The sequence below is a fragment of the Saccopteryx leptura genome, chromosome 2 (assembly GCF_036850995.1).
Source record: "Saccopteryx leptura isolate mSacLep1 chromosome 2, mSacLep1_pri_phased_curated, whole genome shotgun sequence".
In the NCBI taxonomy this organism is placed as follows: Eukaryota; Metazoa; Chordata; class Mammalia; order Chiroptera; family Emballonuridae; genus Saccopteryx; species Saccopteryx leptura.
Genome location: NC_089504.1, coordinates 249,593,570 through 250,166,323, shown reverse-complemented (window position 1 = coordinate 250,166,323; position 572,754 = coordinate 249,593,570). Strand labels below are relative to the sequence as shown.

General features: G+C 52.7%; 4 protein-coding genes and 2 non-coding genes across 9 annotated transcripts; 3 read left to right on the top strand and 3 right to left on the bottom strand.

Annotated features, from left to right (window-relative positions):
- Positions 1 to 164,911: 164,911 nt before the first annotated feature.
- LOC136391901 (transmembrane protein 132D-like) lies at positions 164,912 to 173,159 on the top strand. Its single transcript, XM_066363796.1, has 4 exons — positions 164,912 to 165,103; positions 166,501 to 166,774; positions 168,480 to 168,671; positions 170,374 to 173,159. Exons 1-4 carry the CDS (start codon positions 164,940 to 164,942, stop codon positions 171,577 to 171,579), a joined length of 1,836 nt encoding a protein of 611 aa, XP_066219893.1. The 5' UTR covers positions 164,912 to 164,939; the 3' UTR covers positions 171,580 to 173,159.
- A 20,353-nt stretch (positions 173,160 to 193,512) lies between these two features.
- Positions 193,513 to 240,344, bottom strand: GLT1D1 (glycosyltransferase 1 domain containing 1). Of its 3 annotated transcripts, XM_066371186.1 has the most exons (12): positions 239,442 to 240,278; positions 232,169 to 232,317; positions 228,949 to 229,054; positions 225,827 to 225,878; positions 221,708 to 221,744; positions 219,840 to 219,896; positions 213,908 to 214,003; positions 213,219 to 213,271; positions 204,104 to 204,147; positions 202,675 to 202,795; positions 200,384 to 200,482; positions 193,513 to 194,070 (listed from the first exon to the last, which is right to left on the bottom strand). In XM_066371186.1, exons 1-12 carry the CDS (start codon positions 239,834 to 239,836, stop codon positions 193,882 to 193,884), a joined length of 1,398 nt encoding a protein of 465 aa, XP_066227283.1. In that variant the 5' UTR covers positions 239,837 to 240,278; the 3' UTR covers positions 193,513 to 193,881. The 3 variants fall into 3 exon arrangements, with proteins under 3 accessions (XP_066227283.1, XP_066227284.1, XP_066227285.1); XM_066371187.1 differs by lacking the exon at positions 213,908 to 214,003 and having other exon boundaries at positions 239,442 to 240,288; XM_066371188.1 differs by lacking the exons at positions 213,219 to 213,271; positions 213,908 to 214,003; positions 221,708 to 221,744 and having other exon boundaries at positions 239,442 to 240,344.
- Positions 240,345 to 248,391: 8,047 nt separating this feature from the next.
- Positions 248,392 to 266,686, top strand: SLC15A4 (solute carrier family 15 member 4). 2 transcript variants are annotated; one of them, XM_066371185.1, is made up of 8 exons: positions 248,392 to 249,063; positions 252,668 to 252,963; positions 258,202 to 258,370; positions 258,764 to 258,841; positions 259,195 to 259,363; positions 263,432 to 263,587; positions 264,398 to 264,556; positions 265,698 to 266,686. In XM_066371185.1, exons 1-8 carry the CDS (start codon positions 248,524 to 248,526, stop codon positions 265,850 to 265,852), a joined length of 1,722 nt encoding a protein of 573 aa, XP_066227282.1. In that variant the 5' UTR covers positions 248,392 to 248,523; the 3' UTR covers positions 265,853 to 266,686. The 2 variants fall into 2 exon arrangements, with proteins under 2 accessions (XP_066227282.1, XP_066227280.1); XM_066371183.1 differs by having other exon boundaries at positions 259,159 to 259,363.
- Positions 266,687 to 279,125: 12,439 nt separating this feature from the next.
- Positions 279,126 to 493,194, bottom strand: TMEM132C (transmembrane protein 132C). Its single transcript, XM_066371182.1, has 9 exons — positions 492,922 to 493,194; positions 406,896 to 407,790; positions 353,967 to 354,113; positions 327,782 to 327,965; positions 298,154 to 298,297; positions 289,921 to 290,126; positions 287,900 to 288,173; positions 286,585 to 286,776; positions 279,126 to 281,888 (listed from the first exon to the last, which is right to left on the bottom strand). Exons 1-9 carry the CDS (start codon positions 493,004 to 493,006, stop codon positions 280,719 to 280,721), a joined length of 3,297 nt encoding a protein of 1,098 aa, XP_066227279.1. The 5' UTR covers positions 493,007 to 493,194; the 3' UTR covers positions 279,126 to 280,718.
- TRNAI-AAU (transfer RNA isoleucine (anticodon AAU)) lies at positions 318,750 to 318,825 on the top strand. The gene has a single exon. It is a non-coding gene; the product is annotated as a tRNA-Ile (tRNA).
- A 6,611-nt stretch (positions 493,195 to 499,805) lies between the features above and the next one.
- Positions 499,806 to 499,939, bottom strand: LOC136396065 (small nucleolar RNA SNORA36 family). Its single transcript, XR_010749491.1, has one exon. It is a non-coding gene; the product is annotated as a small nucleolar RNA SNORA36 family (small nucleolar RNA).
- Positions 499,940 to 572,754: the final 72,815 nt, after the last annotated feature.

Below are 572,754 nucleotides of genomic sequence, written 5' to 3'. Positions count from 1 at the left end.
GCTGGTGCCAGCGACCCAGAACCCTGACCTGTAAAAACAGCAATCCATTCAAAACTCACCGCCTGCTTACTGATGTACAGCGGGAAAAGTGGCTGTCTGGGCCTTCAGGTGAGGGAGTGCACACCAGCACACTTTCCTCCTAAATACGAGTCTGTACAGACCTGAAGTGCCCACGGTAACTTAAACGCTGCTCGGGAGGCGTGACGTTATTCCAGGGGAAACTGGGTGGATTTTCTAGCGCCGAGACCCCATGTCTGCTGGGAGCTGCTCAGAAGAGCGTGAGAGCGGACACAGCGCTGTGTTTTCCTGGCCTCGGGAGGTGACAGAGCCCCTGCAGAGCGGTGAGGGCATAAAGGGGCACGCCTTTACTCCCCCCAGCGGCCTCCAGCGTCGTACTTTGTACGTGGATGTTTAGCGAGGCATCGGAGGAGGGGAAACCCACAGTGCCTTGATATAAAGTGACGTCCCCACAAGCACGCATCGTTGGTGTAACCGCACCGTCACGTTCAAGAGTCTCCGGTGACAGGTGCCCTGGTGGCTTTGTGTGTGTGTGAGGTGCAGCAGGACATGGACCACAAAGTGCAGGAGAAATATCTTCAAGGGCGGCGACAGTAAGAACGTTTGAGAGGAGCCCCCTGCCCCCAGGGTCATGGAAGATTCACGCCTGTAGTATATTTTTAAGGGTAAACACAGTGATGATTCACTTTTATAAATGCCTCCTCTACGAAGGGGAAGATTCTAAGAGAAACACGGGGACAGATCACCAAGGTGTTCTAAAATTAGCATCGCACGTCTCCAAGGCCGGTGCTGCTCTAATGAGAGCTATTATTACCAGGGAAGGCGCATTCGTGTTGTGTAGTATGAGGGTCTGCCAGCAGCCTCTGTGCGCAGGGCCTGGCCCGGCACCTGGGACGGGGCGCTCCCTTGCAGCCAGTCAGCGGTAGGTGATGACAATGATGATTACCTCTCATGCCCGAGGCGGGGGCTCTCCCCTATCTGCGCCGTTTTCCAACTGGTTGGGGGCGTCGTCCTGGTCTCGAGGCGTCTTTGCTTCCTGAACTAAACTGAAAACAAGCCCAGTGTGACTGAAATCAACAGGGCACCCCGAAACTGCACTGACTGGGCCACCAAGCCTCTGTCATGGGGGGTGAGGTGACTGTCTACTTTTACACAGTTAAGGAGCTCCCTGGCAGTAACGTTCATTGTCTGAGTGTCAGCGTTAGGTTTTTGGTGCAGGAGTTTTGGGGAGGAGGGATGGTGAGGTGTGGGGGATGTTTGGCCTTCCTGACCTGCAGTGTGTGTGTGGGGGGGTCACTCTCGGGGGTCACTTTTGCTCTTGGCTGTACTGCCTGAGGCCTTGCAGCTCTTCCGCCCAAGGCGCCCGCCTCCCCAGCACAGTCCTATGGGCTGAAGGTAGAGGCGTGAGTAGACTAATTGGAGAGACAGAAATAAGTAACTATAATCCTGTTCAGTACACGTGACAACACAAACATGCACAAGCTATGGGAAGAACACATAAAATGTATGAATGATAAAATATGTGAATTCCTTGGTTAGACGACAGTGAACACTTTTGTGGTTTCTAGGTTGTGCTTAAAATGTGACAATTACACATTCTAAGTAATGACAAATTATGTAATATGAGTGATTGTGTTTTGGGTTTAAATTCTTTTTTATGTAACTGGAAGGAAATTTTTCTGTATGCAGACTAGATAGTCACTAGCGTTTCTAGCTCTTGTAATTCCAAGTTTTATATTTGTTGTTACTTTTACCCGAGATTATAAACGGAGAATCTCAGGTACAAACACCAAAATGTATTCAGTGTGAATATGTTATTTGCAAGGGACAGAAACCCTACTGAAAGCAGACAGGGCAGGATGGAGAATTTATTCATTCATAAATCCGGGGGTTCCGAGGGTGGCGCGACCCTCACATGTGGCTGGCTGTAGGTGTTCAGTAGGGCCCATGGCAGTAACCTGTTCTGCCCGTCAGCTCTGCCTGCCCCCCGTCCATTCTCGGGGTAGCTCCTTCTCTGATTAAAATATTGCTTTCAGAAACCCAAGCCTGCATTCTCCACCTCAAACATCCCTGGATAACGAGGACTTCCATCGTCCTCAGCAATCGGGGGTTTCTGTGGTTGGTTTGCACGGTCAGTGTAAGCTGAATCCACCTCCCTGGGACAGACCACCACCAGCCCCGTAGACTTTGAGTGTCTGCTGAATCCTGTTGACCTGTGTGTGTCCCCTGGGCTGAATTCAGAGACCAGGGAAAGAAATGCCCCTGCCCTTTGTGGGAGGGGCTGCAGAGTCACACAGCAAGGCCATCAGTCCCGGGAGGGCGAGTGCCACGCCCAACCCAACAGTTGGCACATTTGAGACGCCTCCCAGAAGTTACCTTCACGCAGCAGCACCCCACCTGGGACCTCCTTACTCCACCTCTGCAAGTTTCATCCTAAAGTTATCTTGTCTACCTGTGTACCATCTGTGTCCCTCCCACCTCAGTAAAATACAAGACCCACAAGTGTGCACAGAGTACACCCCATGTGATGTCCTGCGGTGGAACTGCGGGTAGGCTGAAGGTGTCGGTTTCAGTTCCCATCCACCCGAATGCACTCAGGGTCAGTGAGGAGGTCAGGTTTCTGGGTGGGGTTCTGCCTTCATCTGTGTCTGGGAGCAAGTTCTTCCTCCCCCTCCTGTCTTCACCTGTGGAGAGAAGCTCTTGGATGGGTTCCTGCTCTGCCTCTGCTCTGCCTGTCTGTTCTGCCTGTCTGTTCTGTCTGTCTGTTCTGCAGTGGTGTTCCGGAGCCCGAGACGGTGTTGTGGAACCCAGGATGGTGTTGCAGAGCACGAAATGGTGTTCCGGAGCCCGAGGTGGTTTCTGGAGCCCAAGCTGGTGTTCCGGAGCCAGAGGTGGTTTCTGGAGCCTGAGATGGTGTTCTGGAGCCTGAGTTGGTGTTCTGGAGCCCAAGTTGGTGTTCCGGAGCCCGAGGTGGTTTCTGGAGCCTGAGACAGTGTTCCGGAGCCCTAGATGGTGTTCCAGAGCCTGTAGAGTGAGGTTCATTTGCATGGCTTCCATCCTGAGCACATGGGTGGTGGTCTGTCGCCACCTGAGCTGTGGAGTGAGGGTGTTTCCAGCATCACGTGTTCCCCGCCTGTGCACGGGGGCCGTGCCTGAGGTGGGAGACAGGAGGTACGAGGAGGCCCAAGGACTCTGCCACGAGGAGCTGCCCAGAGCAGCTAGCCTGAAGCATGGTTGGGCGAAGGTGGCGTCTCCAGCACCGAGAGGAACGTCTGCAGGATTTAGGAGACCGCCGCAGACACCGGGGCGCGTCTGCCTGCGTTGCTGACTGTTCTTGGCTGTGCACCTTCTCGCAGCTCAGCAGAAAATGACGTCACCGCTGGAGGGTGGGCGCAGCTCTCTCATTCTCTGCACTGTGCTGAGCTCGTTGGGCCTCCGTGGTGACACATCATGTTTGCGTCTCTCCCAGTGGACACGGAAGGCAGGTGGCCGCACATGGCTGAGAACCTCTGGACCCACCCTCTTGGTTACAGGAAGACAGCATGGGGATTCCTCCTGGACTTGGGTGCAGGGTTCATGTCCCCTTAGCTGGCAATCTGTCCCGTAACTGTCAGGACAATCTCTTGACTAACCTTCAATGGACAAATGGCATACAACCAAATCACGGTCTTAAATGGGGCCATGTGGCTCAGGGCGGAGGTCAACAAGCCAAATCAGCTGAGAAACCTTCCAAACCCTCTCTGAACAGCGAGGGGCAGCAGGGTGGACAGCCTGGTGGTGGCGGCTGCCATTCCCCCTCTGGTGCTGGGCCCTGCGGGTCTGGGTGACGTGTGCTCGTGTCCCTGTGTGACTTGAACCCGAGCCATAACGGCCCCACAGTGAGCCGCTTCTTTCTGGTGAGCTACCTTGTGGACTATCAGGGTGGGACTTCTGACGACTTACCTCAGCGAACATTACACAGTGCACAGTAGGGGGTCGCCAATGTCAGGAGGGGGCGTGCACAGCCGAGGGGACGAAAACGTGTCAGCGAGCAGTCACGGAGTCAGGCAAGCTCGGAAGTCCCAGGAGCTTGAAGGGGCTTCAATACTTGAGAGAAGCACATTCTGGGTGGAGGAGTTCCCGCGACATCTGGCCACAGCTGCGTTCTCACGCACCTCCTGCCACTTGAGGTGTCGAAGCGCAGTCTTTGGATTCAGCCCCATGCTCGTTTATTTTAGCCTGAAGTATTGAATATTAAGCAAGCACAAGAAAAACTGATTCCACTCAGGAGTTGGCTGTAATTCCTTGGCAGCCAATTTGCTGTTCTTGCCCCCAAAGCCGAAAGCCCCCGATTTTAGTGTTTGGAATCAATACTTTTCCCTCTTAGCTCACCCTTGCCCGTCCACTTGTCATGTCAGTGCGTTTGAGATCCCTCCGAACCCTTCCCGGCTTTCCGGTGTCTGAGGCCTGATTTATCTCCCCGATCTATTAAAACACTTGAATTCCGCCAGCGTGCGTGACCGGTTTTACGTGCCTCTCTCCGGGCCGGTAATGGAACTTTTATGGTGTAATAAAACATCTGGGGTCACACGGCGTTTGTCATCCTCCGTTTCCGGGAGCTGGGAGAACGGGAAGACGTCTAGGGTCCCTGCCGGCGAGGCAGAGCAAGGGCCGCGGCCAGCATCTCGTTCCCCCGACCTCGCCGGCCCCGGTCTGTGCGCAGGTAGCCTGGTTTCACGGAGATCATCCAGCGGCGCCTGCGTTTTGAATTCTGGAAGAAGGTTCAGAAGACCGTGTTTTCTCATTACTCTCAGAATGGATCCCCGACCGGTTTACCTGGCAGATAACTCCCGTCGTTGGCAAGACAGTTTCACGAGGGCAGGACTTTTTCCTAAGTCTCGCCCGGCACCTTCAGCGACTGTCTCGTAGTGGACGTTTGATAAAAAATACGCGTGGGGTGACGGTGTGCTCACAGCCGTGCACTAGTCCCTACAGCATGGAAACAGAGCAGCCTCACCCGGAACGCTGACCAGCGGCGGGTCGGCTCTGTCCGGCGTGAGCGACGTGAGCGCCGTTCGCCGGGAGAGAGTCAAGCCGGCCGCAGCTCTGCAGGGGCAGTGTGCTGTCCGTTCTCGTCGGCCTTGCCCCGGAGCCCGAAGTCCTGGTGGGTGCTGAGACACGGGGACCTTCCGTGACGCAGGTGACACAGGCCCCAGGCGCTTCGCCGTGCTCCCACCACCAGGAAGACTGGACGCGGAGTGGATGAGTGACGTCACGTGAAGACTCACGGGGGCTTTTAAAGAGCTGCGGTGGAAGTCTCACTTTGGTGTCATCATTGGGCCTTCTCCCTGGCCTTTGTCGCGGGGGTCCTGTGGCTTTCACGCCTGCACGGGCGTCTTCCTCCTGCCCGAGGACTGGAGGGCGCCCCACCTCCACCCCTCCAGAGGACTCTTGGAACTCCTAGTTGGCCTTAGTATAGTCTTTTTTTCTCCTTCCTCATTACAACATGGTCACAGTTTCCTCTGGTCGCCTGACCCTGACCTCCGTGCACAGAGACTGGGCGTCCTAGCTTTTCCCTGGGTGAGGCCCTGGGCCTCCCGGCTGAAGCTGATGGGCACAGTTTTTACACTGTGGCCCCGAGATGTGGGCATCTCTGAAGGCTTCCTCGTCCCCCATGCTGGTCAGACTGTGGGTGTGCGGGGAGACGTCTTGGACTGCACAGTGAGGAGAGAGAAGCCACGGGAGCTGGGTGCCTGTCACCTGTCACACGGAGCCACTGTGCCAACTCTGAGTGCTGTGTGAGAAGTCATCTGCTGCTGTCAGACTGGAGCCCCTGCTGGTTAGTTCCAGTCGCCGCTCCAGCTTGCTGAGACTGGGCCTTCAGAGATGCGGCCCTCATCCGTCCTTCGTGTAGTCGGCTCTGAGCGCGAGGGTGGGATCCTCGGTTTTGTTAGATGTGTTGTAGGACCCCTACAAGGTTTACAAGGAGGAGGGGAAGAAACCGAAAGGGCCTTTGGAAGAACTTGCAGCCGCACAGGTGCTTGTGAGAGCAGTGTGGGGAAATGGCTGTGGGCGGGGGCCGGGACCTGCGTGGTGATGGCCGTGGACAGGTGGGCGGTGTGCACTGAGAAGACGTGTTCAGTCGGGGCTGGGTCGGGGCAGCGGCCCTGTCCTGTGTCTCAGCGGCTGCGGCGGAGGGCGGGGGAGGAGGGCTTGCTCACTTCGGTGCACACAGGAGGCAGGACCAGGACAATGCGTTTCATCCGGATGCCTCTTCTTCAGAGAGACACGGGAAGGCGTCGGGACCAAGAAAAACAGTTTTATTTAGGTAGAAAGAGGAACACAGTGACCAGGGTCTGAAGGAATTGATTTAGAAAGAGAGATTGAAATACTGGCTAAGTGGTAACTAAAGGGGTACGTAATGTAATACACGTGAAAGGGTAGAAACGACAAAAGGGAATTATTTTCAGGAGGAATTGACCGGACACAGTGACATTCAGAAAAAAGAGATGTATTCTCAAGTGTTTGATGAAACTATCTGGTGATAACACTCGTTGGACCCACCCCTCCTGCGTCAGGAGAGTCACCACTCAGGGAGTCATCCTGTCCCTGAGAACGGGGTATGGTCTCTGCTCTGGGATGAGTCCTCCCTGCCCTGAATGTGTGGACCACCGCTACGAACCACCTTGGGTATGGGCCTGCTCCTCCCCGCCAAGGCATCAGGCTACGCCACATGGATGTCACACGCTGTCCTGGGGGTGTGTTCTCTGTGCCAGTCTTCTCAGGTGTGCTGTGTTGGCAGAAAGGTGGCACAGTCAGGACAGCGGGGTGTGTGGGAGGGTCCCATTTATCCACATTTTTGGAGCAGTTGTTCTTGCATCTGGAGCAGCCACTCCTCCAGCATGCCCTCCCCACAGGTAAAGACCTTCTGGCTTATTGGAAAAAAAAAGTTCTTCTGAACCATCTGGTTCACTGCGTGCGCAGGGGGCGGGAGTGGGGAGTCCCGTGTTGTGAACCACGGATCTCGTATCGCAGGGCACAGCAGAAGAAGGTCATTCTGGTCATGTCTGTGTGAATACTGATGCATGGTTCTGTAGCTATTTTCCATTTTGGTAGGATGCTACAAATGTAGCAATTAGTATAATTTAAGTTAAATATCATTTGCGTTCATATGAGTGTGACCTACAATAAAGCCACGAAAACAGGGTAAAGAAGGCACAGTTATCAATAATAACATCTCATCCACCAACCCTGGCGCATGCAATATATCGATAGTATCACATCAGGCCTGTTTTTCTCCATTCTTTTTACTTATCTTAAAGCAGGTGTGTGTGCAGAGCAGGTCTCTTGTAACTGCAGGCGTAGCATGTATACTTGGGAGTATTTATTGATGGGTGACTCAGGCCTACAGAGCGTAGCAACTTGGCATTTTCCTGGAGGACCAGTGGGTCGTGCTGGTTAGCGAGTGAGTGACGGCCCCTCCCCAAGCCGGCTGCGCCGTGACTCCTGGATCACTACTTGTGTGACCTCTCATGGTGCGGGGGGCTCTGCAGGTGTGGTGGTGGAGGGTCTCGGGGTGAGGGATACCCTGGATGCCTGAGGTGGACACTCATGAGGACGAGGGTTTTATACGAGGGAGGAGAAAGGGCTGTGCCAGGGGCGTGGAAGTGAGAGGGGTGGGGCCACGAGCCAGGAGTGCAGGCGTGTGCCTCCCGGGGCTTAACGAGCAGGGCCCTACATGCTGGGGGGGGGGGGTTCCCATGGAGCCAGCCTCTCAGTGCCGTGATTTCCCTTAACTGGGACTGGTTCTGGACTCGGAACCACAGGCCTGGAGATGACATGTTTACGCACTGGGTCGGTAGCAGCAGCCATAGGGGACTGGGGCGCGCAGCGGGTGTGGTCTCCGCTGTAGCCCTCCGCGACGAAGCCCAGGCTTCCAGGTGGGCACCGCCCACTGCATGGGCGGCTGGCAGCGAGGCTGCAGGTGGGCGGCGACTACCATGGCGACTGGGGGGGTCTCCTGGAAACGTGGCTGTGGAGGAGGCCAGGCGTCTGCACGGATGCTTCCTCAGGTCTCGGGAGGGAGGATCCTTCTCAACGACAGATTTTACTCCAGATAAAAATGACTGTGTATATTATCTTAAAGTGTGTATTTTTCATTGGATACGTTTCATTAGCGTTTCCCAACTTATTTCACGGTCTCTGACCCAGACCCAGCTGCGTTGTGAGAGGTCAGCACGTTTTTATTGGGTGGAACCGGTGGAGTTTACTTTGTGCATGCTCAGGGTCTCTGTCTCACGACTGCTCAGTTTAAAAACAAATGACTAATTATTAGCGCCCATTTTTCAAGTGATCTAGCCTCTCATTATTGGTTCTAAATGTTTTATCACATGTTGTATACGTGTCTTAATCAAGACGGAACAGGCTGTGGCACTGTGACCCATGAACCTTGAACACTGGAGGTGTGGCATGCTCAGCTTGTGTGTGCCCCACCCAACACTGCGGGGGGCGGTCACGGAGTCCCGTCCACCGTGGTATGATGCCACCTGCACGGCGTGCCCTTCAGGGTGGACACTACAGGGCAGAGCAGACTGGAGGGGCGAGGACCTGTCCCAAGTGCTACACCTGGACGTGCCTTCTGTGACTTGCACCACATCCCGAGGGCAAAATGCAATCATGTCCCCAGTGTGAGGCAGATGGGGGGACTCCACCATCCTATGTGCCAGACAGGCAGAGGGGAAGGCTGGGGAGCACCGGTGAGGCCGTCCGCTTCCGGATGCCACGTTTCAGTGTGGCACGCGGCTGACCCGTCTCGGTCCCAGCGCAGTCCCCTCCGTCACTGTTCCTGTCACTCTGGGGCATATTGTGACGTGGAGTAGGGGAAACCTTTGCCTGGGATGTCTTTTCTTCCCCTAAGTGTTCTTGGCTCTTCTTATGCAAATGTTTCATAAAATCATCAAGGTATTCCTTACCCCTCAGACAGACACACTCACACACCTCAGTGGCGTTTTGATTATGTCCCGTCCTTTCATGTGGGGAACACGTCATGTCTTCGCGTCATTCTTCCTTTTCTCTAGCTGCCCCTACTTTGAAAACAAAACAGAGATATCCAAAGTCTTAATTCGAAGTCCCTCTGAAAGAGTCTCAGGGACGGTCAGCGCATGATACAAACAACCTAACAGTTTTATAAAACCCGGCGTGGAAATCCATGGCAGCAAATACAGCTTCCCTGTTCCCCGTGCACCTGTTATAAACCCGCGGGTGCCTCGGTCACGGTGACGGTGTCGCACGGCCAGCGTTCACCCAGCCCACAGCCCAGCTCGCCGCCGACCTTGCGCTCACTCCCCCCACTTCCAGACATTTCGGAAAAGTGCTGAACATCATCGCAGATTCCTGAATTGTGGCCCCAAGGAAACAATGAATGTGAGAGGCAGAGGATGTGCCCTCACTTCCCCACGGAGCCGCACCCCCCCCCCCCCCCGTGTATAAGCGCTGCATGTGCATGTGTGTGTGTTGTTCCTGACTCTTTAAAGGCAGCCACAAATTTTGCCAAAACGTCCCGCTTCTGTTTGTAGCATACAAGCCCTCTCATGCATTTTATTGAAATCACTGTTGGAATTCTCTACCACTCAGAAGATCACGTGTGGTCCTTTAGCGTCGACGGAGCCCTCTCTAATCAGTAAGGAAGCTTGTGCTCGGCTAACAGTGGTGAGAACCAAGCCCCCTCTGCCGAGCCTGCGGTGTCCCTGCGCTGCTGTGCTGGTGTTATCTGCATCACCGCGTTTAATCCCCGAACCCATTTGTTAAGTAGGGCCCAGTGTTCATTTTTCTGATGTGGAAGCCGAGGCAGGTGAATTAATTTCCCAAGGTCTCTGAGTCACGAGCTAGGTCCCCCACAGGTCCCCCACAGTCCTTTCCTTTGGGGTGACTGCCTCCCGTCCTTGTGTTTGGGGAGCTTACATACGAATTCAGAGCTGTTCCTTGTTTTCACTGTTACTTATCTTACTCTAATTATTGAGTGGCTGCAGAAAGCCTGGGTCTTTTTCACACTGCCCTGGAGCATTCCAGAATTCTATAGACTCAGAATGTCATTGGCTTAATGCATTGCATCCAGGTTGCAGCTTAGGACCACAGCCCCTGGGCCCGGCCCGGCCAGGCCAGCAGCTTCTCTGTAGGTCCTGGACCCATGGGAGCCGGGAGGGGCTCCACCGTGAGGACAGAAACGCCAGGAAGTCCCGCCACACCCCGTTTCAGCCCTGCGTGTGTTACACCTGCTCACACGCCGTTGCCAAAGCAGATCACGTGGAGATGCAGAGGCCAGGGCTGGTGGGGTCCGCACCCCCGTGAAGCTGAGGCCGCGAGTGCACAGGGCCACCCTCCAGGACCGTCAGGAGGCGAGGGGGCTGCCTCTGCGGACACAGTGGGTGATCTTTCATGGGCAGTCACCTAGTCGGCCCCACTCCCAGTCAGGGACAGCTTCCAGACTACCCCCGGCATTGATGAGACATGGACAGATTCCCACAAGCTTTATATCACATGTTTCAACGCTGCCCGCGTGGTGACGTCTGCTAGCAACACTTTAAAAAGGAGTCTGTACAGAACTCTCACTGAAGCAGCAGAAGTACTGAGATGCGCTAGGCGTTCCCTGGGAAGTAGCCCGACCTGTGACGGCCGGGTGGTGGGGAGCCAGGCTGGGCGGCCCCGCCACCCCCACCAGACCAGCCCCGCCCCTCCAGCCCCGCCCCCGGCCAGCCCCCCCCCCGGCCCGCCCCGCCCCGGGCCCCCCCCGCCCCCCCCCCCCCCCCCCCCCCACCGCCACCCAGCTCTGTCGCTGCTAGAGGCCAGCCCGGGCAGCTGGGCCAGTGGCCTGCTGGCTCTCCAAAAGGACTCCACTTCCGGACGCGTCCGCGAATTCCACGAAAGTGTTTGTTGTTGTGAAATATCAGTCTTTTTGAACAATTAAAGTGTAACGATAAAGACATTATCATGTGCAGGCTGTGAGAACAGGTGGTAGGACCACGTGACCCATCGATGGAAGCCACCCAGGACGGGCTTGGATCGAGGGGTGACATCTTGTACCTGTCTGAGTGCGCACAAATCACCACCTATAAATTGGGGATAAAAGGCCCGATTTCTTCACCATGTTAAAGAGCTCTAAAAAAAAAAAATCAGTAAGGAGTCTGTAACAGTTCAACGTAAAAATAGTCAAATGACAAGAACAGAAAATTCACCAAAAGGATCTACCCAAATTTATTCAAAGGAGTGAAGCGCTAAAGGCACCCAGCCTCACTCAGGAGTCTACACCCAGCAGGGTGGGTTGGGGAGGGGGACACAGTCCCTGATAAAGGCCGGCGTTGGGGTGTGCAAGGACGCCCCTGCCCCCGCCACGTCATGCCCATGAGCCGACACTAGCAGGCAGGTGGAGAGGTGGTTTGACATCCGTCCCCGCTATAACACAAACACCGTTGTTGGTCTAGAAATGCCGCCTTTAGGAGCAGTGACCTGGAGCTGTCCTGTGCAGAGACTCTGTGCAGGGACCCAGTGGCACCATCCACACCGCAGAGGCTGGGGACAGTGGGAGCTTTTCCAAGGAGACCTGGCTGAGTGCCGAGGTGAACTCTTCTACAGCGGGGAGGGTGGGAGGGTCAGGGCACAGTCACCAGGTCTGACTCACCACTAAGGCTGTTCCTCCGTGGAAAGAGCAGTGGGGAGAACAAGCCTGACCCCCATCAGTGTGGGCAACAGACCGGAAACACAGGTCACATCAGGGGAGGAGGGCTAGCATGCTGGCAGAAGCAAACAAACAAACAAACAAACAAAAAAAAAAACAGTAACAAAGGCCCTGGTTGGTTCAGTGGTAGAGCATCAGCCCGGCATGTGGAAGTCCCAGTTGCGACTTCCAGTCAGGGCACACAGGAGAAGTGCCCATCTGCTTCTCTACCCTCCCTCCCTCCTTTCTCTCTCTCTCTCTCTCTCTCTCTCTTCCCCTCTCGCAGCCAAGGCTCCATTGGAGCAAAGTTGGCCCGGGTGCTGAGGATGACTCTATGGCCTCTGCCTCAGGCACTAAGAAAAGCTCAGTTGCTGGGCAACAGAGCAATGCCTCAGATGGGCAGAGCATCGCCCCCTAGTGGGCATGCCAGGTAGATCCTGGTCAGGTGCATGCGGGAGTCTGGCTCTCTGCTTCCCCACTTCTCACTTCAGAAAAATAAAATTAAAAAAGAAAAACAGAAAAAAACCTTATTTCTGTTCTTTGAAACTTCCTGATAATCTGAACTTTTTACCATGTGCTCCTTTATAGTCCAAGAGTTTAAAAAGTTAGGACAGATCATTGTCAACAAGGTATTGGTGAAATGACGAGTTCTCCCTCTCAGTTCCTGCAGAGAACGAGCGGCCAATTCTAACCCTGGGCCGGGCTCCCCTGCAGCTGCTGTAGGAAGTGAAGGGCCGAGTGGAATCTCCGGAAGTGAGCACTTCAGGCGCAAGTTGGCGGAGGTGAGGTGAGAGGCGCCCCTTCCAGAGCCCCTCTGGAGGGACCAGGGCTCTGCCACCTCCCCAGGTCCTAGCTCTCACCCGGAACAGACACCGTCAGGTTCTGTTGAAGCTGCTGCTCACCGTGTTCATCGTCGAGGAAGTAACGGAGAGGGTAGAGAAATATGGTTTGTCCAAACGTGTTTGGTGGCGTTATCTCTCGCCGTTATTCTCCATTTCACAATGTCCACTTCCCAGATTTCTGTCTGGATTAAACCAAAGCCCCCTCTAAGAATAATCAATACATGTGATGATTCAACACGTTCACTGAACGTCTGCGACGTGTCAGGCTCTGTTTGCGTTGGGGGAACGCAAGGGGAAGCACGCAGGTAACGCAGCTCACTGTCTGTTACGATGAGGGACACATGGATTGCATGTCAGTTACAGGGCAAGGTGGCCAGTGCCGGAACGGAAGTGTCCACCGGTTCTGTTGGAGAACGCAGGTCGTTTACCTGACTTGATCAAAGAAGGGTACGTCAGGGCGACTCTGCAAGAGGACTCTCTATAAACCGAACCACAGAGGATGCCTGGGATTCAGCCAGGTGGACAAGAGGCCGAAGAACATCCTAGACCAAGGAATGGCAAGGGCACTTTGGCACGCTTATGGGACCGCGGGGAAATTTGGGGACCGGCAGGCAGGGCGTGCGGTGGTTAGGGTCTGTGCACGCGTAGGCTTAGCTGGGGTTCTCCAGATGACCCCTTAGTAGGACTGGGCATGTTACTGCCCTCTCCCGCCTGAGGAAACGGAAGTCCAGAGAGGCTGTGGTCCCAGGACAGAGCTGGTGAGCACTGGGGTCTGAGGTCGAGTCTGGTCCTCCTACCCCGGGTGGGGCTCACTTCCGCGTCCATGAGGCTGCAGGCACTGTGGAGGCACTTAGGCTGCTCCTGTCTCCTTGCGGCGATCTGTTCTCCGCTGCCTGGTCATCTACCTGTAAACAGTGCGGTTACGAGCTTGATGGAGAGTATGGTTGCTTGCTGGTAGGGAGGGCTCTGCAGATGGGGTGAGTCCGGTCACAGCAGTGTCCTCTCCCTCATTAGGAGTCGACTGTGCACTGAAGCCGTTACATTCTATTGCGCAATAATTGTCACTTCAGTGCCAGCTTGCAGACACGTGCCCCGAGAGCCTGAGCAGTGCCCGGACCTGGGCTGTCCAGTTGGCAATCAATCTAGGACTGATTACACGCACTTGGAAGCGTGCAACCTTGAGTCAGGTACTGGGGAGTTGGAGGGTTCACTGAAGCCTAAGTCTTCCATAAATTCTATGACTTAATGGCTAAATATATAGTGTATCGATCTAAAGTGTGCATGTTTCACTGTAAAACATTTCTCAAGAGGTGCATGTATATATATTCTTTTTTCAACATAAGGTGGCATTTCTCTTTATGGAGAAAAAAAGCACATATGCTCTGAATTAATTTACATAGAAACATGTCACTTTCCTTCAAAGTCCAGCTCTAACTCATTGTACAAATCTTTCATAAGCTGAGTCCTGGTTTTCTGCTCTTTTGCTAATTAAATTTAGCACTCAGACCTCCCAAGATTTATATTTTTAATATTTCAGTTTGAATGAGTCTTGTCCGAGTTATCTGGACAGAAGTGCGTTTCTTTCTGAACTGGTAACTGGGCAGAGAACCCAGAAACAAACAAATTGATTTAATTTTAATCAACGTTCGTGGTGGTGCATCATGGTCCCCGGTGTCTGTCTCCTCGGGTTGCCAACCACAACCCTTAATAAAAGTTTGCGGGTATATTATGCAGCTCTAAATAGCTTGTGTTGTGCTAGACCGCCCTCCATAAATTATTCTCACCCCAGTGGTATCTCAGGGACTCCCAGTTCTTGTCTGCTGCTGATTTTCAATCAGAGAAACTATTAGTGTGACCTGAAGGAAGCCGAGCCTCCCCCGCTCAAGAGCAGCCTGTCTGCCTCCGTGCCCAGCGTTCCACGGTGAGACCGGCTGGGGGAGCCGGCCTCCCTCTCCCCCCCAGGTGGAAAGTGGGAGCAGGTAGGGAGGGTTCCAGAGTACCGTCTCCTGCTTGGGCTGGGGAAGAGCCCCCCCCCAAACACACAGCAGGTGCTGAGAAAGTCAAGGATGAGTGGCTTGGGGTGTTTGTCCCAAATAGGGCAAGTTGTATTTCAATCAGAGTCGGAATGGTCGAGTCACCAACTCTCAAAGTGGGGCAGGATTTTGACATTCTCATCTGCTCGTTCTCATGTCCCACGCTAAGTGTCATCGCAGAGTGTCGTCCTCGGCATCGCTGACCCCGTGAGGTCCCCTGCTGACTTGTGGCGGCTCGTGGACTCCCCTGCAGTCACCACTCCCTTCCCTGCCCTCAGGCAGTGTGGCAGCTGGTTGCGCTGGCATTCACCGAGACCTGCTCTGGGAAGAAGGGTTCTGGGATTGGTCAGGACCTCTGCGCATTAAATGAAGAATGAGATGGAAACAGGTCCCCCGCCCATTCTCGGGCAGGACCTCGTATAACCGTCCAGACGTGTAACATGCCCCACGGGCAGAAGCAAGCAGCCTTTGTTCCTGCTGGGAAGGTGCTCAACAGCGTGCTGGCAGCTGTGCTGCGGGCACCCACCCACCACAGCCCTGGCCCCTGTGGACTCGGGGCGGTGTCTGCCCTGTCGGGGCCTTGTAGCCGGGGTGTGGGTGTGCCAGTGCTGCACGCAGACACTCGGGACTGTGCAGACAGAAGTCGATCTAAGAGAACCAGTTGGTGGAGGACCCTGTGCCCCTTGCTGCCTTTTCTGAAGTTGATCCGTCCTTGAGAGCGTCCGCGGTCAAGGCCCTCAGTTCCGCCCTCCCTGGTCCTGCCCGCCCCTCTAGGCTCTTGGACGATGAGGGCCGTGCTTTGAAAGCTTCCGGGCCCAGAGACAGCCGAGGGACGGGACCTTTAAGAGCGCGCTCTGAGGAGGACGCAGCCAGCCCTCCGCACGCGGCATCGGTGCCGACTCTGCTCTCAGCAGAGCGGACAAGGACAACCTGATCGCGCTGTCAGATCTGCAGACGTCATGTCTGGTGGCGGACCATGACGTGACGTTGTGTTGTAAGGAGTCCGGAGAATGGAGTGATGTGTGGCAGGGTGCCTCTGATGCAGCGTCTCAGGAGCACCCGGCACGCTGGACTGTGGGCAGTGAACGCACTCCAACGCAGTCTCGGTCCTGCCACAGACGGAAGCCTCCTGAGACCAGGGGCCCTGTTCCACTCAGGAAGGCAGCCCGGGCGCTAGAACGTCTGTTCCATGCGCCATGACGACACCTCTTCTCTGGTCCTTCCTGTGCTGCCCAGCAGGCACCTGCACCCACACGCCCCAGCCGCCCTCTTCCCGTGGGGTGCAGGGTGGCGCCTGCTAGCCAGGCATGGGGTCAGGGTCGCGGCTCCTGGCGTCTGGGGGTCAGCAGGGAGACCCTCTGTGTCCAAGTGGGAGGCAGTAGAGAGCTGGGAGGGGCTTCCCGACTCCTCCTCCAGCTTACCAGGATTTCCAGTTCCTCGCCCTCACCACCTCCCACATGGAACATTCTAGAGCTGCTTCATTTATTCTGTCCAAGTGGGACCCTTGCATCCCTGGCCCTGTGACGTTAGCTGTGGGCATGTGACAAGCCTCCTCACTTCCCTGCAGAAGCACGTATGAAACTCACAGTGACACGTCGCTCTGTCCTCTGGGCTAGACATTGCAGTGTCCTGGAGTGACAGCACCGTCATGATGGGGTTCGGTCAGCCCGAGCTCCCGCCTCTCCACGTGGAGCCCCAAGTTTAAGCCCAGATGTAACCTGTTATCTTAAGGCAGGGAGCGTCGGGGTTGTGTGTGACTTTAGCATAAGATACAGTATCCTGACTATGCAATCCGATTCCTGTGGTTGATTCATCAATACATGTCTGATAATCTTGCCTTGTTTTAGGTTAGTTATTCTTTAAAAGGCACACACATACACACACACACATATTTGATGAAGTGTGTACTGATATAATTTTAAGGAGTCTCAATCTAGAATTTTAAAAATCACCTTTAAAAACTTACAGATACAGAGAAAGCTAAATTTGAATTTTACATACATATTTTTTTGTTGTGGACAAGTGTGACAGTGACCAGTGAGAGACTTTCAGACAAAAATAGGACATAGCGTAACATCCTGTGCAAGAAAGAAAATGGATGTACAAGCTAAAAGCAAAGCAAAAAGACATAAAATTCAAGTCTAGTAAAGAAGAGGTTGTGTGCTTTTTTTTTTTTTTTAAAGAAGTAATATAGAGTAGCACATCTGCATGATATTTAGATTCTGGTGAATACTTTTAGAAGAATGATATAACAGTTTAATTTTAAAATGTCAATAGTTACACTGTACTGAAAATCTCAACCTTTGCAGTTTAGGAGGGAACGTTTTAAATGTCAACTTTAAAATGCGCCCGGGGAGGCACAGTTTTATAAAAGTTATTCTAGAGCATTGCAAGGCGATAAAATTTCCTCTGGTGATGGCCAGCTGTCACACCTGTCCTGTCTGATGCGGCGGCCTGGCGTGCGCGTAGCTGGGAGGTCCTTGGAACACGGTGGTGCCACAGAGGAACCGAACTCAGTTTACCTTCTCCGTGTTACATTCAGACAGAGTCACACGGCCAAAGCCACCTTTTCGTGTGGTGCGTTTCCAGGGTGCACGCGAGCAAGGCGATTAGGTTGTTGGTTCTTCAGGTGTAAGAAAAAGCCCAAGATACAAAATGATTTCCTTTCACAGCTGATGAGGAGGGCAGCCTGGTGTGGTAGCATCAGAGGTCTTTCCCGCGATTTTAACCACCACCACCACCAAGACCATCCTCTGCTTCTCATTAGAGCACCCAAGGAAGGGAAGCCCCACGCCACTGGCAGAGGAGGGCATGAGAAGAGTCCCATTGTAATGAGGGATGTGTTAGGTTTCGGGCTGATGGACAGCCGTGGGGACCTCCCAGCCACTCCAGGTGTCCTGTGGCCAGCTGCCGGCAGGAGTGGTGGCCGAGACAGGTGGCACGTTTCCTCCAGCTCGTGCCCCTGCACACGTGGCGGGTGGGTGGACGGCCACAGGCATGAGCGTTAGAGGACAGACACACGAGGACTGGGTGGACCCTCCTCCCCGGCCCTGCCTGGTCGTCAGGGCTAGATGCAGGCAGCATGGCCTGGCATAGCAGGGGCAGGAAGGAGATGCAGAGCTCCACACGACATCAGCGCAGAATCCGTGCGCATTTGTGACAGAAAATCGCTGCTCTGTCTTCTTTTTTTAGAACACTTTTTACTATAGTTTGTATACAGTATTGTATATTAGTGTCAGGTGTATGACGTAGCGATTCGGCACCCGGGTATGTGGTGATATGATCCCCACACTGAACCTGGTAACCATCTGTCCCCTGCAAGGTTGTTGTGTTATTATTGACCATTTTTCCTCCATTGTTTTACCCATCCCCTGCCCCTTCCAGCAACCATCGGTTTGTTCTTTGTGAGTCTGTTTAGAAAAGTGGCGTTTTGATGGAAAAAATAAAAAGCAGAATATGTAAGTCACCTGTGACCAAATCACCTAAGGTGTAACTGTCTCATGTTGACGTACGTCAGCTTCCTCGTGCAGAGCTAGGGTTTCGTCTGCACTGTCTGCGGGGAGAGGCCTAAGCGAGCAGAACTGTAACGTCGGGGCCTCTGTTCAGTTTGAGCAGCGCCACGGGCAGGTCTGTTTCTTTTACCCTCTGTTTCCCCGTTACCGGGTGGGGTAGGGAGTGGACAGCGCAGTCCCAGGAGGAACTTTAAAGGGCCTGGGCACTGACAGGTCACTGTAGCCACCGGTCTCTACTCATTAACTTGAAAAATACAAACAAAATACGAACTACAAAATTCACTTGAAAAGATACAACGAAGTTCTTTTTTTTTTCTTCTGATGACTCTTATGTCTTTGTACACCTCAAAATCGTTGATAGAAATGTCCACTTTTCCTAGCGGTTAAAACTTGCGTCCTTCGCAGGCTCTGACACTTCTGTGGAGTGGACAGCCCGAGTCTTCTCCAGCCACCCTCCAGCCAAGGTCAGTGGCTAATTCTGTGGCTCAGGCCCAAGCCCCACGCCAGCCGAGGCTAGTTCTTCAGGGAGAAGAAAAAAAAAAAAGAGGTCACTAGAAAGGAAAAGCCAACCAGCTGTTAAAACATGCCGTGCACTATTGTGTTTGGAACACTTGGGCCCTGGCTCACGAGAAGGGAAGACAGATCAATAAAAGGGAACAATCAATAAAAGGCCAGTAATAAGCTGGATGAACTCAGTGCATCTGAGAGATGGCATGTTGAATCAACGCCCGGGACTGGGTGAAGTATTTCATAAATGGCACTAATACAACCCATTTGGGGAGAAAGAACGCTGGAGCGCTCTTTCATCCACTTCTCAGAGCGAAATAAGTTCCGAACGGGTCAAGGGATTCGTTTCCACACAAATCAATTTCCTAATAAACAAAACAGGACCAACCAAACAGACAGGGACGGAGGATGCTAACAGTCCTTGACTACAAAAGCTTCTTCAACTCTTAAGTCTGTGGGGGGAAAAAAACAACACAAACAACAACAACACCCCTCAGATGTATTGAAATCTGACTTTTATTTCTCAGATCTGCAGCGTTTAAAAAGGCAAGAAAAGAAGGCAGTGTTCAGACACGCGGGGAGAGTGTAAATTGGTGGTATCTCTTTGGCGATTTAGCGAGTTTCTGTCAACACTGCACTCGGGCATCTCTTGTGACCTAGCAGCTTTGTTGTTTTGGGGTTTTTTTTTTTCAGGAATTTATAGGGTAGACCTACATGCATGTGTGTGTGTGTGTGTGCGCGCGCGCTGTGGGCATGGAAATTCTTGGAAGCATGATTGTATCAGCAAAGGTTGCAAACCACTGACTCATCCATCTGACGGGCATCTATCTGCCAGGTAGGTTTTGTTCAAACGCACCGACCCGGTGGAGAAGGATGTGGTTTGTGAATCAGGAATCTCAGAGTGCGGCTGCAGAGATGGCCTCCGAGGAACGTGCACGCCACCAGGGTGTGTGCACTGCGTGGCTGTTGGTCTGTTTTTGAGTCTACATATCTAAATGTGTTCATCGTTGAGAATTGTAAAGTGGAGGCAGTCCGGGGAGAGAAACTGCTCACGTTTCCCCATTTGTGACATTTGAATATTTACAAGGTGTCTGCATTATTTTTCAGTGGAAAAAAAATGTTAATGAGACTTGAACCTCCCCCCCCCCCAAAAAAAAGACATCTCTGGAAATGTGAGTTTGTTCACCATGGTTCTTATTTTTTGGTTTGGAATGTTTTCCTTAGTTAGAGAAGCATCGTGAAGCCATTCCTCCAAAGCGCCAGTGCCTTTAAAGGCTGTCGCAGAATCAGAGGGTGGGGGCTCCCGGCAGACAATAAAGGGAGGTCTCATCCCGGACTCTGGAGATCGCACCCAGTATGGTGCCCTCCCGACTCCGCTGGCCTTGACAGGGTGGTGCTGCCGGACTGAGGGACTGTCTGTGTCAAGGGCTCGGCTTCCCAGTGAGGACGACAGGTTGGCGTGGGTCATAATGGTCCCCAGGAAGTCGTAAGTGATATTGCATCATGAGCAAGAAGGTATTTACACAGCATCTGTGACTGCGGGCTGATGGTCCAGCTGTTTGTGGTATGACCACGGAGACGTGTCCTCATTCACGTGTGGGCAGAGCACTGTCCAGTTGAGGATTCACCTGTGTGTACAAGCCTGTTAATGTAAGTGTGGGCTGGGCCTGGGGCTGGGGTGAGACGTAGGGAGAGGCTGGTAGCAGCGCTTTGGAAATGAATGTACTCTGGGCCCTGCGTGGACGTGGTGGGAGGTGCTGTCGTAAGTTGTCCCCTGTCAGTCAGAGCTGAGAACCCGTGAGTGAATGCAGAGTGTGGCAGCGTAGCCCCCTGTGTGCGGAGCCGCGGGGTCTGTCCTCTCCCTCAGCTGGGAGAGGGGCCACTGGGATGGGGTGGGGGGTGCAGAGCAATTGTACTCGGCCACGGGCTCCTGCTGGGCTCGGACCCAACAGGGAGACACAGGTTTCACCAGACAGGGAGGACGTTGCACCCAAATGCACACACTGCATGAGCTGCGGCCCCTGTGGCCCCAGACGGGAGGGGTGGGAGGTGGGGAGCAAAATAAGAGTGTGTCCCCCCAGCTCTGAGCCCAGGCCACGGCCGCTACAGCGATGGGACCGGGTGCTGTGCTTGGAGCACACCGGTGTGTGCGTGCATGTGTGTACAGGTATGTGTGTGTACACGTGTGTGTATATACATGCATGTGTGCACGCATGTGTGTATGTGTATGTATGCATATGCAAGTATGTGTACCTTCATGTGTGTATGTGCATTTACATGTATGTGTTTATGTAAATATATGTGTGTGCACGTATGGGTGTGTGTACATGTGAATGAGTGTGTGTACATATACTGTAGGTCTTTTCTGTTTTAGAAACACCGCACACCCTCTGCGTTTACACGAGCTCACAGTGCACCCGCGTGGGGGCAGTTGGCAGCCCCCATCACTCTGGCAGACACAGGATAAGTGTGAGTGCACAACAAGGCATCCTCGGAGGTCAGGGGCTGTGTTTTTCCATGTGGAGGCTGTCACCCCTACCTGCAGTTACTGGGCCACAGGTAGGTTAAACAGCTTCTGTTAGTGAACGGAAGTGACCCAGTCATCACCAGCAAAGGACCCAGGGATGCCAGGTGGCTTGTGTTCTAGGAGTTATCTCAGTAGATCCAAACGCTGCCGCTTCAGCTCAGGGTTACTGCGTTTTAGCCCTTCTGCCCAGCGCAGCAGCGCTTGGCACTGACCGGGGCGCCTGGGGACAGCCCCTCCCACCACCTTCCTGACCCACACGCTCTGCAGCCAGGAGCCCCCCACCCCACCAGCGCCCACCCTGACCTGGGGACGCCTCTCATCCTGTGGGGGGGTTCCGTGTCTCTGAAGGACAGTGCCCTGGTGCCCTGCACCGACCTGCAGAGAAGTCACGCCGTGACTCACAGCATCCTGTGCTGCTGTTACAGACAGACGCTGAGACCTCACGGGTGAGGTCAGCCAGTGAGCTCTTCCCTGGGGACTTCAGAGCGACTCGTCGGAGAAAAAGCACCTGAATTTCAAATGACCGACTCCTAAGTCTAATGGGAGAACACTGCATCCATTCCCTGTGTACTGATGGCCCCTGTACAGTGAATGACCAGACGGCCAACTCCTGCTGGCGGCCTGTGCATGTAAAGCAGGAGTGACTCAGCAGAGCCCCGGTGCATGGTCACAGGGCAGATCCCGGATTCATCTCAATGTAACAGTGTAATAGCAACCATCCTGTGTGCATTGACCTCTTTCCCACCACTGCATGTTGGTCACTACAATTTTTTTTAGTGGGGGGGGGGGGGGGCAGAGACAGACACCCGCATGCGCCTGACTGGGATCCACCTGGCATGCCCACCAGGGGGCGATGCTTCATTGCAACTGGAGCCATTTTTTAGAGCCTGAGGCAGAGGCTATGGAGCTGTCCTCAGCGCCCAGGCCAACTTTGCTCCAATGGAGCCTTGGCTGCGGGAGGGGAAGAGAAGGCAGGGGGTAGGGGGAAGCTGGTGGTTGCTTCTCCTGAGTGCCCTGACTGGGGATTGAACCTGGGACATTCATGTACCAGCTGATGCTCTACCACTGAGCCACTGACCAGAGCCTTCACCTGTATTTTAAGTGACTTTCTGGAAGGAAGGCATCATGGCTTCTTCATTCACCCACCAGGCGGCCCTCTGGCCTGTTTGTGCAATTCCTGCATGTTTACACAGGACTACATTCAGAATGTTGGCAGGGCAACAGTTATTTGCAATGCCAAGTTGGTTTTTTTGGTAGGGGGAGAAATGTATATGTTACATGATGCCCACTGTTTTCAAATGCTAGCTTTCACACCAAGGGCCGCACAAGAAGCAATTCCTCTTCTCTTTGTAGACCAGTCACATCGGCATATGTGTCAGGGTCCCCAAGGCCCCCTCTGGGTCCTAGGACGTGCTGGAAAGATGGATGGGATTTAGCGTCCAGTCATGACTACAGCTGAGATTTATTACAGCAAAAGGTCACCCACTGGATCCTGCAGAGGGAAAAGCTGCACGAGGCAGGTCTGGAGGAGACTGGATGTCTTGTGGAAGTCTACTGAAAGAGAGAGAGAGAGAGAGAAGCGAGAGGGTGAAGGGTGAAGCAGATGGGTGCCTCTCTTGTGTACCCTGACCGGGAATCCAACCCAGGACATTCACACGCTGGGCCAAGGGAGGGGTCACACAGGACACCGTGCATCCCCCCAGCACATAGGTTGGAAGCTCTCCAGAGCCTGGGAGCCCTGGGTGTCCTGGGCATCGGTCACCTAGGCCCTGTCTGCCTGGCATGTACCATCCGTCTGGATCTCCAGGAAGGAAGCATGTGCCCAGCACCAGCCATAGTGTTTACGCTCATGCAGGCATGTTAGGCACCGTGCGGGTGCCTAACCAAGGAGCCTCGGGTCCCCCTGCTGCTCTGCTCCCTCGGGTGCAGGAGTCGCATGTCTGAGGTGGTCTCGGTCTCCCAAGGTTGGCGTCATCCTCCACCCAGGCACCGTCACGCTGCCCTGCCTGTCCCCTGGCGTCCTTGCTCCAAACTTCGCCCATTCCTCCGGGGGACTGAGTGCCACGACATTGGACATTCCGCCCCCTTCATACGCCAGGCTGTGCACAATGTATTGCTTGTTTGTTGCCATGTGTTTCCTGTCCCTCCCATGTTCTTCACCTGACATTTCTTAGAGAAGAGTAAGGACACACAGGAGGCCAGTCCTGCCGCTTCCCCTTTGTCACCCACGGGCTTCCCAGTAAGGAAGGACATCATCGATCATGGAGGAAGAGCCGCGGCATGTCACCCGCCCTCCAGGGATGCAGGAAGGGGGATAAGTGAGCGGGGAGCAGTGAAGTCTGCGGGCAGCCCCTTGCTCTGGGGAGTATGTCTCTGTGGACTTGGAGTGGGTGTCGGGCCTCCTGACCAGCCGAGTCACGAAGAGCCTAAGTGGGATCAGAGTGGCTTCGTCGCCCGGAGATTGGCTGTGCTGCACTGTGGTCAGCGCCCGTGTCCTACCTGGGTGCCTGCTTGTGAGCTGCGGGAGCCCCGGTGTCTCAGCTGCTCCGTGATCCTTCACGCGACCTGACCTCACGGGGCGTGTGTGGGCGTTACGTGAGCTGAAACCATGGTGAACTCAGAGGAGCACCCGCTTCATGCTAACGTCACCAGGGGCAGCGGTGGCGGTGACGGAGGTGTTGTCATGGTGAAGGTGACAGACATGGTGATGAGGCCAGAGGACCTGGTCCCTTCTCAGCGCCTCTGTTTTTCCAGCCATTGTTCCTCCCGAGCCTATCTGAGCTGCACCCCTCATGGGAACGGGGACTGTTGCTTAAGATGTGAGACAACACACCAGTGACGTGTCAGGGCTGGGCAGAGGGGAGGCATTTGGTGACTGTATATTGTTACTAATTTTACTTGCGCGTTTTCAATTCATTTCCCTTTTCTGTATAGTTTCAATAACCTAGGGCTCTTCAGGCATTCCAGCTTGTAACAGTCAAAGCCATCAATTAGCACAGCCTTCCCTGTTCCTACGTGTCACCGACACTTGCTGTGGCCAGGACGCCACTCGTAGCCCCTCTGCTGCAGGGGGGAGTACTGGGGACGGGACAGATGATCGGAGCTGACTGCATGGATGTTGTTAGATCTCCGTACACGGGGGCTTGTGCCCACCAGGCAAGGATGTGCCCTTGAGCTCCCGTGTCCCCAGAGCCAGCCCTGCCCCCGGGGCTTCCAAAGTGGTCTCAGCTGTACACGTGCTGTCTCCCCACAGGGCAAAGGTGAAGAAGGGCGTGCGCGTTGCCGGGGTCCGAGCCAGCAGCCCGTCCTTGTGGGAGGTCCAGGTGAGCACGGAGCGCGCCGGCAGGTACGTCCCGGCTGTCATCGTCTGCCGTAGGAAGTCTGCTGGCCTGGAGGACAGGTGAGTCCCCTCCACTGCTTCAGAATTCGCCACGGAAGTGGCTTCCCCTTCCCTAGGTTTGCACCTTGGGTGTGCCTGCTGTGCCCTGGCCACCCCCAGGGCGGGGATGGCAGCCTTACTCTGGGAAGGCTGGGCTATGACTTGCAGAGGGCCAACCTGAACACCCCAGCCCAGGCCGGGTCACCTGCGAGGACTGACCCACGTGGACGGAGTCACCTGCAAGTGATGTCACACCTGTGCACGGTCTCTGTCTAGTCCCCATTCTAGTGGAGCCAGGAGTCGGTGCATCTGGCAAAGTGGCCCGTTTGCAAGTTCAGTTAGAAACCAGGGTGTGTCTACCTCGGCTCCTGGGTGCCCATGTTCGCCGTGCAGACTTAGACACGATGTATGTGACTGTATCTGTGTACAGGCGCCATCCAGTGTCACGGGGACTGCGAACCCTTTTAGAGAGAAGTGAACACATGAGCCTGTGTCCAATGCCCCTGAGTGAGAAACAGTCGATCTGCAGCTGGGCGGGGAGAACCTGGAAATGCAGTGATTCCTCATGCGGCCCTGTCTCCCCAAACCTCGCTGTGGCCCTAGATGGTCCCGTCTGGTCAAATCTGTTACTCTGTGCTCTTCATACAACTGAATATTGAAACAATAATAAGCAAACGAATTCCAGTACGTAGCATGTCATTCATTTCTGTAGTCAGAGTTTTAGATGTCACAGCTCAGTGTTTGGAAAACGTGTTCATGTTCTGCTATTTATTCCAACGCTATTTATTCCGGAATCTCGGCTGGGGCCTGTGATACATTTTGTCATGTACTTCCAAGGAGCACTGGGTGCCAGTTGGGGTGGTCTGATGTTGACCCCCACCCCTCTGTGCCCCTACCTCTCTGGGGCTCCCTTGGGACCCGGTCCTTGGGTCTGCAGCCCTGCTGTGTGTGCCTGTCCTCCTGTGACCAGTGGCTCGTGACTTGTTCTGGAAGATTTGCTTATAGGGTGAATGTGGGGACAGGAGAAACCTGTGCTTGAGTTCTGCTGTCACTGTTCCTGCAGCGACCGTGTGCCACACGGATGTCCTCGCGATCTCCGATGAGCAGGCACCAAGTGTGTCTGTGCTGGTCGTACTATTTGGGAAATTAGTGCCACAGCAGGGAAGGGTTGTCTGTGCTGTGCCGTGAGCAGAAGTCAGGAAGGAAGGGAGAAGGGAGGGGGAAGATTCCATACGTATATAGGTGTATTATTGATCACCAGAAGAGGAGGAATTTGGGGAAGAAAGTGGTTTTCGAGGAGGAATTTGAGGAAGACAGTGGTTTTCTCTCTCCCTTTCCTTGCTGTCTGCTCTGTGGTCTGTCCTCAGTAGAAGTGGTGCTGTTATCTGTGAGATGTCTACTCTAGGGGAACGAACGTGAAGGGATTTGATATGTTGAAAACCGTTATGATGATGATGATGATGCTGACGACTTTTTGCTTTTGAATTTCTGGCTGAGAGTGCGTTCCGCTCACCTGAGGCCTGGAGAAGGGAGGGGTAAGGAGGCTTCCTCAGGGGACTCCCCCCGAAGGTGTGAGCTGACTTTCTCTGCAGCACACCCTGCAGGCGCTTCCTGGAGTTTAACAGCCCTGTCCATGGGACCAGAATGTGTGTGTCCAGAACCCATTGGTACGTGAAACACAGCACTGGCCACGTTTTCTCACACCTGCATGCGGTCTTCTTTAAGGAGTAAGGAGCCTGAGTGAGTGCCTGGCTGTTCCTTCAGAAGTCCTGGTTCCACCGGCCACTCCCTGACCTCCCTGTGGATGCAGATGTTGGCCGGCTCTTTCCTGGTGCGGGTCCTGGGGCTAGAGGAAGCTCACACACGTGTGTGTGGAGTATATTATGCATGCACATATAGTATATCATGTGTGTCAGCACACAGTATATTGTGTAGTGTATGCGTATGCAGTACTTGATGTGTCCGTGTGACATGACAGTACGTGTCTGTAGACCTTGCGTACACAGTACAGGTGTCTGAGCATGTGCGTGCATGTGCACACACGTGTGTGGAGCACAACCTGTGCTGTTTGTGTGAAACCAGCTCTCGCACTGTAGCAGGGGCCGTGGGTTCACAAGGCAGGTGTAGTGCGCAGGTGCTCCGATCCACGGACCTGTCTGTCCCAGGGCCGCCGCCCCCGCAGCTGCGTGGGCCCTCGGCGCCTGCGCAGTCGTCTGACGGCGTCTAGAGAGACCCATTTCTGCGGCCAGGTGCGCTTCACTGCCCGGTGTGCCCTTCTGCATGTCTCTGGGGACACGTGGGCAAGACAGCCCGATGCACGGCAGCGCCCCGTGGAGCCCATTGTGGGGAAGCCGGGAGAAGCTGCTGCTTTGGGCGGAGCGACCATGGGCTGATTTGTGCGGGGCCCTGGGAAGGTGGCGGGGGGGGGGGGGGCAGAGAGAAGGTTGACTGCCTGACTTTTTATCCTGAGCCACTCGGACTGCGATTTGCTCACCCTGTGCATGCATGACCATAGAATAACATATTGAATAGTTAAGATAGACATTTGACTATGATGCAGTCATGAATACAGGGTGTGGCAAAAGTAGGTTTACAGTTGTCAGTACGTGAAACACAGTTCATTCTTGTGTTGTTATTATTATTAATTAGTGAGTTATTTTCCATCTGAACAGCTGTAAACCTACTCTTGCCCCGCCCTGTATATTCAACGTTTAATCCTCACTTCAAATTTCTTAATTTTACTTCTGTATTCATGGAGCTAAATAAAGAAAAATTACGCCCTGCTCTTCAGGGTAGTGAGCAGCCTGGGGGTAGTATTCGTCTGGATGTGGGAAGGACGAATGGCAGGAGCATTATGGGGCTGATGTGCCCACATCAGTAGGGTAGGTGTGGTTCGGGAGCGGTTTTGCCCTAGAAATGTTCCTACCCTCACTCCGCGTTTCTGGTTATTCTTAGAAGTCGGGTTTGGATCACCGGCAGGAAGAGAGGAGGCTTCAATTAGCCGGAGAGTCCTGCGCTTTGTATTGCTAATAACTCAGTGCAGATCTCAACGTTCATGAAGTTTAGTCACCGTGACAGGTGTAATTTTATGGATTAAGGAATCACTTATGCCCTGGTGATGAAGTTGATAAGTAAATGAGTGGAGATCTCTTATCTAAGTGGAAATACATTCCCCCCCACCCCACCATTTCTTGAAGTTGGGTTGCTGCAAACCTTATCATCACAGTATTAGCATATGAATTTTATCACGGCTCTCAGATCTGTTCTGACTGAGTATCGCTTGGGAATCTTGGGGAACAGAGACAGAATAACCAATTAGGCTCCCGACAGTCAAATACCACTTGGCATCTCTGGAGCCTTCCCCATTCCGCCACGATGCAGGTTTAGGTAAGTGGGTAAGGGAAGCCACGGATTTTTATCTCTTGACTCTCCCCCGTGTAGGTGACTCTTTTCCAGGGCTTACCACAGGTGCTACTTAACTGGTTTTAGGGGCACACAGAAATGAAATTCTATTCCATGAAGGTGAATGGCAGAGGCTTAGAAGCTTCTCAGTTCTCCGGCAGGAGTTCTGATTAAAGAGTTCATCTCCTTTGTCCGATACAGCTTTAAAGCCTCTGTCCTTTGCTGATAGGTTACAGGCAGGCGAGAGTACATTGCTAGAATTTAGTATTTTTTCATAATTATCATCAATTTCAGACCATGCTTCTTTTCCATTCATTCCTCATTGTCAATAATGCTTCATTTTGAAACAAATATATTTTAAGTAATGACACAAACTGCCACAAATAAAGAATAATTTATATTTTAAGCATAGACAGATGTTAACACCATGAATGAATATTCAGAGTTTGGATACTAGAGGCATTGATAGATATATCTTGTGCTATATTTGTTAGGATTGGGTTTGGTTATTTAATTTTTAATGCCAGTAAGAGTGACTTAAGCTAGGTGGATGTTTCTCTCTCACACAGAGGAAGCCCAGGTGTAGGTTGGCCAGGGTACAGGTGGCAGCTCCCCAGAACCATCTGGGCCCCAGGCACCTGTCTGTCTTCAGTACCATGCTCATGCCTGGCTTCCAGCCTCAGAGAGAAAGATGGCTGCTGGGGTGCCGGACATCACATCTGCCTTGCAGGCCAAGAAGAGTGACAGCAAAGGGTATTCTCAGCCAGATCTTCCTTTAAGACCTTTCTTTAAGAACTTTCTTGGAAACTCATGCCAACCCCGAGTGCCCTCTTGCCTCTCACTGGTCAGGATGGACCACATGACTGTACCGGACATCAGAGGGAAGTAGATGGCGTCCCTCGTTGCCAGCCGCCGTGTGCCAGCTTAGAACCTGCTTTTGCTCCAAAGACTGAAGAGCAGCCTGGAAGGCTCAGGCAGCCAGAAGCCTTTCCTAGGTTGTTCAGGATGCACCAGTGTTGTGGGATCTCCAGTAGGGTGGTGAGAAGAACAGTGCCTAGCCATCTCCTCCATGCTGCTGGGTTCCCGTGGAAACGTCCTGTGAACTCCGACGGGGTGGTAGGCCCCCGGGAGCAGGGCCCTGGATAAGTTGCCATGCACACGTGCAAGACGTAGAGAAACTGAATTGAGGAGATCGCGTCTCCAATGTGACCACAGACGCCGTGAGGAAGTCGGGACTGTCCCCTGACTGACAGCAGGCTGTGGCGCCGTGGGCGCTGAGCATGCTGAACCAGCAGGGCTTCCTCTCCAGACAGCTTTCTGGCAGAGGCGGAGGCCCTGGGTGCGGGGACCACTTTGTGGAGCAGGGTCTCCACCCAGGCAGGAAACCTACCGCTGTGGGACGTACCACCATAAGAGGGAATTTGGGGAAAGCTTTGTGATTTAGGGATGATTTTAAACACCACACAGTGTTCTCAGATTCAAAATCAGCATTGTGTGGTGAGAGGCAGATGAAGTCAGCAAGGAGCAGACACCATCTCTGGGGGTACGGAGGACGGTGAGAAGTTGGAAAACACAACTCCTGGACTGGCCACTGAAGAATGAAACTCAGCGACGCTCAGGGGAAACATCAGGAGAAAGAGAGAGAGAGAGAGAGAGAGAGAGAGAGGGAGAGACTTCAGAGGAGAGAACGAGAAAGACATGAAAAGAAGAGAAACTTCTGAAAACCAATCAAGAAGATATTTTTTTTTTAAAAAGAATGACCACCCTGAGGACCAGGACTGCCAGTTATGTCCCCACGGGAACCGACAGCAGACGTCGCCACAAAGCCGCCTACACCGTTTTGTAGCGGCCTGAGTTATGACAGCCAAGGATGAGGCTTAAGCACGTGCGGTCTGTCCATTTGACGGGATGTTACTCTGCCATCACCAGCAATGAGGCACTGACCCCTCTTCCAACGTGGATGAACCCCAAGAGTGTGGCGCTGAGTGAGAGAAGGCAGACACAGAGTCCACACGCTGTGGAATTCCCTCTACGCAAAGTGTCCAGGATGGGCACATCCTTCTGGACAGGCAGTGGGTCAGTGGTCACCTGGGGCTCAGGGAGAGGAGAGGGGTGACTAACGGGTGTGGGGTTCCTTTGGGGGGAAGTAAAACTGATCTCAAGTCAGATTGTACTGATAGGTGTGCAGTTCTGTGAATAAACCACAGAACCACTTGGAACAGTAATTTTTGTAATATATTGTATCCTAGTAATCTTTTGGAAGAAACCAGCACATGACAAAGGAGCTTACCAAATAATTCCACTTTTGTTTATAAGTAGATTCGGGGTGGGGGGATGGAGAGGGGGGTAAGTCTGAGCGGGGACAGCACCCGACCGTAGGCGCTGCTGTGTCTGTGACTCATGCTGCCCCCGTTTGCTCAGTGTGTCTGGAAGTTCCCCTTGTGAGCATGGGTCAGTTTTGAATTAGGGAAAGGTAAGGTATGGACAACAGAAAAGACATCCAGGTTGTGGTGCTGGTGACTGTGGGGAGGGTTGTGTGACAGAGACCTGGACGCTTGTCCTTGTCCTTGCCGAATAGAATCCTGATGGTCAAGGGCTGCCCCTGGCTGCCGGCGAGGCCCCTGTGTAGGGCCAGAGACGTCTGATCTCTGTTTCAGGCAGAAATGACTTGTGACGGAGACAGTATAGTGTTTTAAAATGTTCAGCTTTGCCCCTGAAAGCGAAATTTTAATAATGGCAATTTACTGGTGCTTGACTGTCTCAGGCTGACAGACCCAGGGACAGGGAATCTAGACCTCGAGGTTTTAGTGTTAATGTAGTAATTGGGTCAGGGGTAGTTCCCAGCAGTCTGTCTTCAATGAGAAAGCTGGACTCTTCTGACACCAGCACCTGAGTTTTAACAACAACCGAACCCGAGACAGTGGTATAAAGCCACAAAAATCAAGTGTATCCTGGGGCAAGTGTGATTTTCTTCTCTTTTCTTTCTTTCCTTCCTTCCTTCCTTCCTTCCTTCCTTCCTCCCTCCCTCCCTCCCTCCCTCCCTCCCTCCCTCCCTCCCTCCCTCCCTCCCTCCCTCCCTCCCTTCCTTCCTTCCTTCCTTCCTTCCTTCCTTCCTTCCTTCCTTCCTTCCTTCCTTCCTTCCTCCCTCCCTCCCTCCCTTCCTTCCTCCTTCTCTCTCTCTCTCTTTCTTCTTTCTTTCTTTCTTTCTTTCTTTCTTTCTTTCTTTCTTTCTTTCTTTCTTTCTTTCTTTCTTTCTTTCTCTTTCTTTCTTTCTTTCTTTCTTTCTTTCTTTCTTTCTTTCTTTCTTCTTTCTTTCTCTTTTGTTCTTTTCTTTCTTTTCCTTTTTTTCTTTCTCTTTCTTTCTTTTCCCTTTCTTCCTCCCTCTCTTCCTTCCTTGGCTTGAAACCTTTTTGTATCCCCATCACAGACGCACATGGGTTGTAGTAGGCACAACATCACCATCTGAATGGCCGTCCCTTCACAGAGAGAGGAAGGACTGTGAGTGTGAGCTCAGGAAATCTAAGATTTGTATCTCATTTCCATGCTGCCTTCCTGCCCCTCGCCTGCGAGGTGACGAGAGGCAAAGAGCCTCCCCTTAGGCATGGGCACAGCGAAGCTAGCCCTCCCCTGGCCCCTGGGACATCAGCCGCAGCCCTCTGTGCAGATGCCGGAATCATCCTGAGCAGCCTTTGAGGACACCTATCTCTGTTAATTGTTTTCATATGATTAAAATGACTGCGTGTGTGGCCAGGTCTGGCCCCATCATGAAGGATGCTTCACTTCCAGTGCCCAAACGTCTGAGACAGACCGCGTGCACTGTGCGTATCCATGAGAGCCAAGCTTTCCCCATTGTCTTTGCTCTTCCAGTCATTCAGGTTTCAATAACTTCTGCATTGAATGCATTTCTCTTAATCAGGTTCGCCAGGCCAGTGGTTGGCAAATTCATTAGTCAACAGAGCCAAATATCAACAGTACAACGATTGAAATTTCTTTTGAGAGCCAAATTTTTTAAGCTTAAACTATATAGGTAGGTACATTCCTTATTGAGGTAGCGCCCGTACATGGTAATTTGTGGAAGAGCCACACTCAAGGGGCCAAAGAGCTGCATGTGGCTCACAAGCCGTGGTTTGTTGACCACTGGGCCAGGCAAATAGATGCGGATAATGAGACACTTTTCTGAGAATGAAGGGTGGCACAGAGTCCTCGTACACTGCCGGAGGAATTGTCAAAGGGTTTGCTCGTGTGGCGTGAGGGTTGTCAGTGCCTGGCTGGTGAGAGCACGCACGTGCGTCCGCGTGACCCAGAACTGACAGCTCTGGGTGCCTGTGCCTCAGGGATAGCCTCGCCCTAGATGTGGAGGGCCATTGCACGTGTGTTCAGTGCTGCAGTTTTGAATAGCTAGCAGTTGAAAGCAACCCACCTGCCCATCAAGAGGTGGATTGCTTGTAAAAGATGGTGGATCATGCAGTAGACTCTCATGTGGCCATCACAAGGCGTGGCCTAGGTCTAGTTATTCGTGGATGCCGGCGTTAGGTTGGTCTGAACATGTCATGTCGAGGGGAGCAGGACATGTGAGTGATAACCTGTACGGTGATAACCTGCACCCACGTAATTCTGAAGAGAGGCCCATGGGGACGGGTTCCTTCTGAGACGAATGCTGAGTCGACGTGGACGTGACTGGTATGAGACCTGGTGCTAATTGAGAGGCCAGCGTCAGGGACACAGCCTCCGAGGAGGAATGTAGGGTGCCATGTAGGCGTTGTGGAGGACTGGGCTGCAGCATCTTCCTGCGGGGAGCCCCAGGTATGGGTCCCCCAAATGTGAATTGACTTGTGCTGTGTCCGTCAGGAGCCCGGAGACGGAGCTAGGAGCTGCAGTAACTCAAGCCCATGGCAACGCAGTTAAGGGGAATTATGAGCCCAATTCTGTATGAAATTACACCTCGGGCGGACTCATCTACCATTTCCTGACACTCACCCAACCCCATAAGAAGGCGGCACGGGGAAGTGTGAGGTCTGCCTTAATTTACCCTGGCATTGCTTTCCTTTTATTACCTCCATAGATTTGGTGTTTAATATCTCCTATTTCCAAGTCGAGGACCATATTTAGAATTAAATTATTTAACACCCACTCGCCGTGGGTGAGGACAGTGAGCTACTGCCGCCTGGCTTCCCTTCAGGGACTCCTCTGCTGTGGCTTGGGCCTCCAGAGTGCGCGGCAGCTACAAATGTAACAAGTGTGGCATAAATAGTAACTTAATAGCAACATTGGCCACATTGTGCAGCTTGCAAGTATTCTTCCGAATGTTTCGTGAGCACAGCTGGGCCATGGCCAAGGTCTGTGATAGCACAGGGCCCTACCAACCCGCTGCTGTGTGTGGCCTCAGGGAAGGGCAGAAGGCATCCTCCGTTGCCGTTACCCAGCGTGTGCGCAGGAGCAGACATCGCTGACGGGACGTGGATTAGGAAACCATGGCTGCTGTTGGTCTGCACGTAAAATTTGAACTTGCAACTTCAGTGACTGTGTGCATGTGTGTGTATTTGTGTGTGTGTGTGTGTGTGTACACGTGTGCCTAGCCCTAGTGCCCTTCTCTGCAAACACAGAAAACGTCAGTGAAAGTCAGTCCTAAGGGGAAAATGTCTGTACCTATAAGGATTCTATAGCTTTCCTCTGTCACGATCGCTCCATCCATACCTATGGCAGGTCTGTGTTCATGTATAGGTACACATGATAGCCACACGTAACACAAATTCCAAAAGTATTCTTCATCTGCTAAAGGGTATTAGCATTTGTCATCATATATGTTTGGATAGATATTCATTGACAAAAAAAAATGGAGCATATATTTCGGCACCCCTAAAACAGTTTGGAGGGTGACAGCGTCCCTTGACCGTCAGCTTTTCAGTCGTTTAGCCGTGCCGGTCTCCGACAGGACCTCAGACCTGGGCCTTCGTTCTCCGTGATGGCTCTTGGCAGGCAGCGCCCTGCAGACCTCCTGGAACCGCCACATCCTTCTGGCGTGCTCAGCTGTCTGGTACTCTCTGTCGCGTGGGGAGGCCTGGGGAGCCGTTTAGAGAGGTAACGGTATTTTATGGAGCATTATAAAAAGAGAAAAATTATAAGGCCTACCCCAAGAAGCTGTATTTACTGTCTTAACTTTGAAAAGTCTCCTATTGTTTCTTAGGTTCTAAAAATTTCCCTCTGAGCGTTGTTCTTCTGGACACGATGTCTTATGTTATTTTTAAGTGGCCCCCAGTTCGGGTTCTGTCATTTCTTTTCTTTTTTTTTTTTTTTTTTTTCTGAAGCTGGAAACGGGGAGAGACAGTCAGACAGACTCCCGCATGCGCCCGACCGGGATCCACCCGGCACGCCCACCATGGGGCGACGCTCTGCCCACCAGGGGGCGATGCTCTGCCCATCCTGGGTGTCGCCATATTGCGACCAGAGCCACTCTAGCGCCTGGGGCAGAGGCCACAGAGCCATCCCCAGTGCCCGGGCCATCTTTGCTCCAATGGAGCCTTGGCTGCGGGAGGGGAAGAGAGAGTCGGGTTCTGTCATTTCTAAACGTGCCTTTCCGTGACAGCCCTCAGCTACTACGGCAGGTACGGATTAGCTCCCGGAGTCTCCTTGGTGACCTCTTTGTCTTCTCATCCTGGTGATTAATTGTGTCATCAGCCAGTCTGGTGTGGCTTCTCCTCTTTTTGAAGCATCTTTGAACTTAGATGTGGTTGGAGAAATAAACAGTAAGGTCAGGGGACCTCGTATTCCTGCCTAGAGCTGTTTTCCTTCTTTCAAGCTTCTGCAATATGAATTATATACCCTCATAGGCACCTGTTGAAAGTACGCAGTTGGGTGAGTTTTAGGAAACTTAACGTGGTTGCTCAAGTATGACCGCACTCTAGCTTTAGAATGCTTCCATCACCGGAAAAAGCCCCATTTTGCCCATTGGCAGTGAACCCCTGCTTCTGCCCTGATTCTAGACGATCACGTGTCTCTTTCTCTGCCTTTTCTGCAATAGCCCAAGGTAGGGAAACTCCAGGTGTCTATTACCCGGTGCAGGTACGAAAACTGAGCTGCCCCTGAGCAACGCGAGCTGCCCAGCAACGAGCCAGCCCTGCCTGCTGACGCGGGGGAAACGTGGACAAACCCCAGAGGTGCTGTGCACAGAGGGAGAGGCCAGACGGGTTCTCTGATGTATTCTGCTACTCTGTTTCTATACAATATCTTCCTGATTTTCCACTTCCTACTGGGACCTTCTAAGTTATCAGACAGCAGGTTACTTTATTTCCAAATTGCTCTCTTGCTTTTCTTTTATTTTTATGTAAACACGCTCTGGCCCTGCTCCTGTATGCGATGAATAGTCAGAGGGACACAGTGAGAAAACAGTCCCATTTACAATTCAATCAAAGTGCATGAAATACCTGGGAATAAACTCGACTAAGGAGGTAAAACACCTGTGATTTGAAAACTATAGGACACTGGAGAAAGAAATGGAAGAAGGCACAGGTAAATGGGAGCACGTACTGTGCTCATGGATAAGAAGAGTTAATGTCGTTCAAATGACCTTGCTACACAAAGCCACTTACAGATGCATTGCAGTCTCTATCAAAATACCAATGTGCTTCTCAGTGCTAGAACAGCTCATCTTAAACTTGATGTGGGCCACAAACAACCCCGAATAGCCACAGTGATCTCGAGAGAGAAGAAAGTTGGAGGAATCACGCCATGCCACCTGATGACAAATTATACTACAAGGGAGTAGTAATCAGAACAGCCTGGTACTGGTATAAGAACTGACCTGTAGATCAATGGAACAGAATAGATAGCCCATCGATAAAATCTTGTGTACGTGTTTGACAAAGGAGGCAAGACCAGACAACAAGGTAGAGATAGCTTCTCCAGTAAGTGGTGTTGGGGAAACTGGACAGATATGAGGCAGAAAAAAATAAAATGAAACCAGCCTGACCAGGTGGTGGCTCAGTGGATAGAGTGTCGAACTGGGACACAGAGGACCCAGGTTCAAAACCCTGAGGTCACAGGCTTGAGTGCGGGCTCACCCGCTTGAGCACAGGGTTGCTGGCTTGAACGTGGGATCATAGACATGACCGACCCCATGGTTGCTGGCTTGAGCCCAAAGGTTGCTGGCTTAAGCAAGGGGTCACTCGCTCTGCTGCCCCCTCCACCCCCTGTCAAGGCACATATGAGAAAGCAATCAATGAACAACTAAGAAGCTGCAATGAAGCACTGATGCTTCTCATCTCTCTCCCTTCCTGTCTGTCTGTCCCTATCTGTCCCTCTCTCTGCTCTGTCTCTGTCTGTGTCACAAAGAAAAAGAGAAGAAACCAGACCATTCTTTAATAAGTTTTCAAAACTTCTTTTTAAAGAAACCCTTAACTTCAGTTTGAATGCGCTGTGATCAGGGAGGACAAAACGACTCCCAGAGCAGCCGTTCTAATTATAGGCAGTGTTAAGAACTTTCCTTGGCCCTGGCCGGTTGGCTCAGTGGTAGAGCGTTGGCCTGGCATGCAGGAGTCCCGGGTTTGATTCCCAGCCAGGGCACACAGAAGAGGCGCCCATCTGCTTCTCCACCCCTCCCCCTCTCCTTCCTCTCTGTCTCTCTCTTCCCCTCCTACAGCCGAGGCTCCATTGGAGCAAAAGATGGCCTGGGCGCTGGGGATGGCTCCTTGGCCTCTGCCCCAGGCACTAGAGTGGCTCTGGTCGCGACAGAGTGATGCCCTGGATGGGCAGAGCATCGCCCCCTGGTGGGCAGAGCATCTCCCCCTGGTGGGCATGCCGGGTGGATCCCAGTCGGGCACATGCGGGAGTCTGTCTGCCTCCAGTTTCCAGCTTCAGAAAAATACAAAAAAACCCCAAACAAACAAAAAACAAAAAACTTTTCTCATCTGTTTTGAAGAGGTTTATTTCTTTAAACAAAAGATTCCAACCAGTACATGCAGGGGCCTCCTGATCCCGCCTCTCTCTTCAGTTAGGTCCAGTTTTATACCATGGTGATAAGATGCTAAGGATGACTTCCACTCACGTTACAAGGTCAGTCACCTCTTCACACTCCTCCAAACTCTATGACATTCAGAGAAAGATGGGTGTACCCGTTGTGGTCAGAATAGCAGACTAGGATGGAATTGTTCCAGGCTCATTTTCAAAATGTGCAGAAATTAGTGGGGACCTTCCAGACATAAGATGGTAGGTGTTTTTTTTTCAGTTCCCTCGCCTTTATTTTGTCTTTTTTCTTTTTTTTTTGTATTTTTCCGAAGCTAGAAACGGGGAGAGACAGTCAGACAGACTCCCGCATGCGCCCGACCGGGATCCACCCGGCCCGCCCACCAGGGGGCGACGCTCTGCCCACCAGGGGGCGATGCTCTGCCCCTCCGGGGTGTTGCTCTGCAGTGACCAGAGCCACTCTAGCGCCTGGGGCAGAGGCCAAGGAGCCATCCTCAGCGCCCGGGCCATCTTTGCTCCAATGGAGCCTCGCTGCAGGAGGGGAAGAGAGAGACAGAGAGGAAGGAGAGGGGGAGGGGTGGAGAAGCAGATGGGCGCTTCTCCTGTGTGCCCTGGCCGGGAATCAAACCTGGGACTTCTGCACGCCAGGCCAACGCTCTACCACTGAGCCAACCGGCCAGGGCTATTTTCAGTCTTTGATTGAACTACCTACCACCGTCCCGGGTGGCTCTCGAAGCTCGAGACCCGTGCTGAATGAGGGTGTGACCAGCACTCCCGGGGGCCGATGGAGGTCGGAGGAGAACAGCACCCTGGGTGCGCGGTAGGTGATTGTCGTCGTGTATCTTCACGAGAGAACCCTGAGGCCCTTAGAAAGAAACAGGACTGAGCGTGGTGTCTGACGACATGGAGGTGTTTCTCAGCATACACACTTTCCAGGTGTGAATGCTGGTTATTCTTTTATGTGAAACCATTAAAGGGGAGGAGGTTTCCTGAAATAAAGGTGGTCGCGGTTTCCCAGAGCTCTGACAATAGCGTGTAATTTTCACAGTTTTGACCATACCTCTGTCAAACCTGCAGGGTTGCCCACTGAGTCCTTGAATTCCTTTCACTCGTGAACGTAGCTATATTCAAAAGGCAGTTTATCTTACCAAAAAAAGAAAAAGAAAAAAATCACCAGAAAACTAGGATCACAGAGATGCGGAAGTCAGCCGCAGAGGCGAAGCAGCGGCCGCAGTCAGTCGTGTTGGCCTGCGGGTGCCGACGGCTGCCGGCAGCAGGCTCTGAGGCTAGCAAGTCCGCAGGTGTCTGCAGACCACTGTGCCGCAAACCTAGCCTTCCGCTAAGGGGGCCAAAGGGCTGGAGGGCAGATGGACAGGTGAACAGGCGGTAGGGTTTAACTGTCATTTAGTGTCTAGGCTGTTAAAACACTCAAAGATGTGCTCAGTGTCACCTGACGCTACTGTGTGCTGTTCATGTGGCACGGGGTCACACACTCCTGGATCCCTTTGTGGTTTTCCGTGCGTACGTTACGTGGGAGAAGTGTCTTTGTGTGTGTGTGTGTGTGTGTGTGTGTGTGTGTGTGTGTGTGTGTCAGAGACAGAAAGACAAAGAGAGGGACAGATAGGGACAGACATACAGGAAGGGAGAAAGATGAGAAGCATCAATTCTTCATTGAAGCTCCTTAGTTGTTGATTGCTTTCTCACATGTGCCTTGACTGGGGACTACAGCAGAGCGAGTGACCCATTGCTCAAACCCCTGACCTTGGGCTCTAGCTGGTGAGCCTTGCTCAAACCAGATACGCCGGCGCTCAAGCCAGCAACCTCAGGGTTTCTAACCTGGGTCTTCTGGGTCCCAGTCCGACGCTCTATCCACTGCACCACCACCTGGTCAGGCTGTGGGAAACGTGTTTTACCCTGATCGCTCCATGGCCCCCGTTCTAGCTGCGATCCATATTGGTGCCAGGGGCTGTGTGGCCACTCTGGGACCCCCATGAACCTTTCCTCAGAATACTGTTTTTTATGTCATAAAATAATATTCATAGAGACCCTGAGGAATGCGTCAATAGTGAAATACAGTTCTCAAAACATGGTTAGTTGTGAAGTGGTTTACATGCATCTCTGATGTAACCCTGGGAAGGACGCCTGGCAGGCGTCCGGGGCCGCTGTAACTTCAGGTAAGGGTGGGATGCATTTTGGAATAGCTTTTACACACGTAGCATGGCAGGACAGTCATGGTGACTTTCACTGGCGAATAGTCACTGTCACTGCGACTCTGCTTGTTGCCTGCATGCATTTTTGAAGGATGTCCTCAATTTCGGCTCAAGGCTAAAAAACAAAATAAATGTAAAGGGATGGATGCATTTTTCCCCATCCAAGTTCACGGATTTCTGAATTTCTCGGACAGCATATTACTAATTCTTCCATTAAGAGAAGTTCGGGTTTCTGGAGATGGGATGAATGTAGTTAAAGGACGTGAATATTTTTAACACATAAAAGCCTGAACTTCCCTGTGCTGCAGCTGAGTTGGGTATATTATAGTACAGCTTCATGCGGATGTAAGTGTAAGTGAGGGAAAACCTTTCTAGACCTTCCGTGTACAGAAGCAGTATGTCTGTGCTAAGATTTTATTAAAATATTTGATAGCCTCTGGTCCTATATTCTAGGAACTGATCCTACATAATTCATCAGAAAGATTATGCACAAGCATGGTCTCCACATTTTAATTAATATATTTGAAATCCACTAAAAAGATAGAGGGCTGATTGAATAATTTTAGCAGCTACACATAGCTAAATGTAACAGCCAATAACATGCTGTCGTAGAGGAGTTTGTAACATTAGAAAATGCTTTCGATGTACTGATGTGTCTATACACACACACACACATCACAACAAAGTCAAGGACTAAAAGGGAAATACGGCAATATTTTAATAATGGCAAGATTATAGGTGATATTTTATTCCCTCCTAAATTCAAACCATGAGCTATGTTGAGAACTCACCATGTGCCACATGCTAAGTACTGTATTGTGTGTGAGTTCAGTGTTAAAAAACACACACACACAAAATGTCTATTCTCATTAATTGAAGGGCTTTGGTCTTGCATTAGCCAGTCTTCACAGTAATCATATATTGATTTTATTAGTCTCAAGAAATATCCAAAAGTTAAAAATAAAATTTATTGTGATTACAAGTTGTCCTAGAGAGAGGTACATATTTCTTTCACTCGAGAAATCAGAGCTGGCATGAAAGGGGCAGGGAACTGTCAGGATAGTTGTGAAATTGTTGACCGTCCTTGGAAGAAGACCTGTTTTCCAAAATGATGGCCTTCGGGTTGCCTTAGCCATTATAGCATTGTACATGTTTGTGTTTACATTGAAGAACAGAGTGCTCCATTCTCCTTGGATTGATGTAGCAGAGCTCTCTGAAGTGCATTGATTGCCCATTAGCAAGATCATAAATTAAGACTGCTTTATTCTCTCATGTGATAATCTGAAGATGTATCTTAAAGGCATATAAAACTAAGGACATCAGTAAGTTCTGATTCGGTGGATAGTATTAGATGGTGGATTCTTTTTTTTCGAAATGTAAATATCACCCCTGAAAGCCCAGCACAGCTTCCCACCTCCCCCACCCCCTTTCCTTATGCAACCGCACCTGCCAGGGAGAAAACCACCGGCGAGCTAATTTCACGGTGACCTCGCAGTGGGGTTTGGCACCTGAGAAATTGTAGCTCAGGCCTTAGGCAGGATTCATAAGAAGATGCGAATTGCGTTTTGCATGCAGAAATGAATTCTGTGGAGGGGAAGGGAAATTTCATTTTGGTGTGCATTGTGGAGGGCGGTTTTGATGTTGGGCCATGAGATGGCTTTCACCCTCGGAGGTGACCTGCGCCCCCCCCTCCCCCTGCCGGCAGCAGCACTCGGGGCTGTAGCTGCAGCAGCTGGTCAGTGCTTCTCCTCACCTAACGGCCGTGACATCCTTGTCTCACTCGTCTCTTTGAACGTCCCCAGACCTCAGACCAGCCCCCTTTTCGTTCCAGAGCATGGTCTGCCTTAGACACGTCCGAACAGTTCATTCCGTGGCTGGAACCCACGTTTGTTAAGTCGTGAATACATGCTCGCCTCCTCTGCGCGTGGTGCCTGTCACCACTCTGCACTCAGCTCGTCAGGTTCATTCTCCTAACACTCAAGGCAAAAAGGTCTTCCCGTCTTAGGGGCCGTGACTCCGAGACCCAGCGCAGGTCAGGGAACCCAGGGACTTTTGGTGGCAGGCTGAATAATGGCTCTCTCATCACCCCTCCGAAAAAAAAAACGTGTCAGTGCCCAGACCGCTGGACCCGCAGGCCTGTGCCTGTCAGGGTCCAAGCGGCTGGGCACGTGTGGCTGCGTCACAGGTCGGCGAGGGAGCGCCTCCCGGTGGACCTGCTGTGAGCGGTGGTTCTCACGAGAAGGCTGGGGAGACGTGGCTGCGCAGCGGGGGTGAGAGGGTGGTGCCCGTGGCTCGAGGGGGTCAGAGAGGCGGGGCAGGGAGCTGAGGCAGGCAGGCGACCCCCCCACCAAGATGAGACGACAGGGCCGCAGTGGCTTTCCCCTCACTGACGTCCTCAGACAGAGCCAGCGTGCTGACCCCACGGTGCCAGACTCTGACCTCCAGAACTGAAAGGAAGTCTGGGCTCTTCTGAGTCATGAAATCTGTGGTGTCAGAGGGAGCAGCAATGGAAACTCAGCTCCTTTTCTGTTCTCACACAGTCACGGTCACGGTGGGTCCGGGCCCCAAAGCCCAGCCACAGCCCATGCTTGCTCTCAGCCACGATGCCATGCCTGCGATCTGCACGCTGAGGTGACTACCCTGGGGCTGGAAAGCACGGAGTTTGAGTGAGTGGTGATGGGGGGGTCACGTGGCCTGGGTCCGATGCTGCCCTGCCACCTGTCAGCTGAGTGGCATTGGCCAGGACACAGTCTCCCACCACCCCCATCTATACTGCCCACGTGTGTGAGAAGGACATTGTGAGTGCGTGTCTGACGGGGCCCAAGTATGGAGGAACTCACTGCACCGCGCATGTTCTGCTTTCGCGGTCAGTGTCACGGTCACGTCCATTCCAGGACCCCCCGCGGCCGGGGGTTTCAGCTGTCCCGTCTCAGTTGCGTGGCTGTGACTCTTCATCGGTGTTTTTATCTGTAGCTGGCGTGTGAGGCCAGGGTATGTACTGAAGTGAGTTCACAGGGGTGTGCAGGGCTGCACCCCACGTACAGCTCTGACTTCTGGGGAGAGGGGTGCGTGCGTGCCCAGCTTCCCACGGAGAGGCGGCAGGCATCTGGACGAGGAGATAAGTATGGTCGCATGGGCAGCACGGTGCGTGTAGGGCTCTGGGGGCAAACACTGGTGTACGTGTTGCTGGACCGGGGTTCCGGGAGATGCGAGGGTTAACGCTGTCCCTGAGGCACTGCCGCTGATGTACAGCTGCGTTGATGCCAGGAGGCTTTGATTGAAGGCTTCTCTCTGAATGACCAAAGAGCAGTTCTATTATGGGCAGCCCTGTTTTCCATCAGTGGGCGTCCGGGAACATCAGTAATCACAGGGCGCATTGTCTCACATGGACTGCGTTTTTCCCTTAAGAATAGGGCCGCAATTGAGGGCTGCAGTCCTGGCCGTGGGCTCCAGCGCCAGGCAGGCCACAGCCATCCAGAGACGGTGTGGCAAAAGCAGGGTCCTAAGCACCGTCAGCCCCGGACAGTCCTTCCCGGCAGTGGGACTGCGTGGGGTTTGTCCTGGTCAGCCCGCGCGGGCATGGTGTCTCTCACGTTCTCTGGGCACTTGGCTGGGCATGAGGGGACACAGAGGTGACTGACACAGCCCTGCACGGCCTCCTGCACAGAGAAATCATTTCACTTCGTTGAGAGGTGTGCAGATACTGTTGGGTTTCTAAGACGCCCCTGTGTTTTATGCACAACATAAAATTCCAGTCCTTCCTGTCAGAACTCAGATGGCAATCTGACAGCTACAGTGTATATCGAAGGGGCCTTGCATGGAGTGAGCAGGCATGTTTCTGGTCTCTGGGCCATTAGAATTCCCTTGGTCAGCTGAGGCGACAGAACACCCAGCTCCTCGGAGGGAAGAAGGAAGCAGTGAACGGGGAGACTCGCCGGAGATGGTGCTGGTAGAACTGTGGCCCCGGAACAGCCCGTCTCCAGCCAGACCCACAGGTACAGGTACGGCTGGGCTGGTTGTTTAGAGATAGGTCCCAGGTTCTGTGACGGGCCTCTCTGGCAGGCGGAGTTCACTGACCACCCTGCCCTTACGTCTGGGGTCAGATCCGTCACCCCAGTTGCCTGGCCGTCTGCTGGGAGCTCTCCACGGTTCTGTCCAGGTGCCGTGTTAAGGACATTCTGGATTCTCAGAGGATTCCAGATGACAGATGAGCACGTCTCTCTGTAGTCAGAGTCTCTGTTGCAGAGGGACCTGCAGGGTGGCCCCCAGCTCCCGGCACGGTGCTGCTGGGATGGCTCTGTGCGTCCCCTTCCCCTCACCTGCCTCTTCTCACCACACAGCCGTTCAGTCTCTGGGGACCGGCTTTCCCACTGGCGGTCATTTTGAGTATGAACTTCCCCGTAATCCTGAGTACGTTATTGCATTTGCACCTCCTCCTGTCGCTTGAAATTTGATTTCACTTTGACGCTGCAGTTTCTGGGTCTGTTCTCCACATGCGGTGCTGTGCTTGGGGGAGACCGAGGCACAGGCTGCGTCCCTGCCGCCGGGTCTGTGAGCGTGGGAAGGCGGCTGGCGCGGTGGTCGCGGGGAGTGTGGTGCCCGGAAGCTCGGCTGGTCCCGGGTGCCCAGTGCTCTTGTCCCCGCTGCGGTCACCATCGAGAGCACTCTTGCCGTGCACTGGACGCCACGTCGGCGCCTTCTCATCACAGAGACCCCTCACCGGCCCGGCTGTGCTCGTTCCTCGGGGACAGCATGTTCTCTGGTCAGTGCTGCCCATGACCTGGGTGCCGTGTCGTTAGTTTTACAGGCATAAAACCGTCTTGCCAATGTGAACGGTGAGCCCCCTCCTACATGGTTGTATCATGCTGTTTGCTTACAGGACGGGAAAGGAATACAACGTTAAATAAACCCCAGCGCACGCTGTTCTGCTGCTCAGCGCTGCCCACCCCGCACGGGAGGGCACGTTTCCCGAGCGCAGTGATGTTGTGTTCTCTCCCCTCCCCCATCTCCAGCGCCTGGAATAATGCGGGCACGTGTCCGGGACCCATAAATAGCGCGTGTGAGTGATGGGCAGAGGCAAGCTGTCACTTGGTTGTACTTGGCAGGCGTGTTCCCAGGCAGGGGTGCAGAGGGAGGAGGACGGGGACGGAAATGCAGCCGGGCGAGGAGGGGCCCGTGCCATTTGGAGCTTCTGGCTTGTCTCCTTGAGTTGCCGCGTGTCCCGCCTCGGGCCCTGCTGCGTGGTCCCGTGTTCTTGTGTTAGACTTCACACCTCCTCGGCAGCTCTGAGTCAGACTCTCTTCCTGTGCCCCAGAGAGCCTCGCCTGCTGAAGGCGGGCAGGAGACGCCCCGTGGACCCATTGGCCCCAGACACACAGGCTGTTTTATCTGCCTAGCGGTGCATCTGGAGGGTCTGGCCCACACCGACGGTGGAGCTGATAGCAGGAGAGAGGTGGGGGACTATACGATCAGTGTAGTTTCTCGCCCTCGTGTGACCCCGGCCTGGGCGCTCACCTGGGAAGGAGGTGCCGTGGCGTTCAGTGACGCTCCCTGGCTGGGTTCTGCGAGATGGGAAAGTGAGCCACAGGGGTGGGGGTGGGGCACTGCTCGTGTGATTTCTTTTTTTATTTTTTTAAATTCATTTTTATTGGAGAGCGAGAGAGGAAAGAGAAAAAACAGAGGGAGGAGCAGGAAACATCAACTCCCATATGTGCCTTGACCAGGCAAGCCCGTGGCCTCTAACCAGCAACCTCATCATCCAGGTCGACGCTTTAACCACTGCGCCACCCCCGGTCAGGCTCATGTGATTTCTTCTCTGCTCAGTGCTCATCGCTCAGAGGACTAAGACAACAATGGAGCCAGGGACATTTGTCACCAGGGTGCGGCTCAATAACAAGAACACTCTCCACTAATTGGATTTCTCTAATACTTTCCAAAAGCCAGTGGACAGCGGTTTCTGCCTCATGGCCCTAGACAGGTGACATTTCCAGGTCACTCTGGAATCCTAGACGCGTCTCGGTACCTGGCACAGCAACTTGGAACTTTCTGTATGAGTCAGGCTCCAGCAGGAAGCAGAAGTCACTCCCTACAGTGCGAATGGAGGGACTTTGGTGAGGCGAGTACTTTGCGGGGTGGGCGGGGGGCAGGGGTGAACGGCAGAGGTAGGCAGTCAGACCCGGTCAGGAGGAAGAAGCGTGACTGTCCCTTGGCCAGAGGGGACCAGGGCAGGGGAGGAATGGTGTTGTGGCCCTGTGGGAGCTGGAGTCACAGACGAGACCCCACCTGTCACTAGCTGCAGCCGCCGTGGACAATGCAGGCAGAGCAGAGAAGTGGGAGGGAAGTCCACACCTGGCCTCCTGGCCCCTCTGTCCTCACGTCAGGAAATCCATGGCAGACCCGGCCAGGAGCTGAAGGTCGAGGGCTCTGGATGGGAGTCAGCAACATGGATACCACATTGGCCCCGGGGTTCCGAGGAGACGGGAAGGGATCCCTGAGCAGGGGTGGTGACAACACAGCAAATGGTCAGCGTGCCTGGTTTTCAGTGGTCCCTCACGTCCCAGGCGAGGCCATGGTGTGGTCCACTAAGACCTTTGGATTTTCTTCTCTCTCCTACTGGTCGTTCATAATTTTTTTTTCTTTTTCCTACTGTAAGCAGACATTGGGGAATAGAATAATATTATTACTGCTGAGAGCCATGGTTTTTCTTCTTCCTCCATGAATCTTTCTTGTTGGTGACTTGCCTATTACCATCTCGGGAACATTTCCAAAACCCGTCCTCTCCTTGATCGTTACTCATGCCCGCTCACTCCCCACGTGGACTCCTGTCATTTCCTTGTCGTGGCCGCCCGAGCCCTCTCTCTCCACACGGGGCTCCAGACAGCGTCAGCTGCACCGTCTTCTCTCCCAGCAAGCCGTCCCTGTCATCCTCAGTGACTCTCCTTGCATTGCTTACGAACACCATTCAGACGTCTCTCCTGATGTCAAGATTCTCTGCAAAACGGAGTAGTGATTCTGAGTGCAGATACGCCTTAAAACTCATCCCCGCCACCCCCTTAGGTATGCTTCTAAGGACAGCAGCTCCCATTCTCAAGAGCTTATTAGCATGTTTGGGAAATGTCACAGGTACTTGCTCAGTAAATTCATTGAAGAAAAGATGGATTGTGTGAATGTGTTGTACTAACCGTGATGGGTGTGGTGGTGGATGAGGGGGATTTAATCTCTCCACTAACAGAGCTCCCAGAAAGAGCTCGTACCAAAAACAACAAACAGATGAAGTGTCTTGTTTTCCAGGGCTCCTAGTGTCTTGGATTCCTAGGCCCTTACCTCACCGCGTCTGCCATTTATCTTTGTAACGAAATGTAAAAATCAAAACAAGCCTCCGCTTTACTTAAAGCATTTGCTGCGAGTCGGGAGTTTTGCCGCGGGTCAGAAGGAGGGTCAGAGACACCTGAGACACGGTCCTCGAGGGCCCTCTCATGAGCTGAGCCGCTCTGCCGTGGAGACACAACTGGCCCCAGCCCTCCGTGTCCGAGGCACTCAGGGCTCTCCGCGGGCAGGTGTGTGTGTGTGTGGGGGGGTTACCTGCAGGTCTGCAGTTCATTCTCCCAGTGGACACGGTGCAGGGGCACCTCCAGGAAAGAGCGAGGCAGGGGGTGGGGTCTCAGCGCTGTCAGCTCACTGATGACAGACCCCCTGGGGTTGGTGGCAGTGGCGTCCTTGTCTTGGCATTGCTGGTATGCAGTTGCCTATGTGTATCTATGGTAAATAAAGCTGGAATGATGGCTACATGGGGCATGGCTCCTAGCAAAACCACATCATTGACATGGCATCTGCTTATGAAATGGCGCTCGGTGACAGCCAGCTCTCTCCTCTGTGACATGCTCTGTGTACTCCCCGTGGGGACCTCAGGTGCCGCCTGGCCAACTGTGTGAGAAGTGACGAGAAAGACCCTGGGTCTGCCCTTCCTTCCTGGGCTGTTCCCGCTCCCCTGTGTCTGTCAGTCACCCGTTTCCTTGGAATTACCGACGAAGCCCGAGATGGGCTCTGAGCTCTTGCTCGTGCGGATCTGACTGGACGACCCCAACGCCTGCGTGGTCTGAAGCTAAACCTCCTGACCCTCTGTGAAGAAAAGGGGGTCCCCCAGCACCCAGAGCCACCTTACCCAGCGGTTTTCTCTGGGCCGGGGCCCGTGAGCTGGCGCCAGGTCCTGACCCATCACGTGCTGCGCACGCAGTTACTCTACTGATGGGTGGTAAGTGCTGTTCTACACGTGGCGTCTACCATGCGGCGTGGGTGTGGACGACGTGTCTGAGGACCAGGGAGAGGCCGGTAGCTCTGGGGCTGGGTGAAGGAGAGGCAGAGGGTGGAGAGCAACGGTCGCAGCCTCCTATGAGGACTTCTGGTGCACTCGTGCTGGGAAGGTCCTGCCGAGCTCGGAGGAAGGACCTGTCAGGCTTTGTCCTCTTCTCGGTTTTGAAGGAAGTGGGTGATTATTCTAGAATAAAGTACCAGGAGCAGCCCAGGCCCAGGAATAGAAATCGAGGCCACGCCAGTGATGAGAGCTGAAAAGTCTGTGCTCTGTAAGCCGATTTACGCTGCCTTCTGCCTCTTAATATGCAGATAGAAGCAAAACATTTACATATCCTGTCAACCCTGCGGGCGTGGGCTTCAGTGTAAAGAAAACATGATGGATGCATAAGTCCTGGCACCAAGAGGAAGGGTGCCCGCAGGTGCCTTCATCTAAGTCCTGGCACAAAGAGGAATGGTACCACAGGTGCTGTGAGGGCATCTGCACAGACACCCACTGCCGAGACACGCACATGTGTGGAACCAGAGATTCTCCAGTGCCGACGCTCAGCTGTGCAACCTCAGGCGTGCTCCTAACCCCTCCGACCCGTCCTCAGTGCCTCGTGAGCGGAGTGAGGGCGCTAATAGAAACAGCAGTCCCCCTTCGGGGTCCCGGAGAGAGGCTCCTGGAAACATGGCCTCTGGTTTGCTTGGTAGGCAGCTCCCACTTAATTTTCTGTTGAAATTCGAGTTTCTATGAAATGCCTGAACCATGAGGATTTCATCTCTGAATCCCTCCTCCCCCCAGGGTGTGAGGCAGGGGTGTCGGGGTGACCGTGGGCTTGCTGGCGTCATGCTGAAACCACGTCCTACCCCCCCCCCCCCGGTCGCCATGCAGCTGGTTGGCACACTGACTCTTAGTCTGGTTTATGTTTCTCGGTTTCCTGCAGACCCAGGTGGAGCCCTGGACGGTGTTGATCGATCCCCAGTGTGTCAGCAGAGCAGGGTGGCTGTTAGGAATTCATGGTCTGAAGGCAGCCACCCTGCTCCTGCTGGGCTTATCTGAGCTCCTTCCTCACAGCATGACTTGCTCCACGCATGTCGTGGGGATTAAAGAGGATGATCATGTGTGTGAGGCCGTGCCTGGTCCCTGCTGACTGGCCGGTGATGTCTGCTGGCATCGCGCACATTAGAGAAGAACACCTGACATCACATGCACGTCCCTGCAGATTTTATCACAACGCATGTGCCCCCGTGGGCAGTGTTTCTGTGGTATCAACCCTGCTGCAGAGGACGGTGGGGGGTGAGGTCCGGGCGTGGGGGGTCTTCCTAACTGCACAGCAAGCACTTCGTCCTGTTGCAACCTTCTAAACAATGTGTATCTGTTACTATTTCTGACCACGATAATTGCTTGGAACAGTGCACAGTACACAGCAAGCACCTCATAAATGTCAGCCCCAATCCCGTCTTGGATGGTAAAGTGGGTTTATTAATTGCTATGCTTGGTGCCTGCCATGCAGCTGGCTCCTAATAATGGTGGCTGTGAGAAAATGTGTCCCAGGACCTGGTGGATTGTTCTGACCTCTTTGGTCGCAAGTTACGGAATCTCCGCTCAACAATATGAAAGGAGAGAGAGAAGGAGGGGGGAGAGAGTGCAGGTTTACTGGCCGAGGAACCTGCAGGTGCCCGCACAGCTGGATGCCGGCCCAGCGGGGTCCAAGCACAGAGGGTGTGGGGAAGGCAGGGCCATCCTCTGCTGGCTCAGGGCCCCTCCCATCTCTCCCAGCACCCTCCGGAGGCTCCCTGAGGTGGCTTGGACCTGCCACGTGGACACAGGAGACAGGGGACTGTGATGTATAACAACCCCAGCAGAAGTGTAGGTCTGCATCGCCCTGGGCTGGCTTCGGCCACGTGCCCCTCTGAGTTGCAGAGTGTGGGCAGCGCCAACAGTCCAGCCCTGATTCACAGCAGACTTGTGTGACTCGTGGGTAACGCAGCCCCTCGTAGGCCTGAAGTATGGGAAGTAGATATTTAGGGTGCCATTGCCAAAAAAACCCCCAAAAAACAAAAAAACAAGTACTGTCATCGCACGAGAGGTCAGAAACTGACCTGCGGCTGTCCACAGTCAGCCTTGCACTGTGTGTGGGTGGACGTCCTCAGGGCCTCAGAAAACAGACCTTGTGAGGAGCAGAGTGGCGAAAAGAAACCACGGGACGTGGCCAGGTCAGCCATGAGCGGCGTGTGCAGTGTGATTAGCGGGAGCGGCAGGTAGCACACGTCCTCCGCAGGGCTGCCACCCTGTCCTCGTGTCTGCTTAATTGCAGGACACATCGTTAGATGCCCACTGCTGCGCACTTAAATGGGCGTACGTCCCCTCGTTTATGGACACCTTTCTGTCTTGATTTCTTCGCCCTAGAGTGAAAAACTCTCTCGTGTTTCCTTAAAATAAAAATTAATTTTGTTTTAGTGAGTTCTGGGAGCAGGGAGATGTGTCTCCGAGGGAGTATTTCATAGTTAGTTTCAAGTACCACATTTGTAACCAAAACGATTCTTAGTTGGCTCGAAACTGGCATTTGCTAATTTTTCTTACTAATTTTAACTCAAAAAAAAAAAAAGGAAGAAGAAACTCAAACTCAATCCAGAAAGTTTTTCAACTCGCTATCTTTTAGACATTACAAAGTATCCACTAAGTAACAGTGGATTTGTTTGGGTTTGTTTGTTTGTTTTTTTAAGCAACACACCCATATTAACACTGGCTCACCTACAGGTGAAGTTGGTTCCTAACTTATGCCAGTGCCAACAGGTATTGCTAAGAGCTACCCATCTGCCAAGTGAAGATGTCAGAGCCCAGGCTCCTGCACACGTCTGGATTCTGTTATCTTTGACACGTGGTTCCCAAGGGACCAAGTCTAGAGGGAAGGACAGGCAGACGAGCAGGGAGGGTCGAGAGAAGCGTGCTGGCACAGGTGACTTCCCCTCACGTCCCCTCGATCTCAGTTGCGCGTCCACCTCTTCTACAAGGAAGGCTGGGACATGGAGTCTGGCTCTGTGCCCCAAATAAGAAAGAAATGTCGGTGACCAGCTAAGCAGTGTTGGTGGGCCAGACATCGTAGTCCAGGGCGGGGCCGTGCAGTGGGCCCCAGGGTGGAGCTGTGTGTGTCGATGGCATGGGAGGGTCTTCCACGGGGGGCTGAGGATGATGCCCGCATCTGTTCAGGGCTGCACAGCAGCATGAGTGACCACATCGGGGATTCAGTCTCCGTGAGCTAGCGAGGTGCCACTGTCAGAGGGAGGTCCTGTCTCCAGGGAGCTGGGGTTCGACCCTGTCCCAGATCCCAGGGCTCGGCAGCCCTCCTAAGGTTGGTGTCACTGAGCATTCCAGCCATCGGCAGAGGGTCACAGGATGGGTTTCCCTGGGGCAGGCGGGGCAGGCAGGTAATACGAATGAGCTGAGGAGCCAGGAGTGGACAGGAAGGAGGGTGCGGCACACAGGGCTGGACCGAAAGCCCCTGCCCCCTTGGACGCAGGTCCTGCAGCTGCTGCTGCGTGGCCCTGGGTCTGGGATGGCAGCTCTCTCTGGAGAAAGAAGGAACTCTGAGGCCCTGGCCAGTTGGCTCAGTGGTAGAGCGTCAGCCTGGCGTGCAGAAGTCCCGGGTTCAATTCCTGGCCAGGGCACACAGGAGAAGCACCCATCTGCTTCTCCACCCCTCCCCCTCTCCTTCCTCTCTGTCTCTCTTTCTTTCCCTCCCACAGCCGAGGCTCCATTGGAGCAAAGATGGCTCGGGCACTGGGGATGGGTCCTTGGCCTCTGCCCCAGGCGCTAGAGTGGCTCTGGTCACAGCAGAGCGACGCCCCGGAGGGGCAGAGCATCGCCCCCTGGTGGGCATGCCAGGTGGATCCCGGTCGGGCGCTTGCGGGAGTCTGTCTGACTGTCTCTCCCCGTTTCTAGCTTCAGAAAAATACAAAAAAAAAATAAAAAATAAAGAAGGAACTCTGATGTTCAGGTGCGATTTTCAAAGGTGGATACCATCATGGTACGTCTGTGGGCCATGAGTTTGCAGGTGACTTCATGCCCAAAGACTCCATTTCAGATGGGGATCACATACTGCCTTCTCCATCTGGCTGCAGTGAGGAGTCAGCGGAGGAGACAGGGGGACAGCAGGCCCACCCCTCACACCTGCAGGGTAAACGGAGGCCCTTGTGCCATGTTGGTTTGGATTCTGCCAAGAGCTGGTGCTAAGACAAGGCATTTGAGTGGAGATTTTTGTGCGAGTGTGAAGGAAAGGACCAGTGAGGAAGACGGGCTGTTAGACAAGGAATGGTGAGTGATGGGCACATCCCTTCTGCGGACACTGAGGTTTACCCGATGGGGGAACTAAGCACCTTCCCCCCCCCCTCAGCTGAGGGATCTGGGTGTTTCTGCACCAACCCCTGTCCGCCTTTCCTTGAAGGTGGCTCCAGGGAGCCGCATTTCTCTGCGTCCCCACCTGCTGTTCTGACAGCGGAGCCCCCTCCAGCAGGATCCAAAGCCCAGAGGTGCAGGGATGCAGACTCCGGCAGCTGGAAGTCAGGCCCAGCAAGCCGGCGTGCTGGGGCCCGGGGACCGATTGCTGCTCACAGCATATGTCTCCAGACCTGAAAGTTATCCATCAAGCCGGCAAACTGATAAATAAAAGATGCACAGTCCTCCCACCACGACAAATGGACCTTCCTAACTACCTGGGACACCCGGCTGGAACTCAGGATTCTTGGACCCAGGTCCTAAGTTTCCTCCTTGGGACCTGCTGTCCCCGGGAGAGCTGGCTGAGTCCGCTGCCTGCCCTCACGGCCCAGTGGGTCTGGAGAGGTCTGTCTTCATGCAGGGGATTCCTAGCTGTCCCTGGGCTCCACATCAGCATGTTATGGACCAGCCTTTTGGGCCCCACCCCCTCATTCATTGTCATAATCTCTACTGTGGTGGCCATAGGAGGTGGGCTTTGGGAAGTGATTGGGTCACAGAGGTGGAGCCCCCAGGATGGGACGAATGCCCTTAAAAGGATGGGCCAGAGAACTGCCCACTCTCCACCTTGTGTGAGGACACAGCAAGCAGGCGGCCATCTGAAACCCAGAGCGGGCTCTCACCACATCCCCTGACCCTGCAGACAGCCTGGTCTTCCACTTCAAGCCTTTGTTGGGACATTGTTTCCAAGCTCTGGTTCAGTGTTACTCTGTTGCAAGATGAGAGACAGAGTTGCAAGAGGACACCTTAGGAGCCTTGAGAAAAGCACCAGGAAGTCTGTCTGGCCACTGAGAGTCAACGCCCTGCTGGGCAACCCCCAGGGAGCTGGACGTGTGCTCCTCAAACATGCCACAGTCTCAGTGACCTTTCTAGTACACGGGCTGATATTTTATAGCAAACAAAATTGCCGAGCAAAAATGTTAACCAGGGGAGGAGGCATTTAATTACCTGGGCGTGTGCCCCGTACTGTAGAAAACAATACACACACACACACACACACACACACACCACACACACACACACACACACACACACACCACACACACACACACACACACACACACACACACACACACACACCCGGAAATGTGTGTGGTCCAGGTGCTGAGTTTCCGGCAGTTAGTGGTTTGAGGTTTTGAGTCAGGTGCTCACAACATGCTTTTAAATAGAAAGAACTGAGTCTAGATGGATTCAGAGTAGATTCACAACTTTCAGTAGAGCTCAGTTAGGGTTCAAACTGAATTAGACAAGAATCTTTGAGAAAGGTACATACTTGGAGCATGGATTACCTACCGGGAGAAATTTTGCAGATGAAACACTGTGTCCTTGCGGAAACATTCCAACAGAGCTATGAAATGGCACCTCGTTATCACGCCCAGGGCTGGGCCGGGGTTCTGTGTCAGTGTCAACGGCGGCGTGTCATGTTTGGAGTGGGGACACACGCTGGCCCTGTGGGAGGCCACTGGCTTTCGTACGGCGCTTCTACGCACTCTAAATAACGTTCTCGGGTAGCTCAGTTTCCAGATTGCATGACATTTTTAAACCAATTTTCAAATGACTCAACTTCAGTAAAGTGCAGTTAATATTACAACTCGATGAAATGTAACTCAATTTGTCACTGATTCAGAAGACCCACGATTAGAATATTTTAAGTGCTCGTTAAGAGCATTGCTCCAATTCACCAGAGAGCAGTGGTGGTCAGCCCGAAGAGTGTGTCCCAAGCCCTCACATCCAGGGTCTGCCCAAATGAAATCAAAGTATCTGGGTGTGACCTGGGTATCTGGAATTTTCCAGAACCTTCTGGAAAACTCTAACGGGGAGCCAGAGTTGAGGACCACAGTATCAGACCAAAACAGGAAAAAAATCAAACATTGGCATGAATTTGCCTAGATTCTATTATATACGTGGGGGGAAAATCCATAATGACAGATACCTGACAAAGTTTTTGGTAGTTTGTTTGAAGAGTATGATATTTAGAAAACCAAGTTTGCTTTTTTAAGCTTCTAGGTCATTTAAATTCCAGAGTAAAAGGGATTTTTGAAGGTATTGTCATTTGGCATTATACACACACACACGCGCGCGCGCATACACACACATACACACACACGCACACACTCATAGAGACACTCACACACAGGAAACCGTTCTCCGAGATAAAACCAGATGTTAGTCTCTTCCAAGGGAACTTGCTAGGAGAAGAGCCAAATAGCCACATTAAACGAATCTTCAAAACCCAGGTGGAAAAAGGGCTACTGAATCCTTGCACAGAATGAATCTGAACCTACGTTTGGGGAAAAAAACAACCTAAGAGAACCTTCCGGCAGGTTCCCTGAGCGCTCGTCCCAGAGGCTGAAATTGATAGGTGGGTTTTCAGAGGCTGATCTTTTTTTAAAAAAGAATTTTTTAAAAGTATTGTTGGTATACCACATTAGTTACATTAATTTGTGGTGTACAATACAGCGATTAGACATTTTCATACTGTGCAATGTGATCGCCCCACTACTTCTTGTGACCCTCGATCACTGTGGAAACCTATCACAGTGCTCTTTGCTATAAGCCCCTTCCCCTTTTCACCCCTCTCCCCTCTCCCCTTCTAGTAACCCTCCCTTTGGTTTCTGTATCTGTGAGTCTGTTTCTGTTTTGTTTGTTCATTTCTTTTGTTTTTCCGTATCTACATATTAGTAAGATTGTATGGTGTTTGTCTTTCTCTCTCGGACTTTTTCCACTTAGCGTAATACTCTCCAGAGCCATCCACGCTGTCATAAGGGGAAAGGTTTAATTATTTTTCGTGGCCGAGTAATATTCCATTCTATACACGTAGCACGTCTTCTTTGTCCATTCGTCTATCAACTAGTGTTCTCATTTTCTTTGAATAAATTCTACCCAGGAGTAGAATTGTTGGGTCACATGGCGGTTCTGTTTTTAGTGTGTTTTGAGAACCCTCCACCCTGCTGCCCACAGGGGCTGCACCCATCTGCACGCCCACCCACAGTGCACGAGGGTTCCCTTTTCTCCACCTCCTCACTGACACCTTTTTTGTTAAGTTTTGGATGACACTACTCTGACAGGTGTGAGGTGGTATCTCACTGTGGTTCTAATTTGCATTTCTCAGGTGATTAGGGGCGTTGAGCATCTTTTCGTACGTCTGCTGGCCATCTGCCTGTCCTCTGGCGAAATGTCTTTGAATGTCTCTTGCCCATGTTTTGATTGGGTTGTTTATTTTTTATGACTGCATTGCATATGTTTCTTGTATATCTTGGATATGAACCCTTTATTGGATATGTCATCTGCAGATACATTCTCCCATTCAGTAGGTTGTCTTTCTGTTTTGTTGAAGGTTTCCTCGAACAGATGCTGATCTTTGTTATTTTAAATTGCTTTGCCATGCCAATTTCATCATTAGGTTTTTCTTTAATTACCAGAGTAGTACCTATAATGAGCAAGTTGCTTTAAAAACCACATCCCTTCTCCCACCCCCGCCCTGAAATAAGCGTTGTCAACAACGCCGTGTGGTTTTTCTCCGTGATCCTACAAACACGGACTTAAAGGGTTTAAACCTAGTTTTACAGAACTGGGGTTGTCCATGGTGCTGCTATGGGCTTTCTCACTTGGAACATACAGCGTGTGGTGTGTTCAGCGTGGTGACACAGGTCTTGCTCACTGCAGCCCGCACACGTGGTTCTGTGGTGCGGGTGTAACACAACCTGTCTGGTCATTCCTCTGTGGGTGGACGTCTGGGTGCTTCTGGTCCAGGGCAGTGGAGATGGCTGGACTCTGCTCCCTGGCATCTGGGGTCTCAGCGGGGCTTGCAGGGACGGCCGGGGCTGGACCACCTCTACCAGGGCTGTATGTCTGAGGGGTCAGTCGGGTTCCCCAGCGGGGGGTCTCTCTGTGTGGCTGGTTGGGCATTTCTAACAGCATGGTGCCCCCGGGTTTCCGAGAGGGAGTGACCCAAGAACGGAAGACTCGGCGCCCACGCTACGCAGCCCCTGCGGGTGGCATACTCCCTCAAGTCCGTTGGCCAGTGCCAGTCCCGTGGTCTAGTCCGGGCTCCATGTGTATGCGGGGAGGAGGGGTACAGAATTGGGGGAATACCGGGAGAAACGGGTCATTGGGGCCACCTGAGAGCAGCCTCACGTGGTCAGAGATGCATGCAGTTTTTTTATTTTAATGAGCTCTGCCAAATTACCTCCCCAAATATTTTGGCAGTTATTACCACCAGCAGCCTATGAGAGCTCTCATTAGTAGTGAATGTTTTTTTTTTCATTTGCAATATTATAGGTGAAAACTTTTATCATTTCATTCCCACATTCCCACTCCCTGTACCGTTAAGAAGACCAAGAATCTTCCCCTGCCCTGGTCTTCCAGCGTAGGGTTCCCTGTTGCATGGTTCTGTGGCATCTTTCTGGGGCTTAGCCTCCTTGCTGTGTCCTTGTTTGAAGTGGTCTGCGGGGTTCACACAGCTGATGTCCCTGCTCCTTCTCTGAGCGTGTAGGCCACCTCTCTCCACCTCCCCGTGCCTGGCCCGCTGGGCTCCTATCTGCCCAGCACCCCAGGGCTCGTGGCTGTGCGAACAGTCCCCAGCCTGGCTTCTCTGCCTCCCCTCCCCCCGCCACCCCAGGACTGCTCAGACTCCAAGTGCACTGTGAGGATTTCCCAGACCACACTGAAAACCTCACCCCAGGTGTGCCTCAAGCCCTTTTACTCCGGGTGACCTCTTTGTGACACACACTTCTCATGTATTGTAGAGTTTGGTCTCTGTTATACCCCGAACCCCCTTCCCAGAGAGTGTCACCACTCCAAGGGCAGGCATTCATTTCTGACTTTACTTCCTGCTGTTCTACTCGTGAATGCCCCGTGCCCGGGTCAGTGTCCGCACACCGTCGGGGCTCAGGAAACATTAGGAGGTGGCGAGGGTCAGCCCTGTCCCAGCAGGGTTCTCTCTGCCCAGCGACTGCAGGTTCTGGGCTCCACCCTGTAGACATCAACCTGTACAGGTCGTTCTCTCCCTTCCTGAAGTCCGGGCGGCAGGACAGTCACAGTGTCCTTCAGCCCGACGTGGAGGGCGTGCTTTGTGCTGTGTAGCCACGCTCCTCCGTGGTGCAGTCCACCCACCGCCCTCAGTGACAAGGACACGGTCTTCGGCATACCTTTTTTTTAATTGAATTTTATTGGGTGACACTGGTTAACATAATTATACAGGCTTCAGGTGCCCAGTTCTATGACACATCTCTGTGTGCTCAGCCCTCAGGTCACATCTTTGTCCATCACCCTTTACCCCCTGTCTACCCTTTACCTTTGAACAAACTGGAATGAAGCTCATTGAATGCACTTGGTCGGGTGCTGGGATTCGAAGACGATTCAGAGAACAGCCCCGTGCTGAGTGCCGCCTCTGAACACCGAGTGCGGAGACGACCCCGCTGAGCAGGCCCAGGACGCTGCTGGCCTCCCACGCGGGGTGCCCAGCGGCGGAGGGAGAGCGTCCTGCTCCCCCACAGCGCGGGGCTTTCATAAGTCCCAAGGTCGGGAGGACAACATGGGAAGTCCTTAAACCAGCGGTTCTCAACCTGTGGGTCGTGACCCCCGCCGGGGTCGTGACCCACAGGTTGAGAACCGCTGCCTTAAACGAAGGAGAGGCAGGTGCTAACATCCCCTTCCAGCCCCAGCCCCTTTCAAAGAACGTTTCTTCCTAGGTCTCAGGTTGGAAAACCTGAAGCCGGCCGGCTGCACACCCATCTCTGGGGCGCAGGGTGGGCGGCCAGGCGCCCCCAGCCTCTGATACTGGCAGAGAAACCAGATATGGTGCACACATCCCTGCACCTACTCAGTTCTGAAACCAAGAGACAGTCCAAGTGCCAGCGTTCTCACAGAGCCAGTGGAAGAAAGCCCGGGGTGTGGGTGGCAGTGGAAAAGCCCACGGCGAGCCTCATCTGTTTCCGAACGAAGTTCTCACTCGCACAGTCGGAACAGCCCCAGGAATGAGAGACCCCTGCAGACACCAGCCTTGCTGCATGCCTCATTTTACTGGGGCGCGTATAGTTTTCCCTGAACCTCGCCAGCTTAGACCTGAAAGCAGAGGCGAGGATTTAAGAGCAGGTATTTGGGAATAGGAGATGGAGACACCGTGGAGACCGGAGACGGTGCCGCGTTCATGGGCGTCTCCATACAGACGGGGAGGGGGTCTCAGGTGAGAGCTGATTGGTAATGTCTCAGCTCACCACACTTGCAGGGGCACCAGGACTCTTGTGACAACAGGAGTCTCTTGCCTCTTTGTGTGTGTGAATGTGTGACCGTGAGGGACACGAACTGTCTCGTCTCAGAGCGGGGTTCTCAGCCTCAGTCGATTCAGCCAGGTCAGGAGACGTGTTTGGTTGTCATGAACGGGTTGTCGCTAAACATCCCACAATGAGTTCACTGTCAAGGTTGAAACAAGTATTTCAGCTTGTCAAGCTCAGACATGCTCTCCTAATTAAACTGAGAGCGGGAGCGTTAGCATAAAGCCCAGCAGCAGGTGGCATCTGCTGGCCCCAGGTAGTGATGGGAAGATCAAGGTCAGAGTCCCCTGGTCGGGTTCTGCCCAGCCAGGCAACACTGCTCCCTAGGCAAGGGGGGGATACCCACCAGCACAGACAAAGCTCCGGGTGTTAACGGGTGTTTGTGCCATGAGCCATAATGGCATTTAAAATATAAAATATAAAATGGTCATGGAAAATGTGGGAAGTCACCTTGTCCCTGTCTTCATTCTGATCACAGGCAGCCTTGTTTCTCAGAATAGCTTCTCTGGTCACTGACCGACATACGTGCACACCCTACCAGTTACCTCCGAATGCTCACCACAAATGACAACCTTCCTCTACGTCTTTTGGGACCAAAGGGGCTAAGACAACGTACGGGTCGGTTTTAGCCAGAGGGAGGAACACCTGGCTTACCAAGTGACAGTTTCTTATGTAAGAAGCTGTTGCTATATGACCTGAAACCCTTTCTGAAATATTTCCACAATATCTGTAACCCTCTTTAAAAAAAATACAGGGTCTAGAGACAGACAGACATGAGTTCCGTCCTTAGCTTTAACAGCTCCGTGTCCCCAGGCAGGTTATACCCTCCTGTGAGCAGTAATGTTCTCACATAAAGAAGAAAGACAAAAACCCCCAAATACCCGATGCAGAGAACTGTCAGGAGGATGAGTCACATGTAAAACCCTGATTGTGTACCTGACACAAAGCTGGGGGCCCTCCACACATGCCTCATGTCCTTGTCACTCCGAGGACTTCAGGCTGCCTTCTGCATGCTCTACCACTCCAGATTGTTGGCCAGCACCTCCGTCACCTAAAATCAGAATTTACACACCAAAATAACAACCACCACCACAAAAAAAACAAACCACTTTGAAATCGTTCAACGTCTTCACAAAGAAACCCCCTGGGAGCCCTTGCAAAGTTACCCACAGGAATTTTTTTTGAAGTTAATAATCCAAATGCATTCATCTTATGTGCTCATTACACACACACACACACACACACAGAGAGAGAGAGAGAGAGAGAGAAACACACATTGCTTTTATAGTCAAAACTACAAATTCAGACCCCTGATCAATAGCCCCATTTTATGAGCTGTCTGCAGAGGGACCTCACGAGGCCCCGTGCCTGATTGCGAGGGAATAAAGATTGATCCGCCCATATCTTCCCGTCTATAGACCCTGGACGCATTCGCACATCGCGCGGGGGCCGGGCAGCCCTCTCCATCCTTCTTCAGAATCACATAGTCGATACCTTTTCTGCCCAGCGTGTCTCATAAAGGCTTGAAGGGGACGGTGACTCCAGTGAGGACACTTTGTGGGCGAGTGGGAGAATTCAGGGAGGTAAACTTGGCCTCCAGCGGACACCCAGGGTCTCAGTTCCCAGTTTTTGGCCATCACACTGGGGATAGTTTCCTCCGATGGCACTTTGGGGGACACGCCTGCGGCTCTGATCGTCAGTGGGGACCACGGATGACAAAACCAACGAGGTGTGCAGAAACAAGCCATGGCGAGTCCCTGGCTTTCTAATGTCTCATTTTCCCAGACACAGGCTGGCCCAGAGGGGGAAGCCTAGTGCGTTTGGGGCTTTGTGACCCGAATAGAGGCTTTGTGGTCTGTTTTGGAAGCAGCCCGGGACCCGTTGTTTTTTGGCTTTTGTAAGAATGCGGGTGCTCTACATGCTTTGGCAGCAGTAATGACCAGCCTTATCCTCTCTGTGCCCGGAGGAGGTGGGGGTCCATGCCCTGTGTCTTGACAGATAGGCGGTCAGTGGTTGCTTGAGTGAGGGACAGAGTGAACATTCTGTTCTTATTAGTCTGTGTTAGTTTCCTAGCTTCTCAGTTCCTCCAGAGCCTTGGTTCTCAAATTTTAACACTCGCCATAATTACCCGGAGGGCTTGTTAGCGCACAGACTGCTGGGCCCTCCTCCAGACGTTCCAGTTCAACAGGCCCGGAGAAGATGCGTTTCTCACAAGCTCCCAGGTGGTGCTGGGGACACACTGGAGCACTTCCATCCCCCACGGTCCGTCCCCCTAATTGTTTTAAGTAATGTCTTTGGACAGCAAAGCAAAAATACCTCTCATGCATGGAGACCAGCAAAAGATGGGCATTTTTATTTTTGGTCTCTTGGGGCAGTGGGTACATGTCTGCGTGCTCGTGGAGAACAGTGAGTCACAGTCTGGCTGTCCCCATGCTGCGTGGGCACAGCGTCCTGCACTGCGGGGCCGCACCTCTGTCGATTCCAGGTGCTCCGCCCCTCGGAGCACATGGTCCCGTGTCTGTGGGCCAGTTCTCATCATGAAGTCAGGCAGGAGACGTTCAGTCTGTTGTCACACATTAGGTGGTGTGCAGGAGCGGAGCTCAGCGTCTGGGAGACTTACCTTGGTGCCGGGTGTTACCTGCGGGTCTCCCTCGCGGAGTGCCACACGAAACAGTCACCCTCAAGACTGCAAACATCTGGAAGCGACTCTAAGATGGCACGTCAGATGTAATTGAAAAATAAATTAAAAAAAACAAACAAACAAAAAAAGAAAGCAAACATCTGTTTCCATCTGGAAGGAGCCAGATTTTAAAGGCGTGACATTAACATTGATTTATCCAGCCATCACGGCGGAGCAAAGTGAAATGTAGCGAGCACCCCGGGCCTGGAGTAATTAGAAATACAGGCAGCCAGGTGGGGGGGGGAGCCGTTTATAGAGGGTCTCACGTGAAACAGCACTTTATGAAGCGTGAAGGGAGGCGGCGGAGACTGCCACGGGGGACAGGGAAGAAGTGTAATCACCACGCAGGGACACGGAAGGGATTTACGGTGTGCTTGCGTCTTTGATTAATGTCTCCTGGCTTTCGTTGTGGAAATAGGCAAACGTAAAAAACAAAAAACAACAAAAATCCAAAGCTGTTGACAGACTGAAGGTGTCCAGGACTGGGCAGCTGCCTGGAGCCTTTCTGAGGCAGGAGGTGGGGAGTTCTGTTGGTTCTGTTGGTCCAGTTGTCCCCCAGTGTGTGCAGGCATGATGCCTGGTGACATTGCATCAGCTCCTGTCACGTCCTCTCTGCTGCAGTGGTTGCCATCGTGTGTGTCAGGGAGGTGGTTGGGCATGTGGCTTTCTGGGGTCTGCATCTCTGGTCATCTCAGTATACAGGGAGTCCCCATCGTGGCCACAGACAAGAACTGTGCTCCACTTCAGTGCTCACCCTCGTTCTTCTCTCTGCAAGAGAAGGAAAAGCAGCCCCTCAGAGGCAGAAGCAAAAAAAAAAAAAAAAAAAAAAAGGAAAAGAAAAGAAAGAGGCCCTGACCACTTGGCTCAGCGGTAGAGTGCTGGTCTGGTGTGTGAAAGTCCTAAGTTTGATTCCCAGTCAGGGCACACAGGAGAAGTGCCCATCTGCTTCAACACCCTTTCCCCTCTCTTTTGTCTCCATCTCTCTCTTCCCCTCTGGCAGCCAAGGCTCCATTGGAGCAAAGTTGGCCCAGGCGCTGAGGATGGCTCTATGGCCTCCACCTCAGGCACTAGAATGGCTCCAGCAACAATGGAGCAATGCCCCAGATGGGCAGAGCATCTCCCCCAGGTGGGTTTGCCGGGTGGATCCCTGTCGGGTGCATGCGGGAGTCTGTCTGACTGCCTCCCCACTTCTAACTTGGGAAAAATACAAAAAAAAAAAAAAAAGAAAAAGAAAAGAAAAAAAGCAGCTTTGTGCAGCACCTGGTAATGGCAGCCATTGAAAACGCCTTTGCTTGTCTCCTACGTGCCATCCCCAGATGCAGAGAGGCTGAAGCAGAGGTGTGCCTGGGTAGGAGCACCCTTACCCCAGCTGCTGCTGCTGCTGCCTGGCTGCACTGTGTGCTCCATGAGCCCTCTGGGGCTCTTGCTGTGCTGCCGGGGCTCCGGAGACGTCCTCTCCCCATAACCGTCACCAGTGCACTTTGCAGAGCTACCTGGGGGACCTTCCAAAAGCATGAGGCTTGGTCCCCTTCCGCGTGAGATGAGTGATTGGCTGCACTCTGCCTCTGGAGGGAATTCAGCCCCCTCAGCCCAACATTCAGGCTGCAGGGGACCGCTGGTCCCAGACGGGCAGCCTGTTACTGCAGTGCAGTCACAGAACTGGCCAGCCGGCCCACCCACCCCACTGTCCCACCCGAGCCCCATCTGCTGTCTGCCTTCTTCCTCACCATGCCTCGGCCTCCACCTGCCTGCCCTGACCTTGTGTCCCAATTCCTATGACACCTCATTGTGTTTATAAAGATATGTGCAGTGCACCTCTGCCCTGGGATGGCCCAGCATCCGTCTTCTGCTGACAGTTGCCCCAGAATGTTTACAGTGAGCTGCCTCCCTTCACTTGTTGCCCCTAGTATCAGTGATTGGTACCCAGCCCAGCCCCGGCCAATCAGAACAGCCCATCTCCTGGGCCGCAGTGATTGGTCAGAAGCAGTCATGTGAAACAAGCACAGCCAGCAAGGTTCCTCCCTGGGACTTTGGCTGGAGTGGTTGGGAAAGGGCTCTTTGTCGTGGGAGGGTGCTGGGCTGCTGGCACCTCAGCCAGGAAGTGCTGGTCACCTGTCACCTGCTCAGGAGGAAGACTGAGATGGAAAGAAGCAGGCCCAAGAACATGTCCTACAGACAGAGGTTAAACCTGGGGTTCAGCCCTGTCTGGGTCACGACCCACTGCTTGAATTCCTCAGGAATTGACTCCAATAAATTATTAGCAGTATTCATCTCAGCCAGATGTGTGTCACCGTTTTTCTACTCAAGCACTTATAAAACCAGTAGTTATTGTCTTTGTTGGATTATCATAATGGATGTATATTTTAATTCTCAATTCACTTAATGGACATTTTTATTAAGTACCCAGTATCTGGCAGACTTCTGTTTCAGCACTGGGGACAGTTCCTGACTTTTAAGGGCTGTTAATCCAGCTCAAGTGGACCATGTAAATAATTACAGTAAGTGCACAGTAACTCAACAGACTCCTTGGAGAATCTGTGCTGTTCATGCAACCCTGGATGGATTTGAGCAGACTTCCTGGAGGCAGCGACACGGAGGCTGAGTGTTGAAGGATGAATAGGAGTTTCCTGCACAGGACCCAAGGGAGGAGGAGAGGATGAGCACACCAGGCTCAGGGGATCCTGTGTGAGAACAAGGAAGTGTAGGCACCGTGAATCCAGGGGAAAGGCACAAGACTCACTGTGGCTAGAAGACGGCTCAGTGTTCCCGGCAGGATGTGGAATGCCCACAGATCTGGGTCTTCCCCCGAGGAATGCGTTTAATGAGTGTTTGTTGATTGAATGAGTTGATGAATGAACATCATTGGCAAGTGCTGTTAACGTTCGTGAAGGATTCATAGCAGCTGCCAGGAGGAGGAAAGATGAACTGGAGCTTGGCTAAACACGTCGTTATTCAGGGGGAAGACGTCTTCTCAAACTGCCTCTGTGAGACCAGTTGTTTCCCTCAAACCAGCCCCCTGATGACTCTGAACACTTCGATCTTTGTCATCTTACTGGGCCGGGCATGCAGAAAATGATAAAAGGATATCACTAATAGCAAGGACGACTTCTTATTACTTGTTGAGTGCGTTCTCTGCACCGGGATTCGTGCTTAGTAGTTTACTTGCATTGTGCTGGTCACTGTTTACATTAGTCCAGGATATGCATACTACGAATACCCCTGTTTTTTTAAACTGCGGGAGTGCAGCTAAGGGGTGGTCTGCATTTTGACCACATTATGCGACATGCTTGTTCAGAGGCTCCCAGGAGGGAGAACCAGGGTCTGATCCCAGGCAGCACTGTCCAGGTTCAGAGCCCTTGTCCAAACCCATCTGATGGACTATCTTGGGGACGAGCGATGTCTGTTAAACTCGGCTTCAGTCTGTGTGCCCCTTGGGTCAAATTCCTGATGGTGAGACTTTCAAATGTTTGTCAGTTCGAGATCTCCAAGGTTTGTTGTGGCTCTGAGAATTCCTGGGTTGGATTCCCCGAATCAGAGGTGGGGAGGCCCCCTGTCCACTTGCCAGGACCTCCCTTCCCATCAAACCTGTGCAAGACACAGACGCACATGGTGATGGAAGGCACGCCTCACTCTGTGGAACGCTTGGCATCCTGTCGGTTAGCTGTCCCTTGCATTGACCTCCTGTTCTCAAAGTCGCATTCATAATCAATTTGAAATCGTTCATTGGACAAAACAATGCTTTATTACCATTTCCCAAGGGTAGCCAAAATCTAATTGCTGGAGACTTGTTTGTGCAAGCAATTTCTGTTTAACAAAGAGGAATATTTAGTGCCGTTGTAAAATTAATTGAGTGTATTATGCTTTGACCCTCACAATTGTCAGAGGGCCGGGAGGGTGGTAGGGTGAACAGTGTTTATTCAACACAGAGCTTCCATAATCGTTCCCTCTGCAAGGGCAGCCATGAAGTCTGTCCTAACCACCGTTCTATTTCCATCATACAAATATGATAATTACAACTTGATTGTAACGCTTTTTATCTTTTGGTCTGTGATGCCGTGTCAATATTTAAAACCCCTTGTCCAGTGTAAGATGCAGATTCAGCCCTGCCCTTTCTGTTAGGTTTTCTCCCTATGCCCCTCCTTCAGTCTGTCTGTCTGTCTGTCTGTGTCTCCTGCAGGAGGAACGCATTTCCTGCGTGCCTTTCTATCTGGTGTCTCTCATTCAGTGACTTCCAGAACAAGATGCTCCCCCACCCCCCAGTGAGCTCGCCCCAGAGATGCCCTTTACCTCTGCTTGTGAATGTCTCTTGTTCCCCCTCCCTTTCCTTCCGCCAGGACTTCCCTCGGGAGAAAGGACCCAGGCTTTGATGCCACTCAGGATGGGCCGGCACAGCTCACAGCCTGCTGGCTCTGTGGCCTCGGATGACTCATGTTACTCCCTCTGCTCAGAGGTTTTATTCCTGTCCCACCGGACAGCAATGCCTCTTACCTTTTAGAGTCTGGGACGGTCAGATGAGATCATTCTTGGAGTTTCGGGGATGCCTACCCCACAGTGCCTCTTCCCGAATGGAGCCACTCATCTTCTTTTTTTTTTTTTTTTTTTTTCTGAAGCTGGAAACGGGGAGAGACAGTCAGACAGACTCCCGCATGCGCCCGACCAGGATCCACCCGGCACGCCCACCAGGGGCGACGCTCTGCCCACCAGGGGGCGATGCTCTGCCCCTCCGGGGCGTCGCTCTGCTGCGCCCAGAGCCACTCTAGCGCCTGGGGCAGAGGCCAAGGAGCCATCCCCAGCGCCCGGGCCATCTTTGCTCCAATGGAGCCTTGGCTGCGGGAGGGGAAGAGAGAGACAGAGAGGAAGGAGGGGGTGGGGTGGAGAAGCAAATGGGCGCTTCTCCTATGTGCCCTGGCCGGGAATCGAACCTGGGTCCCCCGCACGCCAGGCCGACGCTGTACCGCTGAGCCAACCGGCCAGGGCCGAGCCACTCATCTTTGATGAGCATAGGTGCGTGCACAGGTGTGCACCTGCCTGTCTGCCTCCGCCAGTCCCGTGTCACTCAGCAGTCTCCTTTATCTGTAGAGGACCCCACCCCATCCCGGCTCCCCCCCGCCCACTGTCCAGTGGATATGACGCCCTGAAGAGGACAGTCTGTTCTCATGACACGGAGGAGCGACCCGTTTCCTTCCCTCATCACGTTATGCACAAACCAGGCGCCCCTCTCCCCTTCTGGCCGCTGCAATAGCAGAGCGTGGTGGTTGCTTTCTCAGCCACACCCCGCCTCCTGTTCTCTAGCTTCTGACTGCTGTCTCTCCACTGTCCACTGGCATGCCCAGGTCAGAGGTCACAGCAGCCATGCGCCCAGAGTTCCCGTTCTGGGTCTTCTCCTGGCTCTCGCTCCATCTTCCTGAATAGAACCTTCCATTTTGGATGAGAATACCTTTTTTTTTCCTTTTTTTTTTTTTTTTTTTTTTTTTTGAGAATACCTTTTTTAAAAAAAAAACAACAAACGTATAGTTGAAATACAGTGTCATATTAGTTTCAAGTGTATGATACAATTTGACATTTATACCTCACGACATGATTGCCACAGGAAGTCTAGTGAACACGTCATTATGTAAACATAACACAAGATTACTGACCTTCCCTGTACCTGTTCACCTGTTCCCCAGCAGCCGTCAGTGTGAGCTCTGTTTTTATGAGTGTCTTTTTGTTTGGTTTGGTTTGTTCCTTTGTTTTGCTTCTTTTTTTTTATTATATGCCACATAAGAGTGGAATCACATGTTGCTTGTCTTTCTCTGTCTGACTTGTGTCACTGAGCATAATACCTTCTAGGGCCATCCATGCTGGTTGCAAATGGTAAGACCTCCATCTTTTTTAGGCTGAGTAATATTCCATTTCATAGATGTACCGCGCAATTCCTTTACCCGCTTGTCTATCAGCGGGCACTCTGGTTGCTTCCACATCTTGGCTGTTGTAAATAACATGGCAGTGAGCACAGGGGTGCACGTGGCTTTCTGAGTTTGTGATTTTGCTGGGTCACATGCTGGATGTGTCTTTAGTGTTTTGGGTGATCTCCATCCTGTATTCCACGGCGGCTGCACCGCTCTGCGGTCCCACTAGGTGAGTGTGTCTGGACTTCCAGCCTCTGTGCTGGTCCTTCTCGTCTGTGCCCCTCCTGCAGCTGGCCTCTCTCCCCTCTATGGCTCACCGCTCTGGTTGACTGGACCCCACCCTCCACCTCTCTCTGCAGGTTAGCATTAAAGCTGCGACTCTGCCGTAACGCCGCTTATGCACCAGAGAGCCCACGAACTTCTCTCCAGGGTCAGCACAGTTCACATCCGGGCAGCCCACCCCCTGGGCACATGCATGTCCAGTGATGCGCTCACACCTGTTCCTCAGCTACAGTCTGTGTCTCATCTTTGGCAACCTGGGTCTGTCTTGTGTCCATGGTCACCCAAAACTGGGGTTGCTCATGTGTGTCCCAGTGGGAAGTATGAGCACCCTTAACCCTTTTCTGAGTGGCTCTCCCTGTGTTCCCCCTCCTGGTCCAGCTGTTCGCGTTATGTGGGGTCTGAGCACACTCAAGGCAACGTGAGAAGTGTGTCCTGTGGTGGGCGGTCCTCACAGAGCCCCACCCAGTCCTCACTGGTGGTCCCAGCACTCTCCTCTGCATCCTCTTTAATAGGAACTGACGTCCGTTGTGACCACACTGTTTAGACTGCTGTGTCCACGGTAAAGGGTTTCATTTTGCTGCACGCTTGTGACAGGTGACACTTACTGTGCCCATTCACATGAGAGAAAGGAGTCACATGCAGGAGGTCAGCTAATACATCTGGGCCACAGAGCTGGCATGTGCTGCCACTCAGATGGTGTGAGTTTGGATAACCACACAGGAGTTTCTTCCCAGCATGTCTTGGGGAATATCCGTTTCTCCAAATCTTTTTTTTTTTTTTTTTTTGTGAGAGAGAGGGACAGATAGGAAGGGAGAGAGATGAGAAGCATCAACTCATAGTTGTGGTGCCTTAGTTCATGTTTTTCCAAATCTTGAATCCTGAGAAAAATCAGTGCAGAAATTGTTTACAATTCTTACACAAGCATTAAAGCTTAACAGTTCACATGGAGATGTTCTGGTTCAGGAGAATTCACTGACATCAAAGAGAAATCATGAGCGAGACCCAGATGGGCACCGAGGCAGCAGCTCACAGCAGTGAAGCCCCCGATCTCACCGGTCGGTCTTGCTTGTAGCAGTATGTAGCCAAGTCCTCATGTCCACTGATGGCCCCGTCCTCTGCTCACTGCGAGCCGTTACTGCCGATGGAGAACGCAGTAACATGTTCACACCCGTAGCGTCCTTCATACCAACCGTCGGCTGGTGCATTAAGACATAACACATCTTGGAAGGAGCGTCAGTCCTTGAATTAGCAATTGTCACACCTGATTCCATGCAGTGCTGTTCATCCTGATGGGAAATACTGAGGTAAATTATCTAACTAGTACTCCAGACTGTTAGCTGTGTTCCCTGGTGTTGGAGTATTCATGGCAGGCTCTGTTTATTTGTAAATACAACTAGATGTAATACTTATTAAGCACACATCATTCATCATTGTGAGTAAATACTGAGGAATGTTGGAACTGTGTTGAGAATAACCGGTGACTTCAGGAATCCTCTGAGAACTCTTAGGAATTTCACCGTCTCTTTCCCGAGCCCCAAGCATTCCCACTGGTCAGGAATGCAGGCGCACTGGCCTGGCGCAGCCTTGCACTCCGCTGTGCTCCAGAATGCCCGTGGCTACGCTGTTCTCACTTTGTCATGTACATGTTTCCATCTGACACGGAAGTCACCCTGTGTGTGGTCTGTCTCGCCCACAGCCGCGGAAGCCCACATGGCGTCAGCACCGTGGACAGCTCCTGCCTGTCCCCGGTGCTCAGTTCACCTTCCATGGGTCCCTGCCTGAGTTAACACAACTAATTGCTTCGCGTGTGCGAGAAACACAGTGTAGCTGAGGTGCTCCAACCCTGGTCACGGGACAAGGTGGACGCCTTCTGGGTTTTGACGGCACAAAGGATCCTTTTGTGAAATCCAGCAGGGCCGCCAGCACGCTGTCTGTCCTCATCTCCAGGTGCTCCAGTAAACGGCTCGGGGACACGGTCAAGCAGAGTGTCACCCTGTGCCAAGGTGAGGGGAAAGTCACTGGAGACCTTTGGGGATGTGGAGAGAGGTGTTTCTGGTGCTGCCACTCTCTGAGCATGGACCCCGATGTGCTAATTCTGGAAGTCAGTGATGTTCCAAACCTGAGACAGCAAGAGCTCGCCTTGGGCCTTCTCTGGTAATTGAGAAAAATGGCTTTCCTTTCCTGTCACATAGAGAGAGAAGCAACCACAGCATCCCAGACTCGGGGGCCTTGCCTGTTCCCCTGAGCGGGTGCCGTCTCTCTCCCCTGCGCGGGGTGCCGTCTCTCCCCCCTGTGTGGGTGACCCTGGGGCAGAGTCGAGAGCCCCTCCTGTGTCCGGACCCAGTCTTCCCACAGCAGCTGCTGCGTGAGACTCGGGCACCTTCTCTGGGGGCCGTTCAGCCCCTGCTGGGTGCTCCCTGTGAACTGGGTGTGGAGCCCAGTGCCTCTGCACTGGGTGCTGACTCCTGGTTGGTGGGCTGTGAGTTCAGATCCTCCCCGGGCTGAGTTCATTATCAGTTCTTCAAGACCCACGTCCCTCTCTGTGTGATGCCACATCTTCCTCTGCAGTTGTCCCCATCACGTGCATCTGATTAGACCATTTTAGAAGATGCTTTGTTAGAAAAGGCAGAAAGCTGTCATGAGTTCAGCATGTGTCCCTCGTGTCATTGTTGTGGCCGCAGACCGCAGGGCAGGCTCAGACTCAGGGCTCACACACTGGTCCCAGGACGCAGAGGCTCTCGTGGGAGAATCAGCCCTCCTGTGGACACAGCGGCTGTGGGCGAGTGCTTCCCCCTCTGGCCCACTCTGCAGGCTGACGTCCAGAACCCTGCAGGGTGTTTCAGTGGCGGCGGCGGTCTTACGTCTCCTCCTTAGTTGTCCTAGGACAACGCCACGTTCTTGTTCCATAAGAGAAAGGCTCACACTCTCCTTCGATGGAAGGCTCAGTCCTCACGCATGCTGGTCAGTGCCGGCGGGAAACAGCTCACAGAGACGCAGCCCGGCCTCAGGAACTGTGCTCTGGCCTGAGGAGGGTCGAGCTGTACGAGCACTTAGAGTACGAGGTGGACAGTGACCGTCGTCGTGACTGTGGAAGGACTTGTCATACAGGACGACGTGGTGCTGATGGGCAGTGACCGTGATAGTATAAGCTCAGTCTGTTTCAGAAGTACAGCCCCGACTGTGAAAACCTGCCCCCCTCTCACCACCAGGTCCAGTGGGCAAGGGTGGTCTGGTAGCACGCCGGGCCTGTGGGAGGACATGAGGACAGGTCAAGGCAAGCAGAACATCACATACACAGAGACACACACACACAGACACACAGCAGTGACACACAGGTTTCGTTCAAGAGTGGGAACAGCACCCACGCCAAGTCAACAAGACAGGGTATGACTGGATTCTGGGACTGTTGGGTGACGTTCCCAGGATCCAATCCTGGATTGCTGGCCCGAGCAGGGAAGCCACGAGCCGTGTCTAGAGCTTGTGCAGGACTGGAGTCGCGGAGAAGAGAGCCAGGCCAGGAGCCGCAGGAGTCACTCTACACGTCTGGTGGATGGCTGCTTCACGGTCAGGCACCTCCGCAAAGCTGGACACCCTGAACTAGAGGACGTAGCTGAACCTCAGCCTGATCTGGACCTCTGGAACCAGCCACTGCTGGACTTCTTCTTGGCATGTGGATAAATCCTCTTTAAAATTATTATTGTTTTTATTTCAGTTAGTTTAGGTCTTTGCAACCAACTGAGATTTTAAAAAAAGGGTTGTTATTATTAGAAAGGGTCCTATCTAATTATAAGAGGCAGGTTCGGTGAAGGAAGTCCAGGCGGTCTAAGCGGAACAGTGCCTGGTGCAGAAGCCAGGAGACAGAAACAGGCACATGGGCTTCTGTAACATGCAGAGTTCGTGCAGAGAGTTGGGGTACAGAGGCATCCTGCAAGGTACAGGGGAATCTGTGTGCTATGTTCTGGTTACACTGTTGCACTAGGCAGGGGACTGCGACTAAGAAAACAACATAAAATAGACAAGTTTCTCTCTCCTCTAAAAATACTCAGCAGCAAGAGAACAACACAAATTTTGGAAAGGAATGTTTTAGTGTGTTTCCATTAAGATAATGTTAGTGCCAGTTGGAACACCCTTTAATTTTCCTCCATGGTGGCTGCTATTGCTGAGTTGTGCTGATCATGGTGACCTTCCAGGAACAAACGAGCACAGAGAGCAGGAGGAAGGGATACAGCCTGGACTCCTTCCTCACCGTGGATAGTGGCACAGCACCCACCCCTTTGGCGACAGCGTTCAAGTTCCCTGAATGGACAGGAAGGCGAAGCGGAAGTCATCGGTCCTAAGTCTGTCAAACCTGCATCCGTTGGTGGCTGTCCTCCCAATTAACTGAGCGTGCCTTCCTCCCACGTTGGAGCGCCGTCCATCTTTCCCCCAGACAGGCGCTGTGATGCACGGCCCCTGTGTGGGCAGAATCCAGTAATGCTCGTCTGGGCTGAGCGCCGGGCCAAATGCGGTGGCATGGACGTGTCATCTGTCACGGCCTCTCCTGGTGTCCAGGAGGAAATGAGGGTCTAGGAAGAATGCGCCAGCTCTGGGGGTAGCATCTCATCCCCCCCCCCCCAGGACACGGGATTTGAGATGAGCTATTTGTCCTAGCCTGCATGTCTTGAGGACAGATGGCCGTTTCTCTCCCCAAGATCTGTCCTGTATAATCTCTGTGTCTGAGGCAGCCATGTCCCATCTTCCGGGCCTCTCTCCGCTGCTAGTAGCCACAGGCCTCAGGTCTTTCTGATGACATGCAGAAGAGGAATGTTCTAGGTGCAGCTCCCAGGAGAATGCATTTGTCCTGGGTTCCTGCTGGCTTCGTGCAGCCACGGCCCTTCCTCTGAATTTCTGTCCCAGGAGGAGAACCTCCCTGTGGCCAGGCTGGGCAGAGAGCAGGCACACCGTGCCATTGGCTTCTGGGGCTGGACGTCGTTGACCAGTCCACCCTAACCCGCTTCATTGTAGGGGTGCTTCTTTCTCCAGCTTTACCTACTTCAGCCGAGTAGCTCTGCTTGGCTGTCTGTGTGCTGCTGCCTGATTTCCGAACACTTCACTGGTTTATAGGATTGACGACCGTGCAATCTACTCCAGCTTCTGTGGAGCTGTAGCCAATGCTCATGCTGCAAGAACCCACCCGGCACGCACGCTGCGGAGACTGCGCAGGAGGCCGAGATGCCTGAGGGACGCAGCGGTGCGGTGATGCAGGTCTGCGTGTTCCCGGGGCCCCTGCGCCAGCTGGTGGGCTCTAGCTGGTTTCCTGGTGTTTGCTCATGAGGCCCTTCCCAGCATCCTGTGCGCCATTGGCTGGGCAGCACCCGAGGAGCTCGGTCACCCTGCAGGAAGCCGGCCTGCACGGGAGGCAGCGCCTCGCGGACTTGACCTTTAGTGTGGCGGGAAGAGAGGACAGCGTGCCGGGAGCCGGGTGAAAAGCCACGCGAGCGCCAATGGCTGGAGGGCACGCCTGGGCCCGGAGCATGTCTCCCGTGCGCCCGCTGCTTTATTTCTCCCTGTTCTGTTGATGGCTGCCTTCTGCTCACGGCGCCGGTATTCACGGCGTCATAGTCCTGAAAAGCTTCCTTTCAAAAATAAATGCATTTCAGTAAAGCAAGGGAGTCAATTTAATCCAAATATTAAGTTTGCGCAATCATGCCGCTGCACAAAGAGAGCAGATTCCAGAAGACTGAAGAGTGAAACTACCGCGCCAGGGCGATTTCTGAGAGAAAAACCAAACAAACAAACAAAATGACTCCTGAAAGAAAAGAGGACATCGGGAAGCATGCCAGGTTTGGAAGCAGAGTTAGAAAAGCAAGTTGGGGGCGCAAGCACATTGTCCCTGCGCCCGTGTCAGGGAGGGTGCGAGGAGGCTCCCGAGACGGCGGGTGGCCTGTCTGTGGAGGGCTCTGGGCCACCTGCGGTCCCCAGGGCCCCCTCGCCTTGGAAGGCCCTCTGTCAGCTCTGATGCAAGGGTTGGGCAAGTCCTGCATGGATGCTGCTGTGCACTTGTGGCGCGCTGCGTGTTGCGCGCATGTATTTTCCAAAGACGGCTAACGCCAGCCCATCTCGGGCTAGGCGAGCAGCTTCCAATTCGACAGGAAGCGACGCGGCTTCCAATGAAGAAACCACCACCGCAGCGTTCTCCACCATCAAGTGACAGGAGAAAGGGAGGAACACCAAAAGTCGAATGTCTGCTGACCGTAGCTTTGATCCCTCCTCGTCCTCGCAGCGTCTGCGTCCACCGCAGTGCATGCCCAGGACATGGGTGCTCAGCGCTCCGGACAGAATTTAGAAACATCAAAAACATTGGCCATCCGTTAGTGACAGATTCCTTTGTGAGCTGACTGGATGAGTCGTTCTGCAGGAGGGCAGGGGTCTCGTCTCTCTCTGTCACTGCTGTACCTCTGGCATCTGGGACATTGTGTCTAAGGGACTAGAGCAGTGGTTCTCAACCTTTCTAATGCCGTGACCCCGCAATACAGTTCCTCATGTTGCGGTGACCCCAAACCAAAAAATAATTTTGGTGGCTACTTCATAACTGTAATTTTGCTACAGTTATGATTCGGAATATAAATACCTGATATGCATTATGTATTTTTCGATGGCTTTAGGCGACCCCGCCGGGGTCGTGACCCACACAGGTTGAAAACCGCTGGACTAGAGAGTCATTACTGTGTGGGGGTCTTCAGGGCAGCTAAGGTATGTCTCCTGGACCTTGGCAAGCTGAGCTGAGCAGCGATGTTGCAGCCCCACGGGTACAAGGGTTAGAGCTCTGACAAGTCACCTATGCACTCTGCAGGGCCAGCCCTTTCTCTGTGTCCTCGAGGTCTTGCTGCCCCCCATGGTGGCTGTGTGGTGTCCGAGTGCACCACCCGGATCTCCCCAGCCTGCAGTGAGGTTCTCCCCGCAAGCTGCTAGGAAGGGCGGCGGCCAGCCCCTCATCCCTGAGTGCCCTTCTGGACTTGCCCTGAGCGGAGTCCAGAGTCCAGTGGCTGGGGGACACGGTCTTATAAAGGCCCAGGCCCTGGACTCAGCATGAGCCATCTGAAGCCCAGCCCAGCTCCAGACCTACTGGGGATTTGGGACTGCATTGAGATTCAGTTTCTCCCTCCGCCAGTCCCACCCCCTTCCTCCCTGCGCTGTTAGCCCAGCGCTCCCCGTAAACTTCAGCCGTGTAAATGCCCCACCCACTCGGCTTCTTGGAAACCTAGTCTGTGACCCCCAAAAGTAGGAATGCCCTGTATGGGCTGTGCTGCGGGTTTGCTGTGTGATGATTTATTTGGAGGAAGTGATTTGCAAGTGAGGAAACCCAATTAATTGACCTAATCTGAAAACCCCAGGGGTGGGGCTTCAGGGGCAGCTGGACCCAGTGGTGTATGCGATGACATTATCTCTCCACCTCTCTCCCGTCTTTTCCCTGCCTTGTCTCTGGGCAGAGGCTCAAGCGGAGGGGTGAGGGGTATGACTTCCGGAAACTGGAGGCTTCCATTCAGGTCCAGTGGATTTTGTAAGGAAGACAATTCCTTCCTTGTCTGTTTGGAAATGAATTAGGTTCTGGTACTTAAATTATTGCCATCATCTGGGTCACATGCTCAGACTGAAACTAATGGCTGTGGGCAGAGAATGGGAAGTTGGGGGAGGCAGCCAGGTTAAGTACCCACGTCTGGGTCTGGGCAGTAAAGTGGCAGCAGCTCTGAGCCGGTGGACAGGGGACAGGGAGGTGCCCCCCCCCCCGCCCCAGAGAGAGAAGCTGGGAGCAGGAAAGGAAATGAGAAACCTCGCTCACTTGCTGTAGCTGGGGAGGTGTGTGTGTGGGGGGGGGGGGGTGAGGGCCACGGGAGGAAGGTCCAGTGGGAGCAGAGACGAGGAGAGAGGGCAGAGGCTGGGCCAGAGTGGGCGGGGCGGGAGGAGGAAGGAGCAGGCCAAGGACGCCCGCGTGTGGAGTCCTCGGGATGAGTCATTGCTCCCCACGCTGGTTGTATCTGCTTGTGTTTGTCATCAGACCGGAGAGCACGTGGCGTGGTTTCTGATGAGATCAGAGTAGGGTGAGCGTGTGGACACCAGGGCTCTGCAGCGCCCACGGTGTGGGAGGCGGTCGGGAGGCAGACAACCCTATAGCGGAGACGCAGGCGCACCCTGACCAGGTTCCCAGGAAGTGGGCCTGAGAGGAGGATGCGTGAGCAGGGGCTCCTCGCTGTGCCCCTGGGAAGGGCTTGTGGAGCAAGGGGGCTGCTCATCTGGGAGGGAGCATGGCCTTGGGAAAGTGGCTCTCTTTAAGGAGGGGACACCCAAAACGTTTTTCCTTTCCGTGGGTTTCCATCCCACCGCCTGCCGTGGAGAAGGGGCCGGGAGTCGAAGGCAGCAAACATTTACTGTGCATCTGCCTGCCACCTGGGGCTGCACAGAGACTGTTTAACCACCACGGTGCCCCCGGTGGGAAGGGGACTCTCATCACCGTTTTTCAGAAGGGACCACTGAGGCAGAGCAGGCTCTGGGCATACTCCACAGCTAAAGTGAGAGCCGAGATGGGGTCCAAGTGATACACTGGCCCGGTCAGCTTCTGCCTCCCCCTCTGACACCGCAGAGATGGAGCAGCTGAAAGTGAGACCTCCCAGTGTTCCTGTATGGGGGGGGTCTGTCCGTGAGACCCCCATCCCACACCTTCTAAACCTAGAACCACCTCAGCAGGTGGGAAGCAAGGGTGGGCAGAGGGTTTTGCTGGCGTGGACCCAGCGGTGCTGATCAGAGCCTCCAGGGTGACGCTCGGTGTGTCCCAGGAAGCACTGGGGGGACAGCAGGCTCCCGAATTCCAGGATCCCTTGTGCTGAGGGGGCTCTGTAGTGGCCCCCTTTCGTGAGATGTCCCAGCCGTCTCTCCTGAGTCCCGCCTTGGGCCCTGTTTCTTCAGCGCTGCCCATCACTGTGCGGCATGATGTCATCAGTCGGCTCCCCTGCTCACATCCACGAGGTGTGTCCGCGAACGGCACCGTACCCCGGCCACAGACCCGGCAGTCCCGGAATCCTTGGTTCTTCGGTGGAGTCCCAGATGGGAATCCCGGAGACTTGGTCTGACCAACTCAAGAGCTTTGGGCCTGCGGTGCGTGTGAGCTGTCGGGTGTGATTCATGGCCATGGTCACGCTTGCCCAGGGGCTTCCGAGAAGTATTCATGTCCGAGGAGACTTAACCACCATGCCCAGGACAGATTCTGAAGAATACGCAGCAAATGCTGAAGCCATGGGGACCTCCTGTGCCCTGCCCCCAAAGAGTGACCCCCAGAATTTATTGTTCTCATCAACTGCATTCTTACAGAGTGAGGTCTAGGTGGTAAAATAATACCGTGTCCCTGGAGAAAGTGTCCAAGTTATGCATTTATATAAAAACAATAATGGCTCCTAAAGCCAAACACTGCCTTCTATCAGCCTCCGTGAGTAAGTAAGATCAGCAAGGACCGTGGCCGATGTCTCTCTACCGAGGAAAACTAGATTTTGTCCTAGGGCTAAAATAAAATAAAAATCAGAGTTTTTGTTTGAACTCTCTCTGTCAGAGCAGAGCAATGAAACTCCTCATTCAAGTAATAACACTTGTTAAGAATTCTTGAACATGTATCCTATTAACCACAAAGTTGAAAAATAGAAAAATGCAAATTCGGAATCTTCCTGTCTTCTGCTCTCATCATTTAAATTTCACACCTGGGCCCCAAAGGCTTTTGGTTTCTGGTTTTTTTGTTTTGTTTTGTGTTTGAAGGAGAGGTGTCTCTGGGTGTTCTATTAATAAGATGTGATTGTGTCGTGATTTGTTTGTGAGGCGCACCTGGGCGCTGAATGGTCCCACCCCCAGAGGTGGAGAAAGTGCCCAATTTGAAAGCAGGGGGCTCACAGGCGTGCTTCTGCTCGGAAGCGGGATTCTTGCCCCAGATTCCGTCACATGTGGCTTCTTTGTTCCCTTTTGTGTTTGTTTTTGTCCTTGTATCCACCCTTTTCGTCGTGGACTTCATGTTTTTGTTTATCGGGTAGATGACAACATTTACTATTATGTATAAATTTGTATAGATGCTCAAGTGACTGTTCCAGAAATTTCCCTTGATCCCACAAAGACTTGAGAATGCCAGGCAGCAGGGCAGAGAGAGGAGGGCTGGGGGCTGAGTCAGCTCCGTGGGACATGGCGCCCGACACCGCGGCTGATACAGCCACTAATGTGACAGAGCTTCTCGCAGTAAATGTCAGAACCTTAGTATCTCCAGCCTGCGGTCCTCCAAGAGCCATTGTTTTACTTTCCTCCTGTAGAAAAATGGAAAGATTCTCATTCTTTCAGAAACAAACAAAAATTTTAGTTTAATATACACTGAATTTTTCCCTTTTTCTTACAAAAGTTGGGAGGCTCAGGGAGTCAAAATGAGTGGGGTCAAGCTAAACACAGACATGCTTCCTTAGTGTCCAGCGTCACACCTGAACCAGGGAAGGGGGCCTTGCACATCCACTCGGCCAGACCCTGAGAAGTCTCCCCCTCCAGTTGGTCAGTCTCCCCACCTCTCACCACCCTCCCTCCTCCTTCCCCATCCTCATCCTGGCTAGATGCAGACCTGTCAGCAATGGGATATATAACGAAGGTGCCTGGCTGTGATGTCCCAATGCGGGGCCTTAGTCCCTCGGGAAGCTTCACAGGTTCTTTAGATGTCAAACATAAACTCACCATTGACCCAGTGACCTCAGTGATAGATGGCTCCTCGAGAGACGTGAAGTCTCAGGCGCACACAAACACTTGCACATGAGTGGCCCATAGCACCATTTATTCAAGACAGTTAAAAATTGACAAAGTATCTATGTTTGTCAGCTGATGACCAGATCGGGGCAATGTGTCATAGCCACGCAGTGGTATACTGCTCAGCAGCCAAAAGGGATGGACCCTGCTTCCAAGGGGAGGGACTTCCAAACCATTCTCCTAAATGGGAGGAGCAGACACAGGAGACCCTTCCCCACAGCATGACTCTACCCCTACGAAATGTCTAAAGCAGGTAAGTCCTTAGAGACCAAGGGTTGCCAGGGGCCCAAGGCCCCAGAGGAGGGATGGAGCGTCATTATAAATGGTCACGAAAGATCTTATAAGGATGACAAAAATGCCCTCAAATTGATCAGTAGTGTTGGTTACACAATTTGGTAAATTTAATTAAGATAATTAAAATGTATATTACTAATGTTTGAATTAAATGCCATTCAACATTTACATCAATATTTTTGTTTTTTAAAAAAAAAACAATGTATTTTCAAAACAATGATCTCTTTCTTGCTTGAGACGAGCCTCTGAAGAGTGTGTCACGTAAGGGCAGAAAACACCTGCGTTCAGCTAAAATCAGGCTGAGGCGAGGGAGAGGTGGTGAGCTACAAGAAACTCTGAGTGTTTACTGGGGAGTCCACCTTAGTACTTAGCACATATATTTCTGATGTCAATTCAGGAGGAAAATATGACTCTTTGGGAAACTTCATGGAAAAACAGCAGAATTCCTGATTATAGAAGTTTTTTGTCATAGACCCTCTTGGACACAAAAAGACCTATAGAAAGCTTCTTGGAAAGTAAATCATGTATACATAGATACTTCTATAACCTCATCACCACCACGATCACCGCCAGCACCACCACCATCATCATCACCACCATCATCACCATCATCACCACCATCACCACCATCACCACCATCAATACCATCATCACCACCATCATCAACATCATCACCACCATCATCGCCACCATCATCACCACCATCATCACCATCATCACCACCATCACCACCACCATCACCACCACCATCACCACCATCACCATCATCACCACCATCACCACCATCACCATCATCGCCACCATCATCAACATCATCACCACCATCATCGGCACCATCATCATCACCATCATCATCACCATCATCACCATCATCACCACCATCATCACCATCATCACCACCATCACCACCATCACCATCATCGCCACCATCATCAACATCATCACCACCATCATCGGCACCATCATCACCACCACCATCACCACCATCATCACCATCATCACCACCATCATCACCATCATCACCACCATCACCACCATCACCATCATCGCCACCATCATCAACATCATCACCACCATCATCGGCACCATCATCATCACCATCATCATCACCATCATCACCATCATCACCACCATCATCAACATCATCACCACCATCATCGCCACCATCATCACCACCATCACCACCACCATCACCACCACCATCACCATCATCATCACCATCATCACCACCATCATCGCCACCATCATCGCCACCATCATCACCATCACCACCATCACCACCATCACCACCACCATCACCACCATCATCACCATCATCACCACCATCATCACCATCATCACCACCATCACCACCATCACCACCACCATCACCACCACCATCATCACCATCATCACCATCATCACCACCATCATCATCACCATCATCATCACTATCATCACCACCATCACTAGCACTACCACTATCACCATCATTCATTTGTCATTATTACCCAACAACTATAATACTCATAGAAAAAAAAAATCTTTGCAGAGAAAATTTTTTAAAAGGCTGAAAAATTTTTATGAAATTTTCTAAAGATGTCAAATATTTTCTCTGCCAAAGCTGTCCAGGCGACCTACACATGAGGTTATTTTAAATTGAAGGAATTTCACACTTATCATCCGTCTGGCTTTAATGAATTGAATTTCATGCCAAAAATTGTTCTGATTGGAAAAATAATATATTCTTAAAAATTAAGATGCAGTGGTCTTTCCTTGTCAAAAGTGGTGACATATTTCTATGGCAGGTCAGTGGATCTTACCATAAATAACATTGGACGTCAGTATCTATCGGAAAAGAAGCTTTGGAAGTATCCAGCCATTAGTGTCCTATCTCCTTCCACTTTCGGATGCCATGTTTCCACTTCCTGCCACCAAAGGTCTGGGTTGAATGGCATCTAGAACTAGGTCAGCAACGTGCTGACTCCCGGTTGCCAGTCCCTGGCCCCCAACTTTGGAAGGCAGCGCTAATGAACTGTGACACTCTGCCACCAAGCCCTGACATGGCTCCGGGCAGCCAGGACCAGTCCGCCAGATTTAGCTCTTGAATGAGACCCATTTCCAGGCTAACTCTAGAAGAACCAGGCGCCCTAATGAGAATGTCATCAGAATGTTAGAGGGGCCAGCGTGCTCCCTGTGGCAGCACAGGGCAGGTGCCGTGCTCCTCGCCGGTGGGAGGACTCCTCAGGCGGCCAGCCATGCGGCTCCACTGTGCCCTCCTCACCGGTGGGAGGACTCCTCAGGCAGCCGGCCATGCGGCTCCACTGTGCCCTCCTCACCGGTGGGAGGACTCCTCAGGCGGCCGGCCATGCGGCTCCACTGTGCCCTCCTCGCCGGTGGGAGGACTCCTCAGGCAGCCGGCCATGCGGCTCCACTGTGCCCTCCTCGCCGGTGGGAGGACTCCTCAGGCGGCCGGCCATGCGGCTCCACTGTGCCCTCCTCGCCGGTGGGAGGACTCCTCAGGCAGCCGGCCATGCGGCTCCACTGTGCCCTCCTCACCGGTGGGAGGACTCCTCAGGCGGCCGGCCATGCGGCTCCACTGTGGCTCACTTCCATCCTTGGTTGCATTCAGATCTCCAGGGCACATTTTCATGCAGAAGAGGAGAAAGGAAATTAGCAAACACTATCATTTCAGACTTAAAATGGATAGGCACACCTAAGATACGTCTCATTTATTCCTCAAGATGAATACCTATAAGATTGAGTTCTTTCTTTTTAAAATATCTGCATAAAAATCAACCAAGTGGTTTTTACTATACTTGATTTAACCAGAATTGATAGCCCCTTCCAAATATTTTTGTCCCTATGAGTAATTTTGTACACATCGTTAGATACTGGTGGTTTGATTTCTGTAGAGCAATTTCCAAGTGAGATTTATGGGTCAAAGCATATGTGAATTTTTCTATGACAGACACACACCCCATTATAATTTTCAGAAAGTTGAACCAATTCATTTGTCTTGACAACAGTTTGTGAAAGCACTTATTTACTAGCAGCCTTCCCAGACCTGGGGACACTCACCTGCCGCCCACCTCTTCCCCTCTCTTCCGTGCCTGCTGAAGCCCAGAGCTGATCTCGCATCGAGCCGTCTGCGGCCCCCACACCCACGCACAGGCGCTTGGTCCCGTGTGGCCAGGTGACGTCCACGTCCTTGTGCCACACCAGGTGTAGCTCTTCTGGTCTTCTCTGTGCTGGCTTTCACCAACAAAAATATTCCGATCGTACGGATGTGCATTTTCTGCCTCTCAACACAAGACAGTTTCTGATCCCCAAATTCATAAGTAGTTGCTAAAACGTTGACATTCGTGCCAGGTGGGGGTGGCAAGGAGAGAAAAGTAGAAAGTGTTTTTAAGCGTTGCTGTAGAGTTTGATAGTTACAGCAACCATGAATTAAGTTTAAAAATTTTTTAAAATACAGTAAAAAGAAAAAGAATGCAAACAGAGAAGTTGACGGATTACTTGACCATCTGTTCAGGACCGGGTGGGGACTGTTTTGGGGTCGGGGCAGGGGCTGAGCTCTTCTGTGGCTTCACTGTTGTGACAGTCACCCACCTGTGCATCTCTGTCAGCACCCGTGGGGACACACGCCACAGGGGGAGTCTGACTGCTCGGTAATTAAATATACTATTTTAAAGGAGGTGATAGTCCCAACTATGCTCTGAGTCTAGCTTTACCCTGATGACCAAATTTGACAGTAATTCAAAAATCATACACGCCAAAATTGAACACCGGTGCCAAAATCCTACATAGAATATTAGGAACTCAAACCCAGCATTAAACTTACGGCCAAGTCGAGTTTGTCTGGGGACCGAGCTTGTTGGGAAGGCGACAGAAGGCCCTGAGGACCGGCACTAAGGAGCTGTCCGCGGGTCTCAGCACGGTCAGTCGGCGTCGTGGGAGAGATTGTTCTTTGTTCTTCCAGCAGTGGGGGCTGTTCTGTGCCCTGTGGGATGGTTCATAGCATCCCTGGCCCACCCACTTGGTGTCAGGGCACCTTTTCCCATCAGGTACGACCCTCAGAAACATCTCCTGGGAATGCCCAATCTCCCCCTCACCGGGATGCCTGTAACCAGGTTAGCAGAAGTGAGGGAGCACATGATCGTTTCAAGGGATGTCTCATAAATTTCCAAACAACATGCCTCATAAAATGCGAGACCATTTCAGATTGTGGGAACAGATGTGCAGAGAGCCCAGGCTGCTGGGATGGAGCCTGTGAGTGGATGGCATTTTCCTAACTGGATGGGGACAGTCTGCTAAACGCCTACCCCGGGCACCTCAAGTGATGACTATATATTGAAACGTAAAGGCTCTGAGATGCTCGCTGCTCAGTAGGTCGATACTGGTGGCATGTGTCTGTGCTCAGAAAGGTATTGCGGACGCAGTTACTCTGCATTAGTGTGTAGTTAGGGGTTGGGCTTCAGATGGAGGGAGGCTAAAATGAGGGTGGCCTGCGGAGGGGGCTGGACAGTCCTGGCTGGCCTGGATGCTCTTGTCCATGTGACTTCCCGTAGGACTGTGGGTAGGTGAGAAAGCTCACGCCAACCCAGCCAAGAGATAGCTTTCCCCTGGCCGCTGCAGCTGCCCTCTGGCTCAGAGTTCCCCGTGCTGTTTCTCCATTTATGTGACAGATCCGCAGCGTGGCCATGCCTGGGGACCACTTGGCTCTTTGATTCAGAGCAGTTGGAACTGGACAGCACTCCTATAGGCACGAGTGGGGAGCCCGTGACAGGCATTGGTCACTGACCTCAGCACCCTTCCCCCTCCCCCTCCCCTGAGTTTTCATGGACACACCGTCCTTTTTTCTTTTCTTTTTTTAGATTTTATTTATTCATTTTGGAGAAGAGAGAGAAAAAGAGAGAGAAAAAGGGGGAGGAGCAGGAATCATCAACTCCCATATGTGCCTTGATCAGCAAGCCCAGGGTTTCGAACTGGTGACCTCAGAGTTCCAGGTTGACTCTTTATCCACTGCCCCACCACAGGCCAGGCCAGGCCACACCATCCTTCTTAACACAGTTCTCCAGGAATCACTGCCAAGCTCCAAGGGTGACCTTTCAAGATGAAAACTTAATTTGCCCAGCTGGTCTTCAACTTACAGTTACAACTTCAATGTACGGGTTCATTGTGGTCGGATCATGAGGCATCATCAAGTAGACAAACAGAAATGAACCCTGCCTCCCAGAAGGGGGCCCCATGAATGAGGAGTGACCTTTACTCCCTAAAGCTAATTCAGCAGGTGCCCCACGGGTCACAGCTCCGTGCAGTCAGAGACTTTACTTGGGAAATGGATCTCATCTTTTGCAGGAAGGACTAGCTCTCTGTGTCCACTCACTTTTGTTTCTCATAAAAGGTCGTTTTCAGGCCCTGGCTAGCTGGTTCAACAGGTAGAGCACTGGCCCAACCTCTGAATGTCCCAGGTTTGATTCCCAGTCAGGGTACACAGGAGAAGCGTCCATTTGTTTCTCCCCCCCCCCTTTCTCTCTCTTTTCCTCTCACACCCAGTGGCTTGATTGGGTCAAACATCAGCCTAAGGCACTAAGGATAGCTCACTTGATTTGAGTGTTGGCCCCAGACGGGGGTTGCCGGGTGGATCCCAGTCGGGGTGCAGGCAGGAGTCTATCTCCCCTCCTCTCACCTAAAAAAAAAAAAAGGAAGAAATAAAGATTGTTTTCGAACTCTTAGGATAGAGGATAGAATTATTTTCTGCCCTGGCATATCCTTATCAGAAATGCTCCCTATATCAAACCAGATGGTCTATGTGCAAAGGAAGGGGTGAGTTCTGAATAAAGTTTTTAAGAAATGACTGTCACAATCCACAGCAGCTCTGGAGCTCAGTCTCAGTCTCCCACGTGTGATTATTGAGTGCCTACTGCATGCTAGGCTCTGGGGAAGAAGAATGAATCCAGAGACTCGTTCGTTCCAATATCATTTGGTAACAGACTTTAAAAATAAGCACTAAGCGGACACCTAATTTCAAGGTGTAACAAACAGATGCTGAGGAGAAAGTGGGGTGGCGTTGGGAGAGAGAACAGGAGGCATGGGGTGTACACGGAGGTGCTGGAGGCCTTGCAGTGCAGACTGAGTGGGAGTCAGCCAGCCGACGAGCTTGCAGACCCCGCGACTGGGTTATGTGTCTTCATAATAGAGTGGCCTCGGGCTCGGGAACTCAGGGCCGTGTGTGGGCTGCATTCTGGCTGGAGCTACGGTCCAACATTCTCATTCTGTTCAGAAAGTGTTCTGTTAGTGCCTGTTGACTAGGAGACATTGTGAATTCACGGCCGGCTCAGATGTTCCAACTACTTAATTCACAGGGCTTCGCAGAAGGAACAATTATTCCTTTCTGCGTGTTTCAATAGCTCGCTGTCCTAGACCTCTGGTGCAGCGTCCACCGTGTTGTGGGGTGTCTGTCTCCCAGGACAGAGAGAGCCTCACCTCCCCAAGGTCGAGGTAAGAGCCCCACATTCCCTTTGCACTTGGCAACGTGCTTGGCGCGCAGGGAGTGTTCGTGGAGCTCAGAGCCTTGGGGACGCACGTTGTGTTGTTGTCCTCAGAAGCCTGCTGCCGCCGGCGGAAGAGGGGGTGCTGGCTGCAGAGCCGATTGATCTCATTGTTCCCAATGTCGCCCCTGTGTCTCCAGGGTGCAGAGTTACCTCATCCTCCCTGATGACTTTCATGCCCAATTTGTGGGAAATGGCATAGCCTACGTTCTAGATGGACTTTCAAAATACAGAGATTGACTATCCGGCAGAGAGAATTGATCAGCTATTGTTTGACTCTGGAAGAAACAGGACTCCCGCAGTTGAACCTGATAGAGGATTGTTTCCCCACAAAGGCAGTCCTGAGGATGATAGCCCGGGACCCCACACTCGTCCGGGTCTGACGCGGGCTCCCCATTCCCCTTTCCATCCCGAGGGCAGCGCTCAGACGGGAAGGGACGCAAGAAACTGTGGTTAAAAATGATATGTGTGATGGGCACAGCTATGTGAAAAGATGTGGGCGAGTTTGTACAGAATTGTTTTGTGAAACGTGAGCAGGAGAAAGGAATATTTCTAAATCAACGTATCTTTCTTCATGGTGGGCAAAAGTGGGTTCACAGTTGCCTGTATGAGAAATAATATAACAATTAATGAAAACACAAGAATGGACTGTGTGGTCCACGTACCCACGACTGTAAACCTACCTTTGCCCACCCCTGTGTGTGTTCCATTTGGTGATAAATGAATTGGGGAAATATTCTGATCTCAGGACAATGGGAGGATCAATTCATCTATTTGCGGGGAGGTTCGTGGACTTGCACTAATTGGAAGGAAGGGCGTTAGGCAGTCTGGCCAGGTGATCCGAGGAGGAGAGGACGGGGAACCTGGTGAAGAATCCTCTGGAACTGGGGTTGCTGCTCCCCGTTTTCAGGCGCCAGTCAGTTCCCCCACGCAGCCCTACGGTTTTGTCAAGAACGGCTACACCCTGAGACACAGTCCCCCTGGCTCCTGAGCGGGCAGCGGGCAGCCCCCTGAAACGCAGGCTGTCTGTCGCCTGGTGACCAGTGGTGTAGCCACCACTGTCTGTGCCGTGTTGGCCAGGGGTCTCACCAACCCGTAGGTGTTCTTCTGGGGCTCACTGAGTCACTCGGATCAGTTGGTGTCCTGTTGTGGCACTTTGCCTTTTGCTGTCCACATGGAAGTAATGTCATTGCTCTTTCTAGTTATGATTTTTATTATTTGAGTGTTCTCCTTTTTATATATTTTATTGACCTTGTTGGGGTGACATTCATTAGTAAGACTATATAGGTTTCAGGGGTGCCACTCTAGAGCACATCATCCATATATGGCACTGTGTGTTCACCACCCCAGGTCGAGTCTCCTTCCGTCACCATTGACCCCCCTGACCCTCTCCCACCTCCCCTCCACCCCCTTTCTGTCCAGCAGCCACCGTACTGTTGACTGTCTAGGAGGTGTGTTCTTTTTTGCTTGATCTCTTCAACATTGGTGACCAGTTAGCTTGGCCAATAGCTGGAAGTGGTCATTCCTAATTCATACAAGTGCGTCACCCACCAAGGTCTCCGCACCCAGAGGGTGACAGTGCCCCTCACACGGCATGTTTGTCACTGGAACAGAGGTGACTAAAGACAGGCAGCTTTTACATTTCATCCAAGACGATGCAGTGAAACGTCCATTTCATCAGACGCGGTCGGCGCGCCTCCTCAGTGCCCATCCGTGTGCGCACCTGCGTGGGCTGTGGCGGGGCATGACTTCCTACGTACAGAGTCATCCAGAAGACCGACGTCACCCGTGCGTCACGAGTGGGCTCGCAGCCGTGTCCATACATTCGTAGGCACAGAGAGGTCAACAGTGCCATGGACATTGTCACACCCGCAGACACATTCCTGACACAGAATGTTAGGGGCCAGTGACGTGGAGCAGACTCGATTGTTTCTGCTCTGGTCCTCCCTCCGTGGTGTTAAACTGCCATGTGTGGAAACAAAACAATAAACTCAGAAACAGTCGTTCGGTGCCAAGAAGGAGAAAATCCCCAAACTCCGCTAAGGGATGCGAAACAAGACTGCAGTCATCGGAGGGCATTCTGCATTCCCGGGCGGTCCTTTAAAAAGCGAGTATTGATACGCGATTGGCCCACCGCACATCAACCTCTACGTGCAGTACTGCGCTCATTAAAATCCTAACTGCGCCCAGAAAATAACAAAAGGGTCTCCCAATTATGCTGAATAACTGCCGTCACATTTTATAAAAGAGACGTGGCGAAGGCAGACGCATCTCGCAAATAAATTGTGTAGCGACCTGCGGCTGCGAGGCACTGACGTGGGACAGGGATCCGTGTTTGGTGAGAGCAGCCCGAGCCCCTTCTCGGCGGGTGGGGGCCAGGACCCCCACGTGCGCCCAGGGTACACGGGCGACGCGGACGAGGGAACGGGAGACATAAACCCTGCGCCGTGGAGGGAAAGAAAGGACTAGCAGGCGGAGGCCGCCCCCGGAGCTGGCTGCCGGGACAGGTTTCGCTGAGATGGGTCAGCGGTTCCGAACTTGAAAAACTCAGGAACACGTTCATATATTTTAATAATTTAGCATCTCTTCCTGGTGACATTTCAAGTCATTCCACCAGGTTGTGTAGCTATTTTTATAGTGTTTTTTTTTTTTTCCTAATGAAATGAAATGTAAATGTAAAAGCTAAACATATGCCTCTTCCTCTGGCGGGGAGCCTGACAGAAGCGGGGCCATGTCCGACTTGTGAGGGTTCCAGGATTCTCCCGGGAGATGTGGCAGGGAGCGCGGGGCTGAGGTTTAAATATTTATAGCTAACAAACTGGCATTTTTAGCTTCTGTATGAATCGTATTAATTAGAGAAGGAGTTGGTCTCATTCTCTGTTTTATTGTTCAATTTTTCCCTAAGAATCCATCCATAGTTGCCGCCGCCGCCATCACCAAAATTTTGCTGATGTGACATGAAACAAACTTACTTTAGGAATGCCAGCGTCATTGTTCAAGTCTTTAGACCTTTAAAAAATAGTTTTTTCATTGTTGATTGTGAAATGTGGAATGACTCATTTCAAGTTGGATTTCCCGGGAGCTGTTTCTCTCTGATGGGGCGGGGGGTGGGGACTGTGCTTTATCTGACGGGGACCTTTGTACCTGAGGGGTGTCACAATTGTGCAGCACGGGGGAAGAAGAGAGACAGGCGAGGGGGAGTGCTTGGAGTCTGGGAACAGGAGTCATGTCCTGCGTGGGCACCAGGGTGGGGGGAAGCCCGGTGCTGCCTGCCGTGTCCCCCTCCGCAGGACATAGCCTGAAACCCCTGCAGCGGCCAGACCAGCCTCTTGTTACCTCCCTCCTGCAAGGTCACGGACACGCCGGCCGGTGTGGCATGTGTGGTGTGTGTGGCCACATGTGTGCAGGTGTATAAGATACATAAACACGCACATGTGTGTCATCTCTACTTGGAAAGCGGGGAACAGGCTTCACTTTGAATTCACAGGGCTGGCTTTGTCACATGGTCCTGTCCGTGCGTGGTGTGGCCCCTGCAGGGAGCCTTTCCTGACCACCTTTCAACCCAGTGGCCTCCTGACTACTTGTCTTGCTCACGGCAGGGACCGCTGTCATGAGTTTAGGTTGTTCTGTGAAATTCCTGACCCTGTGTCCTAGCCGGGACCTGCTCTCTCGGCGTCTCCAGCGTGCACCAGACACGTAGCAGGTGCACGACAGATGGTCCCTGGACTCAGGAAGGGGCTGTAAGAGGTCGTGCAGGAGGGTGTATTGATGTTGTCTGAGGGTCCCCCGTTGCAAGGGTGCTGGCCTTGTCACAGCAGATGCCGTCCTCAAGAGCAATGTGAGCTCATGATCTGCAGGGCAGGGGCCCTGTCAGTGCACTAGCACGGTGTTCTCTGTGGCGTGCCTCCCCCCACCCCCAGTGCTCTGCAGCCATTGCTAACATCTGTGCTGCTGCCTTCTCTCGGGGATGTGTATGTGTCTTCTGAAGTGGTACTTTTCCAGATTACGGAGTCTTTGATCACTAGCTTGTAATCTCCACACAGCACCGGGGTGGTTAATGCTTTCCGTTACCCAGATTCCCTGAAGAGAGAGCTGCCAGGGGTGGGGGTCTATTGGCAGGTGCTGCTATCCACGGAGTGTGAGCTGTGGCCTCGCTGACCAGTCTGGGGAGCAGAGACTGTCCTGCCAGCCACGGGACCTTCATCCTCTGGGTGGCAAGTTGACCTGAAGAATCTTCTAGGTGGAAATTACCATTGAAAGCAGTCCTTTAATAATTTGTGTTTAGCACCAAGTTTGCATTTAAAAAGGTCCTGCTGCAGTCCTGGTAAATGTTCCTATTGGGTGGATCTTTGTTGCTAGTCCATGATTGACACGTAACCCCAACCAGTGATGGGGGAGGAGACGTCCTTGGATCGTATGTGTGTGTGTGTGTGTGTGTGTGTGTGTGTGAACGATAGGAAACATGCCGACTCTAGGTACGCCTCAGTCCCTCTGCTCTTGGGTTGGGGGCGGGTCTCCCACTGTCACAAGAGGGCGGCTGTCCTACCAGACGCCCCAGCCACCCTCTCTGCTCCACGGCCCCTGGGAAGGAAAGAATTTTCTGTCCCATTAGTTACAAAGTGGAGTGGACGCCCAGCCGTGAACCGGATGGTCGCCCCATGCCGATTCATTGAGATTGAACATTTCTGATTGAGTTCCCAAGTAAGGAAGTCTCACAGATCTGCGTCATGTGCAGTGACCTTCCATCTCCCGGGCACCTTCCCAGAGGGACGCCAAGGGGCTGCTCCAGCTGGTCAGCCTTTCGGTCCCCTAGTGAACATGTCGCGAGGCCGCAGCGGCACAGGCCGAGACATCCTGCTGATGTTTGATGTCCTCAGGAAAGCCTCGGGGCCTGCTCCCAGGACAGCGGCCACAGCTGGAGGCCGGGACGCCCCAGAGTCCCTCATCTTCCTCTTTTTGTCACTTTTTTTTTATTTAGCCAGACAACAACAGCAGCAAATTCCAGAAGTGTGTCGACTGGAAGTGTAGACGTGGGAACCCTGACGGTCAGCACGTGTCTCCCCGGAGACCTTGTGGCGGGGCGTCCTGTCTCTGCAGGCTCTGGGTTGTGGCTACGTCCTGTCTCTGCAGGCTCTGGGTTGTGGCGGGGCGTCCTGTCTCTGCAGGCTCTGGGTTGTGGCGGGGCGTCCTGTCTCTGCAGGCTCTGGGTTGTGGCTACGTCCTGTCTCTGCAGGCTCTGGGTTGTGGCGGGGCGTCCTGTCTCTGCAGGCTCTGGGTTGTGGCTACGTCCTGTCTCTGCAGGCTCTGGGTTGTGGTGGGGCGTCCTGTCTCTGCAGGCTCTGGGTTGTGGCGGGGCGTCCTGTCTCTGCAGGCTCTGGGTTGTGACGAGGCGTCCTGTCTCTGCAGGCTCTGGGTTGTGGCTACGTCCTGTCTCTGCAGGCTCTGGGTTGTGGCTACGTCCTGTCTCTGCAGGCTCTGGGTTGTGGCGGGGCGTCCTGTCTCTGTAGGCTCTGGGTTGTGGCTACGTCCTGTCTCTGCAGGCTCTGGGTTGTGGCTACGTCCTGTCTCTGCAGGCTCTGGGTTGTGGCTACGTCCTGTCTCTGCAGGCTCTGGGTTGTGACGAGGCGTCCTGTCTCTGCAGGCTCTGGGTTGTGGCTACGTCCTGTCTCTGCAGGCTCTGGGTTGTGGCTACGTCCTGTCTCTGCAGGCTCTGGGTTGTGGCTACGTCCTGTCTCTGCAGGCTCTGGGTTGTGGCTACGTCCTGTCTCTGCAGGCTCTGGGTTGTGGCTACGTCCTGTCTCTGCAGGCTCTGGGTTGTGGTGGGGCGTCCTGTCTCTGCAGGCTCTGGGTTGTGGCGGGGCGTCCTGTCTCTGCAGGCTCTGGGTTGTGACGAGGTGTCCTGTCTCTGCAGGCTCTGGGTTGTGGCTACGTCCTGTCTCTGCAGGCTCTGGGTTGTGGCTACGTCCTGTCTCTGCAGGCTCTGGGTTGTGGCTACGTCCTGTCTCTGCAGGCTCTGGGTTGTGACGAGGCGTCCTGTCTCTGCAGGCTCTGGGTTGTGGCTACGTCCTGTCTCTGCAGGCTCTGGGTTGTGGCTACGTCCTGTCTCTGCAGGCTCTGGGTTGTGGCGGGGCGTCCTGTCTCTGCAGGCTCTGGGTTGTGGCTACGTCCTGTCTCTGCAGGCTCTGGGTTGTGGTGGGGCGTCCTGTCTCTGCAGGCTCTGGGTTGTGGCGGGGCGTCCTGTCTCTGCAGGCTCTGGGTTGTGACGAGGTGTCCTGTCTCTGCAGGCTCTGGGTTGTGGCGGGGCGTCCTGTCTCTGCAGGCTCTGGGTTGTGGCGGGGCATCCTGTCTCTGCAGGCTCTGGGTTGTGGCTACGTCCTGTCTCTGCAGGCTCTGGGTTGTGGCTACGTCCTGTCTCTGCAGGCTCTGGGTTGTGGCTACGTCCTGTCTCTGCAGGCTCTGGGTTGTGGTGGGGCGTCCTGTCTCTGCAGGCTCTGGGTTGTGGCGGGGCGTCCTGTCTCTGCAGGCTCTGGGTTGTGACGAGGTGTCCTGTCTCTGCAGGCTCTGGGTTGTGGCTACGTCCTGTCTCTGTAGGCTCTGGGTTGTGGCGGGGCGTCCTGTCTCTGCAGGCTCTGGGTTGTGGCTACGTCCTGTCTCTGCAGGCTCTGGGTTGTGGCGGGGCGTCCTGTCTCTGCAGGCTCTGGGTTGTGGCGGGGCGTCCTGTCTCTGCAGGCTCTGGGTTGTGGCTACGTCCTGTCTCTGCAGGCTCTGGGTTGTGGCGGGGCATCCTGTCTCTGCAGGCTCTGGGTTGTGGCGGGGCGTCCTGTCTCTGCAGGCTCTGGGTTGCAGAAATGCAGCCTGGTCTCCACTGGGCGCTGCCGCTCCCTGGCTCTTCCTGGAGTGCCGGCCGGGGTGCTCGCTCACAGGCTGGCCCCGCAGGGTCAGTGTGTGCCCTTCAACATGACCTGGTGCCCGAGAGGGGCGGCAGGGGAGCAGAGGAGGACAAGGACCGGAGAGCCAGAGGACCGTGCGCGGCTCCCTGTGCGCACCTGTGTGAGCCGGGGGGGGGGGGCACGTCACCTCTGCTCTGGGCCCCCACTTCTCATGTGGGCCGTGGGCAACCTCGACCCCCCTCGCAGTTAGCCTAAGGCTTAGCTGAGGCGACGTGTGTAGAGCACATCAGGTAACGGTGTGGGGACACCGAGTGGCCCCAGAACCTTGACGGAACACCTGTTCTGGGGGCTGAGGAAAATCTCGAGCCCTGTCACCTGTTCCTCCCAGTACGCTGAGTGGTCCAGCATCGTAAAGAGGTGTGCCTCGCGAAAAGCACAGCTTTCGCCGCAGGCTCGGAGAAGTGAGGTGCACAGCTGGGTCAGTGGGCACCTCCGGACTGTCGTGGATGGAGAAGCATCAGTCTGGGGCCAGACGGGGTGGCGTCCTCAGGGACTGAGACGTGGGCGCCCAGCTTTGTGACGTCTGCCCGGTCAGACCGCAAGGCCTCGTGCTCTGTCTCCCCTTGTTGACTGCATCCTAAATGACCAGCGTGACGTGACTCATGCTTTCCCCAGAGATGTTGGTCACTCTCCCACTCGAACAGAACAGCCGGTACTCCATTCGAGAATACTGTACTTGTGACTTGGCACGAAGATCATCTGTTTCCCCCAACAATTCCTCACAAAAGTGGGAATGGGACCCCTCCCTCCCCATCGCACAGATGTGAAACACCGGTGCTGAGTCAGCGGGACCCGGGGGGTTTTCTGCTGGGTCCGGGGAGCTGCAGAGAGAGGAGTTTTCCCTGCCCGGCAGCCCAGGTGGCTCTCTGGATGGAGGTGGGTGGGCCGTGTCAGCCCGTTGGCAGGTCTAGACGTGTCATGTACCTTTCACAAAGTTTACCTGCTTCATAGACAGTTCAGTGGCTTTTAGTATATTTAGAGTTGGGCGACCATCCTCACAACCCAATTTTAAAATGCTCCGTCACACCTCAGAAATTGCTAATCTTCACTCCCACCCCATCCGCAGACAGAAGCCCTGACTTTCTGTCCACGGTCTGCCTGTCCTGGATGCCCCTGTAAGCAGCTCACACCCAGGCCACCATGCTGTGACCATCACTGAGTATGTGAGTGGCATCCTTGTGCACACTGTGACACATCAGAGCCGCCAAGCCCGATGTCACCCTCTCTGCACTGCTGTGTCCCCCTTCCCCAGGTCCCGCCTGACGGTTACCCCATGACCTCTCTAGGTCCAGGACGGCCCAGGGCCAGGGGTCCTTTTTTGTCCCTGGCTCGGGACTCTGGCCCTGTTTGCCAGGGGTGACAGAGGCCTCGGGAGTCCTGGCTGCCCCGTAGCAGGGGTTGGTGAGAGCACACACTCCTCTCTAACCCACGGTCTCCGTGACTGAATGGGCCACCTGGGCTCCGGTGCCCGCGTGTGAGTTGTGAGGTGGCATTTCAGCCTGGCGGGGACCACGATGGACCTGCGGGGTTGGAGTGGAGCTTGTGGCTCTCACAGCAGTGCCCTGTGGGAGCAGCAGCTGGCGGACAGCATCTTCATGTTCCTGGGCAGAGCCCGGTCGGCAGTGACAGCTGAGCTCTGGCTCAGAGGCCAGCTCTGTGACATCTCCTCTGCCCGTCACCCTGCGCTCACACAGCTTGATCAATGGCTCCGCCTTCTGGACTCCATGCTGAAAAATGTGTAGTGTTGTGAAACCACGGGGACGGGAGTCGTTTAATTCAATTTGTGATTCTGCCTCGTTAAAGAGGTAGCAGTGATGAGGAATGACGGCTGCTCATGGAAACGCGGGTTCTAAGTGACGGTCCCATCGGGAGCATGTGGCTGTGTGTCTGCGAGGCATGCGTCCTTCCGGGTCGCCTGGCAGACAGGGGCGGAGCCCGGATGGTGTTGATGGTTCCCTGGGGCGGGGAGGTGTCGCTCTGCTGTGCGCCGTCCCTGCATCCCCGGGTATGGGGGTGGCACTCCTGACTGACGGGTGTTCCCTGCAGGAGGGAAGCCCGTGCGGTTTGTGGGAGCTGCGCCCGGAGAGGGGGAGCCGGCTGGAGCCCATCGGTCTTCCTGAAGGGCGGCCACACAGGGCCTCTCAGGAAGGGCTTTGAAAACTTGCCCGGTGAAGGTAAAGAGAGGTGTCCTGCATGTAGCCGGGCCTCTGAGGGGCAGCCTGAGGCTGCTGCGAGCGCTTGCTCCCTCCAGAGGGCACCGGGTGCTGCAGGCTGGCGGGGGCCGTCCCCATGGAAGAGGGTCACATTCATCTCAGAAAACCCCAGAACATATTCTCAACCACAGCCTCGGACACAGGCACCGCGATGGTGGGCAAGTCCAGGAGGACACCCCCTGTACCTGCGTCTGACCAGTTAAACACGTGGCTGACCCAGGGACAACGGACCTTATGAATAGAGAGCCGGACGGTGCCGGTGTCATTTCCTCCACTCACTGCTGTATCCGCTGGACACCGGCCTTCGCCTCCACGGTCACCCACGCGGGCTGCACATGAGTGAGACGGGCCTTCCTTCCATGAACCAGAACTCAGATCTCACCACCCTGGCGGAATCTGTCTCACAGGTGTGGTTGAACTGTGTCTTTAAATTAAAATGCATCGTTTGAACAATTAAAGGCTTTCGCCTGAAAACCGGGGCTTCTGGCCTCTTGAAACAGCAACAACCTCTGTTCACTCCCAGCTCGTGTTACCACCTGTGATGTAGGTCAGTGATGAGTAGAGGTTGCAACCTCCAAGTGTGGGCTTCCTCCTGAATTAACACCCAGGTTCTTCGCTGAGGTGGGTCCTGGCTCAGGACTCCGGCCTGCGGCCACCAGAGGACAGGGAACCCTGGCTCCTCCTACCTCTGCAGCCCCATGAATCTGAACATCCAGGTAACAGAAAGCAGCTGTAAGTCCCCTTCCTCCCCCCGTGTGATTGACAGCAGAGTGATACCTGCAAGAGGAGGCGGCGAGAGGGGACTCACCAGGGTTCCCAGGGCGTGAAAGCGCAGAACAGCATGAAAGCCGTCCCAGGATCACACGTGCTCACTGTTTATTACCCATAATCAGGCTCATTACGCGGAATCCGCTGATTGAATTAAGCGCGTGTCCTCGGGTGACTGGCATGGCGGAGCGCAGAGGCGTCTCCAGGCGCCTGTGCTGTGGGCACATCGCGATTGAGTTCACCTCTCCGCGCTCGCCGGTGCGCCACTCTACGAGGCGCTCTGCAGCACTGACAACAGGGCTTTCACTCTGTCGGCCTCTGCCCCTGGTGCTGCCTGGACTCTGCCGTGGCTTCCCGGTCTCCGTGAGAAAGCACGGCGAGCACAAGGTCGTGAGGGCCACGTCTGAAACCGCCCAGCGCGGCTGCGGCTCACGGAGCCTCCACGGCGGGAAAGTGAGCTCGCAAGCGGCCAAGTGGACACGGGCCTGTGTTCTCTGTGGACAGCTGGCCGGAGCTGTGCCAGCTCCACCGCAGGGCACACGGCCCTGAGAACGGGCAGCAGGGTGTAGAGACCCCATTCTTTACTTTGCTGCTGCTTCAGCCAAATCTCTGCGCTCCCAGCTGCCTCGGAAATGCTTCCTCCATCAGGTCCCCCCAGAACCTCCGGTTTGCTCCTATGGGACCTACCAGAGCCCCTGAGAACCATAACAGCCTGCGTTTTAGGGTCCAGCCTGAGCCCAGCCTACGGTTCTCCACAGGACAGTGGGGGGCCAGTGCCCGCAGGGCCAGGCAGGAGCCGAACAAAGGTGCAGTGCTCTGATCATCTGTGGGGGTGTCCACCTGGGATGCGGCATGCATGTCCTTACTTTCACACGTCCCCACCCCTTTTCATTAAAGCACCCTTTGCGTCATGGGGCACTGGTGGCTCTCTGGTATATCCCAAAGTTTCGCTTTGAGGAAATGATTGTCTTCATATGGACCCCAGAAGACAGGAGCTGAAGTGATTATTCAGTGTCGTTCAGAGGGGTGCTGGCAAATGTGCCAGGGCGCTGTCCCGTGACAGCAGATGCTGACCAGACCCCAGGACAGCCTGGGGTGTTAAAGGACTGTGGCCACAGTTCACTTGTAGGAAAGGCATTGAGTCCACAAATGACTTACAGTGGCTTTTTTCTTTCTTTCTTTTTTTCACCAGAGTGAGCCATAGAAAAGATAGCTAATTAAGGATGACCCTGCAAAGGGAGAGTAGAGACGAAAATGGCAAAGTCAGGTTGCGGTTCGTGCAGACACACACCAGCAGGCTCCGCATGGTTGCAGGAGGTGGACCAGATGTGTCTTCCTAAACATTCTACCGGTCAGCAGACAGAAGGACACAATCAAGTTGAAAGATTCAAAGTAACCACAGGTGGAACCAGGCCAGTTATTCCAGAGGGGCCGTTTCTCTTGACTACAAGACCCTGGTGGAATGTCCTTTGTTGGTCCTCAGGGGAGGGACCCTGTGGGATGTGGCAGCCATGCCCTTGGCAACCTCCCAACAGTTAAGAATAATGTGTCATTTTATTCTGCTGCTGCTGCTGCTGCTTTGAACATTTCTCCCTGCAGACCAGCAGTCGATGCGTTTGCTCTTGCCTTGGCCTTGAGTGTTCTCCTCCCAGGCCTCCACTAAGGTCTCCCCTGGCCTCGTCCGCCTCTTGAATTAGGCCTGATTTGGGATGTCCATCCCCAGAGAAGCCTTAGATATTAGTTTGTTGGGGCCGCCACAGCAGAGGGGCACAGATTGGGCGGCTTGCATGGCACAGATTCATTCTTTCCCACAGCTCTGCCAGCAGGAGTGTGAGACCAGCACGCAGTGGGGCTGGTTTCTTCATAGGCCTCTCTCCTTGGCATGTGGATGGCATGTTCTCTGTCTGTCTTCATGTGGCATTTCATCTGTGTGCCCATGTCCCAACCTCTTCTCTTTGTAAAGACAGTGGTCATGCTGGATTACAACCCACTCTTGTGACCTCGTAAAGGTCCTACCTCCCAGTAGAGTCCCAGTCTGAGGTTTAGGGTTAGGACTTCAACATATAGATGTTGTGGGGGGGGGGGAGTATAGTTCAGCCTGTGCCACTTTTTCTGACCACCCCCAAAACATTCGAGACCTGACTTCCCCGCTTATTTCTGAAGCAATAACATTACATTTTCATTCTGATTCCAGCCTAGCATCACCGTGTCCAACCTACAATGTTCACACCCCATGGTCTCTAACTCTGGCGCTAGTAGGATCTCTGAGAAGCTTGTAAAACAATTATCGCCTGGGCTCAGGGCCCAGGGCTCAGTCCTCGGTTCGTAGAGCTCCCCGGTGATCCCAACACGCTGCATGACCTGAGAGAAATACCGTTCAGAGCAGTCTCATGTTGCCATCACTGGGGGTGCTCTTCAAATCCAGCTGCCCAGTCTGTGCTCTGAACCACTGGACTCAGAACCTCTGAGCCCAGGACCCAGGCTGAGTCGGAGTTTCAACTCCCGAGCTGCAGAGTCTCATGCACCTAATAAGAACCAGGGTGGTCAGAAGAAATACCAGGGCGGGAATAGTCCAGTTTCCTATGACAGATTCCCCCACCCCAGACAACTTTAGCCAGTCAGGTGAGATGGGGCCTGCACCCTGAGTCTGTTTTCATGGAGGTCCCTGGTTCACTGAAGTTGCAGGAGCTACTAGCTAAGGATTTTTAACACTCGATCTCTTTAAGCCTCTGCCTTCTCAGCTATGAAACAGCCAGTAGTTGCAACTCTCTCTCGGGATGGTGGTCAGGCCTCTGAGCACGGTGGACAGATGAGCACTGAGCCACCCCGGTGGCACCCGCCATGCAGCAGAGGCCTTGTGTGTGTCGGGGTCCCTGCTGTGTCTTCAGAACCTTGGACAGCGCCTCTAAGGGCTGCCCTGAATGAATGCATCTTCCAGAATCAACACACCAGTTTTTCAGTTCTGGAACTTGGGCCCATGGTGGAAGAAGAGGTCAGAGTCCTGTGCTACAGAAGGAGAAATAAAAGATCTAATTCTGCTGAATTAGCGATTGACGTCACCACGGCCCCCATGAGCCCTAAAACAAACTTATTTCGGGTTCAATACCCTGTCGCCACTGCAACTTACACTAACCAGGTGTTCCCCCACAGCCCTGCGCAAGCGTTGCATTTGTGCAGCAAGTGAATGACCTAAGTACTCACGTGAATGACCTCCCTTCATCATCGTCACCACCAGGGCTGGAAGGGCCCGCACGGCCGCACGGCTCGTGCACGACACAACTGGAAAGTGCACCGTGTTGGCTGCATGGCGGGTGCCACCGGGGTGGCTCAGTGCCCGTCTGTCCACCGTGCTCAGAGGCCTGACCACCATCCCGAGAGAGAGTTGCAACTACTGGCTGTTTCATAGCTGAGAAGGCAGAGGCTTAAAGAGATCGAGTGTTAAAAATCCTTAGCTAGTAGCCCCTTCGGGGCCCTCTCCTGGGTGTAACCCACCCCAAGTCCGTTGTCTCAGCCGGGATGGTTCACTGTCTGTGGCTGGTGTCTCATCAAGAGCCTGTTCCCACTGGCCCTATGACTCAATCCGTTACGGTTAAAAACAGGTGGCCGTTGGGCGCCCGAGATATAGCAGGTGTAGTCCGTCCCATTTTCTCCGCTCAGATGAGAAAGACAAACTTCCTGATGAAATGCTCCCTTCTCCGCAGCTCTGCGGGACTTAGGTGACATCACCTGTCATGCTTGGAACCAAAAAGGCAACATTGACTTCAAGTTTATCTTTAATTATATTTAAATCACGGGGCTTCACTGAATGTATTGACATTTATACCAAGAAATGAATTGACATTCTATTAACCTCCACCAGCAGACTAATCCTCCAACCTCGGACCGCCGCCCCGGGAGGCTGAAGCACAGTGGGGTATTGATCCGAGGCTGCGGGACGGTGCGTGTGCGTGCGCGTCCACCCGGGCGCTCAGTCACTAAGCCTCAAGACACGGAGCGGCGCTCTCCTAGCCGGGCTTGCCAGATGCATATTTGAATCATGTTTTATCGCAGGAGAATAAAATGCCTGAGCCTCTCAGGGGGTTTTGATTTGTCATGTCAGCTGGGAGCCGAGAAAGCTATTAGTGGAGTTAGCAATTATCATCACGATCAATTAGTCATCTTGTTTGCATTGTCAAGCGCATGCGGGAGCTTCCTGCTCCAGAGGATCGTGGCTCCATCGAGAAACTCTGCTGTGCCCACCCTGTGTGCCGGGGTCTAGCTGACGGCGTTCGGTTTCACACGCCCAGGATTTCACAGGTGGCTTCGCTGTCAGTGTGGCCATTCAAGGAGGCGCTATCCTGTTGGAGGCAGCCCGTGGGCCATCGATCACCCGGGAGCCGTGAGCACCCCTCACAACGAGGCGCTGAGTGCCCTTGTCAGTACCCTGAGAATTCCTGTCCAGATACCTTCCCTAGACCTGTCTGCGCACTTGTCCTGCTGAGATGGGATCCGGTTGGACAGGTCCCTCTTAGGGTGTTTTCTCTTAAAAGCAATAAATAAAAATGAGGGAGCAGCCAAAGAAGAAGCACTGAGTTGCCAGATTTCACCGAGATGTTCCCCTGAGGGGAAGTGTGGTCCCACGCGCAGCTGTCCGATCAGTCGGAGGTGGAAGGTGCCTGCTGCAGAGCTGGTGCCTGGAGAACAGCCCCTCCCTACGGAGGAGACACGGAGACATTCGGGAGCTGACCCTGTGCCGCCTGGGCTGCCTGCCCCCCTCGGCGGTTCCAGCCGGTTCCAGCCTGTGCGTCCCACCCAAGTCGTGCGTGGGGTTCCTCGGGAGATGCTGAGCAGGAGCTTCCGCGACATCCCCATTACCGGCTCGTGCAGACGGGACACAATCCGGAACAGCCGGCAGCCCTGGCAGGAATGCGAACGTGCCTGAAGCATCCATATTGGCTTCTTTTTCAAGTAAAACACTCCCAACAAAAAGAAATATTTAGAAATAAAGCAGGTCTCCGGATCCAAGTGAATATGTGTAAGGAAATGTCAGGGCGAGGAACTGAGCGAGATCACTTTATTTTCCTCCTACTTTTGTCTTCCACAGACAGATGCCTGGCTCACGAGCGGGCGACTCGTTGCCAGTGGGGGTGGGGTGGGGGTGCGGTTTAGGGCAGAGCTGGACCACGTCACGACACTCCCTTTACACAGAACTTGGCCTTTTTTCTCCCGTTACTGAGTGAAGACCTCAGTGTCTCCCGATTCCCCGTCCTTCCCATCTCTCTGTCACTTGGACTTGCTGGGAGCCTCTTTCACTGAGGGAAATACCCGCTCTCTTAACAGATCACTTAGCGTTAATCTACGTAAACCAGAGACCGAGGGGTCATCATAAAAGCAGTGACGAATGAGGGAGGGTTGGGAAGGAACATGCCTTTTCTGAGTGAAGCTTCAGAGGGGAGAGGATCAGCCTGTCTCATTGTAAATGAGCATAAGTTACCATTGGAACCACGGTCTTATTCTTAGAGAAAGGCTTACCGTTCACAATTCACATTGGTTGACATGATCGTTCAGTTAGTGTGCAACTTCCCCATGAGACCGTATTCTCTAGGACCAGGGGTCTTCAGCCATGTCATTTGCTTTTTAGGGATTTGGAGACCCTGATTATTGGCACTGGCCAATGTCCATGGTGTAAATACCTCCATCATAGTCAAGTCCAAGCTACAGAAATGACGTCCTTGCGTGTAGAGAAGGGAACATGTACAGAACCCCCTCTGGCTGGCCCAGTCTCTGTCCCTGCGTCTGCCTCTCAGCTCAGGGGTCCCAGAACTATCTTAGGAAAGAAGGAAGAAAGGAAGGGAGGGAGGAAATGGTGGGACGGAGAGTAGGGAAGGTCAGAGACTGAAGGAGGAAACGCAGCGTGACTCAGCTTCAGGAATAACACTGGCTCCTGCACCCAGTGCTGTAAGGTAGAAACAGATGCTGTGAGAAGGCATTTCTGGTGACAAAAACCTCATTACCAAGTGCATGCATTACGGGGGAATCATACATATTTTTACCTCATCAGGAAAGGTTTTTATTCTGAAAACGCTAATGAAAGTAAAAACACGTTAGAAAAAAAGACGTCAGTAATGGAAAACTTGCATACTGGGGTCCTGTCTCAGAAGAAATGATGCATTTGAGTAATATCCTTATTTTAATTTTGGAAATGAGATCTGAAAGAAGGAAGGGGGAGGGGAGGGGAGAGGAGGACAGCGGCCCCTTTATCTGGTAGCCTGCCTTTGTGTCCGATGTGGATCTCGAAAAGCGCCGCCTCAGGCGACCGCTGGCTGGGTCGGAGGGGCCCTCGCCGTGGCGCTGGCCGTGCTCGGTCCCCGGAACCGTGGCCTCGCCTCTTCTGTCCTCCCTCCTTCCTCTTGCACCGCCGAATCTTTCATGTGACATCCGCCGGTGGCCTCAGGTGTCCCCCTCACTCTGCACGTCCCTTGAGCTTCCCTCACGGCAGACCCTGAGATGGGGCCTGCATGTCCTGACACAAGCCGGGCGCGGCTCGCAGGGTCTCCTCGGGGCACGGTGGTCCAGACACCGGGCCCGCCCTTCTCCTGGACTCACTTCTGCTTCCAGACACTTTGCCCATATATTTTTTTTAGAGCACCATCTGGGAACACCCAAGTTGGAAATGGAATCTCACTCTCTGCCTCCCCCACGCACACCGCTGACTCGCCCAGAAGCAGGCACGGGGGGGGGGGTGCCCGTTGCACACGCGGGTGGCGGCAGAGTGAGCTTTGATCGTCAGCGTGCCTTTTAAGGATCTAACATAACATGCTGGCTTTCCAATCTGGGGGGAGAAAAAATGCAGGCAGTGAAGGTGCAGTGACCTGTGTCTCAGTAGTGACTGCGTTGAGGTGGTGCTGGAGGGGCCGTGTTCTGCGTGGTCGTCTTTCTGTCCAGAGAACGGTTGGCTTTCTTCTCTTAGTGCTCTGTTCAGACTGACAGACACTCAGGGAACGTCAGAAGTTGGCAGAACTCCCCAAAGGCAGGCAAATCTCAAAGTGTCTGTGACAAAAATGTCCCAACACGTGCAGAACTTACTTGAAGCATCGGTGTCTGGGTGTTGAATAAGCCTGGTGTTATTTATTGGGGGAGGATGGGGCAAGTGGCTTCAGCTGTCTTCACTGCTCATGAGCATATCTGTCCTTCCCCGGGACAGAGATCACAGTGGCAAGGGCAGGCGTCCTGCGCTCAGTAGCTGTTGACCTGGACGTCACGTGTACTTCCTTTAGCCTGGTTGCTTGTCTATAGAGTGGGAACCAGAGATAGGTACTTACCAGAATCCTGTGAGGAGGACATGCCGAGATAAAAGGAGCCCTTCCAGTGGGGCTTGGACATCAGAGACGCTCCATAAAAGAGTCAGTGCCTCACTCTGGGTCGTGCAAGGCGATCCGAAAGTAATACTATTTCTTTTGGAAACAATGCCCTTCTCTGGCCTCGGGAGGTGGGGGGGGGGGGTCCAGCAGGATCTCCAGGTCAGTCTTGCTTCTCGAGCCCCCCCACCCCTGAGCCATGGCCCTGGAGGTTGGGGTCCGTCTGTCTGAGCCAACCTGACCCTTGTTTTCTGAAAGAGCGGTTCGCTTCCCATACACCGTGGGCAGCCTCGGGCGCTATCACTGTGGGCACAGGGTCCCTTTGCCGTCTTAGCGAGGCGCTGCCCAGCGACAAGACTCAGCATCGGTGCACCAAGGGGTCCACGTGAGGGAAAGTGGGGGGTGGAGTGGAGCAGACAGCATTCAGGAAAAGCAGTCATGCCCCGCCCCAGGGAGGAGTCCAGCCTGCAGGTGCGGCAGCCAGGAGCTTGAGCCTGGTGTCTCAAGCCAGGCAGGTGCCTGGACCACAAGGGAAGTCATTCATGCCCTCAGGAATTGTGGGTCTGCAGGCTCTCGTGGGGTGGTGTAAGCCAGTCCCTGTGCCGTCCCCGGCCCTCAGCGCTGTCTTCCTTTCCTCCCCAGGGCCAACGGCGCCACTGAGGAGATCATGCAGGTCGACGTGGAGATCGAAGAGCCCAGTGACCCTCCGGCCACGCAGCTGGTCACGTGGCAGGTCGAGTACCCAGGAGACATCACGTCGGACTTGGGCATCTCCAAGATCTACGTCAGCCAGAAGGACTTGATCGGCGTCATCCCACTGGCCATGGTAAGAGTGTCCCTGCCACCTGACCTGTGGCAGTGCAGTGGCTAAAGCGTCGACCTGGAACGCTGAGGTTGCTGGTTCGAAACCCTGGGCTTGCCTGGTCAAGGCATATATGGGAGTCGATGCTTCCTGCTCCCCCCCCCCCCTACTTCTCTCTCTCTAAAATCAATAAATAAAGTATTTTTTAAAAAGAAAGAAAAAGAATGTTTCTGCCTTGAGCTGGTCCTGCAGGGTTCTGGGCCGGGGAAGGCTCTGCCCTATGACCCGATGTGGCGGGCAGGTGTCCGTGAGAACCAGGGGGCAGGGGAGGGGGCAGCAGGACCGTGACGCCCCCTGCAAATAAGCCGATTCTGGACATCATCCTATTCTAAAGTAGAGTAACAGAGTATAATGACAGGGAACAAGAGGAGGTTAGATAGTATAAGGTGATGATCAGTATTTACAGCACTGCTCCTCCATCCCACATGGGGAAATTGAGGCTCGGACAGCCCACTCGTCTTCATCCCTGAGTATTTTCCATTCTGTGTTGGTTTTCATGATCCTCCCTCGAAGCAGAATAACAACTAAGTCAGCGTCCCCTCGGTAGCTGCACAACCGCTGTGCCCTGGCTCCTCACTGGTCACGGGGAAACAGCCTTGTTGGTAAAGTCGTGGTGAGAAGACTTGGACCAGAGCCTTGACTGCAATCAATGTCGGCCTCCGTGACCATCTCGGAAGGAAACACTGGGTACAGAGTGTGAGCAGTAGCCTGTCAGGACATCGGTTCTCCTAGGGGAGGGGGCTGGCCTGGTCCCCCAGCCCCTGCATGCTGCTGCCCGCATGGAGTGCTGGGCGCTGGGCAGACACTCGCTGGGCTGGGGCCTGAAGGACAGACAGGGTGAAGCCTGTCTGCTCACTGAGTCTGCACTCCTGGGTCTGCGTCCTCCTCTGGGACCGGGGGCGAAGCCCTGTCTCCTGGCCAGAGAAAGGGGCTCTGTTTCACTGTGGACACCATTGGTAAAAGAACGTTGGTCATTCTTAGGCAGAATAATGTTTATGAAATAGACCGTTTGCTACTTTATTTCATTTTTACTTTCTGTTGCTTCATTGAGAGAAATTGGAAAGGAATGTGATGTATGTGCACCCACTCAGGTATTCATTAGTGTCACAGACCCTTGAAAAATTGGAGAAATGGTCAGAGAGAGAGAGAGAGGACAGAGGCTTCGAGCCCAGGTAGGGATGACAGCCCTGGGGGGGGGGTCTTACGTGAAGGGAAGGCCCTGCAAGGCTCTCTGTGGGGGGCCCGTGCACTGGTGGTGTTTAGAAGAGCCCTCTGACTTTGGGTGATGGGTATGCAACATAATTGAACAACAAGATAATCTGGACATGTTATCTTTGAATATATGTATCCTGATTTATTGATGTCGCCCCATTAAAAAAAATAAAATAAAATAATAGAAGAGCCCTCTGACTGTGTGGGAAATGGACTGGGTGGGGGCATCAGCGAGGGCGGGGCTGCGCTCCGGGTGCCCTCAGACGCTGACCTAATGAGCTCAGCACTGACATGTCCCTAACCTTCCTGCATGATGTCAGCTTCCAAGGGCTTAGCACGTGTCTCCAGATGGACCGGATGAAGCCTCCCACTGTCATCCCACTGGGTCATCCCAAAGAAACTGACCCCGTCCCCATGACCCCAAATTATACCAGTCACATCCATGTGGCAGCCGGCAGGAACAGCTGGGCGGGGGGTGGGGGGAGACAGTGCTCTTGTCCTTTGAGGACAGGACCCTTCTTACTCAGACCGCATCACCCCATGAACTCAGCCGAGTGACTGCCTCTAGCCGCAAGGGAGTCAGGGTGAGCTTTGTCCCAGGAAACCACGTGTCCGGCTGAAAATGTACTACAGCTGGAGAAGGGAGGGACACGTTCACTGGCTGTGCCCTGCCCTGCCCCACCCTGGGCACGGCGGGAACAGCAGCGGAGGAGAACAGAGACGACCGTCTGAGGAAGCTTTTAGTGGGCAGGTGACGGGACTTTCGTTGGATGGAGGTGTGAATGAAGACAATAATGGGGAAAAAAGTAACTTCTAGTTTCAGGCCCACCCGAACAGTTCCCCAGGTGTCCCCAGGACAGCACCACACAAACCTGAAGTGCTCACGAGGTTTCCTGTTCTGGAATACCCCACGGTTGGTTTTGGCACAAAAATCTGCACACATCTCTGATTGATTCTGAGCTGGACGTTTAGAAACCAGTTCAAACCAAGGAGGCAGATCAAAAGACAGGCGATGTAGTATTTTTGGGTAACAGTCTTCGGACTGCCTGCCTGTGGCGGAGCCGCCGGCAGCCCACCCTTCCCGGCCACCAGATGTCCCGAGCTACGGAAGTTTACAAGTGGGACCGCTGAGCTCAAGTTATATCTCAGTGTGGCTGTAATTTGCCCCCTTCCACCCACCCCCTGCCTTTTTGGGGTCCCATTATTATTTCTTTCATTTCCTTCTTCTATATTTGTTCTTAACCCATGTTCTTTTCCTATTGGGGATTCAACTTTATCATACAAAATCTTTTTTTTATTATGGTTAAAAAAAAAACCAAACATAAGATTAAATTGGCCATCTCTCCCCACTTTTAACTATACAGCTCACTACTGTGGAATAGGTTTGCAGCACTGTGTAAGAATGCTCGAGAACCTTCTCATCCCGCGGCGGGAGGTCCTGCCCCCGCCCATTCCCTGTCACGGGGTATAGGGGATCCTAACCTTCCTGTGAGTGTTCTCTGTTCATCCTGTGCCCGGTACCCTCAGAGATGGTGTACGTTAGCACGTGGAACTAGCTGGGTTGAATTTTCACGCGGTCCCCTTAATCCATTGATAGGGTCGCTAGTGGAAACCCCTCCCCTCTCCCTTACTGTGACCGAGAAGAAAAAGCACGTCGACCTCACGTGCCCTTGCACAATCTCCGACTAGTCAGATGCCCACGCACAGCTCACTCGAGCAGCTAGGACCACAGTCTGCAAGCAGCAGCGCCAAAGGGAACTGGGACCACTATGCCTCTGCCGTTAGTAAGGACCCAAGATCAGTCCGGGGCGAGAGACCCATGGCATCTCCGTTCCCCGTGTGACATGTCAACGCCACCTCCGGGAGGGCTCGAGGTGGGGTACGGCTCCGCGCTGCCATTCGAGACTAATTGTCCTAAAGACTTTTTTCTTTCCCCCTGCCTCAACAATTTGCCTATTTTCCCCTGAAGTCTGTGGCCTTAAAAGCTTCTTTTAAATTTATTTTTTAAATCCCTGTGTGTATTTACAGGAGTCTCGTTGCGTTATGTTGTCTGGTCTTGATGTGATGCCTCACTATCTTGTAGGTTTCTGTGTGTCTGTCCTTTGGGAGAGAAGTCTGAAGGTCAGGGTCATGAGGTGTGCATGTCCACTAATCTAACCAATGCCCGCCCACGACTGCGTGTCGTGTCTGACTGTGGAGAGCAGTGTGCGTGTGCCTTTGTGCCTTAGGAGAGTTGGGACCTGGGGAGAGGGGGGTTACGAGGGCGGCCTCCGTTTCTCACGGCTTCCGAACATGGTCCTCTCATTGCTGCCTCCTGAGTTCAGGCGAAGACAAGTGTTCGGAGCTTCTACCAGCATTCAGAGATAACGGTGCTGATGTTTATCAATTTGATAAATTACCAGCCAGTTCTTTAAGATGTAGTAACTTGGGCTCCTTTGTTTCAAAATAAAAACAAACAGTGTTTCCATTCCTGCTGGGAAGATGGTTGCTGCTGCGGGTGTGCGGGGTGGGGGCTCCCCTCTCCCGCGGGCAGTAGGACCATGCTCTACTCCCCCTTCACGGTTGTATCTCCGTCCTCGGAGACCACGTTTTAGTTCTTAGACTTGAAGTGGGATTTGAGGTCAAAGTTAATCAGGATGGACAGTGTCTGGATTACACTTGATGCTAACCAGAGGGCTCACCCTCGGGTGACTCGGTGACTGAGACGATCTGCAGCATCTGTGCTGTCCCGAGAGTACGGACGTGTGTGCCGACGGACCCTGCCCAGCAGATTGGGGAAACGCCTACAGCATTTTTCAGCAAAAACAGAGGCCGTGTGCCCTGTGCTCTCTCGTATTTGCAAGTTTTCCTCGCATATGACACCAAAGGGGGTGCACACACATCTGTGTCGCCCACCTCCCGCTCCACCTTCTACAAGGGCTTCTCCTTTGTTCTTTCCTGCCAGGCGTGACCTCTGTCCACCCTACCGTTCCCTGTGCACAGCAGGCCCGGTGGCGAATTGGGGAGGGGGTCACTCTCGCTCATTCTGCTGGTGAGATGACAGCATTGGGAGAAGCCATGGGTCAGAGCCACACCCAGGTGTCTGGAAGGACAGAGCTCTCAGCGTGTCAATGTGTGTCCCTTCTGAGACCTCCCTCTCCACCTTGCAGTGTGAACCCCACTCAAACCCCTCCCGGGTCCACACCCTCCTCCGGAACAGAAGCAGCTGCCGCCCAGTGCCCCACCCGGCTGACCACGATGTCTCTGCACACACCTTCTCCTCCCGCCCCCCCTGGAGGACGGGGCCCTCTAAGACGGCGCGGGGGAGCTGGGCAGTCAGTGTCCCAGGCCCTGCACTCACTTGGCTGAGTGAGGAATTCTTTTCTTACGTGGTTCTTGGGATGACAAAAGCAGAGCCATTTCGTAACCTCTGCCCTCCGTGTCCCATTTGCGTCTCCTGAGTCTTGCTGATCAAGGTTCCCCTAAAACCTGCGACCCAGTAGAATATTCCATCTCTGTGAAGCAAGCCGACAAAACTCACAGTTGCATAGCCGTGTAATTTACTCTAGAAAAACTTTTGATGAAATGCATTTTGAATAAGCTGTCCTGAATCTGATGTGCTTCTCTGCTTATGTAAAACGAACTTTCCTTCCACCAGCCGCAACTACCTTACCCCCTGGGACCCGCAGGCCTCAGTCTCCTGGCCTGTCCTAGCCGTGCTACCCTGGGACCCGCAGGCCTCAGTCTCCTGGCCTGTCCTAGCCCCCTGGGGCCTGCAGGCCTCAGTCTCCTGGCCTGCCCTAGCCCCCTGGGACCTGCAGGCCTCAGTCTCCTGGCCTGCCCTAGCCCCCTGGGACCCGCAGGCCTCAGTCTCCTGGCCTGTCCTAGCCTCCTGGGACCCACAGGCCTCAGTCTCCTGGCCTGTCCTAGCCGTGCTACCCTGGGACCTGCAGGCCTCAGTCTCCTGGCCTGTCCTAGCCCCCTGGGACCTGCAGGCCTCAGTCTCCTGGCCTGTCCTAGCCGTGCTACCCTGGGACCTGCAGGCCTCAGTCTCCTGGCCTGTCCTAGCCCCCTGGGGCCTGCAGGCCTCAGTCTCCTGGCCTGCCCTGGCCCCCTGGGACCTGCAGGCCTCAGTCTCCTGGCCTGTCCTAGCCGTGCTATCTCCTGCCCACAGTGCAGTCAGTCTGTGTCCTCTGTGTGCCTGCGCCCCGGCAAAAGGCACAGAGCCAGCCTGTGTCAGACGCACCGGGAACGGTCTGTTACGCAGCATGACACGCAGGTCTGAGTGCCCGGGTGACAAAGGGTGGTTTCTCTCCCGTCACTTGTGTTGTTAGGTAGCGCGCTGTGCCAGTCACCTCCTGGCAGCCGAATGGGAGGCAAGGCCCCCGAATGAGGGAAGGAAACCATCTTCCCCGGCTTCCGTAATGAAATCCCTTTCCCTCTGTGGCATGAGTACAGCTTCATGGCTCTTTGTTGTTCTGATGTTTCGGGGCGTTTCTTTCTTGTGTTGCCCTGCTAATAATGTGCATGGTTCCCTCTGCTGTCTCAGGGGCTCTGAGAGTTCCATCAGACTGCAGAGCCCACCACGGACCACAGCTTTCGTTTTTATACCTTCTCAGCCAAGTGCAAGTTAACGGCCCGCGAGAAAACCGTCTGCTCCGCGGCGTGGCCTGGCTGTGTGTGCTTGTCAAGCGGGCACACCTCCCACACAGACCCACAGTAACCACACCAGGTCCTCGCTGCATGCCAGGTGCCAGGGTGGCCCTGGGCCCCCTCTGTGTATCAGCACACTCACCCCCACTGAGACCCGCTGGGGTTGGTATGACTCTTACCCCACCGCACGGACACGGGAGGGCATAGGGCTGATGGAAGGGTCCCCAGGGGCGCTGCTGAGAAGCCGAGCTGGAACTGGATGCTGGACGGATGGGCTCAGGGGGCCTACGCTCGCCCCCCGCCCCCGTCCGTTCACTTGACTGTGGAAACATGGTTGAGGCTGTTGATCGGTTCATTATGCAAAATGATCTTCAGAATATGCAGATGCAAGAAGGCACACTTGTAAAAATTGAGGAGCCTTCCTGAAGTAGGCAGGTCCTCTGGAAATGAATTATTCATCGCGCAAGGAGCCCCGGCCTCTTCCTTCCAGTCTCACCGCTGCCGCCCCTGCTGCTCCCTGACAAGCTGTCCCCCCCAGAGGCGATGTGCAGTGTGACCGTGGACCGAGGCTCGGTGCTTTGCGTGCATTGTGACCGTGGACCGAGCCTTGGTGCTTTGCGCACAGTGTGACTGCAGAGCGGAGCAAGCCTCTGCACTTTGCGTGCAGTGTGACCACAGAACGATCCTAGGTGCTTTGCATGCAGTGTGACTGCAGAGCAAGCCTCAGTGCTTTGGAGGTGCCCTGTGCAAGACACACAGGCGGGCTACTGGACAGAGTCTCATCAGGTGACCCTTTTGCAGGCACCGCGGAGAGGCAGCCCCGCCAAGAAGCCCTGTGCCCCCAGCTTGTGCAGGCCTCCGGCCTTTGTGCAGAGGTGTGAGAGCTCACAGCCCCACACACACACGGGAGGGGGGTACAGCTGGCAGATGAAGCACAAATCACTGACCAGGATCCATTCGGAGCTGATTTGTGCTTGGAAGGAATCAAAACGGTGTCGTGAAGGAAGAAGCCAGCGGAGGGAGACCTTGGAGCCGGGGCATCTCTTGGGCTGAGACAGAGGCCACGGACCAGCCTGGGCACATCCAAGAAGAGCCGGCCCTTCAGACGTGAGGACACGCGGATGCCCAGGCCCAAAAGGGGCCAGCTGGGTGTGCACTAGATGGGACAGTCCCGTGCAGCTGGGGACTCGTGAGTGAGAGGTGAGCGAGGTCGAGCAGGCGGGCATGGGCACTGGTGCCCGTCAGCCATGGCATCAGCTGTACAGCCCCTCACTCACAGATCTGACTCGCGATCATGGTTTTCATTCCCATCCTCCTCCCCTCCCCTCTGGCAGCCACCTGCAGTTCTCTGTATTTGTGGGGTTACCTTTTGTTTGGTTTGGTTTGGTTTTTTTTAATTTCTTATTCCACATAGTAGTGAGATCATATAATATTTGTCTTTCTCTGACTCACGTCACTGAGCACAATAACCTCGAGATCCATCCATGCTGTCGCAAGTGGCAAGATTTTATTCTTTCTTTATGGACAAGTAGTATTTTGTTGTATAAACGTACCACCTCTTCTTTATCTACTTGTCTGTTGATGGACACTTAGGTCACTTCCAGATCTTGGCTGTTGTAAATAATGTCACAATGAACATAGGGGTACATATACCTTTTCAAATCGATGTTTCTGTTTTTGTGTATGTGGTTTGTTTGTTTTTTTAGACAGATCTCCAGAAGTGGAATTGTTAGGTCATATGGTGGTCCTGTTTTTAATTTTTTGAGAAACCGCAATACTGTGTCCCACAGTGGCTGCATGCGTTTTCCCACCAGCAGTGCGCGAGGGTTCCCTGTTCACACCTTCACCAGCACCTGTTTGTTGATCGATTGTGACGGCAGCCATTCTGACAGGTGTGAGGTGGTACCTGACGGCGGTTTGAATATATATTTCCCTGATGATGAGTGACATTGGGCATTTTTTCATGTCTGTTGGCCATTTGTATGTTGTCATCTCTCTTTAAAATGCCAGTCTGAATACCAAGAGAACACATATGTGAGATCCACCTGAAAATAGGGAGACCACCGGCGAGGGCTGCTTGGGTGGTCCAGGTAGAAAGGGCTGAGACACAGACTAGGTGATGGCGCCGATTGTGACAACAAACGGAAGGTGAGGGGACGTCCTTTCTGAGAGCGGCGTCAGGACCTGCTCGCCAACACCACAGAGGCTGGTGTGAGGGGGAGAGCCCAGATGTGAGTCCGGACGGCAGCACCGCTCGGCGGGCTCTCTGAGACAACATGGACGTCCTGTCACATGAGCCTTCCAATACAGCACACACAGCACATCGGGTCAGCGGGCTCTGGCCATGAGCTCCTGTCACGGAGGAAACTGAATTTTATAACTCAGTGCATTTAAATTTGACTAGCCACACGTGGCAGTGCCTATTGGATTGGAGGGCACGGCTCTAAAGGTTTGGGTCGGGTGGCTGAGAGGCAGGCGTGCTGTCCCTGCAATGGTAGCCGTGTGGTCTCCAGCCCTCGGCACCTGCTCTGTCCCCTGGAATCTTGCCTGTATAGATCGCCTGCTTGGACTGCCATGTCCCAGGGGCTCTGGGTGGGCCATCAGTGGCAGGCACTGCATGGAGATCAGACAGAGGGTGACGAGAAGGGTCTCCTAGTCGCTCCCCTGAGAGTTTGTTACAGCTTCTCAGGGGCTGTGCCGGGCTATCGAAGCCCCAGCTCCTGTGAGTCACCTGTCTCACCAGAGACACACCGGCTCCAGCACCGGCGGTGATGTGTGCACTGCGGCTCGGAGCACGGAACCAGTCTGCGCGCCCTGTGGGCCCGTCCACGCACTCCCGCGTCAGGGGGCACCTCTGAGATGTACCGCTGTGTCTTCCAGAGCGGTTCCTGCCCCAAATTTATGTGTCCCAATCATATCATTTTATTATAAACCCTTTGCTTTTATTTCTCTTTCATAATTCAGTTCAGACATTATATCGATTTTTTTAAGCATGTGAACTGGTGAATTGTTTTCATTATGGTTCTTATTTCAGGATAATAAAGTCAGCACTACTTAATTTGTTATATAAATCTCAGTCCTGTAAAAGAAGCATGAGCCGAAACAGGGCTGAAAACAGGGGTTTTGGCAACTATTTTCTGGGAGACTCAGGGAGTCGATTTTCCAGTCTGGCTGGCCATGCTGTCTGGGTCCATGCTCAGCCATCCCCGAGCTTGGAGCAGCCATGACAGGTAAGCAAAGGGCCTGGCTGCGCTCTGGATGCTGAAATTCCAATTCTATGTCATTTACACTGTCCTCAAATAGCGCACTTCTTTTCATTCTGCTCCGCCCGTTTATAAATGTAAACGTGTCTTGGCTGCAGGCTGGGCAGAACCACAGCCCACAGCATGTCACTGTGGTGCCTGGTCTGGGATGGACAGAGCCCTTCCTTACTGTCTCAGGCTCCCCCCTCCATGGTCCAGTCCTACAGGAAGCTTGGCCTCCTTGAGGGAGGGGGCCCCTGAATATGAAAATAATGTTGAAAGTCACGTCTTATCAGGAGAGCGTGTTTTATGTGGTGAGCAGGGATGTGTTTCCCTGAGTTCTTCTCCGTGGAGAGTGTCCTCAGACCCCGTTGAGGAGGCCGCAGTCTGAGCCTGCCTCCTCCATGGTCAAGGCCACAGCCCAGGGGACATAACTAAGCCTGAGACCGTCGGGCCCGCTGCTGAGCAAGGCCCTCTGACGCTATGACATTTGAAGCCAGACTTTCAGAGCTCTGGGAGATGGCCAAGCTCATGCTGTTTATTCTTCCTAAATCTGACTCAGTGTCCTGCCCTGCTCTGATGAACCCCATCACCTTTCTCTCTGCTGGGACCCACCAGACAACAGTAGAGTGTGCTGGCTGGCGGGAGCCATAAACTTTGGAGTTGACTCCCCTGCCAGAGAGTGAGGTGAGGTGGCAGAGAGCGAGGAGAACTGGAAACTGACATAAGGGCATGTTTGCAACTACAGTGGTACCTTGAGATACGAACAGACCAACATACGAATTTTTTATGATACGAGCGGCAACTCAGTCCATATTTCTGTTTGAGATCCGAGAGAAATTCCGAGATACGAGTCGTGATTCGGGAAGCTGCCACTAGTTGGCGTGTTGGCGCACGGGTCCAGTATCGGCAGTTTGATATATGAGTTGACTGACTTACGAGCTCAGTTACAGAACGAATTAAATTCATATCTCAAGATACCACTGTAGTTTGCAGGTTGCAAGTGCTTGGGGGCCAACATTTCCCGGCATTTGAATGGTTTCCTAAAGGCTGGCTTGCTCCTCAAATGCCGCTCTCTCCACAGGAATTCCCGAAAGGTGAGCACGCCTCTCAGAGGTAATGGCATGGAGGACCCATAGGCTTTCCAGGCATGTCCTCCGGTGGCCAAACCCATGTCATGCCCTATACTGGTGAAACTGACGTGTCTCTCAGGAGAGGCCTCCTAACCTCAAACTCAGAATTGTGGCAAGTTTCAGGGACCACATAATGTTGAGATCCCATCCAGCTTGACCTGGTGTACATGTTGGGGGTCAGTGAAATTTCACCTTAGCGTGTGGACAAGGTCATGTCTATAGAAGGTCCTGTCATTGGCTTTGGCCAGTTGGCTTAGCAGTAGACCATCAGCCTGGTGTGTGAAAGTCCTGAGTTCGATTCCAGGTCAGGGAACACTTGAGAAGTGCCCATTTGCTTCTCCACCCCTCCCTCTTATCTCTCTCTCTCTCTCTCTCTCTTCCTCTCCTGCAGCCATGGCTCAAATGAATAAGTTGGCCCCAAGCACTGAGGATGGCTCCATAGCTTCACCTCAGGAGCTAAAATAGCTCGATTGCCAAGCAACAGAGCAGTGGTCCCAGATGGGCAGAGCATCACCCCCTAGTGGGCTTGCCAGGTGGATCCCAGTCGGGGTACATGCAGGAGTCTTCTCTGCCTCCCCTCCTCTCACATGAACAGCATGGTCTCTCTTTGTTTTCCTTTATTGCCACCCACCTGTTCTCCACGGGATTTCTTAAAACCTCACGTGTCATGGATTGACTCTGTGAGGTTCACGCTGCCCCTGTAGCACTCAGACCAGCGTCTGGCCCATGGCAGATGGAGCTGCATCTGCGTCCAGGACCAAAGAGTTTGTAAACGTGTGGGCCTGGGCAGTGTAAGCACCTCTCTGTGCATCCCAGTCTTGTCATCTATGAAATGGGGAGAATGGTGGTGTTTTACCTCACCAGGTGATGCAGAATTTACTGGCTCAAAGCAAAACCTGTTTTGGCACAGGGCCCAGTGCTGAGGAGCTGCATAGTAAGTACTGTTGCCATTAGCAACAACAACAAGAAAGAAGCTGTATATTTGGGGATATCAGCAGAAGAAAGTGAAATAATTATTTCTTTTTCTTCCTCATATTTTTTTCTCTTCAAGTTTGCCCAGAAATTAAGGAAGTAGTAAACATTGAATGTCCTGTACAGATTTTAAAAAAAAGACTCAATACACCTATAAGGTTTTAAATAGTAAGTAACGAGGTCTGTGTTGTGTACGAGAAGCCTTTGCTGACCTGTTAGGCAGGCACAAAATGAAAATGGAGGATCTATTGGGACATTTTTAAATTGGAATCAGACTGCTTGATGCGAAAATCAGAATTTATCGGCTCACTGTGCAAGATTGGATTTGTTTGGCCACATGAAATAGAGACCTCACAATGCAGCTGCTTCATCAGCAATGGGAATGTGTCTCTTTCTCACACGGGAGACGTTTGGAGACCCTCTGAGTTGAATGCATGGCCACCTGGATATCCTGGACCCTGGATCCACCTGGACGTATCTTCCCTCCATGCAGCTGATTTCATTGTCAGCATCACCTCATGGTACAGAATGGCTAGTGAAGCTCCAGCCCTCATGTCTGCATTGCAGGTTTACATAGGAATGAAGAAAGGCACCAAAAAAGAATCCTCCCCCTGGGAGCTTCCCACAATGCCTGTGCTATATCTCATTGGCCAGAACATAATCACATAGTCATCTCTGGGAATTCTGGGAAATGTAGTCTTGGGGCTGAGTGCAGCGATTACTCCTGTCTTAGGATATTATCCATGGCCTGTGGTCATTAATAGACTGAGGACTACAGGGTCCACTGTAGCTCATCATCAAAAGCCACATTAAAGTGTTTGGTGATAATTAGAAGTTGAAGATCGAGCTTCAGCCAAGATTTAAAGCTTTCAAATATATTTATCTGTATAACCTGTGAACTTCTCGTTGAAAGGGAACATCACAAATATGTGAATGACTTGACAATGTTAAGCCAACGTCTAAACACGCGCTCATTATATTTTCCTAAAGACTCGACATTCTTGCCTGACCAGGCAGTGGCACAGTGGATAGAGTGTTGGACTGGGACATGGAAGACCCAGGTTCAAGATTCCAAGGTTGTTGGCTTGAGAGCGGGTTCATCTGGTTTGAGCAAGGCTCACCAGCTTGAGCCCAAAGTTGCTGTCTTGAGCAAGGGGTCACTCACTCTGCTGTAGCACCCCCGTCAAGGCACATATGAGAAAGCAATCAATAAACAACTAAGGTGCCTTAACAAAGAATTGATGTTTTTCATCTCCCTTCCTGTCTGTCCCTCTCTCTGTCTCCTTGTCGATCACAAGAAAAAAACTCAATGCTCCCTCAGCATCAGTTTCATTCTCTTTGGCTCAGCGGCAGGTGAGGCTTTGGTTTGTCGGTTCATCTGGTATTAGACATTCTTTACCTGTTTGTCTCCCTGCCTGGAAGGTGTCCTGACACGTGGAGACAGTGAGCTACTGAAAGTCATGCGGCTGCAGAGTCTGTATCCAAACCTCGCACTTGGTAATCACCAGGTGCAAGTGCGGATGAGGAGGGCAGCCAGACCAGGCAGAGCCAGCACTTGCCTCCAAAGGGGGATGCGTGACGTTGAGACATGTCCCTGTGCCGGGAGAGAGCAGGAAGTGCGGCCACTCACCACGCAGGGACACGGGTGGGTGGGGAAGGCGGGCCTCCCTCCATCGGGCTCCCACGTAAGTGGGTAAGTGTGCCTTTCCAGCGCGAGGTTCACAAGTGTGAGGAGGTGTGGACATGTGTGTGTGGCTGTGAGCTTCCCTGGTGACAGGAGAGAAGGAATGGGAGTCACAAGGGAAAACCCATGTTTCTGTCACCTCTGCTCACAGTTGCTCTGGTAACTGTCTCTCTTGGTGTCTCCCTGCTCTTATCTATGAAATAATGCCCCGTTGACCTCATCCGTTTAATAGACTTCTTGACATTTTGTTTGAAAGATCAGCAGTGATAAGTGTTGAAACAGCCGGTGAATTTTTTTCATGTTTGCAATGGAGCTCCCTCCACGGCATCCCCACGGGCCCCTTGTTGGTGTTCTCTGAGTGCACGGTGTCACTAGCTCCTGCTTAAGACACACCGATGACTTCCCGTCGCTCTTAGAGGAGACTCCAGCGCGCGTAACACGGCACGCGAGGGCCTCGGAGCGTGACGGGACCTGCCTCCCCCTCCAGCCTCTTCTAGTGCCATCTTCCAGGCTTGTCCTCGCTTGGGGACAGCTGGACGGTGTGGCCGTCCCACCTGAGCGGGAGCTCATACGTCCTGCCTGCGGTGTCCCGCAGCAGGCTGGGCGTGTTTCTCTAGCAGACGTCTCTGTTTTCCAGGGTCAGGGCTGGCTGCAGCTCGCCACTGCTGGCTCCCAGTGACGGACGCATTCTCCACAGTCTCTCCACCTCCCCCTCTCTGAACAGACCTTCCCAAAACTGCCCTTCTGCTTCTGTTGGGACCCTGACCGATTCCGTGAGTTCCTCCTCAAGACCCAGTTCTTGCCACACGGCTCCCGTTGTGTCCCCCCACCACCACCAACCTCGGGGCCCTCGGGCGCCTCCGACATATCCTCCTCCGGCCATCATTGGCAGTTGTGAGATCAGAATTCAGTTTTCTCCCGAGGTTAGACCTCTTCTAGAATTGTTGGTGCATAGACCTTTTTTACTATTTGGTCTGTTTCTTTTAGCAGTCAGGTCTCCATCTGCAACCCTGCTTTGTGGCCGGGACTTTTCCACACAGTCAGGTGCCTTGTCTGAACCTCCCAGGTAGAAGGGGGGACCCTGCTCTACCTTTCATGGGCGACCCTCTTACGGGTTTTGAGATCTAGCTTCCTTTTACTTTTTTCCTAGGATTCCTTGATTAACCTTCAGTGGTTTGAAACGCCCTGTGCTGTTTTTCCAATAGGAGCTCTGTTTCCACATTTTTGTTGCTCAGCCTGTAGGACCCCTTGACCCCCTCATGGCCGCGGGCTAGCTATGGAAACCAACAGCAGGGAAGCGGAAGGTCAGCTCTCAGGGAGCCTGTGTGAAGTCCAGCTCCCCTCCCCATGGTCTGGCGGGGGCTGCTGGTGAATTTGGACTGCAGGTTGGATTACCAGGTAGGCAGAAGCGTTCAGCCAGGAACTCCCAGGCCAGGACCCTACTTACGTGCTGAAGAACTGTCCCCACTCGGACTGTGTCACCGTGAGGGAAGAGGTGGAGACCAAAGTGCATTTCAGAACAGCGACTGCGATAACATGGTTCCTAAGTACTGATAACGTAATTATCGAAGCAGCAATTAGGGAGGTAATTGGACAGTTTATTTCCTCTGCTCTTAACAGCAACAAAAAGCATCACCAACATCCACGGAAAGAACATTAGAAACCAAGTAAGTGTTCAAAATGAGCCAGAGGGAATGTGATACAGGGGGCTGTGTGGCCCAGGGGGGATGTGCGGGACAGGGCGGGGGGGGGGGGGCATCTGGTACGGGACCTAAAGAGGGAGAGCTCCAGTTTAAAGATGATATTGATGCTGTGTTTTGCTATTAATAAACACAAGACGTAATTCTCTCTTGAGTGTGTGTGTGTGTGTTCAGGAGATTTAACAAGTGACAGAGAGAGGCAGGGTGGGTTGAATGGAGGGGTAAACTGAGGCTGTCCGGAGCATCCTGAAGACCGAGGCTCTCTGACCCTCACGCACTGCCTAAGAGAGCTGCTTCCCTTCCGGCATCTTACACAATCCCCTGTAGGACCCATAAGACGGAGAAATCCATGTCCACCGAGCATCAGCTACTTACCCCCTGCAGGAAGACAAGACCTTTCTGGACATTGTCATCCCATCGTGGGCCCGCGCCCCCGTGAGCGGAGACCAGCCCGGAAAGAATGGCTGAGTTACGACTGCTCTTTCTTCTCCGTAGTCTGTTTCATAAATAAGTCTGCCTCACAGCCAAGAGCTCTGCGCTGGTTGGTGTGTTAGTGAATGCGAGAATGAGGGGAGAGGTATTCTGCTCTCTCCGGAGGACCCTTTTGCTTTGCCAGTGTATTCAATTTATGATTTCTAAGCAAGGCAGTCGGTCATTTAAATTTTTATTTTTTATTGATTTTTAGAGAGAGGGGAGAGGGGGGGGGAGGAGCAGGAAGCATCAACTTCCATATGTGCCTTGACCAAGTAAGCCCAAGGTTTCGAACCGACGACCTCAGTGTTCCAGGTCGATGCTTTATCCCACTGCGCCACCACAGGTCAGGCAAGGCAGTCAGTCATTTAAAAGGGAGGGGCCATCAGCGAGCCTCACTTGTGTTTTGATTGGATGGGCAATGGCCACTGCCAAGCACCCCCTCTGGTTAGGCACATAGTACGCGCCTTGTAGCGGCTGCTGTTTGTACGAGTTGTAGCCTTTCTGGGATGTTTGCAGGTTTCTCTTGAATTCTTGAAGCTTTCTGAAATTCTTCTGCATGAACACGCACAGCCATGTTCAAACCCCTAGCGCTCATTTTAAAACAAAGTTTAAATAAGACCTCTGAGAATGTCCCCTAGTTGCATTTACTAAATTTGCTGAATTTGCTTAGGGAAAATGTCCTGGGGGTGGGGTGGGGTGGTCTTTGCTCTTATCCCAGGTGGCCTGTTTCAAATCTTAAGCGATTTGAAGATGTAGCTTATGCCAAAAGTGCATTGAATCCCTGGAACCCACGTGTTTCCAGACCAACCTGTTCTACTGATTCTCACAATGACCCTTCTTCGCACCTCGTCCTCAGCCCGCAGGACGCTGCTGGGCCAAGCTGCCGCCCACCTTCAGAAGCTGGACAGAAGCTCCCTGAGGTGGCCGCACACACCTGACCTTGCCTGTCTCGCTCTAGTCCTGATTTCCTCTGCTGCAGGATTCTCTGCAGTCAGCATTTCTCAAGCTGACAGTCCGGGCGGCACGGGCACTCTGACGTTATTGATTTTGTGCTTTAAAAATGTTCTGCCAAGATGCTCAGTGCCCATTCGCCGCAGTCAGCAGCTTCTCTGCCGGGGGCCACTCAGACCCGGGCGTGGACCTTGTCTGCACCCGAGCGTCCAGGCCTGTGTTCCACACCTGTCTCCACTGTGGCATCCCATGTGTCCATGGAGTCCCTATCTTCCCAGCTACACTGTGACCCTCACCAGTCACCTCTGGAACTCAGTCTTGGATCTCGTACTTGATTGATGAATTATATTCCCAATTCCTTTTTTTTTTTTAAAGTGGTGGACTGGAAGTAAACAACTTAGAAATCTGCAGTCAGGTGAATCCTAGAAGGCTTGTTATGTTGACCTTGGCCTCAGACCTCTCTTTAGTAGTGGAACTGTTTTCTTCTGGTGACCCCGAAGAAGTGATTCATTTCTTTATCATCTCTTTCCTTGAAAAAGGAGATAATATTGGCAAATTCTCCAACATAGGTCCCAGGTTCACCCCATTCTGTCCAACAGGAATTTGCCATTTCTCCAAGGGTTTCAGGTTTCTTTTCTCAGAGAACTTGATTTAGCTTCCAAGGTCTGGGTACTAGAGGCATATGCTTGCTCTTAGCTGTTAAAGGTTTTGGAGATGACGTCAGAGTAATGGCGGGGTAGGAAGCGATACTGATAAATCTCCCCCAAAACTCAACAAGATCTTCAACCAGAAACAGAAAAACCTATCCTTGGAGCCTCCAGATGTTTCGCAATACATCAGAAGGTATGGTCGAGCGAAAAATTGGCTAAATATATAACCAAACCCCGAAGGAAATAGGGAGTAAGAAATGCTCCGCCTTCCTCACTAACCTAAACAGGGCGGCTTTCACTGGGAACTGAGAATATAGAAACTGAGGCGGGCAAAGGGGGTGAATAGATCCAGGCCGTGGCACAAACGGCCGAACCAGGCTGTGGCATGGAGATCCAAGCCGAAGAAAAACTGTTCCTGTGGCAACCCGGGCAATACAAGCTAACACTCGCGCCAAACCCAGACAAAGAAAGACAAGTGGGGCAGCCATTTTCCCCGATCCCCTGGTCGGTGCGCACAGATAGTGGGCGAGAGATTCCTTCCAAAGCCCCGGGAGTGGGCGCCCGTGTTATCCCACAGAGAGGCAGAGTCAGGGGCCTTTGTGTGGGCCGAAAGCAGAATCTCTGGGCAGCCCCAGCGCCCTGGGAAAGCCGCGCACGGGAGGGAGCGAGAACTAATTCCAACGGTGGAAATTTTCCATGTGGGTGGGGGTTTCATTCAGAGGATGAGGCAGTCGGCCTGATATCCTGGTCTGCGCATGCAGATAGTGAGCAAGAGATTCCTCCGAGTGCCTCGGCAGTACGCGCCCGTGTTATCCCACAGAGGGGCAGAGTCAGGGGCTTTTGTGTGGGCCAAAAGCAGAATCTCGGGCCGCCCCAGCGCCTTGCAAAAGCCGCTCACAGGGACGGAGCGAGAGCCAATTCCAATGCTGGAACTTTTCCATGTGGGTGGGGGTTTCACTCAGAGTATAAGACTGCCGGCCTGATATCCTGGTCTGCGTGCGCAGATAGTGAGCGAGAGTTTCCTCCAAGCGCCCCGGGAGTGGGTGCCCGCCCGTGTTACCAGACAGAGTGGCAGAGCCAGAGGTCTTTGAGTGGGTGGAAACCCCACCTGATTATGCTAGCAGCTCTGACTGACTGAGCCTTGCCCAGAGCCCTGTGCTGAGTGGGAATAGAGTAGGGAGTTGCCAGCTCTTTGAGCCTCTTACTATCCAGGCAGAGGCAGCAGCAACCCCATAGCTGGATTATCAGGCTACTAATTGAGGAAGGAAAGACTAGGAGAAAGGCTTCAGGAACACGGAATCTCTCACTGTCGGAGCTGTTAAAGGTTTTATTGACTGATTTTACAGAGAAGGGGGAGGAGCAAAAAGTATTGACTCATAGTTGCTTTACCTTAGTTGTTCATTGGTTGCTTGTTGTATGTGCCTTGATTGGGCAACCCCAGGGTCTCAAACTGGCAGACCTCAGTATCCCAGGTCGATGCTCTATCCACTGTGCCACCACAGGCCGGGCTCCTAGCTGCTCTGGAACCAAAATAATTCATCCTTCCTTGCTCACACTCCTGGATGCCAGCCCTCCTTCCCCCCAGGTCCCAGGACAGGGGAAAGGAGACATTGTTTCTTTGTGTCCAGGAAGAAGAAACAGTATAACAAACGTGGAACATTGTTGCCCCTGCAACCTCGTTCCTCAGTGTGCGGAGACCCTCCATTCTCTTAGCCGGATGCCGCTTCTGGTCTGTCGCTCAGAAACACTCCGTGTGAGGGCCTCCCAGCCCGTCTCCTTGGTCACATGCCCAGTAGACTGTCCATGCTCGTGGCCACCTGGAAACATCTAGGCTGGACTGTGAGACGATTAGATCGGCTTCAAATATGACCTTGCTGAGACGTTTTTGTGCTTTAAAATGTTCTGCTGTCTCCTGGATTTTACTGAATCGCCACAGCGAGACACCGGTGCCCGGTGCCTTGGGGCTCTGGCCTCTTCCTGGGCTTACCGACTGCTGCCTTTCCTGGAGAGTGATCCAGAAAGGCTCGGGGCCAGCTGGGGTGCCTGGAACTCGGATTCTACTTATTTTTAGTTCAATTGCCTCCTGACTGAACTCCAATCTAGAGAAGATGTCTCTCCAGTTCTCAGTAAGTCCGCAATCTAGACTAGCCACATTATTCCAGATTTTGCAAAACCAATACCTCTCTGTCAATAAAAGTCAGGGTCACACCCTTGGGAAGTTGGTACCCGTCCACCAAGTAGCCTGGCCGGAGCCCGCCTCCTCTGAGTTCTCAAGTTCTGCCGCCGGGGAGGGCATCTACTTGTGACTTTAGTAAAATGACCTACAGGAACGTTGTTTGTCGTAAAACTTAATCATTTCATTTTCGTTGTTTTGTTTGTTTGTACTGGCAAAAACAAATACAGAACTAAGGCTTCACGGTAAACATGGTTATATTGGTTTAAAGCGTGTCTGCAATATTAAGCTAGCCGTGCGTGGACCCAACGTAAATGTGTGTGTGACGAGCATTACACACCGGAGCCTGAGCCTGAGTATTACTGCCGCCGTACCTGTCATGGACGCCGGTGATGAAACATCTCCCTGTAAATCAGAGGGGTGATGAGGGCGTTGGAAGAACTCATCCAGACGGCACGAGTGGTCCACATCCCTAGTATGCTGTGTATTCCACATATACAGCCCTTTCCTCTATATACAGCCCTGCCATTAGGTCTTAATTAGAACATTACATACGATAGTTTTCCTTTATGAAGCCAGCGGGGTTTTCTGTGCTGCAAAGTGAGTGGTTCAGTTACCATCCCCTCCCACCCCCCACTAATGGGTGATGTGTAAATTCACATGGTCTCCGGGCTGGTTTCTGTGTGCGCTGCCATTCCTCATAAACCGGACGGACACAGCTCTCTGGAAAAGGCAACGTGTCTCGTTTATGAGCCCAGATTGCACGCGCTCTCCGGGAGAATTAATCAGGGCCGCACTGACGTCCACTTCAGGCGCAGTGGGGTTGCCAGACTCTGCCCTTCACAAAGCCCTGCGCTCAGAAAGGGAAGGACATGAAGTCTCCGCATAAAAACGGGCGCATGCTTTGACCCCTCTGCTGGGACGGACTCTCCATGTACTGCCGTGGAGCCCGGGGAGGGGCAAGCAGACCCTCTGTGTGACGCTTCTGTTTTCAGTCCTGAGACCAGGAGCTCCGCCTTCAGGGTTGACGGAGTTCCCAGCGACCGTCGGCCCTGACAGGGTTCGCTCTGATTCGTTATTTAATCCCTTGCTGAAGGGTCTTCTGAGATGTGCTTTTCTATCAGAAAATAAAACATAATAATCCAGGTGAAGGAAACCAAACGTTAAAGAGTCCAGCTAGCAGGGAATTCTCAGACGCTGTCTTCCAACAGCACTGAGTGTGGTTACGGCTTCTGTTCCCAGTTTGCGCTTGGAGCAGGGAAGCTTCACAACCTTCTAGAACTCTCGTTCAGTTCTCTCCTAAACGTGTAATGCGTCCTCACGCCGGGCACTCTCTAGGAAGTGAAGGAGCGAAGAGAAGAACCCTCTGTGACAGCTTTATTATTCCGTCGGGTTCCTCCCGAGGTGGGCGTCTCTGGGGTGCTGTGCCCGCGCTGTTAGGTGCAGACCGTATCCCTGCTGGAGAAAAATCCTCAGGAGTATCTTCCCTAAACATTGACTAGATGACAGTGACTTCTTCCTATCGACTGGCAATGGCGGACTGCTGTCCCGTGAGCTAGGTTTGTGCCCCGGCTGCACAGGGCTTTTTTTTTTTTTTTTTTAACCTTATTTTTTTTTAGAGTAGATTTAGGTCCACAGCAAAATTGAGCAGAAGGTACAGACATTCTCCACATACCTCCTGCCCCTACGCACACACAGGAACCCCCACATCAGCATTCCCCACCAGAGGGTGCATTCACTACATGTGACAGACCTCCACGGACAGGTCACCGTCCCTAGGGTGTGGCAGCGTCCATGCATTTGGACAAATGGGTAATGACTTGTGTCCACTGTGGCAGCTTCCCACAGAGTATCTCAGTGCCCTGAACGTCCTCCGTGCCCTCTCCCTGCTGGTCCCTCCCTTCCCCTCTCGCCAGACAACCTTGGTCTTTCTGCTCTCTCCACTCTGGCCTTTTCCCGGAGGTCGCACGGTTGGAATCGCACAGTGTGAAGCCTTGGTGGGTCGGCGTCTTTTACTTAACGTGCATCTGAGTTCCCCCCGTGTCTTTCTGTGGCTGGGTCGCTGGTCTCTCGTTGGTTGAATAACACTCCAGTGTCCGGCTGGAGCGCACATCACCCACCAGCTGCTGAAGGGGACAGCCAGGGTGCCCTCAGGGATTAAAACGACGTTTCAGTTTTACTGATGAGTTTTACATCACGTTTTATATAGAGCTGAGGGTGAACTAGAAACCGTCACACGTGCAAGAACCCTGCTTGGCAGCCCTCAGCTGAAGCTCGGATGAGCGTCTCCGTCGGATCCCACGTTCTGCAGGGGTCCGTGGGACCTGTGCGCCCTCCTGCCACCTCTCTGGCCCCACCCAGGCATTTTGCAAGAGCTCTGATCCACCACCAGGAGCGGTGACAGTGACATCTGAGCAGTGCTGTCCAGAGTTGGCTAGTGTCAGTGTCCCTGACACCCCTCCCGTCCTCTGCAGGTTTCTCCGTGTTCCCGTGGCCTCTGGCAGTGCGGGGCGGCTGTCAGGAGCCCAGAGAAGACCTCTGTGAAGAGAGGAAGCAGGATGCTTTCTAAAGCAAGTTCTCTCTCCTCCTCCCAGAGCCCAAGGCCCCGGAAGTCCTCCATGCCGCAGGCTGCTTATTCAAACGGCGGTGGTCTCGCGTTTCCGAGGAAGAGCCCGGAGGCAGGTGGATGCCTCCTGACCCCAGAAAGTCAGGAGTTTCCCCCTCTCCTGCTGAAGCCAGACGTGCTGGGACCCTGGTCAGAGGCTGGAGCAGGTGAGGGCGGGAAGCCCGGCCTGGAGGGCAGTTGTTCTCGCTCCACCCCTCCCCTTTCTCAGAGAATTCCTCCCGAGGTTTCCACTGACCTCCTGGCCTCTCTGGCCCAGGGGAGCGCTGCTACTGGGCACTGCGCAGGCCGAGGAGTGACACCCGTCCCCCCAGCACAGGGTCCATCCCTGCAATGGGATGTCAGCCATTAGCCAGAACATTGCGTTCACAAAGGCCACAGGGAGCTCGGGAGACTGACTGGGCGGTATGTTCCCTGCAGTCGAGAGCTTGGGGGTGTGGGGTCAGGACTCGGCGGGTCTGTCTTGAGGAGGACCCACCGTTTACCCCAAGCCCTCCCTCCTGCCCCACCTGTCCCTCAGCTCCCTGATCTGCCACTCTCGCTCAGATTGTCCCACTGCAAAGGGACGGGTGTCCACCAGAAAGCTGACCCTTGGTGAGAAGTCCTGGACATGCCCTTCAGCAGAGACTGGAGCTGTTGAAGACGGTCTGAGGAGAGGGGTTCCCACCTGCGGGGTCACCCTGTGGCCAACACTGCCCACGCTTTGTCCTCCTGACAGACTGCCCAGCTTGGGGGCCTTCTGGGGACCACAAAGCATCTAGAGGGGTCCCCAAAGAAGTGGTGTATTATCTTCATTTTACATGGTTCTGGTCAGAGGCACATCACACAAGCAATTAAGAAAGAATGTTAGTAACTCTATTTGTTTATAACTTCCAAATCCAATCTTGTACATTTTTAATGAGAAACTTGAGCTTGCGTGCCTGAGCATAACTTTTATGCTGAAAACGGCCATATCAGATCATTTTTAATGAGCCACTCAAATTCTTCATAATCAGCATTAATGAACAAGTGATTAATAAAAAAAACTTTTATCATTCTTTACAAGCATTCATCAATTTACAACAGTTGAGACCACATTCTTTCTTTTCCCTGGCAAATTTAATGTTGAAATTTCTTGTGATAATCTGTGGTAGATCTCTAATCAAATAGAACGTTTTAAATAGCAGATATTTTAAAATATTGATCTCTGATTGGACATGGGAGACCTCTAAGAGCTGGGTCTGGAGACAGAGAGGAATAACCTCTCCTTCCCAAGAGCCTCCCAGCCACGCAGACCCGGTTCCCTCTGGCCAGGAAGACCTAAGAAAGCGAGAGAGCCGGGCTCGTTTCCGAAGGTCTGTGTCGTGCATGTTCACGTCTTCCCGTGCCGTCCCTGCGCAAAGACCTGGCAGTTCCCTTGGTGCTATCAGCCCCCTCCATGCTGATCTGTCCTCGCCTTGGAGCCCCGACCCTGGGTCCAAGCTGCCGTCCCCTCCACGGCGCCTTGGGCTGGAGCTCCTGTCAGGCCGTCTCAGGCAGTGGACGTCGACAGTCACGGAGAGCACCAGGCACAGACTCCCTGAGACTCGGTCACAGGAACTGCGATGACATGGCGACACACGGCCCAATCTCCCCACAGCTCTGGGCGCAGTGTGAGACAGCGCGTCAGGTTGGCCCGGGCGGTTGTTCTCGGGACCATGCCTCAGACAGACGGCGTGGGTGTGGTGATGCTGGGAAGGTTGGCAGGAGACCTGGACGTGGGGGGACCCTGTTACTGCAGTTTTTAAGCAACAAGCACTTAGGCGTGGTTGGAAATGATGGGGGTGAATGGGTCACGGTTCACCCGTGTAGCCCCCTGTCTGGGGCTGGGGAAACACACGGAATGCCCCTTCCGTGCAGGGCTGCGTGCCCGGCACTGACCAGCCTGTCACCCTCCTGCAAGGCTTGGGCCGAGCGGCGGATTTGGATAACTTGCTGGGATTGCGGTCAGGAGATAATTCTGCACAAAGAGCAGATCGCAGTGCTGCTGACAAACGAGGGGGTGCAAATAACGGGCAAATCCCATAAACCCCTGGTTCTGTAAGTACCATCCTTTTCATAGCTTTATCCCAGTCCTCAGAAGCTGTCTGAAAAAAAGAAAAAAAACAGTGAAAAAAACCCGTGCACGCTGTCCACAGTGACGATTCAGCTTCCAGAGCCACTGATAACGGCGTGCTCCATAAAAGCTCCTCTTTAGCAAAATAGTGCCTCTGGTGGCACACATTTTATCTTTGGGCGACAGTTCAAAGAGAAATCTCCACAGGAGATGGATCAGTGAGTTATTTAAGATAGTTTTTCCCGAAGTGGACAGATTCTGGAAAATCCTACTCTTGGCTGGCTGGGCTCACACACCCTTGTAGACGGCTTCTCCCCTGGGCAGGGAAGTTCCCCATCTCAGGTGTGGCTTTCATGGGACTCGCAAGGGACCTGGGGCCTGGGAGAGGCTGGGAGAGGGTTGCTGAGGGAACAGGGCTTTCTGACCTTGAATATTGTTCTCCCATCCCCTGCCATGTGCTGTTGTAGCTGCCTGCCTGCCGTGCACCTTGAGTGATCTCTTCTGTGTAACTCAGCGCCAGGTGGGGGTTTCTGAGCTCATGGTCTGTGTGTTCAGCCTGGATCAGGAAGTGAGTCGGCCCCTCTGTGCTCCAAGCAGGGCAGCATGGCCCCCAGGGTCAGGGGTCCCGGCACAGCCTCCATGATGTGGGCTCTTTCTGTGTTCTTACCTCTGCTAGGTGCTTCCTGCTCTGCTTTGTACAGACTCTACTGTTTTGTGTTTTGGTTTTTTTTTTACAAAGACAGAGAGAGAGAGAGAGAGAGAGAGAGAGAGAGAGATAGGGACAGACAGACAGGAATGGAGAGAGATGAGAAGCATCAATCATTAGTTTTTGTTGCGACACCTTAGTTGTTCATTGATTGCTTTCTCATATGTGCCTTGACCGTGGGCCTTCAGCAGACCGAGTAACCCCTTGCTCGAGCCAGCGACCTTGGGTCCAAGCTGGTAAGCTTTGCTCAAACCAGATGAGCCTGCGCTCAAGCTGGAGACCTTGGGGTCTCGAACCTGGGTCCTCCTCATTCCAGTCCGACGCTCTATCCACTGCGCCATCACCTGGTCAGGCCAGACTCCACTTTTTAATGGCATAATTATATTTTAAAGATTCCTTGTATCACTTTTATTGCTGTTACTGTTACGACAGAGTAACTGTAAAAATAACCACGTTAGAAAACAAACAGTTCCAGAACATCTTCTCATTCTTTGTTTAAAGAAAGAAAAGACAGGAGTGGGTTGGTGGTGGTTGAAGGACAGTGGGCGAGTCGCACACAGCAGCACCAAACCGACAGCAGCTCCGGAAGGTCTCACACCACAGCCAGGAACGGAGGAGGGGGCTGTGTGCGTCTCCCTGCGTGTGACGCCATCACTCAGACCTCCCTCGCCCGATCCGCCCAGGAGCCAGGACCTCACGGTTCCAACAGGACGACTTTGATGGGTGTAGACACTGCCTGGCTTTCTTCATCTTGAAGACTCCGCAGCTTTGAGAGGATGTGTCCCCATGGGGTGGACAGGTGGGGAGCAGAGAAGCATACAAGTCCTTTTAACAGTCATGTCCAGCTCCCCATTTTTTTAGGGGAAATCGGGTCACTTAAATGCATTCTCTTTATTCTACAACTGTGGGCTCACACCAGAGACAATGTTTTCTCCACTGTGGCAGGTGCAGGTGTGTCTGAATTGGGGCTACAGTTCACACAGCCGGTGAAATAAAGGCACTGGGAGTCCCGACTTAGAAATCATGACAAGACTCTGCCTCAGGAGCAAAGAACTAGCCCATTTGTGGACAACCCCAGGGAGCCCCATCGGTAAAGCCTGGAATTCCCAGTTGGGAGTTAACAGTGGATCGTGGTTTTATTGACCTCATCTTGGGAGTGGGCAGAGGTCCCAGCACCAGTCAAGGGTCACAGACGACCCGCCCCCCTGACCACCGACAGCTCCATCTCGGCTCCGATGTGCCTACAAAGCACCTGGCGGTCTGAGTAAGATGAAGACTCCAGTTGAGTCGGTCAGAGAGGGGAGGGCCTGCCTCTGCATGTCTAGAACATTCCAGGGGGTGCCGCACCGGTGCTCAAAGGACCATATTTGCAATAACAGGCAAGTGTTGTTTTCTTCCTGGTATGTCACCGCGGACATTCTAGGACCTCCACTTTGCAGAATAAAACTCCTTCCACGGTCTTCTTCCAAGGAGCACTGTGAGGTGAGCCATGAGCATCCCTGGAAAGGGATCTGTCTGCGTTGGCGCTGCCGTCCCAAGCTGAGCACAAGTGTCCCTGAGAGGCCCCAGTGAAAGGACCGTTTCTGGCCTCCCGGCTGGTGTCTAGGTGTCTTCCTGCCTGAAAACCTCGCTCAATCCCCACAAATCATGGCCCACTCTTTTTTTTCCCCCCCCTGAAACAGCTTCACAAACCTTACTTAAAAGAAATTGCTTTAGGGAAAATGCAGTCAAGAAAGAAGGGAAGGTGGAGAGAGACACCCTTTGTGTGCCTGTCTGTGGCATGATAAGCAATGCATTCTTTCTGCTCTCGCTCTTCCCAAGAAAGCTTCTGAGGCGGCTGTCACGGGAACCGCACGGATGGAAAAAATACGCCTCGCCAGTTGGAACACAGAGCCCAGAGGCACCTTGAGAGGCCCAGCAGCCGCCATTTCTGCGGGGCCTTGAAACCTCTCCGTGACTGTGATCACCCGTGATAGGCTCCAGAGATGCTAATATTGTGACACATGACCAGCCCCAGCGTGAGCACTTGTCTGAAAAGTGCCTCAGCCTTTCGTTAGCTGAACGCATGAGAAGCCCCCTTGTCGCGTGAAACAGAAAGCACCTGTTTTTCCCACTCAACACCTAGCCTCATGACACACACCCGCTCAGACCTCCCACCAACAGTAGGGTTCCGACCATGATGGGTGAGGTGCCGTCCCAAAGAGGCCCTGGAGACCCTGCAGATACATATCACACTTTGTTCCGTCGCCTGATGGAAACTCAACTGGACGTGGCTCCAGCAGGTGTGTCTCTGGGCACTGTTTCTACGGCACTGAGTGACAGGGGTTTGGGCACACCAGTGCCATCGTGCCTGGTGATGCAACCAGTGTCTGAATACATTGTCTTACCGCCTCCGTTTTTTTCCAGGAGTCATCTTTGACTCCTCAGTCTGAGACCCGAAACTCAGGTGGTACCCAGTGTTCTCGGCGTTTCTATGGCAACCGGACCCGACCGGCGGGGGCTGGCTTTCTGGACCCGAGCTGGAAGCACACAGCCTCCCTTACAGGAACCAGCGACACATGACAGCACTCACCTCCCTGACAGAGACACGGATGATGAATCGTCACCGGAGGAGGAAAGTGGGAACAGCGGCAGGAGCAGGGCACACCGATCGGCACGCGGGACCCGCACTGTGGCGGCCAGGTTGTGACACACGGCGACTCAAAAGACAGAGCCTGTGAGAGTCATACGTGGTCAAGCTCCCTACACCCGCATTCTTCCCGCCCCTGGGCGGGGTCACTACCGTCTCCTCCTTTCCTGCCCCGCCCCGGGGCCGGGACACCACCTTCCTCGCGTCCTTTCCTGCCCCTGGACTGGATCACCGCCTTGCCTTCCAGAGGACCTGAGTGTCACCCCACTTGGTCACCAAGTGGCAGTAACTGAAGCCCTGTTGTCCCAGCACACTCTCTAACACAGTGCTGGGTTCTGTATCCCACATGAAAACATAGACTAGCCCCTGCCCCAGGCAGCTCTGACCCTTAGACCTAGTCCCCCCTCCTGAGGGTGGCCCAGGGCCAGCAGCCAGCTGATGTTGGCTGAGCAGTGGACAGCCAGGCTGTGGGACTCACACTCCAGATGCCTGTGAGGGTCGGCCAAAGCCGGCTCCCCCTGCGGCCAGGCAGCTCACCTCTTCCCCCCTTTCCTGGTAGGTGTTTCCTGAAGCGTGTCCTTTGGTACATCACGCACGCCCACACCGCTTTCTGACGCTCTGCCTCTAGGAACCTGGACCTAGGGCACGCATCCTGTCTCCCTGCCTGTTGACCTCACAGCACTTGCTATCAGAACGTATCTGGTGGCTGCATTTGTTTGCGTACTTCCGGCCCTTTTCGCTCATGAGGAGTTCTTTGTCCAAAGCTGTTCAAGCCCAGGACAAGTGCTTGGTGCACCATGGGCACTGATAGCTCTTACAGGACAGAACAAACGCGCACAACGCAGGCAACGGGTTTCACGTGGCTCACCAGCAAAATGGTTGTCTTTTGGCAGAAAGGACAAAATGAACACATGGCCCAGGTCATTCCTCTTCCCCTTGCAGATGTCACTCGGAGATAAATCAGGTCAGTAGCATAACTTCATCAGTCTAAAATTATTTCTCCCCCGGGGGTCCAGGAGCCTGTCCATACTCGGAACAGTGTTTCCCTTGATCTGAGGCCAAGCAGCCTCAAGGCGGAGAACGTGCCTTTTCCATTTCTGCTGACAAGATCAAGAGCAGCGTCACCCTCTTACAAATGTGCATGCTTGTGGCTTCAAGTGCGATTAATGATGTTGATGGAGTGTTCTGGCTGAGGGTCACATGTGTACAATCTGATTTACACAGATGATCTCACTTAATCCTTAAAACAACCCCGTAAACTGTGTGGGATCCGGCCCGGCTTTATAAATGAGGATACTGACGCTCTGAGTTTAAATGACTTGCCGGGGCTTAGCCAGCCAAAAGGGATTAGAGTCAGTAAGTCAAACCCATGTATCTGGGGGTTGGGGGGAGCGTCCTGTTTAAACAGTGAGGGCTGTGCAGAATGGTCTCTCTGCTGCGTCAGTTAAGATGATCTTCATTTCATGAAGTAGGTAACCTGGCCCAAAGTGGCTCAGGCACAAAAAAATAAAAAAAAGTATGCTGTAACTCTATATCTCCAGTAAATGATGTGTGCTAGAACCACCCAGGGAATGCCAGCTTCCGGAGGAGCCCATCCGGGTCCCAGGACCCTCCGTCTCTCAGTCCCTTTGGACAACCTTTATTCCCAGCTCTGTACCACCCCCCCCCGCCCCCGGGTTTGAATGGCTTCAATACCCACTGAGGAACCAATCGCCACATCTTGGGGGTGGAGCCTATTGCAGCTCAGGTTCATGTCCACATCCTTAGAGGTTCAAATTCAGTGGCACTTCTGGAAACCCCAGTGAAATTCTGCTTTGTTGGCCCTGCACAGGCTCCATGTCTGTCCTCAGACCCACGCCTGCTCTCGGAAGGGCACAGAGCTGTGACTACCCGTCTGAGGCACACGTTCTCACCTGGATGAGGCTGAGGAGGGAGGGTTTGTTCACATGTGGTTGTCCGAGCACCCTGAGCAGAGAAGGTGAGCAGATTTCACCAGAACTGCCCTCTGTGGCCAGCAGGTGACCCTGTATCTAGAGTCTATTACCCCAGAAAAAAACGTTCTTCCCAGGTGACTCTGGTGTGTGGAGTGTGGAAAGGTGACCTGCCAGGTGAGGTAGGAGGCCAGGAGCCCCAGGGTGGGTCTCTGCCTGGGCATTACAGTGTGGGAGTTCCCCGCTGATGTTACACAGGAGCACAGGGAGGGATGAGTCCGAGAAGAGTTCCTCAAGATGGGGACTTGTTTTATTTGGCACCTGGCACCTGCCTTCTTTCTACAAGAATCCTGCAAACACTGTCGCCTCCCTGGTAACAGCCATGTGGCCTCTCTCCTGCAGCACCATGTTGTTGGATTGACAGAAGCCACTCAATAGGCCCCACCTAGGGCCTGGCGAATAGGTTCCACCCCCAGGGCAGGGCAAAATAGGCTCCACCCAGTGGCTGGCAAAATAGGCTCCATCCAAGGGCGTGGTGAAGTAGGCTCCACCCCCAAGGAGGCGATTGGTTCCTGCATGGGTATTGAAGTCATCCAGAACCAATGAGACAGAGGGGGCGTTTGCTGGTGCTTCTGAGACAGAGTTTCATTCTTTCCCTCTCCCTTCCAGGTGTGTGTGGGAGCATGTCAGGTCTGAAATGCTGTGTCTGTTTTGCTGTCCAACGCCACTGAGCCCAAAATGGAGATGGGATGCCTTAGAGGGCAGAGTGAGGGATAAGTGGGGGCTGAGGATGTGTAGATCGCCAGACAAAAATACAGATAAGGTATAATTTTTATCAATACGTTCCGTACAACATTCATGGCACACTTACATATACTAACAACTTTTTCACTGTTTTTCTGCATTCAATGGGGTACCTCGTGTTTTCTTTGCTGACTCTCACTGCGCTTTAAACCTGACACTATGTCACTGAGAGCCATGCAACAGAGAAACTGGGTGGGTGCCCGCAGGTGACACAGTGTGAACACTGCACCCAGCCTGGCCCAAAACATGCCAGGTGCAGGAAGCAGCACCTGTCCCCTGCAGTTCCAGCATCTGCGGGGTCTCATGTGGCCTCTGGTCACAAGGAAGCCGGACCCTGTCGCCTGGAGAGTGCAGGGTGAGAGGCAAGAATCCGGGTGGGGCTGGACCGTAGCCTGTTGGACGCGTGTGAGCAGGTGGAGATGGTGGGGGAGAATGAGAAAAGAGACCCACAGCGTTCCGGGCAGGTACCCATTCCCGACATGGTCTCAGAGTCTTGTCTTGACAGGCACATGCCTCTCTTAGGAAAATCAGAACCACATTCCCCCAGTAGTCCAAGCTCCCAGCACGGCAGGGAGCCCTTCACAGGCCTGACCCCGTTTAGTTCTCACCCCATCTGTGCAGTGTGGAGACTCATCCATTCCCATTCCATTACTGAGGGATCTGAGGCTTATGGAGATTAATTTGTCCAAAAGTCCCAGGTCCAGTCAGTGGCAGAGCCCGGTATTGACGCCCCTAACTCTGGAGAGATGCCCAGTAGCACAGGCACAGTTTATAAACTCACCTCAATTTTGATTCCACCTCCATTGTGCAGCTTTCTCATTTGAGGGTTTTCCATAAATCCCCACATGGGCCAGGGGGGCGTGTGCCTTCAGTTCCCAGGGTAACAATTACAGTGACCTTGTCGTCGCTGCATGAGCCCCTTGGAGCCTCAGCCAAGAAAAACCCCAAGTCTGCACACTTCTGTAGGACTGCACGTTCCTGTCGTATTTTGAGCTTTTCCATTGCCTACTGACTTCCGTCCTCGAATTCCAACAGCTCAAGTAGGAAATAAACTGTTCACAACAGTGTCTTTATAATGATCACTGTGGGTGGGATCACAGATCCGGTACACAGCGCTCAGTTGGGAGCCTTTCAGTTTGTGTGCAAGTAGGTCCCTCCTACTTGAAAACAAAAGGGCACACCCCTCCCCTACAGCACCAGGGCACATCCAGCTGACACCCCCAACCCCCTGTGTCCTGAACTGGGTGCTCCTTGGCCACACCCACCACTGGCAAGGAGCCACGTTCCGACACAACACAATAAAGCTCACACCTGCGGGAGACCTGAGGCCTCCACTGCTCATCAGCACGTGTCCGACTCCCGAGGGTGGAAATCTCAGTGGGCAGGCTCACTTAATCAAGAAATATTTATTTCTTTGTTTTGCTATAACTCAATTACTTTCCCAAAGCCCCATTTTTCAGGGTTTGGTAGAAAAATTAACCTTGGTCTCCCTTTGCCGGTCTGTGAGGTCCTGCAGAGGTGTGAATGAGTTCACAGTACTTGGACTTCGAGTGGGGACCGGCCTGTCCTGTCCTCAGCGGTCAGCCAGGTCAGGCCACCGCTGCGCCAGCATCTGGGCCGCGTGAGCTGGGGCTCGGAGACGGTTTGCGGGCAAGGCACAGGAGTCTGGCACCTGTCTAGGGGGCGGCCTGTGGTCTCACCTGCCTGGCTTCACACCTGTTGTTTCCCCGATGCTGTCACCAAAAAGCCCCAAGGGAAGAAGTCACCTTTGGGCTTTCAGGGTCCCCCTGCCCAGGGAAGGCACCGCTGCACCTCAGGTGGGAGGCCCCCGCTGTGCCCTGTGCTCTGTCTCTGCAGGAGACTCTGCCCTTGTCCATCTCTCTCTCCATCAGGCAGAACTGTTATGTGTCCCAACTCCTCTTTTCGTTTTTCCGAACAATTTTCCAAACTTCTGAGTGTTTGTAAATTTCAGATACAGGAGCCAGAGGGGCTCGGACCCGCTCATCCTGTCAGTGTAGAACATAAATGTCTCCTGACGTGGGCCCACTGTAGGCAGGCACTCACCTGGGCAGGTGACCGTGTCACCACCTCTTGCCTTTCAGCAGCTAGCAGAACCCCTGACCTCATTTGCAAAGGATGTTAGAACAGGCGTCTTAGTGAAAAGTCAGCCTCGACCCCATTAGAACCTAAGCCCACGTGTGGTGGGGACCAGCAGCTAGTGTGGTTCTCAGCGGGCGCATGCAGGGACGCCCACGCTGCGGCACGACGAGCCATCTTCATTCCCGAGCAGGGTGGATTCTGTGAGGAGGGTGCCCTCGCTGTTTATCATATTGAGTATTCACAGTGTCCTTGCACGATCGTCGCATCGATTGGTGTGAGATCACAGGGTAGGATGAGCTCATTACCATGAAGTTGATGGGGATATCGGCTGTCGGTGACACAGTTTCCAGCATGAGGTGAGCCAGCGCCGTCCTTCAGCAAACATTTCCCCCAACGCGGGTCCCTCAACAAGCTTCGTGAAGTCTCAGATCGCAGTCAAGTTCAATTAGGCGGTTTCCACTTGATGTAAAAAAGACTTTGCCTGTCTTTACAAACAGACTTGGGGGAAATTCAACAAGATGATATCAAGATAGCAAATAATTATAGATTTGACTCAAGTTTAATGTCACGGGTATGTAAATATCTGATCAGGGAAGCCTTACATATCTATTAAGATATAATTGCTGGCTGGGAGCTTTGTTGCCTCGAAACACCTGAGCTTCCTAGTCTCTCAAGTTTCATCAGGAGGAACGGCCCCAGAAGGATGGCTGCCTCCCACCCCACGATGATGGTCCAGCTAGTCGGCCCCTTACCTTGACCTCACAGAGGGAGGAAGGACGGACGCCCTGGTCATGGCATCAGTTGGTCTAAGCGGTGGTGCACCTGTCCTTCGTTCCACAGCCCTGTGGATCCTACAGGGGGATATGCACTAAAATTCGGCTTCCTGTCTCTGCGAAGAGGGACGAGAAGCCACAGAGCAATACAGCAGCGGCGACAGCCCCTCCACGGTTTAGACTTGGTGGTCACCGGGATGCTGGAGAATGCCATTCCATTGCTAAGCCCGGAGTGTGAGCTATTTCAGTCTTATTTTAGGAGGCTGACAGCAGTTCTGTGTGTGGAGAGTCTGAATGCCAGGTGGGGAGAGGGCTGACTTCTGGCCCAGACATCCTTCGGAATGTCGTCATTTTAAAATATCCATCCCTGTGCTTTGCCTTCTGCAAACACGGGCCTCCCTACCCACGCTCTGGGGCTGGAAACGCAGAGAACAAAACCTCTGCGCAAACCCCGGACCGGAAGGGTTGGCGAAATGTAAATGGAGGGTGACGTGTACACTTTCCAAAGAACATCTGCACGGTGGCTTCCAGACATTGAGCTCGAGTCCATTCACTGATACAACACTGAGAGGAAAGCAAGCAAGCTACCAAGAAGGTTTTGAAACTACCTTTTCAATTAGGGAGGAGGACAGGCTCATTTGAAAATCTCTATTATCACGTGTAGCGTTTTCGTGTCTTCGATGCCAGTTTAACAAGCAGCACAACTGGTTGCAGGCGCAGAGAATGTACCCTGAACCGTGTAAGGTCCTCCTGTTCCACAAAAATGTCAGGTCCCTCAATGGCAGTGGAGTTGGTGTCACACAGGAAGCAGGTCCTGGTCACGGAAACCTGGCCCCGTTAAGTTCAGTTCCACCTGTGACCTGGTCGAGCCCTCACCCCATCTCTCTCAGTCGGTGTCGGTCTCGCCTTCCAAGATGCAGCTAACTTCCCGTGATGGGAAGGAGAGAAGACACCCTTCCCGCCCCTTCCCCTAAAACAACAAGCGGTGCTCCCAGCCGTCACTTTAGGTGACCTCTCCTGGATGTGGTACCGTCTGTGTGGGTGTGGAGGGCTGGCCCGAGGGGGACGATGACAGGCCAGCAGAGCCCCTTTCTGCCTGAGGAGCAGCCGCCTCAGCTTGATCCAGTGGTGGCGTGCCAGGGCCACGCCCAGGCTCAGCAGATGTGCCTGTTTTCCGATGAAAGCCAGAATTCTGTATTCTTGCTGAAACTTCCTGATATTTAGAGGCTCACAAGTCATTCCTTTTTTTTTTTTTTTAACATCAGGCAGGCTAAACGACGCACAGGCGCGCCAGGTCTGGCTTCTGGGGCTGTCAGTTCTCACGTCTTGTTCTATCCTGTGTTAGTTTTCTCCTGCTTGTGCCATTCACCGCCAGCTGGCCCAGCCACGTCCCGTCCGTGGCCACCATCCACCGTCAGACCCCACACCACAACCCCCTAAACTATGGCGAACAAATGTTGTTCCTTTATCAGCTGGCCCTAGAAATCTCCGGAGTTGCAGAACTCTTTTTTAGTCCACAAAATGTTCTGATGCACTTTTAAAAATTGGCTAAATGCAAACACTGATGGTACCATTGCCCTTTGAACAACACGGGTTTGAGCTGCTGCAGGTCCACCTACCTGTGGGGGTTTTCTCACTGAATACCTGTACTGTTTTCTATTCATGGTGGGAGTCTGTGAATGCAGCTGGCCGACTATATACATTTAATTTAGGGGACTTGAGCATCTGCGGATTTTGATATCTGCAGGGAGCCCTGAACCCACCCTGGGTGCATATCAGAGGGCATCTAAGTTTTGAGGGAGTCAAAAATTATACACAAATTTTTGGTTGCATGGGGGGGGGTTGGCACCCCTACCTAACCTCTGCATTTCCAAGGCCAACTACAGTTTTATGCGTAACGGCCCCCAAATTGGAAGCAGCTAACACGTTCTCCAGTAGATAAATAAGCTGTAGTCCATCTGGATAATGGAATACTATTCCAAGCTTGAAAGAGCTATTCAGTGGCCCTCATTTTTGATTTCCTGGCATAATAAACAAATATTTCTAAATGCACCCTCTTCATTTCCCAAGTTTCTGGTTCATTCCGGCCCTTTTCCAGTGTCCCCACGCTGCACTCTGATTGTCTGCAGATAGGTGAGATGTGTATACTCTATCTGGTGGGCAGTGGTCCCTGCACCGCTCTTGGCTGTCCCTGTCCTTGCCAGGGAAAAGGGACTGGAGCTCCCAGCGCTTTGGCCCCAGCGGGGGGCATTCAGATTCCAGAGGGGAACCTAAGCCAGGTGTCCGCCCTGTTTACTCTGCAAAAAAAAATCTGCCCGTGTGAGCACCAGCGGTCTGTTCAATTCCAAGACACAGTAGTCATAGAAGTCATTACCGAAGATGTATCCTATCGGCGGTTAGCGAAAGCCATCAGAGGAAAATTAATCAAGAACAACCTGCCCTTTGATATTGACATTTTACATTTCTCATTCATGCTAAAGAAAACCCCATTAAGGAATCTAATGTACTCTGCATTCAACTCACCTTTACAAGGATTAAAATCAATCAAGCCTCCTCTGCTGATAACAGGGGGACCCACAAAATAACGGGAGAGGGTGCCCCACGTGAGCAAGGAGACCAGCCAGAGGCCAGACTCCTTCCAGCCAGTCAACTCTGGCTGGCAAAACCCTGCCCGTTCAGAGCGGCTGCCTCTGTATGCGGAGTGTAGGACAAGGTGAGCATCACACCCGAGCCTTGTAACCCACACACATGCCACAACACATGCACCGCGGGCAGGAACCAGGCTGTACCCTGTGTGCAAATGCATGCAGACCAGGCTTTGCCAGTGCGCGCCCTGCGGAAGAGAGTCCCGGGTTTGTTCCTAAATCTTCGGTCCAGCCCTCCCAAGTGCTGATGTCCGGCGTTCTCGTCTATGAAGCTGAACCAGATGCAGTTGCTGTCAGGCAGAGCGGTGAGACGGTTCTCAACGAAAAGATGGAAAACTGCATGTCTGAAAAGCACAGCTGGTCTGTACTGTAGATTATCTGTTATGATTGGAGGTGGCACAGACGTGTGCGTGTGCACGTACATGCATGTGTGTGCTCGTGTGTTTGCCTTGCTCTGCGTGCTGTGCTGGAGGCTAAATCAACCCACGGATTTGGAGCGGAGTTACGAATCTGAGCCGAGATCTGCAGAATCCATGGGCAGCGTCTTCCACAGACAGGAGGCGGGGAAGGCAGCCCGGTGCCCACGGACTCTGTCGGGAAACAGCGCCTCCCTTGCTGGACTTCCTGTGCCCAATGGAGTTCTTTTCCTGTGCACAGTCCCAGGGTCTGGCATTCCATAGCTGCCTCGTAACATGACTGAAGAACTCATCAGTAGACTGCATTCAACATAAAATCCCTGGGGTAATTACTGAAAATAAGAGAGAGAAAAAAATGAGTAACTTCGGACAACAGAAGTGGAGAAAATAGCCAATTACAAGACACAAAAGGCAAGAAGAGAAGAAACAAAAAATAAGGCAAACGTCAGAGGGACTTGGCGAATAAGCATGAGACACAGAAATTGCGAAAAGAAATGAATTCAGGTATCTGGGTAGCAGGTAATGCGAGCCAACAAAAATGGATTCAACTCTGCACTTCAGGGACTGAAATCATCAGCCCGAACTTAAAAATTACGTACCCCCCCCCCAGCTGTACATGTTTTATTATTAAACATACGCATACGCAGAAAATACAAGGGCCCAGAAAGACTGAAAGTCGCAGGTCGGTTGGGAAATGACAAACCAAGCAAAAGAGACTTTGTGTGGCTTCACAGCTGGCAAGCGGAATCCGACTCTACAGCCAAAGGTGTGACGGAGAAATGGACGTGACCGTGGACCCTGCCCCCCCCCCCCACACACACACACTTACAGACATTCCATACACGCTCTGCATATGGAAACGTTTTGCCCAGAATGTCGGGCTTGTGACACTGAGGCTCTCCTGGTTGAAGCAGCGTCATTGGAAGGGTCACCTGCGGCGAATGGGGAGGACGGGATGCTGGATCAGTCAGAGGGAGAAGTTACTCTCTGTCCCTTTCACATGGTGGGTCCCTCCCACGCGTCCTCCCCTCAGCTCACATTCTCCGTCCTCTGCTGTTTGCGGAGCGCCCCGCCACGGGCCAGGGGCAAGATGGGCACAGAGCATGCTTAGTCTCTGCCCTCGAGCAGCACAGATTGGTGAGGGGGAGAGCTCTTAGTCACGTAAGGACAGGTGGAAACGACATCGCGTCTGCGACAAGGGTCGTGGAGGAAGGGACTGCGGCAGGAGGCTGGGCTGTTAGAAGAAGGGTCTCCTCCCAGGAACCGGTGCTGAGTTGGTGGTCTGCAGGGGCTGGAGGGGGTACCCGGGGGATTGGAGGGGACAGTGTTCAGGGGGGGGTGCCGGCACAGGAGGGACCTCCGTCCAGCGATGCGGGAGCAGCACCACCACGTGGTGGGTGGGGAACGGGTGTACCAGCAGAGGGCTGTACCCACGAGGGCCTCGGGGCAGTGTCCAGGGAGGTGTTGCTGCTTTACGAACAGAGGAAAGCATTGGAGCTCATTGTCATCCGAGGCAGGGGCGGGCAGGGAGGCAGGTGCCCGGAGGTAGGAAGGGCTCTCCTGGGGCAGGGCTGGAGCTCAGTGGACAGATGACTGATTGGGGTTTCATGGTGGGTGGGCCTGTGAGTGAGCCCTTCTGCCTCCAGAACCCAGGCCGGGGAAAGGGCAGCTTGGATGACGGTGTGTGGGGGTCGGGGCAGAGACAGTGCTGCGAGGAGAAGGGGCGGGCTGGGGGTCAGAGGTAGAGCGGGCAGCACACAGTGCTGGGTGGGCAGGAAGGGAAAGACATGGCTGACAACCTCCCAGGGTGGCAACCTGAGTGGCCGGGTAGAACAGGTGCCCTTCCCTGAGGCAGGAAAACCAAGCTTTGGGGCAAGATCATTGGCTTAGGGATGCCCGTCCTGAGTTTGCGGTCTCTTAGAAACGGTACCCAGCACCTGGACCCCTAAAAACGTAGCAATGACTTCGGGAGAATTCTACACACAAAAATCTCACAGCTTTTTATTTATTGACTTACTTATTTACATGTTTATTGTACTAGTTTTAGAGGGAAAGGGAGAGAGAGACAGGAACATTGAGCTGTTCCTATATGTGTCCCTGACCAGGGATCAAACCAGCAACCTCTGTGCTTCGGGACGATGCGTTAACCCAGTGGTCCCCAACCTTTTTTGGGCCACAGACCAGTTTAATGTCAGAAAATATTTTCACAGACCGGCCTTTAGGGTGGGATGGATAAATGTATCACGTGACCGAGACAAGTGTCAAGAGTGAGTCTTAGACGGATGTAACAGAGGAAATCTGGTCATTTTTAAAAAGTAAAACATTGTTCAGACTTAAATATAAATAAAACGGAAATAATGTAAGTTATTTATTCTTTCTCTGCGGACCGGTACCAAATGGCCCACGGACCGGTACTGGTCCGCGGCCTGGGGGTTGGGGACCACTGCTCTAACCAACCGAGCTATCCGGCCAGGGCCCTTTTTATTTATTGTCTAATCCCCAATATGGAAGCCATTCTGCGTGCGGGTTCTCACACCCTCCCTCGTCCCTCTGTTACCTGACACCGTGATTTGGAAGCAGTGCATCATCTAGGTTGATACATTCTGATTTGGAACAATTCTACAATCTTAATTCACTCAAGGAAGGTTTTCTGACAGCGTGTTGTCCGGTTGCTCAGTTCGTTGGTAACGGAATGTCTACTCGAGCATCCTAATTACTGCCGCCCTGGGGGACAGGGCGAAGCCATTTGCTGAGACTAAGGACGCAGATGGAATAAATTTACATCAGCAATGGAATAGGGGGGAGGGTTGACAGGCAGCCACAGGACAAGAGCGCAACGCCAGGGGGTCAGTTTCTACATAAAACCAACAAATTGCAAGCATACTGGGGAAAGTCCTAGAGGAGACACAGAATGCCCGCAGCGGTCCGCCCGGGCAGCAGGCTTGCTGTTTACTCCCGTTTTCTTTGTGCTAGTAGTTCGTCTCCAAACATGCTACAGTAGAGCAAACTCAACTTTCATCATATTAACGCAAGCAAGCGGATGTCCACGGGCGTGGACGGGAGGCAGACGTTGCTCGTTGCTGAGCCAGGGAGCCAGGGCTTCCTGGTCCTCCCTGAGAGCGGACCAGTGGTTAACATACCGAGAGGGGTGTGCCCGGGAGACCTGAGTGTGATTCCAGGGACTAAAATCTCACTGCTCTGGGCAGAGAGAACCAGTGTCCTGGGGCTGCTGGGGCTGGTCCCTAGGTCAGTGGCTTCAGACAGCAGAGAGTCTCACAGATGAGAGGGAGGAGTCTGGGTTCCCAACGGCCTGCAGGGCCGAACTTCTCTGGGGCTGCCGGGATGGTCCTTCCTGGCTGCCTCAGTCCTTGGCATGCGGTCTCTGCCTTTGCGGTCACATGACCTTCTCCTTGTCTCTGTCCAGAGTTCCCTGTTCATAGAAGGGTACCGGTCATTGGATTAGGGCCTGCTCTAACCCAGCAGGACCTCGTCTGAACTGGATCACGTGTACAAATAAGGTCCCATGCTCAGCACTCTGGGTGACATAGTTCAACGCTCAATACAGGATTCCCAAACTCTGTTTCATGTAACAACGGTACGTACATACTAAATGGTTCCGTTTGTATAAAAACGTGGGAAAGGACACGCTAACCTGTGGTGAGGGAAAGCAGATGGGTGCTTGCTGGGAGGCGGGCTGGAGTAGGGCGGGGCTGGGGAGTTAGGATGGCCAGGGGCCACGGGAGATCTGGGACTGGCAGGTGCACGTGTCTGGTGATGACGCTCGCAGGTGCACGCATCACGTCAGTAGTGGTCATTTCGCTGGTGTGCACGCCCAGCCCCAAAGCGACTTGTGGACTTCTGATCTGCGTGGCCGATGGCGAGACAAGGTGTTTAGTTTTGTTTTTTTAAATGAATACCAACCGACACGACCTCTTTCAAAATGTGAAACAACTTCACAATTTACTTTGTGAGGCCAGGACGCTATGGCTACACAGAGACAGCAAGGGAAAGAAACGTGCAGCCCAGTGCCCCCCGTTGTGGACAGTGACCCACACAACACATCCCAACACTGGAGCACAGCACACCTGGCCCCATCCCAGCAGGGTGGTGATGGGGCGGGGCTGACACTGGGAATCTTGGGGAGGGAGTGGGGACCGCGTTGCCCCCTTCCCAGGCCGGTGGGACACTCTCAACCTGGATGGCGGTGACGTTGGCACCATTGTGTAAATGTATGCAAGCTCACTGAATTATACATTTAAGATAGCTGAATTTATTTTATGGAAGTTATGCCTAGACAAAGCAGTTATGAGATACAGAGCGTGGCTGGCACTGGTCTTCTGTGGAGGCAGGAAAAGAAAACATAACAATGATTCTAGACAATGTTCTGTTCTCAGAGAAAGAGGAAGAGTGGCCATAAATTTAAGTTTTAATTTGAGTAGAATTATTTTTCATTGAAGTTAGGCAGTAGAGCTCACTGTGTCGCCCTTTAATGAAGTGTCTCAAATATGGCTTAAATACACATTTAATGTACGTCTAATGAGATTTCTTTGGCCAACTAATTACGGAGCGCGTTTAATGGACTTGAACGACTGCCTGAGCCGTAGCGGCCCCGGCTACACAGATAGATCCTTTTCAGAGGGCTTTTACCGTAATGGCCTCCACCCACATGGATCGATCGCCTTTGTGAGAGAGATCGTTCTGCTCGCCCACAATAGCAGCACTTATATTTCTATCTGTTATTAAAAACCTACCCAATTAGCATAAGAAGTGGCGGCTGTCGGCGCCCTTGATGCATTGGTGATCCCGCGGGTGCCCCCAGGGATTTCACAGAGGTCGGGAGGACACAGGGAGTGTCATGAAATGGGCTCCATTGTGGACAGGAGGCCGCAGAGAAAGGCCGATTCTGTGGCTGGGGCAGGGGAGGACCAGACTGTGTGGGTCGTTAGAAATCAGGTGATGGAGAAGCTGTGCAGTTTTCAGGGCTCGAGGCTGGGAAGCCGAAGTCAATCCCGGGTTTGTTTTCCTGAGCACAGGTTGGTGTGTCCACGCCAACTCCCCCCTGGCAAGCCCTAAAAGATGAGGTACTTTCTTTTTGTTATTATTCAGAGGTTGGAGGAGAGGCAGAGAGAGACTCCTGCATGCACCCCAAACCAGGATCCACCTGGCAAGCCCACCAGGGAGCGATGCTCTGCCCATCTGGAGCATTGCTCCATTGCTCAGCAACTGAGCTCTTCTTAGTGCCTGAGGCGGAGGCCATGGAGCCATCCTCAGCTCCCGGGCCAACTTTGCTTCAGTGGAGCCTTGGCTGCAGGAGGGGAAAAGAGAGACAGAGAGAAAGTAGAGGGGGAAGAGTGGAGAAGCAGATGGGTGCTTCTCCTGTGTGCCCTGGCCGGGAATCAAACCTGAGACATCCACATGCCGGGCTGATGCTCTGCCGCTGAACCCACTGGCCAGGGCTCCAGTAAAATTATTAATTGCATCAATAATATTTTATTTAATCAATTAAATGTTAGAGGTAAATAAACAGAAATGAGGTCACTGCTGACTGTATTACAACGGTGAAGAGGAGGGTGTCCGGTGGGGCTTGGAGGGTGGCTGGCGGTCAGAGGAGGTGACCCTGAACAGGAGCTCTGTGGGGGTCTGGCCTGGGCACCCTGCCTCTCTGGCACGGCAGCAGGGGTCTCTGGACCAGACTGCTGCCCGCGCTCACGTGGTTCTTCCTGAGTGTTGTCTGTCCACGTGCCCTAACCTGACCTCTGTTTATGGCCCGTCACACGGTTGTAAAACCCTTCAATGCCATGCAGCGAACCCCATTCTCGCACTAGTCTGCCGTCCGCCTGTAGAGCCATATCACTGGGGTGACACTGGTCTGTGCCTGTGACTTTCAGGTCCAGCAGCATGGGGCCCTTCTGCGTCACTCAGGGAAGCGACCACCCTTCGTGGACAAAGGGAACGCGCAGTAACCCTCAGCCTTGGCTGCCCAGGGGAGCAGCTCGCCCCTCCCGAGTCCAGACTGCTCCTCCCAGTCCAAGTCTCTGTGCGGAACTCAGCACCCGCAGTGTCTGATCTCCCTGAGCACCTCTGACATGTGGCGAAGTTCTCACCAGGGGTTGGAACCCCTGTGAAGGTGCAGAACGGGACTGGTGACAGGCCCCACCCCCAGAGACCTGGCCCAGCTGGCAGCGGCCGGCCCCCACCTTGGCATCCCGTCCACTCTTCTGAAGGACCACCTCCCGCCTTGGCTCAGAGCCACAGCCCTGGACCCGGCCTCAGGCATGACGGAGCCTCGGGAAGACAAGCTGGTGTGGCTCTGAAACGTCCACCTTGCCTCCCACAAGCACGTAGCTTGTTGGCCGAGATCAGGGTCACTATCTGAGCCTGCTGATGTTGAGCAAACCTCCACCCAGGTGGGGATTGACCCGCGCCCTTGAACTCATCTGCACCACCTTCCGACCAGCTGAGCTAATCAGAGGCAGATGTTCTCTCAGCCGCACAGCAGGGGCAACGTCCACCTTGATTAATAACAACAGAGAGAACAGGGGCGAGGACTCAAGGCAGACACAGGGCGGGACCCCGGCCCATGAGACCCCCCACCACACACACATTTCTGCTCTGCACTAGACTATGTACATCCCATCAGGTTTGGCCACTTTAAATGTGCGACTCATTGTTCACCTTGAGCTCTATGGAGAAAACGAGATTTCCCGATTCCGGGCAGTGGACATGGAAGACAGAAGTGTCCACAGGGACCTGCCCGCTGAGCACGGAACTTTCTGATGGAGAACTGTGGGCTCCGTGTCCCCCTTCTCGCCACACTTGCGTGAGCCTGACCCACCTGACTCAGCGAGGACTGAGCTCCGCCTTCACCGGCCAGCAGGCCTAAAACGCACAGAAACATGGGGCCCTGGATCCCGAGAGGAGGTGGAGACAGGAAGGCTTTGGCTGGGAGGATCGACTTTGTCCTCTGAGAGGTGGCACCGTCACCCCCGCAGAGCACACTCAAGGCCCGTGCGTGCTGGGGCCGCAGTCAACCGTGGACGGCTGAGGCCACCCTAAAACCCCAGGTAGATGTTCCCCGCCTCCCAGAGTAATCTTAATTGCATCCCTCCCTCTTCCTAATTAATGTGAACCCGAGGCATACAGACTCACTTTTGCATTAGCCTGAGGACAACATAATTAAGAAGTTGTCTGGTGGAAGAGAGAAAAAACACATCATGTATTCTGGGGTCGGCCTCTGCATGATGCTGCACTCTCCCGGCTCTGGGCCCATCATGCGGACACATCATCCACATAGATAATGAGAACATGGCCCCAGGCCTGCCCCCGTCCCCTGAATGCTGAGGTCTCACAGGGGACCAGTCAGGAAGGGACTGGGGCTCAGCACCTCTTGCAACCCCTCTTGGGGGGACTGGGACCCTAAATCACACCCACTTCTTGGTCCACCCACCTCGCTCCAGGGATGTCCGGGAGCGGCCCTCTGATGTTGGTTCATTTTGTGTGTCCGTTCCATACCAGTGGAATTAATTTCTCACTTTCACGTTCCGGGAAACCTCTGGACCTCTCCCAGCCTGTGCACAGCTCTGCCCCTTTGACGTGACGTGCCTCCTTCTGTAGCACGGGGAAGGGTGAGGCCCTGTCGTCAGAGGCACAGGCAGAAACTCTCCCCGTTTGAACGAGCAAACACAGGACATGAAGAGGACCCTGACCACAGACAGGACTCGACTCCTCCAGCCGAGTGCCGCAGCCTGGTGGTCGGGAGGCGCATGTTGGTAGGAAGAGCCGCTGTCAGCGTCCACGGTGGCCAGTCCATGACACACACTGAGCGCGCTCACGGCACTTCTGCCCCCGTCACTTGTCAGAGACGGCCCAGCGAGCCCTGGGTCTGTTTCTGATGCAGACGCGTGCCTTCCGTTTCAGCCACGGGGACCGGGCAGGGTCTGCGTCCTGTCACAGCAGACCTGGAACGGCACAGGCCTTGCCATCTGGAAGCTTCTAAGTACAGGTATTGATCGACTTACGACCTATACAACTTACGACCATTCGACTTTACGACCACAATCGCTAACCACGACTGCTCCGCGTCTGGCAGCGCAAGCGTTGCCCAGCTGGGCGCACGACAGTGCGGACCAGCTTCCGGCAGCACTACCATCTCCGCGTGCACCACTTCAACTGTCATCCCAGACTCGGTACAGCAATTTGTGTTTTGTGTCTTGGATATTTTTCATCAAACCCCTCCCAAGATGTCTACCAAGAGGAAATTGTCTTTGTCTACGCCTCAGCCTGCCAAGAAGGAAAGTGTTTTACTTAAACCTGACGAATGTAAAAATAAGAAACAAAATGGTGTAGGGATGATACAAATGGCATAAAATGAACAAAAAAAATTATGATATATAACAATAATGAAAGAAAATTATGATAAAATATGACTTAAAGATTTTTATAATATCATTTCACAGTACGGGTACATATAGCCTACTCAACTTACGACCAAATCGTGTTACACTCGGTCTGTCGGAACCAATCGTGGTCGTCAGTCGAGCACTAGCTGTAAGGGATTCCAGGTCAGACCTCCTGGGGCCCCTCTGCCTGCTGGAGGACTGGACTCTGGAATGGACAGTGGTCACTGCTCCCCATCCCCGGAACGTGCTCTGGAACCGCCTGACTTGATTGGTTGAGACTCCCCAGAGTTTTGCTTCTCTCCCCATCTGTACGATGACTTACATCCGCGCAGTCCAAGCCCAGCCTCGTCAGGGGCCAGTCCGTCCACAGAGCCCTGCTTCCCACACTTGAACTCGAGCGGCACCAGAAAACTTGAATTCGCAGAACGGAAAACGTGGAGCCTCTCGGCCGTGAGCAAGGCTGTTCGGCCCCGGGGGGAGGGAAGGGTGGCACACACCGTGCCCTGTGGGGCCTGGCAGCACCGTGCTTCCTGAGAGAAGCCGGGCACTGAAGGCCGTGTGTTGTGTGATTCGGTTCCTGGGAAACCCACAAGGACAGAGCGGAGACGAGAGACTGCCCCGGGCTGACATGGGTGGTGTTCGGAGGAGCCAGTGGGAGCAGCAGCAGAGCGGAGGGCTTCTTCATGAGGTGATGAAATATCCTAAAGTCAATGGGGTGATGGTTTCACAATTCTGGTGACTGTATTGTGAGCTCATGGATTGCACACTGTATGCGGGTCCGATAATAACAATACTAATAATACAGCAAGATCCTCCATACCTTGAGCAAGAGCTGAACTCATCCACACAGCGATCTGGATGCCCCGTCCTGTCCCCCCCTAGCCTACCACAGACGTCCCCCTGAACCTCAGTTCAGAAGGTAAACTCGGGTCTGTCCCTGACTGACCTGTGTCACTGAGCCTACTGCCCTGGAGGGTCCATCCACGCCGCCGCAAACGGTCAGGTTTCCATTCCTCTTCCTGTCTGGCCACGTTGTCCTCCATGGTACATAGGACCATGTTTTCTGTGTCCAGGCGTCCAGCAGGGGACACTGGCTGATGTCCACATCTTGGCTCTTGTAAATAATCTCACCCAGACGTAGACGCCAAGCCACGGAGTACAGGCTGAGTGGGGGAGGGGTCAGAGGGACGGGGACTAAGGTGACAAGAAGGGGGACGTACAAGGTCCCAGCTCTCCACTCGGTCACGGGGACGCACAGCCCGGCACAGGGAATAAACACCATTAGTAATGCTGTAATAGCTAACAGGTGTCCAGTGGGTGCTCAACGAATGTCTAGTCACCTGGAACTAATACAGTTGTGTTATATCAACCGCAATTGAAAAGTAGCTTTTTAAACAGCCACAATTAATGCCTAACCTCCATTTTTAAGAAGTTTAGTTACGTGCCGTCGCTTAAACTTGGGGCCAGTGATAGCTCACATGTTAGGTGAGCCTCTCTGTCTGCCCATGAGGCCCCTGGCCGTGTCTTCTGTCTGTGCCGTGTCGCCCAGGGTCGCCCAGCCCAGCCCTGGAACAGAAGGGAAACCCGTCTCTCGGCGCGCTGTCTGCAGCGCTATGGCGTCCTGCCCAGACGGGCGCTTCGCGTCAGGCGGCCTTGCGGCTTCCTCTCTTCCTCGGGAATTCCCCTCTCAACACCCTCAGCTTAAGGATAAACTAGGGTTAGAGCCTTTCACTTGTCAAGTGACTTTGTCTCATCGATGGGGAGGAGGCAGCACAAGCCGGTGACGTGGGGACCGAAGGTTAATCCGAACCCCTCCCCTAATGCTCGTTCGCTTAGCAGATCTAAACCCTGCGCTGCGGTTAGTGTGATAAAAGTCCGTGTCTGACCACTTCCTGAGGGGTGTCAGGGATGCTTGGCTAGCAGGCTTAACTGCTTCCTACATTTTAAATATTACAATGGAAAATAAATAAATTAAAAAAACAAAAACGAGCATGGCCCTAGGTTCTCCCCACGCGGTGGCGTCCCCCCTGCCAAGCGGATTTCTGTGTTGCTGTCTAATCAGCTTAAGGAATTAATTAAACAGCTGTCACTTAGCTTCTTAATTCTGTAACTTGACAGTAAATAAGATCTGAAATTAGTTATGCCAGACCACACCGGGCTCGGTGGCTCCAGGAGGTCGCCTCGCCCGCAGAAAGGAACTCGGGTCCCGGGAGAGCACTGCCTCGCTGGGGCGTGACGTCAATGAGACCAGAGTTCACCCCTCCCCCCCCCCGTTATGTCCAGATAGGGCCTCACTACTGGGACAATTATCCGCCAGGATAGAGGTCCCAGGTTGGAGCCCACGGTCAGTGCGGTCTAAGACACATTCTGCTCAGGCTCGGCCGTGGTTCTCACGGACGGTGAGCCACACATAAAAACCACCAGATGCTTCCTAAAAAAATACCTATTCTCGCTTCTCTCGAAAAATCAGGAGACACGCAAACCGGGGTTTCCGTCTTCCTGCAAAGCGGTGTTGGCTAAACCTCGCCCACGGCCCCGGAGCCCGGTTCACTCAGGGGTCAGGTCCCGAGTGAGCACAGGTGGTGAGAACAGCACACAGTCAGCATCACCCTCTGCTGCCATGAGAGCCTGTGTCCCCATCTTCAAGCCACCAGGTTTCCTTCCGCGTGGGGCACCGCGGCACGGCGTTGGCTTCTGCCCCTGCGCCCAGTGGGGGAAGTTTATCTGCAACATCACAGTGCCCGGGGCCATTGAGGGGCCAGCACCTCCCGTCCCACGCGAGCCTCCTCCCCCCACCCCTGCACGCTCACTCTGCAGGGTACGGAGGGGAGGGGACACACCTCCTCTCCTCCCCATCTTCGTCCTTCCTCTCCTCCTCTCTCTGGCTTTTCTTTTTTTTCTTTTGCTTAGACCATATTGACTTCGTATAAGTCACTGCCTGTATGACGCTACTACTAATAATAACCAGCCCGATGGAAACGGATCGTGCCAGGCCTGCCGCGCCGCGCCATGTGCGTCAGCTCGCTCAGTCTTCTCAGGAACGCTCTGAGCTAGATGTGCTCGGAAACCCAGCCTGGGCTCCCGGGGGAGGGGAACCGGCACAGGGAGCAGATGTAACCTGCAGGGCCGCGCGGTTGGGCAGTGGTTTGCACCCCGGCTTCCTGTACCCAGAGCCTTGCGTGGATGCTCCTGTATCTCATTTGACCGTCTAAGATGAGGACCCTGCTGCCCCCCCCCCAGCTTGCCCAGTGTGCCCAAGGTCACCCAGCTGCGTAAAGCTTGGCCCAGGTCCCTCAGCCTATACTCCGCCCTCAGTTCCCTTCACAGGTGACTGACCTGGCCGGCTGGGGGTCTGGCGGTCGGGGACACCGGGTGATCCTAACAACGCGAACAGGGTGTACCTACCACGTGCCAGCCAGGGTTCTGAGTGTCTGTCACATATGCAAACCCTCACTTCATCCTGATAACATGGAGGCCTTTACGGTCCCCATTGTGCAGATGGGGAAACTGAGGCATGGTACAGTCACTAGTCCGCCTGGAGCCGCAAAGCTAGTAGGTAGAGGAAGGGGGGTTCAGAGCCAGCACTCGCCACACTGACGCTTATTTTATAGCTTATTATAGATACTTGGTGACCATAAGAGACTATGTAGTTAGGTGATACAATAGCGTTACATAGTATCTATACTAAGCTGTAAACAGACACAGTTTTTCATCTCTGGCTCGTCCTCTCTGCAGCAGTGTGAGACCGCAGTCACGCTGGTTACCTGTCATGTTCTGGGAGCTGACAGAAAGCCAGACCCCTCACACTCGGGTGGGGGGGGCCCGCTCCATGGTGGGCCTGAGCTGGGATGACCTTGTGTGGCATTTACGATGAACCCTTCCACAAATGCACATTTTGGGAGTGAGGCCGTATAGCCTCGATTGGGTTTTTAAGCTCAAGCGGAAAGGAAGAAAGCTGCGCGCACCAGCTTGTGTTCGGTGGTTCCAAGAGGCGTTCCGACTCCCGGGGACTCTGCCGTGTGACGTCCCCCCGCGTCCCCATGGGTAGAGGAGCGGCTTCACTGAACCTCAGAAGGCTGCTAAAATGCAGTAGTGGTCGACACAGCACCCCAGCCATTCCTCCTGGGGGCGACGGGCTTGCAAACCCGGGCTGGTTGCTCAGTGTGTTCACAGTGCAGATGCTGGGACTCCACCGCTTGTTAAAAGAGGCATGTGGCATTCTTGCTAATGAGATGTGGCATCTCTGTGGGCCTCCATAGCTCTTCCGTGTAATATGCGGTGACCAAGAATGGCACTACCACCATCCCCGGGTTGGGAAAGGCTTGTCACTTCCTGGGGGTGCAGGCTGGGGTATTAGAAGGACAGAGTTCGGCCAAATGGGAAGCCAAGGGGAGGGTGAGGACTCATTATTCTGTTAGGTTATTGATCTGTGCTGGGGAACTCATCAAGAATATTTAGGAGTCACACTGAGGAACAGCATGGCCGCAGAGATGTGGGCTGTCCACACTGATGGAGGCCGGGACCGCCCAGGTTCAGGACAGTGGAAACCAGGGCTATGACCAGGAGGCAAAGGGCCAGCCACCCCGCCTGGGGAGGACATGCTGAGTCAGGCTCAGGGCACACTCCAGAATCCAATGACTGTCTGATTTTGAAACTGAAGTTGGCAGGTGATGTGTGTCAGTCAGCGTAGGTCAGGTTATAGCGCAGTAACAAACAGCCCCAGAGCCTCATTGCTCCATGACGAGGAATGCGTGCTCACCACCCCGGCTGCATGCCCTGTGAAGGTCAGCAGGCCACTCGCCCCACATGGTGACTTGGGCAGCCAGGCCAGCGGCACCCTCCCTTCTCGCAGCCGCAGAACCTGGAGCGTGCGCCCTCCTCAGCCTGCAGGGCAGATGTTGGCAAAGAGTGCCAGTTGTGTGTGAACGAGCAATGGTGACCCTAACATTTCTGGGCTTGCATGTTTCTACGCTGCCTCAAGGGACCTGGAGCCGTGAGCGCATGGCCAATGCTGCAGAGGCCAGGCCCCAGAAGTAGCCCGGGAGAGCGCAGATGGGTGGGCCACAGGCTAGACACGCCCTCATATCCCACAGGGGCTGCTATGCTGAGCTCCGTGGGGGCTGCCCTGCTCCTCTGGCCAGTGGTTGGCCACTTAAGTCCGAAACAGCTTATATGAGCTCAGACCAGTTGGCAGGCTGGCCCAGGGGCCAGGAGCTGTGTGACCTTGGGCACATTACGACACCTCTAGTGCCGTCTGTGTGGCGGGCATGGCGGGATGCTATGGGAACTAACAAGCAGACGTGTATAAAGCAGTCGAAGCAGGTCCTGGCACACTGCGGGGCTTGTCGAGGGCCACGTGCACGATGCGGTGGCTCCTGCACCCTCCCCGTGCGACACCCTGCCCATACCGTCCCCTTGCGGAAGTCCGGGGGATGGCACGTCATCCCTTGGCCACCGTGACCCCTTGGCTGGTGCAGAGCAGTGGCTCGCTGAGCCTGAGAAGAGGCCAGGCTGTGTGCGGGGGGCTGGGAAGACCAATGCGCCGGGAGGGATGTGATGGTCGGTGTGCTTGGTCTTCCAGGAGGTAGAGATCCTGAACACGGCCATCCTCACGGGGAAGATGGTGGCCGTTCCGGTGAAGGTGGTCTCCGTGGAGGAGGACGGCACCGTGACCGACCTGCTGACGTCAGTACAGTGCAGATCATCTGATGAAGACGTCATCAAGGCAAGTGGGCACCTCCCTGTCCCCACCGAAACCCTCTCTTGTGCTAGCACCATGCCCGTCAACCGGCTGGGACATCTGTGTCCCCCAGAACCCCCTCTACCATCTTCCTGCCCTGCCCAGAGGAGGGCCTGGTCTGGGTGCTCCTGACCTTGTGTGTCTGCCAGGTGCTGGTGGCATCTTCCAGCCCCTGGGCGGGTTGTGGTGGGACGCAGGGACCCGCACCCTGATGGAGGCCGGGAGGGGCGGGTGGGGGGGTCGGAACCCAGACTGGCAGGTGTGTGGCCACTCCCCAGGAAGATTTTATAGCACAAAGTGACCGTGGCACATCCTGGAGGTGTAGCGTGTCCTGTGACACCCAGCTTTGGGTTACACCACCTGCCAGGGGACAGAGAACAGAAATCTGTCTCCATCCGCCCCGCCAACCTGCGAAACTATCCGTGAGTCAGGGCACGAGCAGCAGCGCTCGTCCACTCACCCCTTACTCGCGCCTCCTGGAGTCCTTCCTTCCTCAGGTCTCTCTTCCTCTTTTTAAGTGGAAGACAAACGAGATTGGAAACCACACACACTGGGGGGGGGTGCGTGGGGCTGGGGCTCGGAGTTTCCTCACCCAGCCACTGGTCAACAGGGGAACCCCCTTTGTCCCGGGACCACCGCCCACCCCAGAGTCAGAGCTCTGATGGCAGAGGCAGCAGGCAGACGCCCAGGATGGCAGGGTGGCCGGACGCAGTGTGGGACCACTCAGCACTCTATGGAACTGCCCACAGGGGGGCCTCACTGGTCCCCTCCGTTCCTGTGATGGGAATTACTTACTTGACTCACAGTTCTGTGACTATGAATGCAGCTTTACATACACAAGGAAAGCATATCGACCGTGGGCGCTCTCTGCCGTGAAATATTATACATGCGCTACACTGTCGTAAACCCACGCACGTCCCAGGCCATTAGGCACGGCGTGTCACTCACAGGTTGCGTGTGATTGGCATGGATTCTCTGTATCGTTCTTTGAAAGCAGTCATCCGAACGGTCAGGTTTTCCAGGACCGTTGGTCTAGCAGCCTGGATGCGTCCGAGCATGTTGCGTGTCACCTGCTGGGCTCCCAACCCCCGCTCCCACCAGGAAGCCTCATGAATGGAGACAGCCGTAGGTGCTAAGTGCCCGCTGAGCAGTACGTCCCATTGTCCTTGTCTACAGGGTTGAAATCAATACAGGAACAAGAGGCTGGCAAAGATGTCCACGTAGAACCGGAGCTGGAGATTAGACATGTCCAGAAGGGCTGTTTCGTGGTCATTGTCCCTCAGCGTCCACCCTTGAAGGTTTCTGTCTCATAAGAGGTTGACACGGAGTGCTGACCTTCATTTTAGGGTGAGGGACAGGTGTTCTGCTGCCTTTCTCCCCAGGCTGGGGGGAGGCCTCTGATCCTGAATGAGAGACAGGACCAGGAAGGGCAGTGAGTGTTTGTGCCCAAGACAAAGTCCAAGCTGAGCGCCCGCCCCCATGAAACCGTGAGGGCAGGCTTCCCACTGCGGGCACAGAGGTCCCAGAGCACCAGAGAATCAGGGTGGTCCCGGATCCCATCACGGACCCCTCGCTGGGCTCTTGAGTCCCTGGGCAGCATTTCTCACAAGAAATGCACCCAGATGGATGTGTTCCCAGCCAGGCCTCTCCGGCAGGTCAGCCACAGGTCACGGGGGTGGGACACCGCCAGGCCCGCGGGGGTCATGGTCAGACACTGGTGAGGACCAGAGATGTGCCTTCAGCCACCGTGATGCATGGGGACAGACCTTTCAGGGACCCAGAGCCCTGTCAGACTGACCTGGGCCTAATGCTGACTTCTGTGGTGGATGGTCACGCTGGATGCCACTCCTGGTATGACACCCTCATGTGGTCCCCTCCCACAAGGGCCTCGGCCATGCGGCAGGTGTGACCAATGAGAGACTAATCACAGAGGTACACCAGATGGGCTTGCCCCTGGACCACATGCTCTAGGTGTTCGGCCTGACTCAGCCCCATGGAGGCAGGGGGAGGCCCCCCGTTTCCCAGCCGTCCCCACAGAGCCCTCTGCCACCTGCCTGCAGCCCCGTGAGGAACCCCCATGGGGGCCCAGCCAGCCCATGGTCACAAGAAGAGAATGACGGCTGTCTCAGCCCCTGGGCTTTGGGGAGACTGGGTCCCTTGCAGAAAGGAACCTAGCCGCTGGGAGATCAAGTTTCCTTCCTTGACGGCAAACGTGACAGGTTAGTTAGGCCAGGCCGCGGCGCCCAGGTGTTTGGTCAAAGGGGATGCTAGCTGTGTCTGGAAAGGCGATTGTTATGATAAGAGGAACACGTAAAGCTGCGGACATGGAGCAAAGCAGCCCGCCTTCCGTCCCCTGGGGCGGCCTCGCCCGGTCATGCATCCACACCAGGGTCACCTAGGCAGCATCCAGACGCCACACGCCACCACCCTGGGGAGTCAGCAAGGGTGGTGTGGACTCTGCGCCCTGACTCCCGCATGAGACTCAGTCCACATAAAGGTTGTAGAAGGTTCTCAGACGTGACAGCCACAGGTGTGGAAAGCTAAGGGTCCTTCCTAACTCAAAGAAGGTAGGGAGACAAAGCGTCGTTGTGTTAGGACAGTGATACAATGTGTAAACGGAGGAAGCAGCCCGTTAGTTCACAGGTATCGCACTTGACACGCTTCTGGAAAACATCCTCAGACATCCTCGTTTGAAAAGCTCGTGAGACAGGTCAGGAATGTGACATACACAACGTGGAGCTCTCCGTGCCCGAAGGGAACCATGCCTGGCTACCGCATCACCACAGTGCAGCTCTGCCTTGAAAACAGACATCGCACATTCAGGTGCCTAATTCCTGCTCTGGACAGCTGGTCGTACAGCCAGGCCAAGTGCATCCTTATCTGCTTATATGGAAATAGAACCAACATTTAAATTACTGCAGACCCCAGGCGTCATGGAGACAGCCTGGCCTTTCTCCGCAACGTGTGGAAACCCCGCGGAGGAATGACATGCTGTCACCACCTCCTCGGTGCGTGCGGTCTGTCAAACAGCTGAGCCTCTCATGAGGCGGGGACCATCCATTACATAGAAGGGAGTGTCCCTCCTCAGAGACGCAGTCCATGCATCGGGCATGACGGGCGTTCATAACAATAGTTGAGCATGTTTACGTCCTGGTTCATAAGTGTAAAGAAAATGATATTATCAAGAAGAAAAGAACCCGAGAGGAAGTTGAGACACGGAAAGAGAGAGGTGCAGATAGAGATCCCAGAAGAAGGTTGCTTTAATGGGGCCGGAGAGTCAGAAATGGCAGGTGTTAAAAGATCACCCACTCGTGAGTGGACAGTCCCCTGGGCTGGAAGTCTTTGGTGAGAAAAAGCCAGGCTTTGGACAGAAAGATAGACAAAGGTGTTGGAACCTGTACGAGAAATAGCATTATCATCAGGAAACATCTTGTGCCTGACGACTTTCAGGCACAATATCAGAAAGACATCCGGAAGCATGGAAGCTCCTGTCCTCCATCTCCGAAGCAGTTTGTCTTAAAACATGGTCCGTTCTGCAGACGTCGGGAGGCATGGCGGCGTGTTCATCTGTAGATCAACAAACACCGGCTTATTTCCTGGCTCCCCATGCCGAAATCCATGCCCCCACGTCTGCTGGTGAATTAGTTACTGCTTCGAGGGTCTTCTCCACCAGCCTCAGACCTCACCATTCTTTATTTCTGCCTGGTTTGCATATGGTGGGAGTATTCGGGAGCGGCCGCCTCGCCCCTGACCTGGGAGGAGCCAGCCCCAATGAGGAAGTGGCCTGGACACTCTGCAATTAGTCACGAGGCACACAGGCTGCTGTGGACCCAATTAAGCACTGGCTGTGGTCCAGCGCAGCGTCCCGATGTTGTGTGCGGGCCATACCGCAGCGCGGAGCGTGTAGGACTCCAGATGGCCCGTGACAGATGTTCCTGAAACGAGATGGTGTACTTCGTTTACTACATTAGAAAATATGAGTAAACATCGACACGGGAAATATTTTGCCTAGAAGAAGGTTAAGGACATTTTTGTAAAATAAAAACGTAATAGTAAGTAGCATTTAGACATGTGGCAAAAAAAAAAAAAAAAAAAGTGCCATGAAAATGGTTTACATAGAAGCCTGAGACGGCTTGTGGCAGGAACGTCATTCACTCATTCATTACGTCTCGATGCCTCTCTCTCTGAGTCAGACCCACCTCTAGATGCTGGAAGTGCAGAGATAAACAAACAAAAAATAGACCAAGTCACCTCCCCGACTGGTTCTGCATTCTAAGTGGGGGCTGAGTCGTTCGGGGTGCTGTGAGGTGAACAGAAGAGAGCAACAGACTGAACGTGGTGGGTAAGAGGAGTGGCAACCAGTTCTGCATGACAAGCTCAGAGGTGGCCAGCCCCACACGTGCCTACGTCAGCAGCTCGGTGCAGGAGAAGCCGGCAACGATGAGTCTTTGGAAAACCCGTCCTCCCTGTGGTGGGCATTTTTCTTTCCAAGAAACCATCTTTACGACACATAGATGAAGTTGAAGATTTCCTATGGTGCCTACCTTCATTTCTTTTTAAAAAAGAGAAAATGCATTTTTTCCAAGAACCACCGCGACTTCACACTTTTCTGTGAACTCAGAGGTCGTCATGTGACCTCTGTGACTGTGGATCTTACTTTTTTTAAAAATTTACTTAGACAATTAATTTTAACAGGGCAACATTGGTCAACTAGAGAACAAAGATTTAAAGAAAACATCTCCAGATCATTTTGACATTCGATTATGTTGTACACCCATCACCCAAAGTCAAATCGTCTTCCGTCACCTTTTATTTGGTTTTCTTTATGCCCCTCCCCTCCCCCTACCCCCTCCCTCTCCTCCCTCCCCCTCCCCCTTGGTAATCACTTTATTCTTATCTATGTCCATGAGTCTCAATTTTGTGTCCCACCTATGTATGAAATTATACAGTTCTTAGTTTTTTCTGATTTACTTATTTCACTCACTATAATGTTGTCAAGGTCCATCCACGTTGTCGTAAGTGATCCTATGTCATTATTTCTTATGGCTGAGTAGTATTCCATCATATATATGTGCCACATATTCTTTATCCAGTCCTCTATTGAAGGGCTTTTTCAGTTATTTCCATGTCTTGGCGACCGTGAACAATGCTGCGATGAACATGGAGGTGCACAAGTATGGCTCAACATACATAACATGATTAACGTCGTACACCACATCAACAAAACTAAGAACAAAACCACACGATCCTATCAATAGATGCAGAAAAGGCATTTGATAAAATACAACATCATTTTAGGTTTAAAACACTCAACAAAATGGGTATAGAAGGAAAATATCTCAATGTAATAAAAAGCCATTTATGACAAACCATCAGCTAACATCATATTAAATGGCAGAAAATGGAAAACTTTTTCTCTAAAATCAAGAACAAGACAAGGCTGCCCACTCTCTCCACTCCTATTCAACAGAGAGTGCTACTGCTTTTACCCTTTGCCAAAAGCTCAGTGGTTTTTGGGAACCCGGACGAGAAGAGCAGAGGAAAAGGACGTATTTCCTGCAGCGTTCTTTGGGATGGTTCACTCCCTCTGTTCCACAAACACGTCTCGAGCAGCCTCTGTGTGCGAAAGCAATGGAAAAGCCTTCATACCTCCTGACACACACTCATGCACACGTGCGTGCGCTCACACATCCTTCTTTGGAGCTTGAAACTCCACTAGAAAGAGAAATAATTTGCGAGTCAGGGAGGCAGCCCACCATTTCCTGCAGGCAACATCACACGTTCTGCTGCGGACCTTGGGGGATTTATTCCCCCCCCCTTCTCTGTTTTCCTAACTAAACAAGGACTCATCCTTCTGGCTCACTGCATGGTCCAAGTAATATTGGAAAAGAAAAAAATGTTGCAGAGTTTGGGCGAGGGGAGGATTTGATGTGTTCTTCCAGGGCAGCCATTTGTCAACAGAGGGAGGCGGGTCGCTGGCGTGGGTGTTGCAATCAGAGGCACAGCGAGCAGAGCCTGGAGAAATGGGCTCACCAGCTCCGGCCTCTAGGGTGATGGACGACGGCAGTGTGAGAAGGCAAGATTTGTCAAAATGTTCTTGCTGCTTTTTTTTAATTGCCGGTTCAAAGGTCAAAGTCCCAGTCTGCCCTCCCCCATTTCCCCTCTTCTCCATCCCCCCAATATATCAGGAAGTCAGCTTGTTATTCTAGGCCAGAGGTTGCAAATTCAAGGTCCTTGGGTCATGTGCAGCTGGGACACAGGTTGGGTTTGGCCTTAAGGTTTTTGCTTACGGGGCTGAGATAGACAATTCTGGAATTGATCCACTTTAGCATGTACATTAAAAATAAGATTTACAGCCTCTTGTTACAAAATGGGATATGTGGCAGTGCTGACCCTTTTATTCGGGTATGGTGACCTGCCCGGGAGGAAGGGAGCTTTCCAGGTCACACCTAACTAATTTATTTGTGTTGTTCGCACTCTATAGCCATCTGAGTTTGTGACCCCCCCCCCCCAAATTAAACCAAAACATTTACAGAACAGTTTGGAAATGGCTGGAAATGACAGGTACCTAATGACAGCAACAGAAACAAATCCCGACGTGTGGCTTGTGACAAGAAGTCCAGGTCTGTTGTCGCTGCCCAGCGATGGTGACAGGGAGCCAGGCTCTTTTCTTCCTTTCTGCAGCACCATCTTTATCAGGTCAGTTTTCTTGCTCCTGTCTGTTGCCTCATGGTTGAAAAATGGCTGCCACACCTCCAGCCACAGGTCTACATTCCAGGCAGGAGAAAGAATGAGGCAGGAAGGGACCAAGACTGTATCAGGAAATTAAAACATCCCCAGAACATGTCAGCACATTTCCCATTGTCCAAACCACCTAATGGGACTTTGGAGAAAGAGACACATTACGGCACAGAACACCATAGGGGCAAGAAAGGGTGAACTTCCTACAAAGTGAGCTGCAAGATGGACTATGCAGCCACTAAGACTTGGATTCAAGTTCACTTGGTCTTAGGCTCTCCTAGTCTCCCTGACTCAATTTCTCACTTGGTCAATGATGGTAGCATTAGTGCCTGTCATATAACACTTTCATGGGAGTCAATGAGCCAATGAATATGAAGTAATTTATACAACACATGGTTGGCAATCATGAGAGGTAATTATGATGGTGGTGATGGTGATGATGATACTGATGATGATGGTAATGGTGGTGATGATGGTGATGAAGATGGTAGTGATGGTGATGATGGTGATGATGCTGGTGGTGATGGTGGTGATGGTGATTGTGATGATGGTGACTGTGATGGTGATGATGGTGACGATGATGATGGTGATGATGGTGATGGCAGTGATGATGGTGATGTGGTGATGGTGACAGTGATGATGGTGATGATGGTGGTGATGGTGGTGGCGGTAATGGTGGTGATGATGATGGTGATGATGGTGATAATGATGGTGATGGTGATTATGATGGTAATGATGATGGTGGGGATGGTGGTGGTGATGGTGGTGATGATGGTGATTATGGTGATGATGATGATGGTGATGTGGTGATGTTGATGGTGGTGGTAATGATGGTGATGATGATGGTAATGATGATGGTGGGGATGGTGGTGGTGATGGTGGTGATGATGGTGATTATGGTGATGATGATGATGGTGATGTGGTGATGTTGATGGTGGTGGTAATGATGGTGATGATGATGGTGGTGATGATGATGATGATGACGGTGATGATGATGATTGGTTGTTATTTAGGACTTAAAAATGGAAGCCATGGGCTTTTCAAATAGATTTCAAAGTAGTCCTCATGTGCCCCTGACACAATATGCTGAGAAAGGCACATCCTCTCTGTGGTACTGTTCCCTAAAACATTCAGCCTCCACTTAATCATGAGAAAACACTAGACACATGCAAATCCAGGGACAGTCTACCACATAACTGAGCCCTACTCCCTGAAACTGGCCAGGTCTGAGAACTGAGAAAAGACCATGGCTCTGTCCTCAGTGCTCTTTTCCTCCTGTCTGCTCCTTCCAGCTGTGTTCCCACTATTTCCTCCCACATCCAACAAGCAGTTCCCGTGCCCATGGGAGCCATTGCCCCAGGCAGTTCCAGTGACTCTTCCCACCTGTCCTCACCATTAGAGAGGATGAAAGATGTCTCTTTGCAGACTTCAAGTTGAATCAAAACATCCGTCTGGACTCTGAGCGGCATAGCTTGGGCTGGGGCACACCCCTGGGCACATGCTGTGGCCACATGCAATTGGTCCCGTTGAAGACGTGCCCCCTGTGAAGCTGGGATGAGCTCTCTCTCAGAAGATGCAGGACAGTCAAAGATACAGCCATTAGAGGGATCATCTAGGTCTTTGCTTTAGTGCCCAACATCTAGTAGTAAGGAGGGGCCCTGAACCCAGTATGTCTGTCTCCAAATATCAGGCTCTCACCCATCGACAACCTCGGCTGACCTGCTGAGTCCCAGGGTCTCCCTCAGTCCCTGGGAACGTGCCTTGTAAAGTTTAATAGCACAATTCTTCCCTGGCAGAGTGATACGACAGCAAGGAACACAGACACCGGAGGCAGAGTGCCGCCCGCCGCCCACCGGTAACATTGGCCGACATCTCCTTCCCCCTAACCATCACATGGAAATGGTCATGTAAATTATCTCATCCATCAGTCGGTGGCTTCTATTAGATAATGTATACAAGGTCTTTGGAACAACGCCTGGAGAAGAAGAAAGGCTCTGAATTCTTTCTGACCCCTGGTCAGGTCAGGGAGAGGAACGATGGTGAGCTGAGAGCATGCTGACGTGAGGAGAGAAAAGAGACAGTCCCGAGTCACAAGCTGGGCAGAAGGAGAGCAATCAGCCGCCCGCCCTCTGCCCCCAACACCGTTCCTTGTCCTTGAGGAGAACAAACAGTCCAAGACTGGGTGGAGGACGTTCTGTGTCCCATGCTTATGTTGTCAGGAATTTGGGTTTTCAGAACCTGTGTCTTTGCAAGTGACAAAAACCCAACTCAAATTTGTTTACAAACACACACATACACACACACTCACATACAAACAAATACTGTATTGGTTCCTATAACTTTGAAATCCTATGAGCTTCAGGTACGGCTGGATCCAGGGGCACAAGGAATGTTCCTAAGAATCTACGTCTCTCCATCCCTTGGCTCTGCGCCCCTGTGCCAGCTGCTTGCTCGGGAAGGCTCCCCACTGAGGTGGCAGGGAGAGTCTCCAGCAGCTGCAAGTCCGTCCTCCCAGCCTCGTAACCGCAGAGGAGAGGCCTGTGTGCCCACCGCTCCCCCAGCTGCGACGGGCCTGCTGGCACCACGCGCCTATCCCTGAGTGGCTGGGAGACTGCAGCCTGCGCCGTGCGCCCCCTGGGGACAGGGAATCCGTCTCACTTGGACACCATTGTCTGCATGGGGCACATCTCTACATAGTGTGTATCATTTATATCACGTCGTTGTCTATTTTATGTATACCACATATATTACATATGTGCGTATATGTTTCTGTTGTTTTACAAACACGCCTGGTAAACACATTGCAAGGGAAAATGTTTTTCTTTTTAAAACAATTGATGACACCAGCGTTTCTTCGCTTTAAAAAGGCTTTTTATATATTACTCGTCCCCAAAAAATAAAAAATAAAAGCAGCAGTCAAGCGTGGGATAACACGTAGAATTCAACTCTTTTGTCAACAGAGGTTAATTGCTTTGTGCCGACAAATCCTCGCGACCTTGATGTCGGCGATGTGGGATAGCTCAATTGCAGCGAAGCCAGGCTCAGAGTTCCGTGTTTGTCCCCCTGCAGAAGGGTGGAAGTACTAAGAAAATATTTGCTTTTAATTTTAGTTATTTCGTTGAAAGTTTTCCAAGAGCAATGACCGTGGGCTGCAAGCAGGAATTAATTAGAACGCAAGATCGTGGTCTCCCGGTCTCCACTCTGAATTCAGAAAATTAGAACCGGAAGTGATTGAAGCATCAAGCCCTCCATGTTGCTGGGTGATTGCGTTTCCATGATTTTTCACGTTTCACTGAGCACTTTGAGTCTGCTGGGCCTGGGCCTGGGAGGGATGGGCAACTTCTTCAGGGACTTTCTTGCAGGTGGATGCTTGCTTTTGTCCAAGAACAGGTGCCTTCCGACTCCGGCGTCAGCAGAACGCACTGGAGTCTGGATCTCTGTGAGGACACCTGCATGCTCATGTGAGTGCACGCATTTACAGTCATGTGTGCGTGCATGTGAGTGTATACATAGATACTCACGTGGGCATGTGCTGATGACCTGGTAAGTGGCACAAGGGTCTGGCCATATTGTCACCAAAGGCATTTTTTCCACTGCTGGGCATCCAGTCCTGTCTGGATGGCTCGGTTCAGCTGCGAGAACAATTGCCCCCAGACCATCCTGGTCCCTTCCCTTGTCTTTCTCACATCCGTGACTGTTCGCAGACCCTCCGCGCACTGAGCGTGTCTGCGGGCCCGGAGCGTTGGCCGCAGGCCCCGCCATGGTGCCTCCTCCTCCATATTGCCACGCAACACTTGCCTTTGGCGAAAGAGTTAGCAGATGCCACCGTGGTAGGGAAAGCCGGCTCCCATTCGTCAGTGCGACGCTTCCCCTGTGGCGGCGGGACTCCGTGCCTCAGTTTGTCATCTGGAAAATGGGGTAGCAGTCCTGCCCCGCGGACCTGGGGCGAGGACTCGAGAGAGGAAGCCGCCAGGCGCCGGGCTGGGCTCTGTGCGCAGCAGACGCCGGGCACACGTGAGTGCCCCCTTCTCTTGTTGCCACCTGTTATTCGTGTGATTTGCCGTTCAGTCCAGGATAAAAACTAATTTTAAAAAGGTGATACCCAGTTTGAGAAACAGATGCAAATATCCCTTTAGGCCGAATTTAAACTGGGGGCGGGATGTGAGGGAGTAGGATTTTAATATCTTCAGCGCTGGCCTCTTTGGAAAAAGGGGAAGAGAAAAAACATGAGAAGAACGTAAATTTCCCCGTGAACGTCGGTGATCTTTAAATAAGATTTATGCCCACTCCGCATTTAAGCAGAGAGAAGGAAATGGCATTAAATTCACGTAAGTGCCCAGCTCTGCACATCAGAGTCAGAAATACTAGCGGCGGCCCGCTCCGGGATCACGCGAGGCGCCTGGGAGCTTTAATGGATCGCTGCTCCCGACTCGCCGACACCGGCACACAGTCCTTCATAAACCCCCACCCCACCCCACCCCACCCCACCCCCGGCACGTACAGAGAGATGTGTTCCGACGAGAGGGGCCGGGCCTGTCTCCCAGAGACCCTGCGTTTCCTGGTTCATTCCTCGGCTGGTTGGAGCGTTTAACTCTCAAGTGGACGTAGTAGCCAGGGTGGAGGAGGACTCGGTCATGGGCCCAGAGGGGGACGTTCCGCCCCGCCAGCTCCCGTGGGAACACATCTCACTGTCCCTGCGGCCTGGGATGTGTGGGTGCCTAGACTGCCCCTGGGGGACGAGCGTGGCTTCCCAGTGACGGGCAGCCAGTCCTGGGCACCACGGGAGCAGGGTTTGTGAGGTGAGACCCTGGGAGCTGAGACCATGGTGTTCTGGGGGATCTTTCGGGGAGAACCGCCCCTCCAGGATCTCACGGCAGGGGACATGCCCCTCCACACACACCAGCGCCTGTGACGATTCAGCCTGCCTCACCATGAACTGAAGACGTGCGCGAGAACACCCCAGGATTAAGGACTGAAGGCCACATCCTCCGTGCACTGAGGCAGGGAGCCAGGGGGACCGCCCATCCGCCCCACAAATGCCCAGGCCGCGTCCCTTTCAGTCATTGACCGTCCCAGTACCATCGGTGCCCAAGGTCCCTGCTGCCTCGTGTGGAGATAAAGGGCCTTCGTGAAGATGTGCTCAGGGTGTTGGGGCGGCCTAGAAACTTCCGCTTTTCTTTCCTCACTCCCTCCCCTTGTTGCCAGGGGTGTCCTGGCTAAGAGGAAAGACACCAAGGACTCAGGAGAGGGTGGCGGCAGTGGGTGGGGACTGGGGTGGGGGCTGCCCTCTGCTGCCCCCAGCCCTGTGTCCCTGGGACCCATCCCTCAATGTCCCAGGGTTCCCGGTGATCTTGTGAAGTGGGGATGTAATAGCTCCGCCTCCTGCGTTGTCGTGAGTTCTGAGACCACACATGCAGTGCTCGGCCACTGTCCTGGCACGGGTCACCTGCTCGGTGGACGGGACACCCCTCCCCCACCACCCGTCCCCGCTCTGCTGGTCCCTCACTGCTTGTCCAGCTGACAGACCTAGTGCTCCCCTGGTGACGTTAACAACGCACTCTTATTCTCCCGGCTCTGGGGTTCAGACATCAGCTTCAGCGAGCTGCACCCCTCCGGGGTTTCCGGGAGGGAGTTCCGCCCGGCCATGCCAGGACTTAGTCCTCACGAGAGTGACCGCAGCGGCCAGGCCACTGCCCCTTCCCCCTCCGGCACCTTATTCCTTGGGCTACAGATCTCCTAACTCTCTGGCCCCACAGGTGTCTGACCGGTGCGACTATGTCTTTGTCAACGGCAAGGAGATGAAGGGCAGGGTGGACGCGGTGGTGAACTTCACCTACCAGCACCTGAGCGCGCCGCTGCACGTCACCGTGTGGGCGCCCCGGCTGCCGCTGCACATCGAGGTCTCAGACGCCGAGCTCAATCAGATCAAGGGCTGGCGGGTGCCCATTGTCCCCGACCGCAGGTGGGTGGGCATGCTGGGCGGGCCCTGTCAGAGGCGTGGCAGACGTGGGCGGGCGGGATGCACAAGGCATGGCCGCACCCAGACGCTCGGACATCTTCCACGGGCCGCGAGTCCCCAGATCTCGGCACTGCTGCTCTGTGGTGGCCTCGCCCTCCGTCAGGCTTGTCGTGTGGGGTCCAAGACCGACACGCCGTCTTCTCGGCAACCCCACTATCTCCCCAGAGTCCGGCCAGAGTCCCAGGGTCGCGTCCCGTCTTCCCTAGTGTGCCCGTCGCCGGTCCGGGCACTGCAGCCAGGGACAGAATGCATGGTTGTCTGGCTGGACGTTGGCCACAACCCCTGGCTGGTGTCCAAGGGTGGGCAGAGTGGTCAGCCCTGCCTGCGCCCATGGGTCAGCCCCAGGAGAAAGGGGGCCGATGGTGGGAAGGCAGCTCGCCTCCCCCATGCAGGAGCTCTGAGCTCACTTTGCCTCGGAGAGGTGACATCTGACACTCATCACCAGAGTGCTCTGATGGTGACGATAGAACAAAAGGTCCCCACCGTCCATTGGGCCCCCACACGAATGTCCTGGGCAGACCGAGGTAGAGCTGGGAGACGGTCACCCTGAGTGCCCATGCTAAGGATGCTCATGCAGGTGACCTGTAGAGGAAACAGGGGGGCGTGCGCAGCACCAGGGGAGGGAACCCCGCATCTGCATGCTCAGCGGGGGCAGGGGGAGAGCTGGGACTCCTCTCAGGGGAAACTGTCACAGCCCTTCCCTTGGACGCCCACCCCTGTAAGCGGGGGACGGTGGCCCAAGGACGCAGGCATGGGTCCCATGTGAGCTGGAAGCAGGGTCCCTCAGTCGCCCTGGGCTGCGGTGTGGAGATGGGGGGTTGGGGGGGGCAGTGCTGCTGAGGGCTGGCCGTGGGGGCGAGGCTCACTCACAAAGGCCACTGAGCCTGGCCCTGGTGTAGCCCTCCAGCTGTCCAGCCCACGTGTGGCCACAGGACAGAGAGGAGTAGCCCTCGTTCTACTGAGACCATGGTGGAGCTGTCATCACACGTTGAGGGGACAACCAGTGTCTGTCCCCAAGCAGGTCTCAGCCCCTCCCAGAGCATGAGCTGAGGGCCCCGTTCCTCGCGGGCGGTGGGCACACTCAGGCTGTAATCATGTGGGCCTCTCCGTGGGCTGCTTGCCACATGGCGCCCACTCCATCAGAGCCAGAGGGAGCTCAGTCTGTAAACCCCAGCCGTGGGCATGGCACTGCGACTTTTGCTATCACTATGCAATGGGAGAAGGTCACCACACACCCAACACACACACACACACACACACACACACACACACACACACACGGCCCCTGACCGCTAGCTCGACAAGTCAGTGTCCGCTAAACTGAATTGGCCCTTTGCCAGGCCAGCTCGGGACAGCGAGGAAGAGGAGGAGGATGAGAGGAAGGCGCGGGGCTGTGCCCTCCAGTACCAGCACGCCATGGTGCGCGTCCTGACTCAGTTTGTGGCGGAGTCAGCGGCCCCTGGGCGTCCTCTGGCCCACCTGCTGGGCTCGGACTGGCAGGTGGACATCACGGAGCTGGTGAACGACTTCATGCAGGTGGAGGAGCCCAGGATTGCCGAGCTGCGCAGCGGGCAGGTCCTGGTTGGCCAGGAGCTCGGGATGACCACCATTCAGGTAAGACGTCCCCAGAGGGGTAAACACGGCCATGGATGCCATTAAAAATATTATTTACGTCCAACCAAAATAGCCGTCCCGTAGATGAGAGCCACACTTGACTGACACGTTCAAAGACCTACGTTCCTGCCACCGATGTGTAGGCTGAGCTGAGGCCAATGAGCCCCTGGCCTTCAGGGGTCACTCTGAGTGACAGTCTAGCACACAGAGATGACACAGGCTTCACAAGCTGGCTGTCAGGGAGGGGAGCAGGGCCGGCTTCCTCACCTTCCTGGGGGGCCATCTCTTCCTGAGCCTGAGTTCCTCCCTTCTCCTTATTCCCACAAATCCTCCTGGAGTATAAATCGGTGTGTCCGCCGTCTTCTGGGGACCCGCATTGCGGGCTCCCTGCCGCTCGTGTCATGACTGCCAGACCTAGAACCTGGAGAATGGTGTCTGGATAGAAACATGGAGCTTGACAACCAGCGTCAGAAAGACATACATCATCTTGACAGAAGACGTCTTCATCAATGTCACCAGCACCTCTAACAGACCTGTGTCCAGGACGCAGGCGAGAAGAAGAGGGGGCTTGTTTCTGCGGAGGGTTCAGGCTCTGCAGGGAGCAGCTCTTCATGCCGGGCGGGGTGGGGCAGAGCGGGAAGAGAATCCACAGACGCTGTTCAGGAGTGGGGTGTCCCCCTCGGGGTCCGACGTGAACGTGGAGCTCGACCTCCGCTCGTCACGCTGTCCTTGGCAGAAAGGAGAATCCTGAAGGTGCAGGCTGCGTACCGCTGCCCGGGGTGGCCCCACCGGGGCCCCCATAGTCTCCGCGGACCTGCGGTCTCCCTTCAGCCCCACACTGGCAGGAGGTGTGAGAAAGAAATGCATCCGTGTGTAACTAGTGTGCTGGGACCATTGGTCTTTGATGATATGAAATTTTTAACAAAGTATTTAAGTAAATAAGTGATTTTAAACCCAACTTCACTGAATACTAGTAGAGATAAGTCATCTCATGGAAGAAGCATCCTGTTAGTACTTAAATGAGGGAGATGTTCACCCTTCCTCCCCAGGACAGAAGGCAGGTGCCATTGTCATGCAGTGGGAAGGGAAGGGGAGGGGAAGGAGGGGGACAGAAGAGGTTCCACCTGTCCCCTCTTAGACACCATCTTGCTGTTATTTAAAAATCACAATAAGTTTTCACAGGCAAGCTACACCTCCCGGAACCGGAGGTCAGAAAGTGCCTTTTCTGGCCCTGGCCGGTTGGCTCAGTGGTAGAGCATGGGCCCGGCGTGTGGAAGTCCTGGGTTTGATTCCCAGCCAGGGCACACAGGAGAAACACCTATCTGCTTCTCCACCCCTCCCCCTCTCCTTCCTCTCTGTCTCTCTCTTCCCCTCCCACAGCCAAGGCTCCATTGGAGCAAAGTTGGCCCGGGCACTGAGGATGGCTCTGTGGCCTCTGCCTCAGGCGCTAGAATGACTCTGGTTGCAATGGAGCAACACCCCAGATGGGCAGAGCATCGCCCCCTGGTGGGCATGCCGGGTGGATCCTGGTCAGGCGCATGCAGGAGTCTATATGACTGCTGCCCCCCACTTCTCACTTTGGAAAATAAAAGTGCCGTGTCTGTGTGTCCCGGCTCTATCCCCCACACGGGACTGCCTTCACGCTGCTGGGTTGACTTCTGGGACCACAGGGGGCTTTTCTTCACTGTGTCAGTTCTGTTTCCAGATCCTGTCACCGCTGTCAGACGCCATCCTGGCTGAGAAGACCATCACCGTACTGGACGAGAAGGTGACCATTACTGACCTCGGGGTCCAGCTGGTGACGGGGCTGTCTCTCTCGCTGCAGCTCAGCCCTGGGAGCAACAGGGCCATCTTCGCCACTGCGGTGGCCCAGGAGCTCCTGCAGAGGCCCAAACAGGTACAGAGGTCAGGACACCGCAGGGCGGGTGCGCATCAGGCAGGTCCTGCGGGAGGTGGGCACACAGGGTGGGGTCGCGCCCCTCGCCGGGGGTCCTGCATTGAGCAGGGTCACAGCCCAGGTGAGGTCACATGTTAGATTTGGTTATTTGTTGTGTGGAGACGCTGACCGGGAGTGGGGAGGGTCTCACGAAAGAGCGGGGTCACCCCCAGGTGTTTCTCCACCTGGGATGGGGCTCGGGAAGAGGGGGCTGCTGTGCCTCTTGTTTCCCCGCCCCCCCCCCACATGGAGAAGTGGAAAGTGAGCATGCTCGGCCTCCACGCGCTGTAGCCGTGTCACGTGGTCCTGCTCAGCATCAGGCCAGGCGCGCAGGGAGGGCTGTGCCGGCTCACTGCCCTCAGCCTCGGAGCCCGGCCTCGGCCCCTCTGGTAGACGTGCATGGGAGGCTCGGTGTGGGCCAGTGAAGTGGACAGCCCGGCGAGGCCCCTCTGGTAGACGTGCATGGGAGGCTCGGTGTGGACCAGTGAAGTGGACAGCCCGGCGAGGCCCCTCTGGTAGACGTGCATGGGAGGCTCGGTGTGGGCCAGTGAAGTGGACAGCCCGGCGAGGCCCCTCTGGTAGACGTGCATGGGAGGCTCGGTGTGGGCCAGTGAAGTGGACAGCCCGGCCTCGGCCCCTCTGTCTGGTAGACGTGCATGGGAGGCTCGGTGTGGACCAGTGAAGTGGACAACCGGCGAGGCCACTAGTGGTGACTCAGATTCACCAGGTCTGCCTTTCCGCCAGGACACATGCAGGGCCTCATGCGTCGGGGGCCGCCAAGCTTTCAATGCGATGCCAGAGGGTGGGGGACAGTGCCGTGAGCAGTGGTTCCTCAGGGGACGTGAGCTGGGATTCCTGGGGGGCTGGAGCTGGGGCCTGGGGGGCACGGGCTGCCAGCCGGCTCCCAAGCACGCTGGCACGACCTCTACACTCTCCGGCCGGCAGTGGACTCGGGAGTCGCCCCTGTGCTGGGAGTACCCTGCTCACACTGGTCCCGAGGAAAGTGGCTCTGACACAACAAAGGGACAGTCAGGAGAGCAGACAGACGCAGTGCTGGGCTGCCCAGTGTTCCCCGGCCGGGTGTGGCCACCAGCGGGTGGGAGAGGCAGCCTCCAGACAGTCAGTGGTGTCCCATCCGGCTGGTTTAACGCGGAGTCTGCAGCTGGTGCCCCGCCCACCTCCACGGAGCCAGGATAGGCAGGGCCAGGTGGCGCCTCAGAGTGACCTTGTCTGGCTCGGGGGACCTTGGTCTGCATGCTGAGTGACGCACGCAGCCTGGGCACACAAGCACCGTAAAGGAGATGCAGAAAACACTCTTGTTTAAGCGTGTAACTCTTGTAAGTGATCCCGCCAACCGCTGATTCCCGTGACATGTAACTTATTCCTGGGCAGACCTCGTCCTTGACTGCCTGCAGGACCCATGGCCTCCTCCCCGGGGTGGGGTGCCGGCAGCCACACCACGGGGCGTCTGTCCCTGGTGCTGCGTCCCTGCGTTCCGGCGCTGTTTCCTGTGATTTATTTTCTTTCCCACCCTGAGCACCACTCACCTCTTATCTCCACACGGCTTGACCGCTTTCCTTAGTCCTCATCGTGTGATCCTCTCCACCCTGTCTGTGTCCCTAAGACTCGGGGCCCAACCTGACGACCTTATTTTACTCAACAGGAAGCCGCCATCAGTTGCTGGGTCCAGTTCAGTGATGGCTCCGTCACCCCCTTGGACATTTACGACGGGAAAGACTTCTCCCTGATGGTCACCTCCCTGGACGAGAAGGTGGTCTCCATCCACCAAGACTCCGGCCTCAAGTGGCCGGTGATCGCCGCAGAGTCCGAGGGGCAGGGCGCCCTGGTGAAGGTGGAAATGGTCATCAGCGAGTCCTGCCAGAAGTCCAAGCGCAAGAGCGTGCTCGCCGTGGGGACGGCCACCATCAAGGTGCGGTTCGGCCAGAGCGACGCCAGCCCCAACGCCAGCGACAGCGGGCAGACGGGGGCGGGGGCCCACCTGGAGAACAGCGCCAGCGACAGGAGACCCAGAAGGCCCTCGCAGGAGCGGGGCGGCCACGACGGACAGGCCTTCAGCAGCTCCTCGGTGGGTGTCACGGACGTCATGGGCGCGTGGGGGGCCACCACAGAGAGGTCGATCCTCCAGAGGAGTCTCGGCCAGGGCGGCCCCTCGGACGACGTCAGCCGCCTGCGCGCCATCCCCGTTAACCTCACTGGCTTCCCGGCCCCGGCGGACCTGCCCGGCGGCAGTGGGGACAAGGACGCGGGCGCGGAGGACCTGGCGCAGGCGGCCCGGGGGCTGAGCGACCTGGAGATCGGCATGTACGCCCTGCTGGGCGTCTTCTGCCTGGCCATCCTGGTCTTCCTGGTCAACTGCGCGGCCTTCGCCTGGAAGTACAGGCACAAGCGGGCGCCCTTCGCCGAGCAGGAGGGGCTGAGCCACGCCCACGACTGGGTGGGGCTGAGCCACCGGACAGAGCTCTTGGAGAACCACATCAACTTCGCGTCCCCCCAGGACGAGCAGCATGTCACGGTCATCGACAGGGGCCTGGACTTCGAAGAGAGCAAGTATCTCCTTGGCACGAACTCCCCGAGTGGCCTCAACGGGCCGCTGTTCACACCCACGGGGCCCGCGGTCGCTGCCACCAGGAGGGACCCCACGAACGAGCCGCCCGCGTCCCCCACCTCCAAGAGGAAGAGGGTGACATTCACCACCTTCACCACCCTCTCCCTGGAGGACCGGGGCCCCGCCTTGCGCCCCGCGGCCTTGGGCAGCGGGGAGCACGAGAACTGGGTCTGCCCAGACCTGGACCCGGGGGAGGGCCCGGACCCGCGCGGCTGCGCAGAGGGGCTGCAGGAGAGCGTGTAAGCCAGGCAGCCCCGGGGGAGGGGTGAAGTAACAAGTAACAGACAAGACACGGGGACGTACGTTCTCAGCGGCGCCCCAGAAAAGGAGCCTGAGTGGACACGGCCTTTCCGGCGTCCAGTGTCAGGGTGAGGCCTTCAACCCCACGTGGCAAGATTTTCGAAACTTGGAAGGAAAACAGGTTCTGAATGTCTGAGCGTCTGCGAGGCCCCGGGAGAAAGCCATCCCTCCCCCGTGTGGTCAGAACACCTGGGTGCTGGGGGTGGGGGGTTCCACGCGGCCCCGCCAGCAAGGGCAGCACTGGATGATGGGGAGGAAGGAGGCTGACCCTGGTCAAGGGGAGGCAGACCAGTGGGGAGCACGTCGCTGGACCGTGAGCACCATCACAGGCCGTGCGGGGTCGCTGGTCTCCCTGGGAGGCGTGACGGCGCGTTCTTACCTCCTGAAGACTCGGCCAGACCCGGCCGGCTGGTCCACAGATCCAGGTGGTTGCTCACAAGGACACACAGGCCACCAGACCTTGGTAACCGGTGCCTAGAACAAGCAGGCAGCACCGTCTGAGACGTTAGAGCCTCCCCTGTCTGTGAACTGGGGGTTCGGGCCCAGCGTTCTCTCAGGTTCAAAGAACTGAGGTTTTTTTGTTGTTTTGATTTTTAATCAAGTTGCCAAGTTCAAATCTGTAAACCCCCTCCCCCGCATTGCCCCCTCTCTGAAGGTCGTTGGTCACTTGTGGGCAGTGGGGGCAGTGTCTTGTGTCACCTCCCAGGGGATGGTCACCAGGAAGCCCCACCGGGCAGTCCTTGAGGGTAAACAGCCGTCACAAGGAATGCAACCCCGAGTCCCGCTCAGTCCCCCCTTCCCTAAGAGGGAGCAGTTCTGTCACGCATGTGGACAGCGACTTCGGGTCTCCTGTCCGAGGCTGTTGAGACAAACGGTGTCCGTGGGGCACGTGCAGGGGAAGGGGAGTGGGGACAGTGGGTGTGTATGGGGTGGTCGCTCAGGGAGCCTGTCCCCCTGACTTTGGGCAGAATGTACGGGTCCTGACCTCGGAGAGCCGGGGCACGGGTTCTGCGAACTTGTGGTTCTGGTCCGTCCTGCCAGGTTTCTCAAACCTCTAACGTCCCCAGGGGCAAAGCCTTAAAATGTAGGTGGAGGGAGAGAGGGCGGCTCTTAGCCCCGGGTGACACTCCTGTCTGCAGATGCAGGTGTTGGGGCTGGGAGCCCTGAGACCATGCCATGTGGCCCCAGGTCACTTTCTCCGTCTGTTCTTGAATTCTCTGTCCCAGTCCTGCCGTCTCTCTGCATCTTGGCTTCCTCTGTCTCTCCTCGTGTTCCTGTCTATGTCTCCGTCCCCACCTGTGTCCCCCTGGCTGACTCTGTCTACAGGGGTGAGTCCCGCCGTCTACACACTAACCTGAGCACCACCCTGCAGCCGGGCCGTGTCCCTCTCATTCTGAGACTGCGCTGCCGTGCCGGAAGTCACCAGCCGCTGTCCCCAAGCTCACTGACCCTGCCTGCGTGGGTGATGAAACTGTCACCCCCGTTGGTGACACCCATCCCCTGCTTCTTCAGTCCTTACCTGCAGGCTGTTCCATGTCCTGCTGCGGCCGCCGCCACCCCGTCCATCCACGAGCACGGTGTGGTGAGGGTGTCACCTACATTTATACGCCCGCCGGCTGTAAATATAGCATCTGCCTGCGGGGTGTTTACAGCCGTCCTCTGTCTTTCCACGCGCTGACCCCCACCCTCCGAGGGGCCGGCGTCAATCACAGACGGCTGTCCCCACGCTGCAGCTTTGGTCAATGGGAATCCAGATTTAAGGACCTGGCACAATCCAATTACACTCCTACGCCGTGTACCGCCGTGCTGCGCGGCGAGTGGCGGTGACAGACTGCTCTCCCGTGTCTCTCCTGCAGGACCCGGAAGGGCTTGCACATAAATCACACGGGCGGGCTGTGCTAGAAGCCGCTGACTAATGGCGGCGAGCGGCCCCCATGGCCGGCGCGCCCCCAGCCTCCCTTAGGGCTGCGGCCGGTGGGACTGCTCCTTCCTTTCCTGGGGTCTCCCACATGCTCAGGTGTCAACGTCCTGTGGCGCGTCCGCGGCCATGTGACCCTGGGCCAGCTTCAAAGGGTTGCTCGTCTGTCCCTCTCATAATCCCGTGTGGCCTCGAGATGATGCCACAGGACAGGGCCACCGTGTGAAACCCTCATGTGGGTGCACGCAGTGTCCCGTCTACTGAGGGGTGTCCACTGGGCACCTGCTGTGTGGGGGAGGTGAGACAGGCATGAGGACAGACCCAGCCCGCTCGCTCCACCCCCTTGCTTCTGGGCAACGGTGGTGGCAGTGGGGGGTGAGGGATGACAGCAATGAAAGGCACTTCAGGTCACCGTGAGTTTTACCCAGGACAGCAACACTGGTCAGAGGACAGAAGCCGGGTCACCACTTAGGACGTTGCCCATTTCACCTTAAAAAACAAAATCTGGGCGTCTGTCGTCTCTCAAGAATTCAGATGTTCTGGCAAAATGGGGCTCACACCCCACCATCCCCTCCAGGAAGGACACGCATTCCCCACAGGGCCGCGGCCCCGCCTCACCCAGATGGTCAATTCCGTTTCTCTTACGTCAGGGAAATAACTCTCCCTGGACGGGTGTCTCCTCGAACGCAGGGCACACAGTCATAGGCGGAGGGAGGTGTGCGTTTCTCACGACAGTTAGGGACGAGGTTATTGCTTTCTGGAAGGGGGACTGTCCCCTGCGTGTCTCCTCAGAAAAAGCAGTGTGTCGTTACCCACAGAACACAGCGTAAGATGCCACCAGTTGTCGTGTGACCTGTGTGTCCAGAGCTGGAGAAAGAAATGACACGATGGCTGGTGGCCTGCTGTCCCCACAGGGTGTCTCCGACATGAATAAACTCCGTGCTGCTGCTTGGTCTCTCACACCTGTCCCACCTCCTCCTTTCTGCCACCCGCGCGCCCCTCCAGCCCCGGGGCTACCCACTCATCACCTAAGGCCAACAGGAAGTGGGCTCATCAGTGCCCCACCCAGGGGAGGCCATGGCTCCCCCTTGGGACCTGTGCTATGACCACCCCTGACCACCTGCGCCCTCCCTTTCCCCAGGCGACCTGAACAGGTCCTCCACATTCTGGGGGTGTAAGCAACAGAAATTTGCCTTCTCTCCAATTAGAGGCTGGAAGTCCTGGATCAGGCAGGCAGGGCTGGCTCCCTCTGGGGCTGCGAGAGCAAACCTGTCCCCAGCTCCTGGGCTTGTAGACCCTTCCCCCTGACTTCTGCTTTCATGGTGTTTTCCACATGGTGTGTGTGTGTCTGTGTCCAAACGTCCCCCTGTTACATGAGCACCAGGCATATCGGATGGGGCCCGCACTAACCCAGTCTTAACTGGTAACATCTGCCAAAGCCCATTTACAGGTCAGGCCACAGGTAGTCTTGGGGATGAGGACTTCCACGGGGGAATTTGGGGGACACAGTGAAACACAAGACAGCAGCCTCTGGCCAGGAGGTTTGGGGCAGCCAGCCGCTATGAGGACCAGCTGGGCACTGGGCTGCCAAGGACGTGATGCTCTGCAAAACCTCGCCTCACCACCGTCACATCCACTTAACAGATGACCCTTCCATGCAGGACACCCTGGTTGTGCACATGAACCTTTCCGGTTTCCCTCTGGCAGAGCTCGTTACTATGAATTAACTACCCTGCTTCTCACCTCCTAAGAGGCAGTCATGAGCCCCCTCCACAGATAACCTGTGGGGTTCATCATGCTCTGGCTGGTCCCCATGAGAGAGTCCCCCAGAACTGTCCTGTGTCAGACAGCCAGACTGTGGATTCCTCACGGAGGTCTTTCCCTGGTGTCCAGTCCGAACCGCCCTTTATGCTAATGGACGGCAGCATCCTGGCCACGATTATCTTGTGACTTTCAGAGCGTCTGCCCTCTCTCTTGCTCTGCCTGCACACAGAGCGCCCACCGCCGTCTGATGGGGTCTAGAGTAGACAGTCCACGTCTGCCGAGTGAAGATGAAGAGGGTGATCTTCTAAGCACATAATTCAGGTCATGTCACCGCCCAGCTTCTGACCCTCCACTAGATGCACATAAATACTAGAATGAGACCCTGAACACCCTGTGGGACGCCTCCGGGGCCCCCACCTCTCTTCCCCCCTGCTGGTCCCCAGCCTCCCTGCTTTCCCTCGTCTCTCCCTCTAACAGAACAAGCGCATCCCCACCTCAAGCTTTTGCCCTTGTCGCTTCTTCCCGGAACTCTTTCCTCCCAAAATGTCACAGGTATGATGCCACCTTGTCACTCAGGTGTTGAGTCACATGTCTCTTCACGTGTTTGTCCTGCCCCTCCTGTCACCCCGTCTCATCCTCTTCATGGCTCTCGGAACCTTTGCGGGTCTTTGTGGCTGTTTGCCTTCTTGCCTGTGGGGTGTCTTCCCTTGTAGAATGTAGGTTCTGAAGTGTAAGGACCCAGTTCTATGTGTTCTCTGCTGTGTATTCTGAATAGCACCATGCCGGGCAAGGAGCAGCCATCAGTGAGCATTTCTTTAGGTGAATGGATGGTGGATGGATGATGGATGAATGGTAGATAGATAGATGATAGATGATAGATAGATAGATAGATAGATAGATAGATAGATAGATAGATAGATAGATAGATATAGATAGATGATAGATAGAGGGTGGATGAATGGGTGGGTGAATGGATGGATGGTTGATGGATGGATGGATGGATGGTGAATGGATGGATGATGGATGGATGGGTGGGTGGATGGATGGATGGTGAATGGATGGATGGATGGATGGTGAATGGATGGATGGGTGGGTGGATGGATGGATGGTAGATGGATGATGGATGGATGAAAGATGGATGGTGGATGGATGGTGGATGGATGGGTGGATGGATAGATGGATGGTGGATGGATGGATGGACGGATGGGCAGACAAACAGATATATACAATGACTTACAGAGTGTGGGTGATGAAGACATGTTCTACTAAAGTAAGCACCATCTAGTAGGAACCCACCTGTTAGCTGCCAGGGGACATCTTATATAATCTAATTGCTCCACCCCGTGGATGTTATTCCAGCATCTTCTCTGGGCCAGTAGCCTAGTCTTCACATGTGGTCACTTGAAGAGAGATGGCAATACGTTGGGTATCATCCGTGCCCTCCAGGGACTCATAGAAGGGGGTCTTTGTCTCATCCCGTAGAGACCTCATGTCCACTGCCACGGCCCAGCCCTCCCAGAGAAGCAGGCTGTGCATTAAACGTCCACCTTCTCCCCGGACGAACCTCCCTTGTACGCAGCTCTGCTCTGCAGTCGGAACTCTGCCGACCGCATGCCGTCAGCATCTCCAGAGACAGTGGCACGTCCCTGGCTTTTTCATATCCCCCGGAAAAGGGAGGGGCTCTCTTTCTCCCTGCCCCGCCCCCAATACATGGGACATGTCTGGTCATGTTAAGGTTGTGGCAATGACCTCGTTCGTGCTCGGTACACCTCCCAGCCCACCCTGAAGTTCAGTGGCATGTTCCCTCCAAGTAGCTACGGATGTGGTCCTCCCCACGTGGACAGATGATTCCCAGCAGTTCAAGACACCACAAGGACAGGGGTCACATCTTTCCCAGTAGTTCCAACAGAAAGCCAGAAACGAGTTATCGATCTGATGTTAGCTAGGTGGCTGTCTTTGAACTGGTCACTGCATCACCAGGGGATAATGGACATCTGGCCCTGGGCCCACCTCCCTAGCAGTGCGTTGGAGGCATCCCTCCTGACCACACAGCTGACGTTGCAGGAGGGACGGTCCCCATGGGAATTTGGGCGAACGTCCCAGACATGGGTAGAGCAGGACAGCTCACCCAGCGTCCACACGAGCCGTGGCCGCCCCTCCACAGGAAGGACGGGATGGACTGCCCTGGAGCAGGGGCCTGGACCTGCCAGGGGTCAGCTGGGTTGCGTCAGCTGGCACATGCTGACCAGATGCCTAAGCCTCAGGGGTTCCCATTCGGGCGGGCGGGGTGCCCTGGGAGCTGAGATCCCGTGGCTGCCTCGACCCCTGGACGGCCTGTTCCCTGCACACGAGACTATCCTGTTTTCCTCCCACATTTGAGCTCCGTGAAAATACACGCAGGTGTTGGGAACAATTCCCAGTCCATCTCGATGCCCCGCAAAGAGCAGACAGGGTCGATGCGAGCAATTAGAGTTTTCCACGTGTTGATGCATAATTGGACAGGCGCGTCGCCCGAGGCACGTGTGTCAATATATGGATCACAGCGAGGAGAGCAATCTATTACCAGGGGCACTTTAATCACACCCCACACCCAGCTGATTGCCTCCGGGCGCTCTGTGTTGCGGGAGGTGGGTCACCAGAGGCTCCAGTCCATTAGAAACACTGATCCCCACACCCAAAAAGTTGAAGGGATTTTTTCAGACCCACTGGCCAAGCAAGCGGCACCTTGGGGGCCGAGCCTTCCACTCCTCCTGACTCCCAGGCCAGTGGCTGACCGTTGGGTCCCCGTGAGCATCCACGCACCCTTCCTGGGGAGGCCCTGGTCCTTGGGAGGCACCACTTTGTCGTGTGCTTTCTCGGTGGCTCAGGAAAGGCAGGAGGCTGGCCCTCCGCCCAGAAGTGAAAGGCGGCGCGGAGACTCCCCGACGCTGACCTTCCTGCCCCTGCTGGGTCCCGGCCAGCCCAGCCTCACGGCCCAGGCAGGGGAGCCGGACAGACATGCCCTCTCAGGCCGCTGACTCTCACACAGGCTTTCACCAAGGCAGAAGCAGGTGACCCATACCCAGTCCACGGGGGGGCTAGTGACCACTGCACTCCTGGTTGGGACCCTTCCTCCAGCTTCCGCATTCCGGTCCCCAAAGCTTTCCTGCCCTCCGCTCATCTGCAGACCCCCCAGTGACTCTGCAAGGTCCCAGCGGCCTTCCAGGGAGTTCTGGTTTCAGCGAGATTCCATGGGTCAGATTCTCGCCTGAATGACCCATGGTAGCTGCTGAATCTGGTCTTTCTGTTAGGACGACAGGGTCCACCTGTTCTCCCAAAAGGAGGACAGGAACAGATTCTGGGGATGGGGGGCAGTCCACCATGGGCCCGGACACAGCACCCATCTGCAAGCCTGTCCCATGGCATCTCCTGGGGCAAGGGAGGCCTGTGGTCTTAGTTACTCATGAGTGTGTGTGTGAGAGTGTGTGTGTATCTGTGTGTGTGTGTATCTGTGTGTGTGTGTATCTGTGTGTGTGTGTATCTGTGTATGAGACATGCATATGGAGTCGGTGCTCTGTTTCTGTAGGTTTTGCATCTACGAGTTTACCCAAGCCTGCATTGCAAACATTAAAACAAAAAAAAAACTTAGTGAGTTTCAAAAAGCAGACCTTGAATCCACCATGCTCCAAGCATGCCACTGAGCCCAGAAGTTAGGCATTGTGTCGGCACAGCCCGCCAGAGCCCCCAGGAAAACACCAGTCACAGACGAACACTATGCCCGCTTATCCAAGGGACGTGAGCATCCATGCACTGTGGTATCTGTTGGGGGCCCCGGGTGGATGTACACACACACATATTCACACACACAACATGCACATACACGTGTGTATACACAGGCACCCACAGTTTTGCATGTACTTATTCTGTATTCCGCAGAGCCGGACCCTCGATTGGGTTGAGGCTGTGAGACAGTCACCATGCCTGTCACTCCCTTTTCGAGGGCAGAACACACCTTCCAGGGCTGCACACCTTCCAGGGCTGCAGTAATGCCCACGGGCCCCGGGTCAGGGGGTCTGAGCCGCCATAGCCCAGGTCACAGAATGTGGAGGCTTTGGGTCTGGCAGTCTCTGGTCCAGATCAGTGCTCTGCCAGATTCCAGCGGGCGCCATATTCACGGCAAGGTCCTGCCCTTCGTGACGTCACACGGAGTGCGGGGGAGGGGGCAGTGAGAACACAGTGCGGGGGTGGTAGGAGGTGGGGGGGAGTGTGCTCGCTGGCTGGCCACCTTAGCACTCAGAGAACAGCTGGTCACCATCATAAACACCGCAGGTTGGTCCATCTGCCATGGAGGTGGGGGCGTGGGAGTCAGTGGTTCTACCATCCACCTGGAGAGCTGTTCACAAAATACAGGACCCACCCCCAAAAAGTTTCTAGCTGGTTGCAGGGCAAGGCCCGGGGGTCCTGTACTTTGACACTTACCTTGGCCAGACGGCCGAGAAGCGATGGTAGGAGTCCATGTGTGTTTGAAAGCTCCCCACCCCCCGCCCTTAATTCTGATACACATCCAGCCTCAGGGATCAGACGTCCAACGAGAAGGTTTTATACTCCAGTCCTTTAGCGTCAATCTGTGCCCTTTCTCTCTGCGCCAGAAACCCCAGCTGCGGCCCCTTCCCAGCCGTTAATAAGCATTTACGACTCCCGGTCGGGCTGCCTCCTCCGTGGTCTGATCCATAACCGTCCCTTCGTGTTTGGCGCCCCCTGTGTGTGCCGGGGCAGTGTCCCAAGGTCAGAGCTGGACAGGGAACTTTCTCAAAGAGCAGCACACCCCGCGGCGGGGTGGGACATCAGGGGTTCAGCCCTGTCCAGCCGTCAGCTCCGTGCGACGCTGGCAGGCAGGGGCCCGGGGTCAGGTGCACCTCTGGGTGTCAAGAGCCCCTCTCCCTGCTCCCTCTCTGGAACTTTCCACCTCCAGACCCACAAGCCCGGACCAGCTTCTGGAGAACGGGTCCTGCCCACAGTAGAGGCTGCTGGTGCCGTCGGGGTCCCAGACACCGGAGACACCTGGGGCAGGGTGACAGTCAAGCCGAGGACAACAGCACAGGGGTGCTCTGCCTGCCCCAGATGGCGGGAGGCCCCGGGTGGAGCTTCCCAAACTTCTGAGTCCCCAGTTCCCAGCTGCGTCACTCAGAAGCTGCCCCAAACCACCTCTCCTGATCCCAAAGACAACTTTGGGGGAAGCCCCAGCCTCCAAATCTCACAGCCATTTTGAGTAAACTGGAGGCATTTTGCTCTGTGATACACAGGTTATATAAAAATGACAAAGGGATGTGCATGCCCAGTGGAGCTGTGGGTAGGACGGCGTCTGCCCTGCACAGAAGGAACCCAAACTCCCTCTTCTTGTGGCCACGCAGCAAGAGACGGTCACGACCTGCAGACATAGTGTCCGTCCTGGTGGCGGCAAGTGTGGGTAGCAGATAGAAAAAGCCAACGACTCAAGTCCGACGACCCAGGTTCCCCGCTGGCCCGTCCGCTCCAGCCCTGAGCATGCCAGTCACGTATCGGGTCTGCCCCGGTGCCGATCTGGGAAACGGGCATCGTGACGGGCCAGCTCTTTGCTGTCAACACTGGGTGGACGAGTCCAAACCACCGGGGACAGCCCCTGGCCCATGCGCGGCCAGGGCTCAAGACCATTGTTCAGCTGTGCCTCCAGGTGTCCGGTCCTGGGGCGTGTAAGACATGACATCTCTCTCCCCATGAGGCGGGATAAACGCCTTCCTCTTCCAAGAACCACGTGGGTGCTGGTTGGGTTTCTGGGTCGCCGGCGATCAAAATGGACCCACGATCGGGAAAATGTGAGGGGCCCAGAGGATCTGTGATGGCTTCAAAACGTCAGGAAAGGAGCTGCCCCTGTAGTGGTCACAGGCATGACTTCTGACGGCCCCTGCGTCTCACCACTCCCTCCCTCCCTCTTGCTCAAAAATCAAAATTCCTGCAGGAAGAGTGCTATGGGCCAAGGCCGGCTGCCCCCTAGCCGCAGGAGGGAGAATCTCAGTCCACCGTGCCCAGCGGAGACCCAGACCTCCTGGGATTGGACAGTCACCAGACTACAAGAACCCCGCACAGTGGGGCCACTGACCTCTGGGCAGCGTTATTCCCTCGACAACCGTGCCCACTGGTCGTCCCTCAACAGACCCACGGGAGTTAAAACCCAAGAGCCTGTACGTTCTGCTGGCTGATGGCACCTAAGCAAAAACTTGGGCAGGAAAGGACTGTCCTTTTTGCTCCCCTCCTCGCCCCTTCTTCCCAGCCCCTGGGCTCAGGGACCACTGGACTTAGATGTGGCGGCCGAGGCTGCCTGTTGTTCCCCTCTTCCCGTGTGTGCGCCTTCAGACCCAGCCCTCTGCCAGAACGGCCTCCCAGTATGGCGTCCACACCATGGTCACCACAGTGAAAAGGCACCGGGGAGGCACGCTGGGGTCACCCACTTTGTTTATTGTCGCACAACGCGTGGTGCTGCTCCATCAGACTCGCTCGGAGGCCTTTGTCATCCTCTCCCCGGGCCAGCGCCTGCCTCACACAGATAATGCACCGCACAGACAGCGAACACGGTCTCCTTGGGAAGGAACAGAAATGACAGCACAATTTATAGATTGGGGGCGGGGGGGAGCCTCTCCCCTTCTTCCCTCTGAGGAGCCCACCAGCATGCGGCATTTCGTGAGCTGAAAACACGGCGTTTGGTATCTAAATGGTCCGGCGATGAAGCTGTTGTTCCCCGGGATGAGGGAAGAGGCTGGCGGCCGTTCCGCTGTGTTGGTTTGTGCTAGAGGGGGTTGGTGTCTCGGAGGCGGGCTGGCAGCCCAGGGCGTGCACGCATGTGTGGCTTCCGGCCTGTGACAGCCAGCCACCTGCAATCCAGGCATCCTCGCTGCTTAGACCAAGGGATAGCCGGGGACCAGGGGAGCGTCGCTGAGTACCGTCCACGCCCTTGTCACTCCAAGCCGAGGCCGAGACGGCGGGCGGCCGACAGCATCTTGAGAAGCTGACGTTGAATTCCCGCTGAGATGGAAAGGGCCATAGCCTCAGTTGTACAAACAGGAAAGCTGAGACCCCAGAGGAAACAGTGGGGCCCCCCGTCGGAGACATGCTGAGATGACAGTGTCAGAATTCTCGACCCGGCACTCATCACACGACACACGCTGGTTCCGAAATTACCCGGAGACAACAGAAAGAAGGAGGACAGCGGGCACAGGAGGCCAGCCAGCCAGTCTGTCCCGGCTCCGGCTTCAAGGCACGAAAACACTCTGTCAGTGCGGGACCGTCACTGCCCACAGAGGGGCTGGGGTTTGCCGCCAGCTTCCGGCCTCTTCCTCTCCGGCTGGTCAGCGTTCGGACGAGTGATGGATGTTTTGAATGCAGCCACTGTGCCCATCAAGAGAGGGTCAGTCCAACAGGGTGTGGTGGTCCGATGTTGTTTGGCTGTTTTGGTATTCGTCCTCTGCAAACAGCATCCCGGATTCACGCTGGGCAGGGGCTCTCCGTTTCCCCTGTGGGTGCAGTCCAGGGGAGCTGTCCCTTGGCTTGTGGCCTCATCACTCCAGTCTCTGCCTCCATATTCACATGGCCTCCTCCCCTGGTGGCCGCTCCATCCTCTGCTCTGCTTACAGGGACACTCGTCATTGGATTTAGGGCCCCCCCCCCAAAAAAAAACTGAAGATAGTTTTATCCCAAGATTCTTAGCTATTCGTGTCTGCAAAGACCCTACTCCTTTACTTGGTCACATTCTGAGGTTCTAGGTGGACATGACTTTGGGGAGACCTGCCCATCCCACCGTAGACAGGGCCAGTCCTGTCCAGGGTGATGGACAGGACCCACTTAGGAAGCTTCCGTCACGTTCCAGGTGGCATTCACGCTTGAAGAAACACAGCGTCCTGGATGTTTGACAAGCTGAAGTCCGGCCCCTGGACCCTCACCGCAGTTCCCTGGCGCTGCTCCCCCGGCGCCCTCGGGCAACGACGCACAAGCATCTCCCACTGCACGAGGGGGCCGTCCAGAAATGGGTCCTAACATGGCAGAGCTCTTACAATGCTTTAGAATGGTTGATGGGGCCAAGCGCTCCCCTCCCCGCTCGGTGCTGGGGCAGAATCCGAGAGCCCCCCGTCTCTCAGCAGCACTGAGTGACCACGGCTCCTGTGGGCTCCTCACCTGGACACACCTGCGAAGAAAACACCTGTCTGTGGGCTCATTGCTACAGAGAGGCTTGGCAAAGGGCTCGGTGCAAAGGCAAGTTAGTCTCGGTGGGTCCTCCCGCCCCCGTCTTACAGAACAGGGAGAAATTCATTTGGCGGCCCCGTCAGGGACCATGGGGAAGCCCCATGTTGACAGAGAGCTCCCTGCCCAGCCGCAGCGAGGACGCGTTCTCATTCCAGCTGCTCTGAGGGCCGCTCCTGTGTCCCAAGGGACTCTCTGCTGGGTGGTGGTGGGGACCAGAAACCCCCTATGCAGCGACAGGACCCTCGTGATTGTTTGGCCCTGAGCCACTGGCTGGCCCCTATGCCCGGAGCACCATGGGGACCTAGGGGGTGATGGGGGCTGGGCGTTGAGGTGGGGGTTTTTGTTATGAGTTGACTTTGAGGAGGGGGCCTGCCTACAACTGCTGGCTGCTCCATCCAGGAGGCAGACACACACTTGTCTGTCCTTGTGGCTAACGCTGAGAGAGAGCTGGGTGGCAGTGTGGGATGCTGCCTTGTCTCAGGGGGTGACTGCCAGCTCTGAGAACTGGAAGGGAACACGGACTTACAGAAAGGAGAACCTTCTGCCAGACAGCATGTGTGCGAGAGCAGATTCAATCCCCGTCAGGACACACAGGAGAAGAGATCATCTGCTTCTCCACCCCTCCCTCTTCTCCTTCCCTCTTTCTTCGTGCCTGGCCCGGGGGCTGAGGATAGCTCAGTTGATTCAGGCATCAGTCTCAGGTGCTAAAAATGGTTCAGTGTTCGAGCATCGGCCCTAGATAGGGTTGCTGACTGGGTCCTGGTCAGGAAGCATGTGGGAGTCTGTCTCTCTACCTCTCCTCCTCCCACTTAAAAAAAAAGAAAGAAAAATGTCACCTCTCAAAAGCAAAAATGGCCTTTGAGTAGACTCTCTGGTTGTTGGGACAGAGAGGAGCTGTGACAAACCGCTTCCCTTGCAGGGTCCCCAGGGCCCTGGCAAAGCAGCAGGAGCATTGGACCAGGGAAGGAAGGAGAGGCTGGGAGGGGAAGGCCAAGCATGGTGGTAAGGGGGTTCCTTATCCCACCGTGTCCTCAAACTTGAATTATTCTCCCCTCCATCCGGATAGGCAGCTGGGTGTCAGACATCCCTGCAGGAGAAATTGCTTTAAGTTAACATACTTTAGGACCTCGGTGAGTGCAAACGTATTTCTAGGGACAAGCAATTTTAATCCATTATGTCTGATGCGGTTCAATGGGACCGGCTGTCCTGACTCGGCAGGCGTGGGAGAGGGGGCCGGTGGGAGCAGTAGATCCTCACTAGGGTTGGAAAGGCAGTGGGCGGCGCCCGTTATAGAGGAGCCAATCATTTCCCAGCGATGATGAAAGGGTTTTGATGAAAAATGAATGGTTTAGAAAACCCTTGTGGTAAAGTAGAGACCGTTCAATGCAGCCCACCCAATACTTGTTCAGAGCAAAAGACAACAGTGTGAGAGAAACAGGAAGTGTGGTGTGAGCCCGCTCCCCACCTGGAGGTCGGGATGAGGTGTGCGGGTGCGTTTGGGGAGGGGGAGGGGGGGCAGTAACGGCTCTGCAGGTTGAACCCAGAGACTCCAGCTGTCACCAGCACACCTCACCACCGCCCAGGGATGAGGACAACCCAAGCACCCGTCACCAGATGAACAGATGAGCAACACATGTATAATACTCCTAGAGTGGAATATTACTCAGCCATGGAAAAGGCGGGATGTTATAACATATGCTGCAACACAGGCAGGTCTTGAAAACATTATGATTAGTGGAACCATCTAGAATATAGGAGGACAGATACTGCATGGTCCCATTTCTACGTGAGACCGACAACAGGCACATTCACGGAGACCCAAGACACGGGCTGCAGGAAGGAGGGGGAGGGGTTTATGACCGAATGGAGACAGTTTCGGGGGCGAGGACAGTGAAGGTCCCACCCACGGTGACCACTGAATCCCACTGAGTGGTGCACTCATGAAGCTGTTACATGATACTATATGATGCGTATCTTACCACAATTTTAAAAATTAAGGAAATAAAAGGAAACTTCTAAAAAAAAAAAAACAATGGTGTTGACTCTGTTTCTTTCCATCAGAGTTCTTTAGTGCAAGGAGCAGACAGTAATTTGGGCTATTTTATTTTGTTTTTTTTTCAAATAAAGGTGCAGAGGCAGGGAGCTCACATTTTTGAGCTCTGTTGCTGTGTGTTTGTGATAGTGATCACAACCTGCTGTGTGTATTAGGTCACCTCTCTCCTCCCCCTTTGAATAATCTATTATTTCTATGTGTCTTTCTTATACATGGGAGATATATATATATATAGTAATATTATATGTTATTTCATCATAGTAAATACAAATGTGTAATGTATTTATTTACTCTAGATTAGAGGGAGGAGGGAGAATGTAGTATATGTACTGATAGGTAGGTCAGTGATGGATGGGTAGGTATAGAGATAAGTGGAGATAGATTGTGTGTGTCTGAGGGTCTGTGTGCAGAATGTGAAAATGTCTAAATCTTAAAGTTCATTGAGCACCAAAGGTTTTGGATGAAGGTTTGCAGAGAGCCTGTGGGAGATTTCCACTCTTGCCATGGGTGGCCAGCTCTGTTGGTTAAAGCATCATCCCAACGCGCCAAGGTTGCAGGTTCGATCCCTGGTCAGGGCACATACAAGAATCAACCAATGATGCATAAATAAGTGGAAAAACAGATTGATGTTTCTCACGCTCTCTCCCTCTCTCCCTTCCTCTCTCTCTGAAAGTCAATAAATAAAAAATAATCTTCTTAAAAATTCACTCCTTCTCTGTCCATGAGACGGGTCTCTGTGGCAGCCTCACAGACATGCCCCACTGACATCAGACGTAACTGCTGACTTGCATTAGCCAATGGGACGTGGACAGCAGTGACTGCTGTCCCTCCGCAGGACCCGTCAGAGCCACATGTATGTGCCTGGGTGCCGGCACAGAACCCCATGAAGAGGTGGGCAGAGCTTGGGTTGGGGTCTGGGCCTTAGCAAGAGCTCAGCAGAGATGCATTGAGCAAACAGGTGGTCAGTGAACGAGTCCCTCCTAAGGCCACCCTGGAGAGCTCAGGGTGGACTGCCGCCTGACGTGTAGAGTGGGCCTGGGGATGACAACCCATGTCCACTGTGAAGGAAGAAGCTGTGACAAGACATACTACTCGGTCAACCAAGGACAGAGGGGGTGGTAGGTACCGGATCTTCAGAGCACGCTGCCCAAATCAGGGCATAAGGGCACATAGAACTGTCACCACACCGGCGATGGGCTTCCATCCGACCCAGAGCAACCAGAGACAGGGGACCCCTTCCCAGAATCACAAAATTACACCAGACAACTTTGTGAAAAATCCTCAGCTCCCACCGAGGCATCAAATAGCCGGTTTCCAGGTGGATGCCTCCATCGCGCGTGACAAGCCCTTGACAAACTGCCCCGATTTTTTTTGTTTGTTTTTTACCATGGAAATGTTATGGGTGAAAAAGAGGAACCAAAAAGGTTTTCTCCAAACCATAGCCTTGACTTTGGGTGCCCCTGCTCACCAATGGAGGCTCTGTTGGACGCAGGACGAGAAAGTCCGGAGGTGGACGCCACTTCAGATTCCAATTACAGGGGAGCGATTAGTTATGTGCTTTTGAGTTGCTTTGAGTGACGAGTGGCTCCCAGAGAAAGAAAGCTGTGTTCTTTTTTCCAAAATAGTTCCCCATCCATGTCTCATCCACCAGGAAAAATAAAACCTCATCTTCGGAGATTTTTAAATCCTCATCACTAGGTTATTGAATAGTACAGGGAACGGGGAGCTCCGGCATCTCAGACTTCATGCGCACTTGGCTAATTTGACACTCCCGGGCTGGCCTTTCAGTCTTCTGATCATTCCAGGTCACCTTAGAACTGAAGAAGGAGCCCCAGACATCTGTAGTGAATGTCCTAAGCTCAGCCGTTAACAAATGTCAGGGTTTCACCCAGGAGGGTGGGTCTCTATGGCTGATGACTGACCGTCATAGGGCAGTGGGGAGCCATTGGGTTAAGAAGTACACTGTGGCCCTGGCCAGTTGGCTCAGTGGTAGAGCATTGGCCCGGTGTGTGGAAGTCCCGGGTTCGATTCCCGGCCAGGGCACACAGGAGAAGCTCCCATCTGCTTCTCCACCCCTCCCCCTCTCCTTCCTTTCTGTCTCCCTCTTCCCCAGCAGCCAAGGCTCCATTGGAGCAAAGTTGGCCCGGGCGCTGAGGACGGCTCCATGGCCTCCACCTCAGGCACTAGAATGGTTCCAGTTGCAACAGAGCAATGCCCCAGATGGGCAGAGCGTCGCCCCTGGTGGGCTTGCCGGGTGGATCTCGGTCGGGCACATGCGGAGTCTGTCTGACTACCTCCCCACTTCTAACTTCAGAAAAATACAAAAAATAAAATAAAATAAAGAAGCATGCTGGCCGTTACCAATCCTTTTCCACAGCGTGCCGAACTCAACTGTCAAGTGACGGCGAATCCCCCTATGAAGCCATTGCGGGTGGATGTCTGGGCAGGAAATACCAGGAACACATGGGCTTTGAGGGCTGTGGCCCTGCCGTCAGAGTGGGACCTGATTTTTAAGTCAGACTTTGCTCTGCGACTGTTCCATGAACGACTTCCAAGGAGACCATAGTAGAGCCTTCATCCTGAAGCCCGTGAAATACGTGAACAAAACATGGGTTTAGCTTTTGATGAAGAGTTCAAGACATGTGGCTGTGTATGTGTGTGTGTGTGCGCGCGCGCGCACAAGAGAAACAGAACAGGATAGACAGGAAGGGAGAGAGAGATGAGAAGCATCAATTCTTCGTTGCAGCATCTTAGTAGTTCATTGATTGCTTTCTCATGTGTCTTGACTGGGGGCTACAGCAGAGTGAGTAACCTCTTGCTTAAGCCAGTGACCTTGGGCTTCAAGCCAGTGACCTTTGGGCTCAAGCCAGCAAACATGGGGTCATGTCTATGATCCCACACTCAAGCTGGTGACCTAGGGGTTCTGAACCTGGGACCAGAGTCCTAGGTGGACGCTCTATCCACTGTGCCACCTCTTAGTCAGGCAAGACTTTTTTTTTTAAGAGATGGTCCCAGTAAGATGCCCAGAAGAAGAGAGGGAAAGACCCCGTCCCCAGCTAGCTCGTCTCAGAAACATGTGAGTGCTCATGTTGGAGCTGGGCACAGTCACTGGGCCGGGGGGAGGGGCGAGTTGGGATCAAGGACTCGTCCTGCTTCAGTTCCTTAATTATTTCTAAAATGCCATCGGGCTGCACACGGCTCCGTGCCATCACCATTATCATTAGCACAGCGAATGATGTGCCTTCAACGTAAATCTTTCTCTCTTTTTTTTTACTGTTTGGCAACCGTCAGCTTATTGTCTGTGGACCTGGTTCTGCGTTGTTTCATTTATTCACCTTTTTTTTTTGTTTTTCTTATTTTAGATTCCACAGAAGAGTGAATTCACACAGCGCTACTTTTTTTTTTTATAAATCTAATTTTAATTTTATGTATACCCTTATAAATCCATCTGAAGTTGTAAATATTTATACATTATTCTAATTCATACCTTGCAATCGACTCATTAAGTACAGTTGAGACACAGTCACACGACTGTGAAGGATTCGCAGACGCGGTACACACAGCACTGTGCCGGAGGCATGGTGTAGGCCCATGTGGGGTTCTCTCTGTGAGACACCGTGGTCTCGGCTCTATAGGTAAATTGCCAGACAGACCCCGGGAGCGTCCATCCATCCGTCCTGGTCACACTCCCATGAGCAGCCTCTGAGAGTCTAAGGATTTTTAAAGTGCTTGAGTTTTTAAGCAGCTGTTGGGATGCCTCCCTTCTGCCTCAAGGACCTACCTTTTGATTCCATGGGGCCGAGAGCAAGGGCTCAGACTAATTTCATCAGGATTTGACCTAAAATGCCCCAACTCCTCCCCCTGACCCCGGTTTTAATAGAGCCTCCTATCCTGGAAAAGCTCTGGGTTAGCCATGACCCACAAAGGACAGTGTGTGCATCGCCTACCTCCAGGGGGCACCACACACACACACACGCACACACACGCGCACACACACACGCACACACACGCACGCACACGCACGCACACACGCACGCACACACGCACACACACACACTCATCCAGACAACAAACACGGAAGGAGGGGCGTGCTCTGAGCTATAAATGCCCTGTGCCCCATAGTAGGTTGAATCGGGTCTCCCAGAGAGATGGCCAACCCCCCGGAACCTCAGAGGGTGACCTTGTCCCAACAGGCATCTTTGCAAATGGGATTCAGGTGAAGGGCTCGCGGTGCGATCAGCCTGGGTTAGAGCAGAGCCCTGCAGCCGAAGAGGAGTGAGGGTCCCTTTTAGGAGACCGAAAAGAAGACCGGTCTCCCAGGTTGCTACAGCAGGACACCACAAGCCGGGGGGCTTCAGCCCCTGCAATTATTTTCTCATCATGTTGGAGGCAGGAAGGTCAAACGAGGTGCAGGAGCCGCCAGGGCCGGCACCTGGCGAGTTCTCCCTCCCTGGCACACAAACGTCCACCTGCATCCAGGGGCAGGCCTCCCCTCAGCCCCCAGCCAGGAACCGGCACTCCTCTCTGGTCTCTCTCCTGTCTGATCACTCAAGCCCAGGGGAACGCCTCCCATGCCCCAGGTGGGGTGAGGGGACTTGGCTTCCTACGACACACCATCTCGACCTTGCATTGTGCGTGTGAAAACCTTTCTCTCTCAAAGCCCCTGCTTTGTGATTCAAAAGCTTTGATTTTTCAAGACTGTTGTTGTCTCTCATGAAATTCAAAAGCTCCTCAGAAAGTCAAAGCCGAGGATTTCACTCGACATGATCTCGTCTGAATTCCGTCATGGCGTGGCCCCTCTCTGCTCCCTGGACACAGTCAGCTCAGAAATGTCTGCCTTCCACAAAGAGTCGTGTATGTGTGTGTGTGTGTGGGTGTGTGTGTGTGTGTGTGTGTGTGTGTGTAACTGTGTGCACATGCAGAAAATGCTTATTGGTTAATATATATATTGGCCTGTTATTCTGCCACCAAATAATAGGGGAGAAAAAATTTCATAGAAAGGCAGTGTTGTAGTGTATGGGGTTGATCCAAAGAATAGCTATCTCCAGGCAACTTTAAATATATATATATTCTAAAAAGAATAAAGTCTTCACGGTGTTGGCCCTGGACTACTTATCCAACAGTAACGGGGACTCGGAAGCGCAGAACTCATTCAAAATAAATGTGATGTAAAAACAGATGGTTAGGATGGGAGGGAGAGAAGTTCTTCCTGGACCTCAGGTGCAGGGCCTGAGGCCGTGAGCATCAAACAGACAAAAGGCGGGTGGCCAGAAGGGAATGTGTCTGTTTCTTGTGCACATGGGGGCTTTGGAGAAAAGAAATAAAAACCCCAAGTGGTGGTCACACCTGGAGACATACAGACCATTTCAACAAGAGGGATGCAATCATGGAGATGTAATAAGACAAGGGGTTAGCGGTTTGAGCTCCCAGGGGCCCAAACTGTGGGGAGGTGAGTACATGAGACCCTGATGGAAGAGGAGGGTTGTTGAGTGATGTTTGCTTGGCGAGGCCCATTTGAGGGCTTTTCCTCCTATGTCTCTGTGGCCCAAACGCCCCCGGGGGTGTTTGATGGAGGACCTCACTTCTCAGAAGTCCGCCCTGTGCCTGGCCTGTGCTCGGGGGCTATAATGGGCGGGCTGGATGCAGTTCTGGGGAAGGAGAAGAGTTTGCACAAGGTTCGGTTAACCAGCATCTTGTTGTGACTGACCAGCGGCAACACTGGTCAGCTGATTGCAGGTGAGACAGAGACTGGGAATTTGTGTGGTGTCTGTCAGGCTGCAGCACAGGTCCATGGGGAAATCACGTGTGGAAGGGAGACAGGTCATTTGCAGAAAGCCCCGTGCACAGGCCTCGGGGAATGTTCACAGCTCTCTCCCTCACTAAGCGCTGAGCACAGAGCCGGGCGCACAGCGTGCTCAATTAACGTCACTGTTACCGACCGATGGCAGCCTTTTAACTCATCAAGGCGGCTGCTTTTTCTGACCACCTTGGGTATCACAGTTGCTTATCTGCCCGCTGAGCCTCTAAGAGCATTGAGATAGGGGTGGTGGTGGGGCGTAGAGAGGAAGCAGTTTTAGCTAACAGAACTGAGCGTCTCTGGACTGAATCTGCGGTTCTTCGGTCATTTCTAAGATGGGGAATTTGCACCAAACACCGAGTCACAAAGCCCTTCCCGGGGTGTCGCCTGGCCCCACGGGCTCCAGCGTCTTGCCTATGTTCTGTCGTTGACCTTTCTGATGTGGGGAAGATACTGCCATGAGTTCCTATCAGATGCTAACCAAGAAAATGCATTTCAGACGCAGTGTGATGCCAGCCCCGCCAAGGCTCTGCGGTGCGCAGAGGGATGCACCCCAAGGCTCTGCGGTGCGCAGAGGGATGCACCCCAAGGCTCTGCGGTGCGCAGAGGGATGCACCGCCAAGGCTCTGCGGTGCGCAGAGGGATGTACCCCAAGGCTCTGCGGTGCGCAGAGGGATGCACCCCAAGGCTCTGCGGTGCGCAGAGGGATGCACCGCCAAGGCTCTGCGGTGCGCAGAGGGATGTACCCCAAGGCTCTGCGGTGCGCAGAGGGATGCACCGCCAAGGCTCTGCGGTGTGCAGAGGGATGCCCAGCCTCGCGGACACTGGCAGGCGGGCAGCGTTCACGTTCTTGTTCCTAGGCAGAGAGAGCTTTTGAAATTCAGCCAGAATTATGCAAGCTTTGGAAAGACGCCTCTCTTTGGCCTGGATAGTTAAGGACCAGTTATGAGTCTAATACAGTGGTCGGCAAACTGCGGCTCGTGAGCCACATGCGGCTCTTTGGCCCCTTGAGTGTGGCTCTTCCACAAAATACCACGTGCGGGCACTACCTTGATAAGGAATGTACCTACCTATGTAGTTTAAGTTTAAAATTTTGGCTCTCAAAAGAAATTTCAATCGTTGTACTGTTGATATTTGGCTCTGTGGACTAATGAGTTTGCCGACTGCTGGAAAGAAGCAGTTTGTAAAACGAATCTCTAGACATTACGAGTGCAGCCACAGATAAAGATGACATCATTCCTTTTCGCCGACAACCCCTACCCACACACACAGAGACACACCTTTCATGTAATACTCGTCGGCCCCGGAAGCTGCTCTCCTCTCTACGACTCTACATGAAGATGGCCTCGGACATTACTTGTAGCTGCTCGGGCGAGGTCTTCCTCTGAGAAACTGTTGGGATTGAGTCGCCCTGTCAGTCACGTTCATGCGGGGTTTGGGTCCCGACTCCTCTGCTTGGGTGGACTCCAGTGCATCCCTACACAGACTCCCCCCCCATCCAGGCTTACGGGGATGCCGGGGGGGGGGCGCGGCAGGTGAGTGCGGCCCCCAATGCCAAGACCAGACAGCAGCACATTGCCAGTCTGCTGGGTCCACAAGGCGCCCACTGGGCCACACTTGCCCATTTGCACGGACATCCTACAGGGTCCACTTCCGTGAACCTCGGGGTGCGTGGCGAGCCGCTCAGACAGGGAAGGTCATCTGTCACCTGCGTGAGCTTCCCTGGGAGGCTGCGGGAGAGGCGTGCGGCCTCGTCGCGCTGAGCCCCAGTCCCTGCGCACCCCCACCTCCCGTGTGTGAAGGATGCGGTCTCTCCTACCTGGAAATTGACTCTTTAAATCATCCCAACCTGTGTATCAGCAAAGTGGGAACACTACAAAATGTGTCCACGTAAAGTTAACTGAGCAGGAAATAGAAGCCATCGAGAACGTTGATAGAACAGCATCTTTTACACCTCTGCTCAGGTATCAGAATGCTGATTGTGTTAAACCTCCTTCTGTAGATGCACATGTGTCCGTGTCTCCTTTTAAAGTGTGGAGACTAGGGGTGGGGTGGGGGCTCACTATTATGAACAAAAGAGCCGTATTTGTGTACAAGTGATGGTGACACACTTTATTCCCTTAAAAACATGCCCGTCCCCCGGGTGCACAAGGCGTGTGTGTGTGTGTGTGTGTGTGTGTGTGTGTGTGTTGACACAGAGACATAACTTGGCAATGTGAGGCACAGTGGAGTCAGGTGTCTAGGATGTCATTCACCCAGGGACACGGGACAGCCTTCGGATGGCCAGCACTGTAAGCCCAGCAGCCTCGCGGGACGGGGCGGAAGCGAACGCTGGGTGTCCGCAGGGGTCTGCTCCCGCCAGAGTCAGACGGGGCCGTCCTCCCATGCCAGGGTCCTGCCTCTCCTGGCCTCTCCTCGCACTGTCCAGACAGGGGGCCTTGACCTCGGTGCCCGTCGGATGCTTTAAGGGGAGGCACGGGTTAGCGGGTCCTGCTGGTCAGCGCCCTGCTCCAGCGTCCGGATGAGGCTCTGGTAGGTGTCTCTCTCCGCCCTCCATGAGTGGCGCGTTTGCACGTACTCCCTCCCGTGGGCCACCATCGCTCCCCTGAGCGCAGGGTCCCGGAGCAGTCCCTGGGCCAGCTGGACAAAGTCCTGCATAGGAGGGAGGGGCACGCAGATGTGAACAAGTGGTGAAGGGGGTCTGTCCCCGGCCCCCGTCTCTCTGCACCCGCCTCCCCTCCCCCTGCAGAGACAGACGGCCTTGGGGAGGGAGGCGAGTTCATGCGGACATTGGGATGGGTAAGACATCGTATACAGAAACACGGACACGCTGAGCTGAACCCCGGGGATCAGTGTCAGTCTTTGGTTTGGCCTCCCCTCCTTCCTCCCCGACTGCTGTCTTTTCCTGACACAGACTCTGAGTCATGGTTTCCTCCCTGGTTTGAGCCCCTCCGCATGACCCAGCACTGTGCTGGCCCAGGCTGGTTGTCATTACGCCGGGGGCCCCCTCTTTTCTGGTTACAGAGCGTGGCTCCAAATGATGGATGTCATCTGCTGTCGTGGCTTCCGAGTTGGAGCTGGGTGTACAGAGAGTTCTGACAGAACCTAGTGGTACAGCCATGGGCCAGCAGGCTGACCTGTCAGAGCCCTGTACTTAGCACCGCCGAAGGAGCAACGGCCCTGGGTTGCTAGGTCAGCCCCGCCCAGACACGGGAGAAGGGAGGCATGGGGATGGGACTTTCCAGGCTTTTCTTCCCTCCCCTCCCATCACAGCATTTAAGGCATCTCCCTGACTGTGAGCATCTCCTGCTGCTCACAGACCCATGATGAAAGCACCAAGCCCTTCCTGGCTGGAAAGAATGAGAATCATCTGGGTGGTTCAAGGGCGTGTAGAGACGGGAGGGGCGCGCAGCCTGTACCTGCCCTGCTTGCGCCCAGGTCAGGAGCAGGGTTCCAGAGCCCAGACGCTTTGATTGCGAGTGTGTGTCTCTGCCTCTCTGTGCCTGTGTCCTGGTCGTTCAATTGGGGACGAGAACAGAACTAACTGCCCGGTAGGGTACGGGGAGGATTAAACGAGCTAATACAAAGGATGCAGAGTGGAGCTCGTGTGAATTCCAGAGACGCAGCCATGTCTGAGATTAATGCACCATGCCTCGCTGCTTAAGGGGAGCATCTCTGTATCCTCAAAACTACTGTTAATTAAACGTTGGGTGCCTCTGATAGCCAGCTGCAGAAACAGCCATGTTCGGGGGAAGGCGGAGTTGTGCTTTTAGGAATTGTGTCTACTTTAGAGTAAATTGGTGTTCTCTTTCTTTAATTAAAAAAAAAAAAAAAGATAGCCTATCTGTTCCCATCTGGTCACTGAAACACATTCTCGTGAAAATGACCGGAGAGGCTCGCGAGTCGGGCACGTTGTTGCGTGACGGCCCCTAACCGCTGTGATTTATGTGACGCAGAGACTCTGGTGGAAACCCAACCCCCTGCTTGGGGTTTCTATGGAATCGATGACCGTTCTGCTGTACAATCGTGAATGATGGCGTCTGGGGAAGGTTGTGATGAAATGCTGCATTTTCTCTCCACGTGGAAGATGGGGGGGGGGGGATAAAAACAAAATCCAGACTTAAATAAAACAAGTGAGAGGTGGGTGAGGACAGGAACCCCTGGGCCGTTGGCCCTGGCTGAGGGGCTGGGCCTCTCAGCATCAGGGAAAGGATAGTCACGGCCCTGGCCCGTTGGCTCAGTCGGTTAGAGCGTCCTCCCGAAATGACAAGGTTGCAGGTTCGATCCCCGGGCAGGGCACACATGGGAAGCAACCCATGAATGCACAATTTAGTGGAACAACAAATGAATGCTTCTCTTCCCACTCCCCTCTCTCTCCCTTGCTCTATCTGTCTTTCTAAAAGTCAATCAAACAATAAAAAAATTAAGCCATGGTCAGATAGCTCATTGATTGGTTAGAGCATTGTCCTGGAGCATGGAGGTTGCTGATTTGATCCCTGGTCAGGGCACATACAGGAGCAGTTTGGTGATTGCCTCTCTCTCTCTCTCTCTCTCATTCTCTTTCTCTCTCTCTCTTCCTCTCCCTGACTTTCTCTCTCAAGAAAAAGGACAGTCTCGTTGTTGGAGAGTGAGAGTCACCGCTGAAGTGCTGTGATTTCTCCTTCTGGACTAAGACCGCACCCGCGCGGCTGGTGGGGGCACACTGACCTCAGAAGCCAGCGGTCTTGCGGTGAGAATGCAGAATAATACCCCCTTCACTCTCCAAAGTACCCTGTCTTTGCACAATATACAATAAGGTTGCCTATTTACAAATCCACACAAATAGATGTCGGATCGACTTCCGGTTTAGCTTGCACACGTTGGCCCAGCGTGTCCTGGGGGCCGACATGGCTGTCCCCCAAACTCTGGGAGCCGCCAACATCCACGCGTTTAACTTCAGGGGGTGCGGAGTGGGCGTGTGCATGTCATGGCTGGTTTTACTTCGGCTAATTGCAGATGTTTGGTTAAAGAGTGAAAATTTAAAAACAATAATAATACAAATTAAGTTAAGAAACAGAGAAATGATGATTTGTATGACACGAGCCAACCACGCGCCCAGTTCCCTAAGGGGGGAGCGGCGCAGAGCGAGCCGGCGGGGAGCCCCTGGCTGTCAGCCCCTGCCTGCCTCTCGCCTGTGCCCAGCACGAGTCCAGCACAGACACGCTGGCGGCGGTGTGCACACTCCCAGGCTCTGAAGGGCAGTGTGAATACCACTGGCTTTGGAATAAATGGCCCTCGTCTGAGACCCCCACATGTGCCTCCTCTCAGCTGTCCCCCACACCCGGGCACGGTCACCTCCCTGCTACAGATAACGGAACGGGCACAGGCATGAGCAATGTGCCCGGAGTCACTCAGATCAGGTACAAAGCTCAGGCTCTCGGCACAGCTCCACCCGACCTGGAGTCCAGAGGGTGTAGTTAGTGCTCCAGCATGCCTCGCGGTTTCCAAATACTAAATTGTCGATTGACTACCAACATCATTACCATTGAAGGAAAAAGAAACAAACTTTAATAAACGTGGGAATTCATGCAGAACGCTAAGAACAGTGCCTGAGATACAATATGCACCTGAGAAATGGTAGCTATTGTCACCATCATCACCATCAACATCAGCATCACCATCACTGTCACCATCACGATCATCATCATCACCATCATCATCATCCTGAAATTTATTTCTTTTTTCCTGTGCCCATTTAAAAGACAAACAGAGCCTCCCTGCAAAATTAGCTTGAGCCAAACTTTAAAAGCCTTTCCCTGAGATAGCACACAGTGTGCTCTGTTTCTATTAAATGCCAAACGGAGTTGAATTCTGAAGCTGTAACACGGGGCCATAAACCAGTTCAGTTCTTTTCCTTTTAAAAAGAAAAACAGTGGGATTGTTGTAGTAAAAAACAACAACAACTCAGTGTTTAGCAGATTGGGAAAGGGTTTTTTAAGTTAATGTGGGTTTTGTTTTGGGGTTTTTTTTTATTTAGTGAGAAGTGGGGAGGCAGAGAGACAGACTCCCACATGCACCCGACTGGGACCCACTTGGCATACCCACTAGGGGGCAATGCTCAGCCCATGTGGGGCATTGCTCCATTGCAACCAGAGCCATTCTAGTGCCTGAGGTGAAAGCCATGGAGCCGTCCTCAGCGCCCGGGACAATTTTGCTCCAGTGGAGCCTTGGCTGCAGGAGGGGAAGAAAGAGAGAGGAAGAAGAAGGGGAAGGGTGGAGAAGCAGATGGCCGCTTTTCCTGTGTGCCCTGACCAGAAATTGAACCCGGGATGTCCAAACGCCAGGCCGACACTCTACCACTGAGCCAACTGGCCAGGGCCAGGGAAAGAGTTTCCTAAGGTCCATCCCCAGTCCCTGCCAGGTGAGGTGTAGAGAAGAGATGATCTGGCTCCTATCACAGCTGAATATTTTCAGTCATCATTTTGGTAAAAGTCCCACAGATGTTGTTTGCATTTGAGAAGCTCCCCTAAGCAAACTTCTTCTGCTGCCAGGTTCCCCCTCATCAAGATGCAAATGGCTGTCATCCGCCCACGCTCGGTACCAGGCGCCGAACCAGGTGGGGCTGCCAGGGCGGAACCCAGCATCCACCCTTTTAAGACAAGTCTTGCAAACTGTGGCAACCAACCACTTGGTTACCGACCCGGTCCATTCCACCTGAGTGCCTCTGTCGAGATGGATAGAACCCTGTCACCAACTTCTGTAAGATGCCTGTTTGTTTCTGAGGCAACAGCTCTCACCTGGCGTTTGGTCGGGTCTGATCGCAACAACGGAGAAAATCAAACAAAGCTACACTTTCTGGAAGTGTGTTTAAAACATAGGCCCTGGCCCTGGCCGGTTGGCTCAGTGGTAGAGTGTCGGCCTGGCGTGCGGAAGTCCCAGGTTCGATTCCCGGCCAGGGCACACAGGAGAGGCGCCCATCTGCTTCTCCACCCCTCCCCCTCTCCTTCCTCTCTGTCTCTCTCTTCCCCTCCTGCAGCCGAGGCTCCATTGGAGCAAAGATGGCCCGGGCCCTGGGGATGGCTCTATGGCCTCTGCCTCAGGCGCTAGAGTGGCTCTGGTCGCAACAGAGTGACGCCCCAGATGGGCAGAGCATCACCCCCTGGTGGGCATGCCGGGTGGATCCCGGTCGGATGCATGCGGGAGTCTGTCTGACTGTCTTCCCGTTTCCAGCTTTGGAAAAATACAAAAAAATAATAATTAAATAAATAATTAAATAAATAAATAAAACGCAGCCCCTGACCCCTTGTGAAACCCAAAGCATTCTTTTTTTTTTTAAAGCATCCTTTTAAAAACTAATATTAACATTGAAATTAAAATCATCTGTGACTTTAGCGGTGCATCCAGTGGGACTGTGTCCGAGGCCTCAGGAGGACAGTCACCGGCACAGGTGACCTGGTCATCACAGGGACAGGACGCTATTTGCTAGTAGAAGGAATCGTGCCGCACAAGAAGCTCCGTGAGGTGGGGACACCCACGTGGCCCTCTTGCCGGTGTTCAGCCCGATGCTCCCAGGTATAAGTGACTAGGGCTCAGACAGTCCCCGGTAGAGCTACCAGGCTCTGAAATTGAGCCGCATAAAATAAATAGACGGCGTGTCCGGGGAGATGAGAGTAAAATCACTTTGCCAGGGTGAAGACAAATAAATATTCTCTGACCTAAAGCTCGGGCTAGCGTGCTGACTTCGCGAGATCCAACATGTTGGTTCAACGCAGTAAGCCTTTGTTTGGAGAATCGACAAGTAGCTACCACAGACTCTGCATGTCCTTGCGTTGTTGTGGCTTTAGGAGTCACAATCAAAAGGAACTATCAAAAGGACCACAGTATAGAGAAGCCCTGGGCCCTAACTTTTGTCCTTTGTAGTCTGTTTCCCATGTGAGCCAGGGCATCCCAGAGGACTGACCAGTGACTGACCACTGCCTGTGTGTACACATACACACACACACACACACACACACACAGCGAGCTGGTTGCGGCTCTATGATAAGCAGGTGGAGAAAGAGGTGGGCCGTGATTATTTTAAGAGAAAGCAAAAGACCTGGGATTCAACCTCTGCTACAGGAACTTTGAGAAACCGAATTGTCAAAGACGTGAGTTGACTCCAATTTTTACATCTAGATCCCCGTATGTCTGAATGCAACCTGTGTATTCATAAAGACCATGGTGAGTGAAACCTAATTTTTAAACCTACAGACTTAAAGAACAAAAGTCAGGCCTAAGGTGCGTGTTCACCCTTTGGTGACGATGGGCGTCCAGGCTCTGCCCGTGTGAATCAGCCCACGTCAGGACCTCTGAGCAGGAGTTACAATTTGCAACACTTGTCTGGGGGAGGAAACAGAGCTTGGAGACTCAGGCCATGGCCACATGCCCTGTACACGGTCCCTGGGGGGTTCAAGGGCAGGCGGACACCCGAGGGTGCATCCTCAGAACCTGGGCACCTTGCAGATGGGAACCCTTCCCACGTTCTGGGAGGTGCTACCACACACGTGAGCCCGAGATGTCGCTGGGTACAGCCACTGCGCCCGCTGTGCTCTGCATTGACCTTAACTAGTACTCTGCCGACTCCGTTCAGTTCTGAACACTTGATTACGAGTGATCAGTGTGGCAGAGCTCTGAACGTGAGCACATGCTCTAGAAATGCGGGGCTGTCTATGATACCGCTTGTTGTCACAATCAGAAATCTGAGCATATGCAGGTGGGGTGACAGTCTCAAGGTCACGCTGCTCAGGGGCAGCAGGACCAGCAGGGACCTCAGGTCACCTATTTCCCACAAGTCCCCAGGTTTCTTCCGGCCGACACTGCATCATCCGGGGCCCTGCTCGTGATGGGGACACTGGGAGCTGACGACACCACCACATCACAGACCCCGAGGGAAATGCACATGGAAACCATCCCGACAAGCGGAACCTGGGGTGTGACTCCCCTCTACCTGAGGATCAGAAAACAGCAGTCCCGTGACTCCATGCTGGACCACGGCAGCGTTCCCGGGGATGTTCCTGGCCAGCACTGGAACCTCCAGGTCCATTGCCTGCGGGACGGAAAGAGGAGATGGTGGGCGGTCCTTTTAAGTGCAGCTCTGTCCCGAAGAACCCATCTGTGCAATTAATTCCTCATGGTAACTGGACCTCTGGCCCCTCCCAGAAAGCCTGTTCATGCTACAGTGTGCATGCATGCATGTGTGTGCATGTATGTGGAATATATGAGTACACATGTGTATGTGTGTGAGCATGTGTGTTGTAGGGTGGGGTGGAGACCGCCTAATGAGGAAGACCCAAAGAAAATACTTTTTTTGGAATTCCCTTCATTTAAACCTCCACCGGCTTCAACTCCACCATTACCCCAAACTTGAAGCACATAAGTGGCAGGAGTGTGCATCCGGCTAAAGTTTGATTTCTGGAGTTTCTGTGTTCGCAAATGGGACCTTTCTGTGCCCCGTGAGAAAGCAGACTCAGTTCTGAGAGCTCAGAGGGTCCCTCCCCTCCAAAGTGACACCCCTGATTCTGTGACTGACCAAACAGGTGTCTGGCTGGATCCTAATGAAATGTCCCCTTGACACTCTTCTGAAACCAAGTCCATCCAAGCAAGACCCTCAGCCCAAAGGGCAGTTGGGAGTTTTGCAAAGGAACCCTACGTCCACACCCTGATGCCGTCAGAATGGCAAACGCTGATTTGACCGCGGTCCGTCTGCCCTGAATTGCCATGTGCACTGGTTGTAAAATCATTCCTGGGTCCTGTTTTACCCCCCCTTTAAAAAGCTAGGGGGGCTTGAGGGGATGTATGTTTACGGGGGAAGGAGCAATTCAGCAAAAGCTCAGGGCCCGGCTCCGACGCGATGAACAGTTTCAAAGCTAATCTGTAACCTGTGGGGCTGCAACCACAGCCATGGAAGCCAGTGTTAAACCAGAGAGGATGCACGCTAATCGCAGAGCATCGGTGGAGGTGCTGACATCTGGCTGGAGATCAACGTGTTACAATCCACGGACGTGCTCCAAGGACATCCCAGCCCGGGTCACGGGCGCAGCGGGGGTGTAGCTGCTCCCCCGCCCTCGACTGTTTGGTTTGTTTCTTTGGGGCTTTTTAAAATGAAGCCACATTAAAACATCAGGCATACAACATTGGTCATGTCTTAAACTTAGGAAGCACTATTCTTTTTTTTTTTTCTGGTTTAGTGATCATGTTCTTGAAACACTAAGATTTGTATGATTAGCCAGTAAACTCAGTCATTCCAACCAGTGTCCGAAGGAAGACATGGGTGTTACCAACCCTTGTGACTCAGGAAGAGCAGCGGTCTGGGTCTCCCGTGGAGTGGGGAGGAAAACGCAAGGCCGGTTCACAGACCGGAGGACCAGGGGACGGCACGTTGTCTCCCCTCCACCAGGTATATTGCGTGCTAACCAATCTGTCCCCATGCCACGCCTGCTGTACGCGATGCCTGAGCTGGGAACCGCGGGACACGTCACACCTGTCGCAGCCTGTGATCTGGGGAAAATCCCGCCAGCCCTCGCGAAGATCCCCCTTCAAAAGGAATCCGAGTGCGACGGACTAACAACAGAATAAGACAAAAGAAAAGCCTTTTGTGTTTGTCATACACTCTGGTGATCACCTCTGGTAACCAGCATGGAGCAGTGAGGATATTTGGGTGAGACACCCATCACCTAGAACATCCCAGGGTGGCAGAGGGGCTGAGCGGCGGCTCGGTTCCCCTACAGACGAGCGGACACTGTCCAGCTGCGGCATGGCCTGCAGTGGCTTTTTATGCGAGAGTCCCTGCCTGAGAAACACGGGTAACTGGGCAATGGCCGAGGGTGCTGCCCGGACCTGTGTGTTTGGCCAAAGGAGACTAAGCGAGTTTGAGAGACTGGGCACCTCTTACTTGCCTCCTCTATCTGCATCTATACTCCCCTCCAAACCCTTTCGTAGCTGCTAATTCTGGAATGATGGGCCATGCTGGAAAGAAGAAGAAAGCGGGAAAAGGAGGTGGTCAGAGGCCACACCGTCCTGGGTCGACCTTACTGCGCAGCAGGCAGGGAACAGCAATGGGAGGTGGGACGACCTTTTTTCCGGCCCCAGGTGGGACTGAACACCAACTTCTGAGCTCCCAAGGGAAGGCCATGGTGCTTCTTGCAGGCTTTGAGATGCGCAGGATGTGGTGGAGAAGCCGCCACCCCCATCCATCAATAAGGAGCAAAGCGCACCCGTGGGCCCCAGGGAGACCGTTACCTCCAGGATGGCCGCGGACATGCCTTCGGAGACGGAGGTGTTGACCAGCGCGAAGCAGTTCTGGATGACGGCGTGGAGGTCCTCCTGGGGCATCTCGGGGAGCAGCCGCACCCCCGCGGCCCTGAAACAGACCACAGGCAGCAGGGAAGCATTTCTGCTGGCGGGGGGCAGGGGGGTCTTGTGGGAGGGCTGGGTGTTGGTAATTTTGCAGGAATAAAGGGTGAGCTTTACTGATCAAGGGTTCGACACAAAAAGCAGTGTTGGGGGCTGAGAATCTCCTCTGTTTCAACCCCTAGCAGTGGGGGGAGGCGGCCTTGCGAACACGTCCGTCATCGGTTAGAATACCTGCCACGAACCAGACACGTGCTTCTCAGACCCTGGTGTCAGAGGTTAAGTGTTCTGTCATTATTTTCTGTAGGTTTCAAAAAAAATCATCCTTTTCTGCCTGACCAGGCGGTGGCGCAGTGGATAGAGCATCAGACTGGGATGCGGAGGACCCAGGTTCGAGACCCCGAGGTCGCCAGCTTGAGCGCGGGCTCATCTGGTTTGAGCAAGAGCTCACCAGCTTGAACCCAAGGTCACTGGCTCCAGCAGGGGTTACTCAGTCTGCTGAAGGCCCGCAGTTAGGGCACATATGAGAAAGCAATCAATGAACAGCTAAGGTGTCGCAACAAAGAACTGATGATTGATGCTTCTCATCTCTCTCTGTTCCTGTCTGTCTGTCCCTATCTATCCCTCCCTCTTGACTCTGTAAGAAAAAAAAAATCAGCCTTTTCTAATACTTGAACCCTTTTATTCAAAAAATAATTTTTAAAGAGAGACAAGAGCCCAAGTCCTTGAGTCTTATTGGTCCCAGACCAACTACCTCAGGTTGTTTATGGAGCAGTGAAGCCCGAGTGTTCAAGCCAGTGTGGGTGGGTCCCTGCTATGGCCAGATTCATGCCATTTATAACAAAGACTCCAACGAAGGGGTCTCCACAGAGGTGGTAGTGATTCTCACCCTCACCAGCTGAGGATGAGGGGGGTGCCACGTCCCTCCACTCCCCCAAAGCCTGGATAGGGTTAGTCTTTTCAGTGTTTGCCGATGTCCCGTGAACACTGTCCTCTCCAAGTGGTCTTCACGGGCACCTCCCGGGACCTGCGAGGCTGGACATCTTTTCAAGTATGTGGTTTGTGCGGCTTCCCAGGGCGCCCGTTCTGCTCCCGGCATATCTGTTTCCTGGCTTGTGCGTGGGACTTCACAGTGCCCGGGTGGCACAGGACCACCAGAAGGCTCAAAGGGGGAGTCACTTGTAACGCGCTGGGAGCGGAGCCCGGGACAGGGACGTTGCTGCACAAACACGGGGGAACCGGAACAACGTCCCGGCCACTGGGCTCTCCCCACCACCAACCCCACTCCGTGGAGCCCCTGCTCGCAGCCTGAGCTCACCTCTCCACTTTGGCTTTGACTTCCATTGTGAACACCGGGTCAACCTGCAGAGAGACAAAGACAGGCTGTAGGCAGAGACGGGAACGAGCCTCTGTCACAGAACTACCTCCCAGCTCCAGCCCCACACCTGACGGCTCAGAAAGGAAAACAAGCCCAACTGAAAAGACCCCCCGGGGCCAGCTGGCCCATGCTGACAACGAGGAGGACGGGGGCGTGAGAGGAGACGCCTGTCTGCTCTCTGGGCTGTAAGACCAGAGTCTGGGGGCACCCCGGGCACAGCCAACTCCTCCCACCACTGCAGGCCAGGAAAGAGAGGCACTCACAGCCGCGGGGCGACCTGACACCGCCCCAGTGGAAAGTCCGTTAGGGTGGATGGAGTCTGTCCTTACGCCTCCAGGGCCCAGTGGGTGGGAACCCTTAGTAGATTGAAGACGGAGCATATGACAGAGCTAAAATTGTATTTTTCTAACGAAGCCTTTCCCGGACACACAGATGTAAAGCCCAGGGCAGGTCCATCAGCTGAGGAGTGGATAAACAAAACGTGGTGCATGTACCTGGTGGACTATTACTCAGCCACGGAAAAGGAACACAGCCTCAAGGCGGATGGACCTTGAGCACGTGATTCTGAGGGAGAGGAAGCCAGGCGCAGAAGGCCTGGTACCATATGACTCCATTTATATAAAATGTCCAGAATAAGGCAACTCCGTGGAGAAAAAGGTAGATATTTTTTTCCGGTTGCCAGAGCCTGGGGTGTGGAGAGAAGGGGGGAGAGCGACTGTTAAGAGGTACGGGGGGTCTTGGGGGGTGATTAAAGTGTCCTAGGACAGATAGTGGTGATGGTTGCAAACTTAGTGCATCTACTGAAAATCATTGGATTATATATTTTCAACATGGTAGTTTTTATGGCATATGAATCATACCTAAACTTTTTAAAAGGCCAAAGGCAACTTGTTCACCACACACAACCTGATAGTCTTGATACTTACTCTGCCTCACATCTAGGGGGAGGGGAATATGTCCTTTGGGACTGCGTTTTGACTCATTTCATCCCTGGGGATTCATACATTTACAGAATTGATGGAAAAATCAACTAGCAACATTTTCAAGCTGACCCGCTGTACTGATATTTGTTATTCTACACGTTTATTTAAGCAGATTCATGTGTACACAGGGACAGAGGCCAGAGAGACAGGCGGCCAGACTGGGTAGGGGCTCCGGAGATAAGACGCACCAGGGTCAGATCCCCACGGGCTGCTCTGGGCCTCAGTTTCCCTTCTGTAAAATGAGAAACGTTAACAGCTCCTGGAGGGGGGATCAAATTTGTCCAAATGCATTCAGTGCTAAGAACTGCACGCACCTGACACGGCAACTTCTGCACGGGTAGCAGAAGAAAATGGCTGACGATGCAACCCTGCCGGAAAGGGCGAGAACGAGGGTCGCAGGTGCACACACGTGCACTGACATGTCTCTCGGCTTCGCCCACGTGCACACACACGCCCCAGGACACAGCCACGCTTCTCAATGCACCATCTTCTCAGCCACAAACCAAACCACCGTACCATTTATTCACAGTGACCTCCTCTGAGGTGTGTCCACCTGCTGGGCACCCAGAGGATCTTCGGGACACTTTATCGGCTGTCATGGGGGCCCCACAGGCCTAGTTAGGATGAGGCTGCTGTATAGACTTATCACTTCTTGTTCACCCAACTGCAAACTCCAGCGGAAACAACCAAGAGGCTGGATTCGCCCCCCCGCGCTGGCCCCCCTGGTGTTATTAACAATGAATACAATTTAAAAAGAACTGACAGAATGCTCTTAAGCGGATGCAAGTGTAACCACACGTTTGAAACATTGTGTACACACATTGGAACACATCCCTCTTCCTGTGACTCCCGATGAACCAGGAGTGAAAGCAGACTGGATTTCTGTTCTCTTTCACGCATTTCCAGGAGGTATTAGAAATTACAAACCCAGTCCATCGGTGTAACGAATATGACAATATCCCTACAGTTTATCATGCTAAATGAAACCATTCTGCCTTCCAGAAACTTCACATCTCCGAGTGTGTGAGTGTGTGTGTGTGTGTGTGAGTGTGTGTGTGTGTGTGGACGTGCGCGGGTTGAACCTGAACCCCTTCAGACCATTGGCGTGACCGAGATGGAGCCCAAGCATCTAGGCATCCGAAGCTCATTTACATCTCTGAGGTCACTTTGAAGGCTGAGACAGCAACTTCGGGTCCATAAGAAAACCGGAAACTACTCCTAGATAGGATTTTTTTTTTAGTTTAATGTTTTTAATAACAAACTTACAAGAAGAGCACAGAAGACGGACGCCATTAAAAACAGGTACCTGCATGTAAGACAGCTCAGAAAGTGCGGGGAATGGACAGACTCTACCACGGGACAGAAAGGCTTGCAAACGCCACTGAGTTGCCTTCGATGAGAAATTTACCTGCTTTAAGAAGATCAAAATTCTAGCATTGTCCAGAAAAAATGTTACAGGCTTATTTATAACTGTTACAAAAATCCACTGCTGCAGGCTGACCGCTGAGATGTTCCGACACGCATGCTTTAACACCTTAAGGCTCCGCTTTCGTACTGAAAACTCACATACAATGGAAAATGGAAACGTTTCCAATACGTCATTTCTGCCTCAGATTTTTCCAGTGGAAATCATGTACTCGGGGACCTCCTGAACCCCGTGGATAAAATGTCGCCGGTGAGCAGTCACCCCTGTGGGACCATGGTGGTGTGGCGGCCTCCTCCTAGCTTATCCTGTTGTCCCCTGGTGGAGCAGGTGAGCAGGGGCTGCTTTCAGGGGATCCAAAGACACCTGGAGGCTGCAAGCACAGCTCTATTCCTGGCGTGGACCCGAGAAAGAAGAACCCTCCCCAGAAGGGCTCCTGGTGGCTAACTGGGCTCAAACTTAAAAACAACCTTGCAGTCATTTCTGCACAGGGCCCTCTGATGCAAACTGCACTCCGCGGAGAAGCCCACATTGAGCTCCTGCCTGCACGGTGTCCCTGCCATCTGAGCCAGCCCTTCCTTATAAAGGCAGCCCTGGAATCCTCTTTCAACCAATAGGACTGCGACTTCTCCCAGCCAATCAGAGCTGTGCAGCTCTCTCTCTCTCTCTCTCTCTCTCTCTCTCTCTCTCTCTCTCTCTCTCTTTCCCCCCCCCCCCCATCAGCTTCTTCACAGACCAATTGGAGTGGCTCCATTCTGACCAATCCTACTGAGAGGATTGGGAGTCCTCATTTGCATGAGGATGGACCAATCAGGGTCCAGGGGTGGGGGACTTCAGCCTGTATAAGTCAGCTCTCCTCCAACTCACTACAATTGCTGTTTCCACTGAGAACCAAGGACTGTGTTTTCCTGGCTGACACCAAAAACACTGAAGATGAAACCCCCAAGATGTCTTGGTGGAGAGGCACAGGGCCATCTCATAGCCATGCTGTTTTGCATTCAAGCTTTCTGCATGCATAAGGTGTTTTTCTTCACTACACCCCAAATTGGGGGTTCTGGTGGGCATTGAATTGGCACCAACAATGATCTTGAGACTAGTAAGTTCTTTAAAGAAAAAACCTTATGGCGGTGCATGGTTTATTGTTTATTATTATTGTTGTGAATGGTCAATATTTATTTGCTGCTTACTTTTGTATTTATTTGCTGCTTACTTTTGCCTAACCTGTGCTAAGTCCTACACACGCATAACCTCATTTCTTGCTGACAGCCCGTTGAAGTCATCTCCACTCTGGGCCAAGAAGATGCTGAGGCTCAGGGAGCCGGTGCCACTTAGCCAGGTTCACGCAGAGTTCACATTCAGGCAGCCCGTCTCTGGAGACCAAACTGTTAAATACGAGCTTTACTGCCTCCCTGGTTTCCACTCAGAACTTGTATCCAACAGCTCATTAGAAGCCAGTGTGGATTATGGGATACCTGCCCGCTTACCTATTCACTTACTGCTCTCTCCTACCTGTACCTTCTCTTACCCGCTTTTCTCCTAAGTGTATATCTATACCATCCTCTCCACCAGGAAGGCCACCCTCTGTCTCTAAAACTTACTTCTCCCCCCACCCCAAGGAACGGATAAATGCTCCCCATCTGAGAGACTTGCCCATCATCCAAACCACGAGTAACACCTCCTCCCCCAATTTTCTACCATGTCCCACTAAATACAGGCCTCCCTTTCTGTCACCTGTCTTTTTATGCCTCCTTACGGTCTCCATGTCCCTCCCACGGCATGCCCAGCGCCTTGTACATGGCTCTACACTCTGTGATATTTGCTAAGTAAATGATCTCCATCTGACCCTTTCACCACCCAGTTCTGATTCTTTTTGTTCAAACGATCCTCAACAACTGAATCACGTTATACCCCGAGCATCGTAACACGGAAAAGTCAACAGTCCAATGCAAGCCTTCTTCTGGCTCCATGTGTTCATTTTCGAATTCCTAGTTGACTTATGATCGTTTTCAGGTAGAAATGACTCTCGTTCATTTAATGAGCTTGCTCTTGCCCTTGTGATGAACTATTTAAGTAAAGGTCATTTATCCAGGAGTAGAAAAAGAAAAAAACAAATGTTATAGGACCACTGCCGTATCTCATACTGTAAAACTTACCTACAGGTAAGTAAGCCCTTTCAAGTGAAGAGTAAAAACTTCATTAACTTTTCAGGATTCCCCTTCCACATCGGTTCATTTTCAAATCTCTTAGTGAAGCCAAGTGGAACAAAAAGACAAGATAAGGGAAAAAAGAGAGAGAAGGCTGGCTATTTTTACGTAATGAAAGTGCCATGCTATGAAATTTTAAAAAGCCGAAGCATAGTGAGCAGCAAAGAGAATTCTCGTTCCCGCCTCCTCCGAAGCGTATTGGTTTCCTAGCTAAGAGCAGACTGTTCCCACGCCCGGGCTTCAGGAGAATAATCTCTGGTATGAGAAGTCATCGAGGAAACTCATTAAGCCGTCACACTCGCACCCAGTGTTCACGCCACGCTCCTTATCAGAAAGCACCAGAAAAATCTGTCTCCCAAGGGCCTCCCCCCTTCTTCCAAGCCAAGACTGACCATGTGCTGACACGAGTGAACCGAGCGATCCAAGAAGCTTTAAGCGAAGACCAAAGCCAGACTCCATCCTTCCTGCAGCTAAAACAGGGAAACACCGGCGGGAGAGACCCGGACGATGGTGCCCACGAGCCAGCACGGTTGGAGGCACGGCCCAAGGATCCACAATAGACCAGGAGGCCGGGAGCATTTCCTTTGCCACGTCCACTTTACAGATGGGGAGGCTGAGGTACAGAGAGGGGGGACCCCCACACCCAGCGAGTATGCAGCCATGCTACTACACGACCATGCAGACCTACCCCTCTGCAGGATGCCAAGGATGCCATTTGGGTCCAAGGGTGTTAACTAACTTGCCAGCGGCTTGGTGGCATTGAATGATTCTGGTGACTCTCTGTGTGGGACCAAGAGGCAGCGTAGTGACGTGCCCACAAAATAAACAGAAGTGTGGCATCTAAAAGGTAAGACACATGCAGCACATTGTTCTAAGCCACTTAAGAATGCCACTCCGCTGTTGTCCAAATGACTGGAAGAGTAGAGAAATGCCGATTACAAAGGTGAGCCATGCTATTCAAAAAGAAAAATCCATCCTGTTCACTGGGACGCGTCCACAGGGGCACCCAGTGAGTAGTTCAGGACAAACTGAGACAGGAAGGCAATAAAGCTTTTACAGGTATACACACATGTATACTATGTATATATGCACATGTAACTAATACATATACATACTATATACATATATGTATACATATATAACAATACGCATGTTGTTCATGTTTATGAACGAAGAAGTAAAAAAAGAAAAACCTAGGGGCCCTGGCCGGTTGGCTCAGCGGTAGAGTATCGGCCTGGCATGTGGAAGTCCTGGGTTCAATTCCCGGCCAGGGCACACAGGAGAAGTGCCCATCTGCTTCTCTACCCTTCTCTCTCTCCTTCCTCTCTGTCTCTCTCTTCCCCTCCCACAGCCAAAGTTGGCCCTGGTGCTGAGGATGACTCCGTGGCCTCCACCTCAGGCGCCAGAATGGCTCTGGTTGCAACAGAGCAACGGCCCAGATGGGCAGAGCATCGCCCCCTGGTGGGCATGCCGGGTGGATCCTGGTCGGGCACATGCGGGAGTCTGTCTGCTTCCCTGCTTCTCACTTCAGAAAAAATACAAAAAAAAAACCAACCTCAGCATTCAAAAATCTGGCTGACGATTTCAGTTGTGCACCAAAGTTGTCATACAGGGATCCACAGAGAGGGGCTATCTTACTGCATCTTTGCCGTCTGAACACAGTTTTCACTGTTAAAGAGGATTCTTTCCGTTCCCCTGAAGAGAAAGCAGCAGAGTCCAAATACCAGGCTATCGTCTTCCCACCCACAGACCTATAAAAGCATTCATCTCTTTTGCTTGGTCTTTAGTAAAACAAATAGGTAATCTGCAGACATCATGAACATCTGTTTTTTCTCAGACACTTTGGCATCGATGTCATCCTTTCCGCCACAGCACCCCGCTTCCGTGGGGCTCTTCCTTGCCTCTTCCCACGGGGTATGGTCTGCCGGAAGTGGAATCGGGCACCTGGCCTGTGGACCTTGAACGGAATGGTCCTGAGACACAAAGGCAGGTGGGGTCGGTTTCCCAGGCGCAGTGCCTCGGACGAGGCGTCCCTGCCTACAGCTTGTGGCCTCCTGGACTTCTTGGTTCCTGCCCAAGTCAGGGCTGGCCTTCCGCCTCCTTGGCAATGCTCGTAGTGGCCGTGTGCTCTCCTGATAAAGCTCATTTGCAGAAGTTGGTGTGATGCTTGCAGCTCAGGGGCACCGACTGACCCGTCCGGTTCCTTCATCGTTGGGGTCCCTCCATGGAGAGAAATAGCCGAGGACTTGCACTGTCCTGTGCCACAATTATCTCCTAATGACAGACCACGCTTTTTTTTCAAGACATAGTAATGAACCAAGTCAATGAGATTCTGCAGTGAGAGGACACACAGCTGACCTAGAAACACTATAGCCGAAAATGTATAATTTATATAGTTTATCCCCTCACCAAGCCACGCCGTTCGCAAAGGCATGTACCCAAGGAACATGTCCTCATGTCGGATGTCAAAAATAATCGCACGTGATGTAAGGTGGTCATTAAAATGTGGCTCTTTCTGTGTCACACAGTTTGACCTCTGACCCGCTCCTCAGATCCATTATCCAAATTATCAGCACGTTAACCTGCGTCATGTAGGGAAGGCTCACGTTCAAGCGCGCAACCGTTTCAGTCTGCCGCCAGGTCTGTGTCCTCAAGTGATGGTGCACGGAGACCTTAATTCTGGAAGTGGGTAGGTGTTTGAAATCTGGTCATGAGAACTGGAAGAGCCAGTCGAAACAGAGTGGTCAGTTGAGGTTGACCTGTCAGGGTCACATCCGAGTCAGAATGGGATCTGGGGAGATGGTGTCGCTGAGGAAACATCCGCTGCTCTGGTCTTACAAAGGGAGTGGGTTCAGGGAACACGCATGCACACGCATGCACACACACACACAGACACACACACACACAGACCGTTCTGTGACATCTCCTGCCAACCTGAACCCCTTCTGCCGCCGTGGTGGAAGCCTTCACACCACAGACATAGGCATACAGGGCTTTTGGAAAACAAGGGCTTCCCTTCCCCTCCCAGAGCACTGGCTGCAAACTCCAGCATGCTACGGTCTGAATGTGTATTCCACACCCCCCTCCAAAATTCATGTGTTGCAATGCTAGTCCCCAAAGGAGATGTTGTTAGCAGGCGGGGCCTTTGAGAGGCGACACGGTTGTGAGGGTGGAGACAGGTGTCTTGGACGGGATAGTGCCCTGATGGAAGGACCCCACAGCACTCCCTCACCCGTGTGGTGGTGGGAGGAGATGCTGAGAAGCCTGTGACCAGGCAGAGGTCCCTCGCCTGACCACGCTGGCATCGTGACCTTCCGAACGGTGAACACTGACTCTCTTGTTGATGAGCCACCAATGGACCCTGAGAGACTAAATCGGGCAGTTCCAATGCCCTGGCCTCTGCCTGCAGGCCGTTGGGGGTGGGGGTAGGGGCAGAGAGATGCTGCGTCAGTGTGGACAGGTGTGGACCCGGACGGCGTGGCCTCACGCGTGAGTGCAGGAGACGTGAGCAAACCCGGGGGAGGCTCGGGGCTGAGCGTGACCGGGCACAGCGCCAGGGCTTGCTACCGGCTCACTAAGTGGCAAATTTGGCACTACAAGATGCATTTCCCCCCTTCCTCCCAAGGTTGTTATGACAAAGTGGAGGGCCTCCTGGGAGGAGAGCTTTAGAGCTGCTAACGGTTTGTGGCAGCGAACTGGAGGACCGGTGATGGTCAGGTCGCCATCCTATTGTCACAGCGCCGGGCAGGAGGTCCAGCTCCCTCCGTCCCAGGGCCCCTTTCCTGGCTGCCTTTTCCCCACTCACGGTAGCATTACTTTGCGCTCCGGGACCACCCAAGCAGACTGACAGGGCTGCCCTTGCCACCCATCCGGGAACTTTGTCCCAAACTCTGGCCATTTGCACCACTTTTATTTGTCTTATCTGCCCACCACCTGGGCAGCGGCTCATAAACCTTCTGGAAAGCCAACTCAATTTAGTGTTAAAGGAAGAGTCTATAATCCTCATACAACAGCAGGGTGGTTAACTCTTTCATGGGCCGGCACGAAATTTCTGGCGGTCAGGCGGTCGAAAGCCACCGACCTGGACCGCAAACAGACAGCACTCATCTTCCGCGCGATCAGACTGACCCTCGCTCTCTGTGCGGCTTTGCCTTGTGTGGCCCTCCGTGCGGCCCCTCCGTGCCTCCACAGGACATAAACCGTCTCCTTCGTGGCAACAAACCCATTGGAAAGATGTCAAAAGCCTCATCTTTTATAACCAGGGTCTGGTGTTCATTTTTTAAAAAGCTTTGCTTACTTACTTTACTTATTGACTTTACTTACTTAAAAGGAGCAAACTGATATGGTGAGAAGAGTTAGGTAAACTAATTTTAGAAAAATACATTAAAAAAGAAAAGAGCAGGGACAACAGAGATAAGGTTAGTGCTCACAGCAGGTCAACTTACTTCCGGACCTACAATCACCAGGTAGGTGCTGGGCTCCTCCTCCTGGTGCCATTCTTGGGAAGAAAAAAAAAAAGAGAAAAAAATAAAATAGTTTTCAATGGTTTGAAGTCATAGCTGAAAATGTGACGCATAATACCGTTTACACGGTAACATAAATTATTTCCTATTTTGCTTTCCTTCACACCGGTCGATTTAAATGATATGCATTTAAAATGCAAAGAGTTGGCTTTGTTTTGTTGTGTTTTTTGTTTGTTTGTATTTTTGCTTTTAGGTAAATATTATTGTTCTAGAACATGATACGTTATCCAGATATCCAATTTATCTGGATCAATATGAATAGGCCACCAAAAACTCAGTGATATCCTGAAGAGCACATAGATGAACTTAAGCGACAAAACTCCAAACGCATCACGCAAACTGACACGCACAAAGCATTTTCAGGTAAAATTATTCTAGCCTGAGAGTTACTGGCCGTTCTTGATGCCTTCCTCAGAAGCTGAGAGCGTGGGAAAGCGGAGAACACTAAAATCACTACACACCCTGTTCCTTCCCTGGTTTTTCCAAAGTAACATCCTAGAGAGGGCTCTGCTGACGTACAGAGAACGAGAAGGTTAAACTCCAGACCCCAGCGAGAGCGAGGCAGGGACAGGAACCTGGGTGCAGTTCCTCACACAGGGTCACTCACGTACCTGAGAAGGCATCCACCAGGTAGAGAGGGTCTTTGACGTGTCTGAGCCCGCATATCAGGAGAAACACATGCACACCGTGGGCGCCGCGGCTAATCCCTGCAACGCAAGAGTTCAGGGTGGCGGCGGCGGCGAGGACGCGGCCTCACCACACGGCAGCCGTGGTTCAGAAGCCACCGGCTCTGATGTCTCATCCCGCCGGCTGTCCCCACCCCTCTACCTTTGTATCCCCGTCCAAACTCCCATGAGACCAAGATAAATTGCCCGATGGTGGTTTTAAGGCACTATATGTTGGGATTGGGGTGGGGGGGACTTGGCTATGCAGACATAGATCATTGATTCAATAGAAATTATTAATATGATTAACACAAGCAGGCCCTAAGCCTTCATCATCTGAAAACCTATAGAAATCAGACAAGTAAAAGGTTTTCATTCGTTCACTCATCTCATTCCTCCATTACTTACTGCAAACAGTTCCATCCATCCTGCGCTTTGATATGTCTTGAATAAGAATATAATTAGCCTGAGCGTAGTTAAGACGCAGTGACTCCACTTTAACACGATCACAAAAGCTAAGCAATCATCCTGATTCACAACCAGCTCTGGAGGAGACCGCTCCTGGCAGGCTGCGCTCCACGGTCCCTCTCAGGGAAGCCTCCAGACCTCATCACCATCCCTGAATCGACTGTGGGCAACTTCACTGAGGGGCACAGAGGTGGGTTTTTTATTAAATATTTCCCCCACTATTCTGAGTCACCCGAAACTCATCTCAGAAATACACACTTCTGTGAGTCCCTGTGTGACCCAAAGCTGAAGCTGGAGGCGGGGTGCGGAGTGTGAACTTGGGATCAGAACAAGTTGAGGTCAGGCATTTGAATATCAGGTCGGGGAGTGGCAGGGGTGATCATCATTTATCATCAATAAATAAATGATTAAAGTTGAAGAATACCTTTAAAGAGAGGGAGGTCAGGTGGGACCAGACAAGAACCAGGCGGGGACACTGTAACCAGCCAGGGGAAGTTCGGCGAGGACAGAAATTATAGCACCCCCTCAAAACTGACGTTAATTATAATACAAGAGGACATAGATCACCACTGCATGTAGAGACTCAGGGGACACCCGCTTACTTTCACTGAGGAAGGAAATCTGAGCCCAGTGCTGGTGGCTGTGTGTCTACACCGAGAAGGATACAGCATCACATGTGTAAGAAGAGGAAAAAAGGAAATACTGAATTGAAATAAAAATCTAAAAAACCGAACTAACACACACAGACGACCTCCAGAGATGGCATGCAAAGAAGCACTCCTCTAAGAACCTATTTGGATGCCCAGGAAAAAAAGACGCCATCTCCTTCTTTATTTTGGCCACACGACAAGTATAGATGCTGGAAACCGATTTTGTTCCTTTACTTTTTTTTTTAATTTGACACCTTAGTGACTTGGACCAGCAGGATCAGAAGCCCTGATCGCCTTAGGTAGATGCAGAAAACGTGGCCCCCCAGCCACCCACCTCCTGCACCCCAGGACCCCGAGGAACGGAACGCCATCCTGGAGAGAGAGACCAGCCATTGACGACACTGATCTCCAGAATGTGTAGACGGACTCACAGGAACTCCGACTCCATCCCAGGCCCCTGGTGGCTCTGGCTGCAGGGCAGGGGCTGCTGTCCTCCTTAGATTCTGACAAAGAGCTGAAACACTCCGGGCCGTGGAGGTTTGAAGGGCAGGGAGGTCCCGCCCCCATTTTGCAGTGGGTGTTTTAGTGACCTTGTGTTTTAAAACTGAACTCTTTTTTTCTTCATCTCTGCTTTCCCACCAATGTGAGTCAAGGTATGGACCCTTCACTCCCCGATGAACGCATCAGGGTGTCTTTACCATTCATTTCCTAGAGAGCGTTTATCTCAAAAAATCAAATGCGTCAGTCTCACGGTTTGGCACTGAGCCCCGTCGTCTCGGTGACTCACCGGCTGCCTCCTGAACACACACCCACCCATGTGAAGCCACATCCCACGCCTCTCCTCTCCTCTCCTCTCCTCAGTAGCTGTTTATTTATTCACCTGTTGCTATAAGGAGAATAAAACGTAAGGACTTCAGATGAGTGCGCATTTGACATGGTGACTTTCAGGTGGAACACTGGGCGGAGGTCCCGAGAAGGCACAGGCAGGGCCCGTGACACTCATTTTCTTAGGGCAGACTAGCAGCCTCTCCGGAGACTAGCCCCGTGGAGAGACACCTGCCGCCCACATCATGCAGTGAGAGTAGCATCTCCATATAGAAAAACAAACAAACATAAGTAAATAAATAAATAAATAACATTAAAAAGAAAAGAAAAAACAAACAGACTTTAAAAAGACAGAGTGTGTTAGATAAACAAGAGAAACAGAAATACAAGTAAAATGGGAAACAGGAGACGAAAAAAAAAGGTGTGGCCAGGACAAGTTTTACATTTCATAGCTTTGGGGTTTGTTGACCCACAAGGTGACAGATACTGAAAACGTCTTGGCCATGGGCATTGAAAAGCTGAAACCGTGGGTCACGGAGTCCAGCAACATTTAAGACGTATGTGGAAATGCACAGAAAACCTCAAAGACCATGTAACCCATGTGAGGCCAAAACGTATATCATCCGACCAGAATAGCTGTGTAACAACCGTGTGAAAATCCACAGCGATGGGTGCACTTAACCCTTCTTTGTCCCTGTCTGTCTGTTCCTCGGTGATCTGTTAGAATGTGGAATCTGGTTAGCCAAAAAAACCCCCACAAAATAGTTTAATGTTCTAAACTAAGGAGACTTCATCATTAGTTGGGGCTCAGAGAACCGGCAACACTCTGAAAGGAAAACCAAAACTGACCTCGGATAGTCAAGAAGCAAGCCATAAACCTCAGCGGCCGACCCGCACCTGCCCCTCCTGGCAGGGAGCGTTCTGCGGGGTGACGTCAAGGTTAGCAGGTCCTGAGAGTTCAGATGCTGCGTGTTTGATGGCTGAAGAGTCTGCATCAGACCTGCTGACTCTTACGTTGTCACCTTTGGAAGCTCAGTGTGAAAAGTGGCACGTTGCAGCTGTTGGCCTCGAGGGTTCCGGAGGTCCAGGGAGGCTGGAGGGTGGGTGATGGGGGCCATCGGATGTCCATCTCTGGACTGAAACACGGACAAAGAGGAACGACCGCACCAACGAGAGCAGATGCCCGATCGCAAAACCCCAAGATGTCCGTTCATCTAGACCAGTGGTAGTCAACCTGGTCCCTACCGCTCACTAGGGGGCGTTCCAGCTTTCATGGTGGGCGGTAGCAGAGCAACCAAAGTAGAAATAAAAAGATAGATTTAACTATAGTAAGTTGTTTTATAAAGATTTATTCTACCAAACTTAGCAAAAATCCGACATAAAGTACTTGGTAATTATTATTATATGCTTTAACTTGCTGTAACTCTGCTTTATAAATTTTATAAAGTAAAGTTACTTCCCTACTTTATAAATCACCATTACTGTGGAACCGGTGGGCGGTTAGAAAATTTTACTACTAACAGAGATACAAAAGTGGGCAGTAGGTATAAAAAGGTTGACTACTCCTGATGTAGCACATCGTACCCTGAAGCCAGCCTCCGACGCAGCCAGCCCCCGCGGCCACACCCGCACCGCCCCGTGCCTGCCTCTCCTCTGCACACTTGTGAGGTTTAATTGCACACATTATGATAAGAGGGTGCACGAGACCAAGCTGGTCTCGGAGGAATACGTTTCCTGAGACATATTTTCAGTCTCCTGGCTGTTCCATGAATCACTCAGTGGCAAAGCCCATGACACCGCCGCCCTCGATAACAAATCCTGTGCTTCGGACGTTATGAATCTCAGTTCTGCTGCCGCCACCGTGTCCCGTGACAGACGGAAGATGGAGTAACCGTTCCACGGCCCATTTAAGCCGGGCCCGCGGCTCTGAGGGATGGCACGTGCTCCTCAATGTGACAAAGCGACGGATCGGCCCGGGCTCATCCGTGATGCTGAGAGCAGTTCCGCTCTGAGATGGGTGAAGGCACTTCGGACCTTATTTCTGATAAAACGCCAGGATGTGTTTTATTCCTCAGGGGAACCTGACTCTGGCAGTGCAGCATGTGGCGGAGGTCTGGTTTGATGTCTTTGGAGCAAAGAGAGGCTTGGGTGTCTTCGTGTGTCTGATGGCGGGACGCTGACTTTGCATTTTAGGGTCCTTCTCTGAAGTTCCCGGTGGGACATGCAACTTGAACTCCCCTCACTGATAGCAGCCCTGCCTTGTCGCCTCCAGGGAAACATTCCAGGTTCAAGAAAACGAGTTTGTAGGTTTTCTTTTTTTCTTCTTTTTTTCCAAGTGAGAAGAGGAGAGATAGAGAGACAGACTCCCACATGCACCCTGAATGGGATCTACCCAGCAACCCCATCTGGGGCCGATGCTCTGCCTACCTTGGGTCATGCTTGCAATGGAGCTATTTTTAGCACCTGAGGCAGGGGCTCCACGGAGCCATCCTCAGTGTCCAGGGCCAATGTGCTTGAACTGATCAAGCCATGGCTGTGAGGGAGGGAGAGTGGGGGAGAAGCAGATGGGCACTTCTCCTGTGTGCCCTGACCTGGAATCGACCCTGGGACATCCACACACCGGGCTGATGCTCTACCACTGAGCCAAACAGCCAGGGCTGAGTTCATAAGTGTTTGATTGCATGTGGGGATGTCATTTTAGTTGTTCTCAGGCCATTACCAGAATTACGGGGTTGGCAGGCCTGTGAGGTGCTCACAATCCCAAAGGGTGTACCCCGACAGGCCTCATTTGTGGACAGCTAAACAGTCTGCACGTAAAGAGAGTGCACAGACTTGTTTGTTTGTTTGAACATTGTGACCACACACAAAAAAATACAAAGGGGAGATGGTCTTAGTCCCACCACATTAGGGGAGAGGGCCCCGCAGGGCATCGCGGATGGCTGTGCATCTCACAGAACCCCAGGGCGCGATTCTGTGAGGTGGCGAGGCCTCTGACCCAGCGCCAGCCTTGCCCCTCCGTGCTAGTCCGAGGGACCGCTCCTCAGAAAACAACGGGCGCACTCAGGAAGACTGAAGTCACAGCTCCTTCGTGGCTGCTTGTCAGAAAATGGCAATAAACCTACATGCCCAACAGAAGGGACGGGATGAATAACTTTACGGAAATCAAAATAATAGTACTATAAGGAAAGTAAAAAGCATGATGGAATCAGAACCCATAGACAAGTGTACAGACCGTGGGATGCAACAGAAACATACCCGGTGCTTTTCTGTACGCTGGCAAAAACCGTTCAGGGCGAAATTCAAAAACACGTATAATTGCATCAAAATCATAAAATCCCCCCCCCAAATAAAGATGATTATAGATTAAATAGAAGTACATATTAAGTGTCATTATAAATTTCATCTTATAACTTCCTCTTTTATAAAAGTATAATTGTATGTATTATAAAAACTATAATTGATTGCATTCTAAATATTTTTACCTGGAATGATTTCAAAGATAAAGATATAATAGAGAGTAGCTATAACAATAAATCATATCCATATTACATATAAAGACATAAAAACTCTATATATGCAAACAGCTGAGAAAGGTCACATCCACACAGCCATAGCAGGCTCCTTTTAAGTGCTGAGATTTCAAAAGGCTTTAATTTTGGTTTGTGTATCTCATCTCCATTTTCCCATTTCTTTCCCCCAGCGATCATTTGCTGTGTGTCTAACTGGTCAAATATCAAGAGATTGCGCAGGGGGCTCTCCAAGAACGGGAAGAAACCAGGTCAGTCCTCCTCACGGCTGGTTTCGGTTTGTGTCACCGCCATCCCTGGTCCTGCCTCGTCCAATGGGTGTCGAGGACTTGACAGCCCCTCTCCCCACACCACGGGAACATGGCGAGACAACACGTCCGCCCAACCCCTCCCAGGGACCCCTCCTACCTGCACGCTGAAGGAAGGCGCCCCAGTCAAAGGAAGCATTGGGCGCTGTTGCGATCCCTGGGCCAAAGGAAAGAGAAAAAAGGGGTGTGTTCAAGCTTGTGCTGACATTTCAACTGTGGTCACACTTGGTCCCTTTGCAGCCAGCCACTCAGAGATCTCCCGTTAATGCCCCCCACCCGCCGCCGCACACGAGGTTTAAAATGAGACCCCCACCACCCATGTCTGGCCTCAGAAAGCTTGCTTCCTTAAACGTGCGTGTGGGGAACGGCTTTCTAAAGCGTCAGAAGGAAGCCCTAGCCCTCAGGTAGAAAATGATGTCTTTATTTAAAATTCCTAAACTGAGCCTTCTCCCAATCCTACATGACTGCCTGCCACCTGAGTCATTTCCTGAGACATATTCACGCTTAAGATTCTTGGGGAAAAGGAACATTTTAAGATATACAAAAACTCCAGCTGCGACATTTACCAGCTTTTTAAAAAAAATAATCTTTTTTTAAATTAACAGCTGTACAATATTACATTAGTTTCAGGTGTACTGCGTAATGGCTAGACATTTATATAACTTATGAAATGACACCCCCCCCCCATAAGACTAGAGCCCACCTGGCCCCATGCACAGTTACGACACTATTATTATTACTCCCTGTGCTGGACTTGACATCCCGTGACTATTCTGTAGCTACCAACGCGTCCTTCTCCATCCCTTCCCTTTTCCACCCAGCCCCCCCCCCCCCCACGGGACAACGCTCAGTCTGATCTCTGCGTCTGTGAGTCCATCTCTGTTTTGTTTGTTCATCCAATTTTGTCTTTTTTGATTCCACGTGTCATTGAAATCCTCCAGTATTTGCCTCTCTCTGTCTGACGTCTTGTACCTACCCAAAGATTATCCTGAGAGCGGAAATACTCGGACACTTCGTGAAATGCCAATTAAGTTGTCTGCAACGCGCCTCTACAGCTGAGTCCCCAGTGCGCGCTCCGCGGGTGCCCTGGGCCCAGGCCCCCGGGGCTGTGGATTCCACGGGACCCTGGGCACCCTGACTCAGAGCTCGCTGCTGGAAACGGAGGCTCAGAGCACTTAAACACGTTCAAAACCTGTGTCGGCGGCAGAGGCTGCGTTCAAACAGTACATGCTGCCTCTCAAAGACTGCCCGGCTAATGTTCTCCTGGGCTGTAATTTGGGCCCCAGTGGAGGACAGGGAGGTGCCATGCCCTCCTGCCCTGACACTTCCTAATGCCTCTGTGAGTCAGCGCGTCTTTCTTGAGCGGGGTCTCTGAGAAAGGGTTTATGTGATAAGTGCTTCTGCTGCTACACATGTCACTGAGACCGCCAGCACGCTTACACGAGGACCATTCCATGTGCTGCCAAGTTGGGCAACATGGAGCCGCGTGCAACCCTGGCGATCAGCACCCCGGAAAACTCCTAGTGGGGCTTGACCCTGTGACCTTGGCTTCGGCACCTGCTCCAACCTCAGCGCTGTGTTCTTCTTTGGCACGGCTCTCTCCCTGGCCTATAGCACGCGGGACAGTTGCTTGCTAGCTGCATGAAGGTGACCCCGAGGGTTTCGGGAAGGGACGTCCCGGGTCCCCCGGCTCAGTGCAACTCAGCCAGAGAAACCCAGCTTCTTCCTGTTGTGAGCATTCGGATGGACTGTGTTGTACCTCTGCTGGTCACAGTGTTACATCATTTGCATCAATACAATCTTCTTCTATTTATATCGTGAGGTTAGAAAATCATACAAGAGTATCCATCCTATGGGCTGTTTCTGAGTAAACCTTAGCTCTCCTATTAGGGAGTCCATAAGCATTCCAGTGCATGTCACTAAAAGTTAAGGACAGATAGGTTTTCAAATACATTTAAGAATTCTTACCTTGACTCTGCACATAGATCTTACCCTCAGCCTGCGGCTTTTGAAAAGAGAGAAGAAAGAAAACAAATGAATGTCAGTCATCCGTGACAACTGCTTTTTAGAAATAAAATGAAGGTCGTTAAAAAAAATCCTCTTGGAAAACACCACAAACGGTCACCAATACAGCCTGGCTCGCGGACTAGTCACTCTACAAGAACACAGGGTTACCTCTGCTGTCAATGGGGGCGAGCCCACTAAAAATACAGCATCTAGACAGTAAGGAGCACCAAGAAAGGAGTCCCTATGTGAGGCACAGTATGAGGTTAGAGCTCTGCAGTTACTAGGTTAGTAGAAAAGCTACCAAAATTCACACGAGGACGCGCCAGCAACGGCTCCTCTGGGGCACTGCGTTGTTTTTCTTTAGCCAATGCCAAGGCAAGAGAGGTACATTAAGACCCAGAAAGTGGTGACACAAAATTTCCAAATGTAACAAACAAAAAAACAAGTCACTAAAAAGTAACTACACCAGGATGCCGGGGTCAGCGCTGACCTAGGCAAAGGGTACGTAAGAAATACTGTTTTGTCATCCAGCACCATTTACTAGAACTGCAGGTTTTCTAAAAATAGTGTATAAACAAATATTTGAATGTAGATAAGGCCCTCTCCTTGGGGTTCTTAGTAGGAAAAGCATGTAGACGGTGCAGTTCATTTTTTCATGGGCCCATGGGGGGTTTGGATCCCATGGAAACATTTTAAATCGCCTCTGCAGAGGATAGAGCCTTTCCTGTGCACGGAATCGATTCTCAATTTGCTGGTGAAATAGTTCCATGTGCTGGATTCAGAGAAAGCATTAGACATTTGGGCCAGACCTAGAAGTGCCCAAATGTGTCTTCTGTGTCTGTTGCATCGACTCTGGCAAGAAATCTGAATTCTTTTTTCTTTATTTTCTTTTTGTATTTTTCCGAAGTGAGAAGTAGGGGAGAGGCAAACAGACTCCCGCATGTGCGTGACCGGGATCCACTGAGCATGCCCACCAGGGGGCGATGCTCTGCTTATCTGGGCCGTTGCTCTGTTGCAACCAGAGTCATTCTAGCACCTGAGGCAGAGGCCATGGAGCCATCCTGAGCACCCGGGCCAGCTTTGCTCCAGTGGAGCCTTGGCTGCGGAAGGGGAAGAAAGAGACAAAGAGAAAGGAAAGGAAGCAGATGGGTGCTTCTCCTGTGTGCCCTGGCCGGGAATTGAACCCAGGACTTCCATACACTGGGCTGACGCTCTACTGCTGAGCCAACCGGCCAGGGACAAGAAATCCAAATTCTATCCAGACTTATATTTTTCCACAAAGTCTGTGTCATAGACTGGCCCGTGCAGTAAATCGGGCACCAAGGAAGGCCATATCCAGTCTATATAGCATCGCACACCCCCAAACACGGCCAAGACTGAACTTGCATAACAAGCATTAACCATACCGTGCACAGATCTGGCAAGGGGCCTGCTGGGACTGCGCCCTTAACGAAGTAGGCGAGATACCTAATTAAGTCTGATATAAACAACTCAAAAAAAATAATTATATGTAATAAAGACCTGAGCCTAACAGAGGCGTTTCAAATTCAAGAGATAAAAATAAAGCCATCCTTTCTTTCTTTTTTTTTTTTGAAATTCAATCAAGCGTATATTTACACATTTGGCCAGAGATGGATCGGTGATCATGAACGCAGCCTCCCAAATCACGTCTTCAAAGCTCTCTCACAGGGATGTCACTCCCCCCCTGAGCTTGCAAACCAAGCTCTGCCCTGGCGCGTGGCCGTTAGCCTCACAGCAATCCTGGAACAGGTGCAGTCCAGCAAGGCAGCCAATGCCTCCCGGGCGTGTGGAGCGTCTGACAGGAGGCTGGTCTGAGCAAAGAGGTGCCGTCAGGGTAGAATGCACACAGGATTTCACAGATCCAGTAGCAAAGAATGCGAAATAGCTCATCATTTACAGATTGCTTACATTTCCATAAGATTCCGGATAGTGTGGGTGTGTCAAGGTCCCGGTGGGTCTGGACAGAAAGCCGGTGGCTTCCGGGCAGTGACCTGTGTGATACCGGAGGCCCCGTCTTTGTTCAAGGAGGGGCTAGCCACAACCGCCGTCTTGGAGGACCAACCATGTGATCGTGGGTGGCAACTCTAGGTCCAGTCCTATCAGACAGACCCTGAGCCCCACCAGGTGGGCAGTTGGTTACCCCATCAATCAAGCCCAGGTAATGAGGCCCCAAGAGGAACTCTGGGCAACAAACTTGGGTGAGCTCCCCTGGTTGGCAACATTCCATGGACATTGTATCGGATCAGTAACGTAAGAGTCAAATGTCTTTAGCTCCATTGGTCCCGGAAGCTGGGTCTTAGGCGGTCTTAGGTGCTGGTTCCCTGGGTGATGTTCCAAATATCGGAACATTTTATTACACAACATCTAAGCAACAACAACAACCAAAAAATCACATTTGTTAACACGCTCTCTCACTAGAAAAGTCTTCTTGAGGGGAAGCTGTCAATCTTCCAGAAGCTCTCATTTCTGCTCGGCAATTCACATGTTACCACGGGCAACAGAGACTTGCCGCTGTTTTTCTCCAAGTGATGGGCTCTGCTCAGTCATTTTTAAAGAAACTGTCCGCCAAACGCCCGCCCACGTCTGAATAGCCACAGCCAGGCAGTTATCCTTTCAGATTAAAAAAAAAGTCATGTTAAAAAGTAGCTACTACCGTCGCCACACCAACCATCACCGTGAGGCCTGTTCTGCAGGGAATCGTCCCAATCCATCCGGAACGCAGCAACCTTTTGCTGCATCTTCCTGTTTCCGCACACAGGGCGTTTTTAGGGATGTAATCAAAGGTTAATGTTTCTTGAAATTAGTAATTGTTGAGATTCTTAAGTGTATTTTTTTTGCTAGCTCCATGTGGGTGGCTGGTTGTTAGGGACAAGCCTTTGCCCTGGGGACTTCAGAAGCACCAGGGATGTAGCAGTCGTCCTTGTCACTGCTCTTCTGAATGGTGAGAGAGGCAAGACGTGTCTTAGCATCAGTGTGGGGACAGCTGAGACCTTGTGAAGGCCCTGCAAGGGCCCCAGGGACCCCACGCTGAGGACCACCAGTAGCCAAGGACCCTAAGAAGGCAGGGAGGTTGGCAAACAGGTAACTCCAGGTGCCGGGAACATATCCATTTTTCATGCTCAAATTCACAGGCCGTTACACAGTGCTAAGAAAGGCAAACCCCAGCGCTGCGCCTGGGAGGCGTTTGGGTGCGGGAGCAGCACCTCCGGCTTCGCAGCGGGATGGCCAGCTGCCGCCAGCTGCACCGAAGCCTGCCGTCTGTCTGTCCTCGTCCCGAAGCAGCAGTGTCACAGATAGAAATTCCATGAAGAATGGGCACAACTTGTGAAATTATGCTCCAGAAAGAATGCGTACAAACGGAGAGGGCATGAGTGCCATGCACAGCGGACACACTGGCAAAGGGACCCGCACGGGGCCAGCACGCGGGGACTGACTCACCCAGCGCCTGTCTCCCCACTGGGGAGGGAAGCCTCCTTGCTTAGGGGCTGTTGGAGGAGGTAACCCTCAGGGCAGCTTTGGCTCTCGTTCTGCGGGTCCCAGCTCTGCTGAGCCTTCTCACGCTCATCACCAGCTCAGGGCACCTGCCCCCCCCGAGTTGTCACAAATAGGAAGGCCAGCAATGGGTTCATGTGTGCAGTTCCAAAGTCCCGAACTTCCTAAAGCTTTTCAGATGAAATCCTCAACTAGGGAACCACACCTGCCCCCGAAGAGACTGTTCTCCATGCACAGGATGTTGCTGCCACGTTGATCTACTGCCCGCCAACCCCCCCTTCTGAGCTCATAAGAAGAAAACAGACAAAAACGTGAAAAGCATCAGTGACTGTGCTGTCCTGGCTGTTCAACAACCACACAAAAACATCCATGGGGATTTAAGAGTCTCCACACAAAATAAAAAACACCGACACGCAGGGAACATGACCCCCGATGCTGGCTGTGACAGGCAGCGTGGGCGGGGACATGGTCAGTTCCCATCAGGCGCCCTCTTGTCCTTCAATTCTGCATCTCCCCCCATCGCCCCAGCACAACCGGAGCCATAACAGAAAGCACCCAGACACCTACCCACTGCAGACAGGCGGCGGCCTTCATGGACTCTGTGAACGCAACAGCAAACCTAGGGGAATGCGGAGAGAACGGAGATGGTGAGGGCAGGTTCAGTTAGCATGGCTGGAACACGGCTCCCGGGCCAAATGGTGACAGAGGAGGAACAAAGGTGTGGTCCACCTTTGTCCCTCAAGGTCCCTGGGTACCACATCCTTTCCCACGCTGGAACAGCATGTGCAAGAGAGAAATGTACATGGAGGTCAGGACTTCCTGTTGGCCGTAGTGCCCCATGCCCGGTCAGAGGAGCGGGAGAGCGCCACAGAGCCAGACGCAGGCGGGAAGCCAGAACCTTGCCTGGTCCGCGTTCTCTCTGTGGTCCTCACAAGGGGATCCTCACTCCCCTCTCACACACCACATTCTGGGAGGTTGTTTCCAGCCTAAAGAACCCAGGGAGATACAGAACATCCAACATTTCTTATGAAAGATATCAAACTAACCCTTGCACCTGGGCTAAAATATTTCCATATCAAAACACGTGCTTGCTCTGACAGGTGACTGTTTGTCAAAACCGTCTTTGAAGACATGGTATCTCCAAACCATGAGAAACGACCCATGATGCATCTGTCTGATCTGCAGAACAGCAGGTCACACGGCTGCCGTGTGCTACACATGTCCTCTCTGTGGCCCTACCCCTCAGGCACTGTGCTTCATACAAGCCACCTTTTGCTCGCTTGCCTGGCCATATTAGGTTCTCCCTTCATGACCCCCCACAGAACAATATCCACAAATTTTAAATGCTCCCTATAGGGTTTTGTTCCTTGTAATCTAACAATCAAATACTCAAATACTTATTATTATTATTATTATTATTATTATTATTATTATTATTTTGTGTGTGTGTGTGTGTGTGTGTGTGTGTGTGTGTGTGTGACAGAGACAGAGAGAAGGACAGATAGGGACAGACAGGCAAGAAGAAAGAGAGATGAGAAGCATCAGTTTTTCGTTGCAGCACCTTAGTTGTTCATTGATTGATTTATCATATGTGCCTTGACTGGGGGGCTACAGCAGAGCCAGTGACCCCTTGCTCAAGCCAGTGACCTTGGGCTCAAGCTGGTGAGCCTTGCTCAAACCAGATGAGCCTGCGTTCAAGCTGACGACCTCAGGGTCTCAAACCTGGGTCCTCCGCATCCCAGTCCAATGCTCTATCTACTGCACCACCGCCTGATCAGGCCCAAATACTTATTATAATACAAATAAGACAAAAAACAAATTCTAAAATGAGTTTGAATAGTAATACTATATAGGAAAAAAAGTTTAAAATACAAAAAAAGGTTTTAAAATATATCTTACAGGGAAAAATATAAATAAATTTTTTTCTGCTAGTATTTCATTACACGTGAAACACTCATTCTAAAGCTAGACACATTTGGGGTACTCTTTTTGAATGAAAAGTGTGCCATGTTGTGTCGGATGAGAAATCGATGATTCCTGCAACTTCCCTGCCCACTCACCCCAATCGATACCCCCCCATATAGGAATCAATGTGTGTTTTAGCAACAATGCAATGAATAATGCTAACAATAATCACGTAAGATAAATTTGCCAGATATTGTTGCTCCCAAGCAGAATTATTTTTCTTCTAAAAGACAGTACCTTACAAAAGTGCATGGATCCAAAGGTCATATATATATATTTTTTTTTTTTTTTAAAGTAACAATTTTTTTTTAATGGGTGTACAACTGTGAACTGGGTTTTTTTTTTTTTTTAATTTTTTATTTATTCATTTTAGAGGAGAGGGAGAGACAGAGAGAGAGAGGGAGAGACAGAGAGAGAGAAGGAGGGGAGGAGCTGGAAGCATCAACTCCCATATGTGCCTTGACCAGACAAGCCCAGGGTTTCGAACCAGCAACCTCAGCATTTCCAGGTCGACGCTTTATCCACTGCGCCACCACAGGTCAGGCCAAAGGTCATATATTTTGAGGGTTTAACAACAGCATCAGGAAAACCTACTGTGACAGATTACCTTTCAAGGTGAGCCCAACGTTGCTAATGCCTCTGTTTGACACACACACACATACACACGATGTACTCTCCATTTTAAAAAAGTTATATCTCCACATGTGTGTTCAGGGCAACAATCACCCCCATCTCGGGGGCTATAAATGTGTGCAGGTGTGTTAGATTGCTGGCAGCCCCTGGCAGGTAGAGTCCAGGGTCAGGGATGTGCGGGACAGCCCCCAGCAATGAACTGTCCTGCCTCAAATGCCTACAGTGACCCTACTGAGAAACCTAGTTGGTGGCCCATCTCACTAATGGTTTTTATATAGTTCAGACATCTGTAGGGATGAGAACCACATCAAAAATGAGGCCCTGGTTGGTTGGCTTAGCGGTAGAGCATCAGCCTGGCACATAGATATCCTGGGTTCAATTCCCAGTCAGGGCACACAGGGAAGGTGATCATCTGCTTCTCCACCCCTGCCCCTTCTCTCTCTCTTTCTCTGTCTCTCTCTCTCTCTCCTCCTCCTCCCACAGCCATGGCTTGATTGATTTGAGCACATCAGCCCTGGCTGCTGAGGATGGCTCTGTGGAGCCTCCACCTCAGGTGCTAAAAATAGCTTGGTTGTGAGCATGCCCTCAGATGGCCAGAGCATCGGCCCCAGATGGGGGATGCTTGGTGGATACCAATCAGGTTGCATGTGGAAGTCTGTCTCTCTATCTTTACTCCTCTTACTTGGAAAAGAAGAAGAAGAAGAAACATTGTATTTGGGCAAACCTGATGCAGAGTTGCCCCTAACCTGTGTGCCAGTCAAGTTAGGGTTTATAGGTGCTCTTGTGTCTTAAAGAGCCAGAGCCCTGTCTCTCCAGCCTTGCAGAATGCCCCAAGAATGTCTGTTCAGGGGAACTGTGGCTGAAGAATTATTCGGCTGCAGTTAACTTGTTGACAAGTACTAGTCAGGGCAAAACAAATTTTTTTTTAAATGTGCCAAGTGAAATTAAAATGAGGAGAAAGAAAGAAAAAGTTTGACTCTGTATGGTAAGAGGCAATACTCCCAAACTACCTGCTTCCCCGGTCTTTGTGTTCTTACAAATTCCCCCCAAAAGGGTGAAAGGTTGAACACCTTGAAACTCTCAGGTCCTACCTGGCTTCTTCCAGGACTTTCCCCATCACTTGTTTCTTTTCTCCCTGGCTAATGTCTTCATTTAAATCAGTTCCACCGAAGATGATGCCAAAAGGGATCCCGTGACCTGCAAAAGTCAGACAGTTAACACAGGAGGGGGTGGCCCAAGAAAACAGCCTTCACCAGTCCATCCCAAAGCAAGGACCTGGGAAGCCCACATTCCCGGGACATGGGGACTGGGATGTGTTGCGAGTTCAGTTTTGCCCGCCTCCCCTGAAGGCTGAGATAGGTATGACCGGGAGAAACACAACATGGGGACTGCTCACGGGAGATGCTGGCCGTGTGAAATCAATTTGCTCCACATTGGAACTTGGGCACAATGTGGCTCCCTGCCACCTGGCCAGCCACACTTATCACACCTAGGAAACAAGTCAACCGGGGACCGTAGGGGTTTTTTGTTTGTTTGTTTGTTTGTTTTGTGAGAGAGACAGAGAGAGGGACAGATAGGGACAGACAGACAGGAAGGGAGATATATAAGCATCAGTTCTTCATTGTGGCTCCTTAGTTGTTCATTGATTGCTTTCTCATATGTGCCTTGATGGGAGGGGTACAGCAGAGCGAGTGTCCCCTTGCTCAAGCCAGCAACCTTGGGGTTTCGAACCTGGGTCCTCTGCATCCCAGGCCAACGCTCTATCCACTGCGCTACCACCTGGTCAGGCTGGGACGATCAGGGTTAACGGCAGGAAAAGACTGCTGCTGAGGGAGTCCCGCTGCTGCAGGCGCAGATGCCACATACCCTGCACGGGTCACGTGAAACGGGCAGGGGGAGCGGAGTTTGTCAAGAGACTCCCTCCAAGACTTCCAAAGCTCAGCTGAAAATTTCAAAGCAGACGCTGGCCTGCAAGGCCGTCGACAGACCGGGTCCCATGGTGGTCCTGCTGGGCTGCCTCCAAGGGGCCACATCTCCAGAGTTTCAGTATTTAAGTGGAGAGAGCCTTGTCCCCCCTCCCATCAGCCCCCGAGTTGTTTTTGTCCCTCTGCAACTTCGCAGGTTGTATCTTCTTTCTCTGGTGTGGTGGCTCTCACCTTGGAATTTCACAGCTAAGAACTCAGTGTCCAGCTACGACGCCCAACAGTGACACGCACGGGCACCGCAAGGCCGCCAGAAATAGTAGAAGACAAGCAACAACTCGGATACTGTTAACGAGGCGTGTGTGTGTGTTTGTGTGCACACGCACCCACATATACATATTAACACTCATAGGCAAAGACTGACAAAATCTACTCTCCCGTGAAAGAAATCAAGGGCCTGGGGGTCAACACAGTGTGTGTGCAAACAGGATAAACCTACATTTCTAGATGCACACAATGTCTGTGCAAGGACACAGACACACACACAGACACTGCCTGTCCGTGCCTCTGGAGAAGGGCCCTGGAGGACCACCGATCTGGGACAAGAGAGAAATGGAGTGCTTGCTCTATAATATTGCATACTGTCGGTCTTTCTTACTATGGAGGTGCAGGACCTTTCCAGCAATCCATGCGGAGAATAGCCCAGTACAGACAATTCCCGCCCCACAGTGAGGGTTCGACGGCGGGGGTGCTGAGAGAACGTGAATGGTTCTTGGCATGTGGAACAAACATGCATCTTTGGGGACCAGAGCAGAGTCTCTAGCAGATAGAACCGTGGCCCCCAAGGACGTCCGTATCCGAATCCTCAGAAGCTATGACTATGTTAACAGGGGAAAGGGAAACTGAGGCAGGTGGAACTGAGGTTGCTAATCAGCTAACTTTACAGTGGAGGAGACTGGGTAAAGATGGCCCCGTGTGATCACGGGGTCCTCAGATGTGCAGAGAGAGAGAGGGGACGAGGAGGTCAGCACGCAGCAATGTGAGGAAGGGCTCCATCCCAGGTACTGTGGGCGCCTCCCCAGCTGTGAACGGTCAGGAAAGGGTTTCACCGCAGGAACCTCTCCCACGAGATGCCGCCAGCCCCTCCCATGTCTTGATTTTAGCCCAGGAGATCCATTTCAGCCTTCCTCTAAAAAAAAGGCTCCTAAGGGAGGCTAAGGAAATTAGCAGGAAAAGTCTGTTTTGGTGAAAATGCGAGAGAGAGGGAGTTCATTTTCTAAGAGCAGTTCCTGCTGTTTGATATCTCTATGGGAAACCAAGGCCTCACGCTCTGCGATGTTGCCTCAAACACGTTTTGTGTCAGGTTGGTTTGCCGACCGTTTCTGTGCAGTTCTGATGGTCAGTGTTAATGTGTCACCAGACCGGGCTCAGGGACACCCAGAGAGCTGGTAAGACACTCCCGGTGCCTCTGCGGAGGCGTCTCTGGGAGAAGCTGGCGTTTGCATCGGCAGACTGACCCCCTCACCTGTGTGGGTGGGCATCATGAAACCCACGGAGGGCTGACCACACAAGTGGTGGAGGAAGAAGGGCTGATTCAGTCTCCCCGCTTCGCTGGGACGTTCGTGGCCTCTGTCCTTGGACAGTGGCTGTCGGTAGTCCTGTTTCTCAGACCAGGGCTTAGACGGTCAGCCCCTGGTTCTCAGGCTTTCACTCGGAATGAGCTGGTCCAACCGGCTCTCCGAAGTCTGCAGCTTGCAGAAGGCACATCATGGGACATCATGACCCGTGTGCCACATGGACCCCATCCCTAGATTAAATCTCTTGCGTGTCTGACTATATCTTTTCAGGTTTCCTGGGAGAACCCTTACACCCCAGTAGAAGAGAGAGCCTGGAGCTTACAGGTTGTCACCCCACTGGGCACAAATCAGTTCTGTAGCTCATGTAGCAACCCAACCCTAATACTCTTTATGAGATCGTCCTTTAAACTTCCAGCCCATCTAACACTCTTAAACCCGGCTTTCGCGGCTTCGAAGTCCCCGCCTGCGTCAGTCAGTCGAATGAATTCTTTCACAGGTGCCCATTCTATATTTCCACCAAAGAGCCTATTTTTCACCTCTGCAAATGATCCTTTGAGCTAAGAAAGACACACCCCAAAAAGGCCCGGGAGAATTCTCCTCAGGCAGGAAGAGCAGCTTGCATGGGGACCCGGTCTCAGCGAGCACAGGGAGAGCGTTCTAGGAAATTGCTCGGGAAGAGAAAGCACCCAGAAAGGGGGCCAAGTCCCCTTCCCGCCGGGAACCGGCTGAACAGGACGAGCTGTTTTCACACACGTTTTCGGGACAGCGTGGGTGCCCCTGGTTGTCAGGGTCCCCAGGAGGAAGCAAGTTACCTTGCAAGAGCCGGCCCGCCCTGTACAGGTGGAGGGCCAGTGCTGCCTCCAGGGCCTCGGCCCGGATGAGCCCAGCGACTTCCGACGGGCCGTCAAAGTCAAAGGCATCTTTCAGAAGGCACACGTGACCGGCGGCTTCCAGATGGTCCCTACATGGAAAACAGAGAAAGGAAGAGGTGTGTGGAGACGTTCATGCGTCACAGGTCACGGCCGTGGTTACGACTTCAAATCAAAAAGACGATTTAGAAAGAGGTTAACATCTGGATCGTGGCATAGAGGCCACCCACCTGAGCTGCAGGATGAGGCTCATGGACAAGGACAACAGCCACTCGCCACCACCAGCCTCAGATGCCTCACTGTGGCAAAGGCCAAAGCCAGCAGGACGTGGGCTAATTCAGGGAGTGTCCGCAGCCTCGAGGACAGGTGCCCGGTGGCCATGGTCAGCGGAACCTGCTTTACCAGAAGACTCCTTCTTTGCTGCCCCGATTCTAACTTTTTCTTCCTGTCCCTTCCTGATGGGTGACACCCTTTCCTAAGTTTGTCTTTAGGCACCTTACTTCTCACTAAGACCCCTGCCTGATTCTGACAGGACACAGGAATCCAGTATTCCTGATGGTCGTCCCACTCTGGGAGGGCCGCCTCTTGGGGTTTGGCACCGACCAGCAGGCTGGCAACGTCGTCGCCGACAGCCCAACAGGAGGGGGGGTTACGGGGCTGTGCTCACTGTCCCCTTTGGAGTGGGGACACTGGCTGTGTCGGACAGTAAGACATCGTCCTCTGGACAACATTTCAATAATTTGCTGATACATGAAAGAACGCAGGTATCGTTATCCTGCGGGGACGCCCGCACCAGCCCCGAGCCCTGCCTGGGTGGGCAGACTAGAGAGGACAGAGAACATGGACCCTCAGGCCCATCTGGGGATGGAGTGAGGGGACGATGATGCATTGGAGAGCGTCTCTGGGAACGTGCTTTTGTCTACTTTTTTTATTTTCCATTTACTTTTTAATCAGCGTTCTAAAGACATTCCTGCATGAGAGAAGATTGCAATGAAATCACTATCTTTTTTTAAAGAAGGCAAAAGGATCATGGACCAAACAGGCCAAGGGACTAGAACGGGGTGTGTCTCAAACTCAAATGCCGGCAGAGCTCGGACTGACAGGGTGAATGAATTGGAGAGGGCGAGGTGAAACTCAGGCCCTGGCTGGTTGGCTCAGCAGTAGAGCATCAGCCCAGTGTGTGGAAGTCCCAGGTTTGATTCCCGGCCAGGGCACACAGGAGAGGCACTATTTGCTTCTTCCCCCTTCCCCCTCTCCTTTCTCTCTGTCTCTCTCTTCTCCTCCCACAGCCAAGGCTCCACTGGAGCAAAGTTAACCCGAGTGCTGAGGATGGCTCCATGGCCTCCACCTCAGGTGCTAGAATGGCTCTTGTTGCAAAAGAGCAACGCCCCAGATGGGCAGAGCATCACCCCCTGTGGGCATGCCAGGTGGATCCTGGTTGGTCGCATGCAGGAGTCTGTCTCTGCCTCCCTGCTTCTCACTTCAGAAAAATACAAAGAAACAAAACAAAACAAAAAAAATCTGTGGACCAGATGAGCCCGAAACCAACTGGAGAGAAAGGTCCCACCTGTGGGGGTGGGGTGGGGGGAATCCCACGTTGCCCAATAAGGTAAACGGTGCCAATGGAGCCCTTGAAATGCAACTGGTCTGCATGGGTGCAAGCCATGTGTAAAACGCACACACACCACATTAACGATTTTTTTTATCCTGATGACATCCAAAACTATCTGGAAGTACTGAGGTAAAGGGAATATATTACCTAAATGAACAGTATCTGTTTCTCTATGCTTTGTTTCACGTGGTGACTGGGGACATTTTAAATGGCATGTGTGCTCACAGGATGTTCATACTGTACGGAGGGTGGGGGGCTCGCTTAGGGCCCGTTCAACTCTAGACGCTCAGCCCCCTGCAGACACATTTCTCTGTCGCTGTTCTGCAAATTTACCAGAAGACACCAAGTCCTTTGATGTCTATGGGAAACTTCCCAATATTCATTCTCGCCTGCCAACAGTATCCCTTGTTCCTGTTACTGACTAAATGGGTTCATTTGAACACGCACATCAAAGCCCAATAAAACACGAACAGGAGTTCGCAGCCCAGACAGTAAAAGTTTATTTAAGGGAATGGAGCCAAGCCCAGAGACACGGGTCATCTAACATGCTGAGACCTGGCTGCCTGGTCCCTCTCAGGGACAGGTTCTATAGGGAGGAAGTCATCTGTCACGGTGACTAAGGGTGTTGGGGTCCTGTGCTCGGCTGACTGGTTTGAGGCCAGGGTTGGAAGTAGTTCATCATGGCATCAGGTCTCACAGTCAGCCGTGGAGTGGCGTTCCCTCGGCTGGTTTTGTGAGGGTGTGGAGGGCAGGGTCGTTCCAGCTTTATGGGTCTGGTGTTGGAACATAGCTGAGGTCAGCCTGTTGTCTCTAGTTGAAGTGAAACCCTGTTCACTGGATCAACAGACCCAGGATTTGCTCTTTAAGACAGTTTGAGGCTGACCAGTCCCTACATGTCCTGAGGGCTTAACTGATTATGGGGAGTGGTGTGCAGAATGTGTCAAGTTGGAGAGATCGGGTGGAAATGAGGCAAGTGAGTCATAGCGCTCTTGGACCGAAGCAAGCTGGCTTGGATTGAGGAAAAAGTCACAGTAAAGGGATGAGGTTCCCGTGAGATGAAACCCCTTCAGTGTCAACAACACTGATAACCCCTTCAATCTTCCACGGTTCCTCTGGTCTACATTTTGCCTTGGCTTTGTTAAGAATTAGCCCAGCTGTCCCAGTGGTATTAGCCCCTCCGTAACGTTCTTTCCCATGTGCCCTCTGCCTAAATCCCTGAGTGTCCCCGTCGCTGCTCAGAGTGCCATGCACCTATCCCCAGACCCGGGGTTGGACCTGTCAGCTCCTGCCAATCAGAACAGCCCACCCGTCTGCACTCCCACCCCCACCCCCACCCCTCAGCCTGCCTCCCATGCAACTCTGGGACCTGGGGTTGCTCTCCTAGAGGCTCAGACTCCCTCTTCCTCGCTGGGCCTGACCTCGGACGCATGCAGGGTGGGGAGGTCCTGGCAGGGAACTGCCAGCCAGGATGGGATGGGGACCCAAGAACTAGCTGGAGACTAACTGCTGCCAGTACCATCTCAGCTGCCATGCAAGCCGGAAGCCTGCCCACACACAGACTTTTTTTCTTTTTTTTTTCTTTTTTTTTTTGTCTTTTTCTGAAATGAGAAGCAGAGAGGCAGAGAGACAGACTCCTGCATGCGCCCAACCGGGATCCACCCGGCATGCCCACTAGGGGGTGATGCTCTGCCCATCTGGGGTGTTGCTCCGCTGCAATCAGAGCCATTCTAGCACCTGAGGCGGAGGCCGTGGAGCCATCCTCAGCGCCCGAGGCAAACCCTGCTCCAATGGAGCCCTGGCTGCAGGAGAAGAGAGAGACAGAGAAAAAGGAGAGGGGGAAGGGTGGAGAAGCAGATGGGCGCTTCTCCTGTGTGCCCTGGCCGGGAATCGAACCAGGGACTTCCACACACCAGACCGACACTCTACCGCTGAGCCAACCAACCAGGGCCCACCCACAGACTTTTAATAGCACACCCCATTACATTCCTTCCATTTGAGTTGGGTTTTTTTCAGGTACTTGCGGCTGAAAGTCTCCCATACCATGATAGACACGCCACTTAGAGCACTTACAGCTAGTTTATATAAAATCCGCCTGTTGCGGCAAGCTCTTTGGAAAGCCATCACAGGTCCTGGCTGCAGCTCCTACCCCCCCCCCCCAGGCTGGCTCAGTGATGTCCAAAGAACCTGTGACTGTATGTCCACGCTTGTCTCCCGTGGAGACAAATGCTGGTTGAGGGGTGGGGGTGGGGGGTCTGTGCAGACGGGTGGGCTGTTCTGATTGGCAGGAGCTGACAGGTCCACCCCCAAGACTGGGGATAGGTGCATGGCACTCTGAGCAGCGACGGGGACACTCAGGGATTTAGGCAGAGGGCACATGGGAAAGAACGTTACGGAGGGGCTAATACCACTGGGACAGCTTCTTTAGGTGCCAACGCTGAGCAGCTTTGTGCTCTGGGAGGGTGGTGTTAACCACCCCCCCCCATCCCTGGGCATCCCTGCACCCACTGGAGATGCTCAATCATAAAGACTTTCTGAACAAAAACAAAAGGTGACTTCCAAAAACTATTGCTCAGGGAAGGGGAATGGATTTTCCCAGAGTGCTCCAGGGAAAACTGAAAAACCATTCCGGCAGGCTTTTCCCCCCCAAATGTTGGCAACCCCCAAAGTGTCCGAGCCACGACAGCAGGGAGGGTGGGGCACCCTGGGCGCAGACCGGGTCTGCCTCCTGCCTCCCCCGCCCTCCCACCCACTTCATTGCCACCTGGGCTTCTGTTTGCTAACTTTATCCGAAGTGTTTCCCATTAAATAAAAACACTTGTGCACACCGTGTCCCAGGTGGACAATGAGAACTGGCCGTCACCACCCACAACACAGAGTTCAGCTCTCAGCGACGTGGCACCCAAGTTCATCCTGTGGCCAGCGCGCACATCTGTGGGTTGCACAGGCCCCCAGAACTCCCGATGGACGTGGGCGGCAGAAACCTCTGCTACATCCCACCATGTGCCTGTGGGGAGCTCTGCAGACAAGAGCCTGGGAACCCGGAGTCCAGAGAGTGTCTGACAGTTTGGTTTAGAACAGAGAAAAAAAAATCTTTCCAGGAAACAGCCGGAAAGGAAAGATCTTGGGGTTTGTGGACAGAGGGTCCCTGCCCCATTCAGCGCAGTCCCCCTCACCACCCACGGGCCCTGTTCCTCTGGACCAGCCATTTCCAAGCTGTGTCATCTCATGACACACATCAACTAATTCCTAAAAGTATGTGGCACACCCCCAAAAATGTATTTTTTGTCAACCTGGCCAAAAAAATAAAAATAATTGGTATCATTTTGATGCATTCACGCCAGACGGCTATTGTTATGTTGGGTATTGTCATTAAAATTTTTTTTTTTTTTTAATTTGAGAATCTAAGGGAAAAGAGGTCAGTGCCCCTGGCTAAATAGTCAAGTGCTGCAGGTTTTACACACCTCTCCTGTTGAAACTTGCTGCTCTAGACTTTACAGCCTCTGTTTACCCTTGGGCAGTCACCTGTTAGGAGATTCTCTCACGGTTTCCGAGGACCTGCCCTATTTTAGCACAACAGGAAAACCCGTTTGAATCCATGGATACCCCGGTCACCTAATCACTAAAGCAACTCTGTGGGGGGGAATATATATATATATATATATATATATATATATATATTTATATATATATATTTATATTTATACTTATATATATTTATATATATATTGTATATATTTTACATCCACGACTTGTGTGCTGCATTTCTCCACCACATGGGGAGTGAGCTTCGTTCTCCTGGTTTCTGACCCTATTTTGAAACTCGCCAGAGCTGCTTTTAATTGTGATCTTCACTCTTTGGAAATGACTTGGACCAGTTTGCCTGCTTCATGGTTCACGGAGGATGGTCAGGATCGTAGGTTCCTCGAGAAGTGTGTGCAGCCTCGGGGAATTAGAAGTCCCTGGCTGAACCCCACACTGACGCCCAGCCCTGCAAACTTCTGCTTGAGGCTGGTGAGCAGCAGGGACACAGGTACAGGCTCCTGGGGTTGTTACAGCCCCCCCCCCACGCCCCTGACCCATCCCTACCAGGGACACAGGTTCAGCTGGACCTGCCATCTCTCTCTCTCTCTCTCTCTCTCTCTGACCTCACTTCTAGCACTTGGGTCTCCAGAAATCATTCTAGTCCATCGCCCCAGATCTCTGAGTGGCTGCTTCCTTTTTGTCACTGAGGTCCTAGTCCGAATGTCACCAGCACTCTCTGAAATTCTGAAATCGCCTCTTTTATTCTGGTCCGCCCTGCAGTGCCCCCTACCCACTGGGATGTGCCTCATGAGCGTCGAGGGCACAGCGGCTCCTCCTGGCTGAAGATGCCCCATAAGTGAGGGCACTGCCCCTGCATCGGGCTTAAGGGCATTTCGCACCATAAAAACCCTCACTGTACAAACCCAGTTGAGAACTTCAGGAAACGGTACTGGTCCCTCTCTCTCAGCATCCTCGGGAGGAGGAAGGGTTCTGAGCAGAAGGGCCGAGAAGGGGGCGGATGGCCTCGTCTGATCGTTTTAACGACCAGGAAGCAGGCACCCAAGGGGGAAGTAAATTGAGAAATTTCACAGAGCAAGTCAGTTTGTTAAAGAAAAAGAGAGAGAGAGAAAGAGAGAGCTTCTCTCATGGTTCAGGTACCAGCTTTCATGTGCCCCCCCCCAGGGGGGGGGTGCTCATTTCAGAGAGAAGAGAAAACAAGGAAACTGATAACAAGATAATTGCAGAAAAAAGTGTGCAGGAGACAACCAGACAACTGACCGTGATGCCCTACACCCGAAACTAATAGGACAAAACTGAACGTCAACTAGAATTGAAAAATAATTTTTTTTAATTTAAAAACTAAATTAAAAGGGATAAAATACAAGGAAGAAGATAGCCAGCCAGGAAGATGGAGACGATGAGGACAGGGAAGGACCCAAGCGCGGGACGAGGGAGGGTCACTTGGGCCAGCAGCACCCAGGACACTGGTGCAGAGCAGACCCCAAGGACAAAGGAGGTCTGTGTTCCTGCTGACACCCCCGCCCGGCCCCGCTCCGACCAGGTCCCTGGTCACCCTGGGGATTCTGCGCACACGCCGCCGCCTAGGCAGGCCGGCTCCCCGGCGCGCGGCCTGAAGCGGCACCTGCGCACGCGCGCCCTCGCCCCCGTCGTATTGTACACATGTCACCGCACGGGTCCGTGCGTTTTTAGTCTATCTCTTCTGTCCCCGCGGAAAGGTAAGCGTCAGGAGGACTCGACTAGGGTTTTCGTCGCTGTGTCCCCAAAGCCAGGGCGCTCACAGTGAACAAAAGCCCCCCGGCAGGGCAGTCACGCGAAGGTCGGCGTGGGGTGCCCGCGAGCCGCCCCTGCGCGAGTCCCGGCGGTCCCGAGCCGGGTCCGGGGCGCGTTAGGACCTCCGCGCCCAGAAGGGGCCGGGGACCTGGGCTGAGCCCTGGACTGCACCCCGCGCCCCTCTCCAGCCCTCCGCGCCCCCCCACAGGACCCCCCCGCCACCGGCCGACCGTTTGCGCGCGCGGATCGCGGGGGAGCCACGCCGAGAGTCCCGCGCGCCGCCGCACCTACCGGACACGCTGGGCCGTGACCGCGTTTCCCGTGTGCGGCCGCAGCACCGCCAGGAACAGGAGCCGCATGCTGCCGCCGCCGGGCCATCGACCGTCCTGCCTCGACCCGGCCCGAGCCCGGGGGCGGGGACGGGACGCGGACCCGGGCGGGGATGGCGGGACTCGGTTAGTCCCGCCCGCACTCCCGAAGCCGCGCCCGCGCTCGCCGGTTCCTGCGCCGGGGGTCTCGGGGCGCGCGGGGCCGCGAGGGGGCGCCTGCTGGGCGATGGGGAGCAGGGACGTGCGACCGGGACCAGGAGCCCCTCGGTCCCTCCCATGGGGTCCTAGGGGACCAGGCGTGCCTGTGGGTCTGCTCTCGTGGACAAGCACCAGCGGTGACTTTGGGTCCCTTCCCATGGTGACCACACACACGAGGATGAGGAGTGGCTGCGGGCTGCTCCCATGCGGCCCAGAGGTCAGCGGGTCCCAGTCTCTGTAGGTACCCTCAGTACGAGGGGTGAGTGCCAGTCACCATCACTCCCCCAGTTATCAGCACTAAGAAGCCCCTGCCCCCTTCAGATGTGTTAAATGGTAAACTGAGGCACATTAAAAACGTAAAGGTTGAGCAAAAATCAATTTCCAGGGGGCAGCACCGAACTGCAGCGGTTGTTAGGAGGGCCCCGCCAGTGGGAGCGGAGGCGAGAGATTTGTACAGAAAAGGCGGAGGCAAAGAAGGACGTTGCTGATTGGCTATCGCCTACAGCCTCCGGGGCTTTAAGGAATTGGAAGTTTCTTTCTTAGCTCCAAGGTCACTGGGCACCAGGGCTTCTCTCTTTCTACTCCAGCCTCCTGGTGTTGGGCCTCGGTTCCCAAGGTGGCCTCCAGGTGCAGCGTGGCTGCTGAAGCCCCACTCCTCAACCCACATTCCAGGTGGCAGGAAGGAAGTGAGCCCAAAGGGGTGCATTTCATTTTCTGGGCTCCTCTGAATGTCACACAGCCCTTATGCCTTTATCGTATGGGCCACGTGACCATCACTACCATCTAAACCAGTCCCTTAACCTGGTCACATGGCCACCTGCATAAAATAATAGTTCCTCACAGATGACAGGTGCTAGGAACCAGGATGTGGACCTATCTTTTTCTGGGAGGGGGAGGCTCATTAAACCCACTGAAGAGATCCAGTTCCAATATGGCTGTATGTCATCGCCTTCTCTGGGACTGTCCCCTACCTCCCCTCCTTGTCCTAGGGTCTGTCCCTTCTCCTGTACTGACCTTATTCTGCTCTGCTTTGAAGTCACAGAGCAGTCAGCCCCTCCCCGCCCTCAACTGGGCTGTGGCCTAACCTCCTCTTGCCAGGGGCAAAGTCCAGAGAAAGGAGGACACTGCAGAGGTGTTTGCCAAATTACAAATCGTTTGAGTTTGCACCCTGGGGAGACTGCATTCCTGGCCTGCAGTGGATGTCAGTCCGTGCCTAGACAGGATTTGCTGGGCTGATTCAGTCGTCCCACTTTTCTGAAATGCACCTGTTCCCTGTAAGTGACGGAGCTGTCTTCTGAGGCCCGTTCCCCTCTCCATTCCTGGCTCCTGTCGGCCCGTTTGTAAAGTGAGAACCGCTCTAAACAGGATCATCATTAGTGAGCTTGTTTTGATGAGGCTCCTAATCCTCCCAAAGTAGGTAGTATGAAAGGTCCAAAGGCAAATGTGTTATTAGGGGATAATGTTGAGATCATGGTGGGGGGGACCAGAAGGAGTTGGGTTGTAGGCAGCTGAGATTTTCCAGACGCATCTTAGCCTACAGGGTAGTAAAATACACCTGAAGCAAAACCTGCCTTCCCTTTTTGATCACTGTGTTTGCTCAGATGATTTTCTAGCACCAGGGAGAACACAGACTGCATTACCTGCCCTGTGTTAAAGTGACAGGTCCTCACCTGAGAGGTGCTGAAAACAGGCAGACTTTAGGAATGGCTCTGTGATAAACATCAGCATCTGATGATACCCTTTTCAACCTTTTCTTTTGCCTTCAGGGCATTCCAGTGTGAGGCCCTGTCCTCCCTTGTTCTTCAGTCTTTGCACCATCATCGCTGCCTGTAGCAATGAGAACTGCAAATGCTGTGTGGGTGTGTGTGTGGGGGGGGGGGGGGTAGGACATGCTGTCTCCTCATAAAAAGGAGGTACATGCAGAACTGTGGTTTAGAAGTCCTGATTCTGTTTCCTTTTCCTGGCTTTGACAGACAGCTCTTAAAAGTGGCCCAATACAAAAGAAATAAAAAAAAAAAAAGAAAAACCTTTTGGTCTGAAAATAGCTAGTTCTTAGTTCCTTCTCGGGTGGCTTAACGAGCATGAGGAAGTTCCCCAGAACTAGGTGATTTACACTTTGAGGTTTTGGCAGGACGGCCAGCCTCTGGCCTTGGGTGCCCACTGCTGTCCGGAAGGGTTCTTAACTTCTCAGCACAGGAACGCACACTCCAGGGATGTCATCTCCTCCCAGTGGGACAGCACTGAGCGCGTCTGGAGCAGCCAGCAGGCTCCATCCAGATTTCTGATCACACAAGAGACACAGGTCCCGATTCTTGGCACAGGGAAGGTTTGCAAAAGGGAGGCTGTTTTCACTGCCTCTAGTAAAACCCTTCCATGACAGAAGCCCGTATTTACCCCTGTACATTATCCATTTATTGTGTACCTAAATATACGTTTAATCCACCTACGGATGAGCAAAACAGAATTTTAAAATTACACAGCATCCCACGGCCCAGGAGAAAAGCATCATTGATACTCTGGTTTAAAGTTTTCCCACACTTGACAAATAGTCGCGTTTGCTGGGTGCCCGCCATGCAACTGGCAACAGCCTACACGCTCTACACAGTTCTGCAGGATCAGTCACCCATCCTAGGTGGGACTTTGTCACTGACTTACAGACGCGAAAACTGGGACAGAAGAACACAGTGTGCATTTTACCGTATTTCTTTGGCACAGTTGTATGGACACAGTGTTTTTTGTTGTTGATTTTTGTCTTTTTTGTTTGTCGTTGTTACAAAAATAGGAACATTCTCTCTCTCTCTCTCTCTCTCTCTCTCTCTTTCTCTCTCTCTCTCTCTCTCTTTTTGTAATTGGCTGGTTTTTGTTGTTGTTTTTTTACTTAATAATTGCAGTGGGTAAAATTCTACCCCGGCCCCCAGGACATCCTGCTCCCTGTTTGAGGCCTTCTCTGTTATCCAGTCAAACACCTACCCAGGGGATGCTGGGAAGGGAGTTTACAGATGTGATTACATTCCCAAATGAGTTGCACTTAATACAGGGAGATTATGCAGGCGAGTCTCAGCCCGATAATGGTGGACCGGGCATTTTCTGAGGTTGGAAAGTCAATCAATGAATGCGTAGTGGAGATTTGATGTTAGAGCGATTCTCCATTGCTGACTGGGCTGTGTGGCAAGGGACATTGACAGGTTCCAGGGGCTGAGGGCAGCTCCCAGCTGGCAGCCAGTGGGGAATGGACACCTCAGTTCCCAGCCTTAAAGAACTAGACGCCCCACAACCACAGGGCCTGGAAGGACCCCAGGGGAGGTCTCAGCTCGGTGAGACTCTGAGTGCAGAGAACCAGGTCAGCCAGGCAGGCCTACTTGGGACCTACAGACCTGTGAGCTGATTTGCGGATGTTGCACAAGTCACTGGAGTTGTGGTAATTTGTTACACAGTTTTAGAAATCTAATCCTATCACACATACTTTTCCACTCCAGAATCTTGCTTCTATAATACCATTTGATTCGCTACAGAGTATCCTAGTGTAGGTCATCTGTGCTCTCTAATTGTACATCTTTGCTGTGTGCAGTCTTTTTGTTACTTTCAGAAACATCCTAATGGACATTTTCTGGCCTAGTCTCTGTGCACATGCTCAGATCCCTAGAAGTGGAATTGCACCACCTGTGGCCAAATGTAGTTTTGATACAAGGACTCTTTGCCCTGCTGAAAAGCTATACCGGTTCACTTTTCACTGACCACTTCAGAGCACACTCATTTCCCAGAACTTTGTCAACATTGGGGTTTTTTTGTTTTTTTTTTTAGTTCAAGTGACAAAATATGTCCCCTAGCTTTGCATTTTTAAATTTCTGGTCTCCTTTGAATAGTTGTTTGTTTTTTCATGAAGGGCATTCATCTTTTTTCGTTTCTCTGCACGTGTGTGTGTGCATGCACGTATATGTGTGTACTGCTTGTAGAAATTGGGACTTTTCCAGTTCCAAAAAGAAAGTCACATTGCCTAATCAGAAAGAGAATCCATGAATGCACAAATAAAATGTCCATGGGGCAAAAGAAAAAAAAAGTTACTTTAATCCACAATCAGATCCAAAACCTAGAAAATCTTACTTTGCAACAAGGCATTTCTGTTTATCTCTGCCTTCTCTGGGTTGTTAACTCTAGGGTTTGCCTGGTGGGCCCTGTGATGTCTTTATGATGAAAAATCCAGCAGAAAAGAAATTGTTTTTCGCCTGGTCACTCCAGAATAAGTCATGGACCAAACTGGCTCGGGTGCCCACATTTAGCCAGTCACTGTAAATCCATAGCTGACTACTGCCGATTGGACAGGCCAAGGTCACGTGAAGACTCCTAGCCTGGTTGACCAGCCAGTCCTACCTGAACCACAGGAGCATTGATCAACCAAATAAATAAAAAATAAATAAATAAAAAAATCCTGGTGCGGAGGAGGACCAAGGGACAACTGGCCTCAACAACCTGGACACTCACTGACAATATACTTATTGGATGTTAAACCACTGGCTAAACATCCAATGTTTACGAAATGAATTCATTTCATAAGATTCCTAAAAATGCTTTACCAATAAGGATGTCAACTTTTGTCCTTTTTATTTCATACATATATATATTTAGTTTGCTGTTAACTGAAATTATTTCATATAGAAACTAGTGTTAAGACTTTATGTAATTAAATTAAATCAATAAACTTCTCCTTGACGGCTTTTGCGTTAGGTTAGAAAAGCACCCCCCTAAGATCTTATATCTGCTGATATCCTCTCTCGGTGTTTGTGGACATGCCTGCTCCAGGGGAACTGTCTCCTCCAGTCTTCTCCCTGTGGATTGAAGATGCCCTTGTTATAACACACCGAATTATATTATGCATGGACTTCAGCTCTCATTCTTTGTACCCCCCTCCACTGAGCTTCTCTGTAAGTCCCGATGTAAAAAAAAAAAAAAAAAAAAAAAAAAAAAAAAAAAAAAAAAAAAAAAAATCAAATACACTTGTAACTACCAGTTACCATTTCATGATCGCAAAATGGGTTCAGATGTTTGTAAGCGGTTAGCAAAGTGGGTGGTTTGAAAGAGAACGGTGAGGTTTAGTCCTACATCTGTCAACATCCTCACTTCTTCAAAGAGGAGGAAGCAGAAGTCCTCTTTCTTTCACTTACTCTCCCCAACCCCACCTCCCTCTCTGTCGACAGACACCCAACTCTCTCAGAGGTCTTTGTGGGTCCTTAAAACACAGTAGGGAAAGAATTCAAGAAGTGAGAGGTGGTTACTCACAAGGGTCAAACACAATGGGAGCTTTTAAAAAAAAAAAGGCCAAGTCCAAAGCCATCGTCCTGGCCGCACGCTCTCACATCCTCTGTGAAACTAAACTGCAAGTCACTCCCGGAGCCAAATTAGCTCCCACGGAGGCAGGTCCATGGGGCTGTGCTCTGGGCTCAAGAACATGAGGTCCCACTGCTTTGGCTGGCTCTTCATTCTTTAGATATATTTTTGCTTCTACCTAGCTTATTATCTGTAGCCAGGCAGGAGTGTAGCAACAGGGGCTCCATGAAGTCTACAGAACTTAGGACAAGTCTCCATTCCTGAAGAGGCAACAGCTCAGTGGCACAGCCTGAGCCTGTAATGCCGCTGCTGTTGATGTATGCCGTGGCCTGAGTTCTTCAGGGAACTGGGAACCGGAAAAGCAGAAGCCATGGGTGCTGCCACTGAGCTCCCCACGGCGTGGGGAGTGGTGTTCAAAGTGGCGGGTGGGTGGGTGATGTAGGGAGGGCGTACCGTCCAAGACGGTGGCCTGCACCCCAGCACTTTGAGGAAGCGGAGACTGAATCAGCAGATGGGATGGCAAGAGGTGAGAGCCGCAGATGTGAAATGGCAGAGAAGTCTGACAGCCCCCAAAACATCCTCGGTCTCAGGCGGCCTCTGAGTTCACAACATCACCCTCTCTAAACTCTGCCCTGAGCAGGGCACAGGGGACAGGGTGGTGGCGGACAAGGAAAGGGCCTGCATTTTAGAGCAAGGCCTGCATGTCCAATTTCAGTTCCCACCTCAGGCATTTGGGCAGGGCAGTGAGGTCTTCCTTCTCAGAGGGGCTCCTGAGACAGACCACCCCCAAAACTGTACTTTGTAAGGCAATGTTGCCCATCCTTTGCATACCTGCTGTGCAAGTGAGGTCATTTATTTATTTGATGATGTTGGGTACACAGGAGGGACTCATACAATCACTTCCAGGCACAAGTATACCCACCAAGGTGGCGAGAGTCCACTCATACTAAGTGCTTAGCTGTTCACTGGGGCTTCATACAGAGGTTGCTGACTCCTTGGTTACAGGGGCCGAGCAGAAAGCCCAGGTTTGAGAAAAAAAGAAAAAGAAAAAAAAAAACCCAGTTGCCTTCCCCATTCCATCTTTTACTTTCCTACTTTTTGGTAGAAACACAGTAGCTGGCTTTTCACTACAAGTAACAGAAAATCCAACACAGTGGTTTAAACAACCTAAGTTTATTATCTAGCTCCTCCCCGATCCTCCGCTGTGCCAAGCACCCAGGTGGCACATGCTAAACCGGTCTGTCTCACGGCCAGGAAACAGCTGCAGGAAGTGATGAAGGGCTCTAGGCTTCTGGCTTTGTGCCCCGTGTGGACAATGGTATCTCTCCTGCAGTCCTGGGATGAGTCCTTCCCTTTAGCCTAATGGGTCCAATTTATGTCACTTGTCTTCTCACAGGTCCCAAGGGAATGTCATACCCTAGATGGTCATTGTTAAGAGGCAAGAAAGACCAGCATGGGTTTTGACTAGTCAGACCCTGAATGGAAGGTGAAGTGAAATTGGTTTCTTCTGAGCTATGTGGGTAACTGGTGGGGAGCAGGATATGGTGAGAACAAATAGTTACTAAACACCTGAGTGGAACAGGGATTCTGTTTGGAAGAAGGAGGGTGTGGATGTGGGACAAGGACTCAGTTGTGCCCACTGCCCATTGGCGTACAGCAGGGTTTTCCGACAGAACTTTTTGCAGTGGTGGAATCCATAAGGGAGTCACTAGTCACCAGTGCCAGCTGAGCTCTTGAGATGTGCCTGGTGGGACTGAGGGACAGAATTTCTTCATTTTATTAAATTTGAACTAATGTAAGTTCAAACAGTCAAAGGTGGCTGGAGGCTACTGTACTGGACACTGCAGATGGAGAGAGTGATTTCTCTATTCTGAGACAAACAAGACAGGAAGGGGGGAGGATTTAGGTAAATTATAAAGTGCGTACCCATCTACAGCGGCTGCTACCTGCTGTCAGCAGACAGTGGCTATAGGGGGAAGGCAGATGTGTTCCCATTATCCGATGCTGGCTAGCAAACCTCCCCAGAACTTACTGGTTTAAAATAACCACTATTTGACTTGTTTACGATTCTGCGATCTGGCTTGAGGCTCAGTGGGGCACTTTTCTTTTCTGCCCATCCTGCCCATGGTTATTTGTGTGGCTTTAATCTGCTGGGGCACTGGAGCAAGGGGACTCCTCCCCATGTAGTTGCTGACTGTCCCTTACCAAGGGACCTTTGCAGCAAGGTAGCTGGGGTTCCTACGTGGTGGTTTGGAGATCTTAAAGGCACAGAAGTGGAAGCTGCCAGACCTTTGTAAGGCCCAGGGATGCTCCTGCCACATAGGTTTGCCCAGCAGGTCGGAGGTCCAGCAGTGTGTGACTGTGACCTGTGAAGACTGTATAAAAAGGTGCACACACTGGAGGTGGGGTTCAGGTGGTGAAGGGAGCTGGTCACTCATGTAACAGGCGGCCAATGAAACCCCAATGTTGCCAGAGACCTAGTGTATATTTTAAACAGCAAGGCATCCATATTTATGCGTGAAACCTCCTAATTTTTAACTATTAACTTACTTTTTGGGGGGCAACAGCCTTACTGACATGTAATTCACATACTACAGTTCATCCATTTAAAGTGTTCAATTCGATGATTTCTAGTCCCTTCAGAGTTGTACAAACTATGATCCCATTCCATTTTAGGACATTTCTATCAAGACAGACAACCCCGGAGACCTCTAACAGTCACTCCACCAGGGGCCAGGCACTGTTGTGGGCACCAGGGGGCATGGCGATGAACGAGAGACAGAGGGATCCTGCCCCCTGGGCTTGTGGGGACCACAGACAAGCTGGGGAGACATGTCAGGGACTGGAGGGAACGAAAGCAGGGTAATGGGCTGGGTCGTGAAATGCTTCTAAGGAGGCAGCATGTCCCAGCTGAGAGCTGGAGGAAGGCCCGATGCTGGCCACGTGACAGAGGGCAAGTTCTGAGCCCAGCTTGTTCTAGGACAATGGTTCTCAGTGGGGTCGACTCTGCTGCCCAAAGGACACGTGGGGTGGTCCCGGGACAGTTTCGGTTGTGACAACCGAGGAGCTGGGGCGGAACTGACATCCCAAGGGAGCAGAGGCCGGGTACCTTCCTACGTGTCTGCGTGCCGGCGGGCAGACTCCTCCTGGCCTCGGACAGGAGGGGCGCAGGGGGCAGCGGCGGCTTTAGCACGCTAGCGTGGCGGGAAGGCGCAAGCAGTCTGGGTCTGCACCGGAGGGGCTGGGGGACCTCGCAGTGCCCCGCTCAGGCGTCGCTTGAAGGTCTCCGTCTCCAGGAACGCCGCCGCCCTTTTACTGCACCGACGACGTGAGGGCTCCACTCCGACAAATTTCCGGGGGCGGCACCGGAAGTTCCCGGCGTACTGCGCGCGCGGCGAGGCCGACCAATGTGAACATTCGAGGGTGGGCCGAGACGATCGGCGCGTTCCAGTCTCGCGAGAAGGGCGCCGGCCGCAGTCCGGCCGAGAGCGGCGGAGCTCCGGAACGGCTGGGCTGGCGGGGACATGGAGGACGCGGGAGGGCGCGCGGAGGAGCGGGTGCCGCTGCTGGGGGCCGCCGCCCGGCGGCCGGCGTTCGAGGGCCGGCGGCTGGCGTGCGCCGCGGTGCTGCTGACGGAGCTGCTGGAGCGCGCCGCCTTCTACGGCGTCACGGCCAACTTGGTGCTGTTCCTGAACGGGCAGCCGTTCGGCTGGGAGGGCGCGCAGGCCAGCCAGGCGCTGCTGCTCTTCATGGGCCTGACCTACCTGGTGTCGCCGTTCGGCGGCTGGCTGGCCGACGCGCGGCTCGGCCGGGCGCGCGCCATCCTGCTCAGCCTGGCGCTCTACCTGCTGGGCATGTTGGCCTTCCCGCTTCTGGCCGCGCCCGCCACGCGCACCGCGCTCTGCGGGGCCCCACGCCCCACGCGCGGCCGCAACTGCTCGGCGCCGGCCTGCGCCGACGCTTCCGACCGCTACTGCGCGCCCGCCGCGCTCGGGGCTCTGGCCGTGGTCGGCCTGGGCGTGGGTGCGGTCAAGGCCAACATCACGCCTTTTGGCGCTGACCAGGTGAGCGCAGGTGTCGGGCCCGGCCGCGGAAAGGGGGGGGGGAGCGCGGAGGGATGGCTGCAAACAAGAAGGGATCTCCTTCCTAAGAAAGGGCCACTGGGCGTGAAGGCGAGGTGGCTTCAGGTATGGGGGTGACTCCTCCATGGTGCCTATGTGCCGCTGGAGCGGTGACCGGCAGAATCAAGGAGCTGTCCGGACAAGGCAGGGGCAAATGCAAAGGCCCTGGGAAGAAAGTAGGAAGTCCGTGTCGGGGCTGTTGTGGCTACAGTAGCCCTCACGTGCATGGAAACAGAAATGTATCAAATTAGCGCTTCTGGCCGTGAAACTTATTATACAAGGTTACCTGTCAAATGTGTTTCTGAAAATAGATAAGGAAATAAATGCATACGTGAAAGGCGAGCGGAAGGGTGGTCCTGTAAAAAGCTTGGTCAAAGAGTTTTAGGTCTGTGTTCAAGTAGGAAGTCTGTCTGCGTTTTTCCCCAGGGGAGTGATCTGATGTGATTTGCCGGTTTCTAAGAGATTTGGCCTCTCTGCAGCCTGCCAACCAAATCTGGGCTACTTCCTCTTTCTGGAGCTAAGAATAAGAATGGGTTCTGGGCTCTAGTGGTTGGGAGGAAAAATGAGTGTTTTGTGGTAGGGAGAGTTACACGAAAATCAAGACCTCAGTCTCCATAAATAAAGCTGTGTGGGAACAGTCCTGCCCACTCCTGTTTTGTCGGGACTATGATATGGGCACAGGCTGAATGTCTCTCAGAACCTGAGATAGTGCTGCCCTGTGACCCTTCAGGAAAGGCTCACAGACACCTGTTGTTGAGACTAGTTGTGTGGGAATTAGTGACAGCTGGAAGCTGTCTTTACAAGGGCCTGTTGAGGGAGGGACCTGGCCTGAAGTTGGTGGGGTTAGGATTGTTAGTTACAGAGCCGTAGGGAAAAGAGCTCCTAGCATTTTTTACTAAATAACCCTGGAATGGGTGATAATTACTGAGGGCTCACTCTGTACCAGGCCTTGTGCTGAGTGTCTACACAGCCCCTCTGCCGTTACTGTGCCCATTTTACAGATGGGGAACTGAGCTGTGAGCGGTTAACCCCTTTGCTCAGTGACACAGCTGGTGTGACCGAGTCAGGATTCCAGAGCTGTGCTTTAGATCTGAGCTTTAACCTTCCCCATGAAACCTCTCTGTTTACAGTGAGGCGGTACCTCAGAGTGATGTTGGGGTGATAGTCACAACTACTGGTGCAGGGCTGGCTCTTGAGGCCCCAGGCTTGTGGCTGTGGCCTTGGGGTGCCATCCTGTATGTCCCTTGCTGCACTGAGGGCTCCTCCTACACTATTGTATGCAACTCTCCTGACAATTTACATACTAACATTGTGCCGTTTTTACACGAAACAGAGGGTTTGACCTATCCAGGGCCACACAGCAGTTTGGACCCAGGCAGTCTGAGCTCAGTTAGTGTCCCCTGTAGATGACAGATGGGGAATGAATGTGTTTTCTTGAAGAAATGGCCCTCTAGAGGTCATCTAGCATGCATGTCAGAGTTTGCACTCTTTTGATGTGTAATTAAATGGGGGCATTATAAAGAAATGTGTTCAAACATGACACCATCGTGGAACAGAGGGCCACACACTAGATTCAGGGATCTCGAGAGGCTTGACACCGGATGCCACGTGTGCTCGGGATTAGATCCCAGTTATTTTTTCAAGTACTTTTTTTTTCTTTTGGACAATGGGGTAATTTGATTGTTGACTGCATACTAGATAAAATTGTGTTGCTTTTCAGTTTGTTAGGTATGACGATGGTAATGGCGGTCATGAGAAAGGATGGGCTGATCTTAGGGGATTCGTGATGAGATCTTTGGGGAGGAAATAGAATGCTGCTGCTACTTTTAATACATATGCCTGAGAGTATTTCATTTGCATGTAGGAAGAGAACTAGGGACTCAAGGGAAAGTATATAGAAGTGTATGTCTAACGTTCTATCAGCTTCTCTATCAGTTTGTAAATTGTTTTTAGTACAAAGTTAGGAAGCTAGCTGTCTGCTGATAGATGGATAAAGCAAGTGTAGTTCATCCACACAATGGAACGTTACTCAGCCATGAGAAGGGGTGGGAGCTGTTCGAATGTGGGTGAACCGTGAGAGTGTGAGGCTGAGTGAGAGAAGCCAGACACAAAGGCCACACCATGTATGTGACCCACTCACGTGCAGTGCTCAGAACAGGCAGACCGTGAAGACTAGAAGTGGACGAGGGGTGGCCAGGGGCCAGAAGGGGGTCTTGGGGGGGGGTGCCTGGTGACTATAGAGGGACTTGGGCTTGGGATGAGAATGTGGTGTTGGGCGGCGGGGATGGGGCCGTGACGCGGATATATGCGTACTACTTGGCTGTACGTTCCAGAGTTGGGAGTTTTTATGTGAGTCACATCTTAGTGCAAAACACGCAGAAGGGAGAAGTCAGTGCCCACGCCAGGTACTGGCTGGTGTCTGGCCCCCAGAATGGTGGTACTGGCTGGGGGCATTTCAGAGCTGCACCCCCGCCCCCAGGTACTGGCTGCTTGGGGAAGGGAGCGGACGTGGTCTGTCCGGGCAGGAAGCCTGCCAGGCCGCCCTAAAGGACAAAACAGGACAGGTCATTTTGTCATCTCCAGCCCTTCTCATTCTGAGGAAAGCTGTTTGTATTGTTGAGGTCCCTGTCTCCAGTACAGAGCCTCTGAGAAATACCTGCGAGGGGCGGTGGGCGGTGGGTGGTGGGGGACAGGGGGTCAGGAGGGCCTGGGCTGACTTGAGAGACAGCAGCAGCTGTAGTGCAACTGTCTGACCTTGACGTACGCATTCCAGCCCATGTTTGCTCCCAGCGCCCGACCTTGCTCAGGGGTCCCTGCCATTCTTCATGGATGGGCTGAGGACTTGAAACACTGACCTGGAAGAAGAGAAAGAAGCTTGTTTTACCAATAAAGACAGCAAACTGTATTTTTTTTAAGGGAAAAACATTGCACTGTTGTGCATTCTCGGGAGTTTTCCAAGTTAGCCGCCTGTGGGCCTCTGTCCGCTACTCTGATCTCTTCTGTGTTCCTGTGTGCTCACAGCCTGCGGGGTTTCTTTCCCACAGTCACATGAAGACCTTGTTTACCCCCGGTGCCGGGCAGGGATGGTGATGTAATGTGACTAATATGAAGTGACGGGCTTGTCCGCCCGGCCTCCGAGGCACTGGGCCGCGGTCTGCCCAAGTCAGTCTCCCATTTGTTACCCAAAAATTGCCGGGACGTGGTTATGTCCGGCCTCGGGAACAGTCGGTCTCTCCAGGTGTTCTCCAAGCAGGTGGTCCACTGAGGGCATTTGGGACCGCCTCCAAGATTTGTTAGATTTCAGCATAATTAAGAGAAACATGACCCTGAACATGCAGTAATTAAGAGCACAGAGGGTTTTTATTTATTTATTTTTTTACACAAGGGACCCTGAGTGTGTCTGTAAATACTGATGGTCCTGTGTTTCTCAGCGGCTGAGGTGGCTACAGTAACTATGAGTGCACGTGTGTTCTCATAGGTAACCATAGGGTGCGTGGCTTTGTCCCTGAAGTTCATCGCACAGTTTTACATCACTTTTCTCCGTCAGGTCAAAGATCGAGGCCCGGAAGCCACAAGAAGGTTCTTCAACTGGTTTTACTGGAGCATTAATCTGGGTGCCATCGTCTCACTGGGGGGCATCGCCTACATCCAGCAGAACGTGAGCTTCGTGAGCGGCTACACCATCCCTGCTGTCTGCATTGGGGTCTCCTTCCTGCTCTTCCTCTGCGGGCAGAGTGTCTTCATCACCAAGCCCCCCGATGGCAGCGCCTTCACCGACGTGGTCAAGATCCTGGCCTACTCCTGCCGTCCCCAGAAGCGGACGGGGGAGCGCGACCACAGCGGGTGAGTGCCCTGCCCGCGGCACGGGCTCTCTAGGTGGGACCCTCGGCCGTTGCAGTCACAGCTGCTGCGGACGCCTGTGTGTGCTTGCTGTGTGCAGGGCCTGGCTGCGTGGCATTGTGTCTGTCTCTGACTGCCTGTCAGTGCAAGGGACAGGTGGGTGTCATCTGCATGTGACCGTCCTTGGTGCCGCTGTGGAGGGGTCCCGGCTGCCTGGTTACAGAGGTGGGCAGGGCGGACATCTGCAGGGCTCCTGGGGATAGTTACCCTCCGCACGAGGCTCTTCACAGACTCTGAGATGCATTTTCACGGGAAAGCAGGCAGTCTCCCGGTGTGGGCACAGCCCCGTGCTCCCCGGGCCACAGGGAGCTGCTGCTGCTCACCCTGGCTCACCACTGAGGGGTCAGCACGGGCCCTGTCCCTGGTCAGTGCAGCGCTCGCAGCAGAGGGACAAGTAGACCTGAGCTGCAGGGAGGGTGACTCATCCTGTCTGCACAGGACTTCCCGGGATAGCCCCAGAGCCCCGCGGACTGGGATTTTAAAGCTGAAAGTCCCACATCCTGGGGAAGTCCCAGGATCCCGGGCAGAATGGGACAGACGGTCGGTTACCCTCCATGCAGATTCATAAAGAAAATTTCAGAACTTACCTCAAGAGGAGATCTCAGAATTTTCCCTTTCATTAGTTACTGAAATATAATTTACATGTGGTAAAATGCACCCATTTTGGGTGTACAGTTCTGGGACCTGTGACAGGTTTATCCATTGTGCTATCACCATGCGGTCAGGGTCTAGAATGTGTCATCTCCCCAGAGGAGCCCTTAGGGGGCTGTTTAGGCGGCCCCCGCAGGGAATGTTCTGTCAGCGGGGGGTCATCCCCTGAGCCAGAGATGGCCATGCAGCATGATCTGAAGGCTGACCCGCATCTGCCTCCTCGGGCGCGTCTGCGTGTCTGCCACTGTCCTTGGAGCTGAGACCATGCCTGTGTCCCGTCCATGGGGCAGACTGAAGCTGCACTGAGACAGCCTCTGTGGCCCTGCCCCTTTGTCCTGCTGGACATCTTGGGTGTCCCCACTGTCTTGTGGGAGTTCCCCCTGGCCACTGGGCCGTCCTGGCTGACCTGCAGCCCTCATGGTCCGTGTGGCGTTCCGACTCAGTTCAGGACCACAGATTGGGGACCACACTGCAGAAAATTTAATAATTAAACTGGCTCTGCCTCTAAAGAAACAAAATAAACGACAAGGGCTTGCCCCACCCTCCTGTTGCCCATCCGGAGAGCCGGCCCACGTCTCGTGTGCGGTCAGCATCCTGAGTGTGCCCACGGACTGCAGGCTCTTGAGGAGCCTTGGACAGTGAGTGTTTCCGGGGGTCTGGGACAGATGGTTCTGCAGCAGGACGGTGGCTCCCGGGCAGGCGGGCTTGGGCTAGACGAGCCACAGAGCTGTGGAGTCTGACTTCCCTTTATCCTTGTTCTGGAAGCCTTCTGTGGCTCAGTTAAGATAAGAGGGACCATCCTGAAGAAAGGTTGATGGACGCTCTGGTCGGCAAACTGTGGCTTGCGAGCCACATGTGGCTCTTTGGCCCCTTGAGTGTGGCTCTTCCACAAAATGCCACGTGCAGGCACTACCTTGATAAGGAATATTCCTACTTATATAGTTTAAGTTTAAAAAATTTGGCTCTCAGGCCCTGGCCGGTTGGCTCAGCGGTAGAGCGTCGGCCTGGCGTGCGGGGGACCCGGGTTCAATTCCCGGCCAGGGCACATAGGAGAAGCGCCCATTTGCTTCTCCACCCTCCCCCTCCTTCCTCTCTGTCTCTCTCTTCCCCTCCCGCAGCCAAGGCTCCATTGGAGCAAAGATGGCCCGGGCGCTGGGGATGGCTCCTTGGCCTCTGCCCAGGTGCTAGAGTGGCTCTGGTCGCGGCAGAGCGACCCCTCGGAGGGGCAGAGCATCGCCCACTGTGGGCAGAGCATTGCCCCTGGTGGGCGTGCCGGTTGGATCCCGGTCTGGCGCATGCGGGAATCTGTCTGACTGTCTCTCCCCGTTTCCAGCTTCAGAAAAAGAAAGAAAAAAAAAATTTTGGCTATCAAAAGAAATTTCAATTGTACTTTTGATATCTGACTCTGTTGACTAATGAGTTTGCCGACCACAGGACTAGCGGGTTCTCAGACTCCCCAGTCCTCGTGCGCAGGGCCCAGCTCTGTGACCTTGGGCAGGTTAATTAATGACCTTGCAGAGCCTGTATTTCCTTTTTTGTGCAGGAGAGGGACCTGTGTTGTAGGACATGTGTGGCTGGGCAGGCTGAGCTGGGCCCCGCTGTCAGCTGGGCGCCGGCCCGCGGTGAGCACCGGGCAGGCTGAGCTGGGCCCCACTGTCAGCTGGGCGCCGGCCCGCGGTGAGCACCGGGCAGGCTGAGCTGGGCCCCGTTGTCAGCTGGGCGCCGGCCCGCGGTGAGCACCGGGCAGGCTGAGCTGGGCCCCGCTGACAGCTGGGCGCCGGCCCGCGGTGAGCACCGGGCAGGCTGAGCTGGGCCCCGCTGTCAGCTGGGCGCCGGCCCGCGGTGAGCACCGGGCAGGCTGAGCTGGGCCCCGCTGTCAGCTGGGCGCCGGCCCGCGGTGAGCACCGGGCAGGCTGAGCTGGGCCCCACTGTCAGCTGGGCGCCGGCCCGCGGTGAGCACCGGGCAGGCTGAGCTGGGCCCCGTTGTCAGCTGGGCGCCGGCCCGCGGTGAGCACCGGGCAGGCTGAGCTGGGCCCCGCTGACAGCTGGGCGCCGGCCCGCGGTGAGCACCGGGCAGGCTGAGCTGGGCCCCGTTGTCAGCTGGGCGCCGGCCCGCGGTGAGCACCGGGCAGGCTGAGCTGGGCCCCGCTGACAGCTGGGCGCCGGCCCGCGGTGAGCACCGGGCAGGCTGAGCTGGGCCCCGTTGTCAGCTGGGCGCCGGCCCGCGGTGAGCACCGGGCAGGCTGAGCTGGGCCCCGCTGTCAGCTGGGCGCCGGCCCGCGGTGAGCACCGGGCAGGCTGAGCTGGGCCCCGCTGACAGCTGGGCGCTGGCCCGCGGTGAGCACCGGGCAGGCTGAGCTGGGCCCCACTGTCAGCTGGGCGCCGGCCCGCGGTGAGCACCGGGCAGGCTGAGCTGGGCCCCGCTGTCAGCTGGGCGCCGGCCCGCGGTGAGCACCGGGCAGGCTGAGCTGGGCCCCACTGTCAGCTGGGCGCCGGCCCGCGGTGAGCACCGGGCAGGCTGAGCTGGGCCCCGCTGACAGCTGGGCGCCGGCCCGCGGTGAGCACCGGGCAGGCTGAGCTGGGCCCCGCTGACAGCTGGGCGCCGGCCTGCGGTGAGCACAGGGGGGGACGCACCCGCGGAGGCTGTGTTCAGGGCCTCGGGAGGCACAGCATCGGTTGCGTTCCCTTGTTGACAGCGCTCATGTTGTCAGGCTCTGTCCGGTTTCCTTCTGGTCCAAGCTGACTGTGTTTTGAAGATGATCTTGTGCTGATTTCAGATGAGAAAGCTGTTGAGCCTGTCAGACCAGAGGGGACAGGCCCTGGACCATTTTGAGCTCCAACCTCGTAGTAGAGTCCTGCAGATGGACGCCCCTCCCCCCACCCCTGGAGAGCATGCCCGTGTGGGCAGCTCGCAGACGTCAGGAGCCCCCAGGCGCTGTGCTGCTGCTTGTCTGTGTCCCTGGCTCTGTGTCAGACCTTGTGTGCTGCAAAGTAACGCACTAGCAGTGTGTATGAACTAGGTAGGTCAAGTTCTAGGTGTATATTGATTGAGCAGGTTTCAAAATACTTTAATGCTGTAGAACAGTCATGTAACTAGTGATCTGTGTGAACGGTTCTTTGTGAGGAAATGGACTTGCTATTTGACATTTAACTTGTTCAGAGAAGCACCCAGGGCGTGTGACATAGTAAGTCATTGATAGTACTCATATGAGGTACAAAAGGACTTTAAATTTCTTTTCATCACCCCCCCTCCCAAATTAGAACAGGGATTAGGAATAATACCTTTTTAATTTATTCATGTATCTCCAGCGCCCAACTAAAATGGGACTGGACGTATTGTAGGCACTTGATAAAACTGAGTTTCTCTGTCCAGAATTGGGCTGAAATGTTAAATTACAGTTTTCACTGTTCTGGTGTTCTCTTCTCTGACTGTGGGATTTGAAATGGCAACATTATCAGACAAAACTGATTTTAAGTAGCGCTAACCCAGGTAATGGTACAGCGGTTTACAGACTCGAAAGCAGGTGTCTACCGTTGATGTTCAAGTCCCCAAATTGGAGGCAGGCCTAGTGGTGACTAAATGTCTCCTGGTATTTCTGGCTTTAAAGGACACTGCAATTAAAACAATTTTTTTTCTATTTGACCCCTAAGGACCTTGAGTATGCTCCTACATTAGAGTGTTTTGGGGCTAGAAGAGGTGTCATTGCCAGCCACGGGATCCAGTCATTTTATGAACAATGAAACAGGCCCAGAGTGAGCGGAGCTGTTAGGACACAAGCGGGACCCGGGGTCCCAGTGCTGACCAGCCAGCACAGCTGAGTGGGGAGTGTCGCCCACGGGCTAGAGCAGTGGGCATTCGGTGTCCTGCCCAGGACCCAGACCCTGTCCCGGGTCAGCTTTGTCCCCTGCGCCCAGTCCTCTGTGCCCAGCTCCACTGTGCAGTGGCCAGCGAGAGGACCCTGTGCCTCGTGGGGTGGGCAGGGCTGAGGACCGAGACTTGACCTCACCTGCCACCAGGTGCCATGGCCGGTTCACCATTACCACGAGCACTGCCCCCGCCTCTCAGCTCTCCTTTGAATTCAGAGGTGGCAGCTGCCCCACGGAGTAGAGCTCCTCGCACAGGCAGCAGCGACTGCCGTGGTCAGCCTGCACGGTTCCATTAGCCCCTTGGGGTCGGCTCTCCGGTCAACGTTTGATAAATTAAAAATCCAGACAACCGAGTACAGTTCTCTTTCAAATATGGACCCCGTGGGGGAGCCGATCTCACCACCAGCTTTCTCCACACAGGTAGATGGACCGCTGGCTGGAGCTGCCAGCACGCAGGGTGATGGCAGTAGCCGCAGTGCAGCCGCGCTTGGCCCGATGGCCCTGGGTGCAAGCCGCGCTGCGGGCAGTGGCCAGTGAGCCCCAGGCAGGGATGAGTAGGGATTCAGCGCAGCCAGACGCTTCCCTGTCCCCGACTGTAGTTGTGACCAGAGACGTGATTTCCAGGCTGGAAGAAAACTAATTCCTGCATTTTATTTCCCAAAGTGAAGGCAGTGGAGTCTTTCAGCAACCTTCTAAACACAGTCTGTTTGATTCATGTAAGATGTCTCGTGGAGGGCCATTCACGGAAGACAAAGTGGACGACGTGAGAGCTCTGGTCAAGATTGTCCCTGTTTTCTTGGCTCTAATACCTTACTGGACAGTGTACTTCCAAGTGAGTGGTGGCAAACAGGTCCCTTCCCTTCCCCCTGGACAGGCGGCCTGGCCGTCACTGAGTTCCTCAAGGGTCCAAGGTTGCTTTCCCATGAATTTCTAGGATCCCGGAGTCTTTTTTTTTTTTTTTTAGTTATAGACTCTTTTTTGCTGATTGACATGTTTTGAGTGGGTCCTGGGTTTCCAGGTCCCGTATTCTTTGATTTCTCATTTGAATCACTCTTGACTTCCTTTTCAACGTCGGTCTCCAGACCTGTTCATGGTGATCAGACTGTAGCCGTGTCTGTTCTCCAGCCTGAGCCGGCGGGTGTGAGCGCAGAGTAGCCGGGGGGCCCTCCCACAGGTCTGGAGAGGCCGAGCTGTGCACCACTAACAACGCCGCTTCTCACCACAGATGCAGACCACGTATGTCTTACAGAGTCTCCACCTGCGGATTCCGGAGATCTCCAGGATCACGACCACGGCCCACACGGTGAGGACCACACGGTGGCTGGAGAATGGCCAGCGGTTCTCGGGGACACACGGACCTCCTGCCCATCCTCATAGGTCCTGTAAGGATGTCGGCAGTGGGCGTGGCTGAAAGCTTTCATGTTGAAGTGGAGTTTTTACTTACTTACCTTAGAGACTTGTCATTTACTAGCTCAAGCTGATGATCAGTGTTAACGCCACATTAAGGAGTGTCTCCTCCTAAACTGAGACTGTTTCCCTGGAAGTTAGGCTTTGTAGAAATGCGGTGGAAATGACTGTCCCTGTTTAAACATGATCTCCTGGCGACCCCTCCCCGGGCAGAGCAGTAAACGTGTCCCGTGCATTCCACACGCCCAGTTCCCGGCCGCCTGGCTGACCATGTTCGACGCGGTGCTCATCCTGCTGCTCATCCCCCTGAAGGACAAGCTGGTGGACCCCGTCCTGAGGAGACATGGCCTGCTCCCGTCGTCCTTGAAGAGGATCGCGGTTGGGATGTTCTTCGTCATGTGCTCTGCCTTCGCAGCCGGTAAGGAGCCGGTTCCATCGCCTTGCACTCAGATGGGCACGGGCGGTGGTGGCGATGGAGTACAGTGCAGGGCCTCATCGTGCTCGGTGGGGTGGGGGGTGCCGGGAGCGCGTGCTTTACAGAGAACACGTAGTGTGATGTTCGTTTCCTCTCCTCCTTACGTGAAGTGCAGGCTTCTTGAAAGGTCTGACCTTGTCCCCCTGGGTGTGAAACCAGAGACCCGCTTGGGAAGGTGGCGCGTCCCGCCTGCTGCTGCAGCGTGCTGGCCGGGCGGGTCCTCAGAGGCGTGGACTTGCCCTTGGGGACATGAAGGGCAGGTCCATCCTGGGCTTCCTGTGCCCTGTACATGTCACGTGGAGGGCCAGGGGCACTTCCTGGGAAGACAGCTCGTCACACACAGGCTCGAGGCCCAGCACTGTGCCCTAGAGACAAAGAGAAAGAGAAAGAGGAGGGATGCCTAGGTTCCCCTGCTCCGATGGGGCCTCCCTTCTAGGGCCCACGCCATCTCTGTAACACTTACATTCTGGGATGTAAGTTGGACTGTCTTCTGCTAGAAAGCCCCAAGGTATTGCTGACTTTCCAATTTAGTTTGACTTCTTCCTCCATTAATATTTGAAAACTATTGACCCGTAAAATGGCTTCATTTTATAACAAGAAAGGCTGACAGCCCCGAGTCGGCGTTCCCTGGTGCTGCCCCGAGGAGCCTGTCGGTCACCATGGCTCCTGCGGCCTCCGTCTCTGACCGCTGCCGTGGGCGCGGGGCGGAGCGCTTAGCAGAGGTAAAGAAGTGCGTCCCGGGCTCCAGTGGTCTGCATCCCGGGGTTGGGGTGTTTTCACAGACAGCGATGCTTCCTCGCGGTCATGTAGATGATGGTGAGGTTGCATCCACGTGCGGTTGGTCCACACGGCTCCTCCTGTGTTGCCCCGCTGTCCTCCAGGCCTGGGCGCGGCGGACAGGCAGAGAGGGATGATAGGTGTGCGGGGCAGGGTCAGCAGGGCAGTCGGGGGAGCGGCCATTGCGTTGGCGATGGTGTCTGTCCGTCTGGCTTCCCCCGAGTGCCTGCGGTGGGCTCAGCGGCTCCTCTACAGCTTGGGCCGCCGTCCTGGGCACCATGACCCTGGTCACGGGCCCGGCTGGGGCGAGCCAGTTCTCTGGGGAAGGAGATGTATTGGTCTCCCAGGCGTTGTCCAGTCGGTTCTGCGTTTTGTTTCCTTTAACCTACTTCCCTTTCAGTTTCCTTCACGGCCAGGCAGGCTGGGAGGCCTCACTGAGCACTGTGGCAGGCGTCGCAGTGGTTTCTATGCGTTGGCACAGGAAACAGGCAGACTGGTGACTGCTGGAGTGCCCGGCGGGCGGGGCGGCGCTGCCTGTGGGGAGCACAGCCACATAGGTGGTCTCACCTGGGCGTTCTTACCCAGCTGAGGTTTCAGCCCCTCAACTGATGACCTAGATGTGGGTAACACCCACTGTGTGTGTAGAGTTCTGAGGCTTTCTCTGCTCAGAGGCCAGGTGCTGGGTGCAGAGCATCAGCTCCTCGCAACTTGACTGAAGCGCCGCTCACAGACTGTGCCATGCTCGCCGGCCGTCATGTATAGACATTTTGTCACATGCAGACGCTTTGTTGTGAGCTCTGGGGAGGACTATAACTATGGCAAGGAGTGGCCTCTGATCCCGGATGGAAACCACCAGCAAACCAGAATTTTGATAGAAAAGCAACTGTTTGCCTTGTAGCTTTTACATTCACTAATACATTTCCCTTTAGCCTGTCCTGCTCGGCACCTGCTGGTGATAGCTCTCTGAGTCTCAGGGCAGCTGCGAGCCTGTGCTGTTCAGTCCCTGCTGTGTACAGGCCTCCTGGGACTGTGAGGACTGAGAGCGTGTGCCTCCCTGAGACCACCTGCTGGGCGGCATGTGTCTGACTGCGTGCGTCTGTGTCTGTGTGTGTCTGACTGCGTGTCTGCGCGCATGCACTGCTTTCATGCCTCTGCACCGGGGGCCCGGGTCTGTGGGCTGCTTGGAGCCTGAGTAAGAAAAGTGTAAGAAAACTGCTCTTGGCAGAGGTGGGTGCTGAATTTTGCTTGAGCGTCTTACTTTGCTTTCCGAGAGGATGACCCCCCTCCCCACTTGGCTACTCGTGTTTTAGTCCATATTAACTTCCTGCTGTTGAACACGTGCAGTCTTTCTAAAACCCCCCCGTTTGCTCAGAGAGGTCTGTGTGGATCTGGTGCTGTCCTCCATGCATGTGTCCGTCTCTCTGTCAGGAACATGGGTCTCCGCTGCAACATTTCCCAGAGGAGCCTCGCGGGCAAATGCCACGTCCATGTCCGTGACAGGAGAACATCCTGACAGGGGCGAGCTGCCTCGGAGCGCGTGCGAGCCCGTGACCCCTTCGAGGTGAAGCTTGGTGACCTTTTACCTCTCCCTCAGCTCTGTGCAGGCTTGTTTTTCTCTCTCCTCACTCACGCTCCTTTTTATAACGTCCCTGGTACCTCATGCACTTCTGAAGTTCTACAGAAATGACTCACGGGACAGAAATAGTCCGTGAGTGAGTCTGCGCTTCCTTCCTCATTCCCGTGCAGTGTGCGTGGGTCGCCCGACCGGCCCCGCTGTGTGTGCTGCTGGCTCCGCACAGGGCACTCGGTTTGTCGGTTTGACTTTCTGTGTTTCCAACGAGGAGTCAGGATAGTCACATCTCTCCATTGCGTTGGGTTTTGTGATTGTGTTTCTTGAGTTTTCTTTTTCTTGTTTCCTGGTTGGTGGCAAGCCGTGAGTGGGCAGGCATGCCGCCCCGTGCCCTGCGGGGTCCATCTCTGGTTCGCACGCTCCCTCTCGGCCTGGGCGTGCTCGAGGTGAGGGTGGAGCAGGTTCCGGAGCCTGTCTCCCGGTGCCCTGTGCGTGCCACCCACCTCCGGGTGTAATGGGGATGTGGTGCATGTGGACACCCCCACCCTCCCCGACACCTGTCTTCCTTACACGGCTCTGAGCACACACGTTTCTGTGGACACGCAGTGTCAGGCCCGTCACTTCACTTGCAGTTAGAATTCATTGCGCGTTGCAACACTTTAGTTGTTCATTGATTGCTTTCTCATATGTGCCTTAACCGTGGGCCTCCAGCAGACCGAGTAACCCCTTGCTGGAGATAGCGACCTTGGGCTCAAGCTGGTGGAATTTTGCTCAAACCAGATGAGCCCGCGCTCAAGCTGGCGACCTCGGGGGTCTTGAACCTGGGTCCTCTGCATCCCAGTCCGATGCTCTATCCACTGCGCCACCGCCTGGTCAACAGTTAGAATTCTCCGAAACAAAACTTGACGTTGTTAACCTAAGAACTTGGTCCTATAAACTGTCACTTTAACATTTCGATGGCTTATTTTTGGTTTTGTAAAGAGCAGCCATTTCTGTCCTGGCTGATTTCCTGTCTCTGTCACACTTGACAGGCAAGGAGTGACTTTGAGATGAACTTTGGTGTTAGGGTTACAGCCTCTCTACAATGAAACAAACCTTGTCGTTAGCTGTCGTCACTATAGCGACTAGCACAGACCGCTGGGTTGGTTCACACCCCTCATTGCACGGGACAGAGTCTCTGTTCCCTACTGATGTGTCTGTGCGTTATCCTGTCACTGGGCCGTGTAGCTCTCCTCCTTTCTGAAAGGGACAGAATGCTGGTAGGTGAGCCGTCAAGGTACTTGGGGGTTTGGGTGAGCTCACAGGCGTGTGCGGAGGCCTGTGCGTCACGCCTGCGGAGGAGCCCAGCCTGCCACCCCCTTCTGTGGGGCCTCTGGGAACTGTGTCGCCGGGCATCGTCCTTTCATTTTAGGTCACTTTTTAATTTTTGGTTGCAGCTGACATACAGATGACGTTAGTTTCGGGTGTAGGGCACAGTGACTAGACAGGCTGATGTGCCTTAGGCAGCGGTCCCGGGGAGTCTGGCTGCACACAGTGTCTTCAGGGCTAGGGACCAAGCCTGTTGTGCAGTTTCCGGCACGACTTGTGAATAGCTCATAGCAACATGGTTTAGTTTAACACCAGGCGTTAGAGAACGCGCCCACTAACCGCCCTGTGTGTTCCAGGGATCCTAGAGAGCAAGAGGCTGGACCTGGTGAAGGAGAAGACCATCAACCAGACAATCGGGAAGGTCGTGTACTTCGCCGCTGACCTGCCGGTGTGGTGGCAGCTGCCCCAGTATGTGCTGATCGGTATCAGCGAGATCTTTGCCAGTATCGCAGGTACAGGTGGGGCCCCAGGAGGGCAGAATGGGCAAGAAGGGCATAGTAACTGTGAAAACAGCTCCCCAGCCCATTGCCACCCTTGGGGCCACAGGAGGAAGGCAGAGAGAACCCTGGCACCCAGCCTGAGGGTGCATAGCAGTCCCCATCGGCCTGAGCTGTGGCTTCCACATAGGGAAGCAGTCTGGGTTCACAGATGTGTCCTTACCGGCTGCTGTCTCCCTCCCTGTGAGGACCCAGCCTGGTGGGACCAGTGGGTCTGGCAGGCCTTTCTTGGGTGGGGGGGAGGGGCGAGGAGTGAGTGTCCGTGGCAGACAGGTGGTGGGTGGGGGAGCGACCCGTGTCCGCTTACAGGCAGACCGCCCAGGACCTGGGAGGGCCCTTCCCATGCAGGATGCTGCCGGCCTCCGTGGGCGGCCGCTGTCTGCGGGACGCTGTGAACTGGGTCGCCTGTGAGGTAGATGCTTAGCTAGACGCTCCATCTGCACGCACGCACGCACCTTCTCTTCAGGCTCCCGTAGCTGAGACTGTAGGAAACTACTGCTCCTCAGCCCTTCTCTTCACAGGACGGGCCAACACGCGCTGACCGTTGGCCCTGGAGGGCTGAGGGCAGGGACCTGGCTCTCTGGTCGCTGTGTTTTTTGGGACTCTGTGTGACTAGGAGAAAAAGCACCCACTGGCAGCGTGGGCTCCAGAATTGTTGGCTGCGCCCCCCGTTGGGAGGGGCCTGCTGACCACACCCCCGTAGGGAGCGGCCATGGCTTCCTGCACGTGGCCGGCCCCTCACAGACGCCCCCCCCTTCACCCCAGGTCTGGAGTTTGCCTACGCAGCAGCGCCCAAGTCAATGCAGAGCGCCGTCATGGGCTTGTTCTTCTTCTTCTCGGGTGTCGGGTCCTTCGTGGGCTCGGGCCTGCTGGCGTTGGTGTCAGTGACGGCCATCGGCTGGATGAGCAACCACACGGACTTTGGTAAGTTGGTCCTCCTGGCTCAGCGGGTGAGGGCACCAGCCCGGTGTTCAGGCTGTGCTGAGAGTGAGCATGTGGTGTGTGCAGGTGGCTCTGGGAGCCATGTGAGGCAGCGCACACGTGTCACGTCCCTGAGAAGCCCCACTACTGTTCCGGCCGCCTCGGCCACAGCCTGGCCTCAAGTCCTGCACGTTCCCGGGGGACCCGCCCCCAGCAGCCTCTTGGCTTGCGTGTCCACACTCAGGTGTCCCTGTGTTCGCCTGGGTTTGTGGTTTATCTCCTTACAGTTCATGTCCATTTTCTGCCATGAAAGAGACAGGTCCTAAGTTGTCCCTTGTTAATAAACAAACATCACCCCCGATCAGCCACAGCGGGTTTCAGAGCTGATTCCGGTAGGTGGCGTCCTAGGCACCCAGCAGTCACCCAGACGGGCGGCTGTTTCCAGGTTCATGGGCTCTTACCTGGCTCCTGGGAAGCGGGTTCTCGCTCTCTTCCCCTGGGGCTGCACCCCATGCTCTGTGGGCATCCACACACACGTTATACAGGGCCCCGCCCCTGTGTGTACACACACATTATACAGGGCCCCGCCCCTGCAGGGCGTGGTGGGACACAGCTGCTCCCTGGCTGTCCCCACACCCTTCCTCAGATATCAGCTCTGCCGCCAGCCTCCCTGGGGGTGCAGGGGCCCTCCTGGAAGACCTGGGGGGGGGGGTGTGTCAGGGTCTGCAGCCAGCCTGGAAGGAGACTCATGGACCTGTTTCTGGGCGGAGCACAGGGAGGCGTTGGCTAACCCCCCACACATACTTTCTGTGCAGGGAGTGGGGGGGAGTCTCAGCTCCTTTACCTTCTCAGGCTCCACTCCTGAGGTCTGAGGATGTGCACAAAGGCTGTGTCACTGTGCTCTGGGGACACAGCCTCATGGTGCGGGCGAGATGATGACGATTGGGGGCGGGGCCTCTGGCACATGGAGCTATCCCCACCCCCCCACCTTCTGTGGTGGTTTTGAGGGCAGATGCCTGTGTGTTGTGAATGACAGGTGTATGGTACTTCTATGACTGCAGTTAGAAGGCCCTGACCTTGTAGGAACTGAGTTTAACAGACTGTCCCCCTGGGTGCAGCTCACACGCTCTCCCTCTCCCCCCAGGCAACATCAATGGCTGCCACCTCAACTACTACTTCTTCCTCCTGGCCGCCATCCAGGGCGCCACCCTGCTGCTCTTCCTCGTCGTGTCTGTGCGGTTCGAGCGGCAGCGGGTGCGGGCTCACGGGACACCCGCCCCCGCCAGCAGGAGGGCCTGAGCCCGCAGCCCCCGGGGTCCCTGCACTGACCTTCGTGGAGAGCCGGCCTGCGTGCTGTGAGGCGGGGTCCTGACCTCCTGGAATGTCCGGCCCCTGCTCCTTCGTGACACCTGGACCGGTGTCTTCCTCCTCTTGCCCAGACCATTGGGCGCGTGCCTTCCTGCGGCTCACCTCCCGTTATGGGACATGCCCCCGGGTGGAGACCTGTGAACAAGGCTGTGTGGGGCCAGCGGTGCCCCAGCCACTGCGCATTCTCCTGGCGTCTTCCTGTTGTAAACAAACACCATCATCTCACTGGTGTCTTTCATTTCTTTTCATTAATAAACACCTACTTAGATTGAAGAATGGGAGGATTATTTTGAAGAGAAACGTGGTCAGATGCTGCAAAGATGTGTCAGGGTCACGGTCTCTTCTGTAAGCTGCCTCTCTTGCCACTGGTGCTGGCCGGCACTGAGTGTATTTATCTGCTGTTTTAGACGTCCTTACTTTAACTGTCGGCACCGCTTTCTTTTTTTATTAAGAACGTAAGTCAATACATAGTTAAGTCTATGTGTCCTGTCTCAAGCTCCAAAACATAAGGACTGTTTGAAACCTTGCCCAGCAGGTCCTGTATGATTTCATTTCAGGTACCGTGGGGCTGTCCGGAAAATGTTCTTTGGAACAAAATTAATGTAAGAAAAGTAATGAGAAGTTTTTACTGTGAGCTTAAACTGTCTGGTCATCAGCGTTTGTATAGTTAATTTTATGTACGTGTGGGGTTCTCGTTTTGTTACAAGTTTTCTTTGTCACTGTATTTTTGGTACGAGCATATTATTAAACACACCTCGGATTTGAGACCCGCTGATGAGTTCTCTGTGTTGTTTGTGCACAACTGCCATTTAGATGTTGTTTCATAAGGCGGTCACAAGGGTCCGTGGGCTGTTATGTTCCAGGCGTGATGTTTCCTGAGTGAGCAGGTCCTGAGACGGCGCTCCGATGTTCCAGGGTGGTGGTGGCTCCGGAGCCTGCCCTGTGTTAAAATGTGGTATCAGATTTGGGGAAAACAAACAAGGAAACCCCAGTTCTTTGTATTACTTAAAAAATTAAAGTATAGAGCCTGACCAGGCGGTGGCGCAGTGGATAGAGCATCGGACTGGGATGCGGAGGACCCAGGTTCGAGACCCCGAGCTCGCCAACTTGAGCGCGGGCTCATCTGGTTTGAGCAAAAGCTCACCAGCTTGGACCCAAGGTCGCTGGCTCGAGCAAGAGGTTACTCGGTCTGCTGAAGGCCCGCGGTCAAGGCACATATGAGAAAGCAATCAATGAACAACTAAGGTGTTGCAACGCGCAACAAAAAACTAATGATTGATGCTTCTCATCTTTTTCCATTCCTGTCTGTCCCTGTCTATCCCTCTCTTTGACTCTGTCTCTGTAAAAAAAAAAAAAAAAAAAAAAAAAATATATATATATATACATATATATATATATATATATATATATATATATATATATATATATATATATAGAAAAATAACAGAAAAAGACAAGGGAATTTTGCTTGACTGGTGGGGTTCAGCCAGACTGAAGACGGGTGCCCTGAGTGTAGCCCCGCTTCTGAGAGGGGCTGGAGGTAGGGGTTTGCATTAAAAATAAAATACAAAAGGCTAAAAAGCACTGTTTGTGGACATACATTCCTCTGAGATAAAGCCTATGTCTTCAGACTATATAATGCAACTGAAAACTAACTCCAAGCTGAGCAAGTACATCTCTGGGAGAGTTAGCCAGGGGAGGGGGCGGAGGGGTGAGGGGAGTCCTTAGCCCCCTCCCCTTATGCAGGCTGTGGCACTGCCGCCCAGCACCCTGCCTGGCCACCCCTCCCTTACCTGGGTGTCTGTCCTCAGGCTGGGGGCTGGGAGGGGCTGCCCATGGGACTCGTCCGGGTACAGAGCTGGACAAGCATCGGGTCCTGAAGGGAAATGTAGGAAGTGAGCTGAAGGGGGGGCAGGCAAAGGGATGGAGTGGTCTCGTCCCCACCCCCTGAACTGAGGTCGGGACCAGCTGCCTTCATTCTGGGGGACTCGGCAGTAATCAAATAAATAAATAAATAAATACACTGAATGGTTGTGGGAGACAGGTCAGAACCGTGTGCCCATCCTGAGGGCCTGGGTGCATCTCTGACCTATGTCTAGTGACCCCCGAGGGCCACATTGGGACACCCCATCGGAAGACCCTCAGACCCACGCTCTGCATGGAAGGTAGGCGGGGCGGAGCCCTGCCTTTCCACCTGTTCCCGCAGACATCTCAGACACCTGAGATTTGGTAAGACTGAGCTTCCATTCTGGTTTCAGCAGAGACCTGTGAAGCCTGCTGTCATGACTTATGAGTTCAGCTGCTGTCCACATGTCCTGCTTAACTTGCCGGAAGGTTCCACATCGGGGGAGGGGGGCAGGCTGGCTGCTGGGGCATCTTGCCCCATAACACCCAGAGGTGGAGACGACCCCTTCTTGGTCAAAGGAGGAGGAAGCATTACCCTCTATATATAAACACTGCAAACTTCACAACAGCGAGTCCTTTCAAAATTACAATGGGCCCATACAAAACCCTGATCACTTCTAAATTCTAGGTCATAAGACACGGAGGCTCTTTAATACTCTTAAATTGTTCCACGTGGCGCAAAGCAGCTCAGTCCCTGGAACACCAGAACCCATTAGAGCGGAGCCACGTGCCCCGTAATCACCAGCGGTGTGACTTGCTGTTATTAAAACAGCCCTGATAACTTGATGGGCACTTCTGCGTCGGAGGCAGCCATTGAGCCCAAGCTTTAAAACATCCATTGCAAATGCCTTGCCCTTTGGGGAACGGGGACCTTTGCAGGAAATAATGTATGAGACACGCTGTGTTGAGCTACATATGACATTAAATAAATGGAAAGTAATAAAGATAGGAAGAAGGAAGGGGAAGAAGCTGCGTGATGTGTAGCTGGCCAGCAGAACGGAGAACTGGCATGAGCTTGGGAGGGGAAGCCGCCCTGCCCTGTGCCGTCCTGTACACCTGGTCTGCCTCACGCTACCACGGCTGCAGATGCCACAGGCGACAAGTCGGGGACGTGTGGGGAGTGACTGAGCTTAGGTCCTGGGCCCCCAGGTGGTACAGACAGGACAAGAACTGCCTTCCCTCTGCTGGGCTCTCTGATGGCTTTGGGTCCTGGTCAGCTGGATCAGATCTGCATCTGGAAGGTAGCCATGTAGCCAAGTGGATCCTTCGCCAGGTGGGCACTGTGGTCCCAGGTCCAGGGGGTTTGGGTGTGGGTGTCTTTGGGGACTGTGGCTGACCGGCAGTCAGAATTCCAGAATGGTGAAGCCACTTGCCTGAGGCCCCAGCATGTTGGCACAGGAGAAGTCTGTAGTCAATCAAACACCTTCCACATGTGTTCGGTTCAAAACACTCCACTCGTTCCCTCCGGGTCCAGCAGTGTGAACAGCCATTGATGTGAAAATTTGTCAACAGATACAGACATGAATTTTTACACTTTGCATTACTGCATACATTTGCTGGGTGGTACCATGTGGACATGAGCAAAAGTAGTTCTTTCTTTTTTTTTTTTTTTAAGGAAACCAAGTTAGGAAGCCTGCAGAGCTCTCCCATAATCCTGGGACCTTCAGGCCCCGCCCCCCCCCCCCAAACTGTGAGACGCGGCACCAAAAAGCAAGTGTGGTTACGTCCCCCGATTCCATGTGCATGTGGTCCAGGACTCACAGCCCGAACGCCAAAGTAGAACATCCCTGGACTCAGGGAAGTGACCACCAGCTGTCTGTATCCACTGGATGCGAAACGTTACCCCTGCTTACTAAAGCCCGTCCCGGGACGTTAGGACCCGGCGGGGCACCAGCACGGCCTCCCTCACTGATGCTCTCCTGTTCTCCCTGCCATTTAAAAGCCAGCGATTTAAAAGCTCCGTTCCCCCCATGCCTCTGCAGAAATAAACTTCAATGTCCTCCTGTTTTCCTGCCCCCCCCCCCCCACCCGCAGCCAAATAATCTCAATCTGCCAGAAGCTTTCAGAGCTAAAATCTGCGCTCTGATGCACATTTCCTTCAGATTTTGGACAGAATGCAACCTGCATCTCAAGGGTTTGCCACACGCAGTTTGGTGCCTTGCAGGGCACTTTGGCGAATGGGCCCAAGCTTCTAGTTCTTCAAAGGCTTGGCTGTCCCAACATCAGATTGAACAGTGGCACTGGAATGGAAAGTTCACTCGGCGTGGGTGGCTTTTCCTATTCCGCCCCCCCTCACCGCTCCATACCAGGAATGTATAGAAATATAGCTTTTAGACCTGGAGCTCTGTCTAGTCCCTGTGCCACACAGCACAGGAAACCCCAACGCAGACATTTCCAAACACAGTTTGGACGGCTCAAGAATCCAGCTAGCACTCCACTGGGGGGCCCTCCAGGGCGGAAGGTTGACATTAAGGTGTCAGGGAAACTGCCATCATCCTGAGGTTGGCCTTGGGGGTGGTCGGTTTCTAGGCCACCCTGGGGCTCCTGGCAGCCTTGGGTGGTCACTGCCTGTTTCCCAAGGACTGGGGTTTCGGCCACCTGGCTGCTCTGTGGGGTGTGCACAATGGGGACGCAGAATTAATTTAGGAGAGCAGTTATTGGATGTGACAGAGATGTGTTCCTCCTCAGTGTGACGTAAATTCACCTGCTGCAGCGGTACCTCGGAAGAGACTAACTTTTCCCCGAAAATGAGACATCCCCCCAAAATAAGACCTAGCGCAATTTTTTTTTCAAGCTTACAAATATACGGCCTCCCCTGAAAATAAGACCTAGTGCGTCTTTAGGAGCAAAAATTAATACAAGACACTGTCTTATTTTCAGGGAAACAGGGTAGATTGTTTTACATGGAAATAGAGTCACAAGAAATTCTTGATGGAATTCAGAGTTTGGTTGGTTATGCTGATGTTTGTGATGACATGACTACAGTATATTAATAAATGTTGATTTTTTTGTTCAACAATAAATGTGAATTCTTGTTCATGGAAAAATAAGACATCCCCTGAAAATAAGACCTAGCGAAAATTAATATAAGACACTGTTTTATTTTCGGGGAAATACGGTATTTAAATAGCGAAGTAGCTACTAATTGTTTAAATTCTTTCTTAAGGAAATTCTCAAACATAATGTATATTTAAGATACCCCCCCCCCCAACTCCAAACAGGCTTAGCTGTGATCATTAATGGTTAACATTGTTTCCCTTATAACATCCCCTACCTCCTCCACACACACACATTATTTTGTAACAAATCCCAGACGTTTTGTCACATTATCCATAAATATTTTATACGTTATCTCAAAACAATAAGGGCTGTGAAAAAAAAAAAAAACAACAACCACCTCCCAACACCATTATGACAACCTAAAAAATTAATAGTAGCTTCATAATATCATCATCAAAGACCCAGTAGTGATTCAAACTGACAACTGACTCATAAATGTTTTATGTATTTTCTCATTTCCATGCTTTGTTTGCTTGACTCAACGTCCAAGTAGGGTTTTGCGTTGCAGGTTTGAGGGACGTCTCCGCTCTGATCCCTAGACCCCCTTGTCTGGCACCCTTCCATTCCAGGCCCCACAAAACCTGGCTTTCCTCAAGCTCGGCTAAATTCAGGGCTTTCTTGGAATAGTTTAGGACCCCGTTTCTTGCAGGGTTGTCTTTCTGTTGGCATCTTACACACCCTCCACGGATTGGCAAGGTGGCAACCTGGCTCTGCACACATCCTCCAACTCCACGTGTAGTGGGAAAGGAGAGCATCTTTCTGTCAGGCGCCCCCTGCAGGAGCCTGAGATTTTCTGGCATGTGGTCCACTCAGACCACATGCTCATCCTTGAACCCAGGCCAGAGGCCAAGGCAAAGCCACATACATGCTGGGGAAACAGACTCTCGAAAAGGAAGACACTAATCCTCATGAGTCTCAGCAGTTTTCTACTGCCTGTCTTTGGTGCCAGCACTTGGCATTCACTTTTATTTTTTTATTGTAAAGGCAGAATGTGAGGCCAGGCCCTTGCCTGAAGGGCTCAGCTGCCTCTAAGCTGCTCCAAGAATCATGGGAGGGAAGCCCCCTGCTTCTCCCACAGCAGCTGAGACCTTGTTGCTGGGTTATTCTTGTCTGGTTTGGGTCTTATCTAAATATGGACTCTGGAAACTTAAACCACCTTGAGAATTTTCTTTTCTTCCCCAATCACTCTAGACTAAGGAAGCTCCCGGGAGGAGAGAGAAGACAGCAGAAAGAGAGATGTCCTTGGGTCGAAGGGCTCCTTTGTCACACAGGCCGCTGCCTGTGGCTCCCGGAGGCTAGCCCTTCCTTCCCATTCCAGTGGCTTTACATAAGAGTTTAAATCACCTGACGTGCATGATCTCATCTAGGCCTCCTGAGCTCATTTTGCAAATGCAAACGCCATGGCACCGGAGGGCCAAGCAGCCCCCTCTAAAGCCGGGCAGCGGGAAGTGCCCGGGCGTTGGGGACCAACGGGTGAGGAACCAGCCGAAATGAAGGATCAACTTTTGACGGTCCTCAAACAGGATTTGGGCCAATGTTTAACCTTCTCTGTGAAGGACAAGGGGGCTCAGCTGCACTCTGGAGCCCAGGTGAAATCCACTTAGCCTCGGGCAGGCAGTTGCCCACCCACGTCAGAGATTTCTGCGTCCAACCCCCCCGCCCCCCTCGTGTACAGCAAGCGATGTCATGAGACCTGCTGCCCACAGAGGAAGGCCCTGTCCTGTTTCTGGAAGACTCACACTTCTGTGGCCACGTGAGCTCCTGTGCTGCCCTGTGAGAGCGCTCCTCCCCCTGCCTGCCCACAGGGGAACCCTCCCCTCTTTGCTCCTGACGAGCCACCGGGCAAGCCAAGCGCCACTTCTAAGAACTGCTGTGCGGTTCTGCACCCCCCCCCCATAATTATTTCCTCGATGCGACGTGATCCTTAATTACCTCTCCATCGATTTCCCTCCCTGGGAGCCGGTGGCGGCTCAGGTGAAGCTCGAGGCTGAGGGAAAATTCAGTCTGACTCGCGTCCTCCCCCAGCCTCGCAGAGGATGCTGAGAGATAAGGAAGTGTCACCGTGCGGGGACTTACGTTTGTCAAAGGGGCAAAATGCTGAGCACAACACGCAGCTTCGAAGGCTGGGCAGAGGGCGGACGGGGTCGCACGGGCCATGGGGGCGGGCTCAGGCGCCTTTAGCCATAAAAAGCCGCAGCTGAGGCAGCGAGGAAACGGTCCTTTCTCCAAGGGTGCCTCCTCCATGGTGCATCTCACCCCTCACAGCCCAGCCCGGCCCCTGTCCCTGCCTCAGGTGCGGAGAGAGCCTCCGCCACAGCCACCGGCCTCCCTGCTTGTCAGAGGAACCCTGTTGTTTCTGGGTTGGAGCCCAGCTCTGCATGGAGCCGGACGCCTACCCTGGACCGGGCAGGAGAATCCCGTTGGGGTCAACAGGGCTGAGAATATAAAACCACTCCAGGCAATGGAAGGGCAAGTCAGGAGGCTTGTAGGTATGCGGAAAACGCTGGCTTTTGTTAAGAATGCTGCCCAGGAATGGTGTCTCCCGTCATGGGTTGTTGTGCACGTCAGCGGCGCCCCAAGGCCTTGGCTGCCATCTGGAGTCCCTGAAGGGGACCTCGCCAAGAAAAACGCCTGCACTGTGAGCGGCTGAGCAGGACGCCGGACCGGATCCCTCGTGGTGCTGTTGAGGTTTCGAGTCAGAAACTTTTAACCATCCCAATCTTGGGTCTTCTGTGATAGGCAGGAATACATTTTTCTTTTCTTTTTTCTTTCTTTTTTTGCAAGAGAGTGAGACAGACGAGGCAGGCAGACAGGAAGGGAGAGAGATGAGAAGCATCAATTCTTTGTTGCGGCTCCTTAGTTGTTTATTGATTGCTTTCTCTGACCCCTTGCTCAACCAGGTGACCCTGGGCTCAAACCAGTGACCATGGGGTCATGTCTGTGATCCCACACTCAGGAATTTTGAATTTGGGTCTTCAGCATCCCAAGCGGATGCTCTATCCACTGCGCCACCACCTGATCAGGCAGGAATACTCTTTTTTAAAAAAAATTCAGTGAGAGGAGGCGTGGCAGAGACAGACTCCCGCATGCGCCCCAACTGGGATCCACCCAGCATGCCCACCAGGAGGCAATACTCTGCCCATTTGGGCCCTTGCTGTGTCGCAACAGGAGCCATTCTAACGCCTGAGGCAGAGACCATGGAGCCATCCTCAGTTCCCTGAGGCTAATTTGCTCCAGTTGAGCCATGGCTGCAGGAGGGGAGGAGGAGGAGAGATAGAGAGAGAGAGAGAGAGAGAGAGAGAGAGGGAGAGAAAGAGAGAGAGAGAGAAGGGAGAGGCATAAGAGTGGAGAAAACAGATGGGCACTTCTCCTGTGTGCCCTGGCCAGGAATCGAACCTGAGACATCCACACACCGGTCCGATGCTCTACCACTGAGCCAAGCAGCCAGGGCCGAATAGCTTTCTATTGTTCAAGCCACTTGGAGTGGGTGACTATGGAGGGGCCCTAAATGTGAGTCCCTTTGCTGGATACAACTCTTCTCTGAATGTCCTTGGAGGTGTTGGGACCCTGTTTCGACATACTGTGTGATTCCATGTCTGAAATATCCAGAGTGGTTGGATCCACGGACAGAGGGGACGGTAGTTTGTGGTCGCAGAGGCTGGGGCAGAGCCGGACGGGGTGCAGGTGGGCGGGGGCTGTGTGTCCGTGCGTGTGCATCTTTGTGTGTGGGGGGGCCATGATTGTGAGGTTCATGTGAGTGTGTGTGTACACATCCACTAAGTTGCCATCTTGGGGCCATGGCCTCAGGAAATAATCCCAGGGACATGTGAATTTAGGGACGTTCTCATCTGTGGAGTCACTCCCCAATCCCAGCTTCAGGTCCTCCAATGACTGCCACGCCCACAGCGAGTCTGTCGTCCTGGACCAAAGGAAAAAACCCTGAACAGGCAGTGGCACCGTGGATAGAACATTGGACTGGGACACGGAGGACCCAGGTTCGAGACCCCGAGGTCGCCAGATTGAGCGCGGGCTCATCTGGTTTGAGCAAAGCTCACCAGCTTGGACCCAAGGTTGCTGGCTCGAGCAAGGGGTTACTTGGTCTGCTGAAGGCCCACGGTCAAGGCACATATGAGAAAGGAATCAATGAACAACTAAGGTGTCACAACGAAAAACTGATGCTTCTTGTCTTTCTCCCTTCCTGTCTGTCTGTCCCTATCTGACCCTCTCTCTGTCTCTGTCACAAAAATAAATAAATACCTGGCCCTCCCAAAGGGTAACATCTCTCTGTGACCTCAAACCAGACTGCTTTATCATTAAAATAAAATAAAATAAAATAAAATAAAGTTATTTCATTGTAGGCAGACCTCACGTTACTCACTTTCACTGCTCAAAAATTTTTATGTGCTCCTGCCGCACGGGATGTGGGCACCCATGGCCCGTCATCCTTCAAAATGAGACATCCTATCTCTTCTTTCTGATGATAAAAAGGCCCCCCTCTGCGAGGGGAGTGGAGCGCGACGGTGGTGTTTCTGGTCCCTGTGGCGAAGGTCACCCATTGAGACTCACCTTGCCCAGGTGTAAGGGAACTCATGCTCCCCCCTGTGGGCTGTGGTCTGGTCCCCCTGCTTGTGGAGGCCTCTGTCCCCAGCTGGGCCACTGAACTGGTCTGCTCAGGCCCTCCTTGACATGGGACCTGGCATCATCTGCCTGTCGCCGGAGCTCGGTCCCACAGAACGTGGCAGGCTCGTAGAAAACCACCAAAGCCGTTGCCAGGTGAATCACTCTCAGAAAAAGGGAAAAAAATAAGTCAAAGCCGCCAGTGATATCGACGGGGAAAGCAGGTTTCCAAAAAAGCATGATTTTCTTCACAAGGGAGATGCAGAAAATTGTCATTTTGATGGAAAAAGCTCTTCTTGATGGATCAAGAGATTCAGAGTTTACAGACCGGGCCAAGGGGGCGCAGACTGGGATCGTGTGTGGAACAGGAATGCTCACTGACGGTGTGTGGCCCCGGCGAAGGGGGACTGCGTGGCAGACAGGCTCACGTTATCGCCCCTGCCAGCCAGGCGCTGGCTGACACCGCCCTCAGTACTCAGCCCTGTCTCTGCCTGCCCGGCTGGAGACAGAGACAACGGGAGCACAGACCCGCAGAGAACACTGCGGCCCGCAGATGGGCCTGCCCTTCCGGGGGCCCGCCTCACAGAGCCATAAAGAAGAATGGGGGAGTCCTCTGTGCGGAGGCCACATCACACTCTCTGCTGGGTCACTGCAAAGAGCCAGGCTCTGGGCCCGGCATTGGGGCCCTGCTCAGTGGGTCCATCTTCCCAGGAAAGCTGCAGTTAGACCTTGTCCCCATACCACAGCTGAGAACACTGAGGGTAAGCGTCAGACACGGATCTGCTCACAGCCGCTCAGTGGCCACTGTGACCTGTACTTCACGCCCCGGGGCTGTCGGCATCGGTGGTGGCAGCATTTGGTGGATGGGAGCGAACCCTCCACCGCCAGGCACGGACCGGGCTGGCCGCAGGGGTCTGTCCCCTGGCACCTGACCCTCCCCTTCGCCTTCCCTGCTCCTCCTGCCCATGGGAGCGGTGGTCCCTGCAGCCTCCTGTTGGGAGGTTCAGCCCAGGGGCCCTCGCTTGGTAAGCAGACGTTGCTCTTGCTGTAACTAGTGCGACCAACGTAACTGTCCTCTGGGTAGACGAATCCCGAGGAGCAGAGACCGGGCTGGGTTGAACCCCTCCCCGCCCGTCCCCGTGGGGGCCCCTCATGCACCTCCAGAGGGTTCAGCCCCCATGGCCTCCCCAACATCATCTGTCAAGGAGCCTTCCTGTGCTTACAAACTGGGGTGGACACTTTGACCCCAGCTACGGAGGAGAAGGAAACCCGAAGGCCAAGACCTGGAGGGACGTCACCCAGGCGCCGACAGAGGTGAATTTGGTCATTTTAATAATTTTTTTACAGTGCTCATGGGCTTTTAAAATTGGAAAAATAACTTAAAAGTCATATTTATAACGGTATCCTTTCAAAATAGGGATGCGACCGTGGGAAAAAAATGTGCGCCATTAAAAACAAAGAGTGAAGGATATATAAGAAGAGTTCTTCATTTTTATCTCGGAAGAGGGGCTCAAGGGCCCCGCCCCCCCTTGGTTTCTTCCACTTTCCTCATTTTCCAGCTCTTGTGCAATAAACCTGAATTGCTTGTCTTGTTGGTTTCATTACTTTAAAAAAAAAAACGCAAGAAAATAGATGAAACGCGTGTATTAGTGTCATAACTGAGACCACAGTCTTTGGAGACGCAAGCATGGCATTGAATCCTGACCCTGTGACTTCCTAGCCGTGACCTTGAGACAGATGCCCTGAGCCTGTTTCCTGGTCTGTAATAAGGGGTAGGGGTTCAGGTACCCCCCACCCCACAAGACGATTGTTTCAGTGAATAACTAAAGGGTATACTCTCCCTGACAACAATGGCCAAGGGAGGAGGAGGACTTCAACTGTCCTCGTGGCCTCAGGTGACAGAACCAAGGTAGCTCCGCTGGCCAGAGTGGACCACTGAGGGATGTATCTGCTCGAGGCCGGCCAGCCAGCAGGTGGAGTGTTTATAGTTTAACCCAGGGCAGAAATAGAGCATCCCACCATGTTCCCTTCCCCCCTTACTTAGAGCCTGAATCTTGTAAGAAGTATATGAGCTCGCTGGATAGGGGGGCGAGATTTCGGGGCAGACATGGTTTTGCACAAAGGGCCTTGCAGGCTGGGTCATCTCGCTGTGCCTGTGCAGCCGTATTGTGCCCACGGGGAGGGGAGAGCAGGGGACAGGCACCTCACACGGACCCCAGCAGCACCTCATGAGAGGAAGGCTCCTGGATGATGTCGTGGGGTTACCCTACCACGTGGGGGACCTTCAGGAGGGTCTCCCGTAAGGATACAGATGTCAGCACCTCTGGGCAGAGCCACGGAGACAGAGGGAGTAGGTGGTTGCCTGTGGCTGGAATCTGAGGGAAAATGGGGAGTGAGTCTAACAGGAATGAACCTTTTGGGAGAACATTTTCTAAAATTGATGGAATGAGGGCTACCCAACTGTGTAAATATACCAACAGCCATGGAACTGAACACATTACACGGGTCAATTTTACCATCTGTAAATTATATCTCAATAAAGCTGTTTGTTTGTTTTTTAAAGTATCACCATCTTGTCTTTGACCACAAAAATTCCCTTTTCCCGACGAACCAGCAGCAACACCTGTACCACCAAAACCTCGAAGAATAACAACAAACACAAAAGCCATAAAAATAAAACTGAACCTATTCCCCAGGTGAGAGGTCCATGCATTTTTCCACTCACAGCCATGGCTTCTCTTCAATGGAGATGGGGAGTTCCTCAGGTGTGGGTCGCAGATCTGCAGTGTCGGACACAACCCAGGAACTGGTTAGAAATGTCCCTCACCTTTTTTTTTTTTGCCTATAAAACATAATATAAATGGAACCACTTTAAATTGGAGTCAGAGCTGCCCTCTGCATGTCCTTACACCTAAAACTGTGGGATGGGAAAACAGGACAAAGTAACGTTTGTTTGTGTGGGGCCTAGGGCAACAGTGTGTCCCAAAGAGCTGTGCAAAGATGACTAGAAAGCAGATACTGTAACTATTGAACTGGTGACACTGTTTCGAGTTAGTGGTACTGTGTTACCTGCTCGGCACCAGCAGCACCTTCCCTCTCTGGATGGAACCTTCCCCTCCCCTTTCTCATCAACACCTGTCACCTCCTTCTCCTCACTGGAATGCTGCCTGGGCTTCCGCCTGAATCAGTGCTTCCCGGATAGCTAGTCTTCTTCTTCTTTCTTTTAATCTCAAATACATGGTTGTCGCCTCTCACTGTGGGCCTTTTATTTTCAGGGTCACAGGCCCCAGCTCACCGAACTGCTTTTGATCAGCCGTCCTGCGCATCCGAGCATGATCTGGGTCGTGGTGGATGGCGGCCAGGGGGTTGAGAGTGTCCTTGTTGGGCATCACCCCGGATCTGCGTGGGGGGGGGGGGAACAAGATCGGCCTCGTAGGCAGGTCACCTCTTCAGCGAGGTGTACATTTGTCGGGGAGGGAAACTAGGCGCACGTGAAATAAGACACACCCCACAAGACACGGACCGGTCGAGCCACAAAAGCATTTTAATGACAATGAACATCACAGGTATAAATAAATAGCGCCCTCTTTCCACCTCTAATATGTGCTAGAAATATCTTTTTCCACCTCTAATATGTGCTAGAAATATCTTTTTTCACCTCTAATATGTGCTAAAAATATCTTTTTTTGGAGGGGTCCAGCTAAGGTCACGAGGCTTCAAGGACCCTGTCTTAGCTAATGATTTTAGCGGTTACAAAAATAAAACCAAGACGCATCCCAGGGACATCCTGGGTGTCCGAGCGGAGGCCGCGATAGGTGGAGCCAGTGTCGCGAAGGGGCAGCTTGGCCATGTAGTGTCTGCTCCACCGTGGACGAGCTCTTTGGATGAATGTATTTCGCAATGTGCTGTTACACAGTTAGGCTGTTAAAAAACACAGTTGATTGGCAATCTAGCATAGATATATATATGATATATATATTTTTTACCTTTTCAATTTGTGCTGATTTGCCCCGCTTAATAAAGTCAGAAAAACAACTTAAAAACACTCCCCTAATTTCTTATCTTTGTTCATGTCTCAACGTCAGTAAGTCTCCTGATAGAGCCGCCCCACGAGGTGATGTGGACCACCCTGGGGAGTGGGGTGGTCTTTCGCTTGGGGCTTTGACCCAACCTTCCCTGATGGAAGAGGCTCCACACAATGTCAGTGACGACATGGTTGAGGGGTGGTGGTTGGGGGGGCCCAGCTGGGCTCATGCTGCTGGCTGCCCACTGTGTTGAATAGCCTCTGACAACATCCCATGCGGCAGCTTTGTCCCTGGGGGTCTGTGATGGTCACAGTGGTGGGTGGGGACCCCCAAATACCTCTGAGAACGCTAAGCGGAGATGCCCAGCAAACATCAACAAGGCTGCAGACATACAGGAAGGCGGCCAACTCACTCCAAGAATGAATGAACAAAGGGACATCATTTCTAAGACTCTACTTAATGACTAAGAATAGGATTCACGTTTAATTTGGGAAGAATATGCCATTTGATCCTCAGAAATAAACACGAAATAGAAATCAAGTGGAAGTCTGGGACACAAAAAGAAAAAAAAATATGGGGAGAAAGGAAATACAGAAAAAGACAAGATGAGCAAGTCAAGATGTAGAGATCCTCAGGTCTGTCCCCAGACGTGACCAACATTCCGGCATATGGCCTCCCCAGCCCACGTGGACAATCCTCAGGAAAGGTGACGCTGAACTTACATGGAAACGCCCCTACGAGGGCCCTAAAGAAGGTTTATCTTATTGTTCCTCTATTAGAAATATAAACAGGTGATTATTTCTGTCTTTTTTTATTTATCTTTTTGCATTTTTTTTTTAACAAATCATTTTTGGTAGCTTGACTGGGTTGGACTTGGACATGTAAAATAGCTTCCGTCATCTGGCCTGCCACGAGTTCAGGGTCACAGTCAGCTGAGCTCCCAGGGTCCCTTCCGCTGACTGTAGAAAATCTGCCCTCACCAACTGCTGAAAACCCTTTGATTACAAATTTAAAAACAAAACCCACACCTCTTCATGGCTTCAAAGCGTCCAATGGGTTTAGGAGGGTCCCCCCCAGCGTGTCCCTGTCCAACCCGTGGTGACGCCCACCTGCCCTCCCAGGATCCCGCCCCAGGGTCTACTCTGGAAGGGAGGAGGGGGCCAGGCACGGGGCCCTGTGGCCAGAGGGGCCTACACTTTGTCCTGAAATTTCTCCAGATAGTTTCTGAGTTCTTTGGGGGCGCCCACGTCCAGGTCCTGACACACCCACTTGATGTCCTCGTCCTGGCCGCCGAGGATGGAGTTCACGGTGGGGCAGCTGTCGTCGGGGGGGATGGTGGTGAAGGTGGTGAATTTGACCTTCTTCCTCTTGGAGGTGGGCGAGTGCAGGGGCTCGTGCTTCTGGTCCCTCCCCGGCCGGTGCCCCTGGCCCTGCGTGGGCCGCTGGGCGCCACCGCCATTGAGCAGGAGGTGGCTGCTGTCCTCACAGCCCCCCGGGCTGCGGTCCAGGACGGTCGTGCGCTCATCGGGCGGCGGTGACCCCTCGCCCACGTTCTCCAGGAGCTCGGCCTCGGTGCCCAGCCACACCCAGTCGTGCGCGTGTGTCATGGAAGCCTGGCCCTCCGGGGGCGCCTGCTTGTGCCGGAACTTGAGGGCGAAGGTGGCGCAGTTGATCAGGAAGACCAGGATGGCCAGGCAGAAGACGCCCAGCAGGGCGTACATGCCGATCTGCAGGTCGCTCAGGCCGCGGGCCGTGGGCACCGGGCCGCCGTCCCCCGGCCCGGCCCCGGCCTGCGGGAGGTCCACCTGCGCTGGGAAGTTGCTGAAGTCCAGGGGGATGTTCTGCAGCTGACCCTCCGCAGGCAGCCGCCCCCCGTCCAGCCGGCTGTTCTTGGCTGCCTTGTTGTCCAGCAGTGACTTGGCCGTGGGGCCGCCCCTGCGGAGGGCCCCCTCCTCACGCTCCAGCGATGGGCTGCCCCCGGGCAAGTCCCCGCCCTTCGGCCGCCGGTCGCTGGCGTGGTTCTTGATCTGGCCCTCACCATCGTCGTGGTCTCTGCCGGGGCCCGAGTCCACGTCGTTCTGGCCAAACTTGACCCTGACATTGCCCATGCCCACGGCCAGGACGCTCTTGCGTTTGGACTTCTGGCAGGTCTCCGCGATGGTCAGGTCTACGCGGACCAGCGGCCCCTGGCCCTCCCCTTCGGCCACCACGACGGGCTGCCCGGGGGAGCGGGCCTGGGGCACCGACACCACGGCCTCGTCCAGGGAGGTGGCGGTCAGCGTGAAGTCCTCGGTGTCGTAGATGTCCAGGGGCGTCACTGAGCCGTCGCTGAACTGGAGCCAAGTGCTGACCACGGCCTCCTGCGGAGAGACAGCCAGTTAGAGGGCCCGGGTGGGGTCATCACCTCAGCTCTTTGGACCTTCCCTGCTCCCTCCTCGAACTGAACCCCCCAAAATGGGGGGTCGGGGCAGGACTCAAGACCCAGACTCAACGGCTGAAAAATCTGGGGAGAAAACATTTAGGTTTTACATCAAATCTGTTAGGAACCCCAAGCAGACAGGGTCTTTGTGGTTTAGATTTTTGGGGGACAGATGTAGGGAACAGGCAGAAAGCTGACAGTCTGCCCAGAACCCCCCACCTCACTTGCTTAGTGAAGTTGCTAAAGGCTATTTTTTTCCACACCTCCATGTTAGCTGTGGTGCTGGATTGTTTATACTTGTCCTATCCACCAAGTCCCTAGGAAAGACTGGAGGCAATTTCCTTTTTATCCTTTGTTTTGTGAAGTTAAGATATTATGTATGGTGGGGATTTCTGCACCTGGGAGAATTCTTGGGATGCCTTGGAAATGTGACTTTGTTTTAATGATCTCTTTGATTTGCTAATGACCTCACTTTGCCCTATAAATAAAGCAGGTTAGGGGATGGAGACTCGCCTGCCTTTTGTAAGCTATCTCTGCAATGCAAAGAGACCTCTCAAACCCATCCTTTTCCTCTTTAAGTCTGTTTTCTTAATTCTCTGCCGTTCCCACTCAGGACCTGGAATTACTAGCCATGCCAGTTCACGGCACAAATTAGAGAATCACTATCATTTAAACCAGAGCCAGTGTGGACGGACAGCGGCAGTGCCCACAGAATCCGCAGCAGGGAAACCCCATGAACCCCTAACCGAGACTCGGGTCCGTGGGCTTATTATCACTGAGCGTCACGGAGCACGCGGCCAGATACTCATGCCTCCTCCTGCTCCGGTGGCCGCGCCCGCGACCCTTGTGTAATGACCCCCGTGATGACCCTGAGCCTGGTATGGCACATCCGTCATCTGGGTAATCCACGGGCACTTCTCCATCTTGGCCTTAATCACATCTGCAAAGCCGTCTTTGCCACATAAGAAGACACAGGGCGCACGCATTAGGACGAGGCTACCTTTGGTGTCCCGCAAAGGGGGCGGACAGCCGAGACTTCCGTGTGCTTCCCGGGCACCAGCCTCTGCCCTGAGAGGTTTCCCTGTGTCCACTGGCTTCCCCTACCCAGGAACGCCATGGCAACAAAATGAAGCAGAGGGACCACAGCTCACCGGGTGTGCGTGATAAAAGGACATAGCTACAGTCCCTACCTCGAGGGGGGCTCTACCTCCAGGGAGGCCCCGTCAAGACTTCCCACTGATATCGGCGGACCGAGGATTTGACAGAAGAGAACAAGAAATCCAACCACCTGAAATGGCCACAAAATACAACAAAGGGAAATGGGGAGATGTGGAACCAGAGGGAAAGAGAGGGACGGGGCGAAACACAAACCGGGAGCTGCGGAGGAAGCACACGGAGCTCCAGGAAGAGGACAAGTACGCCAGCTGAAATCAGTCCCCCCCCCCCCCCCCCGGGCCCTTTGAACCGCGGATTACACGTTTGAGGAGAGAATTTGTGTGCCGGGTGACAGAGCCAAGAGAGTCAGCCAAAACTCAATCACAGGATTAAAAAGAAAAATAGGAAACGAAGGTTGAAAGAAGAGAAGGAGGCTGACCACGTGATTTTTTGTTAGACGCTCCAGAAGGAAAACATATGGGGTGGGTGGGGTGTGGGTTGGGGGGTTGGGGGGTGGGGGGAGTCAATGTTCAAAGAGATCCAGCCTAGATATTCTCCAGAGTTGAGAGAAAATGTCAGCAAGAAAAATGAGGGTTTTCTGGCCTTGGCTGGTTGGCTCAGTGGTAGAGCGTCGGCCTGGTGTGTGGAAGTCCTGGGTTCGATTCCCAGTTAGGGCACACAGGAGAAGCAACCATCTGCTTTTCCACCCTTCCCCCTTTACTTCCTTTCCCCCTCTTTCAACCAGCGGCTTGATTGGTTTGAGCATCAGTCCCTGGTGCGGATGATAGCTTGGTTGATCCGAGCATGTCAGTCTCAGGTGCTAAAAATAGCTTGGTATTCGAGCATCAGCCATGGCGGGAGGGAATGCTGGGTGGAACCCAGTCCGGGCACATGCATGATGTCTGTCTATCTCCCCTCTTCTCACTTAAATCAAACACACAAAAAAATGGAGGTTTCTGCTGACACAGTTCGACCCATGGAAGATGGCAATGTCCGGTCATGGACTGCTAAATCCTGCTATCTGCTTAGGTCACCCAAGTTAGGTCTTTCTCACTTGTCATGGACACCTTGGACAGAACAGGGTGCCTGTAGCAGGTGAGGAGGCTTGCACAAGACCCAGAGATGGGGCAGCACCCACGGCTACTGCTGCCAGCTTCCCTCCCAGGACGGCTTGCTGCACCATCAGCTGTGAGTCTGCCAGCTGTGTGTGTGCTGTTTGTTTGCTGTGGCTCGAGGGCATTCTCCGGCCCCTGGAACCCATGTGGCCAAGCTCCTAGCCAGCCCTGCTGAGTAATTAACACCTGCAGGGGCCACTCTCCACAGAGGACCCTCCGAGCGGAGTTATATTTAGGTCTGTGTCTCTCTTCACGTCCATATGCAAGCTCCCAGCGTCCCTGCCGCTCCGGGACAAGGATGGTCTTGCCTTTCCTATCCTGGCTGAGTGTTCTCCCAGCAGCCTCAGCTCTGGAGTCCCAGTGGTGGCTGAGCTGGGACCATGCTTTCTCCAAGGGAGCATCGTCATCGCCATCGGCGCCTGCTTCCTGCGCCACGCCGCCTTCCCCGCCCATCTGGCCCACCCCGGGGTCCCCTTCACCCTCCAAACAACGTCCTGGCACGTGATTTCTCACCCCAGCTTTGGGTTCTGGAGAAACCGAAGCTACAACAGACACTCTGGCTGAGTCATGCTGCTTCCTGTCTGCCTCCTCTGCCCCCATCGACCAGCTGATACACAACCGAACTCATCCATCCCCTTCCGATGCCTAAATCACGGGCATTCACGCTGGGTTCCTTTCCTTGTTCTCTCCCCACTTCTTTTAGAACAGATGAGGCCCTGGGGCTGGGGGGGGGGGCAGAAAAAGCCAATGGTCCCGTCCTCATAGTCTCCTGCTTGCGAATCCCTCGGAATTTGCATTTCAAAGTTGAAACTCTCAAGAGCAAGGCACCAGCCTTCCCCACCCCAAGGGCCACCACAAAACATGTTGCTCGGGTGGTCTGCAAGTGCGTCTTGGCTGATGTCTCATCTTAAATTAATTTTTTCTTCACAGACTCGAGACGCAGGAAGGACTGAGCCTAAAAGCAAGCCTCCCCCTTCCGCCCCCAATGACAGAGGGTCTGAATGAAGCCCTTGGAGCCCCCCGGGTGTGCGGCACCCTGTCCCCGTCAGCCCCCCTGCATGACCGACACTCAGTGTCCTCCCAGTAGTGGACTGTGGCGAGGATGGACGACGGTGTCTTCTCAAGGGGGGCAGGGGAGGGGGGAGCCAACACATTTCCCCAAAGAGGAGAGATTCTGCAGGACTTCACAGACCATGTGCCCAGGGGTGACTTAGAGCCACATCCTGCCAAGGGGTCACGTCTGCACATTGGGTGAGCAGCATCCATAAACTCCCCCAGCCCCCGTGTCAGCACTGGGATCAGACAGCCAGGCGGTGAAGCCGGATGGGGACAGGCAGCCTTGGCCCACGCCAGGGAGGTGGCAACGCCCATCGTCCCCTCAGGAATTACCCACTCTCAGCAAGCAGCCCCCCGCCTTCCGCTCTGTCTCCCCACTTCCCTCCCAGCTCTGCGCTCTCTGCTGTCTCTAAACCAGGGAGCACCCTGCTGACTCCCTGCCTCCGAGTCACGTGGGCTGGACACAGGTACGAATGCCACACAGGTCCCCGTGGCCCATGCTCTCAGCACGTGAGCCTGGAACGACCCACCCTAACCCCCTAACCCTGGGCACCTGGAGCATGGCCCCATGGTTATATCATGCCCTGGCACAGGGAAGGCGATGGGCCCAGGTTATGGGGGAGGGGAGTGCGGGGGGGGGGGGAAGGTGGTGACATCAGACAGGCCTTGGCGAATGCGGGGCTCCTCTGGCGGGCTGGCTGCAGAGGAGGGGTCAGGCTTAATGATGGGAAGACACCCAGCCCCCACCCCACACCAATGCTGGGTGTGAAGATGAGGCGAGCGGGCAGGGCAGTGAGAAGGAACAGAGGCGAGCTCAGGATGCTGACACAGGCTCCCGATCGCAGCCAGCAAAGACACGGGTGCCGCAGTCACAACCATGAGGAGAGGATTCTGCCGACAGGATGAATGAGCGTGTGAGCGTCCGGCTGAGAGCCCAGACCACCGACTCGCTCAGCCTGGGAGACCCTGAGCCCGCTGGGGACGCCCCTCCCACGAGCTGCAGATGGGGAGGGAACAGGTGGGTGCTGCCCTAAGCCGCCAGGTGGGGCAGGTTGTGACACACGCAGGTCCTTAGCACACCCTGTGCACTGGGGTATGTCTTCACTCCACTGGAGCAAGCACCCCTCCCCTCGGACAATGTGGCCAGTCTGTCCCGCATCAGGGTGGGTCAGACCAGCGCCTCTGCGGGCCATGAGCCGGCCTGCGATCCCGGACGAGGTTCAGCCACCCCGTCCCCTTCTCCCTCCTTCTCTGCGGGCCCAGGCCCAGTGAGCGGCCTGCTCCTCTCGCCCCCGGCCGCTGGGCTCCCACCTGTTTGGGGGTCCGCAGCAGCTCCTCTGCCGTGGCCACAGCCGTGACGGCCTTGCCGCTCTGCGCGCCAGGGTGGAGGGTGACGGACAGCCCGGCCACGAGCTGGATGGCCAAGTCCGTCAGCGACACCTTGTCCTCTAACACGGTTATCGTCTTCTCTGCCAGGATGGAGTCCGACAGCGGGGATAGCACCTGAGGGACGGGCAGGACACCAGGCAAGTCTGTCATAGCCGTGTCCACGGTTGGGACCCTCCCTGGACACATCCCTTTGTCCCACACAGGCCAGAGTCCCAGAAGGCAGGGAGGAGCACCTTCCTTACCCGGCACGCCAGCCAGCCCAGGTGGTGCCTTTGTAAGGATTGAAGTCACCCCTCCCTGGGACATTTTATACTTCTAGCTATTAGAAGACTTGAAATAAGTATTAAAATCCATCTTGTTTTTGAAAGGAAACGGCCCCTCTCTTGAGACGAGACAGGCTTGTCCAAGGCACAATCCATCCTGCTGGCGGACCCAAGAGGGCCGCCCGAGTCACATTCTAAGTGACCCATGGAAGTCACCGGGGGTACTGGATGACCAGTCCTCTGGGGTGGGCCTCCTGCACACCCCAGCAGCATGGTCCTCTGCTGCAATCTCACTTCCTGCCTGACAGCACACGCCCGGCGCTGGACTGCAGACATCCCGGGGGCAGTGATGGACAGGGACAGCCACTTCCCCGTCTGGTGCTCACGCAAGGATGCAGAATGACATGCCAAACAGGAGGAAGGGACAAGGTGGGAACTGAGGGCTTGTGGAAAAGACCCCCCTCCTAGGTCCTTTATTGTCTGTCCTGAAACACCACTGTTCTAGATGCTCCCTTGAGCACCAGAGGCAGGAGGAGTTTGAAGGGAGTTTGTTGAATGAATAAACGGTGGAATGATAGTGATTTACAGAAAGAAGGGAGGAGAGAGGCATTTTCCCCTGGACACCGGAGGGGCCGGGCATAGGGGAGGGATGGGGAGGGCATTTCTAAGAGCACGGAGCGAGGTGGGTGCTAAGGAGGAGGGTCCAGGGTGGGGTGGGGGAGTCCTGGGAAGTGTGGGCATGAAGGATGCTGAAGGGAGAGGGTCCCACAGGGAGCTAAGTGCCACCACTGTCTCCATTCCTTTCAGAAGGAGATTGGAACTCGAAGAGCTGGCCGAGGCTCACCGTCTGCTGTCCATAGACACCGTCATGGGGACAAGGAACTGGCCACAAAGCCCCGCCCACCTTGCCAGCCTCCCCAGCGCCCACAGGGCTCCGCGTCAGACACGCCAACCTCCCGAGCCCCGCTTCCTACCTGGAGGGTGGTCATCCCGGCCTCCCGCCCGACCAGGACCCTGCTGTCCCGCAGCGTGGCCACGTGGGGCTCCTCCAGCTTCATGAAGTCTGCCACCAAGTGTGTGATGTCCGCGTGCCAGTCGGGACCCAGCAGAAGGCTCGGCTGTGCCCACGGGCCGGCGCCCTCGGACACGAACTGGGTGAGGACGCGCACCGTGGCGTGCTGGTACTGCAGGGCACAGCCGCGGCCTCGCCGCTCCTCCTCGTCCTCGTCCTCGCTCTCTCGCGTGGGCCTGTGGGAAAGAGGTGGGGTGCGCTCAGGCCTGTGGAACGGGCTCCGCCTCCAGCGGACAGCATTCCGGTGGAGGCATGGGGCCACGCAGGGCGTCAGATGCCTCCTTCTTATCTTTTATTTCTTATTTTTTTGTATTTTTCTGAAGTGAGAAGTAAGGAGGCAGACAGACTCCCACATGCGCCTGACTGGGATCCACCCGGCATGCCCACCAGGGGGCGATGCTCTGCCCATCTGGGGTGTTGCTCTGCTGCAACAGGAGCCATTCTAGCACCTGAGGTGGAAGCCATGGAGCCATCCTCAGCGACCAGGCAAACGCTTCTCCCATGGAGCCTTGGCTGTGGGAGGTGAACAGAGAGATAGAGAGAAAGGAGAGGGGGAGGGGTGGAGAAGCAGATGAGAGCATCTCCTCTGTGTCCTGGCTGGGAATCGAACCCAGGACCTCCACACGCCAGGCTGACGCTTTACCACTGAGGCAGCCAGCCAGGGCCTACACTGTAACTTCAATGGATACAAATTGAATACATGAAGAAATTAAGTTTCTCCATCACTCCGTAACCACATGGACCAGTGGCAACCATAGCGAACAGCATGTGTCTAGAATATTTGGTGGGACAGAGCCGTACTACACACTGGAGATGCACCCTTCCAAGCTCCACGCAGATAAACTCTCTTCCGTCTCATAAGATGATGAGACAACACACTAAATATACTGCTCACCAAAATGAGAGGATATTTCAACATGAATATGAAGCTGTAAAATATCCTCTACTTTTTGTGAGCAGTGTACTTATTCTCACGCTCCAGGTGAGAAACCCGAGGCATGGGGGCGGCGGGGTGGGGTGGGGTTATTGGCAGCGTGCCCAAGAGCACACAGCTGCCAAGTTGCAGGGTTGGGGTGTGCAGCCCACCACTCCCGATTGTGCCACCTCCTGGCCACTCGTGACCACTGAGTGGTCTGAAATACTGGCTGGATGCATGCCCCCCCCCCACTCGAGCTGGGCCATGTTGCTCCTCGCAGAGAGGGATTCAGCATCTGCTGGCCAGTTCCCCTCCCAGAGGCGCTTAGACCTGAGCACGAAGATGCTGGCGACTGGGACCCAGCTAGAGAAATAGCCCTGATCGTTAAGGACAGGGGATTCCAGGCAGAAAACTGGGAACTCTGTTGTAACTTTTGCGTGTCTAACGAGCGGCCATGGAGCTGGGCACACAGGACTCCAAACTCCTATATATAACAAGCAGAGTCACACAGAATAAATGAAAGTCTTTTGTGTTTGTGCGTGTGTGTGTGTGTGTGAGCAAATGGTCACCATAGTCCAGTATATATGCAACTACATTTTACACAAATAATTTCATAAGCATAGAGCTGTTCATGCTTATAGAGTTCAAAACCACAGAAAAAGAGATCCCGTTTCACTTAAAGAGAAAATAACCCAAAACGTAAGTTCCCCTGAGATTGGGGGGGGGGGCTAGGAAAATATGTGACTTCTGTCTCATTGTTTCAGGGGGCACATTCAGAGGTCAGTCCATCCCAAGCCCCCGTGCAGGTGGCAGGTGGCCAGGTCTGCTGCTGACCCTGCCATTCGATAGCCTCCTTGCCTGGTCGTGTTCTCCTGGCCTGTTCTCCTCCCCATGATACTAGCAGCGCCTACTGTGCGCCAGGCCCCACACTGCCTCCTTTAACGGGGAGACGGAGAAACAAATCTGTGGTCATGCTCTCTCCAGTGCGGCTCCCGGCCCTGGCTCACCTCTTACTGGTCACGATGGGGACCCTCCAGCCTTTGATTTGACTCAGCTCGGTGTCTGAGACCTCGATGTGCAGTGGCAGCCGGGGCGCCCACACGGTGACGTGCAGTGGCGCGCTCAGGTGCTGGTAGGTGAAGTTCACCACCGCGTCCACCCTGCCTTTCATCTCCTTGCCGTTGACAAAGACATAGTCACACCGGTCGGACACCTGTGGAGACAGAGAGGGGATGGAGGAGGAATTCACAGGGCCTGGAGACTGTCTGTCTATGCATTCTTGTTGCCTTCAAAGCACGCTGCTTAACAGAGGCATAACCAAGTTTAGAAGATGTGATTTACACTGATCCCCCTCCTCATGGGCCCATATCAACTGCCAAACTGTGAGATCCTTAAAGGCAAGAGGGATGCCTGGTTCATCTTTGATGTCTTGGTTCCTCACACCAGCTGCTCAGGAGGAGCTCAGCAAAATGGATACTGAAGGGATGGATGGATGGATGGATAGATGGATGGATGATGGTGAAAGGATGATGGTGATGGATGGACGGATGAATGGTGAATGGATGAATGGAAGGATAAATGAATGGATGATGGATGGATGGATGGATGATGGAGGGATGGATGAATGGATGATGGTGGATGGATGATGGTGGATGGATGAATGGATGGATGGATGGTGAATGAAAGGTTAAATGAATGGATGATGGATAGATAAATGGATGATTGATGGATGGATGGATAGATGGATGGATGATGGTGAATGGATGATGGTGGGTGGATGGGTGAATGAATGGTGAATGGATGAATAGAAGGATAAATGAATGGATGATGGATGGATGGATGATAGATGGATGGATGGATGATTGATGGATGGATGGATGGATGATGGATGGATGGATGGATGGTGGATGGATGGATGGATGGATGGATGGTGGATGGATGGATGGATGGTGGATGGATGGATGGATGGATGATGGATGAATAGATGGATAGATAAATGATGGATGGATGGATAATGGATGGTGGATGGATGGGTGGATGGATGGATGGATGGTGAATGGATGAATGGAAAGATAAATGAATGGATGATGGATGAATGGATGGATGGATGGATAGATGGATGGCTGGATGATGGATAGATATTATGACTGGATGAATGGATGATGGATAAATAGATTGATGGATAGGTGAATGGATGGATGGGTAGGTGAATGAGTGGGTAGATAGATGAATAGGTCAATGATGAATGGATGAATAAATGAATAGATGATGGATGGATGGATGGATAAACACACCCTTTTTCACGGGCATGCTCACTTTAAAACAACCAAACAGGAACCTTGGGGTAAGGGGACATGTGGTGACAGACTGAGGTAAGATGGAGCCAAGAGCAGTGGAAACACAAGAAGTTCCTATGAAAGCTTCTAGAAAGCACTCAAGCCATGTCTCCTAACCTTTTTTGGGGTGTGTGTGTCACGGACTCCTTGGAGCCTAGGCAGAAAGTTAATCCTTGCTCTGGAAACGCACGTCACCCAGTTTTGTGGAAATGTTTCTGAGTTAATAAAGCCATTCACGGAGCCTTCACACACACAGCGCTTCCCAACACTCAGCTGTAATTGCCAATTTGCTTCTCTGTCTCTTGTCCAAACCCCTCGTCTGTGCCCTCGGTTAAATAACATCCGCTGCTGAGCCATGAACTCCTCTGGTCTCCCACGCTCCCCCCCGCCTTCCAGGAACGACGATGGCTATCCCGGGCGCAATTTTTATCTTCCTCTCGCACTTGTGTATGGAGGGGCAGCTGGGAGGGCCGGGCTCCGTGTATTCTCCCATCTGCTAGGGACCCTGCCGGGAGCGGTTGGGAGGGGAACACACAGGCCGATCTTCTCACTCACGGTCAAGAGTGGTTTAGAAACGTTTACATACCGATGAAGGGTGGAAACCAATTTGCGTCCCTGTCCCGCACCTGTCATTAGCATATAAACACCATCCGGGCTTTGGGCAGGCATTAGCATAATAGCCGGGCAAGAGTTATATCAGTGATCACTTCCTTAATCAATGTTGTAATTCACAGACCATTGACTCTCCCCATTTATTACCTCTCTGAGCTCTGGTGGGAGGGGAGCCCGCTGCTCCCGAACATATAAATAACAAAGAGGCAAGTGGAGGGCATGGCGTGGCGGCGCGAGAGAAGCCACGGTCCCCGCTATCCCTGAAGGAGACATAAATGTCTGGGGAAGTCCCAGGACACGTCAATCATCCCCTCAAGTGGCTGGCGTGGGAACCGCGGAGTCACACCGCGAGCTGGCTCGCCCGCAGGGGTCTTTCCAGTCCCCCAGGTTTGTTTCTGAAAACCCTTCCCAGCCTTCGTCGTGGGCGGGCTGCCCATGCAGAGAACCAACCTCTGGCCTCTGCTGACTCGGCTGTTGAAGTCGTGTGGGCTGAACACGTGGTGGTCACTGATGTCTGGGGAGGGGGACACGCGGGTGGCCATGTGGATTCCGGGTGAGCAGCACACAATCAGCTGACATCTTGTGTTGTCATGCAGTCTTTGGAGACTTCCTGAGGACATCACCTGCCTCCTGGGGGAGAGGACATCACACTGTCCATGAGGGGGACAGAGGCACCTGCTGGCCAGCTGTTGTGACTCGTGTCAGCTGAGCCGGTTCTCAGACCTGAGTGAGCTTCATGGAGACCTCATCCACACAGACCGCTGAGCCCACCCCAGAGTCTCAGGTGGAGCAGCTGTGGGTGGGGCCCCTCCTGGGCACTTCCAACCAGGTCCCGGGGGATGCGGGGATCACAGCTGGAGACTCACGCCTTGAAATTATGCAATGGCTCCTTCTGCTGCATGCTGTTTCCGTGGCAACTTATACATCCTGTCCCCGTTGGCTTGGGACCGCTATATAACAGAACACGACAGACCAGGTGGCTCACGCAACAAACATTTACTTCTCACAGTTCTAGAGGCTGAAAGTCCAAGATCAAGGTGCTGGCAGAGCCTGTGTCTCATGAAGACCTACTTCCTGGTTTGCAGATGACACCCTCTCGCTGTGTCCTCCATCATGGAAGGGATAAGGGAGCTCCCTGGGGTCCCTTTTCTGAGGGCACTGATCCCATTCACAAGGGCTCCACCCTCATGGCCCCCTCACCTCCCCAAATCCCACCTCCTCCCATCCCCTTGGGAGATAGAATCTCATCATAAGAATGTGGTGGGGACACAGACACTCGGAACACAGCGTCTCCCTCTCATTATTGTAATTGTTGGTTAGGACACTTCACATCCCATCTTTGTGCTCACAGATCCAACCTTCAGATACCCAACTGCTTATCCAACATCTCCGCTCCGAGCTCTAATGAGCATCTCAAATGTAACATGTTCAGAAATCACTCCTGCTGTGGCATTTTTTTTTTATATATATATATTTTTACTTTCTTGCCACTTAGGAGACCATGGCTGGAAAGAGAAATTAAGCTCAGAGACAGAAGCACCAGGTTTCCACGGCTTCTGCCCCCAAGTGTGCGTCCTGGTCTGTGAACCTACACTTAGGAAGGCTCTAACACAGCCAGCCTGGCCGCCTCGTGTTCTGTCGGTGACGCGGGGTCCCCACCTTCTCACTCTCCCCCACTAGGCCTTCCTGGTGTTTACTCAAACACCAACACCAGAGGGCCTTCTGACATTTCTACTTAAGTCGCAACTCCCCAGACCTCCCCACCCCCCTTCTGGCTGTATGAGTTACTGCAACACCCTATCCGTTTTATCCATTTATTCTGGTTATTCTTTACTCTCTTATCTCTAGACCGTAATCATGGAATTGAGCTATTTTGCTCAGGGTCGTATCCCCGGTGACAAAAACCAAGCACATAGCAGGTGCTCAAGAAAACTATGTTGAAAGATGAATGAGGGAGTCGCAGCTTGTGAACTGGTGGTCCCAGGGTCACATCCGCCCTGCAGGGTGTTTTTAAAACATCAAATGAGCATTGGAAAAACACCGCATTCAGTTTCATTACCAGCCTGAGCCCCGAAAGCATGTGAGTTTTCTACCTTGGCATCTTGCTGGTGTCCGACACCAGGCTGGAGGGTTTGGGGGCCCCACTGAGAGGGACCGAAGACGGCAGCTGTCCCCAGAGTGACGACAAGCAGGCCCTCAGCGGCCTGCACAGCTCGGCAGGCTGCCTCCCACGTCGGCTTTCCCCCGGCTTCCCACCTCTCACCGCTCACCGTAGCCAAGTGTCAGCATCGACTGATTTATTTTCTCACCGTTCTCTTCATTTTTAGTGTTGCCCGATGTTCCAGGCAGACAGGACGCAAAGTGAACCCTGCCCTGTCAGGAGTGGGCCTGAGCTATCCTCCCGCGGGGTGGGGTGGGGGCGGGCGGGGCAGGCTGCAGGGGCCACTAGGAGCCCCCGGGAGGTGGCTGGGCAGGTGATTTCTTCTTGCCAACAACGGGCCAACAGTAGGTGGGACTCTCGACAGAGAACTAAGTGGCCAGAAATGATCTCAACATCCTCCGGGCAGTGTTGCCGAGGCAACCACAACCATCGGCCTTGGTGGAGAGAAGGGGCCCAGGTATGGGTCATCCGAACACGCTCCCCATGTCAGGGGCCGGCGCTGGGGGCTGCCCGCCTCACAGGACCTCCCCGTGGTGCACACACAGGACGGACCTCCCGGGTGACTGCACGCTTCCTAACAACAGCAAACGTTCGCCGCGGGGGTGCAGTCCACCGGGTCCTCCTGGATGGTCACGAGGATGATCCTACCGAACGCAAACCATGACTGGTGAATGAGCTACTTTTTTTGTTTCTATCACATCCGTATTTCAAATGAGGAGTTGAGGGAACAAGGGAGGTGGTGAAATTTGTACGGGGTCCTACAGCTGGGAGGCAGGCAGTCAGGACTGAAACACGGACATTTGACTCCAGGGCTCAGCCATGGAGCCTACCGCCTCTGCGTTGATTGAAGTGTTTTTAATTCCTTGCTCATTTTTTTACTGTGGGTGAGCTCTGTTTCCCATTCCCCTCAGGGGTGGACAGAGAGGTTGAACCACTTGCCCAAAGACATACAGCTTGGAGGAGCTGGAATTGGATTCGAAAGCACTTATCTGACTCTAGCCATGCTTGTTAAATATGACCTTTCAACATTTAATTGGTGAAAACTTATTTCAGCTCTTCTATTTTTTTAAGTTAAAAAAAGAATGAATAGTCCTGGCCAGTTGGCCCAGTGTGTGGAAGTCCTGGGTTCGATTCCCGGCCAGGGCACACAGGAGAAGCGCCCATCTGCTTCTCCACCCCTCCCCCTCTCCTTCCTCTCTGTCTCTCTCTTCCCCTCCTGCAGCCAAGGCTCCATTGGAGCAAAGTTGGCCTAGGCACTGAGGACAGCTCCATGGCCTCTGCCTCAGGCGCTAGAATGGCTCCAGCTGCAAGAGAGCAACACCCCAGATGGGCAGAGCATCACCCCCTGGTGGACATGCCAGGTGGATCCCGGTTGGGTGCATGCAGGAGTCTGTCTCTGCCTCCCCTCCTCTCACTAAATTAAAAAAAAAAAAAAAAGAACAAAATGAATAAAAATGTCCTTGAGGCTGGTGGTACTGTCCTCTTCTTCTTGTGACCTCTTGCCACTCCAACCCACTCAAAGATGAGAAATTCATTCAACTATAACTCTTCTTTCTCTTTTTAAAAAGCGTGTCTCCGATAATTACGCTCAATAGCCAGCCTCACCACGAGACAGAGCCCCGTCTCCATGGTCTCAGCATGTATTACAAAAAGGAACATTAGAGCAACATCAATTTTTATTTGAAGGAAAAGAAAAATCCTTTAATTTTTTGAGACAACTTTAGGGTGGTACCGCTAACAGATGAAAGTTGTACATATGGAGGATACTCAACTGGATGTTTTGATGCATCTGAGTCCCAGCTCAGCTACAGGAGACATTTGTTATTTTTTGTTGCCCCAACATCTATCTACTCATCTTCTTTGCTGTAATGGGTTTTAAAATATGTTTTTTTTTTTGGGGGGGGGTCCTGCCCAGCCCACGTGCTCCAACAGGTCTTGACATCAGCTACGTGCATGGTCGGATGGAGCCACAATGCGCCACACTGCCCGGACCACAGGGATCAGTCCAGCAATGGTCACTCGTCTCAGGCTGGACCAATGACAGCAAGTCCAGGATTCTGAGTAGCGTCTCATTTCTGCTGGACTTGAACCGGGAAAGCTGTGGACCAGGTGTTCCAAGTCTAAGATGCCCGCAGGGTCTGAAAGATAGTGCCCAGCTCTGGCCGGGTAGCTCCATTGGTTAGAGCATTGCTTGGCTACCGTAGGCGCTTGGGGTTGGACCCAGGGTCCAGCACATCCTTGATGCAACCCAATACACTAAGGTTGTGTTTTCAATCTCTGGTCCGGGCACATACAAGAATCAACCAATGAATGCAAAATAAAGTGGGACAATAAACGGATGTTTTTCTCTCTCCGTTTCCCTTCCTCCTTCTCTCTAATAATCAATCAAGTAAAAATTGAATGACTGTGGCCAAAATATCAACTATTACAGTAACTATTTTGACACTGGCTACATGTTGAAACAGTATCTGAATACAATGGCTTAATCACAATGCACTCTTAACAGATTCACCTGTCTCTTTTGTATTTTATTTTTCTTGAATGTGACCTGCTGGAGAAGTTCAAATTCCACCTAGCCTCTGTGCTTTGTTTCTGTTGGGAGAGTGTGGTCTAGTCCTTCACCCCGAACTCCCTCCTCGTTTTCTGTGAAGCAGTTTGGGTTCTAGGCCACCACTCATTAGTCCGTGAATCACTATGCGGTGAGTTAGGAAAATCCGTCCCTCCCTGGAGACACAGCCGGCTGTTGCCAGGATGCTTTACTGCCACCTGCTGGCAGGCTGTTGTCATAATTTCGACCATGTGAAGGTGGCCCGGTGAAGGTGGCAGGCAGGGGGTGCAGAGGACAAAGCAGTGCTGGGCTGCCCCTTGTCTGTGCTGGAGACGGGGTTGGCAGGGGAGGGTTTTCCCACCATCCTTGACAGATTGTCAGGTTCTCGACACGGAGTCTTGGGCACCAGAGAGAAGTCTCTGAGTGGCTATCGGTCAGGGTCCATTCGAGGGACAAAGACTTTCTCTGGATAGTTTCTTGGGCATTTAATGCTTTTTTTGGGGGGGGTGTTTTCTGGGATTATCAATGAAGACATAAGGACTAAACGCTTCATTTCTGGCTTAGAAAAGGTCTCATGCGGTCTTAGATCCTTGTGTAATACGGTGGGTGCTGGTGAGACAGGCCACACAGGAGGACAACGTGGACCAGGTGCGGGGATTTCTCTAGGTCCCTGGTCGGCAAACTGCAGCTCGCGAGCTACATGCGCTCTTTGGTCCCTTGAGTGTGGCTCTTCCACCAAATACCACGTGCAGGCACTACCTCGATAAGGAATGTACCTACCTATATAGTTTAAATTTAAAAAATTTGGCTCTCAAAATAAATTTCAATCATTGCACTGTTGATATTTGGCTCTGTTGACTAATAAGTTTGCCGACCACTGCTCTAGGCAGACACTTTCTCTCATAAAGGGAAAAACACGAATGTTTCAGACTCATGGGCTGTGGGGTGTCCATTGCAACTGCGGAACTCCCCTGTTGTGACCACACACGACATGGAAATAGACAGGAGTCCTCGGGTCCCAATAAATCTCTCCTGAGCCAGCAGCCAGTGGGCTGCGTTCGGCCCCTGGGTCCTCCTGTGCCCTACAGAACAGCGGTTTCCACGGCTGCCCCAGTGAAACAGACCTATACGGCAGATGTATTCTTAATCATTTGCCCATTAAAAAAAACCTACCATTTATAATCGTTCACCAGTGCTGAAAAACAAGGTGACATTCACCCAAATTTTTAACTTCTCTTCAGAGCGGCCCTGGACTCACATTGTTTTCTGGCTACGACTGGCCGTTATTTGAGTACTGGCTGCCCTTCTAGGACACGGCGCGTCTGATTTATGACCTCACCCACGAAAGTCACCTGTGCCTTGGCCCCTGGAGGCATCGAGGGTTGGACCTAGGGCCCAACACACACTTAGTGCAAACTGGATCGTCCAGATGTTAAAATAAAGAGAATGTTAGGGAGCGTGAGGTGCGTGAGCCGAACTGTTTCGCCTCTGATTTCCCCCGGGGCTTACCTTCCTTAGTGATCGGGTGCCCAGGGGTTGGACGCTCCCCTCAGCTCAGTCCCAGCGGTCAAAGAGCCACTCACCTTGATGACGTCCTCGTCTGCGGACTTGCACTCGACGGACTCCGAGATGTCGGTCACGGCGTTGTTCTCCTCCACGGACACCACCTTGATGGGCAGGGCCACCACCTTCCCCGTGAGGACGGCCGTGTTCAGAAGTTCCGTGTCCTGCCGGAAGAACCAGACGCACCAGGGTCAAGGGAGTTATTCTGTCGAACTCTACAAGGAAACCTTCGCCTTGGCATCCAGACAAGACGCCACAGCCCTTACCTTAGGAACTACGGCGAAAGGGCCGTTCTTTGGGACCGTTTCCCAAGAATGCGGAGCAATCCACGTTTGGTTTGTTTAGGATCAAAACCTTCCCGGTTTCCCACAATAACAGCCAAAAAATATTTCTTTATTTTTCTCTCTATTGCTGAGGCCCAGAAGAAGGGATGACATCAGTGAGGTTTGGGCTGCGAGCAACAGAAGCTGACCGTGGTGTGAGCAAGTCGGCTGAATATCGCCCTGCCCACCAATAGCCCAGGTCCCAATCTCTGGAGCCTGTGACTGTGTCCCCTTGCATGGTAAGAGGGACTTTGTAGTTGTGATAGTTGTGATTAAGGATCTGGAGGTGGGAAAATTATCCTGGATTACCTGGGGTGGACCCAGTGTAACCACAGAGTTCTTAGAAGAGGCAGCCACGGCCTCTTAGAAGAGGCAGCCACGGTCAGAGAGAGAGAGAGACGGCGATGTGGTGATGGCGGGCAAGTTCAGAGTGATGCCATCACGTGCCCAGAGACGTGGGTGGCATCTAGAAGCCAGAAAAGGGAGAGGCTGTCTTCAGGTCCCCTAGAAGAGACACGGCCCTCTGACACCTTAATGGCAGCTCCGTATGATTCATGTCTGACCTCTGCCTTCTGGAACTGTAACAGAATACACATGTCAACTTGTTTCAGCCGCACCAGAAAGCTGAGGTGGGTGCTGGGTGGACAGGTCCTGGGCAGCTCACAGGATCGATGCAAAAGCTGACGGCAGCCTCGGAAAGGTGGGACCCAGACCAGCTTCCAGGGTTCTCCTCACAGGGGAGGGTGGGCTGTCCCTCTGGAGAGAATCCTTCAACCACGCCTGCCCCTGAGTCACGCAGCTGAACATTTACATTCTCTGCAGGGAGAACCCGGTCGGTCTCATTTGAGTTCTGTGTCAGTCCCTTCCCCGGGGAGGAGAGGACCCCTGTCACCGACGTGCCTGCCAGGACTGACTCTTATGGGGAAAAAGGAAAAAGACAGAACAGATGTTGGGAGAAAGAACAGTCAGATGTCCATCCAACAGCAGCAGCAAGAATCAGGGAAGCTGTGTCCCCGGATGCCCGTGGTCACTACGCCTTGGCAAGGGACACCAGACAACCAGGGCTTCATAATTTTAGGCAAATTTTTAAGCAAACCGAGCTAGCTTCCATTATTGCCCACGGGGGCCCGCTCGACTGCAGCCATGGGGATGGTGGTGTGTCCTGTCCCTACGGACGTCAGGCTGAGGGCTTAGTGTCACCTCTCCCACGCATGCTGTGATTTGCAAAGTGCTAAAGAGAATACCTCCTCTTTGGAGAGGGTAGGCACCACCCGCATGCACTTTTGAAATCCTTCTCTTTCTGGCCAGAGGGGGCGGCTTGGGGGACGTCTGCGGGCACCTTTTCCCTTTGGGCAGATGTCTCCCAAAGTCCCTCTCCAGAAACACTGCTCAACTTGGAAGTGGGAGAGACAATGAGAGAGGCTTTCTAAGTTCTTCCTCCAGGGCAGCAACCGTGGACACAGAACGACCTTCTGCCATTCAGCAGGAGTTCAGCAGGAAGAGGTGTCGGTGACGGGGAGAGTGTCATCCTCTCTCCGAGGTGGACGCCCTCAGCCAGGAGTGAAATAAACCTCCGATCTCACCAGACGCCCAGTACGCGGGGCTCCGGCAGTGGGGGCCGCGGTTCCTGCTCGCCCGTTGGCCATTATGGATGCTAAGAATACCACGGAAATCCCCCAAGTCCAAGTCCGTTCTCAGGTTCATTACAGATAATGCGCTCCAAGTTCAGTCTTCCCACTTTCTCCCGCAGAATGGCCTTTGGCTAATGGCTTCATTAAGCCCCAAACTCCCTCATGGATTAATGGTGATTAGCTTTCGAGTGGTGGTAGCAATCTCTCTCTCCATGTCCTTCTCCCTCTCCTTCTCTCTGTCTCTGTCTCTCTCTCTCTCACACACACCCTCCTCTACCTAACACCTCCTAGACTTACACTGAATGAGCATAAAGATTAAGGATGGTTGGACCATAGCTATTTTTCACTGAACAATATCTCTTTCTGGCACAGAGAATGCAGTGACAGGACCATTGGTCCCCAGGATAAACCAGCTGAGGACATGGGATATGGTCCCCTGTATTTAAAAATCACTTTCCCGCCTGACCAGGTAGTGGCGCAGTGGATAGAGCATCGGATTGAGATGCGGAGGATCCAGGTTCGAGACCCCGAGGTCGCCAGCTTGAGCACGGGCTCATCTGGTTTGAGCAAAGCTCACCCTCTTGGACCCAAGGTCGCTGGCTTGAGCAAAAGGTTACTCAGTCTGCTGTAGCCCCTGGTCAAGGCACATATGAGAAAGCAATCAATGAACAATTAAGGTGTCTCAACGAAAAACTAATGATTGATGCTTCTCATCTCTCTCCATTCCTGTCTGTCTGTCCCTGTTTATCCCTCTCTCTGACTCTCTCTCTGGCTCTGTAAAAAAAAAAAAAAAAAATCACTTTCCCCACCCACAGTTTTGGTGACTGTGCATCACCCACAGGCGCTGGGACCCTGGGACCCTGTATTCCTCTCTGAGCAGCACCATCAAACTCCATGCAACCCTGACCCCAGCTCACCCTGGAGATCTTCACCTCTTTCCTTTTTACAAAGGAGGGGGCTGGCGGGGCCACACCACCTTGCCAGCTATCAACTCTTAGACAGCCATAAAGAGTCACCAGGTGCCACTTTATGGCTTCTGGCTGTGCACCCAGCATTACAGAGCAGCGACCCAGAGCGACAAGCCCCCGTTTATGCAGATAGAGCAAACGACAGGGTGGGGGGCGTGAGCAAGCCGGCCACCCCATGCTGCGTTAGGACGCGTTCATTAACCAGGGGCCGACGTCCAGCTCACGCTGGCCGCAGCCAGACAGGACGGTCGCCTTGTGTAACTCAGCCGTCCGAGGACAGAGGCTGAGGGAGAAAATGCCCCTGTCAACGCCAGGACCTCGGATGGTCCAGCCTCCAGGATGCGGGAAATGGGAGTCCTGCTGTTTAAGTCCCCGGTGGGTGGTGGTCAGTGACGGCAGCCCAAGCCGACGAACGCAGTATTCGAGCGTAACCCTGGACGTGACATTGGAAAGAGGACCTGAGACAGGCTGTTTGGTACCGTGGGGAAAAGAGGAGAGATTCTGTTGTCATGACAACACATAGGGGAGATGCTAGGAGGGCAGCCGGTATGGGTGTGTTCGGAGAATGTTATCCTTCAGGACCTGGAGGGCAGCGGCAGGGACTCTGGGCCCAGAGAGAGGAGGAAAAACAGCAGGTGTGGCCCAGGTCCGGAACCTGGGGTTGAGCCATGGAGGAGGGACCGTGGCCCCCTCTCTCAGCCGCGTGGTACGTCTGAGAGGTCGGAAAGGAAGGAACTCCCACCTCATCCTCTGATCCCCTGAGTGAGCCGTGTTTGGGCTGGAATGTACTTTCCGGCTTTCCCTGTATTCTGGGCCCGGTGATGAGACTGCAGACAAGAGCAAACATCACAGGAGCAGCAACCACAGTGACAACCCGGCCACGGATCAGACACAGACACAGGAGCCCAGTCTGACGGCAGAGGTGGGATGCTGCATCCTAAGGACTCGCAGGGGATGTGTGTCGGGTGGAAGGCAGCCTTCCTGGGAAGTTAAATGTGTGTGTGTGCATGTGTGTGCGTGCGTGCATATGTGCAAGATCCTCACACAGCAGACACAGGTTCTATGAGCTGGCCGCTCCTCCCAAGTCCCTTTCATTGGAGTCAAATTCACAGTGACATGACCAGCACGCAACTTAAATGTGTCACACTATATTTATTGACTTTGGAAACTGGCTGCAACCCCAGCCGGACCAGGAAGGATGTGTGAGCAGGCCAGGCAGAGGGCAGACACCGCCTGTCTTTACCTCCGCGGGGGCAGGCCCTGAGGGAGGCACACAGGCTTGCTGCCCACCTCCGGACCCCCGAGCCGTGAGCCGCTCCCCATCCCAGTGACTAGCCCCTGCTCACAAGGGCGGAGGCGGCCCTCGGTGTGAGGGCACAGGGGTGGCAGCCCCCTCAGCCCCCGCCACGCCGGCTCGGAGGGAGCCTGCAGAACGCAACCGAGGCGCACAGTCGTCCCTCGGAGCTCCGTGTGTCTAAACGGTTTCTCTCCGCCTTTCCTGTTCCTTCTCCCCCGTTCCGTGACAAACTGGAGCACGGCTCTGTTTTGCTGAAGAATCAATAGAGTCAGGCCCTTTAAATCAGTGTCCTTTCCAATTTGAGCAAAGCCCGTGGCTCCGGGGAAAACACACTCTGCGATTCGACTCGCCCTCCTAAATGTAAATTGGTTTTGCCCTGGTCTGTGTTTCAAACATGTTGTACTTCTAATTTTTAAATAAAGAAAGAGCACAGAATTACTTCTGGAGCGTCACAGAGTCAGAGGGGTGAGAAGGGACTGAGATGGCGTGGGACAAGTCCGACCAGCCAAGGGGACGGGACACCTGCCCGAGGGCTCTCACGAGGAGAGGAGACGAGTGTGGAAATGCACTCTGTGCCCACAGTGGAATATGACGCAGCCATGAAAAGGGACAGAGTGTTGACCCCCACTACATTGATGAACCCCAATTACACAACGCCGAGTGAGAGAGGCCAGACGCAGAGGCCACATGGTGTCCGATTCCATTTATAGAAAACGTCCAGAGTGGACAAAACCGCAGAGACGAAACACAGACCAGTTAGAGGTGGCCAGGGGCTGGGGGACAGGGAAATAGGGGTGGAGACCGCTTCAAGGATTAGGAGCTTTCTCTTCGGGGACGATGAAAACGTGCAGGGATTAGATACTACTGGTGGTGGCTGCACAACCACCTTGTAAATATACCAAGAACCATTCGATACGGACCTTAGAACGGTGCGTTTTAAGGCAAGAAGATTGTTTCCCCAAACCAATGGGGCTCTCTCCATGCGTCCCCAAGGGCCTCCCGTCACCCTTTGGCATTTGGGTCACTCTCCGTCTCCGCTGTAGAGCACCCGACAGGTGCTGACTCCCACTGTGGTCCCTACAGGCTGTCTCTTCCTCAGTTGTCACCTCCTCTGACTCACTGTTCAGCACAGACACCGGAGCCCTTTGCTACACTTGGAGAGGTTTGCATTGTATGGGGCGGGGGGTGGGGGAGGCCTTGGGGCTTTGCACCCCGAAGCAGAGGGGCTCGAGTCAGACAGGAAGGGGTATTTGAATTGGGTACTTTCATGCTGTGACCACCTTTGGGTCACTGCACACATGCTATCCCTAGGAGGGTGAATATGACAATATGACACTTGAATAGTAAAAAGCCTCTACAATGGGCCCTTCCAGACTTCAGCGTGGTAGAGAACATTCCAGAATGTCTGCTCCATGAGGGAAGGTAGACGAGGAGACACATCACAATCATTCCTTCTGTAATGGCCAGAGCAGCACAGTAGGTCAGGAAAACATACCACGGGGTTGGAAGGAGGACATCTGGGATGGGACCCTGGCTCACTGGGCGGGCTCACAGGAGATCGAACGAAGGTCTCGTTGGTGAAACCGGGAAGAGAGAGCCCGGCAGCTGGCATCCCGGGGCTGAGGTCCCGGGGGCCTCCGTGAGTCTGTCTTGCCCCAACACACTGCTGTGGGGTCTCCCAGGTCCTGTCCTCTCTGGGCTTGGTTTTCCCATCTGCAAAATGGGCGGCCCCACTCTCCGCCAGGGTCACCCTGGGAATTTGACGAGAGGACCTATGGAAAGGCCCTCGTTACTCCATTCACACTAGCCCCGTTGTCCTTCATCCCGGAAAACAGAGTCCAAGAGTCACGGCTCTGAATTTCAATGTCCTATGTCACCAGGCCACTCCTCTTGGCCCGCAGAAGGTTGAGCACTCAACTGTCACTAATTTGGGAGCTAATGTGGCATCGCTTGGAAGTCAATGGAGAAGTCATTTAATTAAACTTCCTATTCGATCAGGAGGATCTAGCAGCAGGACTCCCGGGGAAGCGAATCTAGAGGCTGAACCCCAGGCTGTGGAGCGAGGGGGTGTGTGGGTGGTGCTGGCCCTCCGAGAATTTGGGGTATAGGGCCGGCCTTCCAGGGGGGTGATAAAGGCCCCTTCCTGAAGCAATGAAAAGGAGCTCCCCTCCAATTCTCACTGCCAGACCCCGGCCAGGTCTGCTTTGCAGGATGACATTTTGAGATATGAACATACCATTGGCTTCCCCTTGTGGTTTCACTGTCTTTATCTCCCTCTCAAGCCTGGAAACCAGTTCCAAGTGGGGATCTTTGGAGGAGGGAAGAACAGGAGGCAAGCAGACCCCAAATTCCCAAGAGGGGGAGAAGGTTCACACATTGACAAAGCGTCTTGGCCGAAATCAAGAGAGAGAACGGGGGTCCCTGACACCCCTCCCTTTTGAGCAGAAAGCTCCCTCCCCTGGGAGGAAGCTCTTTCGATTCTAAGACAGAGAGACACATGTCCGGTTTCCGGACCGGTTTCCGGACGGCACCTCTGAAGAGTCAAGAGAAGGTGGCTGTTCCGTACTTACGCAGAACAACAAAGATCTCTGAATCCAGATGTGGCTCAGAAAAGGCGGGGGGGGGGGTCTCCAAAATCAATTGGGTTTGGAGAAAATAAAGACTTAAGATATTGTAGCTAAAAGCAGCTAGTTGCCACTGACTATGGAGTACACATCATTTCCTTAGTAATGGAGCCATGAGTGGGGGGAAGGGGTTGGGAGGAGGACCCAGCTAAAAGACTAAACGTCTTAGACTCCCTTGCAGCTACGTGTGATGATGGGACTAGGATTTAAGACAGTGGTTCTCAAAGTGGGGTGTCTGGACCGGAAGCAGCAGCATCACACGGGAACTGGTCAGAAATGCAGATTCTTGGGTGGGTTTTACTCCAAACCTCCTGAGTCAGCAAGGAGGGAGGTGGGGGTCCATTCACCTTTAACACTCTCTCTAGGATTCTGATGTTGAAAATCTGATGACTATCGTTCTAGTCCAACTATAAGCAGAAATATTGTGCAGCCCTTTAGGAAATCTGCTTCACGGGAGCTGGACTTTGTGGGGATATTCTTTTTGTCCTTTTTTCTTTTTTCCTCTTCTGGCTGCCTGGAATACAGATACAATGGCTGGAGCACCAGCAGCCATCTTGGATCATGAGGCAAACTTGAAAGCAGAAAGACAGGAGAAGCCTAAATAATCCTCTGATGACTAAGGGGTGGTTGGGGGTTCCCTTATATTCATGAGAAGAACCTCCTCCATGTTTCAGCTACTGGCCGGAGGGTTTTCTGTTATACTCTGGCACACCTAAGGCCAGCTAGTGTGGCTCTTTCTTTGCACACCGGAGATGGCGGACGAAGACTGACACTTCTTACAGGAGCGTGCACCATTTTCAGTCTTGTAACTGCATTTGGGGACAGCGAGGAACAGTCGCCACCCTGTGTTCTTGGATGATGGTGTAGCGGGGGCTCCTGTGAGGCAAGGCTGGCAGCAGAGAGAGGCAGAGGATGAAGATTCAGCCTAATTTGTAGCAGCAGAAAAACGACTCCTAGGGGGCGTGCCATTTCCCAAATTCCGGGCATGCTGGTTACAATGAGGCTGGGGCTTCCGGAGGCCCATCCGTATGCTGGTTGGCAAGGGTGCTTGATGGGAGGGCTGTGGCTTCAGGTGAGCCCCAGGAAGTGCTGTCTGATTAACAAGCTGACGCTGTTAGGTTTCATCTAACAGATTATGATTCCATAATCCTGCGATTAAGAATGCACTATGTGTGTACACGTACACACACACACACACACACACACACACACACACACACACACACGAGTGCGCCCGCACGCACAGTGGGGTGGTCTCTTGAAAGCCCCTCCCCCTGGAACTGGGCTGGGCTGCGTCCAGACAGCCAGCTTCAGGCAGGGCTCGGTCTGGCCTGACAACCTGCCTCATCGGAGAGAGGGGAGGGGACCTTGTCACGGGTTGGCAGTGGGTGCATCCGCCCTGTATCCATCCACACCGCTCCCTCCTTTGATGTTTCCTGATGAAAGGGTCCCCAAGAGCTCCACGTGGGTTTTTTGTTTGTTTGATTTTAATTTTTGGTAGGATTAATTTAAAAATGCTCAGGACGATGCTGGGGTTGGGAAAATGCACAGGGAACGGAGACATGGAAGCGGACACCCCTGGCACTTCCTGGTTGTAATCGCTTTGGGTTCTGCAGGAGCCGTGAGGACCCAGGTGTGGAGGAGTGAGGGGGATGACCAGAGGAGGAGCACGACCCTCAGGGCGCCTTTCCGGTCCTGACATGACAGGGGGCCGGAGAAAAGACCCGCACCAACAACCCGCAGGGCCTCCTTCCTGCGCTCACCCTAGGTCCCACATCCTCCTCTGTGGTCTCTTTGAGATCCCCACCCCCAGACGTCCTAGCGCCCAGGGAGTTGTGGGCCAATGAGGGTCCACGCAAAAAGCAGAGAAATCCGGCGTTCTGGGAGCAGCGTGCATGCAGGGTGCACCTGGGGTTCGCTAGCCCGCTCAGGGGTCCCAGGGGCCGACCATAATGCATCACTGTGGCTGGGGTTGACGGGGGCGTGGGCGAGGCGTCTGTCAGAGGGCAAGCTCGCACGCCCGCGATGAGATGAGCGCAGTCATCGATAGTTTCTGTCCCTTCCTTCTCTGGAGCCTTGGAAAGCACCACAGACCGGGAAGCTCACCGCACACAGAAATCGATTCCTGTGCAGTTCTGGAACCAGAAGTCTGCCATGGAGATGTGAGAGGAGCCATGCTCCCCCTGAAAGCTGTCCGGGAAAACCGCCCCATCCCTCTTGTAGTTTCGGGTGGTGGCTGCCGCCCTTGGCGTCCCTTGCCCTGTAGAGACATTGCTCTGGTTCTGCCACAGTCACCTCACGGCCTTTTCTTCTCTGTGCGCGCCTGTGTCCAAATGCCCGTCTTCTTCCTAAGGACACACCAGCCGTATTGGATGAGGGCCCACCCTGATGATCTCATCTTACACTGATGCAATCTGCAACGGCTCTATTTCCAAATAAGGTCTCGTTCAAAGGTATTGAGGGTTAAACTCAATTTATTTATTTTTTTGGCGGGGGTAGGGGGACGACGATGCAGAATTAAACCAGATAAAGGCTGCCTCTTCATCCTGTGCAGAAAACGTTCACGTGACTTATTGCCACGTTGGATCTTCGGTGTGGCAGAGTAGAAAGGGTTGATGTGAGAGAAACTGAGGCCCAGGGGAAGTGTATTTGAATCCTCCACAATCCCCTGACAGCCAAGACCTCCGACATGAATTCCTTTCTTTTCCTTAAAAAAACTTTTTTATTGACTGATTTTAGAGAGGCAGGGAGAAAGAGAGAGAGGAACATAGACCTGTTTCTGTATGTGCCCTGACTGGGGATTGAACCGGCAACCTCTGTGCTTCGGAATGATGCTCTAACCAACTGAGCTCTCCATCCGGGGTGTGAGCACCTTTGTTTACGCAGAACAACCTCTCTGAGCTGACACTGAACTTAGGCGGCCAGCACCGTCATCAGGTGGCGACAGGACCAACTCCACCACCAGGCCACCTCCCCACCTTCAGATCGTGAGTCTCTGTAAGCACTGCGTGCTGTCCCCCGGCGTCTCTGCATGGACCGACTTGTTTCCTCTTTCCATGCTCCGATGAGACAGGTACTTCGAGTCTCCCCGATTCACGGGGCAGGGGAAGGCGTCCCCGAAAGTTTAAGAAGCTTCAGGATCCACAGCGGCTCAGGTGGGGGAGGTGGGAGGGGAGCAGCGATGGAGCCCCACGCTGAGTCACCACACATGATCTGATCTGACAGCCGCAGCCCTCTGCATGCTGCACGTGAACTTTAAAGAGGCAAATGCACCTAGGGCAGGGGTCGGGAAACTTTTTGGCTGAGAGAGCCATGAACGCCACATATTTTAAAATGTAATTTCGTGAGAGCCATACAACAACCTGTGTACATTACACATTATCCAATAAAAATTTGGTGTTGTCCCGGAGGACAGCTGTGATTGGCTCCAGTCACCCGCAACCATGAACATGAGTGGTAGGAAATGAATGGATTGTAATACATGAGAGTGTTTTATATTTTTAACGTTACTATTTTTTTAATTAAAGATTTGTCTGGGAGCCAGATGCAGCCATCAAAAGAGCCACATCTGGCTCGCGAGCCATAAGTTCCCGATCCCTGACCTAGTGCATGTCTCAGGGAAGCTCTTCAAGAAGAGAAAACAGCTGTTAAGCCACGTGCTGTCCCATCCAACCGTGTTGCACAGGACAGCCAGCGAGGGCAACCACATGTCTACTTGGCTTCAAAACATTTTCATCATCCCCCCAAACACAACCCCTATCTGTGAGTCGTCACCCTCTCACGCCCCCTCTCCCCAGCCTAGGCAACCAATCTGCTTTCTGTCTCTATGGAGGTGCCTGTTGGGAACGTTTCATAGGATCGGAATCGGACACTCTGTGGCCCTTTGTGTCTGGCTTCCCTCACTCAGGGTCACGTCCTCAAGGTGTGTCCACATGGTAGCAGGTGTTGGTCCCTCTTTCCTTTTCAATTCTGCGTCATATTCCAGTGTATTATAGATGGACCACATTGTGTGCATCCATTCATCCACAGACAGATATTTGGATTGCTATCTGGCCACTTTTTGGCTGCTGCTAGGAACATTTAAGGACAAGTTGTGTGTGAGTGTGTGTGCGTGTGTTTGCGCGTGTGTCTGTGTGTGTATGTGTATGGACATTTTGATGTCTCTGGTGGGTATACCCAGGAGAGAGGAATGCCAAAATTCCTTTCTAGAACCATCTACTTACATAGATTCTTCCCTAAGAATGAATGATCTTTCTTAGATTCCTCTGCACTGAAAAAGTTTGAATAACCTCAAGGGTTTAGGAATCCCTCTCCTTCCAAAGTGACCCAGCCCGCTGCGATCTAATACGATACAATCCTGAAACTCCCCTGGCCTCTGGGTAGTGGGAGGCTACGTTTCGTTCAGCAGGAGGGGCAGCGAGGTTGGTGCTGCCCCAGCTCGGGGGCCAGGGAGCATGGATGCCGACCACCAGCCTGGCGTCCTGTCCCTGCCCCCCCCCTCGTTCTCTCTCCATGTGCAGGCTGGCTGTGACGGCTCCTCTTTCTTCCGTGAATGCAGCTTCTTGTGCCTCTCAGCACGCCGTGTCCCGAGCCCCGGACGTTCCTAGACGGCGTCTGGTCCATCACAGCCTCGTCTGTGAGCCACCTCCCCAGCTGCATGTCAATGAGCGACCCCTCACGGCCGACCCTTAATTAGCACAGGCGTGCTTTGTTGGGACTTGTGTCGTTTGCAATGTTGAAAGCACGGATCAAGGGGGAGCTGTCAGGCTGACTGGTCTCGCGTCCCGTTTTGGGGGAGGCGGAGAGGGTCCTTGTGTGTGATGTGTGTGTACAGCTTGCTGCTGGCACCGACCACACCCCACCCACAGCTGACAAGGGACCCCTTTGACATACGGAGGACCACGGGGCTGGGAAGCAGTATCTAACCGACACGGCTGGGTCTTCCTTCAGAGTGTCCCCTCCACACAGCAGGCAAGTGTGAGCCCCTTACAACCTTAATGTAACCATGACCCTGCTCTGCCCAAACTTTCTTCTGGTTCCCTCCCCACTCAGAGGGAACACCTGGTGTCCTCTCCTTCTTCCTTCCACCTCCATGTGCTTTTTGCAGCCACCGTGATGGAGTCTTTGCACATTCTGTTCCTTCTGCCTGGAACGCTTTTCCCTCCATTCCCACCTCCCTGGGGTCAATTCATATGTTACCTCCCACACCTATCACTCCCCATCCCTGTCCTGGGCTGTGCTCTGCAGAGTGCCGGTTCCTCGTGAGACGTTATATATTTCATGTCGGCCTTGGGGGAGATCTCAGCCTCCCCCTCTCCCCCGCCCCGAGACAGAAGACATCGTGTCTATCTTATTTACGCCTCCATCCCCAGTCCTGGGGCAGTGACTGCTCATGAGAGATGCTCTCAAGTTTACGGAGAACAGATGCAAACAACAGAAACTGTCTCATGTCTTTGTAGTTTAAGGTTCAAATGTATTCAGGGGAGGGAATGAGAGATTTGCGACGCGCCTTTGAATTGGGTAGAAGGGACGTCTTAGCCTGCTTCCCTTGGGAATGCCATCAGGTTCCCGGAGGAGTCATTGCCGGAAAGCACCAGCCTTGGGGATGAGGCGTGGCCTTGGCAGAGAGACAGCTGCAGGTGCCCAGAGGCCACAGTCCAGGAACGATGGAGGCCAAGGGCATCCCGTGTGGTTCAGGACCTGGGACCCAAATTGTCCTCAGTGTTGCGGCATTGGTCTGGGGAAGCAGGAGAGCCAGGAGCTGTGACAAAAATGCACAGCGGGGTAGAAACCCCAGAAGGGCTGAGATGGACTTGTCTTTCACGGGCCTGATGGAATGAGAGGTGAGGGCAGAAATCAGGGAGCATGAGCCATGGTTTGTCTTCTGCACATCTGAGCTGATGGGCGGCGCCTTCACAGGTGCAGCCAGCATGCTTCCTGCTTGGTCAGTGTTCCGCCTCTGGTCTGTTCTGATTGGTTGGAGCCTGTGGCATTCTAGTATAGGTAGAGCACTTGACCATTCTTCCTGGTTGCACTGACTGTCTATGGAAGGAAAGGTCACAATTGAGGTTCTGCCCTGGGCACCCTGAGTGTGGGTATCCAGGATAACACCCTAAATCTCCTGGCAGAAGTGGCCCAGCAATGACTTTTTCTTCCTACTTTTGTAAAATTAAGTTTTACTGGGTTGACATTGGTCAGTACAATTACATAGGTCTTGGGTGCAGAACTGACTTTTCCTGGGACCCTCACGGGCATCTTCACGGGGGCGCCCGGATGGTCAGCACACAGAGGCAGCTAGCTGGTCTTGCAGAAGTGACCTCCAGACGCCCAGGACCGCGGGGTTCCCAGCACGCAAGGCTCTGCTCACCGCCTCCCCCTCCTGTCGTTAGACACGAGCTCCATCCCCTTCCCTCCCGCCTCCGCTGCTGCCCCCGCCACCATTACCCAGGAGAGACAGCCGCACCACAGTAAACCATTTAGCAGATCAATCCTGGGAGTGGCAACTCCTCTCCAAAGGTACTGAGCAAATTTGCCTCCATCCCCGGGGGACGCGTGCGAACAGCGCGGCCGGCTCGCGCTAACAGGCCCATCACTCTGGGCTCTGTCAGGACTGGGGGGAAACTCAACTCCCTTTCATTTACTGCCAATTTGCTTGGCGTGCAAACCAGGGTGTCTGCCACAGCCCAGCCGGGCCTCACTCACCCGTCAAGTCAGTCCTAATACAAGATGGAGATGCTATTCCAAAATGCTCATTTACATCAAGCGAGGAATTCAACTGAAGGCGGCCAGGCGTCTCCATCCCCCCCCCCCCGCCCCCGCCCCCGGAAGCCTCGTGACTGAGTTACTACCAGGGATCGTTCTTTGGGAGGGTTTGAGCTATGTGGCATTCGGTTCCCAGAGAAATGCCACCCGGTCTGCAACCTCCTGGAGAGCAGACACCATTGAGAAGCCCAGGGCGGGGCAAAGGGAGGCGGGAGGTGTGAGTACAGGAAACACCAGCGTTTATCCCCGTGTTACTGTTCATTAATGATGGTACTGTTTTCCTCACTAACTGCAAGGCTGCCCTTGCCACACCCTGGATGGCTCGGCACACCCTGGATGGCCTTGAATCCTCCACACGCTGTAGGGTCCCTCTGTCTTTACGGCTCCCACATCATGTGGGTTGTACGAACGCTTCCGCCATGAAAGGAGGGTGTTTCAGAGGCCCACCCCGAGGGCAGAGCCGGCCCCAGCACCCTGAGGGAGGGACAGAGGTGGCCCGTGGAGTCTGCTGCGTGGTCACATTTTAGGTGCGCACCCAGACCCAGGGCTCCTTTCTCTCCTTCCCGAGCCTCTGGGAAGAACACGTATCTCAGGACCTCCGTGGCCAATGGAACATGAGTGCCAACCATACGTGTCCCTTCTGGGAAGACAGACACGGGTCAGAGTGCGTCTGCCAGCTGTCTGCTCTCCCTGTCTCCCCGGTGGGACCAGCTAGTGGGGCAGGACAGCGTGAGTCCAATCTGCGTGCAGGCCGACCTGTGCCGAGCTTTGTGTGACTGTGACAAACGCCTCTGAGATGTGTGAGTCCCTAGGCCCGCATGTCACCCAGAGAAGCCAGGCCTGGCACCCCCACCCCCACCCCAGACACAAGAGAACCCTCTGGTAAACACACTCCCATTCCAGCATCATGAATGAATTAAGTAAGCGACCCTAACAGGGGCCCTGGCTTTTCAGAACCACCACACGGAAAGGGGGGACACTAACTCAGAGGCTGAGCCACCAGTGGGGAACCCTGGGAGCCAGCAGCTTTGGGCCGACAGGGGAGAGCATTTGGGAGGTGGACTTTCTTGGTGCCCACCCAATCTCACAGAGAGCCTTCATCAAGCGGGGTTTCGGGTCCTGAGCACAGACGTGGACTCTGGGCAACTCGAGCAAAGCGGGGACCTAGCTGTAGGATCTGGGGTGCATCAGTGGGTCAGGCTGGGGGATAGGGCATGCACCACGGTGAGGTCTGGGCAGCCCAAGCTGGTCTGCATCTGGTCAGGGAGAGGCAAGTGAATGAAGGCCGGGCACTTCCTGCAGCCCGGTGCCCAATTCATTCCACTCTGGTTGTTGGCACAGAGGGCTCATGCTTCCCTTTGACACTGCTTGCCCAAATCTACTCAACTCCATCCCCCCCCCGCCCCCCTCCCCCTGCAATGAATCCTACTTGGCCAAAATGATACCTGGAAAATGGACCATCTACCACGCAGGTGATGGACGATACTGCCCCCTTGTGGCAGAGATGGGCAACACGCAACATCCGGGCACAGGGAGACTGGGATCTGTTGCTATGTTTTCTGAACCAACACAGGCCACAGCCTCACCCCCGATCAGACTAGAGGGGAGTAAACACCTCCCCCGCTCCTCCCTTCCCAAAAAACCCCAGTGCTGACTGTTCTGGGGCACTTTTGAGATAAATACACACACTATAAAATTCAACCGGTTTAACTATTGAGTTTGATGGATTGGAGCGACTTCATAGGTGTGGTTGTAGAACTGTTATCAGCCCCCAGGGTTAGAACCTGTTTATTTTGTCACCCAAAGTTCCCTATCGTGACATCTGCAATTCACCTTGGTTCCTCCCCGGGGGCCCCAGGCAATGGCTGATTCGATCAGCTTTCTGCGTCTGCTGTTTAGCCTTGTAAGAGGTGTCATCCTTGGGTTCCTGACGCTAGTTCGCGTTTGAGTGCCTGGCTTCCTTCGCCCCGGTATTTTGATGTATTGTAATTTTTCTTTCTTTCCTTTTTTTAAACTGTGCAATAGTCTTCTATGTTCTGGCTGTCTCTCAATTTCTTGACTCCTTTGCCCACTCAGGACTATCCAGACGGTTCTAGTTTTTGGCGATGATGAATAACCTTGCACAACTGGTCAACCAGTCCCCAGGTGGGCAGGCATTTTCATTTCACCACAAACCTGGCTGCATTGTGGACGGAGTATAGTTAACGGTCTTGATAAATGGCCACGCTGGTGCCTACAACTGAGTCACATTCACGCCGCCGATTCAGGCAGGTCCCCATACCCACAGTGATCCGTGACGGCTCTCTTGTCCTCTCTCTGTTGGGCAACCCTGGTGAGCGAGGCGTAACGGCACCGGCTTTAACTCGCACTTCCCCATGACTGGCGAGGCCCAGTATTTTAATTCTCCCAGCATTCCAGGTTTAAATCAATTACTGGGGTAAGCCTTGGCTCAAACTCATCGAGGCATTACCCTCACATCGGATTTCATCTTGATGTTAAGAGAATTTGAACAGAACCATATAATAGGATGGCAAGAAGGCGTGTTGGCTCATCAGCAACAAAAAAAAAAAAAAAGAAAAAAAAAAAGAAAAACAGAAGACAGTAACAAGGGTCGTTGGAAGCAGGTTGATGTAACAAAACATCACAATGATTTATGCCAACGACCATTTTAATTAATTATCAACATGCATATAATTAGGAGGGTTGCACATTTCACCATGTCAGATTTCCTTGTAAAATTGAGGTTTCAGAATAAAAAGAAATCTGCCTCTTGTCGACACTGGCAAACACAGCGTCTGAATAATGAGATTTTAGGGCAGCGGAGGCGTGCTCTGCGGCTGTTGGCGGGGTGGCGTCTCTCTACCCCGCGTGACCAAGTTCCTCAGCCGTGGCCTCATCACCTCCGCCTGCAGGTTAATGAGTGTCTGCCCAGGAGTCGGGAGATTCCCCTGGCACGTGAGGTCCACATCAAAGGATGACCCCCAGATGGCCGCGGCCACGCAGTTCCCCACTGCCCCTGGGGCTGACCTCTCAGATGAATGCAAACCTTTTGCAAACGAGTGGAAAATGTTTCCAGTTTCCTCTGCTGTGGCCGGCGTTGCAGATTTAATGGAGAGAAGGCTGAGCAGCAAGCCGGTCGTCAAATCCCTTGTCCCGCATGGAGTTCCTGACATGCTGGATGGAGTCGAGCCTGGGGAGGAGGGAGACGCTGGCCTCTTCCTTTGACTTGATTATGGGGAAGAGGACGCGTCTGTTACCTCCACGGTTTTCCTGACAAAGTCAAGGGGAAGAGTTGTCTCAGGGTCAGTGAGTGAAGAAAACAGAAGGACAGGAGCAGCTTTCGGTGGATCCAACCGTCGGCGGACCCTGCATGTGGAACGCTCACCAACCAACCAACCCCCCCCCTCCCCCCGTCTCTGTCCAGCGGTCCCAGGGGTGGGGGTGGGGCTGCAGATGAACAGCACAAGAATAGCACCACTCTGGTCTTAGTTCTCGGTGGCTACTATCAGAAATCATCCCCAACTGGGCAGCTTAGACAACAGAAATACATTCTTTCTCTCACCGCTCTGCAGGCAGAAGTCCAATGTCCAGGTGTGGACTGGGCGTGGCTCCCTCTGAAGGCTCCACGGGAGGGGCCTTCCCATCTCTCCCAGCTTCGAGCAGTGGCCATGTCCCTGGCATTTCTTGGCTTGTGACCACACCACTCAGCCTCGGCCTCCGCCTTCACGTGGGGCTCACTGTGTCTCCTTTTCCATCTCCTAGGGATACACTCTTGGATGTAGGGTCCACCCTACTGCAGGACGACCTCATCTTGATCTTTGCCTAACCACACCTGCAAAGACTCCATTTCTGAATGAGGTCACATTCACAGTGACCAGGCGTAGAACTTGGAAAGATCTTTTTTTGGGGGGTGGGGTGGGGATTCGATCCATTAAGTACACATCTCACAGGGACCCTGGAAGAATATGTCTGCAATGATTGCATTTTTGTTGTAATTGAAGGAGATGCTGGGAACGGCTCAGTCAGTGAGGAGGACGGTGGAGGACATGTTCCGGTGGGGACGATGGCGTAGGTAAAGGTCCGGATGCTGGAAGAGGCTGTGTGACAGGGGTCCCATCATGCTGGGTAGGCTGGAGATGAAACGTGGGTGTCAGGACTCAAGCCTGGGAGTCTGCATTCCCACCAGGAATTGTCAGCCTCTCCCAGAGGCCCTTCTGGGTTTCTCTTCCTCCCATCAGCCCCATCTCAGCAAAGGAGCACAGTGTGTGTGTGTGGAACTGAGCTGGGCCACAGCACTTTCGTTTAGATAGTTGTTTCAGTTACAACTCACATGCCACATCATTCACCCACTTAAAGTATCTAAATATGATGCTGTTCAGCAGATACCTGCTTTTGATTTAGAGGCACCAGTCTATTGCTCCAACTTCCTCACTCATCAGATCTGATTTGGGGCTCTTCTCAGAGATGATATTATCACTATTGCCATGACCATCACCACCACCATTATTAACACCATTATCATCATCATCACCACCACCATCCCCACCATCCCCATCACCATCACCATCATCACCATCACTATCATCACCACCACCATCAACATCACCACTACCATCATCATCACCATCATCACCAACATCATCATCATCATCCCCACCATCCCCACCATCATCATCACCACCATCATCATCATTACCACATCATCATTACCATACCATCACCACCATCCCCACCATCATCATCACCACCATCATCATCATTACCACATCATCATCATCACCATCACCACCATCCCCACCATCATCATCATCATTAGCACATCATCATTACCATACCATCATCACCATCACCATCATCACCATCACCATCACCACCATCATCACCATCTTCATCATCATCCATTTCCTCTATACCCTCTTACTATGGATATTTCCCAATATAAGGTGTGAAGTGAAGACGACAGACTCTGGAGGTAGATACGGTCCATTTGTACCACTGCTGAACTGTGTCACCACGGGCATGTCAGCTCTAACGCGAGGACAACTCAAGCTCAGACACCGCTGAGGCAGCTGCTGTGACCTGCAATGAAATAATGAGCACAAAGCGCATAGCACAGCGCCAAGCACTCAGTCAACGTTTATTATCATCGCGGAAATGAATCTCTGTGCGTTCCAGAGTCAGCAAACTCTAGCTTCACAGATTCACCAAATGGGGCAGCTCTAATTTCCAAAAATTCTTGCTAGTTTTGTCTCCTACGTTCCTCAGCATCACACAGTCGCATTTGGGGGATGATGGTGTTTGCCTCTAAGGAAGATTTCCCGTGACCGGCACCGAGAAACACAAAACAGGACCAGATGCGGGAAAGTGTTTTATAAACTGTGGAGTGCTGAGCACACATCAGGGAAGACTGTTATGAACCGCTATCTAACCTTTGGCCACTTGTAGAACTAGGAAAGGCACCCAGTGAAGTCCATCGCCTGACCTCTATGCAGAAATGGGGACAACCCTCCCCCCCCCCACACACACCAAAGTGAGAACTCCCCTGTGCAAGCAGAAACTTCTGGAGCTTTTGCAGAAACTGAAGGCACCCCTCCATTTCCCATGGTGCCACTCTACAGGGAATGCATTTTACGAACAAGCCCCATTAAAACCAACACCAACAGTGCGGCGAGTCTTCAGTTTGCTGACACTGGAAGTCCCAGACTGCCTACATTGACTGGAAGTCCCAGACTGCCTACATTGATGCAGAAGCCTGCGGAGAAAGCAGGTCACAAAAAGGCAGACGGTCACAGTGAATTCACCGGAACATTCTGTCCTGGGAATTTCCACCCTGCCAACTGTGAGATACGACTGGGAGGCTGGCCCCGGGAGAGACCGCATTTTATCTGTCGTGATTCCCAGAAGCGGGAGGGTATGGCGGAAGAGGGGACAAGGGGAACTTCTGAAAAACGGGAGAGCAAGAATGACCCAGAAAGGGTTGCCATTACAAAAGATGCCTCAGACCACAGTCACTACGGACCCACTACTCAGTGGGTCTCTCGGCTTCCAGCGCAGTTGCAGGGGAGACTGATGTCACACAGACTGAGGTCGCTGTGTGCTCTCAGGTGAGTGGTTTCACCTCTCTGAGCCTCAGCCTTCTCGTCTGTGAAGTGGGAGCCATTATTCCCACCTGAGGAGACTCCTGACATGACTTCAGGAGATCCTGTCTATAACACGCTGAGCATGCAGGAAGCACTCTAAAGCATGTTTGTCCCTGTTGTTGCGGAGTGGGGGAAGGGAAAATGACCTGGAGGAGAATGAGAGGACCTCAAAAAATTAAAAACGTAATAATCAGTTGATGCAGCCATCCCAATTCTGGGCATTTATCCCAAAAAACTGAAGGCAGGGTCTCCGACAGCTCTCCATGCTCCCTTGTTCATAGCAGCATTAGCCACAGGAGCTAAGACCCGGAGATAACCCACTTGCCCAGAGACGGATGGACAGGCAAGGAAGAGGTGGTGGAGCGTACACCGAACTACGACTCAGCCTCAAAGAAAGATGGGAGTTCTGCCGTCTGCAGCAACATGGGTGGACCCGGAGGACGTGACGCTCAGTGAAGTCAGTCACAGGAGGACAGATGCCACACGATCACTCTTACAGGGAACCTAAAAGAGTCAGGCTCACAGAAGCAGAGCGGAGGCTGCTGGTGGTTGCCAGGGGCAGTGGGGAGGGGAGCAGGGCCCTGCTAGTCAACGGGGACCCAGTTTCAGTTCAGGCTGGATGAGGTGAGTGCTAGACAGCTGCGGTAGGACCCTGTGCCTGGAAGTCACAGTGCGGCTCAAAATACGCTACAACAATGGGTTTCACATCAATGATTCTTATCGCAAAGAACACCCAAAACAGAACCACCGGGGACACAGGAAAACTTTGGGGTGATGGTTCCACTCACAGGACTGTGCACATTAAACACACACAGGGTGTTCGGTGTGTCTTGTTACACCTTTATACATTTTTAAATAAAGGGCAGAGGAGGCCCTGGCCGGTTGGCTCAGCGGTAGAGCGTCGGCCTAATGTGTGGAAGTCCTGGGTTTGATTCCCGGCCAGGGCACACAGAAGTGCCCATCTGCTTCTCCACCCCTCCCCCCCTCCTTCCTCTCTGTCTCTCTCTTCCCCTCCCGCAGCCAAGGCTCCATTGGAACAAAGTTGGCCTGGGCACTGAGGATGGCTCCATGACCTCCGCCTCAGGCACTAGAATGGCTCCAATTGCAACGGAGCAACACCCCAGATGGATAGAGCATCGCCCCCTGGTGGGCATGCCGGGCAGATTCTGGTCGGGCGCATGAGGGAGTCTGTCTCTCTACCTACTGCTTCTTACTTCAGAAAAATACAAAAAAATAAATAAAATAAAAAGACAGATGATACTAGACTTACCGGGGTGATCACTTCATAAGGTAGATAAATGTTTTAATCACTATGTTGCACAACTGAACCTAATAGAATAATAATGTATGTCAACTGCAATTGAAAAGTTAAAGAAAATATATTAAAGGATGGCAGGTGAGACAAATCATTGTTGACAGAAACAACAGGGCTCGCTGCCCTGCCAAGGGGAAGAATGACAAAAGTCAGGAAGGTCCGTGAGGGCAGTAGGGCGCTGGGGGGTCAGGAGGTGTGGCTGCACCTTCCTTCTGGGGCTGCTTGAAGGTACAAGGCGCTCCACTCAGGTCACTGGTCCTCAGCTATCCACATCCTCACGATGCCTGCGCAACGGGGAATTCCGCCAGGACAGGGTTTGGGGCACAACCGCGGCATGACGTGATTCACGAGTCCGAGGTTCTCTCCGGACTCAGACAGAATTCTCCGCGGCCCACGGCTCTCAGAATTTTCCCTGTAACCCTACACGGCCAGCCGTCACTTTGCTGCAGGGTGCTTCCCGTCAGCGGACATCTGTTTCTGGGGTTTGTGGGATCCTGGCCACGGGGGGCCCCTCCCAGGGAAACCTGGAACTCCCCTCCCCCTGCCCTGTCCACGTGCCTGTTTGAGAGTCAAGAGAAAACACTTTTCAAGGAAATAAATGAATGTGCTGATTCCGACCTTTTTAAACTGCATGACAAAATCCAAACGGAGGCTCCCCCCACTGTCCCCCAAAAAGAAAAATCTCATTTCTTCTCACCGTTCTTATATTAATTTATAAAGCAAAACACCGAGATTAATTCTCATTCAAATCTGCACCCACCTAAGGTTCTTGAAAATGAAATTTCATTAACAATTCCCTTTCATTTTTTGCTTTCAAGATTTTTTTTTCTTAGTGCACGGGGACTTGAGCTTGGGCCCAGCAGGGGTTCTGTGAACATTCGAAAAATGATTCTGCCCCCGTTTTTCTTCCCATTACGGGACACAATACAGTGTCTCAGAAAATTTGTTATTTAGAGGCACGGCGGTGTCTGAGAAGAGACGGGGACGCGTCCGTGAGGGAGTGTGAGGGCTGGCTGCGGAGAGGGGTTTGAAGGTCCTGGCTCTGGGTAACCGGCCACTTACCAGTTTCATGGGCGAGAGGCGCACTGGCCCCGCGTCCATCAACCAAGGAGGAGTGGGGGGGTGGGGGACACGGCCGCCCGGCAGGGGGCCAGGAAAGGAATTACAAATGCTGCTACCCTGGCTGTCTACTAAATCCTGCCCTCTCCCTTCCCCTCCGAAGGGAGCACACTGAGAATTTCCAGACAAGTGTGACAGTCACGATAGAGACCCTGGCACACTCCAAGCACGATCAAGTGCCTCGGTGTGGCGCTGAAACCCCCAACGAGGGAGAAAGGAAAAGGACCCAAGGGAAAAGCAATGTGGTGTCGACAGCGTCCCTTCCCCGGTGACTCGGGAGGAGGACTTGCTGGTAAGTTTGGGCAGGCGGCACGCTGCCCTGGGGCTCCGCGTTTCCTCGCAGACACAGTCGGTCTCCCCGACAGGGGAGTTGCGGGGGACACATGCCAGGGTCTCTCTCTCTAATCTGCAGGAAGATGATCCTTGGGAGGGTGGGCCAGAAGAAGCAGCAGGTTGTCACAGCCTCTCTCCTGAGAGAGAGGACATTGGTTCTTAAGTCCAGCCCCATCTCTTCACTACTCCACAGCCCTCCAGGTGACACTCACCACGCTCAGGTGCGAGAACCCCCCCCCCCCAAGAGTGTGCTCCACCCTCCCCTTTCAGTCTAAAACTGGCTTTTTTTTTTTTTTTTTTGTATTTTTCCAAAGTAAGAAGCAGGGCGGCAGACAGACAGACTCCCGCATGTGCTCGACCGGGATCCACCCGGCATGCCCACCATGGGGCAATGTTCTGCCCATCTGCTGCGTTGCTCCATTGTGGCCAGAGCCATTCTAGTGCCTGAGGAGGCCATGAAGCTGTCTTCAGCACCTGGGGCCAACTTTTCTCCAATGGAGCCTTGGCTGTGGGAGGGTAGAGAGAGACAGAGAGGAAGGAGAAGGAGAAGGGTGGAGAAGCAGATGGGCGCTTCTCCTGTGTGCCCTGGCCAGGAATTGAACCTAGGACTTCCACACGCCGGCTGACGCTCTACTGCTGAGTCAACCAGCCAGGGCCACAACTTGCTTTTTTAATTCTTAAGGTTTATCAACAAAAGTGGGACACTTAAATTCGATGTTCATGGGAAGAGTGAGTGACTGAGGCTCTAACGCACTTCATATGTGTCAGGGAGACTGAGCTGGCTCCAGGGTGTCCACTACATCCACCCAGACACATGCGCTCTGATTTTCTCCCCCCCCAAAATAGTTCTTTTTACCCCCCAAAATAGTTCCTTTGTTCCCTCTCAAGTGACAATTCCTTAAAAGGAGTGATAAAGTCATTCACAGATTGAGGTGCTCATGTGTTTCACACGCGGATAGTCATGGGCCGCGGAATAAAGGTGGACAGCCACGTATTGCTAGCGTGGGCACCACCAAGCCTATGGCGCGGTGAAACGTGTGCGTGTGTCCCGGCACGCTGGACACAGTGATGCACCAGGCACCACGAAGCGGTTTCTGCCTGGCAGGGACAGTCTGAGCACCAGGGATCAGACGATAGGACAGACAGCAGTCCCTCACCCCAAGGAGCTCACATGTGAGGGCGGAAGACAGAGGTGGTGAGTTGTCCTTCACTCAACGGCTCCTTACTGAGCACCTGCTGCGTGCCAGGCTTGTCCTCCATGCTCCTGGCGGAGGTCCCTGCCTCATGTCGCTGACACCGGTGAGGGAATTCAGACAGTTGAAAACAGGCAGGGGGCCTGGACAGACACATCTCCAAAGTGTGTGTGTGTGGAAGGGACATCCAGATGGCCCATCAGCGTAGGACGAGGTGCTCAATGTCACGCATCAACAGAGCAACGGCAAATCAAAGCCACAATGAGATCATTGCTTCACACCTGCCCCAACGGCTTTCATCAGAAAATCAACAAACAGCAAGGGCTGGCAGGGGGTGTGGAGAACAGGGAACCCCCGTGCGCACGGCGGGTGGGAATGCAGACTGGCGCAGCCGACTGTGGGAAGTGGTGGGGAGGGTCCTCCGGAAATTAAAAGTGGAACTGCCTTTTGATCCAGCAGATGACCCCACTTCTGGGAAGAGATCCGAAGAAACTCAAAACACTTAATTCAAAAAAATATACGCACTGCCCTCCCCATTTTGTATCTCATTGATATGTGGTCCATCTCCACCTCAACCCCAATACAGTTATATAATCCTTAAAATGAGAACAGGTTTTTTTTTTTTAATTTTCTAAGTCAAGTCAGTCAAACAGTGGACAGTAGGGATGCAGAGTGGACCTGGGCCATCACTGGACCCACTCCTTCCTTTACTGACGGGGAAACCCAGGTTCTGACCATGACGCTGGTAAAGCCGATGATGTGTTCATCACCCCCCGTTTTCTGAGCGTCGACTCTGCGGCCAGCAGCCGGGTTGGGCGTCGCTCACTGGGTAACGGGTGGGTCGCCCTGGAAACATAGCCGCCGGGTCAGAACTACTTCCTGGGGTGGCACGGATGTGCTTTGTAGACAGAAGTCTGTGCCGGTTGTTCGGAGGAAGGGTTATTTTAAAAATTTAATCCCCAAGTTAATCCACAGCTGATAGAAGGATACCCTCGTTCTGCCCGCGTTGCTACTTTCTCACCGAGCAGAAGCGCGTTGCCACGCCCCCCGCCCCCCCCCCCCCCCGAATTACGGATGTAAAATCCTCAATTTGGTGAAGGAGCCTAGGGACAGGGGGGTGGGGAGAACGTGTCTGAAAAACAATTACATGTAATTTTTCCATTTTCTCCTAAAAACAATATTCTCTAGCCCCCTTCAGAGGAGAGCTCCCCAAGCACTCTGGAATGCCGGCCTCGCGTCTCTAGAACCCAGAGGACGTCACCAGTGGGCTTCCCCGTGGACCCCAGAGCGGCGCTTAGTCATCCATCACTCACAGACTGACACACGGCCACGAGCCTCTCTGGGGGGGGGCACGGGCCCTGCTCATGCAGCTCAGCTCCCCCAGCCAGCAGCTCCGACTTCAGCATGGCAAAGGATGCGGAAAAGTCGCCGAGGATGCTGGTCAGAAGACCCAACACGGGGAACAGGAACCCCAGCAGACCCCGAACCTCTTGTCCTTCACAGTCAGTGTCTACGAAGTGAGCGGGGGAAAAAGACACCTCTGGGGGTCAACCATTTCCCAATCATGTCTGTTTCCGGGGGATAATCATGGCGGGTCCTCTGGGCAGGACAGCTGAGAGGGAGCACATGGTGTGGCCCTCAGTAGCGCTAGGCGTCCGGGCTGGAAACGGATGGCCCGCTCCCAGGGGACCCAGATTTAGGGTGTGTAACAAAGGCTATGGACAGACTGTGGGCGGGGTCACGAGACACAGCGAGATGGTGTCTCATGCAGACACCCGCCCCAGCTGGGAGCCCAGGGGCCAGAGAAGGCCGCCCAGTCGCTGGAACCCAGAGAGGACCAGACGGGCAGCCAGCGGGAGGGATGCGTTAGCGTCCCCGGCTGGTGCAATAAAGCACCCTCGACTAGACGGCATTCTCTCCTGATTCTGCGGGCTGACGTCCCAAATCAGGGTGTCAGCAGGGCCATACTCCCTCTGACGGTGTGGGGGACACCCCTCCCCGCCTCCCGCTAGACATCCAGGGTGGCTGGCCGCCCTCTGCATTCCTGGGCCTGCAGACGCTCCGCTCCGCCAGCCACCATCCTCAGGACACCCCTCCCCGCCTCCCGCTAGACATCCAGGGTGGCTGGCCGCCCTCTGCATTCCTGGGCCTGCAGACGCTCCGCCCTGCCAGCCACCATCCTCAGGCAGAGTTTTCCGCATCCCCTCCCGCCCTTGGGTTGAGAACCTCATCTTCACCGAATCACATTTGCAAAGACCCTACTTCCAAATCACATTTTTACGCATGGGGGCGGGGGACGGGAGGGGTAGGGAGGGTGGGGTAGAATAGAACACGGAGTTAGGACATCAATGTATCTTTTTTGTGGGGGAGGGACATAATTCAAGCCACTATAGAAGATTCTGTCCGATCACCGCTGGTACCTCCACTGGTTAATCAATTTACCGCCCCCCCCCCACCCAGGAGCCAGAATCCGAAAACCCTGTCTTGCTGCATAATTTATGTGGGAGTAGGGGGGCTCCAGGGATCTCTCGAACCATAATGAATCTCCGTGACACTCCGGAGAGGTGAGGATTAGCGTCATTATTTTGTAGACTGGAGAGAACAAGTAGCAATCTCTCCTCTAAACAGCCCTTTCGTGATAGCCACTTTATTTTAAATTTGATTTTATGCAGGGAGATATGGATGCCTTCTAGAAAATTTAAAAGCTTTATATTATATAAGAAAGGAAAAAAACAACAACAAACCAAACCTAAGTTCCCACCATGTTTCAGGGACCAGGGGAAATGATTTCATCTTGAATGTGCAAAGGCAAAAAACAAAAACAAAAAACATTATCATTGAAATGCTTCAAAACTCCAGGTACATCTCACCGTCTCCCAGGAAATTCAATCTGGGACTAAGTCAGTCAGCCAGTCAGTCCTGGGGCAAAGGGCCACCAGCTGCACCTGCCTTCTCTAGGCTAGGCATAACATTTAGCTTTTTTATTTAAAGATCAACTCCAGTGAGAAAGTCCGAGAGACAGAACCAGAAACGACTCCCACCCCTCCACCCCTCCATGCCCGGTGCTATCTGTCCTCCCAGCTGCATCCTATCACGACCTGGTCTAGCTCAGTAGACATTCACCTGTCTGCCGCCCAGCCCCATCCCGAGGGGAAGCCCCTTGAGGGCAAGACTTGCCTGTTTATTGCTAATTTCTGAGGACCGAGGATAAATACCCACAGAGTCCGCACATTGTAAGAACTCAGCGTGAGGTTGAACAGATTCTGCGGCCCCTTTACCCTCTAAAAGAGGACCGGCCCCCTGCACCCACCATGGTCACCATAGGGAGCTCCGTGCCTGGCCTCTGATTGTGGGGTTGCACCTGTGATGTAATACGGGTGACCCTTGAATGACTCAGGATTGCACTGCAGGGCTGCTTCTGTACGAGTTTTTTTCAATAAATACTATGGATGTATTTTCTCTTTCTTACGGTTTTCTTAACATTTTCTTTTCTCTAGCATACTTTATTGTAAGACTATGGTATATTACATACCATATACTATATATAATATAATTTGGTATACAATATACAAAACAGGTGACAATTGACCATTTATGTGATCGGTAAGGCTTCACTCAACAGTAGGCTAGCAGTGGTTAAGTTTTTGGAAAGTCTAAGTTATACATGGGTTTTCGTCGGCCCAGGGGTTGGCATGACCCCCAACTCCCATGCTATTTAAGGGTTGGCTGTACTTTTTTTCTTATGACAATAAAGAAATGAATTTCTTCATTGGACTGAACGCTGTCCCTTCTCTTGTAGTTAGAGCTGCCCACGGGCTGCCCTGGACAGCTCTCTGTCAAGTCAACCAGACCCCCCTCCCCTGGGCCCTCCCCCAGCCTAATGTGGGCGCAGGGAGTGGGTCAAAGGGATGGAGATGTTTGCAGGGCATGGAGCTCTCCTGCCCATACACAGGGACAGGGCCACGTTGCCCAGGAAGCCTGAGGGGGGTAGGAGCACGTGGCTTTGAAGGCAAGACAATCTCTCCGGGAAAAGGACGCCGGTGCTTAAGGTGGGAGAAGGTGGCAGGCGTGCACTGAAGTGGGAAGGTGAGCTCAGGACAGGGCACTGACAGCCTCTGCTCCAGTCTGTCCTCCCCTCTGGGGGTGGGGGCTCTAACCTCCTTGCCACAGTGACTGCTTTGGGCAGAAGGCATCCCACCCAAGCAAGAGCAGTGAGTGGCCATGGGACCTTTGCTGGGGTTTTTGGAAACGAACCAGGAGCTCTTCACAGGCTTGAAGCTTGACGCCTTTGGCAGGAGCACTGGCAGCCACGTGGGCATCATGAGTCATTTGAGAAGGAAGCCGGGGGAGGGAGTAACACGGGGTCCCAGCGACAGAGTCCTGATCAGGTGTCGACGAAGCCAGTGCCAACCCTGGACCTGGAGCCACGCAACCCAGTGAATTCTCATCATTCCGAAGCTGGTTTGGGGTAGGTTTTCTGTCACATGTAACCTCCAAACACCTACCTGGTCCAGTTCTCCCCCTGGTGTAATGAAGCCTGCTCATTCCAAAGCTGAAGAGAAGTTAGTTTAGAATAGTCATGAAGGCTCCATGTGGGTGAGGGGGAATTCTGGCCAAGACATGCAGACACACTTCAGAACACTCTTCATGTGCCTCTGAAAGTCCGTTTTCTTTGTGTCTCCCAGTGTGTGTGTGTGTGTGTGTGTGTATGTGTAGGGGGGTCTTATCCTCTGCACAAACGTAGGCATGGCCCTGGAGGGTGGTCCCGGGCAAGGCAGCTGCAGGTCAGTGACCACGGGTGAAGTTACGACCCAGCCTCTTACTCTTCCTTCTTTGCTCAGGCACAGCCGCACAAGTCGGTGGACCCTGTGCTCGTCTCGTGTGCTAGCTGTTACCAGCCGCGTGGATTTATGAGGCGGCGAGGCAGAGACCACGGCATCCACCCCACTCTTCTGCACCTGCTCCCCAGCCCTCTCCAAATCTGACGGGCTCTGGGGTTCCTTCCCACCTACGAGGCGTGTGCGGGAAAGTGCTGCCCGTCATTCCCAGGTCAGCGTCTAGGAGACTCTGCATGTGACTCTACACCCCCCCATCCCTCTGTCATGGTGATGAGGAAGGCTCCAGATGTCAGAGCCACAGGATGATTATGTATCCTCAGAGGGGCTGCACGGAACAGGCGTACCACCTACGCCACATGACAGGAGAAGACTAACAATGTTGTATGAGGCACGGGAGATGTTGAGGTTGATTGTTGCAGCCTCGAAGCTTGCCTATCCTGACTCACATACATAGTAACCTCAAGTTTCCTTATAACACATAGACACAGAGAAGAAAAAGTAAGTAAACAAACTTGGTATGGACTATGGCAAATGTCGTGAAGTGGGTATAAAAACAGCCTAAAGAGCCCTGGCCACTTGGCTCAGCGGCAGAGTGTCGGCCTGGCGTTTGGGGGTCCCGGGTTTGATTCCCGGCCAGGGCACACAGGAGAAGCGCCCATCTGCTTCTCCACCCCTCCCCCTCTCCTTCCTCTCTGTCTCTCTCTTCCCTTCCCACAGTCAAGGCTCCATTGGAGCAAAATTGGCCCCGGGCACTGAGGATGGCTCCATGGCCTCTGCCTCAGGCGCTAGAATGGCTCTGGATGCAACAGAGCAACACCCCAGATGGGCAGAGCATCGCCCCCTGATGGGCATGGTGGATCCAGGTTGGGCGCATGCGGGAGCCTGTCTCTCTGCCTCCGTGCTTCTAACTTCAGAAAAAATACAAAAAAAACCCCAAAACAACCCAGCATAAAGAGAAAGCCTGGACTTCCAGGGCGGGGATGAGGGGGGGAATAGAAGTGTTTTCATGTAAATACCCCATAAAACAATGGCAGCAAACATCTTGGGGATGACAGGAAGGAGACAGGGACACAGTCAGCTGAAGACACGGTCACAGAAACCTTACCATGGCCAAGGGGACGATGGCAACCAGGTCCTTCTGGCTGATGAAGACCTCAGACACAGCAATGTCCGTGGCCCCCCTCCGCGGGTACTCCACCTGCCAGGCGATGGGCTGCGTCCCCGAGAGGCTACTGAAGCTGGCGATCTCGAAGCTCACCTGCACGACCTCGTTGAGCAGACCGCTGCTTCTGCGAGAGGACCAAAGCAAATGGCCGTCAGCTGACTCTGCCCAGCGGAAGGACCCTTCTCCCTCTCCCCCCTCCCTGCCCCCTTCTGGCTGGCCCTCTCGGCCAGCATGGCTACCGGAGTATAAGGACAAAGAACACATCTCATTGAGGACAGCACCTGTGACATGGCACCGACTACAAGCGAGGAACCTGGGCCGCTGGGATGGAGCAGCACCCACCAGTGCACATCGTGCTGATGACTCTCTTGGATTGATGTTCACTAGCTCTTCAGAAAAGGAGATGATCGAGTCGGACTCAACCTCGATGTCCGCACCTGTGTGGACTTTGAGTTAAGTGGACCCCCTTTAAGTTCAATTCTGTTACATGCGGCCAATGATGCTTTTGGTAGCTCCCTCAACGTCCTTCAACCCCTCCTTAGCTTATCCTACGGAGGCAGAGAAGCAGAAAAACAACATTGCCGGGCTACCTTGCAGCTAGTCAGTCAGAGCCACTCCTGTGGGACCTGGCCCTGCCCACTTGTCCGAACTTTGTCTCTGGCTGCTTCTGCGTCGCGAGAGCCTGGCTGAGTGACCGTGTCAGGTAAGGGACAGCTTGTAGAGCCTGAGTTATGGATCATTGAGATCTTTACAAAAAAGAAAAAAAGGAAAAAGTCAGCCAGTTTGCTGAGGAAGTCAGAGAAGAGGACACGGAAGAAGGTCTCTGGAGCTACTGAATTGAAAGAATCGAAATTGGTGAGACAGGGAGGCAGGACTGTCCAGGTGTACAGCAGGGACTGTAGGGGTGATCCAGGGTCCTGGTGAGATCTTGAGGCCAGGCCAAGGGGCCTCCACTGCTCCCCTAGATGTCAAGTGTTGTTGTAAGTGGTGGGTCAACAGCTATAATATCTCAGCTGGCAGCCACTGGGAAGGTCATGGGTTTCCAGGGGAAATTTAGGTGGTTTTCCACAGCATATAAAGAAAGAGACACCGTATATGCTTAAAAACTGTGCCCTGAGTGTTGGTGGTACCCTTGGTGAGTGGGGTGGGGGGCGGGGCACAATCTGTTAAGGGTGCACCCGCTCACACTCCGGGGCGCGTTCCGCAACCAGAGACGATTCCTCAGCCCATCACCCTGCGCTCTGCTCGGCGGCTGCGGCAGGAGGTAACGGCGGAGTCACCACACCAACCGAAGCCCTGGGCCCACGGATCGTCCTTCCGTTCTCTGGCCAGACGTGCGGCCCAGAAACATCATGATTTGTCGGATGCCGGGTGCTCCTTCGGGAAAGAAAATAGGTCCCGTGTCTGGAACTCTGAGCCCTGGTCTGCGCAAGCTCGTGAGAGAACTGTCAGCCTTGGGGGGGAGAGGAGGGCGGTCTGGAGCGTGCGGTGATTCCAGAGCAGGAGACCCATTCAACTCCATTTCCAGAAACCATCCCCCCACCCCGCACACTCTGGCACATCCTCTCCGGGTGCTGGGGCTCCCTGGGCAGAAGCCACGACAGAGAGGCTGAGGCCAGGCGGCCCTGTGAATGGGGACACATGCAGGTTTGTTACTCCGCACCGTCCCTGGACCCAGAGCCCAGTGCATTATGCCAGCAGACGGGCACTAAGGAAAGAAGAGACAGGCTTGCAATTTCGTCTGCGGTCAGTGCCTCCCATCATCTCTGGGTCAACTGAATCATTGCTCAGACTGTGCCCAGCAGGGACCCAGAGGTCCCCGTGCCAGCTGACATAAGGCTCCTGACGTGGTTGGCGTGATAAAGAGACGAACTGGAACCCTCTCGTGACTGTGGAGAACGCCCCGCACCACCACTTGCTAGATCAATAGCATCGAGGTATTGCTGTAACCCTTGAAACGCTTTTTTTTCAAAATTAGTTTTTTGTTTTTTAAAAAGCTATTACTGAAAAGCAAACACCCCCCTCCTCAATAGTCACAATAAATTTTGGACTTTTTGAAATCCAATGACCCAAACCTCTTAGCTCTTGAACTTTTTATCTTGTAAGAAAATTGAGTCGGGGGGGGGGGGGGTTGTTAAGAAGCCACAAGGACTTCCCTCCCCTCCCCCCACTAGAGTAGGTAAGGGATTTCAGCTCCAAAGTCGCTCTCGCTGCTGACAGCGTCCCACCTGCAGAAGAAAGGGAGACTGACACCTGTGACCCCCCGAGAGCTCTCCATGGTACTGAAGCAGGCGGGGCGCCCTGCCCGGGAGCAACAACAGGAAACCCCTTTGCTCCAACGACAACAGGGAGAATTTCACAGACGCCTCCGCATGACTAGGGAGCATGGGGAGAAGGAGATGGGGAGAAGGAGGTTGAGCCAGGGACACCCAGGACAAACCAGCTCCAGGCAGGGCACCCCCGCGGACACCAGCACGACTTCTCTGCCGACCCCGTTTCTCGGCATCACTAATCCCATGCAGTGCTGACTGGGGAATCTCTGAGAGGCTGACGTGACACAACACAGCTGAATCCAATCTGTCCAGGAGGGGAGCACGGGTCTGGGCTGTTATTGACAGAGTCACCTCTATCCTCCCGGTCTCTGCAGTTAGCAAGAAAGGACAGAATTCAGTGACGGGGGATCTTTGAAAGTCGTCCTGTTTCCAGGGACACTTGGGTTTAGCCTGTGAGTTTGGACTTAAAAAAAAATTCTCCCTTCTCTCTATTCCGGTCCCCAAAGCCTACAATTTTATAGGAGCAGGTACATGAGGAAGAATGAAGCAAGAGAGTCCTTTACTGCAAATCGAGCTGGTGCCCCTGATCTTGGTCTAAAGGTGACTTGCATCCACCGGCCCGCCCTGGAAAGGTGGGGCTCGCAGCCTTGGCTAAGTGTGCCAAGCGCCCAGGGTGATAGGAAGGAGAATGATCACCCCCCGTGTCTATCCTGACCCCACGGCGTCGGATCTCAGGCAGTGGTTCTTCTCAGACTTTAGTGGTTTTAAGGCTTGGGTGATTTTAATCACCCAAGGCCAAGAGTCACTGCTCTCCACAAAAGGGCTCTCTTGATGTGATCACCAAGCAGGTCCCTCTGAAATTATCATGACTTTCTTTTCTTCTTTGTGTCTATGCAGCAATCCTATTGGGTGGGTGTCACCACCATCGGCCCTGAAATCAGGCATGCACTTGGGTGGACGTCCGAATTTCACATGTAGTGTTGCGAGGGGATGACCTTGGGCGCAAGTTACTTAATGCAGTCGCTCTCAGCCTTGGTGACAAGCTGGAGTTATTCAGTGGAGAGCTGTACACAATTCTGACTTCTGGGTCCCACCCCCCGGATCTTACTGTCATAGGTCTAGAGTGGGACCTGGACTCCTCAGGTGACTGTGACAGATAGCGATGTTGTAGAACCACTAACTCCACCTCTGTGACAGTGTTAACCCCCTGAGGCTGTTTGAAGGGAAAATGGTATAACACACGCAGAACCGCGTGTTTATCATAGCAGCTCTCCACCAGGTGGTTGCTCTTATTGCTACAGTTATTTCTGCTGTTCAGTAACCAGCTGGGACGTGCATACCTTTGTCCTTCCGAAGCCACGTGTCCTGGGGTCTGCCTGAACACAGCAGGCAGGGAAAATCAAGACCTCGCCCAACCTCCCCAGGTCCTGCCCTAACACACCAGGGGTGTGCGATACGTTAATTCTCAAGGATCTGACATTTTAGCTAAATTAGGTCACACTCTGGGGAAGCAGAGTTGCCAAGAGGGCCTTTGAGGGCCGGACGGGAGAGGCATGGAGGTCCCATACAATGCCCAGCGGGGGCTTCGCATCCACGGTGGTGGACGCCCCAGCACTGCCTCGGGGGTCCCTCCACCAGGGGGAAAGCCCTGGGTCCACCCATCCCTTCACGTCTGGGTGGCCGTGAAGATGTCTGAGGCAGGACTGTGTTGGGGGAGAGAGGACTGTCTGTCCTGGCCACAAGCTGATGCACTGGGTACATTTAACTCCACGAAAGAGCAACAGAGGACTTGCCCAGAACATCCCTATCTATTGTGAGAAATGATAGTTATTTGGAGACGGTACGCCTGGGACAGTTGGTCACACAGCAACAGTTAAACAATGCAGGCTCTGGCTGATCGGACTCTTCTACTCTTGTCCTAAGTGACCCTAGAGTCGCCTCTGCACTTTGCCAGGCTACGGCCCAGGAAGAGCAGAATCAGCTTGGGGTGCCGGGAACAGGGGGACCTGAGAGGCTCACTCCACCCCCGGCCCCCCAGGGCCTGAGTAGACAGGGGAAGGAGTGGATTTTCAAGTCCCCAAGAGAGGTTCCTCACGTCACCCAAGTGAGAGAACTGAGACAAACCCTGGCCTGGACTTGGTCTTCCACACAGGGGACATGCAACGGGGCATCACGGAAATCAGGGACTGTCCCTCGGAGACCAGGGGGGGAACACAGAAACCTCATAGATGTCAGCGGCGAACAGCGCCCACGCCCAACACGAGGTAGCACCCACCATCCTTCCGGATGACGCCACAAGAGAGACTATCTGAAGACCTCAGCGCCCCCCCCCCCAATACCATCATGACCCTTCCCACCTGGATCAGTCTCTAGGAAAGTCAGGCGGGGCCGGAGCCACCGAGCCACCTGCATGTCAGCTTGAAATGCTTTTGCAAACTTGGAATCAACGCGTTATCGATAAACTCCACCGCTACCAGGCAGAAGGACAGATAACGGAATGGAGTCGTGTCTCCTGTTGGCACACGGGGGTTCGTCAACAGGACAGACACCCACTGCATCTCTTAGCGGAAGTGGATGGTGGTGTAACGTGTTTATCGAGTGACCGCCCTGAGCCATCATTCCAATCCTGACACTACGGAGTCCCGCCCCCAGGAATGTCTTGTCCTCCCCACCATCTCCTCTCCAGTTTATTCCTCTCAGGCCGCCCAGGTGTGACGCGGAGACAGCCCGCCTCCCCGGCCGCAGTGCCCTTCCGAGGACATTCCGCGGCACACCTGTGAGCTGCGTGCACCTGGCTGCACCCACGGCGCGCCGGGCTGCTTCATCTCCATCAGCACACCACACAGGGTGCGGGTATATGCGTCAGGTGGCCACCGGCCGCCGCAGCCTCCGCCTCCGAAGCAAGTTCCCTGAGAGTGCGACATGCTTTTGCTCACCATTATATCTCTGGGGGGAGGATGGCACATCACACAGCACGGACCCATAAAAGGCGCTCGATACATACCTGGCGATTGTCGAATGAATGAGTAACTGCTCCAGGAGCCCAGTTCCCTGAGACGCGCCCTTCCCTTCCCTTCCACCAGCCAAGTTAATATTAATTTCCACCGAAGGAAGGAGAAGGGGCCTGGACTTGGCGTCCCTGGAAGCTATCAGCCCTTCCAGAAGGGCTGAACTCGTTCCAAGAGAGATGCGCAGAGCGGAGCCCACTGGAGGCCGTCCAGGAGGGACACGCTCCGAGGACCCCCGGCTGAAACTCCGCATTCTCCGAGTATCGCAGGAGACAGCCCCTGGACCCACTCCAGCGCTCGCTATTGAATTTGATGCCTGCTGCGTTCCACTAAATACATAATGAAGAGGCTGAATTAACTATGCAAAAGCGTTGCGTATGGCGAATGTCTGTAATTGATGAGTGGAGGGTCTCGGCGGCAGCACCTGCTGCGGAGACGAAGGACCGTGGGGGGAGGGGGAGAAGGGAAAGTTGTACTTTTGAAATGGAAGGTGTGCCCTACTCAGCACCCAAACCCTTGGCCCGGTTACCCATCCATCCATCCATCCATCCAGCATTTTCCAGGGCTCCCCATTGGTGCCAGGGGCTGTCATTTGATGCCGGCGACACAGAGATGAATGCTCCGTGCCCCCAGTGAGTGACAATTCATCACGAGAAGTCCCCACACACCTTCTGCAGGTCCCCCATTTGTTTCGCAAAAGACACAGCGAGGAGGAGCCAGACCAGGGTGATTGCAGATGCCACAGATCCTGGAGAGGCTGTGCTCTCGTCCCGGTTCCCCTCTGCGGCGTTTTCCAAGCAGACGGGGAGGGGTTCCACCGGAGTTGGAAGAGCAGCCTCGTTCTTGCCCTCCCACTTCTCTCTGCAACAGGGGTCATAGCATCCCCTTCCGGAGGAGTTTCAATCTTTGCTCCCCCCCCCCATTAATGTCGTCAAATGCAGCTGCATGATCCAGTTACTTGCTGAGCTATTAACAAACACCAGTGCTCTTTAGAAAACACCTTTCCTCTCTTCCCTTAAGATTCAACTGCTCTGTGATGGTCGTGGATGTCTGGTCTTTTTCCCTTTTTTTTTTTCCTTTTTCTGCTAAAGCTTCCGGGGATACCTTCATCTTTCTTCCGGACCGTGGTGTTGCCTTTTCTCCAAGATTCTACACTTGTCTCTCTAAAATCTCTTCTCTGCCCAGGAGCCAGAGGTGTCTTAATAATACCTAACTCACAAGGTCACTACATCCTTAGGAGCGTCCCTGGCTTCCTCTCACAGTTAGAGTACCATCTGGAGTCCTTTCCTGGGACACACCCTGTCCCTCCAGTGGCGTCTGCCCTACAGGCATGCCCAACTCATCCCCACTTTGCACTTCCTGTTCCCTCTGCTGCTCTCTGCCTGGCTGGCTCCATCTTGTCACTGAGCAAGCAGCCAACACCTGTGACCCCTTGAACACCAACTCAAGTAGACCCTCCCCAGTACCCACACTCCAAAAACAATCTCATTGCTAGAGTTTATTCCTTATTTCCCTGATCGCGAATGGAGATATTGTTTGGTTTCCTCGGTTCATTTTTCTGTCTTCCCCACCACCAAGATGTAAGCCTTTTTTTTTAAGGGTGGGGAGGGACAAACAGGAAGGAAGAGAGATGAGAAGCATCAGTTCATTGTTGTGGCACTTTAGTTGTTTGTTGACTGCTTCTCATACGTGCTTTGACTGTGGGGCTCTGGCTGAGCCAGTGACCCCTTGCTCGAGCCAGCGACCATGCGATCACATCTTTGACCTCACACTCAAGCCAGATATGTTGGGGTTTTGAACCTGGGTCTTCAGCATCCCAGGTCAATGCTCTGTCCACTGCACCATCACCTGGTCAGGCAATATGCCAGCATCTTGAGATGAGAAACTGTCTGTCCCAGTCTCTGTTGCATCCGCCCTGCCTGGTGATGCAGGGGTAGGTGAGCAAGTTTTCCGTGGAGTGAACACGCACACACTCCTCCGGGGTAGCCCCAGCTTCACCACGTGAGGGAGCCTTGTTCTTTGTGCTGGTCGGCCATCCTGTCAACATACCTGTTGTCCCGCCCTGGCAACACCCATTGGCCACCTCCCAGGAGGTCACATCCAAGGGGTTCAGCTGATTGGAGGAAGTGGAAGTCAGCGGAAGAAAAGGTGAAGAAAAAGCCAAAGAAAAATTCTTCTTCTCGGAAACTCCCTCCTGCAGGTGAACTGTTGTAATGGAGATGTACAGTAATTCTTCGGGAATCCATCATTTGCCATCAGTCCCTGCTCAATAGGGCGACGAGAGGCAGTGAGAGACAGGCCCAGCTTGTCCTTGCAAGCCTTCCTTTCGGTCTCCAGAGGCCCTTTGTTGTCCCAGCCGCAGGCCCGGGGCCAACTGTCCTGCCAAACCCTTCCCTCTGCACTCAACTAAGTGCCTTCGCGGCACCTGGCATCTCCCGTTGAAGAAACACTTTAAGCGCAGTGTTTCCTGAATGGAAACGTGAGTTGGAAAAGCTGAAAGCATCCTGAATGGAAAACAGACGAGCTGAAGAGAGCCACCTCCCTCTGAGAGGGCGAAGTCTTCAGGAAGGCCAGCGGCCGGGGCCACCGTGATGACGGAGCATGTGACCGGACGGGTGGACTCCAGCGGCGAGGCTCACGAGTGGCGAAGGCTCAGCCTGATGGGGCTGCCCAGTGCACCCAGCAGGGGGGAACACAGATGCCTCCAGCCCTGCTTCCTGCCACCAGGGGACCCACACATGAGGCAGCCCAGTGTGACAGCCCCCTGGGTCAGGAATCTAGAAAGGGCGAGAGCCCCAAGGGAGTGGGTGTTTCCTGACAGCCACTGAGTGTAACACGAGTCCAGAGTGGGGCGAGCGGCGAGGAGAGGTTCATATCCGGCAGTTACACCTCACTTTAAGGATGAAGTGGCTGAGTCCTTGATTTCTTTCTTTTTTTTTTCTTTTTTCATTTTTCCATGTGGCCAACGTGGCTGGCCAGGTGGATGTGCCCCACTGGGGCTTGGCCAACAAGCATTGCAAAGAAGAGAGACAGGAAGGCACGGCCAAGCTGGGCTGTGCTCTGGACCCTGCTACCGACATCACTGCCTGTCCTGGGTATTTCAGTGGTTCCCAACCCCTCTGCAGTCTCCCCTCCCGCCCTTGCCATTCTGTGACCTCCTCTGGTCACATGCTGTCTTTGGCTGAAGTGATGCAGACTCGGTTTCTCCTGCTTTGCAACCAACAGCCCCTGCCCACACAGCTGGTTTCCCTTGCCCTGCCCTGCCAGGCCTCAGTTTCCCCTTTTTGTAAAAGGAGTGTCGGGTAAATGACCAGGCCCTCCTCGGCGTTATGCTGTAACCCTCTGGACGCAGCAGCACTGATCCCACATCTTTCGACAGCGCTTCGGGGAGCCGCCCCGGCCTTCCTCGAAGAACCTGGAAGCGACATTGAACCCTTTCATCTCAGAATGCTTTCCTGTGTCCTAACAGCAAGGGGCGCTGCGCTGGACAGGCCGACAGATGTGCGAACCAACATCTGCCCTGGGCGCCATCCTCAGACCCGGCGGGGGAGTCTGGTATCAGGGGAACATGTCGTGGATGGGGAAAAAAACCCCATGGAGGATCGAAATAGTCTTTCCCTGCTCTGTTCCCCAGGGAGCAGTGTGTATCGTGGGCCCTCGCTGACCACTCCTGAGAGGAACGCGGGCTGGCCAGGCGCCCTGGTCGTGCGCAGATGTGGAGGGCGCATTGACCACTGAACCTGGTCTCCGCAGAGCTGCCAGGATGGGGGGCGGGGTGCGAGTAGGAAGGTGTTTCCCATCAAAGACACTGAAGCCCGAACTACTTAGCTGAGGCGATCCAAGGGGACCCCCAATTCTGGGAAAAAGTCATTTTCAGGTGGTCTCAGAAGCTGCCGGAAGAGAGAGTGAAGATGCCAAAATGAACCGGACCCTCTGAGAAATCAGTTTCAAGAATGCAATTTCATCTTGGAGGCAAGTCATCTCGGCGGGCTCCCCGGGCGCAGGGCGGAGGGGGTGGGAGAATCGTGTGCTCAGCCTGGAAATGGAAACCCGACCTTGGTGCGAAAACAGTCGCAGGCCCCGGGTCCTCCTGGGCTAAAGGGTTGCCAAGGGCCGTGCCCGCTGGCCCTTCCTCCGCAGATGCCCAGCCCTGCTGGGGGCGGGGAGAGGCTCCAAGTCCCTCGGCGCGGTACAGGGAGTCTCTCCTGACCTGCCTTTGCTCAGCCACAAGCACCTCTTTCAAATAACAGCTACCGAGTGCCTTCAGCAGCAACCAAACCAAGAGCATGTTCCTCACGGAGCCTCCCTTCTAATCTGTGTGCGCTGGGCCAGGACGGGACGTGGGAAGACACACGGAAGACAGACCCACGAGGGTAATGACAGTGACGACTGTTAGCAACAGATGTGCAGCCCTTAACACAGGAGCTGGCCCTGGGTGCCTGCCTGTTCCGGGGACGGTGGCTGGACCATAACCACAGAGGGGCGTCTCAAGTTGTGGGGACCCAGCTGGGTGTCTGGGCAAAACCGTGCGGGTAGCTCAGTGCTAATCTCCGCAGATGACTACACTCAAATCACAGAGAGGCCCCATGGAGCCTGGAGAGGGAGGAGGAGGCTCTCCTGGCTGGAGGTCTTTGTCCCTCTCTTGTTTCCTCAACTGGGGGTTCAGTCCTTCCCCGGCCCCCCAACTCCTAACACAGCAGCCTGCACTCTGCACAGTTCTGTGGGCAGGCACACAATGCTCCACAGAGTGATGGGAGTCCAAACGCCCTCAGTGGAGTGTGTGGAGGGGTGTGTGTGTGAAAAATGGTTTGCCTCAACCACCTTAACATGTTCCCATCTCCATGACTGTCCAATGCATTGGAAACCGGTGATTTAAGTAGGGCAAGAGCCATGAGCCTGTGTTTATGGTGCACATGCAGCGGGTTGGGGTTTGTCTACAGGGGTTCACACGGCCCTCACGTCGATCTTGTCGTGTAACCCTCCGCACGCTCACCCAGAGGGAGTGAGGACAGAACCCATAAACCCGGACTAGAACCCGATCTGCTCGACTCCAGCCCCCCATGTAGGCGACAGGCACATCCAGGTAGAAACTCGAGTTCCATGTGCCAATTGTGTGATGCTGTCTCCACGCAGAGGTCTGCAAGATGACAGTGACATCACGTCCCTCATGGAATTGGCTTGAAAATGAAAAGCAGCAGCTTCCTGCTCAGCTGAGGGTAGAGACCTTCTCTTGGCTTAATTTGAAGACAGAGAAGGAAAAAGACAAAAGAGGGAGGGAGGGAGGGAGAGAGAGAGAGAGAGAGAGAGAGAGAGAGAGAGAGAGAGAGAGAAAAGCTTTCTCCTTGTAGGAAAGGGCACAGATAAGCATGAGACTTCAAGAGACATCATGACTGTGTGCCCCACTACAAAGCCAGGCCTGAGACAAAAAGACACTTGATCCCAGACTCCTCCATGCCTGATGGTGACAAATGACACAGCTGGGACCCACATGTTAAATGGTCCCTAAGAAAAGAGACTCAGTGATTTGGTGTCACTGTGGGCAGCGTACAAATAAAGTCATCGCATGAGAGACGTTGGGAGGGCCACTTTTGCGATTTAGGTGGCCAGCAATGGTCACCGTTGCCAATGCCCACATTGCAAATGTTACCACCACGAGAGAAATGCTCTTGGAATGTGGTGGCACTGAGAAATGCCACCTCCGTTCTCCGTCTTCCTCCTCCGGAGGCATAAAGTGTCTGTTAGCCTTGTCCTGAAGGAGTGAAATGAAGAACAGAGACTTGACCTTGGGGTCACCAGGTCTCTGGCACAACCCTGCTGTCCACCCCCTCCCCCCGCCCCATGTCTCTGCACCCACAGGGGACAAGCAGTTGCCCAGCACGCTCTCAGAGATGCCAAGGTTACAGGTGCTGTGGACAGGCCGCTGGGACGTGACCCAAACGTGGCTTCCGAGATGACCTTAAGATGGAGACAAGGACACGTGACCATCAACACTGCGAGCTGCCTGCTGGGGGTCTTCCTCTCGGTTCACCATCAGATGCCTTCAGATCGGCCTTATTTTACATGTGGGAGAAACACCTTCCTCTCATTTCCTGTAATTCCTGTTTAATATTTGCCACAATGCTCTTGACACAAGCGGCATGATTGTTTCTCTTAAGAGAAAGAGAAAGGGGGTGGGGTGGGCAGGGGAGAATCCCCCAGGAAGATGGAGGGGGAGAGTCTCACACATTATTAGGGGATATTCCAGTAAAGGCGACGGTAGTTGGGTGGTTTTATTGGCTTATGTAATAGTGGAAAAATACAAGCCTGATCGCATTTCTCCCTGTAGCTAATAATCCTTTTAACCACAACAGAGCTGGATTCTGGTCTTGCAAAGTAGGTCAGGGGTTGCTAAATATATCCTACTAGCTAGGCCTTTAAAACACACACTATATACAAACAATGCATCGATATCAGTATGTGGTATAAATTACATATAAGCGTGCATGATATATTTATAACATATGCTGTTGAAGTATATTCGGCTGCTGTCATTATTTGCCTTTTCTTTTATTTATTTATTTATTTATTTTTACCTGGAGAAAGATACTTTGCAATGCGGCACACACGGTCACAAAATTCAAATGCTACAAAAAAGGATCTGGTAGAAACAAAGTTTCTCTCCCACCTCTGGCCTTTCCATTCTCAAATCCCCTCACATCTACATAGCTTTCCTGAGATCTGATATCCATTTACATCCATTTACAAACACCTCCCTTTGTTTGATTTTTAATTGGAGTCAAAGACACATAACATAACACAGGCCACCCTGACCAGGGTGAAGCATGTGCGTGCTCTGTTATGCAACTATCACCACGGTCCGCCCGTTTCCAGAACTCTTTTCATCTTGTGTCATTTAAACTCCGTCCCCATTAAGCGCTCACCACCATCCCCCCCCAGCCCCCGACACCTACAACATCCACTTTTTGTCTCCATGAATTTGACAGTTCTTGGGACCTCACGGGAGTGGCACCACACGGTATGCGTCCTGTGGTACCCACCTTATTTCGCTGAGCATAATGTCCTCGAGGTTCATGCGTGAAATTGGATATGCTGGAGCATCTCTTCATATTTTTAACTTCAAGTGTTAGCGTGCCCCACACACAGTCACTGCTCAGAGCCAGGCCATTTTTTTTCTTTTTCTTAGCAATACTTCTTACGGAGCTTTCCAGATCGGTGGATACGGAGATAACTCATTTTAAATGGCTATATACTATTCCATTTAATGGAAGTGTCTGGAGTTACTCGACCAGTCGTTGCCGGTCTATTACAGACGGTACCGTGATGAATGTCTGTGTGTGGGTGCGAACCGACTGCAGGAGAGGTTCTCACAGAGGGGATCGGCGGGGCCGTAAGTTTGGGGCGTTTAATAATTCCTAGTGCTGAACTTCTGTCCAAAGAGATTGCATCAGGTGGCGATGTTAACAGGAGCGTCCTAGAGTATGTGGTCCCCACATCTGTGGTTATTTCAAGGACTCAGGGTTCCAAAATGTGACCAGTCTATCTCTCGGCTACAAACACGAGGACGGCCTGTGGGTGGCTCACATTTCAGCCCCCCGTCCCCCTCCCCCATGAACCAGCTGCCCTGGAATCTAGGCTGGCCCTGTGATGGTTTTTGCCGGAGAGAGTGCGGCAGAAATGATCTTGAGGGCTGGTGACAGTTTTATGGTTTCGTGTCCTTATCCCTAAACTCCCTGAGTTGTACACATTAACTAGGTACAGGTTTTTCCGTGTTAATCAAACCTGAGTTAAAGTGATTTAAAAAAAAAAAAGATGAAGAGGCTTCTGCTTTCTGCTGGGGGAGGAGAGGCATCCCCCCACTGCCCTGAGACCTGTGGGGGAAGCCCCACCCAGCCGTGAGAGGCCCTGGGGGGTGCGGGAGAAGCGAGGCCCCCAGCCCTCACCCAAACTGAGCTGCCCATGACAGCAGCCAGCACTGTGTGCCCGCTGTCCATGGGCACCCCGGACCTCCCAGACCCAGTCACTGGGACTGACCAGAATCACAGACGTATCACATGCAGAAGAAAAACAGTTATGGAAAACTACATTCCAGGTATTTCTCTGAAGAGACCGGAACCACTAATTCAGAATGACAGAGCCATCTCCCATGTTCACGGCAGCGTTATTTACAATAGCAGAGTGACGGGAGCCACCCAAGAGCTCACTAACACACGGGTGGATCTGGAAGAGGCAGTACAGCTATACGACGCAGTATTACCCAGTCATAAAAAAAAGAATGAAATCTTGCTGTTTGCAACAGCAGGGATGGAAGAGGGTACTGTGCTAAGTGAAGTAAGTCAGACAGAGAAACGTGAACACCATATGATTTTACTGTTATGTGGGACCTAAAGCATGAAATAAACAAAACAGAAACAGACTCGTAGATACAGACAGCAGACTGATGGCTGACAAACGCCAGCCGTGTTCGGGGGCTGGATGACAAGGGTGAAGGGATTAAGAAGCACAAACGGGCACAAATTGAGCCCTCCCTGGTCGAACTCTTCCCCGTGCCCAGCACTGTCCAAGGGGATAGGACCAAACAGCCTTCCCACGGAGGGCGACACGTCCTGTAGGCTGTTCCTCTGGACAGAACCCTGGCGTGTGGCGGACACTGTTCCACCCCCAGGGCTCAGCTCAGATTTCTCCTCTTTTTGTGTGAGATGCTTTCTACTAAACCCCTCACCTCCTGCAAAAGAGACACCTAGCACCTCGTTCCTGAACTATCTCCCCGGGAGTTTTACTTTCTCCATTTTCAAAAATGTTTTATTTATGTATAGGGCTCCTAGTCTATATACCAGCACACAGACGCTTCTTGAGTCACCTGATAAAATTGTACATGATAGAACTGCATGCTCAAAAAAAAAAAAGATTTATACTTAGGGGTGCTAGCTCACAGAGGGAGGGAAGCCAGTGGGGTGTACGAATTTAATTAGCCATTTCCCTATTGATGTTTTCGGTGGTTCCTCCTCCTCTTATAAATGATGCCACCAGGAATGAAGTATTGGTGCCTCTCTGTGAGTTTTCTGTAACCATAGGAAGTAGAACCCTTGCCTCTTAGGAATCAAACAATTACACATTGAATAGCAAGTCCCAGATTCTTTTCAGAGAGTCTGTGCCACTCACGGCCCTGCGTGGGGGAGGCACGTGTGTGTGTGTGTGTGTGTGTGTGTGTGTGTGAGAGAGAGAGAGAGAGAGAGAGAGAGAGAGAGAGACTGTGTCCCCCCTACACCTGTCTTAATAAGCCTTTCCCTACTGCGAAGCGTCTTCCCTCAAGCTCGCCAGCACCTTTATTGCCTCGTTGGCGCTTTACCCTGTCCGCAGGGAGTCCCTGCTATGTTCCGACAGGCAGTTTCTCTCATTCGCAGTCTCGATACAACCCCGGGCCTGCTACCTGGGCTGTACACATTTCCAACGTTCTTTGTATATGTTGGTGTCCCCAATGAAGCCCTGCACTCCCTGAAACTGGGGGCCCCTTCGCTTTCCTCCCTTTCTGTTGTCTAGCTCCCTGTGGGCTCCGTTGTCAGGAGGCGGCGTCTGCCTGGAAGACGCGGAAGGGAGACGCGGAGGGGAAGCCATGGGTTCCGGTCTGAAAACTGAACGTAGCTGCACCCCGTCCGCTGCCAGGTCCACACTCCTCAGCCTTTTCTCAAGGGCACCAGGCCCGCGGCGATCCCTCCCCACGACTAGAACATGAACAGCTGCTTTCTCCGTCCCCTCCCAACCTCGTCCCTTTAGGACTTGGCTCCAGGCGGATGGCCCCGCACCAGGACCCACGAGTGAACATGGGTCGGGGACAAGATGAGGCGTCGGGGAAACTGACACCAGCTGCCGGATCCAGGACGTGCGGCCGGGTCTCCATGGCATCTTGTGTCCCGGCTGATCGTTAGGGCGGCGGACTGTGCGCTTTGAAGACCGGGAAAGAGGTTCCGATCCAAGGAGCCGAGGTTCCGATCCAAGGAGCCGGGAGATTTTTCCTAACTGCAGGGATGAGAAACGTCCTCTTCAAAGGAACGTCAGGGGAACGGTGAAGGCCCACTCGCCGCAGATGCCACGAGCCCCGGGCAAAGGCAGAGAAGGGTGTTCCCTCCCTCGGCGCCGGAAGCAGACGGCGGTGAGGGGCCTCAGTGCCCACGTACAGGGCAGGTTTGTTCACAGGACTGGCCGCCGCCTCCCTCGCTGCTGAGGGAAGCAGAGGGCCGGCTACGGAGGAAGAGGAGAAGCCACCCGACAGTGTCCTTTGGACGAGGCCTGGGACGCCGGGGCCAGACCCCACCATCGGCTCACCCCATGTGTGAGGAGGGCACGTCGCAGGGGGCTCTTGGGGTGATTTTAAGTGGGACTCTCGGGGGTTGGGAGGCAGGAGGCAGGCAGCTTGCTAGCTTCGAGGCATGACCTACATTCCAATTTCAAATGCATCCTTCTGTTCCTACAGAAGACAAGGATTAAGACGGAAGCTCTCTTGGGGCATTCAGAAAGGAGGGGGAAGGCCCCTAGGATCAATAGGCTCCACCCGAGTGGAGCGTGGTGGGCCCCCGGCCAGAAATTTGATTGTATTTATTGTTATGTTTGCCTCTTATTTGTGGCAGCGGATACCGGGCTTTTCAGATTTAGGAATGATAGAAAGTTTCCTCTTGAAATAAGTTGATTTAGGTAGAAAAAAAGAAAAAAGAAAAAAGATGAGTTGACTTCAATGTAAGACACAGACCAAACAGTAATGGTATGTATGTCCCGTGGATAGGAGAAGACGTCATGGTGGCAGTTAGGGGACCGCGCCATGGGCACCTGAAGTCAAAACAGAGGCGTCTCAGGTCAGCCACGAGGAAGGTGGCATTTCCAGGCATCCGCCTGGCCGTGAGGTGGAACCCCGAGGCCACTGCTCGCTTTGTGACCTCAGGACGGGGTCATAAACCTCTGAAAGGCTCAAAGGCCACTTCAGGAGGGCAAGGCCAGCATAGAGAGCGGAGGAGTGTGCCTGTGTCCACAGGCAGGTCCAGTCCTCTGTGGGCCGACTCGTCTACAGGACTGTCCCCAGACTTGGGGACAGGGCTCATGCAAGACCTCCGTGTGTATGTCCCAGAAGCACAGCGATGGTGTCCAGGGAGCCCCGGAGGGAGATGCCACCGCTCAGGGAAGGCATTCTTCCCGTCTCCCAGACTCTCCTGTTCCACGCTGAGCCAGGGCCACAGGCTTGGGGTATAAATGGCGGTGTACTCCAAACTTTAATTTGCCAATTTTTCTCCCAACAGTGACAAGAGGCAGAAAAGAATGGGATTAAGGGCAAAGGTCCATGTGGATGAATGAATAAGGAAAATGTCCTATACATACAGACAATGGAATATTACTCAGCCATAAAAAGGAGGAAAGCCAGCTATTGGCCACATGGGGATGAACTTGGAAGATGTGATACTAAGTGAAGGTAGCCAGATGGAGATAGACAAATATAGCCTCTGGTATCACTTGTACATAAAACCTTTTTAAAAAAAGTTGAACTCACAGAAACAAAGTAGAATGGTGATAACCAAGGGCCGTTGGTGGCGGGGGTGGGAATGCAGGCCCAGGGGCACAGACTTCCAGTTATAACATGGATGGGTTCTGAGGATATCATATACAGCATGGTGGCTATAGTTAATACTGCTGTCTTATACAATGAAAGTTTTATTTATTTATCCATTTATTGAGAAGAGGGAGGCAGAGACAGACTTGCACATGTACCCTAACTGGGATGGACCAGGAAAGCCCACTAGGGGGCAATGTTCTGTCCATCTGGGGCGTCGCTCCATTGTTCAGCATCAGAGCTATATACTTAGCACCTGAGGCAGAGGCCATGGAGCCATCCTCAGTGCCCGGGCCTACTTGCTCCAATCGAGCCATGGCTGCAGGAGGGGGAAGAGAGAGAGAAAGAAGGGAAGGGAAGGGGGTGGAGAAGCAGATGGTCACTTTTCCTGTGTACCCTGACCGGGAATTGAACCTGGGACATCCACACATTGGGCCAACTCTCTACCACTGAGCCAACCGGCTAGAGCCATATAATGGAAGTTTGCTAAGAGCAGGCCTTCATCATTCATACACACACACACACACACACACACACACACACACACACACACACACAAGATAATCATGAGGAGATGACAGCTGAGTTAATGAACTTGATTGTGGAAATCATTTCATAATACATGCATGTATCAAAATCATTACATCATATACTTTAAGTATACTCGATTTTATCTGCCATTATCCCTCAATGTAGCTGGCGAGGGGTTGGGGGGTGGAGTTGCAAAGGTCCATGTGGCCTGTCCTTACAGTGGACTGTGACTCAGCCATGGAAAGGAATGGAGCACTGACCCCGATACAACACGGATAAACTTTGAGATCATGACGCTGACTGAGAAGCCAGACACAAAGGCCACGTGCTATGTGAGTCCATTGATGTGAAACACCCCGACCAGGCAAATCCACAGAGACTAAGTAGATTAGCGGCAGCCAGGGGCTGGGCTGGGGGTGAAGAGGACAGGAGACTGAGTTGGGATTTCTTTTTGGGGTGATGAACACGTTCTAGAATTAGGTCCCGGGAGGGCTGTACACATCTGTCATGCCCTAAAAGAATCTTACACTTTAAAAGGGTGCGTTTGATAGTATGTGAACTACATCTTAATAGGGAATTGTCTGAGAAACAAAAGGCACAAGAGAGGCTAGTTTTCAAAGGCCCCTTTCAAGAGCTCTGACCAGCCTTCTCCTGGCACAATGGAAAAATCTATTTCCTCATCATCGACGCATTAACAGGGATCTCCGCAAAGGCTTAGATCCCGGAATCGGCCCACCAGCCTTCAGAACTGGGCGGCCCACTAGCTGGGGGGTCCTGGGTGAGCTGCTCTGCCTCCCCAGTCACAGTGTCCTCCCACGTCGGACAGGGGTCGCTGTTTCTGAGGACTCACGTGGCAGGTAAGGGGTGCTGGGTGTTTAACACCATTTCCAGCAAGTAGAAAGCCCAGAAGCACGGCACTACTGTGAATGCCAGAGAGAGAGTGCTAACCCCTTGTCACCCGCCTGACGCACAGATCAGAGGTGAGTCTACCTGAGGGACCAGGGCTCGGTGACAGGAACCATCAAACTAGGAGAACGTGTCGCTGTCAGACGGGCTGTTTGAATTCACTGAGCACCAGCACCACGCCCTACAGACCTGACCCTTGTCCCCAGTCAGTGGAGCACTGCTGTTTGCTCTGAGCCATTTCAGGGACATCAGGAGAGAGGGCTCTGACCTCACCCTCTCCAACACAGAGACATGGCTGATTCTGCAGGGTAAGTCCCAACCCTGAATGACATCGCAGGGCCGTGTGACATCAGGAATGGTAGGTTTCAGCCTCTGGTAATTTGGTGGCCACATAGTGTAGGGAACTCTTGCAAAGACAAACAGACCATAGGGCTACTGAGTGTCTTCAATGAAAAAAAAAAAAAGCATGTTTAGAGCATCTCCTTCTGAAAGAAAAATAACAGAAAAAAAAATAACAAAAAAGTTTAAAAGATGGCCCTGGCCGGTTGGCTCAGCGGTAGAGCGGCGGCCTGGCGTGCGGGGGACCTGGGTTTGATTCCCGGCCAGGGCACATAGGAGAAGCGCCCATTTGCTTCTCCACCCCCCCTCCTTCCTCTCTGTCTCTCTCTTCCCCTCCCGCAGCCAAGGCTCCATTGGAGCAAAGATGGCCCGGGCGCTGGGGATGGGATGGCTCCTTGGCCTCTGCCCCAGGCGCTAGAGTGGCTCTGGTCTCGGCAGAGCGACGCCCCGGAGGGGCAGAGCATCGCCCCCTGGTGGGCAGAGTGTCGCCCCTGGTGGGCGTGCCGGGTGGATCCCGGTCGGGCGCATGTGCGAGTCTGTCTCATTGTCTCTCCCCGTTTCCAGCATCAGAAAAATACAAAAAAAAAAAAAGTTTAAAAGAGAAGAAATAAAAAGGACAGAAAAAAATAAAAGAAAAAAGTTAAAAGAACCCCCCCCCCAAAAAAAAAAGAAAAAGGGAAAAAAAAGAATGCATTGTTCCTATTGTCTGATTCTGTGGGGGTCGTGTTCTCATCATGTTTAACTTGTTTTACAACTCAGTAAGTTGTAGATCAATGGTAGCCATGTACATATTTCTTGATGCAAATAAATTATGCCCAGCACAGGGACAATTGATTTCTCTCCTCGTCCAAGTGGAAGAAGTTTTTCACCTACGTGTACATTTATTTCATGGCCTACATACGTCTCTGCTTTCTAAACGCTCCTTGGAACGGTGTGGTTGTAACGCTTTTCAGGTTCCCTCATTAATCATCGGGGGACTGACATTTCTGATGCACGTTCCTTTCATATTTGTAAGAAAGTCATGAATTTGTTCTTTCTATTGTTTTGGAAAATTATCCTGTTACAAAGTAGAAGCTGGACGGCCCTGGCCAGAGGCTCAGTGGATAGAGCATTGGCCTGGTGTGTGGAAGTCTTGGGTTTGATTCCCAGTCAGGGCACACAGGAGAAGCACCCATCTGCTTCTCCAACCCTACCCCTCTCCTTCCTCTGTCTCTCTTTTCCCCTCCCGCAGCCAGTGGCTCAATTGGTTCAAGTGTGGCCCCAGGTGCTGAGGATAGCACAGTTGGTCTGAGTACATCAGCCTCAGGTGCTAAAAATAGCTTGGTACTGGAGCATCGGCCCAGATGGGGTTGCCGGATGGACCTTGGTCAGGGCGCACATGGGAATCTGCCTCACTATCTCCCCTCCTCTCACCTAAAAAGAAATGTAGAAGCTGGTCAACATTATCACTCCATAGATAATAACACTACCTTCTGACATACAGAGCTGTGCACCCTCGAAGAAAAGGACGAGGTAAGGAAGTGTGTGTGACAAAAGGGAGGGCTATGCGAGATAGGAACTTCCTTAAGTGTCTGTCCTCTATGTCACAGCTCACAAGGAGGTGATTGCTTTTCTGACCAAAAGAGACAGACCTGGCCGGCCTTTACCTATTGCATTGGCCGCACGCCTTCCCCCGTTTGTGCTACCTGGAGCACAAGGAGGGTACCCAGACGCATGGCTGCACTCTTGAGGGTGTGAGGAAGGGGACCGCATGCCAAAGACTGCAGAACAGGAAGGAAGGAGACGGGGTCCTCGATGGCCCTGTGCAGCCGCACCCCAGCCCGAACGGCGGTAGCCCGGCAGAACATCCAAACACGCCTGTGTCTTTTCTCAATGCGGCGGCTGTGCTGTGTGCATGTGTGTCCATCTGTCTGTCCTCACATTTTCTTTCTTTTCCCTTCCCACTCCTCTTCAGTGCTAAGTGGCTTTACGGGGGAGAGAGTCACCCCCAGCCGCATTCACACCAGCTGATGAGGTTTTTTTTCATATTCCTGACCTGGCCAGAGTTGGTTCTTCACCATCCCCCCATTCCTGGTCTCATGTTAACAGCGTGCTCCCAGGACACAGAAACGGGTCAGAGGAGAACGTGGCTAAGAACGGAAGAACCCTGGGGGGGCTCGGAGGGCAGAAACCGGGCAGCGGGGCCTCTGGTGCCAGTCTCCAATTTTAGTTCACATTCTCTCTCTCTTTCTGTCTTTCACGAACTTGGCACAAGACGCCACGCAGTCAAGGTTCTGTTTGAGGCCGCCGTGTAAGCAATCCTTGTTGAATGGGAGACAATGAAAAATTAATCCCAGCCCGGCGCAACTAAGTTTTCATTGGGGGGCGGGGAGGGAAGAAAGAAAGAAAATGGAGTCCCTTGAATCTTATCGTCCTCAACAGATGTTTGCCGACTGTCCTGATGTCGGCAATTACCTGTCGGGCCGTGTGACCCCTTCCTTCTCCACGAGCTCTGTCCTGGTGTTGTCAGCACAAGAAAAGCTGGTGGTATGAACGGAAAAGGGAAACGGTGCATTTTGTTTTTCCTCCCAGCGGCGCCTCCCACAATCCTCCCTCCTCCACCAGGGAACGTGCTGCCTCTTGATCTGCGTGCTTTAGGAACCGACGTGCACCCCTTTGGCTTCCCTAGAAACACCACTCCCGTGGAGGGCCAGCACCAGCTATGCACGAGGACTCGTTTGCTCTTGAGGGCAAATCTCATGAGATGGGAAATACAACCTTCATTTTAGAGATAAGGCAATGGGGGCTCAGAGAAGTTAAGTATCTTCCCCAATGTTGCACAGCACATAAGTAACAGAGTTGATTTCAAATGGCAGGTCCTTCTTCTCCCTCAACCACTTTGTTATGTGTAACCTAGTTCTTCTATGAATGGGACTAATAATACCCAGATTACGGGAACCAGAGGTCAGCAGAGCGAAGTTGGAATAGGACAGCCGCCAGTTTTGGGGAGGGGGGCCATAGGGCACTGCTGGGCAGGAGGCTGGCCTCTCGGTGGGCTCAGGAGAACTGCAGTCTTGCCTGGCGCCTTCCTTACCAACTCCTTAGCAAGGCTGCTGGAAATAATAAGCATGATACAGTATCACTGAGGGCAACAATTGTCTAGTGTAACATTGCACAAAGTAATCACGACAGTGCCAGCATGGCTACAATTAAATTGCTGTTCATTCCCGACCACAGTCCCACCACATCCCCAATTCACAGACGAGAAATCAGAGGCCCGAAAAGTAATTTTTTAAGGTGAGACAGAGCCAGGGACCCGGCACAGCCTTGCTCTGAAAACAGCACACGGCTCGGTGCCCGCCGCAGGGCAGCTGCTCTACAAGGTCGGGTATCTGACGACCGTATCATTACTGCCATTACTGCAGGGAGCCAAGGAAAGGTCTTGCCCCAGGGCAATGGTGACCTTAAATCTTCAGCCCTCCCCGTCATGCTGGCCAGCCAGCCTGTGCCCTCTTGGTTCCTGCTCATGTGTTTGAAACATTTTAAAAAACCCCTCCGGGTTCTGCCCTCTTCCCTGGAGCCCTCTCCTCCCTGCCAGGGGAAAGTCCCACCAGACTGGGCTCCAGAGACCTTCAAGACTCAGACTGTGACATCTGATGACTGAATTATTCTTCCACATCAGAGCCTCCCCACTCCTGGTCTCCTGGCTCCTCCCCTTCGGTTGGTGTTCCTGTCCCCTTTGTGCTCTGACACTTTCAAATTCTTACACGTGTCAGAGAGTACACGCTGTCCCTGTCTTCGGTGACGGCCTTCCAGATTGGGACCCGACGAATCAGGCTGGAAGATGACACTGCCCAGCTTCCCTTGCAGCTCGGTGTGGCCGTGGGGGTGCACGTCCTGTCTATGGGATGGGAGTCGGAGGGACACGTGCAACCTGCAGGCCCTGCCTTAGAACCGCAGAGGCCACTCTCCGTGTGCCCCTGGTCCCTCTTTACAGGCTGGAATTTATGCTGGTGAAAAGCCATCTTGGCCTGCGTTGACCACAGCAGCACCTTTGGGTGGTGGATGACAAATTGAAGGGCATCCGAGCCCCCTGCCTCTGCACGGTGAGTCTGTCTCATGGACTCAGACATTAAACTAAACAGAAATCAACACCCTTCTTGCTGAATCAGTGACTATGGTGGTGGGAGCACGGGGGGGGGGTCTCTGTCATAGCAGCTGACCCTCCTGTCCAAGGCAGTGCACACCTGCCTGGCGACCACTGTGGTCCCCAGAGACTGACTGCGTTTGTCTGCCCCCCTGTGCAGGAAGGCGGGAGTGGGAGCCCAAGAAGGATGAGGGGGCCGCGCCTTCCTGCCTGGCGTCAGCGTCCGCGCTTCCTCCCCAAGGTGGAACATTACCGGCGTGATGGATGGCACGTCCCTTCCATTTAGCTGGCCTGGTTTACACACCACTGGTGAGAAAAATACTGCGCTTGAGCTGGGACAAGTTAGGAATAATAAGGGCCACTTATGAAGAATTAATGTGATGTGGAAAATGGAAAGGAAAACGTTATTAGGTTACCCGGGAAAGGCACGGAGGACAGCCCACGGAGTCACCTGTCACCATGTCTTGGAGAGCAGCACTAAGTGAGGGTCAGAGGACTCATTTAAAGTTATTAGAATAATCTCTCTGTGCTAAGAGGCTGCCTCTTTTCCAAACTCTCTCTCTCTCTCTTTTTTTTTTTTTACATTTCCTAATAAGGGTAACTGTGTTTCCTCCCGAACAAAACCCTTCAGCATGTTGCTAAGTGAGGGAGTGTGGCCATCTTCACAATGCTTGGTGCCAGGCAGAGTGGAGGGTATTCAAGCAGGGAGGCGGCAAGGTCTCCGGTCTTGTGGAGGCCCGTGGAAGAAGAGTGGTGGCAGGTACCTGGGACCCGCCACCCTCATTCCAGGCTATGGCGTTAGTCTAACTTGCTCCCAGTATCTGGTTGGACACTAGCCTCCCCATCTGTGTTTAACACAGTCACCAGAAATTTTGTTTACACAAATAGGAGGGTGCCACCATCCTGCCTGAAATATTTCCAAGGTTTCTCATTGAAAGACAAAGACACTTCTCCGTGGCCTGGCCCCCACGGCCCTCGCCTCCCTGCCCCCATCTATCTGCCCGCCACTGGGGCTGCTGAGCAGTTGTGCCCATCTCGGGTCACAGGAACAGGGGCAGCCCTCTGGCAGTCAGAGCAAAAAAAGAGAAGGAACCTGGGCTTCTGATGAGTGACAGGTTGCAAACCACATCCTAAGTGACGCGCCCCCTCCCGGTGAGTTCCCAGTGCCACACCTGCTGTCAGGGCAGTTGCTGGTGTTGCCACGAATACTTCTCGATGAATTTACTTCATCATTTTCCATTGTTTTAAAGGGACTGTGGATGACGGTGCGAGGCTGGCGTCCATACCAGTCTTACAAGCCCTAAGGGTGGCTTTACCAAGTTAGCACTGGAACATAGTCCTGATTCCTGAGCACAAACACAGGGATGCTGGTTCTCACTCTGAGGTGCTCCGATCAGACTTAGGTCGTGGGAGGGCTCCTCCCGGGGGGGGGGGGGTTAATAGGTGCACAGAACACAACAGCCCAAGGCTCCTTAGCTCCCAAGCTGTTTTTGGGGAAAGCCTCCTGGCTCCCTGCAGGTCTCTGAGTCCCAGGTGGCAGCATGAGACTGCAGGCTGGACTAGAGGGCATGTGTTTGTGACTCCCAGGTTCTGGGCGCGGGCAAAGGGGTGGAGTCCTTACCAACTGGGACGGCCTCGTAAGAAAATGTCTGTGAGTCCAGCAGGGTGTAGTGCCACCCTCCCTGGCACAGATGAATCCCATAGTGGGGGACAACGTGTCACAGCTATGCAGCAAAGGAAATTGGGGGGAGGGCAGCTGTGTGGGGAAGCAGCCAGGGGAAGGGGGGGGTTGTTTTCCATTTGCACGGCCTGTCCAAATCCCGGGGCTCTGGCCTCGGCTCCCGGGACACCTGTGTCCTGGCACATGCAGACCCTCCAAGCTCCCTCCTTCACCTGCCCGGTGGGCACCACACTCCACTTGGTGCATCTGAACCAGCACCATCCATTGACTTGGTCACGCGGTAACCACCCCTCAGACCCTGGGCACAGGCCCCCTGGTGCTGACCCTTCCCCTGTAAACCGCAGACAGAACGCCACCCAGCATGCTATGTAGTTGCCTATTCACTCTGCAAGTATTCCAGCCCCCGCCCTATGCCAGGAACGGGTCTATGAAAGAATGCAGGATGAAGAGGTGGGCACAGCCCTGCCTTCCCTCACAGAGCCCAGGTTCTTGTGGGGGAGAGACAGAGAGAAAGCAGACAAGGTCATTCTGCATGGGTGAGTTCTAGAGAGAAAGTGAGACAAAGCGATCAGTGTCAGGGGTCACAGACAGCCTCTCTGGGACTATTTAAGGGGAAACCTAAAGGATCAAATAGTATACAGCCACCAACATTTTTTGGGGGGAATATCAAAATGTCAGGAGAAGATATTTTCCACAGAAGCCAAATATATGCAGGAGAATTTTAAAATCTCTAAATGGAGTATGATACCAAATTTGCAAAATAAACAAATCCACATTCTCTAGATACAGACGACATCTATGGATAAAAGACGGGGAGAGAATGACCCCACGTGTCAGCAGTGGCTGACCCTCGAGTGGCAGCGAGATTACTACAGTTCATTATCATACGTGCCCTGTGCAACTGTTTCCCTAATATTCTAACATGGGCATGCCGTTGCTGTTATACACAGGAAGCAATCATTTTTAAAAATTTTATTAATTTTTTAAATGCTTCCCTTATTGACCGTAGAGAGAGAGGAAGGGGGAGAGAGAGAGAGAGGGAGAGAGAGAGAGAGGGAGAGAGAGAGAGAAAGAGAGAGGGAAAGAGAGAGACAGGAACACCGATCTGCTCCTGTATGTGCCCTGACTGGGGACTGAACCTCTAACCTCTGCGCTTCCGGATGATGCTCCAACCAAACGAGCTATCCGGCCAGCGCAAAGCCATCATTTTAAAGTCCAGATGTCTGGAGCGACTCTCCGATGGCAGGTCCTTGCTCATTACTGCCACCAATTGTCACCTCCTGTCTCTAAACCCCGCCCCACTGAGGACCGAGTCCAGCCCTGTGCACATTGGTAAGCAAGCTGCCTCTGGTCACTGAGGTAGGGCCCCAGGGGAATAACACGGCCCCAGGACACGCGTGTAGGTGAAGCGGCCACGTAAGCCGCGGCCCAGCAGAGCACAACCTTGCTAACTTGTCTGGGCCCCAAGGCGCAGACAACAGACCTTCATTCAGAATTGCACCCTGCTCTCCGGCTGGGACGACATGACCATGCTGCTGTCCTGGACGCAAGGGCCGAGGGCTCGGCAGCTCCGCTAAGTGACAGCGTCAGTGAGTGTTCCTCAAGCCTTGTGGGTGGAGCCTGGGCGTGAGGGACCCCAGCCAGACGCCCGCAGAGGGAGCTGGCGCTTACCTGTTGCGAGCGCCCGGACCCAGGCGCTGGCACACCACAGTGGTGGTGGCGTGTTTCCCGCCGTTCCCCAGCTCCTGCTTGACGTCCCACTGCCGAGGCTCGCTGGCGCGGGCACTCAAGATGTTGACACCCTTCTTCACCTTTGCTCTGCAGGAGGGAGACAGGCGAGAGAGAGCACAGGGTTAGTGGCTGGCCTTGCCAGGTGCGCCCGCACCCCTGCAGCTGCGCCTGTTGGCTTCTTGTTCGTTTCTTTACGTTTATATATCCAGGGACCCAGACGGACACAGGGTACCAATCCTCACCAAGGCGTGGCTGGACCCTGGGGCCATGGAGGACGTGACTGCTATGTAGGAGAAAGGACCAGGGGTCAGAACGGACCCAGAAGTCACAGCGGCCACTCGGGGGACCAGCAGACAATGAAAAATGTCTGCAGAGCTCAAAGGGGAAACGGTCTCCAAGCCTAATTATGAAGAGGTACGCAAGCTCTCCTAACATGCACCTCCTACAGCCTTGCTCAGGAAGCTACCGGAAGACGTGCCTGGTCAAACGAGGGAGTGTTGGGAAAACAATGTGTTAGGCTTGCTCGCTGGTACTTTGCCTGATTGGTGCATGAGCGCGGGGCAGCACCTGTGTGTACAGTCTATGTAAGGCTGCAGGTGATCGCCCTCAGGAATGCCGACTGTAGATTGTGGATTGCTTGCTGCCATTGGGAGGGGCCATTTTCTGCTATTGTTTGAAGGGAAAGGGCCCTCCCCTACCACCCACTGCGAGCCTGTTTGCTTGTGAGTTCTGAGAGAGAGAGGCAAGCGGTTTTTCCTGCCTGTTTGCTCGTCTGCCATTGCAAGACTCTAATAACAGAATGGCCCACCATTCTCCAGCTCCACGTTTCCTTTACTGTTTGCCCGAATCCAACGGGAACTGGCCCGGCCACGGCCACGGCCACCCACCTTACAAGGAGAAAACCTAGAAAGAAGCCATGAGGCATGAGAGACAAGGTCACCCACAAAACAGAGAAGGACGGCAGGCTCACGGCGACGAGACGGCCGATGGGGAGGGCGGGAAACCCAGGATGACTGCGGACCACCAGCACCGAGAATGCCCTTTGCCACGGGCGTCTGAGGAAACCGGAGATTCCCCAGTCACTTCGATGTGAATGAACGTTTTGAGAGGAGATGTAGATAATCAGCGAAGAGTGTGGGAACACGTAAGCGCGAACTACACGCAGAAATGAAGAAAGAAAGAATAACCCCAGTCAGTTTTTGGTTCTGACAATGACGAGAGACCATGATGCAGGAAAGGGAAGGGAGTCATCACGGAATACTCTTGGCCGTACCACGACTGGTGCACAGGCCTGCAACGTTTTACTCGCCGGAAGGTAATGGAGACGAGATAGGATCATCATGTTGGGAGGATGGGAGACAGAGGAAAGGCACGTGGGGGCCGGGGGGGTGGGACAGAGGGAGAGATGTTTTATATCCTTGTCCTTCCTGGTGGGAAATTTATAGTTATGGCCAAAAAAAAAAAAAAAAAAAAAAAAGGAGGCCTTGTCTCAGCCTCACTGTGTCACTTAGCGTGACGGATATGACAGCAGAAAAGGTGACAATTCTGACTCTGCATGGGTAGGAAAGGCAGAGGAAGGGAACAGAGCTGCAGTGTTTAAAACAAAACAAACAACTAATTTTAAAATAGCTCAATAGTTTAAGATGAATAAGACGTTGCAAAAAAAATGTGTATATATCAATACATATGTAGCATTCTCATTCCCCTCCCCCATGCTCCCCCAGTGACAGATCTTACACACTCACAAATAGAACGTGGTCAAAATCGGGGCATTGGCATTGGACACAATGCTGTGACCTTGGGCACAAACCTTACCTAGATTTCACCTGTTTTCACATGCACGTTCTCTCTCTCTCTTTCTCTCTGTAGTTCTATTGGACTTCTATCACATGTGTAGACTGGAGGCACCATCATCCATGGTCAGAATATGGAACCACTTCCATCACCACACTGACAACGCCTCTGTTACCCTGAAGGGTCACGCCCATGCTCTGCCCGACACTCAGCCCCGACCACCCCTGCCCTGTGCCCTCTCGCTGTCGTATGGTCACTTTGAGACTTTAGGTATATATTTGTCAATGAACACCCTGCAGAACTGTGTGAGACCTTAAATTACACGCCAAGCGCTAGCTTAGGAAGGTACCAGTTAGGACCCTGGTCGGCAAACTGCAGCTCGCAAGCCACATGTGGCTCTTTGGCCCCTTGTGTGTGGCTCTTCCACAAAATACCACGTGTGGGTGCTACCTCAATAAGGAATGTACCTACCTACATAGTTTAAGTTTAAAAAATTTGGCTCTCAAAAGAAATTTCAATCGTTGTACTGTTGATATTTGGCTATGTTGACTAATGAGTTTGCCGACCACGGATAGGACATCACACACACACACACACACACACACCCGCTCACACTCACACCCCTGCACTGCTACCATTCCAGAGTGGAGGAGGTAAATCCCGTGAGTAGTTAAAAGGCCACACAGAGCTGAGCCAACACTATCAGCCAGCCATCCCCAGAGGGAACCAAGGACGTGGGAAGTGGTGACCACATGTCCGCCTTTCAAAAGTGGGGCACTCAGATTCTCAGCCAGGGCACACAGGAGAAGCGCCCGTCTGCTTCTCCACCCTTCCCCCTCTCCTTTCTCTCTATCTCTCTCTTCCCCTCCCACAGCCAAGGCTCCATTGTAGCAAAGTTTGCCCGGGCACTGAGGATGGCTCCATGGCCTCTGCCTCAGGTACTAGAATGGCTCCAGCTGCAACGAAGCAACGCCCCAGATGGGCAAAGCATCGCCCCCTGGTGGGCATGCCAGGTGGATCCAGTGGAAGTCTGTCTGACTGCCTCTCCACTTCTCTCTTCAGAAAAATAAAAAAATAAAAATGTGGGGCATTCAGTAGGTTCCCCCAGCACAACAGGGGTGGGTCAGTGGCAGCAGGCACATGTCCTTTGTACCCATCCTCCAAGGCTTACGTTACAATGATTTGCTAAATACACTTGCCTCTTGCCCACAAGGAGACAGGGGAACCCTCCATCTGCCCTAACCTGCAGGGGTCTCACCGTATGGACACCTTCAACCCGCACTGCCCGTAATTAAAGCTCGTGACTAGGACCCGGCTTGAAGCTGGGTTCTGCTGCGTTTGGACTCGAGAGAGAGTCCAGCTTCCACCAGCGGGGCAGGTTGTCCCTTCCAGTCAATCACTCACACCAACACGTGGGCTCTCGGTGGCGGGGGCAGTGGCTGGCATCCGCTGTGCAGACAGACAGGACAGTGAGCCGTGAAAAAAAGGCGTAGGTTTTCAAAGGCTGGCATTGCTAACGGGGTGTCTTCCTGGAGAAGGTCTAGGGGTGTTCCCAGAATGTGGGTTCCAGGAAGAGAAGTTATGCAAAGAGAGAGGATGAGCCTTCAGGGTGCTGGCTGGCGATGTGGCAGGCCGGTGATGAGCTCTGTGACCTTGGGTAAGCCCCTCATTTGACCTCAGCTCTTGTTCATCATCAGTCAGTGGGGGTGAGGGGGCACGGTCTCAGTCCAGTGCCCCCTCATTTGCGGGACTGCTGTGGCTGGTTCTTGGGGTGACGATGGTGGACACTGTCATTTGTATTAACCAGGTGGACGCTGGGCACCCACCATCCCCGGCAGCCACTGTGCTGGATGCTGGGCTGTGTCAACACAGGACCCACTTGTCGGCCAGCCTCGGGCGCCTCCAGCCCAGTCCTGGGGGGTGCACCTGAGCGGGCACATGCCTCTACACAGGACACGTATCATTGAGACTGCTATTCAGTTGTTCAGGGGTTAAAACCCCCAGCTATCCTCGCCCTTACCCTTTTCAAGCTGTGCTTGACTCAGGTATAACGCGGGCATGATTAAATGCTCCTTAAGGAAAATCAATGCTCGCTACAAATTTGGAGCACAGGGTGCCTGATCGCCAGCCGCCAGGCCATCTGTCCCCGGGTCAGCTGTCATCCCCAGGTGGCGTGCTCTCTTCTCAAAGCCAGCGAGCTTCTGGTTCTTGCTGGACTATATAAGCATCCAGGTGCCCTGAGGAGGGATGCGGGAGGGATGTGACACCCACTGCCTGGCCTCTGGTCTGGGAAAGGCCGAGTCTGACCCTCAGAATATACACAAAAGAAAAAGAAAAAAATATATATATATACACATACATAAAATTAGCTGCCCATCCGGGATGAACTATACTTCCCGCCACACTCACATGTTGCGCTCCTAACCCCCAGGGTCTCAGAATGTGACCTTCCACGGACATACGGTCTTTACATGGGCCATCAGGTTAAAGCGAGGCTGTGAGGGAGGGTCCCCATCCAACATGACCAGTGTCCTCATGTTTCTGTGAGAAGGGAACTTAGTAGACCGACCCTACATGGGGGAATGCTATGTGAGCGGAAGTCGGTGTTGGTGAGCCATGTTGCTCCCCGAACGCTCTGTGGCTCTGAGATGGTCCTGCGGTGACCCCACCCGTGCAGACGGCGAGGAGTCTGCACACACACACCTTGTCCGTCCCAGAGAGTGTGCTGGCACGGCGCGCACTTAGGTACGGGAGCATGAATCACCAGGAGGGGCGTCGAGGTGGCGGCCCGGGCACGATTGTCCACAGGGGCCGCGGCGCAGGGTGGCAGCGGTTTCCTGAGGCGAGACTCACCGGGCTGTGTCTGGACACCCGCTAACAAGGCAACAAAAGCATTTTTTCCCCCTTGCATCCTTATTTACGAGAGTCTTCGGAGGTGTGCTGTGCTCTGCTCACGAGAATGTCCAAAAGCAACACCCAGCCAACACACAAACATTTCCCGTTCTGGTCAGGCTCTGGCGAAGTGTTTCCAGGGTCCCGTCAGAGAAACACGAATTAAGAGGACGACGAGCTATCACAGCGTACCTTGCAGGCCGGGCCGCGTGACCCCAGCACGGGCGAGGATGTGGAGCAGGGGGAACGCTCCTTCCTTGCTGGTGGGAAGCAGGTAGGTTCAGCCACTGTAGGGAGACCAGTGGGTGCTCGCCTGCAATGCCAAACGCAGACCTACCCGGTGACCCGGCCATCGTGCTCCTTGGTATTGACCCAGAGGTGTTGAAAACCAATGTCCACCCACAGACCTGCGTGTGGATGTTTATCCGCCGTTAAACAAGACTTGGAAGCCACCCGGACATCCTTTGGCAGGTGATGGATGAATAAACTGTGGTCTGTCTGACAACGGAATACTACTCAGTGCAAAAAAAAAAAAGCCATCAATCCACAAAAAGATGTGGATGAACCTTAAGTGCATGTTAACAAGGGAAAGACGCCAATGTGAAAAGGCCACACGCTGTAGGCTTCCAACTCTATGACATCCTGGAAAAGGCAGAACCTTGGAGACAAAGATGAGGGGTTGCCGGGGGACGGGGAGGTTGGGGGATGGGGTGCATCTGCAGAGCATAGACGGCGTTCCGGGCAGTGAGAATCCTCTGTGTGACACAGCACGGATGGGCAGGTGACATCATACTTTTGCCCAGACCCACAGCGAGTCCAGCACAGACTGGATCCTGACATCCGGCTACAGACTCCGGGGGAGGTTGACAGAGTGGGGAGGCTGTGCATGTCTGAGGACAGGGTACGTGGGGGGGGCATGGCTGTGCTCCCCTCTCATGTGGCTGTACACCTAAAATAGCTCTTAAGTACAACTTAGAAAAAAAAAAAAAAGAAACAAAAAAATAAACCCTTCTGACAATTCCACGGAGTAGGTCCGATAATCTGCTCCTTTCCTGAACAAGTGTCAAAGCGGAGACTCGGGAAGGCAGAGAAACTCGTTCAGGGTCACTTGGGGGCTCAGCCGCGGAGCCAGCGTTTGATCCGCGTGGTCCGACTCCGGGGTCGGTCCACCAGTCTGGGCTTGGCTTCAATATATTGAAGCCACGCTTCCCCACTAGGGTAAGAAAACCCTTTGGGGGTCATACACACACACACACACACACACACACGTCACCCTCACTTCACAGGCAACCAGACCACTCTGCAGTCAAGAACCACCAGTATAAAGAATATATCGATAATAAAACCCAGAAAGGGCAAAAGGGCCAGTCCATCAGGTCCGTGATGGCTCCTGCAGTAACCCCTTTGCGGGGATCCGCGCCTTCCTGGGCAGACGCGATGGCCGGCCCAGGGGGAGCCCCAGGAGGAGGAAGAAGCCTTCTCAGTGGCTGGCCCATCGATATTTCCTGACGCGGACCTCCTAACCGGTCCCTGAAGGAGCCCCGAGACTCAGGCGCTCTCCTTTCCCAGCGAGGAAGGGAAAACTCCTTCCTAATGAGCAGCTGAGGGTGAGAGGACAGCACCAGGCCCTCGGGGGTGGGGGGCAGCCCTTCGTGGCACCCCTCTCTCGACCCTCTGGTGCCCCAGGAACTCATCTGTCCTTTGTCCTTAATTCCACCTCCTTCGTTCTTGCACTGAAAGAAGTTACTCATCTTGGGAAGACACGGGCAAACTTTGGGTCACCTGTCGACCCTCACCGACAGGGAGCAGACCGGAGTCCCTGGGTGAGGAATGCTTTGGGCTACAAAGAGCTGGTGTAAGAACTACTTAAGAAAGCAAACCACGCAAGTGTCTCAAAGAACAAGATGCGGGCAGGCTGGCTGCTACGGGGAGGATGTCTCCACGATACCCTTGGGTTTTCTCTCCTTGTTTTCAAGACAGTTGCCATAGGTCTCAGCATCGTGGTCCTTGGCTACTATCACAAGCCGGAAAAGAAGTTAGGACTGTGCACAGTGGCAAGAGGCTTTCCCTCCAAAGGAGTCTGTCCCTTGAAACACACCAGAAGACCTCCCCTGACAGCTCACGGGGCGCCCTGGCTGGAAGGGGAATTGGGAGAAGGACCAGAAGCCAAAGAAGCCTGGAATTAGACTAACCGGGATTCATCCTCCAGAGATCCCCTGCCATCCACACCGCCTCAGACGGCCATCGGCCATGAGGAAGAGACGATGGCTACTGGGCATCGAATCCATTCCCTCAAGTGTCTGCCTCGCCGATTATCCTGGGGGCTCCTTGCCAGTAAGGCGACAGCCATTGCTCCCGTGGACAAATAGAAGGGAAGGACAGACTTAAACCCTGCTCTGCAAGGAAGGATGGCCCCATATTCACCGGGTCCTCTGGACAGAGAAGGAGGAGAAGGAAGGAAGGAAGGAGAAGGAAGGTTTCGCTGGAAGCTGTGACCAACAGCCCGTCCCCTTGGGGTGAGGGGACAGCTATGTTGACCGGCTAAGCCCACAGGTTTATAGAGAGCTGACATATTCCCTACTGGGGATGTTCCCACATGTGCCTTTCTGTAAGAAAGGAAGGAAGGCCCTGGCCGGTTGGCTCAGCGGTAGAGCGTCGGCCTGGCATGTGGGGGATGCGGGTTCGATTCCCGGCCAGGGCACACAGGAGAAGCGCCCATTTGCTTCTCCACCCCCACCCCCTCCTTCCTCTCTGTCTCTCTCTTCCCCTCCCGCAGCCAAGGCTCCATTGGAGCAAAGATGGCCCCGGGCGCTGGGGATGGCTCCTTGGCCTCTGCCCCAGGCGCTAGAGTGGCTCTGGTCGCAGCAGAGCGACGCCCCGGAGGGGCAGAGCATCGCCCCCTGGTGGTCAGAGCGTCGCCCCTGGTGGGCGTGCCTGGTGGATCCCGGTCGGGCGCATGCGGGAGTCTGTCTGACTGTCTCTCCCCGTTTCCAGCTTCAGAAAATTAAAAAAAAGAAAAAGAAAAAAAAAAAAGAAAGGAAGGAAAGAATGAAATAAAGAAGGAAGAAAGAGAGGGAGAGAGGGAGGGAGGGAAGGAAGGAGGGAAGGAGGGAAGAAAGGGAGGAAGAAAGGGAGGAAAAGAAAAGAAAATGAGAGGAGAAACCCATCTACCCCAAAACCTGCCTCAGAAGGTCGTGGTCTAACCTGATACGTCACAGAATTTAAGTGAATAGGTTTGTGTTCTCCTAATTCACAAATTATTGTTTAGGTTAGGTTAATGAAAACACAGTCTCAAATGGATTATTCCTGTAGCAATCTTTACCTTGAGGGTGGAGCCATGCAACAGTGTAGCACACAGCTGAGCTGGAGGACCTTAGGCAAGGGGTTTAACTGGGTCAAATGGGACTGCCTCACATAATTGTGGGGAAAGAAAAGGTTGCTATGCTAACCAGTGTAGGGAAATGACATCAGAACCAACACGGGGTACCATCTCCACCCTTCAAACAAGGACAAACGGAAAGCGAGGGTTGTTGAAGGTGTAAGATACAGGGACGCCCATCCCCGTGATACAGGAGTTGAGAGGTGGGATCAACAACCACCGAGCAGTGTCTGTTTAAGAGAAAACCAGTTTACCTCTGACGCCGGAGCTCACAGATTTCGTGCAGGGACACACATGGGCACAAGGACCCACGTATGCGTGTGTGGTGTTCAATGCCACATTGATGGGGAGAGGAACAGCTGGGGTCACATCTGCGGTCCTCCCGGGACAGCAGTCTCGGAGTTATTATTACTAGTAGGACATCCTTTCGCTCTGAGATGTTCGCAGGTTGGATGATAAAACCCAGTCACACTCTCCATAGGAAAATGGCTGAATGACGGGCGTGTGTCTACACCATGGATTCCCTGCCACCATGAAGCAGAGACCAGGATGCGTGCCGCTGGGGAATGTCCTCCAGGACTGGTGCGGAGAAAGCCCCAGTCACAGACGGTGATGCAAAACACCGCGTCACGTTAAAACAATCCTGGCATTGCAGCGATTTCGGTATGGCAGGTACACAATGTAGAATCACAGGTAACGCTTCCGCCTGCCCCCTACGTGCCAAGCACACGTCTGAGTCCTGTAAATGTGTGCACACAACACACACAGAGCGGCAGGGTAGGTGGAAGGAATCCCACAGGATACAGGGTGAAAATCTCCGTAATTATCGCCTCAATTATTCTTTGAGGCCCAGGAGGTCGGGTCAGTGGCTCAGGGTCACAGGGCTTTATAAATATTTAAGCTGGATTTCAAACCAGGGTATCTTCTGCCTCTAGGTTCTGGCTTCACAAGCGTGTGACACACACACACACACACACACACACACACACACACACATATACCCAATGGTCACTTTGAGGAACTGAGGCCAGGGATCTAGATGGAAGCTGCAGATGAGAAGAGATACTACTTTTATACGTAATGTTTCAAAAAAAAAAAAAAAGGAAAGTTTTATACAAGGTATTGCTGCGTAACATTTGCATAATTAAAACATAATGATGTATGCTTTTAATTCCGCCAAAAAGAGGAGCTGGCGTACCAGCAATGACTCAACACGATGCCTTAGGTCCAGCCCTGTCCACCCAGGGACGTGTGCCCTTCGGAATGGCAACACCTCTATTTCCCCAAGGCCAGGGCGCCCCGCCACCATGCGGGAACGGCAGGGTACGAGACCACCCAGGGGACGGCCCGAAGCCTGCAAACACGGACCCCAGTGGGCCTTTCCTCCCTCCCTCTTCCTTCCTGTCTGAGCTCTCATGGGCAACAGGCGCGGTTTAATTACAAAGTGAGTCTGGACCAAAATAAAAGACTCCTGGAGTACATGCCCGGGATCTCTCCAAGTCAGTGCCATTCCATTCCTCGCTATCACATTATTTCATTTTCTGCACACATAAGCCGGCGGCCTGGAAAACACAAAGCTTGATCCACCGGGGGTCCGGAAAGGGCAGGACCGGGCTTCGGAGCCTTCGGCAGGCATTTGCTGGTGCCGTGTTAGGATGTCGACTCTCATAACGGAGACGAGGCCAGAGCTTAACCATGCCTTCCCCCCGGGGGCGAAAGGCTTCTGCTACCTGCATGTCAATGTTCTCCAGGGAAACCTAATCCCCAGGACCCAGCTTACAGGTTTACTGTGGTCTTTGAGGTTGCGCTTACTGGGGAGCGAGTGCTCCCCCTTTTGTGTCTGCTGGGGGCGCGGACAGGAAGCTTTGCATGAATAGCTCCAATCCGGCTCACCCAGACTCCGAGGTCCAAATCCCATTCCCACAGAACTGCCTTTACCGTTGGAAGGACCCGGCTGCCGGTCAACCGTGAAGCATGGCGCCCACAACAGCTCTGCCAGGCCGACGTGAGTGTCCTTCCCTGCGCCCCCAGATTTTATCACGGAAACTTCCGATGCACACAGATGTTAAAAGGATGGGGCAGTGTCGCGCCCGCCTGCTGAGACTCTACCATTCACTATACACCATCGTATACCCATCTGCCCACGGATGCTCTTACCACCTGTTGACCAACCTTATTTTGGGGTGCATTTCCGAGTGTCCTGGTGAAGTTCATCCTGAAACACTTGAGCGTGCAAACGACTCCCTTGAGTTCACGCACTATTTTTTTTAAGGTAGGTCCTTTTTTTTTCTTTTGAGGTTAAATTTACACGCAGTGCGATGCTCCAACAGCAGCGGTTACATGGGGCGCCCACCTGTGAGCCTTTATCTGCTCCCAGGGTGAAGAACATGCCCATCAATCACCCCAGAGAGTTCCCTCATGCCCCATCCCGGTTGATATCCTCTCCCCTCCCCCAGAGACAACCAGTGTCCTGATTTATTTATTTTCCACAGCGTTCAGGATCCACAAGACCACTTCCCTGGCCGTCGGCTTGTTGGGGGAGGGGTTCTGCAGCGGACCCAGAAGGGAGTGATGGCCAACCAGCAGCAATGGGCACTGACGGAACGCAGAGTGGCCGCAGATGGGTCAGGGGGACGTGGGGCAGAGGGCCCAGGCACCCCCCAGTCTGAGGAGAAATGAGCAGTGAGTGTGGCCGTCATTAGGAGAAGGCCGCGTTCTCCTGGCAGCTGGCGTGAGGAAGGCTCCGCGAGCACCCCACGCCCACCCTCAGCGCCCTGCAGGGTCTTCCAGCCCTGCTCTGCTCGGGGAAGCGCTCCAGAGAACCTAAGAGCATCTGGCTTACTCCCCTCTGGCCACCCGGCAGGACCCTGGCTTCCCGGACTCGGAACGCAGCGGGGAGCCTCATGGTGGCTGCCCACCGACTGCGACCCGGAACGTGCAGGAGGCGCCTTCCCGACTGAAACGCTTGTGGAGTGCCCGGACGCAGGGGGCAGCGTGGAGGAGAATGGCCCGTCTGGGGTGGGGTGAGCCCCCGTGTGAGGACCAGCCTGGCTTGTACACCAGGTGGGACAAGCACGGTGTCTGATCGCGGGACACGGCTGAATGGGAACCAAGGCGCGGCTCGAGGCCCTGAGGGCCCCGTGTCACCCTGTCTGAGCTTCTCTGTCTGCGAGTGACTCCCCTCAGGACCCTGGGATTGGGGAGCCTGGGGTAGTGTGCCTGGGATCAGAGCCAGGGAGTCCCAGGACCTGTGTCTGGGTGTCCAGAGCCCCCGCCCATGACCCCCAAGGCTCCCTCACTCTGCAGCCTCTGCAGAGCCGACTGACTCGGACGCCAAAGACCCCGCTGGGTGGAGCTCCTTCATAACTGGTCCCTCCCCTGTTACCTACGCTCCCCTTTGCTCCTTGCTGCCCCCACCCACAGCCAGTCTTCATCATCATTACACAGGAGCGCCCACAGGGAAACTCAGCCTGGGGAGCCCTTCCTCCTTGGAATCAGGCTCCACGGCGAGCTTGTTCCCTTTAGGACGAACTGGTGGGCGGGAGACTAGGTTCGCACCTTTCCACACACGTCCGTGCAACATTGGAAGGGTCTGGTCACTCAGCAGGAGGGGTGGAGCGGGTGTCCCTGTGCGGCCGCTCCCCGTCACATGTGTCAGAGTCAAAGACTGTTCTAAGCCTCCTCCCTGACGTCGCTGGAGCAGTCTGTGAGGGGCGGTCTGAGGGGAGGGCGTGCACGGCGGAGCCTTGGGAGGAATCCTGTCCTCTCGCTCGGCATCCACGTGATGAGGCCACGGGGACGCTGTGGTCTCAGAGAGAAGTGGCAGCCTGTTCTGACGCCCACTCAGCCGCCAGGGTTTCCGTCTCTCCTCTCTCCCGGCCCCGAAATCTCATTATCACCTTCCTCTGCAGTCGGGTCCCACATCTCTCAGGTGCAGGGAGGTCTCCAGGTGAGACATGCAGTAAATGGGATAAAAAAACCAAAAATGGAACCAGAGAGGGTCACCCAGGGTGGAGGGCGCCCTGCGTCGGCTGGGAATTATTTTGGTCGTAAATATCAGAAGCCCAACACAGATGGATTTAAGGAAAAAGATAAAATAAAATAAAACAAAACAAAACGAAAAACAGTGGAAAGTAGGAAAAAGCAAACATGTTTTAAATTCATCCAGGTGTCCGTCGGGTCATCAGGACCTGGACTGACTCTGTCTCTCTTTCTCTCTGTCGCTGTCTCTCTTACAGGGCTGCTTCCCCTCCAACTGGCCTCATTTCAGAACCCCATCTTCCTAAGTGGCAAAGTGACAGCCACCAGGTCCTAACCCCAGTTGCTAGAACCCCTAGCCAGAGTCCCCAAGAAGAGTCTCCCTGAGACACCTGGCTCACAGCGACACCTGCAAAGCAGCCGCCGGGGAGGCTCCGTCAGCTCTGGTCTAGGGCACGTGCCCGGCAGAAGCAAACGTAGTGGCCAACAGGAACAGGCCCCGTTGCCTGGACAACTCTCCTCCTGGTGGTGAGGACAGCACCCGCGTCTCAGGGCGTGGGAGAGGGTGGATGTCCCCAGCATCCGTGGGGAGGGGCGTTTTCAGGAGAAGGGGCTGGAAGCCAGGCGGGAAACAACAGGTGTCGCAGTCTCTCCTGCAGGCACTGGCCTCGGGTGACCACGCCTCGATTACTGTGAGGGTGAAGACTCACACGGGCTTCTGTGCCCTCCCCAGTCAGCCCAGCCCAGTGTCCCTCCTGTGCCCACGTCCCGTGAAGGCGGAATCTTGCAGTTGTTTCTTAGTCATGGAGAACCCGCTCCTTGTTTTCTCCTGTTGGTGCGTCCCGAGGGAAACCGAAACACACCCCACACCTTGAGCTGGGGACTGGCTCCTTTGGGGGACGAAAGATGAATGTTGTTGGCCTGCAGGGTGTGAGACGCAGCCAGGGATGAGGAGCAGATACAGACCGTCCCCAACAAGACCTCAACCCACCTGCTCCTGGCCGGCACGCTGGGCTCCTCCTCATGGTTATGAATCACAAAAAGAGCGTACTCTCCTCGCTCTAAACCAGGGGTCCCCAAACTACGGCCCGCGGGCCGCATGCGGCCCCCCGAGGCCATTTATCCGGCCCCCGCTGCACTTCTGGAAGGGGCACCTCTTTCATTGGTGGTCAGTGAGAGGAGCATAGTTCCCATTGAAATACTGGTCAGTTTGTTGATTTAAATTTACTTGTTCTCTATTTTAAATATTGTATTTGTTTCCGTTTTGTTTTTTTACTTTAAAATAAGATATGTGCAGTGTATGTAGGGATTTGTTCACAGTTTTTTTTATAGTCTGGCCCTCCAACAGTCTGAGGGACAGTGAACTGCCCCCCCTGTGTAAAAAGTTTGGGGACTCCTGCTCTAAACACTGCCCACCAGACTGGGCCGGCTGGGTAAAGGCTGAAAGCCTCGGGCGGAGACCGTGCCTCACCCCCTACGCGAGCAACTCTGCCTTGTCGAGGTCCCTGACAGCCTGAACTTCTCTTCACTCCCTCGAGAAGAAATGCTTATTTCATGGCGGAAAGTGTGAGCAGCAAGGCCCCAAGAGTTAAGGGGACCGTCCGGCTCGATGCCGTCGCTCCCGAGAACCTGAATAACCGGCCATGTTTCACCAGTCACGTCACAGCAATGCTGAAGGTCGTGGACGGCGGGCTGTTATTCCAGTGTGTGACGGACATGTCCTTCTCCAGTGCCCACGAACTGGTTAAGTGGGACCGAGCGAGAGACACGCAGGAGAACTGCGCGGATGGGAAGGTGTATTCCAAAGGAGGCAGCCTCCTGCGTAGGCGGGGAGCCACGGAGCACTCCCTCACAAGTGCGGGGTGATCGGGGAGGGCGCTCTCTGCTGGTGTATTCTCAGGGGTCTCAGAGACGCAGAACCAAGAGGCTAGAGATCAACATGCAAGAGGACGTTTCTCGTAGGACTAGTTTCCTGTGATGAGGTGATGAGGGAGGCTGAGACAGCCTCAGGTCTTCTGTCTGCAACCTGGTGACCCAGGAGAGCCTGGGGGGTGGGGTGGGTCTCAGTCTGGTCCAAAGAGCAGGCAGGTAGAGGTGCTGGTAATCATTCCTGGCGTCCAAACACCAGAGAACCCGGAGGGAGCGCTGATGTCTGACAGCAAGAGAAGATGACAGTCTCGGCTCAAGAAGAGAGAGAGAGCATTCTCCCTTCCTCCACCTTTCAGCTCTCCGAGTGCCTGGCAGACAGGAGGGTGCCCGTGCACATGGGTGGGGGCCCATCTTTGTTACTTGGTTCTCCCATTCAAATGCTCATCTCCTCGCAGATGTACCCAGAAATAATATTTCCCCGGTCACCTGGGCAGCCCTCAGCCCAACTCAGGCTGACACACCAAGTTAACCATCACAATGGATGCCATTGGCGTCCCTGATGAGAAAGGGTTCTTTTGGCCGAAGGTAACCAGTCGCCCGGCACCATTTGTGGAGAGACCATTGTTTCCCCCCATTGAATGGTCTGGGCCTCTCTGTGGAAATCAATTGGAACATAAATCTCTGGGTTTATTCCTGGACTTCCTTTGCTTCCATTGATCTGAAAGTCTGTCTTTGTGCCAGGAACGTGGTCTCTATGTTACAAATCTCACAGCAGCTTTGGAGTAAGGTTTTGAAATCAGGAGGTGTGAACCCTCCAAATTAGTTCTTCTTCTTCTCCTTCTTCTTGTTTTTAATGTTTTGGCTATTCTGTTCCCCTTGCATTCCCATATTAATTTTAGAATCAGCTTAAAAATTTTCTGCAGCCAGGAGGACTGTAAGGATTTGACAGAAATTGCCCTAGATTTACAGATTAATTTGGGGAGCAAGAACATCTTAACAATCGTTAAGTCTTCCAATCCCGGAACACAAAATGACTTTCTACCTCTTTGGGCATTCTGGTATTTCTTTCAACCCTATTTCTGTAGTTCCCGGGGTACAAGTCTTGCCTTCTTTTTGTTATAAATTTATTTCTAAGTATTTTGTTCCTTTGTAGGCTATCATAAGTGGAGCCGTTTCCTTCATTTTATCTTCAGATGCTCATTGCTGGGATATAGAAATCCACTTCTGATATTGACCTTAGATCCTGAAACCTTGCTGACATGTGTTATTGGTTCTAACTGCTTTTTTGGTTGGTTTCTCAGGGGCGTCTGTATGCTCCATGATGCCATCTGCACACAGCGATAGTTTTGCTCCTTCCTTTCCAGTCCGGAAGCCTGTTATTTATTTTTCCTGCCCACTTGCCTTGGCTGGGACACCCAGCACAATGTAGGACAGAATTCGCAGGAACGCCCAGGTTCAGTTGCATAGACAGCTGTCAGCAATGCATACAAAGGGTTCTGCTTCTATGCAGAGTACAGAGTTATGTAAGGGGGTCACGTAATGAAAATTAAAACGTCACGAAAACGTTCGACCCTTAGAGAACTTATACATCCTAGCAAGTTGCCCAAAGACCATAAGGATGAATGAGAAGGATTGAGAACCACGGTCTGAAAGAATCCACTGGAAACATCCCTTAGAGGGGATCAGTCAAGCTAAGAAAAAACATCACGGGCAGGCAGCCCACGGAGGACACTAGGGTAGAGTGGACTGGCAGAGGACACTTCAGAGCCGGTGATGCCGGTACAAGCCAAAGCCCTTGAGAAGGAGCCAAGAAAAGGTCTGGCAGACACAACATGAATAAGTGATGAGTCTAAGCGACAAGAATGAGCTCACAGATGAGGCATGGAGGACAGGGTCGAGGTCAGGGTCAAGGTCAGGGTCAAGCACACCTGGAGCTGGTCCAGGTGCACGTAGAAAACAACATAAAGAGGTCCGGAGCGGTTTCAGGAAAGCTTCTTCAGGACCTGCAACCCTTAGGAAGCGTACCAGGATGCTCGCCAAAGAGCAAGTCACTGACATGGCGCCAGGACTCACGTCCCGTTGGCTTTCACTGGGGACGGTCAGCCAGGGGACGGCCGCGGGTGCACGTGCTGCTCCAGGCTGAGCCTGGCAGGGGAGCTCGAAGCCAAGCCTGTGGATAGGTTCCACCAGGAAGCAGCAAGAAGGAATGAAGTCCTGATTCATACCACACGGGGGATCTCAACACTGCGTGGAGGGAGACCCCACGGGGACAGAACTCTAGAACAGGCAACGCTGACCCTACGGGACAGGAACCCGACTCACTCTGATGACTTCTGCAGGAGGAGGGCGGGGTGCAACATCGAAGAGGCAGAGGAGAACTTTCTAGGGAGATGGGAAAGTTCGGCACCCTGACTGGCAGTTGTTAAAACCGGTGAAACAAGGCACTTAAGACCTATGCATTTTACTGTTCATCCATGTGCCTGTTTCTTTTTAAAAAAAAAACAGACGATTGCAAATCCAGAGAGAGAGACAAAAGTAGGTCATTCTTGGATAGTTGATGCAAACTTGCTAAGAAATGGTTAGATTTGATCTTCCATTTGAGTTAGACCAACATGGCGAAGAAGGTCAGAGCAGGGAGAAAGACAAACGTCATTGAAAGGGTGGCTGGAAGCCGACCGACTGGAACCGGGAGGACGGGTAGGAGAGAGAAGGGGGCCAACGTCACCGAGCTCCGTGGAACCCAGACAGGCTCCATGCTGGACACACTGTCCCTGCAGGGAACCAGTGAACCAGGCATGAAGTCCCAGCTCGGAGCGCAGACAGCAGCCCAGAAGATGCCCTGGGCCGGTGCCGCCTGCATTTTCAGAACATCCTTGTTCCCATTTCTTCCCTGTTGCCGTCAGCTGGGTTAGGCAGCGAGCTTCTTCTAGATGAATAGAAAGTCACAAGGTTGGGGGTGTTGCGATTCCTTGATAATTGTGTGTCTTTCTTAGATTTCACACTCACTGGAAGTACTGAATGGTGTGTGTGCGCGCTCACGCACGTGCATGTAAAGAAGTTGAAAATACATCCTGGAGACGCCGCAATTATTTTAGCAAGTATAGTTCGGCGCTACAGCGATGGTGAGATACAGCGGAGTCAGAGCCTCCCCCGGACCACCCAAGCGCCCAGGGGCCCTCCCTAGCAACACCTCCCTTCCCACGGTGTAGGTGTACTTTACTTGTCACTGTCCCTTCAAAGACGGTGAAAACATCAAGAGGCAAGGCAGAAATGAAGAAGGAAAATGTTGTCAAGGAAACAAGAGTTCTTCCAGGAGGCGTAAGTCTTTTCAAAGTCACACTGACCCCCGGTTTCTGCGAGGCAGGGGTGTGGAGTGCATTCGGATGAACATTTGAGAGGGGAGGCGCCTCGTTCGTGGGCCGGGACGGCGCGGGGCCTCGTAGCATGCCGACACATGCCCGGTCAATTTCCACCCAATTCATTTCCATCTGCGATGTCCGATTCTGTGTGTCCCTTAATTGCTTTTCTTACACTGGTGCTGTAGGAGTTCTGCCCAGATTGCGCCTAACTCAGCAGGGTGGCTGTCTTGGGCGATGGGAAGACCAGACCGCCCCAATAACACGGCCTCTTCTCAAAGCTGGACCACGTTCCCCAGGGCTCCAGACAAAGGTGACAAGGATCTTCTCAACAGCGATACTTTGACATCTTACTGTGGAAAGTGCCACAAGCAACTGTGTCGACAAAGGCCAACCTGGCAGTCTACCAGGTCTAGAAGATGTAGCTGGGTGGGCAGCGGAGATGTCTCCGTGACGTGCCGTTTATAAAATGAAATCGACCTACCTGTGCCCATCTGCCTCCCAAATAAGAAACCCTGTGTATCAATGGAGAGGCCATTTTATTTTATTTTATTTTTTGCCTCGACACCTAAGAACCTCGAGGCATTCCATGCTATAAATACACGTAACTGCTCTAACGTGACACGTGGGTGGAACTCAAAGCCAGAAGGACGTGGGAAGGGGCGACCTATTGCTGTCCCTGTCATTACACGCATGAATAGGACTCTGCCTGATGGTGCAGAAATGGGAACATTGGAACCCGGAACTCTTCGGTGTCATCTTATTAAGAACAGGGGGGCTCATGACATCGGAGAGAAGGCTTCTCAGCCTGCACACGACTAACGTGGGGGATGGGTGAGTCTCTGCTGTGTGGGGGGGTGTCCTGTGCATTGTAGGACTTTCGTAGCATCTCCCCGCACTGGGACAACCAAAGATGCCTCCAGACATTTTAAAATTCCCCTGGGGGAGGAGCATCGCCCCCCCCCCCTTTCCCCACTGAGAGCCACTATCTCACAGGAAGAAGGGGACCTTAGTTCAACCTCATCTGGAAGCCCAGGTCCTTTCTCCAGTGTCCCCTCCAGATGGCCGAGGGGCTCTGCTGGGACTGTGGCGTTTATTTTAAGAGAAACCTGCTTCTTGCAAGTTCACCCCTTGCTGCGGGAAACGTCTTTCTGCAGTTGAACTGAACTCTCTCCCCCCCTTAGGAATTTCTTCCAATGGCTGTTTTCTGCCCTCTATAACAGCCCTTTTAATATTTGGGGAGAGGAAGTGTACCCTCCGCATTAGGACTATCACAGTGAGAAGGAGGAACTCCTGGCAGGAAGGGGTCAGAGAGGGAGAGGGCTCAGAAGGCCGAGACGGAGGAAGGTCTAGATGTGAACATGACCTGCGGGGTCAGCTGCCCCTGGACGATCTCAGTGCCCATGTGCCACCCCCCCAACCTGCCAACCACTCACCTCCTCTATCCCCCTCACTCCCTCCTCCCATTTCTTCCTGCTCCTCCCACGTTCAGAACCTCAGCCAGGTCTCCGACCTGATAAAATCCCTCACACGGAGACATAAATGGTGAAGGCAGCCTGAAACGTCATTTCTCTCAGGGCCTCTGCCTTTGAAGAGGGACTGTGGGGACCAGGATGACTCCACCCAGCGTTGTGCCCCATAATGATTAACAACCGGCTTTTGGAAGAAGGGTGGGAACTGCTCACACCCTGCTGTGCGGTGTTAATGCCTGCGGTGTAAAGATTTCCAGCAGAGCCGAGCTCCGGTGGCCGACCCCAGGACTCTGAACCAGAGTCATTCGGGAAGAGAGGTGAGCAGGGTGTCCTGCAGAACTTCCACCATTTGGAAACGATGGCTGGGAACAACATCAAGAGTGGAGACAACAGGCACTGGACCAGATCATCACCGGGAACGGACGGCTTGGATCACTTAGGACCTTTGTTTTTACTGTCATGAACTTACCTGTCCTCTTCTGGGCGTCGACAGGTGGGATCCACTCACAAGCCCACTTCGGAGAGCTGAATTCTTCCGGAGGGGTGACGGCAGGGAGATGGCCAACGAGTCCACATCCCTCTTGCACAAACAGTGTGAATCCAGCGTGTCAAATGTCCTTCATGTTGATTTTCTCCCTTGGGCACTGTACGTCTTCCTTGCCCGGCCTGGCACCATGAGGAACGGTGTCTGGGGGCTGTTTAGATCCACCGTCATCCTCTGTACCCTAAACGGTACTATGAGGGTACCTGGGAGTTCCTCAAATTCAGCTCTTAGGAAAGGCCCTCAAAGGAGAGAGGGTGTTCTCTCTTTTCAATCTGGGCATCACAGGAAAAGTCCCAGTTTGAGACTCACCAGGTCTAGGGCCTGAGTCAGGGGGGCCGGTCCTACCCAATTCCCCAGCTCATGTGGGGGTTACTATCATTCGGGGAGGGGACACTGTTACCACCTTGCATTTTCATGGTAACTGACCAAAACACCGAATGTGTCTAACTATTTCAGATTTCTTTTTTTATTCACTTATTTTTCTTCTTTTCCAAGTGAGAGGAGGGGAGATAGAGAGACAGACTTCTGCATGTGCCCTGACTGGGATCCACCCAGCAACCCCTGTCTGGGGCCGATGCTCTAGCCACCTGGGGCCATGCTCACAACTAAGCTATTTTTAGTACCTGAGGTGGAGGCTCCATGGAGCCATCCTCAGCGCCCAAGGCTGATGTGCTTGAACCAATTGAGCCATGGCTGCGGAAGCAGAAGAGAGAGAGAGAGTGAGAGAGAGAAGGGGGAGGGGTGGAGAAGCAGATGGGCACTTCTCCCGTGTGCCCTGGCTGGGAATCCAACCCAGGACATCCACACGCCAGGCTGATGCTCTACCGCTGAGCCAACCTCCCAGGGCTCCTTTCAGATTTCTAGTCCAAGCTTAGATGCTTCTCATAGTCTATCTTAGCTTGAGATTCCTAGAGAAGAAAGACAGAGTGGGCCAGGAGAGTCCAAATAGAATGATAATAGAAGCACAGCTGTACCCAATCAGCTGGGGTGGGGGGAGGCTCTACGGTCCATGAATTCTAGCAGAAAGGTCAAAGAGGAGGTTTCGTTCTGACTCTTCCCCACCAGGGGTTTGTCCTGGCATAGCTTCCGTCACCACCAAAAGTATCTTTTTCGCGCGGGGAGGTGCAGTTTTGATGACTGAACACATATGAGTTCTCTGCATTCTCACAACGTCCACATGAGGAGAATGTGGTTATCGTCTTCGCCATCACTCCCGTTGTCTAGAAGGGGAAACTGAGGCACTTCGGGGTGCAGAAACTCACTCTCGGTCACACTGCCCATGAGCAGCGGAGCGGGGACCCGTCCTTGCAAGCCTGGTCCCGCGTTCATGCTCTCAGCCTGGGCACGGCGAACGTGAACTGCAAAGGGCCAGGGAGTGAGTATCTCAGGTCCCTGCAGCCCTGCGGCCCGTGTGGCTGCTTCATTCTGCCGCCAAAGCGTAAAGGCAGTCTCGGCCGATGTAGAACAAGCCAGCTTGGCTGTGCTCCAATTAAACTTTATTTCTAGACGCTGAAATTCGCATTTTGTCTCATTTTTCAAACTTGTCACCAAATATTTTCTCTTTTCGATCATTCAGAAATGTAAACACCCTCCTTCACTCAATGGGCTTTATGAAAACAGGCAACCAGCCAGATCAGCTGCCGGGCCACCCTTTTGCAACCCCGCTTCTCAACCGACCGGCCACGCCACCAGACATCGAGGCATGGGGCCATCTGGATCTCCCCGTGGGACGCCGTGATCAGCCAGCCTTCCCAAGATCTTTATCTCAGCTTCTTACCGTGAGACTCCACCCGCACACACAATGGCGCAGGGAAAGAGTTGTCCCTGTTCCCAAGCTCGCCAGTGCCCAGCCAACCCTACGCTCTCCTCGCCGCATGGGTTGGGCGTGCTGTGTTGACATGAGTAAGTGAACAGGTGTGTCTGAGTCCTCATTGAGGCTCACAGGTGGGCAAAAGGAATCAAAGAGGCTCCGGAGTCCCAGCCTGAACACTGCCATTTGGAGACAAAGAACGTAGGGGCTTGGTCTCATCACCCTCCCGTGAGCTCTGAGATGGGAACTGGTTGCCCTGAAGAATGAAATGCCAGCCTGACCAGGTGGTGGTGCAGTGGATAGAGTGTCAGCCCTGGAGGCTCAGAACCCAGGTTCAAAACCCCGAGGTCACCTGCTTGACTGCAGGCTTATATGGCTTGAGCATGGGGTCACCGGCTTGAGCAAGGGGTCTTTTGGTCTGCTGTAGCCCCATGGTCAAGGCACATATGAGAAAGCAATCAATGAACAACTAAGGTGCCACAACGAATAATTGATTCTTCACATCTCTCTCCCTTCCTGTTTGTCTGTCCCTATCTCTCGTGCTCTCTCCCTCTCCTTGCAAAAAAAAGAAAGATGGAAGGGAGGGAGGGAGGGAGGGAGGAAAGGGAAGGGAAAGGAGGGAGGGAGGGAGGGAAGGAGGGAAGGAAGGAAGGAAGGAAGAAAAAAAGAAAGAAAGAAAGAAAGAGAGAGAGAGAGAGAGAGAGAGAGAGAAAGAAAGAAAGAAAGAAAGAGAAAGAAAGAAAGAAAGAAAGAAAGAAAGAAAGAAAGAAAGAAAGAAAGAAAGAAAGAAAGAAAGGTAAACTGCTGCATCTTTCAGAGCTGAATCATCCATTCACCTGTGGGGACAAAGGCTTGTGTGGGGGGCACCTGCAGACAAAACAGCTGAGGGCTCTCTGGGTCCCCACACAGGGGGAACGGAGGCTTCCCTGGCACTCCCTGGAAAGGGGTCACCTGGCTTTTCCCCCTTTGTTAAGCCTCCCAGGACTCCTGGCATTAAAAGGGATGGAAGTGAGCCCTTGCACGTCTGCCACACAGATTACTTACTTATTTATTTCCTTTAAGAACCAGAAGTGTTTAGAGATGGAGGAGAAAAAAAAAGAAAAAGAAACAAAACAAAACAGTGGTTTTTCATAAGCAGCCGGCGGCTAAACCGAGGATGGAAACCCGGACGTAATGACTGCGGCTGAGCACTCATTAAGCGTCCGTCCGCGCGGGGCCCTGTGTGTGGGCTTTTTCAAGAAAATGATGCACTGACCTACTTTCCTCTGAGGGACGCCTCACCTGCTTGAGTTTCGGCGGAGCCTATGGAGCCCAACTACCTTGAGCAGGGCTGCTCATGCACCCTGCGGCTCCTGCACTCAGGGCGGTGGAGCCGTCCAAATACCTGGGAAGTGAGTTCAGCAGTAGACCATTGGCCCAGTGTGTGGAAGTCCCGGGTTCGATTCTGGCCAGGGCACACAGGAGAAGCACCCATCTGCTTCTCCACCCCTCCCCCTCTCCTTTCTCTCTATCTCTCTCTTCCCCTCCCACAGCCAAGACTCCATTGGAGCAAAGTTGGCTCGGGTGCTGAGGACAGCTCCATGGCCTCTGCCTCAGGTGCTAAAATGGCTCCGGCCACAATGGAGCAATGCCCCAGATGGGCAGAGCATCGCCCCTGGTGGGCATGCCTGGTAGACCCTGGTCAGGCACATGTGGGAGTCTGTCTGACTGCCTCCCTGCTTCTCACTTCAGAAAAAAAAACAAAAAAACAAAACTGACCTGTTGCTGGGAGCATGTAGTCCCATCTCAGTTCCCATGACCGTGTGACCGACACCCACTTACATCCCTTCTAAACAGCCTCATCCCTGTCCCTCTGCAGGATGGTACACGTAGCATTATACGTAACATGGTATACTTGCCTCGATTGTGTGTCCCTTCCTGTCTCCCTGATGTGAGGCAGGTGGGGGAGTGGCTGCTTGCCCATGTTTCACTTCTGAACTCTGCCTGAATGTGCTTTACTCTAACCGGACAAGGTAGATGTGACGGTGAACCAGGTCCCCCAGCCTTGGTCTTCAGGAGCCATGGAGGCTTTGGCTCGCTTGGCTGAGTTCTGCTTTTTCCATGAGAAAGCCATGCCCCAGCTAGCGTGCTGGCCCCAGGAGGAGGCCGAGCAATTTACAACACAGAATGTTTCTGTCCAGCTCATGTGTCAGAAAGACCAGACAAGATCAGCAGCGAGGTGAACAAAATACCCAGCCCAACCAACCTTCAACATAGAGAGAGAGAAAAAAACAAAGACAAAAACAAATAAACCCTATTTTAAGCCACCATGGTTTAAAAAAATTTTTTTTCATGGGGGGGTGTTTTGTTACACAGCAGTAGCTAACTGATATACCAACTGACTTTAAACTTAAGCCAACCCCACACAGGAAGCTAATTTTGTAGAGAAAATAATGGTGCTATATTCTAGGTCAAAGCAAGAGTGAGGTTTTAGTGGACGTCCGGCATTTACATGGGTAATTGAGAACTCTGTGCTATGGGTTGTGGAAACGGTGGTAATTTCTACTTAGGGATTATCACTGGAAACCAAAAATATCAACTATTTCTCAACTCTGGCTGCACAGCCCGTTTATGGGAACTGCTGTCGTCGGGGCCCCATTCCCACAGCTCAGGAATCCAGGGGTCCAGGGAGGGGAAGACACACAAATACTTTTTATAAAGCCCCCCCCCCCCACCCGAGGGTCTGCACAGTGCAGCTTGACTGAGAATCTGGGCTCCTTGAACTCTAAAGAGCTCCTTAAATTTTATCAAGGGCAATAGAGGTTTTCAGCAAATTCCGTTTGTTTCTTTCCCCAATTCCAAATGTATCTCCCATCACTGCCAACATCGGATCAGACGGGCGGATGTTCCTATGCAGTTTTAGGGTGTGGTCAGCACACGCTCCGGTGGAGGCCGGAGGTGGCTGTGAGGCGGGGGAGCGACACACTGTCCTCCATCCCTCCCCTCTCTGTCACAGCCTCCCCAAGTCCCCATGCCTCCGCCTGTGGCCTTGCTTCCCCTCTGCCTGCGACAAATGCTGAGGTGTGAGGCCCTCTCCCCAATTGTCCCACCCCCTCTGCCACCCTGAGCGCTCCTGAATCCTTTTCTAAAGACGGCCAAGGAGGACGTCCTGTCCTGGCAATGTGGGATCTGTATCTGGGGGAGGGGACAGACAAGAGACCTGGCTGTCTCAGTTACAAGTTCACGGACCCACAACAGAGGCCTTCCGGGCAGTCCTGTGCCAGTCACAGGTCGTCAGAACAGACCGCGGGTTTCCTGGGACCGATGGGGAAGGGGACGCTGCCCGAGCTCCAGAAGGTGCTCCAAGTCAGTGCCCGGATCTAGTGATAGAGCAAGAGTCACCAGTGGGGCAGCCGTTCCTGCTGGCGCCCGAGCCACATGGACGACCAGGAAGAGAGCGGGAACAGAGGGGCTTCGGGGATACAGCGAGGGCCACCGCGTGCTTGCGTTCCCACGCCGCTTGCTGCGCCCGTCATCGACAACGGCGAGGTTTAGGAGAGCCACTTAAAAGACCTGTGACAATGCCAATGGGATTGGATCTGACCGTGCCGTCCACCCTCTCCCGTCTGCATTTTGTCCTCCGCGGCCGGAAGCCGTCTGCAGGATGACCATCCATCCACCTGAGACCTCTTCTTTTTACACAGAGCTAAAATTCAAGCACCGTACAACTTTCCATTTTAAAGAGCATTCAGGGTGGAGCACTGTCGTCACAGCGTCATGCAGCCATTGCCGCCCGCTCCTCCTAGATGTTTCTGTCGCATCCCAGATGCAACTGTGTCCTTCAGCCGTCCCTGCCCATTCCTCCCCCCAGCACCTGCAGCCACACGTCTGCCGCTGTCCCTGCGGATTTGACTATTCTGGACATTTCGCATAAATGGGAACAGAATAGAAATAAACAGAGTTGGTGGCCTTCTGTGTCCAAGCCTGAGTCATTTATATATCTCTATATACACACATACATACATATACATATATATATACACACACACATATATATACATATTTACATACACACACACACACACACACACACACACATATATAAAGATACAGCGAGTAACTTGGTGGACACCCGAGAAATGGTGGATGGGGTGGGCGGGAGTGGGGGTGGGCTGTTTGACTGCCTGCACCCCTTGTCCTTGACTGAGGGAGCCGCTTTCTCCACCTGCCGGAAAGGGTCTCGTGGGATGGAGACCCCGCTGTGCCCGATTCCCCGCAGCTGATCTGCAGAATTGAGACCATATCCTTCCCTCCTTTCCTCCCCTCTGCTCCATTCCACGCAGCCTCATTGTGGCTCTCCGGGGCCCTGACACAGCAGAAGTCGCCGGGTAGCCCATTGTCCTGAGCGGAGGACGTTTCTGAAGCCAGTGTGGTCTCACAATCGTTCACACACAGAAAACCCTACACTCCGAAGATCACCCGTCGTCTAAACCACGTTGCCCTTAAAAAAAAAAAAAGAAAAAAAAAATCTGGGGCGGGTTACTTCAAAGATTTACTGTTCGCCACCAATTTGTGTAGCTTGCTGCTGTGAGGTTTTCAACAGACCACTGCTCAAAGGAGAGACCTCGTCATAATTCTGGAATCCACAACAAAAAGAAGGCATTGCATGGCGCGCCCCAAACCGGCTGGCTACATTCTGTAATTTCCTCTCCCGATGTCAGACTTCTCTCCACTCCAACGAGCTTTCTCACTGGGCATTCTAATGACTACAACAAACAAATATCAAAATAGGGCCGCTGTGGTCGCTGTAATCTTACTTAAGAAAATGTGTTTGAATTTTCAGAAGGCCTTCTTTTCTGCAGCTTTGCTGCAAAACGAATTGCAACTCCATTGAAGTTGTCCCATCTGGCCGCTAGCCGAGTGACCCTTATGGACCACAGAGGGAGTGATTCAGGGTGATGCTTTTTTTTTTTTTTTTTTTTTTTTTTTTTTTGAGAGGCAGGAAGAGCTAGAGACAGAAACATCAAGCTCTTTTATGTGCCCTGACTGGGGAATCGAACCAGCAACCTCTGTTGTCCCGGACTAGGCTCCAACCAACCAAGCTATTTAAAAAAAAAATTTTTTTTTTTTACAGAAACAGAGAGTCAGAGAGAGGAATAGACAGGGACAGACAGACAGGAACAGAGAGATGAGAAGCATCAATCATTAGTTTTTCGTTGCAACACCTTAGTTGTTCATTGATTGCTTTCTCCTATGTGCCTTGACCATGGGCCTTTAGCAGATGGAGTAACCCCTTGCTCGAGCCAGCGACTTTGGGTTCAAGCTGGTGAGCTTTGCTCAAACTAGATGAGCCCACGCTCAAGCTGGCGAGCTTGGGATCTTGAACCTGGGTCCTCCGCATCCCAGTCTGACATTCTATCCATTGCGCCACCGCCTGGTCAGGCCAGGGCTTAATTTTTATTGATTATCTTTTTTCTTAGAAAAACAGAAGGAAGAATGGAGAGAGAGAGCAGGGCGAAGGGAAGGATTTGTTGTTTCACTCTGTCGTGCATTTTTTGGTTGCTTCCCATGTGTATGCCCTGATTGGGGACTTGAATCCACAACCTTATTGTTTTGGGACGATGTTCTTAACGGACTGAGCTAACTGGCCAGAGCCCAGGGTGATGCTTTCTCAGAGCGTCCTGGAGTGGGCCAAAGGCAGCAAGCCACAGCGGGGGGAGACGGAGGTATATCCAGGGACACGACCACCGGCCAACTGTGGACTCGGAATGCTTGAGTTCCTTCCTGCAGAAAAGCTATTAGGCCAGTGGATCTCAAGGGGGAGGGGGGGTCCCTGGACCAGCAGGATCGGTGTCACCTGGAAACAGTTTCACAATGCAAACTCCCAGGTCCTTACCCTGGACTTACGAGATCAGACGTTCATTGGGGAGGAGGAGGGACCCAGTCATCTGTGTTTCCTCACCTGGGCCAGGAAAGCCCTGTAGGAGAGGCTGCGGCCCTCCCAGCTGATGACCCCGCTGCTCGCTGTTTGAGATGTTGAGGATGGAAGACCCCCCAATGCAAAGAAACAGTGGACTGGATCTGAGCTGTCACTCGAGTCAGTTGTGACAAAGAGTGTTCGCAATTTTCAAGATGACACACGACCTATAGCTGGTGGAAGGATGAACCCCCGCCCCTCCTAAAAATAAGATATGTTTATAGCCCAGAAATTGTTTTCAAGGTCACATATTCAACGGGGCTTGATGGATCTGCTCCTGGGTGAACCGAGGAAGCTGTCAATTGAGTGTTTGTGTGTCCCCCACCCCCAAAAACTTTTTATGTAGAAACCTAACCTCCAAGGCAATGGTATCAGGATGTGGGGACACAGGGAGGTGATGAGGTCATGAGGGTGGGACCCTCAGAGATGGGATCAGTGCCCTTAGGAAAGGGACCGCCGCGAGCTCCCTTGCCCGCTTCACGGCACAAGGACACAGAGAACAGGTGGCAGCGGTGAACCAGGAAGCAGGTCCTCACAAGACGCGGGATCTGCGGGCACCATGACCGTGGACTGCCAGCCCCCGGAACTGTGAAACATCAACACTGGTGGTGTGAGCCCCCTGGCCTGTCGCATTCGGTGACAGCAGCCTGAACAGTCAAACGGGCTTTGAGATGAAGGTCAAAGCCGACCCTGTGATGCTCACTGGGTCAGTTCCCAGCCCACGGGTCAGCCACAGATGCTCCTGATCTCGCAGCGGACACCATCTCTGCTTGAAGTCCACAGCCGAGCTGAGACGCTGACCACAAACACAGGGGGGACAGCGTGCAGGGGACCTGCTTTGATGTCATCCAGGCGGTTAGCTGCTCTGCTGCACCCGGGTTCTCTGTTTGAACGTGGGGGAAGAGCTGTCAAAGCTGGCCTTACCCCGAGCCACATGACATTAACAGGTGAAGAATGGAAGGTAGGCGAAACAGAGACCTCACTGCCCGTGCCTACTGCCCGCGAAGGCGCTGAGGTGCCACCCCGGAGGACGCCAGAGTCGCCAACCGGCCCTGAAGTGTGCGAATAAAGGCGCCGGGTCCCACCCTCGTCCTGGACAGTCCGCATCTGTCGCTGGCCTCGGACACACCAGCACCTTTCCCAGGGGACCTGTGTGCAAATCTGTTAGGTCACGTCCCAGCAGCGGGTGGGCAGTGATCATTTCATCAGCGTCACCCCCAAACCCCCCAGCCTGGTTTGGCTTCAGGGCACTGGGGACCCTGCTTTCTACACCTGACCAAATGGCCCCACATTTCCTCGCTCAGGGATGCCCATCGATGCCAGCCTGTCCTCCGGGCCATCAGCTTTTATTCTGTGGACGCTACTGGACAGGCAGGGTCGGTTTGCGGCCGGACACCATCTAAGCCGTTGGAGATGTCAGTTCCTTTGGAGTTCAGTGCAGCCCTCTCAGGTATGGATGGACATCATTCCTGCTTTACAGACAAGAAGACTGAGGCACAGAGAGGCCAGGCAGCTGGCTCACGCTCACACAGCCAGGTCATGGGGGGTTCAGGAGGACACTGAGGGCAACCTGGCACCAGCATCTGTGCGGGCATGTGGAGCGCCATGCCAGGCCCCTTCTCTCCCTTAATGCCTTCCCTCACCTTTTTTTTTCTTTTTGTATTTTTCTGAAGTGAGAAGTGGGGGGCAGAGAGAGAGACTCCCGCATGCGCCTGACTGGGATCCACCCGGCATGCCCACCAGGGGGTGATGCTCTGCCCATCTGGGGCGTTGTTCTGCGGTGGCTGGAGCTATTCTAGTGCCTGAGGCGGAGGCCATGGAGCCATCCTCAGCACCTGGGCCAACTTTGCTCCAATGGAGCCTTGGCTGCTGGAGGGAAAGAGAGACAGAGAGAAAGGAGAGGGGGAAGGATGAAGAAGCAGATGGGTACTTCTCCTGTGTGCCCTGGCCGGGAATCGAAGCCGGGACTTCCACACACCAGGCCAACGCTCTACCACTGAACCGACCAGCCAGGGCCCTTTCTCCCCTTTTAAATCTGTCCGGTAAAGGTAACATGTACAACCCTTACCTTACATGTTTTTATCGCTTCTTCACAGTGAAGCCCAGAGTCAGGAGAAAGGCCTGGCCGCCCCCTCTCACTTTGCTCAGAAGAGGGAACACTGAGATTCAGACCACCCTCAGGGCTGCTCCTATAAGTCCCACCCAGGGGCGACCTACACTCCCAGATCCCCAAGCTGAAGTGGGCACCGTGATACCATGGCTCAAGGGACTGACCTCACAAAACACAGCAGGACCAAAGGCAATAACGCAGGGACTTACAGCAGGAGTTCTTGACAGAGGGCGATCTTGTCCCCCTCCCCCGAAGACTCCAGTGTCTGGAGAAAACATGGCCGGTTATGTCCACACTGGCCTTTAGCGGGCAGAGGTCAGGGATGTTGCTGAATACCCGGGCATGCACAAGGCAGCGCTCACCACAGACGGGACCCGGCCCAAACAGCCAGCAGCGCTGAGGCCCTAAAGCCCTGGTTCCAAGACGCTTGTGGCAAAGCCTCTCACGGGAAAACGTGGCCGCGGAGAAGATGTACAACTGAAGGCAGGAGCTGACAAACCACGGCCCCTGGCCCAGACCCAGCGTGCTGGTTGTCTTTGTAAATAAAGTTTTATTGGAGTGCAATGCGCTCATCGGTTTCTGTATGGCCTACGGCTGCCCGCGCAATCTGACGGCAGAATGGGCCGTGGTAGCAAAGACCTCCAGGCTTGCGAGGATATAATGTATTTACCGTTTGGCCCCTGGAAGGTCGGCCCGTCTGACTTAAGGGGGCCCATCCAAATTTGAACGCGTGCTGTGCCTGCCGCCCAGGAAATTCAGCCCAACAGGGTCTGTGGTGACTCCCAGGTGCTCCGCCGGGTGTGTGTGTGACTCACGGGATCAGTGGGCTCTGATCCGGATCTGGCTGGCTCTTGCGTGGCTGGTCTGTGCTCAGCTTTGGCGATGGCACTGGTCACGGTATCGGGCCCCTTTCTTCTTCCTTCTGCGGTCCTGCACAATTTCCTTCCAAATTAGCAACGGCTGGATAATCGGCTCATCAAGACCAGCAGGTACCAGAGAAGCAGGTGATTAACAAGCCATTAGAAGAGGCTTTATTTAACACCCCCAGACCAGCCCAAGCTAAGGAACCAAGGAGAAATCAATGAGGTTGGACTGAACCAGGTCCCAGGAGCACAAGAAATTGAGAAAGGAGGCGGCCAGCGGGCACATCTCCTCCACCCGCGTTCATCGGTGGGTATGAGATCGTCCGTCACAACTAGGAGGACAGAGCAGCAACTCAGCAAGCCACTTTCTCTGCCTGGGGCGGTTCTTCCCCTCCCGGTCACCCGGCAAAAATGACATGAGTGGCCACCAGCCAATCTGGCGTCTTGCCCACACGCGCCGCTCCAGCTTTTCAGAAGACAAAAAATGTTCACGTCGGGAGCTTTTCAAAGAGAGTGGCAAGCCGCTGAAGGTTTCGAATAAGGGTGGTGGTGTCATGTAGCTTCTCTAAAGTAACAAAGGAGGACTGGATGTCAAGGAAAAACTGTTTTCCTGGCAGGCAACAGTAAGGATGGTCTTGTGAAACTTTGTTTCAGATGGAAGTATCCATATGTATGTGTGTGTCTGCGTAAGATACACAGACACTCACATACAAATGCTACAGAAGAATGCATGTTGCAAGATAGTATCTGTTTTGTATGCCACCATTGGATTGGTGTTTTCATCCTCATTTAAGATGTATTTCTGTGTGTAGTAAAACGTGGATGAGAAACCCTGTTAAAGGGAATCTCTGTTTTCTGAGATGCTAGAATTGTTGCTTACTTGGCTTCAGCTGCCGAGACAGAATCGGGAAGTCAGAGAGACCTAGTCCCGTCTCCTCGTGTTAAGAAACTACGGTCAGCGATTTTTTTATTTTTTGTGTCCCCTATGAGGAATCTAGTGTCAACTAAGATGCTAGGCTGCCTACCAAGGCCGGATCTAATTCTCTGTGACCTAAGAAACCGTAGTATTAGAGGGCAAGAGAGGAAACCAAAGGAAAAATAAAGTCCATTTTCCATACTTTGTCTTTGGAGTATTTTCATGATTTTTGTGGGAACCATACTTTGTCTCCTGTTATTCAGTATTTTAACAGGTTTGTCTTAAGTAACCGTATCTGTGCAAATGCAGAATGTTTATGTGCTAGTATTTTTCTCTTCCTAATGCACTTACAACTAAATACCTAATTATATAGATAGAAATCTTCATGTACCACTAAAAATAAGTGCATTTTGGAAAATGTCTCTTTACCAATCCCTCCCCATTGGCTCTCCCCTGTGACAGTCAGAGAGTCCCTCCCCCACTCAATGGCTTCCCTGGGCTCCCCTGAGAAGGTCCAAGCCCCTGGCCCCCTCCACGCCTGCCTCACCAAGTTCACCATCACCCGGGCTGCAGGCAGTGCCTCGAACTGACCATCCTCCTTGTTGCCCCAAAGCTGGTCCTTCATCTGAACTGCTCTCCCTTTGCCTAACAAGCACCGGCACCCTGCTCCCCCCCCAGTGCTCACTGAACAGGTGTACCCATCCTCCTCCCCACCTACACTGACGAGCATCATTAGCGTCTGATATGTCCATCCCTGCCGGCTCAGACCCTCTGCAGAGCAGGACCCTCCCTCCCTCTACCACTGAGCAACACCTTGCCTGGTTTCCTTTGCACATGTCATCATAGACAAGGACTCCCATCTTTGGGTGACCCCCAGACCCCCAGCCCACCCCTCCATCGGTAGGTAAGCCCCAGGATACATCACGGTGGGTGGATCCACGAATGGATGTACAGATGCATGTGCACTGCTGTGGAGGTGGGAGAGACGTGCAGGGCTGGGGTGAGCGGAGGCTTGCCCCCCTCTAAGGAGGCCAATCAGGGGACGCACATGGGGACAGCACCATCCCGATTTCCCAGCCTGCTCTCTCCTGATGCCAGGCCTTTTTGCAGAAACCTGAGAATCATTCTGGCAGAACCCCCCCCCCAACACGTTCCATGCTTGCTGGCCACGCTCGCCCACTCCTGGAGGGGACTCTGGTTGCTCAGGTCCCCAGGGTTGGGCCTGACCCTGCTCATGAGCCTCAGGGGCCAGCAGGGAACTGCTCTGTTCTAGTCCCCAGAGTCACAACAACAACTGGAAAGAAAGGGAAAAATAAACAAAACTGAGCCCGTGGGCTTGCAACTATCCATAACAACCAGCCTCTGATTACTCACCTTGTTAAAATATCAACTGATTTAATTCAATCATTTAAGCAATAGCCCAAGCCAGAACCACCATTATCACATTATCATCAGAATCCCCATAATTGTTCGCTCTCCCTGAGACAGGACAACATGGCGTTTTTATTAAGAACATGGATTTCCTGCTGGTAAGGCCCAGAAATGCTCAAGCAGCTGCCCTTCTCCCCTTGTTCCTGCCGGCCTGTGGCCTCTTTTTTTTTTTTTTTTTAATTCTCCAAACAAAGCAATTAGGGAAGACACCACTCAAACATACCTGTCTGAGTAAGGTGACCAATCGTCCTCCTTTAGGGAGGACAGTCCTTTTATAAGTTCCATCCTCCCTCGGGTCCTCCTACATGTCCTCCTTTCTGAGATTAGAAGACTCATCTGTAAAAGTCCGTATTCGATCGATGCAGAGTCAATCCATTGCATGTGATATGACGTATTTGTATCTAAATGAGTACTTTTTTCTTACAATTATTATTAAAAATTAATAGGCATGTAAGCATAATTACAATATAAAATATTACAAATGTTTTTTATTATGCATTTATCATATTATGGTATATTATTGTTGCAATGAATAAAATGTTTCTTTTATTGACAATATTGTTTTTTTAATGTATTTTTGTCTTTCTTTTCATTGTAAAAAAGTTGGTCACCTTAGTCTGAGGCTTGCCAAGGCACTGGCAGCAGACTCCCGGTAGGGTGGGGGTGATGGTGGCAGGGTTTGTGACAGCAGCTGGGACAGGCGACAGTGCCACCTCCCCTGCTGTACAGATGTCGACGTGAACAAGCCCAGTTTCATCTCTGTCTCGTGCTGTCACCAACCTCCTCCTGCGCCTGAACAAGCAGTTCGAGCTGACGATTACCGGTACTCTTTAAAACGTGGCCATAGATGTGGAGTGGTCAGACCACCGAGATGATGATCAAATTGGTGATCATATCAATCAGAAGTGATCATCCATCACCAGAGGCACGGCCCTCGATGTGCACGGAGATCTCTGTTCCTGTCTTGTCAATCATAGTATATCGAGCTACACTTCCAGGGACAGAGTCATGCCAAATCTTTTTCCCCACACCTCCAGTTTTTCTTTCTTCCTCCTCTTTTTTGGGGGGACGGGGGGAGGAAGCGGACATGCATGACCTACAGAGGATTTTTAAATATTCACAGCACTTTGAAATGGCTTTGGGGGGAACGCGTTTCGCTCCTGGGGTGTCTGCAGCCCACACCGCCCCTCTCTATTCACCACCCCCTCTCAGAGCCACCCATGTGCCCGCTCTGGCCCCTGAACGAGGAGAGTCAGAGCACCCAGGGGGGAGATTTTAGAATGCCAGCCGCCTCTGCCCTCTCCCCTCCTCATGAACAGCTGCCAGGAGGCAAACTTGCAGAGGTAGAACTTGCCGAGGAGATAAACGGTTTTTTAATTTGGGTCACTGACAAGAGCACCCAGAGAACTATGTCATTGTTATCCACCCCACCCCGCCTGCCCCCAACATGCCTTCACTAACTGTCTCTCAAAACACAGGACAGGGATGTGCAAGACATGTGACAGGTGCCCTCCTCTCTCCAGTGACGCATTTCCGAAGGGAAGGAATTGCTTGCTGGATGCGGACACGTTATCAGAGGCTGGGGACGAACCCGGCCTGCCTTCCCCTTTCTGCGGGAAGTTCCCAGCAAGGCCATCCGCCCAGGACACGCCATGCTGTGCAAACCTTGGGCGGCAGGAACCCAAGACCCCCCGACGGCAGAGGAGACCCAGAGCGGGCGCGGGATGGGGGGTGTCCATGACCAGAGTGACAAGAGGGCCCATGAGCTTCTGACAAAAGTGTGGGCTGACTCACAAGTATGCAGGGGACACCCAGGACCTCAACTCTGTGCTGTGTCTGAAATTCGCTCTTCCGTGCGGGAAGTCTGGGCTGGGCCTGGCCCTGCATCCAGACGGTGGATCGAGTCACCACAAACGCCCTTAATTGGGTTTGACAGCCGTGATTTATTTACCGCAGGCTCCTTGCTTCTGGCCACGATCACACCTAAGACGCACCCTATCGCCATCCCGCGTGAAGTACACCCCCAATGCAGATTTTCCTGACACTCCGAAGTCACGGTCCAGGAGGGGGAGGGGAGCACTGACACAACAAAGGATTCCTTTCTTTTTTTTTTTTTTTTAAGGTTTCATTTACACAGCCTCAAGTTTCTATCTCTCACAGCTCATTTTTGTGGGGTTTGAGAGTACGAGGATTCAGGAAACAGTTTACACCGTGCCTGCTCTACCTCCGTGGGAGGCAGGCCACTCCAGCCGCTCCCTGTCTGGAGCCCAGTTTTAAAAGGGGACACACTCAGCCGCCTGGTGCAGAGAAGCTGGGACCCCTCACTTCCTCTTACTTCCTGTGTCCGAAGGACCCAGCCCACGCCGGGAAGCCAGGAGACACTGGAATACCATTTGCGCAGTAACTCAGTTTGGGATTTCTCAGCCAATTGCTGGTTTTATGATCCATGTTGTCCATGGGGGATGAGAATACAAAGGATGCCCTGTCTCTCCCCAGTTTCTTGAGCCAATTTGCTCTGCAGGGCAAGGTAGAACGTTCTGGGTTCCTTTCTTGCTGTCTGGGCCCACCTGCTCTCTGTGTAACATCCGACCCCCTAGACCCTCACGTGCTCGCGGGGAGGGCCTGGTGAACTTCCCCTGTCAACAGCCGGACCGTAAACATCTCAGCCCCTGCCGGTCAGGTCGAGAGGCAAAGCTGAGCTAGGATGTCGGGACTCACATAAGAAGAGAGGACACACATTTCCCCATGGTATTATAGATGGGGTCGAAGCGTAGTTTTATCACCGTGTTTGCCGTGCACCGAGTGGCAGCGGGACGCAGCCAGAACCCCACACGGGATCCTCTGCCGCCTGCTACTCAGCACGGTCCCCGGGGGCGTGAACACAAACTTGGCTTATCGGGAGGATGCTTTAACCACCTGAGCTACCCAGCCAGGGCTCAGGGCCATTAATATACAATAACAGTAACCAGAAAACCAATCCCATCAGCTTCCGGAGCTGGGGGTGGGGGGAAATCCACAACCCTGAGGCGAGGCACACGGATGGGGAGGAAGTTGTGACTATGTGACCCTGAACCAGATCAGGGCTCCATCACGACGAAGGAAACCGGTACTGGGAAGCAACCTGCAGGGTGTTGTCTACCGGTTTGAGACACTCCCTGCGGGAACCTCCCGCGAGTTAATTCAACCCAAAGCAAAGTGATAACACAGCGCCCTGCGTGGAACAAGGACACGACAAACGATCGTCATTTGTATCATTATTCAATGTGCAAACGCGCTTAGGAGTTTCTCAGACACCTTGGTGAGGAGTTTGCACCTGAGATTCAGTTGCCCTGTCTACTTCCTTCTTGATCTAGACAGTGGGAAAATGCACTGGGGCAAACACACCCTAAGTCTTTCTTTCAAGTAAAAGGGACCCCGCCTCCCCCTTCCCCCCCCCCCAAAGCAAGATCATTTTCACTTATTCATTTGTTTCTCTTTCTTCAGGAAGAATGTCTACACATTCTCCCTTACTTTTTCAAAGCAGTCTCTCCCATACTGGGATTTTTATCAAATTTAAGTACTGGGCGTTAAATCATGCCAGGCCAAACTTCTCATCTCTCTTCATTTTCCAGATACAGCCAACTAGCCTACCCTCTTCCTCTTCCTCCTCCTCCTCCTCCTCCTCCTCTTTCTCCTCCTCCTCCTCCTCATCTTCCAAAGCAGCTCCCCCCCCCCCCGAGGGCTGCCCTGTGCTGTGCACCCGGCCACACTCACTCACTTTCCCTGTATGCTTCCTAAAGTACTTGCCTCCCATCTGCTTCCCCTACAGAGCGTGCATGGAGGTAAAGAGTACCAAGCACGGATGCTGCGGCCACCACACTCATCCCTTCTGTAACTCCTCCCACCAAGAGTCCACCGTTGCCTCTCCCGGATGCCAGAGGCTGGCCCAGTGGCTTGGCTTGGCTTGGAGCCTGGCAGCTTCTACCCGTGTTCTCTTGAAGTCCCGAGCAGTCATGCAAGTTGCTCAGTAATGGCGCTTGGAGAGACCACTGGAAGGAGAGAGACTCCAGAAGCTGAGGGGGGACGAGGGGGACAAGGAGAGAGCAGTGGGGTGAGGCCACCTCCGAGCTGCAGCCCAGATCACAGCTGCACGAGGAAGCCCAGCCTACAAGGCACGAGGCCGACACCAGCGTCCTGGCTCTGCCCTGTCTCACCTGCCCAGGGTATCGTGAGTTTGGGGTGGGACACTGAGCAGCAGTTGGAAACTCAGACAGGACAGCCTCCTCAGCATCGACCCTCGGCCACACGGCAACGACGAAGGTGTCAATGAGGTCTCGCCTTGCATTTCTCGCCTTGGGAATTATTTTTGGACAAGAAGGCGTGCAGCTGGCTCACAACTTGTGCATGTGCTCATCACACGTGTTCTCATGGCCACATACAAAAAGTTCCTGGATTTGTTGAATAGTTTCCTCTACAACAACTTGCCCTCTTTTTTTTTTTTTTTAACTTGTGCACTTACTGGAAAATGCAACTTGATGTTACTATCACGAATGGAAACCTTGCCTCACTGGATAAAAACGGAAGGCGACCACGATGACGAAATACGCGATCACCACCATTTAAAGTTATTGACCACCCCCACCCCCCACCCCCGCTCCCGAAACGATGGGCACTGCACAGACCGCCATCCGGAACGTGGCCTGAAGTGGCCCTGCGCAAACCGCTCACACCTCTGCTCTCTGTCCTCCTCATCTTTCTCAAATCATTTCTGGATAATAAGACATGTCAAAGGATGCCACAGAAAGATTAATTTGGGTGTTAATGTTCATTCTTTGCACGTGTCACCATGCTCTTAAGTTATCATTACTCATTGCCTGATAACTGCCTGCCTGCCCACCATAGGTAAGTCCCGCTAGAACCCTGCTCTCTGCGTGTAAGGACTGCACTTAGTAGGTGCTTCATAAACATGAGCTGCAGAAGTGGATGAATCCAGGAATGCCTTGCGGTTCCAAGCCTTCAACTCACCTCGGCTCACCCCCCCCCCCCCCACGCCAGCCAATCAGGAATAAACTTCTTTGATTACAAATACTCTGGGGGGGGGGGATTTCTTTTCCATAAATCAATACTGTTTGCACAGACCCAACATGAGCCACTCGCTGACCCTTCCCATTCCCCGGGGTCTGGCGATACATTTTGGATGGGGTATTTATTTTCTGCCAAGTAACAATAGGTTCCAGTGACAAATGCGTAGCCCTGACCCACCGGAATGCACGAGGAAGAAGGAAAAAATGCCTGATTAATCAAGCCCAAGAAATAGGCGGTCCCCCCATCCTCCCCCTGCTTCCCTGCTGAGGGTGGCAGGCGGAGACCCACACAAATTAAAACGAAGCCGAGGATCAATTTTCTAGGAATCAGAAGGCACAGGGAGCCCGAGAGAAGTCAAAGGCATGTTTTTAGCCCTGATGGCTGCTCCTTTTTTTTTTTTCTTACTTAGAGCAACCTGAAAAAAAAAAAAATTCAACCCCTTTCCATGAATCATCTTACCCTGTCTCTTCCTAGGATACTCGCAGATAGAAAATGGAATTACAGAAATATAGTACTTTTTAAAACAATGCTTTTGCTTTCTTTTTTTCTCCCAAAGAGGATAAGATCTCAGTAGCCCCCACCCCCAAAAAAACCCCTACATTCTTCGCAAAAGTAAATGGCAAATAACCAAAATCCCCGATAGGATGTTTCAATGGGGCTTTTTACCCTCCGACTAAAGAGCCGCAAATGGAAAACTTCAGAACCATTTTTGTTTTCAATAAAAATCTTGTTTAACAGTGTCATGAATATTCATGCCTTCGGCTGACTTCCAAATAAAAACAAGAGAAGCCCAATGAAACAAGGGTGGGGGAAGAGGTTCACTCAGCTGCACAAAGGTTTGAAGGACAAGATGCTATGTTTTCAGACATGTGCATCTGTCAAAAAAAAAGAAAGAAAAAAAAAGACATTTACAATTATCAGAGCACCAAGTATGTCCATGTCGTCAGCATTTTTCTTTTTTTAAAAAAAATTATTATTGTTCAGTGAGAGGCAAGGAGGCAGAGACAGACTCCCACATGTACCCCAACTCGGATCTAGCCAGCAAGCCCACTAGGGGGCAATGCACTTCCTATCTGGGGACACTGCTCTGTTGCTCAGCAACCAAGCTATGTTAGTGCCTGAGGCAGAGGTCATGAAGCCATACTCAGCACCTGGGGTCAACTTGCTCGAACTATTCAAGCCATAGCTGTGGAAGGGGAAGAGACAAACAGAGAGAGAGAGACAGAGAAAGAAGCGAGGGGGAGGGGTAGAGAAGAAGATGGGCACTTCTCCTGTGTGCCCTGACTAGGAGTCGAACCTGGGACATCCACAAGCCAGACCGATGCTCTACCATTGAGCCAAACAGCCAGGGCCATCAGCATTTCTTAAATTTCTGTTATTTCCTGAGCAACACGGCAACCTTTGCCGTACTTGAAGATTGACCCATTGCGTTCACACTGCTTTTTCTCTGGAAATGGATTTGATCTGATCTCTTCAAAATGTTGAGCTTCAGTTCTTATTGATGACATGAGGGGTTCGAGAAGGTAATTATAGTTTTCTTAGACACGTGAAAATGAATTATAATTTAGTAAAAGAAAGGATGGGTGTCCAAAGAGTGAGTAACTAAACGTGGGCATGCGGCCTGTGCCGTACTGACCGCAGCTTCAGAAAGAATTATCCACCTGAACATTGGGCTTTCTGTAGCCCTTGCACCTTCATGTCACGGTCATTGAAGGCCGACCCCCTCTGCCAAGGAGCTGGGGGGGCATAGCGCTGAGAACCGGGCTAATTTCAATGCTTCATCCTTGGTGAGGCTCCACCCAATAAAAGGGGCAGGGTTCACGCTATTACTATTTATTCTAGACTGGGAGCACCAGAGCCAGGGTGTAAGATCAGCCTTCTCTCGAACGCTCCATGCTGTCCGGTATGGTAGCCATGAGCCACATGCGGCTACAGCAAGGAAAATAAAATGAAAACAAAACAGAACTCAAAACTCTGTGTCTCCATCTCACCAGTCACACCTAGGTGCTTGGTCACCAGCTACGGCGAGAGGCTATTCTGCCGCATAGCCCACACCTGGACCGTTTCCATCCTCATCCAAGGTCCTACCAGCCATGTGCTCTAGAGAGCACAGCCCCATGCCCTCACAGTCTGGGGTTACTTTTAGAAATTCGCTTGTAGAATTTGGGGCCCCCAAACCCTCAAAGTCATTTCTTGTTTTCAGGAGGTCGCCCCCTTCTTGCCTGTGTGTGTCACCTATGCCTCAGCCTCATGGCAAAGCATTTCCACAAGGAACCCCCGGTCACCTGACCAGAGACCTGCCCCTTTATCCACTTGACTCGCCGCATGGCAAAGAGGACACCTGTCACAGAATCGGTGCTTTTATTGGGGACACGACGGGGCTTACCTCGTTCTCCGACAGGTGCCCTGTAACACGCGCAGAGCCCAGCCCGGACAAGAGAGCGTCTCCACGCACCCCATCCCTGCAGAACCGGCGGTTCCCGCCCCCCATCATGGGTTCGCGATAACATCCAACGGGAATGAGGTTTCCTCTTGGCTTCAGTCCAAATGGACGAATCATCCTAATAAACTGTAAACAGACCCAAAGCCTAGACTAATAAGTAGTGGTCTGGTCTGTTTCTGGCAGCGGAGCGCAGGTTAACACAATTAACTGGATGAAGCTGAGACCGGAGCCCACACAGCGACCGAGTCTCTACTGCAGGAGCTCAGGGGGCATGCCTCCCACGGTCAGGGGAGCATGTTACGGAAGCCAGGAAGGCTCTGCTGGGAGGTCCTGGAGGGAAAATACAGGGGCAAAAGGGGGGGGGGGGAGTGGAGCAGAGAACAAAAGTTCCCCTTCCTTCCCGCAAAGCGGCCATAAGCTGGCTCCTAACAGTTGGAGGACAAAGAGTGGGCTTCGTTTTCAGACCTTCTTATTTTTTAAGAGAAAACCAGATCCGGAATTAAAATGGGTTAGTATTTACCATATTACACCGGTCCAACAAAACACATCGTCACTGGGCACCAGACCCTACACCAGATGCTAAGTAATGTTCTGATGGATGGGTTAACACGGGAGAACTGAAGGCTACACGTTCACGTTCATATGCATGGCTCTTTCCTCCCGGGCAGTGGGTCCCTCCGCCATGTGACTGTGAAGCCTCTCCCACGAGGTGGTGCCGTCTGTTTCCACATTTTTTGAACCTGGAGTGGTTTTGGCATTCTTTTCTTTTCTTTTCTTTCTTTATTTTTTTCTTTTTTTTGTGGCCAAGAGGAAGTCATATTGGATGGATTTCAAGACCGGATCTGGATCTAGTTTCCCTGTACCGTCCTTCCTGGGAGAGAGCCCTTTGGACAAGCCCAAGCCAGCCTGGTGGACGATGAGACACACGTGTTCCCAAGAGGCACTGTCATTCGACAGACCCCCAACCCCCAGAGGCAGAAACGCAGGCTTGACTGACAGTTCCTCTCAGACACCATGGGGAGACAGCCGAGCTCGGAGGAACCACCCAGCTTAAGGACACCCTCAGAATCGCAAGCCAAAGACACAGTGTTGGTTCTAAGCCACTGATTTCCAGGTGGTTTTATGGTGGACAAAAGCTGCTGCTACACCCACTTCATTCTTCAGCTACATCTTGGGGGGTTCAGTTCCCACCTACGTCGACAACGAGTCATGTGACTTTGGAAGAGCCACTTGGCTTTTTAATTTTTTAAATTTTATTTATTGATTTTTAGAGAGAGAGGAGTGAGAGAGAAAGAGAGAGAGAGAGAGAAGGGGGAGGAGCAGGAAGCATCGACTCCCATATGTGCCTTGACCAGGCTAGCCAAAGGTTTCGAACCGGCAACCTCAGTCTTCCAGGTCGACGCTTTATCCCACTGCACCACCACAGGTCAGGCAAGCCACTTGGCTTTTGATGCCTCCATTCCATCTCTGCAACATCAGGAAACAGTAACAGGAACAACAACCACCATAATAAGGATTCTGATAATAATACCTACATCTCAGGGCCTTTCTGGGGTGTAGTGAGATCGTCCCACCCATGGGGTGCATTTGGACAGTGGCCCTGCACATAGCAAGGTCTGCCATCGCCACCCCCCAGCAATTCTGACCGTCTGGAGCCCCATTTGTTAAAATGAAAGCCCTCCCACCATTTTCATCAGTAACAAGAAAGCAATTGTCACGTTGCCGACTCTGATGCTCACTTGGCGTGCCCCTTGAAGGCCCTTTTGCGCTCCATGTCCCTGGTTAAGCAAGGGCTCAAAATGGCTCAGAAGGATCGGAATTACCCCAAGCTCAGGCCCCACACCTAATACAATAGTGGACGCAAAGCACTCAGGGACAGAAAGGGCTCAGAGCTCAGGAGGCTGCAGGGTTCATTGACATCCAGCACTGAGGAAGTTGCTGTCTCTCACAGTGACTGCAGAGCCCAGTAGGTGACATGTGATAAAGAGTAGATTAAATGCACCAGGTAGAGAAATGTCGACACCTTCGGGAAAATGGAAGAGTGGGCGTCTTAGGATCTGAGAACACCGGTGTTCCTGGGGGTGTGGTCCCCAGCATCAGGTGCCTGGCTTCCTCCTAGAAGGTGGGTGCTCTGCCTCCTGCTGGCCCACGAGCACCTTACATCTGCATGGAGACCCATTGTCTGTCTGCAGCCATTGGTGGCTCCCAAAGGTTGGTGGGTCTATATGTATCTGTCATGGCCTGGGATCTGGAATTTTGTTCTGACACCCAAACTCAGCCAAGGATATCCTCAGAAGGACTGAGCTGGGGTGTCCCCATGGGTCCCTGCCAGAGAGACTGATTTCTCTAGAGTTGGTGACAGTTTGGGCCAGACAGAGGGTGGAGTTGTGTATGGCACCTGTAAAAAGCAGGGTAACCTGGCCCTGGCCAGTGGCTCAATGGTAGAGTGTCGGCCTGGCATGTGGAAGTCCCTGGTTTGATTCCCGGTCAGGGCATATAGAAGTGATCATCTGCTTCTCCACCCCCTCCCCTCTCTCTCTTTCCTTCCCGCAGCCATGGCTCGATTGGTCTGAGCAAGTTGGCTCCGAGCACTGAGGATGGCTCCATGGCCTCCCCCTCAGGTGCTAAAAGTAGCTCAGTTGCTGAGCAATGGAGCAGTGGCCCCAGATGGGCAGAGCATCATCCCCTAGGGGGCTTGCCAGGTGGATTCCTGTTGGAGCCCATGTGAGAGTATGTCTGTCTGCAACCCCCACACACCTCTCACTTAATTAAAAAAGAAAAAGAAAAATGAAAGCAAGGTCACCTTCACCCATCTGAGAAGGCAAATTTTTGGGACCCAAGCGACACTGTGGGTCATTCTGCTGACTACTCCACACAGCCCTCCCTTCCTCCTTGCTGTGCCCAGCGTGCGTGTGGGGAAAACAGATACACAGGAAACAGTGTTGTAAAGCTGTTGGGGCTTTGACAGGGACTGAGATGAATTGTCTCACGTCCATTAGGACTCAATTACCATGGTCTTTTTAGTGCTCTGTGGTCTTCCCTGGCATTGTGCTGCAAATAGGGGCTTGGCTGTGTCTGCAGACAGAACATTCCGGAAGCCAGTGGGAGCTCCCCAGGGGGTGCTTTTACACCATCCCGTCCTCCCTTAGGGAGAGTTCATTCTTATTCCAGACTATCCCATGAGAAGGGACAATGTCCCCGGAGAGGGAGACTAGACTCGGTGAATGCTGGGCGGGCGCTCAGGATGGGTGGGTCCTTCCCATGCCAGCCCCCGCACTCCAGGCCCTACGGGAAGATGTTTCTGGGCAGAGGCAGCCTCGTGGGGGCTCACCTGTCATAGCAGGGGTAGAGGGGTGTCCAGGGGAGGGAGCCTGCATCCTCAGCAGAGAAGCCAGCCTCCCCCTTCGGATAGCTGCTTCACAGAAGCCCCTCGGGACCAAGGCAGTCATAAATCTCAGCAACCCTCACACCGTCCAGGGGATGACTCTGCCTTGCGCCCACCCACCTACTGAGGGTTTGAAAAGCACCTGCTGGAATGGCAGCGAGGACAGCGGTGAACTAAGACAGCCCCTCTCCAGGACGGGATGAGAGGGGGATAAAGGGGAATCTTGACTTGTAAATGGTACCTTTCTCTTTTAATTCCTTGCCTGTTTGCTTCAGTTTGGACAGTGGCACCCCTGTCCTGTTGTTTTAGAAGCCAAACAGAAGCCGGATAAGGGAAGGGGAAACGTCACAGGGTTTTTGGGTTTTTTTTGTTTGTTTGTTTGTTTTGTTATTTTTAAGTAATGTTTTTCTTTTAACTTTCCTTATGCAACAGGAAAGAAAAGTAGCAATTTCCATAGCAACAAGCCTGTCGCCCCGCGTGTTTGGAGGCTGATCAAGAACGAAGGACCAGGCCCCGTGCCCGGCGGCTGGGATTCCAGAATTTGGCAGGACGATCTTCCAGATCCCGGGGACTTTTCATTCTTTCCCCAAAGAGAAATGCTCTCAGTAAGTGGCAGCGGCCGCCCTCGAGGGAGGGAGCGTCCCCAGGGAGTGGCCTTCACGCCTCCCTCCCCACAATTAAATCATGTTTTCGTGGTTAGCCTTCCCTCCCCCTGTCAGATCGGAAACCATCCATTGTGCAAGGAGCTCTCCTGGTCTCGACTTAATAAGACCCCGTCTTCGTGTCTTTGCTCACAGAGTTAATTGCAGGGGGGTGGGGGAACAAAAGGAAAAGTCATCAAAGAGTGTCTGGGGGCGGACACCGGCCCAGCAAAGGCTGCGAAGCCTTCACAGGGCACCGACAGCAGAGATATTGATCGCCCCTCTCTCAGGTCAAAGAAGAGTTGAAATGATTGCTTCCTGGAATCGGACGCCTATCATTGCACTCCCCGCTCTGGCCTCGCAAATCCCTCCCTCAGCGACTGTGACTTCCCCCCCAGGCACATGCCGGGGGGGATCGGGAACCTCGCCGCGTCCAGGACTGGTCCACCCCTCACCACTCACCTGCATACACCACGGGCGTCTTTATAGAACTGTTCGGGCTTCCTGTGTGGTCACAAGCTCACCTTGGACTCAGAGATGCAGCCCGCCCGCTATAACTTCATTTATGAGCCTCGTCATGGGCATTTCCTCAGTGACAAAGCCCCCTGCCGCCAGCCCCCACACACACCCCAAGATACCGTGGGCGTAGCGACAGCACAGACCTGGCCAGGCCTGGAGCACAGAGGGGTCTCTCCCAGACTCCGAACCTATCCTCCGGGTGATGAGTGATGGGAGAAGGGTACGAAAAGGACCCTGCAGAGAACGGAAGGCGGGGACAGGGGGCTCCGATGGGGGGGAGCTTCATGGGAATGAAAGCAACCCGGGCGGGGTCCTGAGCAGCACAAAGAGGCCCAGTCTGCATCTGAGACCCGGGGCAGAGCACGTGCCAAGGCCCTGAGGCTGAAGTGAGCTTGTCCTGGTGCGTCAGCGAGAAAGCAGAGGTTCAATGAGGATGCGTATGGGACGGAGGGAGGGGTAAGAAACAAGGCTGGAGACATGCGTGAGCCTGGGGCTGTGGGTCCCCAACTGACTGCTTATCAGAATCAGCCGAAAAGATTTAAAAAACAAACAAATACTGATGACCTCCAAGGGCATTGCCCAGAGATGCAGATGGCATGGGATAAGTGTAGGATTCAGACATTGCCATCTTTTTTCAACATTTTTTTTAATCAAAAAATTTTTAAACTGGAAAAATCAAAAGAATAGTATAATAAATGCACACACACACACACACACACATATATATATATATATATGTCCATATATCTAAATAGACACACGAATATAGCTATAGACAGACTCATCATCACGTGAGTCATATTGGACCAGGGCCCATGCTGCTCCAGACGTCTCTTAATCAATTACATCAGCAATGGCCTTATTACCAAACAGGAGTCCTGTGAGGGCTGTTGAGGACCACATGGCACTTTACAAATGAATGACTCACCGGTCACTATGCAGATATGACTGTCCACCAGCAGCCCCCAGAGGAGCCAGGGTGTGGGCTCTGCAGCACCAGGTCTGACCCAGGAGGCACCGGGAAAGATCCATTGAAGAGGAAGTGGAGTCCTGTATGTTGCTGAGCAGGGTCCGCGTTTTTAAGATCCCACTAAAAACCTCGAAAGGAGAGCCTGACCAGGCGGTGGCGCAGTGGATAGAGCATCGAAATGGGATGCAGAGGACCCAGGTTCAAGACCCCGAGGTTGCCAGCTTGAGCACGGGCTCATCTGGTTTGAGCAAAAGCCCAACAGCTTGAACCCAAGGTTGCTGGCTCCAGCAAGGGGTTACTCAGTCTGCTGAAGGCCCGCGGTCAAGGCATATATGAGAAACCAATCAATGAACAGCTAAGGTGTTGCAACATGCAATGGAAAAAAAAAAAAAAAAAACCTCGAAAGGAGAGAAGCATTCTCCCAGAAGGCACGTCCAAATTGACTGCTGTCCTGGCGCAAAACGCGGATGGACGCCGCTGGTGTTTCAAGTCCATGTGAGGTAATGGTCTCTTGTCTTCTACTTGCTGTCCTCACGAGGGGTTCCCATGTGCATGACAGCCGTGGTCCAGGTCTGGGGGTGCTGGCCTTTCTGACTGGATGCTTCCAAGGTCAGATAACAGGAGGAAAGCCCCGTTGACATAACATGGATCCCACCTTGGAGGAAAGGGAGGATCCACGGGGCTCCAGCCGTGGGGACAGCCGGGGACATGGCTGGAAGTTGGGCCAGAGCTCCTGGTGGGGTCACCTCCTCTTCCCTCCTGCACACACCATCCAATGGCCCCATTTCCAGGACTCCTCCTCCTGAGAGTGGATGGGAGCCCAGCTGGCCCGGGGGATGGCACCCAGGACTAACCCTACAAAACAATAGACACTCACTGCTCCGGGACACAGGCCACGGGGACCGGAATTACGGTGACAGTCCAAGGAAGGTTTTCGACAAGGGGAGCGCCAGCGGATGCTTTCAAAACAGATACACTTGCTACACCCCCTCCCAGGTTTTTGAGTCCGCTAATAACGCTCGCGGGTGCCACACCTAAACGGTTCAGGCTCCCGCTATTTCGGAACCCCGTAGTCCGGGCAGGACACTGGACCCAGGAGCTGCAGGTGAGCACAAAGATATCCCAGCACACCGGGATTCTGCCAGGCCGGCCGCTCCAGCTGCAACAATGATGCCACCAGTCGGCCGGCTGGCCTCACGTCTCCACGCGCGTCCGGATGCAAAGGGCCAGACGGCGTCTCACAGGGGCCGACCCCTCCCAGGTGCATCTGACCGCATGTAGCAGGCAGGGCTGGGAGCTGGGGAGCTCCACAAGGAAGGCAGCTGGTCTGCAGGCTGAAGAGACGCAAACAAACAAGCCGTAGGAGGGGGCGCGCAGGGCTGGAGTCCACTTCATGCTGCACATGGTGATGGAGGAGTGGGGGCAGGCTGCCTGGCAACCCAGACTAGCGGTGGGGAGGGAGGGAGCGGGAGGGGGCGCAGGACTCAGGACGGGAAACGTTACTGCCTCCTTTCTTATTTCCCCAGCAGAAGGGAAACTGCTCCTTTTCTCCGCTCGCTCCGGGAGAAAGCATTTCAAGTGACCAGCCGATGAACACGGAAACAGACCTTCCCTTCAGAGGCATTCAGCAGGGAAATGGACGCTGGACAACGGTGGGCAAAGCCACACGTTTCTGGAATCTTCTGCATCAGCTCCCACTTTGCGGTGGAGGCAAACTCGGGGGTGTCTCACCTAGGGCGTCCTCCCAGCAATGAGTCTGGGGACAGTCAGCGCATTCCAGGGGGGCTCCCTCAACCCCGCAGCCTGCACGAGCAGTTGGGAATGAGGAGCCAGCGATGTCCAGAGATTGTCGTTGAGGGCCTCCCTTCCCCTCAGACATAAAGGGGTGAGGGAGCGGGAGCCCTCCCCGGGATTAGATTATAGTGGCGCAGGCCTAGGCTGGGCTCCCTGATTAGACAAATGGGTCTGAGGGAGGAGGTCTCAGCTCACCCAGCAGAGGAGGGTTTACTCTCTGCTTGGTGAAAGCAGGGTTCTCATCCCTCGCTGCCCCCTCCCCCTGCCCAGGGACCATCATTTGAAGCCACCAAGGGACATATTGCATGTAGCAATTCCAAAGCACTGAGGGTGTCACAGGAGAAGGCTCTGAAATACGTCGGCTGGCCAGCCCCCCGCAGCGGGCTGACATGTGCAAACGTGCCTGTTGCCAGTGCACGGCCCCCCAGGACCTCCGCGAAGGGGACTTTCTTTGGAAACAGGGTCTTTGCCGACCCGGCTAGTTCAGGATCTCAAAGTGAGACGGGTCATTCTGGATTAGAGTGCATCCTACACATCCAGGGACTGGTGTCCTTATAAAGAGAAAAGAGAGGGAGGTTTGGGATACAGAGACACAGAGGAGAAACAGAATGGAAGGGGTCTGTGTGAAGACAGAGGCCGGGACAGGGGTGGTGTGCAGCCCCATGCCGAGGGGCGCCAAGGATGGCCAGCGACCACCAGGGGCTGGAGGAGGCCAGGCGGGACCCCCACCCCCCGAGCCTTCAGAAGAAAAGTGGCCCTGCCAACCGTTTGATTTCAGACTTTCAGCTTCCAGAACGTGGACAGGAGAAATTCTGTTGTTTGGAGCCACCCGGTTTGGGGTAATTTATTACAGAAGCCGAGGAAACGAATACATTCTTTTGCTTTGAGCCATGACTTCAATCCAGAGACGCCACGTGGCGGCCCAGTCAGACACAGTTGGGTCCCCGGGCCTGCACACTGGCGGCCGAAAAGTGATTCTGCCATCCACATTTATAAACAGAAAGGTTATATCTAGAAGCACACATGGCCAGCCTCTCTTTAAAACCAGTGAAACCAGTGGCCATGGTCCTGGGCTCCAGCGTGACCATCATGGCTGGAGTTGAGATGCGCCCACTCCCTCCAGAGAAGGCACGGAGCTCCTGTCGGCCGCCTCCTCACCACGGGCAGGGTCATGGTTTCCATGGTGTCATGTATCCATCAGACTGGCCATGGCGTGGGCTTGGGAGTCTCGTCTCAGAATTCTGTTTATATATCGTAATCATTTTCACTAGATTTTGTGCCGATCCTGGGCAGTTAGGCAGCCTGCGAGTTGACAGTCTGGGTGTGGGGTGGTGCTAAGACCCTCCCGTGTGACCTTTCCATGATCGGTGTCCCTCTACATGGCTTCGGCTGCAGACACTCGCGTTGGCTACCTTGGGCTGGATGGAAGCCAGTCGGTCCTGGTTTTGGCCATTGTTATTAATCAGAAATGTTGATGCGGCTTCCAAAAGGGACACGATACAAAGTCTAACAAATATTTCAGCATCCGGGGAAAAAGTTTCAATCTGGCAAGACCTTCAAAACACTGTTGGGTGTGGGAAAGGCCACTATACACTTGGTCACTTGATGGGAAAAAAAGACTCTGTAGACTAGATTAAAAAAATATATATAAGAAAGTTTCACTGTTCAACATGTGGTTAGTTTAGAGATTATAAAGAGACATCAGCGTCAACACATTTTTTTCTCTGCCACAACATCATCTCTTAGGGCAACTTTTTTGGGGGGTTACTTTTTAAATTTATAACTCAGTGGTGTTTTGTATATTCACAAAGTTGTGCTAACATCCCCACCTTAACACGAGGATGCTTTCCTCCTTACCCCCCGCCCCAACCCCTGCGAAACCCTGTCCACGTGAGCAATCAGTCCCTGCTAGTCATCTCATTGGCCCCTGGCTATCACTGATCTGCTTTCCGCGTCCCAGGACTTGCCTCTTCTAATTGGACATTCCCCGGAAACGGAACCGCAGGACACGCGGTCCTCCCCGTGAGGCAGCGCCTTGTTGCCCGGTCTGCCCGCCTTGCCGCGCGTACCAGGCAGGGAGCCATTCCTTCCCACGGCCAAGTACGACCCATCAGACGGATACATCCTATTTTATCGACTCATTCATCCGTGGAGAGACATTCCGGGTGCTTTCCCATCCCAGCTGTTTTGAATAATTGTGCTGTGGATGTTGCGCCTTTGTGAATAATTAAGTACCAGCCGACCGCCTTGTGAGGCGCCATGTGACTAAGGAGCGACGTGTTCCTGAACCCCACTGCGTGCACCCACTGGAGTGGGGAACCTAGCACTCTGCCCTTTGGCCCGGGCTGGGTGGGGATGAGGTTAACCCCACAACACCCCTTTGGAGGAGGTGAGAGCCAGTCTGGACCTGCAGTCCCTTGACAGGCATGAAGGTTCTAGAAACACACCCACCTACGGTCGTGGTCACATCCTGCTTGGAGAGAGCATACTCCTCAGCATCCCTCACACAGAGGCACTTCCTGCATCCCTACCCCCACCACTCCCCCTTTTAATTTATTTATTGGCAGAGGCTGGAAGCCCACAGCGGCCGCTCAGCACACAACACGCTGTGTCGATCTGGATGGGGGGACACAGATGGTGGTTTTTAACCACCACGACTGTGCCTATGTCTGCCAGTCAAACCAGGATGGAACTCAGTATGCCACTGGACCCACAGCCCTGAGCAAGGACAGAACAGAACATGCCCTCGGCACCCTAGTTCCGAGCACCTCTGCTCCCTTACTTTCAGAGTCTCCTTGCTCTGGCCGGATGGCTCGGTTGGTTAAGAGCGTCATCCTGAAACGGAGAGGTTGCCGGTTTGATCCCTGGGTCAGGGACCTCACAGGAGCAGATCGATGTTCCTCTCTTTCTCTCTTTCCTCTCTTGTTAAAATCAATTTTAAAAAGTTAAACAAAAATTAAGGCCCTGATAGGGTAGTTCAGCGGATAAAGCATCATCCTGGAATACTGAGGTTGTGGGTTCGATCCCCGGTTAGGGCACGTAGGGGAAGCAACCAATGAGTGCCCAACTAAATGGAATGAATTGATGCTTCTCTCTCTCTCTTCCTTCTCTTCCCTCTCTCTCTCTGAAATCAGTGGAAAATTAAACATTACAATTAATTTCACTAAATTAAAATAAAACCTGTCACCTGGAAAGGGAAAACCAGCCTTGCTCATACCCCCCCCCCCCCATCCTGGCCACTGCGTCCTTCATGCCCGATGTCTGGGGTCAGTTCCTGCTCTGACTCTCCGCCACCTCTCTCTCTCTGCCCGGGACTCTGGTCTGTGGTTGGGACGCTCGGGAAGGCAGACTCAGGGCTGCTGCCCCGGACGGCGCTCACTCAGCGGCATCCAGCCCAGAGCCATGTTGCCGGGACTCTCTGTGCTCCAGGAGCTCATACCATTTAGAAACAGTGTTATTTTTTATTTTTTGTACTTTAAACAAAATGACAGCAAAATGAGAATCAATGTATCTTTGAGTATAAACTGGGGAGCTGTTGTTTTGTGTATGATACAATGTCCTTTCCCCGCGCCAATATAATTCAGAGCCTATTGAGAGAGTGATAGATGCTTTGAAGCAACCCTGTTAGCAACAGCCAGCCTCCGAGAAGCGCTGCTTACGTGCCAGGCACCTGGAAGCATCTCGCACATGGATATTAGCCCACCAAACCCTCCCACTCCTGCAGCAATGGGTACCATTGTCACACCTGATTCAGAGATGGGAAACTGAGGCCTGCCGGGCTTAGGGGACCTCCCTGCAGCCCCTCAGCCAGAAGGCGGGACAGAGTCAGACCTGAGGTCCGCTGAGGGCGGGACTGTGTTCACCGCCATGCGAGCAGCTCTTCCCTCCCATGACCCAGGTCCACGTCCCTGCCTGCAGCCAAGACCCCGCAGACTCAGGGACGAGGCGGCTCGTTCACGATCAGCCCCGTAGAGGTGGAACCTGTGTTTCGGACGAGGCCGCTTGGGATACCACAGATGGGAAGACACTCAGGACGCTGGAGTCTTCTAATGTGCTGGCGATGCTACCAGTTCCCCGAGTTCTGCTTTTACTTCCTAAGCCAGGGCTGACCTCTTCACTTCACCATGAATGACGTGAACCCGAAGGCACTAAGGGACCCAGTGAAAACAGAACTCAGACTTCCTGGACCAGCGTTTAACCCCATCAAGGGAGGAGAAAACAAGCAAAACAAATCCTTTCATCTAAAGAGTTAGTATCCTGGCCCCACTGTTGTTAGGGAAAGACATCTGCAATGCATCCCCGACACCCTGATAGGAAGCGTGTCCCTCAAGACACGGAGTCGGTGGGGGCGGGCTGACCACTGGGACCCACGATCGACCGCCTTGCCGACGTGTTAGGCGAACTTGACCTCTTGTAAAAGAGGTTGGTGTTCATAAGGTTGCTGAATGCAAAAAACGTCGTAAAAATCCTCCGTCGTAACCCAAAGCACCCTCAAAGGTGGGTCTGGTAAAATAAATCCACTCGAATATTACCAGAAAAACTATAAAGGTGACAAGGACCCGCTTCAGGAGGGAATGACTGAAATCCGAAGGAACCAGAAAAGCCTGGGAGAGACTCACAGAAACCTCGGACTGCGCTGTGTGACAACAGCCCAGACCTGTCCCAATCACCGTCCCAGAGCCCCGCCACAAACAGGTCCAACAGAACACGCTGCCACAGGCCATCACTCTGTTTTACGAGTATTTATCCAAACAACTCATTTCTCCGTGGGATTCAGTTTTGAATTCTAAAAACCCACAGCTGCCGTCATAACCCACGACCTCCTTTAACGATAATGAAAAAAAAAAAAGCAAACAAACTGATTTTTATCGTCTTTTATCTTTCAAACAAACCTCAATCAAATATCCTTTCCCACGAGTATGACATTCTGGTCCCATTTTAAGATTAAGGATTTGTCTTCAGTGCCCCCCCCCCCCAGCCCAGTATTAATTATCCTCAGAGAACAGGTGCTTCTGTACCAAACTTTGGAATCAATCCACTCTCCGTACCGACAGGGCAGTCCCATGAAAACTTTAGTGCCACCTGCGGAACCAGCAGAGGTGATGGTGGGTTATTCTGTTGTTGATTAAACTTAGTTTCTTTTTCCTTTTTTCTTTTTATGAGATGCAACACCTCTGCTAAATAGCTTTCCATGGGGCACGTTCCTTCAATCACGGCCGGACCGTTCTCCCCAGTGGGGTTGGTGTTATTATCGGTGGCTTTTCTCACCTAGACACCCAGAGCGAGACATCTACCTCACTGCCTGTCTTTCTCTCGGACCCCCTCCCTGAGCACGTGCTTTCAATCACGCCACCGGTGTCTGCATATTTCCCAAAGAATTCTGAGCCAAGGAAAAATCACACCCCTCCTCAACTCTGATGGTAATTCAAGGTCAAAGAGAGTGAGGGATTCATTTCGTCTTGCTTCTCTTGGATCCAATTTCTGCCTTCTTTCCCACTCCCAAACCCCTCACAGGTGAGACATCTGCTGAAAGTGTGTGGACAGGTGGGGAATTTGACTTCCATGGGAGGCAGGAGGGTCCCCATAGGCAGGGGAAACTGGCCCTTCTGAATATGCCCCCCCCAGCATCCAGTCCCATCTCCCCGGGGCGGCCAGGACTCCCGTGTCCAGTCTCAGCACCTACCTCAGGATGAAGAGGTCCACGGTGGAGTTGCTGCCCATGGTGACATAGGCAGTGACCACGTCTCCCTGTTTGACCGGCCTGGAGGGCAGCCAGACCGCCACGTTGCCGTCCAGACGCAGCTCGTTGAGCTGGTCACTGCTGTCCTGGGCCCCGTAGAGGCCCACGGCGCCAATCCTCTGCAGGTGGGACGTGCTGTCCGCCAGGCCGTCCTTCCCCGGGCGGATGGCGTTGCCCTTCCTGACGTCCCCGCCGGCGCAGTCCCCGCGCGCGTCGCCCGGGTGCACAGTGTAGTAGAGCTGCGCAGCGCTGCCCGCCGCCGGGTCCGCCGGCCGCCTCCGCCCGGCCACCACCGGGGGTGCGCTGAACCAGCCGGCCGGCAGCCGCAGCTCGGCCACGCACAGCCCCAGCTCGCCGCGCAGCCGGCAGCTGCCCCGGACCTCCCGCGTCTCCCGGAAGGCGAACACCCGCAAGCAGGGCAGCGGTTCGGCGGGGCCGGCGCGCTCCGCCCAGTCCCGGCCCACCACGTGGAAGAGCACCTGCACGGTGGGCCGGCCCGGGTAGATCTTGTCCTGCAGGATGTGTGCCTGCAGCTTCCAGTTGAAACTGAAGGTATCAGCGGGGCCCAGAAAGTTGGAAGTTGATGTCAAGTCCAGAGGCACGACCTTCTCCACGGAAAAGGGTCCATAGCTGGCGTTCAGCAGCGGGGGCCTCCTGGCTCGGTAGGTGAAGAAGGACTCCACCCGGGACTGCAGACTGGCGTTGCGGGTCCCTTCCTGGTGGGTCTCCCTCAGGAAGAAGGAGGTCTCTGCTTGGAGGACACGGTAGCTCACAGGCAGGTAGGGAGGCTGGGAGGAGAACCTCTGGACGGTGTCGGTGACCCCGCGGCCCTCTATCACTACAGGGGGCAGAGAGAGACAAGGAAAAGGGAAATGAGACCATCGCTCCATAGACATCCTCGGGTCCCCGAGCAATTTGGAAACGAGAGAGAAAACCGCCAAGAGGTATCGCGATCCTTGTAGCATCAGCCAGCAAGGGACACTACATGCTCCCCCCCCCCAATTATATACATGTATTAGGTGGAAACACGTGAAACTGAGATTTTTTTTTTTTTTTGCTGGCGAAGAATTATTGCACGGAGGCAATTTCATGTGGTGACAACTAACAGGACGCTGGCAAGTGACCAATGAGTGTGAGGGGAATACACTCACAAATACATTGCGTGAGTGGAACACACTTCCCACGACAGAGGGACGAGAGTGGAAAAGCATGCCTAGGGAACAAAACAGTCTGTAAATAAAGCCACGTGCGTCTGGAAATCTCATACGAAATAATGCCAGGACAACTGGCCAGCCATTAGCGGGTGTGAGGGAGTGGGGGTGTGGGAACCACATCAAATTAGATCCCTACCTCACACCATACACAAGAATACACTTTGACTGGATCCATGATCTAAACAAAAAGAAACGAAATGTCTTTTAAGACAAATAAAAAATGAGTGACTTCCTCTCTAACCTGGGTGTAGGAAAAACTGTCTAAGTGTGACTCAAAATCTGAAGGCAATGAAAAAAATGATGTGCTTGCCTATGTAAATAAAGGCAAAAGTAACAGAAAGATATTAAGTAAAAAAAAAACACAGAGATATAACAAGCTGCTGACGTGTGGCACTCACCCTAGCCTGCAGAAGATTGCTGAGTAGGAACAGTTTTTATTTTATTTTTAAATTTTATTTATATACAGTGGTACCTGGAGATACAAACAGACCAACATACAAATTTTTTATTTTTTTTTTTAAGACATGAGCTGAGACTCGGTCTGTATTTTTGTTCAAGATCCGAGCGAAATTCCGAGATATGAGTCGTGATTCGGGAAGTTGCCGCTAGTTGGCGCGTTGGCACACGGGTCCAGAATTGGCAGTTTGATACATGAGTTGACTGACTTATGAGCTCGGTTACAGAACAAATTAAATTCGTATCTCAAGGTACCACTGTATTTGTTTATTTATTTATTTTAGAGAGAGAGAAAGAAAGGGAGACAAAGACATAGACACAGAGAGAGAAACATCAATTTGTTGTTGCACTTATTCATGCTGTGATTGGTTGATTCTTGCGTGTGCCCTGATCGAGGATTGAACCTGCAAACCTTGGCATGTTGGGATGATGCTCTCATCAATTGAGCTACCCCATCCAGACACAGAAACCACTTTTTAAACTGGGGATTTTCTGGGTGCACAGCTTCTCCTTGAACATGGGAAGAACTGGTAATAGTTGGGCTTCAGGCCCACATAGCAAGAAAGGGAAAAGCTACTCAGCTGGCCACTTTGCTCAGTTACCTGCTGAACCCTCAGGTGCACTGAAGTTGGAAAGAGCCAATTAGAACCTTCCAGGCAGGCAAGTCGGTGCACCTTGGGGGCTGGAAGTCAGTGCCGTGGCAGGAACAAACACCGCTCTTCGTCTTGTCTGCCTCTGCTCATCACAGACACCAACAGCACTGGGAAGGTTGTCCTCTCTACAGAAACCCCGTGCGCTCACACTTCCACTGGTGGGGGATCCAGGAAGGGAGGACTACTGCACACCCAGGCCACCGGAGGGGCAAGTGCCCCAGCTGCTAAGTTTACAAAGCCCCAAGAAAGCCCATCACCTGTCTCTGCCTTTTAAGACCAAAAACCCAAACAAGCCACTGTGCCACCATTTGTGTATTGAGAGATGACGAGTCCGTCTTTCCATCTTCCCAACCTTTGCTGCAGCAAACACAGCCCATCCCACACGTAGGGCAGCTTCACGAATCTCTCCCCTGCAAAGTCCCCTAATCCTTCTCCGGGGACACTGGTTATCGAATCAAAGCTGCCCTTGCCTCTCGGCCAAAGGGACCAGGGTTGTCAAGACGACGTTTCAAAGAAATGGCATTCTCCCCTGCTCTTATCTCAGTGGCCCTGCTCTGAGGTCCTGCCAAGGTATGACATTCCAGAAAGGATCTGGCTGTACGTCCTTAAAAAAAAAGGCATTGACTGTTGAAGCAACCTGTAATATTTTGTGAAAAGCAATGGGCCAATTGCCACATCCGATGCTTTTGTTCTGATGTCTCCCTCGCTCTCCGAGAAACCCTTGAAGGGTAGAGATTTAGAGACTCATTTATTTGGAGAGGGTAGTGTTCCGAGGGCTCTCGGAAGGAACGGGGCATGTTTCTAAGGCCCATCTGTGTTGGGGACCATTCCACGCCGGAAAGCGTTGGTCAACAAAGCTTTCTTATCACGCTTCGGTGTTCCCGCCTGGAAGGATTCCTTTTCCCACCTTTTTTTTTTTTTTTTTTTTGTCTTAAAAAAAAAGCCTTAAAAAAGAATCTTTTGTGTGTTTTTCTTTTACGCACATGCTGAGTTTGTTTTCTCTACAGTGAAGCTGGCGTGGGCTTGCTGTGCCGCTGCTCCCCTCTCAGGATCCTTCGCTTATTTAAGCAGGCTACCCTTCCCCCTGCATGTGAAGCCTAACATCCCTCACTCAGACTCTCTTCCTGAGCCTCATTCTGAATTTTCCCAGTTCCAGAGAGACAGAATTTTAGTTACAAGAGAGGCAGATGTCATAAAGAAGGCTGTGGGGGTCTGGACCGGCAGTTTTGGACAGGAAGTTGGGCCAGAGAGAGTTCAAGGGTTGGTCTACTGCACAGCCATGTGGTGTTGGGCAAGTTTTTATCTTCTTGGAGTTTCAGGTTCCATGGATGGATGAGTGGGTGGTGAATGAATGAATGGATGGTGGATGGATAGATAGTGGATAGATGGATGGATGAATAGATGAATGAGGGGGTCATGGATGGATGGATGGATGGATGGGTGATGGAAGGATGGATGGATGGTGGATGGATGGATGGATGGATATAGGATGAATGAGTGGATGGATGGATGGATGGATGAATGGATGGGTGGTAGATGGATGAATGGTGGATAGAGGATGGATGGAGGATAAATGAATGGAGGATGGATGGATGGAGGGATGGTGGATGGAGGATGGAGGGATTGATGGATGGTGGATGAATGGATGGATGGATTATGGATGGATGAATGGATGGATGGTGGATGGATAGATGGTGGATGGATGATGGAGGGATGAATGGATGAGTGGGTGATGGATGGATGGGTGGATGGGTGGATGGATGGATGAAGGATGGATGGATGATAGACAGATGAATGGTGGATGGAGGATAGATGGAGGATGAATGGATGAATGGAGGATGGATGGATGGAGTATAGAAGATGGATAGATGGAGGGATGGGTGATGGATGGATGATGAATGGGTGGATGATAGATGGGTGATGGATGATGGATACATATGTAGATAAAATGGCAGGTAGGTAGACAGAGCTATGTACATAGAATAAAACAGCAGCTTTGTAGAGCAATTATAAAATGGCCCCATCCCTCCTTCTCTATCTACACCTTTTGGATGTGACCTTACAATCTCCCATCAGGAGGAGAAGTCTGTTGACCCACTCCTTGAATCCAGGCTGACCTCGTGGTTTGCCTTGGCCAACAGAATATAGCAGAAGTACCAATGTGCCGATTCCGAGCCCAGCTCTCCAGAGACATCGTGCACCACCATGGCCTCTCCTGTGGACTCCTGCCATCGCCAAAGAGAACCAGCCCAGGCTAGCCTCCTGCAGGACAAGAGACCACGGAGAGGAGAGCCTTCTCCTCTGGGGGACCCAGGTGCTCTCCCTCCACGCCCATGCACCTCCAACAGCAACCACGGGGATGTTCATCCCCAGAGCTGCGCCAGAACCCTTCCACAGCCCCACATTCCTCGGCACCGTGTGCACCCGCTAAACTCATTTCACTTTTTGCGGAGGCCCCGACCTGTGGGTTAAGGAAGCACAGCGATGACCTTGGTTGTACGTCTTTCTCGACAAGTTATCTCCTGACCACAGGGAAGCCATTGGTGGCTGCCACCCGCAGTGCGTGCTGACAGATTCCCACCTGTTTCCTCTGGCTCATCTGCCCCCATGACGTCTCCCAGGAAGACAGGGCTATTGAGTCATTTGTATTGATCTGGGAAAAGTCCAATTCCAGTTTCCTTGGGCCACAGGAGAGAGGGGACAGGGCAACCAGTGACAGCTGCCCCTTCCAATCTGGCCACCAGCCGACAGCACGTTCAATTGCTGTCTCCCTCCCTGTTTATCCATTTTCTCTATCTGAGCTGCCTGTCACCGGTGGGGATATTGTGTCCTCCATCAGGTGTTGATCGGAGAACTCGACTGCACAGCCAAGGCCGGAAATTGAGTTTTTGAGATACTGAGATAATGAACCCACAGGAGACATTCGTGTCACTTAGCACCCCAGAGTAACACCGGGGGTGGGGCGGTGGGGAATGACCCTTCCCGCCAAGGTAATGCATCGCTGTCGTCATGATGCTGGCTTTGGGACGTATTGTCCAGGATGAAGTCTCCAGGCTGGTTCTCTATGAGTCGCGACATGAAGGATGGGGAGGTTGAACGGACTGGGGAAGGATTTGGGGTGAGGGGGGCAGCCTGAGCAGAGGATGGGTGGGGAGAGAGCTTGTGCCCTGACGTGTGGGGTGGGGAGTCAGTCTAGGAAGGTGGCCCAGGGCCAACTTTTTCCCTGAATGGGGTCAGCACCAGGTGCCCAGGACGTAGCTTGGTAGAAATACGAGGTCTGGCTTTCCTCTTCAATTGGATAAGATTAAAATTACCATTCCTGCTACAACCTAAATTCACAAATGGCCCTGTTTAAGGGTTTTGAATGGGATTCCGCAAAGAGTGTCTAAGTCAGCAATCCTCTGCATAAGGTAATTCTGTCCCCAGGAGATACTCGGGGATGTCTGGAGACATTTGTGGTCTCACAACTGGGGAGAGGGGTGATCCCAGCATCTAGAGGGCAGAGGTCAGTGATGCTGCTAACACCCCCCCACACACTGCCCAGGATGGGCCCCACCACAAGTGTAGTGCAAGCGTCAGTCGTGCAGAGGTTGGAAAACCTAGACCTTACAGGATCCACATCGAAGCTGCTTGGTGGTCTGTCAGAGGCACAGCAGACACAGAGGAAGAAACTTAACCACCCGTCCCCAGCCCAGGGAGAGGAAATGTGTCACCGCGGTCCAGAGCGCTCCTGGAGTCCGACAAAGACATAAACGAGAAGTTGTGGTACGTGTATACCATGGCATACTATGCAGCCATGAAAAACGACAAACCACTGCCACTTGTGACGATATGGGTGGGTCCTGAGACCAGTATGCTAGCTGAGATAAGTCAGCAGGAAAAGGACAAGAACCGTGTGATGTCACTCACAGGTGGGATATAAAACAAAAGCTACAAATGAACAAAAAAGACAAACAAAAACTCATAGACGCAAACAACAAAATGGCGGTCACCAGAGGGGGTTGGTGGGCAGGTAGACGGGGTTACGGGGCCAAATATACCTTGATGGAGGGACAGCAGACTTTGAGTGGAGAGCCCACGATACCGTACACAGATGATGTGCTATAGAATCATGCACTTGAAACCTCACATTATTAATCAATGCCAGCCCGAGAAATTTAGTAAGAGGAAACAAATCTATGTCTCTGATGAACTAGATAAGGTTTTTATATTGGGTTTGTTTTTTTACACAAATACCTTAAACTTATAAGCTTCAACATCCTCATCGTGATCATGAAAGTTGTATCTAAACCACCTCCCGTAAAGCAGTAAGCGAGACACCCATGGAGCGTGTAGGTTACGCCTCACAACCGGAAGAAGTTTCTGCTGCCGTAATAACAACAAGAATACTTATTATTCTTCCCATCACTTCAGTCGCGTTGCGACGCTGCAGCAAAAAGATTTGAAGGCTACAGAAAGGTGAAAAAATAATAAAACGGGTGAGATCACGACCTCCCCGGCACGCCGTGCACTGCGGCTCAGGTTACCCCGCATCCGACACCTGCACCGCGCAGGCCCGCCTGTCCTCACAGCCTGCCGCAGGGCGAAGCCCGATCGTATATCCCTCTAAGCCGCTGCAGCTTACGGGAAAGGCAAGCCGGCCCAAGTGTTTGCAGGGTTTTTTTTCTTTCTCTCTCTCCCTTTCTCCCCGTTGGTGATTTATTAACACTCACCAGACACAGAATGCCTCTCTCTGCTAAATGTGCCCCATCGTCTCTCTTCCCTTGAAACAAGAGGCACCTTGATAAATGGATTCGTTCATTCCAGGGCCTCTTCTGAGAGAGTGGCCGATCCCCTTCCCTGCTGACATTCTGTGGTGCGGCTTGCAGTTTCAGGACAGTGACATTCATTCTCCTCTAAAAAAGCAGGTAGTGGAGTCTCCTCTGAGCCCTGGGCAGGGGTGGGTCCCCTTTTTGTCTCTGAGGGAACCCCGTAATCCCTGTCAGGCACTCCTTCATCAGGTCCCTTGACAGAGGGGCACAGCGGCCGTGCCTTTCAAAGACAAATTCTCCCAAATGCCCAGAACCATGGACTTGACCGGCGTGGGAATGGTGCCTTGGGTCAGCACAGAGGGGAATGTTTCCCAGGCCAAGTGATAACTCTGAAACGCAATGTTTGAATGGCACTGTGGTTGTAGTTTCTGACGCAGAGCTTGGCAATGGCCTGGCGGGTGGCCCCGTGGCCAATTCCTACACATCCGTCCCTTCAGTGGGGCTTGGAGCCCAAGTTCACAGGGGGTTCTGATGGGCTCAAGTGAAGGAATCCCCCCTCGAAGGGTATACTAGTTTCCTAATGCTGCTCTAACATGCCACCACAAAATCAGTAGCTTAAAACAAACAAACAAAACATGCTTATTCTGCAGGTTAAAAGTCCACAGCGAAGGGGTGGGCAGGGCTGTGTCCCTTCTGGAGACAGCGGTGGGGAGTGGGGGGATCTGTGTCCGCCCTGTCTCTTGCCCCCTCCCTCTGCAAAGCCAGTGGCTGCACCTTCTTCTCTGTCTGACCTGCCTCCCTCTCTTTAGGGTCCTTGTGATGGCATCGGCCCACCTGGCTGAGCCCAGGTCCCCTCCCACCTCACAGTCCCTGACTGAAACACATCGATCCGCAGGTCCTTCTTCCAGGTGAGGTCACACACGCGTGAGAGCTGGCCATGGAGACATAGGCATCTTGGGGGGGTGGCACTGTTCAGCATCCCACGGATGGCATTCAGGATGTTTGTGGAGGAGTGTTTGGTCATCGCAATGACAGGGAGGGGCACACCACCGGCCTTGAGAGAGCTGGGTCCATCCAGTGTGGCGAGATATTCAGCAAGGCACGAGGGTCCCACACAAGTTGTAACCTGGCTCCCGCAGTGACTTCCGACGGTGACCATCTTGTAAATATCCAAGCCAGGGACTGAGCTCCACCCCCCACCCCACACGTGAAGGAGAGCAGCCACTGAACAAAGCGTGTGTCGTCCAACGGTTTCCAGAGACCACCGGGGAAAAGACGCAGGTACTTGGGCAAAACTTCACTAAAAAGTTCACCTTTTCTGATCCTACCCCCTCTTCCCCTCCCCTCTCACAGCTGTCTAGCTGTCTCCTGTGACCCTGCCTCTGTTTCTGCTTTTGTTCCTCAGTTAATTGTGTGGGGTTTTTTCTTCCTTAAAGAGTCACATGATACACATCTTTGGCTTTGCAGGCTCAGAGGCTAACTCAATATTACAGAGGTCCTTATCCCCCCCATTCAAAATGTAACCATTTACATGCCACATTTTATCATGGTTACATTGTTACTCTCGTTTTAGCTTGCTGGCCGGTCATTCTCAAAGTTGTGTGAACTGTGAACCCAAGGACGTCAATCCACAGTCCGTGGGGGGCTCTGTCTCTCCCCTTCAGCTGAGGGCATGCAGAATAAGACACTCCATCTCCACGGAGGCTAAGTCAGCTTCCCAAGCCATACAGAGAAGTGATCCTCACTCTTTTACTGTCAAGACCCAAACAGTAAGTATTTCTCAGGCTCTCGGGTCAAATGCTCTCTGCTGTGTCGTGAAAGCAGCTGGGACAGGCATGAACCCAGGAGTGTGCCCGTGTTCTGATAAAACTTTATAAACACTACACTGAAATGTTGGAGCCTTTTCACACCAGAAACAATCATTGTTTAAAATACAGATATTTTAAACAATGATTGGTCTTGCATGGCGGTGGCCATACAAGACCAGGGACGGACGGGCAGGTGGGTGGGCTTGGGTGTGGTGCAGGGTGAGATGTCTGAGACAGACCACGGACAAAGCCTTGGAAGCGTTGTGTCTCACACATCAGTGACAGCTTCTTCCATGTTTCCTTCTGGGCTCTTGATGATGGAGTCCGTTCTCAGGGTTACCTCATTGCTCCAAAATGTCACCACGACTTTTTTTTTTTTTTTCATTTTTCTGAAGCTGGAAACAGGGAGAGACAGTCAGACAGACTCCCGCATGCGCCCGACCGGGATCCACCCGGCATGCCCACCAGGGGTGATGCTCTGCCCACCAGGGGGCGATGCTCTGCCCATCCTGGGCGTCGCCATGTTGCGACCAGAGCCACTCTAGCGCCTGGGGCAGAGGCCACAGAGCCATCCCCAGCGCCCGGGCCATCTTTGCTCCAATGGAGCCTTGGCTGCGGGAGGGGAAGAGAGAGACAGAGAGGGAAAGCGCGGCGGAGGGGTGGAGAAGCAAATGGGCGCTTCTCCTGTGTGCCCTGGCTGGGAATCGAACCCGGGTCCTCCGCACGCTAGGCCGACGCTCTACCGCTGAGCCAACCGGCCAGGGCGTCACCACGACTTTTACCGGGCCTCCAAAACTGTTTGGAAATAGGAGGAGGAGGAGGAGGAGGAGGAAAAGGAAGAGGGGAAGAAGAAGGAGAAGAAGAAGAAGAAAGAAGAAAGAGAGAAAGAGAAAAGAAAGAAAGAAAGAAAGAAAGAAAGAAAGAAAGAAAGAAAGAAAGAAAGAAGAAAGAGAGAAAGAAAGAAAGAAGAGCTGCTCAGACTCAGACATCAGAAGGGAAGGAGAGTCGCCTCACATGGGCACTTGCAGCAAGGACTGAAGCAATTGCATCTGCCGCGGGCATCGCCTGTGGTCGGAGGAGGATATTACGCTGTCTTTTCAAAGAGAGAAGCATTTATTGGTCGCAGATGGTGGTATTATTTAGGATGAAACCTTACATTAATCCTGAGAGTGCCAATTATCTCCATTCACGGAAATAAAAGACACCAGTATTCCTCTTCTTTGAGATGGTCTTTTCTCTCAAAAAGAAAAAAAAAAAAAAATTAAATAAATAAATAAATAAATAAATAAATAAAATAAAGAGCTTATTTTTAATATGGTCCACATATTCTCCCCCCCCCCGCCCACACACACACACTAATTACAGATAATTAAAGGGAAAAAAAAGACAAAACCCTCCACGTCCCACGGAGTCCCCCCCATTCTCCCCGCACACGAGTCTAATTGGCCTGCACGCTGGCAGCTGCCGTCTTGTTTGGTTACACCAGGATTTAGGGTAATTACATTAATGAGAAGGCCCGGGATAGGGGCAGAAAATGCTTTCCTGATGGCGGAGTAAACAAACCCAGGAAAACGGGGAGATGAAAGTCTTCCTTCCTTCCTTCCTTCCTTCCTTCCTTCCTTCCTTCCTTCCTTCCTTCCTTCCTTCCTTCCTCCCTCCCTCCCTCCCTCCCTCCCTCCCTCCCTCCCTCCCTTCACCTCTCCCCTCCCCCTCCCCTCCTTTCCCTTCCCTTCCTTTCCTTTCCTTACACAGTTTTTAACTTTCCGTATTGTGAAAACACCACATTTCAACCCAGCCCTCGGCAAAGACAGGAGCATGGAGCCTTCCAGGGGAAGGTTCTGAAACTTCGGGTGGTGAGCACGCCACGCAGTACATGGGTGACGCGCTATAGAATTGTGCCCTTGAAACTTTTTTTTAACTCATTTCTTTGGAAGGGGGGAGAGAGAGAGAGAGAAAAAGAGAGGGAGAGTAAGAAAGAGGGGGGAAAGCAGGAAGCGCTTTCTGAATGTGCATTGAGTAGGCAAGCCCAGGGATTTGAACCGGTGACCTCAGTGTTCCAGATCGACGCTTGATCCACTGCGCCACCACAGGTCAGGCCAAAATTTAATGTTATGAATCAATGCTAGCCCAAGAAATTTAATGAAACATAATGAATCCACATCTTCAAAGAACTAGATAAAGTATTTTGTTGGTTTGGGGGTGTTCTTTTGTTTTTGTTTTGTTTTTACCAATACCTTAAATTTATAAGCTTCGGAATCCTCATCTTGATCAGGAACGTTATATCCAAACCACCTCACGCAAAGCAAGAAGCAAAAATAACTAGCAGGTAGGTACAGAGAGGGGGTGAAAATATCCTTTAAGTGGGAGGTGACATCTTAGCCTCACGAGACCTGCACTGTCAACACGGGAGGGTGACAATGACAACACCAACACCTGACTGACCGCCCATAGGTCCCGACACCGCCTCTCACATGCCAGGCTTACACTTGCAACCACCCTGTGTGTGGAGAAGGCTCCTTGCTATCCCCTGTCTTATACATAAGGAGAGTGAAGCCCCCAAACTGTTAAGTAACCTGCCCAAGGTCACCCAGCGAGGAACACTCAGGTCAGGAGCTGAGCTCAGGGCCCATGGGCTGGATGCTATCTTTATGCTATGCTGCTGTGGGGGTACATGCTTCACGGAAGTTTCCCTTTCTGGCGATGTTTCCCCTGAAGATAACAGGACCGAGACAGAGCTCCCGTGCTTGGTGAAAATATCCGGGTCCTATTCCCACCTAACACTGTGATTCATCGGAGACGCTCAATGCCGGCTGGAGAGTCAAATAGCCTGGAGGGAGGGAGGGGCAAGAGACTATGGAACCCTGCGCCCAGTGGCGGCTGCAGCCGGGGGCGCATGTGGACATGTCCCCTCCTGGCCTACCGGTTCGAGGCGGGCCCCTGTCACTCTGAACGGACACTCCACAACCTGCTTTTGATCAACAAGCTCGCTGAGCTTACAACGGTGCTCCTGTGGGGGTAGGGGCACGCCATCCGCCTCGCCCGACAACCGCTCTCACGCTGAAACAAAGCCAACGGGGACATGGTGAGGCATGCCCCTCGTTCCGCCAGCGGGACCTGCGCACCCCGCTTTGTCCCATGGCAGCCCTCTGCCCTCGTCCGGAATGTACAGGCGAATAAACCTGCTCTGTGGAGCGTCCAGGACCCTGAGCAGAAGAGAGAGGGCCCAGCCACAGGAGGGAAGGCTCAGAGTGGGCAGAAATAACCACGCCAATAGTGAGATAAGTCGCGTCCCAGTAACCGTTTAGCGGGAGGGGTGGTCACAGTGACGAGAAAAGCCAAAGGACAGCTCTGCAGGGCTGGTGAGGTCGGGATGGCTGCACGTGGGGGGGACCAGGGCTCTGGAGCTGGTGTTTGCACAGCTGTTCACACAGGGCGGTGCGCGGTGCTTTACCCTCCCGCATAGAGACCGGGGAGGCCCAGCAACCTGTCTTCAGTGTGTCTGATGATGCTGAACTCTCTACAGAACACAGACACCCTCCTTTACTCACAGCCTCCGCCTAGGTGCACAGCTGCCACCGGGCGTGGAGGAACATTGAAATACCCAGAAAAGATGCACCTTCCTTCGGAAACGCAACGACTGAAAAAGGCCAGTGCAAGGAAAGGGGCTGGTGCATTTGAGAAAGGGATGGGGACCCCCGTCCCAGACCCTTCTCTCCCTCCACCGCGGGACGGAAGCCTAAAGTGGAAGGAGAGAGAATAGCAAATCACATCCCCAAGCACAGGTGTTGGGGCGAGGGAGGGGGAGGGGAGAAACACTCACTCCCTGGGGGAAAGGCAGCGACATGTCCTTGTCCCGGGGACTGGACTTCTAGAAGCTTCTTCCCCCTGGGGAAGAAGTAACTCATAAGAGTGGGTGCCCCCATTTAGGAAGGCATTTTGTTGGGACCCGCTGGTGTTCACACTGTTCCCTCGATTGACCTAATCTCTTCCTGTTCAGCAGACACCCGGGGGACGTTGACAGTCATGGGCACAGGTCATGTCTGAGATGCGCGCCATGGCACAATTTGTAATTGTCTCAGATTGGAGATAGTATCATTGCCCATCTATTGGTGGTGAAGCACCACAGAACAGAGGCTTTGAAGATAGAAAGACGATTGAACAAGAGAAAGGACCCCAGTTAAGACGACATCTCTGGCCAGCTCACCAGGTTCTCAGTACCAACCTTCTTGCCACTTCTCAGCTGCGATACTGACCAACTACTCAGTTGGTCCTGTGCCTCAGTGTCCCCATCTGCATAACGAGCTACACACTCCAAAAAGGTAAACAAATGCCATCGTACTGTGCACACTGTATTCCTTGCTACTTAAGCTCAAGGCATGTTTAACACCCTGTTGCTAAGTGCAGACCCAGACAGTGCCCACCCACTGAACTCCTTCATGGATGACAATGTCCAATGAGCACTCCAAATGGGCGCATGAGACCAAGAAGTCCCGTGGAACTGGTGGCTGCCACGTTGGACAGGGAGCCCCGATCTAGATCACTCTTCTTATTCCTTTTTATTTATTTTTTGTATTTCTCTGAAGAAAGAAGCGAGGAAGCAGACAGACAGACTCCCACATGCGCCCAACCGGGATCCACCTGGCATGCCCACCAGGGGCGATGCTCTGCCCCTCTGGGGCGTTGCTCCGTTGCAACGGGAGCCATTCTAGCACCTGAAGCAGAGGCCATGGAGCCATCCTCAGCACCCAGGCCATCTTTGCTCCAATGGAGCCTTGGCTGCAGGAGGGGAAGAGAGAGATAGAGAGAAAAAAGAAGGGGAAGGGTGGAGAAGCAGATGGGTGCTTCTCCTGTGTGCCCTGGCCGGGAATCGAACCCGGGACTTCCATACACCAGGCTGACACTCTACGGCTGAGCCAACCGGCCAGGGCTTCATATTCTTTTTAAGCTTAACACAGGACTGCTTTGAAGACTAAGAAAACTTAACTCCTGTCGAGTGCTCAGAGCGGGGCTTGGCGCATGGCAGCCACTCAACACCCATATTACCAATTTTATCTATTATTAGGCAGCGGTCGAAAAGGAGAGCTCCATGTACTAGTGCAGACGGATCTCTCTGACATAGTACAGGGTGAAAATGAAGGTGCACTTCAGTGCTATACATATAAAAACAAGCGAACCCCATCTTCTGCCTGCATTGCTGTTCTCGTTCTCCCCCAAATGATCACTGTTTATCTTTGCCCACTTGTCTTTCTCCTGCTAGACTGAGAAACCCCATGCAAGAAAGTTCTCTCTCTCCAAGGCCAAGGTCAGTCAGTATCTGGAACATGGGCACACTCAAGACGCATTTATGGAATGAATGTTGAATGAGCAATGTGCACGCTTAAGTGCCCCGTGAACCACAGGCACCCTGAACTAATAATTCGCAAGTTGCCGTCCCACCAGCATCTCTGGCCTTGGTCTCTCTCAGGGACTCAGCTGGTGGCCAGTGCAGGGAGCCACGAAGCCGGACACCATCCCTCCTGTCCCATCCCCTGGCTGCCTGCGAGGAAGGTCGTGAGAGCTGCCTCCTGCGACTGCACTGCTGGGTGTGTGTTTAGGCAGCTGCCGCCGTTTGTCTCCAGACACACGTGAAGGCGACACTCCATTAAAAAGTGGAAACAAGATAGTTCTCGTCGTTGCATCCGACCAAGCAGCGGAAATGGCAGAAAACAGAGGTGGGGGCGGGGGGGGGGCTGGAGGATCATTAAACTTCCTTCCTGGGTGGCCCTCCAAGCAGCCCTGGGGACAGTAATAATGAGGCCTCAGGGACGCCCCAGCCCCGGGACGCCCCAGCTGTGGCTCTCCACCAGGGGCATGTGCGGCACATCCAGGGGGGCTTCTGCAGTGGAGGGGTCTCAAACTGAACCCACCTGGGGCCACTGGGGCCCCTCAGGTTTACAGCCCAGGGAGGGAGGGATGGTGGGCTGCCGAGCCTTTGCAATTAGAGAGAACACACATCCATTTGGATCCTTCGTTTCTCAAGAGAAATTGGATTTGGGGGCGAGCCCAGGCTGGCCCGCCTGCTGGCGGCAGTTGGACAATTGCTTCCCAAGTAGAAAAAAAGAAAACTGACTGCGCGTGGAGATGGATGTTCACTAGACGTCGTGGCGATGATTTGTGCAACAGATAAAAACATCAGAGGCGCCCAAAACGAAGGCTACCTGTCAGCGCTAGCTCAAGAAAGAGACAACAATCCCCCAGCCCCGGGTCTCGCCAGGTGGGTACATTCCGCAGACGGGAAGAGTGAGGCAGCGCGGGGACCTCGCGGCTTGGCAGGTGCGCAAGGATTCCACCGGAGAGCTGCCCCCGTTGCCAACCTGGCCGCTTTGGGACGTTCTGCCCCGGCATCTGCGGAGGGCGGAGGCAGCATCATGTGGGGCTTCTCAGGTATTCCCAAAGTGACAGAAGTCTAGCTTGGGGGCTGCTGTGTGTCCTGAGCCAGGACTGGGGACAGGGGAACAGGAACAGCATGGGTTGGATGGGTTGGGTGGGGTCCCCTCTTGCTGGGAGCGGGTCCTGGGGGCTCTGCTTACAAGACTGGATAAGTCAGTTGTGTGTCTGGGAAGGGAGGTGGGTGGGAGCACATCACTGGGGAGTGGAGGGCGGTAATGTCTCCTCACCCCACTGGTCTTTTGGTGCCACCACAGTGTCCGGTGAGGGGCGCTGAAGGGGACCCAACAGTCACCTGTGAAACAAGGCATTATTACATGAACCCCAGAATCCCTAGAAATATGTGCGAAAAAATCAGAACTGAATGAGATGCGTTCACAAGAAGAAAGTCCTCTCCCGCCAGCTCTGCCTTCCTGGGACCCCAGGGGGAACCCTGTGGCCAGGAATCACGACACCCATCCCCACACAGTAGCCTCCTGGTCACCTGGCTCAACTCACGCTGCATCACAGAGACTGGCATCTGACCAATGATACTTGAACCCTCCCCTTCACCCTAACCGGGTCCTCAGAGGCTCCCGGAGCCTCTTCATGGGGTGGAAACCAAAGAGGAATGTCTGGGCTCACACGCTCAGCAGGGTCAGGACCAGTGTGGCAGGCAGGCCCCTGAGAGCCACCAGACTGACTGGGCCCAGGGCTGCCGCACCCACAGTGCTGCAGGGGCAGCGCAGGCCCACCTCCCCACCCTCCACCAGCGCCCTGTCCAGCACACCTGAGACCCAGCACCTGAGCTAATCAATTCCTAATTTACTCTCTACAGTGTCCTTTGTCTTCCAAGAAAGAAAAGGTCAACTTCAGTCCTTCCTGTGCTGGCTCAGGTCACTTGTTTGATTTTTTCTTTTCCAGAACCTTTTTTCTTAAAGGATTTTCTAATTTTTTTTTTGTATTTTTCTGAAGTGAAAAGTGGGGAAGCAGAGACACAGACTCCCGCATGTGCTGACCGGGATCCACCGGGCATGCCCACCAGGGGGCGATGCTCTGCCCATCTGGGGCATTGCTCCACTGCAACCAGAGTCATCCTCAGAGCTGGGGCGAACTTTGCTCCAATGGAGCCTTGGTTGTGGGAGGGGAAGAGAGAGAGATAAAGAGAAAGGAGAGGGAGATGGGTGGAGAAGCAGATGGACGCTTCTCCTGTGTGCCCTGGCCAGGAATCGAACCCAGGTCACCCATATGCCAGGCCGAAGCTCTACCACTGAGCCAGCCGGCCAGGGCCTACAGGTTGTTTTTTTTTAAGTTTGTTCTCCCTTTTAAAAAATACATATTTTTAGCTCCACAGCTCAGCTAAACCACCCCCCCTTCCTGACGTCAGCAATCAGGCCACAGAGCACTGGTTAAGCAGAGGGCAGTTCTCTTAACTGTTTACAAAGCAGAGTGACTCAGATGACCCATCCACACTCCCATGTTGAGGTGTTTCTCCGTGAAACGGGGAGGTTACCACACCAGGGCCCCTCGAAGCAACGCAGACCCTAGCGAGCTGCTGGGAAAGCAAAGAATGCCGAGTCTTTTCCGTCTGGAGCCTCAGGGTCCTTCCTACACCCACCATGACTGTGGAAGAAAGTACTCCCTGAGAAAAACCTCACTCAAGTGACACCTACACACACCGAGGATTCCCTATCCCGCCCAGACGGGGACTGGGAAGTGAGAGACTAGGCATCTTTTGGAGAGAAAAATTGGGGGATGCTAAAATGACCAGGCGAACAGGGAGGCTTATGTCATCCATCTGACCTGCCTTGATCTTGCCCTGGGTCGCGGGGCACCGAGGGTTCCCTGTCGGGTGTCCAGGGCCTGAGCACCATGGAAAATGGCTCAAGCATCTGTCGCCATGGGTGGACCGGCGGGGTCCTCACAATTTTATTGTGAGGGAGAGTGAAGGGTATAGAGCCCATACTTCGCAGACACTTTTCGAAACATCTGAAACATGTGTAACATTTTCACGCTTTGAAACATTTTCAGGTCTATGTTGTGCTTAAGTGCTTCAAGGGCCTGATCACTTTTCCACGTTGCTTTTGCTTACGGAAGTGAATGGGTGTGGCCAGTTGTGGGGGGGGGGCAGCTGGCAGTTATGAAGGCAAACAATGCTCCCTCCCCATGACCCACATCTAAGTTTCTGCCCAAACACACAGACAGACATAGAAACAGATACACACACACACACACACACAACCACGTGCAACAAAAGAAATGTATACAGCAGCTTGTTCTCTTCCATGCGTTTACAGAAAGTTAGAAACAACATAAACACCTGCCTAGCGATGGGAGAAAGATGGCTAGCCCATGACACGTTTTTGCAAGAGACTACCAGAGAGGTCCAAAGGAGGGATCTAGACAGAGGCCTGGCGACACACTGCCTGTCACTAAAGTGGGAAGGCGCGCACGCGTAGACATTTACTCGACAGCTCTCCTTTTCCGCAGTGTTTGAGGCGTTCCCGTGATAAAATGTCAGCTCCCACTGTAATAAGAAAAGGGCCCGTGCTCACTGCCCAACCCAGCAGCCACCAGCCACCACGTGGCAATTCAAATGTAAATGGAAGTAAAAGGAGGTAAAATGAAAACTTCTGATCCCGGGTCCCCAGGACCACATTTCGGGTTGCTCAGTGGACATTTTCCTCAGTGGAGAAGTTCCGCTGGTCGGCACGGTCTGGGTCTACACTGAACAACAGAGGATTAGAGATACCTTGAGTTTAAAGAATAAGGGGGAGCAGAAGGAACAGTAGGGTGGCAGTCGTGCACATTGTTTAAATTGATTTTTAGAGAGGGAGAGAGAGAGAAACATCAATTTGTTGTTCTACTTATTATACATTCATTGGTTGATCTTGTCTGTGCCCTGACCAAGGATTGAACCTGCAACCCTGGTATATTGGGGTGATCCTCTAACCAAGTGAACTACCCAGCCAGGGTCTCATGCACATTTTTAAAGCTCGGTCTCTAATATTGCTTGTATCTATGGACACACGTGTGTATGTGAAAAGTGTGAAAGGGTCCAGGGTCAATGACAAGGTTAGATTTGTTTGCAAAAGGAAGGGGCGAGGTGTAGTCACTGTCACAGAGGAAGAGGCAATTAGTTAACACATTGAAGTATTGATGTGTTATTTTGTGCTCCTAGAAACAAAGTTAAGATGAATACAGAATACAATAAAACAATAAACCACCGCCCTGGGCAAGGAGTGTTGAAGGGGTTCTTCAGGACATGGACAAAGAGAAGCAGGTTGGAGAACTGGCCCAGCGGGGGACAGTCTGCCCTCTTTGTGACCACTCTCCTGTCCAGGGCAGATCCATTTTCCTCCTGTGAGGGGGACAGAGCTTCCACCACCATCACTACTTACTAGACACACGGGAGGGTGTTCCAGAAATTCTGCTCTTTGAGCCCCTGAGTTTTGGGTCTTGTTGCTGCTGCTCTCTCAAGCTGACAGATGTCCCTTCCTTCTGAGCTGCACTTGATCCTGGTGTGAAGTCCCCTCCAGCCTCCCAACTGGGAAGCCTCCATCTCCAATCTGTGGAGGTGGCCTGGGGACACCAGCAGATGGGGTCCTCAGAACAGGGCTTCCTGGGGGGGGGTTTTAGGAGACCCTAGAAGTGACCTCCCAGAGGCATTGAGAATGAAAAGACTACCTTTCTCCTGCCCATGAGTGTTTGTGTCATTGTCATCTGAAGCCCATTCAGAGAGCACCCAGGGTAACAATGATGCGGGAAAGCCAACAATGATGCCGATTCTCTGTAGCCCGAGGTCCCCCCTTGGCCTTGTGTTCAACATGGAGCTTGGAGTCTATTTTCCCTGGGATGTGGGGTCCCAAAACATAGAGCAGTGACAACTCTGCACCAGGGTGGGACAGATAACACAGCCCACCCTCATTGCTTGTGGCCTGCATGTTGGCGAGCCCACCTACTCCCTGAGGTTTACCTGTGAAGGTTTATCTCACTGGCACCCACGGCGTTTTCACGGTCATGCGTGGTCCAGGCAGCGTGGAGGAGGCTTTGGGGGGGAAAGGTCCCAGCTGAGGTCACACGGGACAATGCTCTGTCTTCCTGGTGAGGCCCCCAAATACCACGTAAACAAGGGTCCTTTTCACGGTCGATTTAATGCCATGTTTTTCTCTTGTGTGTGTGTGGTGTTTGGTTGGTGATTTTTCTGTTTAACAGGGAACGGTGCTGACGTGCCAGTTAGGAGTGCCCCGTGTGTGTGTGTGTGTGTGTGTGTGTGTGTGTGTGTGAGTGTGTGAGATGAGTGTCCTTCAGCCCTGAGTTACAGCGCTGCTCAGGGCTAATGAATCACCACGGTGTATTAAATCAGGTGTCTTTCAACCGAAACACACAGAAAATCAGGTTTTGTATCGACCGGGGCAGATGGAAACATTGCGCCGGAGGCTTGTGGAAACCCAGCCAGCCCTGTCCTTCCCCCGACCAACAGTTCAGTGTTTACTCCCCAGTCAGCGGGCATCTGAGAACCTAATTACTGTGACGGTCGGGAATAATGAGCCTCGGCTCCGTTGCTCACAAGTCTCCCTGCCCTGGAAATTAAAAAAGGTGGGAAGTTTAAATAACACATTGGGCTCCAATATGCTTTAACATCCTCCGGTGTGTTTCTTAACGGTGAATGCATCACACCCAAGGCACGGCGGACCTATTGCAGAAGGAGTGGTTTGGGAAATGGGAACGGAAGGAAGCAAAGTTCACCCTTTTCCCGTGATCTGCTGGGATTATTTTCTGTAGATGCCGTCCTGTCATTCTCCCAGATATCCAGCGAGAGGCATCAAGGTCGATACCACGAGCACGTGCCAGGCACTGTTCTGGGCACTGAGTGCTTTCTCCCCTTCCTGGCTTTGCAAGGAGGAGAGGGAAAGCGGAGGGTATAGAGCCGATACTTCGCAGACACTTTTGAAAACATCTGAAACGTGTAACATTTTCACACTTTGAAACATTTTCATCCAGACCAAAACACGCACAGCGGTCGGTCACGGAAGCAAGTTCCATTCTGTAGCGTTCTACGTTGTCGACTCTATTCAGCCCCATTCTGTGCTGTCCCACTGGGGTTCCATTGCACCCCATGCTGTTCTCCTGGTCGCACCTGCTGCCAATGGGTCGTCGCTTGCAACCTGAAAGACACCCGATGGCACCGTGGAATTACATCGTACACGGTAGGTGGACTTCACGGTTGTTCGCTCACAAGGCCAAGACAGTCAGCGTCTCAGGAAAGCCTCCTGATGCGGGGACAGTAGAAAAATCTCCCAGTTCAGTGAGTCCAGCAAGTGTCTCTCTCTCCGGCTTCAGAGAAATAGATGTGTCTACGGTCGAACGGTCATCATGGTTGGCAGGCTTTGGAGATCCACGCTGGAGGAACGCCATGCATCTTCACAGAGTAAACTCAGGCCTCCTTCCCCTGAGGGAAAACACCCGCAAGAGGTCCGTGCCCACTTTCCCGGCGTGTGGCCATGAGTGGGGAAAGCCACGGCATACACTCTCTGTCATGCCTATGAAAAGAGGGTAATCCCCCGTCCACGTTACAAGTTTTCTCACCCATAAAATAAGCATTCGTTCGCCCAACAAATTTTGTTACCTGCCTTCTAGGGCCAGAGAGTGCTGCTCTTCTAGTCCTGAGACAGGAGCAGGCTGAGTAGCTTGTCTCAGGCTCCAAGTTCATGCGCTTCTTGTCCCTTAACCTTGTCAATCCTCGTCCCTTATTTTCTCTGTCCAAGTCACCGATCGCATGATTCTTCTGATAGGTAAGTCGATATTTTACCATAAGAGGTATTCTGAACACTCTCCCCCCCGCCCCGCCCCTCTATAAAGATCTTGAGTGAATCATCAAAGAAATTTTATTGTGAACTAAGGAGAAAAGTTTCAGATGCCTAGGAAAAACACCCCAGAACACATTCATTCAGCAGTTTTTTTTCCCTCAACTGTGGACCCTGAGACCTTCATAAATCAGAAGGAAAAGGAAATAAAAAAGTCTCTTCTTCAATGCACCTGGGTACTTTGAGCCCAGGAAATAATTAGGGCAGACTTCGGCGGTATTTCTTTGGTTTGCTTCCTCCTAAAAAAAAAAAAACCCTTAACTGGTGATTTTCAAACATTCCCTTAGTGATTACGGCTTTCTGATGATTAACAGCTGCAAAGCCACTGCTCTGTCTTCGGCGTCCTCCAGAAGGGGGGGAATGGAAGGCAGAACTCAACAAAGCCAGGCTTCAAACCTTCAACAAAATGCAAGCCTCTTCTTAGTGACCTCGGACGTCCGGCACGACCTGACCTCTGCCTAGTTCTGCACGGTCACCTTCTGAATCGCCCCCTTGCTCCCTGCATTTCAGGCCCCATGGTCACTGCGGTCTTCCCTGAACACAACAGAGTGGTGGATGCCTCCAATGCGTCCTCTCCTAGACACACACACACACACACACACACACACCCTTCTTTAAGTGCCTCCATCCCCCACATCAGTTGGCGCTCTGCTGACTTCTTGCACTGTCACCTCCTTAGGCATGTGACGCAATGACCCTATCAAATGGCTTTTAGCAGATCGCACCCCGGTGTGGGTGGCTCAGGAGAGAAATTCAGCAACTCGTGGTTTTATAAACTCATAAACACTGTATTTTTTTTAAACTAAGCATCCTTCCTTCTTCCTTTTGGTTACTATGATAAAGCCCAGGCTTTGGCCGTCATCAGTCTTCCGTAATCGTGCCCCAGTCCTAGTCCTCGTGTGAGCGTTTTGTTTACGAAGCTTTTCCACTTAGCTTCCTTCCCGGCCCAACACTTCCCCCTGCTCCATTTTTCTTATTTTAACTTATTTCATCTTCCTGTCTTGTCAGCATCTTTGCAAGTCTTTTAGGAGCAAGATGGAGTGTGAGGAATTAATAAATGGGCATTCGGATATTTATTGTGCGAAGGAGAAGGAAGCACGTGACCGGTGTGGCTGGGAATAATTACTCGAATGCATCATATTTGGATTTTTGTCACCAGCGAACCCAACCTCTCTTCTTTCTCTTACGCTTGTTTCATCTCAAGATTTTTCTCCTCTTTGTCCCTGTCTCTGCCCCCCCCCAGAGGGTAATTTATAATCCAGGTGGAAGTCAAGACACTTTCTATCACACACAGCAGAAAAGTTAACAAATGCATGCATGCATGTGTCTGTGAGCACACACCCACCGCCACTGAAGGTCATTGTAATATATGTGTCAACATGTGAATTTTAGAGGATGTCAATTATACTTCAATAAGGCTGTTTAAGTAATAATAATTTTTTAAAAAGGACGCCAGCCATTAGACTTGACATCCTAACACCTGGGCATTCCCAGTGGGACGGTCATGTCTCTAACTCCACGGTGCCAGTGGTAACCCAGGATACATCTCACTGGCTCTGATTGGTCTAATCTGTGTCATACGCCCATCTCTGGACCAATCACTTCAGCCGGCAAGATGGCTGCTTCGATTGATGGACTTGGATCCCTAGTGTCTTCCCGAGAACCAAGAGGAAGTCAGTTGCATGTGGGTCACACTGATAGAGAGTTTGGGAGGGACAGTTCCCAGAAGAAAATCCAGGTGCTGCTAACCAAAAAGTGGGGACAGATAGGCCAAGCAACAGTATCCGCATACTAGCACTCTTCTGCCCCAACGAGAAAGCCATGTTCCCTTTACCTTACCCACCACTCGGTCAAGAGCCCTTTCTTCCAAGATGCGATGTGTGAACCATGCTGGGTGAATTCTCGTCCTTGCTGGGATGCCGCGCAACTCGGGAGCCCTTGCTGACCGTACCTGTGACACACTGAAGGCACCTTCAGCTCACCTGCGACAGCCAATTCATCCCAAAGGGAACCGTTTCAGAACCTCCCAGGTCAGATTATTGACCCAGGAAGGCGTGGATCCCCCACATTGCTGGGACCCCAGGGCCGCCTGTGGCTTGACGGCCAGGCGTCCACCAGTCTAAGCTGGGCCGCCTGGACGTCAACAGAGAGGGGTGAAAATTAGTGCAGGGTAGACCTTCAAAACATGTGAGCCTGTTCAGCTCACACAGCCTAGCACCTAGCACCCCACTCTGGATTTTCAACCCAAACTAATGTTTGGGGTAAAGGATTAGCTAATCACTAAAATTCCTAATCGTACAGTCTGAGCAGGCAGATACCACTGAGAGAGTTCGAGTTGGGAAGGGAGGGGTTCAGATCTCTGTTTTGGTAAAAAAAAACAAACCCTTAAGTAGGAAGAGTTAAAACCCACGGGGTTGAGGGGGGTGTGGTTTTAAAAGCAAGAAGGACAATTTGAAGAGGTTGCTGGGCCAGAAAATAAAATAAGGGTTCATGAACGAGTTAAGTAGACAATCACATAACTAGATCAACGAGGAAGAGAAAGCTCTATCTTATCACAACAACAACAAAACCCAAGTGAAAAACGTAGAAGGAAGAAATGAAGGCAGACGTGAGTAACCACCCCAGTGCTCATTATTATCTCAGGAAAACGTCATCAATGGATGAGGAAAGCCACAGGTTAACAGTATCCCACAGAAACGTCATGCAGGATCCTGCCTTTCTTATTCCAGACTAGCATCCCCTCTCCGTAACGGGGCACTCAGCAAATCAGAGGTCCTTGAGAAACGCCGGTTCAGTGAATGAACAGGGCTGGAAAAAGTCTTAGAACATGCCTCGTGCAATTGGCAAGCATCACAGAAGAGGGTTCTGAGACCGAGAAGGAGGGGCCCCCGTGGGTCCTCCCACAATCTTCCGCTGCTCTGTGTCGGAGGTTGGGACAGTCCCATCACACCAGGGGACAGGGGCTACTTCCGTGTCCTGTTGACCCAGAGGTCGGATAGCTGGCAGAGACCCTGGAGACCCTGTCCAGCCGGGACGCTGGACTGTCACTAAGGGTGACTGCATGTTATATAGAGACATACTGATGGTGCCTCTCTTTTTTTTAGTAGACCCTGTCCCGCAGGCCAGCGAAGGGAGGTAAGCAGGCGTGCACAGTGTACTTGTCCTCACTGGAAGATGGTGACACCAGCCTGCATCTCTTGGTACCCTTCCTCAAAGCGGGGCTGCGGAGTTGCATGGCTGGGGGCCATATCCAGGAGACGCACGAGCAGGTTCAAGTCTGTGAGGAGAACCAGGCACCCTGTGCGGGGAGGGAGGCATGAGCCTGGCCCAGCCCACCACCCCCTTGCCCGGGGGGGGGGCACGCATCTCCTCTCTCTGTGAGCCCAGCATTCAGGGCGCCTTCCCAAACACCGTCTCTCCTCTCCCTCGGTGGCAACAAAGGGGGCAATGTGTCAGGGGGGCCGCCAGTCCAGCTGAGGTTCGCAGCAGTGGGTGGCTTTCAAACCTCACATTTGATCAACATGAAAAAGTGGCCCTTCCCTTTCACCACCATGACAAGCCTTCGAGTATAAATCACAGCCCTCCCGGTGATACCCGGCCACCTCTGTCCCCAGTCCCCATCTGCACAAAGGACGCTGGGGGAGGGGTGCAAGGGGACTGGGAGCTTTTAAAGGCCCCTTGTAAAAAAAAACAAAAACAAAATGAAACTCAGACACCATTTGGAGCAGGACTGGGGGCAGGGTGGATGGGAAGGAAGCAGGGAAGCCATCCTTGGGGACATGCATTTTATCTGGTGTGCCAGCTCGGTTGAAGTTACACTCCTTGCTGCACGCCCCAGGGGCTCCAAGACCCCACGGCAAGGCCAGAGGGTCCAGGGAAATTTCTGGGGTTCAGACATCCTATAGTTTTGGATTCTAAGGAAAGAGAGACGTGGATTTAGTCAGCAAAGAACGATAAGGATGATAATGACGGTGATGAGCGAAGTCACCTATTGATTCATCGCAAAGATGTTGGCACATTAACAGTGGCGATTGTATTACAGTCGTGATGGCAGGAGCAGCAGCAACAGGTAGCAGCTGCAATGAGCATTCACGTCAAGCCGGCCAATGTCCAAACACCCCTTTCTCGGTCATTCTTTCTCTTCCAGCTGCACGGAGCTAGATGCTACATCGAGCGCTGTGGAAGTGGGAGGTGTACCATGCAATTTGATAAGCGCCCGTATCATGAAAGGGTTGGGACAATATGGTCAGTAAACATGTCCATCACCGTACATCAATATTTTCTTTTTTGGGGGGGCGGGGGAGAGGGAGATGTTAAGATCTCCTCTGTGAGCAACTTTCAAATATATCCTACAATACTCTTACGTATAGTTGCCACGACGCACCTGACGTCCCCAGGACTTGTTCAACTTAAAACTGGACGTTTATGCCCTTGGACCAACATCTTCCTAACATTTCCCCTATTCCCCAGACCCCGCAACCACATTCCACTCTTCGTTTCTATGAGTTTGATGTTTTTAGGTTCCATGTCTAAGTGAGATCGTATGGTACTTGTCTTGCTCTGTCTGACATAGTTCACTTAGCCTAATGCCTTCCAAGTCCACTGAAGTTGTTGCGAAAGCTAGGGTTTCCTCCTTTTACTGGCTGCATAATATTCCGGTGTATGTGGGGACCACGTCTTCTTCATCCATTCATCTGCTGATGGACATTTCCATATCTTGGCTACAGCGAATCATGAGTGTGAACATGGAAGGCAGGGAGGGGAGATTCCAAACATCTCTTTGAGCTCATAATTTCACTTCCTTCAGTATATATCCGAAGGATCCGAGATCTTCTTCATCCTTAACTCTATATTGTGGGAACTGAGGGTGTCCCATTTTACGGGTGGGGGCCAAGAGTTGTAAAAACGTGTCCATGACCAGACAGCCACGTGAGGGGCAGCTTGGAGAAAGGACAAAGTAGTCCTCGTGGACGCCCACTGTCCCTCCACCACTGACAAACCACCTGTGCCATCCCCCTCCCCCTCCCATGGCCAAACTCCTCATGGGGCTGGTTTTAATGGGAGAACTTGCCAGTCCTTTGACTCCACTGGAAACATCTGGAGTGTGACAGAGAGGGCAGGGGGCAGAAGTCTTGGACTGGGACTGTCTGTGGAAACTTGAGGACTCTGGAAAAAACCACATTTGATTTGCCTCTTAACAAAGTGTCGGTTGTCATTAAAAAACATGCACTCCCTTTAAGGACAGAGAAGGAAAGGTTGCTTTCAGTGAAAACACAGCAACTTAACTTATTCCTATGAAACGGGAGCGGGCGGGCGGGCAGGATGAGAGGACCATCAGTCTTTGTTTACAGGTGATTTAGGAAGCCCGGTCATGAAAGACATCTTCCCCCCACGCCCCCACCTCTTCCCTAAGACTGGGCGTGTTTCCTCAACGTTCAATCAGTCTCTTCTTATTGTCTCACCTTGAACCCTGAGCTTGGTAGCACCCCCCGCACGCCCCACAGACACTCACTGTCTTTGTTTTCTGGGGGTTTTTGCAGCTCACCAGAAAAAAAAAAGAAAAAGAAAAAGAAAAAGAAAATCATTTCTGTGGACGTCAGGAAATGCTGCATCTCTATGGGAAAGTCCACTCTGTAAAGCCCCGCCCTGTGGCGCGGGATGTCGGTGGGGATGTCCGACACTCCAAACTGGAGAAGAATCCAGAAAGGGCCTCTGACATGAGAGAGCTGCAACGTGTCACTCGCTTTGTAACTAGTCCCCGCGAGAGTGTTCCTGAGACGGACAGTCTGCCTTCCTTGCAACCTCGTCACAGGCCACCAGACCACACACACGCGTGGCGACTGAGAGGTCCTGGAAGAAGCTGAAAGGACTTGGTGGCGATGAGGTCCCCACCCCCTCCCCCACACTCCACCTTCAGGGTCCATAGTTACCCCTTTCTTGAATTTCGGGCACCTTTTCCTTCTTACCGATGGTTCGAATAGTTTTTGCTTTTGGGAAAGGTTCGGGGCTGGACGGGGCTGAGCCACACCTGCTGGTCCCCTCCTTCCCCCGTCACCTCACAAGTGAGCGACTATAGTACAGATGGCGAGAGCAGCATCGCCCGGGAGGGGCAGGCCCGGGGTGGGGGGGGGGGCATCTCACGCCAAAAGCAAGGTGCCTTCCCGGGAATCCGGGTCGAACAAAACTCTGCATTCCCGGACCTACATGTTCCTGTTTCCTGCTTCTGGCGTCTTCATCGTGACTCCAGCTCATGAACAAATTCCCCAGGATCCTGGAGTTTTAAACCTTTCTGCGACTCACATTTGTCTCCTAATGGGGGGGGGGGGGGGAGGCAGCCTCTCTTTCTTAAAGAAAAAGGCTTAGAGGAAAGGGCTTATCAAAAGGCCAATCCTCCCAGACGGCTGCACATCAAACAGCTTTGCCCAGAGCGCCCTCGGGGGAGCTGCGTCCTGGCAATTAGAAGCATATGGCCCCATCTCCTCCCACAGGCACAGGGGTATATAAAAAAAAAAAAAGTAAAAGGAAGAGTTCGGTAGAAATATGTTGAAGTGTTTTTTTTTTTTTGTTTTGGGTTTTTTTTTTTGTTTTTTGTTTTTGTCAAGCCTCAAACACTTGCAAGCAATTCAAGATGTGGTCCGTCAAAGCTCACCCATCACCACGCATTTTCGTTTCCTGGATGACTCAATGTTCCAGGACCACCAAGGGAGACGTCTGCTGTTTGCGGAAGTCTCGACTTCAAAAGGTCTGTTCCTGCTGAGTGCGGGCGAGGCCAGGGCACCGGGCGGGGCCCCCTCAAATTTCCTGGGCACCCGCTCCTTGGAGGCTCCCCATGCAGACTCCCAGACACCCGTGGAACTTCTGGCCAGCATGCGCAGGCTGCGGCAAACGACAGTCCTTGGGACTCGTCGAGTCAGCTCCCCACGGTTCTCCCCCATTTGATGAACACCCCGAGAGCTCAGTAAAGCCCTCGAGGAAGGATAACTTGAGCAAAGTAAGGACCTTTTAAAAAAAAAAAAAGCGGACTCTGAGCTGCCCTTTGCTGTCACGCCGGGCGTTTGTGGAGAAGGTGGTCATGCGCTTTATGAACTGCTGCTGAGTTTCCTGGAGCTGCCACTCCTGGCAGGACCCTCAGAGGAGGGACTTCCAGGACCCTCTGGCAACCGCTCCATAAGCTCCTCTGGTCTATAAGGAGTCCCTCTTTGCGAGCTGGGCTCCAAGGAAACTTTGTTGCCGCCACCACCATGTTGAGGGCTTTTCTCCTACTTGAAGGCGAGACTCGCGAGTCTAATCATGTTGCTCTTTTCACCTGGGCTGCCAGGAAACCTCTTAATAAAGCTGTTATTAAAAGAAATGAGTGGATTGATTCACTTGCATCCTGGACCACAGAATGGGACACTCCATAAGGGCCAAGAGCCTCCAACCTTTTGAAAACGTTACTTAGAAAAGAATAGAGTTACTTTCTGAAGATTGAAAAAGTAAGCAGCCCTGGCCAGGTGGCTCAGTGGACAGAGCATCATCCCAGCGTGCCGAGGTCACAGGTTCGATCCCAGGTCAAGACACGTATGGGAAGCAATCAGTGAGTGCACAACTAAATGGAACAAGTAAGTGGACCAACAAGTTAATGCTTCTCTCCCTCTCTCTCTTTCTCTTGTCCTCTCTCTCTCAAATCAACAGAAAAGAAAACAAGAAAGAAGCTCCTTGTGAAATCTCTGCGTGTCCCTACACACTCCTAAAGCACCTTGAACTTCCTCCAGCCGCCACCTAGCAGCATCTGTCGGCCTGAACTTCTGCTTGCCCACTGATGGACGTGCAGACCCCATGACTGTCAGGTGCTCGGTCTCCTTGGGGACAGCTGAGGGGTCCTGCTTACTCTGTACTGCAAGCCTGGCACTCAGACCTTCTGACCAAAGTGCCAAGAAGACGCCCCCACCCCTCCATCGCCATCCTGTCTGCTCTGTAGTACTGGGCGGTCACATCCTCACCGGCCAGAGCAGGTCCTCTCCGCACATATGGGAACAAGAAAAATAAACAGCTCCCCTGCTCGCTAATAGAAAACATCCCCGAGCGGAGGAGAGCAGAACTCCATCCCTGCCGTCCCCGGGAAGGATCAAAGTGAGATGAAACAAAGCCCATCTGCTCCAGAGCGGGGTCTTGGCCCGTGGAGTGTAATCAGACAGAAAGGCTTCTCAACATGTGCCCGGCTTTTTAAGTGTACACCCCCCCTCCCCACCGGACAGAAGGAAATGGTGAGCTGGTGATCAAACTCTCTGGGAGTGGTGAGTGACGCTCTAGCCATGGGCTCCGCGGGGAGCCGTGCCTCAGTGCCCTTCTCCTGCTTCTGACGGACTGGGGGCGCTCTTACCTGTGCTGTTGGGAGATCTGGATGCCTGGCCGAACACTGTCCCACAGTGGTGGTTCGAAAGGCCCCCTGACGCAGAGCATAGCACTAGAGGATGCCTTTATTTCCTTCTTTCTCCTCCTGAAACAATCTCTAGGAACTGTGGCTGGGTGAGCTTTTAACAAAATAAATTGTGTTGGTTGTGTGGTGCTGATATCCAAGACACGCACACACATACACACAGAGAAAATATAATATATAAATACTGGTTATGACAACCAGTGGTTTTTCAGTAGATAGAAAATTACTTCTTTCTTATTTAAAATCCAAAGAAGTGACGTAGTTCAGGGCTGCTCTGACATTCCCATACTTTGAGAGACCCAGAGACCCACAGGCTGTGCCCTGCATGTGGATTCGACCTCGTGGTCCAACATGGCTGCATGAGTTCTAGCCATCACATCTACATTGTAACCAGCAGCAAGAAGAAAAAGGAGGAAGCTTGCCTCCAGTCTTTTAAAGATATTTCCTAAAAGTTGCACACTCCACATCCATTTGTGGCTGTTGTATAGATGAGTCCACCCCACAAAGCTCTAGGAAAAACTGTGTCGTAGTCATTTTGTTTTGTTTGTTTGTTGTTTTTTCTGGTAAACTACACATTTTTTTTGCCTGATCTCAAATGTGTGGTTGACATTGAGCTAAAATATTTCAAAGAGCTTTGGAGTAAAAGAAAACACCCAGTGGAGAAACGATTAGGAAAGACAGCATTGTCTTTTTTTTTGTGTGTGTGTGTGTGTGTGTGTGTGTGTGTGTGTGTGTGTGTGTGTGACAGAGACAGAGAGAAGGACAGATAGGAACAGACAGACAGGAAGGTAGAGAGATGAGAAGCATCAATTCTTCATTGCAGCACCTTAGTTGTTTATTGATTGCTTTCTCATATGTGCCTTGACTGGAGGTGGGGTGGTTACAGCAGACTGAGTGACCCCTTGCTCAAGCCAGCGACCTCGGGGTTTGGAATCTGGGTCCTCTGGGTCCCAGTCCTACGCTCAATCCACTGTGCCACTGCTTGGTCAGGTAACAGCAATGTCTTTTATAGATCAACAGACCCTTTTTATCTTCCTTCTACCATTGCAAATTTTTAAAAACTTAGAATTCTCCTGACAAAGAGAATAAAAGTGGCCTCCCCTTCCTGAAACTCTGGTCAGAGCCTTCCCCAGCAGTAACCAGAAGACCGTGATCATGAGAAGCACATGTCCCCGAACACTGTAGGTTGGGTCTGGTCCTCACAGTGGGACATAGTGAATTCAGACATGAGTCGCTGGAGACCTCTGATGCCAACGTTAGCAGACCAATTGATCGATTCATTCACTGAGCACACTATGTCTTTGCTTTAACTCATCATGCGTGCTCTCTCTCTCTCTCTCTCTCTCTCTTTCTTACCAGGGTATTTCTATTTGCTTATTGATTTGTAACAGCTCTTTACATATTAAAATACAATGCCTTGGTCATCTTGTTGAAATCAACATAAGCTTTCATAAAATAATGGGTCTTAAAAAATGATATATACCAGAACAAAGACCCACAGAGTTTCCAAGTCGACAAACAGAATTAGCAGACCTTGAGAATGTGATGGTGCCTTTAGAAAGGGCGAACGGGAGAAAACCAAACACACTTTCTGTGTGAATGTCACTCATTGTCCAGGTTCCCTGTGTCAGTACCATGACTGTGCTCCCAAACTCCAGAGGCTGGCCGTTCATCTCTGTGTTTCCAAAACACTGTCTCTATCGATAAAATTGCAAAAAGGGGTGTTGGCTAAAAGTTATTTGAAGACGTAGCTGGCACCTGGCATGAACGTGGGAAGGTATTTGAAAGCTCTCTCAACACAAGAAGAAGAGTCGAATGTCATCATCATCCTTTTTGCTTTCCAACCATCTGCACAAACTCTCGTATACCCGTGGCCATGTTTGCGTTAGAGCAACAGGAAGAGGAAGGGGCCTGGAACTGTCCTCTGTTTGGATGTCCATTTGGACAAGGTTCTTCCAGGATTCCTGGGGGGTGTGGGTGTCCAAAGCCTCCCGCCATTGATGGGAAGACCAAGGCTGCACCCCTCTCCTTCCCTGACTGGTGGGGGGGGGGAGGGGGTACATGTCCAAAGGTTAGTCTCCTCAGATGCACAGAGAAGCACAGTCAGGCTGCCCACATTTCTTTTGAAAAACAGAGGTGGTGTTCAGAACTAGGGAAGTGGGCGCATGGGAGAAAGATCTTCTTCTTCAGGAAGACAATAAAAAAAAAACAGCGCAGCCCTGAACGTCAGGACCGCCCTGTTTCCCTCTACTCACGGCCACGTTCCTTCCATCCTCCCACTAAAGGGGGCCCATCAGCCTGAGCCACACAGAGCAGGTACATCGTGGGAACAGCAGGCTGCCCGCAGCATGGCTCATGACAGGCAAGTGAAATAAAATCAGGGGACCCTCCCCCCCCACCCCTCTGCCCCCATAGCTCTGAACTTCCTGGCTTCTCCGGATAAGCCACCAAAGGCAAGATTAGAACAAGAGGGAGCAGACCTCCACCCCCTGGGCTGACATCCTGCCCTCCAAGACTAACTTAAAAAGAAGAGTCTGTAACATGATCCCCTTTGCCCAGGAGAGCTGGAAGCTCTTTGGAGGTGCCTGACAAGTCTGTCCCCCTGCCCCCCAACAGAGACCACATGTCTGCTAGGGAGATTAACCTCCCCTGCTTTGAAGGAGGGGACCCCCTTCCCACATAGTCACACACTCCAACAGGGCTCAGAAAGCAAGCCGAGAGGAAGAAACCGTTTTGTGTTTTTTTTTTTTGTGTGTGTGTGTGTTTAAAGATTTGCCTTCCAGATGTGCAAACCCAGGCGGTGCGGGGAGGGGCCCTCACAGACAGAGAAGATCTTTAAACGCTTACGTTAAGTCTCCCTGAAGGATCTCCTGCTAATCATTTAAGCCAACCAACATCTTTAGAAAATCGAGGGAATTTACCCAGAGCCCTCTGTGCAGGGTTATGTCTAAGCAGAGACCCTGATGTCGTATGCAATGACTCCAGCAACAGTTAATAAATCTTAAGACCTTGGGATGGATTTCATCCTCTGTGCAAGAAAAAAAAAAGAAGAAGGAAGAAGAAAGGAAAACACAGATCTCAAGAAGGGAAAAGAAGAAAGAACAGGTTCTAAATTAATCAGCTCACTGATCAGAAGCCTCTGTCCCCCGACAGGCAAAGGCCTTGGCCTTTAGGGAATTGTTCCCTGGTGAGTCCGTCCATCCATCCTCCGGGAGAGACTCCCAGGACCTCTGCCCCCACCCCCGCACCATGTGCTAAGAAGCACTGTGGTAGGCACGCAAGATATATCAGTGAGCACCCCAGACACACACAGGGAGGGTTTTTCCTATTACATAGTACAGTGTGTCCGTAAAGTCATGGTGCACTTTTGACCGGTCACAGGAAAGCAACAAAAGACGATAGAAATGTGAAATCTGCACCAAGTAAAAGGAAAACCCTCCCAGTTTCTGTAGGATGAGTGGCAGCATGTGTGCATGCACAGATGATGACGTAACACCGTGTATACAATGGAGTAGCCCACGGCCGTGCCAATCGAGATGTGGACGGTAAGGGAACAGTATGTTCTGTGGGTCTCTAAATTTGAATCTGTGACCAAAGTGCAACGTGAATATCGGCGCGTTTATAATGAAGCACCACCACATAGGAATAACATTACTCGGTGGGATAAGCAGTTGAAGGAAAACTGGCAGTTTGGTGGAGAAACCCTGTTCTGGTAGGCCATCAGTCAGTGACGAGTCTGTAGAGGCTACACGGGATAGCTACCTAAGGAGCCCTAAAAAATCTGTTCGTGAGCTCACATCGAACTGCACTGAACAGGTATGAAACTGGGAGAGTTTTCCTTTTATTTGGTGCAGATTTCACATTTCTATCGTCTTTTGTTGCTTTCCTGTGACCAGTCAAAAGTGCACCATGACTTTACGGACACACTGTAGTTCTCACTGCAGGAATGTGGCACGTGTGTTACCATTGAGAAACAAATATAGATACATTGTTATTAAAGTGCAGAGCTTACAGAAGGATCCGTTCTTTGTGCTGTGCCTTCTATGGGTTTTGTCAAATGCATACTCTCATGTCCCGCCTTTAGAATAGCCTACAAAATCATCTGCTGCCCTGAAAGTCTTTTCTGTTCTCCACCTGTCTACTCCTCCTCACCTGCCGTCCAGCCCCGGGGCAAGCCCTGCCCGTTCATTGGCTGCATAGTGCTGCCTTTCCCAGGATGTCACAGAGTTGGATTCCTACACGATGCAGGCATCTTCTTTTCAGAAAGGCATCTTCTGCTCGTTAATGTGCCTTTAAAGTTCTTCCATGCACTGTCATGGAGGATAGTTCATTTCCTTTTAGTCTTAATAATTTCTGCAGTCTGCGCGAACCACTGCGCGAACCTACGGAAGAACACCTTAGTGACTTCCAAGTTGGGGCGAGCCCGCGCACATCAAGAACACTTCTCTAAGCATTTCCAGGCTAGTTGCCATGTGGCTGCACCTCTGGACACATCTGGGTAGATACCAGGGAGCATGGCTGCTGGCTAACCGAAGCCTATGGTTTGCTTTCAGAAGTGCAGTGGCCGCCGCATGTCGGTGCTCTGGACCTCAGCCCTTCTAATGGATGGACAGACGTCGCCAGGTGCGATCTCCGTTAAGAGAATTTCGGAGGCAGTGGCTTTGAACAAGCATTGGAGGGCACGAAGGAGGGAGCCACGCACACACCCACGAGTTCAGGTCAGCACACCGCTGATGTTTTAAATCAGCTGGATTTTGTAAATCCAACAAAATCCAGCTGATTTTGTAAATAAGTTGGATGAAATGGACACGTTGCTTCTTTGGGAAGGCTAGGACCACTCACTTACACTTTCAGAATACGCAAACATACCTTGAACTCAGGGAAGTAATAATGCCACCCAAATCGCAGGGTGACAGCCTGGGACCCTTTTGGGAGAAAATCAGTAACACGTCCCATTGCTGTTCCCGTTGGATTTCCCACACCCCTGACAGGTCTGGAGCCGCTCTGCATTTCCACCCGCGGACCTCTGAGAACACACGTTATTTCCTCTCCACACTGGTGCCTGAAGTGAACTTTGTGGTCACAGTGGACCTCAGCAGGTCAGGGCTGTCACCGTAACTTTCCTCTCCAAAGAACTTAATCTTTTGCTTTCCTCAATGAGTTTACCCGAGAAATGGTCTCGCTGGAACTCCTGGCCACGGCTAACCAGCCACGAGGACGCCTCACCTATCCAGCGAGGCAGATGGGAAAGGGCCTTCCGCCGCTATCCAGAACAAGGTATTAGAACCGGAATTAGGCCAAATCAACATAAGAAAGTCTGAGGACCCAAGAGTTTTTCTCTGAAGAGCACTGGACTGGATTTCTTAACGAAACCCCCAGGCGGAGGAGACACATTCCCCTTTCTGAATTCTTCCTTTTCTCTAGGAATTCTAACCTGATTGGCCATTGAGTTTCCCAGGACAAGGTTTAGTAGACTGGGCTGTTCTGACGAGGATTGGCAAAGCCTGGACGTCTCGGAGTCCACATAAGGGCCATAGTAGGAGGTGACAAGTGTCACTGAGAATGAGTTGGAAGAGCAGACCGTCTCCCGGACCCACAAACCCGAGTCCTGTGAGGTCCTTTTTTTATAGGTAAACAAGCCTACCATCCTCAATACGTTTTCCTGAGGGCACCGTGTCATTGTGGATTTTGCTCAGAATTGCCAGAACAGAACTAAGCCCCCCAACCCCCCGCCCGCAAATTTATGCTCATCTTCTGTGCAGGCCGTGAAAGATGCCTACAGCACGTGCGTGGGGAGCATGTCCACTCGGAGTGATGAAGCTGTTGTCTCCACACTAGGTGACGGAATGAACCTCCTCTCACCAGGATGCGTGTGCGTGTGCACACACACACACACACACACACAGACACAGACACCTGTGTATGTCTGCAGCTCTGCTTGCGAAAGGGCTACTGTGACCTGTTTAAGGACAGCTGAAGGCCCCCTCGTGCCCGCCTCAAAGATGCCCTGGACAAACCTAGCCAAGTGCTCGAGACACCGGGGCCACCCAGGATGGAGAAAACCTCCCGTCTGCTCTGTCAGCAAATACATCCTGTTGCTTTGAGAGCCCCTCGGGTACAAATCGAAGGCAGTGCAGGGCAGGAGCAAAGCGAGAGCTTGAATGCAGGGGGACGGTGGGTGGGGCTGAGGAGAAGCGGGCTCCTTCCGTCCTGGGCCCTGGGCTTAACGTCAGGACCACCATGCCACTGCCCCCCCCCCCACTGCCCTGAGCTGTCCCAGTGCTCACTGTCCCCTCCGGAAATCCGCTGGCTCTCATATGTTTGGGGAATGGGGATATAAAAAGAAAAAAGTCTGCCTTCCCATGAAGGGGTCCCTTTCCAGAGCCCCTGAGGAAGGAATCAGGTGGACAGGAAGTCATCCAAATGCGAGGATAAAATACCTGAGGGAGGGCGTTTGAAATCGGAGACGGGGTGCACGGAGTTCCGCAAAGGAAGAGAAAGGCCGAGAGGCTGACATAACTGCCGAGGGCTCAGGGACACGGGCTTGCCAGGAGCCACGGAGCTCTTCTTTCTTTTGTTTGCACTGTAATCGGGTTTGGAGCCGTGCTCAGGGCCGAGGCTAACTAGGATGCCACCAACCCCTAAGCACCAGGGTCTTGGGTTTTGCTCTAAGGACGTGGCTGTGGCTCCAAGGCCTCAGGGATCGGGCGGCCCAGCTGGAGAAGCCAGGGCAAGGTGCAGACGGGACGGAAAGCCTGCCTCGGGAAGAGCCACACTCTGCTCCTGAAGCCTCCTCCCAATGCAGCGTTTGACCAGGGAACCTGGCCCGTCACCGCAAAGCTGAGCTGTGGATGCAACAGTGGGAGGACACGGAGTCAGGGCGTCCCCGCCCAGCATCGCGATCAATACTGTTATGGTCCCAGAACCCCTGGACTGTAACAAAGCAGACACCGCTGCCTTCAGGCAGAATGCTGCAGAAACAGCTGTTGGCATGAAAGAGCCTGCGGAGGAGACCAGGGACCAGGAGCTGCAGAGACGAGGAGAGGGAGGGGAAGAAAACAAGAAGCACCTTCACCCCCACCACCTCTCCCTAGAGCTCTTCCTACTTGGAGCCGAATCTCCCCGGGGCTAGTGTTCCGGGTTGTCTCGGAACGTTCCCCTCAAGGCTGACTGGTTTCCGATCTCCACGGCTTCAAACTGGAGCTTGCCATGCCAACTTGGGAAGAGGCCAAAGTGTAGACAGCGTAGAAATTTCCAACTTCAAAGCCGTGGAGTCTCAGAGCACCGATACCTGGAGCACAAGGAAACACACACCCCTTGTCCTTGTGTGCCACCTCCTCCAGGAAGCCTCTCCGACTGAACGGAAATTGGACTGGGATGTGCTCTCTCCAGACTCTTGGAACAGGATGAGGATGGCTGGCAGAGGGGCGGGGGTCCCACAGAGCATTCACCACGAGCTGGGGCAGGCGGCCTTCAGCATCGTAAATGACACAAGCATCTGCCTCCCGCTGCTAGAGAGAGGAAAAGGCACCACAGCTTAGGGACAGCCAGATGGCTGAGCAAGATGGTTCCTCCTCACGGTTGGCCGGCCAGGTTCATTCATCTCCCTAACCCAGGAACAACATAAGACCTTTTAGAGACGTGGCGACGTGTTTAAGGAAAACAGTGCATATTTGATATATCCACTGTAGAGTCAAGTAAAAGGGATGACTTACCAACCTTTCGAAAGAATGGTCCTGTTAGCATTAGTCACTGGGTTTTAAATGTAAAGTCGCAGCCTGACCTGTGGTGGCACAGTGGATAAAGTGTCGACCTAGAACGCTGAGCTCTCCAGTTCAAAACACTGCACTTGTCTGGTCAAGACACATGTGGGAATTGATGCTTCCTGCTCCTCTCCCCTCTCCTTCTCTCTCTCTCTCTCTCTCTCTCTCTCTCTCTTCTCTAAAATGAATAAATAAATTAAATATAGAGTCGCAGCCAGGACATCTTTATATAATTACTTAACTGGGGACATCCTGTTATGAAATTAGCACCCTGTGAAAGCACCTGTCCCCTTCCCCAGAAATGCAGACCCTATGGAGAAACTTCCATCCCTCATGCAGCTCTGGAATGACCATGTGCACAGATCAGAAAGCAGATGTTTACACATACTGGTAGCTGAATGAAATCATAAAGGTGTGTGTGCGCGCGCACACACACACACACACACACACACACACACACATATATTCAAATAAATTCAGCCTCTTCCCATCTAATGAACAAACTCAAAAAAGACAATTCTATTTCATCCAGTGCAGCCGCATGAGTAGTAATTAAAACACAAATTGCTTACACATCCATTGCCCTCCTAATTGGCAAGGGTTTTCACAATGAATCTGGTTCTATTTACTTAAAACATAAAATCATCATGGAAAATTACCCTGATCCTGCTTAAGCACCAAGACCACAGAGGTCAAATGACACTTTCCCTTCCCATGGATCTAATGGAAAGGGCTGGGAGAAAGCATTGAGGATAATTAAGTATCAGATCTGTGCTTCCAATAAAATAATTCCAGGGAGAGATGGTTTACAGTGACAGGAAGAACTCATGGGGGGGGGGGGTTAGTTCTGGGTTTTCACCTTGTATATTTAAAAAAAATTTTTTTTTTTAAATTTTAGTGAGAGGAGGGGAAGCAGAGAGACAGACTCCTGCATGCACCCAACCAAGATCCACCCGGCAAGCCCACTAGGGCAGTGGTTCTCAACCTGTGGGTCGCGACCCTGCCGGGGTCGCGACCCACAGGTTGAGAACCGCTGCACTAGGGGGTGATGCTCTGCCCATCTGAGGCCCTTGCTCCATTGCAACCAGAGCCACTTTTTAGTACCTGAGGCATAGGCCATGGAGCTGTCCTCAGCACCTGGAGCCATGGCTGCAGGAGGGGAGGAAAGAGAGAGAAAGAGAGAGAGAGAGAGAGAGAGAGAGAAGCAAGAGGGGCAGGAGTGGAGAAGCAGATGGGTGCTTCTCCTGTGTGCCCCGACCGGGAATTGAACCCAGGACACCCATATGCTAGGCTGACGCTCTACCACTGAGCCAACCAGCCAGGGCTCACTTTGTATATTCAGAAGAAATGTTAAGAGCCTGCAACTCTGAAGCCTGACTCTTTAGATTTGATTCCCAGTCCCCTATCCCCAACCCATTAATAGCCGGGTGTCGTCAGGCAAGCAACCTGTCTTCTCTGGGTCCCAGTATCCCCATCTGTGGAATGGAATAATACAAGTCCCTATGGGTGGGTGGGGGGGGGACGGGCTCTTGTGAGGACTGACAAGTTAATCCTGGCTTTATCTCTTAGTCACTGAGTGAGACAAGTTAATTTTGGCAATTTTGCTTTAATTTTAATCTCTTGCAAAAATGAGGATAAGTCCATATTAGCCCTTCCACAGTCAACGATTATGGCTGAATGAGATTATCTAAGCATGACTGTAGCTACATATAGCATTTGAAAAGGTCAGCTCTTCCTGGTTTTTCTCAACCTCACTCTATTAATGATAGGAAGTGAGATTATATTAGTGAGCGTCAATCTTTCTTAGTAGAAACTCTCTCATTTCAAAGAGCAAATGCCACTGTGTAAAGCATCCCAATGGCAATACGCCATGTATCGTCTAAGTTCAAGTTTATAAAATTATATATTCGAGTTGACTCATAAGGGTTGGAGGAGGATATTGTAGGATATTGTAGGGGATGCACATTTAGCTAAAAGTCTTCTACAAAAGTTAAAAAAGTTCTATATTAACCCCAAAGTTACATGATTATCATTCTGTCACAATATTATCACAGAGCAGATTAATCATTCACCAAACAGCGGCTTGTGAGTTCTGCACAACATTTTGCTGAGATTACAGACAAGAGTTTTATGGACTTCAACATGAAAAAGCTAAATTAAAAAAAAAAATCTGATTCAGTCCTATAACTGTAACAATCATGAGACATTCCCAATAACTCTTGAGTTAAATGAAATATTTTTTTTTAAAAAAAGGTCAACTTGGAAGCCTGCAACAATGTCGAACTAAGTGACAGCACAGTAAGATGCAGCCATGCGGGCAATGGAAGGACCATTCTTAGTCTTGAATGTGTGTATTGATGAACACTGAAGGAGAATATAAATAAACCATTAACATTTCATCTCAAGAAACTAAAAATGAATCTTAAAAGAATTTTTTTTTTCTGCTAATCAAATTAGAAATAAATGTTGACTCCCTCCGGAGGAAGTTAGATATGTCTGCAGAATAGGAGGAAACCGTTAGGCTCAGAAAGAAGGTGGTAACAATCCCTAACATCTATTAGGAATGAGAATGCACGCTGGCCCAGCTGGGGTGGGTCCTGGGGGGTCACACCTGCTAGGCCACTTCATGCCTTGAATCTTGGGGACATGGGCAGAAGTAGTGGTCCCAGTAGACAGGCTGAACTTCAATATTTTTGCAACTGTGGCCACCTTTCCAGGTCAGAGCAGGTGGGTGCATGCAGTGACAGGAGGGTCATCAACATGCCTTCCAGCTCCTTGTAAAGAGCAGAAGTTTCCAATTTCTCTAGAGGAGGGTTGGGGGGGGGGGCAATTATGAAAACCAGGGAAAAGGCCAGTGATTTCCTCCACCCATCTCCCTTCCCCCATACACAACTCACACACACACAGAGATATAAACCACACACAACACACATTGTCACGGGCACACACATTCATACAACACACACTCAAACACAAATGTACAGCCATAACCCACACACACAACACAATCTCTCACACATACAACACAACAAACACACACACACACACATACACACACACACACACAAATAATCAACGAACCTGTAAACCTTACTTTCCAAAGCGTGACCCTGTATACCTACCTCACGCTGAATGCTAGCACCCAGCCTGGAGAATCACAGTTCCTTCAGATTTTGTGCTGTCCAGCGGTCGGGGGGGAGGCACACAGGCACTGGGCAGATTTCCAAGATTCTGGGCCACTTGGCAAGTCCCGCAGAGACTCGGGCCCCTGTAGCCCCTTTATGAATAAAGCTCATCTCAGAGATGCCTGGGAAACGCTGATCCCCCTTTTTGGGGGAGAGGAATAGAGAGCCATCAGGGCTGAGACACACCCACTAGATTCCACAGGGGACATGCCAGGGAGGGAGGGCCGTCCCCACGGGCCAGCGCATCCCCACAGTGCAGGACGCAGGGCCTGCCCTCCGGGTCTCACCCTGACAGGTGCACCCAGGAGCTGCCATTGGAGCGGCCTCTGAGGGGGTTCCGGCCTTTAATTTTTCAATCCCTCAGACAAATCCGAGGCAGCACCATGGGCTTGGGCTGAGAGGCCTGACATGTGAGAATTACATGGTCTATCACCTCCAAGAACAGTATTGCGGCTCAGAGCAGAGAAGGAGAGAGAGAAAACATTTGTCCAGTGAAGAGCTGTTAACAATTTTTGGAGCAGAAGACAGCAAAGTGACACAGCTCTTCATATTTCTAGACGACTGCAGCGGCAGGGCTGGGCGAAGAAATAGCTTTTCCCACAACAGAAAAAGGACAGCTGAGGTTCAAGGAGGCAGACCTTCCTCCAGCGAATCACCTCGCTCTGCCCTTCAAACAGAGAGAGGCCAGGCTCAGATATCTCAGAGACACTGAGAAAACCTGTGAGGTCCTCTCCTCAGGAACTCGGAGCACCAGTAACGCCATCCCGAGAAACCAGAGGTAACGTGCAAGCCTGGGTTGTGAGCCTGTGGCCCCGGCACAGGATGGCGTGAACCTCAAGATCTGAACGCTGGAGCTGGACCTTAGAAGTATCCCACTGGGTGAATAAAGCTGAAGGGAGAAAGAGCATTGTCACCCTCTCGGTGCCTCTTTCAAAACAACCGGAGAAACTTTGCTACCTGTGGACACACCTGTTACTAAAAGTTCAAAGTGAGGGACTGAAAATGAACAGCCCGTTCCTGGTTGCTTCCAGAGACAGATGGCAGGAGGGAGGGAGAGGGGTGCGGTCCTAGGCAGAGAGCAGAAGGGTGTCAAGTTCATCAGGAACATCTGATTTCCTTTCCTTCCTTCCTCTTTTCCTCCTTCCCTTCCTTCCTTCCCTCCCTCCCTCCCCACCTACACCCTCTCCTTCTTTCCTCCCTTCCTTCCCTTCCTTCCTTCTTTCCTTCCTTCCTTCCTTCCTTCCTTCCTTCCTTCCTTCCTTCCTTCCTTCCTTCCTTCCTTCCTTCCTTCCCCCTCTCCTTCTTTCCTCCCTTCCTTTCCTTCCTTTCCTTCCTTCCTTCCTTCCTTCCTTCCTTCCTTCCTTCCTTCCTTCCTTCCTTCCTTCCTTCCTTCCTTCTTTCTTTCTTTCTTTCTTTCTTTCTTTCTTTCTGATTAGGAAAGAAGATCTGAAGCGAATGTGCTGAAATGTCCCCACTGGGAATTTTGGGAAGCGTCTCCATTAGACCCTTCTCTGTCCTCTTTGGTCTTTTTAGTGGCTGTGTCTCAGAAAGGCCTCCTTTTCCCTTTTAGAAGAGGAAAAGGTCATGGGTGATACCCACGGAAATCTCATGCGTATCACAGGTCCCTTTCAAAGTCTTCCCTCCTCACTGAAAACCAATAGATGACATTTTCTGCTAAAAAGAGATTAGTTTTTTCTACTAGGGAGTCAGATCAGGGCCGTGAGACGTGAGCAATGACAGGCATGCAAGGGTGATTTACAAGAGAAAACGGACGGTTTCTAATTCAACACGGCAGTTAGGACACAGTCTCTGAAAGGAACTTCTTGACATTGACAGAGAGGGAGACGTTGAAAATGTCCGCCTATCATGCCCAAGGTGGGTCACGGGGATACACAGGGAGAAGGAGGACCCTCGCCTTCTCCCGTCACGCGGTTTGTCCTGACGATGGGCGTGCAAACAGGGTCACAGTGTGGGCAGTTGTCACCGAACCTTCCCAGACAGGTATTCGCTGGCAGTATCTGAACATCAGGCACATTACACACGTATGTCCCTCTGTGCCTCTGTGTTTGGAAAACTGAAAAGGTGCCCAGGGGGACTGGGGCTAGCCTGGATTAGGGTCTTTTCTTCCCACAAGATAAAGGTAAACTCAGATTAATAGGCAATTAAGTTTTCTTCGGGCGTGGGCTACAGTGTAGGCTGGGTGATGCTTCCGTGTGCCAAGCCGCTGCCTACGCGGACCCCACGCTTCTCTTGGGTGATGTGCAGAAGAGATCCTAACAGAGCGCGCCCTGCCATGTGGACAGGGAATAAACACCCCCCCACACACACACACACGTCCCCACCACCACCACACACACCTGAGCCATGGGGCCACCAGGAATTTGACCACCTTCACATGGGACAAGTATCCATCCAACACGATCGATCAAACCCTGGGCCCCTTTAACAAGGAAGATCTTAACAAAACGGTTGGCCTTCTATCTCTGAGGAGCATTTTTTCCCCCTTATACTGTTTAGCAACCCAGACATCTCGGGACCAGCTTAATGGTCTCCACATGCCTCTGCCTTGGGGTCCAGCTCTGAGCATCTCACCCCCCCCCCACGTGCGTGGCAGACGCTCCTTTGCAGAAACAGCGGGGAGGCTGCGAGTCAGCGAGCCAGTGCCCCAGGGCTGCCAGACGGCTGCATACCATCTGCAGATCAAGGGGCATCCCTTTGCAGGATGATAATTTAAACCATCTCCCTGCTCCTAAACACAAAGCAACAGAAGAAAGGAAGGAAGGACAGGACCCCTCTGCAGACCCCAGGCACAGAAAACACAACTTTGTTCTCCTCTCAGAAGCAATATTTTCACAAACTAATAAAAGTTAATCCTCCGGCCCCAGGGCTTCCTGCCCCTCTACCCCCCCCTCCCCGTGCATTCAGGGACAGACCAGGACCAGGGGCTTGGCCGTCCCTGTTCCTCAGCGGATTAATCTTCAGCCTCCAACTGCTTTCCTTTCTTCCCAACTCCCGAGTGGAGTTTACTGAGATCAGGGCATATTAAAAAAAAACAAAAAACTTTTCTTTTAAACAGAAAGAGGAAGAAAAAAAATCTAACTATGCTAATACTAGAGAGTTTTTTTTCTCTAAAAGAATCCCCAAGTTCAACCAAATGGGGGTCTCAACACGTGAAATAGTGAATTGCTTGGATGAAGCAAAAAAAGAAAAGAAAAATGCTTTTTCAAAACCCTGGGTGACCAAAACCTTTATTTTTCCCCCTGGCCAATAAATATCTTCAGCAGGTCCATCACTCACACGGCCCAGCCGGGCTGGGCGGCCCCTTGCCTTTGCAAAGGCCCAGGGCCCGAGGCAGAAAACTGAAGGAAATAACCGTGGAAGTTCCCATGGAAACCACCAGTGAGGGAAACATAAAGAAAAGCGAAGAGGAGAATGAGTAGCAAGAGGGCTCAATCACGCGGTGGTCCACATCTCTGCCGCCGCAGTGTGCAGAAGGGGCGACTGGGGAAACAGGAGTCCAGACCTCACTCACGCTCCTCACACTCACTCTTTGGTGAAAATCACATGGGTGCCTCAGACCTGGGCCGCCCCATCGCCGGTCACCAGCACCTCTGTCCCTCCGTGGGCTCGAGGACAGGCAGCAGCCCCCATTCGAACGTTTCCTCCCCCATCATCCCTGGCAACCCACAAACCCCAGTGTGGTCTCCTCCGGACAGGACCCGCACTTTGCCACTTAATTATTCATTTTTTGCCCCCACCAGCTGGACAGAAAACGGGCCTTGTTTTCAGTGGGGCCTACCTATGGTCTTTCAGGCTCTGAAGGGCTTAGTTATTCTGAAATATTGCAGCTAAAAAAAATAGTTTTGAAAACAGAGCCATCCAGTCTCCCTCTGTCTCGTTTGCTCATTCCATTTCCATTGCACCTGGTGTCTCCTTGTTCAGTTCTTAGGTTCTTTCTACTGAAATCCCTCTCTGGTAACCCTGCCTCTAGACCTGCCAGACCTTTAGGGCACTCCATAAGGGGCTGTTAAGTGAATGGTATGATAAGACTGATTCAGAGGCCCTAGCCTATTGGCTCAGTGGATAGAGCGTCAGCCTGGCATACGGACGTCCCGGGTTCAATCCCCGGTCAGGGCACGCAGGAGAGGTGACCATCTGTTTCTCTTTCCCTCCCTCTCTTCCTTCTCTTTCTCTTCTCCTCCTGCAGCCAGTGACTCGATTGGTTCAAGTGTTGGCCCTGGGTGCTGAGGATAGCTCAGTTGGTCCGAGTGTCAGCCTCAGGCACTGAGGATAGCTTGGTTGGTCTGAGCATCGGCCCCAGGCACTGAGGATAGCTCAGTTGATTCAAGCAATGGCCCCAGATGGAGGTTGCTGGGCGGATCCCAGGTCCATGCTTACACTGTTCACCTTCTACACTTCAAAGAAGATGAATGGAGCATAGGTAAGTGGACAAGGGACTCTGTTAACACAGATTAAGGAGGGTCACATGAGATGCTGCCAGCCAGATCGCATGTACAGACCAGCGAACATCTGTGTGGCAGGAAATGCAACTGGGTAAACACACATATGACTGGTCCCTTTCTACTCAAAGTTCTATATTTCAACAGAAGGTCTTCGGGGTGTGTCCTCTCGAAACATAGCTCACAGACCTGCTTTCTCACCTGGATGCCCTTCCTCCTTTATCTCTCCATGCCTTTCCCTCATTCTTTCCCTTTCTCCTTCACTTCCTCACTTAATCAATGCCCCCTCCCCTGCATGGGGTCTTTTCCCTGCACACAGGTACCCAAGCTTCCCAGGACCCTGGCTCACAGCAGCTGGGCACAGGGCACCCTTGCTCCCCCCGGGCCGCTGTCCTGTGAGGGAACTACATCCCTCCTCTGCGACTGGCCGCCCACTGGTGTCCGTCCGCGCTTCATTGCTGCGTTCATTGGCCAACCTCGCAGATTCTCTCCAGAGCCTGGAGAAGTGACAGAGGGCGTCTGTCAGTCTGTCGGTCATCTAATCCCGCACGTCTGGGGAGCGGAGCTGGGATTATCACAGGCACCGCTCGCCTCTTGCTGTGTTGGTCTTTATATGGACAATACCGGGTTGCCAGTCGGACCCCCAGCAAGCAAGGCTGAGAGGAGAAGACGAGCGTTCCCCATTCCCCATTCCCCGCCTGGCCTGCGGTTTGCGAACTTCCCTGGTCTCGATTTCCTGCCTCGTTGTCACACCTGGAACAGGTGCGCCCTGTGGGCTTGTGGGCTTTCCATTCTGGGCACCGTGGCTCGGTGACAACTTCGGTCCATGGTCCTAACACTCCATCCTCTTTGTTCCCAATCGGCCCGGGGTGGGGGTGGGGGGCTCGGGAAATGTATTTGTTTTTAACTGATAGAATTCCTGGCTCCTCTTTCCAGTTGCGCATGCACACGCACGGAGCCAGGACCTCACTGAAATAATTCTCTGGGCCTTGGTGTTTGCATCCTGCATCTCTCTCTCTCTCACGCGTTTCCTTCCCTGATGCTCACTCTGCATGCCTTGCCAGGAGAGACTGGCAATGAGGTGGCTTTGCTCATCTCCCCATGTAATTTAGTCTCTCTCCACAAGCGCGTGAGACCCACCGGAGCAGAGACCCTGTCCGACTCGTTGATGGCTGCATCTGCCACACCGGGACAGAGTAGGTGCTTGAAAATATATGCTGAATGAATGGCTGAGTTCTGCTTCTTTTGCATAATGATGCTGCACCCGAAAGCTTCTCGGAGCCACGTCCTCCTGCCTGTCACGTTAACGGACAGCTCTCCTTCCATGAGGATGGAGAAGCGGGGTGAAACTGTCTGCGCCCAAGTCAAGAACGCGCCGGAAAACAGGGGTGCTCCAGCCTGAGGCTGTACCACCTCGGTCAGGATGCGGAAGTCTCCTGGCGAAAATCCTGGTGGCTGTCCTTGTGTGGCCACACCCACCTCCCCCCACCACCCACCTCCCCCCACCACCCACCTCTCCCCACCACCCACCTCCCACATGCCTAAACTCTGGCCATCACAAAGCCAGTCTCCATCCCGACAACTCTGACTTTCCAAAATGGAATGATGCGGTAGGTAACTCTGTGACAGAGGCTTTTTACCACTCAGCCAACTTCTCGGAGATCCACCCAGATGGTGACAGGTGGACATAACTTGTTCCTCTTTGAGGCTGCGTAGTATTCCATGGTAGGATTGTACAGCCCATTGCTTCAGCATTCCCCTGCTGAAAAACATCTCCTCCCAGAATTTTTAATAATAAACAATGGCATCAGGGCCACAAAAATAAAAAAACTGGGGTTTTTTGTTGTTGTTATTATTGTTTATCTGTTTTTTGAGAACAGCACCTTGAACAGCAAGCAAGTCCTGGCTGGAGTTGCCATCATCTGTGGTCAGTTCTCTAAGAGCCTCTGATAAGTTTTCTCTCGTTTTCATTATCCCAAACCAGTTTCTAAGGCCAGCACTCAAAGAACCCCACTCGACACCCCCACCCCGAGGTAAGTGCTTCTCACCAAAACAACAAGAAACTACAGGTTGTTGTGATGGCCTCCCATTCCTCAAAGATCTATTTTCATGCCCCCTTATGATTAAAACGTGCTATCTTCACCTGCGCTACTGTCAAACGAACTTTAAAAACACACGGCAATCAGCAAAGTAACAAACAAAAAGGGGTAGACGTCCTAAACATATCGGTACAACAAGTAATTGAAGTCACACTCCCCAAATCACCCAAAGCCAGCAGCAGTCACCACACCGGACGCATGCAATCCTGCAGAACCCAGGAAACAAGACAAGGAAGGAAGAGACGAAACCGGCTGTCTCACTCGGCTCACATTTCAGTGAGGTTTGACTAGCGAAATAAAATGAATTGATTTTATGACAAGGACAATCCATCCAAGAAAAATGCACTTAGATAAAACAGCTCCCAGGAACAAAAAAAGCAAACCACACACACACACACACACACACAGACAGACACAAGTGTTCCTAACAATAACTTTACAGGACTTAAGGCTGAGTCTTATTAGACTATTGGGCCAGACAATAAAAGAAAGGTAATATTTTTTCTTTTCTAATGTCCTTGAGATCCACAGTCTTTATGTTGACAATTCCCGCCACCCCCCTGCCTCCCGCCCCTCTGCCTTCCTAAATGCGGCTGCCAGGGTTTTTATCACTTAGGAACATCCAAGATCTCCCGCGGAGCGGGGCTTTCTGAGAGGAAAGTCAGACGCCTCGCGTCACGTGTTTGTTGGAGAGGGCTTGTGATGGGAAGGAAGGTTTGCTGGCTTGGGCTACCCAGGATTCCACGCCTTCGGCTGGTGACAGCGCCCTAATGTCTCGTGATGGGGAGCCATCTCTTCCCCACTGTGCGGGGGGTCACACGACTGTCCAGGATAGAGCGTGGGACCCATGCTTGGCACCACGACCTCTCTCAAGAAATTCTGACTCTCGCGTGGGGCAAAGGTCACGATAGGAAAGATGCAGGGGTCAGGGTTCTCTTAACGACCCTCGGTTAGATTTCTGTTAACTAGACCCCGACCTGGGGCTGGGTTCTCGTTCCTGTCCGACTGTTGCTCATACTGAGAACTCGTATATCTTTCCTGGAATTCCTTCCCTAACGATAACTGCTTCTGTTGCTGACCACTGAGGCACCCTATGCTCTTAAGAGCAGTGAGCAGTGATGCATTATCCTAAACATTTGGTCTTAGGGTTGACATCACACCTATGCCCGCCCTCCCTAACTCGGGGGTCTTACCCTATGTCACCAAGAGGATCTGAGCCTAAGGGATTTGTAAGACCTGCCAATCCTCACGCTTGAGAGGGAGTCAATGAAGCCCTTGCAGAAGAAATGCATGCTTTGGGACAAGGCGAGAAAGGGTCCCCCACAGGGCTAGAACCCACAACTTCTCGTTCTTGGTTAACGCCCTGGCATCCCTGCTGCTCACAGCACCGCAAATTACTTTTGTGTGCCATTTCTTCTTCTTTTTTTAAATTTTGTTATTGATTTTAGAGAGAGAGGAAAAGAGAGAGACAGAAACATTAATATGTTTCCATATGTGCCCTGACCAGAGATCAAACCGGCAACCTTTGCATATCAGGACGATGCGCTAGCCAACCGAACTACCTGGCCAGGGCTTGTGTTTCATTTCTAAATTTCATGTGGGCGCCGTCTCAGTTCAATATGTGAAGGCTGCTGTGCTCGAACGTCACCCGTCATTCAATGATCATTTAGAATTAGCCAATTTATTGATACGCTCCTTTCCCTTCAATTAAGTTTCTCCTATTAAATAATTAAGGCTCAGACAAATGAAATACTGGCTTTTATTTAAAGACCAGGGTGTCATTTTTTTTTTTAATGGTGTGCAGTTAGCTGCCAACAGACGTGATCTCAGCAGGGTTTCAATTATGCGATGGATGATCGTTCTCTAATTCAATAAAAAGCTGGAATTAAGAATGTAATTAACTCTCAAAGCCGTGCTGATGTCATATACCACCAGAACGCATAACAACCCTTGTTCTTGGGCAAACACCTTGGGCAAGCTGAGTTATTCCCCGGGATGGTGGTATGGGGGTGGAGGGTGGGGCGTAGTTTTACTTGTCACTTAAGTATTTATACATAAAATAATTTCTCACGGGCATTTAGCCAATATGGTTGGTAACATTTATAATGCCAGGCAATTGCAAGCAACATAAAATTTTAAGCACCTGCGCCCCATGGACTTCTGGAGCAAGGAATTTGAAATTTGTTACTATTATTATTATTATTATTATGCACTGATAAAGAATCCTTGTGGTACAACGCAAGAATAGAAGAAATTTTAAAGGAGGTCCTGTAGGACTTTATCTTCCAAAACAAGCCAAGTTCAAGGTCTCTTCCAGACTTCTGATGCTGATTCACTCCTCTGTAAACGTTAGGGGCAGGACCCTGGGTATTCCATTCATCACGTGCCCTCAACACCAAGCACCCACCTGGCTCCTTTCGGGTCCTCAGTAAACATCTCTTGCATTCAGGAACTAATAAACATCCCACATGGTCTCTCTCTCTCTCTCTCTCTCTCTCTCTCTCTCTGTGTGTGTGTGTGTGTGTATAATATCCTATTTGAGACCACAGAATAAACAAATGACAGTGCCAAAATCCACTTGCTTCAGAAATATCTACAATTTCCACTGATTTATAAGCCCCATTTCCCTCCAGAGCACAGCTTTTCTAAAGACCCCTCCCCTCCTGCCAAGGGAATGATGTAAAAGGAATTAGAAGAGAAACAGAGGAGGTAGATCAAACTTTGTGGCTTTCTTGGCTCCTCGGGTGATTTATTGGTTAGTTTGTTTCTTGATAGATGCTACGTCTCCCTGTTCCCCTTCCCAGTTTGATCAGCTGGTCTTTGAACGCTTTAGCACCCTGTGATCTGGAACCTCGGTACATTTAATAAGCATTTCTGGCTTGAAAAGATACATTTGTTAGCGGCGGGGTTTACCCCGTGTCTGTTATTATTTCTCTTTATTACATAACCACACGGCAACCCCGGGCCACCTCCCGGCTTTGTTCCTTCAAAAAACCAGCGAAGAAAGAAGGAAAGTTTTGCTTCGGAAAGAAGGAAAAAGAGTGCACCCCAGCTCTTGGCGCAGGTCAACAGAGAAGAGACAGGTCCACTCAGAAGACAGTGAAGAAACGTTTGGCTTTGGACAATGCAAACGCCTACCTGAGAATTAAAGGCATGTCTGAAACTGATTGGGTTGTTTGAGCAAACATTAAAAAAAAAAAAAAGAAAGAAAGAAAGAATCAAGCGTTCAGAGTGTTTATGTAACTACATTTTGAAATGCTTATTGGTGATCACCACTCCAGAAATTCAGGTTAAAGGGACATATGTTAAGGTCCTTTTGTTTAGGGTGCTGAGTCCACAGGTGCTTAATATAACATTTTCAAATGCAACTGATTACATAGCCACCTACATAGAAATGAGCTATGCACGGCACGGAGGAAGACAGGCGTATGTCGGGACGAGAGTTATGATGCAGCCAGCTTCACACCTGCGGCTCAAATAATAATCACGAATAACAACAAAAAATTAAACCCAGATGATGGAACATTAATATTTCTAAATAACACAAGCAAATGAAGAGCGGTGAACAATGAAACAGAGACGGTCTCTTCCCTCCCTCCCCGCCCCGTACCAGAGGTTCATGGGAAGTCTTCATTTTAATTTGCACCACAGTCTTGCTGTGCCTGCCACACACAAATCCTCAAGGCGTGTTTGCCCAGCCTTCTAAAGCTGCACTTTTGAATGCAAAGCCCTGCCTCCTTCGAAGATGTCACAGCTGACCGGAGCTCAGGTCCTCTCTACGGATGGTGCCTGGGCTCTCCCTCCCTGGACACGGAGAGAGTGTCCCTTCAAAATCAACCAGACATCCTCAGGGGAGCCCGCTGGGTCCGGTTTCAGTGTCGGATGAGGAAAACATGAAAACCGAGGGAGAGAACAAGAAACTTGCCTCGGTGGCCTTGACAAGCGGGGCTAAGAGAGAGAGACAGACCGTGTAGGACCGCTGAGTCGGTGACCAGGGGAGTAAGGTGCTCAGATGACTGTGAGGATAGGTCAACGACATAAAAATGTACTAAAACATTCTTTTCTCCTGCCTGGGGTCAGCTTTTCCTTCCCAAGCCACACGTCCCTGGGCCCTGAAGGGAACTCTATGAAGCTGCCACCTGAGGTTGCTGAGGGTGGAAACAAGACAAGGTACAACAGAAATATCCTCTCTCCCTCCCAGTTCGGGAGGTCAGAAGCCCTAAATGAAGGTGTGGGCTCCCTCCGAAGGCTCCATGGGGCTCCTGGCAATGCTTGGGGCTCCTTGTGTGGCTCATGGACCATCATCGCTCACGTGCTTCTTCTGTGCATGATTCTCAGTGTGTCCCCTCCTCTCCTTATGAGGACACTAGCCGTTGGGTTCAGGCCCACATGCATCAGGTATGACCTCACTTTCACTTTACGAGTTACATCTGCCAAGACTCTATTTCCAAAGAAAGCCACACTCTAAAGTTCTACGTGGGTATAAATTTCTATTCATCCCTCTCTACCACTGAATTTCCCCAAAGGGGGATGGATGGTACATAGTAGGCCCCACAATAGAACAGTGAGTTTCTGCCAAAGACACACTCCACGCTCACTCTGGACGGCCCCAATCAGAAGGTTCCTGAAACGCAGCCGCTCACACCGGCCTTCACCTTAAATATTATTATTATTTGTTCCCCTTGTAAAGATCAGACATCACCTGGGAAGCGAACCACTCAGATTTTGCAATAAAGACAGAAACGGGCAACATGTTTCTTCTGCTTTTCTCACTCCGGGGATATTTTTGGCTCCGACAATAAGTGATTGAAGTAACAGATTTCTCCACTGAGCGAGATAAAAGTCCTTTGATCTCCCAGAGACTCTTGTTTGCTCGCTGTGCCAAGAGCTATTAAAAAGACTCCAAGTTCAAGTGTCTCCCAGGAACCCTAACCATTTCTAGGGTTTCCCACCCTTTCTTCTCGACCGTGAGTGATGGGTTTAATCAACTTCCCAGACAACTTGCGGCAGGAAGAGAATATCCAACCTCGACCAAAGGGGCAGGTCTTTCCTTTTTTTTCTTTCTTCCTCTCTGTGGGAACTCAGAGATTCTCTTAGGGGAAAAAGATCTAATAAAATAACTGAATCCCCACATGCTCGGCCATTTCTGCGGCCCTCCTACTTACCAGACCCAGCTCCTCCCGCTGCGTCCTCACTGTGGTTCTGCCCGCAGCACTTGGACGGTGGAATTACCGGGTGCAGCAGCAATACCCAAGGTCACAGCCGTCCCCTCCTCTCGTCCTTCCCAAGGGGGTCCCAGTTTGGCCAGTAATTTATTCTCATCTACCAGCTCCTCCCAGCATCCCCAGGGCTGGGCTCGAATGGGTCTGAGCTAATCATAGTGGAAAGAAACGGCCGGTCCTCCAGGACTTCAGAGGGAGACAATCTCTGTGTCTGTCTGCTCCAGCTAAAGCACAGAACACGGAGCAGGACGAGCTTGCCTCACGGGTAAGAGAGGCAGAGAAAACCAGCGTGGTTACCATGCTGCCTGCTGGGAGGCAATACCACGCCCTCTGGATCACTGTCAACCTGGTCCCCGTGCACGCAAGATGGCAGAGTGTGTGGGGATTCTTGACACAGAGACAGAGAACTTGGTGTGGCTTCAATTTCTGTTCTCTCATGTTCCCGAGTGACGCTGGCTGGTCTGGGCACTCAGCTCTCCTCACGGGCCGATTATGAGATGATGTGATGGATGCACCGGACTTAGGGGGGATATAAGCCCGTGCAGCCAGGGCTCTCCCACAAGGGACAGCAGAAATGAAAGAATAATTCCAAAAGTTCTGTGGGCCAGTAATGCTCACTTCTGGGCAAACTTTAGCAGCTTGATCCAGGCCTAGTGGTACCTCTGTCACTATGGCAACAGGTTTTCAAACTGTTACCCTTAAAAGACAAAATAGAGGAGATAACCAGAGATGCAGGCCACCCTCTTACCTCCCTGCAGTATCGGTTTCCAGAGGGGCCAGGGGGTCAGATCCCTGCCGGGCACACTCAGTGGAAGAAAAGCCCAGCCTCCAGGTCCCCAAGTAGGTGACACTGCCTAATCCTACAACAAGGCTGAGTAACAGGAGCTCAGCAGTGGGAAGAATGCCACATGGACGCGGCCCAGGTAGCTAATAACAGTATTTAAACTATAATGTAACAGTACTAGTTAGAGGGTATTTACTTATATACTAATTATATGATTGACTAACAATACCAGTCATCATCATCATTAAAATGCATGTACTTGTTTGAAAATGTCCACAGCCACCAAAAAGGTAGAAACAACCCAAGTGTCGAACAACAGACACACGAATACACATTCTATGAAATATACACACAATGGGCCCTGGCCAGTTGGCTCACAGGTAGAGCATCAGCAGCGCAAGGTGTGAAAATCCTGGGTTCGATTTCCAGTCAAGACACACAGGAAAAGCACCCATCTTCTTCTTCACCCCTCCCCCTTTTCTCTTTTTCTCTCTCTTCTCCTCCTGCAGCCATGGCTCTATTGATTCCAGCACATCGACCCCAGGCACTGAGGAATGGCTCCATGAAGCCTCTGCCTCAGGGGCTAAAAATAGCTCAACTGTGAACAACGGCCCCAGATGGGCAGAGCATTGATTCTAGATGGTAGTTGCCAGGTGGATCCCAGTCAGGTAGTCTGACTCTCTATTGTTCCTTCTCTCACTTGGAAAAGAAGAAAAGAAACACACAATGGAGTATTATCCAGTTGTAAAAATGAATGAAGCATGGGTCTACTGTATAATGTAGCAGAACCTCCAGTACACGAGGCTAAGTAAAAGAAACCACACGCCAAGGCCACACACTGCACGACTCTTTTCATACAAAATCCCCAGAATCAGCGAATCCACAGAGACAGAAAGATCAGTGGTTGCCTTCAGCTCAGGGAACGAGGTGGCAAGTGAATGGAACCAGGGACCAGGGTCCTTCTAGGGCGGTGAGAAAGTTTTGAAACAAGAGAGAGCTGACAGCTACACAGCGTCACAGGCGCACTTGAAGCCGCTGACCTGTGTCCACTTTAAAAAGGTTAACTGTCCTGGCCAGTTGGCTCAGTGGTAGAGCATCGGCCCAGTGTGTGGAAGTCCCAGGTTCGATTCCCGGCCAGGGTACACAGGAGAAGCACCCATCTGCTTCTCCACCCTTCTCCCTCTCCTTTCTGTCTACCTCTCTCTTCCCCTCCTGAAGCCATGGCTCCACTGGAGCAAAGTTGGCCTGGGCACTGAACACAGCTCCATAGCCTCTGCCTCAGGTGCTAAAAAATGGCTCCAGTTGCAATGGAGCAACACCCCAGATGGGCAGAGCATCACCCCCTGGTGGGCATGCCAGGTGGATCCCGGTCAGGCACATGCAGGAGTCTGACTGCCTCCCTGCTTTTCACTTCAGAAAAAATACTAAATAAATAAATAAATAAATAAAAAATAAAAAGGTTAACTGTATGTCATAAGAACTTCACCTCCATATAAACATGTCGGTTCTTCCTGTGCGCTACGGCTCTCCAGGTCGCCAAGAGGACCCTGAATTGTGCAGGGACAGCTAGCCTGCCCAAGGCCGTGGAGGCGAAAAGGCACACAGGGGGATGGGCGTCCTGCTCTCTCCTGCCCCCTGCTTGTAGGCACTGCGCTCAAACATGAGCATCGCCCAGCTCCAAGCCTGCCTCTCATCCACCCGCCTGCCGCGACCCAGGACACTGACCCCCTCACCTGTCCCCTGGTCTTGGTTCATCACACAGACACCAAATCTTCCAAAAGACGTTCCTAGCCCCAGCACAGAGAGGGCTGTCATCCCTGGTGCCCCCGCTGGAGGAACGGGCTTCCCAGTGCGCTAGGACATGCTGCTTCCCTTCCCTCTGTGGGGGAAGGGGGCCCAGGTGATTGAACCCGAGCGCTAATTAATTAGTCCACATAGAGAAGAACCTCGGTGCCCGGTGAACATGTCAAGCGTCCCCTGCGGAGTAGCCAGGGGAGCCACGGAAGACACGCTGGGAGCAAACCCCCAGCCCTGGACACAGTACTTGGTGGGTGTGTAATAAAGGTCAGCGGCACCGGTGACGGGAACGGCAGGTGATGGCTCTCCCCACCCAGCCCTCCCTGCCAATGCTGGGTGACCCTGCAGCCCCCCAACCCGCCGGCCCCCACAGGTGCTTCTCCAGGCTGTGGGCATCCTGCTGGAGAGATGGCGGCCCTCGCTGAGGACGCACAGGACACCCTGCCCCAGGTCCTCTCAGCAGCAAAGCTCTCTTGGGTGCCAACGACCTGCCTGGCAAAATTCCAGCTTCTCTTTTGAACACTGGTCCTTGAGTGCCTTTTGTGACCTTCACCTTCCTCAGTGCCACCTGCGGTCCTCGGCAACCCTCTCCAGAATGTGAAAGAAGCAATGAATTTCCTGAATCAGATTCACTCAAACTAAGAAAGGAAAGAAGGGAGGAGACAAGACAGGATCAGGGGCAAGACTTGGTGATATGATACATACAAGCAACCAAACTCCCTGAGGTTGAAACACTGAAGAGAATGACGTGGCCCCTGTGATTGAAAAGTCCAGGGGAAACGCCTTGGTCTGCATGACACGACACAATCCCAGTGCTCAGGTGACATTCGGAGACCCTCTGGGCCACTGGCACCTGTGGAGGCCTCATCCGTGAGCAACCTGGCCACCATGTGCCCCCAGGACTCCCAACTCAGGTGAAAAGAAAATGTCTGTTTTGAACCCATAGCAGCCAAAGTGCCAGGACAGTCTCTTGTTGCCTCGGAATGACCCCACTTTGAAAATGTGCCAACCCCCTCGCCTTCACCGGTCACTGCTGCGGGGCTGGGCCTGGGGCACACAACCTTCTCCAGAGGCTGAGAGTGGAGAAGGCCGGGTCGCCCCCATCCCCCAAGAGCAAAGGCAGCGATGGCCCATTGGAAGGAGGACGACGACTCCTGGGTGACAGGACCCCCTGGGTGGAGGGGGCGGAGGGAGCATGGCACACGCAACAGCGGGCATGGAGATCAAGGGTGTGAGGGTCACGGAACAGGGAGGTCTTGGGTCCTTCGGAATCCTGACATCGAAAGAAACGCACCCGGGAACGCGTATTCCAAAGAGAGGCCGGAAAGCCAGACTGCCACGAAGAGATAATGATACAGCCCCTGCCTCCCTCAATTATTAATAGACATGGAGGAATAATTCCAAGTGAAATTAAAACCAGAGGAAGGAAACATAACGCATCTGGGTCACAGGAGATTATGGAAATACCTGGCCTCGTTTCCATGTCACCTGACGCTAATTTATCCTGCAAAACAATTGCAAAATGTCATGATGTGCTTGAAAAGATAGGCCCTTGCAAACTTTGCTGTTTTTTTTTTTTCTTTTCTTTTCATTCCCCCCCCCCCCAAACTCTGACAGCTGGAGCTTGTGGTTTTATGGGTGGCAGACAATCCTGAACATCTTGAATCAAACTTTCCAAAATTGCTCAGGCACATTTTGGCCCCCAGTTGGAGGTGACTCATTTGTACATTTTGACAACTTGGCATCATTAGTTCTTCCCCGATCGCCCCCTGATTTGGGGGTGGGGGTATCACTGTGTCCAGTCTAAGTGGAAAGGTCAGTCCTCCAAGCTGATGGGGTCTCTAGAGGTTCGTTCCTTCTCCTGGTGCCGTGTACCCAGTTGTGGACACCTGGCCCCACCGTGGTCAAGTGGATTCTAGTCAAAGACTTTGAGCCCTAAGAACCCAGAAAGGAGGAGGTTGCTCACGGCAGCGGCGGTGAGAGAGTCGGCTAATCCCTTCCTGCCGTTCCTGTACTAAGAACTCGGGGCGTCCAGCCCTTCTCGGTGCCAGGGGCTGGCCCGTGTCCTCTCTGCTCACAGGCCCCAGAGCTGCTTCTTCGCTAACAGCCTAATATCCGCAGCTCACCCACCGGTTAACCGCACCGCAGGGGCCAGAGGTAGTTGGCATGCCAACCAATGGCCCTGGGCAGGTCGGCAGGAACACAGAGAAGAAACAAACAAACCAACCCCCTCACTCGTCTGCTGTAATGGAATTTTTCGAGAACCCTCTCCGGGCTGCCGTCTCCAAACATTCCAGATGGGGTAGGTGTGTGTGTGTGTGGGGGGGGGTGGGTTATATACAACAGAGATTTATTTCCCACCATCCTGGTGGCGGGAAGTCTGCGGTCAGGGCACCTGTGTGGTGGGGGTCTAGTGAGATCCCTCTCCCAGGCTGCAGACGGCTGTCTTCTTGCTGTGTGGCTGTGTCCTCACATGATAGAAGAGGGGGAGCTCTCTGGAGTCTCTTTTAAAAAAAAAATAAGGGCACTAATCTTTTCCATAGGGGCTCCACCCTCATGACCTAATGACCTCTCAAAGGTCCCCACCTCCTAATTACCATCACCTTGGGGCGTTAGGGCATCAACATTTGCGTTTGGGCAGGGGGAAGGTGGAGAACAGAGAGAAACATTCCGACCATAGCAACCTTCATTAATTTTCATTTTTCCTTTTAGTCTAAGCCTTAGCCAGACTCCATGTGAGAGATGGGAAAACTGAGGCTCAGTGGAAATCGACAAAGGCCCCTTTATTTAATACGCCCTACGTGACAGCGTCAGAACCCAGGACAGTGACACAATGACGAGCCAGCCACAGAAATCCTGATGTCACAAAACTATTACATCTCCGATGATCGTCAAGACTCTCCCAGTAGCCTTTCAAACAACATGATGAAGGGAACAGCGCAACACCCCCCACCCCAAGACTGCACGGCACAATTTCTCTACCAGGCAGCGAGGGCTGCATTTCGGGAGCACCAGCGGCCTCCTTGAAATCTTTCCTTCAAAGTATCTGAAACGGAAGTCAACAGGGTGAACGTTTTCTGTGGCATATGGAATGACCCCACTTTTCTGCCTCCCCAGCTGGAAAATGACCCTCCTATCGTTGGGGTCACATACGACACAGTCAGGACAGACGTGGACGCAGGTGGACTTCACCAGTTGCCCTGGATGTAAAAGTCTGAAGGCCCGATTCCGTCTCAAGGAAACCCCACAAATGGGTTAGTTTCTGCCTTCTTTTTTTTTTTTTTTTAATTTATTCATTTTAGAGAGGAGAGGGAGAGACAGAGAGAGAGAGAGAGAGAGAGAGAGAGAGAGAGAAGGGGGGAGGAGCTGGAAGCATCAACTCCCATATGTGCCTTGACCAGGCAAGCCCAGGGTTTTGAACCGGCAACCTCAGCATTTCCAGGTCGACGCTTTATCCACTGTGCCACCACAGGTCAGACCAGTTTCTGCCTTCTTGAGGTCATCTCTCATAGAAGGGCCAGGTCAAATTAGAGACCTCTCCGGGCTACTGGGAGTCCAAGGCGCCATCTGTATAGGCAACCAGACCCTTCAGGATCAAACTGGGAACTGTGACCAGCAATCCGCATGGCCTTCCGAAATCTGGACGCTCACGAAGCCGACGCTCTATTTTTCCAGGCTGGAGGGGTTTATTTCCTAAAATAGGCAACTTGCAAATGGCGGGTCTTCAGATTGCTACAGGGAGGTCCTGTTTTTAATGACCAGCCTATTCTTCCATTAGAGATCCACGAGATAATGATGTTTAAATGTCACCAAATGCCCGCTGTTCAATAGCTACCATTTCGTCACCCCGATCATTTAGTTTTGAATTAAACACACACACACACACACACACACACACACACACACACACACACACACACACACCCTCCACTCGGAGCAACAGCGTCAGCTCCAGTTCAATGAAAACTTGACGTTTGGAGGTGGTGTTCAGTTCTCAGGCTTGGTAGTGACTTGAGGGCAGTTTGGGGATGAGAGATTTAAAGGACAAGATGGGGAGAGTAACCAGTCCCTAACATGCCAAGCCTCTTCCTCCTGACCAATAAAACCCTCTCTCTGGAGCGCTAGTGACAACACGTAGTGCTTCCCAGAAACAGTAGCTTGGAAGAAGGTGAAGATGGCACACCCCATTGGCCGTCTCCGCCAACAGGAGCCCGCCGGCCCTCAGACATCCGGGGTACCCGTCTCCCTCTGCACAGTCTACCACACCTCCAGCCTCTGTCCATCGGGTCAGATCATTCCCAGATTAGACTTTGCCCCTCCCCCGACTTCCGCCCACGTCCAAACCAAGCTTTCTTCCCATCCATCCTGCCCTATCCGTTAGGCTTTTCCAACACGCACTGACCAGCCTTGCATGACTCCTGCGCCTTTGAAACTATAGGGTCTTTTGTGTGGGAACTCTGGGAAGCCACTGCAGAGAAAAGACTCCTGACGTTGGCAACAAAGTTTCCCCCAACAGTTTCACTGGTGCCGACAGGGCACTCTCCTCAAACAAACTGTATCCGGTGCTCTCTGTGGCTAAGCACAGTGCTCATGCACCTGTGCACACACTGCTCTGGCTCAGGTGATTTTGGCCAACGTCCATTCTGAATGCCCCAGGGGGGCTCAGCCACCCTGCATGCGTCCTTAGGTGAAGAAAGAAAGCCTACGGTCTGTCCATGGGAGATCCACGGGAGGATGCATATACACCCTCAAAGCTATCTTTCAGTTACCTAAGTATCTGTCGCTCGGGACATGTGGTGGCACCAACTGTATCAGCTTTGTTTGACAGGTAACAAGCAACCCGCACTCCGACCCCGAGATGGCTTCAGCAATCGCCGTGTGTGTGGGGTTCGTTTGTCATGCAGGGCTCTGAGGGCGACCCTCAGCAGCAGGGTGTCCCGCCCCTTTTTGGCAGAATGTATTTCTGTCAAGTCTCTGATACCGTGTTCTTATTTATCGCCAGCACACTGCACACAACACTCCCAGAACTCACTTGTTTTATAACTGGAGACGTGTGCCCATGGACCAGGCGTCCCCAAACTGCGGCCCCCTGAGGCCATTTATCCGCCCCACCCCCGCCGCACTTCCGGAAGGGGCACCTCTTTCATTGGTGGTCAGTGAGAGGAGCACTGTATGTGGCAGCCCTCCAGCGGTCTGAGGGACAGTGAACTGGCCCCCTGTGTAAAAAGTTTGGGGACCCCTGCACATGGACCAACATCTCCCTGTCTCTCCCACCATGTCCCGGCCCTTGGGAACCGCCATGCTACCCTCAGTGTTAAGGATGATATTGTAAAATTGAAACAAATGATTACAGAATTTTCCCTTAGGATCACCTCCGTGTCTGAAGCACAGTTCAGACAGAGACTGTCCCTTCCTCCAAAAATTGTGGCAATCAGTAGATAGGCCGGCTCTCTGAAAGGATTAAAAGCAAGCAGTGTTACGAATCAAAGTCGGGTCTTCTCAGATCTAGTCCAGGATGCCTTCCCAGCGCAGGGAGAACATAACAGGAGCTACAATGTTAATTAAGGCAAGACGGTCGGAACCCCAGGGAGGCGCAGCTTATGAGAGACCCGGAGCCATGCCAATGGCCATCAGTTACTTTGAGGCTTGACCGAGGGGTCATCTAATAATCCATTTATGACTTTAAATAAATCTGGCTCCCCGCTCAAGCCCTTCTGGGTTTGCGAACCTATAACGTCCACAGCCACCGCCGCCCTATGTCGGCTGGGGGCCTGTGGTCCGCGTGGCGTCCACACCATGGAAAATTAACAGAGGCGTGCAGTCGGTGCCTGGTCACCTCTTCCTTCATGGCGGCCACTTTTGCTAAGTGCTGTTCTCCCTTTCAAGCCAACGCCAAGCAGAAAGCTGGCCAGTCCGACCCCTGAAAACCACCCCTTGACACTTTCTATTGAGTCACAAAAGTTTAAAAAGGCAGAAACTATGATCTGTCCATGCCTATTAGGAGGAGAAAAAAAATTATCTGGGTGAATTACAGTTGTCTCTCCCATGCCCATCCAACATGGCCTTCATTCTACCCAAAGATAGCAGAGTCAGTGGCACACCCAGGTAGGAAACCAGGGATGCTCAGAGCGTCACCCAGATATTTATTCTAATTGTATCATTAAATGTTTATTTTAATGCCTATTAGAAGAAAGGATGGCAAGTGTAGTAAACTCTGAGGTTTAACATCTACTACTACTCCGTTCAAGAAATGAGTCCATGGTCCTGGCTGGCTGGCTCAGCGGTAGAGCCTCGGCCTGGTGTGTGGAAGTCCCAGGTTGGATTCCCGGCCAGAGCACACAGGAGAAGCGCCCATCTGCTTCTCTACCCTTCTCCCTCTCCTTCCTCTCTGTCTCTCTCTTCCTCTCCCGCAGCCAAGGCTCCACTGGAGCAAAGTTGGCCTGGGCGCTGAGGACGGCTCCATGGCCTCTGCCTCAGGCACTAGAATGGCTCCGATTGCGGTGGAGCAACGCCCCCAGATGGGCAGAGCATCGTCCCCTGGTGGGCATGTCGGGTGGATCCCGGTCGGGCGCATACGGGAGTCTGTCTGACTGCCTCCCCCGCTTCTAACTTCAGAAAAATACAAAAAAAAAAAAAAAAAAAAAAGAAAAGAAAAGAAAGAAAAAGAAAGAAATGAGTCCACTAAGCAAAAATCGTGAATTCCTCACATTCTCCGGATTCGATTCACCCTCTTCTTCCCCAGTCTCTCAGCCCAGAACCTGGGTGAAGGCCGACTCTGTTCTCTCCATCCCCCACCCCCAGGGGCTGGCTGTGAGCTCAGGCTGACCCAGCTCCCTTTTCCTGTGACTCACAGGAGTTTCAAATATGAGGAAGGAGATGGGGAGGGACCTCCTCCATTGGTTCTCCCCGATTGTAAGAGAAGGAAAGCTCTGAGACGTCCTGTCTCTCCCTCCAGCAGTAAGAGTACACCAAGCACCCTGAGTGCCCCGGACAATGAGCCTGTGACCACGAGGACCGCCACTTTCAGGATGGCAGCAGCCCTGAACCGGTCGTGGGAAAGACAGAAAGGTGCTGACCGCTGAGGAGGACGGAAGCGTGGGAGCGATAGACGTTGGAACCTTCCCACTCCCAGAGAGCATGCCGGATTGTAGGAAAATGGCTGTTGCTTGCAGCTCAAAGAGCCCGACGAATAATCCCTTAATGGCCCGTGATTGGGGAACGTCTGGTCTCGATACTGGATCAGCCCCAAGTTCTCCGTCCTGGGTGCAGACCTCAGGTCATCAGCTCTGCAGATCACATCAGTAAATAGTCTGGACAACACCATGCTAGTTCAGTGAATAAAGGCGATCGAGCGACTCGGACACAAGGACAAAAGGCAGGCGTTGAGAGGGACAGAGAAAAGAGATGTTAATCCCCGCTTTGGAGAAGTGTCTGGCTTTGGCTATGCGTAGGACATGCCACAGCTTCCCTGAGGAATTGTGGCAAGTTCTGTGTCACAGAGAGGGGACACAGAGGCGTGGGCAAGGAGACTGAAAACCACAAAACTCTGGACAGGGGAGGAACTTCCAGGGGAACTTGAGTTCATTGCTTAACACTCCACACGACGGCTGGTTTGAGCTGCGATCACTGTGCAGGATCGTACTCAGAGCTTCTTGTTTCCTTTTTTCCTTTGTTTCTCGTTGCCTCCTCCTTAAAGCAGTTGAAAGGCATGTGGTGGGAAAATCCGGAGAATGCAGGAACACCTGGCAGGGAGTGGAATCGGGCAGGCTGTTGCAGAAGAAGCCTTGGATGTCAGAAGTTCAATGTGGAACCTTGGATGTCAGAAGTTTGCCGTGGTCGTCACCTACTATCTGTGGGACTGTAAGTGTCTCAGTGTCCTCGTGCGCAAGGTGGCAGGGAAGCCGCCAAACTCTCGAGTTGGTTTGAGGCTGAGATGAAATAATATAGGCGGAAGGCTCAGCTATGTGAGGTATTTATTTTGGGCTTCCTGAAAACACCAGTTCCTCGGATACACATCACAGGTGTGTGTGTGTGGGGGGCAGTTGAGGCATGACAATAAAATGTTCAAAGCCTGACTCCAGTTATCCGTTGTAAAACATCGGAATGTCTTCCTCGCGCTCAGGCCTGGCCCTGAGCTGCTCCCTGGACTGTATGCATTTTATACGCCCCCAAGAATCCGGAAAGGACAACCAGGTGGCGTCTGAGACCTTGGCTGCGCCCCCCTGACGTCAGGCACCCTGGGCAGGGTTCTCGCTGCTGTGGAGCATTGTTAGGCGGTGCTAGGAGACTCAGGTGGGAAGAGAGACGGGCAGGTCCGGGTCTCGGTCAAAAGCATCCCAGGCAGAGAGCCGCGTGTCTGTCCACCTCCATCACCTTGCTGGCTTGCCGGGCTCATGCAGGAAGGTGTGCAAAGAGAGACGTAGTGCTGGGAGCCCCATTCGCCCTCAGAGAACCACTTCTCAAGCGGCCTCCCACCTCCCGTTCCTGGAGGTGAATGAACGCCTGCTTAGCACAGCCAGAGACAGGTCACCATTGTCCTGCCTTGTGCTTGTCTGGAAATATTTTGTGCCAAATGGAATCTGAGTGAGGTCATTAATTATGAAAACTCACAATGCAAAAACCATAATAATTACTCTGATCCCATAAACATTACACCGCCATGAATAATTTAGCCAGAACCTCGCTTTTCGAGAGCGCAGCAATTAAAATAAAACCTGGGGAGGTGAGAGGGAGAATGCCTGAGACGCACAGGGTCTGGTTTGCTCGGGGAGAAGGCTAGGTGACCGGTCACCAGAATGTTCCTTCCTGGTCGTCTGGAATGATCGCTGACCTCAGCAAGTGGGGGAATAAGGAAGACAGTGAGAGGCCTGAAATTTTGTGAATGGGCTCCACTTTTTTATTTAATGTATTGATTTGAGAGAGAGAGAGAGATTATTTTGTTGTTCTACTCATTTATGCATTCACAGGTTGATTCTTGTTATGTGTCCTGACCGGGGATTGAACTGGCAATTTTAGTGTATCGGGACAATGCTCTAACCCACGAAGCTACCTGGTCAGGGCTGAGCTCCACTTCTAAAAGATGTTTCCTCCAATAAACTTTAACACGTTCAAGCTTCTGTCTTCACCCACCAGTAAACCACTATCCTCAAACAAGAAGAAACAGTTGGTTCTGTGTTCTAACAGAGATGACAGTACTCAGAGGCGCCCACCGCCTTGGACATCCCGTCCAGAGCCAGCTCGAAATAGAAACACAAGTTTCCTGGGCCCCTGCCCCCGCGCTCATGGCTAGTGTGTCCAATTATGCAAAAGCTGAAGGACGAGGGAATGGTATTGGCCACTGAAGACAAAGATAATACCCACTTCCCCTGTGACTTTCTTAAGTATCACCGAAAGTTTTTTTTCTTATTTTAACATATGACTGAGTTTGTGAATGAGCAACAGTCCCGAGGAGGGGTGGTTCAGAAGGCTGGAGGGTAGGTTTCCAAGGGGGAGATGCGGAAGCTGAAGCCAGATTTGGGCTGAGACCTGGGTTTTTCAGGGGGAAGCTCTGTGCTCAGGGAGGTACAATGTGCTCAGAGCTTCCCAGGCTCCTTACTTTTGAGAAAAGCTGGCCTGTGGTCTTGCTCACTGGCTCTGAACCTTTTTATCAAGCTCTGTTAGGAGCACGGGTGTACAAGGCAAGGCACACAAACCTATCACGTGCAGTGCACTCTGAGAATTTCCATCCTCTTCCGTTTATTAAAAAGACACAGCATAGAGGCTGTCAGCTGGTAACCAGATGTATCAGGGTGATCACTTTGTAAGACATATAAATGTCTAATCAAGACACTATAGCCCTGGCCAGGTGGCTCAGCAGATAAAACGTCTTCCCGGCAGACTGAGGTCGTGGGTTCCATCTGGGTCAGGGCACATAAGAGAAGCCATCAGTGAGCGTACAACTAAAAACGGAACAGCTAAGTAGAATGAGTTGAAGCTTCTCTCTCCTCTCACTCTCCCTCCTTTGCCCTGTCTCTTTGACTCTCCCTCAATCAATGAAAATATTTTTAAAAAGATACTGAACACTTAAAACATTTATCACATGGCATGTTGACTGTAATTGAAAAAACATGTTTTAATTATTTAAAAAACAAACAAAAAAAGAAATGCCGGTGCATATCTACTGAACTGATTTCACCAAATTCTTATGTGCTCATTGGACAGATATTTAGGAAGGGCCCGCCGTGTGCCCAGGCTGCCCTGGGGACTGAAGTGTCGGGGCGGCCCGAAGAGAAAACCCTTGCTCCAGGGCAGCTCACACCCTAACACAGCGAGTCAGAGAACTACTCCTGCCGTGGCACCTCCCAGCCACGTGCTGGGGCTGCTTGGACAGCAGTGGGCAGCCTCCTTTGAACTGACACCAACGCAGGGTCGACGTGGGGAAGAGTTGCGGTCTGATGGTGGCGGACTTGTGTCCAGGAGTATCCATCTAAGAGCCTTCCTTCCCAATCCTGTCTACAGAGCCCCCCACTCTCTGCTCAGGTCCGAGGGCTACTGTCTGGGTGAGAATGCTGCAGTTCTGGACCCCACCAGCAGGGCGGCACTCTCACCCACAGCACTCCCCACTTCTGCAGGTGTCTGTTTCGAAAAGCTGGAAAACTTCCATCTGGGAAAAGGAATGCTCCACTGGGGACTGAGGTGTGTGCTTCTCAGCATCCCGGGGACCTCAGGCATTCAAAATGCTACTCAGTGCTGCCTACTGGGGACGTGATACACGACTCCCATTTTGTTAGATGAACCCCAGGAAGCAAAGTTCAAACATCTGTTGTTCTTTTGGCTTGCGGAATACAGAAAGGGGTTCTTCGGGAAGGGTCTGCCCCCCTGGGGGAAGAGGAGGAGAATCTGTGGGGTTTTTACGTTTATTTAAAAAGCACATATATGTTTCAAGTCGGGAAACGCTGCCTTCGATGTTGGTTTGTTGACCATAGCCCCGCAGCGTTCTGGTCTGGAGCCACCCGACACCTTGAGGTGGCCGCTACCCGGGTAACTCAATGGGGCTGAACTCTGGGTGTGAGACTCGTTCATGAATCTCAGTGTCCTGTTAACAAATGCCACGCTGCAGTCACATGACTGCAAGAATGTCCCCTTCTTTGTCTATAGTTGCACTCTTTGTTTTTTTTTTTTGTTTTGTTTTGTTTTTTTTTTGTATTTTTCTGAAGCTGGAAACAGGGAGAGACAGTCAGACAGACTCCCGCATGTGCCCGACTGGGATCCACCCGGCACGCCCACCAGGGAGCGACGCTCTGCCCACCAGGGGGCGATGCTCTGTCCCTCCGGGGCATCGCTCTGTTGAGACCAGGGCCACTCTAGCGCCTGGGGCAGAGGCCAAGGAGCCATCCCCAGCGCCCAGGCCATCTTTGCTCCAATGGAGCTTCAGCTGCAGGAGGGAAGAGAGAGACAGAGAGGAAGGAGAGGGGGAGGAGTGGAGAAGCAGATGGGCGCTTCTCCTGTGTGCCCTGGCCGGGAATCGAACCCGGGACTTCTGCACGCCAGGCCGACGCTCTACCGCTGAGCCAACTGGCCAGGGCCTGTTTTGTTTTTTTAAGTGAGAGGAGGCAAGATAGAGAGACAGACTCCTGTATGCACCCTGACTGGGATCCACCTGGCAACCCCGTCTGGGGCTGATGCTCGAATCAACCGAGCTATCCTCAGTGCCCATGGCCTAGGCTCAAACCAATCAAGCCACTGGCTGCAGGAAGGGAAGAGAGAGAGAAGGGGAGGGGGAAGGGGAGAAGCAGATGGCCACTTCTACTGTATGCCTAGACCAGGAATGGAAGCAGGGATGTCTGCACACCGGGCTGACACTCTATTCACTGAGCCAACCGGCCGAGGCCAGTTTCACTCGTCCCGAGGTACACAGCAGAGGGGCAGTCAGGGTATGGCAATGGAGAGAAAAGCCCCAGATATCAGATCCGCAAGCCCTCTCCTGCTGCTGCGCCCCAGACCAGCATCCGCCCACACGCAGAGTGTGAGATCACGGGGGTAAAACACACAAGGATTTTAAAACACACCATCAGCTATGTATTTATTTTAATTTTGGGGAGGGTGATGGGGGAATGCAATTAGCATGTAAAACAGCGATTTTCACGAAAAGGACGGCTCAGGGCGAAGCTCAGATAAAAAGAAACGATGTGACACGGAAAGACAGTCATTAAGTAAATGGAAGTGCAGATAATACAAATTCGTGGCAAAAAATTACGCAGCCCCGTACAGGGCCGAGTGCAGAGGAGAAAATCCCAATTTAAGAGTGACAGGCAAATCTTCCTGATGGGGACTTAAATACTCAGGCGTGCTTCAGAATAATCCTCCAAAATGAGGTTCACAAGAGGGGTGTGCATGTGCGTGTGTGCATGCGTGTGTGTGTGTGTGTGCGCGCGTGCACGCTCAGCTGCAGCCCCACAAACCAAGCACCTATGTCCTTGGAGAAAACAGTCAAGTCACCATTACTGTAGGAAGATGTTCTGTTGATTCGTGCAAATGGACGTACTCATAGGACCCCGACCTCAGAGACAGGGGCTTGTTTCCCGTGGATTTAGATTCTCTGGTGCTTGAAAACTCCCGTCGCATCCTGAGGGTGTGCACGCTCGAGTGTGAGCACTTTGTTAGAAGTGTGAAAGCCAAGGAGGGCTGGTTGTACCGGAGGCTGTGGAAGCACGGGAGAGGCAGGAGCATGCCTGTCACCTTCCCTTCCACTGTCCCCGAAGGGAGGCCGGGACAAGGGCTAGCCGGACAAGCGGCGCCCCGATACAGGGGGTGTGGGGGTTTCACAGGCGATGTGAGCGAGGTCTGGCGCATGGGCAGGTCAAGATGACCGCTTCTGGCAGCTACTCAGGGTCTCCAATGTTGCCCGCTCACCTGTTGGAAAGTCCCGTTAAGAGCCACAACCTGGTCTTGGCTGTGCCGGGGCGTGTCCCATGGGGATCCATGGGGACATCGGAGATGCTGAGGGTACACCAACCATAGGACCACCCAGACTCAGAGCGTCCAGGTCCACCAGGGGCAGATCAATTCAAACAGGAGATAGTTAATAGCTCAAAGTCAATCGGGACCCCACGGAAGGGCACCACACCACATAGCGGGCCTGTCCTCTCCCAACACGTCCGATACTTTCGGAGTCGACCGGGACGTGAGATGGCCGAGGCATGGTCTCCGCCGAGAGGAAGCTGGACGAGCACCTGCGGGCTGTGCTCCCGGACTGGGTCCCAAGTCAGGAAGCACTCTGCTTGCTTTTGCTACAAATGGCATTGAGGGGACACGTGGTGACATTTGAACAAAATGTGTCGACAGGTGACAAGGCTGTAACCAAGTGTTGGTGGGAGAGAATGACCTTGTTTTCCCGAAACACACACGGAAGGGGAGCCCTACAAACGTGTATTTGTGACGAGCCCAGAAAAAAATTACATAGATATTCATATGAAAGGGAGAGAGAGATAAACAGAAGAAAGGATGCTAAATTAGCCAATGTTTTAGGAAAACGTTCATTTGCGAGAATCCAGGCGAAAAGTACAAGGGATTCTTTACACTTTTGTTTTTTGTTTTGCAACATGTCTGAAAGTCTGAAATTACTTCCAAGCGAAAAGTCAAGAAACAACAAAGCACAGCAAAGCATCACGAAGCAGGAAGTTCTCTGTACACAGTGGGGCAGAGTTAAACCACTGTTTCTCCATCGGGGCCCAGCGGGCCCTCAGGAGACATGTGGCAATGTCCAGGGATGAGCGTGGCTGTCCCAACTTGAGGGTGGGGTGTGCTGCTGGCGTCTAGTCCTGCCCGGACATTTCCCCCCACCTCCCAGCCCCCAGTCCCCAGTGAAGACTTATCTGGCCCAAATGCCAGGAGTGCTGAGGCTCAGAAACCCAGATTGAAATATCTAAAGAAAAACAAGATTCTTCACGGGCAGCAGCCATGTTAGTCCTGGAAAAGCAGCCTCTGTAGATACAGTGACTGTTCCCCTTCTTACCCGCCCCCCCCTACACTGTGCATGTATCTCGTCCACCATTTACGCTATTCTGCCCCGTCTCTACCAGGCCCAGCAGGACCCTGGTTCGGCGGACACGAGTTTGGCTGCCGGAGCCTCTTGCCACCCTTCTCCTGGGGGAGGGTGCTTCTCCTAACTCCAACCACAGGGGAGGGGAGGAGACATCAATATTCCTACAGGTCTGCCTGCCGCTGCCCTGGCCACCCGGGACGGTGTCCTGGTTGGGCCAGTTGTAGGACTTTGCCCTTCCTACCAAAGCTGAAAGGTCAAAGACAGAAGAAGTGAGAAATTAGTGGTCCGGTCCTGAGGCTGTGATCCAGGCATTTTTTCCCCACAAAGCAGTGAACCTATTTTGTATTGGTTGTCAAAACTTGCAAGTTTTTTAAGTGTCACATTTTTCCCCCCTTTAAATCCTGATTCTCTAGTTTCATTGGATAGTTAATCCTCCTGCGCTCCCAAGGCTAGGGGTAACAATTGTACTAATCTCCTGGGTCACTGTGAAGACTATAGTATAATAAAGTAAATACGTTTATATATATATAAACGTATATATAAACACACACACACACACACACACACACAAGTGTGTCTGCCACACAGAAGCCCTTTCTGAAATACTATACACCTGTTTAAAAACAGAAGAGACCCTGGCCGGTTGGCTCAGCGGTAGAGCGTCAGCCCCATCTGTAGAAGTCCCAAGTTGGATTCCCAGCCAGGGCTCACAGGAGAAGCGCCCATCTGCTTCTCCACCCCTCCCCCTCTCCTTCCTCTCTGCCTCTCTCTTCCCCTCCCACAGCCAAGGCTCCATGGGAGCAAAGTTGGCCTGGGTGCTGAGGATGGCTCTGTGGCCTCTGCCTCAGGTGCTAGAATGGCTCTGGTTGCAATGGAGCAACGCCCCAGATGGGCAGAACATCACCCCCTCTGGTGGGCATGCCGGGTGGATCCCAGTCGGGCACATGTGGGAATCTATCTGTCTGCCGCCCCCCACTTCTCACTTCTGAAAAATATAAAAAAAGAAAATTAAAATTAAAAAAAGAGAAGAGTGTTCAGATGCATTTAAAAAATGCCCTAACTGCCTTTTCTTTCCTCGGTTCCTGCAAATGCAAAAAAAAAAAAAAAAAAAGCAACAAAAAACATTTCAGCTGGGTGTGTGTAGGATCCCCCCCACTCCTGATACGCCTCGTAATCATTGATGTGTGTCAGGGAACGTGAACGTGACATCACACTGTTTCCTCCCTCATGAGGACAAGGAGTTTTTGAGAGAAGACCCTTGGTCAGGGTGGTGTGGCCCCTGGTCATCTCTGGCCAGACTGCTCACCTGCCCCGCAAGAGAAGGGCACCTTGAGATACAGGGGTTTTGGCACACTCCCTTAATTTGAAGTGCATAGACTCTCCCTAAGAAGATAATAGGGAAAGCCATGCAAATAAGAATACAAACATCTGCATTCAGAACAGCTCAGCCCAGCGCCATCAGGGGGCACTAGCGAGAAAGGCCATGGGTGCAATGAATGGTCCAGACCAAGCGTCAGAAGGTGAGAGGTTAGGGGATGGGGACCTCAGGACATCACGGACTTCTTGGGGCGAGGGGGCAGCCTGCAGGTACTGGAAGCTGAAGGACTAGGGAGGGAGAAGCAGGAGAATGTCCTGTTATAGAAACATGAGCAGGGGGCCACAAACATGGAAAGGGAGAGATCTCGACAGAGCCTTGTGCTGCTTGCTGGGTTCGACCTGAGGTATCCGTGCCAGCTCTTGGTTTTTAGGAAGTAAGACTATATGTGTGTGCCACTATTTCCTGGCTCTATCCACTGCAAGGACCTGGAGCACCCAAATAGCAGTGGGCACACCTGGAGCCTAGATTTTGGTTCCTAAATACCGTTTCTCCCTCCAAGAGGACCTGAGCTGATTCTAGGACTGGGGTTGGGAAATGACAAGAGGAGCCTGGAAGATCTTCCATCCAGAAAGGAAGGACTTGCTTTCAGAATAACGAAGACCTGTCAAGAAAGACAGAAACCTAATAAAATAGCTCCCACTGGCCAAATTTGCGATATTCCGAGCATCAAAATAAATGGTGTTCGTAACGAAATACAAGCCATGGCGTGTAAACGAAACCCATGAGCCCGTTCTGCTAACACACTGAAATCCTTTCTAATGAAAAACAGGATATTTACATCATCTCCAAGCACTTTTTTCCCTACAAAATATTAACTTCAACGCAAGTCAGAGCAACCTCGCAGTAGAGAGGCCTGGTGGGCACCACCTTAATCAAGTGACCCAAGCAAACGTCACTGACTTTGTGATGATTTTGAATCATGCGTCACCAGAGAAAATGCACCCCTTCTGAGACATGCCTGCCAGGGGCGCATAATCGGGATCAAATCATGAAGGAATATCACCAGCCCAAACTCAGGGACGTGCCACAAAGCCCCACAGCCTGTCATGTCAACGTCGTGAAGTTTAAGGGAACAAGGACGGACTAACCATGACACGAAGGAGGTGACAGAGATGAGAGGGAATGCCGGGTCAGGGGTGTGAGGAGCGGGTGGTCACAAGGAACACAGCATGCTGGTTCCCTGGTTGATGCTCGGCTCTGATTTCCTGAGAGAACACAGCCCTTCAGTGTGTGGCACATGTCCATGTGGTCAGTTACTTTGAGGAGGCTCAGGGGACAACAGCTCTAGGCATTTATCTTTTTTGTTTTTTTTTTCTTTTTCTTTTTTCTGAAGCTGGAAACAGGGAGAGACAGTCAGACAGACTCCCGCATGCGCCCGACCGGGATCCACCCAGCACGCCCACCAGGGGCGACGCTCTGCCCACCGGGGGGCGATGCTCTGCCCATCCTGGGCGTCGCCATATTGCGACCAGAGCCACTCTAGCGCCTGAGGCAGAGGCCACAGAGCCATCCCCAGCGCCCGGGCCATCTTTGCTCCAATGGAGCCCTGGCTGCGGGAGGGGAAGAGAGAGACAGAGAGGAAAGCGCGGCGGAGGGGTGGAGAAGCAAATGGGCGCTTCTCCTGTGTGCCCTGGCCGGGAATCGAACCCGGGTCCTCCGCACGCTAGGTCGACGCTCCACCGCTGAGCCAACCGGCCAGGGCAGCTCTAGGCATTTATTTGTTCCTGAAACTTTCCCACCTGTTCTGACCAAGTCGCAAATTCCCAACTATTGATGCACCACTATTTATGTGGGGAAGTTTTATGTGTACATGTGTCGATCTCCGGAGGGAGGATAAAAAGAGTCCAGCTCAGAGAGTTCAAGTGCCTTTCATGACAGACTGCATACGGGGAAAACTGAGAAGGCGTTGCTGGGTGTCTTAAAGATAAGAAGCGCTGGAGAGGCGTCCCAGTCAGGAGAGGCAAGAGAAGAGAGTGCAACTGAGCCCGGTGAGAGCGGGAGCCTCAGAGAGGGGCGCCTGGCAGGAGTTGGAGTCAGGGGACAGAGAGACAGGGAGCAAGTGGAGAATAAATACTCTGGCCTCTCTTTTCTCTTGCTCCCCAACCTCCAGCCAGTGCCCCCAATTGTCCACCTCCAGATGGAATCCAGAAGGCGCAGGAACTGGGTCAGCACCCCGCGGCACCGCGGAGGATGGAGAAGAATGGAGGTTGTATCTGGACTGTGAGCAAAGAGGGGAAGCCAAAAAATATATTATTAACCCACTGGACCCTTTCAATAACGCTGACAAACGAGTTTCCCCAGACCACTGCACAGATGCCCAAACTGACGCTTTGTTCCCATAGCTACACGATGGGGCAGGGATCTGACTCAGGCAGCGAGGAACACCAGCCTTATTCTTTTTTTGTTTGTTTGTTTGTTTGTGTGTGACAGAGACAGAGAGAGACAGAGAGAGGGACAGATAGGGACAGACAGACAGGAAGGGAGAGAGATGAGAAGCAGCATTCTTTGTCGCGGCACCTTAGTTGCTCATTGATTGCTTTCTCATATGTGCCTTGACCAGAGGAGGGGCGGCTACAGCACACCGAGCCTTATTCTTGTCCCTGACACTGGACCTGGGCAGTGAGACCGAGGTCCTGGCTCACGGAAACAAGCCCCTCTGGGTCCCACCGCTGTCTCTCTGCCACCTGTCTTATTTTGCCTCTGATATTGAGGAGAGGGCTGGGTTGACAGGCAAGTGATAGATGATGTTTGCTTATCCTTGGTCCAGGCAGGTATGACACAGACTCAATTAGGGAAACATGTCTCCATGCTGCCTGCTCTTCACACACACAGCAACGCGGGCGGATTTCTGGGCAGGAAGGAGAGGTGACCGGTTTTCAGCGATTTTTCTCTCTCCTCTCTACCTGTCTTATTCACGCACCTGAATCCGGAGATGCAGAGGTATTCACTGATTATTTTATTTTCCTGGCTCCATTCGCTCGCCCTCTTCTGGGGAGTGCCACCCCAATTTTCCTCTGCACCCCATTTTCCGCCCTCCCAACTCCTCCACGGCTCCTATCCGGGATAATTAGAACACGTCGTCTTTCACAGACTGAGCTGATTGGTTTGAAATGGGACACAAACCAAAAACAGGTCCAGTGGAGCACGGCCTTTCCTGGGTTTTCCTGGGTTTCGGGTAAAATAGTTGGCCTGTCAAGGATGTGAATTTGGAACTGCCAAGAGCCACCATACAAAACCCAAAAGTGACATAAACACTGCAATAATAGGCAAAAAAAATAAAGTAAAAAATAAAATAAAATAAAATCTAATGTTATCGTGGAGCACCTGGATCAAGCTGTACCTGATGACTCATTTTACTATAATTTCATCATCCCCTCAAAAGATATCTTATACCCCACATGTAGCCACTTCCCATTACTTCTATAATTATTCATTGAGTTGTTAAGAGAAACTTCTAATTTCTCAAGGATGTTCTTCACCGATGACAGTGAAATTCTGTCTCCGTTTGAAGTTGATTCTTTCTGTGTGGCTTGTTTTGGGAGCCCGTGAACTGCAAAGGAGGAGGCCCTCCCGAATCTGTCTGGAAAGGAAGAGGCAGAGGGCACAGAGAAGCCAGGGCCACAGGGAAAGAAAGTCCGTGACTGGGAAACGTTGCCTCTGGCCAGCACACCTGAGCATCTCATTGTAGCCGTTCTCACCCCCCATCCGACAGGTACGCTTTGGAGTACAGGAATATGACGGGTTCTATTTTCAGTTAGAAACCTTCTATGCAATGGCGGCCATCTAGAGACAGACATCCCAGCACATGAAACCTGCCCCCCCACCCCCACCGCCATTTCTCAGAGCTATCAAGCTCTAAGAGTGAAAGGCAAATGACGTCAATTATTCGTTTGCTCACTCACTCAGTCCCCAGGTCCTCGGGGCCTCGTGCGGTGCGTGCCAGGCTGTAGGGCCGAGCAGCGGAACAGAGATCGACGACGGTGAACCAGAGACCAACAACGTTCTCGTGGAGCTTAGATGCTGGGCAGGAGACGGGTACACACATAAGTCACACCCATGGATTCTCGGGGGTGACTGTGACTGGAGAAGGGGCACAGGAAGTGCCAGCACACAGGCAAGAAAACAGCACTGACAAGGGAGGACCTTCGCGAGGAGACGACCTGGAGTGGTCACAGTGGCTCTGAGAGCCGCAGGGGGGAGTCGAGCAGACAGCCACAGAAAGCTCATGGGGGGGGGCCTGTCTGGGGTGGGGAGGACCAGGAGCAGTGTGTGCGTGTGTGTGTGTGTGTGTGTGTGTGCGCGCGCGCGCACGCCTGTCTCAGTGTGTGCGCATGCACACACGTGTGTCTGTGTGTGTGTGTAGGTGCCGAGCTGAGGTCGGAGGCTGCAAGGGGTCAGAGTTTCCGCAGCCCCTTGTGGGTCACTGCGTAGACTGTAGCTTCAACTCTGAATCTGATCGCATCTCTGCTAAGTTCTGAACAGAGGGTACCACGAGCTGACTGCTGGCCGAGAAGCGTCTGAGTGTAGGCCCTCCCTCACCCCCCGCCCTGCCCCCATGCTGCTGTGTGTGCCAAGGATGGTGGACAGAGGACGTGTTGGCCTCCCTTTGAATTATTCAGTTAAGGACTGCGTCTGCAGGATTAGCAATAATTGAATAAGAAAGTGACCAAACTCTTAACAACTTGGTTGGAAAACAGGAGGTTAAGACATGTGAGGGGCCGACCAGGGACTCTGGGACCCCTGGCCGGGTCAGCAGCTGAGGTTCACAGACGTCCTGGCTCTGTGAGTGGGACTGAACCCCGAGAAGGCCACCCCTCCATCAAAACCACTGCTGACACATACCTCACAGCAGGGGCAGACGGGAGGAAGGGGCACACCAGCGCAGTCCATGAAAATGTGGCGTGGGAAGGCCAAGGAGAAAAGTCGGCTCTCCAAGTTAATTCATTGCTTACAATTTTAAAAAGAGGACTAAGGAAAAGGGCGCCCCGAGGTGGTGCGCTGACCCGGAAGGTTTACATAAATTGAATGCAAGAGCACACCCCACTTAGGAGGCACGACGGCAGGGAAGGGCCAGGGATGGAGCAAAACAGACTCCCACGCACGCAGGGGTCCCCTCAGGATCCGTTTCCTCATAAACAAGAACACCAGCGCCGGAAGCCTTCCGGGGGTTGCGTCTCGTGATTGAAGTGTGAGAATCAGACAGGCTTAGGGACCCAACCCAGAGCCCCTTGTTATCCCCAGAGCCCCTCGGAGAGAAGGGAAGCTCTCCTCATCTGCAGGAAGGGGCAGTGATGGAGGACGTTACTGCCGCGGTGTCTGGATTTCAGTCAGCACTGACAGCTGTGTGATGGGGAAGGGATGAATGAATGAATGAATGAATGGCACAGCAGACAAAGCCAGAGAAGGCCCCCAGACGTGCAGGTGCAGTGGGAGGTGGAGAAGGCTGCGATGTTCTTGACTCAGCTGCCGAAGCAACCAGCAGCAGACACAAGCTGACTTTCCCATGGGCAGCCCCGCAAACTCTGAGCATCCCCGTGAGAAGCAGCCCCCCGAGCTGGCTTTTGGTTTCCTTTGTTCTGTCCATCCGGCTGGGCGCACAGGATCACGCCTGCTGAGTGTCCGTTCTCCTTGTCCGATAGAGACGATTTGTCTCTGGGCAGCGTGCCTCCTGTTCTCTGTCCCAGACTTCTGGGTGGAGATGACCACCCCTGTGTTCCAGACCTGACCAATCAGGACACTCCATTCCCCCACACACCCTGCACGGTCAGCAGCTCAGGGTTGGGTCAGGGCCTACCAGGGAGTGCCATGAGATTTGTTCCAACCTTTTTTTTTTTTTTTTACAATCATTTTGGAAGTCACATTCTTTTTTTTTTTTTTTTTTGTATTTTTCTGAAGCTGGAAATGGGGAGAGACAGTCAGACAGACTCCCGCATGCGCCCAACTGGGATCCACCTGGCACGCCCACCAGGGGCGACGCTCTGCCCACCAGGGGGCGATGCTCTGCCCCTCCAGGGCGTCGCTCTGCTGCGACCAGAGCCACTCTAGCGCCTGGGGCAGAGGCCAAGGAGCCATCCCCAGCGCCCGGGCCATCTTTGCTCCAATGGAGCCTTGGCTGTGGGAGGGGAAGAGAGAGACAGAGAGGAAGGAGGGGGTGGGGGTGGAGAAGCAAATGGGCTCTTCTCCTATGTGCCCTGGCCGGGAATCGAACCCGGGTCCCCCGCACGCCAGGCCGACGCTCTACCACTGAGCCAACCGGCCAGGGCCTGGAAGTCACATTCTTTTGGTTGGCGGGGGGTAGGGCTGTGTGCATAGAATGTGAACCTGGTGTTGCGGGTGACAATGAGGACCATCCCAAAATGCAGCCAACACAGAGGACAGAGGAGACAAGAGTGGGGCAGGAACCTCCTCCAGGGCCACCGATCGAACCCTGGATCCAGCAGTACCTGGAGCCGATCCTAAGGTTTCAGTTCCTTGACCTAACACATTTATTCTAACCACCTTTTTCTTTCCTTTTCTGAAGAAAGAATTTTTTAAAAATAAAAAAAGAATTGGTGGCTTTGATACCATTTGCTTAAACTGGGTTGTTCTGCCTTAGCACCAAAGGAGTCACGACTAATAAGCTCAATGATCTGACGCATGTTCCAAATGATTTCCATTAGGCAGGTGGGGGACGTGGCGTCTCGGGGCCTCAAATATAAACTCATTGTTTCCAAGGGAGACAAAACCAGGCTTCCAGCATCAAACATCTGCTTATGGCGTAAGTTTGTGTGTGTGTGTGTGTGTGTGTGTGTTGGCTTTTTGGCTTAAAACCATCATTACGCTGGAACCCCACCCGAAAAGCAGGACTCGCTTTCTGCTCTGTGTGTGTGCTGGGGATGGCGGCGGGGGCGGGGGGGGGGCTGATTGCCTTCAAGTTCCCGAGTTCATTTCAAGAACAAGAGACTCCTTGATTGCTCATCGACCACCAGACAGACGCCCAAGGAGGTGGCGCTACCTCCACACTCCTGCGGCATCTGAGTCCACGGGGGACGGCGTGGAAAGGCGGCGGCGGAAAGCAAACATGATAATGAAGGGGCCAGAGGGACCGATTGAGCACGAAAGATGAAAAGAGTCAACTGCACAGGGGGTGGAAAAAAAATAAATTGAACCTGGGTGGGGGAGGAGCCATCGTCAATGGTTCTGAGGAGCCGGCAAACCCGGGGGAGAAGGGTGTTTAGGAGAAAACCAGGAGGACTATCAAACTGAGCCAAGTGCAATTAGGTCTGAGCTGTATTTAAGCAAGAAGTGCATCAAGGGATGTCTCCCAGAACAAGCCGCTGGCTCTCTGCTTAAGTTCATAATAAATGGACGCCCACACTTGACCGGCTTTTTTCCTTACTCCCTGATATTGTCAAATCCACTATTCTTTTTTTTTTTTCTTTTTTTGGGTCACAATTGTCAGTTATTTTTAAAATATCGATGTGTGCTTTCTATTAGATTACACGGTGCAGTTCTTCTTCTCCACAGCTTTGATAATTACCCCTAGAATAACAGCAACGGTTTAATGAACTGTTACTACGTGCCAGATCGTACCGTGCGTAATGGGTGGAGAGGCATCCGAAAGATGTGCCCACGCAGCATGTTGGAATGGGACCATCTTTGGAAAAGGGGGTCTTTTCAGCCGTAATGACGTGAAAGTTCTCAAGGTGAGACCGTACCGAATTAAGAGTGGCAGGTGTCCTCAAAAGACTGAAAGGGAAAGGCACGCAGGGAAGAAGACCATGGGGAGATGGAGACAGAGATGAGAGGGGTGCAGCCACAAGCCAAGGAGTGCCAGGGGCCCACAGCGGCTGGGAGAGGCAGGGAAGGGTTCTCTCCCGAGCTTCTCAGGAGAGAGCATGGCTCTTGCCGCAGGTGAGTGTGAACTTCCAACTCCAGAGCCACGAGAGAAGACTTTCCTGTTATGGTAACTGACACAGTCAGTGGGAATTCGGTCTGGCAGCCTCAGGCAACCAACCCCCTGTGCTGAGTGCAACAATCCTGCAATGTGGGTATTATTATCTCTATAGAATAAAAAACTGAGGCTCAGAAGAGCTGCCCTTTAGCTTCGCTAGGTGTCTGAACAGGTGGAACAGACACCTGTAGGTTTTGCCTCTAGTGTCCCTGCCGCCTCCTTGTATAACGGCTCTTTCGTGTTCTACTGGGAGGAAGGAAGACCCTTCCTACCTTGAATATAAAATAGTGTCTCTGTCCCCCAGACGGCTGTCCCCTTTTATAGGCAAAGATGGGCAGCAGGAAGGTAGCAGGGCTGCTGGTTCTCCTCCACGGCTACACCTCAGAATCACCTGAGAAGCTTTTAAAAAAGTAAAAATAATCAGCCTTGCCTCTATGCCCACCTCTACCCACACCATTACCAAAGATCCTGGTTGGATCGGTTTAGGGATTATCGTTGAGGGGGGGCAGTGTTACCCGAGAGATTCTAAAGTTTCCCCCAAAGTCACGGGCTTCTTCTTTCCTGGAACCGAAAACATAAGATCAGAGACCAAAACGAAGGAAGGGGCCAGAGCTCCTGTCTCCCAACCGTGGCATCCTGAAGCCAGATGTAAATTATAACCACAGGGACCCTTGAAGAGGCAACTTCTAGCTCTTAGGAAGCCTGGCCCTGGAGCGGACTTTCAGGGCCATGAGCCCCGCTGCCAACCTCTTATTCCTTTGGTGGCCCTGACATATTTCTGCTCTTCCAGCCGGAGGCTTCTGACCAATTCATCTGGGAACTGGCGGCACGAAGCTCAAATATAAGCTACTGCTGCTGTGATAATGAGCCTCCCTAATTACCCATAAGTGACAGCTCCCATGAGACTGCCCGTGAAGGGTGTCGAGGAAGAAAGGGAAAACATGTCACGTAGCGAAGAGATGTGGTCTTCTCTATCAAGTCAGCGAGCTGCCTGAGGATCCCAGGCTGTTGCAGGGACATGCCTCACACTCCAAACACACCACTCTGAGCATCCTTAATCCCCTCAAAGACGGTACACACAGCAGAAGACAAGGTACCCGTCACTCTGGGAGAGGATCTACAACCCCGGTCTCGGAAATTCTGCCAATTCAGACTCTGGCTGGGTTGGATTTTACCTTTGTTAAAAGGCAGTAACTTTTAAATCCCTAAAGTGTATAAACACTTTTGTTCAGCTCAGTACACAGGTTGGAGAGAGAATACAAATCCTGCAGAGAACACAGCTTCCAGCATATCAGAAGTACCCACTCAGAAGCAACGGCAAGCCAATTAAACAAGTGTTATCCTTCTTCAAAGTATATACAAATAATCTCTGATTGAAAATCCTCTTAGGGTGCTGCCTCCCAAGTCTGCGAGGTGATTGGAGAAGTTCTTTCCGGGACGTAAGAAACGTGAGATGTTGGGGGTGTATGTGTGTGTGGGGGGGCTCTCCCGGTCCCCGGGGCTGTGTGGGAGATGGAGAAATTGGGTGAGGCGGGAGCAAAAAAAAAAAAAAAAAAAAAAAAAAGAAGAAGAAGAAGAAGAAAATCCTCTTAGTCATGCCTAGGGTAAACGATGTATGCATTTGAAATGAATTACACGTAGAGAGGAAAAAATATTGGGGATATATAGTTTTAACAAAAACTTATGTAGTGGTATAACACAATTTGAATGTAACCTTTTGTTAAATATAGATGTATCTTTTAAACCTTAAGACAATGACTAAAGTTTAAAGAGATATAAATAATGAGCCGATATGGAGATAATACAGAATAATAATACATATATTCCATTTAAAAAAAAAGGCAGAAAAGAAAGAAAAAAGAGTAAAGGAAAGATGGAACATAAAGAAAACAAGCGAGATGACATATTTTAAGACAAACATGGCAATAATTATATTAAATATAAGTGATCTAAACACAGTGATTAAAAGACAGAGATGATCAGATCAGGTGAACAGGCAAAATGAGATCATCTGCTGCCTAGACACAACCAACCTGAGATATAAAGACACGTATCAGTTAAAAACAAAATGACAGGTGGCCCTGGACAGATGGCTTAGTGGTAGAGCGTCAGCCCAACGTGTGAAAGTCCCAGGTTTGATTCCTGACCTGGGCACACAGGAGAAATGCCCATCTGCTTCTCTACCCTTCCCCCTCTCTTTTCTCCCTATCTCTTTCTTCCCCTCCTGCAGCCAGGGCTCCATTGGAGCAAAGTTGGCCCGGGTGCTGAGGATGGCTCCATGGCCTCTGCCTCAGGTGCTAGAATGGCTCTGGTTGCAACAGAGCAACGGCCCTTATGGGTAGAGCATCGCCCCCTGGTGGGCATGGCAGGTGGATCCTGGTTGCACACATGCGGAGTCTGTCTCTCTGCCTCCCCACTTCTCACTTCAGAAAAAAAAAATGACAGGAAAGATATTATAACACTAATCAGGAGAAAGCTGAGGTGGCTATGTTAATAAACAGACACCACAACAAGAAATATTTTCAAGAAGAAAGAAGGATATTGCATAATGATAAAAGAGTTGTTTCACCAAGAAGACACAACAGCTCTAAGCATGTATGTATCTAAAACAGGGTTTCAAAATACACAAATGAAAAGCCAACAGAACCAAAATGAAAAATAGCCAAGCCCACACTTTAGCTGGAGATTGCAACACTCCTCTCAGAAACCAACAGAATAAAATAATTTTAAAAAATCAGCAGGAATATGACATCACAAGAGTCATGTGCAGAACCCTTGTGGCCTCGGGTTAGACAAAGATTGCTTAGGTGTGCCACCAAAGCAGAGTTAGTGAGAGAAAAAAATTAATATATATGTTACTTTATTAAAATTGAAAAAGCTTTGCTCTTCCAAAGACACATAATGGGAGAAACCAGCTGTAAACAGATATCTGATAAAGTACTTGCACCCATAACAATCACAGATCAATAATAGAAAAATAACAACTAATTAAAAAACACTGACAGAGATTTGAAAGACATTTCACCAAAGAAGATCTAAAGTGGCAAGGACACAAGAGAAAGAATTCTCATTACCATTAGTCATGAAGGTGAGAATTAAAACCTCAAAGGAATACCGCTGCAGCTGTTAAAAATCAAATGAAACAAAATGAGTAATATTAGTGGTGCTGAAAATAAAAATAAATAAATAAATAAATAACCAGAATATGATATCTTGCTGGTGGGAATGCAAAATGTTACCATGTTTGAAAAGAGTTTGCAGTTTCTGATAAAGTTACAACCACACTTATCATACCACCCAGGCGTCCCAGTCATAGGTATTTACCCAAAAGAATCGAAAACCTACATTCACACGGAGACCTGTTGGTTAAATGTTTACAGGGACTATTGTCCTAATTACCAAAAGGTGGAAGTAATCCAAATGCCCTTTGACCAGGAAGTGAATAAACCAAGGGGACTGGGGGGGGGGGCGGTGTGCCCATTAAGTGGAACACACTCCTGGTCTCCAGGTAGAGCAAACATTCATCCCTGGAACAGCAAATGCACTGTGCGCAACGGAAGTGTTCTCCACCTTAACTGCGGTGGTGCTTTCACATAACCATGCATTTGTCAAAACTTGTAACTCTGTACTCGAAGGGGTGGCTCGGACTGCATGCAAATTGCACCTTAATAAAAGCTGACTTTTAAACAAAGTAGACAGCTGTAAAAATATTCTATCCATCAGACTCCCCATTTATTCCATTAATTCAGTCAAACTCCCTTTCACGCCAATTAATATACCAGAAGACTCGGTTTTATTAACCTTGCTTCTCATGACTATGGATGTATGAAATATCTAATACATCCAAAGGCTGAGCTTTTAACCTCTGCTCACGGAGGTGCTAACGACGAATATAATTGAGCGTTCCGAGTTCCTCCCTGCCTATCTTGGATACCCTCATGATTAAGTGAACGGTGAGTCCTGGACAGACCAAGAAAAACTGGAGGTGAAAATTCAAATAGCCGAGGGAAGGGGGACGGGATAAGGACCTCGGCAAACTGCCAGCCAGGGGCATACAACGCACTCACCGTTGGCATGATGGCACCATGACAGAAAGTGAACCCAGGGTTGTCAGCACGCCTATGCTCTTAAGGGAAGTTGTCAATCCTGATTTTTATATCAATATATGAGTCTCCCAATTTGGGGAGCCCAATCATTTTTCTAAAAGCACTGTGTGGACAAAACAGACTTGTCTGCCGGTCCTGCCGTTTCCAAGCACCGGTGAAGAACGGCGGATGTAGAGGGAATGAGGACCTGCCCCAGAGTCTGGTGTTTAATAGGAGGGCTTCCAAGATGCTGGAGTCACACTAAGAAGCTTCAGCATGGTGGGGAGTTTCACCTTGAGCAGCAGGAAGGGATGGGCGTTGGGGAGAAGGAACACGTACCCGTGTGCTAAGTGTACCGAGCATGTATGCAGTCGGTATAGCAAGGACGAGCAAGACTGTCTTCCTGGGGGGCAGCATGCGCTCGGGGAGATGAGGACGACCTCCCTCTGCCCTCGTGAAACCTGCCTCAGGCCCCAGTTCCCTTATCAGAAACTCAAAGCCCCCAGGCTCTGACAATCCAAATTTTGTTTTTAGTTCATTCATTAGGTGGCCAACACTGGCCCACAGTGAAACCAGGCTATTTGGGTCTTTATCTTCCTTTACATGAAGACACATATGTTTCATGCAAAATTACCAATGTGTTCAGTTAATGGACACAACCTTCCAGAGCAGCTTGGGGGTGTTACACTCTCTCTCTCTCTCTCTCTCTCTCTCTTTTTAGAGAGAGAGAGAGAGAGAGATACACACACACATATAGTGTGTATATATAGTGCATATATATATATAGTGTGTGTATATATATATATCAATATATATATGACCCTATGCCTCTACTTCCCTCCTTCCCTACCTATCCTGTCATTCAAATACCTCAGTAATTCTGAATCTTCAAACATATCTGGTACTAGAGTTGTCAGAGAGGAGACTGAGGTCCTGGATGGTCTTCCTAGGGGCCCCCTATGTGATTAACAGCCATCATTACCCCTCTGACGATTCCAAACCCCGATGAACTACAGGGCCTCTAAAGCCACGGCCGAAAATAAACATACAATTGGTATAAAAATTGATCAGTGAAAAAAAAAAAAATTGATCAGTAGTTTCAAGGATTCCAGAAATTAGCACTTAAATACTTAAATCCTTGGGCAGTAAAAGTCAAAAATGACCTTTTTCAAAAATTTTATTTTTTATTTTTTTTAAAACAGCACAAATTTAAGCAAGGGTATCTAGTGGGAAGGGCCAGGGCTTGTGGTCAGAAGAAACAAAATGGAAAACACTTTGCAGAGGAAGAGCCGCAGACTTTGAGGTCCCACATCAGATGGGTGAAGAGTATCAATCAAAAGCAAGGAGAGCAAATGCTACCAAATCAAGGTTGTACTAAGCCAATCTTACTTAGTACAAAGTGAGGGGCAGCAGCTCTGGGGTAAGGGTGAGACATCTCGTCCCTATTATTTCTGCCCCCCCCCAACCCTTGCTGGGTAAATCTCACCCTCCAAACAAAACCCCCAGCTTCACTTTCCAAACCGACTGTGACCCCTAGCCCTTCTACCTGGACATTTGTAATAGACACTATGCTACATCAAAAATAAAAGCCTCTAGGGGCCCTGGCCGGTTGGCTCAGTGGTAGAGCGTCGGCCTGGCGTGCAGAAGTCCTGAGTTCGATTCCCGGCCAGGGCACACAGGAGAGGCGCCCATTTGCTTCTCCACCCCTCCGCCTCTCCTTCCTCTCTGTCTCTCTCTTCCCCTCCCGCAGCTGAGGCTCCATGGGAGCAAAGATGGCCCGGGCGCTGGGGATGGCTCCTTGGCCTCTGCCCCAGGCGCTAGAGTGGCTCTGGTCGCAACAGAGCGACGCCCTGGAGGGGCAGAGCATCGCCCCCTGGTGGGCAGAGCGTCGCCCTCTGGTGGGCGTGCCGGGTGGATCCCCGTCGGGCGCATGCGGGAGTCTGTCTGTCTCTCCCCGTTTCCAGCTTCAGAAAAATACAAAAAAAATAAATAAATAAAAATAAATAAATAAATAAATAAATAAATAAAAGCCTCTAGATAGAAAAAAAAATGTGAGCTTTAACTTTCAAACGGTGTTCCTTTAGAAAGCACCTTCAGCAGCATTCCCAGTTCTCACCTGATGAAACCCCCTCCTAGAGGTGGAGAGAAACCCGAAGGGGCTTCCACCCCTGGATCAAGGTAAAGTGGCTCCCCTGCCTCTATCAAGTGCTTTTCACCCATTAGCCACTCTGTCAGCACACAACCGCTGGGAGGTATTTGGAGAAGGTTTTTTGGGGGTTTTTTTTTTGAACGGTCACTTTACATTGGGGAAACTGAGTCCCAGAAATGATAGAACGCAGAGCTGATAGTAGAATGAAGGCACCAGATTCCTTTCAATTAGAACAGAAAGGTGTCCCCATTCCTTCACAGACGCGCGCGCGCGCACACACAGTGGCACACCTGTTCACCTACAGCTCCAGGGAGAAGGGGACCCTACTTAAAAGAGCAACTGCGTCTAGCTGGTGAGTCTGAGAAGCTGCAGCGTCAAGGACGGAAAATTTCTCGGGAATTTAAGACGGTGCGCAATGACTTGGAAAGCAAACACTACTTGGAACCTCACCGGGCAACTCGCCCCTCCTGGCGTCTTGCCAGCCCGGCTGCCGAGATTTGGGCGGGAGAGGCCACGATCCTTATCCGCTTGGATGTGGCTAGGAGGTTCAGTGCCCAGGGCGCAGGAGACTCACCTCTGGGGTTACCAGAGGGACCCGAGAGCAGGGTTGGCGCGGTTGGCAGCAGCAGGTGGCGCCCTCCCGCGTCCCCGCGCGGACCCGCCCCGGACTCCACTCCCCGCCAATGCGCGCCGACCAAGCTTGCGCCCGCGGCCCCGCGCCTGCGTCCGCTGCTTCCGCCTCGGGCCACGGTACACGCCACCTCGGCCCTGAGGTCGCCTGGACTGACTGCAGGCGCCTCATAATACCCGACAGAACAACAGCAGCCCTGGCCTCTGTGCGCTCCCCGGGCACCGTGCCTTCGCTGACGGAGTGCCCTCAGCCGGAGGCGCGCTCGGCATTCCCATTGCAGAGGTGAGGAGACTGAGGGAGGGACCCCGGGACCCCGGCGGGGAAGCCGGTCTGGGTCCCACACGAGCCCCCACCATCCCACACTCCCAAACTTGTGGTGCTGAGGAGTCGCCGTCCTGCCGAGCCTAGGGCCCCAAGCGCAGCGCTCCCAGTGCGCGTCCCTCCGTGCGTAGAGGTGGGTCCCCGGGCCCCCAGAGCTGGGGAGGGGGCGCCAGGGCCCGTTCATTCCTGCTGCACCGCCAGTCCCTGCAGACCAGGCTGGGGCGCGGGCGCGGGCGGGGAGGCAGGGGCAAAGTAGCCAGGTCCCCGCGGCTGAGCCCACAGCTCCACAGCAGGACTGCGCTGGGCTCAGTCCTCGCGAAGCTGGGGTGGGGACAAACGCAGTGTTCCTCAGCCACGCCTCCTCGCCCCGGGAAGCTCCCGAATGTACCGCAAATCCGAATTTGCCCCAAACCTACATCCACAGCGTACAACTAAGAAACGGGTCGTCCGCGCCCGCCACAGGCGCTCCCGGTGGGGCCAGCGCCCTCACCAAGGTCCCCACGACACCCCGCTTTTTGGGTCCCCCCCACCCGAGCTCCCGGGACCGGCGCCCGTTCCGGCCTTACCTTTACCCAGCAGCGCGCCCAGCACCAGGCTCAACGCCCCGCACAGTGGCGCCACCGGCCCGGGGGCCGCGCCGTCGGAGCGCATCCTGCGTCTCTCAGCTCAGGCCGCCCGCCGCCCGCCCGGGGCGCAGCGCCGGCCCGCCGTCCTCGCCGGCTGTCCCATGTCCCGGGGAGATTCCCAGCAGTGAGTCGAGCGGCGCGGCACGGCGCGGTTCGGGTGGCGGCGCCCCACCCTGCCGGGTGCACGCCGCGGCGGCTCCGGATCCCGCGGCAGCGCGCGCTCTGGCCGGGACAACTTTTCTCCAGCCGCCGCTGCAGCTGCAGGCTTCCCGCCCCGGGCCCGCCCCTAGCAGGGCCCGCCCCCAGTCGCCGCAGCCCCCGCCCCTGGCCCCGCCCCGGGACCAATTGCGGCTGCGGAGGAGAAAGTGCGCCCCCCGGCCGGGAGCGGCGGGGTGGACAGTCCCTCCCGGCTTGGGCGGTGGGCGTGCAGAGGGGAGGGCAGCGGGTTGCATCTGCCCGCTCCCCCATACCGGGCCGTCCTGCTATTTGTAACCTCCCGCCTCCGCGTCCGGGAGACTTCTGCGCAGGTACCCAAGATGGAGCTGGACCCTTCCCCTCCCGCTCTCCGGTGGTTGCCGCGGCCCTCACGGGAGGATCATCACTGCCCGAGCCTTAACTTCAGGTCGCCCCCTGCATTTTTCCCCCTTTCTTTTTTGCCGTGAAAGGTGAGGATACGTGGAATTAAAAAGTCCCGTGCAGCTGGTACGGATATACCTGCTGGGTGGGTGAAAGCTACGCGCAGAACAGTGCAAAGCAGGACCTGGGTTTTTAGAGAGGCGTGTGCCTGTCTGGGCGCATTTGGTTGCAGTGATCTCTCTGGGAAGGGGACTGGGGCGCCAGGGTGAAAGGATGGTCCCTTTGTCACTGTCCTTCGATGTTGCTGGAATGCCCCTGCATGTGTTTTTATTAACTGTCGGTGATGTTGGGGGGGGGGGTCCCCTCCCTAGCCTGACTTGCTCCTGCAATAGCCATTGCTCTGCGAATTCAGACAGGACAGACCTGCACTGGTCACTCCGCTTGGTGGCCTTTCTCTTTCCTCTCTGATGTTGCCAGCGCGCTCTCCCTCCTCGCGCGGTCCGGGTCCCAGCTACTCGCCCGGTTGCCCTGGCTTCGCAAGTCTGAACAATCCAGGGCAGGACCCGACTGCGCTGTGCCAGTGACTGCAGGGCGATCCCTCCAACAGCAGAAGCCTCTCCCTGGAAGCCCAGCCCTGGCCACCCCCCACCGAGCCGTGGTCTCCTCCACACCCCTCAGCCGAATGCGCCTGGCAGTGTCCTCTGCCTGGGGGGAGGGGGGCCTAGGGGCCAGGGTCTAGGGGCCAGCTCTCACCAGGGCTAGCTCAGTGTACTCTCAGGAAAGAAGCCCAAGTGTGTGACGTGTCACCATCCTTCCTAGTCACAAGAGTCTGGAATGCATTTCAAATAAAGGAAAAAACAAAACACAAAACTTGATTGAGAAGAAACAACAGTGAAGGAATCTGAGCAACTACAAATCCATTTCTCATGCTCCAATTCAGTTAAAGGGGGGCCCTGAGGTGGAGGGCCACGAAGGCTTTGAAGGCACCACTAGCAAGGACCCCTTCTCCCAGCTGGGTGGGGCTGGGCCTCTGGAGGGGCGGGTTGAGAGGAATAAGGCTCACTGGTTTCTTCATCCCATTGAGCTTGTCTGATAGAGGGGAGCCAGAAGGCAGACACACCAATCAGTCGGGCCAGAGTGGGACCTGGGGGACAGGGTGGTGCCTGGGGAGGTGAGTTATGCCCACAGTGGCTCCTGCTCTTCAGTCAGGGAATGTAGACGCAGCCTGGGGAGGCGGTCATAAAGTCGGCTGAGCTCCTAAAATGGAAGTCACATTCCCTTCCCATTTTTATTTGTTAGCCTGGAAGTCATTGGAGAGTAAATATTTTTCATTTAAATGTTTCTAACCTCGGTGGCGAGAAATACAACATATCTATGACGCCTGACAGAGGGGGTGGGGCCCGCGTTAGCCTCTCTCCGTCCTGCCTGCTCAGAGGAACGAACAGATGCCCAAATCATGCCCTCCACTCCCCTGCTGCTCTCCTTTGTGGGTTCATAATCTGCTCCCTCTGTCCCCTCCCCGCCAAAAAAAAGTGTCTTGCCTTTGGAACAGAATATTATTGCTGTCCATACTGAAAAGCCACAGGCTGGTCCCAGACCATGACTCCACAGCTGAAATAATCCCCAAAGAGGGAAACTGAAGGAACCACATTGAGATATATAACAATTATAATGAGAAAAAAAAAAATCCCACGCACACATAAAAGAAGAGGATGCAATCAAGTGAAAGCACCTTTCGGGGTCTGAAGGCATCTGTCGCCTTTGCTGTCCCCCGAGTCTCAGATGCTCCTTGAGCCTAGGGGAACTCCTTCCTGCTGCTTCCAAATGAGACAAAACAAGACCCAGGGAACTGGGGTGCTTTCTCTTCTGCAAATCCCACTTCAGGATTTCATTCAGCCCAGCACGTGACCCTCTGAAAAGAAAAAACAATCGAACAAATTTACACACCAAACCAAACAAATATGAGAGATGATGTGGTCGATTTTTCTTTTTCTTTTTTTCTTGTGGGGTGGAGGGGAATCCACAAAAATAGAGGTGTGAATTTGGAGGTTCATGGGCCTAACTGTTTCCTGTATTTATTTATTTTTTCAAGGCCTGTATTATTTAACCCTGAAATCATTAATTCCTTAACTTAAATTGCCTCCAGATGCTCTCTCTGAATTTCATAACGGACATCAGAGGCCGCTAATCTCCTCAAAGTTTCTTGCCAAACTCCCTCGTGGGCTGCGGGCACATGGAGACAATTAGTGTGATTTATAGGAGGGGAGGGTTATTGGAAAGAGGAAACCTGCCGTTCCACATGTGCCCGGGGCTCCGGAGTCAAAGAGGCAAGCTTCAGATTTTCTTTCTGTGCACGCTCAGATGCCTCATTCTTAATATTGCCGAGCCCTCGAGCGAGGCCATTGGTGGATTTTAGCTCAGGAACTTCTCACGAGGTTGGCCTTTCGACAGGGGACCTACAGGTATATATTGCTAAGAACATGGGGACCAAGGGCTACGTGTTGGCCTCATGAGGCAGCTATGGTCATGATGCAGACCTAATGTCAAGTCGTGACGATGATGCTTGCTATTAGAGATAAGAAAGGAGGCGGCGAGAGAGGGAGAGAGGGAGCAAAGAGGGGAGGAAGGAAGGAAGAGAGGGAGGATGACGGATGAAAGATGTGTTAACACTTTGTGCCAGCATTCATCTCATTTAATCCTCACAGAACATGAACAGGAGCACTGTTACTGTCCTTTGACATTTCATTTATTCATTCAACAAATACTTGTCTCTTGCTTATAATTTGTCAGGCCCAGTTATGGGTTTTAGCAGTGAACAAAACAGATGATGGGGCCTTGGCTGGTTGACTCAGTGGTAGAACGTCATTAGTCCAGCATGTGTATGTTCCAGGTTTAATTTCCAGTCAGGGCACACAGGAAAAGCAACCATTTGCTTCTCTTCCCCTCCCCCTTTCTTCTCTCTCTGTCTCTCTCTCTCTCTCTCTCTCTCTCTTTCTCTCTCTCTCTCTTCCCTTCCTGCAGCCATTATTCAATTAGTTCAAGTGCATCAGCCCCGAGCACTGAGGATGGCTCCGTGAAGCCTCTGCCTCAGGTGCTAAAAATAGCTTGATTGCAGAGCATCAGCCTTAGACAGAGGTTGCTGGGTGGATCCCAGTTGGGACGCATGCAGGAGTCTGTCTCTCTGTCTCCCCACCTCTCACTTGGAAAAGAAGGAAATAATAAACAGAGGATGGCCCTAAACTCCTGGGTCTTATGTTCTAGGAGACAGATGAAAGCCATAAACAGCATGCATCCTTTCAGGTTGAAGATGAGACAGAGTAAGGAGAAAGTCTGATTTAGGGGGCAGCTTTAGGGAAGGTGGAGGAAGTGAGTGGGTACGTTGGTGGATTTCTGGGAGAAGAGCTTTTCAGGCTGAGAACAGGGAAAGTGCAGAGGTCCAGAGGTGAAGGAGCAAAGATCTTTTTTTATTCCACCCCCTTCTTTCAGTATTACTCTTGCCTCCTGGAGAACACGGCTTGTAGGGGGCAGCAGAAGAAGTCTGGGGTCCAATTAAGAACCAGCTGAAGGCGTTCAGGAGTGCTGGTGACCTGGACTCCCGAGGTAGGAGCAGCTCCTGATGTATTTATATGCTTCCTGTCAACCTGCACTTCTCTTATCCTGCATCCCCTCCATGGGGGAGGATGTCTGACCTGTCCACCCCTGTGTGCTCAGCCCCTACAGGTGCGTGCACCATGAAGATAAATGCTTGGCTGGTGAACAACTGGCGTAAAACTATAGATTTACCTCCCCATTTTACTAATGAGGACACTGAGTCACACATCTTACCTTTAGCTCGTTTAACTGGTAACAGTGAATCATGATGATGACAGTAATGATGACAGCAATGACAATATACCATTTATCAGGCACTCACCAATTGCCAAATAATCCTGTCAACAACGTTACTCTTGGGATCCCCATTTTACAGACAGAAAAACTGATGTCAGAGATGTTGAGTGGCTTGTCCAAGGTCACCAGCTAGAAAGTGATAAAACTGAGATTGAATCTGGGTCGTCTGTCCATCATTCGTTACTCTGACCCATGTGTGCTCAGGTCTGCCCATTCCCTGTACCAGGTGTCTGGGGAATCTGTGAAGGCAGGTCTCACACGCTGGATCTTTATGTTTTTAACAAATCCTGAAACAGTATTCCCGTACGACTTCCTGTTAACCATGCGGACAAGCTCCCCAGTGCTGTGTGTCACTGTGGTGTCTCTGCCGGAATTCAGCCTCTGTGGAGATTAATTTCCCATGAAGGGAACATGGGCCCAGCTTCCCCAGGTGAGATGCAGGCTGCAGATGACTACTGGCCTGGACTGAGGCTCATGTGCCTACACTGAGCTACCCCATTCAATGTCCCACCTGGTACCTGCTGTGTTCCCAGATTCTCACCATTCTAGGAAAGATCCAGGCAATGGGTTTTCCACCATTGCTCCTCCACTCATCATTCAATGTCAGCACATGGTCCATTTAGTACATGGACTGAGCTATTATAAAAGTTTCAGATGAGGTTACAAATGGAAGTAATCACACTGACACCTCCTTAACTATATGTACTACATCACCACCATTATCCTCATTCTCCTCTTCCTCATCACCACCATCATCATCTTCATCATCACCACCACCACCTTCATCATCATCATCACCATCTCCATCACCACCACCATTATCATCATCACCGTCATCACCATCACCACCACCATCATCTCCACCATCACCACCATCACCACCATCACCACCATCACCATCTCCATCACCATCACCATCATTATCATCATCACCACTATCACCATCATCACCACCACCATCATCATAATCACCATCACCACCACTGTCATCACCATCATCATCACCATCACCACCATCATCACCATCATCACCATCTCCATCACCACCACCATTATCATCATCACCGTCATCACCATCACCACCACCATCATCTCCACCATCAACACCATCACCACCATCACCATCTCCATCACCATCACCATCATTATCATCATCACCATCACCACCGTCATCACCATCACCACCACCATCATCATCTCCACCATCAACACCATCACCACCACCACCACCATCATCATCATCTCCACCATCATCACCACCACCATCAACACCATCACCATCATCATCACCACCACCACCATCATCATCATCACCATCATCACCACCACCATCATCTTTCTCTTCATCATCATTATCTCTAATACTTACCAATCTTTTACTTTGTGCCAAGCACTATTTTAAGTATTTTAACAAATATTCACTCATGTAATCCTCACAACTCTACAACATTCCTATCATTAACCCCATGTACAAAGAATCAATATAGAGTTTAGGTAACAACCTAATGTCCTTGAGCTGGAATTCAACCCCAATGACTCTGGCTAGAGAACCCCTGCTCTAAGTGAGCAATTCCAAGACCTCACTGTGCAGACACATCACCTTGGGAACTTGCTTGCTGGTTGGTCCCAACTTAGTAGCTTAAGATAGGGAGCCCCTGTTCAGCATCTCTAACCAGCCCCAGGGCATCTGTGGGCTGCCTCAGTGCACCCCCTTTCGAGCAACAATTCACTAACTCTTGACCCCGTCTGCTTTCTACATAATGAGACAATGCCTTATTATCCAAACTAGACCATATATATATATATATATATATCTTGGAAGATTTCACAGACTCTTCCCTGCTTCTCACCACAAAGCAGTCATGAGCACCCATCATAGAACCACAAGCTTGCAGGGTTTGGGGTTCAGTCAGTAACAGTTATTTATTCTATAGCTCTCACTGAACCCTGGATTCAGAGGGGGTGCCTGGCTTTGGACAAGGTCACCTGGGTCCCTGAATGACCACTATGAGCAGAGTCCTCTGCCAACCAGCAATGACAAGATGAGGGCTTACTGTGTTTAGCCACTATCATCTGGAGTTGTTACCGCATCGCAACATAGCCCTGTCCTCCCCGAAACGTTGGGCATTCTCATCCATGGCATGACTCGCCCACTCTGTGGTGCCCTGTTCCTTTGGATGATCAGGTCTTGTTGCAGGGATCAAACCCCTTCCATGTCATGTTTCTCTTTAATTCTACACGTGCTTGAGAGGTGGTGAGGGCGGGTGAGCCCTGGCTAGAGACCTATCCCTCAGAAAAAGTTAAAGGGGAGATAATATGCAAAAGAAAATGTGTCCTTTCCCTTGTCTTTTTCTCCCCATTTTTGTAGGCAGAGAGGTAAATGAATGGAGCAGTGTTTTCTACCCAGTCAACTCCCCTAGCCTGTATCTCTTGGTCCCAAAGTTTCATGAACTGAACAGGGAAGTGGCCCCAAACTGACCTCAACACTTTGAGAAAAGGCAGCAAGTGATCTTACATCAGAAAACAGGCCCAAGTCAGTGTTTCCAGAGCCCAGAGAAGATCAGAACAGTTTCACCGCCTACCTACACGCCATCTGTCCCCACCAACCTCGCTCCCGTTCCCGGCACGGCTCTGATCATTCTCTCCAGAGACACTGTGTCCTGATGTGTCCTCTCCCTGAAGCTTCCTTCCGAGAATGCTGTCTCCTTTCCAATGCCCCTCCTTTCCCTGAGCAAGAATTTTCTTCCCGTGGCCACTTCCCCCAAACCCAGGACAGGGCCACCACACGCCTACCCCTAATAACGATGATGGTGGAAGGAATTATCAGGGATATTTTTGAGAGGAAGGAGGATGTTGGGTCACAGCAGGCGTCAGGGAAGGGCAGACATTAATAGGGACGATGGGAGAGAAATACCGGAGGGCAGAGTCTCTGTGGGAGAAAAACGGCAGAGAGCCACACACGGGACAGCCCAGACACAGGAACAGGAATTGTCTCCACCTCCCCTCCTCCCCCCCCCCCCCCCCGCTGTCTCCAGTCTGTCCTCTTCAGCACTAGCCAGAAGAAACAGGGGAGACTGTGTACCATCACGGGGTCATTGACGTGGGGTCACGGCAGACTCAGCCATTCTTCTGTGCGTGCCGTCCTCTCCATCTCAAAGCCTTTGCTTTCTGTTTCCTCCGTTTTATAGTCATTACTCATTCAGACCTAAACATTGAATTTTTAATAGGAAGCTGTTCCATGCTAACTCATCAGCCGCGGCGAGATGCAATGCAGCGTTGACGCTGTCGTGTTAATCTGCCCACCGCAACTGGCATCCCGGGCCGTGTGGTGCCATGGCTTGTGAATTCCTACGGATTAGCCGGTGCCTGGGGGCGGGGGGCAGGGACGGGACACCCAGGCCCTTGCCATGGAACCAGTTGTTTCCGACCATCTTTCTCAGACTCGGACAACTGGGGTAACTACAGGCACTCTGTAGCTAGACTACATTTTTCTTGACCCCCTCCCCCCTTAAAACTCTCTGATGCCCTGTTTTTAAAAAAGATGGAGCTTCCAATGGAAAAACAAAAACATCAGGTTGTTTTGACACTTGAAACAATGCAATGCCAATCCCATTCATTTCTGTGGGAAGCTGCTCTGCTCCCTAAACCAGGGCAGCCTGCAAAGAGTTGTAGAGTAAACAGTGTCCCCTGGTGGCCTCCCCTGGCATTTCCTGCCGGCAGAGACGGGGCAAGAAACAGGCTCAGATCTCTGGGTTTCAGCACAGTGACAGACACATCTTGGGAGTGTGATTAACTTCAGCTGCATGTCACACTAACGAAGGCATGTCTTTCTTCTCAGGAGGCGATAGGGGTCACTACAGGCCTCAAGGAAAAGTTGGGCTACTTTCTGGGGGATGGGGGGGTGCCCAACTTGGATAGGATGCCAGTAGCTAGTGTCTCCTATTGGTCTTCATGGAGCTCAGGAGGCTGACATTTGACCTTTTTGGAGAGTTCAGAGACGAAAGCCCAGGTCAGGGAGGGGGGGGGGCGGCTGGGAATGAGGCTGGTGGGAGGAAGGAGTGGAATGCTCCCCCCTTCCCCACCCTCCACCTGGCTCACCACGCCAAAGGTGTTGAGAATACATCCTTCAGGCTGCCCTTATATTGACGGATGGAGCTCAGATGCCGCTGTTGGTCAAGGCTCAACGAGGGAAGGAGAACCACCACCGGGAACAGGGGATGCGCTGAGGAATGAGACCTTATGTAACTGTGGGAAGACGCAGACAAATGGAACTCCAGAAGAGGGAGTCGGAGGACAAGCAAACATCACCAAGTGGCTTCCCTGGAGAAGTGCCAGCGTGGATTCAGGACCAGAAGAGCTTTCAACACATTGGAAGGGAACAAAAGGAGACTTGCAGTGGTCTGGGCGTGCCCGGGGCCCAGTGTAGGCTCCTGCCTGGGGGATGGTTCACAGAGCACATGACGGAGGGCAGCCTCTGTTGTGGCCGGGGACACGCACCTACTGCATCCGTCGTCACATGGGCAACAGCAACAAAGTCTGCACAAAATACAAAACAAAACAGAAAGCACAAACACACAAACCATCCAAACTTCCTGAGGCTCTGAAAAATGAAGTGGGGAGGCCGCAGGTTTCTGAAAGGAGCTGACATTTGGGAGAAGACAAAGGAAGGAGAAAGTATCCCTGTTTTTGCGGCTTTTCCCCTCCTCAGAACCCAGTCACGGTCACTGCTGCATGGGACAGCTGATATTCATATAGAAAACGAGGCTTTCTTGTCTGAAGAACCAGAGGACAGAATCGTAGCTGCTAAAAAGTCGTGGGGAGGAGCCCCAAAATGGACAGAACCATAAAGGAAGACCCCTCCCCCAATTCTGTGTATAAACTTGGCTCAAGATTTAGCAGGACCCATGGACTATGTACGATGAAGAAGAACTGAGGATAAGAGAAGTAGTCTGATTTGAGCTGCAGCCCAAGAAATGGATTTTGAATCCAACCAAGTTGACTGCCCACCCAAATCAAGAACTTAAAATTTTTCTCAGGAATGTAACAAAATCCAGAATGCCCCACAGTATAACATTCACAAGGTGCAGAGAATAATCCAAAGTTAGTTGACACTCAGAAACCAGGAACATGTGGGAGCAGAGCCTCAATCCCTACTTTTGGACCTCTTGACAGTCTCTCCTGGTGCTGACAGCTGTATCAGAAAACCATGTATGCCTGTGCAGGTGTTAGCACCCATCCTACGCCAGGTTCTGTTTTAAGCACTTTTGTGGACCAATGCACTAACTCTTCCTGAGTCCCCTGAAGTAGAGTCAGTCACTCCAGATAAGAATAAGGTTAATTCTTTACTGAACAAGAGGCAATATGTGTGTATATCAGGAATAGTCAACCTTTTTATACCTACCGCCCACTTTTGTATCTCTGTTAGTAGTAAAATTTTCTAACCGCCCACCGGTTCCACAGTAATGGTGATTTATAAAGTAAGGAAGTAATTTTACTCTATAAAATTTATAAAGCAGAGTTACAGCAAGTTAAAGCATATAATAATAATTACTTACCAAGTACTTTATGTCGGATTTTCACTAAGTTTGGCAGAATAAATCTTTATAAAACAACTTACTATAGTTAAATCTATATTTTTATTTATACTTTGGTTGCTCCGCTACCACCCACCATGAAAGCTGGAATGCCCACTAGTGGGCGGTAGGGACCAGGTTGACTACCACTGGTGTATATACATGTTAGTCTACCCATTTGGCAGAGAAGTGAATTGAAGCACAGGGAGATGTACAATGAGTCAGTCGCCCAGGGGCATGAGACTGACTTCAGATCTGAGTCCGGCTTGGTACCCTGTCAACACCTGAGGTCTCCATGTTCTTTCAGAGTCCACAGAATGGTGGCATGGGTGCCAGCTGGGATGGTTTTTGGTTCAAGGACAGTAACCCAACCTAAAGCACATGATCAAAACAGAGACTTTCTTTGGTTCTTGTCACTGAGTAGTCAAAAGGTTGGCTGCCCGTAAGTCTGGATAAATCCTGGGGCTCAAACAAAAGATAATGAGACTCTGTTTTTACCTCCTTTCACCTTTTTATTTATTTGTTTGTTTGTTTGTTTGTTTTTGTCTTCCCCTTGGCTTTACTGTCAGGCTCCATGTGGTGGCCATGAGGATTCCAGAGATGCACATCCTACCAGCTCTGGTCCTAATTAGAGAAAGAAGTTATCTTACTGAGTAACACGTCCCAGAGCTGCATTTCATTGGTTGTGGCTTTGGTCATGTGATTATTCCTGATCCAGTCACCATGGTCCGTCATGTGTGCTGAGGTCTGATTGGCCAGCTTGGGTCATGTACCCACCCGTCAACCTGGGAAATGGACTTAACCCCCCATAAACCATAGGGGAGCCATAGGGAAGGATGAGCAGTCCCCCCAAACAAAATTAGAGGTGCCACTTTCAGAAGGCAGATGCATACCCAGTGAGCTAACACCATCATCCAGAGACATGTTTTCCAACGGGCATGCCAATATTTTATTGTGCAAATTAAGTGCAGGCACAATGCTCAGTAAATTATGAATGACAAGCACTTGTGATTGTCACTTCGCCTATTAAGGAATCTTTTAGGTTTTAGACACTATGAAGGACGCAGTGGCAGAATAAGGTGCGTGCTTGCTGAGACAGGGCAGGGGGCAGTGTCGCATGGGCATGCGCATAGGGCCCACAGGGCATTCATTCTTGCTATCTTTGTGGCCCAGTGGGAGTTTTCTCCTGGGCATTTGCAAAGCCTGGCCTTTTCCCAGGCCAACTCTCTCCACGGCCAGCACCCGAGAGACCTGGCCAAGAATGGGTCCTGTAGGTGTCTTCTGTCACCTATAGCCGCGTGGTGACATTTATCACAGCACCAGGGTGAGGATGCTCTATTAATATATTGGGCAGCCTCCTGTAACCCACAGCATAGGATGGAAGCCTTCGCTTCAGCCTTCTTCTATTGCAAAAATAAATGGTCATTAATCATTCCTCCTCCTTTTGAATATGTCAGGGCCCTCGCTGGAAATTGGCAGAAACCCACCAAAATAGGAGTTATCCTGGGCCACCAACTTCAGGAAGAGCAGTGCAGACCCCAGCATTAGCCTCGGTTAGGAGTTGGGACTCAGACCAAAGAGGTTCCTGCTTTATTACACAAACAGACCCAAAGGTGAACACCATTGCCCCTGTCGAAAGGGAGGGTCTTCCTGTGGAGCCAATGTGCTGAAGCCCACTTTATGAAATGAAAATCACATCAAGCTCCATTTTCCTGGGCAGGCTCGGAGCGCAAGGGAATTGCATTACCTGTCTGATCTCGTCAGGCTCCTCGCTAGCAAATGGGGAGAACGAGATGATGCAATTTGCTCTGGGCACTCCTGCTCGGAATTCAGATGTGCCAAGTGGGGCAGAGGAGGAGGAGGAGGAGGAGGAGGAGGAGGAGGCGGCGACAGAGAGTGAGCCTCTGCTGTCGGTCTGGTCGCTGGAACCCATGAGGAGGAAAGGAGAAGCAGGTCTGGGTCACTGCTGTCACCACTGACTCCACTCTTGGTCAAGAACACCATCTGTGGCAAGCAGAGAGGGCCAGTCCTGGTGTATTGGAGAGGATTGAGTTTGGGGGGACAGGGAGACTTCAGAGAAGACTCAGCTCACTGCAGCTGAAGTCCATAAGAGTTCGCTGGAAGCATGTTACAAGACCTTGAGAGGTAGGACCCAGGTTCTAATTTTCTGCCATCCTCATTCACCTTGGGCTACATCATGGTTGCCAAATGGCTGCTGTGCCCCCGGCTATCCCATCTGTGTTCCAGGTAGGAGGAGGGAGAAAAAGCAGAAGGCCTTCTGGGGTAGGCAGCATTCTGGAATGGCACCTCCCTCCCCCAAGATTTCTGGTTCTAACCCCAGACACCATCGATATGATGAGAGAACTGCCCGGGATGCCCTGTCCAGGATACATGGAATTTTGTAGATGTCAGTAAGATGGCTACTCAGTTACACTAAAAGAAAAGGGAGGCTGTGTTAGTAGGTCTTGCCGAATCCACTATGGACCGTCTCTAGGGGCTGAGAAGGAGTGAGCCCTGGATCCTGGACGACTGCCACTGAAGAGATGGAGACCTCAGTCCGACAACCACACTGAACTGAATGCAGCAACCTGGAGGAGTTGGAAGCAGGTAATTCCCCAGAGCCTCCAGATACAGTCCAGCCTGGCCGGCACTCGGATTCCAGCCTTGGTGGATCCTCAGCCTTCAGGATAGAGCCCAGTTGAGCTGACCTGGCCACTGGACCTCCAGGAGCTGACCAGCAGAGGTTGTTGGGAGCTGCTATGTGTGGGATTTGTACAGCAGCCACAGAACAGGAAGGCACCTCCCGGTGAGGTCTACGCTTGTATCTAAAAAGGGAGGCTCCCCTGCGGTAGATGCTGAACTAGACGCTGGGTCACCGGCTCATAAAGGTATACCTCCAAGGAACGAGGCCACCATGAGGTCCCAGCAGGCTGACTTTATTAGGCAATGCAAATTTCAGGGCGGGAGTAAAGGGAAGGGAGGGAAGCAGGAGGGCAGAGGATCTTTGCCAATCACCCAGCAGGTCCAATGATGGCACCTCCTGGGCGTGGCTTCAGATAGGTGTGGGAAGGATGGGGGTCCCAGAGCAGTTCTTGGTGAGAGAGAAAGGAAGAACTTAGCCTTGGCTTTCACCTTCAGTGGTCAAAGGGTCACCTCATACGTGTGAACCCCCTGCACTTCTGGATTGGGGACCCGTGGGTGCTCAGTGGACCTCACCTCTGCACCATCTCACATACCAAGCCAACAGAGGCTTGGGGGGCTCAGGGTGTGAAGAGAAAGCTCACCCCCTGACCAAGGTGAGAACTCCACGCACCATGAAAGAGCAGCGTGTTGTGGAGACTGTCTGGATGGTGACAGCCTCTGAGCAGCCTCTCTATGAACTGGAAGGTTTTGGCGGCCGGACGACCAAGATATCATGGTCATGTAGCGTTCAGGATGAGCCCAGGATGGAAGTTCCCTTGCTGATGACAACGGCCACCTCCTCATCCGCAGTGGCCTCTCTCTGCTGTCCCTACCTGCCCTCCATGTGCCTGCTGTTTCAGATTCCACCCAGGAAGCGCCCAGGGCTGCCACCCAACACAGTGGCCCTGAGAAGATCATACCACCTTCTGTGCGTGACCAGGAAGACGCTCTCCTCTTTAAAAGCAACCACTGACTCACCTCTCAACAGCTTCTTTCCTCAGACACCTCCAAGCGCCATCCGCGGCAGCTTCAAGGGCAAGATTCACCTGCAGCGAGGGTCTGGTCGATGGGCAGACGAATTCCCAGGAGCGGGGTTTGGGGCCATGGCCAGGATCCCGGGAGAGCACCCTTCCTCTGCTGCCCAGAGTGACTGTCCTTCCGTTCCTGTGCTGCCAATCATGCAACGTGAAGAGGGCAGACCGTGTTGACACTGACAGGTGATGATAAATAGATTCCGCATGATCGCTAGGGGAACGCTCTCGCCGTGGTGTGATTTGGAGCTGCCTTTATGTGGAAACAACTGTGGGGCGTCCGGAAGAGTGTTGTTTCGCTCCCGCCTTGTCCTCGCCTCCCGGGCCCCTCTCCAATCCTCACGCACCCTTATGAATGAAGAAGAATATTCGTGTCCATCCGCGGTGAAGGAAAACGATGAACAGAATGGGGGTTGGGTGGGGATGGAGGAAAGTGGAGGACCATGAAGACCCACCCCGGCCAAGACCACCTGGGGCTTGAGCGCCATCGCAGCCGAGGCTCGCTGTAAAGCTTTTGGGCAGGTTTCTTTCTCTTTTCCAGGCCTCGGTTTTCCACTCTGTAAAATGGGGTGATGGTAATGCTGCTCTCCTAAGCTTGTGGGGAGGATCCACTGACTTAGAAAGAGGCAGTACCTGGTGGACACTGGCCAGAGGTTACCATGAGACTGCACGCAGCAGCAGGAAGAATGGGAAAGGGGAGGAGAGGGGCCGTGGGCGGGGGAGAGGGGCCTGGGGGATGATTCAGGAGGAGGCCGGGTCCTCAGGAGCTGCTGCTTGCTTGTCCCCTAGGGCTCCCCAGTGGTTTGTATTTGGGTCAGAAAAGCCTATCAGCCCTACCACCCGGTCAGCAAGACACGTTATCCTCCGTGAAGTCCACGTATTTCTGAATCCTGAGCAGCCGGGATGCTCACCCTTTCCCCTGGTCATTTGTCTCCCTTGCAGAGAGCTGGGGACAGCCAGGAAGAGGCAGTGCTGCCCAGCAATTGGGAGGGTGAACTTGGACACCGTACCACCTGGCACCAAACCCTGGAGCCTGCTGCTCTCCCGTGGGACCTTCCTAAATCACCGGCCTTCTCTGTATGTCAGGCTCCCCACCCGCCAAGTGCGGATTATAGTGGCTCTGATTCGCTGTGGTTGTAAGGAATGAACGACCATCCGCCTCTCCTGGGAGCATTATTTGTAGGGTACACGCTGGGGTCGGCGCCCCCTAGAGGACACTGCCAAGACCGAGCTCAGCACCCTGGTCCCTGGGGGAGAAGAGCATGTGGTCTCCCCACCCGGGGCTTGCGGAGCAGTGACTGGCTTTGCCCGAACCGCCACGCCTGAACTCTTCCGCACAAGTCACTCAGGGAAACCAGCCCGCATCCATGCATGCCGGGTGACGCTATTGAGTTAATGTTAGTATCTCAGGGACGTCTAAAACTGGCCCCACGAATCTCCTTCCCCTGGGCATTCGTCCGTCCTTGTGCCTCAGGTTCCCTGCGGGAGGGAGAGTTAGTTCTTCGGTTTCAAGTGAATCAGTGAAATGACAGTGATTCAGTTAACGGGGGAAACCCCAGTGACACCTTGGACCATCTGGGAGGGCCAGAGATCCAGCCTCCGGGGTCTAAGGAGGGGCCCAGATTCTAAGATGTGGAAGCTCCCCAAGTCATTCGAAGGTGCAACCAGGGTGTGAATGAAACTTGACCTTGAGGAAACAGGACGAGACCCGTCTGGGCTGATGGAGGAAGCAGGAGGAGCTTCAGCAGGAATGGGGCTCAGTGAGGCCAGGCAGGGCAGGGTGAGCACAGCGAGGCGTGGGGGTCTGGGTGCGGAGGCTGCCAGCTGGAGCTCGGGGCCGTTCAGTTCCTGCCATCTGCAGGAGAAGCGGTGGGCGGGCGGCCCGTCACTGATCAGAGGTCTGAGAGAAAGAACTAAATAGTTGGACCAGACCGGCTTGGTGGCCTCTACCTCTCTAGCCCCACCTGACACGCCCTCTGCCTCCTCCATTCCAGCCACACTGGCCTCTCTCCACTTCTGGGACACACACCTGGGCTCTCGCCACCTGGGAACCCTCCTGGAAAGCTTCCCACCGCTGCCTGAAAGGAGGCCAAAGCATCGGAAGCATTGAAACTGCCCACCACCCTCCCTACTGCCACCTGCATGTCTCTCTCCTTACACTCACCTGGTGGTATCGTCTCCTCGGCTGGTCCCAACGCCCCGACTTGGCCATCTGTGTTCCAACTGCTGGCTATCTCCCCCGTGGGGACACGCGGGGGCAGGGACTTGACAATAGAGATGTCTTGGGTGAGGCTGTGTCCCTGAGGTCTGGAACAGCACCTGCACAGAGTGGGTGTGTTCAGTGCACATTGATTAGCTGGATGGGTGAACGCACGGAGACCTGTCTCCGTCGACAACATCAGCAGCTCTTTTCAGCACTGCACGGTTTAGGTATTTATTTATTTTTTGTTGCGTTCACACACGCATGGCACAAAATTGACCCTTTCAACCCTGTTAAAGTGACCGATTTAAATACGCTTCTAATGGCAGGCCACCGTATAATTCCAGAACTTCTCTGTTACCCCCAAAGGAAACCCTGTACCAGATACTCAGTTACTGGTGGTGTGTGTGTGTTCTTTTTTACTCTTACTGTTGTTGTTAATAGGCAAATGCTTTTGACTTTGATGGTTTGTACTGAATGACTACGTTTAATAAACGTTTCCGAGCGCACACGTTTCCTTCCCGGGGCACGGGCCATCTATCCTAATAACACCACCGCAAAGCGCTCAGTCTCAGACGGTCCTGAGACATGCAAATGAAACCAGCCATGTTGGAAAAACATACAGAAAGATGGTCTGCAGTAGGTTCCTTGAATATTTCCAGATTCTTGGGGTATCGTACTTACATTAGACTTTGTCATTTAAAAATGAACTTACCGTTGCCAGTTCAAAACCCTGGGCTTGCCTGGTCAAGGCACATATGGGAGTTGATGCTTCCTGTTCCTCCCTCCCCCTTCTCTCTCTCTCTCTCTCTCTCTCTCTCTCTCTCTCTCTCTCATTCTCTCTCCTCTCTAAAAATTAATAAAAGTAAAAAAAAAATTTAAAAAAATGAACTTACTGCCCTGGCCGGTTGGCTCAGTGGTAGAGCGTCGGCCTGGTGTGCAGGAGTCCAGGGTTCGATTCCCAGCCAGGGCACACAGGAGAAGCACCCATCTGCTTCTCCACCCCCCCCCCCCTCCTTCCTCTCTGTCTCTCTCTTCCCCTCCCGCAGCCAAGGCTCCATTGGAGCAAAGTTGGCCCGGGCGCTGAGGATGGCTCTATGGCCTCTGCCTCAGGCGCTAGAGTGGCTCTGGTTGCAACAGAGCAATGCCCCAGATGGGCAGAGCATCGCCCCCTGGTGGGCATGCTGGGTGGATCCCGGTTGGGCGCATGCGGGAGTCTGTCTGACTGCCTCTCCATTTCCAACTTCAGAAAAATACAAATAAATAAATAAATAAATAAATAAATAAATGAACTTACTGACTGGGCACCTCATAGTTAGCGTTTTATGCCTAAGGAGCCAGGTTTGGGGTTGAAGAAGTAGAGCCTCTGGGGGTCTGTAGCAGCCTCAAATTCATCACAGCGAGATGTGTCCCCCACCCCCAAGTCGAAGAAACACAGCTGTTGTTAGTATTTACGTAGCATTTTGGACGGCCTGTGTGTATACGAAGGTAAAAGATAGAACCCGACAAGTAGAGGGTAACTGTATTTGGGGGAGTAAGATGCCAAGGTGGGCAGATGCCAGCCACGCCGGAGCTGCGATCAAAGTTTCATTGTCGGGCAATGTCATAACAATGAGACAAGACAGAATCCAGTGGGGAAGCTCGGGGAAGGGGGAGAAGTTCCCGTCTGGTTTTGCTTCACTGTGCGGCATCAGAGAGACTCCATGTTGTATTCCTTTGTCCTTTGGGTGGGAACAAAGTTGTCCTTCCGCCAGCCCCCACCCCTAGTAGCCTTCTCAGTGCCGCTGGCTAAGAAAGCTTGCCCTAACACCCCGAGGACTCCATTTTATGTTACAAATGACCTCCCCTCGGCATCTCCAGTGAGTCAGCTTCTGGAGAAGTAGCCCAATCCTACGCCGTAAAGCTCTGCTCTTTGGCCAAACTCAACTGGAGCCACACAGCTCCAGAGGGTGGCTGGGAAGTGGGGAGGAAATGTTGAGAAACACTTGGCAATGTGAACATGGTGACATAGAATGGTAATGTGAACTCCTGGTTCCCAGATGGAAACATAACACAACAAAGATATGCTCTGTCTGCTACAATCCAAAAAAAAAAGCACAAAATTGCCAACGTTTTGGGGATAGATCAATGGCGTGAGTTAGGGTTTGAACAGAGCTTGGCAGGGACTGGAAAACAGAAATGGGTGGTGGGTAATAGGGACTGGTGGGGACTGTGGCTAATGGGTGACATGAGGACTGTGTTTGTTTCCTAGCGACACTGAACAAACTGCCACACAAGTAATAGGTTAGGGCAACACACGTTTATTATTTTGAATTCTGGAGGTCAGAGCTGTGACCTCCGCTGACACGGGTATCCCTGGAGAAGCAAGCTTTAGGAAGCCCACGAATGGCCTCTCTCCACCCCGGGAAGGCAGACAGTGGAGTTTGTCGTTGAGATGCGAGGATGCCTCCCCCCCACACTGTGGTTCCCTTGCCAGGCTGCGACCGTGGATTAATATTCTGAGGTGCTCGCTGTAACACTCAGAGTCTTCTTCCCCCTTCTACTTCTGCAGGAAAATCAATAGCCCCTTTTCGTCATCTGGCAACATCGAACAGGCTGATTCTCCGACTCCAGTGACTGCGAAGTTTCCAACAGTTGGCGCATAACTAATGGATGCACACCTCCTGGGGAAGGCCGCGTGTCAGGGGGGACGTGGCACAACATACCAGGGACCAGAGTGAGAAGCCAGTTGGCAGAATCAGAAAACATTTTCCTCATGACTGGCCGCCCGGAGGATGACTGTTCCCTCACCATTATTGGAGGTGGTGGCTGAGCCCAATACAGAAGAGGGGATCCATCCATCAAAGTGAAGAAGGTTATTTGCAATCCATTTGCATGTTCTGCATGTCTCACCTTACACCTGGTGCCAAACACTTGACAGAAGTCACCAAACTAGGTGCTCCCAGTGTAGGTCCATCTTTCGGAAGAGTGTGCAGCCCTCATGGAGAAGATCCGACTCCTATCCGCTGTCACTATCCCTGCAGGGGACCATCCTTCCTTATCTGCCTCTGTCCTCACACACCTCCCCTTGTGCGAGGTGCTGACGTGGGTTGGGCCACCAGGACTATCCTGCCCTGGAGCTGCACGCCCTGTCAAGACCCCAACTCACCCTCGGTCCATCAGACGATCTGTGAGCCCATCTCAGAAAGTACAGCTCGAATGATCCAAAATATATAAATTTCTGTTCTTGCTCCCAGAGTCCTTCAGAGAACTCTGACCTCCTCTTGCTGTGTTGATGAAACAGATTTTTTTTTCCGTATTTTTCTGAAGAGAGAAGCTGGGAGGTAGAGAGACAGACTCCCACATACACCCAACCGGGATCCACCTGGCATGCCCACCAGGGGGCGATGCTCTGCCCATCTGGGGCATTGCTCTGCTGCAACCAGAGCCATTCTAGCACCTGAGACAGAGGCCATGGAGCCATCCTCAGCACCCAGGCTGACTGCTCCAATGGAGCCTTGGCTGCGGGAGCGGGAGAGAGAGAGAGAGAGAAAGGAGAGGGGGAGGGGTGGAGAAGCAGATGGGCGCTTCTCCTGTGTGCTCTGGCCGGGAATCAAACCTGGGACTTCCACACATCAGGCCGATGCTCTACCACTGAGGCAACCAGCCAGGGTTGAAATGTGGATTTTTAAAAAAAATGTTTATATTCTCTCTTAAAATGTTCCCATTCTCTGCAGAAAACAAAACAAAATCCTAATTCTCCCCCTCCCCTAGAGGAGGATTCTCTTCGGGAACTGAGAAGATGAGCATTGCTTATCAAGCAGGGGTCCAAGTGGGGTCAGAGCCCAGAACCCTCTCCTTTCCTTCATCACACACGGGTAAGGCGTCCCCCACAAGCCCTGCGTGGTGCACCTCTGCGAAGCCTCCTTTGATGTTCCCGCAGACCTGGCACTTCTCCAGCTGTCTTTCCCATGCCCTAGGGGACTCTATTCTGCCCAGTGTCCCACACCTCAGAGTCAGGACACTTGCCACATGTGTGGATAGTCCGCTAAAATGTGGAGCTTGGATACGCTGCTTAGGTTGGTGTCTAGATGGCCGGGGTTCTCCCGGGGTTACCCAGTTCATGCCTATGCTCACAGCCTGTTGGCTGAGAGTGCCCTGTTTAGTTCTCAGGTCTGACCCAGTTTGGACACCAAATGAAGCATTCACCCTTTGGGCACCAACAAGAACCAAATTTCTGGACATCCTTAATCCTCAGGCATTCTGAAGACACAATCTGGCATCCTGGCAGTATGTTCCCTAGAGCTAACGGCCGGACCCTCCCTCTCCAGTGTTGCCATCCTCACTAGACAATGGGCAGAGCCATCCTCAACGTGGGCCAGCGCAGGATCGAGAAAAAAAGAGAGAGCTTGCCTTCCTGGAAGTGGGGACGTGGAGGGAGCGGTGGATGGGGAGGATGACTCAGAGGTAAGTCAGCCCCTTGGCAGAAGGCGGCTTCTTCAGACTAATTACTGTCTGTCAATAAATGTCAGGGGTCTTCAGAAACTCAGTGCCCGGGCAGATGTCAGAAACGGGTTACTTAACATTCTGGAAGAGGCCTCCACAAGGGAGGCTTTGGGGAAAAATCTCTTCCATGTTCTTAATCACGGCAGGCGTTTTGGAAGCAGGGATGGGGAGAACGTGACACGCACGACAGCTGACAGACAGCAGGGCATCAGAAAGTAATGACCCTTGGATGGTGTGTGTCCAGGTGCCTGCTGTGCTAAATCAGACCTTTGCTAAAAGTTGCATGAGTGTGTGTGCCTGTGAGCGTAAGCGTGCATGCATGCACACACATGAACACTCATTTCTCTGTCATGTTGATGTTGTTTGCTTCTGAAGGAAACATTTTATGGGATACACTTCTGAAAAAATAGTTCCTACTTGAAACAGAGCCCACAGGGTGGTTTAATGTCTAACAAATGCTTCAAAAAACGACATTCTCACAGACACGGGCTCCTGACAATTCAGCAATGGGTGCCAGCCGCCTGCACCTGTGCTGTAGTATATATTCTCTGCCTGGTTTCCCGTCCCCAGGTTCCAGAAACAGCACCTGGATCTGCAATGGGAATCCATCCTTCCCTGCTCTGCATGGAAACGCCCTCCAGTAAGGGGGAGGGTGTCACATGACAGTGCCGGCCAATCAGTGCAGGCTTTCCCTTGGCTTCAGTGATTGGTTCAGAAAAGGTCATGTGACCCACTCAGCTATCCGCCTCCCCTTCTTAAGTTTAGGAATTTTGCCCATCAGAAATGTAGCATTTGGTTTATTTAGTTTGTTAGATTCCACATGTAGGCGAAATCATGGTATTTGTCTTTGTCTGACTCATTTCACTCTGAGCAGAATGCCCTCTAGGTCCATCCCTGCTGCTACAAAGGGGAAGGTTTCCTCCTTTTTCAGGGCTGAGTAGTATTTCCTTGTATCTGTGCCCCACCTGGTCTTTATCCACCCATCTCTGTTGTACCCTTAAAACTGACAGAAGATTGTATGTCAGCTGTAATTTTCTAAAACTGGCAATAAGCACAAACTAACATGAACAAGAAGTGCAGCTTCTGGCTGTGCAGAGGAGCCTGCACGAGCCACACACACTGGGTGTCTGTCCTTGTTCAAACTTGCACTTTGCCTTGGCCCAGTCTTGAGAGTCAAGTTGGCCCACTCTCGCCCCCTGGGGGGTCACAGGAGCTGGGCTTGTGACCAATTAGGGCCGCGGAGGCTTTACTTCTGACCATGCTCCTGCCCTGTGCCCTTGTGATGTCTTTGTTCATTGTGCCCTCCCTTCAGGCATGGATCTCCCCATTTAGTTACAGCCCCCTTGCTTGGGAATTGACCTTTATTAAAAAAAAATTTCATGGCCAGGCATTCCCTGGATGGCAGCATCTTGGACAGTCACGCAATAATATTGTCTTCTGGGAAATTTACCTAGATGCGTGGTAGCCCTCCAGGCACCTTGCTGTTAGCTCCCAGACCGAATTCAGATGCGCTAATTACACGTTTTATTCAACATGTTTGGCAAGCAGCAAGGAAGTTGCAAAAGCTGCACATGAATGTCCATAGGAGTTTTGTTCATAAAACAAGGAAACAAACCAAATGTCCATCAGCTGACGAGTGGATAAACACAGTGTCTTACAGCCGTAATTGGAAGATTTATTTTATTTTATTTTATTTGGGGGGGTTGTGTTTAATTTGTATGACACTCTGGTAGAAATTGATAAAATCTCAATCCCAAATCACCTGGTCCAGGAATAGGGCTTATAGCTCTCCACTAATTTACATCTTTCATATCTTTTCAAGTTTTCATTCTAAAGGTCTTGCGTGCAGTTTATTCCTTGGTAGTATAGATGTTTAAATTCTATATGAATGATATCTTAAAAAGTATCTTCTCAAATGTTCACTGCTTCGTATGTAGGAATGTGCTGAATTTCTGTAGGAGGCTTTTTGTCTAGTGCTCAACAATGTTCGTTTTGCGTGTTCACCATTCTCAGAGGTGTGTGGTCGTGTCTCATCGTGGCTGTTTTCCTTATAGCTGATGGTGTGGAGGACCTCCTCCCCCTGGGTGACAGCTCAGGCCGTAAGGCACAGCCTGGGCCTGTTGAATTTGCCGCATGCTGGTACTTCTATCTCACAGGACCTGAGTAATCAGTCTGGGCTCTGCTGACCATGATCATGGCTGTGACTGCTTTGGTGCAGAATGCCCCAAGTTCACCAGGGTGGCAGTGCCATTGACAGATGACTCTGGGTCACTCGAATGCTGCTGCAGCCTTTGTCAGCCTGCAGGACTCTGTGCCACATGATACCTCCCAGTCCCAGTTTCCATGGCATAATAAAAAGGGACCGTGATCAAACGTAGCCCTCCACAGCATAAGGTAATGGCGGATGGAACAGGCTGTTGTCATTCAGGGTCGGCCAAGGGAACAATCGCTCCCCCACAGCTTTCCAGAGGATGACTGATTATGCGGGAGGTATAAGGCTAGAAACCGAACAGATATTGTAAGGCTGCCGATAGATGAGCAACTGCAGGGAGCTCCTGCTGGGCTGGGGGACAAAGGGGAGATGGGCTATAACCAGTGTCCAGGAGCCAGGCCACCCATGGAAGCTGGCACCATGGCAGACTTCTCAGTTGAGACAGACCACAGGGGGAGGGGTGTGGTGTGGTTGGAGTCCTGGAGGAGATGTAGGCACTGCTGGAAGTGCCACATGAAGTGAGAGCAAGGAGGAGGAGGGGGAAAAGAGGAGGAAGAAGAGGAGGAGGAGGATGAGGAGGAGGAAGTGGAGGAAGAGGTGGAGGAGGTGGAGGAGGAGGAGGTGGAGGAGGAAGAGGTGGAGGAGGTGGAGGAGGAGGAGGTGGAGGAGGAGGAGGTGGAGGAGGAAGAGGTGGAGGAGGTGGAGGAGGAAGAGGTGGAGGAGGAGGAGGTGGAGGAGGAGGTGGAGAAAGAGGAGGAGGAGGTGGAGAAAGAGGAGGAGGAGGTGGAGGATGAGGTAGAGAAAGAGGAGGAGGAGGTGGAGGAGGAGGAGGTGGAGGAGGAGGTGGAGAAAGAGGAGGAGGAGGTGGAGGAGGTGGAGGAGGAGGAGGAGGAAGAGGAGGATGAGGAGGTGGTGGAAGAGGTGGAGGAGGAGGAAGAGGTGGAGGAAGAGGAGGAGGAGGTGGAGGAGGAGGAGGAGGTGGAGGAGGAGATTGAGGAGGAGGAGGTGGAGGAAGATGAAGAGGAGGATGAAGAGGAGGAGGTGGTGGAAGAGGTGGAGGAGGAGGAAGAGGTGGAGGAGGATGAAGAGGAGGAGGTGGTGGAAGAGGTGGAGGAGGAGGAAGAGGTGGAGGAGGAGGAGGAGGAGGTGGAGGAGGAGGAGGAGGTGGAGGAGGAGGAAGAGGTGGAGGAAGAGGAGGTGGAGGAGGAGGAAGTGGAGGAGGAGGAAGTGGAGAAGTAGGAGATGGAGGAGGAGGAGGAGGAGGAGGAGGTGGAGGAGAAAGAGGAGCAGACATCCTGGCTTCTCCCCCTCACTGTCCAGCCTCCCACCAGAACTGCCCTTGTGCAGATTGCATCTGGAAACCAGTCGCCAGGGCAACCTGAGAAATGTGACCTTTTGGGCTAAAGAACAAGGCAGGTGAAGAGCAAGGACTGAGTGGACCACACACAGAGTGAGAGCCTACTGCCTTTCGAGCCCAGAGATGAGAACTATGACTGTAAGGAGTTGCCAGCACTGTAGCCGGTGAGCAGCGGCTCAGAATGAATGAACCGTAGGGGCCCGGATGTGCCTGAGCACATTGCAGGTGGGCTGACAGAGGTGCTGATGAGACTGTCATCATCTATGCCCTCGTGCTGCAGGGCCCTGTGATGTCACCCAGGCCTCCAGTTTCCTTGCTTTGGGAAGTCAGGCATTTGTGCCTTACCAATCATGGCGTGCGCCTCCTGCTCTGTCTCGGGAAGCTTCTAGAACAATTATCCTTCTCACTGTTGTACTGAAAATCTCACAACACTGTGCCTGGCATTATTGCCATTATATTATTGCCAAATATTCATGCCATTAGCATTTCTTTTATTTTAGAAATATGTTCGGCATTTTCTTGCCCGTGCTGGGCACTGGGTGTCTGACTTTTTTCCGTGTCTTGCTCAGACGCCTGCGACCGGGTCTGGGGAGGCACCACCAAGGGAGAAGTGCTCTGGGGCTGCCGCTGGCCCAGGCCCCGGGCTGGATGAAGTGGCTCGTTTGATGTTTAAGAGGCTCCCAGATTCTGCATTGCCATGTGCAGACGGCCGCATGCGGCAGCCGGAGTTATTTTGGCTCTAGTTTTCAGAAATTCAAACCATCTGATTAGGTTTAATTTTTTTTTAAAATAAAAGGACTTTTGATGACTTCCTATGACTCAGACCCTCTCACACACTTCCTCCCTCCACCTTCCCTACTTTTGTTCCTTTCTTCTCTCTTCCCTCTGCCCACCGTCACCGTCACTGTCACACGCTGCCCTGCGGCGTTCCATTCCTCATCTCTTTCTGGGTGTCTGGTTCCCAGGGTGCGCCCATCTCGGGGATGCGCAGTGAGCGTAGGGAGGTCCTGGCCTGCAGGCGCCCAGTGTATCAACAGCTGTGGCACAGTCGTCTCCCGTGTGAGAAGCCCAAGGTCCCCCGCATATAAACAGAGAGCTGGGGGAAGGTGGAAGCCCCAAGAAGAGGAAAGTTTCTCCATGCAGGGGAGTCAGGGAGACTTTTATATGTGCAGTGACATTTGAATAGGGCCATGAGGAAGGCTGGGGATTTTTTTTTTCTTTTTTTTCCAAGTGAGAGGAAGAGAGATAGACAGATTCTCACATGCTCCACTACTGGGATCCACCTGGCAACCCTTGTCTGGGGCTGATGCTCTGCCCATCTGGGGCCATGCTTGCAACCGAGCTATTTTTAGCATTGGAAGTAGAGGCTCCACAGAGCCATGCTCAGCATCCAGGGCCAATGCCCTTGAATCAATCAAGCCATGGCTGCGGGAGGAGAAGAGAGAGAGAGAGAGAAAGAGAGAGAGAGAGAGAGAGAGAGAGAGAGAGAAATGCGGGAGGGGGAGGGGGGAAAAGCAGATGGGTGCCTCTCCTGTGTGCCCTGACCAGGAATCGAACCCAGGACATCCCCACACTGGGCTGATGCTCCACCACTGAACCCACCGGGCAGGGCCAAGGCCAGGGATTTTAATAAAGATAAAACCTTTCATGAGAAAGGGGTATCAGGGTGTGAAGGAAAGGGACCTAGTGGCACAAGGCAAGGTTATCTGGGAAATGGTGAGGCTGTTTGTGTGTGTGAAAATGGGGATAAGGATTGGAGAGCGATAATTCTGGAGTGCTGGGCCAGAGGGATGGACCAGGCATGCCAGACCACTCACTTCAGAGACGCAGCTGGTCTCACTCGTGTCTGTGGCTGGATGACACGTGAGAGTGCAGGGAATTGTGGGAAACCGTAGCCAGCCTGTGCTGTTAGGAAGGAATGCCAGGCAAAATAAAACACGTCTAGTTGTCCACAAGGGGTGACTCTTTGGCTGCTTTTGGTCTATAGGAGGAAGTCCAGAGAACAGCAGGAAGTAGACAGTATTTTCACCTGTAAGTTGGGCCAGCAACAGCGTGCACCCGACGGGGCGCATGAATATTAAATTAACACGTGCACAACACTCCGAGGGCCTGATGGTAGCGGATAGCGATCCATCTGTTTCTCTTCAACGCAAGTGTCAGTGTCTTATAAGCATGTGGTCAGGGTCGCAGCGCCATTCCTGGGGCGCCTGAGGCCATGCTATACCCGAGAGGATTGCGCAGAGAAAAGGAACCATTGTGTATTGGGCGAAGGTTCTGGTGTCAGGTGGGGGTCTGTGTTGTGGGCTCTACTTTTGTCACCATCTAGCAATGTGGCTTTGAATAAGTCACTGGCTCTGTGCCTTGGTATTCTCTCCTGGGAAATGGGGCTAAGAGGATTGGCTGCAGGAGGTCACATCCCAACCCAATGCTCTATCCACTGCACCACCGCCTGGTCAGGAGTCTTTTCTATTTTTAAAGGTTACTAAGAATAGATGACAGAGGCATTATGTACTGGAAATCTAAAAAGAAAAATACTCAACTACAACCGTCACGGAAAAGCTTTGCTCATCTTCCGTGGAATATAATGACTCCCCGAGAGCAGGCTTCCATCTCGTTCTCCGCTCCGTCCCCAGCACGTGAAACGAGAGCTCGCTCTGCATGGAGGGCCCTGGTGAGTGGCAGGCCTGGGGAGCAACCGGGTCTCAGGACCCCGCAGTCCTCACACCTCAGAGCATGCTGGGGACACTGGGAGACCTCCATCCGTGAGCCTGTCCCCGGACCCTGAGCACAGTGTCCCTTGGTGACAAACTCATGTGGTTCACATATCATTCTAACCGCATGGACCCCTCCGGGGCCAAGGTAGTCACAGTGTGGCAGGCAGACCGCCGGCTTCCCGAGCTGGCCCCACCTGAATCCTTGGAACTTGTCAATAAACCATCCAGAAACAAGGGGACCTCTGGTAATCAAGGTCAGGAGGTTAAGATGAGGCTAGGGCCTTAGCCTAGGGAGACCTGCGTTGTCCAGGTGAGCCCACTGTCATCACCGCCCTTAAAGGCAGATGACGGCTTGTCATGGGGAAGGCAGAGGCTGGAGACAGGGAGGGGAGCTGCGAGTGGAAAGTGTCCAGGGACTTGATCCACCCACCGGAAGGGCTACATGCAAAGCCTAAAACGGATCGTGGGCTGCCCATGTGCAGGCTCGTGAGCAACGCTGGGTCCCTGCTGGCAGGGAGTAAGGAAGCAGGAATTTTACCCTTATCGCAGTAAAGAACTGAATTTCATCAACAACCTGTGTGAGCTCCGGAGCAGATAGACCCTCCCCCTGCCTGCCCTTCTCTAGCCTGTGTGCGATGCTAGAAGACCCAGGCTCTATCCAGGCAGCTACCCCTCTGTAAAGTGAGAGGGGATACATAGTTGCTTTTGAAAGGCGGCAACTTGTACTTAGGTCATTACAATAGCAATAGAATCCCTGTGTGTGTGGGAGGGGGGGGGGAGGGGGGGGTGTTGGCCAAGCCTGGCAGTGGATTTGTAACGATGCCTGCCCTCCACCTGTCCCCCTCATCAGGAAGTGGGAGCAGTTTTCCTTAGTGCTAACTCTGCGGAGGTGAGATGCTTCTCAAGTTAATCTCCCCACGTTTTTTGTTCAAGGTCAGAACGCATCCGCTGCCCATCTATTCCGTGCGTGTTAACCTTTAATAGGCTCTATTTTTTCTTCCTGTTCTCTTCACCCACTAAAAAAAAAAAAAAAAAAAAAAAAAAGGCAAACCAAGATACATGCCCCCCTCCCCCCAGGCAGGCTGTTCACTGTGCCTCTCCACCCAGGGCTGCAGGCCAAGATTCGGGGGCCCAGGAGAAGCCGTGGGGTCGGAACATAAAGTATCCCCATTCTGGGAGAGGTGGCACAGACTCCAGACTAATCGTGGACGCTTGATTCATAGAATATTAGATCAGCCGCTGTAATCCATTTTGGAGGCTGCCCTCTCCAAGGGATGTCACGGGCACTCGGTGAAATCAGGAGCCCTCCGGGCCCCTGGGATCGGTTTCCCAGGAGATAAATGTGGATGAGCACTTCTTACGGGAATCCTGCAGGTTCCAGGATCTTCCTGCTCCCGGGACCCGCAGTTACTTTAAGTAAGTCAAAATGTGGCAACCAAGCCTCCCCTCCCTGAACTTCGTGGGGGCTGAAAGGGTGATCTCACCCAATGTGTGGGCATCCTGCCGATGAATACATTGCAAATCGGCCCGGTCAGCCTCTCTTCTTGGGCCCAGAGACTGACAGGAATGGAAAAACAGCATCCCCCGCCCCCACCTGCCTTAGAACCCGGTTAGAGCCAGCTGTGGTGCCGGGGTGCTCAGGAGCTCAGCCCAGCGGGTTCGCGGAGTCCAGATGAGCTCTCCTCTCTCTCCCTGGCCCTTCAGAGCTGAGATGGGAGAAGGACATGGGTCACTGTAGGGCTCAGAGACCAGAATCTGTGCTGGGCTTCCCCCCCAAGACGCCCACCCATTTTTGTCTGGGATGGGCCTCTGATCCTCTCAGATGAGGATGCTAACTTCACACTGCCAGCACCAGAATGAAAAGTAAATGGCGACACCCCGCCCGCCCCGGAATGGCACTGAAGATGAAGATGTGAGCATCACCCACTTTTCGCTTCATTTCTAGAAATGGTTCTCCAATCCCATTATTGGATATTTACTTTTGCGCCGCATTTTCGCCTGTGTGGAAGTTAATTGGTTTTGCTCTGAATTATGATGATTTTAAAAAACTCGACCAGAATGCTGGCTCATGCTTTCAGGGCTTTCCAAGGTGGAGGTTATCAGAGGCGGCTCCCTGTGGATATCAAGTCGACAGGGTTTGCGCTGTGCGTCAGGCGAATACCTCAGAGAGTGTGTCTGTGTGACAGGGAATGTTTGCTGGAGAAAAAAAAAGAAAATAGTGTCTTCTTTCTCTTGAATAAGAACATATCTACAGGGTTCCCTGTATCAGGGTCTGATATGAAATGGGAGCTAGAACTTCCTGGTCACTTGAAAAACGTGTGAATGGTGATGGTCTAGGACCCTGGTTGGCAAACTGCAGCTCACGAGCCACAAGTGGCTCTTTGGCCCCTTGAGTGTGGCTCTTCCACAAAATAGCACGTGCAGGTGCTACCTCGATAAGGAATGTACCTACCTATATAGTTTAAGTTTAAAAAATTTGGCTCTCAAAAGAAATTTTCATCGTCGTACTGTTGATATTTGGCTCTGTTGACTAATGAGTTTGCTGACAATGGGTCTAGGACATGAACTGTTTACCTTGAACCTGCTGCCATAACTTATGTTATTCTCTGAGGGGAAAAAAAGCCATTTCTTCCAAATTTAAAGTTTATATTCTATATTAACCTGGGTAAAATTATACATAACCAATAGATATGCTCTTATTTTACTTTTTAAAAAAAACCCTGGGAGAGAGAGAAGGGGCCAGCCAGGTGTGTGGTACAGGGGCACCCACAGCTCTCCTCGGTCAGTGGACACGGGATGGGAAGTGACCCAGGTGCGTTCTCAGAGCCCCGTGTTCTTGGAGTGGCCGTACGTGGACAGAGATCAAATTATTATGAACGCTGAGCCAGGAGGGTAGAAGCTTAAAAGCCTCCCTCTTTGGTTGTAACTGCTCTCTCTTCTTTAAAATTCTCATGCTTTCCTCCTGCGATATTGGAGAATGCAAGAGTATTTTATCCAAACCGCACCTCAATGTAAACTCCCGCAGGGAGGTGCCTTCTCTCCGGGCATCTGGCTGCTCCTCAGAGTAGAGAATCTGCTTTGTTTTGGTCGAGGACCATTTGTGACCTGTTTCTTTTCCCCAAAGTTAGTGTGGTGCCACGTCACGAACTCAGGAAGCCCCCTTTCACGCCCTGGTCTTCTAAGCAGGTGAGGCAGTGTTTTGATGTATGGACAGATTTTTCTCCGGTATTTTTACTATTTCATGGCTCTTTCCTCATTCGGTCCCTTGGTCACTCAGGGAGAGAGGATCGGAGGAAATGGGACACAGTCGTGATATTATTTCCATCTTTTATGGTAGCAGGTGTTCTCAATTTCTCTCTGATCTCACGCTGCTCACGGAAGGACAGTTTCCAAGCTGGTCACAGGACCGCTTTGTGACTCAGTGTCCCCCTGATGCTAGTCTCTGACCCTTTCTGGGGGCCGAGCCCGCCCCTCTGTTGGGGTTCGTGGGCTCAGATCTGGGCCGTGGGTCTCGCTGCCCTGGCTTTGGGCCGCGGCTCCTGTTTCCCACGTGTGTCCTCGGGGGTTGGGGATTAATGCCGTCAGCACTGGGCGATGTCCTCGGAGCAGGTGGAGGGGGTGTTGTGACATTCTTATCCTCTCTACCCGGAACAGAAATGGCGGTGGTATGATGCAGTCCAGTGACGGCTTACTTCTGAGACACACAGGGATAGATGCCTTCCGCTGTGTCTGCGTGGACACCAAGACCTCAGCGAGCCAGGAAGGGACCCGTGCAAAGAGGCTGCGAGCTGTGGCTGAAGATGTGTCCCCACCCCAGAAAGGCCGGGCCCCGCGATCACATGGGTCTCCAGGCGGCGCCAGCGTCTCTGGTCCTTTCCTTCCTGAGATGGGAACCTCACTGAGAAGGGGTGTTGGGGGGATCAAAAGCCCACTTCAGGAGTTTCCTGAGGCTCCCCCATAATCACCCCTCAGCCAGCTGAACTTCTGGTACCTCTCATCCGTCCATTGCTTAGGACGGATGGATCCGTTCTCTTCAAGGTAAGGAGATGAACACCTGAGCCATTTTCTGCAGCCTGATTCCAAAGTGAGGGCAGGGGTGACCATCTAAATTCACTGACTGCTGCTATGAACTGGGTGTCCATTCAACCCTTCAGGACGCCCTTTGACTCGGCAGTCTGCCTCGAGAGCAAGCCAGCTCCTGACCACCGGCTCCTCCCTCTGCGACACCTTCAAACCCCTGACTCCGACTCAGAGTGAAAGGAATGAGGATGTTGAGTTTTATCCTTCGAATGGTGACTGCTGTCCCAGGATGCGGGAGTAAGTAAAAAAAGGATTGAGGTCCTGTTCTTCAAATGAAGCCTGTTCAACGCTGTGTCAGGCTAGTAAACACACAAGCCATGCCCTCAGATATTTGGACATGGTTTAAACTTTATTCTATACCATCTATTAGTGTGCATGTGATAGCTCGTTTCCTGGACGTTGCAATCAATTAAGAGGTTTTCAAGAGTAATATCGGCTCTGATTTAAACTCTGTAGGCTAATAAACCTTAGCCTCCCTCTCCTCCCCGTTAGACGCAAACGCCTCCGTGGGTCACGGGGCGTTAATTGCCTTACAACAGAGGTCTCAGATCCAACCTGGAAACGTGCCACGGGGTTCGTCAGAGACTCTGGTGAAATTCTTTTTTTTTTAAAAACCACTCGAGGTTTATAATATTTTACTTGACATTTTCGGAGTGGTAAGGCACAGTGTCACAGAACCAAGCCTAACATGAGAAAGTAAAATAAAATCAGGCCTTGGACTCATGGCGACATGTGTATATTTGCTGTGAGTGACAGGAGGCATTCTTTTCCGTGAGAACGGAGGCGGACAGGTGAGGGCATCTGTTCTGTGTGGCAGTGGATGATCGCTCACCAGCCACCTTGGATGAGCCCGGCGCTCCGCACAGGTAATCCATCATCCGTGTGGAGGTGGGCGTGTCAAAGGCATGCATCTTTTACTGTGTCGGGTGGGTGTTTGTTACCAGGCCGTGGGGAGGATAACTGGATGTCTTTTTCTTCTTTACCCCTTTGCTGGTGATCTCTGCCTGATCAAGGTCATTGTGGGCGTTCAGCAACCGCTTAATTTGCTGGCTCCGGGGTCCCGTCTCAGATGTGCCATATGCATTTCTATGGGCACAGCAAGGATTGTTTCATTGAGCAGGTCAGAAAGGACACTTGTGTTTGAAAGAAATGGGTTCAAGACCCTTTAGACACTTGTCTCTTCATGAGACGTGGCTTTGTTGTTGTTTTATTTTTCCCCCAATCTGTAAAGAAGGGATGATGTATGGATAGCACCTTATTTAGCCAGACCCATGATGGAATGCCATCCTGGCAACGGCTCGACCCAGGGGCCGAATCGGAGATGTTATTCAGGGTACAGGCTACACTGATGCATCAGGGAGCCCCAAACATGCGGTGATATTAAAAGTCTACCTCTTATCTTGTTTATCACACCTAGCCATTCAGCAGCGGGTGTGGGGTCTTGCGTGGTGAGCCAGCCCTGCTCTGTGATATCGTCTCATAGGGTCCTTGTTTCTTGTATTTGGTGGCTTTGTATCCTTCATCTGTTGTCCCCATGTTCATGGTTGCAAGGGACTTGGTCATTTTGAGGGCGACACCCGCACCATGTTCACGTCCCGTGGGAAGAACCCTCAGGACCTAGTCATCCGGCCACATCTGAGCACACAGCAGGCTAAGGAAGGCAGTCTCTATTCTGGGGGAGCCATGGGTTTGGATTAGAAATGGTGTTGGTGAGCCATTAGTAGTGGACAGATGCACAGGGACTCACGCCAAGTCCCTTCCATTCCGAGGTGTCCATTCTTCACCCTGCACAGCCGGGGCTGGTGGTCACACATGCATGCCTCTCCCAAGGCCTTTGCGGGTCCTGTGAGGCCGTGGGTTCCGACTGCTCTTGCTCTCTGTGAAACGTAAACAGCCCTGAGCTTCAGCTTCTGTTGCTCCCTCAAATTCTTAAAATTCATTCGGTGTAGATTTTTTTTTTGTAGATTTCTTTTTCTTTTCTTTTTTTAATTTTTTTTAAATTTTTTAAAAATTTTTTTAATGGGGCAACATCAATAAATCAGGATACATTATTCAAAGATAACATGTCCAGGTTATCTTGTCATTCAATTATGTTGTATACCCATCACCCAAAGTCAGATTGTCCTCTGTCACCTTCTATCTAGTTTTCTTTGTGCCCCTCCCCCTCCCCCTTCCCCTCTCCCTCTCCCCTCTCCCCCCGTAACTACCACACTCTTATCAATGTCTCTTAGTCTCACTTTTATGTCCCACCTACGTATAGAATAATGCAGTTCCTGTTTTTTTTCTGATTTACTTATTTCACTTCGTATAATGTTATCAAGATCCCACCATTTTGCTGTAAATGATCCGATGTCATCATTTCTTATGGCTGAGTAGTATTCCATAGTGTATATGTGCCACATCTTCTTAATCCAGTCATCTATTGATGGTCTTTTTGGTTGTTTCCATGTCCTGGCCACTGTGAACAATGCTGCAATGAACATGGGGCTGCATGTGTCTTTACGTATCAATGTTTCTGAGTTTTGGGGGTATATACCCAGTAGAGGGATTGCTGGGTCATAAGGTAGTTCTATTTTCAGTTTTTTGAAGAACCACCATACTTTCTTCCATAATGATTGTACTACTTTACATTCCCACCAACAGTGTATGAGGGTTCCTTTTTCTCCACAGCCTCTCCAACATTTGCTATTACCTGTCTTGTTAATAATAGCTAATCTAACAGGTGTGAGGTGGTATCTCATTGCAGTTTTGATTTGCATTTCTCTAATAACTAAAGAAGATGAGCATCTTTTCATATATTTGTTGGCCATTTGTATTTCTTCCTGGGAGAAGTGTCTGTTCATGTCCTCTTCCCATTTTTTTATTGGATTATTTGTTTGTTTGTTGTTGAGTTTTATGAGTTCTTTGTATATTTTGGATATTAGGCCCTTATCTGAGCTATTGTTTGAAAATATCATTTCCCATTTAGTTGGCTGTCTGTTTATTTTGTTATCAGTTTCTCTTGCTGAGCAAAAACTTCTTAGTCTGATGTAGTCCCATTCATTAATTTTTGCCTTCACTTCTCTTGCCTTTGGAGTCAAATTCATAAAATGCTCTTTAAAACCCAGGTCCATGAGTTTAGTACCTATGTCTTCTTCTATGTACTTAATTGTTTCAGGTCTTATGTTTAGATCTTTGATCCATTTTGAGTTAATTTTAGTACAGGGGGACAAACTGTAGTCCAGTTTCATTCTTTTACATGTGGATTTCCAGTTTTCCCAGCACCATTTATCGGAGAGGCTTTCTTTTCTCTATTGTGTGGTGTTGGACCCTTTATCAAAAATTATTTGACTATATATATGTGGTTTTATTTCTGGGTTTTCTATTCTGTTCCATTGGTCTGAGTGTCTATTTTTCTGCCAATCCCATGCTGTTTTGATTGTCGTGACCCTATAATATAGTTTGAAGTCAGGTCGGGGTTTTTTATAGTTTCATATAAATCTGATGATTTTTTGCTCCATTTCTTTAAAAAATGTCATTGGAAGTTTGATGGGAATTGCATTAAATTTGTATATTGCTTTGGGTAATATGGCCATCTTGATTATATTTATTCTTCCTAACCAAGAACAAGGAATATTCTTCCATCTCATTATATCTTTTTTGATTTCCCTTAACAATGGTTTATAGTTTTCATTATATAAGTCCTTTACATTCTTTGTTATGTTTATTCCTAGGTATTTTATTTTTATTTTTGCAATCGTGAAGGGGATTATTCTTTTGAGTTCGTTCTCAAATATTTCATTGTTGGCATATAGAAAGGGTTTTGTATGTTAATTTTGTATCCTGCGACCTTACTGTATTGGCTTATTGTTTCTAGTAGTCTTTTTGTGGATTCTTTGGGGTTTTCGATGTATAGGATCATATCATCTGCAAAAAGTGATACCTTTACTTTTTCTTTTCCAATATGGATGCCTTTTATTTCTTTGTCTTGTCTGATTGCTCTGGCTAGAACCTCTAGTACCACATTAAATAAGAGTGGAGAGAGTGGACAACCCTGTCTTGTTCCTGATTTAAGGGGGAAAGCCTTCAGTTTTGTGCCATTTAATATGATGTTAGCTGATGGTTTATCATATATGGCCTTTATCATGTTGAGATATTTTCCTTCTATACCCATTTTGTTGAGAGTCTTAAACATAAAATTGTGTTGTATTTTATCAAAAGCCTTTTCTGTGTCTATTGATAAGATCATGTGGTTTTTGTTCTTTGTTTTGTTGATATGGTATATTACGTTAACCGTTTTACGTATGTTGAACCATCCTTGAGATTCTGGGATGAATCCCACTTGATCATGATGTATTATTTTTTTAATATGTTGTTGTATTCGATTTGCTAGTATTTTGTTTAGTATTTTAGCAGTAGATTTCTTTTTTAATGGAAGAAGAGAATTGAGAAATTGAACAGGAAGAGAAAACTAATAGCAAAGATCAGTTTCAAAGTCAACTGAGTACTGAGGGGCCCAGGCCCAGGGCAGCCGTGTTGAAGGACAGCTTTCTACAAGGCAGAGCCACCCAATCCCAGTGGCCACAAACATGATCAGCTGTTTCCAGGAAGTTTAAAAGAGGGAATTTTATTTTGTTTTTATCTTTTATTTTGTTGTTCAAGGAAGAGGTAATTTTAACAACCAATTTGGAGAGGCTGTTAGAGAAGCTGTCAGCTCCCTTCCTGCTTAATTAGCCGGGCAAATTTCTAACCCTCTTAGCCTCATCGCCATCACTGTATTTTGTCTCTATTGAGGATCCTAGACAACCCTGAGATGGATGTTTTGCATACAGCACCTCCCTTTATTCTGAGACCAGCACAGTGAAGAAGCAGGTGCCCAGAGTGCCAGGGAGGTTCAGTGAAAACCCACCTTGGCCCAGGTCAGCCAGCCCGCCAGCCAGCGGACGCCAGAGCTGTGAGCAGCACCAGGACCATCTGACTCCTAACGCCTCTGCCTGCATGCAGCCTCTGAATTCTCTTGTATTTTTTCTCAGGATCACAAGATTGCTGCAACTGCTCTGTGAATTACACTTTCTCCGTGAATCACATTCTCGGGTGACAGCATCTGAAGAGAAGAGAACTATCTTTTTCTTAGCCACTTTTTATTCAGGGGTGGGGAGGGTAACAGGTTAGCAAACACAACAGTGACAGCACACTTTCCCTTATGCATCTTTGTAACCAAGGACACAGGGTCATGTGCTCCCCTGACTGCAAAGCAGGATGGGAAAGTGAGTCTCTGGCAAGGAGGAATGGTATTGCCATGAGGGGTTTAGAGCAACTATGATTTATCCCCTGAGCCCCTTGGCACGTCTCAATCAAAGCAGGGTCCTTCCTGTAAGCCAGGAAAGAGGGGGCAGGCGGCTTTCAGGAAGTTAACGAACAATTCCTGCCATGGGGAGTGTTCCAGACAGGAAGTCCCGGCTAAAGAGAGGCTGAGTGTGTTCCTTCTAGGACTGTCCCTTCTCTCTCTCTCTCTCTCTCTCTCTCTCTTTCTCTCTCTCTCATATACATAAATGTTATTGTCGATATTTGAGCACACTATAGGTTGGACTACAATGCACAGCCCATATCCCCGTCACCTGGATTCAGCAGCCGTTCATATGTGGTTGACTTCGTTTTGTGTCCATACCTAACAGTCATCAAACCATTTCCAAAGAAATTGCAGGTATGACACGTTTAAACCCTAAATGCTCCACCACGCGCCTCAAAGCCGAGAGCGTATTAGACTGATAAGCATCACATTGGTTTAATTCAATATGTCTAAGGGGTGGGGGAAGGCAATCGTTTTCTGTTTGTACTAAGCACCCAGGTGATGCTGATGGCGCTGCCTCAGGGATCACTGTTGGAGAGACTGTGGTCTACGATGATAAAACAGCTGCAGGAGGGCTTGGCCCACTGAGTGGGGGTGGGGAGTGTTGTCAGAATCCAGGCTTTGCAGACAGGCATATACCGAGCAGAAAGAGGAGTGGATTGAGAGGCTTTGAACCTGCAAGCCGAGGAACTCAAGGCTACAGCAGCAAAGCGTCTGGGTTGCTCGCCGACCATGGGAGTTTCTTGGGATAAATATGGCGTTGATTTCGCTCTTCCAGCTTATTGGTCGTCCAGTGGTCTGGTCCCCTCCTTGGATCGGGGTGGCTGAGCCAGGAACAAGGCCGTAAGGGACGGTGTGAACAGACCCGGCGTGCGGGGAGCACTGGCGACCTCTGCTCATTTCTGAGCTGTGAATGCCCACGCGGTCCAGTGAAGTCTCCTTTATGTGTCTGCGCTGACCGTCCGTCTCCACTTGGTCCCTGACGTGAGTGACTCCATTTTTGTTTGCTTCGACATGAGTGACATGGTAGGTTGGTTCAGGGAGAACAGATAGCCTAGCTCTTGAGGTCTCTGTTATTCTACAGAGAATAATAATGTTCGATAGAGACAAAAAAGCAGCCTAGTGATTGCCAGGGGCTGGGGGTGGCAGGGGTGGGGCGCAGATAGGGACAGACTGCTCTGTAGAGATGACCAAGACTCTGCTCTTGATCACACCTGAGTCAGGCCCCCTCCTTGGGCCTTTCCTTGGCCGGCTTAGTCCAGTTGTAGCAAAAATGTCCAATGTTGATATCTGATCACTCTCAAATATCTGATCAAGGTCCTCACCGCTGACCCTTCTATCTTATTCCTCTGCCTTTAGCAAGAACCCCCCCCCCCCCAACCTGAAATATTCAGCTAGGCCAGACAGACACTTGCCTCAGACAAATATTGCACCACAGTTGCCGGAGGATCTGTCTGTCAGACATTCATGATTAGAGACCACAGGCCCATCCATCTGAACCATCCACAGCAGACTGGGGGTCAGTGTCAAGAGAACCCCCGTGACACTGAGCTCCCGTTCCCAGAGGAGGGACCGTACTCCACAACCCTACCTGACTTAGGGCCAGGCCCATCCGGTTTCACCAACATGATTGGTACAGGAGGTAGGTGTGGTCTGACCTGACCCCACCTGGACTGGTTGAGCTCACCTGCTCAGTCCCTGCCCCGAGGAGGTAACTGTATTAATGCTGAACTCGGGGAGGAAGCCCAGCCAGCCCTATGCACGCCAGCCCACAGCTCCTGGCCACACGGGGCCTTCTGTCTAGCTGGGCTGGGCGCAGCCGTGTGCCCCGCTCGGCCGCTTGAATGAGGTAGGTGATGGCCCCACAGCACATTCAAATGGACCAGAGACACGGTCACGTCCAGAGACTGCAATCGATGGAATGTGAGTCATCGCCGGAGCACACACGACCTGTTTATTTCTCCAGCAGAAGCTGGAGGCACCGTGCGCAGACTCGTGAGGACCGCTTGGAAGTGATGTTCGTTTGAAGAGTAACTTCCCTCGTCGGTTACCAGCAGAGGCTTTGGGCTTTGGGGTGGCTCACGTGGGCTCTGAGGATCCATTTCCTATTTTTCATAGAAGAGTGAACCGATATCGAGGTCATTCATTTATCTTTCATTGGCTAAGTTTTTTTTTTTTTTTTTTTTTTTTTTTGTATTCCTCTGAAGCTGGAAACGGGAAGAGACAGTCAGACAGACTCCTGCATGCGCCCGACCGGGATCCACCCGGCACACCCACCAGGGGGTGATGCTCTGCCCATCTGGGGTGTTGCTCTGTCACAACCAGAGCCACTCTAGCGCCTGGGGCAGAGGCCAAGGAGCCATCCCCAGCGCCTGGGCCATTTTTGCTCCAATGGAGCCTCGGCTGCGGGAAGGGAAGAGAGAGACAGAGAGGAAGGAGGGGAGGGGTGGAGAAGCAGATGGGCGCTTCTCCTGTGTGCCCTGGCTGGGAATCGAACCCGGGACTCCTGCACGCCAGGCTGACACTCTACCGCTGAGCCAACCGGCCAGGGCCAAGTTAGAGGTTTTTGATGTGGGGATGGACAGACTCCACTCAGCTCCTGGACAGTCCGTCATGGAATCAAGGGACTGAGACAGGCATTGCAACAACTCATGTCACAGTTATTCATGCAGTAACAACTGTGGTAGGTGCTCCCTGGCAGGGAAAACTGGTACTGTGCGGATGCATAACGAGGGAATCCAGTTTACAAACGGCGTGTGCCTTTATGATACGCTAGTGGGAGGAAGGCACACCCAGGAGGGATGCTTTCTGCAACAGGTAGCAGCCACAGAAATGAAGGTAGTGCAGATGAAGACAACTGGGCTGTTTATTAGTCAGGCCCCACCCCCACCCCCAGGTTTGGCAGAGACGGGAAGGCAGATGGAAGGGTGCTCACGGCGGAGACCAGGGCAGGCTCGGGTCTGCTGGGGCCGGAGAGGTTGCTGACCTGGGGAAGCTGGAGGCTGGTGAGCAAGACACGAGCATCTACTGTGATGGGTTCGGGTGCATAACTGGCTTTCTCTAGTTGGTCCTGAGTCAGAAGCTTGATGTTTCCAGTGCCCACCTGGCTCCGTATGTAGTCATGATGATATTATTGACTACATTCCCTGTGCTGGACTTCACGTCCCCGTGACTGTTCTGTAACTACTGAGGTGTACCTCCTAATCCCTTCACCTTTCCCACCCAGCACCCCCAGCCCCACCCTCCCCTCTTTAAATGCATCCAGTCTGGATATGCTGTGAGTTCAGTAATACCTGGATGAATTTATTTTCAGCTGAAAGTGTATCTCAGTCAGGGTTCAACTAGAGAAACAGAACCCGAGGGAGATACAGACAGTACCCGGGTTATGAACAAGATAGGTTCTGTGGGCTTGTTTTTATTATTATTATTATTTAGAAATTAAATTTAATGAGGTGACATTGGTCAATAAGAATACATACATTTCCCCTGACTGGTTGGCTCTGCAGTAGAGCATCGGCTTGGTGTGTGGAAGTCCCAGGTTCAATTCCCAGCCAGGCCACACAAGAGAAGCGCCCATCTGCTTCTCCACCCCTCCCCCTCTCCTTCCTCTCTGTCTCTCTCTTCCCCTCCCACAGCCAAGGCTCCATTGGAGCAAAGTTGGCCTGAGTGCTGAGAATGGCTCCATGGCCTCTGCCTCAGGCACTAAAAAATGGCTCCAGTTGCAACAGAGCAACACCCCAGATGAGCAGAGCATCGCCCCCTGGTGGGTATGCCAGGTGGATCCCAGTTGGGCACATGCAGGAGTCTGTCTGACTGCCTCCCCGCGTCTAAGTTTAGAAAAAAAAAAAAAAAAAAAAAAAAGAATACATGGATTTCAGGTAGACATTTCTGTTGCATTTGAACTGCTGATGGTGTTGTGTCACCATCACCCAAAGTCAAATCATTTTTTGTCACCAGATATTTGTCCTTCTTCATTCCCCCCTCCCCCCTGGTGACCACTTCACTTTTATCTGTGTCCATGAGTCTCAGTGTCACACTTCACCTATGTGTGAAATCATATAGTACTTGGCTTTTTCTGATTTACTTGTTTCACTCAGTATAATGTTCTCAAGGTCCGTCCATGTTGTTGTAAACGTCAGTAGGTGATCATTTCTTATGGCCGAGTAGCATTCCATTGCATAGATGTAATGCACTGTAGGTTTGTTCTTAAGTTGAACTTGTATGTCAGTCAGAACAGGTACGTTTCCCTATCAACTGAGACTTAGGTGTTTGTCCTAATAAAAATACTACTTATTTTTATCTGTCTGTGCCTACAAATACTTAAACCTCCTGAACCAGTCTCGTTCATAGCGCCGGGGGCTGCCTTACGGACCAGGGCAGTCTCCGAGGATGGTGTTGAGCACCCAGATGAGACATCTGCAGGTCAGCCGCTAAGCAGACGCCCCTGCTTCTTGGAGTTCTGCTTGCAATGGCTCACAGGAAGGAACAGAGACAATGAGGGCTGGGAGCCGGCGTAGGCAACTAAGGGGAACACACACACCTCGTCTTTGCAGACAGAAAAAGCAAACAGGCCTGACCTGTGGTGGTGCAGTGGATAAAGCATCAACTTGGAACACTGAGGTCGCCGGTTCAAAACCCCAGGCTTGTCTGGTCAAGGCACATATGGGAGTTGATGCTTCCTGCTTCTCCCCCCCCTTCTCTCTCTCTCTCTCTTCTCTAAAATGAATAAATAAAAATAATTTTAGAAAAAGCAAACAGAACAAAAGACCCCAATATACAAGCAGACACATGAGCACTCCCTACAGGACCACTGGCTAGACCGCTGGCGGACTTCCCCTTGGTCGGTTGGCACTGGCCGAGCTGGATTTGACTTGTCTGCCCCCCACCCTCCGCCTTGTGAATTGGATCGCAAGGAACACCACGTGAAGGACCGCTGCCCGGCTTTCACCCTGAGCCACAGAAATAAGGCTGCTCTACCCCGATGGCTTGCTTTTCTGCCGCACAGCGGTTAAGAATGAGGCAGACTTTCTCCAAAGAGCACCTTTCACTGGTAGACTGTTTTTTGGGTGTTTTTTTTTTTGAATTATTCTCCCAAGCACGTTACAGTTTCTTCTTAACACATCTGTGGATTAAAAACAAAAAGTATTCAGCTCATTTTCATTATATGCTCTCTCCCTGGGGCGGGGAAGGTCACTACCCAGATGCAACTTTGCAGATAACTCCCAGGCAGAGCTGGTGCCATAGCACACGGGCCGCCCGCCCGCTTGGGTGTGTTTCTAAGACGCTGCTGTTTGTTTGTTTCTTTTAATGTAACTTTTTTTTATTCTTAAAGGAGCAACACGGTCACAGAGTCATGCGGGGGAAATCAAAGGATAGATTGCATCTCAAAATTACTCATTGCGGCTTTTCATGCCGAGGGAAAGGAAAACAGGTTAGGAAATTTACTTTCGGGAATGTTGCTTCTCAAACGCCCTTTCTGAAAGGGCTCACTCTTTTATCAGAACTTCATTAATCTAAGGTTTAGGAAATAGGCGCTATTTCAAAAGTGTAACACATAAAACAGGCTCCGGGTCTCCAACATTTGCATATAAATAGAGCTCAGATCCATATGCGTGGAGAGGGGGGGGGGAAATGACTTTCTTCATTTTCTTATATAATTTTCGCTAAATTAGCCTTTAAAAATGTCCTTGTCACGTCGATTGATTTTTTTAAAAATTATTTCCTAGTTAAGCAATGAAAGTGAAAATTTCTTTTTCTTCCTGAAGAAATAGAGGCAGTCGAACTCATGGGAGACCTTGGTGACCAAAACCCCAGACCCCTTGTTGTCAAACTGCAGCTCCTGAGCCACATGCGGCTCTTTGGCCCCTTGAGTGTGGCTCTTCCACAAAATACCATGTGCTACCTTGATAAGGAATGTATCTACCTATATAGTTTAAGTTTAAAAAATTTGGCTCTCAAAAGAAATTTCAATCGTTGTACTGTTGATATTTGGCTCTGTTGACCAATGAGTTTGCCGACCACTGCCCCAGACAGACGGAGAGAAAAGCACAGAGTGATTATGTCCCCTGCTCTGTGATCATTCCATCTGTCCCCTCCTCCCATCAAACCCGGTCGTCTAACTTGGGTTTCAGGAACCTGCTGTCCCCAGTGGCCTTCAGGAAAATCCCAACACTCACGTCTAAGAATTCTTTAGAGGCCCTGGCCGGTTGGCTCAGTGGATAGAGCGCCAGTCCAATGTGCAGAGATGTCCCGGGTTTGATTCCCTGTCCGGGCACGCAGGAGAAGCGACCATCTCCCCCTTCCTCACCCCCTTCTCTCCTTCTTCCCGTCCCACAGCCTGTGACTCAGTTGGTTTGAGCGTTGGCACCAGGTTCTCAGGATAGCTTGGTTGATTTGAGTGTGTCAGTCTCTGGTGCCAAAAATAGCTTGGTTGATTTCTAGCATCGTCCCCAGGTGGGCTTGCCAGGTGGATCCTGGTCGAGGAGCATGCGGGAGTCTGTCTCTCTGCCTACTCTCCTCTTGCTTAAAAAAATAATAATAATTCTTTAGAAATCAAAGGCTTCTTATCTACTTTTGAGGCTGGGCCAGGTGACAAAGTTACAAGACTGGCTTCCTTCAATGAAGGGAATGGAAAAACGTCTCCTCTCACGAATTCTTTCTCACACTCTCTTTTCATTCTTCTTATACTTTCTCTGGTCGTTTTGGCACATGGGTTTCTCTTTCGGAAGTGGTCCTCACTCCCCTGCCCCTCAGGGCCTTTTCCAGGCACAGCCAGCTGTTACAGTGATGTCCCTCCCTTTCCCACCCCAGACAGTGGCTGAGATGCTCTGGTGGGTGGGGGCAGGGTCTAGAGCTTCAGAAAGAGCTGGAAGCTTTGCGTAGTGAATCTCAGAACTAAGGTTTCCTGTCTAACAGGACATGCTGCTGCTCAGAGTGGCTGTCCTCGAACTGGCTCGTAGCCCGTGGGCTTTGCAGTGGGCTGCCCGGTATTCAGGACAGGGTTCCACCCAGATGGCGGGCTGGGGTCTGGATCTGGAGGTATTGCTGGTACCTGGTGATGTTTAGGGAAACAGCAGAAAATAGGAGGGAACACTGCTAGAGGTCGTTCCCACACAGAAAGCCGCCTTCTGCTTTGTTTGTAACAGTGTAGGACAGGGCGGACAGGGGCAAGAAGCACCTTGCTGGGACCAAGCTGGTGGGCATGGGTGGGAGAGGAAGGCAGGAGGGGAGCTGCCCCTCCAGCGGAGGACAGCTGGTCACATGGCTTTTCTGAGCCTCTGTTGTGCCATCTGAAAAATGGGTTTAATAATCAAGTCTTTGTCACTGTAAATGGCAAAAAACTGTTAACCTTGGTTAAGGGGCTTAGAGCAGAGCTTACAAGGCCGCCTTAAGATTGTCTAATTTTTAAAATGAGCTTTTCTTATTTTTTAGGGCTGAATAATACCCCGTTGTGCATAGGTACCACCTCTTATTGATCCAATCACCTGTCAACGCACTCTTAGGTTGCTTTCTCATCTTGGCGATTGTAAGTAATGCCCTCACTGCACCTGAGGGTGCAGACGGGGGAGGGGGGACGGTAGGAAGCTGCTTCTGCTATTTTGCCGACATCACTGGGTAAGCAGTGGACTGTTCAACTGGTTGAAACACACCGACTGTCCCGTGGCAAAGACTGTCGTCATTGTAAGAAAAGTACTAATCGTACTTTTTAAATGCTGTGCTTTGCATAGAAATTTCAGCTCACAGGAAAGCTATCTTAGTTTGTTTTCTCTGGTTCTTGATAGTGCCAACATCTAGCTTTGCTCACTCCTAATGAATAACAATTTATTTCAAAGAAAATATATCGAGCCTGACCAGGATGTGGTGCAGTAGATAGAGCATTGGACTGGGACGCAAAGGACCCAGGTTCGAAATCCCAAGGTTGCCAGCTTGAGTGCAGGCTCATCTGGCTTGAGTGCAGTCTCATCTGGCTTGAGTGCAGGCTCAACAGCTTGAGCGCAGGGTCACTGGCGTGAGCGTGAGACCATAGACACGACTCCATGTTGGTGGCTTGGGCCCAAGGTTGCTGGCTTGAGCTCAAGGTCGCTAACTTGAGCAAAGGGTCACTCACTCTGCTGTAGTCCCCCCCCCCCCAGTCAAGGCACATATGAGAAAGCAATCAATGAACAACTAAGTAGCCACAACAAAGAATTGATGCTTCTCATCTCTCTTCCTTCCTGTCTGTCCCTATCTGTCCCTCTCTGTCTCTTTCTCTGTCTTTGTCACAAAAATTAAAAAAAAAGAAAAAATATTGAGACTCCATAATGAGAAGAATTCTATTGGAAGGCTCCCAAAAGGACCAGAGTGAAATATTTGACCTGGCTTTGCTGGGCCCTTCCACACATCCACACCCGGCTGGGGTCCCCACGTCTTGTCGAGTGTGTGTGTTTGACAATGCATTGGGAAGGGATGAACTAAATTCATTTTTGTTGAGCCCCGGTGACTTCTGGCATGAATTATGCATCATCCATGGGTGTCGTAAAACCTAAGCGTACAAGTAAGTAAATGTCACCTGAGTTGTCTTCAAAGAGCATGGCCATCCAAAGTGCACCGCGAGCGTAAATACTACGCCTGCCCTTTTAAATGTCAGAGAACGCAAAACTTACCCTCCTTGCCTACAAATCTCTCTCCCTCTCTGCAAACTGACCCTCGGATCTGAGGCCCCAGGAGCAGGTGCTGACCGTTTTCCATCCTGGGGGCATCTGGCCAAGGGCTGGCCCGGCTGGTGGGGCCCAAGGGAAGAAATGAACGGACTGCGTCTCCATTCACAAGAGTGCGACTCGGAGAATCTGATGCCGTCTCTGGGCTTTTCGCGTGTTTAGAAGTCAGGGACACTCACGGCAACCTCTTAGGACTTGGGTGAGGGTTGGTGGACATCGCGAGTAGCAGGACTGGGACCTCGTAGGTGTTGGTGACTACCAGGTCTGGGTGACGTGATCCACACTCCTCCACTCCACCTGCTGTAACAACAGCAGGAGCCACTGGGCTTGGTGACACTTTTTCCCCATGGGCCAATTAGGATTTGTTTCATCATTAGTGGTGGCACACCCGTGGGCTGACGGAGAAGCAGTTCAAGAACAGGAAGTTCAGGACCGAGAGCAGAAGCCTCGCTCAGCACACAGAGCTGTGTCTCTCATGCAAAAGGCGTGAAGTCCAGGGATGAGTTAGGAAGGACGAGCTGGCTTCCAGTTTCAAGGTCCTGAAGTTACAGGGTTTTGCGTGCAGTTGGGTGGGAAGTGTAACGCCTGGCGCAACCCGGGTCCTACCCAGTTAGAACTGCGCCAGCCAACAAGCAGCAGGAAGGTGGCTGTCCACGGCGGGGTGGCTGGCCGGGCATATTCCAGTGGCGCCTGTCCCCACCCCTCTGGGCTGGTGGCAGCTGGAGAGAGGACCCAGGGACATTCCACAGAAGGGAGATGGTGATCGGTGTGAAGTCACCTGGTCCAAGCCACAGTCACAATCAAACGAGTGCTTTTCGTTAATAAACAGACAGGGGAGCAAGCCAGCCCAGCAGCCTCCTGTTAACTCAGAGGAAGGCTGCTCTCTGTGGTTCTGCCGGGTCCACACTGGACAGGCTCCAGCCCATGGCTGGGGGGCCGCTCGGCGGGTCTCCTACGTTACAAGTCCCCTCCATCCTGCCGGCTCAGCCTCTGTCTCCCGCCAACTTAGTTCAACTTGTGAGACATCTCACGGCTGGGGTGGCTGGCCTGTCCTCAGAATATCCTGGGTTTGGAAATCCCCCCCTCTTCCCTTAGTTTCCACTTGAACCCCCCACCCCACCCCCAAAGCCTTTCAAAGACTTTGCTGAAGACCTCGGGGGAGGGTGCGTTGAACCATTCAGAGCCTTGGACACCTCAACACCAGGTACTTGGTGCCCTGATTTTTAAAGGGTTTCGCAGACACTTCTGCGCGGCTGGCTTCAGCTCCTCCTCAGCTGGGCCGGGCCCTCCCCACGCCCTGCTTGCCTTGGGCCAACCCCGCTCTGAACCCCGATCTACTGCTAACCCTGCAGGAAGAATTCGCCCAGCCTCTCCCTGCAGAGATGGCCAGTCTTTTCTTTCCCTCGGCCACTCTGAAATTAGGCTCACACCTCTCTCCCTGCGCCTGGACTGTCAGTGTCCAACTCCGGAAATTACTTCCCGCAAGTGCTGATGAAATTCGCAAGCTAGCATGTTATTATTTTTCTCCCGTCTCTGCCCAGGGGTGGAGAAGAGGTGATATATTCTTTTTTAATTATATTTTTCTAGACACTTTTTTTAAAAAAGCAAACTAGACAGAAATAGATGACTGTTTCCTGAATCAGAGGTTAGCCAACAACAGTGCCCATGTTAAATCCAGCCACTTGGCCCTGGCTGGTGGCTAAGTGGATAGAGCATCAGCCTGGCATATGAATGTTCGGGTTTGAACCCTGGTCAGGACACAAATGAGAAGTGATCATCTGCTTCTCTCCTTCTCCCTCCCCCTTCTCCTTCTCTTCCCCTACTGCAGCCAGAGGCTCAACTGGTTCAAGTGTGGCCCCAGGCACTGAGGATAGCTTGGTTTGTATGAAAGCATCAGTCTCAGGTGCTAAAGATAGCTCGGTACTCAAGCATCAGCCTCAGATGGGTTGCTGGGTAGATCCCAGTCAGGATGCATGTGGGAGTCTGCCTCACTATCTCCCCTCCTCTCACCTAAAAAAAAAAAAAATCCAGCCACCTGACATCCTGTAAATAAGGTTCTCTAGCGCGGAGCCTTGCCCGCCTGTGGACGCGTCTTGCTACAGGTTGGGAGTGGAACAAATCTGCAAGAACCACCTGGCTGGCAGAGCCTGAACCATGAACCCCTGGCTGTGGACTCTGCTCTAAATGTGGGTCTTGGGGTCCCCTTGGGTTTCTGACTCTGTGCTATACTTCCCATTGAAACCACGGATGAACCCACATGCTGAAATTCTCCCATTGTCACATTGCTTTGGATCTGTTCCAATTCAAATGCACTAACTTTGTTTTTGACCCACACTGATGCTAAATTTTACATCCAAGTACTGTGTCAACTGGGCACGGTGTATCCTAGAATCTCAGGATGTTATTTTGAGACCGCCTCCGCCACCCCCCGTGCTCTACCTCTCCCCCCACAGCTCCCATAGACTCACACCGTCAACCATTAATATTTTTCAATTCATCAATCTCATCTCAACCCATGGCTTGGCAAACGACGCTTTTCTTCCGGAGCATCTCAAGATTGAATCTGGCCACGTCAGCTCTCGGCAGCACCTGGAAACGTGTGTGACTCCTCGCCGTTGTGTTTGGAACATCTCTAAAATGATTCCTACGGCCTCCGATCTCCAGTGCCATGCTCTTAATGTTATCTGGCCCCATTTACGAGTGCCTAAAAAATGTTTCATAGAGGACATGCCCTTGGGGTCAGGAGAAAAAAAAATACAAGAACTGGGCATGACCTAAATGCCATCTGTCACCTTCTGTTTATTTTTGCGGTGAAGGCAGAACATCTGAGTAAGCTGAGATGGTGTGGAGGGGCTACTTAGATGGTGCTCAATGGCATGGGTGTGGTCTCTTTTGTTCTCCTGAAGGAGGTTCAAAGAAATCGGGCTAACCTGCGTAACACAAAACAGCACAAGGGGGAAGACGCAAGAACGTGTATTATTCACTAGCAAAGTAGGTGAGTGTGATGAACATTAAAACACTGAGCCCTGGCTAGTTGGCTCAGCGGTAGAGTGTTGGCCCAGCATATGGAAGTCCTGGGGTTCAATTCCCGGCCAGGGCACGCAGGAAAAGCACCCATCTGCTTCTGCACCCTTCCCCCTCCCACAGCCAAGGCTCCATTGGAGCAGAGTTGGCCCAGGCACTGAGGATGGCTCCATGGCCTCTGCCTCAGGTGCTAGAATGGCTCCGGCTGTAACAGAGCAATGGCCCAGATGGGCAGAGCAGCGCCCTCTGGTGGACATACTGGGTGGATCCCAGTTGGGCGCATGCTGGAGTCTGTCTCTCTGCCTCTCCCCTTCTCATTTTGGAAAAATACAAAAAGAAAGAAAGAAAGAAAAAACAAAACAGGTCTCCAGTCAGGGTCTGGTCCACCGTGGCCACGGGGAGGCCAGGCAGCAAAGTGGAGTCCTGGGCCGGAAACATGCTGTGGTCTCGTCTTCTAGGGCAGGGTGACTGGAGCCCAGATGTGGGTCATGGGCCTCAGCGTCTCCTGGGGGCTCTGCAGTGACAATGTTGGGTCCATGCTTTGACCTGTCACAACCTCGGGACAGAGGGTAATTCTACCTATTACCTTCCCCCTTGATCTCAAGGAAATGAAACAGATGTCAGCATGCCTGTCCCAATAAATGCTCATGAAACAATCAATGAACAGGGCTGGGGGTGAGGAGGTCGGAGGGGTCAGTCGGTCCTCACCGTTTTATTTGAGGACACGGAAACCCATAGCACTGTCGGGATTTACCCAGGCTCACGGAGATGCAGACCCAGGGACACTGTGCAGAGAGCATCTCCACCCATCGTCTCCAACAAGGGATTCTCCGCCGCGTCACCAGAGTGCTTTGAGGACCCAGAAGGACCCTGCTCCAACCCGCCTTCTGCGGCAGCCGACAACAAAGGCTCCCTGAGTTTCCTGACATTCATGTTATGTTTTCCAGCACGGAGACATCCAGACAAGGAGGAGTAGAATCACTCCCTAACACCCAAACTGCATTAATAGCCCCCATTGGGGCCACTTCCGGCTTCCCAGTACACACAAGTACATGACAGAGGAGGTCCGGGGAGGAGAGAGAGATTAAACGCAGTTGTGTGCACCTGACTTCTGGTTCGGCAGTCCGTCCTCCCGTTCCAGCGAGGCTGCTCAGTTTTCCCTGAAGGACTGGACTGCCTCCTTCCCAGCCTGCCTGCTGGGTGCCTACCCACCCACCCCTCTCCTGGCTGCAGAGCTGCCCACAGCTCCCAGGACTTCCCATCTGTTCGCTCTCCTGCTCCTAGCTCTGAGGCTCGGGTGAGCAGAGGCACATGGGCCCTGGGTCTCTTGTTGCACCAGCCTGGCAAGCTCTGTCCGGGGGTCCCCAGAGCTCTGCCGACCCGGGAGACACACCTGCTGGAAGATGGACAGACAGACCACTCTGAGAACACCGTGTGGGCACCTGCACCGGCGGGACCCTGTGGCCAGACCTGCCCCCACACCCCTTCACGTTGCCCTTGAGCCCGTTTGAACGGGAAACCAGGAGTCATTGACTTGCCGCACCCAACAATCAAGAAGGCTTCGAGGAAATGTGGCTAATAAGAAACAGACTCCGCAAAGTGGAAATGCATTCTGTAATATTGTTGTGCAGGAGACTTCAAGAGTCTGTTTATGCTGAGCCGCAACCGTTTTGGTTCCTTGGATTTTTTTCTTCTCTTTTTTCTTTTTTAGTTCATAGCAGCTGCTAAGCAGCCAATTAGGAGGAAAGCCAGCCTCAGGGAGAGCGAGGGGGGAGGTGAGAGGAGGCACCGCAAGAGCACTAGGAACAGGACAGGGAGATGCAGGGCCGGTGGGCTGCCGTGCAGGGGAGGGGCGCAGCACCCCACGTACCCGAGAGGCTCTCCGGAAGTTGGACCTCTCGCCCGAAGCACGTGAACATCATCTCTAAGGCAGAGGCTGCTCGCCCAGCCCTTGGACATTCCCAGCCGATGCCCAGCCGGCCACGGTGGACATGGTCCCATTCACAAAACAGTTCAAGATCCCCGTTGCAATCAGAACTTAGCACCTTAAAACGTTCTGGTGTTGGGTCCCGCCTCCAGAATTCTGCTTTTGTTCCCCAGGTGGCTCTGGAGAGGCTCTATAGAAAAAAAGGTCCCTGTAACTCCACGGTCGGCAGTCAGGGTGACCCCAGGGCAGGAAGAAGGAATTCGCTGCACAGTTTGTGGTTGGAGGAAAGGGAGGGTTTCTGAGTTACAGTAGAGAGGGTTCTATGGTGTATTTCCCTGGGATCCCTGTTGGCTAAGATGATCCCTCTGTTTGCAGGTGACAGTAGCCAGCTGCAGTTAGCAGTTAGCGTAAGCAGACTTTACTCAAGGGCTGCATTTGTGGGGAACCGGTGTGGGGGGGTAGGTGCCCAGGTGGCAGCGTCAGGAAGGAATTGGAATGAGGCTGAGGAACTGGCCAGCCCGGACTTCTCTCTCTTACCTGGTTCTCTCTGCTCTGGCTATCCCGGCCCCTCCGTGCACAAGGTGCAGGCTGGCTGCTCCGACGGCCTGGTGGGTAATCACACGTTCCTGGGTGACCACCCCACGCAGCCAGCTGGTCACCCCTGATTCTAAACTTTGCCAAAAGGAAGACAATTTGACCACCTTCACCGTGGCATTGACCGGGGGATAGGCAGATAATTAACACAGGTGCATAGTGAAACGTATAGCAGGTCAGGTGGCAGTAAGTCCAAAGGAGGAAAAAGAGCCCCCTGGTGGTGGGTGGAATTGGTGTTGAGTTTTAAATACAACAGGGAAACATTTTTAATACAAATATGTCCTGTGCAAATATCGAAGGCATGCTTATGCTGAAAAATTTGTTGTTACCTGAAATTTGACTTTAATTGGGATTCTGTATTTTTCACTTGCTCACCTTGGAATCTTTCTAATTTTAATCACATTGGTCTGGGCCTCCAGGAGACCTGGGAGGAGCATTTGCGATCAGTGCAAAGGCCCTGGGGCAGACCCCTTCCTGTTCAATGTGTCTGGGGAACAGCCAGGAGGCTGGCAGCTGTCACAGGGAGAGAGTTGGTGAGGAAAATGTCAGAGGGGCAACTATGGACCAGGAAGGTGGGCCACTGTTGGGACTGGACTCTTGAGTGAGTGGGGTCGGGGTCACAGAGGACAGTGTGAGCAGAGCAGGGATACCTCTCGTCTGACTTGGTGGAGAGGAGAAGGTGGGTCTCAGGGAAGAGCTCCAGAAGTGTACGAGCTGCCCAACGCCCAGGTGGTGGGGCCAGCACCTGAGTGTCAGCAGACACCATGCCGTGCCCTGGTCAGAGCCCAGGTCTAGCCTATCCTGACAGTGACATCCAGGATAAGCTATGTAAATTGGGATGGGGTGGGGCGTAGTACACGATAAAAATGCAGGGCCCGGCTTTCAAAATGGCAGATTTCCAGAGGACAGCAGCGGGGCAGGGCGTTCTATGTGAGCAGCACCGTGGCTGCACGGAATCAGACCTGGCTCGGACTGGGGAGAGGGGGGAACAGGTGGGGGCCTGCTGAGCCGCATTTACAGAGTTGTCCTGACTGAGATGGACACGGAGATGGAGAGGCCGTCCGTGGGAGCGAGCTCTGCAGAGGGACTGCCGCTGAGAACTCCACCCCACCCCACCCCCGCCCTTCGGCATCCAGGTCACGGACACTCGGCCCTCCCGACGGCCCAGCCATCGCATCCTTGATGCCCCTCTGCTTCCGTGTCCTCCCGAACGTCTTTCCGCCTGGGGGGACTGTCAGCGTGGGCTGGGAGCTCTGCGTGCGCCTCAGATGCAGAGTACCATCGGAGGAAGATGCATTTGGGCTTTCTGGGCGTGGGGCGATTTATAGAAATAGCACTTCCTAACAGGCCCCGAGCGCTAAAATGCAATAAGTTGATCAGAACAGTGAAAATGTAGGCATTGAAATAATGCCTAAACAAAAAGGACAAGTTTTCCAAAACAAAATGTGTGTGACTTGTAGGCTTTTATGTAAAAAAATATATATATATACAAGTTACTTTACATGGAAAAGTAACTTAGGGTGACAAAATTCTTATAGGACACACATCATGTATACATATATTTATATACATATATATATCTGGCACCCCCATTTTTAATGGTCTTACTGTTTTACTGCTGCATTTTAGTGGATTCTCTTGGGTTATTTGTTTCTGGTTTTTTTTTTTACAAATACATCATCGGCAAACGAGAACGATTTTGCTTTCTCTTTGCCGACGTTTATGTCCTTTATACTGTTTTGCAGGCGCACATAATGGGGAAATATGTCCTTCCCAATAGCAGCAAAAGTCATAAAGCGCACCGAGGTAAATAAGAATAAGTGAGTGTGTGCATTGTATAAAGAAAACTCTAGAACTCTGCCAGCAAGTCTCGGGGTGCCCACAAGATGCCCTTCTTTATAGCATGACTGGGCATCGTGACGTCATCACCCCGCCCCCCAGGGTAATCTAGGTCGTCAAAGCTGCTCTGCTAGGGTCCTAATAGGACACTTACTGAATTCAGACCAGACAAAGAAAATTTTTTTTTCAAAGTTCATGCAGTTTGAAGTAAAAGTGAGAAAACTCCAGAAACGTTTTGTTTTTTTTTAAAGAGTAAAATGATTACTGTACTGGGTTTGCTCTGATTTCATTTCCCTTCTTATTCGAGTGCCTGCAGTAATTAAAACAGAATCGATACCAACACAAAGAGGTCCATGAAAAACATTGTCATGACACCAGCCATGGGAACTGGAAGTCGAAGGAGATGAAATCACGGGGACGAAGGGTGGGTTTTTACATAACCGGCGTGGATACTCGGAATGCCAAGGCTGGCTCCATCTCATCCACCTCTGTTAGGGATCTAACTGGTCACATGCAGCATGAGGAGTCCGACTGGTTACATGCAGCATGACAAACCCGGCTGGATACAGTATACATGTAGCACTGGGGACTACACTGTTAGAAGAAAAAAGAAACATTACACTAGTGAGCAAGGCTTTCCCAAACAAGGAGTCTAGAATCCCAGAGGTCAAAGGGAAGCAATGGGAAAACCCAACCAGAAGCCTCGCGATGTGAGCACTTGCCGGGGTGGGGGTGGGGCACGGAGAAAGGGTCAGGCGATGGAGATGGCGGCAGAATGATCAGCGCCTTGGTCAAGCCGTGCATGTCACGGGCTGTGGGGCTGGGCTGAAGACCACGTCCAGCATGTTCTACGAATAGATCATCCTAAATGATGGGTAGGTGATTGATTGGCTTGGCCATGCAAACAAGGGTAGAAACTTTGCCAGGTCAGCTATGGGGTGGGGAGGGTGACAAATTGTTTGATCTGAAGATTGTCTTGGACTTAAAGACCACTGAATTCCAGATCTATGAAATAGAGGGAAAGGACCAAGAAAATGTTCCTTCTGAAATATTTTTTTACATGTAAGTAATCACATCCAATGTTGTTTTTGTTTCGTGTATTCTCTGTAGTTACTCGCTCTCTCATCGGGTGGGAAATGTGATTATTTTGTACTTGGTGGCTCTTCTGTCTTCTGTTACCCAGAGCATTTTATTTTAGATGTTTTATTATGGATGAATACAATCTTTCTACTCCTTGACTGGGGAGGGGAGAGGGGGGCGGGAATGGCAGTGCCTCTTCTTGGCCTTTCTGGAAGTAGACCCCCCCTCCCCTCATTACACCGGAGGCTGTTCTGCGTGGACTCTCACAGGTCGTGGGGGAAATGAGATCCTTGCCCCTCCCCATCCCGATTCCTCATTCAACGCTGTGGGAGGAAAAGGCCAGTGAAATCAGTTTGGCTGGGGTTTGTCTTGAGGGGTCACTCCCACCAGTGTTTGGCCGGGAGATCCCAGCACTGACCTGGGAATTGATGACGCATTTGTATAGGACTCTCATTGAAAACGGACGCGGCCCCTGCGTGCTCCAGGAACGCCGAATACACACTTCAGAAAATAAGTTTTTAATGTATTGGGGCGACGTTGGTGAGTGATGTTGTACCTGGGCTTGTTGTTTTCCACGGAGGAAAGCTAGCAGCTGCCAAGCTAGGGTTGGAACGCGATTCTGCACTAAAGTCTGCCCCAGCTCTAGCAAGCTTAGCCTCCCCAGGCACCACACCGAAGCTCTCTTGACCTCACGATGGAATCAAAACGCCCTTTGCCATTCAACAGGCCGTGACATGTGCAGATAACGCCAGTCGGGGTTGCTTGCCTGGGGGACGTGGGCTGAGGCAGACTCCACGAGGATTGTTCCTTGCGTTACCCAGGGCTGTGTGTTTGGGTCGCCTCGCCTCTCCTTGGCCCAACTCAGTCTCTCGACACGGCCATTTCACGGTGGGCGTGCCAGCACGCTGGCCAGGCGGGGTCTCCCCGTTCTCAGGGCCTTAGAGCTCTGTCTGCGTTCTTGCTGAATCGGCCGCTGCCGCCGCCCTCTCTGAGCCCCGACTCACACGCCTAATCAGAATCCGGCAGTGCCTGGGCCCGCGCCTCACCGAGCCCCCCGCCGGCCACCCGCGGGCTTCCACGCTCGGCCACGTTCTGACCATGCCGCCACCATGCAGGGAGGACGGTCACCTCACTCAGACGGCGCGTTTTAAGTTTGTTGACTCGCAGGCATTCAAAAGGTAAGGCTTCCTATTCTTCTCCTGCCCTCACGTCTTCGTTTGTGTTTTCAGCCCCATTGTCCCCACCGCCTGGGCACATCTCAACCTTCCGTCAAGGGCACTTCATCAGCCGCTGCACCGGCCGGGATCGGGGAGTAGGGAAGCTCCTTTATTTGCTGAGAGGCTGTTTTTTCTGTGTGGCCTGCTGGGAGCCGCCCCCCCCCCCCCACGTTCATTACTAATTTTACTAATTCAGGGCGTCCTCGGTGTGCAGAACCCTCGCTGCCGTGTCCTTCGGAAGGGCCGCCTGTCATAGTGATTGGATTACCTTGGTATTAAAGTGCGGGGCCCTCCGTCATCTGCCAGTCCTCTGAAGAGATGGTGCTTGAAACTCGAGAGATTGGCACAGGCGGGCCTGGCGGCCAGTGCATGCACATAAGCGGCCCCCACGATGCTCCGAGGGGCAGGAGAGTCCCGACCTGTCTGTCACTCCGTCCTACGGCCAGCAGCCGCTGGGGACACACCTCGCCTCTGACCACCAGGGACACGGCCCCTGCAGGCGGCCGGCATGGATAGGAAGGGCCATGCTGATGTTCGCCCCTCCGGGGAGCAGATGGTTTTTCTCATTTGGGAATCAGAGGGCTGGAGCAGACAGGAGAGATGGGGACAGTTCTCCGACCCCGGGGGTTGGTAGGGGACTCATGAGCAGTCAAGTCTAAGGTCAGGAGTGGAACAGAGAGCTGGTCCACGTGTTGGCTTTTGCATAGGAAACTGCCACGGGCACATGTGTACAGGGTTTTGGGGGGCTCGGTGTGGCTTTCCTCAGTGGTCTTTGTCTATTCGGATGCACAACAGGGGGTGTCATCTCCTTTCTGAGGATGAGCGGGGTATGTGGACACCGGGGGGTATTGGCTGACTGCCGGGGATTGTTTTAGAACTGAGGATGGTTTCCAGGCATTTCGTGGCCCTTGGGTATAACGGGAGGCTGGACGGGGTCCTCCCTGAAGAAGTCTACATCCTAATCCCAGGAACTCGTGACTATGTTACCAGTTGCCTTGTGTGGAAAAGCATCTTTGCAGATGTGATTACATTTATTTTGAGATGGAGAGATTATCCTGGATGGATTATCCAGAGGGCCTGATGGAATCACAGCATTCTGGTAAGTGAGAGGTCAGCAGGGTAGAGATCCGGACTCAGAAGCCAATATGATTAGAGAGTGAGACAGGGGGAGAGAGACAGAGGCCGCCTTGCTGGCTTTGGCAACAGAGGGTGGGGCTGTGAGCCAGGGCACCAGGCAGCATCCAGAGGGCCGGGCAATCAATATAGCAGATCCTCTCTCAGAGTCCCCAACAGGCACACTGCCTGACTTTAGGATGTGACATTAGGACTTCCAAAACCATTCGGTGATACACGTAATGCAGTTTGAAGCCGTGAGGTGAGTGATCATGTGTGAACCACGACCCCGGGGATTGCACTTAGGATCAATGAGGAAGATGCTCTCCTTGTCCTCAGGTCAGCTGACGGGCACCCTGATCAGTATCGAAGCTCGAATCCCCTTTGCCTGATAGCCCCGGGCTTGAGGAAGTCTGGTGTGGGCACACCTGCAGGGGGAAGGGTGGGCGTTCCCCACTCCCTAGGCTCTGTGGGTACTCAAGGCCACCGTTTACTTGCTGTCTTTTGTCTCAGCATGTTCAAACTCCAGAGGAAGAAAGGAAGAGGAGACTCAGTAGGAGAACATCTTTGGGGCCCCTCTCAGGATAGTCCCCGAGTTCCGGGCTTACAGAATCTGTCCCCCCCCCCCTGCATCCCTCCCCCTCTGGACTCTTCACAGTGTCTTCCCTGGGGCAAGAGCTCAGCGGTGACAACACCATCTTACAGGTGACTTTTTCCTAAGAGGTGGGGCTCCGGGAACCCAGAGTGCCGCCAGAAGTTTGGAACCAGGACCTCACCAAGGGAAGGAGGGAGAGACAGCCCCGCCCGAATAAACAAACCCAACCTGCCTCGTGTTCTGCGCAGGCAGGAGACGGCACCCGGGCAAGATCAACAAAGCCTGGTGCCAATCATGGCTTCTCTTCCCTCCAAGCAGGACTTGGTTTTTAGCTCAAGTCAAAAAATAGATTTCCATTTACAAGTACTTGGCTGTCAATAAACATCCATTTCCAGCCGGCGTTCGCCTCCCTCCCAGCCCAGTGCTGTGGATTCTGCAGGGGAAAGAATGTTCTGCTTAAAAATAGCAGCTCCTTCTCCTCCCCACCCCCCAAGTGCCTCCCTCCTCTGCTCCGCCCTGCCCTGCGCTGTCTTCTGCGGGGGGGGTGCCTGCCTCCCTTGTACCCTCTCTCTGGGCAAGCCTCGTTTGCAGGTGCAAAAAGGGGGGCTGCTCTCGCACCACAGAGGGGCTTCCAGACCCTGCAGACACTGCTCGTGGTGCCAGGTGTTCTGAGCACCGAATAGAGCAAGGATGCCCAACATGACAGAGGTGTACAGATACTCCGGGTCTCCAAGCTGGACACACCTGCCAGGACCATCCAGGTCCCGGACCCAGAAGGAGGAAAACTGGGAAGACAGACAGGCAGTAGGGGAGACACTAACACCGCTCATATGTTCCCCAAGGGCAGGGGTGCCACCACTTTCTGGAAGTTTCACACATTCCCAGATCTGCTCAAGGGCGAGGCAAGAGCCTGCACTGCCCCACAGGTGACAACAAACAGGTCCGGCATTCCTCTCCCTGCAGGGGTTGGGTGGCTTTCTCCCTTCCTTCCTTCCTTCCTTCCTTCCTCCCTCCCTCCCTCCCTCCCTTCCTCCCTCCCTTCCTTCCTTCCTTCCTTCCTTCCATATTTTTCTGAAGTGAGAAGCAAGGAGGCAGTCAGACTCCCACATGTGCCCGACCGGGATCCGCCAGGCATGCCCACTAAAGGGCGATGCTCTGCCCATCTGGGGCATTCTAGTGCCTGAGGCGGAGGCCATGGAGCCATCCTCAGTGCCCAGGCCAAATTTGCTCCAATGGAGCCTTGGCTGCAGGAGGGGAAGAGAGAGACAGAGAGGAAGGAGAGGGGGAGGGCTAGAGAAGCAGATAGGCGCTTCTCCTGGGTGCCCTGGCTGGAAATCAAACCCTGGACTTCCACATGCTAGGCTGACACTCTACCACTGAGCCAACCAGCCAGGGCTGTTGGGTGGCTTTCTTGACTTGTATGGGGACAGAGCTCAACTTTGGAGTGCTCAGCCCTCACTGCACACATCCAACACGTCAGCTTGAAGATTAGGAGAATGATTCACGTTCCCAGGTTTGCGTTGATTACACTGGTTCTGTTCCTTTCAATGTCACCTTGCTGTTGACCTGGTCAGTTTGTCATAGGCCATGCGTCTGGCCCTGGACGGGATATGGATGGCCAATGGTCTTTTGGGTCTGGGCTCCTGCTTAGACTTTTTTTTTTTGATCATGGGTTTTCAAATTAGTCATGGGTTTTATTTATTTTTGTTTTCTTTATTATTGCATTTATTGGCGTGACACTGGTTCACAACAATCATACCCCTGTCACCCCGATAAACCCGCCAATCTGTGTGGCTGGGGCATGAACTACGCTGGGCTCAGGTGCGCTGCTGGTCTCGGAGCCACTCAGCACGGTGAGGGTTCTGCTACTCTCAGATCCCGTGGCTTCTGTGTGCCCGGGTGATATTGTGAATTTGCTCGTTTTGTGTGTCTTTAGGTGAACATGGACCATGTCTTCCAGCTGTGAGCGCATGGTGCTGCCCATGGCCATAAAGTGGAGGGTGCTCGGGGCTCAGAGACCGACCTGTTTCCAGGGAACATATGGGGGGGCGGGGTTCTCCCCTGTACCTCAGATCCCCTCCTCTCCAGGATGTCAGCGTCCTGTGTGGATGACGTATATGCTTTGCCCCTAAAGGGCATTTATACATTGTTTACCATTCTTCCCCACTGCTCTGTTCCAGGGGAATCCCTTTCAGAGAGATAACTAAGCATTTATAAAAGCCAGGGGGGCTCAGGGCAAGCCTATATTTCAAATGGAACTTCTGCCAAGTCGTCATTGGGTCCTGATTCTTGACCCCTCTCATCTCCTACGATTATTCTGGACAAGGACCTTGCATGGTCACCTGCCCCCGGCCCCCGTGACCGCTGAGACAACCCACCTACAGTGGACCATCCACATAGGGTGGACCTGGCACATGCTGACTGCTTGATAAATCCACGGCATTGATATTTTCAACAGTGTGTCTCTCATTAGCTCATTCTGCAAATGTTTATTAAGCATGTACCCAACTGCCAAGTCCTCTAAGTAAGGAGGGGGTTTAGAAAAAAGAGTTTATTCAGACGAGGTTCATCTCCCCAGGTCTGTCTCCCACGGGGACACGGGAAGATGGTTTAGGGAATGATCAAGTCGATTGTCCTTGAAGGCTACTGAACTTGGGCACCTCAGCCTGAGCATCCTGATCTTCCATTTAACACTGTCCGTGGTGGAATTCAATGACAATTATTTGACCTTCCTTTTTTCTCCGCCCTCCCTCCACCCTCTAATTTATAACTGGAGAGGAAGCCATGGGGAGGTTGGCTTACCGTGCAGAGACCGAGGAGCCACACAATAGGATGCCGCCACCAGGTGGCGGTCAATGCCTTCATCACTGAGCTTGGACGACCAGCCCCTCCTGTGCGTCTGTTCTGTGGTCAGAGTATCCAGACTATGGGGAATAGAATATATTTTATTAGTATTGGAGATACCTGGCGGCACTTCGGTGGAGGCTTGCCAAGTCACGGACGTTCTTAACCACGTTATCCTGTTTCATCTTCACAGCGACTTTGGGTCACCATCTTATTATCCTGGCTTGGCAAAGCGAGGGGCGGGGCGGGGGGGTGCAGAGAGGTGACCCGAGTTGTCCCCTGTACCGCGTTTTCAGAGTGTTCCTAACGTCTCAAGTTTTAACGAGCCTGATTTTTGAGGGAACTGAACTTGATACCCTGAAGCTGTAGCTGTAAGGTCACCGACAGAGAAATCTTTGCAGAGAAAGAAGCATACCTTGTCGAGGTTCATACTTATTAGGGGTTGAATTGTGTTCTCCGGAGAGGTGTGGGGGTTTTGACTCCCCCCTCCAGGACCTCTGAATGTGACCTGACTGGGAAATAGGGTCACTGCAGATGTAACTAGTTAACAGGCAGTCCCTAACGGTGGGTCCTGATCCCATGTCACCAGTGTCCTTATTCAAAGGGAAATTTGGATACAGGGACCGACGGAATGCCATGGGAAGGCTGGTGTTCTCCTGGCACAAGTGGAGGTACCCTAGAGCTGGGAGGCAGCGTGGTACACACCCTTCCCCGGCACTGTCACAGGGACACGCCCCATGGACACCTTCATTTTGTGCTTCTCGCCCCCAGGCCATGAGAGGACACACTTCTGTTCTACGCCACCCGTGTGCCCACAACTCTGGGAAACAAACCCAGTACCTTTCTCCCTAACTTGTTTCCGCTTGTTGTTAGAGCCTCCATGGGAGAAACCCTTCCTGCCCCCTTTTCTTCCGCCCCTGGTTCTCCGTTCTCCCCACCTGAGCCACCCACACCTTGTGCCCTCAGTTACACGTGGCCCCAGCACATGCAGGGGGAGTGAGAGGTGGCTCCTGGCATCCTGGGTCCCCTGCTGCCACACAGGACATCTCCCTCTGCAGGGAGCTTTGTCTCGGTGGCTCTGTGCTCCCGTGGGTAGACGAACTGGCTGGGGGGGGCAGAGCAAAGGGAAGCCTTGCCTGTATCCCCGCCTCCCCTCTCTGCAGGGAGAGGTCAGACCCAGAAGGATGAGGATGTGGATGGATCTGTTCTGAAAACACGGCGGTTCCCTTGGGGTGGTGCTTTTCCGCACGAGAGAGATAGGGTGAGTCCCCCGGGAGTCTTAGACAAGAGGAATGTTTCCTCCTTCCGGTCAGCATCCAGGGGCGTGACTGTGGGACAGTCACTGGCAATGGGACGCAACAGACCCACGTGCCTTTGGTTCCACAGAAGGCTCTGCAGCCCGATCATAACGGTTTCTTGTGGCTGTTGTAACACGCGACAGCGAACCGAGCAGCCTAAACAACACACTTTTATCTGCTCCCAGTCCTGGAAGCGGCAAGTCTGAAATCAAGACGGCACCAGGGCCACGCTCCTTCCGAAGGGTTCGGGAAAGAATCCTTCTTGCCTCTGAGGGGTTGCCTGGTGTCTCTCGGCTTGTGGCAGCACCCCTTCCAATGCCTGCCTCTGTCCTCACGTGACCTGGCCCTCTGTGTTCTCTCTTTACGAGGACGCCTGTCACTGGATCTAGGGTCCACCCTCACCCAGCCAGACCTCGTTTTGACAGATTACATCTGTACAGACTCTGGTTCCAAGTGAGGGAGGCGCACACTGGCAGCCTGACGTTGCAGGTGGCGTGACTCTGAGGGGGACCCTAAGGTGGTACACTGGTTACGTCATGCAGACTTGGTGGCCCTGAGTCCTCAGGAAAGGGCTGCCGTTAGAATTTCCAGCAAGCCACCCTTGAAACAAAAACCTGTTCAGCATGCGTGAAATACTAGTAAGATCCTTGAATGGTAAAGCCATTTAAACTTCCTGGCTGTTATCCGCGTATTTACCGGCATGCCTCCCGAGTCTATTTCTAACATTTGTGGCATCGATTACAGACAAATGAGTTCCATGGCATGGCCGCCCCCAGGAGAACCTCTCTCTTTGCTTTTCTCGCTAGTCCCCGAGAAAGGCTCAGGGATGTCTTTGCTAGATCATCCGTAGACGGTCCCTCCCTCCCTCCTTCTCAAAGTGCTTTCCTTCTTTCTCTTTTGCTTCATGGAAGCAACCAAAATAAAGAAAAAAAGCAGGTCGCTTCTCAAAGGTAGGTGTAATTTCTGTCCTCACCGCCTGCCCGTTCCCGGTCCATGTTCCCCTCGGGTTGTACAAGCACATAATGTTTTTTCAAGCTGGGGTTTTGTTGGGGTTTTTTTGCCTCTTTGGAAGTAAGGCTTGGAGTGTGTTTTTCTACTTGTCAAGAATATCATTTTCAATGCCTAGGTAGCCAGAGAGTAAACATCACTGGGTGTGAATAACTTAATCATGTCTTAAAAGAGCCTCCATCGACTTGGCTGAATCAGCCCTGAATTCTAAGAGCCCTTCTTATGTGACAATACGTTGTTTTGGGTAAATATACAGTTGCTTTTTTTCTCCCCTGCTATTTTCTTTGACCTGACCATGCGCGTTGTTTCCTGGCTACCCACTTATGGGTGCTTTTATTCGAGGACACAACTTTCTCAAATAAAAGAAACGCCCCACCACGCTCTGTATTTGGTTAAGGCAGCTACTCTTTCGAGGTCTGTGAAGAAGGATATGTCAATGAGCAAGGTTTCCTCAAGGACCCTGCTTGTCTCTTTTCAAAATAAATGAGAACAGGTTTATACTGGGGGGGGTGGCTCAAGATGAGGAAGACCCAGCCCCGCCTTTACCCTCCCTGGTCCTCCCGTTATGGTGAGAGAGATAGCGCCACAGACATAACGGCCACACAATGTGGGCAGCACAGGTGTCCTGGAGACACAAAGGAGGGGTCCCCGCTCCGCCAGGTACACGGTAGAGGTGACGAACCCTCAAACATGGGTCCCAGTGAAGGGAGGGGGTCGGACTAGGGATGGGGTGGGTGTAGAGTCCAGGGAAGGGGATAGAACAGGCAACAGAGAGCTCCCTATGTGGAGAGAACAGACTGGGTTCCTAGGGCATAAAGTTCAACAGGAACACTGACTAGAACCAGGTCTATGTGTTGTAGCCACGTCCACAACTGGTCTGCGGTTGTACTGTACTTGTATGATCTTGGGAGTCACTTGGTAAAAGGCACACGTGACTGATCTTGCAACTTTCTGTAAAACCATAATCATTTCAAAATTGAAAACATCTTCTTTTTTTTTTTTTTTGCCCGGTTATGAACCACCCCAGAACTTCATGGTGGAGGACAACCATGTTATCTCACCCAGGTTTTCTATAGGTGAGGAAGTCAGACAGGGCGAATGGGAGAGGTCTGTCTCTGCCCTGTGATGTGTGGGGCTCCTAGAGGGAGGGGTCAGGGCTGGGGACTGGAGTCCAATCTCTCTTAGGTCGGTGGTTGGCACGTCCTCTCCAGACAAGCCCTGCAGCTTGGGCTCCCTCCCACCACAATACGGTGGCCTCAGATTGAACTGGATTTCTCACTGGGCAGCTCGGGACTCCAGTGTGTGCATTGCAGTGGACAGGGAAGAAGCTGGTCCTTCTCTAACAGAGCCTCAGAAATCATGCAATGCCCCGTCCCCCACAATCTGTTGGGTGTAAGCAAGTCACCAGATTCAAGTGGAAGCAGGAACAGAGGTGCCTATCTCCTGCCGACAGGAGTGTCCAAGGATTTGTGGGTGTTCGTTCAAACTTCCACGGCGTCCAGCGGTTGCAAAAATCTTGAGCAACCCCTAAGTAATGATAGCATCTGTGGTTTATTGAAATAGTAAGCTCTCACAAGATAAAAAGAAAGACCGTGTATACCATTTTGCTCGTTTTAGTGAGTCGTGGGTGTTTATATGTGACTATTTCATTTCTTTCTATTAATCGTACGGCTGTCTATAAAAATAGCCCTAAAGGTGAGATTAGAAAGAATGGTGAAACGGATTTTTGCCATCGAATTGAAGGTTTAGAACGAGTTGGTGTCTGACTAGTAATAGGGTGAGTCATCCCATCATGGTCTGTCTGGAATTCCCCTGATTTAAGCACTGACATCCCCTCTTTCCCGGAAGCCCCGCCCTCCCCTAGCCCTGCGAGAGCTGAGATGGTAGTAGGTCACTGTAGGGTTAGAGTTAAGGAGACATTTTATAATGATGATCATATTTTTCTGTATGGTTTTATTTCACCCTGGTTGAAAAGAACCCAACACAACATGTCGGGAAAATCGCCACTTATCGGTTAAGAAAATGTATTGATATGAATGATTGTCTCAGGGCTTTAGGAAGTGTAATTAATCCATACCACATGGAAATCGTTGTAAATACTCCTCTTAATGCACTCCAATCCCCAGTGGAACATAAAAGAATGATAGAGCCTGACCAGGCAGTGGCGCAGTGGATAGAGCATCAGACTGGGATGCCGAGGACCCAGGATCGAGACCCTGAGGTCGCCAGCTTGAGCGCGGGCTCATCTCATTTGAGCAAAAGCTCACCAGCTTGGACTCAAGGTCGCTGGCTCGAGCAAGGGGTTACTTGGACTGCTGAAGGCATGCAGTCAAGGCACATATGAGGAAACAATCAATGAATAACTAAGGTGTTGCAATGCGCAACAAAAAACTAATGATTGATGCTTCTCACCTCTCTGTTCCTGTCTGTCTGACCCTGTCTATCCCTCTCTCTGACTCTTTCTCTTTCTCTGTCTCTGTAAAAAAAAAAAAAAAAAAAAAAAAAAAAAAAAAAAAAAAAAAAAGAATGATAGAAATAAAACTAAAGTAGAAACACAATAAAGAAGGGGAGCTGTCCAAAGATCCTGCTGATCTTCTTAAAAAGCCTCTGGACAAAACCCCCACGGGATGTATCTTTGGAGTGAGCGTGGTATGTAACCCTTTGAGTAGTACGAACATTCATGTACGTCCTCACTCAAAGGGTTAACAAAAAACTCACTACTCAAAGGGTTAAAGATGAAGTGGCTAGAAGCAGAGGAGATGGGGGTGGAGGGAATCCAGGAGGGAGTCTCCCCAGTATCTGAAGAAGTAGTGACCCTCTCAGGCAGGGAGAATGCAGGGAGGACTCAGGATGGACAGAGAGGAGTCAGTAGGTCCACAGAAGCCAGAGATGGCAGAGCCAGCTGGAGGGATGGAAGGGAGGGTCAGGCTCAAACTGACCTCCGTTTAGAACAGGGGTCCCCAAACTACAGCCCGCGGGCCACATGCGGCCCCCTGAGGCCATTTATCCGGCCCCCGCCGCACTTCTGGAAGGGGCACCTTTTTCATTGGTGGTCAGTGAGAGGAGCATAGTTCCCATTGAAATACTGGTCAGTTTGTTGATTTAAATTTACTTGTTCTTTATTTTAAATATTGTATTTGTTCCCGTTTTGTTTTTTTACTTTAAAATAAGATATGTGCAGTGTGCATAGGAATTTGTTCATAGTTTTTTTTATAGTCCGGCCCTCCAACTGTCTGAGGGACAGTGAACTGGCCCCCTGTGTAAAAAGTTTGGGGACCCCTGGTTTAGAGGGTGTGTGTGGACTTGGAATATCCTCGGAAAATCCTGAACGTGGTCATCGGGGTGAGAACAACAACCACCGAGGTGTCTGGGGGCTTCAGTTCCCCTTGCTGCCCCTCCCCTCAGATGGTCAACGGGCAACCTCAGCCCACGGAACAGAAAATTCTAATTATTTTGGGATGATGAAACTCTCTGTTTGCTTGGGACCTGAATGAAACTTTGATGTCCTGAATAGGGTAAAATTATTTCCTTAGTCTAAAATCCAGGAAGATTGATCGCAAAAAAGATAATAAAAAGAATCAAGCTGGTTTACTAATATTGTGTGTACGTGTGTTAAGCCTCACGATTGGGTGATATTTTATATGTAAAGTGCTTAAATATTTAAGATAATTTGTCACATTGGGTGAGCGCTTAGCCTTGGAATTCCGGCTACAATGGAGGTGAGAAATTAATTTTAGATTTGCAATTTTAAGTTGAAAAGCACGAGATAATTTACCCGAGTCTCAGCAAGATGGGAGTGTTTAAGGGAATGTGAGAATCCCCCCATTAAGTTTATTTATGAGGTTGACGTGGGCCCGTTTAAGTATTTAAGAGCACTTTCCATGTTAATGAGGCAGAGACTGTTGCTTAAAAAGAAGCCAAATGCATTCAATTTACGAACGCGTTTCGAACTATACTGCTCACAAAAATCAGGGGATGCTGTATAGCTTCCTATTTATTTTGAAATATCCCCTGATTCTTGTGAGCGGTATACTTAAAGAAATTTCGTCCACTCACTTGTTAAAACTTCCTCTTAAAATGTTATGGAATAGGCCCTGGCCAGTTGGCTCAGTGGTAGAGCGTCGGCCTGGCATGCGGGAGTCCCGGGTTCGATTCCCGGCCAGGGCACACAGGAGAAGCGCCCATCTACTTCTCCACCCCTCCCCCTCTCCTTCCTCTCTGTCTCTCTCTTACCCTCCCACAGCCAAGGCTCCACTGGAGCAAAGTTTGCCCGGGCGCTGGGGATGGCTCTGTGGCCTCTGCCTCAGGCGCTAGAGTGGCTCTGATTGTGGCAGAGCGACGCCCCAATATGGGCAGAGCATCGCCCCCTGGTGGGCATGCCGGGTGGATCCCGGTTGGGCGCATGCAGGAGTCTGTCTGACTGCCTCCCTGTTTCAAGCTCTGAAAAAATACAAAAAAAAAAAGAAATGTTATGAAATAGTAGATTTATAAATAGGACATTGAAATTTTTCCATGGAACTTCAAAGCTTTGAAGAGGCGGAAAACAACCAAACAAAATAAAACAGCATGTTTTGCCGTGTTCGCTTTAATATGTGGACGATTAAAAAAAGAACCAAAGTAAGACAAATCGCGGTGCATCCATTGGCTTTTGTCGGGGTGGACGACAACGTTCAGGCATCCAAACCTCGGGGCTGAGTGATTATCGGGCGATGGTGCGCCCAGGTCTCTCTGGGCAGCATGGGTGGGGTTGGGTTGGGGGCACCAAAACTGGTCAGCTGAAACCGGAGGGGCTCAAAGCATCCTGGGGAGGGGAAGCTTGTTCGAAGCTAGTCCTGAGTGTGGACACAGGGAACCACGTGACCTGGAATGGAGCCTTTTTAAGGGACTGGAACGCACACCTGTGTACAGACCACCTGTGTACCTTTCAGAGGCAGAGACGGAGGGTGCACCTGACCCGTGTCAGAGAGGGAGGGGCCTGTGGTGGGGAGGGCACCGTGGCGAGGGGGACGGTGAACAGAGGGGGGGGCGCTGAAAGGCAAGGACCTGGGGTGGTCCTACAATGCTGACCACGACCCAGAAGTAAGGTGTGTGTTTACCTGAACCCCTTGATACCTGGTTAAAACAAGACAGGCCATAACAGGGCAGACAGAGGACCGAAGAGACAAGCACTGGCAAGGAGATACGGTTCTAGCCTGACCTCCTCCGCCCCGGACCTCCGAGGCGGCTCTTCTGATGCAAATCGCCCACCCGAGTCGGTGAGGAAGTCCAGGCTGGTCCAGCTCGAGAGGAGGCTGGTCAGTTTTCTGGGTGGCCATGATCCTGAGTGTCCTTGCCTCCCTCTGGCCCTCCTGCTGCCAGCGTTGAACCCTCACCGAGCCACAGTGACCACGGCTGGCATGACGGGAAACTTTCATTTCCAGATCTTCTGTCTTCAGGTAGATTCTCTATTTTAAGACGTTACTGGTTTTTTTCTGTCAAAAGCTGATTGAAAGTCAACAACTCTCCCCTCTTTACCTAAGCAGTTAATTCCCTGGTCCCGGCTTTCCCCCCAACCCCCCACCGCTTGTTTGTTCAAGCCATTAAGGCTGTTAGAGTTTGATAAGGCTGATGTCCTAAGGGACCACCCTTCACTTTGATGTTGGCAGTTCTGACTGCTCTCCCGGGTGCCCCCCAGGGCGGCATGGAGGAAACCCCTCCCCTGCCTCCAACGGGAGGGCGAGCCATGGAGGACCCTCCACACTGCCAATCTGTCTTCTTACGCAGACCACCCGTTCCTGGACGGCTTTTCTGCTTTCTCTCCTTGGTGGGATGCGGCGAGCCAAGGGATGGAGGGGAGGAAGTTCAAGTTCATCTTGAATAACAACAGCTTGTGGGGCATATTGAAGCCTCTTTCTGAAGCCAGAATGTCTGAGTGTAAAACACACAGGGGCCACTCACCTCCCAGGTGACCTGGAGCCGGTCACTGAACCGCCCAGTGTCTCAATTCCCTCATCTGTCAAGTGGAGACACTAATGGTCCCCACCGTACTGCGATGTTGAGAGACCTGACTTTAAAGCAAGTTTAGGAGGGGACACCCATTCGAGGTTAACTCTATGGGAAAGGACTCAACGACCCAGGAGAGACACTCAGGGCATCACTCTTCCCTGTCCTACCGCCTCCAGGGCGGTTTCTGTTCCTTACAGAATTACGTCAGCGTGCGCACAAACGTCCACTGGCCCCTCCGTGCCGGCGGGATGATGCTGATGCTCACGTGTGTGAGCAGACGCCACCCCTTCCAAGACCCAGATCTTCAGAGACTAGCGTTGCGACTCTTCATGTTGTCCTGGGAAAACACCTGGGTCCCCAGCTCCTAGGTGCCAATGCAGACCCCTGACCTGGTGGAATGGACTGGAAGCCATGCCCCCCGAGGGGGGAAACTCAGCCTTCAGATCTCTGTCCCAGGGAGTGGCTCCCGTCTGATGAATACTTTCAACCTCGGGGGCTGTGATTCAGACGGCCAGAAGTCGGTCTTTATAAACAGAGCCCCTTCTTCCTGCACTCCATCAGCTTCCAGGAGAGTGTTCCGATGTGTCTGCATGCGTTGCGGTCACACATTCCCCTGTTCTTGTTCTTCCGTTGAGTCATGTTTGCTGGGAACACAACGTTAGAATCAAGACACAGCATTACTTCTTTCTCTGGTTTAGTTTCTGTTGATTTTGCAGTGAAGAGCCTGAACGAGGGTGGCCCCCTCACTCCCAAATAGATCCATGATCTGTGCACGCACGTGGGTATGGGCGTGATGATGCCCCATCCGGTCAGAGCCTTCACCCTGCGGCATGATGGCCCTTTGATAAGAGGGCTCTCCCGGACCCAGGATCCTGACACTGTCACCTTCACAAGCGTCTCCTCTGCCCTTCGTGGATCTTGTAACCAGCACAGATCCTCTGCCTGAGGGACATCCCAGAGAGGGCAAGGGGTGGCCATGCAGACCGGCTGGCCGGTCCAGGTGCAACAGGCAGGCTCGCCACCTGCAGGAGGCTGATGGCCCCTGGCCGAGGCCGCCTGTCCCCATCTCCTGCAGGCTGCCCAGCCTGTCCCCTGTCCTCTGTACCCAGCCTGGAACCCTTCCCCGGCCAAGGTCTCCCTGTGGGGTGAATGTAGTCGGAGAATTAGAGCAACTGGAACTTCAAGGGGATATCCATCTGCTCCTGCTTTTCCTTCTGGTTGTAGCTGGGCTGAACGGGCACCTTTTCCAGCCTGGTGACTCAATACCTTGCTTGTCCTTGATGTGAAGTGCCTGCAATATATATATATATATATATATGGCTATTATAGTATATGTATGAATATTATAGGTATAGATATAGGTAGGTAAATATTAGATATATATATAGATAGAGAGCAAGTATTGCTCCATTTCATGGATGAAATGACCCCCACAAGGTAAATGGAATGTCACCACCCAGCAACATAAAATGAGCTGGGAGCACCTTATTAGTCACAGAATAGCTCTATACTTAAGTTTCTGGAGCCCCGGGTACAACAGCGAGTGCTGTGAATGTTTCTATCAGAAATAAAAGTTTTCTCCAGTAAAATTTGGGACCACATAACAGATCTGTCAACACAATCTGACCAATTTAATACCCTTGGCAGCCAGCAGTGCCTGGTTCGTTTTTATTCAACTCACTAGGAAAAATAAAAAGAAACCGTGAAATCGAGTGGGTCTTAACCAACGGCTTCTGGGGATCAAAGCGAAGCCTGCCTCTTAGTCCCACCTGATTTCATGAAAGTCAGGCGGCACAACTTCGCTATAAATCAAAGATTAGAGCGTGTTCTTGCTTTGGCTCAGATGACGAGGAGACAAAGGGGTGGATTAAGTTGACAGATGTACAGGGAAATCTCCTGGCGACCCCCACGTGGTGCCGGGAGACTGGTTATTGAAGAGACGCGGTTCTAGGCGGGAGGGACCCCTCAAGAAGTCTTGATCTGCGGACCCGCTGCTCACCAGGAGGGGCACGAGCACACTCACGAGTTCCCACATCCCGGGGGGGGGGCAGCTTGGTGCCCTGCAGGCACCCCAGCCTGTAACGTGGCTGAACGTGAGCCAGTTTAGGATCGCAAGACGTCTGAGCGCCGAAGAGGTCGTAGGGTCGGCACAGATCGCTGCCTATCTCTCTCTCTCTCCCTTCCTCTGGGCTCCCTAGGTCAAAGCCGGGGGACCGGGTATAGCAGAACCAAGCCGGAGATGGTAGGTGCAGCCCCTAGGAGGTGGGAGGGGAGAGGGGTTCAGGCAGACTGGTTCCTTTCCATTTCAAGACAATGTTGAAGTTTGGATTTTTATACGAAATTTCCAGTTTTTAGATTTTTGATAACCCCATCCGAGCATCTTTCTTTCCCTCCAATAAATGCAGTGAGCCCAGAAAAGAAGGTTGCAGGTGGGTCCAGCCCCTTGGCCATCAATCTGTAACCTTGCTTCCATCTCTTGGCAAAAGGTTCTGTTTCTTCCCTGAGACTTGAGCTGTGCTCACGGCTCTGGAGGAGGCTGAGGACAGAGACCGGCTCGGTGGTTGTTGTTTTAAACTCCTTTACTCTTTGATGGAGGAGGTTATGATCAGAGGCTCTGTGTTTGCCTCGCGTACATTGTGGGTTCGGTTCTCTGGGCAGACTGAGGTTTTTGCACTAGCCCCTTCTTCTACGTCAGTGAAGGAAGTGGACCTAGTCTGTAGGTGTCTCGGTCAGGGTGTCTCAGCCAGCATGCCCACCTGAGGTTGATTCGGGTCAGCATGTCTCCCGACGACCAATGACAAGGAGGTGGGTGTCGGGAGACCCCGGAACCAATGCGGGGGTCTGGAGCTCACGTCGGCATTGAGGAGCACACCTGTGGCTCACAGGGTCAAGGGCAGGGAGAGTCCCTGAGTTAGAAGCAAAGCGTGCGAGTTAGACAACCTTTGAGGGAGCAGTCGCTTCTGCCAAGAGCCTCAGCCAGCCTGGGATGACTTCCCTGGTCACACTCCCTCCTCCCTCCTGTCTTTCGCTGGCCTCTCAGGACCAAGCCCAGGCAGCAGCCGGGGACACAGCGCCCATCCGTGGTGTCCACTCAGCTCACACCTCCGTGGAGGGAGTGGAGCACAGAAAAATGTGGAGACGGGATCTGGAGGGGACCACCCACCGCCCTCCCAGCTCAAGGACAACCAGGAGGTCGGGGTTTTAGAACGGACCCGTGTGGCTCACGGCTCAGGGGAAACCGCTGCCCAGTGAGGGCTCCAGGCTGGAAGCTGGTGTCTTTTTGTGGAAAGAAAGGGGTCACAAAGGCTGACGTGGTCAAGACACATGGGTTCCGCCCCGAGTCGCTCAGAGCAGGAGCCAAAGGACGTAGCAGAATCCCCACCGTGAAAATCAAACCAGATCTGAGTGTCGCCCACGTCTTCCCGACGCCTGGCCCAGGGCCGAGCTATCAGTTCATTCATCAACAGACATTTTCTTTGTCCCGCTACAGGATGGGCAGGGGGCAGGGGGCAGGGGGCAGGTAACAAGGGGGTGGTTCTGTGCACATCAGGCCTGGTCCCCAGTTCCAGGGCCTTAGAGTGTGGCGTCCTGACTCACAAACTGGTGAAGCTATTGATGATATTACAAAAAATTGAAGTAGAATAGACAATAACGGAGTGTCTCGTTTGTTGTGTGTTTGATACTGTTTCGTGAAATGTTTGGTTTTGGCTTGAGTATGTGTGCTGGCGGGTCCCGGGTAGAAAGACTCAGCAGCCCACGATGTCCGCAGGACAGAAGGCTTGTTCTTTCACACGGGAATGAGTGGGTCAGAAAGAGGGGCTATGGGTCAGCTCCTCTGTAATCAAGAGAAACACCCCGCCCCCACCGCCACGCAGTTAGGGAAATCTCACGATGCATTTAGATGTCATCTGCTTGGTCACGTATTGACTTCTTCTAATTATAAAAATACTATTTGTCATGTGCCGTTTGTGGACTCCTCCACTGACTGTCCCGTAGATATCGATTTTATGTTTATGAGACAGTAAATAGAAGGAAAAAACCAAAACAAAACCAGATGGCGTCGTTCTCCTAAATGAGGGGAGGAGCGGTCAGGGCCAGAAGGCCTTCCACACCTGCCCCGTGACAAATGACCGGGTGGCACCATGTCCCGTCCTGCGGAGTGGGGGGGGGGGGGTCGGACTACAGCTCGGTCCTGAGCTTGAACAGGACGTGCCCAGGTGCCACTACTGAGTTGGGGGCCTGGGTTTCACCATGCTCTCGACGTCCCTGTGAACGCTGGAACTGATAACCTGAGTCCGTGTTTGTTACCCAGAAGACAGGCAGGGCTGGGGGACATGCGTCACATCTGCGGGTGCTCCCGATTCCAAACAGGCACTTCCTGCGTGTGTTGGTGGGTTCCAGGTCCTGCCGAATCCACCTGCGCAGGTCAGGACACAAGGAGAGGCTCCTCACCCTAAAAACAGACCATGTTAACGTGCTCTGAACCCTGCCATCGGGGCACTCACCATGGATTTTAACTTGATACAGATCGTGATTGAAAATAAAAACGAAAGCTTTTGACAAAACACTTCTGTTTCAGGCGTTTCGTTGGCCCGAGACTCTGTTCCTCCCGCTGGCTCAGGCCTGTCCTCCCTCCAGCTGTCATCAAATACATTTTATTTAAATAGGCTTGCTTTAGCCTGACCTGTGGTGGCGCAGTGGATAAAGCTTCAACCTGGAACGCTGAGGTCACTAGTTCGAAACCCTGGGCTTGCCTGGTCAAGGCACATATGGGAGTTGATGCTTCCTGCTCCCTCCCTTCTCTCTCCTCTCTCTCCTCTCTCCTCTCTCTCTCTCTCTCTCTCTCTCTCTCTCCTTCTCCCTCTCTCTCACTCCTCTCTAAAAAAAATTTAAAAATAAAAATAAATAAGTAAATAGGCTTGCTTTTCTTACATGCGTGTTTCCTGCTGGTTTGTCCCAAGCCAAGAAGATCCCCGAGAAACAACACATTCCACATTCCATGTGCTAATGATACTTTTCCTCGAACGTAGGATTAGAAGAAAGCTCACTGTTGAAATAAAAACAAAGCTTAAAGGCAAACGTAGCAAGATAGTAACAGTCCTGGGGTCTCGGTGATGGATGCATGGGTGTTCACTTTACAATGATTTCAACTCTTTTTTATTTTAACTTTTACAATTAAAGGGTGGAAAATAAAAAAATGCTTAGGGAACAAACCCCGGGTCCCCGACACCCTCTCTCCGCTCCCTGTTGCAGTGCATGGCCATCTTACTAATTACTCCTCACCTTCGTAATTTTTTTTCTCCCCTTACAGCCTGTTGGCTAATAAACAGTGCCATGTGTGCTGTTACCCACGCAACCTGTTCTTTAAGTTAACGCCCATTTCGGCTTGAGTAAATGTTCTGGGCCTGGGTGCCACCCAGGACCCTCTGGGTCAGAATCTCCATCTGCCCGGTGCAAACACGGTGACTGCCTGGGTTCCATCGCAGGAGTGGTGTGGGGGTAGCAGGGGCAGCACCCAGCACTTTCTGAGAGTGGACAGGCCACCCGCCCAGTGGGGGAGGGGCACTGCCTAGCTTCTGAGGACACATTTCACATGGTAGTCGGGGCGTCAGGATCGGATGTACACACAGCAATTTCTAGTTCTGAAGCCCACATGTTTCCGACCCTTAGCATATTCTGATACCTGTTTTATTAAAGTTGCATCTTACCGTGTTAATAACTAGAGTTGTCATAAATACGGTTTCCTCTCTAGAACTGCAAACATTGCCTGTCATTACTAAACGTCGAGGACGTCCTCTGATTTGCAAAGTTTAAATGTGGCTTACTGTGTCAGTGACGTGATGTGCAAGTGTCTCTCCGATTTTTAATTAAAAAAAAAAAAAAAAGTTTTATGTTTGAAGTACAGTTGACCTTCAATGCTACTTTATATGAATTTCCAGCGGATAGCATCTCATCTTTTTAAATTTTGGTGTTTCTGCATTGTGCTATCTAAGGCCGAAAACTGTAATTAAAAAAATAATAATAACGTCATTCCTGGCCCCTCCAATTATGGTGAAAATGCTCATCTGCAGAGACAATCACGGTTTTCCTTCACGTCAGTCCAATTGAGGGGAACGTCTCCTCCTGCGCGTGGTTCATGTTCACGGTCTGTGTCCCGGGTCCGCGGACCCGCGGTCACCCCGTCCAGGTCGCTGTCCTTGCTCGTGTCAGTGACAGAACCCGTGCCTTTAACCGGACGTTCTGAACGGAGCCCGGCAGGGGCAGTGAAGGGAGGAAATGAGGGGCCTTGGGTGAAAGGTTGGGGTGGGGGTCACTCCAGTATGTTCTGAAGCCCGTGTGTGTCTCAGTTTCGCTTTCCATCGATGGGTCCCGTAAGAGCAGTGATGCTTCCGGGGAAGGGGTGGGGGGAGTGTGCACAACCTTTGTCCAAGATGAAGATGCCCCCCCCCTTCCCGGTAAACCAGCACGGAAAGGGGTTAACTGAGGGCAGGGCTGAGACCTCCTTTGCAACCAGGTGACCTCGTCACAGGTCCTGCTGTCTGGATTTCCAGCTGTGTTACTTAAAGCCTCGGTTTCCCTGGATGTCCACGGGAGGTGACCACAGCAGAAGTCCCTGGGCTCTTTTCGGGCAGAAAAACAACGCACCGTTAACAAAAACAGACTTGCCAGATGCTATCGGGACGGAAGTGTGGGCACGGTGCCGGGCCGTAGTTCCCCGTCCTCCCATCCTCCTGTGCGGGGACAGGATCGGTTGCCATGGCAGCCGCCACCCGCCCGTGGAGCAGAACTCTCATCTAGTCGCAGAGGCTGCCCTGGAGTCTGACAGACTTCACACCATCTCTAGGAATTTATCATTTTAAGCATTAAATCAGCAGGTTATGTGCTGTGATTAAACATGTTCAAATGTGTGCACTGGGCTTACTTCTCAAAGCCTAGAATATCCAATAAAACGAGCGAGGAGTCAGAAAGAAATACGGGCTAGAAATAAAGGATGATGTAGTCCAGGTCCCAGGGGCTGCTCCTAAGAGGGCGCGGTGGGTGTGATTTTCCAGGTGGGCGTGGCTCTGTCGCTTGGTGCACGAGGCCTGGAGAGGACAAGTCACCAACCAAAACCAAGCACCAGTTTGCGTGTGGCGCCCACGTGGTTGTTTCCTGGGATGGAGTGGCATTTGTGCGGGAGCGTTGATACGAAAATCCTGAGTGCCTTGGGAATGGTGGGGGGTGTCAGAGTGACTCCCGGGTTCCTGGAGAGGAAGGGAGAGTTCTGGAAACAGACATGTGGTATCCACACCCCAGCTCTGCCCTAACTAGCTGTGCCACTACAGGCAAGCGCCTTAACCTCTCTGTGCCCCAGTTTCCTCAAGTGTCAACATGGGGAGCACACGACTGCCCATTTTCTGGGGTTCTTATGAAAATAAAGCCCGGAGACCCACCCTGACCGTGGCGAGGTTTCGGTGAGTGCCGAGTGTGGTTGTGATCTTTTCCCTCCTCGCTCTTGCCGTGAGCCCTGTCGGTGCAGGACTGTCCTGGATCCCGGGCGCTGTAGAGCCACCGGGTGACACAGGCTGGATACGTCTTGCGGGCGGATGTGTCCCCAGTCAGGGCAAATCTGTGCGTGTTCACAAATGGCTTCGATGCAGGACAGAGGTTTTTAACATTCTCAACCCAATTGGCTTTTTCCTAAAAGCGTGCTGGTTAGTTTCTTTGAACATTTTTTAAAACTTCTTTTTCAGCGGCAGTTGGCATACAATAGTGTATTGCTTTCAGGTGTGCAACGTCGTGGCTGGACGTTTACAAGATGTGTGATGCCAGTGAGTCTAGTACCCGCCTGGCTTGGCACGTGGCTAGCACGATGCTGTTGGCTGTGTTCCCTGTGCTGGACTTGGTTACTTTCAATGGGGCAGCAACGCTGGGAGATTTTTCTGTCCCTTACAGCCACCTACGGGGCTGAGCCCACCCCAGGCAGTCAGTTTAGTCTGGGGGCGGAGGCTTGTGTTTATCTGAGGACGTGGATTCCTGACCTCGGTGAGACACTAGCCGCGTTAATATCACTCAGCTACATCCAATGCCTCTTTCTCCACCACGACTGTCATCCACTCCACACCCCCTCGTCCCTGCCCTGGACACGGGTCCTGTCTGACGCTCCCGTCGGCACAAACTTCCCCAGCTCTCCTGGCTCTGGGACTCGGTGCAGGTGGTTGGCCTCTTCAGGTGGTTAGCAAGCTCCCGGCACCTGCCACCTCTGAGCCAACGTGGCCTCCTGGGTCATGGCTCCCTTCCCTTGTCCCCGTTCCCCAACCAGACTTAACCCTTGGAGGCTCTGCTCACCACCTTCCAGAATGTCGTGACCCCTGCTGTCTGGGGCTGGGCCGCCCTTCCTCGCGGGCCGTCTCGCTGTTTGCTTCTCCCTCTCTCTAGTTCACCCTTCAGGAGTCACCGTCGGGGTCCCCTCCTCCAGAAAGAGTTCCCCGAGCCTTCCTAAGACTGCCTGTGCTCTGCTGCAGTGAGGCGTGCCCTGCCGCTCTGGGCTGGGTGCTCTGGCTGTTACAATGGGCATGGGACAAAAACTGCGGACACCCTAGGTGGACCCTGGTCCAAAGTTATACAGTCTGTTCTATTCCTCAGCTGATGCAGGATCCAGACTCTCCCCTCCGCCCGGAGCTGGGAAATGCTAGCTGTCAAGATGGCTTTGGATGCCCGGGCTGGCATTACTCCCTCACACCTCGGCCGAAAAGTGGGGGGACATCCACACTGTCCCCAAACCTCTAAGGGAGACGTCCTGGCCACCTCGTTTCCTTTCTGGGGCAGAGGTGTGGCTATTGCCACTCATGAGATTCAGTCACACTTCTCTTTCCTTAGGGTTCCGAGGGGCACGCTGCTGCCCAGTTCTCTCAGGGTCCCTCGTCCAACCTCCTCCACCCGCAGACCCCGACTGCAGCGCTAAGGGCATGTCGTTAATTCCTCTACTCCTGCTGTAGGAACGCCTGACAGGAGTGGATGTAGTCACCGCGGCATCCCCCACATCCCTAAGAAAGGCTTCGTGACGTGAGAAGGTCTGGTGTCCAAGCCCGCTCTGAGGGTGTTCCGGGGGGGGGGGGTTCGCTGTGACACAGCCCGTGAGCGCCCCCCGCTGGACTCCGGTCATCCCAGAGCCTCCCGTGTTCTGTGCGTCAACATCTTGGGAGCTGTCTTTGTTCTCTGGGAAATGATGAACTGTGGAAGTCATCACTGGTCCTCCATCAGTGCTCTCCGAACGAGGAGATGAGTGAATGATCTTGCTTTGATAGATGCGCAGAATCGCAGAAGCGGGGGGCGGGGGGGGTCCTCCTCCCTTTCTAGGGCCCAAAGCCATCACCGGGCAACAGATGCACGCACTGTTTTCATCCAAGTGACATTCAAAACATGCTTTTTTCTTTTGAGGCCCGAGGATCAGTGCCCCCAGCCCCCACCCCCACACACATCCAGAGCTGCCTTGGAGTCCAATGGGAAGCCAAGGCTGCAGTAATTAATTTGTTCTCTGCGTCTGTTACCTGCATGATACATCGAATGCCCCTCACCTCCTGGGAGGTAATTAATCATAAACTTGGCAGTGTGACCAGGCTTGATAAGGTCGCCTCGCGGATGCGCCCGGGCTGGATGGGGACCTTGGAAGATGTTCCATGGCTCCCTTCAAAAACTATTCAAGACGTTTAATGAAGGCTTTTTTTTCCTCCTCCCTGTATTTCTCTTGGAGGAAAAAAAAAAACCCCACACAAGCCAATAACAAAAAACATAGCCAATAGCTTTTTTCCTCCCAATTGCTAACACTTTCCCAAATCCTCTATCTCTTTAATGGAAAAGAAAGATTTCTGTCTTGCCTCCTATTTATTTACAAGATGTAAGAAGCGGGTGCACCAACCTATGTACCCCAAAAAACAAAAGCCCATTGTAAAGGACAAAATGTCCCACTTAGAACAAAAGAGCTCGTCTCTGCCTTCCTCCCGGCTGACCCGGAACCTCGCTGACAAGGCAGAGTACCTGACGAGCCGCTCTTTAGGGGGAAACAACCAAGCAAAAGAAAAGGCTTCACGGATTTGTCCAGCAGTCCCAAGCTTTGCTTGAATGTGCCTCGAGTCACACTTAAAAAGCCACAGTGGCCCAAGCAAGGTCACCCCCCATGACGTTCCTGAAGTTGGACTGGAAACAATTTGTCTCCATTATCTTTCTCTGCAGGTGGGTGCTGGCAGGGAATAGGGGTCAGTTTGGAAAGTGAGCACCGACGTTGCTTTGTGGGGTCCCCCGTGACTTATCGTTGAGCTGAGTCCCTGTGATGGGGAAGCTGAGCATGGTGGGATGTCTGGCGGGCTTCTTTGTCCCAGTGAGGAAGAGCCCATTCCTGAGGGCATGTGGACCTCACCAGCGGACACCTCCCCTTTCATCCATGGCATCTCCCTAAATACAGCCGCCAGGGGACGGCGCCCGGCCAGGCAGCTGCCGTCACTCGCAAATGGGAAGAGCGAGAAAGCGTGCCACCTTCTTGACGCACAGGGACGAGACATGCCTTGGGGAAACGCAGAGAAACCGTCATCGGGCTTTGCAGGGGCCGGGACACCCAGCCCGCTGTGGGTCTGCCTGGCCAACCATCCCGTCCCATCCTCACAACGCTGTGGAACGTGCATTTTCAATGATGAAGCCCTATCTGATGCGCACTTGCAAAGTTCATAGGCTTTTACACTTTTTTCATGATGCAGCTATTACCATATGCTGAAAATCAGCCACCCTCCCAAAGCTGCTCTCAAGGGGAGAGCAGGGCTAATCTTTTCTAAGGGGGTTCTTCCGGAAAGCTCTGCTCTGAGCAATGAAACCTGTCCTTCAAATATAATTTCAAAATAACATTTACTATTGGATCATATTTAATACGATGTATCACTCGACTTTCTGTTTCCAGGAAGGCTGCCCTCAGTGGCACTGCGAAGTAGGCATTAGAAACACCCACAGCTTCCTTAAGACCCCGTGCCGGAGAATTTTCTGATCAACGTAGGCGCCCGTGATGACTCCAGCTATGCATGGCACCCCCTGGAGCTGTCTAGCACAGACTTGCCCAGCTGCGGTGCTGGCCCACGGCCGGTCCTGCCTCATAGAGGGTTTCACTGTGGACACTCTGACTGTGACATTTGCCAGCATCGCGTGATGATTTATTTCGTCCCAGAAGCGGGAATGGAACTGGTGTCCCCAGGCTTTACCCACCATATGCGTCCTTGTCTCTCGTGCCATCATTTTGCTCTTGTTTATTCTGACTCACACGTGCGTGTTGATACATAGCGATCAGTCACCCCTTGATGAAGCGATGAGCGTGATGTCCGTGCTGCATGCCAGAAACACACCTGGGTAATTAAGACACAGACTTGACTCTCTCCTTCACTTACCGAGTTTCCATTGAACATGGCTTCCATCGCTTAGCTCAACTTCATTGTTTCTCGAGTTGGTGTACACCCTCATCGAGCGCCTCAGCATCTGGGGGGAAAGCTAGCTCCCAATCAGCCCCAACCTGATCTGGTTGGCATTCCTTGGCTTCTGACTGCTTTCTGCTTTAGGGCGGAATGACCAACCTAAACGCCAACATCTATTTTACCTAAAACAAGTGGTCGTTGTTCAGTGCTTAGACACCTCTGAAATCTAGAACATCGTCTCCTTGAACACCTGGTTTGGATGTTCACATGACGAAGGTGGACTTCCTTTCCAATTCTAATTTAGAATGGGAGTATAGGATAGGACACAATGATGCCAACCTCAGGTCTCATGAACCAGTTGTGGTACAGTAACGATACTCCTTGTTGTTGGATTTCAGCTCAGCGAGCGACCTTTCTCTTTGGAGGCTGGGCTCGGTGTTCTGGACAGCCCCAAGTGAGTAGGACATCTAGGTGGCCGCCCTCTTTGAAGCAGAGGGTGGAAATGAAGTTGTCTCTCGTGGTGTGGGGCCTGTTCAAGTGACATCTCCGAGGTCAGTGCCAAGGTCGCGGGGGCCGGCCAGCCATCCTGTGTTTACATCAGTAAGAACCTGAACATTGTCTCAGACTTCCCGTTGCTGTTTTGCTCCTGCTTCTGCATGAGGCTCTGCCTGTGCTCACATCACACACACACACACACACACACACACACACACACACACACATTAAATCACATCTGATCCGAGTACGGTTGTCCACATGTTCACATACGTGTTCCTCAGGTCCCCCGTTGACCTGAGGGCAGCTGCTTTCACACAAACCTCCGTGATAATGCCGCCGTGTCTCTGACCTGGGGAGTTAGTGCAGGGGATGCCACTCTAACCTCTCAACGTGCATCACCATGATGACAGAGCAGGTTTCCATTTCCCCCTTCTTTCCTGAATCACAACGTGATGCTGTTTGAGTTTGAGCGCTGGGGAAAATCCTCACCACCACCCTG

What these genes read in the sequence shown, in the direction of transcription:
- LOC136391901 (XM_066363796.1), top strand. Translation starts at nt 164,940, where the DNA reads ATGAAGGGCAGGGTGGACGCGGTGGTGAACTTCACCTACCAGCACCTG. An exon ending in CCCATTGTCCCCGACCGCAG is followed by an intron (nt 165,104 to 166,500) that starts GTGGGTGGGCAT and finishes GCCCTTTGCCAG; the next exon opens with GCCAGCTCGGGACAGCGAGG. An exon ending in TCGGGATGACCACCATTCAG is followed by an intron (nt 166,775 to 168,479) that starts GTAAGACGTCCC and finishes TTCTGTTTCCAG; the next exon opens with ATCCTGTCACCGCTGTCAGA.
- GLT1D1 (XM_066371186.1), bottom strand. Translation starts at nt 239,836, where the DNA reads ATGGGAAGGGACCCAAAGTCACCGCTGGTGCTTGTCCACGAGAGCAGA. An exon ending in AAAGTCCTGGAAGAAGCCAG is followed by an intron (nt 225,879 to 228,948) that starts GTAGGACCTGAG and finishes GCATTCCCCTAG; the next exon opens with GTTTGCTGTTGCGTTCACAG. An exon ending in GATCTATGTGCAGAGTCAAG is followed by an intron (nt 219,897 to 221,707) that starts GTAAGAATTCTT and finishes CCTTTGGCCCAG; the next exon opens with GGATCGCAACAGCGCCCAAT.
- SLC15A4 (XM_066371183.1), top strand. Translation starts at nt 248,524, where the DNA reads ATGGAGGACGCGGGAGGGCGCGCGGAGGAGCGGGTGCCGCTGCTGGGG. An exon ending in CGCCTTTTGGCGCTGACCAG is followed by an intron (nt 249,064 to 252,667) that starts GTGAGCGCAGGT and finishes TTTCTCCGTCAG; the next exon opens with GTCAAAGATCGAGGCCCGGA. An exon ending in GAGCAACCACACGGACTTTG is followed by an intron (nt 264,557 to 265,697) that starts GTAAGTTGGTCC and finishes CTCTCCCCCCAG; the next exon opens with GCAACATCAATGGCTGCCAC.
- TMEM132C (XM_066371182.1), bottom strand. Translation starts at nt 493,006, where the DNA reads ATGCGCTCCGACGGCGCGGCCCCCGGGCCGGTGGCGCCACTGTGCGGG. An exon ending in GTGGACCTCTTCATCCTGAG is followed by an intron (nt 354,114 to 406,895) that starts GTAGGTGCTGAG and finishes TCCCTCCTGCAG; the next exon opens with AGCAAAGGTGAAGAAGGGTG. An exon ending in CCGGGATGACCACCCTCCAG is followed by an intron (nt 286,777 to 287,899) that starts GTAGGAAGCGGG and finishes CCCGTCCCTCAG; the next exon opens with GTGCTATCCCCGCTGTCGGA.